Source organism: Acinonyx jubatus, chromosome D3, assembly GCF_027475565.1.
Source record: "Acinonyx jubatus isolate Ajub_Pintada_27869175 chromosome D3, VMU_Ajub_asm_v1.0, whole genome shotgun sequence".
NCBI lineage: Eukaryota > Metazoa > Chordata > Mammalia > Carnivora > Felidae > Acinonyx > Acinonyx jubatus.
Genome location: NC_069392.1, coordinates 35,905,071 through 36,481,786, shown reverse-complemented (window position 1 = coordinate 36,481,786; position 576,716 = coordinate 35,905,071). Strand labels below are relative to the sequence as shown.

The following is a 576,716-nucleotide window of genomic DNA, read 5'->3' as shown; positions in this document are numbered from 1 at the left end:
CGCCTTATAACATTTTGCATGCGTCTATACCCTATTTCACTCTATACTCAACTTGGAATAAACACTGTGCTCTCAGCCAAGGATGAGTATATCCAGCGTTAGTCATAACTATCCTGTTTCACCCACTCAGGAGAAGCCCACGCCCTTTCTGCTCTGTGTTGCCCTATATTGTTTTCAATCTTTTGCTGTAGGGAAATTCTGCCCAGCTTCCAAGATTCCCAAATGATCCCTGAGCACAGAACAGCCAGAAAAAATATCTCTCCAGGAGGTTTCTTAAGTATCTGTCTGTAAGGACAATTGACTCCAAGAGCAATCGGGCTTCAAAGAACTCTGCTTGGAATTTTCTATAGCTGCAATCCCAGCCTGACGGTAATAAATCCATACTAGGCACCTTTACAGGCAGGCAGTACCTCCATCTACACATAGTCACAAACTGATATTGTACTGAGGCTTCCTCCTAGTCTGGCCATTAAACTAGGCATTTCATGTATGTTTCCTTGCTTAGTCCCATGACAACATGGTGAATGAGACAATTATCTACATTTTCTATGGCGGGAGTATGGCCCAAACAAACCCATTAGGTTACTCCTGTAGCATGCCCTTTTAGCTTCCCTCTTGACTGTGGATCAATTATGCCTTTGCGAGCTGAACTTCATTCCCTTGGTTTATGTGTATAAACCTCAGATGTTACTGCATTTTATATTGTTAAAAAACAAAATTCAACCAAGTAAATTTGAAGATCTAATTGACTTTACTAAGCGATTCATGAATTGGATAGCATTCTATCTAACAAGTAGAAGAAAGCTCTGAGGAGTTGTACAAAATGGAAATTTTTATAGGAAGGAGGGTGGGGCAAAGGTCATTAGCAAATGAAGAGAAATGAGTGTTCCAGGCAAGGTCACTATTCCTTTAGGGGAAGGGCCAGCGGTCTTATTCCAGGTGAATTACCTCATCTTCTTTTGCAGAGATGGAGAGGGCCCATGTAACAGATTACCTCTTGATGCTGATCAGAAAATTCCTGACTGGTCCACTAAGACTACATTTCTTTCTTTCTTTCTTCTTTTAATGTTTAGTTATTTACTTCTGAGAGAGAGAGAGAGAGAGAGAGAGCACACACGTGAGCTGGGGAGGGCCGGAGAGAGAGAGAGTGAGAGAGAATCCCAAGCAGGCTCCACGCTCAGCATGAAGCCCCACTTGGGGCTGGATCTAATGAGATCATGACCTGAGCAGACATCAAAAGTCAGATGCTTAATAGACTGAACCGCCCAAGTGTCCCAAGACTACATTCTAGGGGAGGTTGAAACTGCAGTTAGGTTAGGTATTAGCCTTGGTTTGGTGACTTGGCCTAAATGATACCATTTTGGGCCTGTGTTCGCTTTTTCATAATATCTACCAGAACTATTTGCACAATGGTATGTAAACCACTAGCCTTTTGAATAAAAGTCTGCCCTGTTGCTAATGTGCAATCAATCAATCAATCAATCAATTAATGTTTGGGGAGCATTGACCACTGGAGCCTTTCCATCTGATTGAAGATGTTGCAGTCTTAACTACTTGGCACACTGTCATTTGGACTGAGGGTCACAATATCTGACAGATGACTGGTTAAGAGTGTTTTAACTCTTTTACCTTAGAAGAAGGCTTTGAATCCTCTGCTGACATGCTTGTTTCATGCAGTTTCCAGACAAGTCACAAAAACACCCAAGGTGAAACTCAAGCTGAGCAAAAGCAAGAGCATGAGCCAGTGCCTGAACAGAGGAGAGGGAGTAGAAGTAATTCCAGTAAGAGATCTGATCATCATTTCAGGTAACACTTTTATATTGACAAGATATGCAGTTGGGCTGTGACAAAATTGTTTTTGAGATTTGTAATGGTAAAGCTTTTATTTCATCTTTAAAAAAAATTTTTTTAGTGTTTATTATTTTTAAGAGAGAGACAGAGAGCAAACAGGGAAGGGGCAGGGAGAGAGGGAGACACAGAACCAGAAGCAGGCTCTAGGTTCTGAGCTGTCAGCAAAGAGCCAAATGCGGGACTCAAACTCACAGACCAGGAGATCATGACCTGAGCTGTAGTTGGCTGCCTAACCGACTGAGCCACCCAGGCCCCCCTGTAATGGTAAAGCTTTTAAAGAAATGTAGTCAAGACTAAAAAAGACAAGCCTCCCATATCCTGTTTAGTCTCCAGCAGGCTAGTTTGCAAAACACAAGGCTCAGTTTGTGCATACCTAATTTGGGCAGCCAGTTGATTGTCTTAGAAAACAGCTCAAAATTGAGCTATCCCAGCTGCTTATTTATAATTCTGCAATAATCCTCTGTTTGTGGGTCTCAACCTGCCAGGAGAACACGAGGTAAGGCATAGTACAAAGAGCAATTTTCTTGAAAATCAAGAAACCTCAATTTCCTTTCTCATGGAGTGTTTCTAAGGGATGGAAAGTGGGAAAGGAAACTTACGTTTACTATTGTTTCATTTAATTCCTTCAACACGTTGAAGGGTATTATTACCTCTGTTCCCTAAACAAAGAAGGCTCAGAGAAGATGATTCACTTGCCCTCCTCACCCACGATTTGGGGGCACAGGCTGGTACTTGGTGCTGACTCATATCCAGTGCCAACTCTCCTACACCCCAGAGATGCAGGAGAAGAAAATGTTCCTTAAAACTCAAGTTTGTTGGACACCTTAAAATATCCTTATGAATTATTACTTAAATTACCCTGGCATAATAATGCCACTGAAAACAAAAACCTTAAAGTCTCTACTATACATATGGATCGCTAGCAATCTGCCCTTTTTCTTTTTTCATTTTTTCCCTGAAAAATTGTAAAATGGTAAGTCTTGGCTATGTGGGAGAGGGTTGGTACTTTATACACTTGCTTTAAACTTGAGATCTTCTTTTTCCTTCTAAATAGACTTCAATTTTTAGAAGAGTTTTAGATTCACAGCAAACTTGCGCAGAAGGTATGGAGATTTCCCATCTACTCCCTCCCAGCACATGTATACAGCCTCCCTCAGTATCAATATCCTGCACCAGGGCGATACATTTGTTACAGTCAATGAACCTACATAGACACGTCATTAACAACGAAAGTCAGTAGTTTACAGTAGGGTTCACATTGGTGGTATTCATTCTCTGGGCCTGGACAAATGTATAACGGATGACATGTATCAACCATTACAGTATCATACAGAGTATTTTCACTAAGAATCACTAAGTATTTTCCTAAGAATCCTCTGTGCTCTGCCTGTTCATCCCTACCCACCCTTACCCCTCAACCACCAATCTTTTTATTGTCTCCATGGTTTTGCCTTTTCCAGAATGTCATATAGTTCGGATCATCACTACATAGCTTTGTTGGATTGACTTCTTTCACTAATGATATGCATTGAAAGTTTCTCCATAGCTTGTCATGGCTTGATAGCTCATTTCTTTTTAGTGCTGAATAATATTCCATTGACTGGATGTACCATGGGTTACTCATCCATTCACCTACTGAGGGACATCTCGGTTGCTTCTTGGTTTCGGCAATTATGAATTGCTGTAAATACCTATCTGCAGGCCTTTGTGTAGACATAATTTTCACATCAAGGAAACAGATACCAAGAAGCAAGACTGTTGGATGATAGGGTAACAGTTTGCTTAATTGTGTAAGAAACCACCAAGTTGTCTTCCAAAGTGGCTGTATGGCGTTAGAATGATAGCATTCCCACCAGCAGTGAATGAGAGTTCTTGTTCCTCCCCATCCTCACCAGCATTTGGTATTGTCAGTGTTCCAGATTTTGGCCATTCCGATAGGCATATGGTGGTCTCTCACTGTTGTTTTCATTTGCATTTCCCTGATGGCATATGATGGGGAGCATCCTTGTCTATCCTTATTTAGTATATCTTTGGTGAGGTGTGTGTTTAGGTCTCTTGCTCATTTTCTGATTGGATTGCTCATTGTCTTGCTGCTGAGTTTTTATGAGTTCTTTTATGAGTTCTTATTGCTGAGTTTATAGTTTGGATAACAACACTTACCAGATATGTCTTTTGCAAGTATTTTCTCCCAGTTTGTGGCTTGCCTTCTCATTCTTCTGATAGTGTCTTTCTCAGAGCAGAAGTTTTAAATTTGAATGAAATTTGGCTTCTCAATTCTTTCTTTCTTTCTTACAGTTTTTATTTTATTTTTTATTTTTAATGTTTATTTATTTATTGAGAGAGAGAGAGAGAGAGAGAGAGAGAGAGAGAATGAGTGGGGGAGGTGCAGAGAGAGAGGGAGAGAGAATCCCAAGCAGGCTCTGTGCTATCACTGCAGAGTCTGAAGCAGGGCTCAGTCTCACAAATCATGAGATCATGCCTTTGGCGGTGTATCTAAAGAGTTTAGAATCTTTTTTAAATAACAGAATATGTGTTTGTGATTCAAAATGTATTCATGCATCAGACCATAAGAGGATTAGATAATTTGAAAGCATAATTTGAAAGAATTTTCAAGGCCTTCTAATAAATAGGCTTTAATTTGGATAAGACATTAAATATGAAAAGTGAATATTCATAACTTTTCTTTTGTGAGATTCAGAAAGTTGGCAGCAATGTCTCCTATTTCATTAACTTTTCTGAGTCAGAAGACAAAGGTGCCTTGAATCACCTAGCAAATCATCATACAAAGATGTGAAGTCAAACGTCATTATTTTGCTGAGCCCAATGGGCCGCAGCAGGCAGGCCAGACAACAACCTTGTCTAAACGTTTGACAGATTTGGAATTTTTCTTGCCATGGTCATTTAAACATGTAGTAGGTTTGTCCTAGTATCTGTCACACAGAAAGGTCCTTCTATCTACTTCTAACAGACACACAGCAAAGGCTGCAAGAATGAGTCATGCTCACGGACAGGATGCCATAGAAAAGGTTTCGGCATCACAGTCCTCTGAAGCAGAGAAAACTGTGCCCGTCCCCAGGGACCTGCCTATAAAGTTTTACTTCGTCTTCCTCCCACTAACTGCTGCTACCATTCTACAGAATATCTTGTAAGCTAAGGACAGAGTCTTTTGGAAACTAACAAAATAAGGCCAAGAAACTGAATCCTTAGGGGTATGAAATGTTAATGTGCTAGGAATTTCTTTAATAAGAAACAATTTGAATTCCTTGTATTACATAAGCTAGGCCTAAAAACAACAACTCAGTTCTAGGCTTTCCCCTGTCCCCTTGGAAAATGCCCTGAATTTGTTCCTATCAATGCAATGTAATTATACAGGTCATGGGTTAAATATATATATATTAATTTTATATGTTTATTTATTTTTAAGAGAGAGTGAGTGCACACAAGCACAAGGGGAGGGGCAGAGAGAGAAGGAGACACAGAATCTGAAGCAGGCTCCAGGCTCTGAGCTGTCAGCACAGAGCCCGATGCGGGGCTCGAACTCACGAACCATAAGATCATGACCTGAGCTGAAGTCGGACACTTCAGCTGAGCCACCCAGGTGCCCCAGGTGAAATATATTTTTAAGGTACATTGCAGCTTAGTTGGTCACAGTGCGTCAGAAGAAAAAAAAATGGTGATTTGAAAGAATTCTCAGTGGGATAACACTAAGCAGTTATTTCTTGCTCATCAAACCAGTGTAACTGCAAACAAGTCAATACATGTACTCAGAGGAAGATGTCTACCCTCTTCCTAAGAGAGGGGTAAGTTTTCCTCCTCTGGAATTAAAATATTCCTATGAGATTAAATTATTGATTGAAATATGGGGAGACTCAGACTGCCTGAGTGTCAGCTAAGATGCTTTTGACTGCAAATCTAACTTAAAATGGCTTCAGTGATAAGGGAAGGTATTACTCAACTGGCAGTCCAAAATGGGACAGTTCCAAAGTTGGCTTCATCTAGCGGCTGTGTGTTTTTAGCTACTCCCTCCTTCCGGTCTTACCCTAGGCTGGCTTCCCTCAGGGGCAGAAATGAACATACCAGCCCCAGCCTCATATCCATGGACACCACTATATCCTGGGAAAGAGGCCGCTGGAGCCTCTAGCACAAATTATATCACACACAAGTGAGAGTATTGTGTTCTGACTGACCTCAGCCTGAAGTCCTTGAACAGTCTTTGAAAAACAGCCTGAGATGAGCTTGATTGAGCTAAAGTAAACAGGGTCCGCTCCTCAAACCATTTCCCACACAACGGCGAGGGGTGGAAGGGACGCTGAACATGCCCTTGCAATGGTCACATATATTCATGAAATCCTAGCCAATGTTTCATGTATCACAGCAAATACCTAAGAGCATTATATATATGTTTTGGATGTGAGGGGTTTTTCAGAGAAACTCACTGTAAGAAAAGGAAAGGCAACATTATTCGTAATTGTAGGGTTTAAGCTTAACTAAGAAGTGTGCACCCTGCCTCTCTTGTGCTACATTTTTCTTCTCATGCTGTAACCGTTGACTTTTCTGCCCTATAGGCCACTCCTTGAGTGCCCTGTGCATCCTCTGGGCCTCCCACCCCGTCTCTCACTGCAGCCACTGCTGAAGTGAAAGAGGCACTGAGCAGCTTGGAGCTTGCTTCCTGCTTGGGGTTTCTCTACAGATACCTACAGGAGCCTGCTGGGCAGTGTAGGGGAGTTAATGCCCACAGGCCCACTTTTGACTAATATGGGATGGGAACTGAGGGTCATTAGTTTCTTATTATGTCCTCTGGGCAGACAGCTCCATGAGCACATCCTCAGAAAGTTGATGGGTTAAGCCCTCTAAGCATCTTGTATTGGCTTTCCATCTTCCCCCCTCTTTCATTCCCCTGTGCCTCACTTCTGCTCCCTGGGATCACTTCCCCAATAAATGCCTGCCTCAAGGCTTGGAGTCAGGCTGTGCTTTCAGGGATGTCCCGGGAAAATGGCAGTAGGTCATAGGTGACACTTATGTCGACTATGTATATGGCAAACATAAATGTTACATTGCAAATACACACATGAGCTCCCAAACTTCTTCAGACTAGAGCAAACTCAAGTCTTGGCTTCTGTGCAAAAATTAGATTCCCCATTCTTTGAGGCACCCTATATAATGCCCCTCTCTCTCCACACACCCCACCCCCGTCTTTCTCCCCACATCCCACCATCTCATCATTCTTGCCATTTCCTGCCCATGTGTTGCCCTGTTTATGTGCATTCAGAGAGAGTTAAAGTAGCTCACGAGAAGCCTGGAGTGGGGGTAGAGATGGGGAAACAAAAGTGGAGGTACCAGAGGTGCCTGGGTGGCTCAGTCGGTTGAGCAGCCAACTTTGGCTCAGGTCATGATCTCACAGCTTGAAGGCTCATGAGTTCGAGCCCTGTGTCAGGCTCTGTGCTGACAGTTCAGAGCCTGGAGCCTGCTTCTGATTCTGTGTTTCCTTGTCTCTCTGCTCCTCCCCTGTTTGCTCTCTGTCTCTCTCTCTCTCTGTTTCTCTCTCAAAAATAAATAAACACTAAAAAAAAATTTTTTTAAGTGGAGGAACCAGACAGACAAGCTCATGTGGGGGGGGGGGCGTTGGTGGGGGATGAGCCATGTGAGAAAAGACACCAGCTGGAAGGTTTGCAACAATTCCACATTCCAGACTCACTCCTGGTAAAAACCTATCTTTGTTTCCTGCCCTGTTCTCCCAAGAAAGGTGGTAATTCCAGATGAAGGGAGGTCATAAGGACTTGATTAAAAAAAAAAAAAAAAAAGCAGCATCTAAAGTGTTTCTAGCCTAGGCATTCTATAAATACCTCCTGTAGTTATTGGGCTAATTTTTCCCTTAGGCCCTTCTTGTTCCCCAAAGTTTAAAGCAGCATCTTCTCCTTTATAATCTCCTGACAACCTTTGCTACAAGTTGATGTTATTTCATGTGAAGCTGGGCAAATGTTTACCATGATGAGGCCATTAGTTGGAGTTGTAGGGACAGCAAACTAATTTTTCTCACTTCCTTCATCCAAGAAAGGTTGATGGAAGTACAAAGCGCTGAGCAAATGCTTAGTTGTTCTGAGTACACAGCACTGCCTCGATGGCAGAAGGGAAAGAGAGAAAAGCAGAACAGAGCAGAAACAGCACTACCTGCACCCAGGAGACATTCAATGTCATTGTCGGTCTCTCTAAACTCTTCCTGGGATTTTCCCAAAGGTTTCAATTCCTGCCTTAAGAGGTACCCTACACACAGTGGAGTGTAAAAACAGCACATGTTAACCAATCTTTTCTCCCCAAGAGGTCAGGATGGAAAAAAAGACTCACGTGAGCACACCAGGCATGTTGTTTTCAGCAAACATCTTTATTTCTATTCAGGGTGATTTGAGCTGGAGGCAGGCCAAAAGAACTTCAGAGAAACTTATTTGTAGTTTTCATATCTTAAGACCATATGTATGTATTCTCTGCCCCCCCCAACTTGATTGAGGTATAATTGACAAAATAAAAATTGTGCATATTTAAGGTGTACAACGTGATTTGATACAAGTATGCAGGTGAAATGGGTACCACAAGCAAGTTGATCAGCATATCCATCACCTCACATAGTTTCCATTTTCCATGTGTGTGGTGAAAATGCTTAGGATCTACTCTCTCAGCAAATTTCGAGTGTATAACACAGTGTTATTAACTGTGCTCGCTGAGCTGTGCATTAAATCCTCAGAACTTATTCATCCTATAATTGGAAGTTTGTACCCTTTGACTAACATTTCCCATTCTCCTCCATGCTCCACTCTGGGAAACCACCATTCTACTTGTATTTCTATCAGTTTGACTTTTTTTTTTTTTTTTAAGATTCTACATGTAAGTGATATAACATTCGTCTTTCTCTGTCTGGTTTATTTCACTTGGTAGTGTTCTCCAGGTTTACCCTAATGTTGCTGCAAATGGCAGGACTTTCTTCTTTCTTATGGCTGAACACTCTTCCATGCACATCCGTCTTCTTCATCCATTCATCTGTTGACGGGCACTTCAGTTGTTTCCATGTCTTCACTATTATGAATAATGCTGCAGTGGACATGGAAGGGCAGATATCTCTTTGAGACATTGATTTCATTTCCTGTCGTTATATCCCCAGCAGTAGGATTGCTGGAACATACGGTAATGCTACTTTTCATTTTTTGAGGAACCTCCACACTGTTTTCCACAGTGGCTGCACCAATTTACATTTCCACCAACAGTGCACAAGTGTCCCCTTTTCTCCAAATTCTCACCAACACTTGTTATTTCCCCCCATCCCCGGCCCACCCCACTCTCGCTCTCTCTTTGCCAATAATAGCCACTCTGAATAGTGAGGTGGTATTTCAGTGTGGTTATGATCTGCATTTCTTTGAGGATCAGTAATGTTATCTTTTCATGTACCTGCTGGCCATTTGTATATTTCCTTTGGAAAACTGTCTATTCAGTTTCTTTGCCCTTTTAAAAAAATTTTTTAATGTTTATTTATTTTTGACAGAGACAGAGACAGAATGTGAGTGGGTTAGGGGCAGAGAGAGATGGAGACACAGAATCCAAAGCAGGCTCCAGGCTCTGAGCTATCAGCACAGAGCCCAATGCGGAGCTCGGATTCACGAGATGTGAGATCATGACCTGAGCTGAAGTCGGACGCTCAACCAACTGAGCCACCCAGGCGCCCCTCTTTGCCCTTTTTTGAAATTTAAACACATTTTTAATTTAAAATTGTTTCAGTAATGGTGTTGGGGAAAATGGATATCCATAGGCAAAAGAATGAAATTGGACCCTTATCTTACACCATTCACAAAAATTAATTTGAAGTGGATTAAAAACTTAAATGTGAGATGTGAAACTATAAAACTCTTAGAAGAAAACATAGGGAAAAAACTCCCTGACAATGGTCTTAGAAATGACTTTTCCTTTCTTTTTCTTTCTTTCTTTCTTTCTTTCTTTCTTTCTTTCTTTCTTTCTCTCTTTCTTTCGGGGTGGATATGATGCCCAAAGCACAGGCAATAAAATAAAAAATAAACAAATGGGACCACATCAAACTAAAAGCTTCTGCACAGCAAAGATAATAGTTAAGAAAATGAAAAGACAACCTGTGGAATGGGAGAAGATATTTACAAACCATGTATCTGATAAGGGGTTACTATCTGAAATACATAAGGAACTTGTAAAACTCAATGGAAAAAAAAAAGAAAAAAGAAAAAAAACCAGCAAAATCCATATAAACAAATTCTTAATAAAAACAAAAAAGTTATTCCCTAGTTTATCTCATAGTTAGGTTGCATGTAGTTTATGTTCAACTAATTGTTATGGTTAGTGATTTTATTTACAATATTCATAGAAATAAATTGTACATGTTTCTTATGATGTAGTAAACTTTCCTGAATGACTTTGAAATCTGAAAGAAAGTATTAGCAAAATTTGAGCTGTTGCAATTATAGGTCTAAGAAAGACCCATTCTATATTATCTGTATGGCAAAACTTGTGAGCAGAATTTCCTTTATTTATAATTCATTTGTGGTTATACCTTGGGGGTCTTAGAAGCTACTCATTTGTTTTCAAAACCTCTCTCTCTCGGGTTTAAAATTCTTCTGAGTAAGGAAAGAAAGCAGCCTAGGCATATGGAAAAGTTCCTTATCTTGAGTGGCCATTAATGGAATCAAAACAGAGCCTAAAGTCAGCTTTACTAGACAAAAACAGTCAGGAGCCACACAATAACATCAAACTTCAACATTGTTAGTCAAACCTCCTGTTTCTCAACCCTGAGTCTTAGTAGGACATGTGAGTTAGTAAATACATGAAGGGAAGTAATGATTCATTGTTGCTATTTCTATCATTCAAAACAGAAAATTACTTAGAGTGTTTCAGTAGATACTTTTTTCCCCTTTTTGATATATTAACTATTAGGAATGAAATAGTAAGCAGGAGATCTTCTAGTAGTGACGGGGAAGGGATTTTAACAGAGAAGATGGTACTCCTTTTGGAAACAACCTTAAAGACACGGTTGGGGTAGTTTTGTTCCTGATAGTGGCCTCTTGTAAAAGGGTTACCAGTTGCTTGGTCCCCTTGGATTATGTCCTTTTCTTGGTCACCATTATCAGTATCGGAGTTGGAACTCTAACTTAGGACATAGCATATGAGCATAGAACATTGAGAATTAAGACTGGAAGGGAAGAAATTCAGTGTTTTATCAACTGAAAAGAAAAATGTTTTGATATGACAAAGTAAAGTAGTATGTAATATACTCTTTATAATTAAATGTCAAACCTCAACAAAATATGAAACCAATGGGAAAAATAAAACAAAATGTCAGTCTGTGTTGTGTATTAACTTTTTAATCCTGGCATCTTACAACTTTGGCCTCTCTCAGTTGCACAGCTGATCTATTATATGTATACACCTCTTCAGTCTCTTCCTCTCTAGTTGGTTTTTTTCTATTAATATCCACATAATGGAAAAATATCTCTGATCTACTTCTTTTTGACACTCTATGATGTTAATATGTCCTTTTTCTGAAATAATTTTTCTAAAATAATAGTGGACTTCTCTTTCTGAGATTATCATGATAGTCATTCCTTTGGAAGCATCCTCTCCTCCCTTCTTCCCTGAATCATTATGTTTTTATATTTTTGCTCCCTTTCCTGGGTCAGCACCTCTGTGGGCCGGTCCCGAGGCAACCTGGGCCCCATACCATGGAGGTGACATTGCCAGTGACTGGAGCTCTCAAGGCCTTACTTCCCTGATCTGTACAATGGAGAAAACAACAGGAATAACAATAATAGTCCATGCATGGGCTTTTAGGATTCACATAATAGCCAATATTTACTGGACATCTACTGTGTCCGGCATAGTGCTGCATGCTTATCTAGGTTACCTAGTTCATTCCTTGTAACTATTTGGGGCACCTGGGTAGCTCTGTCAGTTGAGCATTCTATGCTTGATTTGGCTCAGGTTATGACCTTGTGGTTATGGGATTGAGTCCCAAGTCGGGCTCTGAGCTGACAGTACAGAGCCTGCTCAGGATTCTCTCTCTCCCTCTCTCTCTGCCCCTCCGCTGCTTGTGCTGCCCCCCCCCCTCTCTCTCTCTCTCAAAAATAAATTAGAAAACTTAAAAAAAAATGACTATAGAGCTGACCTCCAAGATAAAAGCTATTATTATCCCATGCAACACATAGGAAAATTGATGTTCAGAGAAGTGAACTCACTTACCCCATTACTGCCAGCCAGTCAGTGTGGCAGCTGGGATAGGAGTTCAAGAAGTGTGAGTCGCAGGCCTTCCCTCATACTTCCCTTACCATATTCCCGTCATGAAACATGTAACAGAATATGTGACACAACAGCACTTGCTCAGTAAATGTTTATTATTTATTATTATCTTCTTTTTTTTCATAACTTTATTGCATTATTTAGAGTTCAATCCAGGCAGCGAGAGTGGAGGACCACCCAAACTGCCGGCTGTTCCAGACCACTCTGTGGGCCATCATGGCACCGGGGCATCTCCAAGGGTAGTCTTCCCACAGGGAACTGCCTGCTAGTTTACCTGCCTCTGGAATAATGGGACGCCTCTCTGCTCTGCACCCTGACTGCCTAACACAGTTTAGGAATTCAGTAGGAAGCTGATGCATGAGGGAACATATGAATGTCTCAGTAAATGAAACAGCTATCTCCCTTTGATCTTTCTGGAAAGCAGTAAGTGGTTTCCTCTACATTTCTTTTTGAAGTAAGCCACTGCCTGAGCACCTCTCCACCATCGTCTCAGAGAGATCAGTGGTGATATCACAGTCAGTAAAGACAATCGAGATCTGAGATAATATTTATTTTCTAACCAATAACAAACTCAACATTTAATTAGTAAAGCTCTGTATGTTTTTTGTTTATTAAAAAAATCAAATTGATATTTTAATGAGTTTTTTCATAATGTTGAGGAAACAAAACAGACCTCTTCAAATGTTTTATCTAAAATACAAATGAACAAATTCCTACAAGTTCACAACCTTTGTCTGTGCAGAATCAGGACACCTCTTCGATGAGATCAGGGTAATTTGTTTTATGTGATTTGCAGTTTCTGGTAATGACTCTCCCATGTTCAAATAGTCTAATTTTACATCATACCTTTGAAAGAGCTGGGGAAAGTGTGTATTTCTAGCAGACAGAGCTGACTACTGTCAAATTCTCCCAACTTCTTTCAGTTTTCTGGAAACAATTCTGAGGTATGCATAACTTGATGGATTTATTATTAGCTCAGCCGTGAGTCATTCTGATGCCTGACACTGCTGAGTTTGGTGGGAGTTGGGATTATCAAAAATGACTCAGGATGGATCTGGACACAGTCAAGTCACAAAACCCGGTCTCAATTGGAGTACTTTTGCTTCCTTTCAGTCTGCAGGCACACACCAGATCCCCTCCTCCACCTCCACCAGCCCCATTACCTCGTGGCTCCGGAATCACCTTCCACCATCTACCAGCCAGTGTTCTGCAAATTCAGCTGCCCTGATCCCAGTGGGAGTGCAAGAAAGAAAATCTTAGAACTTCTATTTATGGTTATTTTAATACATTTTATTATAAAAAAAAATTTAATTTTTATTTATTGGGGTGGGGGAGGGGCAGAGAGAGGGAGACACTGAATCTAAAGCAGGCTCCAGGCTCTGAGCTGTCAGCCCAGAGCCTGATGTAGGGCTCTGACTCACGAACCCATGAGATCATGACCTGAGCTGAAGTCGGATGCTTAACCGACTGAGCCACCCAGGCACCCCTTAATACCTTTTAAGTTCAATTTTCATCTATTCTTTAAAAATATACATAATATATTTACAGTTTATAAATAAATATACATGTATTGAAGATGCTCAAAACATCTTTACCAGTGGGGTATATCCCAATAATAATAACAAAAGAATAGGTTTTAACCGATAAGGATGTATGAGAAGACAGTAATCAGCCAGGGAAAGCCGGATGTTTTTGATTGGCTATATGTGATGCATATGCTTTGTTCCCCACTGACTTGGGTAGAGCGCAGACTGATAGCATTGTCAGGTACCATGAGGGGTCACATGACTGGAAGAAGCAGGGTCCTGGGGACTTTGAGAAGTGAGGACTTTGTGTAGGAAAGACAAATGACAGCGCACCCAGTCGTCGTCCTTCCGGAAGGTAGTTCTGGAGGCAATTTGATTTCCTTGAAAAGGAGAAGGAAGGTCGCCTTAAAAAATTTCAGCAGGTTATTTACGGAAGGAGCAAATCTCTAATTTGAGTACTGCTCTCTTTATGAAAATTTTGAAACAGTACAAATTCCCAAGCTTAATCTTTCCGCAAAAGCTCCTATATCGTCATTATACTGCAGAACATGCCTGCGCTGGGGAATCAATGAACTTGAAAAACCAAATCCTTTCGTAATAATAATTCTGAAGCTTTTTATCTCTATATGATATGAGGAGAGCGGTGATGATCCCTTCAGAGAAAGCCCGAGGGATATGAAAACTTGGGTTGTTTTCAGGTTCACTTCTGTGGAGGACATATTGAGGACTTCTTTCTCTCATGCCACCTTGCATGTGGGCAGGAGAGGTTGGGACCACTTCCTGGGTGATGCAGAATAGGATGAAGCCCTCTAGAATAGCTTGTGGTTGAGTGTGTTGCTTTCACACCATCTTTAGAAAGAGTTGGTTGGAAAGCTACTGGATTGGCATGTCAGTTATTTTCCCCCAAGACACAGAATTTTACTAACTTACGCATTCCCCTTCTGCAGTCTGTTAATTTGCCTGAAATTTTATTACCAAAGGCAAAAATTATTGAATAAAAATCCTTACTTGATCTTTATTTTTCAGTTTAACTAAGAAAACCTGAAGCCATTTTTTTTTAAGTAAGAGATTTCAGTCCAAAGTGGAGGTATCCAAGGCATACGAAACTGGCTTTTTATTTTAGAACAGTTTGATTTTGTAAAGGATGGTCCAGTGTCCCAAGGCCAGATAATTTGAACCTTGTTTCCTATATCAGGGAGGAAGGAAATCTGCAGGTTAACCCTGAATGAGAATGAGGTTATTCTGGCTCAGAGTTTTTGAATTGGGATCAGGGCTTAAATAAGACAAATTATAAGCCATAGAAACACTTACCTCAATGGCCAGGGAAAATTCCCAAGGAAAGAAGAGAGAGACAGGGGATAGAATACACTGAAGAGCAATTTCCTTCTAATCTGTTGGACAATTGATGCTATTTAACATGAAATGTGTAGGCACCTGACCACAATTAGGGTGATTCACTGCTAGGAAGCTTGCGTTATAGTTTAGGGTATGAATAAATGAGCCTTGGTATAATACCATGCAAAGAAAAATTTAGAAAGCCTGTCAGCATTTCCATTCCATTAAATTTACATTTTATGAATGGATGAAGAGGAAAATATTAATACAGAAAGTACAGGGCTAAACATTTACCGTATAGGTTCACTTAGCCTTCTGCCCATCAAGACACTTTTAGTTTTAGAAGGATGTTGGTCAGTTGATCTCACTTCAAATAAAATAAGATTTACTGCTGAGGTTCTGATAAATGTCTTTGAAATGCACTAGGAAAAACTGCTCTTTTATTTATTTATTTTCTTATACTTAAGAAACAATATAATTCAAAAGCAAAAACTCAATGCATGTGGGTTGGTACGCAGGATGCGAAAGAGACACAGTCTGTTTAAACTTTCAGGCTAGGCTGCGTTTAAGAGTGTAAGGAGTGTTTTATGGTGTTGCAATGTGGAGGCTATGGTTAGAAATATCAGGAGTCAGCCCACACACCCTTTGCCTGTATTATAGATTTTATTTCATGTTTCTCCCTTTCCTGAAGCTTTGATCTGTCCTCTACACTGCCTGAAAGTCATTTAGTATGTTTTGGGGAACCAGCCATCTCCTTTGGACGTGCAACTTCAAAAAGACTGGCTGACGGCATACGGATGATAGCGGCTTCTAGCAGAAATGGCTCTATGCTTTCTCAGCTTCACATGTAACACTTGAACAAGAAGAGGACTGTCCATCAAAGGATGATTCTAGAGGCACTAGATGTTTTTACTCACACTGGTCCATAATGGATGGCAATTTTATAGCCACAGACTATGTTTAAAGCCTCCACACGCCTTTCCACATCGATGGTTCGACACCCCAATATTCAGCCACTTCTAGAAATAGGTGTTTTGTTGTCCCCCCACAACTATAAACAGCCAGCCTTTACTGACACTAACACTATGATGGGATGGCCACCTGTGAATTACTACGGTGTAGAACTATAGCATCTGAAACAGGAGAAGGCCCCAGTCAGACCCACATCCCAGGACCCATGTCAATATTCCTTCCACATCCAACCTTTCCAGGAACACAGCTTGCCTGCTGACAAGCTAAGGAACTTAGCTGTGTGTTTTTACTTAACCTTTCTGTTCAAAACCTCTGAGCCATCCTTGACAACTCTTTCTTCCTAGCTGAACAAAGACTCACTGAGGGTACATTACACAACAAGCAATGTGCCAGCTACAGAATCACATGCACTGACGCCAGGTGAATGGAGGCATGTTACAGCTCACCTGTATTGCCCTCTGAGGTTCCAGAGCACCAGGTGAGGTCGGTGTGGCCTTCCTCCATAAGGCACAGTCATGGCTATGACTAATGTCACTTGACTCTTTCTACCTGTAGTTCTGTAGTTGTCCCCACCTCCTATCAGGTCAACCATCTAAGTGTTAGGTAGAAGCTAGACACAAGCAGTGGAAGGAATGTCCTAAGGCAGAGACCCTCATGGTGGAGACATGAGCCGGAGACGGAGTCCCTCAGGACGGAGACATGAGCTGGAGGCAAGGACAGTGATAAACAAGCTGCACATTAAAAGCCTGGGAGCTCAACAACCTGAACTTGTGGCTTCCGGAAACCTTGGGGCTGACAGATGAAGAGCCACAGGTGCAGAACATGTGCTCTCCCCTTTCACTTCTACCCCAGGGTAACCCTAAGACATGTTATAATGCATTTGCATTACAGGGACAGCACTCCCCCCATGGAGAAAGGCTGCCATGACAGTTCTGGTACAAACCTTGTGGAAAGAGTCCCCCAAATGATTGGAAGCAGCTTCCATTAGAGACCACCCACTGTACCTCACAGATCCTCCCAGCCCAGAGACCCAAGAATATCCAATTCCAAAACAACTTAAGGCCTGGTTCTCCAGGAACATGCCTGCTCTCCCACCTTGAGAATGTACTTTCGTTTTTATTTTATTTAAAAAAAAAAATTAAGTTCATTTAAGTAATCTCCACACCTGACATGGGTCCTGAACTCACGACCCTGAGATCGAGAGTCACATACACTTAGTCTACTGACTAAGCCAGCCAGGTGCCCCTGTATTTTCACTTTAATAAACTGCTTTATGCTTGCTACTTTCCTTCTGGCTGGCTTTATTCTGAATGCAGATCCCCATGTGAATCTTCTGCAGGGGAATCCAAGGACCTGGAGCTCTATTCACATAATTCAGACTTCCCTGACCCTAACAAAAGGGTGTCTGTTCACACTGTATAAGGACCTGTTCTCTACCCCCTGCCACGCTCTGGTCTAGTCTCTTGGTCCTGGTTCTGTGGCGATTTCAGTATTTGCAATGTAGTCTCCTCTCCCTCCTTCCATCTGCCCTGCACACAATACAAGTAGAGCAATCTCCCATCACACAGATTGAGAAGGCATTCTTTTTCTCGTTCCCCGGGAGCTTCTTACTATGGCCCAACATATCATTCTGGCAGTAGCTACAACTATCCTCTGGGGCTCACCACGCTGCCTCATCAACCTTGAATATATTTTCCTTCTTCCCCTTCTGCCTTTCTTCATTCTGTTCTCTAGTCTGGAAATTCCAACCTCAACTCCTGTGAAAAGCTGGCTTCCAGTGACTTGCCCATGCTGAGTTAGTGTGTGGCCTCTGGTGTCCTAGAGTCCTCTGGACAGACCTCTTTTGCCACACTTGACACATTGAATTCTAAATGTTGCTCACGTTTCTGTCTCCTTGCTACGACACTGAGGTAATTAAGGTGAAGAACTTTCTATTACCAGCCCATGACAAAGTCCCTGGTATAGAGTGGTATTCAGCATATATATGTGAAATCACCCAACATGCTAACTGCACAGTCAAAAGAGTTGGCTGTTTTTGTAACAATGAATGTTTTAGAAAAGACTATTTCTTTTAATAGGCTTACCCTCTCGCAAATAACTGATCAGTAGCGTGGTGTATAGCATAGCAAATCAATGGCATATTTCCTGAAACGGTAGTTATTTATCTTAAGACCCAGGCTATAAATATCACTTGGATTTTGGTTCAAATAGTAAGTTTATTTTTAATTCATAAAAATCCATTTCAAAAAAAGATAAATGACATTGTGGGAATTTAATTGCTTGAGATGTTCACTTTCACCAGAGTAGAAGTGAAACAATGAACTGAAGTGAATTCACTGGCCAGACATTCAATCTGTTGTGGATATTTAGAAAAAGTGGGAGGGCACCTGAGTGGTTCAGTCAGTTGAGCGTCTGACTCTTGCTTTCTGCTCACCTCACCATCTCACAGTTTTTGGGTTTGAACCCAGCATTGGGCTCAGTGCTGACAGTGTGGAGGCTACTTGGGTTTCTCTCTCCTTCTCTCCCCCACCCATGCTCACTCTATCTCCCAAAATAGATAAATAAACATTTTTTTAAAAGCCTCAATTTGCAGTGCAGTAAAACCCTGGATTGCAAGTAACTTGTTCTGTGAGTGTTCCACAAGATGAGCAGACATTTCTAATAAATTCTAATTTGATAAACAAGCAACGTCTTGCAATACGAGTAGTACGTGATGCAGAACATCCCATAATCACAACTGAGTCAATGGTTCTCTCTCTCCCTGTGGGATTATGTGTGATCGCCAACACAAGATCCTCTAAATCCTCAAAAAGAGGCAAAAGCAAATGTCATTTGATAGGTTTCTTGTTAAGGTTGCATGAAAAGAAAAAAGACCAATGCTATTGAGCCAATAGATAGCAGCGATTCCATTAGTGATAGTGAAAATTGTCCCACGAAATAACCCTCCTGTCTTTCGTCTGCCTCACACCAGCCATGAAGGTTTTCAAAGGTAAGTGTGGGTTAATTTGTTTATTTTTCTTTACATTTTGTATTTTCTTTATTATTTTGTATTATATTACAGTATTGTGATCATTTTTATATGAATATTTTTGGGTCGTGGAATGAATCATCTGAGTTTCCATTATTTCTTATGGGCAAATTAGCTTTGAAATACAAGTGCTTTGGATTGCAAACATGTTTCCAGAACAAATTATGCTCATGAACTAAGGTTTTACTGTATTTGCTAATTTCCACAGTGTAAACACTCCCACCTTGGTCAGTTTCGAGCCACCAACGTAAGGTGTCTGAACACATTTGGGAACTGGTGCGAGCTGACTCCAGCACCAGCTCATGACTGTGTGGAGAGAAGGCACTCAGAGGAGGCAAATAAAAACGCTCCAGAATCCTGCTTCTCTGGGGGTTGTGTCCTTGTTATTTCTTTGTTTTGATTAAGAAGATGGAGTTTAAGACCAACCTGGCAAGAGTACTGGCTCTGCTCTAGAGGTTTGGTGCTGGCCAAGTTGCTCAGACTCACTAGACCTCTGTTTTCTCACCAGCAAACGGGGCTGCACTCTGCATTTTGCTGTGTTTTCTCATCTAATCCTCTCAATGAGTCTCCGAGAAAGGCATCAGGCTCCCCTTTTACAATGGAGAGAGCTGAGATGTCAAGAGATTAATTAAGGAGCCTGCTTAAGGCCAGAGACCAAGTACCTGGTAGAGGCCACACTTAGATCTCTGGAACTGGGTACCCATGGACTTCCATTTACAGAGATGCTTACTGCCAGCCACCTGTCATCTTGCCCAGCTATAGGCCAAAGGATGCATTTCTCTTCTTTTATACCCTGCATGGAGTCCACATTCAATTTTTTAATTAAAAAAATATACACACACACACAACAATTTAGGGTGACATCGCAAGTTTGATTTCCTTTTATTACCCCTTCCTATTATTTAATCTTTTCCCTTCCTTCCCCCTTTCTTTCTTTCCTTTCTCTCTTCCTTCCTCTCTTCTTCTTCCTTCCTTCCCTTTCCTTCCTTCCTTCTACCTTCTCTCCCTCCCTCCTTCCTCCTTTCTTTCTTTCTTTCTTTCTTTCTTTCTTTCTTTCTTTCTTTCCTTCCTTCTTTCCTTTCAAACACCCTCAATGCATAGGATTGACAGATTAATCAGTCCTTGATGATTGAAGGGTTTGTGTCTGTCTAAGGCTCTGCAGTGACTCAGCCCCAACTGCTCACTACCTAGGAGCATTTGGTAAGAAATCAGAGAGAATAAATCTCAATCTGAGAAATCATTAATGGTCCATTAGTCACTTTCTGAGTAAATAGTTACTCCTGCAAATGCCGTCATTCCGGAATCTACTTCTCCACGGATGTGAAGTGTGTAAGTGAATCCATGAAAGTGGTTTTGGCCCTGAAAACACAGAGGAGAGGTAATGGTGCGGTAATGCAGAAATGTTCTTGGAACTATCAAAATTCCCTACCATCAAGTAGATATTGTTTCATACAAAGGAATACTCATGAGCCAGAAGAAAAAGAAAAATGGTTATTATTGTACAACATGAAAGAGATTCAAAATAGAAAGAGATTCTACTGTAGTTTCTACATGTTATCTTGGCCATTAATGTAACTTCATGGTTGGGTTGTGAGAAGCTATATTTGGTTTCATTCTTTAATATTTAATAGAACTCTGATTTTTAAAGCTGAGCAGTTCACATGGATCCAGTTAACAAGGCTCATGCCTTTGCTGCAAAGGATCATTTGTACCGTAGACACACAGCTTTATAAATGAGCAGTGTTACCAAAGCATAACCGATGCTTACTGCGCTGCTGTTTTATTTAATCTTACACTGTTATACTGCCAAGGATCTCTCTCTCTGCCCCCATGTTAAAGGAGATTCTGTGAGAGGGATTGAGGCCCACAGGTGAGTTACTGGGGAAGTTCTCCAATTCTCTTTGTTCACATTTTGTCAGTGCTAGCAGTGTGCCCAATTCCTGCTGCTGAGTACTGCTCAGAGCTGGGTGCTTTATAAGCACACAGTGTATGTGAATAACAAGACAGCCTCTGAAATCCTCCAGGACGTCCAGGCACTCATGGCCAGTGAGAACAGAGGCCATGGGAGCCAAGGACGGAGGCAAGCAATGGAGGATGTGTCACCTCATGGGGGAAATATACATGGGTGACCTACTGTGCTCCTCTGTCTGGTAGGTGTCCTGCAACAGAAATTAAGTCAATCCAGTCCCTGCCACCCTGCAATTACACCTTCTTGTAATTACAGTTGCCCATGCCTGTGTTTTGCTTGCTTCCTTTCTCATGTTCCCATGGTGAACGGTTTACAGAATGGGACCATGCATTCGTTCATTCATTTAACAAACAGGAGACGGGACCCCAGTATTGTGCGTCTTTTACAATCTCCCACTGTAAGTCCAAGCTAGTCCGTGTTTCTCCAGGCATCTGTGCGCACGTGTGAGTGTGTGCAGAGGGGTGTGTGTGTGTGTGTGTGTGTGTGTGTGGTGTACATACAAAATAGGGGTGTGCTAATGCAGCTTTAGAGGAACCAAAGAGAATTCTCAAGGCCATTTAAACTCCTATCTTCAGGAAAGTCAATTTCCTCTACGAATAGGTAACCAAAACAAATCTGGACTTCCAGAGCTCCATATGTTTAGGGTGGAAGGCAGCAACTTAGTTAAAAATTCAACCAATTACCATGCGCTTCTGTTTCCTAAGGGATGTGTGTTCCGGAAGAGAAAACATTAGCATCCTATCCATCAAAGTAGAGAACACATTGTTTTATCTCTTTCCCTAGGAGTTTCAGGAATTTCCATTATATCCTGTGGGAATTGAAACATCCTTCAAAGGTAATCTGCTTCATGTTTCACCCTCTATCTTATCTACCATGCATTCTTTATGCATATGCTGATATCAAGGAAGGGATCTTTATTTAGAATGATATTGTTTGGAAATCAACAGTTTGGCATCAGTTGACATACTGTCTCACTTAAAATATTTATAGCCAGAAAAACGTCAACGTTTCATAACATCTACTTGGACTTCTGATAAAGTTTTAAGGACGTGATTACTACATATCTGGTTGCAGAACCTAACGGCCAGTGTGTCTGATCTGATCAATTTCAGGGCAATGATTGGAACTCCTTCAATCATGTGTCCATCTGAGTTATGCTCGTTTGCATTGACAAGACAGAACTTTGATATGTGTTAAAAGTGTGGGTTTGGGGAATGCTGCTATGGTGGTTGCAAATGTTGGAGAGCCAAGAGTTGGTTAACAATTAACAGAAAAGTGATGGAACACACAGACTGTGGCCATAATAGCTGGGGAGTCACTGTAAGAAGAAACTGGGGGAGGTGTAAGTAAGGAGCAGAGAGAATCTGGAGTTAATCAGAGCAGAAACTGTGTAGTTTGTGGATAGGCACCCGAGTTGGGGTGGGGTGCTGGTATGGTACTCAGAGAGACAGACAGTCCAAAGAGTCTGGGTGGGGGGGATTATTTTTCTGTCTTGTGTTGCTACTATCACCCTTAGCTAAATAATATCATTCACTAGAGGCAACTCATTTCCAAATAAGAAACTCCATTGGAAAAAAAAAGAATCGATGTTCAAAATTCAAAAATATGTATTATGTGTTATGAATATTTTATATATTGCAGACTCATCTTCCTCTCAAACCCTGAAAAATTTCTCGGCATGCTGTGCAATGTATTGCCTATTCTATTGTACAGAATGATAAATTCAGGAGCTATACCTTAGTACATTATTATTTTGCTTACTGGCAAACAAAGAAGCAGTAACGGGAAACTAATCTTTCTAAAAAATAATCATGTTCACTAATATGGTTGCCTGTGGGTAAAATATGGCCCACAACATTCTGTAGATTTTGGGTTTTGGCCCCTCAGTGTTTTATTTTAATTTTTTAAATGTTTATTTATTTTTGAGAAAGAGAGAGGGAGAGAGAGACAGAGAACACAAGCGGGGGAAGGGCAGAGAGAGAGAGGGAGGCATAGAATCTGAAGCAGACTCCAGGCTCTGAGCTGTCAGCACAGAGCCCAACGTGGTGCCCAAACTCATCAGCCTTGAGATCATGACCTGAGCCAAAGATGGATGCTCAACTGACTGAGCAACCCAGGTGCCCCTTAAAATGCTGAATACAAATGTCTTTAGGCTGATCAAGTTTTCTCCATTCCTACAGGGTTCTTCCACTCCTGGTTTAATCTTTGCAGATTCATATACATATCTGAATTCTGTGGCCCCAACACTTACAAGTGCTCAATAAATGCATAAAACAAGCTAACATTCATTGAAGGCTCACTATTTTGCAGGCATAGCCCTTTGAGCTAAGTACTATTTTACCTTCCATTCTAATGTACAGACAGACCCTACGACAGTTGCCCCAGGCCACCCAGCTGGTAAAGGGCAGAGTCTGGGTTACGAACTCCACGAGCTGCCTCCATGTCCACAATGTAGTGAACTCTCTTTCACTTTATGGAGGATTCGTATTCAAACTGGGTTCCTAGTACAGCCCAAGTTTTACCTCCTTTGTAGATCAGATTCGGAAATGCCTGAAACCCTCATGTGTGCTTGCAGGGGCACAGGAGATGAATTGTCTGAGACCTGAGAGGCTGACCAGAAAAGACCCTCCTCTGGTCATAAGCTCAGCCTTGCGGCCAAGTGCTAGCTATGCGATTTGTGGGGCCCAATGCAAAATGAAGGCATGGGGCGCATGTTGAAAACACAGGAGCAGGTGCAGTTAAAATATAAGACATGAAATGTGTTCTGTCCCTCTCCAGCCTCTTCTAACCTGTAATGGTGGTTTTTGTTTGCTACTTAATGTGCTCTCTCATGGAGAGAGGGACATTCCCAGGGGGAGTGCAGGCTCCCAGGTGCCTGGTGGTTCTGCCCGTGAGGCTCCTGTGGCCACGGGTGACTGGATTCCCTCCCCCTGCCCCCGCCCCGCCAACAGCTGCTGCAACCACAGCCAGCCGTGGCCCCCCAGGGTGGGGAAGTCCAAGTGCCATGGGCCCATCGCACAGTGCACAGCGAGTGGATGATTCAGTGAGTGAATGCATGGATGAAGCATTTCATGAATCACTTTCCAAGCACCAAGAGCAATAAGAGCACCAAGAACCGTCTGTGGGACACACTAACCCAAACTGTGACTCAGACACTCCTTCAGTCTAGGCTTCTCTGCATCCATAAGGTCTCCAAAGACCACAGGGCACCTGGACATCTTGATGGGTCTAGTGGCAGGCGGGAAGGTGTCCAGAATCTGGAAGCACTGGGAGCAGTCCCACGGTGTAGAGGCATAATAGAGAGACTGAGCCAAAAGGTAGGCAGGTGAAGTGTGTTCACCTGAGCTGCAGGTGTAAATGGAGGAGGGAGAGGAGAGATCCCAGACAGTTCATAGGTGTATTTATCCACAGCTGTGCTACTTCAATTCTCTCAGCCTCACTTCATCATTTGAAACATTGCATATTGGAACATGACAACCTTGAGCAGTTATTGTAAGGATTAAATATTTAGACATTATGTAAGAATGCTCACAACATTTCTGCAACACAGAAAACAATATGCAAGCTTTAGGCATTTCAAAAAAATTTTTTAATGTTTATTTATTTTTGAGAGAGAGAGAGAGAGACAGAGCATGAGCAGGGAATAGAGAGAGAGAGAGGGAGACAGAATCCAAAGTAGGTTTCAGGCTCTGTACTGTCAGTGCAAAGCCCGACGCAGGGCTCGAACCCACGGTCCATGAGACCATGACCTGAGCCAAAATCTGACGCTTAACTGACTAAGCCACCCAGACACCCCTTAGGCATTTTTTAAAGTTTATTTATTTATTTATTTTGAGAGAGAGAGAGAATCCCAAGCAGGCTCCACGCTGTCAGTGCAGAGCCCGATGTGGGGCTTGATCCCACAAACTGTGAGGTCATGACCTGAGCCGAAATCAAGAGTCAGATGCTTAACCTACTGAGGCACCCAGGTGCCTCAAGCCTTAGGCATTTTTTTTCACTTATTTTCAACCAAAACTAACAGTTGGATGCCCAGTCAATATTTAGTAATCAGGAGGTAATTGAAGTATTCCAAGATGTTCGAGACTTTGTAAGGCAAAAAAATGTTGACAAAATATCTGTCCTGTGAAGGGCAGGGTAACAGGTGCTGTGGGACATCCAAAATGACATGACATAGTCCTTACTCTCAAGGATGTCTAGAGTGCTTGGAGAGGTCACATGGAAGTAAAGAACACTAGAAAGAAGACAGGGTTATTGAATTGTATGGACAATGAGTGCTACAGGAGCTCAGATGGCAGAAGCCAAGGAGGGTCTCATCAGCAGGTCCATGGGAGTCATACCCCGTAGGATGGGAGGTCCCCAATATCAAAGGATAATTTTTAGGTAGGTAAAATCATGACTCTCTTAAAAATGTCTTATGAACACATGTCAAGATTTTATTTCACTTATGAATTAGTGAGGGAATCATTCAAATTAAAAAAAAAAAGTTCAAGAGAGGATCCAAAGAACATATATATGCACTTAGGAATACTGAAATAAATAAATAGATGCAAACTGGCCTCTTCCTCAGGTGGGAAATCAATTATATCTCCACCAGAACAAAATTCATTTGCATCTTCTCTGTGGACAAAAATCACTGGAAATTACTATCAGTTTTCTACGACTTACAGAGTTATAAATTAACTCAAGGACAAGCAAGGCGCAGGCCCCAAAGAAGCAGATAATCCCGAGGGGTGTGCCCAGCATCCCACTGAAATTAACCCACAGCGTGATGGTTAATTTAATGTGTCACCTGGACTGGCCACCAGTACCTGGGTGTTTGGTCAAACACTGTAGTCCATGTGTCTATGAGATGTTTCTGGATGAGATTAGCATCCAAATCAGTAGACTGAGTAAAGTAGACTGCCCTCTGTGATGTGGTGGGCCTCATTCAATCTGCTGAAGACCCGAAAGGAACAAAAAGGCAGAGTGAGGGGAGGTACTCCTCCTGACTCTTCCTGCCTTTAGACTTCAACCGTAATATGAGCTCTTCCCTGGTGCCCATCTTGCTGGCCTTTGAACCAGAACTGCACCATCGGCCCTCCTGGGTCTCCAGCTTGCAGTCCAACTGCAGATCCTGGGACTTCTCAGCATTCATAATCGCATGAGCCAATTCCTTATTATATTTGTATAATTTATGTGTAATTTGTGTAATTATATACAACATATGTATAGCACTACTGTTAGTTCTGTTTCTCTCTAGAACCTTGACTACACCCAGAAATCTTCTCTACTGTACCCGTTTCAAAGTGTGGTCATTTTTCCTGACTCCTGTGCAGTCAGGAATGTGCAAGGAGTTGTGGAAGAGACGCACCTGTTTGTCACCATGGGCAGAGAAGAGAGGTAGGTTCACAGATGGCATTGGCTGGCATTGCCTGGACTTCTTTTATCAGACAGTGGGTAGTTACTACCAGGCTAGAGGCAGCTCAGGACCTCTCAGGCTTTAGGAGCCTCCTAGGCTCCTGGGCTTTAAAGACCTCCTAGGGCTTTAGGAGACAGCCAGCTCTTTCTGCTAAAGGGTCCAAACAGCCTCTGGCCATTTGAACACCTTAAGGTGTATCACTTATTTGCACCTTGCTCAAGGTCAAACAGGGGCTGCGTTCGCCAGAGTCATTTCCTACTTCATAAAAGTTGAAGGCAAGACAATAAAGAAGTGGGTCTCCATGGAGGAGGGGAGTAGCTATGTAGTATTTACAAGGTTATAGGAAATTCATTCCATTTCTTGTGGATGTCACAGCAATCCTACAAGGTTAGTAGCATTGGCCCCCATTTTCCACAGGAGGAACTGAGATAGGAAGTTGTTTTCCCAGAGTGAGACTTAGAGGGGTAGAGACTTATTCCAGGCTTTATACCTGGACCAGGAGTCAGGAAAGGAGGGCTGTGTTTTGTCCGGAGACAAGGTGGTGGTCAGAGTGTTGAGGCCTGAAGGTGGCAGGTGCTAAAGATTTTACTCTGGCCGTGACTTTGATGCAAGGTTGCTGCGTCCATTGTCTAAGTGTGGCTTCACCACTGGGCGCGGCAGATGGGCCAGTGAATCCCTGGGAAGGCCCGAGAGCGTTCCCAACATTGCTGCTTATAGCTGCAGGCAAGTTGCTTCATCCCGCCGAACTTCTGTTAACTTATCTATGAAACAGACGGGTTTGGGCAAGAACACTTCTCAGGCCTTTTTCAGCAATAGTGCCGTGTGACTCTAAGAATCTCAGAAGGTAACTGAAAACAGTAACGTGCAGTTGAAACCAGCTTGTCACAAGCACTAGGGAAAATATGTTTTAAAACAGTGAGTTCTATCCAAAGAGGAACTCAGCTCCTCTGTAAGTTAAGGTTGCCAATTCTCTCTGCCCGGTTAAATACAATCCTTCTCAGCATTTACTTCCCTCCAGGTTAATAAACATCATGGAGTAGGATACTTTCAGGATACAGTTCCTTGTTAACCTTTTTAAGGGCATCTTTGGTATTGGTCCATTGGTATTGGTGTGACCGAGAGGCAAAGAGGTCTGTGCCCGGCACTCTGGACACCACAAACCTGGGGGTTATTGACTGTCCAGCTGTCTCCTCTGGTTACCGCCGACCTTCCAGCAGCCCCGGTGCCATTAGCCTACGCCGCCGTGACAGGGCTGCTCAGACTTTTCACCTTCACTGTTGATTATAAAATCCCAGCTGGAGGCTGCTCTATGCAAACCCACAAGCTTAGCATCAAGTGAAGGGCAAGTCAGCCAGCAGATGAGGTAAGCGCTTGAGAAAACTGACTCTGGGTCTGGGCCCGGTTTTTACCACATTTCCAGGAGTCAATCCTCCAGCTGGGCCAGGCCGAGATCACACAGCCAGCATGTATGTTCCAGCCCTCCCGCCTCCTGACTCGGGAGGCTGGGTCTCCCTTCCCTGACACCAGTGCTCAGGCCATTGAGGGAGGACATGCAGGAAGTGTATCAGCTGATGAAGCTCCAAAGAAGTCCCTACTTTCTAAAGCCTTCTCCTAAACCGTGGCATTTTTCCTAAAAACCCCCAGGCATTTGCCAAATGTTATAGGTCATATGTGGTGAACACAATATCCAAAAAACAAAAACAAAAACAAAAACACCTGGATACTTATCTGTTCATTCAGTCACTATTCAAGGAACAGATACCATGCACTATTCTGTGCCATGCACCCTTCCAACAACAGGTGATATAATAGCGACAGTCCCTGACCTCCTGGAACTTGCATTCTACTGGGGAGAGTCAGACAATGAGCAAATGAATGTTTGATATGAAGAAATATGCAGAAAAATAAGGCAGAGAAAAGGGTTTAAAGGGTGATGGAAGGATGTTATTTTATTCATGACGTCCAATAAGGTGACATTTAAACAGGGATCTGATTGAAGGAAAAAGTTGCCCATGAAGTGACATTCCAGGCAGCAAGTACAAAGGTCCTGTGGCTCATATGTGCTTGCAAGTGGGTGGAACAGCACGGAGGCCCTTGTAGCTGGACTGAGTGGTCAAAGGGAGAGTAGGAGATGAGCCACAAAAGAGGGTAGGGGGATGGAAGCACAGATCAGAATGAAGCTTCTGACCCATAGTGAGGACATTAGCTATAGGAAAGCCATCACTGGGTTTGGGACAAATGAGTGACATCCTCTGACTTATATATTTAAAAGATCATTCTGACTGCTGTGTGAAAAATAGAATTAAGAGGCTCCGGGATAGAAGAGAGACAATTAGCAGGCTGCTGCACTCATCTAAATCAGAACATCTCTAAATTTAACGTACAAACGGACAACCTGGGGACCAGATAAGATGCAGTTCTGACTCGTCTTGTCTAAAGTGAGACTGAGATCCTGCATGTCTAACAAGCACCCGGGCAAGGCTGGTTCCACTGCTCCACACACCACACCCTGAGTAGCAAGGGTCTACGTGATACAGAAGAGTGCCCCATGATAGGTAGTGGTGAAATTGATGAGCAAACTTCAGATTCCGGATGCACTTTGAAGGAAGAGCCAACAGGGTTGTTGGTGGACCAGAGGTGAGGTGAGAGAAGAGTTAATGGTGTTTTGGACCACACACTGGAAACACAGAGCTACCGGGTATGGAGCAGGGAGAATACAGGAAGAATTGGGTTGGGGTAAAAAAAAAAAAAAAATCAAAAGTTTCATTTTGGTTATGTTAAGTTAGAGATGCCTGTTAGAAATCCCAGTGAAGGTACTGAGTAAGCATTTGGGAATATAACCCCAAAATTCAGAGACAAAGTCTGGGCTTGAGATAAAACTCTGAGAATCATCAGCTTGTACAGTTGACCCTTGAGCAACTCGGGGGTTCTGGGAATGACCGCACAGTTGAAACTTTGTGTGTCACTTTTGACTTCACAACTTAACTACTCAGTATAGGCTTAACCCCAATAGCCTACTGTTCTTGTTGACTGGAAGCCTTACCAATGACATAAGTAGTCAGTTAACCCATATTTTGCATGTTGTATATATTACATACTGTATTCTTGCAATAAAGCAGGCTAGAGAAAAGAAAATGTTCTTGAGAAAATTGTAAGGAAGAGGGAATACAGTTAAACAGTACTATACTTGGGGCGCCTGGGTGGCTCAGTCGGTTAAGAGGCCGACTTTGGCTCAGATCATGATCTCGTGGTCCGTGAGTTCGAGCCCCACGTCGGGCTCTGTGCTGACAGCTCAGAGCCTGGAGCCTGTTTCGGATTCTGTGTCTCCCTCTCTCTCTGATCCTCCCCCGTTCATGCTCTGTCTCTCTCTGTCTCAAAAATAAATAAACGTTAAAAAAAATTTTTTTTAACAGTACTATACTGTATTTATTGAAAAAAAAAATCTGTGTATAAATGGACCTGAGTGGTTCAAACCCAAGTTGTTCAAGGTCGGCAGTAGTCTATATTTAAAGCCCTGTTGCTGGACAAGATCACAGAAGGTATGAATCTGGATAGAGAAAAATACTGAGGGCTCAGCCTTGGGGTGCTGCAGTATTTGGAAGCTGGGAAGATAGAGAGGCTCCAGTAGGTGTGTGAAAAGCTTCCAGTGAGGGAGGACAAGAGATAAGGATCTGGAAATCAAATGAACAAAGAATTTCCAGAAGGAGGGTCATCACCTCCAACCAATGGTGCTATAGATCAGTATATGAGGACAGAGAATGAACTGTTGGATTTGGTGACTTGGAGGCCGCCAGTGGCCTTGATGACAGCAGGGTCAGTGGAGTGGCAGGGAGTGTTTTGGGTGGGGGAGGGAGCCTGGTTAGAGGTGGCTCAAGAGAGAATGGAAAGGGTAGAGGTACAGGCAGAATCTGGACAATTCTTTAAAGCAATTTTGCTGTAAAGTGGAACTGAGAAATCAGGCAGTAGTTGGAGAGAAATTTTTTTAGGAAGATGTAATGTTACAGCATACCATCGTTCTGAGGGGAATAATGCAGGTTAGCGAGAAAAACCAGTGATTCAGAAGGCGGAGGCGATTTGAAAATGATTGTCCTGGAGTGGATGACAGGGCTTGGCCACAGATAAGCACATGGGCCATTGTGTCATGTACCAGGAGAGAAGGCAGAGTGTGCACAGATGCAGGTGGGTGGTAGATTTGGTCATCAAGGGATGTAGAAGTTCTGTTCTAATTCTGTTTTTTCAAATAAGATGCAAGTTCATCAGCTAAGAGTGATGCCCAACTGGGAAGTCAGACCAAAGTTGAGTAAAAAGGTCCCTGTTTTCACAGGATCATGTTCCAAGCATGAGGCCAACAGACTAACCATTGTGATAGAATGTTCTGGGGGCTGTGGCAGAGGTAAGCGCCGGATGCCATGGATCACGTGGAAGACCGCTAAAACCAGCACGGGTACATCAGACAAACCTCGCACCCACGCGCCCCATGTCAAGGTGACATGACCCAGTGGGAGTTGGCCATGCAGGGGTTGAGTGTGGAAATAACATTCCTGGAAGAGTGCCCTGCTGAGGCTGAGATTGCCTGGCACTTCCGGACCCCAGTCTGCCCACCAAAGCCCTATTCCTGCTAAACTGAGAGAAACCAGGACTGCCACCATGGAGGTGTGGTTCCTGTGAGGCTAAAAGCAGCAGCACAAGGGAAGAGTGGGGGCTGAAGCCCAGCACATAGGAGGCCAGCCTGGCTCTGTGTCTGTGAGGTTGCATTTGCCCCAAGTGGGGTTCCGTGCTTCTAATCTGTCCACGCCAAGAAGAGCCGTTTGCGTTTTCTAACTGATACAACGTTGTCCTACAGGCTGGGGAACCCAGCTAACCTCTCTAGCTTTTCAGTATACTTCAGAGTTGCAAGCAATTTTACTGGGTACTGAGTAAAAGAAACAACTCACTGAACTACTTTAGCTATGGTAGCAAAAGTCTTAGGTGAGCCTCCCTACACTTGGGTTGGTGTTCTATCTCCTTGGAAGCTCGGAGTTTTGAAGATGGGAGGGCAGCCCTGCTCCCTTGGCATTGGAGGCCACACCAGCCTCTCTGGATTTCTACGGACTGGGAGGCTGGGAGCAGGGAGGGGACACAAGCATGTGGCATGAGGTACTTCAGGCTCAAGGCAGCAGAGCAAGACCATCTGTTCCCCACGTGACCGCTGAAGACTGCACGCCATCCTTCAGACCCGGCTGTGGATGCAGGAAGGGGAAGCCAAGAGACAACCAGGCAGGTGACTCGAGGGTGCCAGCACTGCATAGTATGCTCCATCGAGTCAGGAACCAGGAAGTAGGCATACAGTAGGTGCTCAATGAATGTCTGGTGAGTGAATGGCGGCCAGAGTGGACAACAAACAGTTCCTAAAGAGTAAGCTCGAACCTCCACAGGACACAGGGGAGGTAAAGGAGTGTGAGAGGTGGGGCAAAGAGACAGGAAATTAGTGCTCAGGGTGGGAAGTTTAAGACTCCAGAAATTCTGACGGGCTGTGTTCATCATCATCATCATTACTGGCACGTACTCCCTCAGGGTGGTACGGCTTGGAAAGCAGTTATTATACTGATAGGCAGCAAATAATTATGCTGTTGGAGCTTGGAAAATTTGTTCTCCGACTAATTAAACTTTATGTATCTAGCTGTTCCCTAAACATTATTCTAATATTGCGCTAGGAACATGACCACCTTATGCACCATGGGCACCATTAGATTGCCATTAGCGCCCACCAGGGAATATTTTCTGATGTGTGCTGATAAACTCCCAAGACAGATGAAGCCGAGACAGAAGGGAGCACCCCATAAAACAAATCTTATTGGACTTTCATTTTGAGCGTTTGGCATTCATAGTTAAAATGATAACATAGAGCCCTTTTGCTAAACACATAAAACTCAGGGAGCACTATGAGAGCTCTGTCTTTTTATCAGCATCTCATATGCTAGAAAAATGCAACTCTACTGGAGACTGTGTGGCAGTGGAAAGTAAATAGGTCTTACAACTCCAGCTGTGAAATACCCTTGAGCTAAAATCCTGGAGCTGTCGTGAAAACTCCAGTTGTCAGTTTGTCGATGTCATTTCAGAAAGAGTTTTTGAGGATTTACATTGATGTAGAGACCTGATAGTCACCTGTGAAGAATAATGATAGTCCTTTAAAGCAAAGGAAGTCAAACAAACTGCACTGTATACTTTGCAATGTCGAGCATTTTGTTTTATTTATTTGTTTAATAGTGTTAATTTAATTTTATTTGAGAGAGAGAGAGAGAGAGTGCACATGAGTGGGGCAGGGGGCAGAGGGAGTGAGAGAGAAAGAGAGAGAGAATCTTACGCAGGCTCCACACTCAGCATGGAGCCCGACACGCGGCTCCACCCTACGACCCTGGGATCATGACCTGATCCGAAATCAAGACTCGGATGCTCGACCGACTGAGCCATGCAGGCACCCCTTTGGCATATAATTTAAAACAATCTAATACCTATGTGAAGATATAAACAACGCCATGTACCTTCAGAACACATTGAGAAGACAAGCTGTCACCCTTAGAGGTGACTTTCATGCACGACATTTCCTAGGAGAAGACCCTTAGAAAGTAAGACTGGAAGGCTGTACAAATATTCTCACCCGGCTGCAGCCTGAGCCTAGCACTCACTTAAGGCGGCAACAACAACAACAACAACAACAACAACAACAGCATTCATTGTTGTCAACTCATCCCATTTTCTGTTCTAGCACGTTAAAAAATACTTAGATATTTGCTGAAGTTTCTAAGGAATTTTGAATAACTGAACAATAGCATAACTTATAAAATGTAATGAGAAGTCATTAGAAGCTGCTTGTAATATTTCCTGGCTGAAGGTTAGAAATTAAAGAAACTTCCTTGGCTGGGGCTAACACCCTCAAGAAGGGTGGCATGACCATCACCTGGTGGTCACAGCACAGGACTTGGCTCCAGTGTCACGGAGAGGCCGGGTGAGCAGCTGGGTTTGCAATTCTTGCCCGCACTTCATCTGCATGACCCTGTTCTCTGACATCTCCAAAGTGGCTCTAAATTTCCTGAGAGCAAGATTTATTTTTAAAATATCAGAACTGTAGTTGGAAAATAGATTTTGGATGTATAAATCATAACATGGTAGTTTGGTTTGGCCAGGATCTTGTCTCCCTCTTAACAAATCATTTCTGAAATACAAGCTAACATGAAAACGTGCAATGCTTTGTAAACATGGTGTACTGAATCTGGGTAACTGGATCTCTTGGCTGCCTGCAAAGCCCAGAAACTTCCCTCTGAGCCATCCTGTGCCTCATCGATCCATGTGCTTCAGAGAAGCCAACGTCCTTAGGGATAGCTGGCATTTTAAAGCTCTAACAGGAACAGTGATAGTCACCAAAACCCAGTCTCCCATGAGGAGGCAAGTGAAACTGAGGAGGGAAAGGAATCAACAGATGGAACCAAAAGGAAGAGAACAAACAGTTGTTGAGCACTTCCCGTGTGCCAGAGGCTTTATATACCTTGTCTCGTGTATCTCTCATCAGAACCCTACATGCTGGATTTCGTTATTCTCAATTTATAGACTGGAATGCTTCAAGTAGAAAAAGCTGAATGAGATGCCCTGAATTACTCATAAAGCTAGATGAGCACCTAAGGGAGGATTTGTCTCTTATTCATTACTCACGAGAGAAATCTCTGCATACTTGGGGTTAGTGAGGACTTCCTCAGTACCAAGCATTGTTAGTCATCCAAATGGAAACAATAGATAAGGCTCAGGCTCTGGAGAGACCGTGAGCTTCAACAATCCTTCCCCACAGCTAGAAACCTCTGCATATGCCTCAGCCTTCTTCCTAGAACTTTAACCATGTCCAAAGGCATCCAAAATCATAGAAAGACAGCTGCGGTGTAAAGCGTACTTAATTTGTGCCGATTGTTAGTTCTTCAGAGAATCCAAAAGAAACAAGAATTTGAAAGAACAAATATATCCAGAGATTGAACCCAGGGCATTTGGAATTTGCTACAGTATGGCAAAAATAGTTTGGTAACTTGCCCCAAGCCTGAATATTCAGCGTATGAACATTCTCAAATTGATCTCCACCACCAGGACCTAACTTCCTGCCCAGGGTGGGAGCTTGGGAAAGTCAAAGCCCCAAAAGTGGCCCCATAGACAGCTTTTTGTGTACATTCTACAGAGAAAAGTAAACAGCTTCTGAAGTTCCTGTAGATATGATCCGATCTCTGTTTTGGACAGCAGATTTGGTTGATAAGCCAAATACACAGCACATTTCTCTATGATTTCCAGAGTTTACTACTGGCTAACATTTAAGCTCAAATTTCAAAAGGAAAAATAATTTTACCTTTTCAGTTTTATTTATTCAACCGGGCTAGGCAACAGGATAAGTAGGCAACTTGACATTTACATTTTAACTGCTCATTATGCTGACAATTCCCCCATTGTTCTTCAGAATTACTGTAACTGCTTAGTCTCTAATCAATGTTTTTCCTCTAGGACTTTCTTTCTATCTGCTGAGAAGGGATATTTGTTGCTCTTGAGAAGATTCTGTTACCTCAAAGTCACCACAGGTGAACTAAATTGTTCTTTTATGGGGCCTTCAAAAATATTTCGATGATATTGCAATGGCCTCCGCTGATCGAAAGACTGGAGAGAGGAAGTTGGGAGAGTGAAGTGAAGGAGAGATTGAAGCACAAAGCAGAAGTGTTGTGCCTGTGGAAAGGAGCAGCCTTGCGGACGCGGGACCGCTGTGTGGGTGCGGATTCCCTTCATCCGCTGGGGAATGTTGTTACCAGACGACCTCACTCCCTAGCCTGGTTGGTTAACTGAGATGTCACTAACCCCCCAAAAATGATCACCGAGAGAATCAGCAACAAGCAGTGTCATATTTTTCTGTAGACAAGGAGAAGTCTCCCTAAACACACAGCATTCCTGTGGGGCCCGCGCCCTCTCTTCCCCGCCCGGTGCAGGCGCTTCCTGGCAGGCCTCCCCGGCGGCAGCTGCTTGGCCACCTGACAGCTGAGGACTTAGCCAGCTGCCACTTGTTTCCGCTACATCCAGAGGTGACAAGGACAGCAGTTCCCAAGGGCTGAGCGCCAGTGCAGAAACACCAAAGAGAGAATGAGAGCCACGATTTGTAGGACAGCTAAGGCATCCCGGGAACTCTGTCGACACCTCTTGAACAGCACCGGGTTATTGGTCGTTTGGATCACTTATTGAATTAATGGATTCTTGCCTTACCCCACCCAACCCAACAGATTTTAAGCACCTTGTGCCATTCATTTAACACTGTTCTTTATGCCTGTATGAAGCCAGTGACACAGAGGAATGAGAAATAGTTCTTGTCCCAAAGAATATTCTAGGGGTGAAATCAACACCATAAGTGAGTAAACAATACAATTTGATGGCAATTGGGGCATGAAATGGTTAGAATCAGAGGGGAGAATGGTAATAATTGTGTGTTGGACTTCATAGGGCTTTGAACAGTGATGGGTATGGAACCCCGGATGTCCTAGGGTGGGTGGTGGGCCAGCCAAGCGTTAACATGAATGCTGGGAGAGCCTGAGTTTGCACCCTAGCCACTGTGTGAGTTTGCATGGCCCCAACCTCTTGTCTGTGCTCTCTGACAAAATGGAGGCATTGGGCACCCTAATCTTCTAATCTCTTCCATCTAAAAATGTTGTTTGGGGGAACCTGGGTGGCTCAGTTGGTTAAGCTTCTGCTTCTTTTTATTATTTTTAATGTTTATTTAACTTTGAGAGAGAGACAGAGAGAAACAGTGTGAGTGGGGGAGGGGCAGAGAGACAGAATCCAAAGCAGGTTCCAGGTTCTGAGCTATCAGCACAGAGCCTGACTCAGGGCTCGAACTCACCAGCGGTGAGATCATGACCTGAGCTAAAGTCAGAAGCTTAACCGACTAAGCCACCCAGGCACTCCTAAGCTTCTGACTCTTGATTTCAGCTCAGGTCATGATCTCATGGTCATGAGACTGAGCCCTGCCTCCAGCTCTGAGCCGACAGCATGGAGCCTACTTGGGATTCTCTCTCTTCCTCTCCCTCTGCCCCCGCTCACTCAACCTCCCCCCCTTCAAAAAATAAAACAACATAAAATAAAAAAAATAAAATAAAATAAATAAATAAATAAATAAATAAATAAATATGTTATGTTTTTGTAAAACACTTTGTCTGGTATGTATGAATAATGCTGGCTTTTGTGTGGGTGTAGTCTAAAAGTATCACAACGTCACACAGAGGCCCTTTCTATATGTTTTGCTTAATGACAGTAATGGTTGCTGAGATCTTGATGTGAAATACACCAAGCACTTCACTCACATAAAACACCTTCAGTGTGCCCATGATCCTATAGAAGAGGCACTATAATTATAATCTTCGATTTGCACGTGAAGATGTGGAGACCCAGAGAGGTCAGCTCACTTACCCAAGGTCACACAGCCAGTACACGGCAGAGCTGGGACAGAGATGGAGACAGCCCCCAGAGCCTCTGTTCTCAACCATCACTTCCTATGACTTTCTGGAGTTGCCTGTAAGCAGCCATGGAGGGATGCTAGCTCCCTGCACCATAAGAAGCTTCACTCTGAAGCAGCGATAAGGAGAAAGAAGGAAAGACTTAGAGACTAGGGTGACTAAAAACACTTGATAGGAGCTGAAATAAACAAAAGAAGGGGCGCCTGGGTGGCTCAGTTGGTTGAGCATCTGACTTCGGCTCATGTCATGAGCTTGTGGTTCGTGAGTTTGAGCCCCACATCAGGCTCTGTGCTGACAGCTCAGAGCCTGGAGCCTGCTTCAGATTCTGTGTCTCCCACTCTCTCTACCCCTCCCCCACTCTCACTGTGTGTGTGTGTGTCTCCCAAAAATAAATAAAAAATTTTTAAAAATAAACAAAAGAAAAGGTAGAATCAGAGAAGAGTGTCAAAGGGTATGGTGTCTGGTTCCTGGGAGTGTGAATCAGAGGAGTAGCCCTGGAACCGGAATGTGGCTTTGGACCTCAGTTTGGAACAGCCGACTTGGTGGCGAGGGGACCTGAGATTCATGAATAGTATAAAAATCTGCACCCAGCTCTCATTAATATTATTTATTAGCCAAAGCATTCCTTGTCACTGACAGCGCAAACCACGTTTGATGACTGCAAGGCGTCACTGGGCATTCTGAAGGGGCATGAGCTACCTGAATAAAATGTTTTCTGCAATTCGATTTAAATTAAAAAAAAAATTTTTTTTCCATTTATATATTTTTGAGAGGCAGAGAGAGACAGAGCACAAGTGGGGGAGGGGCAGAGAGAGAGGGAGACACAGAATCCGAAGCAGGCTCCAGGCTCTGAGCTGTCAGCACAGAGCCCGACGCGGGGCTCAAACCCACAAACCATGAGATCATGACCTGAGCTAAGTCAGAAGCTCAACTGACTGAGCCACCCAGATGCCCCTCGATTTAAATTTAGTAAACATCTGATGAGAATCTAATACATGTTGGGTACTGTGAAGTGATTCTGTACTTGCCATTTTATCCCCAAGTTCAATGTGAAATGAGGCGTCACTATGACTAGAGTGTAGCCTGACTCATTGTTTATCATAATGTGAATTAGAATCACTACTGTTTATCCAACATCTCTTTTGCAGGAACTTTAAATAAAGAATGTCATTTATCCCCCCAAGATAACCCTGTGAGGCCTGAATAATCATTCTTATCTGTAGATGAGGAAACAAATATCAAATAAACTCAGCTCTCCCCCAAGGCCTTAAACCCAGTGAGGTGGAACAGAGAGGGACTTGAAAACAGACAACCAAACAAGAGCAGAATTAAATATCTACTGAGATGAGACTATTTTATAAAACAAAAATTAGTGAAAAGATAAGGAATCTTGCCAAATTGTCTTTTCCCTACACAGCAGGGAAAGGGGGTTCAACACGGAAATAGACTCACGCAATAGTAGTCAACTGACCTTTGATAAAAAGCAAAGCGATTCAATGGAGAAAAAAATACTTTTCAACAAATGGGGTGGAACAATTGGACATCGACATGAGAGAAAACAAACTTTGGACACAGAGCTTATATCTTTGACAAAAATTAATTCAAACTGGATCATGGGCTTAACATAAAACAGAAAAGTATAAAAGTCATAGAATAATGTAGGAGAAAATTTAGGTGATCTGGGGCTGGTGATAACTTTCTAAGACATGACACTAGAGGGGGCCTGGGTGGTTCGGTTAAGTATCCGACTTCCACTCAGGTCCTGATCTCCTGGCTTGTGAGTTCAAGCCCTGTGTCCGGTCTCTGTGCTGACAGCTCAGAGGGGGACAGTCTATCCCCACAAGTGGCAGAAGAATGGGACCCCTCACGGTAAGACGCTTTCCAGAAATGGCAAACCCAAGGGAACTAGTAAGACCATATTTCTACAGGCTTTTTAAAAAGGCTAAGGTAAGCTTTCCTTTTGCTTGTATAAATGGCAAAACCCAGCCTGACCCCAGGTCTGTGTGATTTGAAAAGCCTGCTTCAGATTCTGTGTCTCCCTTTCTCTCTGCTCCTTCCTTGCTCGTGCTCTCCCTCAAAATTAAATCAACATTTAAAAAAAATGTTTTTTAAAAACGTGACACTAGAAGAACAATTTGTGAAAAAACAAACTGTTACGCTGGACTTCATTAAAATTAAAAACTGCTCTGTTATAAACACTATTAAGAGAATGAGAAGGCAAACTGTAAACTGTATGTATCCAAAATATACAAAGAACGCTTAAAACATAACAAAAGAAGGCAAATAACTACATTGAAAAATGGGCAAAGACCTGAACAAGCCACCTCACCTAAGAAGATTCACAGATGGAGAGTAAGCATATAAAAAGATGCTGCAGGGGCACCTAGGTGGCCCGGATCAGTTGAGCATGCAACTCTTGATTTTGGCTCAGGGCATGATCCCAGGGTTGTAAGATCAAGCCCCACATTGCGCTCCATGCTGAGCATGGACGCTGCTTAAGATTTTCTCTCTCTCTGCCCATTCTGCCCATCTCCCCTCTCACGCTCAATCTCTCTTAAAAAAAAAAAAAAGGAAAAAGGAAAAGATGCTGCACATCATAAGTCAATGCAAATTAAAACAACGAGATACCACTAGACACCAGTTAGAATGGTGAATCTCTAGAACACTGATGATACCAAATGCTAGTGAGGATGGAGACCCACAGGGACTTCCATTCATGGCTGGCAAGAATGAAAAATGGCATGGCCACTTCAGAAGACAGTTTGGCAGTTTCTTACAAGCTGAACATGGTCTTAGCATATGATCCAGCAGCTGTGCTCACAGGTATCCATCCCATTGAATTGAAAGCGATGTCACACAAAAACCTGCACACAAATGTTTACAGCAGCTTTATTCATAATTACCCCAAATGAAGAGAAACCACGATGTCCTTCCACAGGTGAATGGATACACAAACTGTGGGAACAATGAAATATTGCTCAGTGATAAAAAGAAATGAGACATCAGGCTATGAATAGACACAGAAAGCTTAAATGTGTATTGCTAGGTGAAACCAGTAGGAAAAGGCTACCTACAGTATGATTCCAACTATATGACATTCTGGAAACACCAAAACTATAGAGATAGTAGAAAAGATCCATGGTGGCCAGAGGTATAAAGGGAGGGAGGAATAGATGGAACATGTGGCATTTTTAGGGCAGTACAACTCTTCTAGATGACACTGTCATGGTGGATATGTGTCATTATACATTTGCCAAAACACATAAGATGTACAACACAAAGAGTGATCCCTCATTCAAACTATGGACTTCAGTTAGTAACAGCATATCAACATTGGTTCATCAGTTGTAATGTGTACGACGCAAATGACAGATGTTAATAATACGGGAAAACTGCAAGAAGAAAGGGGGTGTGTGAAAATATATTTTCCATGAAATTTTTCTGTAAACCTAAAAATGCCCAAAAAAATAAATTCTATTTAAAAATTTTTTTAAAAAAAAAAACATCTGGTGATGTGAGAAGAACTACCCATGCTCACCCTAGGGAAATGCATGCATTCAACCAAGTTCTGGTAGGCATTCCCAGGTAGAACACAAAAGACACGTCCCAACATTTGTGATTGCTATCTTACTATTAGATTAGACTATACCTCTTCCAAATACTATGTCTCCTATTTGGATCCTTTGTAATGGATCCTTTTGGTCACAGGAACCAGCACACCCACACAGTTCACAGAAGTGAAAAGATAATGAGACCTGGATCCTCTCTCTTGCTGTAAGATGTGTACCCCACGGACACATCACTGTCCCCTGATGGAGCACCAGGGAAGCTAGAAGAACCAGCAGAGGGAGGAGTATGGAGGCTATCAGGATGGGTCCAGGGCACAGGGACCACCCTGTGAATGGCAGTGAATTTTCTCCTGGGGGCAGCACATACAGTTTTGGATGGGGAGCTCTAGAAAGGATGTCCCTTTGACCGTGACTGTTAGAGTGGTAAGGTCAGGAGTTGGAGACCTCTTCCTGGTGACGGGTCTTCAAGTACCTTCCTAGAAACTCAGGCAAAGTACAAAGTGGCAAGAAGTTTAATCTTTCTTTGATCATATTGCAATTCTCTACTGAAATGGCCTCAAAGCTTCAGTAAAGAAGAAGTCTTACCTGCACAACCTAATCAACAATTTTGAGCAAAGCAAAGAAACTAGATCTAAATAGAGGCGCTTAAACTCTGGAGCCCATCGGAATGACCTGAGCAGCTTACAAAAGGTACTGATACCTGAGGTTCACCCCCAGAATTTCATTGATCTGGGATGAGATCAGGGATTAGGATTTTTTGAAATTTCCCAGGTGGTTCCAATGCACAGCCAAGTTTGAGAACCATGAGGCAGGAAGCACAGGAGGCTTGTTGTACTTCACCTCTTTTCAGGCCCCCCAGGGGGAGGGGCATCTGTCCATTCCATGGGCTATGACTCAGCAGAGTCCAGCACATGGCCAGTGACTAGGGGAAATAGTCTACCCCCACAAGTGGCAGAAGAATGAGAACCCTCACGGTAAGACACTTTCCAGAAAAGACAAACCCAAGAGAACTAGTAAGACCACATTTCTACAGGCTTTTTAAAAGGGCTAAAGTAAGCTTTCCTTTTGCTTGTGTAAATGGCAAAACCCAGCCTGACCCCCAGGTCTGTGTGATTTGAAATCTCATGCTCCTTTTCAAAGCCCCAGGGAAGCAGAGATTAGTCAGTTTTGGTTTTCTCTGGCCATTTTGCTGCAGCCACACAAAAGAATATGACAAGGAACCCAGAAGCTTACAGAATTTATTTTCAGATATCTGACAGGACTTCCGTTCTGTAGACTGTACTCATTTTAGAAGTCACAGGGATGATCACGCAGTTATTGGCTATGTACGTGCAATAAGACTTCTAATCAGGAATGCTTAGGAGAGGACAGTGCTATGAGCTGACAGCCCCAAGGAGTCTAAAAATTCACACCTGCTTAAGATTTTTTTAAATCAGAGATAGAGAACTAAATTTAGCAATTTTAAGGCACTCGGGGCAGGAATGCTCACCAAAAAGCAGAGAATAAAAGCGAACAAGAAAATCGGTAACTCGGTGCTTCATTTTGTCAGAATTAAACCATAGTACAAAGTGTCTGCATGGAGCTCGGCGACACTATGGTGTCCTCGACGTCCTATATAGCAGGGGAACAGACATATACCCTGCACCATCCTTCTCAGTAAAGACCTGGGGCTATCTGTCCACCAGCATTGGATTAGGTCTCATCACCCCTGACACACTAGGTGAAAGCAGATATCATACCTGATGGGAACTGAGGCAGGCATGTGGCATATTAAGGACATTGGAGTGCCCTTCTAAAATGGTCTCAGTCCTTCGGTAAGGAGAAACAATCTCGCTTTACCATCTAACAGACAATACTGGGCAGACCAACAGGACTAGATTGAGGTTGAGGCGCCTAGCCTTGGCTCCCCATCATAATGATCTGATAAGACTTTAGAGACGTGGATGCCTGAGTGTCACCACCAGAGCCTCAGTTACCTGCCTTCTGTATCTGTGAAGTGCCAGACCAAGGTCAATACAACCGAGCAGTTGGGAAGTTGCAGTGGCTATCAAACTTTTCCGAGCAAAATTTCATGGCAATCTGCTAGGCTGAGGGACAGGTGAAAGAAGCAGTCTCTGAGTGAAGAGTTCTGCTCAGATCCTTCTATTAATGCCTATCGATATCATGATCATTGTTAACTAGGTTATTTAGGAAAATGAACAAGAGCAGCATTTGGAAGAACAATTTCTTAATTTTTTTTTTGAAGTCTATTAATTTATTTTGAGTGGGGGAGGGGCAGAGAGAGAGAGAGAGGAATAGCGGGAGACAGAGAATCCCAAGCAGGCTCCATACTGTCTGTGCGGAGCCTGACGCGGGGGCTCAACCCCATGAAACTGTGAGATCATGACCCGAGCTGAAACCAAGAGTCAGACGCTTAACCTACTGAGCCACCCAGGCACCCCTGGAAGAACAATTTCCTCTACTGAGCAAAGAATATATGGAAACTGCATAAAGGGAGGCGTGATGCAGATAGATGTAGTTCTAAGAAGCAAACATTTGTTGAGTACTTGCTATACACTAAAATGCTGAGGAAGAAACACTCAAAGGACACACTGCCTCTGTCTAAAGGGGCTCACAACTTACAATAGGTGACAGACATGGAAAGACACAATGCCCACTTAATGCTTATTGCTACTCTAGGCTGATATGGAAGATGTGGGAGTGCAGAGCCCATGCTAGGGTTTGTGGAGGCTTCCAGAAGAAGGAAATGCCTGAGCTAGGTCATGGAGGACAAGTCAGCTAGGTGGAGATCATGGAAAGGATGCTCCAGGCAGTGGGCCAGAGTGAACAAAGAAAGATGCAAAGTCAAACAAGAGCTGGTGGATGAATGCAGGAGTCCTGAGGGGTTTTCCAGATCTGTTGTGCACGTGTTACTGCTGGATCATCACTTGTGTGGAAAATAATGTCCAGAGAGCATTAGAACCAAGGCTGGTAGCCAAGCACCCCTTCTCACATCCCCCCACTGTCTCCCTGTATCCTCCATAGACTGCCCTCTTAGGATGCGCCCTCCCCTTTCCATCTTCTCCATATTGTCTCCATGCTGGGATTGCTGCCCAATCCATGGCCAGCTCTGGGGACATGAAGCACGCACTTATCAGTGCTTTGAGGTTAAACACATCGTCACCAAGTTTATCTTGAGTGGGATTGTTACAACATTCTCTCTATCTTTTCTACTGTGGAGTAGAAAGGCCAAAATTTGGTCCAGATAACTCTGGGTATGAGTTTCTCCCGTACTACATGTTAGCTGGAGCACATTCTCACGGACTATTCCCAGATCGTGTGAGTGTGATCCTGGGCAGAGGGCTTGCTCGGGAGGGCACTCAGTAACTCTGAGAATCCTGTGTTGGCCTTTCATTGCCTCCTCTTTGCTCCTGTTTAAGCCAGAGCCCATTCTAAGATGTCCCAGTCATTGTACAACTAAGGTCTTTGGGGTGTGCTCCTCTCCCCAGCAGAAAAGACAGGAAAATCAAGCTAGATAAACTAAACCTCACAGCAATTGATTTTTGTTGAACTTACTCTACCCTTGGTCATGCTATGTCACCTATTTTTAAAAGATTTTTATGTCAAAAGATCTAGTGACTATTGGGTAATTATTAGCGTCCAGGTAATTTCTTTTACAGGAAAGATGATAGCACATTCAATATAGTGAATGAAAATAACCTTAATGCCACTCCACTTGGCAAGTCATAAGGCCATCATGATGATATATGTGTTTTTCCATGTAGGTAAATAATTACAAGAAAACAGGAGCATAGCTGGAAGCAATGTATTTTAAGTGCTTATCCTCAAACCATTTTTCATAAGGAATATTCAATTACATTTCCAAAGGAAATGAGAAAATAGGGTTCTGACTATTCAAAACTAAAGGCTTTGTACAATGGCTTACTTCTTAATATTTTTCAAGGCATTTTATATCTATCTTTTTAATCAAGGAATATGCAAATTCCTCCAGAGAAGACAGCATAGCACAATCAGAGCCGTACGGATGTCTGTTTCAATCAGATTTCATGATTTCCCAGGAGGCAGTGATTTAGTGGCAGGCTTTGTATCCCTCCCCACATTTCTTCTCTGCTCAGCTGACACTGCCGATCCCTGCTCCCGAGCCTGCGGCAGAACTAACTTCTCAAAGAAACCCCTTCTTCTTACCTTGTTCCATTCTTTAGCCCCACACCCTTCTCACCTTCTCATGCCCTTAGCCCTACTCTTGAGTTCCCATCAGAAGCAATTAATCTCTCAGTAAACACTGAACACAGCTCAGGCTACAACAGTGATTTCTTTCCTCAGTCTTTTGGTACAACCGTTGTCTTACTTTGGGCTCCCCCAAGATCTGATCCTAAGACCTCCCTGAGAGTGCAAGCCGCTAATCTGGGAGGTGATTCCAGGGAACACCAACAGAAGAATGGAAAAGTTAGGAAAGGAAAAGAAGTGAATCAAGCTTCATTATCAAGCATAAGCCCACAGTCACAGACATGACAGCTGTTTAACAAGGCTACCAGAGTTTCTTAAAAGAAGGAATTACATCTGAGGGGTGAGGAAGCTGGGGTATTTGTACACGAACTTCCACCAGCCATGTGGCCCTTTACTGTTAATCCCCAACGTTTCTAGCCTTTTGTGTGGAGGTGACAAAGTGGGTTCCTTTAGCAGGTGCGTGCAGCTGGAAGTCTGGCAAGTGCACACTGAGATTGTAATGACAGGGACACATGGGCAGGGCATGGCAGGGTCTGCTACAGTCACTGCCATGTTGACTTGTGTGGATGGATTCCTCTAAATGCTTTGCTTACCCACAGCTTGTAATGGTGAGTATGTTTCACATACGAAATATGTTTCGCATATGTGTCAACGCCAATCGATCATTAGTGGCTTTGTTGAGAAAGATTCTGGGGTTATGTTAAAGGACAGTGGGAGAGAGAACCGGTGGTTGTCCAGAGATCTCTGGCAGGAAAAGTTGGAGAAAGACTGGTTATATCTTGCCTATTGTTTGTTGTCTTGACTCCTGGAACTATTTCTGAAAGTGATAGGCAGACCCGAGTCCCCTGAACGTCCAGAGGAAAGTGAATATGCCACCGGGTATGTGGATGGGTGGTCAGGACTCTGTTGAAAGAACCCCCTCAAACCAAAGACCCTGTTGTGCTTCATGGGGGTCAGGGACAACCACACCCCATAGCTTCGTCTCCGGGCCATTATTACTTTTATTGAGCTTCCCAACATCATCTGAGCGTTAGACAGCTCGTCTGGTCAGAAGTGCAAAAATGCACTCAGCGGGGAAGAAAACAAGTGAATTAGCCTGAGTAATGGCAAATTTTAGATGAAGATTGAATATTTTGTGTGACTTTTTTTAAAGTTTAACACAGGTTTTTTCTAGGTTGAATATTAATTAGTGCATCAATTGAAAAGCCACTTTGTGACCATCTGTTATAGGCCAGCCATAATTATTTGCGCTTGGAAAATAAAAAGATTAATAAGGCATAGTGCAGGCCCTCAGAAAATCCCACAACCTAGTGGGAAAAGGCAACATACACCTGATCAAGACATCCTAAGAGAGAGAGTGGTAAGAGCACAGACTCTGGATTTTAATCCCGAGCCTGACACTTACTAGCGGGGTGACTTAGAGACATGTATTTAAACTCTTTGTGCCTCAGCTTCCTCACTGCTACCTACTTCATGGGGTTGTTCTGGAAATTCCAGCTGACAATACCCGTAAGATTGAAATAATGGCTGATGCATAATCAACGTTCAATACGTGTCTGCTCTTTGCTTTTCCTACAAGAGCACAGATTAGGAGCATTTCATTTCCTGTCTGGAGAATCCAAAAGACTCCAGGGAGGAGCTGATACTTGAACTGTGCACTGGAGGAGGAGGAGGATTTGACCAGTGGAATTAGAGGAGAGTTCCTCCAGGCAAGAAGAAAGCCACATGCAAAGGGACAGAGACAGAGAAGGGAGGCGGGACATCCTAGAGGGAGCCAGCAGCACGGGGGAGGAGTGAATGTCACACTTCCTTTTCCTGCCAGGCCACGAACATAGTCAAAACTACATTTTACAAACATGGCTCTGGCAAAGAATCTATGAATATATATGAATTGCTATAAAGTTCCCTCACCCTTTTCCTTCTAGGTTTACCAAATAGGCACTGAATCTAAAATAAAAACTTACCAACTTGAATTTCCTGAGCAATTGGAATCCATGCAGCAGCAATGCTGGCATCAATTCTGTAACATATCAGGTCCGGGAGCACTGCTCTGGACCCAGCTCTTACGCGTCTCGTGGAGCTCCCGCAGAGCCAGATAGGGCAAGGTGCCACGTTCAAGGACCTCAGGCGCCTTCGTCTGCGAACAATATGCAGAAAAATCAGCAGCTTCCGCTAAGACAGCTCTGGAAATCCAGCTAAACCAACCTCCTTGAGTCTGATTAACAAATTACTATTTGCACCAACTGTGGTTACACTGAGTCCATGAAAACAGAGGTTTTGTTAAAATTTATCTTTGACTTTGTTTACATTGACATAGCTTGCAGAATGCATCTGAAAAGCAAGGAGAGGAAAAGGGAACAGGGGGTTATCAAATATATCAATCCCACACGAATATTTCTCTGCTGTCCTACTCCAAAATGGGCAATTAATAGCAGAATTATACACTGTTCTGTTCAAGCTGAGGACCCTTTGAGACTGTCTAGTTCAGCTCTTGCCTCGTCACATGAGGGAACTGGGGCCTCTGCAGAAAGGAGTCTCAGCCCCAATCTCTCAGCAAATTATTGGCAGATCCAGGACTAAAGTCCAGGTTGGTAAACATGGGGAAGAAGTTACTCTTTTAATTGGCTAAACAACATTTAGAGGTAACATACTGACTTCATGATTATTCTCATGAAAGTATAGACCAGCACTGGCCAATAAAAATATAACAGAAAAGCTTATGATTTTATGTTTTCTAGTAGTTACACTGAACGAAGAAAAAGAACAGGTGAAATTAATTTTAACATTATATTTTACATTTTATTTAACTCAATATATCTAAGGTGTGATTTAAATATGTAATAAAACTGAAAATTGTTAATCAGATGTTTTACACACTTTTTTGCTACTAAGTCTTTGAAGTCTAGGGGACATTTTACACTTACAGTACATTTCTTTTTTTTAATTTCTTTTTTTAATGTTTATTTATTTTTGAGAGACAGAGACAGCATGTGAGCAGGGGAAGGGCAGAAAGAGAGGAAGACACAGAATCTGAAGCAGGTTCCAGGCTCTGAGCTGTCAGCACAGAGCCCAATGTGGGGCTCAAACTCACAAACTATGAGATCATGACCTGAGATGAAGTCAGACACTTAACCAACTGAGCCACCCAGGCACCCTCACTTAACAGCACATTTCAATTTGGATGAGCCACATCTCAAGTGCAGCCCCGTTGGAGAGCACAGGTATAGACAACAGAGCTTTAGCCATTCTCCTGTGAAGGTTTTATAGATATTCATTCATTCATCCGTTCATCCATCCAGTGAATATACAGATGGCTCCTATTTTGTGTTTATCTCTGGTTATGAAACAGACACACATAGTTCTTGCTTTCAGAGTCCTGAGAGTCTAGTGCAGGTGACCAGCAATAAGTTGGAAAATATACACACCAAGATATGTACAAATGTATGTATATGTGTGTCCACATATACAATGTTAGTTCATCAGTTTTTAATTGAGGGCGCTCCCAGGAAGGAAAGCAGTAGGGTGCTGTTAGACATCATGGTGCTCCTTTAGGTCATGAAATCAGGGATGACTTCTCTGAGACTATAACAACTAACCTCAAACGTGAAAGAGAGGAAACCAGTGATTGGAAAAATCAGCCAGAGGAAAGCATTCCAGCCTGAGCAATGCACTTAGGGGAAGAACCAGAAAAAGGCCAATGTGGCAGGCATGAAGTGAGAGGGAAGCCCTGATGTTTTTTCCTAGGCTTGTTTACATGTTAGAGAGAATGATCATATTTCATGCATTGTTCATTTCTCTGCTGAAAATAGAAAATAGTCACGACTTGATGGAAGCATACGGCCTGATTAGGAGGAGCAGAACAATGGCACAAGGCCATGGGAAATTCCAAAGGGCAGTGGAGAGCCTGGCCCATCCCAAGGCCAAAGCTATCCCTAAAAGCATGAAGGGTCTGAACGTAAACAAGATGGGTGTCAATCATGTGTGCTATGTTGGGGCGTGGCTCTGGCTCCCTGTGAGAACCCCCCACCCTTCAGCACTGGATTAAAGCACCAGGGATAGTGCCTTAGGGTTGCTTGGGAAAGCGTTCCCCCAGATTTTTGCTCTGCCAATCTGGAATCTTCTGATCTCAGAACCAGAAAAGACTGTAGGCAAACTTTTAGGGTAGTCATTTACCATGGGGAATGACCACAATGAAATCATTTCAGAGAAATGAGTTGTCTTAACCTCTAGAGAAAAGGATCTCACATTTTCCTTGATTAATGGCTTCTTGTGGTTTAAGCCTTTTCTAGGAACCTCCCTTAATGTCCGATCACACCCTCCCATCTGAGTTTAGCAGCACTACTGAGTGCTCTGGGGGCAGAGTAGGTACTTTACAGGGATTCAGAAGTGGCTGATCAGACAAGGCTGCAGCATAAGCCCCCTGCTGGCTCTCAAGGGAGCACCGTGCAAATGTGTGTTAAAGCAACCCTCACTTTCTCTAGATAATTGTTCATGTTCTCTCTCTCTTTCTCTCTCTGTCTCTCTCTCTCTGTCTCTCTCTCTCTCTCTCTCTCCCGTCTTATGACTCTCTTTGGAACTAATTGTCTTTATGTTCTCCATAACTTCTTCAGCTGTGGAGAGCAGAATCAATTGCTGGAAATTTCCATCAACAGAGATGAGTCATTGGAAGATGAACTGATCTTCCCATTAAATGGCACAAAAGAGTCATGCCTTTAAAATACTGTTGCCTGTAACCCCCAGGCACTGCAATGCCACTTAGGAGAAAAGGTAAATTAGGCCATTATCAGCCACAGGACTTAAGTTGGATGCAGGCTATCAGATTCCCCAGCAGGACCCTAGAAGGTGGAGCTAGTGAGCTAAAGGAAGAGGGGTTAAGAAAGAAAGGGCAATGCAAAGATTCAAGGTCTCCAGCAGAGCAGGGGACAGGCCCATGAAGACGTATGAGTGGGGCATTTGAGAACCATGACGGCTGTGAAAACCCAAGGCAAGTTACCAAAAAGGGAGACAGAATTCAGAAGCTTTCAGAGTTAAAACAAACTTGTCTATTTCACAGTTTTTCCTAAGGCCAGCCTGCAAGAAGCACTAACCTTGTATGATATCTGAGATGCAGCTTTTTTTGCATCAATGCATTGCTCACCCACCACTCAACATGTATTTATGAGGTGCCCACTGTGTGTGAGGCACAGCCAAGCACTGGGGATATCACCATGTCCTGAGGATCTATACTCTGGATGGAATATACCTAGGTAATTTAGACCATTTTTCAGCATGTCTTATGCTTTATCATTTTGATTTCCCATTTGCTCAATATAATCCTATCCTGATATGTCACTTTTTTTTTTCTTTTTTTTTGAGGATTGAAGTGAAAAACCAACATGATATTAAAAGCTGGGCTGGGGCGCCTGGGTGGCTCAGTCGGTTGAGCGTCCAACTTAGGCCCAGGTCATGTTCTCACAGTTCGTGGGTTCGAGCCCCGTGTCGGGCTCTGTGCTGACAGCTCAGAGCCTGGAACCTACTTCTGCTTCTGTGTCTCCCTCTCTCTCTGCCCCTAACCCACTCGCATTCTGTCTCTGTCTCTGTCTCTGTCTCTGTCAAAAATAAATAAACATTAAAAAAAAATTTTAAAAAAAAAGCTTGGGCTTATTCATCACCTATTATCAACTTCTTCTTCCAGTGTAAATGAAGGAGAGGTGACCCCTTATTCCTTCTCTTGTGCGTATCAGACTGGTGATCAGAGAAGAAGGAACTCACGTTATTTGAGCATCTATTACTTTGTCAAGCACTTTACTTACATGATTTCATTTGTACCTTCTAATAACTCTATTTTTTAATGATTTTTTTTAATTTTAGAGAGAGAGTGAGTTGAGGAGAAGGGCAGAGAGAGAGAGAGAGAGAGAGAGAGAATCTCAAGCAGCCTCCATGCTTAGTGCAGAGCTCAAATAGGGCTTGATCCTGCGACTTGGGGATCATGACCTGAGCCAAAACCAAGAGTCAGATGCTCAACTGACTGAGCCACCCAGGAGCCCCTAACAACTCTATAAATTTTATTTGACAGGTAAAGAAACTCAAGCTTCAGAGGGCTTAAGTAACTTACCTAAGCATGCATAGCTGATAAGGGACAGGGTCAAAATTGGACCCAGATCTTTCTAACCCATCAAGTCAAACTCTTTCCAATGTGCAAGAGTTTCTGCTAATTTTAAATCATGGTGGCTAAGTACACAAATCTGTGGGTCTGAGCAGGATGGGTCTGAGTCCCCACCTTGCCATTTTCTAGCTGTATGAACATGTGCAAACCACTTCATCCTTCTGTGTCTCAGTGGCATTATTTATAAAATAGGGCTCCAAATAATGCTTGCCTCATGTCAGATGGGGACAGAATGAATGAACTAATATTATAAAACATTTAGACTACTGCCTACCATATAGGAGGTAACCAATGAACATTAGCTGCTATAATTTCTAGTAGCACATTAATGAAAAACAGTGATTACTATAGAAATATTCCATGGTTTTATTTTCAAAAGCATTTCTAAGCAGCTAACTACTAGAGCTAATAGATTTTTTTGCCTTGTGCCTTAAAGTCATCATCTTTTTCTATGCCAAAATTCATATTAATCAAAATTTGCTTCACCACTTAATCTCCAATAGAATAGCTAAGAAAAATATGCTGTAGCTACTTAATGGCATATTAAACAATTTTAAATGATGACAAAGAGCTAGTGCCCAAATGGAAACATGCCTTCAAAATGATAAGTGAAAAAAGAGGGGTGTAAAATTATGCAAATGCTATGAATGCATGCAAATGAAAAAATAGACTGGAACAAAAAGACCAAAGTTATAACTGTTTTTATGTGAGTAATCTGAAATTATGGGTGAGTTTTCTTTTACTACATTTTTGTTATATGATTCGATTATTTTTATACATTATAATAAAATAATGCACCATCATAATGCTCTCCATAATACATATAGAAACAACTATATCTCCTGCGATAATAATTTTAATTTCACATGTATGTGAGAGGGTGAGTTTTGCATAAAAGACTAGGAGTGTTCAGAAATAGCATATAAAATGAATTAAAAACTTTTAAAAAGAGTAAGAACCAAAGTCCTTTTATAAAAAAATAACTTTTCCTTAATAGCTAAAATTGGCTGTCCATGCTAAGAAAATGCTAGAGGGACCAGGAAGAAATCTGAGGCTGCTTACATTTCCGCTGTGAAGTATTTCTGATGGATGGAGACTTCCTCTCCTCTTTCTAGCCTGCAGGAACTCTGTCCAAATCAGCAGCCAATGTGCTGCCGATGTGACCCCTTACCCTACCCCCTTTCCCCACAGCGCTGTCTTTGGCATGACTTGCCACCTGTGCTCCAGGAGGGCCCCAGCTCGCCCCAGGATCTCCGCAGGCTCTGGCTTCCGCAATTCTTGCCTTATCCTTCTCCCCTGCTTGCTCCTTCCCTCTCCTCTCCTTTCTTCCCCACCCCCTTTCCTGACACCACTAGGGCAGTTCGTGGACATCACTGGAAATTTGCAAAAATGCCTGCCTACCATTGTAGGGCCCACCAGTCACAGAGGGAAATAAGGCATCCGTGGCGGCCAGTCGCTGCCCAGCATGGCGGTTATGCAGGAGCTCTGGCATCTGACTGTCTGACTCAAATTCACTGCTTGCCTGGCCACTTAGCTGGCTGATTTGAGGCATGTCAATTTAACGCGTTAAACCTCAGTTTCCCCATCTGTAGAGCTGGGTGATATTGACAATGTCTACTATATAAAGTGTTGGCGTAGTCGGTGCTCAGTGCACATCAGCTACTATCATCGCCTGTTTATGGATACTGCAGTGCCACATTTGCCCTGGAGATTCTGCCTCCTCAACTCTTTTCAGAAGCCCCTTTCAGCACTTAAGCCAGTCGCAGCTCCTCCTTGCCTTCCACCCACGTCTTTCTCTCAGCTCCCACTACACATTATGCTACTCTACAAAGTGAGCCTGATATATGCTGTACTTTCATCACTAGAGAAGGGCTGGCTCAGCCACTTACCCAGAGCCTAGCAAGAGCCACCACTGGCCCCATCTAAACCCTAGTCTTTATTTTCCTCCTGTTGCAGCCCACAGAGACCAGGAAACCTGCCCAAAGTGCCTGCCACAAAGTAGTGGATCTAAAACACTCACCATGCTTGTCTGGTAACACCAAAGTTCCGCATATACCCCAAAGACATGCATTTAACTATTTTCTCCTGTCCTTTTCAAGAGGATTGACTGAAGTGCCAAAGAATGAATCAGGAGTCAGTAGGGGAGGAAAGCCGCACACCAGTTGCCGGTGAATCCCAGGGTGTCTCTGGTCACACCTCTTAACAGCGCTCTCAGGCTGCCTGGGGGCAGAGCCGCCTTATTCTCAGGTTCTCAGCAGAGCCCAGCTCCTAAGTGGACGTGGGAGGGGCGAAGAGAGGAAATCCCAGTCATCTCTTGCTTCATACGATAGAAATTTCTTAAGAAATTGAGTATACATCTTTGTAAATTGGGTCATATTTTCAATTGACATTTAATTTCACCAACGTGTTCCACAAAGAGAAAAGAAACCGGTCCCGAGACCACAAAAGAATTCAGTAAACCATTTCCAATCATGCATTTAGACAGCAAGTATTATGAAATGTTTTACACATCCAATTAAGTAAAATAATGTGATAAAAATAGAGCAGAGACCACCAGAAACTACCAAGAGGAAACAGATTCCTTTCTTTGGAGCCCCTCCTGGGATTCGTGGGGGTACATATTTTCTTTTACACAAAAATTACTCTCGAGGGCCTATTCTTCCAACAGCTCTTCTACCCATGCACAAGGTGCAAGTTCTCAGTGGCTCCCTCTCACTTACTGGCCTCTTTGGACACAGTAACGCCTCTAGCTGGAACTCCTATCCCAGCCTCCTGGGCTGTCTGTGTGACTCAATCCTGGCCTACATGAGCACATGGAAAAAGTGTTGGCGTGGTCAGTGCACAATGAAAATTAGCTGCTGTTACTACCTCTTTATGGACGTTCTGGCTCAAGTTTTGCCTCTTGGAAGTTAGTTATTTTACTAAAATGGGTGGATGGGAAGGAACTTATTGGCCCAGTATGGACTCTAAGAGATACCAGACTTGGTGACGTCAACTGGAGGCCAGCCGGAAGTGAGTTTGCTGCCTTCTGTTCCCTGGCAACCCGCCCTCTCACCTGGAACGTTACTTCACATTATAGCCTGCATGCGCCAACGTCAGATTGGTTGTTCTGGGAAGGGCATTGCTTTCTGAGGAATGGGGAGAGAGTTAAGGAAACCAGAAAGAGGCACAGAATGTAGAGATTGCATTCCAAACATCACATGATTTCTATGCACTGTGCTATAAATGGTAGTTAGGGCCTGGCTAAACTACTTAACCCTGATTTTCTAGGAACTAGGCCTTGTCCCTCAGGTTTGGGGGCCTATCAATAAAGGATAGAAGAGAGGGAATTCAGCATGTGGCATATCACAGACTATCTGAACCCTTCTACTCATGTGCAGTATCCTGAATCAGGGCTGACTCTGCTCAAAATGTGAGATCTGTTTGCCTCCCTTTCTGAGCTGATTTCCACCTGCCCGCACTCTTGCCCACGGTCTCAGAGCCCTTATGGTATCCTGAGTCCTTCTCCAGGGTGAGCCATGCTACTGCCTCAACACCTGAATGATTCACTTCTCAGAATCCATTAATTTAATCCGGGGGTCAGGAGAAAAACAGCTGATTTACTCAATCTACCCTAATGTATAAATGATTAATGGCTACTCAAATCTTCAAGGCCTGTATGCATTTTTGTGCACATTGACTACTGACCCATGAAAACTTACTGGTATGGAGCGAGAGAGGAAATGTGTCCCCAGGACACACTTGCTGGCGGGCCTGCTCTGCCCACCAAATACCTTGGACCCCTTCTGTCCTCTTCCTTCCTTCCTCCCTGGTTGTCTTTGGTTTCTTCCCAAGCTGCAGATTATCTCCCAACCTGGGCTGGTAAGTGGCAGTGGTGGGATTGCAACTGTGGTCATTATTCTATAATCACCAATCCATCATCTTCCAAACCTCAGCTTGTTCATCTGTAAATGGGGTTTAATAATATCTACCAAAGATCGTTGTGAAGACTGAAGTAGTAGGTGGTAGATAAATGTTAGTTTTATTCTCCAATAATTCCAGCGCTCTCAAGCCAAGGAATTACCTTTACCACATGGGAGGTATGCAGATCTTGGGAAAAACACACTTTTGACAAATAATCTTAGTGGACGTACAAAGTTTTTACCTAATGGCATCTATTCCCACTTTTTCTAAACCCATCATAGCCCTCCTTATATGTCCTCACATGTACCAGTCTATTGTAGTTTGCTTAGAACTGGTCCCTCTGTCCTTTCTAAAGATGGGCATATGATCCCTTCACAGCCAAACAGTTCATTCTATGCCACTGGGTAAGGAATGGGTCCAGGGATGGCTTTTGTGGATCTGCTGGGAGCAGAAGTTCCTTGCTCTAGGGATAAAAAAGAAGCCTGGAGCTGCCAGAGGCTACCAACAGGAAAGTCGTACTGAGAGTGAAATTAACACACAAGAAAGCAAAGCCAAGTCAAGTAGAGAACAAAGGATGTCCTTGTGTATTGGTTGATTCTCCGGATCCAAGCATCCCTGAACCTGGACCCGCCCTTGACTTTTTAATTATATGAACTCAGTAATTCCTTTCTTGCTTCTTTTCCTGTAACTGAAGGGACTTTGAATCCTAAGAATTATCTCCTTTTTGTGATTACAGCCAACTTTATTTTTGTATTGCATTTGGCAATGCTGGTTTCAGTTATTGACTCAAATATTGTTAGTGAAGCCACTTATCAAACCGAAGAGAGTCAATGCTTCTGAGGTTGCCCTTGAAACATTAATGCTCCCTAAATATTAAAGTCTTGGTAGCCTGGTGTACTATATAAAGTAGGACTTTTGCATTCCACTTGAAACCATAATCATTGTGTTCTTTGTTATAAAAACATTTCAAGTTATGAGCTATAGTGCTTTAATCTCTTCTCTATCTGCCCACATTGTTGAGGAAAATTGATGGCATTTCTCCTCTGGATTGTTTCATATCCCAGAGGTACCCATGACTAAATTCGAGAAGCACTCACTACAAGAAGCCAAAACAAGACATTAGGCAGTGAACTCAGCCCTAAGAATGTCAACCATCAGAGAAATCTGTCCTGCTGCTATCTAGCAATCTACTGAAATGCACATATTTACTGTAAGAGGAGTAAACTTAAAGGGACGTGCTTTGGATACAGCGCCCTCAATGACATCAGTGGAAACGTGCAGGTCCTGTAGGCTTCCTGCTGTGCGACAGTGACAGCAAAAAGAGTGAGTGAGGCCAGTGCTCCTTGAGAAAGCAAAATACCATCAGAAGCATAGAATTGCTTGAGGGGGTATTTTGTTTCATGTCTCTGTTTTAACCTCTTCCGGGCTCAAGACAGAAAATGAGCAATACAGAAATGGGGACAGGGATGATTAATTCTAAAGGAGCTCTGCCTTTTTCCAGCAGTTATCTCAGTCCTTGGGCTGTTGCCCACTTGGCTTCCATCCCTTTCCTTTTGTTTTTCCACCTTCCCTCCTTAATCTGCCTCTTCTCTGTGGGGAGTACGAACCATGGCTAGCCAAACAGAAAATGAATTGGAGACAGAGAAGGTTATGCCCTTCTCCAGAAGGATCCATGAGTGTAGTCTCCTGTTGCATTTTTAAAAACTGCCTCTGGATTTGCAAACCTTTCCAAGGTTGTGAAGTTTTCTGTTGGCAATAGTAATATTTGATCATCGTGTGGTAAACACACACCGGTAGCAAATGCTTACAAGCAAATGGAATCCTAGAGATTCTGATATTTGCACTCAGACAGATTTAAGAGGTGGGGGAAGGTGGAGGTAGGAGGCATCCTTTGAGGTCAATAATTACATGATAAGCAGGCAGAAATGATCTAAGAATCATTCAAGACTGAGGTATAGTTTTGGCCAAAAGATAGAAGGATTTGAAGAAAAAAAAAATGTATTAACTTGAAATCCTTCACTTAAAATGGAATAAACTGTACTTGAGATGTGGAAACTGCTTCTCAGGCAAAGATAAAGGTACTAAGGTTTCCAAATGTAAGATTGAGATAAAACGTGGGGACTTCTTGAGATTTTGAAGTTTAACTTAGAAATTTGGAGCAAAAACTCCTTGGAGGACGCTCAGTGAAGAAAATATTTTTCTTGGCACGAGGTGGTCCATTTTCCTTAGGAAAAATTAGAAAGAAAGAAAAGGCCAAAGAAGGCCAGTTTGCATAAATGGGGCAGAGTCTGAAATAAAAATAATAAGCCATTCAAACTCATTCCTTTTCAGCCCCACAAAGCGAGAGGAAGCAAGCAAAGAAAAATGAAGACAAAGAATTTGATCAGAAACCATTTATTTTGAAGCAAAAGCCCTGTGAATTCTAATCAAAGGGGTTGTGGAAAGGCTTAATTATCACAGAGTAACCATCATTAACAATAGTGAGCACTATAAAATAGCACAACCCTAATCTGCCAAAATCCTGAACTGGAGAACGGGAGATGTTTCACTTGCAAGAGACGATACCAATGCCTGTATCAGCAAAAGGGCTATGGGAGGTACATTCACCTAAATTCCTTCAGCTCTGATTTACAGGATAATCTTACCACCGTTTCTGTGGATGAGGGTGGGAGGCGGGAATCCTGTATCAGGTATGTATCCGCCTGCCTAGATACCCCAGTATCCCCAGACAGAAACAAAGAAACTGCAAAATGTGTACAAAATCCTGTTTCTCCCTCAGGTTTTTCATTTATACAGAAGTGGGAACCCGTTTGTCAGGTTTGGCCACAGCACGTCTCTAGAATAAAATTGTAAACCTAACAATGGGAGCTAATAACAAACTCTGTCAGAACTTCAACCGTAGTGTTTGGAAACAGCAGTTCTGGTAAAGCTCATAGAGAGTTTCAGGATACAGTCTCAGTCGTAGAATCTTTTTATTTCACTTGAGACTGAATGTTCATCTATTCCTCATTGCCTTGAAAAGCGAAACGATGCCAAACAGCAGAATTATAGATATCACAGGGTGTTAAATTTTCGGAGACAAATCTCTCTCTTCAGTTTAAACTTGAATCCCAACATGCTTATTACTTTAATTTGGGGAGGCTCCAAATTCCAGTGATTTTCAGAGCTCGGCTTAAAACTACCACACCCTTCCGAAGAGCTAGGAACAGCTATGTCTGACCACAACATCCCTCTAGTCTGAAGCATGCTCCAAAAACTCGCTTTTGATGTTCCTAAACACATAGCTATCAAACAAAACATCATGCAGCAGCGAACTTAATGTCTGTCTTTCCAGACGGATATATAAAACTTTAATTATCTAGAGTCTAAGTAACAAGAAACTGCAAATAACTGAACGTTTTCTTCTGCATCTAGAATAAAAAGTTAAGGGCAACGAAACCCAAGAATTTAACATTTTAGTCAAAAGACCGTTTCTAGTTCATATTTCAGGGTTGGCAAACACGCAGGTCACTTCTGGGACGTCTATTCAGATACGGGTCTTAATCCTTGCTCACCTCTATAGGCCTATAGAAGCCAGGCCTACCTCTGGGCATCCTCACCAACGTTCCTAAGTTACTACTTTGAAACAACTAAACTAGGTGCCATCATTACGGGTCTCAGACTCTAGTGTGATTCCCAGGTCAGTGCTGGGACCTAGGAACCACCTATAAAATGGGGATATGGACTACATCAAGGTTTTTCATTTTCAAAGAGCTTTTTTTTTTCAGAAAATGTAAAAATATCATTATCTTCACTAAATATAGTAAAAAATAGTAGTAAATATAGTAAAAGAAGTCAAAATATTCACTATGTCCCATGTATCAAGAAAATTTTTTGAACTACATTTTCTGAAATTTATATGAAAATAACGTAAAATTGTAACATCGAATGAGTATCCAGTGTTAAAAAAGAAAAAAACCACATTCAGGGTGCATGGGTGGCTCAGCTGATTGAATGCTGGACTCTTGATTTTGGCTCAGGTCATGATCCCCGGGTTGTGGAATCGAGCCCCGGGTTTAAGATTTTCTTTTTCTCTCCCTATGTCCCTCTCCCTGGCTCACACGCTCATTCTCTCTATATAACTTAAAAAAAAATAAAAAGAAAAATACATTAAATTTAAAGCAAATTCAATATTATAATTTTATTTTTGAAATATTAAAAAGCCAACTTATTACGACTGTGCCCTGAAACTCTGTACACATTTACAGATTCCCTTCTTACCAAAACTATTCAAGTATTCGTTTCTCCAGGAATATGCCATCTTTTAACCCCTCTAATTTCTGTAGATCTCCTGGTGGAGTATTTGGGTAGGTGAAATACTGACATGAGAATTTAGAACCACATTGCCCAGGGCACCTAGGTGGTTCAGTCGGCTGAGCGTCTGACTTCGGCTTAGGTCATAATTTTGCGGTCTGTGGGTTCAAGCCCCGCATTGGTGTCTGAGCTGGTAGCTCAGAGCCTGGACCCTGCTTCGGATTCTGTGTGTCCCTCTCTCTCTGCCCCTCCCCCACTCACGCTCTGCCCTCTCTCTCTCAAAAATAAATCCATATTTAAAAAAAAAAAAACATTTTAGAAGCACACTGCCCTGAGATTTACTGGCCTGGCTCATTGATTGGAGGATTGAGAATCTAGTAACAAGAGATAGAGTGTTAGCAAATATCCTAATTGACTTACACATATCCTTTCCAGAAGCTTCCAACTACCAGGCAATGTGTAAGGCAGAAATAGCTGAGGACATCAGGCATATCTAGTGGCTTAGTTACCATGGATGGATGTAGCTGGCCAAAAAGAGATAAAAGAGGGCGGAGTAAATCATTTGAAATCTCCTAGAGCCCTCTGTGACTACGGGTTTTTCATAGCATCTATTCCAAACATCACCTGCCACAGTTCAACAGTTCGAAATGAAACCTCCCTCAGCTTCGAACATTCTATCAAATTGTCATCATGTCGGCAGGGGTCGGGGGGTCCTATGGCAGGTTCTAGGCTGCATCCTTGGTTTTCTAAGTTAGGATGTCCTGATTTGATCATTTCAGTACCATTTTATTAATGATCATGTGAAGAAAACCCTTTCCTTTAAAACAATCTTTTATGTATATTTAATTAGTAGTGAGCCCTGACCTTGACAGCAATTGTTCAGCCCTGCCATGTTGGGAAGAAACACAAAGTGCTCCTTGTCATTCTGACGGGCTTTGAATGTTCTGTCCTAGTCAGCATGTTGTGGGGGACTGTGGTGAGCCCCAGGAAGTGCTATTTATTTGACCTGTTGTGGAATGTAAAATGGGGATTGAAGCGGGGCTCAGTGTGAGAGCAAGCTTTTAACTATGGTAATCCAAGTAAGGTAACTTTGAAACCACTTCTTCGGTCTTAAGGTCAAATTCAATTTGCAGTACTGTCATTCTTTTCAATAAAATGCTTGAAAAACCCATCCTGAAGCTGACTGTGATCTGGGCAGTAAGTAGTCTTTAATCTTGGGACATAATTGCTAATGAATATGATACTAAGTGAGAACAGTGCTCATATATCAGTTTTTCTCAAAACCCTTCATTAGATTTACCCTACTAATCTTTGCTTTGGAGGAAAAAAAAAAGATTTGATAAGTGTTATTTTTATTAAGTTTATCTATTCATTTTGAGAGAGATAGAACATGAGTGAGGGAGGGACAGAGAGAGAGAGAGAGAGAGAGAGAGAGAGAGAGAGAGAGAATCCCAAGCATGCTCCACACTGCCAGTGCAGAGCCTGACGTGGGGCTCAAACCCATGAACTATGAGATCATGATCTGAGTCGAAATCAAGAGTTGAACCCTCAACTGACTGAGCCACCCAGACACCCCTGACAAGTGTTATTATTAATATTGCTTTACCAGGGTGATTGCAGAGTGACCAAAATCCTCTGATTACATGAAACCATGATGAAATTTGACTCCTTCTGTCTTTAGTGCCACCAAGTGCCTACTTAAACTGTTTCCATTTCTCTGTTATTGGGCAGTTTTGGTAGTGTTTATGGTTGAAGAAAATCTCATAATAAAGCTGATAATACACTGTAAAATGAGTATCATTTCAGGGTTCCTGGATGGCTCAGTTGGTTAAGCATCTGACTCTTGATATCAGTTCAGGTCTTGATCTCAGGGTCATGAGTTCAAGCCCCACGCTAGGCTCTGCCCTGGGCTCTGTGCTGGGCTCTGTGCTGGGCACAGAACCTACTTTGAAGAAGAAGAAGAAGAAGAAGAAGAAGAAGAAGAAGAAGAAGAAGAGGAGGAGGAGGAGGAGGAGGGGAGGAGGAGGGGAGGAGGAGGAGGAGGAAGGAGGAGGAGGAGGAGGAGGAGGAGGAGGAGGAGGAGGAGGAGGAGGAAGGAGGAGGAGGAGGAGGAGGAGGAGGAGTATCCTTTCGAGCAGTAACTATTATCCATGAGTGTGACCCAATCCAACTTGTTTGTACGAGGAGGAGGAGGAGGGGGAGGAGGAGGAGGAGGAGGAGGAGGAGGAGGAGGAGGAGGAGGAGGAGGAGGAGGAGAGGAGGAGGAGGAGGAGGAGGAGGAGGAAGGAGTATCCTTTCGAGCAGTAACTATTATCCATGGAGTGTGACCCAAATCCCAACTTTGTTTTGTACAACCTCTACTTTTTCCTATGGGAATGCCTTCACCTTCATCAAAACTCTACTTTTTCCCTATGGGAATGCCTTCACCTTCATCAAAAAACTAGGAAAACATTTGACTGGCTTCTATATCCCAGATATGTTATTTATTGTCATCATTTCTGTAATCTTCCCACAATGGCTGTGAGTTATCAATACTGTTAATTTACACATTCTGAAAATGAGAAGGAATTATATTGCCAGGTTTTTGTAATCCTGGTTTCTGACATATTGTCCTTTTTAAGTAGTAAAATATGGTATGTAGGGGCATACCATTATTTCTTTGTGAATCAGTCTGAATTTAGAATCATTTATATTTTAAGATAAAATTGATGACTTCATTTTTTTTTAGTTTATTTATTTATTTTGAAAAAGCACACAGGAGGGGCAGAGATAGAGGGAGAGAGAGAACCCCAAGCAGACTCCACACTGCCAGCGTGGAGCCCAACATGGGCCTGAACCCATGAACCACAAGACCATGACACAAGCTGAAATCAAGATTCAGATGCCCAACCGACTGAGCTACCCAGGCACCCCCCTGATGACTTAATTTTTAAAAAGGGTGTGTGGCCTATGACCCAGCAATAGCACTGCTAGGAATTTATCCAAGGAATACAGTACTGATGCATAGGGGCACTTGTACCCCAATGTTTATAGCAGCACTCTCAACAATAGCCAAATTATGAAAAGAGCCTAAATGTCCATCAACTGATGAGTGGATAAAGAAATTGTGGTTTATATACACAATGGAGCACTACGTGGCAATGAGAAAGAACAAAATATGGCCCTTTGTAGCAACGTGGATGGAACTGGAGAGTGTGATGCTAAGTGAAATAAGCCATACAGAGAAAGACAGATACCATATGTTTTCACTCTTATGTGGATCCTGAGAAACTTAACAGAAACCCATGGGGGAGGGGAAGGAAAAAAAAAAAAAGGAGGTTAGAGTGGGAGAGAGCCAAAGCATAAGAGACTCTTAAAAACTGAGAACAAATTGACGGTTGATGGGGGTTGGGAGGGAGGGGAGGGTGGGTGATGGGTATTGAGGAGGGCACCTTTTGGGATGAGCACTGGGTGTTGTATGGAAACCAATTTGACATTAAACTTCATATATTGAAAAAAACTTAAATAACAATAAGTAAAAATAAAAACGTTGCCACAATTAAAAAAAATAAAAATAAAAAATAAAATAAAATAAAAAGGGTATGTGGTCTGGGGCGCCCAGGTGGCTCAGTCAGTTGAGCATCCGACTTTGGCTCAGGTCATGATCTCACAGTTCGTGAGTTCAAGCCCCGTTTCAGGTTCTGTGCTGACATCTCAGAGCCTGGAGCCTGCTTCAGATTCTGTGTCTCCCTCTCTCTCTGCCCCTCCCCTGTTCACGCTCTCTCAATAATAAATAAATGTTAAAAAAATTTTTTTTAAATAAAAAAATAAAAAGAGTGTGTGGTCTGCAAGTTGAGATAGGACAGAATCTGCATGAGTCCTTTGAGTCTGGCATTGTGTGTGGCAAATCTTCTATCACAAGCATAAACCTCACTCAAGTTCAAAGATTTCCAAAGGAAGGGCATCTCTTGATTTTTGCTCAGATCATGATAATGAACCATGAGATAGAGCCCCTCATGTGGCCTTGTGCTGGGCGTGATGTCTGCTTAAGATTCTCCCTCCCTCTCTTTTTTCCTTTCTCTCTCTCTGCCTCTCCCCTACTCATGCTCATTCACACACTCTCTCTCTCTTAAAAATAAAAAAATTCCCAAAGGATTGAGTCACTAATGTGACAATGTTTATATTGCTTTCAGGTGTGCAACATGATGATTCAATATTTGTATACAGTGTGAAATGATCACCACCATAAGTCCAGTTAACATCCATCACTTTAGGGGCACCTGGGTGGCTCAGTTGGTTGAGTGTCTGGTCTTGGTCATGATGTCATGGTTTGTGAGTTCAAGACCCATGTGTGGTTCATGAGTTCAAGCCCCACATTGGGCTTGCTGCTGTCAGCACAGAGCCCACTTTGGATCTTCTGCCCCCCTCCCTCTGCCCCTCCCCCACTTGTGCTCTTTCAAAAATAAAAAGTAAAATATTAAAAAAATATCACTTTATGAGGTTATAAAAATTATTTTTCGTGATGAGTACTTTTAAGATTTAATCTCTTAGCAACTTTCAAATGTATAACACGATGTTGTCACCATGTTGTACATTGTATCCCCATGACGTTTATTTTATAACTGACAGTTTGTACTTTTGACCCCCTTCACCCATTTCTCTCATTCTCAACCTTCACCTTGGGCAATCACCAATCTGTTTTCTGTATCGAAGAGCTTGTTTTTTGTTGTCGTTTTGGTGTTTTGTTTTGTTAGACTGCACATATAAGTGAGACCGTGCACTATTTGTCTGTCTCTGTCTGACTTATGTCACTTAGCATAATGTCCTCCGGCCATGCTGTTTCAAATGGCAAGATTTCATTCTTTCTTACGCCTGAATAATATTCCATGATGTGTGTGTGCGTGTGTGTGTGTGTGTGTGTGTGTGTGTGTGTGTGTGTATCACAATTTCTTTACCCATTCATCCAATGATAGCCACCTAGGTTGTTTCCATGTTTTGTCTATTGTAAATATGCTACAGTGAATATGAGGGTACATATATCTTTTAGAGTTTGTGTTTTAATTTGAATAAATACCCAGAAGTGAAATTGCTGGATCATATAGTAGTTCTATTTTTAATTTTTTTTGAGTTAATCTCCATACTGTTTTCCACAGTGGCTGCACCAGTTTGTTTTCCTACCACCTGTGCACAAATGTTCTCTTTTCTCTACATGTTTACCAACACTTGTTATTTCTCGTCTTTTCCTTAATAGCCATTCTAACAGGTGTGAGGTGATAACCCATTGTGGTTTTAAGTTGCATTCCCCTGATGATTAGTGATTTGGGCCCTCTTTTATGTACCTGTTGGCCATCTGAATGTCTTCTTTGAAAAAATGTTTATTCAGACCTTCTGTCCATTTTTTAATCAGATGGTTTTTGCTTTAGGACTTTTTTTTGGTGTTGAGTATGAGTTCTTTATGTATTTTGGATATCAACCCCTTATCAGATATATGGTTTGCAAATATTTTCTCCCATTCAGCAGGTTGCCTTTTCATTTATTTTATTTAAAAAATTTGTTTATGTTTATTTATTTATTTTGGGAGAGACAGAGACAGTGTGAGTGGGAGAGGAGTAGAAAAAGAGGGAGAGAGAGAGAATCCCAAGCAGGCTCTGCACAGTCAGCACAGAGCCCAACACGGGGCTCAAACTCACCAAACAGTGAGATCATTACCTGAGCCGAAACTGAGTCGAATGCTTAACTGACTGAGCCACCAGGCTCCCGGCCTTTTCATTTTATTGACAGTTTCCTTTGCTGTGCGGAAAATTTTTAGCTTGATGTGGTTTCATTTGTTTATATTTGCTTTTGTTGCTTTTGCTTTTCGTGTCATATTTTTAAAAAAATCATCGCTGAGACCTATGCCAAGGAGCTCACCACTATGTTTTCTTCTAGGAGTTTTACGGTTTTCAGGTCTTACGTTCCAGTCCTTAATCCATTCTGAGTTAACTTTTGTGTATGGTTGAAAATAGTGGTCCAGTGTCATTATTCTGCATGTGGCTGTGCAATTTTCCCAGCACTATTTATTGAAGAGACTGTCCTTTTCCCATGTTATATTCTTACCTGCTTTGTTGTAAATTGATTGACTATATATGTGTGGGTTTATTTCTGGGCTCTCTGTTCTGTTCCACTGATCTGTGTGTCTCTTGTACTGACAAAACCATACCAGTTTGATTACTATGCATTTTTAATATAGTTTGAAATCAGGACATTTGAAAATCTCCAGCTTTGTTCTTCTTTAGCTATTAGGGATCCTTTTTTTTTTTTTAATTTTTTTAACGTTTATTAATTTTTGAGACAGAGAGAGACAGAGCATGAACGGGGGAGGGGCAGAGAGAGGGAGACAACAGAATCCGAAACAGGCTCCAGGCTCCGAGCTGTCAGCACAGAGCCCAACACGGGGCTCGAGCTCACAGACCGCGAGATCATGACCTGAGCCAAAGTCGGCTGCTCAACCGACTGAGCCACCCAGGTGCCCCAACTGATAAGGATCTTTTGCGGTTTCAGACACGTTTTAGGACTGTTTGTTCTATTTTTTGTGAAAAATGTCATTGGAATTTTGATAGGGATTGCATTGAATCTGTAGATTGCATAAGTAGTATCACCAATTTAGCAGTATTAATTCTTCCAATCCATGAGTATGGAATATCTTTCCACGTATTTATGTCTTCTCCAACTTTTTTTTTTATTAATGTGCTAGAGTTTCAGCATATGGGTCTTTCACTTCCTTGATTAAATTTATTCCTAGTGGGTTTTTTTTTATGCAATTGTAATTGCTTTCTTCATTTATCTTTTTGATAGTTTGTTAGAGTATAGAAACACAACTGATTTTTGTATGTTGATTTTGTATCTTGCAATTTTACTGAATTCATTTATTAATTCTAACAGCTTTTTGGTGGTGTCTCTAGAGTTTTATAACTATTATATCATGTCATCTGCAAAGAGTGACAGTTTTATTTCTCCATTTCCAATTTGGATGACTTCTATTTCTTTTTCTTGCCTAATTGCTCTGGCTAGGACTTCCAATATTATGTTGAATAAAAGTGGCAAGAGTGGAATTCCTTATCTTGTTTCTGATCTTAGAGAAAAAGCTGTCAGCGTTTCACCATTGAGTCTGATGTTAGTTGTGGGTTTATCATGTATGGCTTTTATTATGCTGAGTACATTCCCTCTTTACCTATTTTGTTGAGAGTTTTTGTCATGAATAGATGTTTAATTTTGTCAAATGCCTTTTGTGGCTTTATTGAGATGATCTTACAATTTTTATCCTTCATTTTGTTAATGTAGTGTATGGCACTGATTGATTTGCAGACGCTGAAGCATTCCTGCATCCCTGGAATAAATTCCACTTGATCATGATGTATGATCCTTTTGATATATTGTTCAACTCAGTTTTCTTAATATTTTGTTGAGGATTTTTGCATCCATGTTCATTAGGGACATTGGCTTGTAATTTTCTTTTCTTGTGGCATCCTTCTCTGATTTGGGGACTAAAATCATGAAATGAGTTTGAGAAGAATTTGTATTAATTCCTCTTTGAATATTTGATAGAATTTCAGTGTGGCCATCTGATCCTAAATTTTTATTTGTTGGGTTTTAGGATAACTAATTCAACCCCATTACTAGTAATTGGTCTATTCATATTTTCTTTTTTTTTTTCCATGATTCAGTATTGCTGGGTTATATGTTTCTAAGAATTTATCCATTTCTTGTAAGTTGTCAAATTTGCTAATGATAAAAATATTGCAATCTCTGCTACAAGAAGGAAAGAAAGAAAGAAAGAAAGAAAGAAAGAAAGAAAGAAAGAAAGAAAGTTGCTGAAAATTTCTCCTGTAGTTAAAAAAGAAAGAATTACTTGAAGCTGATGGTGTTCTAGAAGATATTTGGAGTACTATCTGCTCACCATTCCCATGACTAGAATAAAGTCAGAAAGGGCTTTTTCAGCAGCTGAAAATTGCTCAATAATCTGCTCACAACACAACAATGGTGATATGATTCATTTTATTTGTTAAGATCAGACTTCAAAAGATTCAATAATATTATTGGATTTAAATTTTTAAGGATTAATTACATGCTTTTGATTTTAATGTGTTGCCTAGATTTTTTCTTTTTCTTTTTAAAAAATGTTTATTTATTTATTTGGAGGGGGGAGGGTCAGAGAGAAAGGGAAAGAGAGAACCCCAAGCAGGCTCCAGGCAGAGCCTGATGTGGAGCTCAGTCTCATGACTATGAGATCATCACCTGAGCTGAAATCAAGAGTGGGATGCTTAACCAACTCAGCCATCCGGGCACCCCTAGATTTTTTTCTGAATAACACTTATTAATTTTATCTGTTAATACTTTATATTGGAATATTACATACATTTTTATAAACACATTTTATTTGTTTTTTTGAGGTTTATAAGTTGTTTAAAATATATTAAAGTTATAGCTTTGCTCTTCAAAAATGAACTTTACTGCCTTAAAAAATACAAACCACAGTATGATATGTATATATATATATATTTTTTTTTTTTTTTGAGAGAGAGAGAGAGAGCTTAAGTGAGCAAGGGGCAGAGAGAGAGAGAGAGAGAGAGAATCCCATGAGGGGCAGAGAGAGAGAGAGAGGAGTAGGACTTACCCGGGGCTCATGTTTTACCCGCAGCAGGGCTTGTGCTCACTTGAAGCAGGGTTCGAGCTCATCCAACACAGGGCTTGAGCTTACCCGATGTGGAACTTGAACTCACCAACTATGAGATCATGACCAGAACTAAAGTTAGATGCTTTACAGCTGAGCCACCCAGGCCCCCAAACCACTGCATAATTTTAATTTTAATTTGCATTTCTCTTATGATGAGTGTCTTTGAGAATTTTTGATATGTTTAAATTCCATTTGCATTTTTATCGTGAAAACTCTTTGTTTATAACTTCTGCCTGTCTTTCAATTGAGCTGTTAGTTTTTCTCTTATGGATATTTCAGCTCTTTGTCTGAGTCGTATATTGTAAAGATGTTCTCCTATTTTTACAATTTTTATTTCATCTTTGTTTATGAAATTCTTTTGCCATGTAGAAGATGGAAAATATCATGTGGTATTATTCGTCAGAGTAAGTAACACTACTTGCCGTAACACACAATCTGAGTATTTCATTGGCTTAACACGTGAAAGTTTATTGCTTGCAATCGTTATAACCAATAATGTTTTCTCAGAGTGCAGGGGGGCACTGGCAGAGACTCTGAACCTCGTAGTCCTTCAAAGGAATGACTCATGTGAGGGTCACTGAGGTTTCACGTTGAAGATGGAAGGAGTCTAGTTTCTGCGGGTTCAACCCATCAACCTCCAGCTGCTTCAGCCTCTTCTAACTCTTATTTCCATTTCATCATCTCAGTGGGGCACTTAGCCCTATTTGGAGTTCCCCTTCTTACACCTGTGTTTAGGAAAGTGCTTCCAGGCAGGAGTATGGACAAATGTAGGGCTTACTTTGTTTATCTACTCTCAGGGATCCTAGTCCTGAGCTGGCTGGTGTCCAACGTCTGAAAACAGTTGTTCCACATATTTCGTGCCATTTCTTAGCTGCTCGTGGAGGGAAGTCAAGCCTGGTCTTTGTCACGTTGTCTTGTCTGGCTGTAGAAGTTTAAGATATTTTTATAATAGTGAGATTTCATTTGTAATTATAATTGATTTCCCACAAGTTGTCTGAAGGTTGAATCAAAAAAGTAAATAATACATAAACCAAAATAAGTATTGCTTATCCTATAAAAAAGTTATGTAAGCTTTATTCACCATAGAATTGGGATGAGGTCATATGCACAAGCCAGATAGAATGAAATGTAAATTTAACACTGTGCAACTTAAATTTCGTGGGTCAAGGGAGAATCTTCCAAGCACCTCATTATCATTGCATTTGAATTTCTTTCCAGAGTTATATATTTCTCCAGTTCATAGTCAGCTGTAAAAATTTTTACATAAGTACAGCCCACATTTTTTCTTGAATTTTTTTCTGCATCTTGCTGGAATAATGTTGAGGGACTACCCTGTGACATTTCTATATGAATTGTGACAGCCTTTGTCCAACACTGTCTTTTCAAGGCCATTTATATGGCAAGATTAGTGTCTTTCTCTGGGATAGAGGGCAGATGTGTTACCTGACAAGGATAATGATGATGATGTCTCCCTCTAAGGGAAAGTTGGTCAGGTTTACCAGCAGCCCCTTGTATGACCAGAGATTTCCTAAGATCAGGGTCACCTGACTGTGAGGCAAAGCAGCTATATACATGGCACTCACTTGGGCTGCCCCACATCACCCCCATGGGACTAGAGGGCAAAAGATACCAATGCAAACATGACGCTCAGGCTGCCTGCTGTTCCATAAATAATAAAGTCACTTTTCTCTCACCTGGGAGTCTTGTGTCTTCTGTCAGCATCTATGAAACTGGCAGACTAGTTTGTAAGCAGAGTAAAATCCCAGAGCAGACCTTTCCCAGTTCTTGACAAGTAACTTTGAACAATTTTGGTTTCATGGAAGTGACGAAAATGTAAGATTCGTGTCTGAACATATTTTGCTTTGTATTGATTGTTATTTTGGTTAGGTGAAGAATTCTTGAATCAAAATATCTGTTCCTCAGAACTTCGAATGAATTGTTTCTTTTATGTCTCACATGCAGTGTTTCTAATTAGAGGATTGATGTTAAGTCTGTTTGCGTTCCTTTCCAGAGATCTGACTTTCTAGAGCTCTCCTACCTCAAGGCTTTCAGTTGTCTTCATCAGCCTTGCTTTGATATCTGGTGATTCCAGTCTGAAGATTCCCATCTTTTTCTTTGTGTGTTTGTTTAACCTCCAGGAATTTTCCTTCTGTATTTCTTTATTTCTTCTCCTCCTCCATGTTTTCTATCCTTCCTAGCTGGAACTCTTATTGAATATATTTTGGATCCCCTGCTTCATGGCTTTTGACTTTAATTTTTAAGCTCTTTTTTTTCTCATCAATGTTGTAAGATATTTCCTGTAGTTTGCCTTCCAGATTAATAATTTACTCTTCAAGTTTTGTGCAATTTTTATTTTATTTTATTTTATTTTATTTTATTTTATTTTATAGGCACATCAAGTTTTGTCCAAGTTTTAAATTCAGCATATCTAGGGGCGCCTGGGTGGCGTGGTCGGTTAAGCGTCCGACTTCGGCTCAGGTCATGATCTCACGGTCTGTGAGTTCGAGTCCCGCGTCGGGCTCTGTGCTGACCGCTCAGAGCCTGGAGCCTGTTTCGGATTCTGTGTCTCCCTCTCCCTCTGCTCCTCCCCTGTTCATGCTCTGTCTCTCTCTGTCTCAAAAATAAATAAACGTTAAAAAAAATTTTTTTAAATAAAATAAATTCAGCATATCTACAGATGTATCTGTGTATGCCTGTGTTATAAGCAATCACATTGTTTTTATTTCCAAGCACTTTATTCAAATCTCTTCTAATCAGAATCCAATTATTTCTCATCAACTTTACCTTTAATGTACAGACCTGAGCCACCATCGTCTCTCAACTGGACTATTAAAATGACCTCCTAACTTACATCCCTTGCCCTTCCTGTCTCCAGAGTCTATTCTCCATACCAGAGCCAGTGATTTCTTTAAATGTAATCACACCATTTCATTCCTCTGCTTAAAGTACTCTAATGGTAGGGTGCCTGAGTGGGTCAGTCAATTGAGTACTGACTCTTGATTTTGGCTTAGGTCATGATCCCAGGGGCGTGGGATCAAGCTCTGCATTGGGTTCTGCTAAGCGTGGAGGCTGCTTGAGATTCTCTCTCTCTCCTCTTTCTCTCTCTGTCTCTTTCTCTCTCTCTCTCTCTCTCTCTCTCCTCTTCTGCCCCTTTCACCCACACGTGCTCTCTCTGTCTCTCTCAAAACAAAACAAACAAACAAAACTCTAATGGCTTTTCATCTCACTTAGAATAAAATTCAAAGTCTTTACCATGCTCTATAAAGTCTCCTTTGGGGGCGCCTGGGTGGCTCAGTCGGTTAAGCGTCCGACTTCGGCTCAGGTCATGATCTTGCGGTCCGTGAGTTCAAGCCCCGCGTCAGGCTCTGTGCTGACTGCTCAGAGCCTGGAGCCTGTTTCACATTCTGTGTCTCCCTCTCTCTCTGACCCTCCCCCGTTCATGTTCTGTCTCTCTCTGTCTCAAAAATAAATAAACGTTAAAAAAAATTTTTTTTTAAAGTCTCCTTTGATGAGAATTTCCTCTACTGATTGTAGTATTTCTACTACTTCGGTATCACCTCCTTTGTGTGTCACACCTCCCTCCCTCAATTCCAACTACACTGTCTCCCCAGCGCAATGGCATTTGTTCTTCCTCATGCCTGGCATACTCTTCCTCCAGATATCTGCGTGACTTGTTTCCTCAATTCATTCAGACCTCGGTGAAGTCTTTCCTGACCCCTCTGCTACATGTTTGTATGCACCCCATTCCCCAAATTCATATGTTGAAACATAACCCCAATGTGATGGTATCAGGAGATGCGGCCCTTGGGAGGCGGTTACATCATGAGATAGAGCCTTCCTGAATGGGATTAGTGTCCTTATAATCCCCACCCTCTTTTATGGAGGTTCCAAAGAACTTCCTCCCACTCCTACCTTGTGAGGTTGTAGAAAGAAGACAGCCATCTGAACGAGGAAGCACATCTCACCAGACACCTAATCTGGCACCTGATCTTGGACTTCTCAGCCTCCAAATTGTGAGAAATAAGCGTTTGTTGTTGATAAGCCACCGAATCTATGTCATTTTGTCATAGCAGCCTGAGTGGGCTATGACAACTTGCATTTGAGGCCCCAGCCCTACTACTCACTCCCTTACTCCATTCTTCTTTATTTTTCTCCATATTATTTCATTTGCATATGGCATATGATATCTGCCTGATTGATTTCCTCTGTGCCCTGTCTAAGTTCCAAAAGGGTGGAGGTTTTGTCCATGTGGATACTGCTAATCCTCAGCACCTAGAATAATGCCTGCTACATGGTTGGCACTAATACATACTTGCCCAATGGGTGGATGAGCAAGTAAGCAAATAACCTCTTCTGAACCCTAATATCCTCCCAATTAGAACTTCTCTGAGACACTGGTGACAATTTTTAAGGTTCTATTCTGTTTATTAAGCCAACTCTGGGCCACTGATAGTACACTTATGGCTATACCATTTTAAAAATATTTTTTAATGTTTGTTTATTTGTGAGACAGACAGGGGGGAAGGGGCAGAGAGAGAGGGAGACACAGAATCCGAAGCAGGCTCCAGGCTCTGAGCTGTCAGCACAGAGCCGGAGATGGGGCTAGAACCCCGGAACCTCAAGATTGTGATCTGAGCCGAAGTTGGACACTTAACTGACTGAGCCACCCAGGTGCCCCTAAAAATATTTTTTAAGCAACTTCAGAGGAACTTTAGGTGGGCAGAGACATAGATGTAAGTGTTCTGTTTGCCATCTTTAATGAGAAGCCTCTGCTTATAATTCTCAAATCAGATCATTTTATTCTAAAAGCCTCTAATTTGTTTACTCTGCTCTTCACTCAAGGATATCTTAACATGATAAAGGTTGTTGAGGGGCTATTGGGTAGAATCTGTTTCCCTTCATAAATATTCTTGTCTCCTATCCTGAGCTTTCAGGATGAAACAAAACCAAAAAACCAAACAACAAAGAAAAACTTTTGTTAATTGAACATCTGTCTTTCTGTCTTGAGACACGTGTTCGTAAACTCTGCCACGTCAGCAGACTGAGTACAGTCTTCTGCTTTTAAACACCATCGAAACTTCTAAATTTTAACTACCTGGGGGCATTTTCTGCTTTTGTCTTATATTTTCATTCTAAATATGAAAAAACAAAACAAAACAAATGGCATTTGAAGAGAACCATGACCAGTTTATAGGAGGGAAGTATGGCATCATTTTGTGTTGTTTTATTTTCTCTCTTCTTGTGTTTATCTTATTTTTATATTCTTTGAAGTTTAGATTAACTTTGTCCTCTGAACTCTAGGAGTTCTACCAGATGAGCTATTGAATTAACCCACAATCCTTTAGAGAGCCTTTTGAATGAATAAATCATCCCACAAATTAAACTGGCAAATTAAAGGAGAATTTTGGTATCAAGAGTTTCTGGCCTCAAATTATTTTCAGTTGTTAAATAACATTCCAAAATAGTTAAACCTGCTGTTGGTTATCTGAGCCTTATAGTCCTCCAAAGCAGTGCAGGTAGATATGATCCCAAAAGAAAGGCAGAACTTGGAGAAAAGCCTCAAGCTTGATAAACAATATTTGGAATGACTCTGTAGTCTTTTAAGTGATTCAAAGGCAATGTAAGTGAACTTAATCTACCAATACATTTGGATGGTTACTTACTTAGTACACAAAAAGTATACATTGTAAAGACTCTATTTTATTTCCAATACTTTTTTTTTTAATCTGTACAGATTTAAGTGAGATGGTACATTCTGAATTAGAATGAACCACTTTGGCTTACTATCAAATATATGGAGACATCTAAACTTTTTCATAGCTTTAAGTGATGGTATAGTACAAAATTCCACTCAAGAGCTATCATACGTAAGGCATAATTTCCATTTCTTTCCTTCATCTTTGTGGATCCTTTTCCTGCATAGTATTCCCTAATGAGGGCATACATTATCATTTTTGTCTGCTCTTACCTACAGGCTGTTCAAATCAACTGAGCTACTTAATAATTTAGTCAAGAGAAAACACCCTAATTGGAAAGCATCCTCCTTCTGCAGACAATTTCAGAATTTAGAGCTTCATAGCTACAGCTTAGGAGAAATTTACCCAAAAACCTCAAGGTGCTAATTATAAGGCTATATAATTTACATAGATTTAGATGCACATCTCAATCCTTTTTGAAAATGATCTAGAGGAAACAGATGAGGGTAATTACAGGGGTATTTTGGGATTTTCCCCTCTGTGATCTACCCGAGCACAACATTTATTTTAAAAATGTGTATTAGTTTGTTCTGATGAAAAGTATCTCAAACAGACATAAACATTTTATTTAACATTTATGAGATTATGTTGAATAATTCTATAATGGTGAAAAATGTAATCCAGTGGTTCAGGGCACAGAATCACCTGGGGGAATCTTTACAAAACACGGAGTCCTGGGACTACCTCTGAGATTAGGGTTTAGTTATTTTAGAGTGGGGTCTAGGCCTCTGTTCTTTGAGAGCTTCCTGGGTCATTCTACTGAGTAGTAGATAGAGTCAACAACAGAGCCTGGGTGTGAAGCATATCTCATATCATTTAAAAATAGTAATAATAATAGTAATCAAGTTATTATAAACAAATTTCAGCAGGGACAATATTTTTTTTTAATTTTTTTAACGTTTATTTATTTTTGAGACAGAGGGAGACAGAGCATGAACGGGGGAGGGTCAGAGAGAGAGGGAGACACAGAATGTGAAACAGGCTCCAGGCTCTGAGCAGTCAGCACAGAGCCCCACGCGGGGCTTGAACTCATGGACCGCGAGATCATGACCTGAGCCGAAGTTGGACGCTTAACTGACTGAGTCACCCAGGTGCCCCCAGCAGGGGCAATATTGTAAGCATTTTTAAAAATAATAAGCGCCTTGGAACATCCTTAATTATAACTAGCATGAAATCCAAATTGCCAATTCCTTCCTTCCTTCCTTCCTTCATCCCTCCCTCCCTTCCTTCCTTCCATGATCCTTTGGCAGCGTTCAAAATGATATGGTCTTCCTAGCTATCCTAAGTGATTAGGAAGAAATGTCTATAATCCTTAAAATTGTTTTTATGTCTGATATGTCTTTATGCAAAATCAAAGTAAATCCTCCATATTCTCACATACACAAAATAGGTGCAATGTTTGTTTGTTTGTTTGTTTGTTTAGAGTGGGCAAGCGGGGGAGGGGCAGAGAGAAAGGGAGAGAGGGAGAATCCCAAGCAGGCTCTGCACTGTCAGCACAGAGCCCAATATGGGGCTCAAATCCATAAACCAAGAGATCATGACCTGAGCCGAAATCCAGTTAGTCACCCAACTGACAGAGCCACTCAGGCACCTGGTGCAATGTTATTTCTATACACAAGGGATAAGCTGTATACTCTCTAGTATCAAGCTAATGAAACCTGGAATACGAAGGGCTTCCAAACTGTGTCTTTTCACCCTTTCCTCGTTAAACTGACTCTTTCTGATTAGAGCGATCTGTAATCTGTAGTACTGCTTGGTGTTAGTCACAGTCACATAGTTAAGTTTTTCAATATTAATGTCTCTAATCATTAGTCAATAAACTATCAAACACAAGGATATACCTGGCTCAGTTCCAGGACAGCTGAGAGTTCTGAGTGCCACTAGGGAACATGTTCAGTTGCCTGTACCTCTGGGAAGAAAATTTTAGCCATTTTTATTTCGGTTATATAAATATAGATATATCTAGATCTAAGCAAAAAATACACAAAGAAGTTTATTACAACAAGGGTGTCAGTTAAGCGTCTGACTCTTGATCTTAGCTCGAGTCTCGATCTCAGGGTCTTGAGTTCAAGCCCCATGCTGGGTGTGGAAGTTTATTACAATTTGAGCTTCTATTAAATATACATATTCAGGTGATCACAGGATAGTGCCTTTGTTGACTGGATGTACGTGTATTTTCCAAAGTCACTGGCAGGAATCAACTGATGATTAAGGAACTGATCTTAAAATGAAAGACATACATATAAAGAAATCATGAAATTACATGCAAGTACCTCTTCATGAGATCAAATATCTAACCCTCTCAGGTAAATAAAAGTGTATTTTTCTAATAAATGAAACCAAAAGTATGTCATTGCACTTTTGAAAGCTTTAAAAAATGGGTTAAGTCAGACTATGTCTTTAAGAAATTATTCTAGAATAGTGGTCTTTTGAAATAGTTCCGATGTTCTTCTAATATTCCTCTTTTTGCCCTTAAAATTATGCCCAACATTGCCTCCACAAGTGAAGAAATATAGGAAAATAGTTCTAGCTTCCACGTGTAAGCAAGCCAGTTAGTGGACTGTATCTACTCAATGCCAGCTGGCTAATTGTACCCAGAGTATTTTATTTTGCCAGGATCAGACTGCTTTTCTGCATGGTCATTTGGGTACCAAATTTTGCATCTGTAAGTGGACAAATTATGAATATAAATTGGAATTTTATGCATGTAAAATTAACCCTAAATGTAGAAACTACATTTTTTTTATCTGCTGGTGCATTCATATGTCACTTTCACAGATATAAAATGATTGAATTAAGACAAAATGTGCACATAAAAGTTGTCTGAATGTCATCATCACATACCTGTGAAACCAATACACCAGTGACCAGTGACCTTTGAGGAGTGTGTCTGGAGCAGTTAAACCAACTTTCCATTTTATGTAGCATTTCCTAAGCTGTGGGCCATGGAATTTTGTTCTATTTTTAATTTTTTTTTTTTTTTAAGTTTATTTTGGGGGCGGTGGGGAGGGTCAGAGAGAGGAGAGAGAATCCCAAGCTGACGGCACAGAGCCCTATGCAGGGCTCAATCTCATGAACTGTGAGATCATGACCTGACTCAAAATCAAGAGTCTGGTGCTTAACCAACTGAACCACCCAGGTGTCCCAAGGGACATGGAATTTTAAAATGTCATCTGTGGGAAACAAATGGTAAGGGAGAAAAGGAGGGTCTGATCATGTAAGTCTGGGAAATACTGTCTTAGAGTTCTAAAGCAGTACTTTTAGACTCCATTAATGAGCATATATTCTTTATGGATCTCCAAGAGGGCATCAGAATATATAGCATTTCCCAAATGTATTTGATCTTGTAGGGCCTACAGAAATGCTTATAGAATTAATCAAAATTACACATTTGTTAAGATCATTTCCATTCCCATATCCATGTTATCATAGCAATTGCTTTTAACTTATGTCACAAGCTTGCCTGCATTCCCATAGCAATACAGATTTTACTTATCTCCTAAGTGTGTATGCAAAGACAGTTGCAGTGGTTGAAAACAGACAGCTAATTTCTCCAGGTATTTTTCTGGAAGCTGGTACTGCTCCATGTGGACAAAGTGAACAGGAGTTGAGCAGGTTGCATGAGGTAGGTCTCATAAAATCTAGAGAGCCATCCTGGAGACAGAGTCAAGCCCATTTATATACCTTGCTTCCAGTAGCCACTTCTATGCCTGATATTTTGTAATCTTGCTATTAACAAGTCTTACTAGATACAGTTTAAAAAAGTGTCTGTAATTGTGCCCATAGTGCTTTGCTTAAGACCTACTGTAACTAATTCTCAGACAGACACCGGTTAATTTCCCATTTTATCAGCCAAAGGATTTTTCTGTCCCATTAACCACTCTCAAATACACACCAAATTCGGGTGTTACCTACACCGCTTCCACCTCCTGCTGAAGATGGGCTTCTCCTTGCCCTCAGTAATCCAAGACCCCTGAGCTGACAGTGTTCTGTGGTCCCAAGGGTGGACACAGAGGGACTTCCTCACATAAGGTCTCTGGAAGAAAATGGGTAATGACCTCTTGGTATATCCAGATTCCCTTAAAAAAATCAACTTTAGGGGCGCCTGGGTGGCTCAGTCAGTTAAGCGGTTAAGTGTCTGACTTCAGCTCAGGTCATGATCTCACAGTTTCTGCATTTGAGCCCGGCATTGGGCTCTGTGCTGACAGCTCAGAGCCTGCTTTGGATTCTGTGTCTCCCTTTCTCTTTGTCCCTCCGCCATTTGTGTTCTGTCTCTGTCTCTCAAACATAAATAAACATTGAAACAATTATTTAAAAAAAATCCACTGAGGATTTACGTACACTACATGCACCCACTTCACCCACTTTTGACAAGCCACACACCCATAATCACCACTGCCATTAAGGTTTAGAACATCTATCTCACTGGTTCTCCTTTGTCATAAGTTTCTTCAACCTTGGCCCATTGTAAAAACTGATTTAGGGCTATTGTGAATAATGTTGCTATGAACATCAGAGTTCAAACTTGGTATTGCCATATGTATTCAGTTCTTAGGGGTAAATGTGTAGCAGTAGAATTGCAGAGATATCTGGTTAAAGCTGCAGGGCTATATATGGTTAAAAGTTGACTTTTTTAAATCTCCAATTTTCCAAAATGGCTATACTGCTTTCCATTGCCATTAGCTACGTATAAGTGTTGCAGTTGCTATGAGGAAACAATCTTTATTAGCACTTACCATTGCCAATATTTTTTGCTTTAGTTTGCATTTCCTAATGACTAATATATAATTTTTTTTTTCGCTTCAAGTAACCTTATTCTTATTGTATATTAACCAAAATTTACTTTAAAAAAAATTCTTTTAATGCTTACTTTTGAGAGAGGGAGACAGAGTGTGAGTGGGGGAGGGGGAGAGAGAGAGGGAGACACAGAATCTGAAGGAGGCTCCAGGCTCTGAGCTGTTAGCACAGAGCCCGACACCAGGCTCGAACCCACGAATGATGAGATCATGACCTGAGCCAAAGTCGGCCGCCCAAATGACTGAGCCACCCCGGTGTCCCAACCAAAATGTACTTTTAAGTGTTCAGTGCTGAAGAAACTTCATGGGGGAGGGGGTGGGGATAAATCTCATGAGCTCAAATGTATTTTAGTTTTTAGTTTTTTGTTTTTTGTTTTTTGTTTTTTTGAAAAGGCCCTCTTACATACATGAGCTATTGGGAAGCCCTGTTGCCATCTTTTGTCAGAGAATTTGGCCCTGTCACCAGATAGAGTTTCTGACCACCAGCTACAAAGCGCAGGGCCCTTCCCTAATCATGAGGAGGGAAATGTTGTTTTGGGGAGAGACAACATTTGATTTCACCCAAGGCTGGCTGTCTTCAGTCAGCAAGCGTGGGAGGCTGCCAGGCCCCTCCCTGCCCAATGTCAACCTCCTCCTCTTCTTTGTCCCTGCTTTTATTCAGCCTAGGGATGCATCCAAATAAAAGACTCGATTTCCCAGACTCCTTACAGCAAAGTGTTACAACACTTTGTAACAAGCTTTGGCCAACAAGGAGGAAGATGAAATGCTGGATGGGACATCCGAGAAGAGTGTTTAGTTAGACGAAGCTATGCTTCGTTCCTCCTTCCTCCCTTCCGCCTTCTCGCTGCTGGGATGGCACATGTGACCGCTGGAGATTCAGAAGCTTTGTGATGCTCTTGAAGACAGAAGTGATAACCCAAAGAAGCACAAATGAGAAACCTGGGTCTCTCGGGTATTTGGGGAGCTGCCTTCCTGGCCCCATTCGCCTAAATCAATTTCCGTGATGTGAGAAGAGTTTTATGAGAGAATGGTGCTTATAGAACTGTTGTTTGGGGTTTTCTCTTTTACTCAGCCTGAACTAATCCTTAGTGCCACTGAGGGCAGAGTCAAGGCCTGAACTGCCAGTGACAGTGCCCCCAAACCTCCCCAAGAAGCACAGCCAAGAGCGTAAAGGGGGAAGCGACGAAAGCCAGAAGGAGCTGCTGGGGGCAGCAAGTAGCAATAGCCTCTCGGAGCACAGTAAGGAGAGCCCGATCTACGGGCCGACCTTGTTTCTTCTAGCAGACAGCTCTTTTTCCAACTGGGCACTATGTTCCTGGACACTCTGGCCAAATGAAAAATAATTAAATCACTAGACTTATTAGTAAAGGTCATCCCTGGCAATCAGCATGGTGTGAAGAATAGAGTATTGAGGGGCGCCTGGGTGGCTCAGTCGGTTAGGGGTCTGACTTCGGCTCAGGTCACGATCCCGCGGTCCGTGAGTTCGAGCCCCGCGTCGGGCTCTGGGCTGACAGCTCAGAGCCTGGAGCCTGCTTCAGATTCTGTGTCTCCCTCTCTCTTTGCCCCTCCCCCCCCCCACTCTCTCTCTCTTTCTTAAAAACAAATAAATATAAAAAAAAGGACCAGAGTATTGAAACAACAATCAAGAAATTGGGATTTCCAGTACTGTTTCCACATCTAACAGACTTTGGGGGAATTGTTTATATTTTCTGAGCACTATGTGAATAATTCCATCACTAGCAGGAATTAGACATGTTATTCATTAATTGTGATCCTTCTTTTCTCTCCAATGATAGTCCAACCATGACTCAAGGTGAATGTGACTGGAAAGAGAGTGGTAAAGTCATAGGAAGAAGACAAAATAAATTAAAAGTATTATTTTATATAATATTCTACGCTTATTAGATGTAACTTTATATAATGTTACATGCTAAGGTGACTTTAGGCTGGAGAAAGAAAACACAAACAAGCTTATGTTATTATTTGTGTATTTATGTATTTATTTATTTTGAATGTTTGTTTATTTCTGAGAGAGACAGTGAGTGGGGGAGGGGCAGAGAGAGAGGGAGACACAGAACCCAAAGCAGGCTCCAGGCTCTGAGCTGTCAGCGCAGAGCCTGATGTGGGGCTCGAACTCATGAACCGTGAGATCATGACCTGAGCTGAAGCTGGATGCTGAACCAACTGAGCCACCCAGGCGTCCCACAGACTTATTTTAGAATTGATTCTGTTCTAGTAGAACAGTGAAAATAAAGTAGTCATAACGCCAAGACTTCGCTCTTCTTTTTCATTTTTAATATTTTTTGTCTTCTATAGGCGCAGCATAGTATCTGTGTTAAATTGTCAAAATGGGCACAGTTCTTCACCCCTCATTATATGTACTTACACTCAGACTATCCTGCTCTTGACTGTGTCAGTCCAGCTGTGGACCTAGAGGCTACCTAGCTCACAGCCGACCACAGACACACAGGGAGCCCAGTCAAGACCAGAAGAGCCACCAGATGAGCCCAAATTGCTGACTCACAGAATCGTGAATGATTTTTTAAATTGTTTTTAAGTTTGTTTATTTATTTATTTTGAGAGAGAGAGAGAGAGAGAGAGAGTGAATGAGCAGGGGGGGGGAAGAGAATGCCAGGTAGGCTCCATGCTGTCAGGGCAATGCCCTATGTGGGGCTCAAACTCACACTGTGAGATCATGACCCGAGCTAAAACCAAGAGTCAGACACTTAACCGACTGAGGCACCCAGGTGCCCTCCAGAATCATGAATGATTCCAAATAAATAGTGGTTGTTTGAAACCACTAACTTCTGGGGTTGTTTGTTATTCAGCAAAAGCCACGAATACTTATTCTTGTGAATGTTTGAAACCAGATTTCTTCCGTGTCTTTTTCTCTTTTCTCGAATATGGACAACATCATAAGAAGGAGGAGGCTTTTCAGTACATTTCTTCCCGGTAAACTATCACGTCTGGGCCAACAAAACAATAGTGAGGATGAAGGGCTTTTCTGGGTTCACCTTAAGGCCATCAGATGGACTGCATTTTTACTTTATCGTGCTGAAGCACATGCCTGAACATCACTGTGCTTCTCCTTTCTTTCTAAGTGAGGTTTTATTATTTTTTAATGTCCTAGTAGGCTTTGCCGTGAGCATGCTGTCAGCACGCCTGTCAGTGCTTTGGGCACCTGGGCTGAGAGGTCTCAGAGTAAATCATCATCCACCACCACAGCCCTGGGAATACCGATTATCCTCAGCGGTACTCTTCCACCATCAGCCCGGGGCTGCTGATGTGGGCTCACCCTCAATGCAGGAAAATAGCAGCCTGCTTGTATTTTTCAGCTTCAAAGTTTCTTTTTGAAATATGTTTGTCTTTCCATGATATTCTCAAGGTTTTTGTGGGTGAGTGCAGGTTTAGGCCAATTAAATAATTTGCTTTCTGATGCCCCACCTCATCAAGCAGAGGCTTGACGGTGGCTGCGGTGGTCTGGTATTACAAGTAGCCAGATTAGGAGCCTTCTACAAGATGTAAATTTAATGATGCCATGCAAACTCCTCTCTCTGTCAAGTTATCTGTCCCGTGCCTGTCACCATGCCTGGATTCGCTCCATGAGCTCGTTATTTCTTCTGATCTTAAAGGTTTTTTGATGTTTAAGAGTTCCTCATTAAGTTAAATCTCCCTGCTAGCATCACTTAGCACATCAGCAGGAATTAGCTGAGGGCCAGTTAGGAGAAAGACGTTTTAAGAATAGGCTGTGGGATGGGTCCTGACAGAAGTTGCTACTGCCATTTCAGTATTTCCCCTTGTATTTGGGGTACTCCCATTGTAAACCTTCAAACTTTTCTTTGGAAGGCTCTGCTAATTACTAGCTACTGCCTCCAACCAAGCATTTTTCATGTTCAGCAGATGACAATTTAATTTTGTTCTTTGAGACGTTAGTGTGGCCTCATTATTACTTTAGAAGAAGCTTTATTTCGCTGTTGAGTTTGCTTCCAAATCATAGAATTTCATAAGAATTCTTAAAGGTCAGAGCGATTGGGTGGCTTACTCGGTTAAGCTTCTGACTGTTGATTTCAGCTCAGGTCATGAACTTGTGGTTGAGAGTTCGAGCCCTGCATCAGGCTCCACACTGACAGTGCAGATCCCACTTGGGATTCTTTGTCTCTGTCTCTGTCTCTGTCTCTTTCTCTGCCCCTCTCCTGCTCACACTCTATCTCTCTCCGAATAAATAAATAAACATTAACCAAAAGAGAAAAAGAAAAAAGAATTCTTAAAGGTCATCTGTCTCATTCTCCCTCCATCCTGAATGTATAAACCAGGAAGTGAAGACCTAAGACCAGAGTGACTCCCCTGGGCTCTGAGACTCCCCACCGACTGCCTCATTCTCCTTACACGTACACTCACACACGGGCACAAACATGCCTTAAGAATACTGGGATTTGGAGGAGTCTAGTTTGGGATTTAGAGGGAAAGAAAACAAAAGAAGGGGAAAAGAAGAGAAAGAGAAGGAAAGGAAGGAAGAAATGGAAGAAAAGAAGGAAGGAAGGAAGGAAGGAAGGAAGGAAGGAAGGAAGGAAGAAGGAAGGAAGGAAGGAAAACAAACAATTCAATGAAGTAAAAGCTTTTAGGAGTAAAGATATTCACCAAATCTTCAGATCCTCAAATCTGGTGGAATCCCTGCTCTGGATAATCAATCACAAAAACCCACCAAGAGGTCAGGATGGGGTGGGATTGGTACTCTAGCTACAGACCCCTCAGGTTATGACCAATGGAGTAATATACTCCATTTCCTTTCCTTTATTTTGGCAACAGAAATCTCAAGGGTCAGGGTGGAACATTCATTAAAGTGATTCTCTACACCAATGCTTACAAGCCACCAACAGCTTTTTCTTCCTTTGTTTAAAGAGAACGTCATTTTCTTTTAAGTCAGTGACACGTTAGACTCCCTTATTGGCTACTGTGGCAGCCTGAGAACCTCTCGGGCAGGTAGTGAAGGAAATGCCGAAAGGAGGAAACTCAACAGGATGTAAAGAAATCGTCTTAGTTTGGATCTCCTGAAAGCAGAGCCTGAGGTGAGGATTCGGTGCAGGTAGTTTATCTGGAGGTGGTCCCGGCAAAGAAGATTGAGGGAGCTGGAGAAAGGGTCAGAGGAAGAGGAACAAATGAACATTGGACTCATGCTGTGAGGGAGGGGAGTGGGGGGGCTCAACCCTGGAGGTACCCCAGGAGCTTGCAGAAAGCACATCAGAATTTCCCCACCTGAAGGGCCTGAAATGGGGTATTTATGCACCCACCGACCTGTGGGTCCCCAGCCCCCAACACACACTGTTAGGCTGCACCTCAGGCCCAGTGAGCCCAAGACCTTGGGAGAAAGCCTAGGGGACAAAAGGCCCTCAGGCAGAGCGGCGATGTGTTTTGCAGGGAGTGGCTGAGGTGGAAACATCAATGCATCCCAGAGCAAGTGATGAGGTCAGGCAGGTAGAGGGGAGCTGGGTGCCCACTGAGGCCTAAGAGTTTCTGCCACCCAAATGGGCCCAGTCTCTTCACGGTTGCCTTAAGCTGGGCGAGGGTCACAGACAACATCTTAACTCCCTGAACCCCTCTTGCAGTATCTTGGAGATATCTTGGAGATATAAACATACTCTGCCTTGGCATGGTATGAGAAACAGAACAATTAGGACCTCGAAAACTTATAAATATCAAGTCAGGAAATGATTGTCCCCGAAATGCTCTTTGGGTTTGACTGTGTTGACAGATGGTGATTGAAGCCTGGAGTCTAGACAGGCCTGGGGACGCTCTCCTGGGCCACCCTGGCCCTTTCCCACTTTCCCCCTTCCCCCTGTCCTGGCCCCAGAGGCTGAGCTGTGCTCACTGCCCTCCCCTCCCCGGGCTCTATGTGGCTTCAACCTGCGGAATATGAGCTCCTCCAACCAGCTCCACTCAGAGGTCTCTGCTTTCTCACCTCACAAGCCTCTTATCCAACTGAGCTTCTCCTTCACAGACAAAACAGGGAAGTTGTTAAACATACAGGCTCAATGCCAGACTTCCAGCTTCAAATCCTACCTCTGCTGCCTACCGGCCCTATGGTCTGGCAGCTCAAACGGTTTTGGATTCAGCACCTATAAAACAGGGACAATAATACAGGAGCCCCTACCTCGTGTGGTTGTTGTGAGAGTCAGTGAATATGTGTGTGCAGAATACAGTAGCTCCCGGCACTTACAGAGAAGCTGCCTACGTAATGTGGCGGTGGTTAGGATTCCCTTATTTTTTACAGGCTGTCTTGTCTCCTGAGTTTCCCAATATTTCCACTTCTGCCTTGGCGTTTAACTAACTGTGTTGGGATTGTTGGCCTGCCTTTTTTCCCTGTTAGATTATGTGCCCCTTGAGAGAAGATTATTGTCCTTTCTCTTAAAAAAGGATTTTAGAAACATCCCCAACTTTCTCACCATAGTCTTTCTGGCAAGAACCATGCCCTGACCAAGCTGAGGAAGGGACTGCCAGGACAGCAACGCCTCCCCAACGAAGGGGACACTCAAAATGGTCCTGAGGGAAGTGGGTGCGGGTGAATCTGATCCTCAGTTTCTGCCCAGCCGCGTGCTCTGATGGGACCACAGGCCGCCCCCGAGCCGCACGCGAGGGGGCCGGCCGCCCCAGGAACCCCTCTCTGCTTCCTCTCTCCTGAAAACATGAGCGTTGGCGTCATAAATATGTCAGTGAAAGACATGTAGGTTTTCCTAAATAGACAGGAATCCCAAAGGACTGAAAAGAGTTATAAAAATATACAAACATATATTTTTTATTCTGGCATACTTCATATTTTTAAGAAAGCAATTAGTAATTACCTGACACTGGGTAAGAACCAGAAGATCATGGGCAACGTAAAAATTACAGTTTTATGTAAAATATCGGTGGGGGAAACCCCTAATTGTTCAAAATTCTGGTAACTTTAAGTACTTTCCAAAAATAGAGACGATTTCCATCATTTTAATAATGGACGTGCAAATGAACGAAACACGACTATCCGTAAGTAAACATACCTTCTCTTCAGAAACTAACATAGTGCAGATTTCCCCTGCTATCTGAAAGTGGCCTTACACCATTTCGTTTTTACAAAACACCTACATTAATACCGGCTTTTGCTAATGAAAGAAATCTGAAGAAGATTTCGCTTTCAGGAAATGGCAATCGCTTCCTGACTCGATATCTTTTGGATGCCATGGGAATGCTGTGCTTTCTGATAAGAGGAAAACCTGTACCTAGCCCATAGCAGGCCCTTTTAAATATTGTTGAATGAGGGGATGATCCAATGATTTCATAATAGCTATAGAATAATGCCCACATTTCTTAACATGGCATTCAGACTCCAGAATACGATCGGAAATGGCACTTTTTAATCCCCTCTGCAACTTTGCTACAGCCACCCCTCATATTCCATCCACATGGGACCATTTGCTGCCCAACTTTGTGCACACTGTTCCCACTCTCCTACAAAACGTCCTTCCCACCTTGCTGTGCTGGGAGAATTTCTTTACTTTCTAGGGCCTTCCCTGAAAGTCACCACCTCGGTGAGTTCTTCCAGATGACGCCAACCCCCTGGTCAGAATATATTGCCTTTTTTTTTTTTTTGAAGCGTTCTCCTAGTTCTTTGTTCCTCACTGCCTGTGAAAATAAATTGTGGTTGGTCACATGCGTGTCTCTCTTTCTCCCTCCTTTAGTTTGTCAGAACCTCCTGGAAGGAGAGCGTCTAGGCTGCCAGATTTTCAGTAAATATTTGTGGAAGGTTAATGCCTATGACTCTGCTGCTTTGGGTTATGTTTAGATTTCTGTCTGCCACATCTACTCGGGGTTCAGTAGGTTACTTCTTCTGGCCAAGCTAATCAAAGGCATTCAATGATGCTAACTAGGTGGTCCGTGCCATGGAATCACAGACCATTAAACTTCATCCTCAGTATCCAGCGAGGTCTTGAATAAGCCAGGCCTTTCAAGAAGTTTCTTTTGTTGTTCTTGTCTCCTTTGTTACAGTCCCCACAAGTTTGAGGCAATGGATATGAAATATACTTTAGGCTTGAAAGGTGCTGGAAACCAACATTTTTCTATTTGAAGTTTTCTTTGACTTAACTCAATCTATCTAGCTAGCTGGTGAATCTAACTATCTATTTATTTATTTATTTATTTTCGGATGGAAAAAATTATAACTGTCTTTTCACTATCTTCAAAGTGCTATTTATGATTTTATTCCCATTTGAATGCCAATGACAAACCACTGTAAAAGTCAGCAAAATAAATCATAGGTTTTTCCATACCACATTACACATGTTGCAGATATCACCTATGCTGATCACTACCATAAAATTAGAGGAGGTGGGGGTTAGTTGGCCCAAACTTTTTTTATATGTTGGAGTTTTCCCTCATTCTTTTTATAGAAGAGGGGATTTTGACATTTAAGAAACTGTTGGTTCTTAGGGCACCTGGGTGGTTCAGTTGCTTCTCTTAATTTCAGCCTAGATCATGGTCTCACAATTCGTGAAATCAAGCCCCAAGTCGGGCTTTGCGCTGGCAGTGTGGAGCCTGCTTGGGATTCTCTCTCTCCCTCTCTCTCCGTCCGTCCCTGCTTGAATGCATACACACTCTCTCTCTCTCTTTCTCTCTCAAAGTAAATAAATAAACTTTAAAAAAGAAACTGTGGATTCTTGCAGGTGATTATTTTTTGTTTTACCGATAGATACTAACACTGACTTGTACGGATAAATAGCAGCTCAGTAGTCTCAGATTGATATTAATCTGAGAGTTTTTGTCTTTGTGTGGATATAGGTACTGGGATTTAAAGCCAATTTGGGGGATAGGAATGAAAAGGACTATTTTTTTTAACGTTTTTTTATTTATATTTTTGAAGGAGAGAGAGAGAGACAGAGCATAAGCAGGGGAGGGGCAGAGAGAGAGGGAGACACAGAATCCAAAGCAGGCTCCAGGCTCCGAGCTGACAGCACAGAGCCAGACGCGGGGCTGAAACTCAAGGACAGCGAGATCATGACCTGAGCCGAAGTCGGACGCTCAACTGACTGAGCCACCCAGGCGCCCTGGGAATGAAAAGGACTATTGAATAAATATTCCCTGACAAGGGCTTTGGAGCACCAAATGACCACTGAGCACCATTAGCTGCCTATTGTACCCAGTCATCACGGGTCAGAGACCAGAACACCCAACAGGTCCTAAAGACTCTGTTCCGGAGCCTTTGTCTCTCTTGACTCTATGTGTGCCCCTCCCCCCTCAGGCCACAATTCTGCATCAAAGTGTTTTCAGGGTTACAATCTTCTTGATTGGACTTAGTCACATGAAACCAAAGGAGAAACAGGTAATCCTCTTTCACATTCTCTGAGGCCTAATTATTTTCAGACATGTCTCAGATCTAATCACCAAAACTATGTACATCACACATGCACACACAGACATATGTAGAAGAAATTGCTTCAGGAAGATACTACGGTATAAAAATATAAGATATTTAATACCAAAATTAAAAATAAGATACTAAAACATAAGCATACACTTTTGTGCCTGTTATTCTGAAACTAGTTCGTTTTAAGTGTTAGAGCTTTATACTAAGAAGTATAATGTGGATTTAAATGTTTACTTTGCGTTTATATATATGTTAAATCGAGTTAACAAGTCTTAACTTCAACTATAAAAATGAGGAACATACTATAATTTAAAACTAATATTTGCAACATGAAACAGATGGATGCAATATTCGTTTTTATGACAACTTCACCTGGTATAACAGGACGAGAACACCGTCATGCTCCATGTGGGACCAGAGAGGTCCATAATTCCAGATAACCTTCCAGTAGTGTCATTCTCATGTAAAATGACAAAGATGTGAAGTTTTAAATAGTCCCGTGGAAATAACAGGTTATATTTCTTTCTTTTTTTTATTAAAAAAAAAATTTTTAATGTTTATTTATTTTGAGAGACAGAGTGCAAGCAGGGGAGGGACAGAGGGAGAGGGAGATGCAGAATCTGAAGCAGGCTCCAGGCTCTGAGCTGTCAGCCTGGGCTCGAACTCACAAGCTCTGAGATCATGGCCTGAGCTGAAGTCGGACGCTCAACCGAATGAGCCACCCAGGCTCCCCCAGGTTATATTTCTAGAGTGTTGGTTATCTAGGAAGAATAGCTAGTTGCATTTAAATCCTACCTTAATACCACTAGGGAAATTTTTATTTTCGTATTATAGGTGAGGAGATAAAGGTTTAGAGAAATTTCAAGTAATTTGCCCAAGATTACAACTGGTAAAGGAATTTGAACTCAGATGTGTCTGGTCCCAAAACTCATGCAGTCACAAACATACTACCATACTCTCTCCTTCTATAATTGTTCTCTCTTATTTAACACCTGCCTTCCAATTTCCAAACCCCCCTGAAGAAAGCTTGACCAGTGTATAAAGGGAGATGGCTTCAAGGGTATGCAGTTGGATGTGAACTTAAGGAATGAAATGTACTTTATCTTTGACATTATTACTTAAAGAAACAAAATATGAAGGGAGGACCTTAAGTGTGTGTATACAAAATATATTTATTGCCATGACTTACATTAAACCTTTCTGTCCTCATATGTGGACTATTATCATCATCTTCTCTGTCTCAGTCACTTCATCTTTGGTCTCTTATGTATTCTGCCTCCTGGTAAATCTTCACAAAGTGTGATGCACTTCTCTTCAAAAACCTATGGTTTAAAATTCAAAGTTCAGATCTTTTATCCCTCTGAATAACTAGAGTATGTTGTTTATATTGCCCATGTGATACTTAACTTACACCATCTTGTGATTTAGCAATAGGTACACAATTTGTATTTAAAAACTTTTTTTTTTAATGTTTATTTATTCTTGAGAGAGAGAGAGAGAGACAGAGCATGAGCAGGGGAGGGGCAAAGAGAGAGGGAGACACAGAATCCGAAGCAGGCTCCAGGCTCAGAGCTGTCAGCACGGAGCCCAATGCAGGGCTCGAACTCACCAACAAGGAGATCACGACCTGAGCCAAAGTCTGACATTCAACTGACTGAGCCACCCAGGCACCCTAGACAATTTGCATTTCTTTATGAAATGCAAGCTTTAAGAGTTGAGCCCTTCATTCTATAGCCAAAGTAACCATGGTACAAATAATTATCACATTTGAAATTTTCCAGGGGCACCTTTGTGGCTTAGTCAGTTAAGTGTCCAGCTTCCACTTAGGTCATGAATTCACGGTTGGTGAGTTAGAGCCCTGCATCTGGCTCCATGCTGACGGTGAGGAGCCTGTTTGGGATTCTCTCCCTTGCCCTCTCTCTCTGCCCCTCCCCCATGTGTAGTCTGTCTACAAATGAATAAATAGATAAACTTAAAAAACAAACAAATTTGGAATTTTCCACTAGGCATCAAAAAATGCATTATTTTTGTTCTGTGGCTGGCTCTTCAAATGCACTCAGTTCAGCCATGCTGTACATTCCTGAATACCTCAAAAACCCATCACCATCTCATCTTGATTATCTACCCAGATTTTCCTCCCTCCCTTATCTCAATCCCTTATTCCTTGAGCTCTCCTTTCACGATCCCTTGGCCATTGAATCCTATCTCTGGCCTTGCTAGGCTTGATGGCACATTTGATCTCCAAATATGATTCCCCAGCTCTGATTCTTGGCATCCTGTCTTGGGACTAGTCAATATCAACATGTTATAACTCGTGCCATAATCACAGGTGTTCTCTCTGTCACAGTCTGGCCTTTGGAACTAACACCACCTGGGCCAGCCCATCCAACCCCTGCCAGGGAACATAAATCAAGCACATTGTCCAAAATACTTAAAGTACTTAGAACGTGTTATCCACTAAGTACTGGGAGGGTTAATGGGAAGGAAATCACTGGGCTTCTTAGACAACAAAGCATGGGTTGTTTGGAATGCATTAGAAAGGCATGCCTTCTTGAGCTGGAAGGGGATGGCATGAAAAATAGGACACAAAGTGTAATAGAAAGATCCTTAGCTTTGGAGTCCACATGCAAAGGTTCCATTTCTAGCACTGTTGGATGCAGATGGTAGCTGACGTGTACTTTGAGGGCTGTGGAAAGGGTCACATGAGATGGTGAGTGTGAAAGCTCTCTGCCAACTGTAAATATTATATGATATAACTAAAAGACCTAGACCCTTCTCTGTGACTTTCTCATGTAAGAAATGAGGGTGTTAGACCAGAGTATTGTAGATCCTGCTACCAATACAAGAGATAAGCTTATACCTCTCTAGGTCTGAGATCTGCCAACCATGTATCTGCGCACAGGGACAGTCTCAAGGTTACTCCTCCTCTTCGGAGGATTCACAGGCACGGTAACTGGGGCATAAAAGTTTAGCTGACCTGCTCAAAGCCACACAGCCAAAAGTGAGGGATTGGTAACACCTACCTCCTCCTGTGCTCCTGTGTCAGACCAGGTTTACACCACTGCCCACATCTGCTTGCTCCCAGGCCTCCACTGGGATGCTGGCATGGCTCCCAGAGCAGCTCATGTTGTTCCCACAGTCCTAAAGTTCTGGTGGGGGGGGGGGGGGGCTTCATTGCCCCATCGTTACCTCTGACACCAGAGATCCTTCCAGGCACTCCTGGGACATGAGGGCCAGGCTGAGGCATGGTCCCCACTGCATCTGCCATTGTAGGAGTCACCACAGCAGCCCCACGGGCCTGGCATGGACCCATAGAAGAGCTAGTCTCCAGCAGCTGCTGGAGGGGCTGAGTGCCATAACCCGGAAATTAGGAAGAGCCTAGCCATGAAATGTTTGCCTTCTTATCCCCAGGGGACTCAGGCCTCAAAGAGCAACTGAGTGAGCAGCTGTGTTTCTTTCTTTTTTTTAACTTTTTAAAAATGTTTACTTATTTATTTTGAGAGAGAGAGAGAGAGAGAGAGAGAGAGAGAGAGAGACAGCATGAGTAGGGTAGGGGCAGACAGGGAGGGAAAGAGGATCCCAAGCAGGCTCTGCGTTGTCAGCATGGAGCCTGACGTGGAGCTCAAACTCATAAAAACTCACAAACCATGAGATCACGACCTGAGCCAAAATCAAGAGTCAGACACTTAACCGACTGAGCTGCCCAGGCGCCCCAGCAGCTGTGCTTCTTTGAGAAGCTCTGGCCAGTTCAGTCATATACCTGTTTATATTAGCTTTCACTCCTTCCCTCCCTTGCTTTCTTGCTTCCCTGAGACTGCACCCCCAAACAGAACATTGGCGCAAGAGCTTTGCCTCAGGTTCTGATTTTTAGAAATCTGGGCTAAAACGGATTACTAGCATGGAAACTTTCACCATGCTACATTGCATTTCTGGCATAGCAATGTTTCTGAGCATTTTCCTGTAAGAAAAAAAAAAAAAACAACTTTATTACCAAGGTACATTTTCTCATTACCATACATGTATTTGCCATAGAAGAAATACTTGATGGTGGAGCGCCTGGGTGGCTCAGTCGGTTAAGCGTCCGCCTTCGGCTCAGGTCATGATCTCGCAGTTCATGGGTTCGAGCCCCGCGTCGGGCTCTGTGCTGACAGCTCAGAGCCTGGAGCCTGTTTCGGATTCTGTGTCTCTCTCTCTGCTCCTCCCCTGCTCATGCTCTGTCTCTGTCTCTCAAAATAAATAAATAAACATTTAAAAAAATTAAAATAAATAAAATAAAAAAATAAATAAAAACTACGAAGGGCACCTGGGTGGCTCAGTCGATTAAGTGTCCAACTTCCACTCAGGTCATGGTCTCACAATTCGTGGGTTCGGGCCTCGGGTTGGGCTCTGTGCTGACCGCTCAGAGCCTGGAGTCTGCTTCAGATTCTGTGTCTCCCTCTCTCTCTCTGCTCCTCCCCTGCCCGAGCCCTGTCTCTTTCTCTCTCTCTCTCTCAAAAGTAAACATTAAAAAATTTACAAAAAATAAAAGCTATGATATCTTGCATTAAAATGATATCACTCAAATCAAACTGTCAAATAGGAATGTGCTCGGTATGCTCTCTGGAGAGGTAGTCTGATGGAACAAAGGACACTGAAGGAATGTGTTAGGTGGTGTCTAAAGGGTTCCTGCTCGGGTATTTTACATTTTGGAACATGCAGCCTTTTAGTCACTCACGCTTTGTTTCTTACCACCTTTGAAGGAGCCACTATGCTTTTGGAAATAAGAGAGAAGAAAAGATGAGGTAATGTCAGTGGTATCCAGGGTTTCAGGAGCATGGGAACCACGTGCGCTCCTGCGGAGGCCACGGACAAATCTCAGCATGCACCAAGGAGCAGACTTCCTGGTTCACGTAGTGAGCAGAATTCCAAGGAAGCATGAAAAAGCCTGGGTGGGAAATGATTCAGTAGCAAAGTCTCAGGTCCCCAGGCCCAGGGACCATTTCTGGTAGTGGAATTTAGAAAGTATTATGACCAAGAACTTTTGGGGATGTTTGTTGTTGTTTTCAAGGATTGATGAATGTATTTGTATTCACTTTTTTCCGGTAAGTATCTATTACACTTAAAATATTTTTATCGGTCCTCAGGGGCATATACATTATTATCACTTGGTCTTACAAAGCCTCCCCATCTCTCTTTAAGATTAATTAATCTTTTTAACTGAGATATAATTGATATATAACATTGTATTAGTTTTGTTTATTTTTAACATCATATTTGTTTTGGATGTACAAAATAATAATTTGATATATGGATATATTGCAAAATGATCACCACAGTAAGTTTAGTTACCAGCCATCACTACACATAGCCACAAAATTTTTTCACTCGTGATGAGAACTTTTAAGATCTACCCTCCTTAGTGACTTTCAAATATACAATATAGTACCATTAACTATACTCACCCGACTATATATTACATCCCCAGGACCTATTTATCTCATAACTGGAAGTTTTTGCCTTTTGATCACCTTCACTCATTTACTTTATTCCAAAAGTGTCAGGACCAAGGAGTTTTAAAGCAGAGTTCAGCCTGAAAGTAGAGAATCTCTCTGTGGGTAACACACAGCTCCTGCTAACATTTTGCTAAGAGTAATTTGGTGGAAACAAAAGCAATTAAGTTTGAGATTTGCAGGGGTTTGTCTAACTGCTTGTAGAATCTAGGTAGCTCAAACTCTATGAATGATAGATGAAGTGCCTGTAGAGTCTGAACACGGAGAAACCACAACTCGAGACAAAGGGCTTGGTATGCAGGCCCAAGGGAATGGGAACCAGGTGGGGCACAGTCATGAACACAGAGGAAAGTCTGGCTCTAGTTCAGGGGCCCGATTTCCTTTGCCACACTTAATTGGCTGTTTCGGCAAGAGATCGACAATACCAGACCCACATCATACGACATTTAACAGTGTTCATATGGAAAGGAAGGTTTAAGTATATATTTTATTTTGAACGGTATACACTTTATTGTTTAAGGTTATTTTAATCATTTTCATTTCTCCATTGGCCCTTTGCCTTTCTTTTATGAGTTCCTAGAAAAACATCTCTTTTGTAGGCTCTGAATGATGGTCATCTGAAACAGGAGGACACAGTTGGCAATTGTACTCATTCTGCTCTGAGCTGAGGTCCAGGGCAGGCCTGAATAGAGGCCATGAATAAAGCCCTTGGCCTAGACGGGCTTTACGGGAGAGGGGCAAAGAGTGTTGGAATAGGGGTGCTATTTTCCTATCCAGTGACATCGAGCAGGAGAGCAGCCAGAGCAAGGTTTGTAGAGAGACTGCCAGAGCTGATGAGGAAGACAGAAGTAGCCTGCAGCATGCACAGATGGGCCAAATGACCAAAGGTATAGAGACATGGTGAGCAGATTACCCAAGTGAGAAACCCAGCCAGGATTAAGCTATTGAGGACCTTCTTTGTGAATGTAGAAATCAAAAGAAGCTATGTAAGAAAGCTGAGATTCCTTTGATCAGGATGGTGGCAGTGGGCAGGGGTGAGGGTGTCCTATTGTCCATTATCTGCCAAGGTGGTTTTACCCCAGCTCACATTTTCACATCTTTGTTGATCTTTCTTCATCTTTGAAAGAGCACCTGTGTGGAATCTGACACCCAGTTTTCAGTAAGTAGCATCCCTATTGAATGGTGCTTAAATCAGGCTGCTTAGATTTTAAAGTGCCCCTAATTACATGTATGTATCTGATCAGTTTCCTGATTCATCTGTTGCAAAACTGCAAGTCTGGCTTTTGGAATTGATGTATCTTTGAAACCTTACAGCCTGAGCTTTAAGACGGTGAAGCAAAGCTCTATTCTTTTACTTAGGTGGTGCTGTCGATATGGAAGGTAGCTTTCCAGGACAGGGCCTCCTCGGTGGAGAGCCCCAGTTCACCTCCAGAGCAGGGGGTTTATTCAGCCTCATTTCCTAACTGTCTATGGGAGCCTGTGACAGGGTTTCATGCATGGGGGGGACAACAACCAAGGGGGAAGGAGCTAAAATTCAGGAATAAGGATTCAGGGACAGAAGAGAGGGTAACAAGCCTCTCTGGTGCCCTGCTAGTGGGAGACCAGCTCTGGGCCAGGAAAGATGGGAGTGGGGTTGTTCCACAGAGCTTGCACCCAGAGGTTTACACTACATACATCAGCATCCTGACCACGCTCTGCCCAGTAAGACAAGTCCCAAAAGCATCAGTAATCCATTTCTACAATTTGCTTGCTTACAGAAGTGGTAGCAAATTTCACAGAATAAAAACACAAGTCTAGAACCAAAGAGGGACAGAGACAAAGGGAACAAACAAGCAGGAAACAGTGTAAAACTGCAAACAGAAATGCTTTATTCCCCACTTCCCTGGCTTAGAGGTTATTCACTGTTAAAATAAAAGTCAGGAACATTTTGACATATAGATGAGTCTTTTTTTTTTTTTTAATATGAAATTTGTTGTCAAATTGGTTTCCATACAACACCCAGTGCTCATCCCAACAGGTGTGCCCTCCTTAATACCCATCACCCACCCTCCCCTCCCTCCCTCCCCCCATCAACCCTCAGTTTGTTCTCCGTTTTTAAGAGTCTCTTATGTTTGGCTCCCTCCCTCTCTAACCTCTTTTTTTGACCATTTCCCATGCATTGCTTCTTAGCGGTTGTTAATGAGATTCCTGCATGGCTCCCTATTATGTAAAATGGAGTGGTTCTCCTTCTCAATGTTTGTTTCCACCTGAAGGCTGCAGGGGTCTGGCAGGGCACAAATGCATGAATTGCCTTCCTAATAGGTGATCTCAGGGCAGCATTTCTGTCTGCCCTCCTTAGCTGAGTTGGCAAGAGTTTATGTGGCTTTTTCCACATTTCTCTCCCCAAAATGAGGTTTCCTAGATCTGCTAATTCAAATTCGTAAGCGTGTCAGCTTTCTGCGAACCATCTTTCCCCAAACCAGGAATTTCTATGATAGGAGGATTAAAAATAGGAGAGTAAAGAGTCAGATTTCTTAGTGTGAGTTTATTTTGCCCTGGTTTGGGTGAAATACCAAAAACCTCCAGTGGCAGCAATGTAGATTATATGCTTCATCGGAGTTTTATAGGCTTATTTTTAGAAGAGGGCATTCTTCCATAACAATGTACATAATTCTTTGAAAGCAGATGAGAAATGCAAGAGTATAAGGGCAATGTTTTAACCAATTCTTTTCCTATGGCATGAGGAACCAAAAGGGAAACTGAAACACAGCATCACAGAATCGTAATCCTGGAATGGAATTTAAACTTAGCGACCCATCACACTGGTATGCACACAGATCACCTGCCGTCAGCGTGGGGTCTACAGCAGAACAGTATTTTGTAGGAGGCGCCCTGCCCGTAGGTCAGTGACTTTTGCATCTACGCCTCCTGAACACAAGAACACATTTTTACCTGCCCACTGGAAACCCCAGCTGAATGTACCACAGGCTCCTCCAACTGTGTAGGCAGACCTCCCCATACACTCTTGACTCTTGTCATTTGCACTCTTGACTCTTTCTCCTTTATTCTGTGCACTGCATTCGCTCACCAAGGTCAATCGACATGAAGCAGTTTATTTCTTCACAAGTACATTTCCAGCTTCAAAAAAACTGGAAGAACCGTTCAGTAGGGAAGGCCTGGCAGGGGATGGGATGTATTCTCTGAATTTGGTCTTCACCTGCCCTTCAGTTTGTTGGTACCTAGTCTCATCTCTCATCTTCCCATTTCCAACCCTCCCCTCCTCACCCCTTCAAGTAAATGCCCCATTTGTCTCGTCTTTGGCTCTCCATCTTCTTATTTCATTATGTTTGGACTGGTCCTTCTCCACAGAAAATCTCCATGGGTTGGCACACTGTTAATCAGAGTCTCTCTGGTTTGCTCTACGGCACCAACCCCCACCTCATGTCCTCAGCAATCCACATGTCCCCCCATCCCAATTTGGGGTCACACCATGGCACCTGGCCCTAGAGATCTATTTTACAAATTGTCAGTTATTCTTTCTGTCTCAGAATAGGACTCCAAGTTCACTGGGGCATGCTGGGTGTTCTCAGTAAGTGTTGGATAAATAAACAAACGAGTGATCAGATATGCTAATGGAAGATAAGCCAAGGAGAAAATTTTCAATTTTAGATAACAACCCATTCTTCAATTCATCCTTGCTAACTCTCAGGTAATTCGCTTTCACCTGAAATAAACAGAAAGCCTCTTTTTGTAGAGACAATAAAAACCTTACTTCAAAAAAATTTGAAGCCATGTTTGCGGAGGGCATGGGAAAAGCTGTAGGCTACTCAAGCACTCATTCACTTATCTACAGACTAACCCTAACGGGGAAGGTTTCTAAAGTATTCCACATGTATACAGGGTGGCAGGGTGGCTCAGTCAGTTAAGCATCCAACTTCATCTCAGGTCAAGATCTTGTGGTTCATGGGTTCGAGCGTCATGTCAGGCTCTGTGCTGACGGCTCAGAACCTGGAACCTGCTTTGGATTCTGTGTCTCCCCCGCTCTCTGCCCCTCCCCCACTCGTACTATGTCTCTGTCACTTTTTATTTCTCTTTCTCAAAAATGTATAAATATTTTTTAAACATTTTTAAATTTTTCCATACGCATAGTCTACATGTAGCTTGAAGGTTTATTGGTAATGAAGGAGCTTAGAGTATTCAGCTCATCCCAGTGTCTTGGTCAGGCTGAAGAGAAATGTGATTCTTAGGATAGCCAGAGTCCTGGCCTCAACCCTACCCCAACACCAGCATACTTGCTGGTGGAAAGTTAGAAAATAAAGGAGGGAAACAGAATTCTTTGGCGTCTTCTTACCCTGATTTGCTTCTGATCCTTTCTCGTACTGTTCCCTTCCCCCTTAACCTTTTCATGTTCAGAAATATGGATGCTACTCTGAGCCAATGTGCTTGAGGGATCTCTGTTAAACTGCATTTATTTTCTTCTAGCATAAGACTATTTGGGCGGGGAAACTATATAAACTAGATGTTCAGAGCATGGGCGCAGGGATTTGACTGGGTTGAAATTGCAAGGCTGCTACCCTAAATCTGACTGACCTTGGTCTGGTTATTTAACATCCTCTATTCCCTCATCTGCTCCTTAGCTGTTGTAACCTTCGGACAAGACAATGAGTCTCAGAATCGTCGTTGATAGAAAGACACCAATAATACTGAAACCAGAGGGTTGTTGAATACATTCTATGAAATGCCAGATGCAAAGTGCTTGCTTGGAACCTGGCTTCTGGTAAGAGTTCAATGAATAGTGGCCATTTTTATTACGTTTTTACGCCTGAGAGCTCAGTCTCTAAGAAATCTATGCTTTAAAACAGGTCTTTGAACCTTGGAACTAAAAAGCTACAATGCCTCTTCCTTCACTATGTCCAGGAGACTGTGCACTCCCTGACATGTGCCGTACACACATAAGGCATCAATGACTATAATGTCACCTGCCACAGAGTTGCCTGAATCCAGTGGGATTTTTCCAAAGTAAATGGTAAATGCCTTGAACTATAAAATGTCAGTGAGCCTATGCTCATTTCTCTGTAGACAGTGTCTGAACAGCCAAACCTAGTGCATGCTTCACAGACACTTGGTATCACATAGAGGAGCACCCTTGGATCATTTAAAATTGTATTTGTCGGGGCGCCTGGGTGGCTCAGTCGATTGAGTGGCCGACTTCGCCTCAGGTCACGATCTCGCAGTCCGTGAGTTCAAGCCCCGCATCCGGCTCTGTGCTGACAGCTCAGAGCCTGGAGCCTGTTTCGGATTCTGTGTCTCCCTCTCTCTGACCCTCCCCCGTTCATGCTCTGTCTCTCCCTGTCTCAAAAATAAATAAACGTAAAAAAAAATAAAATAAAATAAAATAAAATTGTATTTGTCATATTATGCCCCAATAAACAGTTCTTTAAATACCTAACTCTGCTTTAGATACCATAAAAGAAAACAGTGAATATAATTTCAACATATATTTTAGTGAACTTCTTTTTTTTTATTATTGTATTTAAGGAGATTGTCATGTGACCCAACGATGCCCACAGGACATTCCAGATCCAAAGTTTTCTTTTAGAATTTGAGGTCAGCGAAGACTCAGTCTCTGTTGACTAGGAGCAAGATTTTACAATTGCCATGCCCTCTTTGTGTACATTGTTGGAAGCCCAGAGCCAGATTTGATCCAATTATGGCAAACATTATAAAGCCATTATGCTAACCTTACGGAAAACTTTCGTTCTCCTTATCTATCCCTCTTTTACTAATTCTCTTATATACGTCTTTGTTTTGTTCTTCCTCACTGTGTTCAAAGAGGCTGAGCATACACATTAAGATAATTTAACCAAGGGGCTTCCTTTGGACAGACTGGGGTCTACACTCTTCCATGGCATTGTGTCCTGGGATGGAATTAAACACTGGGATTGTCACCCTGCATTCAACCTTTCTTAGGATCACAATCCACCTTGCTTCCAGGACACAATTCCCTACTGAGCTGGAACCACTTTGAGACCACCTTCTCACTTTGGACAAATCCCCAAGAAATAAGATCATTACGGTTAAAATGTTCTATATTAAATTGCTCTATTACAAACAACCCATAGCTAGTAGAGGAAAAAAAAAGAGTCCAAAATAATGAACTAGTTTTATGCCATCTCTTCCTTTATTCTTAATTACCTCAACAAATTGCCAAACCCTTAGAAACCCTCACTAAGTTGTCGCCACACGACAGGAAAGGGAAAACTTGCTATTGGAAAACATATCCCTAGTTGAAGGCTAATGTAAATCAGATTTTCAAAACTCCTATCTCTTCAACAGTACTAAACTAATAAAGAGTTCTAGCTTGGAATTGTGTATCCCTCTAGGGGGCCACTGGGTTCAGACACTTTTCTAATGCAAAATTAAGTCTCATCATGATTGCCTCTCTGCTCCCCTCTTCAGGTATGTGTTACCTGGGAGCCTGGAGGCACTTTCACAGTCACCAAACAGATGGGCTTTCCCTTTCTGTGTTCCTCTCCACTCGGGCTGGAAAAGCACAGCTGCGTGGAGTAATTTTGTGTAAAAGATTTCCTAAACACATCCGCAGCTTTCCGGCTACTGTTCAGCAGGGAGCTGGAACCTGGAAGCAGAAGGCTTCTAGCCTATTAAGGACCTGAGCTCCTCCATTGGGATCTCATCTTATCTCTTTGGTGGCACAGATATGCTTATTAGCAGTCATTGCCATAGAACAGGAACACTTTACTCCATCCATTTCCTAGTTGGCTTTCCTGAGCCTTCTGTATTATTGTAACGATTGTAACAAACATTGCATTGTAACAAACATCCCCCAAATCTTAGCATCTCAGTGGAATACAAATGCTTCTTTCTCACTCAAGTCACAGGTCATTGTGGAGTTTGGAATTTGGGGGTGGGGGAGTGGGATGGGCCTGGGGGCTGTTTCCCAGACTCCTTCCTATCTTCTTTCTGCTTGGGTCCTTGGTGTCCTCTCCATTTGATTAGAGGTTGGGGACCAAGAGAGAGCAGGGAAGATTGTGCAAGAAGCTTTTTGGGGTGGAGCTTGTAGGTGGCACCTTGTATTCTGCCCAAGTTCTTGGTCATGTGATGCATCCAAGTGCAGGCGAGGCTGAGATAGGCAGTCTGGTGAAGTGCCCAGAAAGGAAAGGAACTGGGGCTTAGGAAGCACACAGCAGTCCCCCCCGCCTCACATTTCATTGCCTCCAATTTTCCATCTTTGTTATATTAATGATTTTTTGTGAATAGGTTATTTGCATGGGATTTACCCCAGTAAGGAGCAAGCTACTCAGGTTGGAGCTCTGACTCTATTTTGTCCATGTTTCCAAAGTTTCTACCTTCACCATCAGTACCTATCGCCACTTGTGACTCAAGGTTTTGTTTGCTTCTCCACATCGGTTCTCAACCAGACTCAAAGTGTCTCCATCCAAGGAACATCTCCCTTGCCTCTAAGGAAGGGTCAGGGAGTTAAGGCAATAGGATGCTGTAGGATAGATGTAAGAGAAAGTGAATCGTTGAGGATGCCAGGAACCGGGAGCGCACCTGTGTTTTCCAGGAGTTACATTGCCCACTGCTGGGAAGAAGGAATACAGCCCTAGGGGTGTAAGTTTTGACTTGTTTGAGATGCACAGATATCCAGATTTTTAAGTAAAATGTCCTCATTCGTACATGGTGGCCACCAACTAAACTATCTCTAAACCTCTGGGCAGGCCATGCAAAATGTATCTGAAGGCCAGACTCCGCTGGCAGGCTGCCATTTTGCAACCTCTGTTTTAATTTTTCTGCCCTTGTGAGTAAAGATGAGGACTAAGAAGAAATCAGAGCAGTGACCCCCCCCCCCCCAGGCCTTTACCAGAGGAAGGTGAAGGGTGCCTTCTGCCTGCTCGAAGCCCTGATATTGGGAGTTTAGGGGCGTTCATGTCTACAAGGCTAATTAAGGCTCAGAATGCTACATGTTGAGCACCCTTGTTCCTTTGCAAATGTCAGTAATGCCAGATGTATGTGAAAAGGTCAAAGTTCTTCGTGGACGAAAGGAAACAGATGGTGGATCAAAATTTGATGCTAGGAAACTGATATGTGTGTATATATATATATATATATATATATACATATATATGTACATGTGCGTTTGTGGTATGTGTGGTGTGGGTTTGTATGCATATGTGTATGGTGTGTGTGACTTGTGTGCGTGTGGTGTGACGTATGTGTGTATATGTGTGGTGGAGCATACGTGTGTGTATTACAGTGTATACCTGTGTGTCGTGTATGTGCTTTACGTGTGCACGTGCATGTATGTGGGGGGGGTGTGTATGACGTGTGGTGCGGTATATGTGTGTTGGGTGTGGTGTGGTGTTTGTGTATGTGGAGTGTGTATATGTGGTATGTGTGTCTATGTGCTCACTTATCAATGGAAGCTGGTCTATACTTAGGTTAGCATAAGTGCTTGGTAGGGATAATTTTACAGGGTTTTGTTTTTAAAGCCTTTTTCGAGGGATGGGGAAGGTTGGAAGGCGAAGGAGGACAGAGAGAGAAAGGAGCACGGTCAACAATACAGTGAAAAATGTTACTTAGGAAGTCACTTGGTAGGCCATAAAAAGACTAATATGAGAAGAACTGAAAATAGGGAGGGTGGGCATACAGTGTGAGGACTTTTCCAGCGGTGATTTGAAGGCCTGCAGTGAAGGCAGTCCTCACTTCCTTCTCTAAGCAACAAAGCCAATAGCCTTCTTGAGAAGAAAATTAAGCAGGAATCCCACACCAAGCAGAGGTTGGAACAGATGCCTTTAATGATCCCTGCACGCTGAGATTCTGGGACCACCAGGGTAGAATTTACAAAGAGAGTCAGAGCATAAATCAAGTCCCATTTTAAAAGGAGGTAGGAGCGCCTGGCGGGCTCATTTGGTGGAGCATGCGAGTCTTGATCTTGGGGTGGTGAGTTCGAACCCCATGTTGGGGGGTGGATTGTACCTAAAATTAAAAAAATATTTCATTTTATTTTGTTTTTTATGTTTTATTCAGTTTTGAGAGAAAGAGAGAGAGAGAGAGACTGACAGACACAGAGCACAAGGAGGGGAGGGGCAGAGAGAGAGGGAGACACAGAATCCAAAGCAGGCTCCAGGCTCTGAGCTGTCAGCACAGAGCCTGATGCGGGGCTCGAACTCACGAACCGTGAGATCATGACCTGAGCCGAAGTCGGATGCTCAACCCACTGAGCCACCCAGGTGCCCCTCAAACAATATTTTAAAAGCACATAGAATAATATTCAAATAGATACATAGACTCTTAAAATGAAGGATATAAATTAGTAGAGGGGTAACAGGTGAGAATTAATAGGAACTTGAAATTAAGGAACCCCAAACACTATAACATCATAAAAGGAAAAGAAAAAAATGTGCGTGCGTGTGTGTGTATGTGTGTGTGTGGTGTGCATGTTATGTGTGTCAGGGAGGCAGAGTGCTTCTAGAAGCCCATGCTATATATAATAAGACTTCGCTGTAGGTCTGACCTTTGCACTTTCCAGCTATATCTCTTCTTGCACAGGGACCACATCTGTTATCCCTACATATTGTTCCGAGCTCAGGTTTCCAGCCTCAGACACTCTATAAGCAGTCAGTAACAGATGCAATATTATTTGAAAGATTTTGCTTTAAGTTATTCTGTTTTTATTCTAACACTTCCTTTAAACATCATTTATATCTCAAACAGAAATTTTGCATATATATACCACAGAGAGGTTTTATTCTATAAATTTCTTCCCTGCAGTATAGCTCCAATTTTAGGAATCTTTCTTTTGCTTCCTTCCTTATGTTATAATTAACACATAACATTATATTAGTTTCAGGTATGAAACATGATGAAACTCCTTTCCTGAGAGACTGGTCTGCTCTTAACAATGAAACAACAAAGCTTTGTATTTTGAAACGAAACACTTCCCAGAGTAAATTTTTTATTTTTAGTTTATCGAATCGTATTTCTTTTATCTACACTTAATTTTTAAATTTTTTTTTTCAACATTTACTTATTTTTGGGACAGAGAGAGACAGAGCATGAACGGGGGAGGGGCAAAGAGAGAGGGAGACACAGAATCAGAAACAGGCTCCAGGCTCCGAGCCATCAACCCAGAGCCCGACGCGGGGCTCGAACTCACGGACGGCTAGATCGTGACCTGGCTGAAGTCGGACGCTTAACCGACTGCGCCACCCAGGCGCCCCATCTACACTTAATTTTTAAAATACATTGTGAAACTTAGCATAGGCCTGGCCCATGTTGACGTGAACCATTAATAATTAAAATAGAAGTCACTGGTTGTGATTTATTTAATCTTTTTTTAATTTTTAAAATTATTTATTTATTTATTTATTTATTTATTTATTTAGAGAGCGAGGGAGGGGCAGAGAAAGAGAGGGAGCGAGAATCTTAAGCCAGCTCCACACTCAACAAGAAGCCCGGTGCAGGGCTTGCTCTCATGCCCCTGAGAGCGTGACCTGAGCCTAAATCAAGAGTCGGATGAAATCAAGAGTTGGAGCCATCCAGGTGCTCCTATTTAATTAATCTGATTTTAACCAACTAAGTTTTCCATAAAGAAAAAGCTAAGTATTTTAATCTCTATATATTTGTGGAGCCCTTGGAAATTGCTTCAGTTTCAATAGCTAGTGATACAGATTTCTGGTAAATAGATAAGAACCTGATAATGTCAGAGATATTTACTCAAAACCCTCTGCAGATGAAAGACAGGGATTTCCACGAATCTGATATGTTTGAGTCTGAATCCTTGTGACTTTTGTTTTTTTCCTCAGAGGTTCTATTACCTTTTTCACGGCATTGGATGAAGCCAAAAAATCAAAGATGTACTAAAACTTGAGATAAATCTTCAATTTCTTTGGTTACACGCCAAATATGGTTAAGGCCAGTGGGCTCTCCTGAAAGGAATAGACAAGTATAAAATGCCAAAGAATTGAGTTGAAACAGGCATTCATTCCCTTGGGCCCATTCTCTCAGTCTACAAGAGCTGCAATATGCTTAGTGCAGAGGGCAGGTTTCTGCCTGTGGTTCTGAATGTTCCACATGGAAACTGTAAACAACCTGGGGAGAGACTCTCCTGAAATCCCTGTCGTTTCCACACAAATTTGGATTCCTTTTTAGTTGCCAATTGGGATTAAGAAGCAAAAAGAGAGGGGTGCCTGGGTGGCTCAGTCGGTTAAGCGTCTGACTTCAGCTCAAGTCATGATCTCACAGTTCATGGGTTAGAACCCTACATTGAGCTCTGTGCTGACAGCTCAGAGCCTGGAGCCTGCTTCCTATCCTATGTCTCCCTCTCTCGCTCTGCCTCTCCACCACTTGTGCTTTGTCTCTCTCTCTCCCCAAAATACATAAACATTTTAAAAAAGAAGAAGAAGAAGAAGCCAAAAGAGAAAGCCAGGAACTGAATATTCTCCCAAATGAAACCACCCCCAATGATCACAAAAAAAGGAACAGTTAGAACCATATCAAAAAGAGAGCAACAAAGGGAACTAGCAAAACCCCAGCTGAAAACAGCCCAGTTGAGCAGACTCCCACGTGATTTTTCCAGTGGGCACGCTGTTTATGCTCATCTCTGCACCAGTCATATTTCCCATCCACACAAGGAAGCACGAGCACAGGGGGAAAAGACAAAGGAATCATACCTATCAGTTAGGGAACAAGGCAAGTTTGGTGAATTGACCTAGGAGCAGTAGAAAACACACATCAGTGACAATTACCACTTCGTGGGAAATTCCTCATACATAAGAATTCTCCCTACAACCTAACACTAGAAAAAAAAAATGTAGACGTACTTGCCAAGAATGAAAAGACCTGAGATTTTATCATTTTTCTTCACTAAGGTATTTGATTCAGGAATGCCTGAGCTGCATTTGGTGTTGGTTTCTGGCTTATGTTTAACCTTTGGGTGCGTTCAGCGAGGAATGTGTGCTAATCATGTTTAGCCCAATATAATCTGGCAGCTTCAGATGTTGACACTATTTTGGGGCTGTAAACTCCAAAAAAATAATGATTTCATATAAATTTAAGCAATTATTACAATAACTCTTTTCCTTATCCTTGTTCAAGATTAATATTCAATAACATAATACCATGGTAATGGCCTTGCAAGGTACTTGTTAGCTTAATTTAGCAAAATTTTGATATATCCATAACGTTGATTTAATGCAAATTTTTGAGGTTGTTTGAAAACTGAATACAGTTGGCCTTTGAACAATACAGGTTTCAATTGCATGGGTCCACTTATACATGAATTTTTATTTTGATAAATACAGTACAGTACTATAATGTATTTTTTCCTCCTTAGGATTTTCTTAATAACATTATCTTTCTTCCCTTTTTTTTTTAAGTTTATTTACTTGTTTATGTGGAGAGAGAGCACATGCAGGGGAGAGGCAGAGAGAGAGGGAGAGAGAGAATTCCAAGCAGGTTCCACAGCTGTCAGTGAAGAAACCTACCCAGGGCTCGATCTCAAGAACGCTGAGATCGTGACCTGAGCCAAAATCAAGAGCCGGATGCTTAACTGAGCCACCCAGGTACCCATAACATTTTCTTTTCTCTAACTCATTTTATTGTATGACTACAGTATATAATACATATAAGATACAAAATATGTGTTAATCAACTGTTATCAGTCAGGCTTCCAGTCATCAGTAAGCTGTTAGTAGTTAAGTTTGGGGAGAATCAAAAGGTGCAAATGAGTTTTCTACTGCATGAGGGGTCAGGGTGCCTAACCCCATATTGTGCAAAGGTCAATTGTAATTTAGAATTTGGGACTAAACAGTATTTCTTGGTATTATAGGAATTTCCAAAGCTCTTGCAAATGGACCTTGAGCATTGACTTGATAGTTCTAGGACAGCCTGAGTTCTCACCCACTTTTAACCAAGTCATACATTTTTAGCCTAGAAAGATTTTGTTCTTTAGCCGAGTTTGCTGCTGGGAAGGAGAACAAGTGCCTGGGAGGCCAAACCTATCCAGGCTTGCAGCTGTTACAGCCAGGCCGCTCTCAGGCCGTGGAGGTGGAAAATATATGGCTGGGACACGTGGAAGATGCAAATTGGCATCAAAGAAATTTTGCCTGCTATTTCATTCATTCATTCACTCATCCATTCCCTTATTCCTTCATTCATGAGATGTTTATCAATGTCTCCTATATGTCCATCTTCTGCTCAGAGCTGCAGACCCAATTCTGAAGAGTAAGGGGGAGAAAAAGAAAAAGAGAGGAAGAGGAGGAAAAGAAGGATGAGAATAATAAGAATGAGGATAAAAAGACAGCAGAGAAATAATCATCGAGTATTTATTCTATGTCAAGTACCATGCTGAATACACTATCTACTGTCTACTGGAGGCATTATCTCATTGAATCTTCTCAACTTCTTGAAGGAAATTCTGTGATGTACTCTCACTTTTCAGATGAAAAAAAACCGAGGTTCACTCAGGATAAGAAATTACCCCAGGTAAAATGGCTAGTAAGTGACTGACTTTGTTCTAGAACCCAAGACGCTCTGATTCCAGAGGCAACAGTGTATTATGGTAAGGAGCATGGTGTCTGGAAACAAAGGCGGGAGTTCAAATTCTGGATCTGCTACTTGCTGGTTGTGTGACTTTGGGCAAGTTAATCTGCCTCTGCCCCATTCTCCTATAAGGCTGTTATGAAGATTAGAGGCTTTAGCACATGTAATGTGCTTAGACTAACACATTGCACAAATATGCACTACAAAGTGTTTTCATTATTCCAGAACCCATGCCCATAACTATCCCTTTCCTGTCCTCGTGGAGTTTGGGGTCTAGAAGAGAATCAAGACAGATGAGTGGACCCTTCTATTACGGTGTGTTAAGGGCTCAGAGTGGAGAAGGGTAGGACACTGATGGAACATGCTGGTAGTCTTGAATCTGGGCTTGGGAGTTTCAGGGAATGTTTTCTAGTTCAAGTGGCATCTAAGTGGAAAGACCTGAAGGAGGGGGAGGCATGAATGAGCTGAGGGTTCAGGAAGTTGGGACCTGTGCTCAGGGAGGGCTAATTGTTTCAGAGAACAGAAGTTTAAAACAAATTAATTTAGGGAATTATTGCAAATCTTTGCTAATGTTTTCCTGACTATTGAAGCAGGATATAGCACACTTGACAATTGCAGTGTAAATAATATTTACAAAAATATGCTAATTATTGAGTCTGGAATTAGTCTTTCAGACACCAAGAATTTTAAAAGTACTTTTGATAACCATTGATTGATATAAAATACCATTAATATCTGTATACCAGAATACGCAGAAACAACAACTTTCTCATTCTTTCCTGTTGCCTTCTCATTCATTTTTAGCTTTCCTTGTCTCTGTCCTCTCTGCTCCCCCTGGCATTCTCCCAGTGACAATATTCATAGGAAGTTTAAGTGCTAGCTATCAACCTCTTTGCCATCCCAGTGTGCCTAGCAGCTTTAGTGATGCCTTACTGAGGAGAAAAGACAGCTTAAGTAGTGGAAAGCAAGAAGAAAGAAGGTACATTCAAGAAAACCTATAACTGTTTAGTTTTCCTCTGGCACATTCTTTTTTATTATTATTTATTTTTTTATTTTTTTAATGTTTATTTATTTTTGAAAGAGAGAGAGAGAGAGAGAGAGAGAGACAGCGCAAGTGTGGGAGGGGCAGAGAGAGAGGGAGACACAGATCTGAAGCAGGCTCCAGTCTCTGAGCTGATAGCACAGAGCCCCATGTGGGGCTCGAACTCACAACTCACAAGATCAGGACCTGAGCCGACAGAAGTCGGACGCTTAACTGACTGAGCCACCCAGGCGCCCCTCTCTGGCATGTTCTGATGTTGGTAAGACCTAGCACTGCTAGTCTGCTCTCATGAGGGAGGCTGCTCTTTGCATTCATCATTTTCTTGCCTTCTATAAAAATGTCTCAATATTCAAAATGGAGTATTCTCATCCAAAACAAAATTAATAACATGATTTCAATCAAGACTGTTATGAGCTCCAGCGTGATCCTAGATGTAAAAAGGCAGGCATGTGAACCCCATGTTTCTTTACCTCTCAGCAAGAGAGGACATTGTACTTAATCACTTACTCCAGGGTTACCCAATCCACACAAAAGCAGAGTGACAAAGATGTTGCTTTTTTTAGCACCGGCAATAAATTCCCAACAGCTATAAGAAGAAAAACATATCATGCCTTGCTCCTGCAGTGGACAAAGCAAATGCTAAACATCTCCATTATAAAATATCAACCCCACCAAATGAATTGAGCTGAAATTTCACTTTTTTTTTCCAGTTAAAAAAAAAAAAAAAAAGACACGTGCTTTAAAAAAAAAAAAAGCCCTCAACGAAACAGAATCCCTTGTCAATTCTGCCTAACTTTCTGTAAGTTTTATTTTACCAGCTCCCGCGTGCTCCAGCTTCACTATCTGTGGCTAAGGCAGCAAGGCCAGAGGCCACATGTGTCATATGCAAGGGGACGTTCCTGCTGCCTGTGAGGTCTTGTAAGCTTGGTGATGGTCCTAATAGTCTTTTTTTTTTTTTCTAACTTTCTGTGATTGCAAAGAAAGAAAGTCTTCTTTGCAAAGTCCAGACAGGATATCCCTGTATCTTTTTCTTGACCTTTCCATGCTTTTGCTCATTAGAAAACAAACTCACCTGAATCCCCTTTCTTTTGGTGGAACCTAATAGTAAACATGTAAAATCACAGTATCCATCTGTGAGCTATATTTGACAGCTGATTATGTGTCTTTGACTGATTTTTTGCCTTCCATAAGAAAACCTGGAAATGTCTCATAATATAAATAACGAAAATGCTCCCGGTCAAAATATATCCGTGTTTTCACCATATTTTCACTTGTAAGGCAAATTGTGTTCTTGGTGTTTCCATCCTATGAATTCCTATAAATATAGGCAGTGGAGATAAGACCAGGGTCACTGAGGAGGGTACATAATTGGATGACCCTTCCCTGCTCTGAACACCTTTAGAATTGCTGTCCACATACTTTATGAGTGGCATGCCACAGTCAATCCATGGGAGCATTGAGAGCCACAGATGACCCAATGCAAGAAGCACTGTTGCAGGATGTGCGTTTGGGGAGCAAATAATCAGTATCATTAAGATATCCATTATTATATTTTGCAGTCCACACTGGTGCCCTTAAAGAGTACACTGATCCTACCATACCCCAGACTGTAATATTCTGATCGTGATCGTGATGCCTGCTTTACAGCTTTGCTGTTTCCTCTTGGGCTACTGTAGTGTCCACATCACTAGTTTGTACCATGTGCCGAGGATTTGTGGCTTCGATTTTGATGTTGACAAGCTTTTTTTCGTTTTGGTTTGTTTTGTTTCTTTTCCTGATTCTCAAAGGTGATCTGGATAGCTGAAGTTTTCAGATAAACGAGGGATTTGCCATACGGGGCTGCAGTGTTTGAAATGGAAACTTTGTGCCTGAGAATAAGCAATTGTGAATGTGAAAATATGTTTCCTATTAAGATAATCTGGCTGTCCATATTTTAGGCATACCAAAGTTAAAATTAATTCTAATTCTTCTTTGACATGAATTTGACCAAAATCAAATGCTCTTACTATGAAAACATATCCCATATATAGCCAAGCGATTATTAACTTATTTCTCAAATCTTTTACAGATCTCATGTTACAAGAATATGGCTATGGAAATATACAGCTCTTTATTTTTTGACACATATGAACCTGATTTTAGCTAAAAGCAAAGCACATATTTCAAGCAAATGAACAAAACATTGAAGCCTATGAACAAAAGAACACTTAAATTATCACGGTTATTCAATCAGTTTGTGATTATGGCAAAGCATTTCCAGTATAAAACATTTGTTGAACACATGCTTGGCAGCCTTCCAAATAGGTTCATAGAAAAATCAAGAGGGCAAGAAATCGAAGTGCTTTTTGCATTTTTAATCCTAACTTTCTGCTTAGGCTACAACATAGAAATAATATGGTCATAAAAGTATCAAGTCATAATTAGCTATTTGTCATTTGGTCTTTTACATTTAATGCAAATTTTTAAACTTTTGGTAGAAACACCCAAATCAAAATCTGCTGTAAAGTATGTCTGGGCAAACTGGAGTATAGGACCATCTCTGAGACATGTACATAGTCCACACCAATGGTGATTCTTTCATTAAATCTCTGGTTGTTACTTTCTGGCCAATTTGTTACTATTGAAACAAAATGAAGAACTAAATCAATTAGCCAGATCATGCTTTTCTGAAATAAAGGCAATTTTACTTTTTTTTCCTGATTTCAATTATAACATATACTCATGGGGAAAAAATCAAGCAATACAAGTAGTCTTCTATGGATTGAAATTTTGGTAAAATCCATATCACAAAAGAACCAGTTAATTTTAACCTTGAGGAAGTTCAAAACAGTATGAAGAAAGTAAACATTACTCCAAATGAATATTTCATCAATTTTTAGATTGCTTTCAGAATTTATCATTCTAAAGAAGAAATATGGTAGTGAATATTCTTATTGCAAGTATGAGTACTTATTTTAGGGGAAGTGCTCAAAAAATTCACTTTATGTGTTGGAAACCATTGGACATACCCAAGCAATGATTTTTCTTTTCTCGTGGAAGGGGGAATTGACAGACTTTGACCATTGCCTGTGATTTTAAGCAACTATTGCATGGTAACTATGTTACCCTTCCCAGAGTAGAAATTATATTTTTACTAAGAGAAACAGAGCATCTAATGTTTCATATTTCATTCTGAAAAGCCCCTTTTTGTCTATATGGATACAGTTTTCCTCTTGTGTATGGTACAATATTGATCTTGGAGAGAAGAAAAAAGATGCATTTCATCTGACACAGTTCAGCTAAATAATGATGGCTTTGACTATGTTTTTCTCCTAACAAAGGGCAGTCATATTTTAAGGAATTATATTTGAAGCACTTAGTGTTATTGTCAGATAGACCTTTACCTCTCAGGAAGAAAGTTTTTTTTGGGAGAGGAGCATGAGACTTCTTGTTAATAAAAATAATCTAACATTTGGATTGCTTGCTTTTACTTGCTTTAAAAATAAAGAGTCAACAAAAATGTGAAGAAAACATTTCTAAGGTCATTGGTGGTTTGAAAGACTAGAATAAAGGCTTGATGCTAAAGGAGTAAGTGGACACAATTATGCTGATTTGTTTTAAGAAGTTCCAAAGGGGAAAGGAAGACATCACTCTGAGACTGATGTACAAAAGCCAAGAATCATTTAGGGCTTCCAGAAAACTGGGGCAAAATCAATAGGAAAAGGGGTCTTTGTTTATGATGGAATTTAACATTCAGATGTAAAAGTCACTAAGTCTCCAGAGCTCCCTGAAGAATTGCTCAGTGACTGATTGAGTGAGAGAGAGCGCGCTTTGGGGAGACAGGAGAGAAGAGAGGGAGGAAATAAGGTGTAATAAATATCTGCCAGGTTCAATGAAAGAGGAAGCCATTAGTAATTCTTTCAAGCAACTAGACCCTATCATGAGAGACATTCATGAATATTATGTAAGGATTTTTAAGTGTTTTTTTCAAGTCAGTTGAGTTTTGACTGATGCTCAATGGAAATCATTGGCCTTCAGTTTAGTGTATGTAGCTCTCGTTTGTGACATCAGAGACCTACATGGGAGTGTAATCATACTGATCACACTTTTGAGCTCATTATTAAATGGGAAGATTAAGAGAGACCTCTGAAAGTCACTCAGAACTTCCATTTCTGGAAATGGCCAGCTAGATTATTTAGAACAACTGTCCTGCTGAAAACAATGAAATGAGGGTAGTTTTCATGATTGGGATATTAACACACGAGGCTTCTGGGATTTTGATAATGTTCTCACTCTTGATCTCGGGTTTCCTAGGTGATAATTACACTTCGTGATTTGGGTGACGTTTACTTGTTTTTGCATGGTTCTGTATGTAAGTTGTATGTCGTGATAAAAGAATTTTTAAATTCCCTAATTCAGCCTTCAACCTTCAGGCAGGTCAGTTTTGCACACTGAAGATACACTTTCTTTCTCCATGAAGAGAAACACTGTCTTCCTTTATGATCCAAACACTTTCTCAAATTTCACTTCGTAGGGACTTGCATCCTCTCCTATGCCAAATTGAAAGCTACAGGACTGAAACTGAAATTATTGAAAAGATTTCTAAGAAAATTTTTGGCTAGAACATTAAAGTCTATGAGATAGCTAATTAGAATCAATTAGAATAGTCTCCAGTGGGGTTCCTGGGTGCTCAGTCAGTTGGGCAACCAACTCTTGATTTTAGCTCAAGTCATGATCTCGTAGTTTGTGGGAATCAAGCCCTGCATTGGGCTCTGTGTGCTAATGGCATGGAGCCTGCTTGGAATTCTCTCTGTTCCTTGTTCTCTGCCCCTCCTCCACTCATGCTGCTCTCTCTCTCTCTCTCTCTGTCTCTCTCTCTCTCTCAAAATAAATAAACTCAAATTAAAAAGAATACTCTCCAATTTTTCTAACAACAGTTTTGTTCTAACAAAGAATTCCTATCCCTCTCATATAAAACCTTTAAATTTTGCATTAGGAAGTTTCACTTTCTGAAATTTCCCACAAATCAAGAAGTAATAATGTGGTTTTTTATCATTGCAGTCAAAAATTTGATTGCATTTAGCCAAAAGATGTTTTGATTTGCATTTAGCCAAATCAAATTGATTTGCATTTAGTCAAAAGATTTTTTTTTAAGATTTTTTTTTTTGCAGTTTATGTATTTATTTTGAGAGAGACAGAGACAGTGCAAGTGGGGGAGGGGCAGAGAGAGATGGGGGAGAGATGGAATCCCAAGCAGGCTCTGCACGGTCAGCACAGAGTCCCAGCGTGGGGCTTGAACCCATGAAGCCATGAAATCATGACCTGAGCCAAAACCAATAGTCAGACATGTAACCAACTGAGTCTCCCAGGCACCTTTAGCCAAAAGACATTTAAAGTAGAAACTCAACCTCATTATGGAAAGTCATTGTTATCATTAGCATAATTTCATCAACCATAGCTAAACTTTACTGAACACTTACTGTGTACAGATAATATGCTAAGTATCCACAAATATTATCTCATTCGATATTCATACAAATCCTGTGAGCCATGTAGTGTCAGTCCCATTTTTTAGACTATAAAATAGAACCATAAATTTTAAGTGTCTTGCCATATAAGACAGCTACTAACTAGTAGAGCTGAGATTCAATATCAGGTTATAATCACTGTTCTATACCCTCCAGAAGTTGTAAGAAAATTGACATAGAATCATTAGAGAATGTATTAGATCCTTAATAAAGACTTTTGAGGGCTTGCCCCCCCCCCAAAAGATAAAATTGAAGAATAAACTGAAGTCTGATGACCCATGTTCTCTTCTCTGCATTTCTTATATCCCTGCATTCCGAGTCCATATTGGTTATTCTTATTATTTTCCCTTCCATAGTTAAGATATTATCTGATTGGACAGGCTTTCCTAGAATATGAATTAATGTTTAATCTCCAAGTGAAATTAGAAATAACCACTTTAAAGAAATGAGAAGCTTATTTTTTGAGTGTAAAGGTAGAGCAGATTATAGTACAGTTGTCTGATAAGTCTGTCTTCCTGGTTGGTATGGGGATATCGTGCCAAATTTGATTCCAGTGAGACTAAGTTACTTGATTTCTGTCTAGTCTTAAATTCAGTGGTGCATCAACCAGAATTTAGCTAATACTAACAATTTATGTGGAGAATATGTGGTAGTGATACTTGGTCTATAAAAACTAATAGAGGAAGTAAAGTCAACATTGGCTAAAGTGAAGTTTGAGGTTATTTACAAAGTTGATTTTGTTTATACTGGTTTTGACAGGATTCATTTAAACATCTCAACATGATGAATTAAATGGAGAAGGGGTTTACCACCTCTATATCTTTAAGGTCTGTAAGCGTGGCCCTGATCTCTGCTTTTTCTACAAAATACTGTTTTGGCCAGGGAGTATGTGTGTGTGACAGTGGTAGATGAGTGGGGATTGTGCCAGATACTTCTGTTTAGACTTGATGACTATGATAACTCTTACCCCACGAGCCAAGGAACCAATGTGAGGTTCTCACCATTTGCCAAATATGTGTTATCATCATGAAATAATAATGCATTTATCAAATATGAAAATTCCAATTAAATAATTGGGAACTGGGAAAATTGCCACTGGTTACATCTGTGGACTAACCTACTGTGAGCTGGACATTGGCCGGGACTCCATTTGTTACCTGGATCTCTTAAACTCACTCTAACAGAGACGGTGATGAGTCTTCATATCTCAGTGTCAGCTCAGCCTCTGTGTCCGACAGTCTTTGAAATGTTTGGCATTCCCCTTTCAACATGTATAGTTACTTGAGTAAATGGCCATATGTCTTTTGTGGGGAGAACTGGGAGATGTTTTGTATACTTGTATAGCAAGGTCCTTTCTTCTGGAGACCTAAGATTTCTTGAGTCAATGAACTATGGATATCAAACTGGCTCAGTTCTGGAAACTGGGCAAGGGATTATGACTTTGAATTTGGGTGTGTTCCTTCAGTTTTGATCATACATCTTTGGTTTCTTTTGGTTGTACAGATTAAGACATACTCTTGTTTCATGTTATCTATCAAATCCCAAGGGGTGTTCAGAACACTGTATACGTCACAACCTTGCTGTTTATGGTAATGGCACCCACTTTCTTCTGATACTGAAGCACCACCAGCCAGACACTTATTTCAAGATCCTATCATTCCCATTGCTATCTGAGAGTGTGGTTTTGTACCAGCACTTTCTATCTAATGATAGATGCCTTGCCTGCAGAGGATGGCCACCTGTGAGTATCTTTGTGATGCTCATTCCTTATCACTTGGATATATGGAATGTCCTCTGGGCCCTCCTTTGACGCATAGCCATATATGGTGTGATTTCAGTCCTTACATAGTAAGTTCTTTCTAGAATGTCCATTTCTCCAAGCTTTTGGGTCCTTTCTCCCATAGTCTGCTGTGACAGTTGGCATTTCTAGTTCACTTAATGTAAGGCATTGCTTTCAAGTAGTACCCTAGCAGTGTGTTAGCAACATCACCAAATAAACTCTCCCTTATCTAACTAACTTTATGTTCTACTTCTCCTCATCAAGCACCCTCAGGACACAGAACCATTCAAATTCTCTTGCTTCCTATGGTCTTTGTTGGCAATATGCTGCACCTTCTTTGGAGTACAATTAATTTCCTCTCTTAACAGATCCAACACTTCTCCAGTGAGGTTATATTGTAATTAACTCTGGTTAGGTCACCGATGACCAGGGAGGAAAATGGGGTTAGATACTACAGCATGTTCTGTCTTGCATGGCAGAGACCTCTGTTTCCTCTTCAGATAAAAGGGAGGGCACTTGCCTTTAACAGAGAGGAGACAGGCTAAGAGCTCTGATAGTCTTCTAATTAGGCCCTCAAACTAATCCTCAGCTTTTTCTGTTCTCTAGCTACAGGAAATGAGAATTTCTTTGTATGCTGCCAAGGAGTCCTGATGGCTTTCACACTTAGCTTTAATTGATGACTAATCTCTGTGGCGGGCAGAATAATGTGCCTCCAAAGATGTCCATGTTCTGATCCCAGAAGCCTGTTAAGAAAAAGTACAGAGATGTTGAAATATTGAGGATTTTGAAGTGAGAGATTAGTATGGATTATCCAGGTCGGTCCCAAGTAATCCCATGAGTCCTATAAGAGGGAGGAAGGAAGGTAGAGTTAGAGAAGGAAATTGGATGAGGAGAGCAGAGGTTGGGATGGTACTATTTATATATCAATTAAAATGTGCGTGTCAAATCTTTGTAAAGAGTTCCACTGTATACATATAGAAAAGAGATCAGAGAAAAAAACACATTTTTTTTTTAAACTGCTAAACTCTGGATACTGAGACTATGGGTAACTTCACTTTATTTTTTATGTCATTTTTGGTATTTTTTTTTTTAAATTGGGTTTCACAACCAGCATGGAGTCCAACGTGGATTTAAATCACGACCCTGAGATCGAGACCTGAGCTGAGATCAAGAGTCAGATGCTTAACTGACTGAGCCACCCAGGGGCCCCCACATCACTTTTTAGTAATTTCCAAATTTTCAATAATAAGCATATATTTTTAAAAGCCCCTTTCATGATTATACATGACCATTGTAGAGAAATTGGAAAAATGCAAGTAAATGTATGGGAAAAAATAAAGATTATATCACCACCCCATCACCTAGAGAAAATAACTGTTAACATTTGGGTATATCCCATTTCCATATTTTTCTGTGCACTCATATGAATGTGCATGTGTTAAACTTGACTTGATACTGGCTGTTCAGTCATTTATCCTGCTCTTTCTTTCTTTCTTTCTTTCTTTTGCTTAACATTGTATGGTAAGCTCTTTTACTTATCCTCAGTTTTTGAAACACCATTTTTAACAAAAGCAGGATGTTACAGTGCATTTCCCTACTAGACGTTAAGATTATCTCCAGTTTTGGGGCACCTGGGTGGCTCAGTAGGTTAGGCATCCGATTTTGGCTCGAGTCATGATCTCAGGTTCCTGGTTCTAGCCCTGCATCAGACTCTGTGCTGACAGCTCAGAGCCTGGAGCCTGCTTCTGTGTTTCCCTCTCTCTCTGCCCCTCTCCTGCTCACACTCTGTCTTTGTCTCTCTCTCAAAAATAGATAAACATTAAAAAATTTTTTTAATAAAATTTTAAAAAAAGGCTATCTCCAGTTTTTTGATATTACAAATAATGATGTGATAAAGTAGTATGTAAATGTTTAGCCACATATCAGATTTTTTCCTCCGGGATAGAGACAAGCAGTAGGATTGGATTACTCTGATAATCAGAAAAAAGAAAATGTTACACTAAAAGGTTTCAGCTCACAAGCAGCTAAAAAATACTTGCAAATAATTAGGAATTGCCAACAATTTTTGGAAGTAAGCCATCTTTCCCTAGGCCAGGCCCCAGCCTATATGTGTTTAATGAAGGAAGCCAACAGGTGGCTGGTACAGGTGGCTGTCTAAGCCATCTTCCTTTTCCTAGGAGAAGAAAGATGGTGAGCTGAGAACACCTTGGTGACATGGCATAGGAATATAGGCAGTGGATATTTCTAACATGGGTAGATTCCCAGGGGATTATTGCTGCTTTTTCCCTTCTGCTATAAGAGATGTTCGCTCTTCCTGGAGGGATAGTATGGCACGGTAGATAAAGCATCTTTGAATAAAGGAGTCATTGTATAGGGGCGCCTGGGTGGCTCAGTTGGTTAATGCCTGGCTTCGGCTCAGGTCATGATTTCGCAGCCTGTGAGTTCGAGCCCCATGTCAGGCTCTGTGCTGACAGCTCAGAGCCTGGAGCCTGCTTCGGATTCTGTGTCTCCCTCTCTCTCTTCCCCTCCTCCGCTCATGCTCTGTCTCTGTCTCTCTCTCTCTCAAAAATAAATAAACATCAAAAAAATTTTTAAAAAGACAAAAAGAAGTCATTGTATAGATGCAATCTCAAAACAGAGAAGCAGCCAGTAGGGTAAGTGAGGCTGAGCTGTTCCAGTCACCTGGCTGAGCCTAAGGGGGAGGATCCTGGGTACCCCACACCAAGGGACTTACCACCCCTGCTTCAGCACACTGGATAAACCGCCCATGAGAAGAATTTCTTCCAGATGGTGACTGATGCTGTGCTTTGCATCATTCACACTGGTTTGCTAAAAGAGGCAGAAAAATTATTGGCTCAGATTAAGAGAGAACACTACAGTGGGAAATGGTGAGCCAAGACATAGAAAAGGTCTAAACTTCTCCCTGGAAGCACTTTGATATTTATCTCAAATTTCTTTCATTCTCTGTATATGGATATATTTCCCATTGGGAAAACAGTTCAAACCACAGGCAAATAAAAGCTGAGAAAGAAATAGTGACGTTTCCTTATTTGGAATAAAAAAAAAAATCCAAACAATTCTAAGACATAATTCAGAAAGATTTCAGAGTAGCTTTAAGCTTTCTGTCTTCAGTAAGAAAGAAAGCTACATAAAAGTATTCTTGCTAATAAAGGGGGGAAATAAGATGATTTCTTAAAATCTTTGAAAGAATACAGTAGCAAATCTCTGTGGAATACTATTTTCTATAAACGTATTTGTGTTGGGATAATTTTCCTTTAAGAAGCAGTTGCAAAAAATTATAGCAGGCATACCTTGTTTTATTGCACTTCACTTTATAGCCCTTTGCAGATACTGCATTTTTTACAAATTGAGGGTTTGTGGCAACCCTGCCTGAAGCAAGTCTATTGGCTCTAGTCTTCCAACAGCATTTGCTCACTTTGTATCTCGGTGTGACATTTTGGTAATTCTCATGATATTTCAAGCTTTTTCATTATTATTATATCTGTTACGGAGATCTGTGATCAGTGCTCTTTGGTGTTTCCATTGTAATTGTTTTCGGTGTGCCACAAACCACACCCATATAGATAGTGCACGTCATTGATAAACAATGTGTATGTTCTCACGGCTCCACCTACCAGCCATTCCCCTTCTCTCTCCCTTTCCTCAGGCCTCCCTGTTCCCTGAAACACAACACTATTGAAATTAGGCTAATGAGTAACCCTACAACGGCCTCTACATGTTCAAATGAAGGGAAGAGTCACATATCTCCCACTTGAAATCAAAAGCTCAGGATGATTATTAAAGCTTAGCGAAGGCAAGTCAAAAGCCAATACAGGCTAAACGCTAGACCTCTTGCACCAAACTGCCAAATTGTGAATGTAAAGGAAAAGTTCTTGGAGGAAATTAAAAGTGTTACTCCACTGAACATACAAACAAATGGTAAGAACGTGAAACAGCCTCATTGCTCTTACGGAGAAAGTTTGAGTGGTCTGGATTGGAAGATCAAACCAGCCACAACATTCCCTTTAGCCAAAGCCGAACTAATCCAGAGCAAGCCCCTAACGCTCTTCTGCTCTACGAAGGCTGAGAGAGGTGAGGAAACTGCAGAAGACAAGTCTGAAGCTAGCAGAGGTTGGTTCATGAGGTTTAAGGAAAGAAGCCGTCTCCATTACCTCGAAGTGTGAGGTGAAGCAGAAAGTGCTGATGTAGAAGCTGCAGCAAGTTACTCAGAAGATGTAGCTAGGATCGTTACTCAAGGTAGCTACACTAAATGGCAGATTTCCATTATAGACGAAACAGCCTTCTATTGGAAGAAGATGTCATCTAGGAGTTCAGAGCTAGAGAGGAGAGGTCAATGCCTGACTTCAAAGTTTCAAAACATAGGCTGACTCATTTGTTCGATGCTAAGGCAGCTGGTGACTTCAAGCTGAAGCCAATGTTTATTTACCATTCTAAAAATCCTAGGACCCATACAAATTATGCTAAATCGACTCTGCCTGGGCTGTATAAATGGAACAGTAAAGTCTGGATGACAGCACATCTGTTTATGATGTGGTTTACTAAATATTTTAAGCCCACTGTTGAAATATATCACTTACTATGTACCTGGTCACTCAAGAGCTCTGATGGAGATGTCCAACAAGTGTAACATTTTTTCATGCCTGTTAACACAACATCCATTCTGTAGTCCATGGATCAATAAGTTATTTTGACTTTTGAGTCTTATTATTTAAAAAAACACATTTCATAAGGCCATGGGTACCATAAATAGTGATTGCTCTGATGGATCTGGGCAAAGTCAATTGAAAACCTTCTGGAAAGAATTCACCATTCTAGACGCCATTCAGCACATTCATGATTCATGGAAAGAGATCAAAATATCAACAGTCCCAGGAGTCTGAAAGAAAGTTGATGCCAACCCTCATGGATGACTTTGAGAGGTTCAAGACTTCAGTGGAGGAAGTCACTGCAGATGTGGTGGAAATAGCAGGGAAACTAGAATTAGAGGTGAAGCCTGACGATGGGACTGAACTGCTGTGATCTCATGTTAAAACTTTAATGGATGAGGAGTTGCTTCTTATGGATGAGCAAAGAAAGTGGGTTCTTGGGAAGGAATCTGCTCCTGGTAAAGATGCTATGGAGACTCTTGAAATGACAGCAAAGAATTTAGAATATTGCCTAAACTTAGGTGATGAAGCAGCAACAGGGTTTGAGAAGATTGACTCCATCTCTACTGTGAGTAAAATGCTATCCAACAGCATTCATGCTACAGAGAAATCATTTGTGACAGGAAGAGTCGATAGATGTGGCAAACTTCATTGTCTTCTTTTAGGAAACTGCCATACCCACCTCAGCCTTCAGCAACCACTACCCTGATGGATCAGCATCCATCAACATCAAGCAAGACCCTCCACCAGCAAAAAGATTATGATGTGCTGAAAGCTCAGATGATGGTTAGCATTTTTTTTTAGCAGCAAAAGCATTTTTAAATTAAAGTGTATACATTGTTTTTTTAAGACATAATGTTATTGCACACTTTGTAGGCTATGGGATAGTGTAAACATAACTTTTATATGCACTGGGAAGCCAAAAATTCATTTGACTTGCTTTATTGTAATACTGGCTTTATTGCAGTGGTCTGGAACTGAACCCACCATATCTCCAAGGTATGCCTGTAAAATAAATGCTTTCTTGTTTAGGCAAACTTCATTCTCTGCAGAAACAGCAACACTAGAGTTTAGCTTTAGACCATGTTATCAATTATAATAACAGTCATGATAGGTCCTGTAAAAAATGGCTTTTCCTTGAGGATAGTGACAGACACGCCAAATCTTAACAGTTTCTCTCTGCACAGCTAAATTAAGAGGCTCTATCATCAATCATGTCAAATTTGTTGAAATGCTTTTTATGTCAAGTTGATACACTACTAGCCTATTATAGTTACTGTCAGGCTCCTCATTTTTTTTTTTTTTTTTTAACGAGGTGCTCCTAGAAGAAAGCACAGTAACACTTGATGTGAAAGGAATGAGTTTATCATGTTGGTTGTGATAAATACACCACATTTTACTTTATTTTATTATTATAATTTTAATGTTTATTTTTGAGAGAGAGAGAGAGACAGAGCATGAGTGGGGGAGGGGCAGAGAGAGAGGGAGACACAGACTCCGAAGCAGGCTCCAGGCTCTGAGCTGTCAGCACACAGCCCTATGCGGGTCTTGAACCCACAGACTGCAAGACCATGACCTGAGCTGAAGTTGGATGCTTAACTGACTGAGCCACCCAGGTGCCTCAATAAACCGCATTTTATTTTTTATTTTTTTTTAACGTTTATTTATTTTTGAGACAGAGAGAGACAGAGCATGAACGGGGGAGGGTCACAGAGAGAGGGAGACACAGAATCCGAAACAGGCTCCAGCCTCCGAGCCATCAGCACAGAGCCCGATGTGGGGCTTGAACCCACGGACCGTGAGATCATGACCTGAGCCGAAGTTGGACGCTTAACCGACCAAGCCACCCAGGTGCCCCAAACCGCATTTTAAAGATATAAAAATGGGTACAGGGCAAAGCTTAAAATATTGCCAGAAGAAGGCAAATGAGTTACAAATAATGAACACTAAAAAAGAAGGAAAAGTATTTACATTAATATTCTGTGGAAGAATATTAGTCTTGAAAAGGAAAGAAATTCCGGGACACCTGGGTTGGCTCAGTCTGACTCAGGCTCAGGTTATCATCTTGCAGTTGGTGAGTTCAAGCCCCACGTTGGGCTCTGTGCTGACAGAGGAAAAAGGAAAGAAATTCTAAAACATGATAAACCTTAAGGACATTATACTAAGCAAAGTAAGCCAGTCATGAAAAGACAAATATTGTATGACTCCATTTATATGAGACACCTAGGGTAGTCATATTCATAGAAACAGAAAGGAGAATGGTGGTTGCCAGGAGCTGAGATCTGAGGGAGCATGTGTGTTGTTATCTTATGGGTACAGAGTTTCAGTTTTGCAAGATGAAAACGTTCTAGTGATTGGTTGTACAATAATGTGAATGTATTTAACACTACAGAAACGTACATTTAGAAACGGTTACGATGGTGAATTTTAGGTTACGTGCATTTTACTACAATCAAAATTTTTTAAATAGCCTATTGATAATAATTATGAACAGGTAATTTTTATTGGAAATCATAAACTGTCCATTCACGTCCATTTGATTTTCCAAAAATAATGCCGTGAGTTAGGATTTTATGGTCTTAGTTCTTTAGCTAAGGAAACCAAAGAGAAGAAGGCTGAACTGACTCAAAGACACAGAGCTGGGACTGGACCCGAGGGCACCTGCTTCTAAATACATAGCTCTAATTGCATAACTACATGTATATTCTAATCATTTATGTGCATGTTATGCATATCCACCAGCTGTTACCTCAGTGAAATATTCAATTCAATTCAAAGAATAGCTATTGATCTCATAATAAACTTTAGAATTGTATTCTTTTCCTGTATCTCTTAAACTCATGTCCCTCCTCAAAATGCTTGTAAATTATTCTCTCTGTACTCTTAACAAAATGTATTAAGCAAGTAGTCAAAATTCTATCACCTTCATTTATTGATTGAAGAAGCAGAGGTTCAATGACACGCCTAAATTCAAATGAGCTAGAAGCCAATAAAGAGTGGAGACCAGTTTAGTGAACCTGTCCTAGGTTCTGTGCACTATGCCTTTGGAAATCTGGGTGGTTGAGGCTGCAAAAATCATGTAAAGCCAACAATTTCTCCCTCACGGAGCCCAAATAACCTATGATCGTCTGTATCTTGGATTCGCGTCAGACTGATTCCTCCAGTAGTCTGTAACACTCCCCTGTTCGTGACCCCTTCACTTCTGCTTTCATTACAACAGCAGTCTGTGTTGTGACTGTGTGCCTTTCACATCTGGCCCATCATGGGGCTGAGATGAGTTCAATACTTGTACCTGGGCTGTCCTGTCACTGCATGCCCAATACTTTCTAGAGAACAACAGCATTGGTGGTTCAGTGGTAGAATTCTCACCTGCCAATACTTTCTAGAGCATGTATTGTGTGCCAGGCACTGTGCTAAGTGCTTTATATGCATCTTCTTATTTAGTTCTTTATCATGTCATCATTATCATCCCCATTAAATACATTGAAATTCACTTACTCAATTCAAAAAGTTAGGATGTGACAAAGCCAGGATCCAAATTCAGTTTGACTCCTGAGTCCTGATACTTAACCATTATGCCACTTACCTTAAATTTCTACCTGGAAGCCATGTGATTGTCATATTTTGTCAATCTCTAAATACTAAGAATGCTGCTTGTTCTTCTGGTGCACATCTTTCTCACCTCCTTTCAAGGCGGTTCTCTCCTTCTGCATCAATCATTACCAGATAATGTTTAACCTAAGAGGCAGAGCCCAGCGACAGTTCTCATTTTTTAAGAAACCTCATGGTCCTGGGGACTTGGGATTGTATTTCCCTTGTGGAAACTGGTATTGGATCTCAGGCTCCTCAAGGCTCTCTGTCAGCCCCCAGTGCTGTGCTGACTCCGCAAAGGAGTGAGTGATAAATTGCTTGCTCTTGCGGCTTCTGTGCTTGAAGAACGCGGTCATCCATTTACATCCCACAATTTCTTTGTCACTGTCAATGATAACTGATAACATTTATAATCTGGTAAGGTGAAAGAGTCTCCCAGGTGTCAAGCTATATATTGTGACACAGCTTTGTAAGTCCCTTATTGCATTCTCAAACACACCAGCAAAGGAAAAGTTGAACAGGACTGAACATAACACAGGCTGACTTCACTCAATTTTTCATGTGTATTGGTAAACTTTTGAGAGTTGTCAAACTTCTGAAAAGTTGCCAGGATGCAATACTAATGATCGCCAAATGCTTTTATGACATCCAGGAATGTACTTTAGACATTTCTTACGCTACTTTCTTCACATTTTCCTGTGCATTAAAACTATGTGTATTGTAATGTGCCTTGATCTTACATACATAAAGCTTTTCAATAGCTGGCCCAGGAATTTCAAACCAGGATTTGCATTTTCATTATGAAGGTTATCATTTGAAACAGGTAATATTTTATTTAATGCAAGACATCCTGCATTGATTAGCACTACAAGTGACCGTGAAAATTTGGTACATGAAAATTGGAATCTCTACTGGGACACTTGCTTCTAAATCTGTATTTAGATTTAGAAGGCCAGTAGGTGACTGCATTTTAATGTATATACATCTATCCAAAATCCCTGTTTACATGAAAATCATTAGACTTAACAATAGAAGGATCATCAGAACTATAGTTTGTTAATTTGCTAATAGTTCTTCTGATTTTAGTTAGTGTGGCTTCCTGAGGCTACCCTATGTGTATATATATATTATATATATAATATATATATATATTATATATATTATATATATAATATATATATATAAAATATATATATTATATATATAATATATATATAAAAATATATATATATTATATATATACACATAGTACTGTACTATAGAGTACTATATATAGAGAGAGAGAGAGTACTATACTAGTATGCATGTGTGTATATATATATATTTATAGTATCTACTAATGAGTGTCAAGAGTAGAGACAGAGATGCTGATATTGCAGAATTGTTTAGAGTTTGTGAGACACAGCCCCTTTTGCTCTGAGAGTTATTGAAGTTTTCCACTGCCTTTGAAATTCAAATTCCCAGAGCCTTCTGCTCAGCCCTGCTCTGACTAGCTCTTTTGAACTTAAGTGTCTTTCCTTGGCCTGTTAGCAAATCTCAGTCATGACCTTCTGGATACAAGTCCCTTTCCCTGAGAAGGAGGGGGCTTCACCACTGTTCCAGATTGGGTCTGGGAATGGAGAGGGATATAAATCTTGAGCTGGGTCTTTTAACTCCCAACCATGTCAAGGCGGTAGGGACTTTCTGTTTCGCACCACCAGTGCCCCTGGGGTATCCACTGTTCTACCCTTGGTGGTCCAGGAGCTGGGGAAAGCCTCTCAGTGCAGACAGGAATCTTTCCTGCTGGGTCATCCGCTGCTTTGTGGTTTCTCAGGACAGGAGAAGGTGGTGCTCACTCAGACACTGACAAACAGTGGACACCAGGTGACTTCAAGCAATTCCCAGGGCTTTCTTGACACGAGCTGAACTAAGTATTAACACTGATTCTGCTCCTCCAACGCCACTTCTCCCCATATACAATCCTCTTTTGCAAGGGTAGTCTGGCTCTATTCTCTTTACAGCTATTGCATATATTTATACATGCCATGCTCTGCTCCTTAGAGTATTTGTTTTTAATTCTTAAAAATATTCCCACCCTCTAAAAACAAAAAACCAAAGTATACTCTTGGCTTTCACCTATCAAACCGATCAGTGCTAGACCCAACCCAGTTTGCTGACCCCGCCCCGGCCTGAGGATGCCCCGCCCCCACGCCGCAGACACGTGCAATGCGGGCGCTGTGGGAGAGCTTACACCACCTCTACTGCGCAGACTCAGAGTCGTGGGTTCGCCCTCCGGCCAGTAGGCTGAAGCTCTGCGCGTCCCGTTCTCGGGGCGTCATATTTCTGGTCCTCAAACTCCTCCAGGTCCTCGCCTCACCACGGTGGCCCAAACGGCGTAGCTCTGAAGGACTCTGCCCCGTGTTTTCCCGCCCTCTGTGTGCTTAAAGAGAGCGAACGGGCGGAGAGAACGGCGAATCTGCAGAACCCCGCGGGGCCCCTGCAGAACCTCTTGCGGGAACTCCTCAAGAGTCCGAGGAAGCCGACCTGAGGGACGGGCGCAGGGCTGGCTGTGGCGTGGTCGCTGCCGTCGCGCCCTCGGCCGGATCCTGTGACTCCTGAGACCCGGGACCCGGTGAGCAGGCGGACGGGTCGGGGGATGGTGGTACCCCGGCCGCCCCCGGGGCCAGACGGCGGTTCCCGCCCGTGGGTACCGTTCCCGCCGAGGACCGTTCAAGGCCTGGCAGTGCCCGGGCCTTGGTGCGGAGATCCCGGCAGGGCCGCGGCTGGTCGTGTGAGGGGCAGGCCGGGCTCCTGGGGGGGGGGCTTGGAGTGAGGCTGGGCGTCCGTGATGCATCCAGGGCTGAGGCTGGGGCTTCATGGAGAAGAGCCTCCTAAGGTTCTGGTGCTACTGAGCCTTTGCTAGCTAGAAGGAGGGAATGGGGAGCCTGCTGTCCTTTGTCCCAGGTTTCGGAATCCTTCTGGTGGCCTTTTAGGAGGGTGCTTCAGCTTTTGGTCTCAGGACTTCTTCACACAGTTAACATTACTGAGGACCAAAGAGCTTCTGCTCATATGGGTTTTATCTGTTAGTATTTACTGTCAGAAATTAAAACAGGGAAAGTTTTAAATGTCAGTTTAGTTAAAACTCAGTGATGAACCCCTTACGTGTTTTTTAAGTTTACTTATTTTGAGAAGGAGAGAGCACAAGTGGGAGAGGGGCAGAGAGAATGAGAGAGAACCCCAAGTAGGCTCCCAGCCAATAACCTGGAGCCCACCTCCCAGGGGCCTCCGAGCTCAAGCTCCCCGTGGGGTTCCATCCCAGCGACCAAGAGATCATGACCTGAGCAGAAATCAAGAGTCCACCACCCAACTGACAACCAACGTGAGCTATCCAGGTGTCCTGTGAACCCCTTACATGTTAATATGTTTATGAAAAAATGACTTTACAAAACAAAGAGGGGCACTGTTTTACATTTTTGCTTATCTCTTTAATATATTCTGTTTCCTTCAACATTCAGTCTGCTGTGATATCCCATGTCATGTAGTCTGGAAAACTTCACTATACACTCCAGAGAGAATGAGATTGAAAAAGATAAGGAGCATCTTGGTATTTTTTTAAAGTGTTTACTTATTTATTTTGAGAGAGAGAGGGGGAGAGATGGAAGGAGGGAGGAGCAGAGAGAAAGAGAGGGAGACAGAGAATCCCGGGCAGGCTCTGCACCCTCAGCACAGAGCAGGGTGCAGGGTGCAGGGTTCGAACCCACGGACTGTGAGATCATGACCTGAGTGGAAGAAACCAAGAGTTGGACGCTTAACCAACTGAGCCACCTAGGCACCCCACATCTCGGTATTATTAAAAATAACATAATTGGTATTACAGACCCTTTGCAGACTGCCTGAAAAGGGTCCTTGGAACTCTAGGGTTCCCACTTTGAGAACCTCTGAATGAGGAAATTGGGAAGTGTCATCTGACCTCCACAGTGAAACAGATCAGGGTGTTTGAATTTAGCTGCTGCCAGGAACATCCACCTAGAGATGAGGGTTTTCTGACAAATGATCCTTTTTAAAAAAAATGTTTATTTCTTTCGAGAGAGTGAGAGAGAGAGAGAGAGAATGTGAGCAGGGGAGGGGCAGAGAGAGGGAGAGAGAGAATCCCAAGTAGGCCTCAAGTTGTCACCATAGAGCCAGACATGAGGCTCCATCTGTGAGATCATGACCTGAGTGGAAACAAGTGTCAGTTGCTCAACCCACTGTGCCACCCAGGTGCCCCTCCCCTCATCCTTTTGATAATATTGCTATAGGAAAACCGATTGCATCAAGAATGATGTTTCTTTGAGATAACATGGTTCCTAAGTTTTCATCCAGGGCGAGAAGCATTTAGCCTGGGATGAGAGGCTTTGGTTTCAGAATGCTCTGACAAGGGAGGAGTCATTTAGCCCACATAAATTCCTATTTTATTACGTATTCTTTTTTGGGAGGGATTATCATAGATTCTATGAAATGAAATTCTGGTTTCCCTCGATCACCTTAACTACTCCTTTTCAATGTCTCCTTTGCTGGCCCTTCCTCTACCGAAATGTGCAGAGGGGAGTGGAAAAGAGGGAATTCCATCCATGGTAATTTAAATGGGCTGAAAAAATTCCCAAAGTATAAGCAGGCATCTTTCCTGCTGGGCGATGGACAGCTTTCTGGGTGCAGTGAGCACAATTGGTAAGGCTTCTCAGTACAGGTGAACTTGCAGTGTCTCCAGTCTTCTCTCTTTATGCAGTTTCCCTAGATGATTTCACCCAATCCCATGTGTTTTTATCATAAGAACACATTATCCACCACCACTGCTTCTAATTTGAGTTCCTGGCTCAAAATTTAGCTGTCTGAATAATATCTCCACTTTTATGTCTTGAGGACAACTCAAACTTAACAAAGCTAAAACTGAACTTTTGATCTTTCCCCTTGATGTACGCACGGCCTGCTTCTTCTGCAGTTTTCCCCTCTTAGAAATTGACATCATATTCTCCTAAATTGCTTAGAATATAAATCTGGAAGTCATTCTTGAGATATACTCACTTGGACTTCTTATATCTCAATCTATCACCTAGTCTTAATTCATTTTGATTCCAAATTATATCTCTAGTACACTAGCTTTTTTACTGCTATTACCGTAAGTCTGAGTTTACCATCATTTTTTGCCTGGACTGCCCCAAAGCATCCTTCTTACTTATTCTCCTTACATCCACTTATATCACTGCCCCTCTCCAATCTGTCTCCAAGTCTTTTAAAATCAGAAGTATGAATACATTGCTTCTCTGTCAGACGTTTTACTGTGGCTGCTCAATGTTTTTAGGCTGAAGTTCAAAGTTCTTAACAAGGACTCTAAGGTAGCGTATGATCTGCCCCCTGTCTACTTCCCCAGCCTCTTCTCCCACCCCCTTTCTATATCACCCTTTATACTTCACCCGTAGTAGGTTTTATTCATTCAGCAGGCAACATTTATGATTGAGCATACAATTTGTGCCAGATACTGTTCAGATACTGAGGATACAATGGTGAACAAAGTCAGGGACCCCATTCTGATGGAAATTGTACTCCAGAGTAGGGAATTAGGCTACAAACAACCATACCAATAAATGTCAAAGGTAATTTCAGAGGGCAAAAATTCTACAAAGAAATAAAACATAATGGGATAGAAAGTGACGACAGGCTACCTGGCACTGGGTGGTCAGGGAAGACTTCTCTGTGAAGCTGAGCTCAGAATGACAAGAAGAAGCCAGGTCAGCCTTGTGAGTATAGGGGAACAGAACATTCCAAGGAGTGATGATAACAAAGATAAAAGCTCTGAGGCAGAAACAAGTTTGTTTATGAAATAGACCAGTGTGGCTGGTCCATGGTGAGGTAGCATATTAGTTTTCTATTACTGTTGTAACAAATTACCATCGTGGCTTAAAAACACACACACACACACACACACACACACACACACCAACAACAACAACACAGATTTACCGTTTTACAGTTCTGGAAGTCAGAAGTCTGAATGGGTCTCAGTGGGCTAAAACCGAGGTGTCTGCAGCACTGCATTCCTCTTTAAGGGAATGGTCTCAGGGAACATACATTTTCTTGCTTTTTCCAGCTTTTAGACGTTGCTCACACTGCTTGGCTCATGGCCCTCACCCTCTACTTTCAAAGCAATGTGGGGTGAGTCCTATATTGTGTTATGTTGATGACCTTGTTTCTGTCATCACATCTTATTCTCTGACTCTTCTGTCTCCTTATTCTATTTTTAAGAACCCTTCTGATTACTGGACTACCTAGAGAATCCAGAATAATTTTGCATTTTAAGGTCAGTTGATTACAGTCTTAATTTCGCAACCTCAATTCCCCTTAGCTATATAAAGTAACATATTCACAAATTCCAAGGATTAGGGTGTAGATATCTTGTGGGAGAGACATTCCACCTACCACAGGTAGAAGAATGCAGAAGATGAGGACAAAGAAGTGGGTTTGGACCAGATTTTGAAAGGCTTGTAGGCTAAGTTAAGGAATTTGGATTTTATTCCAAGAAAGGGAGAGTCCTTGGTGGATTTCAAGCAGAGCAGTGGAGTGATCTGAATTGCATTTTAAAAGGAACATCTGTTTGCCATGTGGAATTGGATTTAAAGAGGGAAAGAATGGCAGCAGTGAGACTAGTTACGGAATATGTCATATCTCTGCAGTTGGTTAGTTGGATTAGGGTGATAGCATTGAAGGTGGAGAGAAGTGAATGATTATAGGATGTATTTTAGAGATAAAAACTTGCAAATGTATTTACATGGAGGTAAAGGAAAGAGAAGAATGAGGGATGAGTCTCTCACTAAGGTGGAGAAGGCTAAAGGATAGCAGATTTGAGGAATTGGGAATTAATTTTTTGCCCATGTTAACTTTAAGAGCTACGTTTGGTATTCAAGTGGAGATGTGGAGAAGGCAATTACGTGTAAGAGTCTGAATCTCAGTGGAAAATCAGGTCTAGAGGTATGTACTTGAGAGTTACAACCTAAGTGGGATTAAGGCCATGTGACTGGGTGACATCTTTTAAAGATACAAATATAGAAAAATAAAGGACCTAGGATTAAACTCTAGGGCTCCAATATTAAAGGTGAGACAAAAGAGGAGCCAGCAAAGAAAACAGAAGATGAGCCAAGAAATTGTTTTCAGTTTTTTCGAGAGGAAAGGGGGATGACTAGCAGTTTGAATGCCAGTGAGAGACTGAGGTGAAAGAGAAGTGCCTGTTGGATTTACAATATGGTGGTCATTGTTGACCTTAAGAATAGTTTGAGTGGAGTGGTGGAGATGGACACCTGAATGAAGAGTGTTAAAGAGAGAAACAGAAGTAAGAAAGTAGAGGTGACTGTTTTAGACAATTCATCTATATCCTGAAGTGTGTTATGTGCCATCCCAACTTGAGGCCATAGCACACTCTGTTTCCTCCGCCTGGTATCTTTTCCGCTTTGCTGCACCCTCCCCCACCACTATAGGTCCTTGTGAAGTTCACCCACATACTTCTTTAATTATAAGTATATAGTTATGCCCCCCCCCATATACACACATGCACACACTTACTATACACATGCCAGATAGTAAACTCCACAAAGCTGGGATGATTTTGCTTTGGCTCATCATTGTATTCCTAGTATGTAGCCCAGTGTCTAACATCTGGTAGTTTCTCAACATTCATTCATTGAGTCAGTGAATAAATTAATATTATGTTCCAGTACCTTGGATGAATGATATGGTCTAGTGGTGTTTTATTTTTTTCTGTAGTTCATTGTTTTCATGTGATACTTGGTAGCCATTCATGAAATCATATAATGATCTATCAGGAGCAGTGTGATTAACAGCTAATAAGCATTTTGCCTGAAAAATAATTCAGCATCTTTTGCAAAAGATTCTTGATAAAGAGCTTCATAAGTCATTTTACTTTTGACATTAAAGAGCTACATGCTATTCCCAAAGGTTAGCATTCCCAGGGGATAACAGAAAGCTGTTCTAAAGGTATGGAATCTGTGTGTGTGTGTGTGTGTGTGTGTGTGTGTGTGTGTGTGTTCACGCGTGAGTGCATGTTAGTGTTTATTAGCTAGGTCACATTGGGAGGCCACTTAAACTTTCTGGGCCTTGGTGTCTTTATCTGTAAATTGGAGGTCATTGCCCTTATTTTGCCCACCAAACAGGGTAATTATAGTCAAATGAAATAAAATATGTGAGAACACTTTGAAAATTCAAAAGCACTATGAAAATCTAAAGTATTATTACCATTTTGATTCTCTTTCAATAGAACTCCTGTTACCCAAACAGAAAGATGAAAATACCCTTGTTTGCTTTCCTCCCTTTTAAATTTGGTGTCCTCTTAATGGGACTTACAGTAAGAGCAGATGGTATTAAACCTCTTATCGCTTGTTCAGGAGCCAGGTTCTCTAGTATTTTTATTTGGATCTTACTTGTACAGTAATACATTATCTGTCCCCTTTGTTCATTTACCTCTCGTGGAAAGAAAACAAGTCATTTGTTGACTTGGAATCTGTAGGCATAAAATGTGCCCTTCTTGTCTATTCAGAAATAGACACTATAAAAACATGAAACTTGAGGTGTTTCTTCAAAGTGCTGTGGGATTCGAGGTGAAGAATTTGCAAAAGACCAATATTTCACCTAACAAAAATCTGTGAATATTAAAATGCCTTTGTGCTAAGAGGAATATTTCTAATTTATCTACATAATATGTAAATATAGAGTAATTTTCACAAGCCATACAGAAGAATCCATTTTATTACTTACAGCTGTCCATTGCTGAATGTATGTGCATGTTAATACCATACTAAGTGCAGTGATTAGAGTTCTGAGGATGGAAATACATAGGCCTTGGTGCAAGTTTCAGCTTTGCTGCCTGCAAACCTGTGGTTGTGTGCAATTTATTTACCTCTCTAAATAACAGTTTCCTTATCGTTAAATAGGAATTTTTTCATAGAATGTTGTGAGGACTAAATGAAATAATATTGAAAAAAGAATTTAGCTCATAGTAAGTGGTCAGTAAAGATTCAGGTTATTATATATTATATACTATCACATTTATAATAAATGTAGTGTTAATACAACTATATTACTCAGAAATAAATTGTATCAATTAATATACACATACTATATTTTAGTGTTAATAATAAAATTAATATAATATTCACCTATTTGTGTGTACTTTAAGTATCCTCCTATTCCAGGTTGAGTTGTGTTCCCCTTCCTCAGTTCTTAAGTTGAACTCCTAACACTCAGCGCCTCAGAATGTGACTTTATTTGGAGATAACAGTCTTCACAGAGGTAATCAAGTTCAGATGAGGTCATTAGGGTGGGCTTGCATCCAGTATGACTGGTGTCTTTATAAAAAGGGGACGTTTGAAAAATGATATGCACACAGGGAGCAAACCGTGTGAGGACGAAGGCAGAGATCAGGGTCACCACCTCTCTACAAGCCAAGGAATGACAAGATTGCTAGCAAACCACCAGAAGCTAGGCATGAGGCATGAACACATTCTCCCTCACCACCCTCAGAAGGAACCAGCCCTGCTAGGAACCTTGATCTAAGACTTTTGGCTTCCAAAACCATGAGAAAAGAAATTTGTTTAAGCCACTCAGTTTGTGGGACTTTGTTATAGCAGGCCTAGCAAACTAATATACTTGCCCACTGGAAAATGAGTGAGGGTAGTGAGATTTTAGGGGGCTGTACACATAGGCAGGGGCACCAAGAACATTCTCCTGTACTTTCTTTCATTGTCCACTATTGAAATCCTCCTTATTCTTCCAGGTCTGATTCCAGAGCCATTTCCACCAATGAGACTTCCCCAGTCTTCTGGTCAGAGGCTATTCTCATTTGGTGCTCATAACAGAGAGAGGCAAGCATGGTTTATCCTTTCTCTCTATACTTCATTCCTCAAGGAAACTAGATTATCTCATGTAAGAATCACCCCTACCCGTTTTCACCCCTGCTCCCTACCCATTCAATTCTAAGGGTTTTGAGAGTGACGGGTGTATGTCATTCATTTGGGGTGTGTCAGTCCCATCCCCTATCAGCTAGTGTAGAGTACAGTGCTTACATAGAACATATAGAGTTGATGCTCAGTAAATATTTCAGCAATTGAACTGATTTTTCCTTCACTATTTCTTCATCTTTACTGCACTGTGAGAGAACCTTTTAGAATGAGGGAGGAACTAAAGTTAGCTGGATAGGTAAGTACCTAAAATATGTCTTTTTGTTGTTCAGGTTTATGGAAAGAGAACTTGTGGCCAAAAACAGCTAGGGAGTATTAGGGAGTTTGGGGCACAGAGCCAAGCAAACTAAGTTTTCTCAGTTGAGGTGGGGGATAGGATTAGATTTATAGCCTTGAGAGCAGTTCAGGGCTGGAAGGCTGAGGTTGGTCAGGTTGGGAATCCTGGCTGTCACTGTGAGAGGGAAGGTAGAGTTACAGTGCCAAAACGTATTAGGGCTGGTGTTGTTTGGGTGTGGGGGAGGACAAGGGGCAAATGGCAGGGGAGCCAAAAGGTCACTTTTGTCCAGCTACTGGTCAGGAAGGAGGACCTGGGACTACAACAAGAGTGCATCTGTGATCTAGGTGCAAGTAGGTTTGAAGACAACATTTTCCAACCCCAAACACAACATGTGATGAGTGCAGATGAATGTGTCTAAACAGGAATACAGAATAATTGAAACTGGAGTGATTCAAGAGAATGTCTCATGCATGTTTGCTGTTGTTACAGAAATAGTAATGGAGGTAGGCCTGAAGTGCTGGTCTTTACTTCTCCTCGTTTCTGTCTTTTTTTTCCCCCTGGTCTATCCTGAATATTGCACTGAAATACATTTTCATTGTGTTTTTGTCGTAATAGCAAGCGAGTTGATTACATTATTGGTTCTTTATAACCCTCACTGGATTTTTTTCCCACTAATTTAAATACCCCCTTGCACTAAGATCTCCTAAGACCATTTAAAATCGTTTTATTATTTCCCACGATCAAGAGAATTTTTACTTTGCTTGGGGATATCCTATATCTGTCTTAATGGGTTAAGGAATTTTGCCTACCTCTTCCATTGTTCCTATAATGTCTAAATGAACAGGACTTACAAAGACCTTTTTTCATTAGATACTGCCTTCTAGCACGAGAATACCTGTATCACTAATCTCTTGAGTTTAAGTGAATTTCAATATATTTTTATTTGTAGGCAGTGCCAGCTTTCAGGGGTAGAGAATGCAGTTGAGAGCAGAAGGGGTGTGGTCAGCCACAGAGAGGTGTAAGATACTATCTCTTTGTCATTGTCCATTTTTTGACTTAATTGTAAAATAGACTGCCATAAGCTTGAATTATATGGTGATATAACTTTGTCTCTAATCTGTCTTCAAAGGTACAGATGATAGTCATATTACATTTTACAAAATTTCTGCCATGGCATATTCACTGCCTTTCATATGTGTCTCCTGTGGGCATGTACTGGGAATGGGCTTATGTTTTCACCTTTGTATGCCCAAAATTCTGTCTTGGAGCAGTACTCTTCAATCTCCTATGAGCCAGCTTGCATGCTGTATTGAGGGGAGGTGAGCTTTTGGCAAATAAAATGATACATGCTCATATAAGCCAATAAACCTGCGACTTTTTTTTAACCTAATGAGTTTTTGCCATTATAATTTGTAGCAGATTGAGAAAATTTTCCCCATATATTTTTTTAAGTAAATGAGCAGTTAGGGAACCATCTGTGAAGCATTGGAAAGAATTGTATGTTTAACTCAATGTACTTACTATTCTTAACTTCCCTTTGACCCTTGCTCTGAAGACTTTTATCTGGATTTTAAGAACATGTTCAAAGATATTTTAAAGATTGCCATATACTGAAGTTGACTTATATGCTTGAAATGTGACATTTGGCTATAAAGAAAAAGGGAGCCCGTATTGTGAACTGAAATGAGAGGGGTTGAATAGAGAGGTGACAGAGTATAGTAAATAGCCAAGCCTGTGTTCAAATCCCAGCTCTGCCTCTTGCTAGCTATGTGACTTTGGACAACTTATTTAATCCCTCTGTGCCTCAGTTTCCTCGTAAATGAAACTTTATTATGAAAAAGTTGACCTTGTTTTGGGACCTGGTCAACTCGAGATTAAAATAACTAAATCCATTTGGTCTGAAAAGCTCTTTACGTTCCCCAGGTCAGGTCAGAAAGGGCTGAGTACTGGGTCAACCTGGGTGACTCAGTCAGTTAAGCGGTTGAGCATCTGACTTCGCCTCAGTTTACCATCTCACAGTTTGTGGGTTTGAGCCCCGTGTCGGGCTCTGTGCTGACAGCTCAGAGCCTGGAGTTTGCTTTGGATTCTCTCTCTCTCTCTCTCTCTCTCTCTCTCTCTCTCTCTCTCTCTCTCTCTCTCTCTCTCTCTCTCATTCTCTGTCTGCCCCTACCCTGCTTGCGTTCTTTCTCTGTCTCTCAATTATGAATAAAAATGTTAAAAACATTTTTAAAAGAAAGGGCTGAGTACTACAGACCCTGTTGCCTGTGAAGTTTCTGAGTATTACTAGGCAAACTCTGAATGAGAGGCGGTAGTAGGAGAATATTTCACTTCTGCTTTTGTGACCCAGAGTGAATTGAGGCATCAGGCAGTCCTTCTCTGGAAGTTATGTGCTGTTGTTGGTATGTGTGTATAGGTGGTAGGGAGGGGGATTAAGAAAAACAACTATTTCTGGGGCGCCTGGGTGGCTCAGTCAGTTAAGTGTCCAAATTCAGCTCAGGTACATGATCTCACTGCGTAGGTTCGAGCCCCACATCAGGTTCTATGCAGACAGCTCAGAGCCTGGAGCTTGCTTCGGATTCTGTGTGTCGCTCTCCCTCTGCCCCTACCCTGCTCCCTCTCTCTCTGTCTCTCTCTCTCTCAAAGATAAATAAACATTAAAAAACAATTCTTTAAAAACAAAAAAAAAGAAGGGGCACCTGGGTGGCTCAGTCGGTTAAGCATCCAGCTTCAGCTCAGGTCATGATCTCACAGTTCATGGGTTCAAGCCCTGCATTGGGCTCTGTGCTGACAGCTCAGAGCTTGAAGCCTGCTTTGGATTCTATATTCCCCTCTCTTTCTGCCCTTCCCCAGCTCGCACTCTGTCTCTCTCTCTCAGAAATAAACATTAAAAAAATTAAAAAAAAAAAAAACCTTTCTGAAAAATAGCAGACATTATACCATATGCACTTTGCTGTTTCCAATTAACGATATACGGTGGGCATCTCTCCATAGCAATAATGTAGAGGTATTCCTCCTTCCTTTTTATAGCTTCATAGTTTTCTGTGGGCTCACCCATTCTGCTATAGATGGGCACCTGGGTTATTCCCGTGTTTATGCTGTTACAAGTGGTATAAAGAATAACCTTCTGTATATATCTTTTCATACTTTGCCAGTATATCTTTGATTAAATTGTTAGATGTCAAATTGCTGAGTTAGAAAATAAATGCATAGTCGTGTGGCTAGAAGAGGCCGAATTCTCCCCCATTAGTGTACCATTTTGAATTCTCATCAGCAGTATGTGAATGCCTGTTTCCCCAAGGTCTCATGAACATATTTCAGATTTTTTTATTTGTTGCCAGGTCCTATTAGGTCACTGTAGTATAGTTTTCATTTTTCTTATTATGAGTAAGGTTGAGTATCTTCTTATACAGTTAAGAACTATTTGTATTGCTCTCTGATTTATCTGTTAATATCTTTAGCTCATTTTTCAGTAGGGTGTTAGTTTATTCCTTTTCTCTGTTAGAAACTCTTTTTATATTCAGAGTGTTATCCCTTTTCTGTGATAGAAATGGCAAATATTTTTTCTCAGTTTGTCATTTGTGCTTTTACTTTACTCATGTTGCCTTTCCTATATAAAAAAAATCCTGTTTTTAAGGTTTAATCAAATTTAATCAAATTTATTAGCGTTTCCTCTTACTCCTTCTGAATTTTGAGTTATAGTTAGGAAAGTTTTTACCACTATCAAATTATAAAGGGATTCATCCATGGTTTTTGAAGTATAGTTGATCCATGAACAATGCAGGGGTTAGAGGTACCAGCCTATCCCCCATATGGTGAAAAATCTGCATATGATGTTTGCCCAAAAACGTAACTACTGAGACCCTACCATTGACTGCAAGCCTTATCAATAACATAAGCAGTTGATTAGCACATATTTTGTATGTTTTATGTATTGTAAATTATATTCTTATAATAAAGTAAGCCAGAGGAAAGAAAATTTTATTTAGAAAATCAAAAGGAAGAGATAAAACATTTACATTTATAGTACTGTAGTATATTTATTGAACAAAATCTGCATATAGGTGGACCTACACAGTTCGAGTCCATGCTGTTCAAGGGTCAGCTGTACTTGGTGTGGTTTAATATTTTACATTTAATCTCTGATCCTTTTGGAATTTGTCTTACATGGTAAACTGGGCACTGTGCTTTGGGCTACCTGGGGAGTGTCAGGGGTGGATTGGAGGAGGATTTGGGGAAAATGAAATACAGAGTTGTATACAATAATATCTCTGTATCAAAGTGCTATTATTAGAAGAATAGCTCACAACAGCCCTTAAGAACTGAATAAATAGATACCATGAGTCTGTATGATAAGATAATATAGTAAAGAAATCAGGTCTCTTCAAATGAACTTATTGATGTACTTGAGTACACAAAAGATATCCTTAAAAAGAGAATGAGACAAATGCATTAATAGAATAAAATGATATGAGAGTTTTATTTCATGGGATAGTCAAGAAAAGAATCTCAAGTGAAATGACACTAGAGCTGAGTTTTAGGGGATAGGTAGGAACTCAAGAAAGTGAAGGTAAAAGAAGGTATTACTAGCAAAGAGAGCATTTTGTGGCTTGAAAGTATTTGCTGTGTTCTTGAAAAAGTGGAAGAGTTCCCTTGACTTGGTCATCCACCACATACATGTTTTGAGAAGAAAGGACTGAAAGAGAAGACTCAGTGATCCTGTTAGATCTAAGGTCAGGAAACATTATCCTCAAGAGCCAGATTGTAATTATTTTAGGCTTTCAGACCATATGATCTCTGTCCTAATTACTCAGCATGAAAGCTGCCATAGACATGTAAGCAAACAAGTGTGGCTGTATTCTAATAGAATTTTATTTACCAAAAACAGGTGGCAGTCCAGATTTGGCCCATGTGGCATGATTTGACTTTCCCTGGATTGAAGGATTGGGATTGGAGAGCAGGTGAGGATATGGGGTGTTGGAAACACAGCAAAGTCTAGGGAAAATCCCAGCAACATCATTGCGACTTTATTTTAGCATCCTCAGAGAACTAAAACTTCTAGTGTGGCTGCTACCACTATTTTACAGAAATAGTTATAAATTTTACATCAAAATCCTCTTAACTTTCTATATTGAAAAACATGACTTGTGGGAACCAGAAAAGAATGATGATCTCATCTTGTCTTGCCCAGTGGGGGCTCTGAAAGCTAAATCTTTCAGAAACGTGAGTAATCTTAATCCAGTTACGAGCAAGTACCACCCTGTGCCAGAACTCTCTCAAAGTGGGGAATTTTGACATAGGAAATCAGCGTCTTAGGGCGGTAATTAGCCAGGGGTGTCATTTTGATGGTTAAACTTCCAGAAAGCTTAAAGGCTATTCAAGAATTATATAAAAGTCTGATGAATTAGATTTGAGAGCAAAAGGGAAAACCTCTTGATGAATTGAATCGAGTGCCTAAATTGGGTCTGAAGGTGGATAATTAGGCGGATTCTAAATATTTCTCAGACTTGCAGATTCTACAAATATAGGCAGCTTAATAACAAAGCCTATGAGAATGTTTGTTTTTGACCAGCTGTCAAATAAAGGAGAAGTTCAGTTGTGTAAATGTGTCTTCATTTTGGTAACTGTGCAAATAAGTATTAATTATGTGTTCCAAATAATCCATCAGAGTACCGATCATACTGAGTCACAAGGGTGATGACTATTAAGTAATTCGTATCATCTTAAAAATTAAAAAAAATGACTGTACATCTCTGAAGGAAAAAAAATCTAGGCATTATCAAGGTGAAAATGGCAACTTTCATCAAGGTGCCAGTGATGTTTCCATAATTATTGGTTTACCTAAGTGTGTAAATCAGTCGTTATATAATTACTTTTTAATTTTTAGAATTTACTAGAGAGTGTGAAGATAGTTATTGGGCAGGATAGGTACTGAGAATGTTAGCCAGACTCAGATTATTTTTCAAGATGAAAGTGTCATGTTAATACTAAATGAAATTCTCCAATGTATCTCCATATTGAGGTATATGCTTTTTGAAATATAGAGGTAACCTGGCCATTCACATGATTTCTTTATTCTTGTTTAATTTGTCAGGAAGGAAGCAGGCATGAGATGTGTTTTCCCTGTTTTTCCAATTATTGCCTACTCTGCCTCATGTGCTCCTCTTTTCCTCTCTTCACTGTTCTCAACAAATAAGGCTTTTCCATGCAATAACATATTTAAGCTCCTTGGTAATCACTGGTCTGTGACATGGATAAAGCCCTTGAAAGTGATTTCCCATGTAAATCATCCATTATTTTTGAAAATTTGGATTTAACCTCCTGGACTTCTACCTAGAGACTTAGGATGATGGGGGTAGGGTTGGTGGAGGGAAGATATGAGCAAAGGGGTAGAAAGTGATTGTGAATTAAATATACAATATGTCCCAGGCACCAAACTCTTTTCATACAGGATTTCATTTCAGGATGTCACAGTTTTGAGGAAACCAGAGGAATCATGTTAAGATGTGTCAGATAAACCATACAAATTGTTTTTTACTCTTGTTTTTAACACGTTGGCCAGGACACCTTGTAGGATGTTGAGTCTATGTTTTATATTTCATTCAAAAAAATTTACCGATGAGTTTATAAATATAATAAGTGAACATTTCATACCATTGCCCAGGTCATCTTCTCCATTCCTCTCCACTCCCCACACCCCCACAACAACCTAATACCTAACAAAATGTACATTTTTTTTTTAATTTTTTTTTCAACGTTTATTTATTTTTGGGACAGAGAGAGACAGAGCATGAACGGGGGAGGGGCAGAGAGAGAGGGAGACACAGAATCGGAAACAGGCTCCAGGCTCTGAGCCATCAGCCCAGAGCCTGACGCGGGGCTCGAACTCCCGGACCGTGAGATCGTGACCTGGCTGAAGTCGGACGCTTAACCGACTGCGCCACCCAGGCGCCCCAAAATGTACATATTTTTAAAACACGTTAATTTATTTTGAGAGAGAGAGTGCATGTGCGCATGCCTGTGTGCACGAGCACGGGAGGGCAGAGAGAGAGAATCCCAAGCAGGCCCTGATGCAGGGCTTGATTTCAGGAACCTTGAGATCATGACCTGAGCTGAAATCGAGAGTCAAATGCTTACCGATTGAGCCACCCAGGCACCCCCAGAATGTGTATAATTAAGAATTTCTTTATATCACTTCAAAGGTAGCATGTGCAAGGAATTGAGATGAGACTGGGGGTAAGTGGAGATGTGCCATGCCACTGAACTTGGTACTAAGAAGCAAAGGAAGGAAGGACCTTTCTCGGGAGAGTGTCATTATACATGACTTGTGTTTGGGTACATATTATCCTGGCAGCAGTGTAGGAGATGGATTTGGGGAGCCAAGACTTGTGGCCAGGTAGAGTGGCATGAAGATTCTCGTAATGTCCAAATAAGGAATGATAAGGAAGGAACTGGCAGAAGGGATAGAGATGGAGAGATAGATTTGAGAATGATTCGACCATTATTGTGTGTGGGGCAGAGGAAGAGTCATCAGTATCTCTTAGATTTCTACCTTGGATGACGAGGTGGATGTTAGTTATTAGTTTGTTTTTTTTTAAACTGAGGCAAAGAACACTTCTTGGGTTATTAAAGCAGTATTTTCAGCTTTCAAAGTTGGACATAAAGATTACTCTTGCATGGAGCAGGACTGTCCAATATAAATATAATGCAAACCATAAATGTGGGGCACATATATAGGTTTAAGTTTTCTACAAGCCATAGGAAGTAAAAAGAAACAGGTGAAACTAATTTTAATAACATATTCTATTTAACTCAGTATATTCACGATATTACAATTTAAGCTTGTAACCAACATAAACATTATTAATGAGTATTTTATGTTTTATATTCATAGCAAGTCTTCAAAATCTGGTTTGTGTTTTATATTTGTAGTTACATCGTAGTTCATGCTAGTCACACATCAAATGCTCAGTAGCCACATGTGGCTGGTGGCTACCATATTGGAAAATGCATCTATAGAGCATCCAAGTATACTTAGATAAAAGCATTCTTTTTCATAAAAGAACCACATCACTTCTGGAAATTGACTAACTAGTGAAGATAAATAAAAAGCTCAGAAAGAAGCCAGTGAGTTAACAAGAGAAGAACCATAATGGGACATCTGTTTTGGATTCTAATACTACAAGTTGTGTGATTTTTGGTAAGCCACTTTTTATGCACCAGCACGAATCTAAGGTCAGGACTCTTTACAGTTTACTTTTAATATCCCTAAGTCAGTGAGTTGACTCCTTTGTGTGGCAGCAGCAGTTGTAGTAATAGCAGTGGTAATGATAATGGCAAGCCTTCTGTTGTGTGCTAGGCACTTTTTTAAATACTTTATACACATTGACTAATCTAATTATCACAACCACCCTATGCAGTAGATTCCATTACCATGTTCATTTCACAGATGGGGAAACTGAAGTACAGGGAGGTTATCTAAGCAGATAACAGAGTTGGTAGATTACAGATCTGGGTTTAAAATGTAGGTACTCTGGTTTTCATAGTACACACTGATTTCTTAAAAAATAAAAAACAAAAACAAAACAAATTGGTCATTTTCTTTCAAACATCACAAATATAAATCTTTTTCAAACTCCTATAGAAATAATTTCAAAGGCACAACTAATATGCTTAGGGTCAGCTTGATTATTAGCACAGATAATGTGCTACATACAGTTAGTTGACCTTTGAACAACATAAGGGTTGGGGCGTCGCTCCCTGCCCCATCCCCCACACAGTTGAAAATCTGCCTGTAACTTTTGACTCCCCTAAAAGTTAACTAGTAGTAGCATACTGTTGACTGGAAAGCGTTTACCAGTAACATAAACAGTTATTACATAGTTTTGTATGTTATGTGTGTTACATACTCTATTCTTACAATAATGTAAGCTAGAGGAAAAATGTTATTAGGAAAAACATAAGGAAGAGAAAATATATTTACAGAACTGTGCTATAAAAAAATCTGCATATAATTGGACACACAATTCAAACCTGTGTTGTTCAAGGATCAGCTATATTCATCCTTAAAAACCACTTTTAATTGTAAAGAAAATAGGTAATTACTGCATTCTTTTCCTTGTAGTAGCACTTAAGCCAAGCTCCTTTGACCCTATAGAAAACAACAGAGGGCCAATGGGCAGAGATCTGAAATTAAATATTTCTTAATAAAAAGAGATAACTGTCCTAAAAAAAAAAAAAAAACTAACAGAGAAAAATGGACCAATCCCCCTTTTCCCTATATGAGAATGAGGCACAGGCAGTGATTTTCTGGTAAATGTTTAACAACTGTCTCTCTGGGAAAAAAGTATGTGTTTTATTCATAAGGTTATTACGAATTTTATATATAGGATGTGTACCACACAATTTACAAATAATAAATACACTATATCCTTATTATAACCTCCATATAACCAATTGATTCTCATAAAATGCTTTTGTTGTTTTTTTTTTTTTTTTTGACTGAACCCTTCTGTCTGTTGGTAATCTATAGTAGCAATTGATGAATGAGTGTATTCTGACATGTATGTTGGTTGATATTTGTATCTATGTTAATCAGGAAGACAACAGTGAAACAATCAAGACCTGTATCAGAATATCACTGTTTTGTAGATAACATGAGTCATTTTGCTGAATCAGAAAATGTCTTTGAATAATGGAAGAATATTTCTTTGTTTATTTGTGTTATTTATAACATAGTGGCTATAGATACAACATACTTGTAGGTTTAATCTGTATTGTGAACACTTTCTTCTTCACTTTTTAAATTCTAGACAATCAGCAAAACAAGCCCTCATTTGTAGTAATTTGCTAATTTTCTTAGCCTCAGTACCTCCATCATGGCCAATTTCAAACTACTGACATGATGTTACTGACGGCAGAGCCAGGAAGAGATGCACAGTAGCACACCATTATGCTGTATTTCCACTATCAGGAACAATAGACGTAAATAGCCTTAAAGGCATAAAAATAGCAAAATGTAATTAAATAATTAGTATTTCCTACCTTTGTTTCAAATGTAATTTATTTAATTGTAAGTTTATATAATTTAATTTTAGTAACAGCTGTGTCTAACAACTGGCTCACAGAATTCCTAAGAATTTAATAACCAGCTTTTATGAGCCAACGCAAATCAGCTCCAGCACACCACTGGCACAAGTTTGGGGGCCTTAGATGCTGACTTAGAAGAGTGTGTGGAGAAAATCACATCCTCCAGCCTGGATACACATGAGATTCAAATCACCGTGAGATTGTACAGCTTGGAAAGATCATAGGGGACAGGAGCTGTAGAAGCATAAATAAGTATATCCCATTTAGCATACTCATCAAAAAAAAAAGTCCTTGCCACTCTTTACCAGAATCTCGATTTTAATAACCAGTCAGGATCCATGCAGACGGGGATATTTAACTTAGATTTTTATGGAGACATCAAAAGCACTTGTTGAGAATGACTAAACCTATACTCTGTAATAAGATCTCCTTACAATTTCAAACATGTAAAAGCAACCAGTAACTATAAAGAAAGCAGAGTATGTTTTTATACAGGTGTCTGTTTCTTCCTTGCCAAGGAATTGATGACAGTGCTTTATCTAGCATGATTGAATGGCCTTGCTGCCCCAGCCACCTCTTCTGCCACATGGCTCAGATTGCTGCCATAACTCAAAATCTTCTCTGTCCTGAAATGTTTGCTTCTTGCTTCAAAGACCTAGGTACCAAATCAAACCATTTCTTATGCGTTTTCCCAAAGCCCACGCTGAGTTGTAGCACTTGTCTTGTCTGCCCTGGGAGTGACTGTCCAAATCTGCAGCTCTCTGAACCTCTCCCCACGGTGCTCCATGTGGACAGTGTTGCTGTGGCTGGGATTTCATTGGGTAGTAAGCATTCTTCTGCATCACATCTGGGTTTTCTCAGTGTCTGGTTTTAAAGTATTTTGGAGGAAAATTCTTCCTTGACTGGAGGCTGTTCTGAAACAGATCCTCTATTGCTGAGACATTAACTGGGCAACACCAATAAACATACCATATGAACCTTGCCTGCCTCCATAGCACATAAAAAGACAAATACCTAAGATCATGTTACTTCTGATATCATGTGGGGTTTATTAGGTCAAAAAAATTGTCAAAGTGAATCAGACTCTGGAGCTAGCCAACCCATTTTTTATTTTTTTGGATTGTAATCCAGTAATGGCTTACGATGATTGCAATATTTTAGGAAAAACAGAGACATCAGTCTGTTCCCTCTCAGCATTTTCATTTCTTGACTGGTTTATCTTTGTAACATTTCTTTGCGTCAAGCATCTTTCTCAACTTGGTGATTAGTTCGATTGTCCTTTACTGGGCTTTCATCCAGCTCTACTGTGTTTTTCTCAAATGGCATCATATTTCTTTCTTTTTTTAAATGTTTATTTATATCTGAGAGGTAGAGAAAGAGAGACAGTGTGCAAGCAGTGAAGGGGCAGAGAGAGACCGAGATAAGAACCTGAGGCAGTCTCCAGGTTCTGAGCGTCTGCACAGAGCCCGACCTGGGTCTCGAACTCATGAGCCATGAGATCATGACCTGAGCCGAAGTTGATGCTTAACCAACTGAGCCACCCAGGCACCCCTCAAATGACATCATATTTCTGCAGTAGAACATTAGTTCTTCTGGCCCTAGGCTTTATTCTCACTTAGCCCCCATAGGCCCACTTTACAAGCATGAAATGTATTTATTCATAAAATGCCAAGACCAATTATAGGCAAAATTGTAAGGCAGAAAACTCTTAGCTTCGATGCTTCACCTTATAATACATCCCAAGATTATATGCTTCTTAAAGCAGGAATTTTATCTCATTTATCTTCATGTAGTGGGTTTTGAATACAGTCACAAGCCCAGTTTACAGAAGGTGTACCTTTATTCATCTGTCCTTAAACTCAACTCTATTATACCACTTCAAAAATAATCAGCATTTTGGTTTAAAGATGTCTTTTTTAGGAAATCACTTAATTCACAATTTAAGCTCAGTCATTCTAAGTTCCAACTTCCCATTATGGTTCTTTTTTTCTGTGGTGGGTTCTTGTCTTTTGCTTGGTATCCTGAGATTGTGTCTGGGTACAGGAGACATTTGTAACATTGTGGGTCTGGTGCCTCCAGACTTGGCTCATCTGCTTTAGTCTTTGGTGGTGGGAGGTGGGGAGGGGTGACTGTTCACATTGCCCCCACTGCTGGTGGAGCTCCTTATTCACTCTGTAAGCATAGGCAGTGCTCCTTGGGAGCCCTACAGTACTCCTTGGGAGCCCTAACATTTCCCCCCTGCTCATAGGACCCCACCTCAGATCTTGCTGGCCCTGGGGATCTCTTGGGCTATCAACTATGAGGCCCTCTGCCACAAAGTCACTTCATCTCAGCTATAGTGATTCCTCTGAGAGCTTGCCAGGCATTTCTCACTGGGGGCCATGGGAAATTACTGGTCCTCTCTAGGTCTTCCATGCCAGTTTCTGGGAGGTCATCTTAGGTTCTTTGCAGGGGGCCTTGTCCAGAATTTCAGGTGGGGATGGCACATAAGCTTCTCCATCCTTGAATACTCAATCATGCTGTTCCTATTACTCTGCATCCCATGGATTTAAGCCAGGAAGGGGCAGATTGGATATACTTCTTGAGTATAATTCCATTTTCTCTTTACCATGTCTCCCAAGATCTGAGAGTTTTCAAGCCCCCTCTGTGTGGAAGCAATGCTGCTCTCTCTTTACATCACTGTGTGCAGCCTTAGTTGTCCTGGTTTAAAAATCTCCACATTCAATCTTTCACACTTTGGTTTGATGTTAATGGGAAGTTTTTACAATTTAGGAAACTCAAGTGCTGAGCTCTAGTCATGAAAATCCTAGTTTTCTTGGCTAGATATCTGGAATGTCCTTCAAGGACCCTCCTTGAAAGTGAAAATCTGACTTTAAAGCTTTAGCTGTTTTTCTGTTCCAACTATGACAACTTTATCGGTTTCTATATCTTCAAATTCAAAAATGTAAGTACAGGACTGTTATCTTACTGCAACTTCCTCTAAAAAGTAGGAGGACTCAAAAATCATAGGAGAGCAGTGCCAAGATCCTCAGAAGCAGACAGTAGGATGCTGTGTGACTTATGCCCCTAAAGTTGTGCCCTGTTAGAATGGCTTTGAAGACAGGAGTGTGAGGCTAAATGAAACAATAGTTACAGTAATAAAACTTGTGTTGGAGGGAGAGGCCAGTTCTGATCTCTGCTCTGTCACCTGCTAGCCATGAGATCATGTTGCCCTTCTTTGATCTGCTCATGATTCTCCTTTGGAGAAGTCACACTAAAACAGTTCTATTCTCTGGCTGAACAGGAAGAATTTTTTATTGGGAAATGCAAAATGAAAGCATACGAAGAAATTTCATAATGTTATTTCAACTGAGTTTGTATCCTCAGAACCAGGAATGTTGTCTGGCATAGATGCTCTCAAGAAATATATAAATTTGTAAACTTATGTGTAATAAGTGAATCAAGGAATAAATACACGAATGAATAGAACAACTAGAACTGTATATAGTATCTCACCCACACCCCACGCTAGTTTTATAATTAGGGACATAAATGGGATGGGTTTTCCCTTCAGTAGCTACAGCCAAGTGACTCCACCTAGGAATGCCTCAGCACTGATCACATTGCTCTTCACCAGAGGGACCTGGAAGGGCAAACCAGCCAGGAAGAGGGAAGTGGCCAATTTGTCCTGTGTCTGCAGAGAACAGATCCAAATACGAATGGGGAAGCTACAAGGGGGAAAAAAAAAACCATAAAAGGAGCATACTCTAAATGACTGCAGTTATCTGAAGGTAAATTTCTACTATTCACATTACCTTTAGAATTATATTTCACTTGGATCAGACTTGTGATCTGTAGAGAACAGGAATTCATCTAATTTAGGAAATATACCCCTTTTCCAACATTAGCAGTTGAAAAGAATTCAGAACAAAGGGATTCTGAATTCTTTGAAGCACTGTTAAGGGTATACTAATTCTTTCTCAAGTATCTCATCATCTTCACCCTTTTTTTCAATCACTGTGAGAGGATGTTTAAAAAAACCTCTAAACCTCAAGTGACCATTTATTACTACACGTGATGGCGACAAGGACAGACACACTCAAGTTATGAGGTCCAAACTGTGGTTCATTTTTTCTCTGTGGAAGGGAATAAAACTGTTACTTGTTTTTAGGGAATAAGCTATCATGATTCTTAGAACCCAGCATTCATTCCAAATCCCCAAAGCTGTTTGTAAAGATAAGGTCATTTATTTCCCCCAACCAAGCACCACTCAGAATGAAGCAATTGGAATGAAGTAGGTTAGTACAAATACTGCAATCACCACTATTTACTAAGAGCCTGCTCTGATAAAATGTGTATTTGCTCCTTACATGGAAGGCTCAGAGTTGTTGAGTTGCTTGTCCCCCAGGTTCATGATACTAGTCTGGGCGATGAAGAATCAGCACGGTGTAGTTGCTAAGTTCCTGGACTCTGGTGCCAGATTACCTGGATTGAATTCCACCTCTGTCTCTTTCTAGGTACGTGACTTCGAGTGAGTTAACCTCTCTGTGCTCCCATTTCTCATCTGCAAAGTGGAGAGAATGATAATGAGGGTAACTCCTCATGGGGTTGTTGTGGGGATAAGTGAGTCAAGTGCTTTAAAAAAATCAGATTCCAGAGAGATTGAGTAAAGGCTCATAGTCGTACAGCATTAAATGGAAGAAACAGTTTACGGCCCTGTGAGTGCTGGCTGTGTGGTTGCCAGATAGAAGAACCCAGCTTATACTAGCTTAAGCAGCAAAAGAAGTGGTAGTATTTACTTCAGACATGCCTTAGAATATAGGGTCAAACTATGCTGTTAGGAAGGTCCCCAGCATCTTTGTCTCTTCTTGTCTTCAACATATATCACACGAACTTTGGGGTAGCAGGCTGGCTGTTTGCAGCTGCAGGGTTGCACTATCCTTACACAGAGAGTAAAAAGAAATCTTGTTATGAAGATCTGGCAGAGGTCCCAGGGAAGTGGGCCAGCTTTGGTCAGATACCCATTCCTGCACCCAGGTCTGACTTCTGTGGCAACTGGTGAGGTGGGGGGTGCTGGGAGTGCTCAATCCAAACCACGTAGCCTAAGGAAGGCTCCTGTGAAAAGACACTTGGGGTGATATTCCAAAGAAAGGGATCAGGAAGAAATATAAATCAATATAATATACAGTCTTATGGCTGTCACGTGACAGTGCAGAGATCAGAATTGGCCTCTCTCCAACACAAGTTTTATTACAATTATTGTTTCTTTTAGCCTTATACTCCTGTTTTTGAAGCCATTCTAATGGGGCTGCATTGCACAACTGCAGGGGCATGAGGTACACAGCATCCTTTTCTCTAGTGTTGAGGCCCATTGGCACAGCTCTCTTATGACTGTCCAGTCCTCCCACTTTTTTTTTCTTTTTTTTTTTTTTTTGAGAAAGGCACAGTCAGGTAGCAGACCTATAGTTTCATTTTAAATTTGCAGGTGTAATAATGGAGGATTAAGTGGAGGAAGGCTCCTATTCCTTAAGTATTGTTTAAGCCTACCTTGTACCAGATGTTTTACTAAGTGTGCTAGCTGCCTTCTGAGAAACCAACCAGAAATGACTGACCTGGAATACCAGTGCTGTGAATCAAGACTTCCTCTTCAGGGGGCGTGCCAGTATTCCGGCCTGAGATGTCGAGCCATTCAGGCTTTCTATGACTTTTTGGAGCTGGATAATAATCAGTAATAACTAGGTACATCACTGAATAATGTTTCAACTGATAAACAAACAATCCTTCTGCTCAGTGTCAATGCATGGCTCTGTTAACACAGTCATAATCCTTTCTGTAGAAATATTTATAGTCTTTGGAATATATTGAATTATCTTCTTTGGTTGACTAATAATGGTGGCTAGAATTTATTGAATTTCCCTGGAACCTCAAATAGGTATTGCTAATAAAGTAGAAGGTAGAGTAACAATTTCTTGAAAGCATAGCATAATAAAAGGAATATATGTTTATTGAGCATTATGTACGCAGCGATTTTATAAGTTTTCCTTTATAAATCCTGGCCAACAACTCTGTCTGGTAGATATTCCCATCTCATTTTACAGATGAGAAAAATCATATCCCAGAGAGATTAATTAAATGCTTATAGTCCTACAGCACTAAATGGAAGAAACAGAGTTTATTTCTATGTCTGTCCTGCTTCAAACCCTGCCTTCCTTCCACTGTTACTATTTTTAACCACCATTTCACAAACTTACTTAATTATACTTTCAGTTATACTTCTCTAGACCCACGTGACTCAGGTCAGCTGATGTAAATTTCATTAAATGATGTAATCTGAGCCATATTTGAGAACTGATGAGTCAATATAGATTTGAACCATTGTATTCTCATCACAAAATCACAGGTGACCTTCAGGAAATAAGACCCTCCATATTCAGGGCCACATCTAGGCAAAACTGCAAGGTGGGCAAGTGTGTTCTTTCTCCACTTCACTCTCTGTAAGATCTCTTCCCTTCTCAGCTCTTGGTTATCTTTACCCCCACAACCTGACTGTGCCTCTTAGCTGGTGCTTTCTGGCCAGCTCTGCCTGCTTGAGGCTTCACCAAATCTTACTCTAATAAACACTGATTATTTGTGGGTGTCTCAGAATCCACTCCTGCTACCTGAATGCACCCAGATGTCAATTTAGGGACTTTCCTCCAACATGGTGTGTGATCTTGGGGGCTAGCTTAGCATTATAGAAGGCAAAGGAGTTGCTAAAGTCCACGTCAGCCAGACTGTTTCTTTAACACCCAGAGACTGCCTAATGGAAGGTAAGTGTGCAACCTAAGCACAGCCAATCTGATGCAGTGTTCTGATATTCTGTATCCTGAGAAGAATGAAGCAAAGATGGGGAAGAAGTCAAAATTGGTTAACTTTATAGGAAGCATCCTGGCAGGACTGTATTCTGGCAAGATTGTGTTCTCTTTTCTGTCCCAAACATTGTTCTTAAGCTTTGACCTCCCATCATGTGACAGTCTCACGATCTTTTTAAAACATTGTTCCTTGTTTCAGAATCAGAAATGTTTTTGTGGCTTGCCACCAGAGAACTCTCATAATAAACCTTCCCTCCTCGTTGGTAGCCCTGCATGCCATATTGCTCCCTGAGCATCTCGCTGACCTGTTCTCCCCTCCTCAACTCAGTGGAAACCTGATGTGCTTATTTCATCACTTTCCAAGTCAGGTGGTCTGTCCTGCCCGGGTTACTGTAAATAAAACAGGTAACTGATCTGTAGTAATGAGCTAGTGACAGGGAGAGGGGACTGATAGGGTTCTTTTCTCAGCTTCCTCGCTGAGGCATTGAGCTAAACTTCTTAACAGCTATTTAAAATCCATCTGTGGCTTTGTCTTAGGATTCCGTTTGAGGCTTAGCATCTGGCCATTTACAACCGGCTTTCTTTTTTCCAGGGCTCCAGCATACATTCTTCTCCAAAGGAGGCTGGGAAGTGCAGGAGATGTGGGTCAGAAAAGCTGAGTGCAGACAGGTTGTGCAGAGCCCAGAGGGACCATTTAAGAGCACAAGTAGATCCCAGTACTACCCTGTTTGAAACCTACAGTGGATTTCTCATCCAAACTTCTAAGTTTAAACACCTCGCACAGCATTCAGATCCCCCCACCCCCAGTGCCTGGCCTCCAAATCTAGCTTTATCTCCAGCATTCTCTTCTTTACATCTTACTGTCCAGCAAAGCTAAACTAAAGGTGTTTCCCTATATGTGTCACATTGTTTATTACGTCTTTGCCTTTTTTTCAGTCTCTTCTCTCTTTCTGAAATACCCTTCTCACCCCCCCCCAACTGCCCACACCTACTGCTGAGCTGGCCAGTTGTTATGTTATTCATCTTTTAAGACCCATCTCTAGCATTATCTCCCCTGGGAAGTGTTCCTTGACGACCTCCTACTCCAGCCCTGCTCCTACCTCTGGCAGAGACACATGCTTTCAAATTTGCATTTCTTTTTACATTCTTGGTACTTCACATTGTAGGTACTAATGATGATGGTAAATTCTTGGGATGGATGGAGAGAAGGATGAATAAATAAAACCCTTGAATAATTGCAAAATATAGCACTGCAGAAAGTATTAGATAATGCAAGTTTGTTGTAGACCAAATGTCTGTGGCTGATCTGTTTTCTTCCCCTACTCTGCTTGGGTGTATTGGTAGTGATTTAATTCCAATCAATAATGATTCAGTTTATTTGTAGGAGTGAGTTAAGTCACTTAAGTGACTCAGTTATGTCCATCACATAAATAACATGAGTCTTGACATGGCTGACGGGTTCTTGTGGTGAGTTAAGGTGGGTTAAGTCTGCTTAACCCAATGACCAAATTGATCATAGAGCACAGAACAGTTACTGAAGAAGAGTAGGATTTGGTATCTGTTTAAAAATAGATGCTAAGAAAGCAATAGGAAAATCAGAGCAGTCTAAAAATTCTTTGTTGTAATAAGAGCACTCGGAAAATAATTTAGTTAGTGCCAATAAGTTTTGAGAACTACTTCAGGATAACAAGAACTTGCAAAGAAGAGGCAATCCTTGCATATAAAAATTTTAGGGGCACCTGGGTGGCTCACTTGGTTAAGCATCCGACTTTGGCTCAGGTCATGATCTCACCGTTTGTGAGTTCAAGCCCCACTTTGCTGTTAGTGCAGAGCCCACTTCAAATCCTCTGTCTCATTCTCTCTCAAAAATAAAATAAGCATTAAAAAATTGTTTTTTAATTCTAATAGATATCTGAACAAAAAAAACCCTCGTCAAATTCATTTAAAGATTTAGTATAATCTTAGACAAGGGCAGTTTGAGAAGGAAATTTTTAATGCAATTTTTATAAGTCTGATGCAAAAATTCTTTTTTTAAAGTTTATTCATTTTAAGAGACAGAGTGGGCGTGCGTGTGCATGAGCACGTGTGAGCACATGAGTGGGGGAGGGGCAGAGAGAGAGAATCCCAAGCAGCCTAATCCTCCCTGAACTACGTGGAGCTCAGTCTCACGAACCGTGAGATCATAACCTGAGCCAAAATCAGGAGTCAGATGCTTAATGACTGAGCCACCTAGGGACCCCAACCCAATCTTTCCAGAGAATGTTGGGGAAGTGGGAATGCATGTAAAGTGGAGTTTTGACAGAATTAACATGTCCCCCTAGGTAGGAGAGAACTGTGCCTTCATTTCCTGTAAGATAGGACTAGTGACTATGTAACTTCAAGCCCTCTTGCTAAGAGCTCGGCAGCCAACAGCTCAAAAGACTCATGCTGCTGCAGCTGTTTTCCTGTTCTGGTAGTAAGCGATTATTCCAGAAGCAGCTTGGCCAGATAAGCAGGCAAGGCCACAAGAGGCATTTTTCTTTTGTCCATGTTAACGTTTTGCATAAATACTCTTGTTTTCTTGCCTTTCCTGGTAGGATTGAATATGTTGGAATATCACCATACTTCATAATACTTACTGTAGTATCACTTACACCCAGGGGCCAGAGTTGGTGAGGCTTAAGTCATTCTGTGAGTTGAATCTGATTCATCTTTCAGTAAAGGTTATGAAATGCCTTTGGAATTCCTAAGATCAGGTTGTTTACTCTTGACCTTTGAACTCAAATGATGCTTCTGGAAGGGTGGAGGTGGAGGACAGGTGACAGGAGATAGTAAAAAAGAGAAAGGGGAACCAACATCTCTTGAACATCTAAGATTGCTTAGCATTATGATTGAGGTTTTAAAGACGCTCTCTCATTTTAATCTTCCCATCAACTGTCAGAGAAGATTCCCTACGTCTTAGTTCGAAAATTGAAGTAGAAATTAAAGTAATACAGGCAGTAAGTAGCAAATTCATAATTCAGACTTAACTCTGTCTAACCCTCTTTGGTCTACCACTCTGCCTCCTCTGTTCCTTTGGAAAGCACAGAGTCTTTGTGCACCTAGGGTTCCTATATGATGATATTCTCTAATGCCTTATATATGTGTATTGACTGACAGATTTACAAGGTAGATTGAAATACTGAATTAACCTTCAACACATTCCAAGAGCAGTTAATGAACTGTTGTTATATATGAAGAAATTGTGAACTACCTTACTACTGTGCATTGAAAATACATGTAATTCACTCTTCATTTATTACTATATGCTAGTGAGATCTATCCTCCTAAATGCTAGATACGTTTATGGAAAGCCGCCACAAAGAAATATAAATCTGAACACCCATTTCATTATAGTATAAAGGAGGAGTATATGTTGAATCTCAGGAAACCTTTTTATGAAAGAGAAATGAAATACAAGAGTCTGGATGCAGGGAGTCAGACTCGCTGGGTTTGAGTCCCAGCTTTGCCATGTCCTAGCCTGAGTGACCTCAGACAAGTTAATGAAGCCAGTTGCTTTAACTGTAAAATGAAGATGCTAACAGTAATACTTCTGTCGGAAAGCTGCTGTGAGCATTTCATGAATTGAGGTTCTGATGCCTAGAGTAGAACCAGGCACATGGTAAGTACTCCATAAATGCAGGCTGTTTTATTTCTTCTACGTGTGAAGAAACAGGTCTGCAGTTCAGCAGTTTGATTGGGTCCTGTGTTCTGTTGGTGGTAGAGCTGGTGCTGACACCCAGGTCTCCTGTTCTGGGTCCAGTGCTGGCTGCTGCAGTGACATCCAGAGCAGTATGCACAGGAAACTAGAATGTTCCCTCTACCATTGTTTTTACTCCAAGTGCCAGTGCTATTTCTGTGCTCGGAAGGCCCACTGCCCACTATAGGGGTAGACTGGGAATTGGGAACCCAATTCCCAGATGGACAGTCCTTCCCAGGGTCCCAGGGTCCCTGGTTACTCTGCTGCTGAGCCAGCTGTCACAGACTTGTGCTGTGAACCCCTAGTCCAGTGGTTCCCAGAATGCCAAAAATGTTAACAGATTCTACCAGGTCCACAGTCCCATATCTATAATTCCAAAATCCCCAAATCTCTCTAATCCGAAAGCTTTTTCATGAATCATATGATTGTAAAACTTGTTCGGACCTGAACTTATCTAGTGATAAATCACCTGAACTGACAGGAGGCTATTTATTGTTTGTATTTATTCTCCCTGGTGTGTGTATTTTTACAGTTTACTGAAGATATACTAATGTTTTTGCTTATAGGATACTGCCCCAGATCTCAGTGGGAATACCTATCAGTCAGCGTCTTAGCAGGAAGAGATGGGGGCACTCAGCACAAGTGAATGAGGAGAGTTTAGTAAAGGGATTGTCTGTAAGGCTGTGTGTGGCTTGAGGGACCAAAAGGGATGGCACAGGAGGGCCAGAGGAGGGTTTACTTGGTGCACCAGGAGATGTGAGTAAGTACCCCTCGGTTTGAAGGGCTAGGTAGAAGTAGCATTACTGGAATCCAGAGAGAACGGCCTGGAAAGAGGCCACTGTCAGCAGCTATGGCCTTAAGGTGGAAGGAGCCAGCTGATAGCAAATCCAGCAGAGAAGTCTGGGAAATACATACCCAGGGTGGCTTTTCCTCTTCCTTGCAGATGTCCTGCTGGTGCCTTTCTTTGGTGGCACCATACCTAAAACCAGAGGCAAGGGAGCCTAGAGGTGTAGACCAGAAGGTGAACTGCTGGGGCCCCCACAAGGTAGTGAGGGTGGGAAGTGGATCTGGAGGGCAAAAGGAAAATGTCCTGCACAGCGTATTGTATAATATTCAATATATGCCCTCTACCGTCTTTCTGAAACTCAAACACTCAAGAATGCTTAGAGTTGTATTTTATTAAGTAATAGTATATGCCTACATTCAAGAAAATATTAATACATACAAGTGAAACGTTTTTTTTTCCTTTAGCTAGCAGTCAGAGCTTATAGGACCTTACAGGCTTATGAATCATGTAGTATAATTCCTTGGCTACTCTGAAAGATCAGAAGTACTGCACTAAAGAGTGCTCTCTCCTTCATTCATTGATTCACACGTTAATTTATTTTACCAGTATTCTTTGTTGATTGCCTACTCTGCAAAATCTATGGGCTCTGGAGTACAGAGACAAAAATGTGACAATAGCCGTTCCGGTAGTTTGCAGTTTAGTAAAAGACACTAATTTTAATTTGTTGGCAAATAATAATGCAATCCTAGGTTAGCAAATAGTTTCATCTCAAAGCTGCCTTGCTGTTGGAGGCTCTGTTTCAAGAGGGCTTTCTTGACCATATGTGGGCTCAGTGGAAAAAAACCACTATGATCTAGTAGCTACTTATGCCACGGGCCCAGTAGCAGAGTGTGTCCACGGAGCACAGTTTTGGCTGACTGTGCTCTAACTAGGTGGCAGAGTGAGATTGTTCTTATAACATAAGCAAGAGGGGTGACTTTGAATTAGGAACACCTGAGAAGGCTTCATGGCAGTAGGTAGAGGGTTTTTTAGGATTTCTAGATAGGAAAATGACAGGCTCGTGTGAGTGGGCCACAGGGTCTTAAGAGTAAAAAAGTAATAGGCGATCAAAGTAGATTAATAAGCACCTATTCAAAGGAGTTTGGACTTTATTTTGTAGCAAGTGGGTTAAAACTGAGGGCTTTCGAGAAGGGGAGGAACTGTTTTAGGAGAGTCATTCTACCAGCACTTTGAAGAGGAGGGTTTAAGAAGAAAGTGGTTGGAAGTAATCTATGTCGAAGAAGGATAGCTGTGAGCTTGGCAAGAGATGATGATACAAGAACAAAGATCACAGCATTGGGAATAAAAGGAATTGTTGGCAGACATTTTGAGAAAGAAATGACAGATGTGATGTGAGAGATTGGAGGGAGAAGTCCTAGTGATTCCAGGGTGTCCAAAATGTGAATGCAGGGGCGGCTGCCTAAGTGGCTCAGTCAGTTAAGTACCAGACTCTTGGTTTTGGATCAGATCATGACCTCCCGGTTTCATGGGCGTGAGCCCTACAGTCGGTCGGGCTCTGTGCTGGCAGCAGGGAGCCTCCTTAGGATTCTCTCCCTCTCTCAGACCCTCCCCCATTCATGCTGTCTCTGTCTCTCTCAAAATAAGTAAATAAACTTTAAAAATAAAATAGAGGCCCCTGGGAGGCTCAGTCGGTTAAGCATCCGAGTTGGGTTCAGATCATGATTTCTGATTCTTGAGCCCGAGACCCATATCAGTTTCTGCTGACAGCTCAGAGCCTGGAGCCTGCTTTGGATTCTGTGTCTCCCTCTCTCTCTGGCCCTCCCCCACTTGCACTCTGTCTCTCTTTCTCAAACATAATAAATATTTAAAAAATTTTTTTAATTAATTAATTAAATAAAATAAAATGTGAATGCATAAGACGGAGGCCTGGGCCACTGAAGCTGGCTACCACTGTAGTTTTGGACATCTTGGGGCAGAGTTATGGTCAAAATATTCACAAGGAGATGCCCTGCAAGTATTTAAAATTCCGAGCCTATAGTTCAGGAAAAAAAAAAATGCCAAGGAGAAAAATTCCATGTCCAGAAAAAGTTCCACTACTGTAATTCCTTATGGTAATTCCAAAATGCAAAAAGCCTTAAAAATTGCATGGTTTTAAAAAGTTTAGTGCCAAAACTTACTTGGTGACAAACCTGATCTGAATAAATGTGAGGCTTTTATAGTTTGAATAAAGTTTGAATAAAGAGTTCTGTCCCAAACTATAGTAAATGGTATCAAATTACCGTTTAAAATAAAATATATTTATAAATTCTGAAACATATCTGGTCCCAAAGTTTTAGATGAAGCATTGTAGATATGTCTCAATAATTACATTATGAATTTATTTTACATTTTAAGAAAGTATTATCTTAGTTTTGATACATTTGGCATCAAACACAGTAGGTAAACAGATACATCTTTGTATCTGAAATTTTTGAAGAATGAAGCATTCTTTGTATGTGCCTTTTCCATACGCTGATGTTTGGTAAATTTTAATTGATAAAATTGGGATAATAATACTATTGATCCCTTTGACTTGTTTAAAGAGCTAATGAACAGGATCCAACACATAAAGGGTATTTTAGTCATCCAACCATTTGAATCAACAAAATATTTTCTAAGAAGCATTTTGGAATTTTTTTTCTTTCCCAACCTCTGAAAGTACAGTGAAAATAAATGTCTCTCTTGATAATGTGAAGGAAGTAGCAGGGAGAACCAACAGGTCTTGAGAACCTACCATGTATGTGATGCTTTTAACCCCATGAAGAGAATATTATTTTCCCCATTTCACAGATGCAGAAACATTCTGAGATGTTAGTAGCATGACCTAGGTCACCCCTCAGTAAGGGGTAAACTATCTTCTCTTTTCCCTCCACCTAGCTCCCAGGGGAGTGTGAGAGACAGGTAAAACAGCCTGTCATAGTGTGAAAAATGGAGTCATTGTGGGCCTCTAGCATATTTTGGTTCCCTTTTTAAATTGTTAAAAGAATGTTGTCTTTCCATTTGTGCTGTTAGTCTTATATAGGTAAAATCATTGAAAATCATTTCTGATTATGTCCCTTTTTACCTGCTTCCCTGCCATATCTTTCTCCCCTAAATAAAGACCTCTGGAAAAAACATGTATTCAGCCCAGATAATCAAGTCTAATTTTCAGACAAACTGAAAGCAGTATCTTAATTTGATCAGGATTGGGAGGAGGAAAGGGATGTGGGGTGAGGTAAGAGTCTGGTTGCAGTGGTATTGAGGGTGAGGGAGGGAGGTTTTCTGCTTGCTGTAAGAGGGAGTTACCTGCCCAAAAGGAAATCAAGTTTATTGTAACTTGACCAAGTACACAGCAACGTAATCCGGTTCTTCAATTTTTGATGTGAATGCTTTAAATGAGAGAGTGTCACATTTACTCCCTTTCTTCCGGAGACCACACGTTGTAGACCGGGCCCCTCTCCTTCTCTGCCCAGGCTCCCAAGGCAAGGTTTCTTTCTCTCACTTCTTGCTGCCAGGCAGGAAATGTTCCTAGCTATGGGATAAGCGTCCCGTTGGGGGGGGCGGGGGAGGGGGGGGAGGAGGGGGGAGATGAGAAAAGGAAAAGAAAAAGAAACAAAGCAAGAACTGCTAGAGCTGCTAGCCCAAGCCCCGAAGGATCACAGCGGGTTTCCAGTTTCCTAGAAACAGGGATTCCACCCACCCCCAGCCCCGGCCTTAACCGCCGCCCCCCGCCCTCCCCGCCTCCAGCATTTTCCCCGCCCCCACCCCCAGCGGGGCTCGTGGGCGTGTCTTTAAGTCCCTGCTAATAGGGCTGCCCCGCGGGCGGGGCCGGCTTCCCGGGGCGCCCCTGACAGCTGCGGGAGCTAGCCCCTACCTAGGAGCTGGACCGGCCACACCACCCCTCTGGTGACCGGGCCCCGGTGCGCTGGTCCATGCTGGTCCCCGCCTTTGTTCTCGGGCCGGAGCGGGGACATGCACGGCTGACGATGGAAGTGGAGGACTCGGGCGGCGTGGTGTTGACCGCCTATCACTCGTACGCTCGCTCTCAGCCGCCCAGCTCCGAGCCGCGCTGTGCGCCCAGGGCCGCCGCCAGCCACCCGGGCAGCAGGTACCCAGAGCTGCTCCGAAGGGAGCAGAGGTTTCCCGGGCTTGGGGCTTTCACCTCCCAGCTGTGTTTTCTGCCAGGGCGTGAGAGCACCGTCACATTGTCGTTTCAAGTTTTGGTGGACTAGTTGAGTGAGCCTCCTGTTCTTTGTATTGTCCTTGATTGAAAGTGGGAAGTGCACGAAGTCCCAGCCGGCAATGGTTAAGGTCCTTGGCTAGCAGAGGTTAGCAGTGGAGCTATGTTCTTGATACAACTTGATGATAAGTAGGCATATGCCTCATTTCTGCCAAATTCACCCATTGACATATTGGAGATTATTTTTAAAAAAATCATTGGAAATGAGATACAAACAGAAAAGGGTAAAATTTTGAATACGTTATCCTAAATCCTCGAATACTGTTGAGTTTCTTTATTAACTGCATGCCACCTGAGCTAAAACATAGCTGGAGAGAGTCTCTAAAAAGTAAATCTACTCAGATTTACTGACAATTTTATTTCTAGATTTTAAAAAGCACTCAACTGTATAAATATATTGGTATTATTTTATTATTACTGATGTTGACCCAGTGCTGTAAATGCAATTATAATTTATTTCTTTTGGGTCAACAGAAGTCTATAATCATCTCATTATGTGCATTTTAGATTTAATAAAGTAGGGATCTATGTTAAATTACTCTGTATCAGTGTTCATCTGTTTGATGCAAGATCAAGGCCAATGTGACTTCCATTAACTAAACAAAGATGTTAGACCCTTAGGAAAGTTCCCTGGGCAGAACAAAAGTGTTACAATAAGAAGTGAGATGGTTTGATATCTGACTCATATTTAGGGGAAGTTTTGCTTGTTTAAATGTGGCTATTTGTTTACTATGGATCCACTGGTGAATGGTTTTCTTTACAAGTGGGAAGTTTGAGGGTTGATGTGCTTTTTTGCATCCTCATTTTCATTTACTTTTTCCCATACTTTTATCATTAGTTATGTGATAATGATTACTTCTGTCTCCTAATCTAATTGATTGGTGAGGCTTTCAACAGATTGTGATTTTATTTCAAGGAATATCCTTTTGGCTAGTATCCATGAGAAGAACAAACTGCATTGGCATGAGATCTATGTTGGGCTTGATTAACAAAGACAATATTGTTCTTCTAAAAAGAGCAAGTTGAGTGAAATCTTATTTTTATGTTAAGACAGTAAGAAAATAACATTTTTCTTCCAGCTTTAGGAGCACATTGTTTTAAAGGCTACTTGTCTTTAGGGTGCTTTCTTTTCTTAAACGTTATCCTTGACTCTAATTACTCAGATTATGAATAACTAAATAGATATAAGTGAGTTGATGAGAAGCAGGGCCTAGTTTGTGCATTTTTAGATGGTCCTGGTGTAGCTGTCTTGTCTGTAACTCCCAGCAGCTGTCTAGGAGCAATAGCCAGATTGTGCCATTTGGGCCTTCCGAAACTACATCCGTTTCCAAAGCAAACTGGAGGAGAAGTTCCATTAACTCAGCATGTGGTCTTGTGGAATGATAATGCATGAGAGCAAAAGAGTTGTGTGTCATAGTTAGTGTTTTGTCATACGGTTGCCAGTTAGATTTATGTTGCTCCAAGTTTTCATTTCTGGTGACCGTGTGCACCCTCTCTATAGGAACCTTTGTACCACTCACCCTCTGATGCAGGAGATAGTTGACCCCGTCCCCTGCAACTAAATCACAAGAGAATAGCTTAATTCCTTGGTTCCCAGTAACAACAATCAAAAAGAAGTTCCTGTATTTACAAGGAGCCGGCGGGCACCATCAATCATGAGTCTGATAACAGAAATAATCAGGACCGAGTTATTAACCTTTGACTCACTAACTACTGATCAATACTTCCTTTCAAGCCAAGGAGCAAGATCGTATTGTTCTACTTATGAAGAAAGAACTCTCTCTTTCAAAAATACGCTTTCCTTTAAATTGCTTACATATGTGTAACGTATTTGTGGAGGAGTGACCAGTATGGCACTAGGAAACACGGACTATTGTATCATCATTCTTGAGCTCTGAGCAGCAAAGGTTCAATTCAGACCAAACCATCTTCTCATTTTCCAAGCCTCCACTCTATCTGACTTTATGTGCTTTTGATTTTGGGGGGCCTATTTTTCCCACTAAAATAAAATCTCAATCTCTCTCTTTGCGTCTCTCTCTTCATTATTCTCTTTTGTTCACTGTTGTATCCCAAGTGCCTAGAGCAGTGTCTGGTACATTGTGGTAGCTCAGTAAAGATGTGTTGAATAAACTAATGAATTCCTACCAAGATTGTAAAATGGCCAAGATAAAATGGCAGGATTTTAAACAATAGAAGTCACTGTGTTTGTACCTACTATGTGCCAGTCACACATTACGCTTCAGTAATACAAGAATGGATAAGACAAGGTCCCTACCTTGAGAATGTGGCCCTTTGTCTTTCAGACCAATAGGATTATTAAAAAAAAAAAAACAAACTTGGAATAAGTGGCAACATTTTGAAATGAAGGGGCTTCAGATGTATATCTGGACTGTCAGCTTCTCATTAAAAATTATAATAAAAAAATAAAGGATCCAGCGACTCAGGCCTCTGCTGCTACCTGGTAGCACTGGCTAAAGCTGAGTAATGGCTGCTCCATTACATGCCTCCCCCTGTAACTCTTCAACAGGGAAGCTGGGTGGCTACTTTAATTTCTGTAGGGACTGCCCATTTTATTTTATTAAACTAAGTAGCCAGAATAAAGTGTACTTGCCAGTTACTCAGGCTTGGGGTCAGGCTCCTGGACCCCACACATCATCTGTGGCATTTATTACCATGTGGCCTTGGGTAAGTTGCTTCAACTGCTTAGAGTCGTATCCAATACGACTCTGTAGTTGTATTATTACTGTTAACACTTTTCTTTTAAAGTTTATTTATTGGGGTGCCTGGGTGGCTCAGTTGGTTAAGCATCTGACTTTGGCTCAGGTCATGATCTCACGGTTTGTGAGTTCCAGCCCCTTGTCGGGCTCTCTGCTATCAGCAGAGCCTGCTTCGGATACTCTGTCTCCCTCTTTCTGTGCAAGCTCTCTCTCTCAAAAATAAATAAACATTGAAAAAAAAGAGTCTCTTATAAAAAAATAAAGTTTAGTATTTTGAGAGAGAGAGAGCACAAGTGGGGGAGGAACAGAGAGTAAGAGACAGAGAATCCCAAGCAGTCTCCATACTGTCAGCATAGAGCCCAACTTGGGCCTCGATCCCACGAACCCCAAATCATGACCTGAGCCTGAGCCAAGATCAAGGGTCCTATGCTCAACCAACTGAGCCCAGACACCCCTACTGCTATCACTTTTAATCACAGTTGTTGATGTAAAGAGGAGAGTAAAATAATTTTGGTACCTATCCCCAAAATTTATTCATGGAGGAAAAAGACTCGAGTACTAAGTATTTGTTGGGAGTAGGAAGGGTGATTCCTTATTTCACAAACATTCTATCTTTACATTCTATTTGTAAATGATGAAAGAGAATGAAGGATTGTAAATTCTTAGTTCTGTTAAATGATTGTCTTTACAGTCCTGTGCTTTCTATTTAGAGAGGTTAAGCTTCTAGACCCTTATTCGGAATCCAGAGTGAAAATATTAACATACTTACAAAATTATTTCACTTACAGAATGAAAGGTAGCTGAAGATAAAGCTGGCTATCTTGAAAGGTTCTCTAAGTTATACATAAGAAATATATATGATTTTTTTGGTGAGTGTACAGTATAAAATGTCCATGAGTATTTCTGATGTTCATTTTGTTATACCATAAACTTCCTGAGAGAGAACAAAAATAGAAGAGGAAGAGAACCAGCTCTTCCTCAAAAACAAATAAAAGAAGCTAACCAAGGTTATCCTAGGAATTCTAGTTCTATAGCAATGTTAAAATTTTTGTAAAGGGGATATTGTTTTGTAATATTATAACTGTGCATAGTCACAGGAATGATTTGATTAAAATGGAATTAATGATAATTAGAAAGTAACTATTGTACTTTGTGGAAAAAAACTAAATTTAGCAACTCTTAGCGCCATCTTTATTGGTACTTTCCTGGATGGAAATTAATTAAAACGTTTATTTCAAGGTGCAAACTCTTGTTCAGTTAAGTACTTATATAGGACTATGTGAGCTTCTGGACATATACAGAGGTACACTAAAATCTGGGGCAGAAACTTTTTATTGAAAACTTTTTCTAGAAGATTCAGAAATAGTAATCAAAATAGGATTCTTATGAGAGGATAAGATATTTATGGGTCATTTTTATGTTATGGTTAAAACCAGAGTCAGTGTCTCTGGTTTCTTTCTACAGTGGGGCCCCTGCTGAGTGTAGGTGCCTCCATATGTGGAGCTGTTGGAAAACATCTGGCACATTTCCTTTGATCATGTCATTTGGCTAAACATTTGGCCAGTTGCTCTGTCCATTTTTAACCTGCTCTCTTCTCCCTGATCATTAATCCTTAATGTATTCACAAAAATTCAGGGATCTAGGGCATTGTGGAATCACATTCATGAGGATAGATAACTGTTTCTTAACTTTCTATTTTGATATAATACACTTCTGCAAAACTTGCAAAAGTAGTACAGCATTTCACGTAAACTTCCTTCAGTTTCTCCTAATGTTAACATTGTGCATAACCCTAGTTTGATTATCAAAACTGAAAAATTAACAGGGGTGCATATGGTTGACCATGGATTTAACTTGATTTCATCACTTTTTCTGTTGTAGAATTGAACTTGGGATCCCATGTTGAACTTCATTTTGCCTCCCAAACCTCCAATCTCTGACAGTCTGTCCTTATCTTTTATGACCTTGGCACATTTAGAGTACTGGTTGCTTGTTTTGTAGGAAGTTCTTCAATTTGGATTGGTGTGATATCTTCTCATGGTTAGATAGAGATTGTGCATTTTGGGTAAGAATTCCACAGGATGATGTTGGGCCTTTCTCAAGTGCACTATATTTGGAGGGGACATGATGGTGATCTGTCTCACTGATGTTGATGTTGGCTCTGATCACCTGGTTAAAATGGTGTCTGCTGGGTTTCTCTACTGGTGAACTACTATTTTCCTCTATATAATTAATAAATAACTTGGGGGAGATGTTTTGTGATTATGAAATATTTCCTGTTTTCTTCTCAAACTTACCTCTACTGATTTTTTTTCTCAATTCTTCTACATTGATGTATTTTATATACTATAAAATGCATATTCAGTATTCTCTCTTATTTTATTGTTTGATCTCCCTTTCCTTTAAAAAAATCAAGCAAATAAACTGGGATGCCTGGGTGGCTCAGTTGTTTGGGTGTCCGACTTCAGCTCAGGTCATGACCTCACGGTTTTTGGGTTTGAGCCCCGTGTCTGGCTCTGTGCTGACAGCTCAGAGCCTGGAGCCTCCTTCCGATTCTGTGTCTCCCTCTCTCTCTGCCCCTCCCCTGCTCACGCTCTCTCTCTCTCTCTCTCTCTCTCTCTCAAGAATAAATAAACATTAAAAAAGATTTTTTTAAAAATCAACCAAATATAAAAAATGGTTTAATATCCATAATCTGGTCTGAGTTTATAAAATCTATTCCCTAATTTTCAAAGTTTCATGATTTTTTGGAAGCAAAATTTTATTATAGTCAGGAGAAAAATAATCAGAAGGCTACTAAATTAAAATAAGAGAGGTAGTTGTTAAATCCCACTTTGCCTGGAGGTATTAACTGAGGCTATCTGTTTTCTTAGAACTATGTCTGTACCTATTGGAAAACATTTTTCCTTTACCAGTGTCCCTGAGGTGTTATTTGAACCTTTGCAAATGTATTGTAACTAAAGTAAACGTTTAATTCACATATGATCAAAATGCCTTCTCATTCCACTCTTAAACTATTTCATTTCTGAAGTAGTTCTTATTCTCTGTTTTCTTAATCTGTGGTCTCTAGATATCATCAGTTCTAGCAAAAAATAAAAGTTAAATGTTATGGAGCAGAGGAAGAGAATAAAATGTTTCTCAGAAGAAAATTTCAGAAATAAGGTTATCCATTTAAGCGATAGAGTTTGTTTTAAGCCTCTTTGGATGAAACTATAAGGTCATGCATACCCCTACCTAGGACAGAAATGAACCTTTTCTTAATGAATGTCATCATTAAGACAGTATAATTTACAGTGCTCTGTGTAGTAAAGGCACCCTATTGGGATGCGAAAGTTTACTTGCCTTCATAGTAAATAGCCTGCATTGGTGTATTGTTTTATGTCTTCAGTAATTTAAATATTTTTGTTGTTGTTATTTCCCAAGGCAGTCTTGAAACCCTTTAGTCATACTTACGTTCTTTTTAATGTTGTTATTTTAACATGCTTTATGATTTACTTTTCATTGGATAATCAGGGTTGTGAGAACTGTGTAAAGAAAATGCTGTTCAGAGGACCAGAATGCATAATCTAACACAAGACTTGGATAGCATTTATTTCTGTTTCTGGAGTGTTTCTTGGTTTGCTTGTTTGCTTTCAGTTTCTTGTTGTGTTCTGGTTACTGGAGTTAGTGAGTTTTGTACAATGTGTCATTCTTCACCCATGGAATCTCATGTGCCCGTTTCTTTGTGATTACTAGAGGATGAACTTCAGAACAAAATAATAACGCATCCGGTTACTTTGGTCTCTATAATGGGAGCTAAAGAAAGTAGTAGATGGTTTCACCACATTCATCTTAAATATCTGGGGTTTATGACACATTCTTTCAGTATCAAATGTGTTACATCACTTTGAATAAGTGAATATTATAGGTAAAACTGTCCCTTTGACAGGCATTAAGTGCTCAGTGATTCCAAGGGTGGAAGAACATATACTAAGTATCACTCAGAGAACCGGCTGCCTTGTCTCATGTTACTCTTAAAAACTAATTAAACCTCTGCATTCCATTTGTGATCCCTCAGATTGATAGATGATGACTGCAAACAGGCACACAATGGAGAGGATAGGAAGCTAAAGTATGCAGAATTTTTAAAATTGTCAAACACTTGAGATTTATTTATACCATTTTAGTAATTCTAAGTTAGGGTGCTGATTATCTTATGGATAAGAGAGAAGTTTTTACATCTGTGTTAAATGTTGTGGTTGGTTAGCCACAAAGTTTACTTTTGTACATCTGTAATGTATACAGAAAAGAATCTCTCTAAAGTTTCCTATTCAGTTTTCATTTATTGAAAATCAATTTAGAAAACACTGCCAATACATTTGCCTTTATGCAAAGGTCCATCAGTGTATTTACATTTTCAGATCTGTGGAGATATCTGACAGGTGCTTAGAAAAAATGTTGAAAGTACAAAATTGGCATTATAGTTAATAATATGACATTTGATCTCTTCCCTTGACACTTTTCTCTACCTCGTTACCACACCTAAAAGTTTACACAGTAACTAAAGTTAATACCTCTGTGGTTGGAACTAAACCCATATATAAGTAGCTGGAAATGAAGAGCCAAACAAAAGAGAATAAATTTAGTCAGAGAAGTAAGGACTAAACTTCTTTCCAGAAAATTTCCTTAACAGTAGTAGCCAGAGAGTTTTCATCTGTCATAACAGAATGATCATTTGGCAATTAATCACGTATTGTCCTATGATGTCATTTCTTTTTTTTTTTTAGAGGCCTATTTTTATTGAGAACTTATTTAGCTTAACATACATTATCTTATTTAATCCTTACAACAGTCCTGGGAAGTAGGAAGAAAGTAAGGCACAGAGAAGTAGTCCAAGGTCACACAATGAGATAATGATTCCCACTCAGCCCTTCCAAAACTACTGTTTAAATCTTGAAACATTTAGTATATTATGGATTTAGTGTTTTCCTGTCTCAGTTTGATCATAGGTTAATTGAGAGGAGGGACAGTATTATTATTGTGTCCTCCTTAGCAAACTTACAACTTTCTCATAGTAGGTGTTACAGATACTCAGTTTTGATTTAGTCTTTCCTTTTGCAGTAATTTTTATTCTATTTTAATGTAATAAGCATCGGTGGGTTAAGTATGAGTGGATAGAAATAGTTTGAAACATTTTGTTATCACTTGAAGCAAGTGCAATGTTAGGAATTTTTTTCCCATTAATTTAAAAGCTGTATTCTTGCCCTTCATGCAATCTTAGGTAACAGTATTTTAAAGTAGACAAAACGTGCTGGAAAAGTCATTCGTTTTGACCAAGACAGTGAGATCTAAGCAATTAGTAACAGGAAATCTTCCTGTGGCTTTTTGGGGGGGGGGGAAGGGGGGTGGTGGCAGAAGTGGGGGAGGGTAATTTTTAATCTTTTAATCCTTAGGTTGATGTTCTTAGTAACTAGCTCTTAGAACTTTTCATTTAGTTTTATTAATTGCTTTCTTTAACTACTAAGTTAGATTTCTATGGTTAAAAATACGCTTTTCACTTCATTCCTTGAAATTGGACTCACAACATAATTCTTCATAATTTTTTTCTTCCTTTTGGGGAAAGCTCCAATAAATTATTTTTTAATTAATTTTTTTTTAATTTTAGCATAATTAACATACAGTGTTACGTTAGCTTCATGTGTACGACATAGTGATTCATCACTTCCATACAACACCCTGTGCTCATCACAAGTGATCCTTAATCCCCATCCTCTATTTCACCCATCTCTCCACCCACTTCCCCTCTGGTAGCCATCAGTTCTCTATAGTTAAGAGTCTGTTACTTGGTTTGTCTCTGTCTCTGTCTCTGTCTCTCTTTCTTTTTTTCCTTTGCTTTTTTGTTCATTTTTGTCTTTCTTTGACTGACTTATTTTTTATTTTGCTCAATATTATACACTTTAGCTGCATACATGTCATTGCAAATGGCAAGGTTTCATTATCTTTTATGGCTGAATAATATTCCATTATATATATGTGTACACACACACACATACATACATACACACACATCACATCTTCTTTATCCATTCATCTATTGATGATATTGATGGACACTTGGGCTGCTTCCATAATTTGGCTATTGTGAATAATGTTGCTCTAAACATAGTCCCTTCCAATCAGTATTTTTGGGTAAATACCAGTAGTGCGATTACTAGATTTAGAGTAGTTGTATTTTTAACTTTTTGAGGAACATCCATACTGTTTTCCACAGTGGCTGTACCAGGTTGCATTCTCACCAACAGTACAGGAGGCTTCTTTTTCTGCACATCTTTAAAAAGAAAAATGTTTTTAATGTTTATTTATTTTTGAGGAGGGGAGAGATGGAGTGTGAGCAAGAGAGGGTTAGAAAGAGAGGGAGACACAGAATCCGAAGCAGGCTTCAAGCTCTGAGCTGTCAGCACAGAGCTGATGTGGTGCTTGAACTCACAAGCCGTGAGATCATGACCTGAGCTGAAGTTGGATGCTTAATCTACTGAGCCACCCAGGCGCCCCTTCTTTTTGTCTATATCTTTACCAACACTTGTTTTATGTATATATACATGTATATACTTATTTTATATATATGTATATATGTATATATATATGTGTATGTATGTATATATATACATATATATATTTTTTAAGATGTATTTATTTTTGAGAGAGAGGGAGAAAGAGCAAGCTGGGAAGGAGCAGAGAGAGAGAGAGGTACAGAAGATCTGAAGTGGGCTCCACGCTGACAGCAATGAGCCTGATGCAGGGCCCAAACCCACGAACTGTGAGATCATGACTTGAGCCAAAGTTAGATGCTCAACTGACTGAGCCACCAGGTGCCCTTGTTACATATTTTATTTTAGCCATTGTGACAGGTGTGAGATGGTATCTCATTTTAGTTTTGGTTTGTATTTCCCTGATGATAAGTGATGTTGAGCATATTTTCATGTGTCTGTTGGCCATCTGGATGTCTTCTTTGGAGAAATGTCTGTTCATGCCTTCTGCCCATTTTTTTAATTGGATTATTTGTATTTTGGGTATTGAGTTGTATCTGTTCTTTATATATTTTAGATACTAACCCTTTATTGCATATGTTATTTGCAGATATCTTCTCCTATTCAGTAGGTTGCCTTTTAGTTTTATCGATTGTTTCCTTTGCTCTACAGAAGCTTATTATTTTGATGTAGTCCCGATAGTTTATTTTTGCTTTCATTTCTCTTACCTCAGGAGACATATCTAGAAAAATGTTGCTGCAGCTGATGACAGAGAAATTACTGCCTGTGTTCCCTTCTAGGAATTTTATGCTTTCCTGCCTCACATTTAGGTCTTTAATCCATTTTGAGTTTATTTTTGTGTATGGTTTAAGAAGGTGGTCCAGTTTCATTCTTATGGATGTAGTGGAACTGTTTTCCCAACACCATTTGTTGTGTTTTTGGGTCACTTGGGTGGCTCAGTCAGTTAAGTGCCCAACTTTGGCTCAGGTCATGATCTCATGGCTCGTGAGTTCGAGCCCTACATCGGGCTCTGTGCTGACATCTTAGAGCCTGGAGCCTGGAGCCTGGGGCCTTCGGATTCTGTGCCTCTTTCTCTGCCCCTCCCCCGCTTGTGCACTGTCTCTCTCTGTCTCTGTCTCTCTCTCAAAAATAAACATTAAAAAAATTTAAAAAAGAGACTTTTTGCCATTGTATATTCTTTCCTGCTTTGTTGAAGATTAACTGGTCTTATAACTGTAGCTTTATTTCCGTGTTTCATATTCTGTTCTGTTGATCTATGTGTGTGTTTTTGTGCCAGTACCACACTGTTCTGATTACTACAGCTTTGTAAAATAACTTGAAGTCCAGAATTGTGATGCCTCTGGCTTTGCTTTTTCTTTCTCAAGATTGCTTTGGCTATTCAGAGACTTTTGTGGTTCCATATAAATTGTAGGATTTTTTGTTACAGTTCTGTGAAAAATGCTACAGTGTAAGAAATCTTAATGCAAGTTGAGAAACAATACTCCATGGGAATTAATGGGGCTTTTTCCTATTTTCTCTCCCAATGTTCAGTCAGGTTTTTGCCTTGTCATGATTTGAAACCAACCAAGAGACCAATCCAGATCTTAGACCATACTTCTGTGAAGATCAGTTTTTTCCAAATCTTGCTCAAAAATTTAGATACGATAAGGTAGGTTGTGGCAATCCAGACCCCTGAGCCATGCCTCGCCTTCCCTAAGTCTAAGCATAGCCCTTATCCATCAGTGATCTTGGAACCATGCATAATGCCGACTTAAATTGTCCTGCGAGTGAGGATTCCTGTTTTGAAAATTATTTCGGAGCCCACTGTCGTCTGGACTTGAGTCATCTGGAGAGGTCAGAGTCAGAATGGCCTCTGGCTGTGTGCACTTGTGTTTATTTCGCAAGGTATTCATTTTGATAAACTTAGGTTCTTGGGACACCAGAACTACAGAGACTGGACGGTCATTGTAGTTATATATAAACAGCATGGTTCGGACATTTCTGCTAACTGCTGTGTCTTTAGGATTCTCTTCTAACTATTCCTAACCAGTCAGGGAGTTCAGAGTGTGTTACAAATAGGAATGAAGCATCATGAAAGACTCCTCATGAGTAAGGACTGCAAGGAACACTCTCTGTGGTACAACAGGGAAGCAAAGTGTGGGAAAGTGTCTTGCCGAGAGCCTCATAAGGAATAACCAACTGGTTGAGCCAGACTCTGAATTCATTCTGCTGACCCCTGGTCACCCACTCAGGCCCACAACATGGTCTCATGTGTTCTGGGAGCAGTCAGGTTAACAGCGTGGAAATCATGGCAGTGGGGGAAACTGGCTTTCTCACTGGGAAACATTAAGGGTACAGAAGCAGAGAAAAGGTGGCAACAATTATGAGAATGGCATTTCCTTAGCTTCCTTTCAAACACAGTTGTAGCTACCCCTACGTTATCTCACTAAGTTAACATGGACAGTCTTGAAAACACACTTGTTGTGGCTTTTCATTGGAATCTTAAAGGAAAACATTTGCTGACCTCAATAGAGTAAGCAATTAAATGGGAAAAGAGCTGACTGTAAGTTTCCGCAGATTTTGTTTTGGAAAACAGAGGATGCCTGGCCCCTGTGATTTTTAACATACCACAACTTAACTTCTCTCCCTCCTCATTTATAAAGCTCAGTGATTACAAGGTCAACTTGGCAACTGTTTTTGTAAAGTCTAAATTGTGCTTAGTTGCAGAAAGCTCTGCTCTGGAGGACCCCTGCCTCTTCTAGTTGCTGGAAGTTTGTAATTGGAAAAAGCAGGCCATGCTCTGCCTATTTAAAGCTGTGTCATCCTTTGTGGGGCAGTGAGTCAACACCAGCTAAAACAACATGAGTCACTGCTTAGCAGAAGCCCGAGTGAAGCTGATTTCTATTATACCAATCTTAAACAAATATGATACTTATCCAGACTCTAAAATAGTTCTTATTATGGGAATTTAAAAAAATTAACACCGATTTTCTTTTAGAGTCCATGGAAGGACTTTTTTTATGTGTCTTAAGAAGGAACTCTCTTTAGTTAACCAAATTTTAACCTGGTTTGTTCTCTCTTCTGTTTCTTCCACTCTCCATCTCCAAACTGTTCATACCCAATTCAGATCATTCTTACTATTTTAAGCTGGATTCAGAGCTATTGCATTAAAATCCATAAAATCATAATTGTAATCTTACAACAGTTTGCTTGCAGTCTTCTTATCTTTCTGGAGTGTAAAAGATTGTTTTAAGGAGGGACCAAGACTGGGGGTAGAGAAATAATTTAGAAGGATAATGCCATTGTTAAGTAAAGATGATAAGGGGTTGTGGGAATACAAAGGAAAGGGAGTAATAGATTCTGGGGGAGGAACAAGCAATGGACTTGGTATTTGATGGTTAAATGCATACTGGGGACCAGGAGAAAATTACTTGAGTTTCTGTTTTGGAGTGTTACTAACTGAAATTGAGAATTCTGGTGGATGAGCAGATTGTAGATGGGGAGATGAGTGTAGCAGGTGAAAATTGAAAATTATACTAAGTGTCTATGTCCAGCTGGTAGTTGGCTCTACCTGCTGGCAGCCTGGGAGGGAAATCAAGGCTGGAAATTCTAAGCTCTTTATTCATGAGAGATGTCTGCATTCAGGAGAGAATTAAAAACCAGTACTACGTGCGTGCGATCTGGCAGGGGAGAAAAGAGTGTCTGTAGAGATGGCAGAGGAACAAAGATAGAAACCTGGGGAGCAGTGCCAAATAGGGAAGGGCAGAGCATTGGGAGATCAAGAGCCTAGGAGCATTCTGGAAACCAAGGCATTAGGTTTAAAATGAGCAGAAAGCCGTGTGAGGAGTGGCTAAATGACCAAAAATGTTAAGACTGAAGATCCCGCCCAGGGTTTATTGGGTGGATAGCAGTGAAGATCTTGGCTAGAGTGGGTTTAATGAAGTTGTAGAGGTGGAAGCCAGTTTGCTGCAGGTTAAGGGTGAAAGTGAGGTGAGGAAATAGAGCAAGTAGAACTTATTATAAAAACTTAGCTTATGGGAAGGTGCAGAGAGAGAAAATGCAGACTGTAGGGGGGGAGCTTATAAAACTTACCCCCAAAAAGCTGAAAATTCGCTCAAAACCAAGAAAGAAACCTAGATTTCTAAAATGCAAGACATTTGGTCCTACTTAAAATCCGTTGATTTTTGCATATAGGATAAAACTTTAACCCCAGCCCCACAGTAGTAGATAAGCACTGTGAAGACAAGAACATAATTTGTTTTCTTCATTGCAGAATTTTTAACTACCTTCCCCTCCCCCCATCCAAGGGCCTGGCGCTTAGTAGAGTCTTAACAAATGGTTGCAGAGGGAAGGTTGTGGAGGCTGAAATGTGGACATGTGACCTGTCCTTTGGTTGGGGAGTTACCAAGGAGGTCTTCTAAAATCTCAGTATTACTTATTTTGTGACATCTTCTTCCCTGGCTGCCTCCCCCTCCAATCAAGTTGGTCATGTCCCTTTCTGTGCCTTCTCTACCTCATCCATTCTTCTAGCATTGCACTTACCCTCTACTTAGTAGCAGTGCTTCTATAGCTGACTTCTCTAAAGGCCAAGAATTTGTTGATTTCCAGGGCCATGTCTTATTCATCTCAGTATCCCTTGTCTAATACAGAGCTAGGTACTATATATATATATATATATATATATATATATATATATATATATGAACAATTTATAATAATTAATAATCTCTCAACTATATGATGATATTTTCAGAATTTGCTATTATTTTTGACCCTAGAAGTATTAGAAATCTTGAATTGGTATTCTGTTAGGGAATATACTGTTCTGACCTTATATGCTACCTGCTTTCTCAGAAACCACTGAATTAGCCTTTATTCATAGTTTAATATAAACTCATGGTAATATGCTATGAAGTGAAGAATAATTAATAAAAAAATCTGGTGACAATTGTAAATGAGTATGCCTCAACACATAAAAGTCAGAAAAGAATCATGAAGAGAAGTTAAATAAACCCTCCATTTTAAAGATTAAATTTTGCGTAAGGGTTATTTTACGCATTAAAACAATAACTTAAACTCCAATTTTCACAATAAAGGTGAAGTTGAACAAGCATCTTTTAAGCTCTGTATACCATATATTGGATTCTGGGACTACAAAAATGGTTAATAGTTCATCCTTCGATGAGACCAGATGGACTGGTTAACAGGTTATTTCATCTGCCTCTGAAGTGCAGCTCATTGAGGACAGAAATGCTGCCTCTCCCTCTGTATCCCCAGCATTAGCCCAGTGGCCCAGTGTGGACACTCGGTATTTGAATTGTGAAAAGAACGATTGAGGAACAATGTGTGGGATGCTCTGAGAGAGCAGAGAATGTTCAACTGCCACTCCGAGTTAGGTTGGTGAGAGAGATACAGTGGTTAAGGAAAGCTTCAAAGGAGTCTATAAGCTAAATAAAGTCTCCAAGAATGACCATAAGCTTCCAGCTATAAAATAAATAAGTCACAGGGATAAAAAGTTCAGCATAGGGAATATAGTCAATAATATGATGATAATGTTGTATAGTGTCAGATGGTGACTACACTTACATGGTGAGCATTTCATAATGTATCGAATTGTCGAATCACTCTGTTGTACACCTGAAACTAATTCAACACTTGATGTCAACTAAACTTTAATTAAAAAAAAAAAAAGATGAGCACAGGTCAGTAGGAGGAATGTGAGCAGGAAGTATCTTTGGCAGAAGAGCTTGTGGGAGGAAAAGGCATAGCAGCCACTTCCTGGTATCACTGAGGCTGGGTGAAGTGAGTCTCCTCAAGGAGGTAGAGACCACTCCATGTGCACTTTGGGTGAAACGATTATGGTTGGATCGAACTCAGTTCACACCCATCTCTTTATTTGGATAATGAAGGGGTTCCATTGATTAGTTGATCTCTAGGGATTCTTTGAACACTTAATTCTGTTTTTCTCTGTTAGTAGGTTGGAAATGAAGGTAATTAGATAATCCTAGATTTTTAACCAAAACATGGCTTTAGATCTGTACTAATTGCATAATAACACCTTTCCCCTTCTTAATTTTGCTTATTTAGTTGATCTCTTGGGTACTTAAGCTGTCTGTACAGTAAGCACGAGTTGTTGTTCACTGTTAGTAGCTTCAGTTACTCAAAGTAGAGTTTGGTTTATTTCAACCAGCCTACTTCAAGTCGGTATCAGTATATCAGTAAGTATTTGTCTTTCAGCCTTTCTTTGAAAAAGAGAGCCTGCCAGTAAGCAGAACTGATTTTTCAGATGATCATAAATTGATAGCCCAATTAATAGGAATGTTGGATACCATTTAAGGCTCCCACAGCACTTTATTTTTATTTTTTGTTCTAGTTTAAAGAGAGCATTCATTGGAAACTTACTTTTTTATCCATATTATGTATACTAGATTTAATATTTCTATTTATATTGGTACAAAATTAGGATAAATTTAATGAAATTTGAATAAGCAGAGACTTCCAAGAGGTGTGTGAGCATGTCGTTGAATATTTTCTCTGTGTGTATGTGCATGTATGTGTGCGTGTTTAAGTAGGCTTCGCACCCAGCATGGAGCCCAGTGCGGGGTTTGATCTCACTAAGGGAGAGAATACAGGATTTGCTTCGTTGAAGAAAAGGCATGTGGATATGTACTGTGTGATGTGCGTGTATTGGTGTATGGATGGGGGTGTGGTCAAAGAAAAGGTGGAGGAAGGGTCCAGTAATTCAGCTTGGAGGTACTGAGGATTGGTGAGGGAAGTAGTAGTAGATTCTATCCCCACATTTGCAGGATTTTATTTGTGAAATGGGGTTGGCTTAATGAATGAGTTATTAAAGAAATACCGATTGTTTTAGCCAAAGCAATGAAAATAAATTAATAAAGATACCTCACTTTGGGAGGCTGTCTTCAACTCTTTATAGATACCATATAACTTACTGAAGAATTAATTTTGAAAGAATCAGATTTAAACCTAAACTTCTTTTAGAACTCTCAGTTGTTGTACCCTCCCAGTCAAATAACTGATAGAAACTAACTTACACATTGGAGGTAGCTGGCTTAATAATAATCATAAACATACACCAGAATCCTAGTGGTTCGGTCAAAGTCCCAGTCTTCAGACTTCACATTTAGTAGAGCCATAGACAGCTCTTACCCCAGTTAACTTGCCTTGTGGTTGGATGACACAGCTGGGTATCGTGGGTGACAGAGTTTTAGCAGTGTGTGAACAAGAGGCAGACAGGGCAGGCAGAGGGGGAAGACTTAAACTCAACCCTATTGAAACCCCAACCCCCACCGGCATTTTGGCAATTCCATGAAGACCAGAATGTTACTAAGAACAGATTTTGGAGGTCATCTCAAATTTGGTCAGCTGCAGTTAAGCCCATGGCTGCTGGGGTAATGGAATGCAACCCTGTTTGTTTTGGGAAAATGATAAAGAGATTCTGTTACAGGTTTTCTGCCTTCTTTGAATGATGCTACCCCTAGAATAGAATTCTCCACATACCCAACCATGAGTGGACCTGAAATTCAGCAAGTATTCAATTAAATGATCCATTTACTGCAGCAGTACCTAATTTGGGAAACTGTTTTCCATTCAGGAAATTTTTTTTGGTTTTTTTTTTTTGTTTCTGGTTTTAGGATGAATTTACTTAAAATCGAATTGTGAATACTGTTGTCAAAATTATTTGATGAACTATTGAAGTGAGATAACTTTTCACAAACTGAACATATATAGCAGATATGGTCTTTTAATTTGGAGCTATTTTCATTACTCAAAGATATTTAAATGAAAGCAAAAAGTGATGCATTTTATGTTTTCCTGTTACTTGTGGCTTGGGGACTTGAGTTGTATTTTTAAAAAGAGCTATTTTTTTATCATGTAGTTCTTAGCTTTTTCAAATCACAGAACTCTTAGAGAATCTAATAAAAGGTTTAGGCCCCTGTGAAAAGTACACATATGTATGTTGTGCACATTTGCCTGCATTTGTAGGTAATTCATGAAGCACAAGTTAAGAAGATGTTGGTCAAATTAGCATTCAAAATCCACCCCCCTCCTTCATCCTGGGGATCTTTACATTTATAGGTCTTATGATCATTTTATATCCCCTGAGAGGGCTGTTTCCCTGGTACCTAGAGATTAGCTTTGAACAAGTGGAAGGCAAATTCAATATAAAAATAGCCCAGGCTAACCTGGGGGCCAGCTAGAATGCCTGCTGTGTGGGAGACTGCCATTTGGTTCTGTCTCCCTATAATCAGGACACTTCTGGATGGGCAGTGTCTGTGGCTTGGGCATTTTGGGCCAAGGTGAGAAAGCTGACTGGGCCGAGCCTCAGAGTGCCTAGGCTTACGATTTAATACCTGTTTGAATAGGATATTTCTGTTCTCAGAAGTGAACAATGTTGGCATCAACATTTAATGAGATTATGGCATAAGAAGGTGCTGAGTTTTAGCCACTTATCAAGGAAGGTGTAGAGGAAGTGGAAGCCTCTCAGTATTTCACATACGATGGGTAGAAATTATGCAAATTGTTGTCTAATAGGAAGACAAAAGAAATGATCCTTTTGACCCTCACACCCACAGTCCAAAGCCCTTTTCCTTATTGGGAGTCTGCTCTGTGTTTCTAGTGCTTTCTTCAGATCCCATGCAGGTGTGTGATCTGCACATGTGACCACCAGTCCTTACTCTTGTGTGCCAAGACAGAGAGAAATGTTTGTTTATGCAAATGAAGCATTTCTGAGATTAGGGATAAAGTTTTTAGTACATCTCTAGCCAATATAATCATAACAACATGAGGCAAAAAAATGTTTGAGCTAGAAGTCAATCAGAGCAAACAACTGATCTCATCTGTTTGTACATTATCTATTCAGTAGCCTGCACTACACTCAAAATAGAGACTGAAAAAAGGTTAGCTGAAGTCTGAGTAGTAAATTAGTAGTGTATCTTTCTAGGAAAGTTAGAGACATAATAGCCAAATAAAATATCACCCTTTCCTACAAATATTCCTTGGTAGCATTATCTGACAGATTTCTGGACTGGACAGATATTCCTTCTTACTCAGGGTTTTCTGTTCTTCCTTGATTCCAGACATCCTGTTCATCAAGTAGTTTACAGGACATTTGAGGTCCCAAGGGTCCTTAGAAAACATCTAGCCTTACTTTTCCAGTGAGGAAACTAAGATGGTAAGTAACTCAAGCCTCCAATATTCTAATATTGCTGTACCATTATTTTATGGGGAGGACTCATTACATTGTCTCATATTGTCCTCTTGTCATGCCTTTCCATATAACATGTGGCATCATAACATAACATTCCTCTAGTCACAGACTATCAAATGGGATGTGTGAAACCAAATACGGGTTTTTGTGGGAATGTTTGGCATCCATAGATGTAAAAGTGCACTGCTTCTCAGATGTTGGGATAGAAGTCGTAGTTAGAGTGGGGGGATCAGCCTGCTCTTTGTAAAGGGGTATTTTCATGCTGGAAGACATAATTATTTTGTACTGACAGGTTATTCTTAAGTAGCAGTTGACGTATAGATGGCTTCAAAGATATACCCTCAGTATACATTTAAAGTTCAGTGAGGACCTCAGGGAGGAAAAAGTGATATCTTTAAAATGTCATTAATTTTTTAAAATAATTCTTGTTTTGCAGTTTTATTGAGAGATCATTGTTATATGGCACTAAGTTTAAAGTGTACAATGTGATGATTTGACTTACCTATATTGTGAAATAATTGTCACAACAAGTTTAGTTAACATCCATCATCTTGTATAGCTAAAAAAGAAAATAGCAAACGTTTTTTCAAAAATACTTTTAAAGATAAACTTCAGCCCAGTTTTCTTTTCTGGATTCTTTCTTCTGTCTACTGGACTTTCCTGTTTAGAGAAGGCAACTTAAACTCATCATGCCCTTGAAGGAGCCCTGCCCTCTCTCATCTCTGGGTCTGTATACAGAATAATAAATACTAACATTTATTTAGTGCTTCCTATAAAGCTGGCACAGGTCCAAGTGCTATATGTGAATTAAAGTCCCAAGGGTTTTACTCCTAGGAGGTAGGTACTGTTTTGCTTCTCATTTTACAGATTGTGAAATGACCCAGAGGGTGAATAATTTGCCCAAGTGAAGTATAGTGGCCTCCCTCCAAAACCTCTGCTGCTGGTTTTTTGAAAATCGTGGTGGGACGCCTGGGTGACACAGTCGGTTAAGTGACTGACCCTTCATTTTGGCTCAGGTCATGATCTTCGGTTTGTGAGTTTAGAGCCCTACATTGGGTTCTGTGCTAATGGTACAGAGCCTGCTTGGGCTTCTGTCTCTTCTTCTCTCTTCCTTTCCCCTGTTTGTGTGCCTGCACACACTATCTCTTACAATAAACATTAAAAAAAATTAAAACAAAGAAAATTGTGGTAAAATATACATACCAGAGCCTATGCTTCTTAACCACGACACTGTGCCCCCTTTCTGCGCACCCTGCTTCCCTTGCCTGAAGAGCCTTCTCCCCGTTCTTCTTCACCAGGTTAGGGCCTATCATCTTTGGTCTTTGGGTCACAGGTTACATTGTCCAGGAATCCTGCCTGGCTACCTTTTCCTTTTCTCTTCCATCCGGCACCAGGTTATTTCCTTTGTGCTCCCAGTGAACCCAGAGCCCACTGCAACCCTCCATTTATTATTCCAAAAATAATTATGATGTTTCCTCTGTAGCTGCCCCCTGTCTCCCTAAGATCTGGAGCCATTATCCTTATGATCTCAGTACCCAGCAACATGTCCTGTAAATATTTATGGGATGGAGGGAAGGGGATGGCATGAAGTTTCTTCTTCAAAGTTGAAAAACAAAATAATTGACTCTGGTTATAAAACTGATTATAGAAGACAGTTTTGTATAAAGTAAGAAATAGAAAATGAACCCTGAAGAAACACAGGGAAATGATAATCAAGGTCAGGTTCCAGTTGCTTATATTTTCACTTTGTCAGTTTAGCTTGTTAAAAAAACACAAACAAAAAAACCCAAAACACACAAAAATAAAAACACAACAGTCCCAGGCTGTGAATTGTGAATGAGAAAGGAAATGCTTTTGTTTTCTGCACTGTAAAAGTAAAATTTCCATGACCTCATTGTGCGACAGTCCCTCTTTTTGGAGATAATACGTCTCCTGTTAAAATGCAGCATCTAATTTAGGGCTCAGTAGCCTGGGATGATTCAGAGGATATCACAGACACACGTCTACTCCACTGGGCTGTCTGGAGTATCCACTGGTTCTCTGTGGGGGTGGCCCTGCCAGAACTAATAAGAGCAGCAACATAGATTGATTACAAAATACTAGAATGCTGTCTCTCTGTAATTGTCTAAATCATGCTTTTTGCTGTTTAATTTTCTTTCCTGATTTTTGTTGGATTTTGTCTTTGAAATTCTCTAGGGTTATGAAGTTAATTGTCAATTGCTAAGACAAGAAGCCAATTTTCCTATTACAAAAAATAGCAAAGTCCCTTCCATTTTGAAGACATATCTCCAAAACTTAAAAAAATTCCAAGCATCTGGCAAATCCAACCTCATAAAATAGGGATTTAATTAGGAGGGATGGAGGGCTACATTTGTAGAACAGACCAATTTGATTATATTTTAACTATTAAATAGATTCATTTTCAGGGTGGTCATTCTTTATTGTAAGCATTTAATTGACATTAAATCATATTAAGAATTTAATTTTAGCTCCCTTTACAAATTGGCCAGTGCCCATTTACCTTTGGTAGACTAATAAGATTTCTACTCTGCCATGTTTTTTATTAATCCCCATTACTACTCTTGGAGGAAAAAGATGAGTGGGGCCAAATGGAATTCTTTCCCCTACTGAGTTCAGCAACCACTATTTCTGGAACTGTTTCAAAAGATTATGAATTCTATCATCAATTATTGTGTCCTCAGACACAAATTCAAACCAGGCAGCAGAACAGACCTTCCTACCTATTCTGATTGGCATCACACTGGCATCACAAGTCAGTAACAAACTGTTGCTTAATGTTCAGATTTCCTTCTGAGCTTTCTCTTGGTCCTCTTTCTCTAGTTTGCTCTCTCACAGTCTTTTCTGTCCACATCTGAAACCATTTGTGTCCTCCATTAACACAGACCTCATGTAGTATGACAGAGGTTCCAGACTCAGCAAAACCAATTGCTAAATCCACTTCAACCACTGCACAAAGAGGACCATGTCTAAGCAGAAAAGACTGCTGTGAAACAGGCTCTAGAAACTTCTCATCTGGGGTGAGGTCAGTTCTTAGCCTGGGATTGCTGTGTGGTGACACACAGGCTTTGCCTCCTCTCAGCTCAAGAGCACAGCCAGGTAACAATGAGGTCGCTTGTTCCTCTCAACACTTCTTTATCATCTCTGGTCACGGTTCAGGAATGCGGAGGTTAGGCTCCTAAGAAATGCAGTCAGTATCCTCGCACCAAGTTATGGGTTTATGTTTTTCCTCTTAATGTACTCATAATCATTCAACTTATTTTTGTCTTCGCCCCAGTGATTGGTTACTTTTTTTTTTTTTTTTCTGTTGTTGCTGTAAACACTATACCTGGGAGTATTAGGTAAAAATAGAGCTCAGACCTTTCCTAATAAACCAGTAACTTTTGTATCTTACAAAAATGTCACTTAGTTAAGTGATTCTGAGTGTAGGCTATAATTTGAGAGGGGACAGAGAAATAAGGAACTGGTGCTATCTATGCGCCCAGTGGGAAATAGTACCTTTTTTTTTTTTCTTTTTGAAAGAATGAGTCTTTGAAAGGAACTATGGAATATTTCTGCTTATTTTCAGTACAGTATTACAGTTGTGAAAGCTTAAAGTAAAAAAAGTACTTTGACATGAGAACGACTCTTCTTGTCTAATTAAAAATAAATTCCTTCATGTTAGCCTTTAAATTTTTGTTTAAGGTATTCCTATGTTATCTAATGCAAAGTGACAATAGAATACATATGTTTTCAGTGAGGGAAAATTGAGATCAACTATATACATATATATATATATACACACACACACACACACATATATACATATATATATTTATATTATATATGTAATTATATAATATGTAAATATATATGTATATTTTCTGTTCCCTATCTGTATAATTGATTCAAGGGGATAATGCAATCTTATGATTTACTCTTATATTGTAAAGTTTCCCCTTGTTCTATAACTGCAGACCACAGCTGGAAGAACATCAGATATAAAGCCTCACATAGTTTGATGTTTGATTTGTGATTGACTCTTAAAAATCATTCTTAATAAAATAAATATTTTTAATTAAATTAAAAGGCAATATATGCAAGAATGGAATGGAATGAGTTGAGACATCTTATTTTTGTCCTGTTTTGAGTTCTGATGGTCTTCTCAGAAGCGTGGCTACTGCATCTTTCTCACTCTGTGGTCCAGTTTCATCTGGAAGCGTTTCACTCGAGCATACTGATTTTTGTCGTAGTAGATTCTTTGTCCATAAAAGACAAAGAGGTTGCTGAAATTCTTCCAGGAGCCTAAGTATATAAAGATGGCACAAAGAACCATGCTCACTTTTCATGATAAAGATTTGGTCAAATTTGGGCCTAAATTAGCAAACTTGTGCTTAAGTATCACATCAGTGGCTCTAAAATATAAGCCACAATTGATTCTCTGTTTGCAATGATTTCATCTTTGTTCTTGATGTCTACTTAATCTCAAATGAGACCATTTTCATAAAGGAGCAAGGTAACAGATAATTAGGAAGAAGTGACTGTTTAAAATATTTTTATAGAATGAAATATGTAATTTATCTTTGGCCCATGTGACTCTGAAACTGTAAATACTTTTTCTTTTTTACATCTTTAATGAACTCCACTTCTTCCTATTAAATGTGATCTTCAGACCTTATTGCAGTTTCTTCTAGAAGGGTACCACACATTCAAACCGCTTTTATAGAAAGCCCTTTAATGATATGTCATTATCATAGGGAGATTAAACCTGTCTTTGGATAACTGAGACCATTTAGTGGAGCTAAATCATGGTAAAAGCTACATTATAGGGAAATTAAAGATGAATACAGTTATGTGCTGGGTATCATAATCAGGGTAAGCTTAAAAACTGAGATCTGAAGAATCTTTGCTGGCTAAAAAAGGGAGAAAACTGTCAGAAATTTCAAACCATTAAGCAGAATACAATGGACAGTTGTCTTCCTCATACTAATTCACACTGGTGTGGAACAGCTTTCCAGAATTAGTGATTGGTTATACCCTCCACCATCTATAACTATGTGGACTGAGACAACAGTAAAGTAATGGAATCCAGTGCCTCAATTCAAGGGCAGGAATTTCCTCCCTTCTTTCTGCAGGTCAGTTTCCTAAGAATCTTCATAATCAATATGGTAAGTGAAGTCCAGAGGCTGGGGAGGTTTATTTGCCAGCTGAGTTTCTCAAGAAGATTATACCTCCAGGTGGATAGATGAATCTGACCCAAAGGGAAGGAGGTCAGGGAGTTTGCATAAGGGGACCATAAGTAAGTAGTTTTTTCAGAAAAATTTTAAGCAACGTGGAGAAAGCATAGGCCTACTAAGGCAGCTGCTGAGTCAGCAGCGTTATGGGAAGCATAATGTGAATGTGAGATTGAATAATGGCTTGTTTCCAAAAAATGACCATAGAGTCCTTAGGAAAGACATGTCATTAGGGTGGTTATCATAGAATAGAAAGTACTGAAATAAAAGCAGTCATTTGGCAGAAAGATTAGAGGGAAGTGAAGTGTTTGAAAGAAGAGGCAGAGAAATGGGAAGAGGTACCACTGAGTTCACAATGGTAAAAGCAACTGATTTTAGGATAAGACAATGAAAGAATCACAGTTATTAAAACCAAATGCAGCACTTGTCAGCTTTATGCAGATATTTCATCTAAGAAAATGAATAAAAGACACTTTAAAATTCATGTGGGGATGAATCAGATCCTGTAACATGTTAAGACAAGTTCGATAGAACACTCCATTTTATGAGCATATATGAATATAAGCTAGCATTTACAGAGATAACTTCACATAGCTTTAGGTTCATAGAAACTTTTTTATTATATATATTTTGAGATGGGGAAGAAAGGTGTTTGTTTTGTATTGGTTTTGTCTTTTAGAAGTTTTGGTGATAATCGGTAGTCCTAGTGAATTTTATAGGTAGAAATAACTAAGAGTAAGAATCTTGTTGAATGGAAAGCTTGGGGATGGGATCATACAATAAGAAAAAGATATACATGAAAACAGAATAAATGCTGGACAGCCATTGTTGTTGTTGGGATATACCAGTGGCTTCTGAAGTTGCTATAAAGAATAGCATGAAAAATAATGTAATAAAGAGATTGGATATAAATTTTATGCAGTTTGACTTGTTCCATTTACGCTGGTTGTGCATGAGTAGGATGACTATATATTTTACTGTCCATGTGGGACAGTTTGAAAGCAAAAGCAGGTGCTATATAATCATGCCTGGCCAACAGGTATAAACTGGGATTTTTCTGAGCAAACCAGTACATATGGTCACCCTAAGCCTGAATCCAAATAATACAAAATGTATCCCATGTTTTCTAAAATGAATATCATTCCTGGACAGCATTTGAGCAGTTTCTTTGTGTTGCCAATATACACTAGAAATATCAGTTAAATTAGTATGTGTCTCAACCATTACGGTTCATGTATTGATCACAAAAGAATTGGGGCATTTTGGCCACAAGTCACTGCTAATTTAACTTTCAGCCTCACCGATGCTGAAATAATCAACTATGTGTTAGGTTTGAAAGTAGCAAATCTGGTGAAAGGTGAGACTGCTGGAACCAGGCTGCATGGGTGAGGAGCCTGGCTCTTCTACTGACTGTGGGACCTTGGCAAGTTATCTCGCCTTGCAGGGCCTCAGTTTCCTCACTGAGGATAGTTGTAGCATCTATTTCACGGACCTCTCGTGAGGTAAAGATATCAATGTAAGTAAAGACCTTAGAACATCAACTGCCACATAGTGAGATCTGTATAAGAATTAACAACTTCTCCCCTCATGAAACACCATTCATGTTTTGCACAGTCCTTTGATCATCACTTCTTACTCTCCTTCCCTTTCCCCTCTCCCTGTTCCACCTTTTTATTTTTAAAGAATCAAAATGTTTATTTGCAAATGAAGGATTGAAGTCAGTCTTATACAACCATACTTGAAATATATTAGTTAATGTTACAGTATATCTTTTTCCCTTCTAGGTTACCCTGTTAGAAAAATCTAAATGTAATAAATGAAATAAAACACCATTTTTTACTATTTGTTCAGGATCCACAGCAGTCTGACCAAGCCTACACTTGTGGCTAACATAGAAACATCCCACTGAACTAGACACAAGACTTGTAAGAAATTCAGCTTTCTCAAATCAAAAGAACAGATATCTGAGCAACCATTATGATTGTCAAAATAATTGGATGAAAATGTTCTAGAATTAGATTATAGTTATGGTTGTACAACTTGTTAAATTTACTAAAAATATTGAATTGTACATTTAAAATGTGTGAATTTTATGATGTACAAATTATACTATGATAAGGTTAACTTCACAGATATAAATGTAAATATGTAAATATATATATAAAATACCTTCTGGGGACACAGGCCCAATGCCTGTATTCCATATAATATCACAGACACGGGGTCATAGTCTTAACCTCCTCACCTTATCTGGAACATTTTGGCCTTGACTATGTGACACTGAAGTTTGCTTGGGGCTGTTGAAATTATTCCTTTTGTTTAGAGATTCTACTGAAAAAAACTTTTCACCTATTTTTTCTTTCTCCTTGATTTATTCTAGCACAGTGGAAATACCCCATTGTAACTAACTTTTATTTTCTCCTGTTTTTCCTTTTTTTTTTTAATTGAAAAATCATTGACAAACAATATGTATTGATTTCAGGTGTACAACCTAGTGATGTGACATTTATATACATAAGAAATGTTCACCATGATAAGTCTAGTTATCATCTGTCACCATACAAAGTTGTTACAGTATTATTGTCTGTATTCCCTATGTTGTACATTACATCCCTGTGTCTTAATTTATTTTATAATTGGAAGGCTGTACCTCTTAATTCCCTTTACCTCCATTCCTTGCCCCTCTGGCAATCACTAGGTAGTTCTCTGTATCTATGAGTCTGTTTCTGTTTTGTTTTTGCTTTTGTTTGTTTTATTGTTTCATTTTTTATATTCCACATATAAGTGAAATCATATGGTTTTTGTTTTCCTCTGACATTTCATTTAGGATCATCTCCTCTAGGACCATCCATGTTGTCACAGATGTGTTGAAAACCTGAGTAATGAAAATAACTCTTACAGAAATATCTAGTGTTAAAATATACTTTCTGACCCTTTATAGAGAATATTTCCTGTTTAATAGTTATCAGAAATGGAAAATAGCAGTAGTTTTGGGGCGCTTGGAAAGTAATTAGTGGAGTGAGCCATTCTGTAACATGGTAAAGTTTGGAAAACAGGAGAAAGCCCTGTTATGTATTCTGTGCAGATACATGGAGAAGATGGGGGACCAGAGCAGGATTGAAAGACAGGAAGGGAAACACATGGAGCAGAACCTAAAGAAGTCAAATGTCTCTAGAGGGATGCATCAGAAGCAGATGTAATGAGAGCAGAAACTTGGCCAGCATTGCATATTAGGAGTTAGGATTTGAGTTAGGAATCATAGGGACATATTGGTGATTAATACACAGCTTGGATTTACAACTATCTTTTTTTTAAATTTTTTTAATATTTATTTTTTGAGAGAAAGAGACAGAGCATGAGTGGGGGAGGGGCAGAGAGAGAGGGAGACACAGAATCTGAAGCAAGCCCCAGGCTCTGAGCTGTCAGTACAGAGTCCGACGCAGGGCTCGAACCCACAAACTATGGGATCATGACCTGAGCTGAAGTCGGATCCTTAGCCAACTGAGCCACCCAGGTGCCCCAGATCTACAACTGTCTTGATGTTACCCTAGGGAAGGAAAATTCTTACAGATTTGGTAAAAGATCATTTAAGTAGTGGTTGGTGTTCAACCTATTTATCCCATTGAATTAAAAATTAAGCAATTACAGAGGGGTGCCTGGATGGCTATATGTCATTGCATTGTAGGTTTGCTAGGAATGCTGTTAGAAGATTCAAAGTAAGAAATTCCTGTGTCAGACTTAACTGTAACTGTATCAGATGAGAAATGGGAATGGGGTGGAATGCTTAAGATCCATATATCGTAAGTAAGTTTGCTCTGTTCTCCTTTGATATAGGGCATAGAGTTGGCTCTAGATAGAGTCTGTTGCTTGCTTGCTTGCTTGCTTGCTTTTTAATATTATACCAGGAGGCAAGAAGGGAGAGAAGGGGAAATACAAATTATCTAGTTTTTCTCCTAGTTGGCTGGTCTAGTTAAAGATTTATAGGTAGACAGACCTGAAAATGAGATTTTATGGTATTTATGACTTTTTCTTTTGCCGTGTATCTGTCCACTGATTGTGTTAGATAAACAAGAGTTGTGGTCTTTAATCAGAGAAGATCAAAGGCAAAATAGGAAATAATAATTTATTTGTAAGAGTCAGGTAAGGCATAAGACTGCTTTAGATTTGTTCTAAAATAATGTGGAAATTGGGTTTTTACTAAAGTTTTTTTTAATCATACTTCACATGTGACACTGTATAATGTAAGTTTGAATAAAATACTGGTTAAAATCAATTAAAATGTAATACTTAGCAAGCATGGAGTGGGCTTTTTCTTTCCAGTGCTTACTCTCTTTTCTTCTCATCTTTATGCCACCACTGATGCCTTATATATAATTTGAAAGGAGGCAAATTCAGATATCTTAGCAGATGTGGATTTAGTTCTTACTCTAATGCTTTTAGACACAATTACTTAAGTAAGTTTCACAAAGTTTTATTAAAGATTTGGTTGGCTGGGGCGCCTGGGTGGCGCAGTCAGTTAAGCGCCGACTTCAGCCAGGTCACGATCTCGCGGTCCGTGAGTTCGAGCCCCGCGTCAGGCTCTGGGCTGATGGCTCAGAGCCTGGAGCCTGTTTCTGATTCTGTGTCTCCCTCTCTCTCTGCCCCTCCCCCGTTCATGCTCTGTCTCTCTCTGTCCCAAAAATAAATAAAAAACGTTGAAAAAAAAATTAAAAAAAAAAAAAGATTTGGTTGGCAAATTTGGAAAAAGTTAGATTTTTCAAAAAAGAAAAGCTTAGCAATGCACAAGGAAATTCTAATTCTCATTTAGAACATCCTGGTAGTGATCAGTAAAAGCCCCACTTCGGATGGTCTCTATCGATTTATACCTTTTTTGTTCTATATATAAAGTTGTGATAACTATCCTCATTTCTGTGATTCTCTAATTTATTATTAAAATGTTGCTAGCTTTTACCAAGTCATCCTGTATGATTGATTAACTAAAATATATACAAATATTAAATATAATATATATAAAAGTAGATATAATTAATATATAAAATGTACAAGTATGTATTCATTTATATAAATATTTAAAATACATAAAGTAAATATAAATATGTATGTATACATATATATAAATAAGTACAATATTAAAAATATCTAAATAGATGCATATTCAGAGCTTGAGCTCTACCACGAGATTAAGAATTTTAAGTAACTCAGAGATGTTAATGGAACATCAGTCTTAAATGAGTGAAGGAACTGAAATTTACAATTCATCAACGACAGGAAATAAACGTGGAAATTACAAGAGCAAAAATGAAAAGTAAAAAATAGGTAACATTTGCACATGTTCACAGATTCTTAGCTATCTGACCTTGAAAAAAAATTAAAGCTAATACAGAGAGAGACTAGGATTTCACATTCAAGTGTAGAATTCCTCCGCTAAACAATAACCTGACTTTAAATCTCATGCACAAGTTGCTGCTCCCCATGGATTTTAAAGTCAGAATGTCCTGCAGTCAAACTTTTGGTCACAGGTGGTTGATTCTTTTTTCAAAAGGAGATTAATTAAGATTGTAATCAGAACTTTGTTTGGTTCAACTAGAAGTTATGCTAATTGTTGGTTCTTTTCTGGGAGAGAGACATCAGAATACAATCAGGAATTTTAGGGGTGTAAGAGGAACTTAGTATCAAAAGATTTGCAGAAGGAATTTACACAGAGGATTCACTATGCTAAAAGATGATGTGAATATTCTCTGCAATGGAATTATATCGTAACTATGTGTGCCCATGCAAGTTTAAACAGACAAAACTTTTGTGGAGAACTACAGCTTTTCCCCCCCTTACAAATGTTCAGCATCTGTAAAATTTGGATAGCCATAAATTTGCAGATGTGATTTTTTTCATCCTCCAAGTAAAATTTTTAACAGTTTTTTATACTGTGATTAAAAGTAAAAATAATAAATTTCATAAGAGAACTATCAGAGGCAAGATCTTATCCTAAAAATAAGACTGTAATGTCCACCCCACCAAGAGATTCTTAGGTCCAGGTCAGAAACAAACTCAGAATTCAGCAAGCACATAGTACAATTATGTAGTATATTGATCATACAGTAAAATACTGAAAGTTAAATGCACAACTTCTGTGGAATTGTTTTAGAAAAGAATTTTTAAAACTAGTAAAAAGTTGATGTTTTGCTGACATTTCTGTTGTTTTAAAAACATTCAAAACACTTTCTAATGTCACTATCAGTTCCTTAGCAGTGTGAACGATTCCTAACTAGAAAAAGAGATTACTTTATTAAAGCAATAATTAGAGTTGATTTCAAATTTGTTATTATCCAAAACTGACCTGCATTTACTTTAGGTATTGCAGTAGAACTTTCCCTTTAAAACTGCTCTCACCATTACTATTTGCTTTACATTCTAATCTTTAATTTATATGAAGGGATTTGTTACAGTTAGTCTGGGTCAGTGACCGAGTGCCTTCAAAGGGATACAACACCGAAATGGGCCTTGTTCTTACCTGGATTCATTTCATGTTACTGATTTGACCTGGCAATTAAATGCATAAGTACTATATATCCATTTTAGGGGTCCTTAGGATATGGGAATATGCGTTCATGAGATTATACTTATGTTTCTGTCTACATCAACCTTTATTTTTCCCAGGTTAGACTGCAGACTTTAAAATGCATGGATACATGTACAAAAGAGTGCATACACTGTACAGTTTTGTTCATATACTGTACAAAAATAGCCAAAACTAACTTATGGTATCTGAGGTCAAGATAGTGGTGTCCCTAGGGGTGGCAGCGAGGGCAGTTGGGGTGTGGAAGGGATGTGGTGCCATGGTTGAGTATCTCATTAAAGGCTCAGCTTCCTCGTTTGTAGGAAGGTGTTTGATAATATGTGTAGCGTTCTTGACACATCCTGTGCCGTATAATAAGAGTTTAATAAGCAACAGGTACTATCAACAGCCAGTGATCTCCTGGCAGTCCCATAGGTTTCTCAAATTCAGAATGTCTATTTGACTTTGTCATCTTCCTTCACCATCATCTACCCACCTCCTGGTACCATGGGAATCATTCTCCTTTCCCCCTGCTCCCCATCAATCACAAGGTCCATTGATTAGCTCTCCAGAGTGTGTCAGTTTCTTCCCCAAGGCATGTTCAAGCCATCAGTCTTTCTCACTTGTCTTATTTCAAATGTCCCCCCCCCTAAACAAAACAAAACAAAATAAAACAAAACAAATGTCTCCCAGGTGCTCCCTCTGCCTCCAAAAAACTCCTTATAATGCAGACAGAATGATTTTTCTAAAATGGAGTTCAGTCATGCCACATATGCACCTTACTTGAAATTCCAAAATGTTTTCCCATTTCCCTGAGGATAAAATCCCACTGCTTAATATATAAGCTCTCTTGTAAGGCCCCATGGCCTGATTTTTTTCTCCTTCCCTCTCTAGCTTCAGCTCTCGCTATTCCCTCTTTATAATCTATACTGTAAAAGGGTTTAGATTCACTCAGTTTCTTTTCAACATGCTACACCATCCTCTTTTTTTGTTTTGTTTTGTTTTTTTTTTTTTGAGAGAGAGAGAGAGAGGGTGTATGCGAGCGTGGGAAGGGCAGAAGGAGAGGGAGAATCTTAAGCAGGCTCCATGCTCAGTGCAAAGCTCCATCCCAGGACTGTAATATTGTGACCTGAGCCAAAATCAAGAGCCACTTTAACCTACTGAGTCACCTAGGCACCCATATGCCATCCTCTTTCAATTCATAGGTTGTTAGAAATAGTAACATTTCTAATAGTAATATTTATTTAATAGTAATATTTCTGTTAGAAACAGCCCTCGTCTCTGTGCCTCTCCCTGCCTTCCCCACTGTTAAGGGCTGAACTGTGTTCCCCCAAATTCATATGTTGAGGTCCTAACACCCAGTACCTCAGAATGTGACTGTATTTGGAGATAGGGCTTTTAAAGAGGTAATTGAATTAAAATGGGATTATTCCAGTGGACCCTTACCCAGTCTGACTAATCTTACAAGAAGAGGAAATTAGGACACATAGTGGTACAGAGGGAAGACCACATGAAGACACAGTGAGAAGATGGCCATCTTCAAGCCAAGGAGAGAGGCCTCGGGAGAAATCAACCTGCTGACACTTTGATATTAGTCTTCTAGCCTCTCAAACTGTGAGAAAATACATTTCTATGTGAAAGCCACCCACCCTATGGAACACTGTTATGACAGCCCTAGCAAAGTAACGTATCTGTAGTGAATCCACTCCCATTCTTCGGGACTAAGCTCAAAGCCACTTCATCTCAGACGTTGCCTGGGTTAGACTGGCTGCCCTTCCATGAGACACATCACATCGGGGGTGCATTGGACACTCACTGTGGGCCAGGCCCTGTTCACAGTGCTGTACCTGGTGCCACGCATTTCTCAGAACTACTTTAAGAGGGAGGTAGTTTTGTCATCCTACATTTACTGATGAGAAAACTGGAGAGGAGAGGAGCTATCAGCCATACACTCATGTACAAAAGACCCAGTCTCTTTTCTTCAGTTCTTGTCAAGGTAGAATATTCTTAACACAAGTGTTCGAGTTTAACCCCAGTTTAGCTTTATTTACCTTATCGTAGCGTTCGTCTAACATATTGCAAATACTTGTTTCATTTTCTTCTCTGCTAGTCTCTAAGTTCCAGGAGCACAACTCTGCCTGGACTTTTTCCTGCCAGTCTGCTGGCCAGTGTCCAGCTCAGCGTGTGGCCTCCTGATATCTGTGGGATGCTCCCAGCTCCGAGACTGAGGCGAGTGGGCTGCTAGAGAGGTCCTGCGTGGCCTGCAGATAGGGTAGGAGAATGGCAGAGGTGCTCTTTTAGGAGGGAGAGAGGGTGAAGGGGCAGGGGTGTGGCTGAGAGGACTCAAGTGGGCATGGCGTCTCGTAACTTCTCCCTCTTCTTTCGCTACGCTGCTTGTAGTTCTGGCTCTTGGGGTCAGGGAAGGAAAGTATGAAAGCAGACAATTATCAAGAAATATTACATATCCATTCTGTATCCCTACATCTGGTTGACTCTCCTTTGGCTGTTTTGTTCTTTTGAAACTTTAAAGAAAGTTTTCTTCAGAAATTTAGGATATGGGTGATAAAATCTAATTGTACACAATTTAATTTGGAAAATCCATGGAAATGGTCCACATAAACATAAAAGAGTGAGACTGAATAGCTGCAGTGAAATGAAGGGCAGAAAGCTCTGTTACTGAATGATTTGATGTTAGAAAAAAAAATACTGCAGATTGGCATGTTTTCTAGGATTTCACAATCCTAGAATGTAATTCAGGGTCTGTTAACATTGGCAAATGGGCCTGTGTCCAGATCTGGGACCCCCGTAAGAGCTGAGCCAGGTTAGTTCAAAATTGAACTTTCAAGGTCTGAGAAACGTGTGTGTGTGTGTGTGTGTGTGTGTGTGTGTGTGTGTGTGTGTGTTTTGGTTTTTGGGGGCGGTTTGGGGGTGAATTTTTTTAAGCATTTAGTGTTGCCAATTAACAGGGATAGATAAGAAGAAAAGAGTCTCTGCCCTCAGAGGGTTTTCAGTCTAGTGAAAGAGGCAGATGTGAGAGCAAATAAACTTAGTGGAGGAGAAAGGGGCTGGGATAGAATATGGTCAGGACCTGGGGCACAAAGGAGGCAGCAACCATTCCTACCTGGAGAAATAGAAGAGCTTTGCGGAGGCGGTGGCCTTTTGCAGCTGAGTGCTTGAGAGAAACACGTGAAACAAATACAGTTCCACTTAGAGGTAAAGCTCATCATTTCGCACAATTTTGGGGGCACATATAAAACTTCTCTGAGAAAAAGATCATTATCAAAAGTGACTTTCTAAAAGTTAATACTGCTGGAATCCAAGTATACCTACTTTTTAACACTAAAGTTTATTTTTATTGTATTCTTGGTGTGACTTCATTTTATTTATTTACTTCGATTCAGTAATTCAGTTCAACATTTATTGAACACTTACTTTGTGCCACATACTGTTCAAGGCTCTGGTATACACACAGGTAAGTGTCTTGCCCTCCAGCTCATAATCTCAAAGAGAGACAAGTATGTAAATAAGTCATTTAGAATACAGGTGTTAATGGTACCCAACAGTAAGTGTTTAACTCTGAATAGTGAGAGAAACTGGTAAGATAGCTTGGAGATTTAGTAAGATTTTGGTAGGGTTTTGAAGGATAAATAAGATTTGGAATTTTAAAAAGAAACAGAAAAAAAAAAAAAAAACCTGAGCATTAACTTTTAAATTCAGTGTTTATGGAGGATTGTTTATATAGCATATCAAATATAATAAATGTTTAGACTAACCTACTATATTTGTCTGTACTGCAACGTATGTGACACAGGACAGGCATTTTTAGGTCTATTGTATTTATAAAGAATCTGCAAAAAAGCATAGTTTATTAATATCATCTGTATTGTCTTAGTCTTTTTATATCCAGATCAATAAAACAATAATTTATGAAGAAGTAAGACTTTAAAAGATTTCCCCGGGGGGTGGGAGTGGGTAACATCTCTGCTGAAAGCATTTTTGTGTACCTGTTATTTTAGTGAATTTTGGTAGGACCTCGTCAGGGCACAGGGAATTTTGTGTTCTTTCCCCTTAGGACTTTCCGATTAGAAAGCCATGACAGAGGGGGGCGCCTCGGGGCTCAGTTGGTTGAGTGGCCCACTTCAACTCAGGTCATAATCTCTCAGTTTGTGGGTTCAAGCCCCGCATCGGACTCTGTGCTGACAGCTCAGAGTCTGGAGCCTGCTTCGGATTCTGTGACTCCCTCCCTCTGTACAGCTCCCCCACTTGCACTGTCTCTCTCTTTCTCTCAAAAAATGAATACACATTAAAAAAAAAAAAAAAAGCCATGACAGAGGATCCTACTTTTGCTGATTGAAAAAAAAAAGACATTTAGCTTAGGTGAAATGCAGAGTTTCAGACAGAGAAAGCTTAACAGTGTCTACTTACCATGTGTGCTAGTGGAAAACAAACCACTTATCTTTTCATTTCCCACAAAACAGGTAACTTCCTCTGCTTTCCATGAATATAGATGTAATACAGGAATTGAAATACCAGTTTAACTTACATACAAAGTAGCTTTCTAGAAAAGGAGCATTTATATTTTACTAGCATCTCATCACCATCTTTACCCAAAGATCAGTCTTTTTGTTATTTTCCCAGCATGCATCACAGTGCAGTTCTGTATTCAGACTCACACAAAATTGAAATAGAGATCTTTAGTAAATTAATGGCTTGTATTCATTCACCACTCAACAAATATTTCTTGTCAGGCCCTCTTCTCAGTACTGAAGGTATAGTAGTATACACGACAAAATAGGTGATAATTTTCTGCTCTCATGAAGCTCACGTTCTAGGGGCAGAAAATACGTGAAATAAACAAGTTACGTTTTAGTATGTAGGGTGTTGCGATACATGAACATAGTGGGGGGGAAATGAAGGAGGGACAAAGGAAAGCGGTGCCAGGAGACCTGGATGATGAGGGGTTGTTGCAATTTAAAATGAGGTGGGAGGGAGAGATTTACCAAGGAAAAGAATTTGAATTCAGATCTGAAGAAGACCTAATCTGCTGGAGGGAGCAGCAAGTGCAAAGGCCCTAGGGTGCCTTTTTTTCCCTCCAGGAAATAGCAAGAAGGCCAGTTTTACTGGAGTGGAGAGAATAAGGCAGCATATAGCAAGAGATGATGTGAGAGAGGTAATGGCAGGTCAGATGAGCTTGGGCCATTTTAAGAACTTTTATGTATAATCCTTTGGTCTAGATATTCATCTATTTACCAAACTATATTGAACATCTATTTTGTTATCAGGGATTATATGAAGCAGTGGGGATGCGATAGGTTTGTAATACTTGACTTCAGATGTGATACTTGCTTGCAAGTAGTTTATGTTAACAGCAGAGAATTTCCTTAATAATACATGTATTGAGCATTTATGTGCCAGGCATTACCTGAAAGACTTATGTATATTAACTCCTTTAGTATTCAAAGCATTCCTACAATATAGGTACTGTTACCTATGGCTGGGGAAACTAAAGCACACCAAAGTCAAGTGGCTTGCCAGGTTTACATGGCTAGTCATCAGCAGTACTAGGTTCCAAACCCAGGGAGTCTCACCCCAGAGTTCAGCCCTTGACCATGCTATAAAATCTAGTCTTCCAAAAGAAGCAGACCACCTCTTACGGAGATGCCCATCTGAGGCAGGAGAGCCATGGCAGTGTGGGTGTGGTGCCAGCTTTGGAGTCTGACCTATCTGAGGGGGTACTCTGACTTCCCCTTAGATTTACATAGGCAATTCACATAACCCTTTTACCCTCAGGTTTTCTATTCCTTACAAACAAGGAGAATAACATAATGCTATAAATGTACTTTATGGGTAGATTGTCAAAATTTAATTAGAGAAATGGGAACCTGTAGCATGGTGTTTGGCCCAATCTGGGAACACAGTAAATATTTGTGTTCTCCCCTTTCCCTTTCCATAAGTCAAATAACATCATCCAGTGATTACATGTTCCTTGCAGGTCTTCTCTTCAAAGAGAACACCCGAGCAAGTGTGATTGTTCTTGTCACATGGATGGGTTTACAGAACGAGGTTGTGTAGATAGATGTAGCATCGTTTTCTCATTCTAAGATATGGGGATTGTTAAGTTTTGTGTTTAGAGCTGAATTGGTGTCTTTCCGGAAACCAGGCATCTGTGCCTGACACGGCTCTACCCTTGCTTACCTGTCAATGTAACACCTTCTCACAGGCTCTTACTGTGCTGCTTGCAGATGCACTGGTAGGCTTGGGAGTATGCTACTGTATTATTAGAGAGGCTTTTCATCCCGGCAAGTTGACCTGCTGGCCAAGAAGCTCACAGAGCCATGTTACTGTTTCCTCATGCTATATTTTTCCTGATTCGGCATATTATACCTATAGAGTCCCTCCCCCCCCCCCCAGAAAAATCATTCCCAGGAGTAGAAAACTTGTAGAAATATAAATTCCTGCCATGTGAAAGCAGGGGTAGTAAACTGGCACAGAGGGAGATTACTCATCAGTTTGTCCAGCAGCAGAGGTTAGCTGTCTATTCCTGTACCTCGAACATCATCGGAAGCCTAGCTGTGTAATTCTGGGAAAATTGCTTAACTTTTCTGTGCCTCATACGACATCAGAAGCCTAGCTGTGCAATCTTGGGCCAATTACTTAACCTCTTTGTGCCTCTTACAGAGTCAGAAGCCTTGCTATACAATTCCTCCTCTGTAAAATGATGTTAGTAATAGTATAATCTCATAGGGTAGTACCAAGGATGAGATTAGTTAGTATATGTGAAGCGCTTAGAATGCTAATTGGCACCTAGCAAACATCGAAAATGTTTTACTATTGCTATCATTATTTTAAGTCCAGCATGGCATCTTGATTGTACATGTCTCCCTATGAAAGTCTAGACTAGAAAGTTTGGCTTCCTGATAGAAGAAACATCAACACTTGAGAAAAATAAAAGTAGTTTCATTTATTAATGGCCACTAATGATCAAAACTAAAGACATAATCTAGTAGGTACGGCATATAACTCACATAACTTGTAAATGGAAAATTGTGCTTAAATTTGTTGTTCTTCCCTTGTTGAATATATATCGATATTATAGTGTATATGTTATAAAATATAAACAATAAAGGCTTTGCTCATAGACTGCATTGTTTGTTTCTTGTAGAAGAATTACCAAAGTCTATTGTTTACAACCGAAGCCTACCTAAGAGCTGTGGAAAATGGGCAATAAAATCAAGCTTTAGTGGAAGTACAACATAAAAGCAACAATCATCCTGTGACTTAATGCCCTCACTACGTAGTTGAGTTAATAGTCATTGGCACATAACTGCTAATAGTCAAAGCTGGCTGTTCACAGCTTACTGTAAACAAGAACTATTTGCTGTCCTGGGTTTAGAGCACATTTCCTCTGACAATCATTTTGCTTCTTTTGTTCTCAGTATTCATTTGGGACCATTTGTGTTGTCAAGGAAGCTCTAGTTTCACTTCCAGACTCTTATTCCAAAGAGATGAGTTGGTATCTTTGATATGTATTAAAACTCATTTTAAAGCTTGCTTGTAATTAAGGGTATTAGCTAATTAATAATTTTGCACTGATTATGCAGGTACTATTACTTTAGTAATATACATTCACCTTTCATTTCCCTCTCCTGCTATACCTGTTACTGTGAGGTGTCTTTTGGGTTTTTTACCCTTACTGGCAGAAGGACTGAATTGAAGATAAAAATCTGTCAGCATTTGCCAGCCGAAAAAGCTGAAGTTATGACACTGGTGAGGCTGGTTTTCTTTTGCTCATGAATAAATCACTGCTATATGGAGAGTGCAATAAAATCATGAGTCAGTATTCAAAATGTTACTGTTAATAGAAGGACCATTGCAAGACAGAAAAGACAGAAGCAGTAAGTTTTGAGCAATAGCTAGTATTTCCTTTGATCTCTTTGTCTCAGAGATTAAACTTGAAGTTTGTCTAGAAATGGCACTAGAATTATTCTTTCATTTCAGCAAAAACAGTTAAAATTGGGTTGTTCAACCAAAATTGTACCAATTTCATCTTACAGTGAGGTCTTGTTTAATTAATTATAATACGGTAACTTGGTTGCCTCTCTATGGCTCCTCCCACCCTTCTGATCCTCCTTAATCCTACTCATCTTTTCTTACTTTCATGTCGCTTACTATCTTCTTAACTACTACGTAACTTACTTATTTCTTGTCTTTATCATTTTTATCTGCATTACTAGAGTTAAACTCTCTGAGGGTGAAGGTCTTTTCTTGTTCACTAATGAATGTCAAGAATCATGTCTGAGAATCATGCCTGGCATATAGTGAAGTACTCAGTAAATATTTGTTTGATGAATGAAAATTATGCCTAAGTCTTCTCTTTGCATAAAGTCATTTTTACTGCATGTTAAAAGGAACTGTGTTATATACTACACTGTATATTGGAAGACTCATGGGAATTATTTTCATTAAGATTTCCATGCTTCTCGTAGTGTACTTGTACAAAAAAAATCTTGAGGAGGCAATAATAAAATTCTGCTTAAAGTTATCTTTAATGGCTTCCCATTGTTTATGGATAAGGAGTGAAACCCTTCCCGTGCCGGAAGGTTCACATCTCCTGGCCATATCCACCTTTCCAGCTCCATCTGTGCCCGTGCCATTTCTTCAAGCTGCTCAGATGCCCCACAATCCCCACTGCCGCATTTGTCCTGCCTATACTGTTCTCCTGGCCATCAACCTCACCATCCTGTGCACTAGTTGGATCCTACTCATGTGGCCAATCCCAGCTCAGGCAGCTTTTCCTCAGGGAAACCTTCACTTGCAATGACGTTTATCACCCTTTTTTAATTGCAGCCGTATGATTGGTCTCCCTTTCAGAGAGCAGTCTTGAAAAGGGCTGAGAATGTCTGTCTTTGCTGCTCATTGTATCTCTTGTCTTCACCACAGGGCCTGGTACCTGGTAGATTCTTAAGGACATTTGTTGAATGAAGGAATAGTTTCTTCTACGTCAGCATTAAACCAATCTGAATGAAGCATGCCTTTGTTAGCTGAGATTCTACTTAGGCCCGAGGATGAATTTACTCTCCATTTCCTTCTCCTTAGCCTCTCTCTCTCCCTCCCTGCCATCCCTGCCCCCACTGTGTAAAAGCTGACTGAAAAATTGCCTTAATCAGTTATACTGCCATTATTACTACTTAATAGAACTGGAACAAGAAAATGTGGAAATCAGATAAGTCGGTATTTCTGAAGAAAGGCACTTTATAAATAAAAGGCTTATGTTGTTTTGTGTTTATGGGTCGTATGTAGCCTAATTGGACAAGACAAGTACCCTTGATACTAAGATAGAAACCTCTGTGATAGAGGTTTGTAGGTTTCACCTACAAAGCTGAAGTCCATTGCTAAACTACTACAATCTGGCATTGTTGCCACTACGGGAAGATTTCTCATTTGCAAAAGTCAAATGTTGATGTATAAAAAATAGTCGGAATGGTGACTGGCTTTACCTCGATGTTCAATAGGATCAATAACATTGGTTTCTGTCAGCATTTTTCTTCTTAAAATACCCATCGTGTAGCAATCTAAATGGGCATTTATGGATTTAATCCATTTTGTTTTACTGTTTGTTGGAAGTTGTATGAAATGAACTGCATGGTGTGTGTGTATTGAGGAGTGGTTAATGGGGAGTCACTTAGCTAAGAGTGATTCTAACTGTTGGCCGGGATCTGAATCTCACCATGACTTTATATTTTCTGCTTTTTGAGTGTGCAGAAACTTACCTGACTGAGAGTGTGGGGGATAAAGGTAAACAGAAAGTTAAGCTGTTCTTAGTCAGAAAGTAAATTCTGCATTAGTTTACATACACATGATATAAATAAGCCCACTATGAAATTTTTTTTAAACAGGAGAAAAATCTAATTTCATTCATATCGGGAGTCCACACAGACACGAAGTTCCCACTGTGAATGTTTTAGAATGAACAGAGTGATGTTTGACCATTTCAGTAAATCTTTAAGTGAAAAAGAAAAATTTAGTGAAACTAGTGAAACTTGAAAAGTTTATTTGTGGTATGAGGATAAGAAGTGTAAGTTGTAAGATAGCCATCTGCCTGTGAAAAACATTTTTATATTAGCAAATTTGGGTATTCCGGTAGATCTCCAGAATATACCCGAAGAAGAGTCTACTATATAATCTACTATCTTAATCACCCATTGCTTTAGCAACTGAAAAGGAAAACAAGTAAAGCTAATACTGATTCTTAGTCATAAAGTGAGTTTGACTCCGTGCAATAGTGATGTTTACATCTGTGCTAAGGGAAAATTGAAAGTAACTTCAAGACTTCCACCATATACACAGATAGGATAAAGCACCATTAATCTTTGCCATCAGATTGTTCCTAATCACCACAGGAATAGCTCGAGACAATAAACTGTGTCTTAATAGAGAGGCCTGAGCACTGAGTTCACAAGAGGATGTCTCCTTTCCCTGCTATAATCAAGGGGTTCCTAGCCAGGGACTAAGCTGGCCTTGGCGTTTTGCAGTAGCCTGTTCATCTTCAGAAGCTTCAAGGCTCTACCTTCTGAGGTTGCAGTGTGCTCTCTGACCAACTGGGTATGAACGATATACTAGCCCACTGAACAAGCTGAGACCCTTAGATCCTGTTTCCAAGCCTGCCTTGGAATTCAAATCAATCATAACTTCTTGTAAGGTCACTCTGCATGCTTTGTCATTAGTTTTTCTATATTATCAACAAGGGTATTTAAGATGTCACTTTAATAGAATCGCTATGCCTAATCAATTCAAGTCTGCAAGCAGTTATTTGACTAACTACATGTTATAGCCCAACCTAGTTGCTAAAAAATGGTAGCATTAGAGATTGTATTGGGGTGCCTGGCTGGCTCACTTGGTTAAACGTTCACCTTCAGCTCAGATCATGATCTCACGATCTGTGAGTTTGAGCCCTGTGTCAGGCTCTATGATGATAGTTCAGAGCCTGGAGCCTGCTTCAGACTCTGTCTCTCTCTCTCTCTCTCTCTCTCTCTCTCTCTCTGCCCCTCCCCCACTCACACTCTGTCACTGTCTCTCTCTCTCAAAAATAAACATTAAAAAAATAAAAAATAAAAAGAAATTGTAGGCACTATAGGGCACCTGGATGGCTCAGTTGGTTAGGCATCTGACTCGATTTCGGCTTAGGTCATAATCTCATGTTGTGAGATTGAGCCCACTTCTAGCCCTGAGCTGGATGTGGAGCCTGCTTAAGATTCTCTCTCTCAGTCTCCCTCTCCTTCTGCCCCTCCCCTGCTCTCTCTCCCTCTCTCTCTCTCAAAAAAAAAAAAAAAAAAAAAAAAAAAAAATTGCAGGCACTTGCTGTGTCCCAGCCATTTTATTGCATCACCTTAGCCAGTGTAACAATGTATTTAACCAGGAGGGTCTGTACTATTGAGTTTAAACCAAATGACCAGTGTAAATGTAAGTCTTTATCTCCAACAGAAGACTTACAGTGACATAAGAAAAAATATGGCGTGCCTGGGTGGCTTAGTCGGTTGAGTGTCCGACTTTGGCTCAGGTCATGATCTCACGATCTGTGAGTTCGAGCCCCGCGTCGGGCTCTGTGCTGATCGCTCAGAGCCTGGAGCCTGTTTCGGATTCTGTGTCTCCCTCTCTCTCTGACCCTCCCCCGTTCATGCTCTGTCTCTCTCTGTCTCAAACATAAATAAACGTTAAAAAATTTTTTTAGAAAAAATATGACACAACGATAGTACTGCTGTAGACATTAGCAGTCAGATACGAGATGTCATCAGCTAGTACTAGATTTGGTTTCTCTTGTTTTGTGGAGGATTTCAGTGTTTGTGTTTGTGAACAGTGTTGGTCTGTTGGTTTTAGATTTTGTCATGTCTTTGTATGGGTTTCCTATCAGGAGAATTCTGATTTCTTACAGTGGATTGAGAGGAGTTCCCTGTACTTCCCATTTCCTGTGCAGGTTTGGTATTTTTTCATTTTTAAATGATTTTGTGAGGCCGTCTAGGCCTGGAGCTCTCTGTGGCAGGCTTCTAAATTATGAATTCAGTTTCTTTAACAAATATGGGTAGGTTCCATTTCTTCTGCTGTCAGTTTTAGTAATTTATATCTTTTAGGGAATTTGTCTATTTTATGTAAGCTGTTGAATTTCTTGGCATATGATTGTTTATAATATTCCATTATTTTTCATTTGCTATCTGTAGGATTTTTAGGATAATCCTCTTATTTCCTCCACAATTCTGGTAATTTATGTCTTCTTTCCTTTTTTATTGATGAAATTCCTACAAATTTATCTGTTTCACTCCTCTTTTCCAAAACCCAGGTTTTAAAAAACTTATTTTCTCTATTTTTTTTACCCGTTTACTCTTTGTTTCTGTAATTTACATTCTTAATTATTTCTTTGATTTTTTGGGGGCTTAACTTTTTCTTCTTTTACTAGGTTCCTAAGATGGAAGCTTAGATCATGGATTATTGACTTCTCTTATTTGTTTGTTTGTTTATTTAGAGAGAATGAATCCCAAGCAGGCTCCACACTGTCAGTGCAGAGCCCCACATGGGGCTTGATCTCATGAACCATGAGATCATGACCTGAGCTGACATCAAGAGTTAGACACCTAACTGACTGAGCCACCCAGGCATCCCTAACTTCTCATATTTTTAATATAAGAAGTTAATGCTATATTACCTCTAAGGACTGCATTAGCAGCATCCCACAAATATTGAATTGTGTAGTTTTGTGTGATGATGCTGTAGTTTTTGTATTATTCAGTTAGATTTTTTTTTTTTATTATTTCCCTTAGGATTTCTCCTTTGATCTTTGGGTTATTTAAACACATATTGTTTAATTCCCAATATTTGGGGCTTTTCTAGATCTCTTTTTCCAATTTCTAAATAAATTCCATTATGGTCAGAGAGCATACTTTATGAGTTAAGTCCTTTAAAATTTATTGAGATTGGTTTTATGGACAAGCATATGGTTTATCTTGGTAATGTGCACTGTGAGTTTTAAAAGAATGTGTATTCCACCCTTTGGGGTGAGAGTATTCAATAAATATCCATTAAGTTGATTTGGTTGATGCTGTTGTCTAACATTTCTATATTTTTCCCAATTTTCTGGTTACTTGTCGTTACTGAGAGAGAGGTATTGACATCTCTAGCTGTAACTGGGATTTGTCCATTTCTCCTTTCAGTTCTGAGAGTTTTGACTTCAAATATTTTGAAGTGTGATTTATTGTATCCATATTTAAGGGTAGGTTGTTGGGTTCTCTTTATAAAATAAGCTTTTTCTCATGAAGAAATAATGCTCTTTGTCCTCAGTCATATCCCTTGTTTCAAAGTTGTGCCTGCCATAGAGTTGTGCTATTCAGACATCCTTTCCAAAAAGTAGTATACTTAGCCCATGACTTTAGCTGCCATACTTTTGGGATCTGCCACATATTTCAGCTGTAGCTGTGCTCTCCCCAGGACACTCCCCATTCGTGATGGAGCACAACAGGGTACTAGAGTTGGGCCATTTTTGACCAATGCCAGCTCTTCTACTGAGCTGTATCTGCTGGGGACTGCCCATCAGCCTGGCTGAGACTTTCTCCCACTTGCACTGCAGCCTGAGGCCCTCCCGACCCAAATCTTCTTTCCCCTTCTCTCCTTTCACCGGTGTCAGATCAGCAATCATATCTGAAGATCTTTCCCTGTCCAGTCCTCCTCTTTCTCACCTTTGTCTTTCACAGATGGTTTCCCCAAATAAGTCTCCTGAACCTCCGATTTAGTCTTGACATCTGCTTCCCTGGAACCCAAACTACCACAGAAGTCTGCTTTGTCTGAATTAATATGGCCGCCCTTAGGCTTAATATTTGTATGGTAAACTTAGTCCATCATTTTACTCTGTGTGTTTATAATTAGTGTGTTTCTTGTAGGCAGCATATGTGGTTGGGTTTAATCTACTATCTTTAAAAAAAATTTTTTTTTAATGTTTATTTATTTTTGAGAGAGAGACACGCACACAGAGTGTGAGCAGGGGAGGGATAGAGAGAGGGAGACACAGAATCCGAAGCAGGCTCCAGGTGAGCGGTCCGCACAAAGCCTGATGTGGGGCTCGAACTCACGAATCGCAAGATCATGACCTGAGCCAAAGTCGGACGTTTAACTGACTGAGCCACCCAGGTACCCTGGGTTTAATCTGTTATCTTGCTATATGTTTTCTATTTATCCCATCCGTTCTCTTTCTTGGCCTTTTTTGGGATTATTTGTGTATATTTTTTATATTCCATTTATCTCCATTCTTATAGCTGTTTGTTCATTATTTTTAGTGGTTACTCCAGAGTTTACAGTATTCCACTTTAGCTTTTCACTTTTCACCTTCAAATAATATATCATTCATGTGGTATGTAAGAACTTTATGATTTTATGCTTTCATTTTCTCCTTCCTATCCTTCATAATATTACTGTCATGCATTTTATTAAGTACATATGTCAAAAACCTTATAATACATTGTTATTATTTTTTGTTTTGAACAACTATATTTTAAAGAAATATAATAAGGAATGCTTTTATTTTACATATGCTCACATATTTACAAATTTCCACACTTTTAATTCTTTTGTGCAGTTCCAAGTTTCCATCTGGTATTATTTTCTTTCATGAAAAACTTGCTCTAACATTTCTTGTAGTACAGATCTGCTGGCCACAAATTCTTTGTACTTTTGTTTATCTAAGGTAGTATTTATGAAGTCTTCGTTTTTGAACGATTTTTCACTGGATATAGAATTTTAGGATGACCTTTTCATTTTTCTTTCAGCACTTTAAAGATGTCATCCAACTGCTCTTTGCTTGTATTGTTTTAATGAGAAGTTGGCAGTCATTCTTATTGTTGCTCTTCTGTTCATCACGTCTGTTTTTTCCACTCTGCTGCTTTTGATGTTTTCCCTTTATCTTTGTTTTGTATTATCTCTGTTGGGGTTCACTGAATTTTTTGGATTTCTGGTTTGTAGTTTTCATTGAATTTGGAAAAATTGCAGTCATTATTTCTCTATCTCATTTTTATCCTGTGACTCCCCCCCTCCCCCCCCCCCCGGCCCCCGCCATCCTAGGACTCAAGTAACATATGTGTTAGACCACTTGGGGTCATCCTGCACATCACTGAGACTCTGTTCATTTTTTGCAGCCCTTTTTCTCCTCTGTGTGTTGAAGTTTGACTATTTTCTGTATTGTCTTCAAATGTGCTGGTCTTTTCTGAAGTTAATCAATGTCCTGATAATTGCATCTAGTATATTATCATTTCAAATCATTTTTCATTTCTGTTGTTATATGTTGAGTATATTTATAATTGTCTTGTGTGTCAATTCCTCACCTCTGTCCTTTTGAGTCTGTTTCTATGTCTCATTTTCCTGCTTCTTTGTATGTATAGTTTTGTTTTGTTTTTTTACTGAATACTAGATCTGTGTTTTGTTTGTCTGCAGTAGCCTTTACTGTATGGTGGATTTAGCCCTACAACTCAACTGATACTTTAAAGTTTCATACTACTAAGATACTTCAGGGGTTAGGACCTGAATCCCCAGGCGCTGAACGTAGACTTTCTAGTCTGACTATTAAAAACTCATGTGGGGGTGCTTGCGGGGCTCAGTCGGTCAAGCGTCCGACTTCGGCTCAGGTCATGATCTCACCGTTCGTGGGTTCGAGCCCCACATCAGGCTCTGTGCTGACAGCTTGGAGCCTGGAGCCTGCTTCGGATTCTGTGTCTCCCTCTCTCTCTGCCCCTCCCCTGCTCATGCTGTCTCTCTCTGTCTCTCAAAAATAAGTAAATGTAAAAAAAAAAAAAATTAAAAACTCATGTGTCTCCTTGCTCTTTGCAAACTCTGTGAATCCTTTAACTTAAAGATCCTCACTTGGTTTTTGTCCAGCATTGTGAAGTTAACCCTGTTTATATGTGACTTACCATTTAGCAACAAACTCAGGGAGACCCATATATGGATTTCTTGAGCCCTTTGTCTGCATAGCTCCTTCCTGTCTTATACTTGTCCTAGAAAATTCCATCTGCCTTAGCCTCTGTGAACTCTGTTCTGTGTCCCCTTAATTCAGACCCCAGTATTCCTGGGTTTCCTGTCACTGCCCTGCCAGTCTGGAATGTGCATCCAGGATGGAAGCTGGGGTAACTACAGAGTTCACCTCAGTTGTTCCCTTTCTCTCAGGATCACATCTTGTACTTTCTTCTAACATTTATAAGCAGTTTTTCACATATTTTATCCAGTTTTCTAATTGTATGGCAGGAAGGCTACTGCAGTCCCAGTTAATCCATCATGGTGAGAACCAGAAATTTCAGTTTTTATGAATATTCTGGATGTTTTCTTTTACATAAGGTAGCCTTTGAGAACATTCTGTTGTTGAACAAGAAGCGATTTTTTGCAGAGATTCCAAGGCCATTTACTATGCCCTGGGTTGGCACAGGCTAAGATTGGACACAGCACTGTGGTTGGGCATTTCAGAAAGAAGGGGGTAAGGCAACTGGGAGATAAAGGGTGGCAGTGAGCCCTTTTCTTTCCAGGTACCCTTGCCCCAATCATAAATCAAGGACAACCTGTACATTCAAACTATTGCAAGAGAGGAGTGTCCTGGCTGAAAAATTCTGTATCTCTTATTTATGGATGGAACTTCCTTTCTCTATTGAATGTTCATGGCAATTTAAGTATTTATTTTTTTATATATATAATTTTTTTAATGTTTATTTATTTTTGAGAGAGTGAGAGAGAGACAGAGTTACAAGCAGGGGAGGGGCAGAGAGAGAGGGAGACACAGAATCCGAGCAGGCTCCAGGCTCCGAGCTGTCAGCACAGAGCCTGACGCGGAGCTCAAACCCACGAGCTGTGAGATCATTACCTGAGCCAAAGTCAGACGCTTAACTGACTGAGCCACCCAGGCACCCAAATTTAAGTATTTCTTTTAATCTTTTTCTTCAGCATCAGTGCTATTTGAGGACTTCTGAAAGCCAGGTGCTCTGTTAGGGATTTGTACTAAATCATTTATTTTTATAAAATGTCTCAGGAGGCAGGCACTAATATGACCTCTGTTTTATCCATGAGTAAAGCAAAGTGTAGAAGGATTAACTTTGCCCAAGCTCATGCAGTGTGCAAGTGGCAAAGCCAGTTGAACCTATGTCCTTCTTCCTTCATGCCCTGCACTCTTGATATTGAGGTATACGTTCCCCCTTAGTACACACTACCTTTGTACCATAGCTACTTCTATACCTGTCTTACCAGTTCATGAGTTGATTGAGAATAGGAACCCTATGCTTACACATCTTAGGTCTTCAGTGTTTAGCAGAACCCCTGCCTAGAGCAAGTTGAAAGGGAGAAAAGGAGGGGCAAATATCTTTATCTCTCACTTTGGAAAAGAAATAGTCTGATAATTAACTTGCTGTTGAAATACTTCCTTATCAATAAGACTGATCTTTTGGTGTAACTTTTTTTACTTACTTTCTTCATCATTAATCATAGGCGCTAGAGTCAGCTCACAGGAAATCAGCTGTCCTATAAAACAACAGATGGCAAAAAGGAAAAATTCATGATTCTTCTGTTGTGCAGTATATATGCCTACTTAATGGCAGACTTTGGGATAATGTGTTCCATGATGTTTGCTCCTTTTAGTCATACCTATAAATTATCTTCCCTTAGAAGATTTATTTTATGTTTTATAGCATAAGTGTTTATTAAAATAAGATACATGGTAGTCTCAAATAATAATATTAATAACATAGCAAAACCGTCCAGTCAGTAACTTGAAGTTATCTTTTTATTTGCTAGTCTAATACACAGTGATATCTTGATTAAGTCTGCCAGGAACCAGGGCAGTAAAGCTGTTCTACAGGAAATGGCTGACGGTACATCAGCATCCCCAGGGGAGGGTGTCTGGGCTTCCAGGTGGGTCTCCCAAAGGTTCTTCTTACATTAGATGGCTGTTGGATGGCAGTTTCCACAATTTGTTCTCCTCCCCCAGGGTCAAATGTACATGTTCCAGGAGGCATTTAAGCCACATCTGATAACCCTTGTAGTTGAACTTACAAGCTCCCTGTAGACTGGTATTTGTCAGGCTAGAGGCTACATGTAAGGTGAGAAAGTCTTGCTGCTGGAAACTGTCAAAAATCTATTTCAGAACTTCTTTAGAATCTGTAATTACTCAATTAAAAAGGCCTTTACCCCCAGGGAAGTTGCACGCGAAGTGATGGAGGGGATATGTGGAAAACAACGCGTCACAATGTCTGAAACTTTGAGCTCAGAAAAACGGAGTATCGGAACCTGTTAAAGGCAGGAAATTCTGTTTTTATTTGACCACCACGCTCTGTTCTTCAGGGATTCTTTCTCGTTGGCCAAAAGCTATACAACTTTCAGGTTCAGTGATTATGAAATGCTTCCTCATATTGCGGAACCAAAATGACTTCATTCAGAGTGAGAAACTTTAAATCTTTATTTTCCATTTTTATCACTTGCAAAAAGATCTGTATAAGCTCTTGTTCTGTCTATAAAGTCAAGAGAGCCAAGAGAGAGGGCAGGGAGGAGAGAAAAAGGGTGCGGAGGGTCCTATTTCCCAAGCAACGCAAGAGAACTCCTTAGAAGTAAGAGGGAATTATGTTTCACATGATCTTTTAAGATGCAGAATCTTTTCTCTCTTGGTAATTTTATAAGATGGACAAGTATCCACTAGAGTTGCTGTCTTCTTCATGCATGGTAGATTAATGGGCAGCCATCAAAGAATTGATTTTTAGTCTCTCTTAGCCTGAACTGGCCTGAACTGGCCTGAACTGGATTCAGGCAATGATGTGAAGGCTCAAAACTAAATCTCTTGTTTCAGATCCCTGAGACTATCCTGTCTCCCAGCATGTTGTTATGTTATATTAAACATTAGCAGTTGGATCATAAGACCCACAAGAGACCACACATTTGTATCCTCATTGTCTGGGTAATGCTTTTAAAAAAATCAATGAGTCCTTATCACATCCCACCACCACCGCTGGAGGACGTGAAGGGCACCAGAGGAAAGGAGTTTCCATTTTTAACAGAAACAGGCCTGAGGAAGTATTTTACGTATATTCTAAATTAAGCTAAACTCTTTGTCAGTGAATTAACTCATACTGATTTTGTACCTCATATCCATGTTGTAAAAAATCTGTACATTAACCATCTTCATATATTTGAACAGGGTGATCTAACAAAACATAGAGTTGTATTTATGTCAACTGTTGTTAAGGGCTCCAACTTGTCTTAAAATTCCATAACATTGCATTTTTCCTGGGATGTTTTTCTAGAGAAAAAAGTTGTGGTTCATTCATTAATTCAGTAAGTATTCGTTATAGGCTTACTGTGTGTAGAGCATTGTGGTTTATTTTGTCTGAAATTATGCATTTATCTCTTCATTTATTTAAAAACAAGTACTTATTGCAGGTTAATAAATGTTAAGTGCTATTCTTGGTCCTGGGAATCATTATTAAGTATTCATTACCAATGGGGAAGTCAGACAATACACAAGTAAACAAATGTATACATAATATAATTTTGGAGAGAGGAGAGGAGATGTATTAGGTCATTGCATTCAGCTACTAATGTCTGATACTATGTAATAGCAGCTGGGAAATTGGATGCCATGATGCAATGACAGCATGATCTTAACTTTTATATAAGGCAAAATATGGGGTCTTTTACAGTTATGAGGTTCTCAGAGTAGACACATAAAGTGCTTGTTATTAGTCCCATTTATTCAGACAAAAAAAGTGAGGCTTTGAGAAGAGAGATTGGATGAATTTCATATGGAAGGCCCAGGAAGATTGGATGAATTTCTTTACTTAAAGCTAGCAAATTGCAAAGGTTTTCTGAATCAACCTTTGCCTTCTGACAAATAGTTGCATGGTTTTTTGTCTGCATTACTACTTGATACATGTTGGAATAATTATCTACAAATTCTTTTGTTTCTACATTTCAGGTTTAAAATCTTTCCGGAGTCAAGACTCACCAAATCACTCTAGATACAGTGTGTTTGCTTTTGACTTTGGAAGTACTTTTAATAAAGCCTCCTATCTGCTTAGCTGGGAAAAGAAGGAAAGGGGGAGAGACTGTGTCCAAAAATTGCCCTCACACACTCCACGGGTTTTCATAAATCTCAGGCTTCTTGAGGCTGATTACACTTTGCAGTCTTCCTTAGGAAATGGGTGAAAATTGGAGCTGGGACACAAACAGGAAGGCTGGGAGGCAGATCTGTCCTGCAGGCACTATTTCTTTAAATAGTTACCGTGCAGTGGGAATTAGTTTACCACTTAGACAAGAAACTCCAATACCCTTTGTTTCTTGGCGGCTGAGCTGGAGGCAGCTAGTGCTGTCCTGTCCCGGAGGGAGAGGCAGTGCTCAGAGGGTGTGTGGTGGTGGATGTGGGCTGGAGGATGGCCTCCCCACCTCTGGGCCATGAGGACACACGGTCGCACAGATGTTCTATGCTTCTCCCTTAAGAATATCATCCGTGAGACTTTTAACCTCCTAAAAGGTAAGGTACAGAGCACTTCCTAGATCAGTAACTTGGGCTGCAGGCTTCTTTCCGCAGACTGATTCTTTTAAGAAGGGAGAGAAGAAGGTAGGTAAATGGTTGCTGTAGCTTTTTTAAAATCCATTTTAAGTGAATGTATAAGTGGGGCTTATGGTTTTATTAGTGGGTTATAGGTACATAATGTTAAGCGATTGTAAACTGGTTTTTTATCCTTTCAAAGAAGATTTTTGTTACAGTGTGGATGTAAGTTTCTAAAGCTCAACTGTAGGAGAGCACATAAGTACTGTTACTAATTTGGGAAGACTAGTTAAAATGGAATCTTAATAGATGCATAAAAATTAATGTCTTAGAGATCTTTTGATTCTCCTGCTTTTGAGCAGGAGCCTTTAAACTCCAATCCAGTCTTTCCTGATAATCATCTACTTTTGGAAACATCTCCTGAGGTAGCCTCCATTACCCAAGCAAGTGCTTCCACTCTTTAGTGGAATTCATGTATTTCTTTGGTCAGGCTTCTGAGTCTCTCCTCTTGTTTTCCACATTGGGAGAAGGCGCGCCAAGCAGAAGCAGCTGTGTTTGTGGCCCTGGTCCTAGAGAAGCCAGGTGGGTGGAGTGCCCATTATGTACGTGCCCTACATAAAAGTACTGTGCCTGCGACTTCTGTGTGCCACATTTGTCCATTTCTTCTCATCTTTTCCCGGCCTCCGCATACTCCTCCCTCAAGCACCTTCTTGGAGAAATCAGTACCTGTGTTAGAGCGTACCCTCAAAGCCATCCATTAGTCTGATTCACGGCAAGCAGAAGGTCTATTTCAAGAAACACAAATGCATGCTCTTCCCAGAAAGGATTCCACAGTGTCTATTAACCTACTTTCATGTTTAATTTTTAGAGCATTATTATCCACAGAGCCCCTTTGGCAGTGACCCCTTATTCGTTCGTTCTTTCTTCCTTTCTTCCTTTCTTCCTCCCTTGTTTTTGTCCTTTGCGTTGTCTTTCAGAGGAAGGGGAGGTATTAGGAAGGGTGGTTTTGTTGTTTATTTGAATTTCATTTCCTTCAAATTAGAATCATTTGCTTCAGACTGTTCTAGGTTCTTTTTAGTTAAGTAGCATCATCTTTTGTTTTGCCACTGTGTTTATAGTTTCTTTATTGTTTTAAAATTGTTTTACTAGTGTATTTTGTAATCAGAGGTAAATTCTACTTTAGCCCTATTGAACTGTCTTTTTAGATTGGAGTGTGGTAAGAAAGTCCATTTAGATGAAATACTGCTTTTCTTGTATAGTAAGTGTGTAGAGGGATAAGGGCTTTTTTTTTCCTTTTAGTTTTACCTTTAGATTTCAGAGTGTGGTAAGCAAAACCAGGGTCCCTCATAGGGGATATGTTTTCCAGCATAATGTCCAGGATGTGGCGGTAGCTTGATGTGCTCATTTGTTTGTGAAAATAATTGTATACTTCCATGCTTTGATGATTATTACTAAATAAGGGAGTCTTTCTTTTACTTTAAGTCTTGTAAGTAGTAAGGGATTTGTATTATATCTGGAAATTGTTGTTAAATTTGACATTCTATAATTTTGTTTTGATAGCCCCTAGAGTTCTGCATGTAGTAACTGCCCCCTGACCCACCCCCATGGTACATGTCCTATCTGTTACGAATTTTGTAAGGCCCTTGTTAAACTATAAACTAAGGGATCAATTGAATAGTAACCATTCCAATCAACGGCAAGTTTAACAAGATAAGGCTTGTATTTAACTTTGAAAATATAAAAAAGGACTTTATTTTTATGATCCTAAAGCTGAAGGAAGAAGAATCAGATGGAAAACAGAACAATGTTTAGCTTACCTAAGCAAGCAGAATCTTTAAACATAAGGAGCTCTGAAGAAAATGGGCATAATAATGAGCGGCTTTTTAGCCAAGGTTCCGGCAGAAATTGTAGAAAAGTAAAACCACTTACGAGATGAGCTACGAGGAAATCAGTACCCCTCTGCATTAAGTAGAATGACAAAGTGAAGTAACAGATTTACTGGAAGGCCTCCTACTGACCTGAGTTGAGCCCAGTGCAGGAATGTGTTTCAAAGCCCGTTTAAAACCCCAGAGGTGGTATTTTGAATCCATTTTGCTGACGTAAACGCAGACCCTGCCTGGAAATTTTCCAAAAGCAGAGTGTGAAGGCAACTCAGTCAAGATGTGCAATATCATTATAGTAAAGACATGGGGAAGCGATTCACCACCATCTTGGGAGACAGAGTGTAACAGCCCTTCAGCTATTCTGAAGGTGTAGTGTGACCTCGTGATAAGACCATTCACTGAAAGAAGATTGCACCGCGAACAATCGACACCCCCAAGTGCTTATCTGAACAGAAGGAAGGGGGGGATTGAGAAAAACGGAATGGTTTCTTAGTGATAGCGAAAGCTGTAGATTATTTCAGGGGACGACAACTATTGAGAGCAGTGTTTGGACAACGTCAGTGCAGATGAGATGGCCATTCATTGCCAGGGGACTTTAGTGATGAATAAATGATAGGTTTACAAAGCTCAGGGACCAAGCAAACTCTGCCCTCTGTAAGTGAGCAGAGTAAACAGATCTTGTCTCTGTTAGCTAGAAAGATTAGTGTACTTAATACTCTGTATGTTAAAGTATTTAATTAAATGAACACAAAGATGTAAACTTTTAAAGTTTCTCATGTGAATATACATAGTAGTAAAATTGGGGCCTTATATCAAGGGACATTTCCTACCCAGATGCACGTCACTCTGGTGGAGACTTTGCAAGAATCCAACCAGGTGCTTTACAAAAATCACTATTTTGGACATGGAAGGTCCATTATTCTGTTTAAAACGATAGAAAAGACATAATATTTCAGTTATTTGTGTACTAAAGCAGTACATAACTGTCTGAAACTTCTGGACTAAGTTCTTCCTGTTCCATGACTTACAGAGCTCATCCCAAATAATGCCTCCATGAACTTCAGAAGGAGAGCTGGAGATGTGGAGGCAGTAAGCCCACGGCAGCCCAAGCCTGCTGCGTGCTGGTGTAGGGCGTCCACGGGAACTACGTGACTGCTCAACACTGAGTGCTTCGTAGCAGTAGAATTAAAATGGACGCTCACAGACCGTTCACCTACTTGAAAAGATTCTTTTTAAATAATAGCATATTATATAGTAATTGTCTTACATTCTTTGCCAACCTCGAATTATACAGTAGGTATGAATCTTCTCGTATGTTTTAATTATAAAGCATGACAAGGTTTATCACTTTATCCATCCCTGGCTTCAGCTGCTCTCCCTCCCCCACTGCCTTATCCCTAAACAAAACACCCCGAAGCTTAGTCTCTTTTCAAATTAGGGAAGTCTGTGGATATCCCTCACCACTGAGAGGTTGCAATCCCTGCAAAACTGCTTTCTAACGTATAAAATAGAAGAAATCAGAAGCCAATATTAGATAAGCCCATTTTGAGCTTTTTCAAGAAGTGTCATTTCCAAAGTCTCAGAAATGTCTGAGCTATCAAAACATTCGCCACTAGCGACTTGTAGGTTTTGGTGGTAATGGTAGGAGTAGAATCATAGAGTGGTTGCAGGCATTTTATGAATACTGTTTCCTTTATATTCACGAAAAACTTCACGCAGAAATGGGTATTCACAGTTGACAGGTAAGGGGACTGAGGCAAACTGAGGCCAAGTGTCTTGCCCACATTTCATACAGCTGATGAGTGTCAGGGCAAGAAAGTGAACCAAAATCTGTTTGAGTCTGAAGCCTGGGCATTTTCTCCCACACGATGCTGAGTGAATGACAAAATTTGTTACTGTGTTTTCCAGTCCGGAGATAATAGGAAAACTCTTTGAGGTGTTGGTGGAAGTCACTGCAGGACTAGGAACAATCCAGGGAGGCCATTTCTCCTATTAAAGGCGCCCCCATATTCTCTGTTCTCTGACCATTCTGGTTTGTGTGTGTGTGTGTGTGTTTTAATTTTAGAGAGAGACTGTGTGGGAGTGGGAGAGAGGGGCAGAGGGAAAAAGAAGAGGGGGGAGAGAGAGCAAGCTAGCTCCATGCTCAGCATGGAGCCTGATGCGGGGCTTGTTCTCAAGACTGTGGGATCACAACCTGAGCTGAAATCAAGAGTTGGACGCCTAACTGACTGAGCCACCCAGGCGCTCTTGTTCTTTGATCATATTTACTTCCTTTTCTGACCTGTTCTCTTGAAGGAGAAGGTAGTATCTATTCTTCTTCCATGGTGTTATATATATACATTTTGGTGCTTCTTTGCACACGCATGCATGCACGTGTGTGTGGAGGGGATACTGTTGGAAGAAAAGAAGGGAAAGGATCACATTACCCTCTATGAACTGTACACATTTGAGAAGGAATGTGTTACAGAGAATTACTGTATGTTCTTAAGCCCTAAGTGGACTCACTGAGCATTTTCAGTAACCTGTTTACAATTCAGTTTACTGCAGATTTGGTTTTTTGGCAGTTACTTGACCACTTTGGATTGTAAACAAATTCATCTGTCAAAGTCCAGCTCACATTCCACACCTTCTTTCTCCCTTCTTCCCATCTTACCACTCCCCTCTCTCTGACCTCTTCTCCAAATTCCCGAAGAGTAGGTTCACCGTTTCTGTGTTTTAGTATTTATATACTCCCATGTTCAGCAAGGTGAGCTTTTTTTTTTTTCTTTATTTCTTTTAACATTTGTTTAGTTTTGAGAGACAGAGACAGAGAGCGCATGAGCGAGGAAGGGATAGAGAGAGAGGGAGACACAGAATCTGAAGCAGCCTCCAGGCTCTGAGCTGTCAGCACAGAGCCCAACGTGGGGCTCGAACTCATGAGCCGTGAGATCACGATCTGAGCTGAAGTTGGATGCTTAACTGACTGAGCCACCCAGACACCCCAAGGTGAACTTCCTTTTGAAAAGCATTATCTTGTCTTTGGCTAGCCTGTAGATGCCCATTGGACACTGATTGTTTCCTTTATGTAACTCAGTAACATCCCTCCTGTGTAGCTAACGTAGAACTGGCCTTTAGTATTAATGATTCATTGGTTATATTATCCTCTCATTGGTTCTATTTTTGTATCTATTTTGTATCGTGAGTCTTCTTCCCAAGACAGTTCTTGAAATATTTGGAGATCGTGATCATGCTTCTAAATTTCTCCAGTACTTTGAACATTTTTACGTATGGTACAGCTCCTTGACTGTCTGTCTTCATCAATCCTGCTCTGAATTCAGTCTCAACTGTCAACCTCTACCCTTTGAATGATGCCCAGAGCTGAATTCCAGTTCTGCTGTGTTTAGGATAATCATCTCCCCTTTCTGTGTGATACACTTCTATACTTCTATGCTGCTTACCTTCTGCTTAGTCTTTTTGGCATCCTTATAGAGCTTTTAGCTTGTACTGACCTTGAATTTGGCCACAATCTCTTCATCTTTTTCATATGAACTGTACTCTTGCCAGGAAGCAGTCATCCTAAACATGTACAGCTGAAGTTTCTAAATTTCATCTTCATTCCTATTAAGCTTTATCCTGTTAGTTTCAGTCCAGTAGGCCTCCCAGTGGAGAGTTCTTGATTTTTGGATTATTATCCAAAATAGTCTATTAGACGAAGTAAGGAAAATGATCTTCTGAGAAAAAAAAATTCCTAAGCTTTCAAAAAAAAAAATCTAATTAATCTTCCCAAAGAATGTCTCTACTCCTGTTACCTTGTTGAGAGAACTTTGCATAGACCAGTAGTTAAAACCCCATCGTGTCCTGTGGAAACTGAAGAGTTGTTACAGCTATGCTTTCTATTGTATCACCAGCCAAATCAGATTCCTTGTCCATCCCACCCCGTTGCCTGCACCTGCCTAGCTGTGTGACTTTGTTCACCAGAATGCACATTGTTCCTATTCCATCTCAACCAGTCAGCATCCTGCACATCCTTCTCCCTGAGGTCCTTCCGGAACTTTAATAGGGAGTAATTTCTCCTTCTTTTCAGTTCCCAAAGCTTGGTCTAAAACTCTTAACACGTACTGAATTCTACTTTAGGAGTGCAATATGTATGATATGGTGAGTGAGAGCAGAGGCTCTGGGAATGGATAGGCTGTGTGTAAATCTGGGTTGTACCCTTTATTAATGTTATATCATGGACTTGTGAATTTTTCTTTTAAACCTCACTTGTCATATCTGTAAAATGGAGGTAGTAGTGCCTGCTTTATAGGGTTATTGTGAAGATCGAACCAGTGAGTATGTGTAAAGTATTTAGAATGGTGCCTGGTACATAGTAATTGCTCATGATGGTCAGCCATATCTATGGTACTCAATAAATTGAATTTTGCTGATGAAGTTCAGAATAACTTATGGACACAAGTTGTTTTTTTTGTTTGTTTGTTTGTTTTAGGTTTATTTTTGAGAAAGAGAGACAGAGCATGAGTTGGGGAGGAGCAGAGACAGATGGAGACACAGAATCTGAAGCAGGCTCCGGGCTCTGAGCTGTCAGCACGAAGCCTGATGCGGGGCTTGAACTCACAAACTGTGGGATGGTGACCTGAGCCAAAGTCAGATGCTTGACCGACTGAGTCACCCAGGCGCCCCTGGACACAAGTTTTTGAATCCTCAAAACATGTCTGTCAGAGAAAACATTTGTAAATTTATGGAGACAGAATATTAGAGAGGAACATTTCTCTAAGGAAGCATTGTGAGATGATCTCCAACTAGTGGCCAGACTCACAGCCTTTTTCTTTTGCAGTCAAATACTAGTCAACATTTTTATAAGCACTGTGCACATTTACTTGTATCAAGTGCAGATAACCTGGAGAAATATGGTCTTCCTGTTATGAACTGTGTTTCTCAACATTGCAATTATAAAATGGTTAATTGCTCAAAGCTTAATTTTAATTTGTGTGCCCATGGGTTTATGCTGATTTGCATTTTGCTTAGTACAGCATGACAAAAGGCATTGTAAAGCATTTTTTCCCCTTTTATGAAGTATAATCTTTATTCCCTTGAAAAAAACGTCCTGGTTAAGCAACATCAGAAACTCATGCATTTAGCTGTTGGTATTTATCATGAGGATTAGCAATCTGTAGCCTGATAACTCACTCGGACCTCAGTACTTATTGAAGGTCTACCAAGAATCCTTTGTTGGGTGAGGTTATGTTAGGATGTTAAGAAGTAGAAGGTGAAATTTCTGTACTTAGGTATATTTGGAGATATAGCACAGTAATGAAGGTAATATAATATGGGCATATTATAGTTATGTACTCAGTGAATTACTAAGTCAGTGGCATAGAAAACTGGGTAGTAGAAGAGCCTCAACAGGATGTTTCTTAATTGCTACAAAACTATTTAAATTCTCTTTCCAAACTGTCTCTTCAAGAACCTCTAGAAACTAACGAATATAAGCCTTGAGGACAACAATTAACTAATAATAATATACTTGTACAAAGTGTTTCTTCTTTGAAAATTTACTCTTAGATATATCTGATGAGGAGGAAGTATTATAATAGGTAACAGATTATCTTAATTAGTTCTGATGATAACCTTATGTTATAACCATTATATATGGTTATGTTATAACCATTATTATGATGGTTATAACCATCATAACCATTTTTTTGAGACAAGGGAAGGTCAGGTCTCAGAGTGAACACATAAGTTACTTGTGGTAAATCTGTGATTCAGTTCACATCAGTCAGTCCAACTGAAAAGCCCTCTTTCTTAACCACTATACTCTCTTGTCATTGATTCCTGTTTACCAGCCTACTTAAAGGATCCCTTATTAGATTATTATGGATGAATTGTAGCAATTGTGATTGGAGTAGGGTAAGATGAGTTCGAAAAGGTAAGCTAAGGCAGGTTGTAAAGATACTTTTATACCGGCTAATGAGTTTGGAACAGTTTGGAACAGTTAACAAAAGAATGGCCTTATATAATTTTTGTTTAAGCAACCTTTGCAGATTTATGTAAAGGATGTTAAAATGGCAGAGCAAGATATTGGGAGACAAGTTAGGTGTGCAGTAGCTGACATATCATAAATTTGTATACTAGATATACAACTAAATTAAAAAAAAGATGTTTTGAGAGATGTGTCTCTCAGATTTGGCCCAATTTATGGACCTGTCCAGTATGGTGGGCAAAGATGGGGGAGGTGTGAAAAATGTCAGAGTTGTAGTGATGTGGTTCCTGAGGCTGGGGAAAAGGAGGGGCTGATTTTGGACATGATGAGTTTCAGGTAAAGGAGAACATATGAAGATGATTTGACATCCTGAAGAATCTGAGCTCAAGAGTGATCTGGCCAAAGAGTAGAGAATCCTCAGCCAGTAAGTGAAGCCACAACAATGGATATGGTCATGGGGAGGGGCTCAGGTACTGCAAGTAAAGAAATGTCGGAAGAGGATGAGGGACAAAACCCAATATTGAAGGTTTGACCCTCCTTAATGGTGTTTTAATCTGATGGCTACACTGTGGACTCTTTGATTGGAGTAGATGTTTCCCAATCTTTTGTCAACATGACTATAAGCTGTTCTTTATGTTGGCTTTCTTGGACAGGGGCTAAGCTATTAGCTGTTGATTTTTACTAGTATCACTCGCAGAGGATTGATCGACTCTGAACTTGGGAAATAGTTTTCTCTCTGTAAATTGACTAAAGAGTGGTATAGTCTGGAGATATGTATAACTCACTCATAAATCAGTCATTAGATGTCCCAGCTTTACTTTAGGATATTTTTTTCATAAAGTTTGCATATTACATTTCTAGTTTCAAAATAAATTAGTGCAGTGATATAATCCACATGAAATGTCCAACAATCCCTTAATGAACTCCAAGTTTCTTGTGAAACGTCTTGGAAACCTGACTGGTAGCTTCCTAGGCCCTAGAACTATATGAATGCTTTTATTCTATTGTGGTTTGCTCTTTTGGTAGTGAGGAGGAACTTCCCTGAAAACTGGCCATGTTGCCTATTCATAGACCGCTATTAGTGACCACCCAAGAGAGGTAACAATAGTGCAGGTAGCCTGGGGGAAATACCTGAGGCACAGGGCAAAGAGTTTTGGTTCTGGGGTCCTATTGCCTGAGTTTGAATCCTACATCTTACATCTGACTGACATCTTAGTCTTACCAGCTATGGGTCCTCAGATGAGTGACAAACTCTCCTTAAGCCTTTATTTTTTTATCTGTGAAAAGAAATTTTAATAGTACTGGTAATATTTTTCATAGAATTGTTGAGGATGTTCAGTAGGGATTTTACCGAATGTTGGGTAATTGCTGAGTATTATTGCACATCGACTAGGGTTACTTTCTTTTTTTTTAATTTTTTAACATTTACTTATTTTTGAGAAAGAAAGAGCATGCATGCACGTGAGAGGGACAGAAAGAGGGAGACAGAGAATCTGAAACAGGCTCTGCTCAATGAGCGCAGAGCCCAACACAGGGCTCAAACTAATAAACGTGAGATCATCTCCTGAGCCAAAAGCAAGAGTAGGCCACTTAATCAACTGAGCCACCTAGGTGCCCTGACTAGGATTACTTTCTCTGTTTTATTCTGTTTTAAATACCTTTGTGAGTGTTGCATTCTCTGGAAATGTTTTTAATCAGACTTTCCCGAATGTAATACAGTTCTTAACTATATGGTCCTGTGAATAATAGATTCTCTGATATTAGGGGATATGGCCCTATCACAGCAGTTCCTTCTAATGCATCTGGAAGACTACTTTTTTAGGATATCCCTCCTTTCCTTGTACAGAATCACTACTTCACATCTGTAAGCAGATGGCTGGCCTAACTCCGCAACTTAAGCAGGAGTCAGAACATCTGAATCCATCTGTTGAAATTATGGTGTGTTCATTTCCTTTCTCTCCAGCCCAGGTCTCAAAGAATGCTTGCCTGAGTTTTATAGTAGAGGTTTTTCATTTAATGTTCTTGCCATACAATCATGCAGACATAAGAGCCCAGGCCTTTTTGTAGGCCATCATAAATATCAAATTTAGTTTGGGCCCAGACACTATTGAAGGGTGCATTATGTACTGTGTATAAAAACAACCCTATATTTTGGGGGCACCTGGGTGGCTCAGTTGGTTAAGCATCTGACTCTTGATTTTGGCTCAGGTCGTGATCTTGCAGTTCGTGAGCTCAAGCTCCACATCGGGCTCTGCGCTGATGGCTTAGAACCTGCTTAGGGCTCTGTCTTCCTCTCTCTCTCTGCCCTTCCCCTGCTTGCTCTCTATCCTTCTCTCAAAAAAACACAACCCTACGTTATGTTATTGGTGAAATTCCCCTAAACTGCATATTGAGATAGATACTGAAGCTCTGCAAGTAAGCACATGTATCCTCCTTGGCCTGCTGATCAGGGCTATGGAACTTGCATGATAGAAAATGAATAATAGTCCTGGCAAGCTAGACATTTTCAGGAGTTACATATGTTTTTCACATTTCTTTGGGTAGAACCAGATTGCAAGAGCCTTTACCATTGCAGCTACTCGATTTTCATAAAACCAACATACCAACATAGTTCTTGTATTCTGGGCTCTCCATGTTGTTTTTATCAGAATGCTACAAAGTTTCAGTATATAATTCCCAGAGTCCCAGGGTAAGGGTATACTGTAATCCCCTAAACAGCCCTTTATGAACAATACCTGCCCCGGTTCTGGGGCAAAGGTCATGCTTGCCAGTCCTTGTGGACAGCAGAAATATTGGTCTCCTCGTGTATAGCGTTTTGAACATCCTCACTATTGGCAAAATGGGTTAGTTAGTTGTAAAAATTCATTTGTCAAGACTTATGTAAACCCCTGACAGTTCTTTATTGCTTCAAAATGACTGGCTAATGTGCATCTTTCTAACAAACCTCTAACAAACCTCTGACAGAACTTCATCTTGCTACAAAAGTAAGTCAAAGAGAACCCAAAATGTCACTGACGTGGAACCCAAGAGTCCCTAGTTTATATAAAAGAGATTTTTATGAACTGGAGTTGTTTGGTAAACTGCAGAAAAAATAAGAGGCTGCAGCAAAACTTTGGAAAGGAGAGGTGAGCAGAGGGGTCAGGCCCCTCCTGTGAGCAGCGGAGCTGGAAGCATGTTGACTCGTGTAAGCAGGGACCGATGGTGCATTCCATCTCTCAGGAAGGACCAAGGACCTGCCTGAGCCCACGTGCTTCCAGGCCGGGCCCTCTTCTTGAGCCTCGGTTGGACCTATAAAGCTACCCCAGCTCTAAATTAGAGCTCAGGTAAAAGATCCAAGGTCAAGGCCAGATGGCCAGCCAGAATCTGCTCCTCTGGTATTTGCAGAAGTCAGACCATGGGGCTGCTGCTTCTGGGTACAATTTGACCTTAGCTGAATATTCACATATAACATTAAAGAAATGGAGGCTGAGGAAAATCAATCAGTCTTGTAATGCACATGAATTTCACAGTCACAGGATATAATTTTCTTCATTTCTGGCAATGAAATTTATATTCTAACTCTAATCCCCCATTTCTGACAGATAGCAGAAAAAGTTAATCTAGTTACAGCCACAGCCAGTCTGCTCCATTCAATTTAGCGCTTTCTAAGTTTCTTCTGGTTAAGACTCAGGAATATTCAGGATCTTTCTGTCTCCCCTCCATCCCTTCCTTGTTGGATGTTGCTTTAAGTACTGCTGTAGAGGCAGTCAGGGGACCTGTGTTCTGAACTCAGCCTCCTCTCTTTCCCCTGACTTCTCAGAGCCCCAAAGTGACCCCCTGACTCTGATGGAATTGGATGTGGAGCTCCTCAGATACGTCTATGGTTCTGTGGGCATGGGTGTACCTCCCACCTGGATCCTTGTTATGAACTACCTGCTTGGTGGCCCCTGCTATCAGGACCTTTATCTCCAGCCAGATGGAGAATCAGTCACTCTCCTCTTTCTCTCTGTCAACTAAATCAGCACCCCTAGGCAGGACAGACAACTCCTGACTGCCTTAGCTCACCAAGCTCATTCCTACCCATTCTTACTGCCCTTGCCACACAGGGTGTCTCTGCATCTGCCTCCCTTAACAGTTAAAGAAGGGAGGCAGAAAGCACACATCCTGCTAGATCCTCCCAAACTTTTGTGGGAAACCTGTGCTGACCCCAAATCCCACTCTGATACACTGGAGCTTTATTTTGGGGACAGATCACAGAATGCATGGTCTGATGGCCTATAATACTCTTTTTTTCTCTCCAAATTTTTCCCATCTTCCCAGTGTAGAATGGAGTGGTAAGAAAACACATAACACATATATACACACACACGTGCACACACACACGCGCACACACACACACACAAGAAACAAAAAACTTGTTCTGCCAGTTTATATCTCTTTTCAAAACAACTTTTGTCTTTCATTTGAACTGGAACCAAGAATTTGAAATCTTTGTTTGCCTTTTTTTTTTCTCCTTGCAGTTTCCCCTGGGGCCAGTGGTGAACTAACTACCCCATATCTCTTGGAATATGGGTTTAGGGAAGGGGGTGGAGATGGTGAAGAAGGACTGCGCCAGTCGACATTGTATCATATCCTGGCAAAGGGCACTCAGATCTGACTCATCAGTCGGGATCCAGATTGGGCTCTCACTTCTTAAGATTCTGGGCATTTTTGGCTGACGTCACACCTTGGAAGGACCGTTGTGTTTCATATTGTCCTACTGTTACTGATGAGGAACAAAGCACATCCCTGGTGGGGGGTGGGGGCTGAAAAGACACTGGTTTTGCTTTTTAGGGTAAAAGAATATGGGTTTTTAACATGTTGAAAACCCAAAGATGAAGATGTCGCTCTTTCCATTTCTTAATGTTTCCCTAAGAGCCTTGATTGAAGCTTTAATGAGGAATCTAATATGTGTATGTACATGTATATACTCATACACACATGCATATAATTATAATTGAATTTCTCTTCCAGACTTCTGGTTGGGTTTTCTTAAGAACTATTTAGTCATAGTGCTTACTGTTTCTAGTTTTCCTTGGGTCTGCTTTCTTCCCCAAATCTTGGAAACCTACCAGTGATATTGCATTTAAATTCTAAAAAGGATTTGGAGGATTTTAGATAGCGTGTTTTTGAAACCAGCCCCCACCCCCAACCTGCCAGTCCTGTTTCTCCAAGGTCTGTAGGGGCCACTGTGTTCTTAAGTTCCAGAGCTGGTCTTTTAATGCCTTCCCAGCACTTCCTTTTTGCCTCTGCCTCAGGCATTCAGCTTGTTTTTCTTTTATCTTTAAAGCTGCCCCTACTTACCAAACTCCTTGAGGTTCTTTTCTTCCTAAAGATTGCCTAACAGAAAGCAACAGGGATTCATGGCAGTCTTTTATCTGGAGCCCCCTTAGACAAGGCTTACTCACTTGTAAGGGTATTTACTTTTAACCATAGGGAATAATAGCTAAATTGGTCAAAGTTCCTCTGCTGGATAGCTCCCTGTGCCTTCCAGTCTACTCTCCCTTCTTTCTTGTTTTGGGGGTCACTTACAACCCCCAACACCCACCCACCCCCCACCCCCCCACCCCCCCCCCCTGCAACCTTGCCCTCAAGGTCCCAGTTGGGTCTGGCCAGGGGAAATCACCGTAGGGTATCAGAAGCTAGGACAGGAGTGAGACTTCTCACACTCTGGGAAGTATCTGTGTTCTACCTAAGATACTTGAGAACACTGCTCTTCCTGTCCCAGCTCCAAAGTTCTTTAGTTCTGGTAACCTCTCTTTCCTTTTCCCCCTTTTGTTTTGGTCTGGGGCTGATGATGGCTCATTCTCCCAGTCGCTAGCCTTAAGTTCCTTAATTTTTTTTTTCTTGCTGGTATCCCTTAAGCTGCTCATATCTTGGCAAGATCTCAGTTTCTCTGTTTGAGTTTGCTATCTGCTTCCTCCCAGGACCTCAAATTGATGCAGTTACAGATGTTAGAGCACAGGTCCCAGGCCACCTTGCTTCTTGAGGTGTGTCTAAATTGTGGACCTGCTGTTTTTGTAACCCCTGGGAACTTTGTTAGACATGGAGACTCTTAGGTTCTGCCCCAGACTTCTGAATCAGAGTCTTGAATCAGAAGCATTTAACAAGATTCTCAGGTGATTTCTCTGCACCCTAAAGATTGAGAAGCCCTGCTCTAGAAATAAGTTTCCTCCTAAGGGAGTAAGTAGCCAGGAGCCCTGTTGGGTTTAAACTTGCTTGCTCTTTCATATCTAGGGAAAGTCCATAACTCCCCTTGCTTCTCCTGCCCTGCTCTCAACCTTCACCCCACCCTCCATTCCATAACAAGACTCACATCCATTATATCCCTCTCCTTATTTGTTCATGTAATGGGTTATTAAACCCATTCTAAAGTCCAAGTGTGTACTGTCATAGATGTTAAGGGCACAAAGAATGAGGCACCGCATGCCTGCTTTCAACTGGACTTAGTAAAGGAATGAAGACATGTTCATAGTCAGTGCCAAGACAGCAGGAGATAGGAACAAAATGAGGTGGAAACAAAGGCCAGAGTTACCAAACTAAGTATGAATACGCTTGGTGAATGTGAGGAAGTTCCCCTGTAAAATCCTGTGAAAGTATCGTGTTTTCTGATTCTAGTCACATTTGACAACCTTGAGTAAAGATACCTAATTGTAATCCCCTGTCCTCACACTTCATCCTAATGTCACATATGACAAATAGCAGTGTCTCTCCTAGGAACCGTCAGCAGTCTGTGGAGTCAGAGCCATTTGTATTGATGCTTACAGACAAGCAGGGCCCTAAAGAAATTAAGGGGCTGATTTTTTCTGGAAGGAAATTCATGGAGAAAAAAAACCCGTACTAATTACCTCATAAGCTGTTCTTGGAATTAATTTCACTGCTTGTTAAAGAATCTAAAGCCCTTTTCATAAGGGTTCCCTTAGGAGTTCCCAATAAGACCCCCATCTTTTGTCACCTGTAAGTAACGTTTCCTTTCAAGTCTCTGCATAATCCATGTAAATGAAATAACACAGGTTCCAAATTACCCAAGTAAAGTGGGGGACAGTTTTTTTATACAATGATGAATTTTTTAAAAGGAGATTGGCTTAGGCCTGTGAATATTGATTTAATCATCGATTCATTCAAGAGGACCAGAGTGTTACTCAAAACATACTCTTCACCCAGTTTTGCCACCTCTTCCTGGCGCTAGAACTGAGTGACAAGAGAAAAGATGTCTTCATCATTCTGGATTCTGGAGCCCAGCATTCTGTTCTTCAGCCCAGATGCTGCCTTAGACCAGTGCATGTTGCTCCCTGCTCTCTGCTTCCTCTGCTGGAATTTGGGTTGGAGTCTGTCAGCACATACAGTTGACTGTGGCTCTGTTATTCTTACCTCCCTGGTTTCTCATCGTCCTTACTATGTAGGACATAACCGAACCAACCGGTAGGTTCTGAGAATTCCAGAGAAGTGGACAGAATCGAGAAACTGACAAAAGGGATTATGCCCTCGATGTGTAAATGAGCTTCGTGTTAATGTGAGCATTAGACAAGGTGGAAATCTTCAGGTTTCGCTTGGTTTCAGTACTATTGCTGGTACTACCCAGTAGTAGGTCATGCAATCAATTTAATAGGTAGCTAGCTATCAGTATTTGAAAAAATGGAATAGAAAAGGAAATATGTCATAGTATATCATACATAATGAGACTCCCATGAAGTTTATATTTGTTGCATGTGTGATGCATGTGTGTGTTGGATAGATAGATATATATATTCTATTCCTGATAGGGGTTGAGGTTAAAATTTTTTTGAAAAATACTCCCCTAGGAGATAACACAATGGTTTCAAATAAGAAGTCTGGAATGCCTGGGTGGCTCAGTTGATTAATCGTTCGACACTTGGTTTTGGCCCAGGTCATGATCTCACAGTTCATAAGTTTGAGCCCTGTGTCAGGCTCTGCGCTGAGGACCATGCTTGGGATTCTCTCTCCCTCTCATTCTCTGCCCCTCCCTTGCATGTTTTGTGCACTCTCTCCCTTTCTCTCTCAAAACAAATAAATATTAAAAAAATAAAATAAGGAGAATGTTATTGGAGGTTGTGGTGGGGACAGATTGGGAGTAAGGTGCTTATCTTTAAATGGAGGAGGAAAAGTCAGTTAAACAAAACAGCATTTTGAGATCAAGTGACCAGGATAATGATTTATAGAGTTGCCAGTTTATACCAGCTAAAGTTCACTGTTAGCCACTATTGGTCATGTGCTTATACCATTATATGCTTATTTTATATACATTATATATATATACATATATATATGTTTCATATATATATGTTTCATATATATATATACTTCTTATATATTATATGCTTATTATATGCTTGCTATAGATTTCCTGTTTTGTTTTTGTTTTTTTTTTTTACCATTTCATTTTCTTTCCCCCACCATTCTCTAGTTTTCAGTAAGGATTTTTTGTTTTGAAAAGCTATCGTGTTCATGTACACTTAAAGAAAAATTAAAGAAAATTTTCCTAACTATGCCAGAATCTAAAAGGGGATGAGTATATACCCAAGTCAGGACATTTGGCAACACTAAGGGTAAAATGTGAGAACCCAGAGGAAAATAGCCCTCAGGACAGGATAGTGGGAACTCAGTTTACCCTACCAGCCTCATTTCCCAGTTCACTGTCCCCACTGTTGCCCTTCTTTGACCCCCTATCACACGTCCACTTAGGGTGACTGACCAGAGTTCTCTTCGTTCTTCAAAACAATCATGCCAATGTTCCTCTATTGATAGGTGAATCCCTTAAAAATAATGTGAGATTGTACCATTTAAAATTTGATCAAAAGGATTAAAACAATCTCCTGACCCCAAGAACTGCCGTTCAAAGCTATTAAACTTTTTCTATGGGAAAAGAAAATCCCTAAAATAGCAAATTTTCTTCTTAGAGCTTATTTGTTACCATAAAATTTTTTATTCTCCAAGTTTTTTCCTTTGGCCTTAAAATATCGAAATATGATGTTAGAATATAGTATTCCAATATGATCATTTATTCAGGTTTGAGTTTTGTATTGAAGATGTATTTTGAGAATAGGAAAAAAAATCAACTAAAATAAAAATTAACATCCCTTGAGTGAAGTTCTTTAAGCTGCATTGTTATTTACTTTTCTTTAATACCAAGGGTATGTCATTTGCTCTCTTTTTAGGAATGAGATTATCAGTGACCATAATCATGAAAATACTTATTTCCTTTTAGGGATGCAGCCTACATTTGGGGAAACTGTTTTCATATAGATTAGTGATTCTCCATTGTGGGAGCTTTTAAAAAATGGTGAATATCTGGGCCCCAGTTGATCTGGAATATAGCCCAGGCATTAAGATTTTAAAAAGGTGTAATGTGCAAAGAGATGATACCTTGAACATCACTCTGGTGTCTCAGCTTCCCAGAGGCATTCCGTGGCTATTTTGTTTTACTACACAAAAACACAGTTAATCACAGTTATGATTCTTTTTTGTTTTTAATCACAGTTGTGATTCTTTGTTAAAGGTGTTAGGCACAACTCTCAAAGATTTTTGTATTTCAAATATGAAGGCACAAGAGATTTTTTAATGTAATAGTTTAATCCATCTTTTCCAGCAATCTCCAGTAGTTATCAATCACTGCATAACCCATCTGTCATTTTCCCTTTATAACTAACTTGAGTAGTTCTACTTTCAACACATTCTGGTTCCTTCTGCCTTTTGTGTAGTCAGAAACTATAGCTCGCCTTTAGTTTCTCCAGGCCAGCTGCTTATCTGAGGTACTCGTTGTTTTTCTTCCTACAGCTTTGGGCTGCATTCATTACTTCGGTCATTCATCAAATACTTTCTGAGTGCCTGTTGTGTGCCAGACTGTGTGTCAGAGCTTGGGATACAACAATGACTGAGACACAGTATTTTCCCACAAAGAGGAATTCTTCTCTTTGGCTCTTTCTTACACCAAGAGATAAGTGCTAAAATACAGAATCCATAACAGTGTTTGGGAGGAGAGTGTAAATGGCTCCCAATTGTCAGCAAAAGCTTCAGAGAAGTAATGGCATTTGAATTGCATCTTAAAGGATAGATATGTTACTTGACCTGGCAGCAAAGGGGAAAAGGGGGCATTCCTGTCAAAGAAAAATCCTTGCAAAACAATGCCATAGTCCATGGCTTGTTCAAGCAGAAGTGGGAAGGTGTTTGTTGGTGAGGAATTACAGGGTATGAAGCTGAAAAAACAGACTTGGAGAGAGGCTGTCCGACCTTTTTATGACATGCTTACTCATTTAGTCCTGGACCTTTGCATGGTAGGAAGCCAGCAAAAAGGGAGCTCCATGAACAAATCTGCACTTTGAAATGATTCATTTCATAGTAGCCTGGAGGATGGACTGAAGAGAAAGGAAACAGGAAGCAAGAAAAGTGCATTAGGAGGCTGAACTATGGTACAGGCACCATTGATGAGACTTGAAAAGGACTTAAAATAATTATAGGAAAAGCATGAACCTTGTGGAAAATCTGGAAGATCACAGAAAAACATTAAGAGAAAATACAAATAATCTACAATCCTTTCATGAGAGGTAGCCACCATTAATGATTTGTTCCACTTTTCTCTGCATATTTTAAAGGGTAAAGGTAATTTTAGGTCCTGATTTTTCATTTAACACTGTGAAAAGCATTTCTTGTTATAATAAAGATGCTCCATTAGTGTAATTTTAATGGTTACAGAATCATTTTTGTATGGATGCACAGTAAAAAAACAAATCCTTTCCTTTTGGTTGTTTCCAAATTTTCATAAATAACTTTATATTTAACATCTTTGTGCCTAAAGTTGTCTAAAACTGTTATTTCTATAGGCTTATAAGAAGTAGAATTAATGAGTTAAATCACACTTAACATTAAGACTTTAATGCTACTGTGTTGCATTTCAGAAAAAGTATTAAAAACTTGTGCTTTAGATTTTAGAAATATTCAAGTTATAGGATAATTTGGTTGGATTTGGTGAACAATTGCTTTGGGGCAGTAAAAAATGTGAATTGGTCTAAAATGATCCCAGTTTTCTAATTTGGCAGACTTGGTAAGCTATATCACCACCAGCCAAGGGAAAAGAGAATATAGGAGGAATAGACTTTGCAGGGAAGAAAATGAGCTCTGTGTGGAGCTAGCTGCATTTGAGAGACTGTACTGGGAGAAAACCCAAGTGGTATACAGTGGGCAACTAAAATTATGGTGTGAAATCAGAAAAAGGGGTGGAAAACTCAGTCTAGATTTGAGAGCAGTTTGGCAAGAAAGTGCTGGTCAGAGTCACACAAGAGGGAGAGAGATGTCAGTAAAAATAGAGGGGTGGGGGAGGAAATTCAGGGGAACATTGCTGCTTTTAAGAGTTGGGGACAAGAGGAGCCATGAAAATAGGCGAAGAGTGATTGGGAAAACCAGGAGTTAGCATTGTTGCAGAGGCCAGGAGTGACATTTTCCAGAAAAGAAAAAATGGTCTAAAGCCCTGGCTGTCAACTCTATCAGACGCATTGTCTCCTTGACCATCCCCAAATGAAATTTATAGATAATATAATATACCAATGCCCATAATTTAAAAATCAGTATAATAGCCCAACTATACTATAAAGAAAATGAAATTCTATTTTATATAATAAGTATTTTGATATGTAAACACTGGGATGTAACTAAATGAGATGACATGAGGAAAGAGTCAAATGGTTATTCTGATACATAGAAGTACCATGGTTGGGGATGCTGCGAGTAGAGACGAGTCCACATGAGCTGTATCGCTGCACATGACATAAATTTCCAGAATGGTGAATATTCAGACAAAAGCAAGTACAGGTTCCTGGGGCACCTGGGTGACTCAGTCAGTTAAGTGTCTGACTTCGGCTCAGGTCATGATCTCACGGCTCATGGGTTCGAGCCCCGCGTCGGGTTCTGTCCTGACAGCTCAGAGCCTGGAGCCTGCTTCTGATTCTGTGTCTCCCTCTCTCTCTCCCCCTCCCCTGCTCGTGTTCTGTCTCTCTCTCTCTGTCAAAAATAAACACTTAAAAAAATTAAAAAAGTAAATACAGTTTCCTATCAATTTTTACTATAATTGTGTCGATGGAAAATTCAGTATATAAAAAATACTTTAGCTGAATTAGGCTTTAGGTTCCAACTATTATAAACAGGTCTTTCAGCTGTGGTGAATATCCAGCAGGGTATATGAAATTCATGTGTGACACAGGACAATTCTTTTTTGGTACAGGACTGTCCACTGCATTGTAGGACTCCTAGCATTCCTGGCACTGATGATTAAATACCAGAAAGAGCCCCAGTCATTGCAATTATCCAAAAGCCCTCCCACAGCATTCCAGAACACTCCCTATGGAGAGAGAGAAGTCCAAGAGAGAAGCATAGGTTCACAGTGTCAAATGGTCCTTCTTCGTCTTTAGAGTTCTGCCTAAGCAAGAAATAGAGGGGAAATCACGTAATCGTGTAGCAATCATGACCTCTGTAGAATTCTGTGGTTCTCTCTCCGTAGTCAGATGGTACAGTTTGTCCACTGTTTCTACATAAATCGCTCCAATCCCTCTGTCCTCTCTCAACTATAGGTTCTTAGGTTAATTCATTAGACACACAGTGTTGCAGTTCCCCTTACCAATGGCTCTGATCTAGCCAGTTTTCAGCCTGCTTATGCACAAAATCTGTTCCTTAAAAGCTGCTTCCAGGCCGATGCTTCTAATTACCTGGTTCAAACTTATATTTTAAACATTAAGCAGAACATAATGAGGATCGTGAAAGAAATGCCTCATTTATTCTGGATGATTTTTGTGTCACTTATACCGATCATTTTGGGTGCAAAATCTTTCCACAGATCTTCCTGAAAGACCATTCAATTTTAAGTCATGTGACCTTGGACAAGTCACTTAACATCTGAGGCTTACCTTTCTTCATAGTTAAAATACATATGAGATGTGATAAATGTGAAACCCTAAAATACCACAAAATACAGCATCCAGGGGCGCCTGGGTGGCGCAGTCAGTTAAGCGTCCGACTTCAGCCAGGTCACGATCTCGCGGTCCGGGAGTTCGAGCCCCGCGTCAGGCTCTGGGCTGATGGCTCAGAGCCTGGAGCCTGTTTCCGATTCTGTGTCTCCCTCTCTCTCTGCCCTTCCCCCGTTCATGCTCTGTCTCTCTCTGTCCCCCCCCCCCAAAAAAAAATACAGCATCCATAGTTGTTATGGACCATGATTTAATATCGAAGACCTTGGAATATAAGAATAGGCAGGGTCTTCTTATGCTCACAGTAATGACAAATGAGGGAAATTGCTTCTCCAGTGTATCTATGAACGGTTACTTTAAGTGTTCAGACCATGGATAATCTTATATATACCTCTATTTCATTTCATGTTTATTTTTTCTTCCTCTTTCTGCCTTCCCCTGCCTAAGGGAAATGGGCACACTTGAGGTGAATAGAAACAATGTGGAATAAAAGTGAAATCCAGGGTTCTGGGGGTATGTTCTGAGTGAATGAGAATACAGAATTATAGTTAATTTTCTGGGAACCGTTTAAATGGCTTTCTCTGCTCTCCTTCCTTCCCCCACTTCAGTTCCATGGGAATCCACACCATGAATTGTAAAGCACAGTATGTATTTCTTGGCAGTGATATTTAAAAGGTGGCAGGTCACCCTCTGTTTGCTGTCATTAGTAAAGGATGTGTATTTCATTTCAGTATGCTGAGGATTTGATCTAGACTCATCATTCGTTCAGGGAGGCCCACGAAGGTTAAGGGTAATTAAGAAGGACTTCAGAAAATATAATTCACAACATGAATGGAAAATTTTATACCCGGACTCATTCATCATTGTGAGAGTTACTTGAGCTTTACTTGCTCAAGCCTCTATTAGGTCATTCATGCAGTGGTTATTAAGGGGAGAGAGGGGTTACATTTTATATAATCATGAAGTTAATTGTATTCTTTATTCATTTTCAATTAGGAAAAACAAAAATATTAGATAACAAACACTGTTAAGCTATTTTCCCTCTTAAAGTCAAACAGTATTTCTCTTTAAGAGAATGTGTATGGTGTGTAATCCTAGACTTGAGATGTTGCAAAATAGATATACAGCAAACTGACTGCACTTAAAATAGCTTCCAAGTTCTTAGTTTTCACAGCACACCTCCCTACACATGATGAATACTCCTCTCCCAGCCCCTCTGCCCCTCCCCACAAACTCAGTTTCATAATAGAGCAGCAAGTTTTGTTCAGGTCCATTTTTTTTTTTCCTTCATAATGTGATAAGTAAATCGCAGTGGCTTTTGCTTAAATGTTTTTGCCCCACTTCAGAAATGCTAGAGAAATTGCACTTTTGAGAATTGGTTCATTGACCTTCAGCATGTGATAGGAAAACGAGGCAATGGTGCTGTGAGCTGCAGAGGGGTGTTAGAACTGATCAGTACCGCCAGGAGGAGCTTCACCCTCCACTGGCCCGTGACATCATGTTGGGTCCCTTGCAGACACATCTGTGCTCCAGTAATTTTGTTGTAGAGTGCCTTGTGTTCCTTAGGTTGTGATACTAAAAAAGTCACAGTGGTTTTAAGTTTTTCTTATACATTCCTAAGATTCACTAACAGATCTAAAGTTTATATTTCCGATCTTGCTTTTTGGTCATTTAACAGAACTTGAGCCCCTATGTATATGTAAAAATACACACCTTTTAAAATTACATGACCAATTTAACTTTTCAATTATCCTTTTTTCCTAGATGCATTAAGTAATATTAAGCAGGTTTAAACAGGCATTCTGAAGAAATCAACTGAAGCCTTGAAATCTTATTCTCACAGATTGCCATTAGCGTATTTTCTTGCATATTTGTTTTATTAAAGACTAATTTTCTAAATCAAAGAGTGGAGCTCAGAGCACTATTCTCTCTAGATGAATGGGCTTTTCTACAAGGATTCAGACTCAGTACGAAAAATGCACCAGCAAGTTTTAACTGAGCCTCCTGTCCTTCCCAAGTTCCAGCAAGGCGAGTCAGGTCTTGGAGTTTCTCAGAGCTCCAGTGGGGTACAGCCTGTGCTCCTGGTGGAGAAGTGGGAGAGTGTTGTTCTAACAGCCATGGCTGCTCAGGAAATGGTCTGCTCTTGTGATCTGGGGAAGGGAGAGGATTTCTCTTGCTGTGTCTTAGGCAGGCACATGGCAGCAGCCTGTACCCTGCACACATTCATTTGCTCTGGGTCAGGGGTCAGCAGGCTTCCTGTAAAAGGCCAGATGTAAATATTTTCAGCTTTGTGGTCCATAAGATCTCTTTTGTAACTATTCAACTCAGCCACTGCAGCACAAGTGACTGTGACCATAGACTATACTCAAACAAGTGGGAGTGGCTATGTGTCAGTAAAGCTGTCTTTAAAAAGGCAGCAGCAGACCGGAATTGTCCACATGTAGTTCACTGACCCCTGCTCTGGGTCACGTCCCACGTTTTTATTGGGCTAGCTGGGTGTAGCCCAACCCTTAAGGTGAAAGGCATTTGGGGCCCTAAGTTCCCATTCATTCACATAAAGGGTGACCACATATTTATAGAGGTTGGGCCTCCCTAAGCACTTGTGAGATCCAGACCAATGCCTGGGACATCGTAAGGAAAGATTTAAAACATACAGCCAGGTAACAGTTATACCCTTATATTTCATGTATAACGTTGAAGTCTAAGTTCTAATTATAGCAGGTGGCAAAACCAAACTATCACATCTAAGACCTATAGGCATTTTCTGTGTTTGAGGACAGTCTGGTAAATGGATGGATAGAAATGGTTAACAAAATGTATAGGAGCACGCAAGGGCGATATTCCAGGTATTTAATACCTCTTAGGTCCAGGTGCCTACCAAGAGCAATAGATCCTAGGAGTAGACAGCCAGTAAGGCTCTATTAGCAAGTACTCACCAGAAAGTTCTTGATAAATGGTAATACAGTATGTACATGTGCACACCCAGATGTCTCTGTATGGGTAAAAATATACACGTATGTATATACATTTTTGGGGAGAATATAGAGACCATGTGGGCTTACCTTCCTACATTACAAATCTTCATCTTCCCTCTCTGTACTCCTGAGTGAGAGAAACAGGACTTACGCTAAGCTTGAACCCATGCCTTCCTGCCCCCTTGGCAGCCTTGCTCATTTCCCACTGGCCCCTTCCTTACAGATCAATCTTTCTTTTCTAAAAGCTTCTTGCCCCTGCCTTCAAAATGCTTCCTCTTCTAAATCAATAACCACTTACTTGAATACAACATTTTCTATTGGACATATTACTCATTTTCTTCAGAAAAGGTCAGGTAGTCATGTAGGCTAAGAAATTCAGTGGTAACCAATTAACTGCACTTTTTTAAAGTTAATGTTTCACACCCCTTTTTCCTTTCTAAATTCTGTTAAGTTCAGCTTTGTTGTTGCTTTTCAAAAACACCTCATTACAATATCCTATAGTTCTTATAAATAATGAGATCAGCAAGTTAACCTGTTTAACAAAGTCCCATCAGGCCTTTGGTGAATGAAAGGAGCAAAGTCCAATGTCTGTCGGAATCTATTTGTGTTTCTTTCTCCTTTTCATGTATATATGCACACGCACAGTCTTCTGTGATTTTACATGTCATTAAAAATTAATGTAAATGTATAAATTTAACAAATAACAAATGGAAAATGAGATACTAGCCAGGGTGGCAGCTGGTAGAGAGCTCTGGAAACTGATAATGGCAATAAAATAAGGTTTATGCAGGCAGATTTCAGAGCTCAGCAGAGTGGCAAAACTTACATGCCTATGTCCAATAAATATTTATTGAAAGTAAATAGACTTTGGAGGCCTAGTAGATCCCTGCCTGTTTGTCTGTTAGGGTTCAGGTGTTATGTAAGGTTAACTTTCTGTGTAAGATATACCCGTTTTCAAAATCTGCCCTGCTTTGTGGAAGATAGCTCCTGGTGTTTTTTTTGTTGTTGTTGTTGTTTTTCCCTTTTGGCATCAGGTGGCCTTGCCCCACCTGAAGCAAGACTTGAGAAATGGAAAAAAACCTAGGTCACTTTGATGCTTTTTGGAGTTTGTTCTCTGTCACTTTGAGACTAGAAAAGAAAAGATGGCTGTCAAGTCCTGGATCCCTGTCTTGAGAATATCGTTTGAGGCTAGCATCATCCTGGCAGTTGTCTCTGGAGCAGTACATACAACTTAAGGACTCTGGATTTCTGTGAAATTGTATGTGGTATTTCTCCCCTTCTCTGCCTCCTCAGTCTTCTGTTTCCTTTTCTCTTCCATAATAGCATAGCTTTGTTATCTTTTGGGAGCTGGCACTGCCTGGAACTGATTTCTACAATTTGGAGGTCCATGAGAGAGAGGAAATTAGAGAACAGTGATTAACCTCAGATAATGGTTTTATAAAAACAAGTTTTTTTTTTTTTAAATGAAGCCTTGAGTTTAAAGGAAAAGTATTAAACTTGGAAGAAGAAGATAGATTTCTTACTTGTTTAATAAAATTTAGAATCTTCTGGAACATTAAGAGAAATTATAAAATGACTCAACCTATAAAATAATTCTCTGAAACATATTTCTTCATTACAACATTCACTTAAAAAGGAATTTCCCTATATACCTACTATTTTTCCATCTCTGTACATGTGATATTTACTTGGATGAAGCAGGCATCATGTGAAGAACTATGATATCCTGGGGGATGTCAGATTAAATCTAATGTAATTTCTAATTTCAAGTAGTTTTAAAAACTAATAGTTTAGGTGAGTCATATGCTCAAGTCAATGTAGTACACAACAGTAAGTGACATATATTGGCAGATAATTTTCATCTGGTAAGATCAGGGACAGTATCTTAGAGAAACTGGTACTTATTTTAATTCTTGGTTTATGCAACATCTCATCTTTCTCTCAACAACATGTACAGTTTTATTCTTTGGTAAAGTGTTCAAGTCATTAGTCCATTATAAAAATTCAATTGCTTGTTTTATCATTATTCAATTTTGAAAGTTCTTTAAATATTCTGGATCCAACTATGAGATATGTGATTTGGAAATACTTTCTTGTAGAAAAGTTCATTCTTTTCATTCTTTTAATGGTATCTTTGAAGAGCAGATTTTAAGTCCATGGTATATAGGTTTTATCTAATGTGTCATGCTTTTTGTATCTTACCTTTGAAATCCTTACCTAACCAAAGGTCATAAAGGTTTTCTTATATGTTTTCCTTCTAAAAGTTTTAAAAGCTTTTGGGTTTTATATTAGGTCTATGACCCATTTTGAGTTGATTTTTGTATATGGTATGAGATATGGATGGAAGTTCTTTTTATTTCTTCTTTTTTTTAAGTGGATCTTCAGTTATTTCAGCGCTGCTTATTGAGAAAATTCTTTCCCTCACTGATTTGCTTTGCACCTCTGTTGAAAACCAGTTGACAGCATAGGTGCAGATATAGTTTGGGGCTTTATTCTGTTCCATTGGATCTCAGTGTGTTTGATGTCAATACTATATCGCTTTCTCTTGTAGCTTTATAAGTGTTCTGACCTTCCTTCCTTCCTTCCTTCCTTCCTTCCTTCCTTCCTTCCTTCCTTTCTTTTCATAGTTGTTTGGCTATTCTATGTTCTCTGTATTTCCATATGACCTTTAGAAATCTTGCCAATTTCTACAAAGAAGCCTGCTGGGATTTTTATTGGGATTGCTTTAAGTCTATAGATCAATTTGAAGAGAATTAATATTACAAAGTAGTGAATCTTCCAATCCATGTATGTACCAGTTATATCTCTCCATTTATTTAGGTCTTTTTTATTCCTCTTAGCGATGTTGATAGTTTTCAGTATACAGGTCTTACCCATCTTTTGTCAGATTTATCCTCCTATGTAGTTTACATTTTTAATGCTTTGGAAATGGTATTGGTTTTATTTTTTTTTATTTTTTTATTTTATTTTATTATTTTATTTTTTTTTAATATATGAAATTTATTGTCAAATTGGTTTCCATACAACACCCAGTGCTCATCCCAAAAGGTGCCCTCCTTAATACCCATCACCCACCCTCCTCTCCCTCCCACCCCCCATCAACCCTCAGTTTGTTCTCAGTTTTTAACAGTCTCTTATGTTTTGGCTCTCTCCCACTCTAACCTCTTTTTTTTTTTTTCCTTCCCTTCCCCATGGGTTTCTGTTAAGTTTCTTAGGATCCACATAAGAGTGAAACCATATGGTATCTGTCTTTCTCTGTATGGCTTATTTCACTTAGCATCACACTCTCCAGTTCCATCCACATTGCTACAAAAGGCCATATTTCATTCTTTCTCATTGCCACGTAGTATTTCATTGTGTATATAAACCACAATTTCTTTATCCATTCCTCAGTTGATAGACATTTAGGCTCTTTCCATAATTTGGCTATTGTTGAGAGTGCTGCTATAAACATTGGGGTACAAGTGCCCCTCTGCATCAGTACTCCTGTATCCCTTGGATAAATTCCTAGCAGTGCTATTTCTGGGTCATAGGGTAGGTCTATTTTTAATTTTCTGAGGAACCTCCACACTGCTTTCCAGAGCGGCTGCACCAATTTGCGTTTCCACCAACAGTGCAAGAGGCTTCCCGTTTCTCCACATCCTCTCCAGCATCTATAGTCTCCTGATTTGTTCATTTTGGCCACTCTGACTGGCGTGAGGTGATATCTGAGTGTGGTTTTGATTTGTATTTCCCTGAGAAGGAGCGACGTTGAACATCTTTTCATGTGCCTATTGGCCATCCGGATGTCTTCTTTAGAGAAGTGTCTTTTCATGTTTTCTGCCCAGAAAATGGTATTGGTTTTAAATGTTGATTCTAATTACTCACTGTTAATGTGTAGAAATCCAATTGCTTTTTGTATTGTACGTTGTCTACAACATTGTATATTGGTCTTTATCTTGTTACTTGCTAAACTAATTTGTTAGTTTTAGTAGTATTGTTTTTTCTGTATTCTGTAGCGTTTTCTACCTAGACAATCATGATATCTCCATGTAAAAATAGTTTACTTTCTTCCTTCCAATCTGGATGCCTTTACTTTTTTTTTCTTGTTTGATTACACTGCTTAGAATGTCCAGCACAATCTTGATTAAAAGTGGTGATAGCAGTCATCCAGGTTTGTTCTTGATCTTAGTGGGGGAAGCATTCAGTCTTTCACCATTAAATATGATTTTAGGAGTTTTTCCTAGATACCCTTTACAAGCTGAGTTCTATTAGTTCTATTCCTAATTTGCAAAGTGTTTGTTTATTTTTACAGGAATGGATGCTAGATTTTGTCAAATGCTTTTTCTGTATCTCTTGTGATTTTCTGTATCTCTTGTGATGATCATGTGATTTTCATTGTTTACTCTGTTAAATAATTAAATGATGATAATTAAATGCAGTGAATTAAATGAGTTAACAATTTTCAAATGTTGAATCATCCTTGCTTTCCCAGGATGAACTCCACTTAGTCATGATGCATTTTCCTTTTTAAATATTCTTGGATTTGATTTGCTAAAATTTTGTCAAGAATGTTTGCATCTGCATACATGGAGGGTATTTGTGGCTTTCTTCTCATCTATTCACCTGCCTTGTTTTGGTATTTGGGTAAAGCTGGCCTCATAGAATGAGTTAGTAAATGTTTCCTTCTATTTAATTTTCTGGAAGAATTTGTGTAGAATTGGTATTATTTCTTCTTTCAATGTTTGGTGAATTCTCTGGTAAAGCCACCTGAACCTGGAATTTTCTTTGTAGGAAGATGTTTAACTACAAATTCAATTTGTTTGTTTAATAGATACAGGGCTACTCAGATTATCTGTGTCTTCTTGAGTGAGCTTTGGTAGATTGTGTCTTTTAAGAAATTTGTTTTTTACATCTTAGTTGTTGAACTTATTTTTTTTTCAAAATTTTTTTAATGTTTATTTATTTTTCTGAGAGAGAGACAGACAGAGCGTGAGTAGGGAAGGTGCAGAGAGAGAGGGAGGGAGACACAGAATCTGAAGCAGGCTCCAGGCTCTGAGCTGTCAGCACAGAGTCAGACGTGGAGGTCAGCTCTTGAACTGCGACATCATGACCTGAGCCAAAGTCGGAGGCTTAACTGACTGAGCCACCCAGGCACCCTTGAGTTGTTGAACTTACTGGCATAAAGTTGTTTATAATATTTTCATATTATCCTTTTAATATCTGTAAAATTTGTAGTCATGTCACTTTTTCATTGCTAGTTTGTCTTCTCTTTTACCTCATCTGTCTGGATAGAGGTTTATTAATTTTATTGATCTTTAAAACAATAAGCATTTGGTTTCAGTGATTTGTTATTTGTTTTCTGCTTACTTTGGGTTTAATTTATTCTTTTTCTGATTTTTTTAAGGTGAAAGCTGAAGTCTCTGGTTGGATAGCTATGTTCATGTTTTCTAATACCGATGATTAGTGCTATAAATTTCCCTCCAACCCCTACTTTTGCTGTATCCCACACTTTTGTAATGCTGTATTTTTAATACTTTTATAGTTCATATTTTCACCTTGTTTTCTTTTTTGACCCATTGGTTATTTAGAAGTTTGTTTTTTGATTTCAAAATTTGTGAGGATTTTCTACATGTATTTTTGCTGTAGATTTCTAATTTAATTCATTTGTAGTCAAAGAATATGTTTCTATGACTTGAATTATTTTTAATTTATTGACACTGATTGAATGGACCAAATATCTATATGGGTAAATGCATACTTGAGAAGATTATGTATTCTGATATTGGTAGGTGGAGTGTTCTTTAATTTTCAATTAAGTAAGTTTCGTTTTATACTTAATTGATTTACTCTGTAATTGTTCTCCACACTGTTGAAAGAGGGGTTTTGAAATCTCTTACTGTAATTATAATTTTTATCTGTTTTTCTTGGCTGGTCCATCGGTTTTTGCTTTATATGTTTTGATTCTCTGTTATTTGGTACAGAGTTTAAAAGTTTAAGATTGTTATTTATTCTTGATTGACCTTTTTTCTATTATAAAATGATTTTTATTAATCTCTAATAATATTTTTTGCTTTGTAGTCAACTTTTTCTGTTATTAATAGAGCCATCTAGCTTTCAATCTTTCCAGCATGACTTTTAAAAAATATTTTTTTTAATTTTTTTTTTAACATTTATTTATTTTTGAGACAGAGAGACAGCATGAACAGGGGAGGGTCAGAGAAAGAGGGAGACACAGAATCTGAAACAGGCTCCAGGCTCTGAGCTGTCAGCACAGAGCCCTATGCGGGGCTCGAACCCACGGACCGTGAGATCATGACCTGAGCCAAAGTCGGATGCTCAACCGACTGAGCCACCCAGGCGCCCCAAAAATATTTTTACTTTTAACCTGTTTGTGTCTTTATGTTTATTTTTATTATTATTACTTTTTATGTTTATTTATTTTTGAGAGAGCACAAGCAGGGGAGGAGTATAGAGAGGAGGTCAAAGAGAGGGGGACAGAGGATCCAAAGCTGGCTCTGTGCTGGCAGCAGCGAGCCCGATGTGTGGCTCCAACTCATGAACCGTGAGATCATGACCTGAGCTAAAGTCAGTTGCTTAACTATTTGAGCCACCCAGGTGCCCCCTGTGTCTTTATATTTAAAGTACATTTCTTGTTGACAGTGTTTTTTGTATCTTGTTTTTCAATCTAATCTGACAATCTTTGTCTTTTAATTACCATTTCTTCTGCTCTTCATTTCTTTGTATAGATCAGTGTTTTTGCTTGGTATCATTTTCCTTCTGCTTGAATGATTTCCTTTAATGTTTCTTGAAGGAAAGTTCTGTGACTAATGCATCTTTCAATTTTATTATGTTTGAAAAAATTTGATTTCCATCGAATTTTTGAAAGATATTTTCACTGAATATGCAATTGCAAGTTGATTGTTTTTCCTTCAAGTATTTAAACGATGTTGCTATGCTCTTTGGATTGCATTGTTTTTGACATGAAATCTGCTGATATTCTTTTATTTGTTTCTCTTTACATACTGTTTTTGTATTTTACTCTGATTTTGAAATTTTTTTTCTTTATATCTGGCTTAAACAATTTGATTATGGTGTGCCACAGTAGTTTTCTCTGTGTTTCTTACACTCTGAGTTTATTGAGCTTCTGGAATCTGTGGCTTTAAAGTTTTCATCAAATTTGGAAATTCTCTTTGGGCCTTTAAAAAATCTTCTCTGTGTTCACTTAACATGTCAGCTTTTACTCTAGCTTCTTCTTTCTTTTTTAAATTTTTTAATGTTTATTCATTTTTTAAGAGAGAAAGAGAGAGAGAGACAGAACGTGATTGGGGGAGGGGCAGAGAGAGCAGGAGCCACAGAATCTGAAGCAGGCTCAAGGCTCTGAGCTATTAGCACAGAGCCTTGAGCTATTAGCACAGAGCCTGATGCAGGGCTATAACTCATGAACCTCGAGATCATGACCTGAGCTGAAGTCAGATGCTTAACCAACTGAGCCACCCAGGCACCCCCATCCTCTAGCTTTTTGAACATAAAGGAGAAAGTTGTAATAACTGTTTTAGTGTCCTTGTTTATTAATTCCATCATCTGTGTCATTTCTAAGTCTGTTTGTATTAATTGAGTTTTCTCCTCATTATAGGCCATAGTTTCCTGTTTCTTTGCTAACCTGGTAATTTTTTTTTTTTAATTGGAATTAAAGTTGTGAATTTTATCTTTTGGGGGCTGGATATTTTTATATTTCTGTAAGTATTTTTGAATTTTTTTCTGGCATTTGAAAACTGTTTGATCCTATTGTGTCTTGCTTTTAAGGTTTGTTGGGTGTGACCAGAGTAGTATTTCATCTAAGGAAAAATTCTCCCTACTGTAGAGGTGAAATGCTTCTGAGTACCTCATCCAAGGTCCTATAAACCATGAGCTTTTTCACTTTAGTTGCTGAGAACACAAACTATTCCCAGCCCTCTGTGATTACTGGGATCCTTTCCTCTGGTGACTCCTGGCCTGGGCTAGTTTCCATATATGAAAACTGAAGATGTGAGTAGAATCCTCTTGAAAATCTCTAGAGTTCTCTCCATCTGGAGATTTCTCCTCTCCATTATCCTGCCCTGTGAGCTCTATGGCTTCCTTGACTTCTAGCTCCATTTCCTAAACCCAGACCAGCAGGCTTAGCTGGGTTCCCTGTTACTGTCCCATGACCTGGAAGCTCTCTCTAGGCCATAATCTGGGGCCACTGTAGGACTCAACTTGTTTGTTTTCTATTTTTTGAGATCACTGTTTTTGGTCTACTGTCATTCACTAATCTTGAGAATCTTTTAATATAGTAGTGTGTGTGTGTGTGTGTGTGTGTGTGTGTGTGTGTGTGTGTGTGTGTTTTCTTTATTTTAGGCAAGAGGTAAATCTAGTTCCTGCTACTTAATCTTGTTTGGAAGTCAGCACATTTATATTGTGGTCACATTATGTTGTGTTGGTCACAGAGGCTCTATTTATTTATCTATTTATTTTGCTTCTTTTTAGCTGAGTGCATCTGTTTATGCCGTTTCTATTGATGTTTCTTCAAGTTCACTGATTTTTTTTCCCAATGTTGAATCTGCTGTTAATTCCACCCAGTGGAAGTTTTATTTCACATGTATTTTTTATGTATAGAAATTTCATGGTTTGTATCTCCTGTTGCTTTCTGCATTATGTTCATGTTTTAAGTCCTTAAGTGTTTGTAATATTTTCCTTATAGCTGTTTTGACTTTTTTTTTTCCTGCCAATTCCATCATCTCTGTGTATTTCTACTGGCTGACTTTATTCTGAGTCACTTTTTATTCCTTCTTCATATGTCTATTAATTTTCATTGGCTAGTTGAACTTGTGAATTTTAGATTGTGGCTTGACAGATTTTGTTGTATTTTTTTAAAGACTTCACAAATTTGTTTTGACAGACAGTTGGTGGAATTTTAGGGGGGGCCAATGCATTCTAAAGTAGCCTATTGCTAGGTTAAATCCAATCCTACTAATAAGACATGAGCCTTCTAAGGTTTCTACTGTGTGTCCTGTTTGTTCTTCCATGCCCCTTTACCCTGGCTTATGTGAAGTCTGATGCTTTGTTGTAGGTGAAAGCAGAAGTCCACCTGACACATTTTTAGTATACACACCACTTTCTTGGCCCTGTTTGAACTCTGGAAATTTTTCGTATTAAAGCTTCCTGGTTCTTTTCCCACCTACTCTTGTGAAGGTTCAGTTCTGGAGTCCTGATAAGTGTTTAACCAAAGTGTCCATGCTGATGCCTGGAATAGTTTCACTTCTAGATCCTGCCATTCTGGCACTCTGACAAGCAAATTCTAGTTGACTCGGCCTTTCTGAGCTTTGATATCTGCTCCTTTTCCTCTTTGAGACTGCTGCTGGGTTATCTTCAGTATCTCTTTCTCTGTGAAATTGCCTCCAAATAGATAGGCATATCCATTGGGAGACTCACTGCCTTTGTTTGCTTTCTCCAGGCACCACAGTCCTGCACTGCCTGTTGTTAAGTTTAAAAACAATCGCTTCCCTTTTTTGTCCAGTTTCCTATTGTTTACAGAAGTAGGGTAATTCTGAACCCTGTTGGTCTCTCATGGTTGGAGATGGAAGCTCACTTTATGAATTTCTAATTACACATCTGCATGCATGAGTACATACAGTAATATTTGTTTTAGTTTAATCCATCCTTCTTAGAATAAAATCTCAATGAGGGCTAGGTTTTTTGGTTTATTGTATTTATAGTATTTAGAATAGTGTCTGGCACCTTGGACCTCATATCTAGTATTAATAGGTACCCAATAAATATTTGTTAAATTATTCATCATCATCATCATATTGTAGTCAGCAATACATTTTTATTCTCTTTATGCATATGTTTCCTATTTCATCTTCACCTCTAAATCACTCTCAGATTAAATTCTTGGATACTTTGCAGAAATCTAGTTTTCTCTGTTCTGCTGCCAAACCAAAATTTTGGCTGATTGTTAAGAAAGTTGGAGCTGAGTAGAGGAAGTATTTGAGTTTAATGGTCTGTATCTTCGTGTGAATTCTAAGGCAGTCACATACAAATTGCTTTTACGTCTTTCATGCTTTCATGGAATTTCCAGTAAGTGCATAGATAGAAGTATGCTCAGAATTCCATCAGCCCAGGTTGAGAGGAATGCAGAATGGGTTTGAGGAATTCTTTCCTTCAGGAGAAGCCACCTAAAATGGATCTTAAGTCAGGAGGGGAGGGAAGACTCCAAGCATAGGGAAAACATGAGCAAAGGCACTTAGTCCTTAATCTGTAGGACACAATGTGTGGTTGAGGACACAATGTATGACATTGTCCTGAAGTCTCATTGTAACATCCAGGTAGACATGTCCAGCATGCCATTGGATGAGTCTGAGAGAGTAGTCAGGAAAGGAGTTAAGGACTGGAAAGATACTAGCACATAGGTCAAGGCTAAACTCTGACATAGGAAGAGCTTTTTTGAAGGAGAAGAGTCTAGACTATATAGAATCATAGAGTATGAAGAACCTTGAGAGAGATATATAGGGATATATATAGGGATTGGTGGTTAAAGGGGATTCAGAAAGTACACAAAGAAATAGTGGTTGGAAAGGTTTAATGAGAATCAGGACAGAGTGGTCTTGCTAGGAGACAGAGTTGTGTTTCACTAGAATTACTTAGGCATGGCGGGTGGTGTTTTTAAAAATACATACCCTCAGGTCTTTCCCCAAATCTGAATAGAAATTTCTGTGAGTAGGAACCAATGATGTGCATTTTATAAAGTTCCCTAAGAAATTTTTCACAGAGTGAAATTATGAGCCACTGGAGTAAAGTTTCAAGAAGAAAGACTCATTAACCCAGTGAAATTTAAAGGTAAGTACTAGTCCAGTTGGACTGTAAAAGTATCCACAGTGTTTGGCCACTTGAAGAGTATTCCTGGATTCTGAATCTTGTTGCTAGAAACTAGAGTCATGTTTTGCCAAGTTTCTTCAATAGTGTGTTAATGTAATAAGCATCCATTGAATGAATGAATAAATCATTAAAATGTAAGATTCTGAATGTTTTTGGTAACTCTTTTGGTAGATTAGAGAGAAGTAGTAGTTTGGGGGAAGGAGGAAGAGGGGCAGGCACCATCTTTGAACTGGCTGATCGTTATGCTTTTTGAATTTGCTGGTTATCATGAGGTCGCTCCTTAAAAGTGGAAATGGTCCAGCCTCCATTCCTTTGCAAAGTCTATTCTGTTCATTCAGTAAACATTTTCTAAGGGTTTGCTATGCAGCACTCCTTTAATATGTGTTTATTAAGTACATCCAAATATACTTCCTAGTACCGCAGACCCTACATCTTTCTGTTTATTATGTTCAGAAGTGCAGAGATGTGTAGGAGAGGCTCTCAGGAAGCTTTCACTTACCATCATCCTGGAGTTTTTAACACTACAGATCTATTTCTTTTTCTATTACAATATATTTTTATGTCTTCTTTTGAGAAATACATAGTGCCTCTTTTCCTTTTTTCTTTCTAGAATAATAAAACCAATAAAATCTTTTATGAAAGAGCACATTTCCCAAAAGGTTACTCAAGTAGCCATAACTAATAGTCACAACCTTTCCCATAGTTACTCATTTTTCATTAATGAATTATTATATATCCACATTTACCAAAAATTTAAGAAAACTGTTCTTTGGTATTGTTGTTAAAGATGTGATTTTAAAAGTTTGACTGGAGACTGACATTTTCCTAGAAGAATTCTATAATGGAAATAAATGGGAAACTATGAGTCATTTAGTAAAATTCAAGGTCAATGAAAATAGTTGTAGAGGTTGTTTATTGAATAAGAATGCCAAGGGGTCAAGTGGGGCAGAGATTGAGCTTTGCTCCATTAGCCAAACCACATTTTTTCAGAGAGGATAGACTTTACTGAATTCATACAGAGGTGCTATATATATCGGCTAGCAGGAACCCTTGTAGAATTTCATTTTATAATTCTACTTAAATACAGGTATCCTGTTAAGCAAAATCTGGTATTCTTTTACTTTAAAGAAGGAGCTTTTTCATGGAAAATGAAAACTCTCTTGCCCATTCATCAAAAAACCAAAAAAGCCTCAGCTTCTTTTATAAATAAATGCAAGTAAATACAGTGAAATGAAAGACCTAAGTCATTTGTGTCATTTGTATTTCTTCTTTAAAGGGACAAAAGCTCAACAGTTTGGGGCACAACAGAGTGTATTCAGGGAATTACTGATTATCATAATTAATCCCAGCCAGTGGTAAAGAAAGAAGATAACGTTACTTGCAAATAAGTGATAGGAAGCCTTCGGAGAGGGAAAACTTCCTGCTGGGGTTACTCCTCTTAGAAAGAAAAAGCTTCCTCTAAGATGACAGTAAAGTAATCACTCTCCATTCCCCAGGGCATAAACTGTTGATCTGGGGTTTATAGTTGTCTGTCTGCTTTTAGAGATTAGGTACTGAACTACTCAAACTATTCATCTTGAACGTGGTAGAGCTTCAGAGGCATTGGCAACAAGAGCCCCCACCACATGAAGTCAAGCATTATGAAATTAGTTATTTGATTCTCTTTTGGTGGAACTTGCAACTCTTACCTTCACATTTAACGTGGGCATTCAGGTTACTAGTCTATGCCTTTCCTGTCATTCTGTGAGGGGGACTTTGATGACCTTAAATTCTGACAGTTGTTTTGTATGGCATTTTTAAAGCATGTGAAGTGCTCCGACTGCTGCCTCTTAATGGTTTGCTGAAGGAATTTATCTTAGGATGAACAATGTTATAAGTAAATTGGAGATGGTGAGGTAGACAAGTAATTGAAAATACCTTTAATTGATTGATGATGATGATGATGATGATTACCAATAGCAACTGTAATAAAAATGTGAACTTAGAATTTATTATTTTACTTCAACCTGGCTGTGATACTTGGGAAATGTCTCTATATGCCACAAGGAAAATCGAGTAAAATGGAATTCAGCTTCTAGTTCCTCAAATGGTTTTAAGTAAAATACAAGAATTACTGATACTATTTCAAGAAATTCTAATACATTCTAAAATGCCAACCAATGGATAAATTAACAATGGGATTTATATTTAATAGTGCTAATATATTCCTTTTAGACAGATATTTAGCGGTTGTTTTTTTATGTGTGGTATCTGTATCTTATATACAACTTAATATAACCAGTGTATTTGGTCTGTTACACCTGTCAGCTTTATTAGTTTACTTTCAGATTTTTTAGAGAAATTTGTACTAAATTTCTTTTCTCTCTTGTGAAGCACCTTTGCATACATCTTTGTTCTTTAATGAAAACTTTGGGGACGGAAATTCCAACATATTTTTTGATAAAAAGATCCACTTGATTATCATTTGCATTTTAAGAAATACATTAATGGAAAAAAGAGAATAGCCTCTACTGTAAAAGTGTGAAGCTCTTGGTTTTTTTGGGTGAATGAGTGAAGAATGTAAAGTGTAAATGGATCAAGAGACTGGTGACTAGGGGAAAATGAACATGGAATTAGATATCAGGAGATTAAATTTGTAGTTGTAGTTCTCAGTAATTAGCTATGTGCTCTTGGATGAGTTACTTCATTTCTCGGAGCTTCGTTTTTTTAAATGTGATGTATTTGAGTATTTCTCAAATTCCCTCTCAGATCCCCAAGTCTAGCTTTTCTGTCTCATTGGAAACCCTAGTTATTATGGCTTTCCAATTTAAAGCTGTTTATACAAAAGTTAGGGGTAGCCATCTTAAAGTTAGCCAGTAAAAACAAATGGAACATAAAATTATTATTGTTCAAGGGGACCCCATAGAACTAAAACCATCAAGGAATAAAATAAGTCTGAGTGTGGAAAATGTATTGTGAAAGAAAGAATTGAGAGATAATTATTCATCCAAATGACCAACTCATTCCTGCCAGAATTTAGTAAGTTGGGTTTATATTTCACCTTGGATTTTTACTGAGTAGTTTAAAGTTGAGCTGTTATTGCCTCATGAGGAAAAAGGCTGAGGAAAACCTTTAACAGGATGGACTACAGAGCTGTTTAAAACCCGTGCATGTGACAATGACCACGTGAGGCTCCAAGCAGAGGGACTACCCAATTATCCCTTTGATCTTGTTTATGATTTTGTCCTGCTATGGTTGAACTTTTGGAGTTGAAGAAGGGCGACAGACAAAAAAGAAATCGAAAAAAAGTATAAGGATGCAACAGAATAGAGTTTTCGTGTTTTGTGGCTGACCATTGAATGACTAGGTGATAGCAACAATAAATAGAGACCAGAGATGTGGAAGAAAAGAGATTACATGGTTGCATTCCAGCAAATCGTCACAGCCCCAGAGAGGCAAACTTTCAGATGACACCAGATTGGGAGACTCATCTGGTTAGTTACTTTGACAAGTCATGCATAGTAACACCAGCCACAGCAGGCCCTTCAAAACCACAGAATAAAAATACACACTGACATTTGGTACTAAACAGTAGAGAGAATGTATAACTTGCTTTTGAATGAAAAAGACAATCTTTAAAAAAATTATTTATCTAGATTTCTTGGATAAGTGTAATTCTAGATGCACCAAACATAGATGTCTAAAACTGTTATAATGACATATATCACTGAATGTAGAAAGGATAGAATTCTATTAAAGAGCAAGGGAAAGCTTCTTTTTGCTTACATTCTATTTTATAGATATTTTTTCCTGGATATCTCCTAATCAAATAAAAAATACCAGCTTCTGAGTAATGATTAGGTGTCACCAAATTGGTTTTCCACTAATAATTTTAACTTATCTTTGAGGATAATGTGATGAGTCACTTGTGGGACTGACTGAGCTTCACCAAAATCAGTATCTACATCAAACTCATAAACTGTATATTGGTTTTAAAATACAACTTAAAGCGTTCTTACTTGGTGATTTCCTGTGCCTTAAAAACAGCCATTTTAGCCTGTCACCTATTTAGAGGATTATTAGTTGAACAGGTAACACTGTTTCCCATCTGTGACTATTACTCTTTGCTCCAAGCAGCCAAAGAACCTTTCATAGGGGTGTCTTTCCATCCATGACCCTTTTTTGAAAACTTGATTCTTTTTTGATTTTTAAAACTTATTTGAAATCCCAAAATATTTTTTTGAAGATATTTTTAGAGCAGTTTTAGGTTCAAAGCAAAATTGAAGGGAAGATACAGAGACTTCCTGTATATCTCCTGCCTCCCACAGGCACAGCATCCCCTATTATTAACATCCCCTACCAGAGTATTGCATGTTACATTAATGACCCTATACTGACACGTCGTTATCACCCAAAAGTCCATAGTTTACATTAGAGTTAATTATTGGTATTGTGCATTCTGTGGGTTTGGACAAATGTGCAATGACCTGTATCCGTCATTAAAGTATCATACAGAATATTTTCACTGCTCTAAATATCCTGTGTGTTCCATGTGTTCATCCCTCCCAGCTCTCCTTCAGCCCCTGACAACCACTGATATTTTTACTGTCTCCATAATTTTGCCTTTTCCAGAATGTCATATAGTTGGAATTATATGGTATGTCGCCTTTTCAGAACATCTTCTTTCATTTAGAAATATACATTGAAGTTTCCTCCATGTCTTTTCATGATTTGATGGCTCATTTCCTGTTAGCGCTGAATAATGTTGCATTATTTGGATGTACCACGTTTATCCATTTACCTACTAAGGGATAGGATAAAGCTGCTATAAATATCGATGTTGCAGGTTTTTGTGTGGACATAAACTTTCACCTTCAGTAAATACTGAAGAGAGTGATTGTTGTGTTGTATGATAAGGGTATGTTTAGCTTTACAAGAAATAACCAAACTGTCTTCCAAAGCACCTGTACTTTTTGCATTCCCACCAGCAGTGAATGAAAATACTTCTTGCCCCACATCCTCACCAGCCTTTAGTGTTATCAGTGTCAAAACACTTTTAATTAACAAAATTTAATAAAAAGGTAATTTTTTCTCATACAGTTTTTAATTGATGAATAATTCATATAACAAAATTTACTCTTTTTAAAGTGTACAATTCAAACAAAACAAAGTATACAATTCAGTGGTTTTTAATATAGTCACAAAGTTGTGATACCATCACTTCTATCTAATCTCAGAGTATTATCCTCATGCCAAAAAGAAACTCCATACCTGTTAGCAATCAGTCTCTATTTCCCCATTCCCTCAACCAAAGTAGGTGAAATTGAAGAAAGATTATATTTTGATTTTGTCATGTGTGTGTTTATATATGCCCATATAAGTGATATACTCTAATTATGTGGTAGCTATATAAGCATTGATTCTCACTAGTGGTGTCTTTTGATAAAGCAGTAGATAGAACATGACATAGATTACTTTATTTTTATTTTTTTAATTAATTATTTTTATTTTATTATTATTTTTTTTTTTTTGAGAGAGACAGACAGAGCATGAACTGGGAAAGGGCAGAGATAGAGGGAGACACAGAATTTGAAATGGTCTCCAGGCTCCGTGCTGTCAGCACAGAGCCCGACATGGGCTCAGACTCACAAACTGAGATCATGACGTGAGCCAAAGTCAGACCCTCAACTGACTGAGCTACCCATATGCCCTGGCATAGATTACTTTCAAAGTCAAGCATGTGGAGTTGACTTTCTTTCATAGCTAGAAGTACAGAAAAGCATGCTCTTCTCCCCATCCATCCTCAAAAAAGATTTCATCATTCTCTCTTGCAGAAGAGCTTGTTGTCCCATTAAAGTCTCCCCACCTTGCAAGTTCGTGGGGTTCAGTGTTTAATGGTTAGAAGTTGTTCTCTCCATGTTGCAACGTTTGCCCTTCCTAGCCCAGTGCTTGTGCTCAGAGGTGTTATGTACATGCTTAAGAATTTAATTGCTGATAGGAACCTCAGTTAGTTAACAAAATTCCAGCTTTCAAAACCATTTCAAATATTCCCTGATGAGTGACTGAGATTTGTTTGCTGTTTTAAGCCTCCACCTAATCTACAAACACATTTTTCTGTATTTTTTTTTTTCCTGCCAACAGAGAGGTTCAGGCAGACCTGCTTACCTTTTGATGGAGTGGTTTCATCAGCTTTATTCTAGTTCCCCAAAGAGGGGTGAGGCAGGCCAGGAGAAGAACAGAAAACCGGGATGGCAGGAAGAGAATGAAGGATGCCAGATGATATTGAAAGACAGAGTCACTGAGCCTGAGAAAGAGAGTCGGAACCTGCTGTGTGTTCTTGCTTCTGTTACTCTGAAACTATAGCTTCCCTTTATCACCGTTGCCTTTCAAGTGCTTTTTTGCAAGACATCCAATTTGAGAGCTTGTTTATACACATGTTAGAATCCAAAGATTGCTGAGAAGCTAGTGGATAAAAACAAGGGATTTGTCGTTTTACTTTATCTAAATGGCCTCCTGAGGGAGCTAAGGGACAAAGAGCTGCATTACCGGGACTGTGCCTAGCTAGGGTCTGTCCCACAGAGTGAGCAATGTCACTTTGCAAGAGCCCTGCTGCAAAGCCTCACTGAGGTCAGGAGCCAAGATGATGTCTCTAGATGGTCATGCTGTGCTGCCATTGACATAATTAAAGACAATGACAATGGAAAATCCAATCCTCATTTAGAAAGAGGAGGGGGAAATCTTTGATTTTGGTATATTCTTCCTAATATTCTTGGAATATATTTGATTTGAGAACAGTGTGACTATATTCCTTGTATATTTAGGTAGGGATATCTTCAGCAGGAATAGTTTAACTCTGTAGTACACTGAGCAAGGCCAGACCAAGACATGAGATTAGGCTAATAATTTGGCAGCTCTTAATATTGAAGATCATTACATTAGACACACCTTCCTTTAGGAGGCAGGTTATTGACTGGATTCTTACTTGAATAATCCTCTTAGTGGAGTGGAGAAGGCATATAATCTACTCTAAATGACTTATTAAAGTATTCCTTCTAGTTATATCATTGAGAATTATCTGGGCTGGAAGTAATAATAACGACAACAACAAAGATTAGCGTAGTCTTCAAAAATAGGAGCTTGTTGTTCTCACATTTCTAGAAGACCAGAGATAGGCAGCATCTGATATTACTTCTGAGACTCCGTAATATCAAGGCTGATCACTGTAATTTTCTTGGCTTTTCTCTCATCATTGCAAGATGGCTGCTAAAGTATCAGTCATCTTGTCTACATTCCAAGAAGGGAGAAGGAGAAGAGAAAGCAATAGCACTTATTTTAAGAAAACAAAAGATCTCACTGAAACCATGGGGAAGAATTTTTCTGATGTGATTTGGCCAGAACTTAAGGGAGTTGAGGAAACAAGAAGGCTTGGGGATGGGGTTGGATCAGAGAGAAGTTCTGATAAATGCAGTTTTATTTATCTCATTTTATTTCTAGAGATATTTTAGTGCCCTCCATAATAGCCTGAACATAAATCTAGTTATGGGCATGCTAAAAAATTAAATTATAGCAGTCACTTTACATATGGGTTTACTATGTGCCATGCATTTCACATATTATTAATCCTCACTAATCCTCATAATAACCCCAGGACATGTGTATGATTAATATTCCCATTTTACAGATTAGGCAGTGGGGGACAGAGGTTCAATAGCTTGTGCAAAGTTATAGATCCAGCAAGTGTCAGAGCCCACATTGAAATCTGGGCCAGCTGGCTTCACAGTTTTTCTCTAAATCACCACATATTTCTTCTCTGGTACAAAGATATGTATAGTAATACACAGATACACTAATACCTGAGGGGACTTTTGAAATTAAGAAAGATTACTGTTAGGGAAAGCATTTGGACAGTATTGAAAAGGTTTGAATTTATATTCTGGCTCCATTGTCAATAGTCATTCATTCAGCAAATATTTCTGAGTTCCTGTTACTGGCCAGATACTGTGTACATGAGACAGACATGGTTCCTCTGTATTCTACTGGGGAAAATCATTCCAGAAAAATGAAGTAAGTGAGTAGATGAAGTGTAAGTTGTTGATGGATGAAAAAAAGAAAGTGCAGAAAGCTGAGATGATGGATAACTGGAGGAATGCTAAGTTAAGATGGCCAGGAAAAGATCCCCCGAGGAGGTGACATTTACCTTGGGAGCTGAACGATGAGAAGCATCTTGGCATGGAAATAGGAGAATGTTCCAGGCAGAAAAACCAGTAAGAGAAAATTTCCTGAGAGAAGAAACAGCTTGGCTTTTTAAAGAAACTGTGAAAAGATTAGCATGCCTGGTGCTAATGCTGGGGAGAGTGATCTAAGGTGTGACTGCAAAAGCAGGTTGAGGACAGAACATGCTGGGCCATGAAGTCCTAGAAGAGCATTTGCATTTTATTGTAATTGTAGTGGGAAGTTCTGTGTCTCCGCTTTGCTGTCAGTAACTCTTTCCCTCAATGAAATGTGAATTTTTGCTTTGGCTGCTTTATGGGGTTAATGTAAGGATCAAATGATGTAATGTGTATGGTAGTAAATTGTTATATGTGAAATTCTTTATAAGAGACAATAAGGGCCCATAGAGTATTTCTTAGCAAGAAGTATGTCTTTTAAAAATATTCTGGGGCATATACTCAGAAAACTTGGACTTGTGGTTAGACAGAGCTAGCAGTTCATTAGCAAATACAATGTTAAAGGAAATCTGATGTTTACAACGTTCTGTGGGATTTCCACTAACAGTTAGGAGGTAGACTAGGTGGTGGCTGACTGTCTTTCCTACTGTAACAACTAGAGAAGAACGGATAAATGTAAAAATCATTTGTTTTATAAACACTGTAGTGGAACGCTGCGGACATGATGTCTAAAGGAGCTAAATTCCACGGAGGGCAGAGCTCTTCCTAGGTGACAGAGTCCAGCAGTCATTTCCCTCCCTGGGCACGTTTCTGCCCCTGAGTCTATGCAGTGCTGGGCAGACAATCATACCTGCCTGGGCAGAAGGCATCTGCAGGGGCAAGGAGACACCAGTGCAGCTGTTAATGGCTGTGTGCAGTGGCACAGCAGATTGGAATCTGTTGAAGCCCAGATACAGGGTCTTCCACACCTGATAATCCTCTCATTTGGGATTTTTGCTCTGAGAGCAACAACACAGGAGGCTGGGGGCTAGACTCTAAAGCACAGAGAGATTTCTGAGTCCCACAGTGTTTATCGCATAGCCCTCCTGGAGGGAAGAACCTGTAAACACACAGGACTCTTAAAGCACTTAGAACTAGAGGTAACCTACAACTAGTTAAAGTTGCAATACAGCTCAGACCCCGCTCAGCTCCTGATTGGAGTGAAGTGATCTGTGTCTCTAACTACCAGACAGAGAGGAAAAGTCTTGCCCTTCTGGGGGAAATTACTATTTATTCCAGTTTTCTAGAGCTCCTTTAAAAAATAATAAATGTCATACAACAAAAAGTTACGAGGTTTGTAAAAGAAAAGGAAAATGTGGCCCCCATTAACAATTGACTGGTTTTTGATCAATATTAGCAGGCACGCTGATGGCACAAGTGTTGGCATTATGAGATAAGAACTTTTAAGTAACAACGATAATATATTAAAGAAATGATAATGATATTATATGATATGATATATGATAATATGATAATGATGTGTTATATTGGTATAATTAAATGATAATATGATAATGATGATATATAATGATGATATGATGATACATTAAATGATAATGATAATATATTAAAGAAATCAGAGGAAAAGTTGGACAGAATGGATTAAGGATGAATAATGCCAACAGAGAAATCGAATCTCTGAGAAGAGCTAATTTGACATATGTATTATGAAAAACCCCACAATATCAGAATTGAAGCATTCACTGGCTAGACATACTAGATGCATAGAAGAAATGAAAAGTGACCTTGAAGACAGAGTAGTAGAAAATAAACTGTAGCTCAGAGAAGGAGTGGGGGATAAGGCAAAGCAGACCATGAAGGACATTTGGGACAATATCAAATAGCTATCATTCATGTTATTGGAGTTCCAGGAGACGAGGAGAGAGAGAATGGTACAAAAGAAATGGTTGAAGAGAAGATGGGTAATACTTCAAAATTGATGAGAGACATTGACCCACAAATTCAAGAAACGCAGTAAACCTCAAGCAGAATAAATACAAAGAAAACCCCAGTGTAAGCATTTCATAATTAAATTGCTAAAAACAAAGAGAAAGAGAAAATCTATGAAAAAGTGGCTAGAGAAAAAAAGACATTGTATTTATAAGAATCTCAATAAAAATTATAATGGACTTCTCATCAGATTCAGGAGTCCAGAAGACAATGGAATGGCATCTTTAAAAGGTTTTGGAAAACAACAATAAAAACTGCCAGCCTAAAATTCTTTGCCCAGTAAAAAAAATTCACCAAACCGAAAATGAATTAAAGACGTATTCAGAAAGAAACCTGAGGGAATTTGTTGCCACCAGGTCCACAGTATGACAAATGCTAAGGTAAAATAGAGGAAGTGCCAGATGAAGTCCTCGAAGCTGATAACAAATGATCTGTTATGGGTACAGGGGCATGCAGAAAGAAAGAGCGCCAGAAGGGATACATATAAAAGACTACTTATTTGATTTGTAAAAAGATTATTGACTTTTTAAAAGTCAGTTGATCTGTGGAGGGAGAATTATACTCTTGTATTTACATTGTTCTGAAGTTACGAAATATTCAGTGTAGACAATAAGAAGTTACAGATCTCCAATAATCATTGCAATGTAATACAAGTTATATCTAGAAAAATAACGGAGGGAAAAATGGAATAATAAAATCATTTTTAATACCACTTTGAATTCATGGAAATCACCATGCACTCAAAATCTAATTTGAAACCTAATGCTGTTTTCCCAACAAAAGTTGCTGTGTGATACAATTACCGTCTGTGTTTCAAGTAATATTTTCCTGCTATTGTTTTGGAATTTAAAAAATACAAACAGTTTATGAAGATTAAGCTCTATTTATCCTAATATGGTGAGGTATGAAGCTACAGATTAAAGGCTCATCAAAGTGTTGGATGAGCCTGAGGATCATAATTATGTAATGCTTTAAGACTGGTAGGTCATGGTCCCTACTGTACCCTGGGATGAAGAGGGAAATATTTGGATCCCTAACTGAAAAAGTGAGAACTCTTCCAAATGTGCTTGTCCCCAAAATACTGTCTTACTTCTTTGCCAAAAAAAAAAAATCATGCAATTATAGGATTCTTTGGGTGGATTACCTCAGAATGAACCAATGTGTTACTCAGATACTCATGACCTATATTTCACATTTGATTCCCCTACCCCAGCAGAATGTTACGGTGATCTCTTCTCTGAGATTCCACCAATGTAAGCTTGGCATGAGTAAGAAATTGTGTGCTGTAACTAAAATTGTCATTAATAGCCCTAAATGTGTCTGCTCCTCATCTTCTAAGATGTACTTATTCTTTCTCAAGTTTCTCACTTCTTCAGACATTTTCAGTGCCTGGATATATCTGCGTGTTTGCTTAATTTCTAAGATAACTTATGCCAGTCCATGCAGTTATTGAGGTGATATTTCTGTGCTGGCATGGAAAATATATCCATGACATATTTTTGAGTAGGGGAAACAGAGCAGCTTATAGGCAAATACTGATGTGATACAGATGGAGAAGACCTTCAATTTCCACTTTATAACTTATGTATGATTTAAACTTTTGTGCTTTCAGTACTGCGTTATAGTTTTTAAAAACTTGGTCCATGACAGGGCACCTGGGTGGCTCAGTCTGTTAAGTATCTGACTTCGGCTCAGGTCATGATCTCATGGTTCATGAGTTCGAGCCCCGCGTCAGGCTCTGTGCTGACAGCTCAGAGCCTAGAGCCTGCTTCGATCCTGTGTCTCCATCCCTCTCTGCTCCTCCCCCATTCATTTTCTCTCTCTCTCTCTCTCTCTGTCTCTCAAAAGTAAATAAACACTAAAAACAAACAAACAAAAAAAACTTGGTCCATGTCTGTCATTAATATTGTAGCTTTTTCACAAGTCAAGCACATTCATTTTTGAAAGATATAAACCTAAAAAATATCCATAAGTAGAGAAGGTTTTGGGCTTCTGAATATGGTATATGAAGGGTAGTAAGCTGTGTAGCAGTGGTAATTGGATACGGTTTATAAGCTGTTTCTATACTAGAATTCTGGAAATTAGTGGCTTTCAGTATTGGTCTTGTTGCAAAAGGGAAAAGTCTTCAGAGCATAAAAAATAATGAAGGAAGCTACAGCCATCATGATACCTGTGTCGATTTCTATCTCTACCATTAGAATATATCTGTTTCGGGCACCTGGGTGGCTAAGTGAGTTCAGCTGACTGACTCGTGATTTTGGCTCAGGTCATGATCTCATGGTTCGCACGTCGGGCTCTGCGCTTACTGCCTGTAGCCTGCTTGGGATTCTCTCTCTCCCTCTCTCTCTGTGCCCCTCCCTTACTCATGCTCTTTCTCTTTCAAAATAAATAAACATTAAAAAAAAAAAAAGAATATGTGTGTCTTTCAGACTATAAAGAATTCAGTAGAAAACTCTTACCACTCAATTGTTAAAGCTGCCTAAAATTCACAGCATAAGAAAATAAAAGGGATAGTTTATAATTTTCTGAAATGCTTTGAGTTTTAAAAATAAATTGGCTAACTCCCTGCCAGTTGATGTTCAAAACTCGCCCTGCTTAACAGTATGGTAGTGTCAGGATCAGTGGTAAAATGCCAGAAACTTCTGCTAAAAGTGATTTAGAAATGTAGGATTCCTAGAGACAGTATTGAGCACGCGGATTTGTTTTCTTATTCCCCTGTCTCTTTGTTTGCTCCTGCATATCAGTGTGCTTTGCATATGCTATAGGACATGACTAAATTCTATAGCAGTCCTCTGCTGTTCTGCATATAAAAATGAAACTGCCCTAAGTGAGTCATAATGCCACAGTGGCCTCTTTTCATCTGGGAGTTCTTGTTTTGGGTGAAACAGCTCGGCCTGCACACTGGTGAAGAGGTAGTCTCAGCGTTTTGGTCAACTCCAGTTGAGCCAGGGGAGAACAAGGCAGGCTTGGAGTTCTTTGAAAGAAGGTGCACAGTCACTCCAAATTGGAAAATTAAAAAGAAAAAAAATAATGTCAGAACAAGAATAGAAGATCATACTGCATAAAGTAGCTCAGTTATTCATGGTTCAGAACCAAAGTGTTCTTGTTAATCAAACATTTTTCCTAGGGAGTATGAGATTTGTCAATCAGATACCATAGAAGTGAAATATTTTTTGAATTTTTTCCAGTTTTTTGAGATATAATTGACATATGACATTGGGTTAAATTTAAGATGCACAACATCTTGGTTTGATATGTGGACATGTTGCAAAATGATTACCACAACAATGAGGTCACTTAACACATCACCACCTCACATAAAAATACTTCATTTTATTTTTATGCAAATCTAAAAAATTTCCCAGAATTCTAGCATTTTCGCATGTATTTCCCCCACTGTGCCTCTTGTTTTTTAAACTCACATTTGTTGGATATTTTTGTGTTCTAAATGTACACATGTGCTAACTTATTTAGTCCTCGCAGCGGCCCTGTGACAAAGTGCCCCATGAAGCTGCTCCCTGCTCTGCTCAACTGTGTATCTGCTAGATTGGAGGTAGCCCTATTGTGGCCCTCCTAGATCGCAGGAGTCTGCACTGCCCTCCTCAGTGGTCCGACCCTGCCCGTAGCGGTGATCCGGTTCTCCCTGAACTCACTATGTATGGGTCTTTGTGTTCCAGGTCGGTGCCCCCTTCCTCATCCTCATGTAGGATTTTTCCATTTAATGTTACAGATTATTTCCTGACACTACTATCTCAGTATTTAAGCAGCCAACTTAAAATTTTTTTTTCAATTTTTAATAGTTCTGATAAAAGTTACCATATTAACCTTTTTTTTTTTTTTTTTTTTTTTTTTTTTAGAGAGAGAGAGTGTGAGTGGGGAGAGAGAGAGAGGAGGGGATCTTTTTAAAAAAATATATTTTAGTGTTTATTTTTTGAGAGAGAAAGTGAGCGTGAGTAAGCAGGGGAGGGGCAGAGACAGAGGGAGACAGATCTGATGTGGGGCTCAATCCCACAAACCATGAGATCATGACCTGAGCCAAAGTTGGACACCTAACCGACTGAGCCACCCAAGTGCTCCAGAGATGGAGAGAAAATCTTAAGGTCTCTCTTAAGGTTGATACCACAACCCTGAGATCATGGCATGAGCTGAAATCAAGAGTCGGATGCTCATCCGAGTCACCCAGGCACTGCCACTCTTAACCATTTTTTTTTAATTTTTTTTTCTCTTAATGTTTATTTATTTTTGAGGCAGAGAGAGACAGAGCATGAACGGGGGAGGGTCAGAGAGAGAGGGAGACACAGAATGTGAAACAGGCTCCAGGTTCCGAGCTGTCTGCACAAAGCCCGACGCGGGGCTCGAACCCACAGACCATGAGATCATGACCCGAGCTGAAGTTGGACGCTCAACTGACTGAGCCAGCCAGGCACTCCAACCATTTTTTAAGCATATAGCTAGCTCAGTGGTATCAAGTATATTCACATTGTTGTGCAACTACCTCTATTATCCCTCTCCAGAACTCTTTTTCTCTTGTAAAACTGAAACTCTATACTCGTTAAACAAAAATTCCCCATTTCCTCATCCCCACAGAGCCCAGAAAGCACCACTCTGCTATTTGTCTCTATGATTTTGACTTCTGTACATACCTCTTATTAATGGAATCATACAGCATTTGTCTTGTGACTGGCTTATTTCACTTAGGATAATGTCCTCAAGGTTTAGTCATGTGATAGCATGTATCAGAATTTCCTTCTTTTTTAAGGCTGAATAATATTTTATTATATGTATAGACCACATTCACTTATCCATTCATCTGTCAAAGTTGCTTCCACCTTATGGCTATCAGGAATAACACTGCTATTAACACAGTGTACGGATTTCTCTTTAAGACCCTGTTTCAATTCTTTTGGGTATATATACCTAGGAGTGGAATTACTGCATCAAATGGTAATTTTATGTGTAATTTTTTGAGGAACTGCCATACTGTTGTCCACAGAAACTCGACTTACCAACAGTGAACAAGGGTTCCATTTTCTCCACATTCTTGCCAACACTTGATTTCTCTTTTTTTTGATAGTAGCCATCCTAGTGGGTGTGAGCAGCCAACTTTTTACACCTTCTCTGTCATCATCTTAGATACTTTTCCAAAGCTAACTTTTACTATATGTACTTTTAGTTGAAATATAGTTGACATACAATATTATATGAGTTTGAGGTGTCCATCATAGTGATTTGACATTTATATATTTATAACATTTACAAAAATTCTTCCCATGATAACTGTAGTCACTATCTGCCACCATACAGTATTATTACAATATTATTGACTATATTCCCCTTGCTGTACTTTTCATCCCTGTGATTTATTTTATAACTGGAATTTTATGTCTCTTAATGTCCTTCAGCTGTTTCACCCATGGTCCTAGTCTCCTCCCCTCTGGCAACCATCAGTTCTCTGTATTTAAGAGTCTATTTTGTTGTTAGTTGTTCTTTTGTTTTGTTTTTTAGATTCCACATATAAGTGAAATCCTATGGTATTTGTCTTTCTCTGATTTATTTCACTTAGCATAATAATCTCTAGGTCCATTCATGTTGTTGAAATGGCAAGATTTTGTTCTTTTTAAGTCTCAATAATATTCCATATTGTGTGTGTGTGTGTGCATGTGTACATATATACATCACGTTCTGTATCCATTCATCTGGACACTTAGGTTGCTTCCATATCTTGGCTATTATAAATAATGCTGCAATAAATATAGGGGTGCATATATCTTTTTGAATTAGTGTTTTCATTTTCTTCAGGTAAATACCCAGAAGTGGAATTACTGGATTGTATGGTATTCCTATTTTAAAAATTTTGAAGAACCTTCACACTGTTTTTTTGTAGTGGCTTCACCAGTGTACATTCTCACCAACAGTACACAGGCATTTCTTTTTCTCCACGTCCTTGTCAAAACTTGTTATTTCTTGTCTTTTTGAAACTAGCCACTGTGACTGGTGTCAGGTGTCAAAATGGTGTCACTCATTTTGGTTTGGATTTGCATTTCCCTGATGATTAACAATGTTGAGCATCTTTTGATGTGTCTGTTGGCTATTTGTATGTCTTCTTTGGAAAAGTGTCTATTTAGGTCATCTGCCCATTTAAAAAAATTTTTTTTAACGTTTATTCATTTTTGAGAGACAGAGAGAGACAGAGCATGAGCGGGGAAGGGGTAGAGAGAGGGAGACACAGAATCTGAAACAGGCTCCAGGCTCCGAGCCATCAGCACAGAACCTGACACGGGGCTGGAACTCACGAACTGCGAGATCATGGCCTGAGCCAAAGTCAGACACTCAACCGACTAAGCCACCCAGGTGCCCCATCATCTGTCCATTTTTAGTTGGACTTTTTTTTGGTATTGAGTTTTATGAGTTTTTATATATTTTGGATTTTAACCCTTTGTGTAGTTTTAACCCTTGTGTGTGTGTAGCCACACACCAGCAGACTCTAAGCCAAGGGTAGATGATGGTCTGGCAAGGCTAAAAGAGTGACTTAGAGACAGAGATCAAGACATAGGTTTATTTGGGGAACTTACATACAGGAAATCCAGGAGTGGCCAACTGGACAAAGCATCCACTTCTGGAATCCACATGCAATAAGTTTTTATAGTGTAGCAGCTAGCCTACCAACTATCTGTAGCCCTTCCCTTCCATGCACAGCCAGTGTTCCAAGGAGATTGAGGCCTAGCATCCAGACATTCTTTGTTACAAGGGAGATATTGGGTTGGCCACCATTGGATCTCCTAACCTTGAATACTGAACAACATGTTCTTCTACCTATTCTGTTTGATGGGAATATAGAAGGAGGATAGGATCTCTGCATTCTCAAGATAGTGATTAACACAGACATTCAGGGTGTGCTTGCACAAACAGCTTTCTAGTACGTACCATACACCCCTTACCGCATACATCGTTTGCAAATAACTTCTCCCATTCAGTAGATTGCCTTTTTGTTTTGTTAATTGTTTCCTTCACTGTCCAAAAGATTTTAGTTAGATGGAGTCACAATTGTTTATTTTTGCTTTTGTTGCCCTTGCCTGAGGAGACACATTGAAAAGAATACTACTAAGACTGATGTCCAAGAGTTTGCTGCCTATGTTTTGCTTTAGGAGTTTTATGGTTTCAGGTCTTACATTTAAGTCGTTAATCCATTTTGAGTTTATTTTCATGTCTGGTGTAAGCAGGTGGTTCACTTTTATTCTTTTGCATGTACCTGTCTAATTTTCCCAACACCATTTATTAAAGAGACTCTCTTTTCCCCATTGTGTATATTCTTGCCTCTTTTGTCATAGATTAACTGACCATGTGAGTGTGGGCTTATTTCTGGGCTCTCTATTCTGTTCCGTTGATCTACGTGTCTTGTTGTGCCAGTACCATACTGTTTTGATTACTATAGCTTTGTAATATAATTTGAAATCTGCAGTCGTGATACCTCCAACTTGTTCTTTCTCAAGATTTCTTTGTCTCTTTGAGATCTCTAAAATTCCATAAAAATTTTAGGATTATTTGTTCTTGTTTTGTGAAAAATACTATTGTTATTTTGACAGGGATTATGTTGAATTTTTGGATTGCTTGGGTAGTATGGCCATTTTTACAATATTGATTCTTCCAATCCATGAACATGGTGTATGTTTCTATTTATTTGGGTCATCTTCAACTTCTCTCATCAGTGTCATATAGTTTTTAGAGTAGGGGTCTTTCACCTTCTTGGTGAAATTTACTTCTAGGTCTTTTATTCTTTTTGATGCATGTGTAAATAGGATTGTTTACTTAATTTCTCTTTCTGCTAGTTCATAATTAGTGTATAGAAATACAACAGATTTCAGTATGTAAATTTTGTATCCTGCAGCTTTATTGAATTCTTGTGTTAATTCTAATAGTTTTTCATGGTATTTTTGGGGTTTTCTATATATAGTATCATGTCATCTGCAAATACTGACAGTTTTACATCTTTCTTACTAATTTAGAAGCATCTTATATCTTTTTCTTATCTGATTTCTGTGGCTAGAACTTCCAGTACTGTATTGAATATAAGTATGAGAGTGGACGTCCTGGTTTGCTCCTGATCTTAGTGGAAAAACTTTCAGCTTTTTACCATTGAGTATGATGTTAGCTGTGGGTTTGTCATATCTGGACTTTATTATTATGTTTCCTCTATATTTTGCTGAGAAGTTTTATCATGAGTGGATGTTGATTTTGTCAAATGCTTTTTCTGCATCTATTGAGATGATCATATGGTTTATATCCTTTATTTTGCTAATGTGATATATCCTGTGATTGATTTGTAGATATTGAGCCACTCTTGAATCTCTGGAATAAATCCCACTTGGTGGTGAATGGTTTTTTTAATGGATTGTTGTATTCAGTTTGCTAATAATCTGTTGAGGATTTTTCATCTGTATTCATCAGAGATATTGCCCTAAACTCTATGCTTTGGCCAATACAAGTAACTGCATGCTTTGTGAGTGTGTGAAAATTATAAAAAGTATTATCACGGTGATTCCTACATGGCCAGAGAATCATTATGAATTATAGGGAATAAAAAAGAAGGGCCACCACTGAGTGGAGATTATTCTCTCAAAGCCCACTCTATCACACTTAACTCTATTTCTCCATTGATTTTAAACATAAATTTTATTTCATGATGTGTAACATTAAAAGACACTAACTTTTATTAACAAAAGATATTGTTCTTTCCTCAGAAAATCTATTCCTCGCTGCCGAAGAATTAACAGAATGCTCTCCAATGAGTCCCTACATTCGCCTGCATTTAACCGTTCCAACTCACAAGCCTCCATAGACAGCACCTCCATGGAGGACTTCTTGCGGGAAATAGAAAGCATTAAAGAGAGTAGCATGAGAGCACAGGAAGAGCAGATACCAGCTGAGGTCAAGCCTGTGGATGGTAAGGTGTTGGATCTGTCTTCCCGTGTGTTTACTATCTTTCTTTGTATGTCTTGTTGTGTTCGCAGATGGAAATCATTCTAGTAGTAGTTTAACAAATGAAATCAGTAGAATTTGGCATATCAGCTACAAGCTCCCACTCATTTATATCTGTTGGACTGGCTCATGGTAGCTTCTATAAACAGTGACGTGTCCTAACAAGAAGAGCTGTCAACATCCAACTTGATTTCTGACGTATCACTGCTTAGGCATGCTGTGCCTATCATTGATTTGATTCATTATCATCTGGCAGATTGAGTATTCTAATTTTGATGGCTTTTACATTTGTACACTTGACTATTAATTACAAAAAAAAGAAAGAGAAAGAAAAAAGATGCCAGTATAATTGTAGAGGAAAAAAATATTTGGTTTTGCAGCATCTACTAGTATTAATGTATTTAAGGAATAGATTATCTTGTATTTCTCAAAGTAAAAGCTATGTCAAATATACCAATTTTTAGTGAAATGAAACAGAAGATTGAGAACTAGAAAAAATATAATTGTCCTTAATTATTAAAAAGAGCTAAATTACTACCTTTGGATTAAAAGTATAGGTCATCTCAGTTGCTCTCTATCACCAAGTAAATACATAAGATATCCAAGAAAGACTGAAGGTAGTTAAGTACCCACCTAAGAATGTTTCCATTAGCCAGTGATTAATCTCAAGACAATGACCAAAACTTTTAAAAAGTTTTCATTCTGGGGCACCTGGGTGACTTAGTTGGTTAAGTCTCTGACTCTTGATTTTGGCTGAGGTCATGATCCCCCGAGTTGGTCTCTGTGCTGACAGTAGGGAGACTGCTTGGGATTCTCTGTCTCCCTCTGTCTTTGCCCCTCCCCTGCTTGCATGCACACATTCTCTCTGTCTCTCTCTCTCTCTCTCTCTCTCTCTCTCTCTCTGTCTCTCTCTCTCTCTGTCTCTCTCTCTCACTCTTTCTCAAAAATAAACATTAAAAAAAAGTTTTCACTCCTCATTCCTTTGCTTGTAAGTCTGTCCTTCTTAGGTCTGAAAAATAGTAGTTTATGTGCACCACAATTAGTATATGTCACAAATCATTAGAAATAAAAGTCCCACCACACATTGAATGAAAATCCATTCAAGGAAACCGTCTCCATCAGTGTGGTGTATTCTTACTCCGTTTACCTACACCCTTCCATCTTGCCTTTTTAGATCCAGAGAGATAGAAAGACACATGAAGGAAAATACCTTTTATTCTTCATCCCTTTTTTCAAACTAGCTAGCTATCTGTATTAAAAAAACATGAGTTCATACTCATAACCTTCCATTCCAATTCACCACCACAAGATTTGTTGTTGCCTTCTTCTTTTTTTTTTTCTGTATTTATAACTCCTCCAATAATGAGACACCTGGTTTCTACTAACATTTCCTTAAACCTAGAGTACACAGAAAATATTTTCAGGTTTGCTAACCTAAACTTCTACAAAAAACATACTTATTAACTAGACTTTCGTATTTATTTACGGATTTTTCCCCTTGAGCTATGCACACCGAACTTTAAGTGTACAATTCAGTGATGTTTGACTGATGCTAACTTTGTAGCCTCACATTAATCAAGAAAGATAACATTTCAGTCAACTCAGAAAATGTCTTCATGCTTTTCCCCAATCTTGTCACTCCCATGACTGCTGTTCTCTGGCCAGAAGCAACCATGATTCTGATGTTCTTGTTTCATAGATTAGTTTGGGGTTTCACTTTTTTTTTTTAATATATTTTTTTAATGTTTGTTATTTATTTTTGAGAGAGAGACAGAGAGAGAGCAGGGGAGGGGCAGAGAGAGAGGGAGACACAGAATCCAAAGCAGGCTCCAGGCTCTGAGCTGTCAGCACAGAGCCCAACGCGGGGCTCGAACTCACAAACTGTGAGATCATGACCTGAGCCGAAGTTAGCCGCTTAACCGACTGAGCCACTCAACCGACTGAGCCACTCAGGTGCCCTGGGGTTTTGCTTCTATCACTTCTTTCACTGAACATAGTGTTTTTGAGATTCATCTGGTATATCAGTAGTTCCTCTTCTTTTATTACTGGGCAGTTTGTATTAGTTTCCTAGGGCTGCTGTAACAAAGTACCCCAAAACCCCGTGGCTTAAAACAGCAGAAATTTACTTTCTTGCAGCTGTGGAGACTGGAAGTCAAGGTGTCAGCAGCTTCTCTGTTCCATTCCTTTCTCTTAGCTTCCGGTGGTGCATGCAACTCCTGCTATAGGCAACAGCGCTTGGTACTGTTGTAGGTGTGTAACATCTACACATGTTGTACCACCAATACAGCACTGTTTATATGAACTTCCTTTTTTTTTATTGTGTAACAATTTAAAACCTATAGAAAAACTGCAAATACAACTTAAATAACCTTCTTTTTGGTCTGGAGCCATTTGACCATTTGAAAGTAACTTGCCAACTGCCCCTGTTACTCACAAGTACCTTAGGTCTTTAGATCTATAGAATATATCTAAGATATAATGTATGTATATTATATGTTTTAATTTTGTAAAATATATATACACATACACATACACTTTTGTCTATTCTGTCAGTTATGGATAGGAAGTTGGTAAAATCTCCAACTCTAATGATTGTGGATTATGGATTTGTCTGTGTGTGTGTGTGTGCGTGCGCGTGTGTGTGCGCAGCTGTTCTGTATGTAGTGACAGTATAACTACTGAAATGAAGAAATTATTATTATTTTTTTTAAATGTTTATTTACTTTTGAGAGAGGCACAGGCACAGGCAGGGAAGGGGCAGAGAGAGAGAGAGGGAGACACAGAATTTGAAGCAGGCTCCAGGCTCTGAGCTGTCAGCACAGAGTCCAATGCAGGGCTCGAACCCATGAACCGTGAGATCATGATCTGAGCCAAAGTCAGTCACTCAACCGACTGAGCCACCCAGGTGTCCCAAGAAATTATTTTTGATACATCACTGTTATCCAATCCTGACTGCATTTAATGTTGGTATATTTCCTATATTATCTTTTATAACAAAAGAATCCAGTTCAGAATCACTGGTTGTACTTCATTGCCATGTTTCTTTTGTTTCTTTACATCTAGAATGGTTTCTCAGGGATTTTATATATATATATATATATATATATATATATATATATATATATATATATATATATACATATATACACACACACACACATATATAATGTATATACATACATACACATATATACATATATGACCTTGAAGCTTTTGAAGATTATAGGCTATTTTGTAGAATATTCCTCTGTTTGGATTTGTCTGGTGTTTCCTGATGATTCAGATTCAGGCTCTGCATCTTTGCAGATCATGATGCTGTCTGTATTCTTTTCATTGCATCCTATCAGGTGGCATATAGTTTTGATTTTCCCATTAATGATGATGTCTACTTGAATCACTTCAGGTGGTATTAACAAGGTCTCTCCCTGTGAAGTTACTACTTTCATCTTTGTGATCAATAAATATTTTGTGGAAATCAAAACCACACTCAGATACCACCTCACACCAGTCAGAGTGGCTAAAAGGAACAAATCAGGAGACTATAGATGCTGAAGAGGTTGTGGAGAAACGGGAATCCTCTTGGTGGGAATGCAAACTGGTGCAGCCGCTCTGGAAAACAGTGTGGAGGCCTCAAAGCATTAAAAATAGACCTACCCTATGACCCAGCAATAGCACTGCTAGGAATTTACCCAAGGAATACAGGAGTACTGATGCATAGGGGCACTTGTACCCCAATGTTTATAGCAGCACTTTGAACAACAGCCAAATTGTGGAAAGAGCCTAAATGTCCATCAACTGATGAATGGATAAAGAAATTGTGGTTTATATACACAATGGAATACTATGTGGCAATGAGAAAGAATGAAATCTGGCCTTTTGTAGCAATGTGGATGGAACTGGAGAGTGTGATGCTAAGTGAAATAAGTCATACAGAGAAAGACAGACACCGTATGTTTTCACTCTTAATGTGGATCCTGAGAAACTTAACAGAAGACCATGGGGGAGGAGAAGGAGAAAAAAAAAAAAGTTAGAGAGGGAGAGAGCCAAACCATAAGAGACTCTTAAAAACTGACAACAAACTTAGGGTAGATAGGGAGTGGGAGGGAAGGGGGGGTGGGTGATGGGTATTGAGGAGGGCACCTGTTGGGATGAGCACTGGGTGTTGTATGGAAACCAATTTGACAATAAATTTCATATTAAAAAAATAAAAATAAAAAATAAATATTTTGTGGAAAAAATATTCTATATCAAGCTGTCAAATTATTTCTTTTTTATGTTTTATTATTTATTTTTTGAGAGAGAGAGACAGAGCATGAGCAGGGGAGGGGCAGAGAGAGACAGAGACATAGAATCTGAAGCAGGCTCCAGGCTCTGAGTTGTCAGTACAGAGCCCAATGTGGGGCTCAGACTCACGAACCATGAGATCATGACCTGAGCTGAAGTCAGAAGCTTAAGCAACTGAGCCACCCAGGTGCCCCATATTATTTTTTTATATCAGAATGGGCTCCTGGTTTATTTAGTGTGTTATTTGTTAGTGGGTTATCTTTTACTATAATCTGTTTTGATATTGAAAGTGTTCCATATTTGATCTGGAAATCAGCTAGGTTAATTCTACTTTTCCTTCTGTATTTGTGATTCCCTTCTTAGACAGTGGCTTCCACTATCTTACATATATACATTTATTTGATTAATCCCTCTATATGTTATCAATTTCCCCTCTCCTTTTCATAGTTGCCCTGCTCATCCCACTTGGGCTAACATCCCTGCTCCTCTGCATAAATGACTGCCTTGCTGTGCTCTAACTAATATCTTTAGGCTTTAAGACTTAATTTTGAGGGAAGAAGTAGCCATATGTCTTTTAAAGAAATCAAACCTGAATGTTTAACATTTCCACTACTTTTCTTATTTTGTTTTTTTATGTTTATTTGTTTTTGAGAGAGAGAGAGCAGGGGAGGGGCAGAGAGAGAGGGAGACACAGAATCTGAAGCAGGCTCAGGCTCTGAGCTGTCAGCACAGAGCCCAACGCAGTGCTCAGATTCCCGAACCATAAGCTGAAGTCAGGTGCTTAACTGACTGAGCCACTCAGGTGCCCCTCCACTACTTCTTTTTTGTATATCCAGTATCCGTCTGACATCTTTTCCCTTTACCCTAAAGAGCTTCCTTTAGCATATATTACAGAGCAAGTTTGCTGGTGATACATTTCTTAGTTTTCATTCATGTGATAATGACTATTTTACCTTTGTTCTTGAAGGATATTTTTGCTAGACATATAATTATTGGTTGACAGGTTTTTATTTTCATTCAGGATTTTTTAAACATCATCTTACTATGTTCTGATCTTCACTGCTTCTAATAAGGGCTCAGTGCCTTCATATTGTTGCTTCCCTATATGTAATATGTTCTCTTTGACTGCTTTCAAATTTTCTCTCTTTGGTTTTCAGCAGGTTCTCTTTAGGATGCCTAAGTGCAGTTTTCTATTGTATTTGACCTACTTTGTATTAGTTAAGCTAACTGGTTTTTCAACAAATTTTGGAAACTTTTGGATATTATTTCTTCAAATATGTTTTTTTCTTCACTACTCTCTCTCTTTTCTGAAACTCAAAGTATACATATATTACAATACTTAACCATTCCCCATAGGTCCTTTGGTCTCTGTTTTAAATATTTTAAAATATTTTTCTCTCTTTCAGATTGAATAATTTCTACTGATTTCATCTTCAAGTTTACCAGTCCTTTCTTTTAAAGTCTCTAATACACCATTAAGCCTTTACAGCAATTTTTAAAATTTAATATGTTTTAATTTTATAATTTGAATTTTAGATTTTTTTAGTTTCATTTTTTTTTCATTTCTTTGCTGGAATTAATTATTCCCTCATGATAATTTTTTCCTTAAAGTCCTTGTCCAACTTCAGAGTCCTCTCAGAGTCACTTTTTATTGATGACCTTTTCTCTTGACAAATTAGTCTGTTTTTTTTGTTTTCCTTTTTATTATATCCTACCTATTGTAACATCATTGAGAATGTAATATTATAACATTGTTGATATCTTTCAGAGACTCTGTATCCCATTATCTTCATCTAAAGGGAGTTAATTTCATAGCAATTTTCATAGATTGGACTCATCCTCACAACACCATCTTTTCTGCTCTATGCACTCTCTGTAACCTTGCTCATTTATTTTAGCCCTTTTGGCTGCTGTTTTTCAATAGGATGCTGGAGTCTCACATATGCCTTTTTGGTTTAATGTTTAGTTAAGGATTTGATCAGAGTTTGTGCAGATTTTGGAGCTCTGTCCTGTGTGGCTCCCTCCTAACAGGAATGTGCCCCTCACTTTCCAGCCGTCCTAGTAATAATCCCTTATTGCATCCCCTGACTCTTCAAATAAATAAGACTGTGGTTTTCAGTTGTGTTCTACCCCTGGTGTAATGTAGGGATTGGGAAAGGACTCAGTTGAAAAGTTGTATAGATACAAATCTCACACAGTACATTTTCTTGTATCAAAATTTAATTATTTTTCAGTTTCTGCCTACACTTGGTTCTTCTCCATTACCCTCAAATAGTTATTTTATGTACTTAGTTCAGAGTTCATAATTGTTATATGCAGAACTGTTATTTCTCTACGAGCTACTCTATTTTACTAGAAAATTTTATTCCCTTTTTGGTATCTTTCTCTAACAAAGTTACTAACTAGGTGGATTTTTAGTACAGAATGGTATGTGTGACAGCTACATTCAGTTTTGAAAGTTGATGTTTTGCATTCTTCATTTTCTCACTTAGAATAATTAAATATTTCAACTGGGATTTAATTAATTCAACAAATATATGTACCTGCTTCTCACAGGCATTGCAAAATGTTGGTGTTAGAGTTATAAACAAAGGCAGAAATGCCCTGCTCTAATGGAGTTTATAACCTAGGAGGAAAAAAATAACTAATGAAATGATATAACTAGATGTCTGTTGGGAGAAAAGTTATCTGAAGAAAAAGACACACAGCAGGATTAGGATGGGTAACAGTGGGCCCAACTGATTGAAGGATTCAGGAAAAAAAGACTTCATTGAGAAAGAAATATATAAATTGAGATCTAAAAGATTGAATGGACAATTACTAGGAGTCCAAATAGAAGGGTTGGCATGTCCAAAGGCCTTGTAACAAAATATATAATGGGGCTTTTTGGGGCTTTTGAGGAACCAAACATAGACAAGTACTGTCAGTGAGGGGAGAATGAAGAGAGCATGGTACACGCTGTGGCCGGAAAGGTCAACAGCTTCATGTCCTGTGGGCCGTGTGAAGGATTTTATTTTATTTATTTTGCTTATTTTTTTATTTTTTTAAAGGTAGGCTTCACTCCCTGTGCGGAGCCCTGCGCAGGGCTTGAACTCACAACCCTGAGATCAAGACAGGAGCTGAGATTAAGTGTCGGATGCTTAACTGACTGAGCCACCCTGGCGGCCCAAGCATTTTATTCTTAATCCCAAGAGCAAGGAAGAACTGTGACCTTTCAGGAAAGGGCTTCTATTTGCATTTGGAAAGGTCTGATTTAGTTACAATATGGATCATGGATTGGAGGGGTGAATCAAGAATGGGAAGAAAAACTGGGAGGCAACTGCAGTAGTTCAGGTGAGAGATGATGGTAGTTTGGGCCAAGGTCAGAGCAGAAGACAAATAAAAGTGGAAATTTTTGAGAAATAATAAGGAATTAATATCAAAAGGACTTGATTATAGGAATGCCTGGGTGGCTCATTTGGTTGAGCATCCGACTTTGGCTCGGGTCAAGGTTTGTGAGTTCAAGCCCCATATTGGGCTCTCTGTGCTCAGAGCAGAACCCACTCTGTCCCCCTCCTCCCTCTGCCCTTCCCCTGCTTGCGCTTTCTCTCTCAAAAATAAATAAATATTAAAAAAAAGGACTTGGTGATATATTGGATTTGTGTGTAAAGGAGGGAGATGTCAACAACATGTCCTAGGTTAGTTACTTTGCTAAATTAGATGGACGGTGGGTTTCACTTACTGAAATGTGGAATACTGAAAGAGGCCTAGAGTTGGGAACGAAGAATAGGTGTTCAGGTTTGAACTTGTTGAGTGTGGTGTGCGACTGATAGAGTCAAGTAACTGTTGAGTAGGTAGTTGAATAGATAGATGTAGCTGAAATTCAAAGGAGTATTCTATGTGAAAGTTATACATTTGGTAACTGGAGGAATGAGCACAGGATTGTGATTCCATAACTCAGCAATGTTACAGGAGTAATATTGATTTCGAAGACATTTCTTTCCTGTGGAAAATATATGTTCTGCAGATTCTGTAGTCTGAGTCCAAGGATTTAGATCATCTTCACCCCAGTGCCTGTTAATTCTAACTCCTTCCATCTATTCTTTCATTACTGCTTACAGAGTTGGAGGGGAAAAAATCCAAATTCTAAAACTTTCATATTGAACTATATTTGTAAATTTTGTCTTAAAAAAATGAAAATCTTATCTGTGGCCTAAGTAAAAGACAATTTCCAAGTCATAACTGACTAATTTAAAATGTTTATTATTTTGGATCAGAGCTGCTAAGTTTATGTTTACCTTTGCATTTTCTGTTAAAGGGATAACTTATAAAGCAAATGAATAAACATACACACACACACACACACACCACACACACACACACACACACACACACACACACACACACACACAAAATAACCAAAAAAAAAAAAATTGCCTCGCTGAGAAGTTCCTATAAAGTGCATTTAGAAGGCTTTGTTTATGTGATACAATAATGTGAGCAGGGTCCAAGCCTCTTAGACTGATGATTTGACAGGCTATTTGCAAATCAATTTGATCTGCTCTTTAAACAAATCTCATTCAGGTAATGCCTGTTTAGCATAGTTCCCGGAAATGTATCTGTAGTGGATTTTCTGTTCCATGATGTTGTTATTCTTAATTTTTTTTATTTCTGCACATGTAATTTTCAATATCAGTTAACCCTCATTATGATGAATTTTAAACTTTTTAATTGACTTCTGAAAAAAAGGAAAGATTACTTACCTAATGTTCAGACTATGTAGAAAAGAGAATGAGTATCTATTGAATTCATGCTCTGTTCCAGATTCTTTGCCATCTATCATGAATAAATTGATACAACAATCATCATAGCCACCTAGTACATCTTGTTACCTCCATTTTGCCAACAAAACAGAAGCCTAGAGATATCTAAAAACTTTCCAAAGCTGTTTGCCTAGTAAATGGTGTCATTGGGATTTGAACCAGCATTTGAGTGATTGAAAAACCTTTTCCTACCCCACTAAGCCATTCTTATTCTATTATGGTTTTAGTTTAAGTATTCATATTTTATCATTGTTTGAAATTGGAAGTCCAGATATGGCTTAGATTTAACTTTCTGGCAAGGAAAATTACCTTACTAAATAGGCCAATTAACCTTACTCTCTCAGAAAATACTTTAAAATTTGACTTACTTAAAAAATATCATACAGACTTTTCATTAATTCCTGTAGGCCTTTCCCACAATTACCCTGGAAAAAAGGATGGTGTTTTTTTTTTAATTGAGGTATAGTCGACATATAACATTAGTTTCAGGTGTACAACATAATAATTCGATATCTGTATACATTGCAGAGTGATCACCACAATAAGTCTTGTTTATATCCATCACCATAGTTACAGAATTTTTTTTCTTACAATGACAATGTTTAAGATCTGTCTTAGCAACTTTCAAATATGCAGTACAGTATTATTAACTATTATTGTCACCATGCTGTACATGACATCCTCATGACTTATTTATTTTATAACTGGGAGTTTGTACCTTTTGCTCCCTTCACTCATTTCACCTACCTCTGTATCTGTGAGCTTGCGTGTGTGTGTGTGTGTGTGTGTGTGTGTGTGTGTGTGTGTGTGTTGTGTGTGTTTTAAAGATTTCACATAGAAGTGGTATCATATGGTGTTTGTCTTTGTCTGATTTATTTCACCTAACTTGCCCTCAGGGTCCAAGATTGGTCTTAATATAGTGTTTACTATTTATTCACTGACATGCACAGGCCTATAGATATACATGCCATCTAATTAAATGGAGAATGTTCTGACCTTTCCTTGGTAATGTTATTTGACAGAAGGAGAACTCGAAGCAGAGTGGTTGCAAGATGTGGGTTTATCAACCTTGATCTCGGGTAATGAAGAGGAGGATGGCAAAGCCTTGCTCTCTACGCTGACTCGAACCCAAGCAGCTGCAGTGAAAAAGAGATACAATACTTACACTCAAACCATGAGAAAAAAGAACAAGCAATCTGTTAGGGATGTCAGAGACATCTTTGGAGTCAGCGAGTCTCCTGTAAGTAATGAACTTGGCTCAAAAGTTTTGCTTTGATTTAGGGGCGATGGGGAGAACGTGAAAAAAATATTAGAAAAAGTTGGCCATTCTCTTTTAGAGAAAACTAAAGCAGACAGAAGAGTGCAAATTTTACAACTTTGAAACTTAAGCGATCATTCCTTCTCCTACAGCAGCCTCCCTCAACACTTTTTTATTCCTTCTTGGTTGAGTTGGAGAATATCTTACTTGGTAATGGAGCAAATCTTTATAGATGGGATACACAGAGCCTTTACTTAAATCTAACACTGAATGGAAATTCTGTGGACGGGCAAAGGAGCCCCAGAGAAGTGGGCCCAAAGTATTCTAAGCAAGTTCGGGTAGTTAATTTTAAATGGAGGTTGGAGTGGGAGAGTGAGTAGGATAGCCTGTATGTTCAAATTAAAATGGTAAAAAGTGAAAGATGCCAACATTAATTAAGTGGGCAAGAGAGTGATTCAAAAAACCATAAGGGAAGCATCACATGTTTTCTGAGAAATGGCTAGTTGAAATTCCAGCTTACTCTTAGCAATTCCATGGCCACAAATTTTACTTCTGATGGTGTTAGTCATGTTCTCCTATTGCTAGGACGGTTTTGCTGCTAGCTCTGCCTTACCACTCATTTATTTATTCACTCATTGCATCACTGAAATCAATAACTGCATTATTGATGCAACAAATACTTACTGGATACATTCTCTGTGCAAGATCCTATATTAGGCTCTATGCAAATAGGATTCTCAAATTTGGGGGATAATTAGTCTGTAGAAAAAAGAAACTGGATATTCTTCTGCAGTTACAGAGAGTTGCCTGGGGCAAGTTAGTTAATCACTCTCATTTACATTTCTTATCTGTTTAACTGTAATATCAATAATGACATAAATTAAAACTTCAAGGATATTTGGGTAGGAGGCTTGGTTGAAGGCACCCTCCACTTTGAGTTACTTTAGGTTTTCTGTAAGTCCAGTCTTCTCTTAGATACATTCACTGTATCTAACTACACTGGGTAGTTGCCAGGGTAGCTCACATTTCCAGGTTAACCTTTGTGTTTGTGTTAATAATGCCCTAGAATAGCAGTGTCCTTGAGAACTTTCTAGTGATGGAAATAAATGATCTAATTCTGTGCTGTCCAATATGGGTAGCTAGAGTGTGTCCAATGTGTAGCTAGTGTAAGGAACTGAAATTTTAATTTTGTTTAATCTTAATTAATTTAAATCTAAATCATCACATATGGCTTGCAGCTAATGTACTGAGCAGTACAGTTCTAGAATCTTCTGTTGTACATAATTATATACCTGAGGCAGTGCATTTTGAGTTCTGTGCTGATCGAACTTTCAATCTAGCTGAAACCTGTACCTTTTTGGAAGTGAGATTTTCTGTTGCTGTAGTTGAGTCAAGGTAACACCCACAACTTGAAGCAAGGGCTTCAGCCATGTGAGTCCTGGCCAAGGTGCCTATGAAAGAAAAGGTTTACCCTGCTGGTTTAAATTCCCTAAGGCATTTCACATGTATGTCCCAGATCGTCTTCAGAGAATCCTAACAACTTGACCTACATGCTTCCTTTCTTATTTCTGTTTCCAACTACTTCAGGCTAAGATTTTTGCTCTTCCCTAGCAAATTGCAAAACAGTTAACTAACTATAGCTTCTCCGAATCCTGCAGGTACTGAAGAAAGTGCATTCAGTGTGTCTTTAGGTTTCCAAAAACTTAGGACTCCTAGATGCATAGAAACAGTGGTCTTCCCACAGACCCTAAAGGGAAGTATAAAGTGGACACTTACTCATTGGGGCTTTAAGTACAAAAAGAAACGAAAGATCTGTTACTTCTCCATAACATGCAGGTGCAGGAAACCGGTGTTTAACTCCAGCAAAGACAGAGAAAGGACCATATTTGTGGTAAATAAAGGGAATGCTCCCCCGGGGCTCTTCCCCCTGCCCACCTTCCTCTTCTCCCTTCCAGTCTTGCTGCTGAAGCCCCAGTTCTGAAGTGAATAGAGAATGGGTGTGCAACAGGGAGAGTGGTTGAAAAGAAATCCATACATTCTAGGGAGCAGAGGTCTTTGTGCTGTCCATAGAAGCACAGCACCTGGAAGTCAGTGAAAGCCTGGCATTACAAAATTCAGATTGTTCTTCATAAAAAATACATAAATCTAGCGTTTTAAAAAAATATGGTAAGTTTACAGGTCTATCAGGCCTAATAAACATCTTCACAGACTTTCTTCCTAAAAAAAAAAAAAAAATCAGCATCTGCTTCTGCAAGTAGACTTGGAAGTTTCTTAGAAAAGTACCTAAACTTTAAAAATTTCCTATCTGAATTTGACAGCATAAATACCAATTCATCCCTCCCTCCTTCTCTTGCCCAAAGTATCTGTCAGCCCTGGTCTGTCTCTCTCAATGTCTCCCCCTCCTTCCCCTGTCTCTATAGGCCTCTCTCTCTCTCTCTGTCTCCCCCCCCCCCCCACCACATATCCTCTCCTACGCTGTTTCTTTCTTTGTCATCATTTACGTACATTAATAGAAAATCACCTAAAGTTTCCATTTCATTTTCTTAACGAAGATTTAACATCATAAGTGTCATAAGGTAATTTTGCATTAATCTTAGGCATGTGATCTGACCCCGTGTACTTACCTAGTGATGATATAAATTCAGTAATTTAAAAGATAGATATGTAGATTACACTCCTCTTTTCTTAATGTATTTTGCACACTGAATCCCATGCTGAGAATAATTTGCCTCCAGAATTTTGGAGCTACTCGTTCATTATCTTCTCTCGTGTACTGTTGGTCTATGGGAAGCACAGTGTCTCCACCAATGAGGAATGAGTTCCTTTATATACAAATGTGGAAGTTTTTTGAACTTTATGTTTATTGTCGGAACCTTGCAATTTCACCAGTTTTACCTTTTGAAAACATTCATCCTAGTCACCGCTAAAAGAGCTCTTTCAATATAAGAGCTCATTCATTCTTCAGGTTCTGCATATTGCCTTCTAACATTTAAAACCAGTATTTATTCCCTTCCTTTTGTCACTTATCTCCTTCTGGAACTCCCGTTAGATGATTGTTGCATTGTTTGGATTGAACCTCAGTATCTCTTAAATATTCTCTTGTTATTCCGGGCTTGGTTTGTGTGTATCTGTGGCTGTCCTTTCCACTTCATTTTTTTATATCCGTAACTTACTGTAATACCATAATACCATCGTATATTCATGGTGGTATCAATACTTCTGCCTTTCATTAATTAAAAAAAAATTAACAGCCGTATTGTTAATTTGCTGAGGCATCTCCTTTCCCCTGACTTCCTCTTTATTTTAGTGATCTGTTCTTGTTTCTTGGCTGCAATAGCCCTAAACCTTAAATTCCAAGGTGGTCTTCTTTTCCTTGAATTACTGTTTTCTTCAGGGTCATCTGCTTACTTTTGGCATCATTACATTACTATTGTTCAGTTGATTTTGGATATTTGGGTGTTAATTCCTATTAATGCAGGGCTAGGTTGATTGATTGATTGATTGATTGATGAGTATAGGTAATGACTGTATATTTCCTATGCAGTTACGTAGACTTATTTTCTCCCTAAAACTCTCCTAGTGGATAACAGTCTGGACCTGTGTGAGTGGTGAAATGTGTCAGTCAGCTGTCACACTTCACTTTAAAGACACACAAATATAGTATCAATGCAAAAGTAATGATAATCTTAAAGAATTACATTTTTTTTTTTTTTTTTTTTTTTTTTTTTTTTTTTTGCTTTTCAGGCAAGCTTAACTTGCCTTTTTATACTCCTGTGTTCTTTCAGAAGGCCCCAATGAAGGGCAATTTAACTTTCTGTCCAGGACCACTATACCAGGACACACCACCCCCCCCGACCCCGCCCCGCCAAAGCAAGTGGTCATGTTGTCAACAAGAGGACACTTGTTGGGTTTTATCCTGGAATCCCATTTAGCTGCTGCCCGCTGTTCAGTGTTAGAGGGAGGGAAGCTCTCCTGGCTGCTTTGTTCAGAAAAACATTCTTCGGTCACTTTGGCCATTGGCCTCTGAATTGGGGATGCCTTACTGCTCTCTTTATTCTCAATGTTGTTTATGTGTTTTTTTTCTAGATGAGCGTTTATCTTCTATGTTTTTCTCTTGTAACTTTTTTCAGGCCGAGGTTTCCCTCTACCCTTATCAAGCCATTCTTGCTTACTTTTTATCTTCCAGGAACATCCAACAATTTCTGTTCTGCTAATGGAAATGTTTAGTGGTTTCTAGATCTCCTCTTTGAAAAAGGTATCTCTTTTGACACTTTGAGTGATTTGTGGGGGGAGGAGAAAGCAGTATGTTCATTTTGCTATCTTGACCCAGTTCTGTGCTGATTCTTCAGTAATATTTGTTCCTTCCAAAAAATGTGTTTTTCCTTATTATAAAAATAGTACATAATCTTTACTGGAAACTTAGGAAATATGAACAAGCAAGGTGAAAAATGACTATTTCTATGGGCCCAAATAAAATTTTATGATTTAATTAAATATCCAATAAATAAAGTTTTCAGTGGAATTCTAACTGTAAAGGAATAAAATATTTAACCCCTGTGTTAGTAGAGCTATTATGCACTAAATCACAAATACTAAATCAGCCTCTGGATGTATGTGACAGGATCTGCAGTACTGTTCATCATGAGCAGAATTCTGGGACCCAAATACATTTGTTTCTAATATTTAGAAGATGTGAATCAAACGTTCCTTTCAGTAACACATTTAATTGAGTAAAATAGTCAGCCTAATTTATTTCCAATTTCATAATTGATAAACAACTAGTCAGAGGTGGGACTGACATAATTGTGTAAATATCATCATGCACCCTGTTTTTAAAAACTTGATTATATCACCTGTATATACATTTTACTACATGTAACAGAAAACCCAAGAAATCATGAGTTGTACAAATACAGGTGTATTTTTCTCTCTTTAAGAAGGTAAGGTAGGTGTTCCTTTGCAGTAGCATGGATCCATCTTCCTCCTGTCTTCCTATTTTGTCATTCATATGCAACCTTCATCCTTCTGCTTACAAGTTGGCCGGGCTACTTCTAGCACTATATCCATGGTCCTGGAACTTATACCATCTTACTATGTCTCCCCAACCTTAGTGTCCTGGAAATCTTGCTCTGTAGAATTCCAATTACCTTTCATTGCCCGGAAATGTTTTATGATCATCCTTAGCTTCAAAAGAGCCTAAGAAATTGACCTTTTTTAGTTGGACACAAAAGTCCCTGAAAAAGAAAAAAAAAATCAGGATCCTGTTAAGGAAGGCAGGTGACTGGATTTGGAGTAAACAGCTGACAATATACTCCACAGAGACCAGAGTGTCTGTCATTGTGCCCCGAATGTAGTGGGCTGTCAGTGTTGGCTGATGGATGGCTACATGCGGTGATCAGTGCACAGCAGGCAAATCTATGGATGTCCCCACACGTCTGTGTGAATGGACACATGTCATGCAGAGCTCATGACTGAATGCACAATGACACTGGGGAGAAGATACCTGAATAAAAATGCACTTTCATTTTTCTCAATAGCCAGATGATTTTTGTTGTATCCCAGCTCCTCTTTTGGAAATGATCCTGGATGAAGAAGTGATATCAGCAATTCCCTGCAGAAATGGTCAACTGGTAAGATAAAGCAAGGGGACTTGAAAGTAAGGAGGTTAGAAAAAGTAATTATTTCAAGGCAGTCAGGAGAACTTGAGCAAAATGCCTACTTGCCTTGTCACAAAGAAGGAAACAAAGACTCTTAAATTCAGGAATGAATAATTAAATAGTTAAATCCACAAATAACTCCGTGGCCTGTCTGCACCTCAAGTAACAAAACCACAGCTGCAGTTCCAGCCCCAGCCAGAAGTCAAAATGTCAGCGGGGTCATCAGCTAAACTTTGGTTCTTTTTGCTGAACACGTAGTGGAAGACCTTCTGCTACTCTCCATGTATCTGTCAATATTAATTTAGTTCTCTACATATGAAATACTTGACGTTTCAGTTATTTTCTACAGGTAGATATTTTGTTGGGGGACAGCGCCGTAACATCTTCAATGTGTAACAGGAGGTGGGGAAAGTGCACTATCTAGCACAGGAGGTAAACACCTTTCATTGGAGCCCACCTTGTCTATCTTAGTACAGAGTTTCAAAAAGGGCTAACCTGAGCTCATCACTGCCAATGAAGTGATCTCAGTGGAAGGCCTGTGCCATCATCTGTACCATTTGGCCTAAGGCCTAGGTCATCTTACTGAAGTGAGATGCCCAGCATAGGAGATGTAGAAAGACATGGAGTTATTGACATCTGCCTCCACTTGGACTCATGGCAGCAGAAATTTATGGTGAGAGACTTTCCTCTGGTATGACTCATGTTTCCTTCTCTTTAGCTCTACTTTTTTTTTTCCTTCCTAGTAGAGGAAGAGGGATTCTTTTGCTGTTTTAAGAATGACCCTTGTACCATTTTTGATCTGATGAATAATGATGCTGATGATGATCTTTAGTTTCTGTACAGTTTATTTTCATTTTATACATACTTTATGTAGGACATTCTGTCTGGATCTCAAAAAATTGTCCTAATACAGGCTAGCCCTTTGTCGCTTGCAAATGCTGCTTAAGGGTTTGGATGTGGCCCAATGTTCTGGCTGCTCCTCTGTTGCCTGAGGGTAGGTCAAGTTCTGGAGGAGGAATGTGGTTAGCTGGAGCTGGGAGCAATCCCATTTTGTAGATTTTGTCTCTAATTGTTTTTCCCTCCAATTTCATTATATTTCTCATAGAAGTGTTAACTCCGTTTAGTCAGAAGTCTTTACTTTTTCTGTTGAGCTGGCAGCAAGTGTCCTCAGGTTTTAGACTGTTCCTGAATTACAGGGAGTTTTACATACCTTACTTCCAACCAGGACACTTGATCTGAGTTGTGATTCCTCTCTGTCTGCCCCTGACTCCTCAGACCACCAGAGGAGGGGCATGTAGAATAGACACTAGTGTTTTCAAATGATGGATTTCTATGAGGTTTCACCCTAGCTGACTCTATCTTCTCTTTTAATCGCCTCCTCTTTACCCTGTAGGTAAGGGAGGGATTCCCACCCTAGGGTTATAGGGGTGGCTTGACACCTGACAATGGACAGAGAAGGTCAACAGCAATTTATTGTCACATGTTCTCACAGCTTGGGTTAGGAGGACACCAGACACCACACAGAGCTACATGTGGGGTGCACTTGGGAACAGAGTGAATAACCAAGGGTTGTAGCAAGCAGGCTGTATAGTATCAAGAGAGCACGGCTCCCCTTAGTTCCCATGGGAGGATGTGATTGGCTTGTTTGAATAATTCCACAGGCTGATGGGGAACTGAAAGCCACTACTGAAGGATAAGCAGGAATTGTGTCTGGCCTCCTGGATAAGGAGCATTGTTCTGCTAGGGGACCTTATATAAGGGAGCAGAGTGGGACGGAGGCTTGTAGTTACACCATTTATGGCCCTTCTGCTTTTACCAGGTGTCAAGGCAGCATGTAAGAGAGGCTTATTTGAAGTCTTACTTGCCACACTTAACACACCATCCTAACCATGGACTCCCGTGATTGTCTAGGCTTATTTTGTTTCTTTTCCCTTTTTTCACTATTTTTTTTATTTCAATTCCTGGAAGGTCTTATCACCTTTTAAAGGTGAATCAAGGGGCAACTGTGGTGCCGAACAATCGAAGAAATCTAGCAGTAAGACGGAAGAGGACATTAAAGTTTTATTCTAGGCCCTGCTCTGAACTACTGAGCAGTTTATAGAATGAGAAAGGGAGTACCATTCTTTCTCCCAGGAGGATGGTGAGGGCTAACATAGCAGAATGACTACAGAGAACAGTAAAAATATTAATTCGCATAATCATACGTATTACAAACTGTTACAGCTTCTTAGCAGATTGTACCTTTTATCCTTGGAGCGAATCTGGCAAGAAATCTCTCTGGATACTAAATTTTCATACCTAAAAACTTAAACCCTACATTGAGGAGGGAACCTGTTGGAATGGGCACTGGGTGTTATATGGAAACCAATTTGACAATAAGTTATATTCACTATAAAATAAATAAATAAATAAATAAACAAACAAACAAACATTAAAAAAAGAATTTAAAAAAATAAAAACTTAAATCCTAAATTGGTGAGTATCAAAGTGCTAGGCCCTAAATTAATTTTTCAGAAATTTTTAAATATTAATGTTTGCTTTTTCATATAGTGCTAATGTTGAGAAGTTTGATTTCTCTCTACATCTTATTTTGTATCCTTTCATTTTTGCATTTCTGGAAGCCTTTTGCATTTATCTTTTTTTTGATGTTTTGTTTTTATTTTTGAGAGAGAGCATGTACATGTATGCGCGCAAGCGGGGGAGGGGCAGAGAAGAAGGGGGACAGAGGATCTGTGCGGACAGCAGAGAACACTTTGCGGGGCTCAGACTCATGAATCCTGAGATCATGGCCTGTCAACTGATTGAGCCACCCAGGTGCCCCTTAAATTTATCTTTAGTGTTAGAAACCTGAACTGCCATAAGGATATGAAATCTTTTTTTTTTCATCATGATCAGCGCTCAGCTTTTTGTTTCTGAAAAACATTACTTTTCTTTCAGTTATGACCATTCTCTTCCCAGAATTTCTTTAATTATTTCATCATTTCCATTTTCTCTACTCTTCCTTTTATTGCCTCTATATTAAACTTCTATATTTCTTAAATTGTTATATTTCCTTGTCTTTTTTTTCTGTTTGTTCTGTATGCTAGTAGATTTTGTCTATGTCATTTTGTAAATCCCTGATTCTCCTTTTAGCCATGAGTGGTTATAATTTAGCCTCTATTGATTTTTTAATTCAGTAGTCATACTGCTAATTGACAAGAACTCCTTTTTCACTCACTTCCCTTTATTTTTATAGTTACTCCTGACTTATGGTTGCAATATTTTCTCAAATATTTCTGAAATTAATTCATTTTAAGCCTTTTCCCTTTTCTCAGTTCTTTTTCACAGAATGTTTGTCATGGTACCTTTTTAGAATTTTTTTTTTTTTCTCCACGAGTGACTTTTTCCTAACATTGATTTTCTCCGGTGCCTGATGGTTCTTAGTGATTGACTTATATTTATTAATGGACTAGATTGACTAATTAATTACTTAAGATATGTCATTGCTGTATGATTTCTCTGCCATGATATAGATATTTTCCCAAAGGACTCTTTATCGAATAAGAAGGTTGATTTTGGGTACTGTGTAAGTGAGTAAGGTATGTGAATGTTGTGTGAATGGAAGTTAGTTTCACTGTATATATGGGTGAGTATGCATGCTCATGTGTGCACGCGCGCGCGCACACACACACACACACACACACACACACGCAAGCATACACCAAAGGGAGAAGTGGTAAATGATTTCATTTCTTGCTATCCAAGACAAAACTGATGTTTTCCCATTATTCTCCCTTCCATGTCTTTCATGGCGGCCCAGAGTAACCTGATACTGAGGTCTGTTTTAGTTCTGATCTCGGACTACTACCCATGGCAGGTGGTTCACTGGACCCAGAGTGCTTTTAGCTGCTGCCTGCTGTTCAATGTAAAGGGAGCTTTTGGGAGGTCTGTCTGGCCTCTCCATTGACAAAACATTTTACAATAAATTATTGCAGCTGTTCCGCTAGGGCCCCATCCTACCCTTTCTAATTTTCACACTGAGGTTACTTGATTGTCTGTTTGCTTTTTGTAGATTTATCTTTTCCTTGCCAGCAGTGTTGTTTTATGCTGTTCTTAGGCTAAAATCTGTGCAATTATGAAATACGTTATTTATGTTTTATTCCCCAGGAATTTCTAACAATTTCTCACCTGTTATTAGTACACCTTGTTGGTTTCCAGTGCCATTTGGAGCTGGTCTTACAATCCCGTTCTCTAATTCTGAGTGATTGGGAGTAGTGTGCCCTCAGTCCTCTGTCCTGACCTGGCTTCTTGTATTGCCTCATTAGCATTGTTTTCACTTCAAAACAGATGTATGTTTTTCTTATGAATATAATGTGTACACTTTGGGGGAAAATTAGAAAATATGGAAAAGCAAGATGAAAAATAACAGTTTCTGAAGTTTCATGTAGAAGTTTATGATTTCACTATTATCCAGTGTGTTTAATTTGGCACAATGTTGCTTCAATCATAGAATAGAATAATTGCATCTTATTTGGGGGGATGCCATTATGTCACAAGTGCTGCTAAAAATCTTAGAGCATATGCACAAAGCCTATAATGCCATCGATCACAATTGGAATAGTCTCCAAATATACTTGCTGCATAATGAAAATCAGAGCTTTTACAATATTCAGTGAATGGAAATGAAATGTTTGGTTCAGTCACGTGTATTTGTGAGACCATCAATCTACTGTATTTTCAGTTTCTTAATTGAAAAAAAAACTGACTACTTTTGCTGATTTATAAGTCATTACCAAAAGTCATAAAATCTGATTTTAAAGTAGCATAGTTTTATCAGTAAGCTACATGACTTAGACAATTAGAGATTATTGTCCTTATAAAATAAGAAGTCTGAGGCTGGTGTGGCTGGTATCCCTAGCCTGAATCTACCGACTTTTTCATCTTTTCCATTCTGCTCCACGCAGCATGTGGGCTTATATTTAATGCTTATAGGCTTATATTTAATGCCTGGGCATCACAGGCATCATGTCCATGTTCTGGAAGAAGCATCAGCCAGCAGATTCTATCCACTTAAACAAGAAAATACTAGCCTTCCTGGATGCTCTACCAAGTAGGATTTTACTTTTATCTCATTGGTCATAACCATCACATGATCACACTTTAGTCTTTTTAGTTTAGATGTAGCATCTTGGAACAGATCATGATATTCGTAAGTTAAGAAGGAAATAAAAGTGGATTTTGGCAGGTAATTAATTAACAGTGTCTGCTCTTGAGACCAACTTCTGCTATAGTACACAGTATTTATGAGGATCAGTATAATTGTGGATGAATTGGCAAATGCCCTTGACATTGCACAGGTCAGTCATTAACTCTGTATAATCACCACATGGCTATCCATTTATAGAGTTTGTGTAATGAATAATTGAATAAACAGTCATGTTGGGACAGATATGCCTGAATAAAAATGGCTTTTGTTTCTCTTATTAGCCAGGTGATACCTGTGACAATCATACTGCTCAGTTGGATGGTCCCCAGGAGGAAAAAGAGCTGCCAGGAGTTATGAAAACAAGTGATTCCTTGGTAAGTTATAGCAGGAAAGTTGGGAATAGGGATGAATGAAGAGGCCATTTTTTTTCCCCAAGACAATCAGGCAAAACTTCAAAACAGTGCACCATAATTAAGATGACTGGACAGCCACAGCTGTCAACATACCTATCTACCTTTAATCAATTTATAGGAAAACATTCAGCAGTAAACAAACCCAAGTTTAATAGTTAAGCTCACAAATAATTGCATGTTCTATAAAAACAGATAAATACCCAGAAAACCAATGATGGTAGGCCGTTTCTGGGGCGGATTTAGTTTCTTTGTTTTTTCTTTTATTTAAAAAAATTCTCATAAGTGCTAGTTCCATCAGGTCATAGGTCCATCTGTTGGAGGAGAAGCAGGTGTCCTCAGGTTTTCTATTGTTTTCCCAGTGCAGGGTGAATACCAGTCACCTTTCTTCTGACCATACATGTAATCCCAGGTATCCAGTGCCTTTTTCCCTTCTCCCTCTCCCTACTTTTACCCATCCCCACTTCTTCTCCCAGCTGACCCAGAGGAGGGAAAAGTCAGGCAAGCCTCACAAGAAGGGTCAAGCTTATATCCATTTACAACCAGGAAAGTTTACTTTATTCACGGTTCAGCCCAGAGCCTTTTGTCACATGTTTCTATGTACACTCCTTCAAGCAGTCTTTTCTCTCCTTTGGTGGAGGTTGTGTAGTGTTTTCTTTTTGGTTTTTCCATGCTCAAGTTCCCTGTCCTGGCTTCCTCCCAGATTAGCAAAAGGCAGAATGGGGAATCCCAGTAGGTTCCCTTCTCCCTGCTGAGATGGTGCAGGGGAGTCTTTGTTTGAATGTGCATGTATTGAGCTCACCTGTGGTTACTCACACCTTTGGTTGTCCTCTCTCCTAATTTGGACATGATGGTAGTTGTCTTTTTCAAAATTTTCTCCATTTTCTTTCTTCATTAGTGCAGTTTTGATGGAGAGGGAGTTGGACTGTAGAAAGGAATTTGTATTATTCCTGGAACATCTCTGTCCAATCACCCCTCATATGAATGTTGCTGGGAATCTTTTTTCCTATTTTTTAGTTATGTTTTGTTCACTCTATTAGGTTTTAGGAAAGAGAGTTTGGATCATCTGACTTAACTTTCCCATTTAATCCCAGAATATAACCCCGGTTGTTTGCAGAAATAACACAAGATTTCTTTTGATATTAAAAATTATCCCCAGTCTGCTCCCTGCTGGTATTTGACCTTTGATTCCCTTAACTTAACTACACAAATCCTTTACTTTTGAAAACAAATCAACTTTCTCTCACAAGAACATACCCCGAGCTTTCCATTGGTAAAGGTTTGTTTGGTCTTTTCTCACCTTTTAACATGGGAAAAAGATTTGAACAGATGCTTCACCAAAGAAAATATGGGGATGGCAAATTAACCTCATGAAAGGTGCTCAGTATCACTGGTGATTATGGAAATGCAAATACAGCCACAGAGAGGTGTCTCTACATAACCTGCCCAACGCAGGACTGACCCTCTCATCTGCTGCTGCCCTGCTGGTGGTAGTGTAAAATGGTCCATCCACTTTGGAAAATAATTTGGCAACTTCTTTTTTTTTTAAATATTAAAAAAAACTTACTTTGATGTTTATTCATTTTTGAGAGAGAGAGAGAGAGAGAGCGCGCGAGCACGAGCCGGAGAGGAGCAGAGAGAGAGAGGGAGGCACAGAATCCAAAGCAGGCTCCAGGCTCTGAGCTGTCAGCACAGAGCCCCACACGGGGCTCAAACCCATGAACTGGGAGATCATGACCTGAGCTGAAGTCAGAAGCTTAACTGACTGAGCCTCCAGGCACCCCTGGCAACCTTCAACTGTTACGCATATACCTACTTCAAACCCAGCCATTTTACTCATACGTAATATATATTACCACAAAGACTTACTTACAAATGTTTCTCACGTAATAGACCCAAACAGGGAACGACCATTTTTACCTACAGGTGGATGAACAAATTCTCGTATATCCATACGATGGAATATTCCTCAGCAATAAAAAGCAGTGAACTATTAATATGTACAACATGAATGGATCTCAGAATAATTATGCCATGTGAAAAAAGCCAGACCAAAAAGATTCAACTTCTGTAAATCATGGAAAATGCAAACTAACCTATAGTGGGGGAAAGGAGATTGTGATTGCCTGGAGACCTGGGGATGGGTGAGGAAAGGAGGGAAGGAAGGTTTGACAGGGGTATAAGAAAGTTTTTGGTGTGCTCCTTTTGTTTACTGTATTGACTATGGTGATGGTTTCACTGGTCTAAATATTTCTCAAAACGACATCAAAATGCATGCTTTTACTCTTTAAATATTGGCAGTTAATTGTAGGTTATACCTAAATAAACCTTTAAAACAGAGTTCATATAATATATTATGATTTCATTAATATCCAAAGTGTTTATTTTGCAACAAGCTACATTAAGTAAAGAAATAGTCTTTTTATGTATTATATGTGGTGGACCCTTGACTCTGAACTGCAAATGCCACTGAATTTGGGCATTGACAAAAGTCTTACAATTCAGTCTTCCATCAACAAACCTACTCTACAAACCACTCCTTGTATAGATAAAATGTGCAGTCCACATAAATGAATTAGTCATTTGAGGTGTTAGTCTAGTCGAAAAGCAAAGCAGTTCATCTAGTATATTTCCAATGTCTTAAGTGAGTGAAATCAAATGGCTACACTTGGTATTGATTCATAATTTACTGCAAAATACAATCATCATACCATCTGTTTAAAAAATGTCAGTTACATCTGCGTTTGCTTCATGGAAAAGAAAATCTAAAGAACTTTGATTTAAACAAGTGGGAGTTTGTTTTAGTCACAAAACAAGGAACCAATGGTGGGTAGGCCAAGGTTGGTACCACTGTGTACAACGCAATGCCAGCGTTAGTATGAACTTTTAACTTTTTCCTTTTATGCTGCCACTGTAGCGTACGGATTTAATCCAGCAGACTCTGAATACCATGTTGATGTTCCTGATTGGAATATGTGTAAAATGAGTGACCCTTATTAACAGAAGACCTTAGCTGTCAGGGAAAACCTTTATGGCAGAATTCTTCTTATTGCTCATTGAATGTTGCACTCTTATATTATTGTTTTTCTTTTCTTTTCTTATTTTGGTTACCTGAATCTCATTCCTTTATAAGTGGTTTCGTTTGTTTGTTCACTGTGCAAATTTTTTCAACTTTGCCATTTTTAAAAAAAAAAATTTTTTTTTAACGTTTATTTTATTTTTTTGAGACAGAGAGAGACAGAGCATGAACGGGGGAGGAGCAGAGAGAGAGAGAGAGAGGGAGACACAGAATCCGAAGCAGGCTCCAGGCTCTGAGCTGTCAGCACAGAGCCCGATGCAGGGCTCGAACTCACAGACCGTGAGATCATGACCTGAGCTGAAGTCGGGTGCTTAACCGACTGAGCCACCCAGGCGCCCCTGAACTTTGGCATTTTTAATTGATTTTGAATTTACTGCTGGAGTTCTGAACCATCATGAGGATCTGCCCTTTACAGCATTCATTTTGGCCATTGCTCCGCAAGTTCCTTCTATCCAAGGACTTTTTTTTTTTCCCTCCAGTTTCTGCACACTGTCTTCTGTTATGTTTTACATTATTTTCTCCCCATTTTCTGTGTTTCCAGCCTTCTAGAACACACGTTAGATGGTTGTCTCTTTGCTTGAATTTCAGTACCTCCAAAATTTCCTCTCCTGTTAGCCTGTTTGCTTGGATTTCTTCATCTTTATGTTGCAGATTAATAGTTTTTTCTTGGTCATGATGATATTATTGTAGCTTATCTCACTCTTTTTCTGAATTTCAGTAAACATAGTCTTCTTTTTTCCCATTATTGTAGCAGTGGGCTCTTGGTTCAGAGTAGCCATAGCCCCTTAAATCACTCTGAAGAGAAGAATTACATTTGTTTTTTTTAATATATTTTTTAATGTTTATTTTTGAGAGAGAGAGAAAGCATGCTCGTGCAAGAGCGAGTGAGCGGGGGAAGGGCAGAGAGTGAGGGAGACACAGAATCTGAAGCAGGCTCTAGGCTCTGAGCTGTCAGCACAGAGCCTGATGCAGGGCTTGAACCCGCGAGCCGTGAGATCATGACCTGAGCTGAAGTCAGACGCTTAACCAACTGAGCCACCCAGGTACTGCAAAGAATTACATTTTTTTAAGGAATCAAAATATTGTTATGTTTTTTTACTGAAGTAGATTTACAAACAATACATACATGTGTTTTAGGTGTAGAATTCAATTGGTTCTAACATATGTTTTTACCCACATAACCACAAGTTAGTCAAAACAGAGAAAATTTCCATCACCCCAGAAATCTCTTTGGGGCCCTTTCCCTTATCCTCCTGCTCCTCCTGCCCCTCCTCCAGGCAAGCCCTGTGCTGATTTCTAACCCTTAGGTTGATTTTAACTTCCATATAAGTAGAATTATGAATACAATGTACTCTTGTGTCTGTCTTTTTTTCACTCAAAATAATTTTTAGATTCATCCATTTGATGCATGTGTTGGAAGTTGGTCCTTTTATTACTACCAATAATCCATTGCATAAATATACTATTGGTATATCTGTTCATCTGTTGATAGACATTTGGATTGTTTCCAGTTTTGAGCAATTATGCATGTTACCACAATGAACATTCATATCATATAAAGGATGTGTATTCTCATCATTTCTCTTGGGTAAAGATGCAACATAATTTAGATTTTTGGCAGACAACCTACCCACAGGCCATCACCCATAGCTCATAAACTCAGAAAGAAATAATAGGTAAATCAAAAATAACTAAATTCTTTTTTTTTTTTTTATTTGAGGGAGAGAGAGAGAGAGAGACAGAGCATGAGCAGGGGAGGAGAAGAGAGAGGGACACACGGAATCTGAAGCAGTCTCAAGGCTCTGAACTGTCAACACAGAGCCCGACGTGGGGCTTGAACTCGTAAACTGCAAGATCATGACCTGAGCCAAAGTTGGCCACTTAACCAACTGAGTCACCTAGGCGCCCTAACTAAATTCTGTCTTTTAAAAAAAGCGTCTATAGGGAGAATCAACAGCAAAAACTAATTTTTTGTGTGTGTCTCCCAAGTGGAGGATGTCGTCAGCTAAAGCTTGGTCCTTGGGGGTAAGCTCATACAGAAAAACAACAGACTACCATGTAAAAAAATTTTTTTCAGTATTTTCACTATCAACTAAGATATAAATATTTAGGTTTTTTTTTTCCAGTTATTTTTCAAATATAAACCTCTTAAGTGGAGAAATGCCAGCTTTTAGAATGTGTAATAATAAGTGACACAAACAGTGAAGTGCCCAAGTGTGAGAACCATCTGATCAGGAAAGTGCATATCTCCCATTAGGTGGCAGCAAGCGTTTTAGGTTTTAGGTTTTGCGTCCACTGCAGAGAGAGCTTTGTACCAAGACTATGGATCCAGGTTGTTTTTTCCCATCCACTTCCGTAGTCCCTCCCTCATAACACTGTCCTTGAGAATCCTGTCACAGCAAGAGGGTGAGGTGATCCACCCAAGACTCCATCCAAGGAGGCATAGGGTGGAAAGTGTTCCACAAGGCAGAAGGTACCAGCACACTCTCAGGTGGAACTACAAGCCCTGTGGGCTCTCAAAATCCTCTGCAGAATCATAGCACAGGACTTTATTAATTTTTAATCAATTAGGAAATTGCTGTATGTTTCCTTTGCACTTGAGTGGATCAATTTTTCTGAAGGCCAAAATTTTTTTTTTTTAATATATGAAATTTATTGTCAAATTGGTTTCCATACAACACCCAGTGCTCATCCCAAAAGGTGCCCTCCTCAATATCCATCACCCACCCTCTCCTCCCTCCCTCCCACCCCCCATCAACCCTCAGTTTGTTCTCAGTTTTTAACAGTCTCTTATGTTTTGGCTCTCTCCCACTCTAACCTCTTTTTTTTTTTTTTTTCCTTCCCTTCCCCCATGGGTTTCTGTTAAGTTTCTTAGGATCCACATAAGAGTGAAACCATATGGTATCTGTCTTTCTCTGTATGGCTTATTTCACTTAGCATCACACTCTCCAGTTCCATCCACGTTGCTACAAAGGGCCAGATTTCATTCTTTCTCATTGCCACGTAGTGCTCCATTGTGTATATAAACCACAATTTCTTTATCCATTCATCAGTTGATGGACATTTAGGCTCTTTCCATAATTTGGCTATTGTTGAGAGTGCTGCTATAAACATTGGGGTACAAGTGCCCCTCTGCATCAGTACTCCTGTATCCCTTGGGTAAATTCCTAGCAGTGCTATTGCTGGGTCATAGGGTAGGTCTATTTTTGATTTTCTGAGGAACCTCCACACTGCTTTCCAGAGTGGCTGCACCAATTTGCATTCCCACCAACAGTGCAAGAGGGTTCCCGTTTCTCCACATCCTCTCCAGCATCTATAGTCTCCTGATTTGTTCATTTTGGCCACTCTGACTGGCGTGAGGTGATATCTGAGTGTGGTTTTGATTTGTATTTCCCTGAGAAGGAGCGACGTTGAACATCTTTTCATGTGCCTGTTGGCCATCGGATGTCTTCTTTAGAGAAGTGTCTATTCATGATTTCTGCCCATTTCTTCACTGGGTTATTTGTTTTTCGGGTGTGGAGTTTGGTGAGCTCTTTATAGATTTTGGATACTAGCCCTTTGTCCGATATGTCATTTGCAAATATCTTTTCCCATTCCATTGGTTGCCTTTTAGTTTTGTTGGTTGTTTCCTTTGCTGTGCAGAAGCTTTTTATCTTCATAAGGTCCCAGTAATTCACTTTTGCTTTTAATTCCCTTGCCTTTGGGGATGTGTCGAGTAAGAGATTGCTACGGCTGAGGTCAGACAGGTCTTTTCCTGCTTTCTCCTCTAAGGTTTTGATGGTTTCCTGTCTCACATTCAGGTCCTTTATCCATTTTGAGTTTATTTTTGTGAATGGTGTGAGAAAGTGGTCTAGTTTCAACCTTCTGCATGTTGCTGTCCAGTTCTCCCAGCACCATTTGTTAAAGAGACTGTCTTTTTTCCATTGGATGTTCTTTCCTGCTTTGTCAAAGATGAGTTGGCCATACGTTTGTGGGTCTAGTTCTGGGGTTTCTATTCTATTCCATTGGTCTATGTGTCTGTTTTTGTGCCAATACCATGCTGTCTTGATGATGACAGCTTTGTAGTAGAGGCTAAAGTCTGGGATTGTGTTGCCTACTGCTTTGGTCTTCTTCTTCAAAATTACTTTGGCTATTCGGGGCTGAAGGCCAAAATTTTGATTGTGTGTTCTTGTGAGCGAGTGGAGTGTCCTTAGCTTTAAGGTGCATAGAGGAGGCAGGTAGGTTGGTAAACGTTGTCCCCAGATGCGAAGGATGCCAAGGATAAAGGATGAAGGACCTAAGTCACTACTTACAGGCAAAGCTGACTTCATTTCAGTCTCCCCTCCATGACTTTTGTTGTGGCCTCCTGATTTCCTTCTCTCTCAGACCCTTATACTCACAATAGGAACCCACCGCCCAAGGTAGTTAGTTCATTTTATTTGGACTACATTTTGGGAGGGTTTCCTCGGTTATATTTAGGGGCTGTCTACATATTTTAGGAGCTGGTCTGCTTGGCTCCTATTTTGCAAACATTTTTTAACTATGTACCTGGGACTCTTTCCTAGTCTTTGTACAATTCTGTGTTGTTTGTTTTTCTTCTCCCTCTCTGGAAATTTTCTTTCATGCTGCTCAGGGGTAAAGATTTTTATTTTACCAAACTAATTCTATTTTCTTTTCATCTACAAATTTCTATGAGTTGGTCTGCTGTATAATTCTGTACTGGTTCCCAGTGCTATTAAAAATGTCGTCCTTTAAAAAAAATGTCTTCCTTTAAAGAAATTTGTGTTTTCTGCCATTTCAGTGATTGGGGATAGGAAGCGTAGATAATTGTCAGTTCACCATCTTGACTTAAATTTCTTATACTAGTTCTTGTGTTTTATTTGTCCCTTAAAAAAAAAAAGTCCTTTGCTCACCTTGTAAAGTAATGCCTGTCCTCTATAAGAAATTTAGAGGGGCACCTGGGTGGCTCAGTCGGTTAAGCATCCGACTTCGGCTCAGGTCATATCTCGGTTTGTGAGTTCGAGCCCTGCATTGGGCTCTGTGCTGACAGCTCAGAGCCTGGAGCCTGCTTCAGAGTCTGTGTCTCCCCGTCTCTCAGCCCCTCCCATTCTCAAGCTCTCTCTCTCTGTCTCTCAATAATAAATAAGCGTTAAAAAATTACAAAAAAAAAGAAACTTAGAAAATGTGGTCAAGCAAGGTGAGCAACAGTTTTTTAAAAGACAGAATACTGTATGTATTCATAAGTATCAATGCATCATATTTTGCAGTAAGATTCCTTCAGTAAAGAAAAGAATATTTATGTCTTAAATTTTAGTGAAGCCATTGTCTGCTAAAGCAAAAATCTATTTCCAGCTTTATAAACATAACGTGGTGCTGTTGCTGCTGAATTCTCGTCACTGCAGAAGATAATCATAGGGTGTGTTTAAAAAGTAAGATTAGACAGGTTTGTGTTTGGCCATGTGTAATGGAAGTGTTGGAGTTATTTTGCTTCACATGGAGATTTGGAGGTCCAAGTCTGACAGGGCATTCACCTGATACCTTTGCACAAACCCAGGTGGGTTTGATCTTCTGCCCCTGCCATCCTTTGCCGTGGCCATCATGCTTATTCGAGCAAGATACCTGGCAACTGTAGGCTGTCATCTGCGGTGCTGTCATGAGTGTACAGGAGCTGACCAGATTCTTTTTTGGTCAGGAAAGCCTCAGCCATTCCGGAAGCCCTCTTGGTAAAATTACACTTGCATCTCGTGGACCACACTTGTCACGTGATCACTCTTAGCCGCAAAGAATCCTGGAAATGAAGTTCTTTGGTTTAACTCCCTGGAACCACACCAAGACATTGTTAAAGCAAAGGGAGTTTGTGGCGGGCAACAGCAGTGCCTGCTACAGGGGCCAGCGTCTGTCCAGTGTCGGCCAGAGGGCCTCGCATTTAGGCACTCACAGTAATGTTCCCTGAAGGGCTGCCCAGGCAGTCACGACTTTGTATGTTGTCACACACATCTAAATACATACACACAGTGCAGTACACAAACACATTAGAAGTGTCTGCCTGAATAAGAATGGTACTTTCCTTTCTCCGTCTAGCCAGATGATGCTTCTCTCAACAGTACCGCCCTGTCAGATGGGTCCCCAGATGAAGAAGGGAGTTTTACAGTTCCCAGGAGTGGCTCTGTGGTAAGTCGTCACATGCCAAGACAATTGCACATCAGGGCAAAACTGCAAGTTCAAGGCGAGAAGAAGCAATTTCCTCAAAACAGATAAGAAAAACTTGAACTGAGATTGCAAAGAAACCACAGCTGCCAGTAGACCCACCAGTGTTGGGACAGTTAGGAAGTAGGAGACTCAAAACTGAGGAACAACTGGATCTTAGTTTAAAAGAGGGCTCCATAAACTAACACCTCTATGGTCAGAAAACAAAGGATGTTCTCTACGTGTATCAAGCACGGAGGAATTTACCTTTGGTCCTCTGGGCTGAGTTCACACCAGTGATCCAGCCTAACTCTGCCATTTGACCCAAAGGTCCTCTTACCTGCAGGATAAATTAAAAAGCCCTCATCCTGATATTGAAGGCACTGTTGCCTACATTTCCAGCCTTAGATCACACCCATATAAATCCTCCAATTCAGACAGATTCTGTACTTTTCTTTCTCAGAAAGTCTCATCATTCCCCCTCCCCAGAACCACTGGGAATCCCCGCCTGGGGTCTCTCTGTAGCTGCTCTGGCAGGGGGGTTACAATGGACCAGAAGAAGTGAGAGACCCTGGTAAATGAGATAGCAATTCTTTGATGACAGGATGATTGGAAGGCAAGAGCCCATTAGTCAGGCAAATGGAGGGGGCGCATTTACAAGTCCCTCTGGGCAGTAGTTTGTCATCCGGCGTCCAGTTTGAGAGAAAGGATAGTTGATGTTCACATGCATAACACATTAGATCCCCACTGTTCAGAGAGACAAAGCTGTTAGCCCCAGGTGAAGGAGCTTTTCTATTGTGTTTTCAGAGTTTTGGTTTTGAAATTGCTTTGCTACAGTGATCTATAAAAAGCATAAAAGAATGCGAGTGTCTTTGTCGATGGGTAACTTATAAATAGCATTACAGGTTATGGCACAGATAGGTTAGGGGTTACCCACAGTGTCTGACCTACTGGCTTTAAATTCAGCTGCTACTTTCCTATTTATGACTGTGCATTGGAATGCAAATGAGTGAGGATGTCTCTGTTTTAGAGATAATCTCCAGTACTGATGGCTGAAAACAGAGTAAGTCATTCACAAACTCTGACAACTACTAAAATGAGGAGTTACCTACAATAGACCTTTCAGAGTTGTGCTGTGCGCCTGTGACTGGGGACTCCTGCCTAAAGCTTTGCATAGGATCCTATATATTCTCTTAGCTGGTGATGCTACCATGTGCCCAGGGTACCATCCCTAAGCGTTAGCGTCAACTCTACCTACATGCTTCCCTCTACATGCTCATCTCTGAGACCTACGGATTTTGCCTTATAAAGAATATTTCTAGGGGTGCGTGGGTGGCTCAGTCAGTTAAACGTCAGACTTCAGCTCAGGTCATGATCTCGCGGTTCATGAGTTCGAGCCCCGCATAGGGCTCTGTGCTGACAGCTCAGAGCCTGGAGCCTGCTTCAGATTCTGTGTCTCCCTCTCTCTCTACCCCTCCCCTACTTGTGCTCTGTCTCTCTCAAAAATAAATAAAAATTAAAAAAAAAAGAATATTTCTACATTCTACATTCTGGAATATTCTGCATTCCAGAATATTCTACATTCTAGAATATTTCTACTCCCCTCTTTTCCTGTAACTACTTACTTAGTACAGAAGCTCATCATCTTACTGTATTACTGAGATAGCCTCCTAAGTGATCTGTCCCTGACTTTAGCTTATACCCCTCAAATTCATCCTTCCCACAGCTGAAAGTCATTGATCTATAAAAATGCAAGGCATTGAGGAGGGCACTTGTTGGGATGAGCACTGGGTGTTGTATGTAAGTGATGAATCATGGGAATCTACCCCCAAAACCAAGAGCACACTATATACACCGTATGTCAGCCAACTTGACAATAAATTATATTAAAAAATAAATAAATAAATAAAATAAATAATGAATGGATAGATAGATAGATAGATAGATAGATAGATAGATAGATACAAATAAGTGCGAGCCTTGTTTAACACCTACTGAGGTTCCCCCACGTCTTCTAGTTAACATAAACACTCCTGACCCACCTTACTCGTCTCTCTCTAGCTGACTTTACTGCCCCAGTCATTTTATAAAAGCCAACACAGGACTGCATGTGGTTCCATGCACACACCAAGTAGCACTTGAAGCAGAATGGTTACATAATTGAGTTGCTGAGGGGGAGGATTTTAGGTAGGCCTTATTTTCTAGGTTTTCATTAATCCATTCATTCATTCACCAAATCCTTGTTAGACACATATTGTCTGCAAATAGGATACTTGAAAGCTTGAGAGTATAAGAGAAAGACAGTGGTCTTGTGTAGCGGTTATAGATAGTGTTTCCTGGAGTAAGTTAATCATTCAGATTTTCTAAAAAGAAAGAAAAAAAACTAAATCTTTTTTTTTCTGAAAACTGATTGAATGCTAATTATGATACAAATAAAAGTGTCAGCAGTATTGAGACTCAAAAAAATCTGATTTGTATCAGTCTCCAGTGTGACTTACTTTGGATGGTTTGTTACTCAGATATCTTTATTTAGAAATGTTGAACAAATTGGCTAGTTGCTAGAGAGATGAGAACTTAACCCTTACTGCACCTATACTGAAAATCGTTCTAGAACTTCTTACCACCGGGGAAATACATTTTGACCTCTCCGCTTCTTGATTATAAGGAGGCATTGGCACCCCAGGTTGGTTCTGCAGTTTCTTCTAGATGGTAAGATTTCTAGTAATTCAGTGAAGTGGTAGCAAGGACTTCAGGGGTCCTGGCCATGACTTCTGTAAAGTATATCTTACTTGGCAGGGTGAATTCCCAAGGACATTTCATTGTCATCTTCAAGACTTCAGAGGGCCCCAACAACTTGCCCTTGGAGTTTACGTTGTGAAATGGTATAAAGTAGATAAACTAACTTGGTCTTTTCCAAAAGGATAACCTTGGCTTGATCAATTTTTTTTCAATCTTTCATCTTTTATGTACATTAGAAATGTTATTTTATGATAATTGAAACCTCTGTATGTATGGGGTCTATCTTAATTACTATGACTCTGGTTTGTTTTTGATGTCTGTTGGGCTGTGTTCAACCTTGTTGTTCTGGATTAAAATTTTCTTTCTTCTCAGGAATTTTTACTTCAAATGAGCTTAGGATGACTCTATAACCAGCCATTAAATAAATCTGTTAGGACTTCACTAAGAATTTTACTGAATTTAAAGATTAATGTTGGGGAGAAAATTCACATTTTAAAATACTGACTCTTCCCACTGAGAAATAGTAATTGTCTTTCCACTTATTTATGTTTTCTGTTCTTCAATAAAAGTTCATAATATTCTTTCTTATACATTTTTTGTTGATTAATTACTTAGGAACTTAATAGTTTTCATTGATACTTTAATGGTAGATTTTTTTATGATACCTTCTAGTTTGTTTTTGCGGCACTGTAAGGGAAGTAAATTTTTGGATTTCTCACGAGAGTATATTTTATAGCTTCCTTTCTGAAAATTCTTCTTCTAAGAACTTTTCATTTGATTTTATAATTTATAGATATCATCTGAAATAGTGAAAGTTTTCTTTACTCAATCTTTAAAATAGTCATTTTTAAAAAAAATTTTTAATGTTTATTTTTATTTTTAAGAGAGAGCGAACGAGGAAGAGGCAGAGAGATGGGGAGACAGGATTTGAAGCAGGCTCTGTGCTGAGAGTGGAGAGCCTGATGTGGGGCTCAAACTCACAAATGATGAGATCATGACCTGAGCCGAAGTCAGAAGAGAGGCTTAACCGACTGAGCCACCCAGGCATCCCTAGTCATTTTATTTCTTTTCCCTGTTTAATTGGACCGATCACAATCACTGATTATATTGAATAATAATTATGGGGATCTTTGAATAAGTTCTTGATTTTCTCATGAATTCTTTTAAGTTTCATTGTTAAGTAGAATATTATTTGTTCTAGATTTCTGAGACTTCTAGTTGTTTTTATTAGAAATGGAGGTTGAATTATATAAAATAATTGTTCATCATCTATTAAAGTGAATATATTTTTCATCTTGAAGCAATTACTTAAGGAAATTCTATTGATGTCTTTCTAATATTGAACTATAATTTTGTTGGTAAAAATGAACCCTACTTATTGTGTTACATTATTCTTTTATTACAATGCAGAATATATCATTTACTACTATTTTAGCATTAAAAACATTTTTTTAATGTTTATTCGTTTTTGAGAGAGAGAGAGAACGTTAGCAGAGGAGAGGTACAGGAAGAGGAAGACACAGAATACGAAGCAGGCTCCAGCACAGAGCCTGACGCGGGGTTCAGATTCATGGACCGTGAGATCATGACCTGAGCCAAAGTCAGATGCTGAACCAACTGAGCCACCCAGGCACCCCAATTTTAGCCTTTTTAACTACTGTTCTAATAAATGGGATTAGCCTATATATATATATAATTTCTTTTCATTGTTACAGAGTTATAGTGACCTTGGTATGAAAGTGTTAAGAAGCTTGTTTTTTTTTTTTTTTTTCTTCAGTATTTTGGAGCCATATATTAAATTTTGGTGTAAATATATAATCTATAAAAGCTATTATATATAAGTTTGTATTGCAATTTGTTTATGAAACCTCCAAGGCCTGGCATCAATGTAGATATAGTGCTTTACTTTTTCAATGGATATGGTTTTGAAGTTATATTCCTTTATATTCCGACTGGTATGAGTTTTGGTAATGTATGTTTGTTCTAGCAAAATATCCAATTTATTTATCATTTTAATATATGTAGATGTTTGAGTGTGTGTACACACATGTATACAAATATATACACATATTTATTTAGGCATATACTTTCTAAATTTTCTGCGAGGTAGCTATTTGCCCTTTTTTATTTCTAATATTTATGTCTTTTATCCCAATTAGAATGTAAATTGTTGTCTGTATCAGCAATATTTTTTAAGAAATCACTTCCTTTAATTGAGGAAGCCTACTTTTTCTTTTCTAATTATTTTTTTATATTTTTATTTACATCCAAGTTAGTTAACATACAGTGTAATAATGGTTTTAGGAGTAGAATTTAGTGATTCTTCACTTACATGTAACACCCATTACTCATCCCAACAAGTGCCCTCTTTAATGCCCATTACCCATTTAGCCTATTCCTCCCCACCCAACTCCCCTCCAGCAGCCCTCAGTTTTTTCTCTGTATTTAAGAGTCTCTTAGGGTTTGCCTCCCTCTCTGTTTTTATCTTTTCTTTCCCCTCCCTTGTATTCATCTGTTTTGTTTCTTAAATTCCACAAATGAGTGAAATCAATGGTATTTCTTTTCCTCTGATTTTGCATAACATAATACATTCTAGATTCATCCACATTGTTGCAAATGGCAAAAATTCATTCTTTTTAATCACTGAGTAATATTCCATTGCATGTATATACCACATCTTCTTTATCCATTCATTGGTTGATGGACATTTGGGCTTCTTCCATAATTTGGCTATTGTGGATAGCATTGCTATAAGCATTGGGGTACGTGTGCCCCTTTGTTTATTTTTTAATTTTTTAAATATTTTATTCATTTTTGAGAGAGAAAGACATAGAGTACAAGTGGGGGTGGAGCAGGGAGAGAGAGGGAGACACAGAATTTAAAGCGGGTTCCAGGCTCTGAGCTGTGAACACAGAGCTTGAGGTGGGGCTCGAACCCACCAACTGTGAGATCATGACCTGAGCCAAAGTCAGATGCTTAACTGACTGAGCCACCCAGGCTCCCCTGAATGTGCCCCTTTGAATCAGCATTTTTGTATCCTTTGGATAAATACCTAGCAGTGCAGTTGCGGTCGTAGGGTAGCTCTGTTCTCAAAAAAAGGAATCTCCATAGTTATTTCCAGAATGGCTGCACCAGTTTGCATTCCCACCAGCAGTGCAAAAGTGTTCCCCTTTTCTCACATCCTCACCAACATCTGTTGTTTCCTGAGCTGTTAATTTTACCCATTCTGACAGGTGTGAGGTTGTATTTCATTGTGGTTTGATTTATATTTCCCTAATAATGAGTGACGTTGAGCATCTTTTCATGTGTCTATTGGCCATCTGGATATCTTCTTTGGAAAAGTGTCTGTTCTTGTCTTTTGCCCATTTCTTCACTGGATTTTTTGGTTTTTGGGTGTTGAGTTTGATAAGTTCTTTATAGATTTTTTATACTAACCCTTTATCTGATGTGTCATTTGCCAATAATCTTCTCTCATTCTGTCAGGTGCCTTTTAGTTTTGTTGATTGTTTCCTTCTCTGTGCAGCTTTTTATCTTGATGATAGTTCATTTTTGCTTTTGTTTCCCCTACCTTGGGGAAATAAGAATTTTCTAATAAGAATTTTCTGTGGTCAAGGTCAAAGAGGTTGTTGCCTGTTTTCTCCTCTAGGGTTTCATTGGCTTCCTGTCTTACATTTAGGTCTTTCATCCATTTTAAGTTTATTTTTGTATATGGTGTAAGAAAGTGGTCCAGGTTCATTCTTCTGAATGTTGCTGTCCAGTTTTCCCAACACTATGTGCTAAAAAGACTGTCTTTTTTATTGAAGCCTACTTTTTCTGTTGTGTTAATTTATTTAATCTTTATTTTTCATTCATTCTTGGTCTTGTATAATTTTTTTCTAGTCTCTTGGATTATAAACACTTATTTTTGATCTTTCTTATTTGCATTTAAGGCCAAGAATTAATCTCTGAATAATATTTTAACTTTTATCATGGATTTTTGGAATTTATTGTTCTTATTGTCTAACATTTAGCTTATAATTTCACATGTGATTTAATTTTTAATCTAAGATATCATTGGAATGCCTTTAAATTCGCATTTGGATAGATTTTATAATTATTATTATATGTTTTATTTTAAAATTGATTGCATATTTGTCAGTGAATGTGACTTATTTAAGTTTATCTCTAGGGTACTGAGTATTTACCCAAAGAGAAAAAAATAATTCAAAAAGATATACGCACCCCTGTGTTTGCGGAATTATTTACAATAGCTGAGATATGGAGCCAACCCAAGTGTTCATTAATAGCTGAATGGATAAAGAAGATGCAGCATATATGTATACAATGGAATGTTACTCTGCCATAAAGAAGAATGAGATCTTGCCATTTGCAACAACATGGGTGGGCCTGTAGGATATAATGCTAAGTGAAATAAGTCAGACCGAGAAAGACAGATACCATATGATTTCAGTCATCTGTGGAATTTTAGAAACAAAACAAATGAACAAAATAAAAAAAGAGACAAAAAACCAGACTCTTAAGTACAGAAAACAAACTGGGGTTGCAGAGGGGAGGTGCAGGGGCATGAGTGAAATAGATAAAGGGGATGAAGAGTACACTTAACTTCAACAAGGACTGAGAAATGTATACAAGCATTGAATCGTTATATTGGACACCTGAAACCAATATAACTCTGTATGTTAATTACACTTCAATCTCAAAAAAAAAAGTAGTTCTGGAGAGTTTAGTAAGATGTAGATTTATCAGTTCTGATCTCAGGTGCAGAAGAGGAAGAAGGGGAACCTTATTACCTGTATTGATTCAAGGCAACTTTTATACATAGAGTTATAACACACACACTCAAACCTTGAGAAAAAAGGAAACAGCCAGTCTGGAAGGTCAGAAACAGCTCCTGTAAGTAATGAACATGGAAAATGTTTGGTATGGTGTTTCTGTAATGTGAAGGAAGTATCATATAGTCAAAGTCTAGTTTTGAAAGAACTCCAGCGGTAGTGCCAACCTTTCACAGGTTGGAATTGAAAAATCATTATCCCCCATAAGTTATACTCTCCAATCCCAGTGCCGCATGATTTGGACAGCAGAGCAAGCTTCACTGGCTGGAAAATGTTGCTTTTCCTTACCATTGAAGCCCAGCCTCTTGTGGTCAGGCACATAGGGAAATGGTAGGATCTGTTATGACAAGCAGAGGAAGTGTGTTTTAAATAGGAAAGGCATTAACATTTGAAATATATTAAAATAACTAGTAAAGATTTAAAAACGATGCTAGTGTTAGTGTGTTTAATGGGTGAATGGATGTTTTAAAACTATAAATACAGAGCACCTAGCCTTTTCACTCAACCTACTTCAGAACTCAAGGTCCATTCACTGGCAGATTTATCTTCCTTTTTCATTCTTACCATGTCATTCCCCTGCTTTAACATGGGGAATTGTGTTAAATGTTCTTTTGTTTGTTCTGTTCTGTTTTGGTTTAACCCTTATGAGAGTCTCAGCTCCTCTGCCTGGCTTTCTGAGCCTTCCATAATTGTAGTTGACTGTCTTGAGTAATTTACTTCTCAGGTTTTTATAATACCTTGCCTCAACTCCTGGTAAACCAGTCTCTCCTGGTTGGTAGCTGAAATGTTTCAGGTATTTCCATACCTGAACTTTCTAACTTTATTTCGGGTCTGAATGCCTGTGCCAGCCTCCTCTGGCTCTGTAAGTCCTCTCCATCAAGCTGTGAATTCCAGTTCCAGTTTACCCACCTCTGGGTGAAACCCTTCCAGGCTGCACCTCTTCCTTCTCCATTACCCTCCAGTAAACACACAGTTGTGTTGTAGAAGAAATTAGCTCTTAACAGCGGGTTGACCGTTTTTCAATAATGTTCCATAAATGTTACTCTCTACTCCTCGTTATGAATAGCTCCAGAGCAGGGATCACAGTTTAAACTTCTGCCTCCCCCAAGATAGTCCCAGAATAGTTTACATTACAAAGGGCATGCATGCCTTCAGTCCAGTAGGTTGGCTATAGGCCAAGTAAACCAACTCAGCAGGTGGACACTTCTCCACTTCACAGATTAAGAAGTTGGCATCTACTAGGGTCTAAACATCCCAAACGATCAGTTTCAGACTGTAAATAAATGCCTCTCCATTTTCAAGACTGTTGTCTACCATAGGTGAGTCATTTAAAAGTTTGAGAAAGTTTTTTTTTTTTTTGAAAACTTCAGAAGACCACTGAAAAGTGGTCCATATCATTTTAAGGATTTTAGTGTACAGATTGGTTTTTAGAGCCACCAGAAATCTGATTGGCAGTAAATTGTGTGGCTTTAGACCTTTTTATGTCTTTTCATTCTCCTACCAGTTCCAGTAATTGGGCATCCATGTTTTAATAATTGGCCATGTCTTTACATGATTTTTGCACAATTACAAGTGTGTAATCTCCTTTGAGATAAAATAGGAAAAAGAACAGACAAGGCTCAAAAATTGAGACTTTCCTTGTGTAATTTGTAGCACATGATAAAGGATCTTTCATGAAGCAGGTGTTCAGTAATTGCTAAATAAATACGAGAATAAAAGAAATAACATCAGGCTCTGTGGAAAAAAATGAACAGACTTTATACTGAAAAGATTGCTGATTGAATAGCAGATTTTCATCGTCACACACATTCATAGATAATAACTCCCACATTCAAATCTATATTGGCAGAAATGATAGATTTGTGTGTAATTTTTTTTTTACTAGTACCCTTCCAGACTTGAGCAATTGACTTGCTTTACAAAGATACTCAACTTCTGACAATATTGCAGGGAAGGGCAATGCTTTGGCAGGATCTCAGTGAAGAAACTAGCAAATCAGAAGCTGGACTAGAAGAGCATACTTAGGTTTTTGGTAGTTATTATCACTCTTTATTTTGTCATGAAGGAATTAATATTGTTAATCATCAACAGTAGCCAACCCCCATATGGTGCTCAGTGTGTATCAGATATTATTTGATGTAATTTATACAGGACAAGTCATGTGAAATTCATAATAACTCTTTGAATATTCTACCAACAGAGAACCTAAGTGACTTGCTCAAGGTCGCACAACAAGTGGGGGAGCCTGGATTAGAATTCCAGCAGTGTGGCCCTAGGGTCCTTTCCATTAGCCATGTAGCTACGTCATCACCTGGAATTCTTTTTTTAAGTTTATTTATTTATTTTGAGAGAGAGAGAGAGAGAGAGAGAGAGAGAAAGAGTATGCATGCAAGTGGGGAAGGGGCAGAGAGAGAGAAGGGGAGAGAGAGAATCCCAGGCAGGCTCCACACTGCCATGCTGTCAGTGTGGAGCCCTATGCAGGGCTCGAACTTATGAACCGTAAGATCATGACCTAAGCCTAATTCAGATGCTTAACTGACTGAGCTGTCTAGGTGCCCCCATCACCTGGAATTTAAGCCTAAAATGTGTGGCTACTGCACCAAAAATAACAAATACTGTAATTGTCAAACTGTGTGACATGAAGCATTGTAATTTCTACATCTTAGGAAGGGTATGAACAGCAAATTCTCCAGAGCTAAGAAGACACAGTTATTTTGACCTTGACACAGTTCTCCTTTGAGAAGCCTGTGTGAGCTGTATGGCTCTGGATTGAACAAAGGAGCAGAAAATCAGGTGCAGGCCCTGTATGAAATCAAGAGTTGCTTGGTGTGAAAAGAACTTTTGTAAACTGCAGAACATAAATCAGATTGACATGTGAGGCAGTCCGTACTTACATGATATAATGTCTTGTGTTCATCTTCCCTTGTTTCACAGTCTATACTTGAGACCATTCCAGCTCTACCAGTTCATTCCAATGGATCTCCAGACCCTGGACAGTCAGTTCAGAATGCAGTGAGTGGTGAGCGACACCTCCTTCTCTATTGAACTTAGGCTGTGTCTTCTTGCTTTTGTTCTGGCTCTCAGCACAGTTACCAGTAACGTTGTCAAGGCAGAGTGTGTGTTTTTCTTCCCATTTTGATTCTGTCACTCTAGCACTCACTCCCTGCCAGCTCCAAACACCCCATTCTGTCACACCAGACAAAATTAATTGAGCCAAATTGGAAGCAGAATCTTTTTCTCCTTCACCACCATCACATCATTTAGAAAGTACTCACTTGGGTAGTGTCTTTGATTTGAGGTCTCTTTCACAAGTAATCTGGATCTGCTTAATAGATACAAGTGGTCCAGGAAGTAGGACACTTCCAGAAATCTCTACTTACGCTCAAGTGTAAGCAGCACCAGAGAAGCTTATAACATACGAGGTTACAGGCTTAGCTTTTAACTGGGCCTCTTCCACTTGAGCATTGGGCATGCTCCAGGGGCTCAGTATGGAATCCGAAATCCTCCTTATAGGAAGTAGGCTCCTTCAAGACCCTACTCTGGTGAGTCCTTGAACCTTTCCTTAAATATGTGCCTCTTCTTATATACAACAGAGCTTCATACTTTCAGCATTAACTTCTAAATTCAAATGAGTAGGGGTGATGAAAATGTTCTGATGTTTGTTATTCAGTTCAAATTACACCTCTAAGAGATAAAAGTCTACTGGGGGTGGTTTGTTGGTTTGGAGAACTGTAATCACCACTCTCCAAAAAAATCTATGTATAGAGCTATAAGAAGTTAGAGTATTATTTAACAATTCATCTTCTTCCACTTTAAATGCAAGCCTCTGTATGAGGAGTGAACATCAAAACTCCCCCTTTGCCATTTCCTAAGTTTTTACTGCATCCATTTATTGTATTTTTAATCAAAAATACTGATACTAATCAGTATTTCAGTTCAGAACTTTACAAACTGTTGGTTTGCAAATTTTCCCATTTAGGTTTTAATATAAGATTCTTTAGGTCTTCTCTTATTTCTTTTCATTGTTGTTCCTTTTGTTCTATTTGGTTGTCCTTTGGTCCCTGTCTATAGAAGAGGGTAGAAAAGATGAGTTCTCTTTTCTGTAATCAAATTGGTCTTTCATTGCATGTGAACAATTTTTCCAAGCAATTAAAAAAAAATGGCAAGCCAAAATCTTAGTCAGACATTAGAGTTTAGGGTTACTCAGATGATTTCTGGATTCACTTGTTTTTGGTCAAGGAATCTATTGTCTCACATTCCAAACTACCTCAAGGAAAATATTTATGTGGTTCATTATACCCATTGGGCTGTTTCTTAATAAACAGCACACAAGGTCAGGTAACCAAATCAAATCCTAAGAATTTGGATGAATTTACCAGAACAAACCTAGCAGTGAAGTCCAAATTTAATTTGAACACATCTGAGGAGACAAAAATCCCATAGTTTGGGAAAAACAATAAGAGAAATGAATTTAGGCAGGAAGTGTAGTGGGGTCTCTGCCCTTCCTCCTTCTGCCTTAAGCTTCTGCTTCCCCAGTAGCGGCAACATTGGGTTTAGGTGGACTTAACTGTAATATCATGGTAACATAGATCTACCTCATTTGTGGGCTTTCCTCTAGTAATCCTCTAGTGCCTTTCATGAGATGTAATCTCATGATTTAATCTTATAAAAACATCAGATGAAATAGAAAGTTTGTTTGGATAATGATTATAGAAATTCATTCATATGGAAATCTGATGACCCCACATTATCCTTTAACTGAAATCCTCTGAGTGAGTCTGATGCTTTCTTGGATGTAAACATTCTGACATGCCTATAAGTTAACTTATAAATATTTTGTACTTACTTTACAGGAAATGATTGTAATTGATTAAGTGACTTATAAAATATTATGCATCTTTTTTTTAGATGATGTTTATCTGGAAAAGAACATTCCACCAGAAACTGAAGAGCTGTCCTTCGAAGTATCTTATTCAGAAATGGTTACAGAGATTCCAAAAAGAAACAAATTTAAGAAGTCCGAATTTAAGAAAGAGGACTTCGCCTTAACTGTATGTAAAGCCTTTCATGATTATTCCAGTAACTTCCTGTAACTTTTCCATGGGACACACTAGTATTTAAAACAAAACAAAACCCACATCTGTGTGTAGAGGAAAGGTCAGGCATCGGTGTTGCATAACACCAGGGCACCATTTATTGTGCAGTGCACAGCCTGCCTAACAGGACTGGGTTGAGGAAGAGTTGTGAGGGTATACGCTTGAATACTGTTTTATAGAAGAAATGGGATTTCCTGGCTTGTGTGCTTTCATGCACTTTATATCCTTACTTTACTTATAGGTTAGTGCAGATTCTAACTGTATACCTAGTTGTGCCTCTAGAAGCCACATATCAGAAGGGAGTACTGCAAAGTCACAGTCATTACAATAAGAAGTGAGCACTTAATGGGACAGGTACTAAAAATTCATCAAATATAGACTCAAGAGTTTATATTATTATTATGGAATAGGCAAGTAGAGCTATAGACTTCATTATCCTGAAAGCCTCAGTATGTATGTATATATATCTCCAGGATATTCTCTCTTAAAAGCCCACTATAAGAAATATGTTACATTGATCTATTGGCTACTCGATAAATGCATTTGTGAAGCATTCATGATGTAGAGCCCTGAATATTCTATGCTGATCAGAGATGGAGGCATGATGAGCAGGGCTCAGGCAGTTTCATGGCTAAAGGAATGGATCATATAAAAACTGGCAGAGTCTTTGCCTAGGTAGCCTAGACCGTTCCCAGACAACCTCCCCATGATGGAGGGGAGCAGGAGGGCAGAGCAAGAACTGTAAGACTCACTGAGTGCCTTCTACCAGCTTGATGCTGCATTAGGTATCCTCTTGTAATCACCCTGTGACTGCTCCCATTTTACAGCTGAGAGAACTGAGGCCCATGGGGTCCTGGGTGGCCCATGGGATGATTAAGTGTCTGACTTCAGCTCAGGTCATGATCTCACAGTCCATGAGTTCAAGCCCTGTGTCGAGCTCTGTGCTGACAGCTCAGAGCCTGGAGCCTGCTTCAGATTCTGTGTCTCCCTCTCTCTCTGCCCCTCCCCCGCTCACACTGTCTCTCAAAAATGAAAAAAACGTTAAAAAAGAAAAAAAGAAAACTGAGGCCCAAAGAAGTTAAGAACTATATCCAAAGCCCGTCAACAAATAGGAGGTAGAAACAGGATTTAAACCTCCATGTGTCAAACTCCAAAGCCCCTCCTGGTCCCTAAGCAGTTTCCATGTTGGTAGGGCATAAGAGTATTCTGGGGCAAAAAGGAAATCCAGTGAGACTCTGGTTTCAAGGGCATCCCTCCCAATCTTTAGGGAGAGTCATCCAAGAGAGGATGCTAGTCCCCAGTTCCCTCATCCAGGCTGTCTGTTGCCTTCTGAGATTTGGGTCATCTGGGGTGCAGGTCAGTCTCTGATGAAGAACTTTGCGTGGGATTTAGCAAGTGGTAATTACTCCATGAATAATTGCAGTTCTTGTCTCTATTGTTGTTGCTGTATATTACCGTTATGTGGGGCCTTGGTCTCAGAAAGAAGGTAAAACAGCTCAGCTTTTATAGGACAAGGTTGCCCCAAACCACATTCTGCATTTTATTGTTTTAATTTTAAAATACTTGAGGTTCCACAGAACAGTTGTTGACTGAATGAACGAATGAATGAACGAGTGGCTGGTTTAAAAACCTCAAGAAAGCTCTAACTGAGGGAGCCCCTATGGAGAACGTACAAAGATTTGTAATTGAAATAACTGAGATTTTTCTACTTTAGCATTTGTTTCAATAGCAGGTTTTTTGAGAACAAAGCATACTTGTGGTTATTATAGGAGAACAATCTCTCCTTTAAAAGGTCTTACTTGTTAGTCTTCACAAGTATTTTTGGATTGTCAAAGACTTTTTGTTTTCATTTTGCTGTATTTTGTTTCCTATTGTGGAAATAGAGAATATAGCAATATCATTGTCTCAAAACTTATAGGAGGATTATTTGGCACTTTCTATGTACTTTTCCTTTTTAGGAATATTTGGAGTCCTCTCCATTTGATTTTCAAGGTAGAGTAACTGCTGTCTCAGCAGGCATGTGCAGTGAGATTCAGTGGGGAGATTCTTTCGTCTTTTAGAGTTTGTAGAAGAAAACAGCTTGTATCTGATGAAAGGACTGATGGTCCCCCACCCCCAAAAAAATACATCAAAAGCTCTTCTGGGAGCACTTAGCTGTTGTGCCTTATATTCCTGGGTCACATGTGCCCGTGGTAGGTACATTCCACATGGTGCCTGGGACATCAGTTGACAACAGAGGATGTCTCTTTGAAGAAACAAGTTTTCACGGTTGTGATGATAATGTTGTAGTACACTTCAGTCCACTGTTTTGTTCCTAATGTAGCACAAGAGCGTTCTGCAAATGTTCTAAAAACCATTCATAATCTTTCTACGACACAGCTTGCTCCTCACAGATTTCTTACAAGTAGCATGTTTTGCTATACAGATTTAGGATGCCCAGGTGACATTTAAATGAAGGGATGATACTTTTCCTTTGCCATAAAAAAATAAATATCCTCCATATGTATTGTAGAAATTTATTGTCCAGAAAACCAGATTCGGTCTAACTGAAGCAGGAGACCTGTCTTCTGAAGATATGAAGAAGATCCGCCATCTGTCTCTGATTGAACTGACTGCCTTTTTTGATGCCTTTGGAATCCAGCTGAAAAGAAACAAAACTGAGAGAGTAAAAGGACGAGGTAGTTAAGACAGGTTTCTTCTGATTTTAACTCTTTGGCGCACTGGAATAAGCGCTTTTCTGATTCTTTTTTCTTTCTTTCTTGCCCATTTTACAATGAAGACACTGGGATTTTTGGAGTTCCGCTCACAGTCCTGTTGGACAATGACCGAAAGAAGGATCCTGGAGTGAAGGTTCCCCTGGTGTTGCAAAAAGTGAGTGGAATGTAAATGAATGGGGAAAGGATAGAGCCTCATGCTGGCAGCTTGGTATCTGGAAACCCGCTGATGAGTTTTCTTTTAGATTTAGAGACACTAAAGCCCTCTTAAGCCTCAGGCCCTTGGTGATTTTCAGCTTTGCTTATTCATCCCCATAACATCCCCACAGCACTGGGGCCACTTTGCCTTGCTGTGAACTTGTGGAGCCTGTGACACTGTCTGACCTTAAAGCATCAGGTGATGGACACAGATACTCTGTACATGGCTTTCTTCTGTTATGTTTTCTCCAGTAGTTTCTAAAGGTTACTTGTCTGTGTTATATGTTAGTATTTGATTATTCTCTCTAGAATATAAGGTGACCATTAATTATCAGCTATTACATTGACTAATTATACAAGTATTTGCTGAGCTATCTCACAGGATGGCTGTTTTTAAATATGTATGTGTAATCATTTAAATGAATTCACCAAACAAAGCTTAATAAAGCCTAAAAATCAGCTTTTCTGGTGGTTTTTCAGGTATCACTAGGGACATAGGGTATATTTAGACAAAGAAGAAGTTTGGTGGAAGGGAGTTTTGAAAAATGATATTATCTGAACTGTCATCTGCCAATATCTCTGAGACCATGATTGCTCAATACCTGATTTAAGTCATGTGTTTAAGCCAACAATTTACTTGGGTTTACCCAAGTGTGCATTTATTCAACAGTGACATCCAGTGGCACATTTAAAATTCCAAGCCCTAAACACAAATCTTGTTGCATTTTAAATTGAGTTTTTAAGTAATATAGGAAAATAATTGACTGCAGAAGCATAACACTTATCTTATTCACCATAACAATGCTATGTCCGTTTATTGTGTTCTCTCTGAACTTTGTTGCCAGTGCCTCAGATTGAGCTACTCCTGAAGTCAGGTGATTGATTGATTGATTGCTGCTGATGAAGACAGGGGATGATGATGAGAGAAAGCTAAAGGGTGCTGGTGATATGCCAGTGTGCACGGGGGCATCTGTAGGGCACCTCTCCTGCGTGGGTACCATCCATATCCTAGCGTGGGGAGTCAGCAGCGAGCAGCCAGAGGGGACTGTGTTTTCTACTGCTGAGGCCACCAAGGCACAAAAGGATAAGCTACCTTGCCCTTGAACACACAGCCAGCAAGGAGGAAGGGTCAGAGGGAGCACAGCGTACACCCACAGCCAAAGTCCATGGTGACACTAAGATTTTCTTTCCTTCCTCGAAATAGAATTATGACTTCTGTCTTCTGTGTAAAGGACAGAGTTTGAAAACAATACGTAAAAAGTCTAAGACTGAGAAGATTCAACACATGAATTTATATTATTGTGTAGATGCAAAAACCTAGCACAGAACTTAGCAAATGGAAGGTGCACAATAAATGCTAGTTCAACTCAATCTGGATTTATGCCATGTTAGCAACTCAATAAATGTTAACAATTACTCCCCCTGTGGTCAGGAGTTCCTCATTGAAGACAGCTAGAGGTATTATTCGTCTACTCCTATGGGAGAGTCTTTTTTTATGGACATATTTCTTTGGCCTAAATATCCATTTCTCTCCATACCCTACAAGAACTACCTTAGTTCCAGGCACCATTATTTCTTGAAAGGAAAATAGCAGAGACTTTGGGTCCTCCTGTGTTGTGTGAATAGGGGCAAGTCCTTTACCCTTTCCATGCCTCAGTCTCCTCAGCAGTTGGTTGGGGGTATGGTTAGCACCTGCCTTATAGGATCAGTGTGAGGATTACATGAGTTAATAGATGCAAAGTTCTGAGAATGGGGTATCTGACACAGTAAGTGCACCATAAACATTAGGTATTATTATTACTATAACAGCATCATCATCATCATCGGCATGGGAACTCATGAGAGGTATAAACCTTTACAGTTTCTGCCTCCTTGGTCATACTTCTAGGATTCCTGTAGTCTCTCAGCTAAACTTGTTGCATCTGATAATAGCAAATTTAGAATCTTTCCTATTGGTCCATCTGCAGAAAGAGATAGAGTAGTCAGATCTTAAAGTGGGCAAGTGGCCACCTACTTTAGTGGTCAAGAGCCATTACTTTTGAAGGTGGTCTTGGGAAACCCCTAGGAGGTTCTCAGTCTCCACTTCATTTGTAAATTGGAGGCTACTGTTGATTTCAGAGGCAGTTGTAAACATTGAACAAAACATTCAAGTACCAGTCACATATATATGCATGGTAATTTATTGATTGTTGTCACCATCATTATTATTTCAGATGTTTATAATTATGTGGAGGTATTTATTTTTATAACATATCATTGCTTTCTAGTTTTTTGAGAAAGTTGAGGAATCAGGCCTGGAATCTGAAGGAATTTTTCGACTTTCTGGATGTACCGCCAAAGTCAAGGTACTGAACGTTTTCTCTCTTTCTATTTGGAGATCTAAGCCAGCTAGACCTGGTTCACACAGGCCCCAGGTTGCAAGTCCTCTGTTGTTGTTGTAGCTGTGTTGTTGTTGATAGGACCACTTGATCCTCGTGTTCCTGGATACCTATGATTAAATGTTTTATATCCTTTTAAATTAAAACAACAACACTAAAAAACCAACAACAGCGAAACAACATACCAATTCACCATCAAAAACTGCCGCTTATCTTTCTTTAGTTTGGAAAAGTTGAAATGTCCCAGCATTGTTTTCTGGGTTAAACATTTTAGTTGGCTGTGTTCCTCTCAGTCATGGAATTCACCAACCCAATGTTACATGAGCCCTGTTGCCATTATCAGTTGCTTTGAACTGAGAAACATTCTTTGGCTTTCCTTTTAACGAATGTCCTTATAAGAATACGTAGGAATGGTGGTCACCAGCGGAATAGTCACTCAGCCCAGTTCCATTTAAGGTGATGTTAATTTCCCCATATGAAACCACCCAGGTAACATGATTCCTTTTGCTTTGCTTTATTGCTTCTCTATAGTGGCAAACTGTACAGTACCATAATGGAAAGAAGCACTGAAAAGCTTTTCTTATAAATTTCCAGTAAGACCTTCCACTTAGTCTCTGGTGGTGGGGGTGCATCACAGGAAGGAGTCCCACTCTTCTCAGATCACTCCCTGGCTGGTAGACATGAGAACCTGAGCAGTTTTAAACAGTCAGTCCTTGAGTAAAAAAGTCTCAGGATGAGGGAAAAATTAACTTGGATGCAGAAGAGCATCTCTTCATTACTTCATTTTGGTACATGGTTTGGGCAATCCTATTTGTATCAGAAATCTCAGAGTTTTTATTTAGAGGTGTGATGAGCTGTTTTTGTCAGTTGAAACTGAAAATAAATAAGCTGTGCCTGTTGGAAGATTCTGAGGTGGAGTCAGGAGTAGAAGAGGGTTCTCTGGGCATAGAGTTGCTGCAGGACTGGGAAGGCCGTGCCTCAGACCAGATGCAGGGCTGATGCTGTCCTTCCCTGTTGCCCCACCTGGCAGAGGGGCCAGATGCCAGCTTCCGCACCGCACTCGGCCACTGCTGGGCTTCCTGTGAAGAAGGGGATGAGGCAGAAGAGCTGGTGTTAACTGTGGGGGAAGTCGGTTGGCTGGGAGTCACCTGCATTATTTTGTGCAGGTAATTCGTTTTGCAAGGGAGATCTGAGCAGTGCACCACGCTTTGCCAGTGGCAGAAGGGATTAGGGCATTTTGGAGAGTTGTAACCTCCCTGGGAATGGGGATTGCTAAGTGCTGGCACAAGGTCATTTGAAAGGCAAGAAAAATCCTAATGACTCCTCAAGATTTATTCTTTCTTTGTTTTTATGTTTATTTATTTTGAGAGAGAGAGAGACAGACAGAGCACAAGCAGGGGAGGGGCACACAGAGATAGAGAGAGAAAGAGAGAGAGTCCCAAGCAGGATCTGTGCTGTCAGTGCAGAGCCCGACAAGGGGCTCAATCTTGCAAACTGGGAGATCACGACCCGAGCTGAAATCAAGAGCCAGATTCTTAACCAACTGAGCCACCCAGGTACCCCATGGTTTATTATTCCTAAATTGAGTCTGCTTTTTGTCTCAGGTTCTGATGGGTATGGTTCTTATATGTACCTTGAATCAGAGAATGAAAGTTGTCATATCTGTTGGGTCAGAGAACCAAAGGAAAGTCAGGGAAACAAATTTCCTAGACACAATTAGAATTCATTCCCCTAAACCTCTCTCCATAATTGGGAAGCTGCATTTGCACATTCTTCCTGGCCTCTGTGTGTGTGTGTAAAACATAATGGAAATGATTTAAAATTTTTTTTTCAAAATAATCAAAAGGAGTCAGCCTTACACAACATCTGTTGTGTGCACGAAGTTTAACACCATAGCACAAGTTACTTTTCTTTAGCTAATCTTTGACTGAAAAATGCTTGCCAGAGGCTAATAATCCCTTCAAGAGTGTTCTTACAGGCACATGCATTCCTGAACCACATTTAGGGAAAAGTCCCTTTTCTCCCCTAATCGGGTTTATGTAGTTTCAGCCTATTTCTTCCATCTCTTATTAGTCTGAAAATGTAATCCAGATGTTTTCATGGTTTGAGCTCCAGGAAAACCAATGTGAAAGAAATCTGGGCCAGCGAACAGAAACAGGGGACTATCGTAGTTAGAAAGACATTGTAACTTGATATATTAAAGGGGTCTTTATTTCTCTCCTTTGTTCAAACTTTAAACTACTTTTGTAAGTTCATCTGTTAGACTAGTTTTTCTAGGAATGTGCTTCGGGAAAGACAGTTAAAAAACCCTCCATTATAATTATCCTCGAATTGTGCCAAATGGATGATGCTAACACTAACGTATCGTTATGAACAATCCAGCCCAGGTTTGTGCTTTCAGGGCCTGGTGAGACGAACAGGGACACAGCCCTGGGGGGCAGCTGCTAGCTTTGACTGCACAGGGAACACAGCAGTGGAGCCCATTTCTGTATTTGAGGCCTCAGATCATTTGGAACCAATTTAATGCTTTGGTGTTTCCAATGATTTTCTTTTCCAAAAATGACAGAAATTTGAGCCAAACACTAGGGAATACATTTTATGGAAGAAGGCAGACTGTTTGACATGCGAGGTTCTCTTTTTTTGTGACTAGCTGCTCTCAGTGTTTCATAATTATGTTACTTGGTCTGCTAGTTTCCCTTCCTGATCTGGTTTTTGAAGCTGAAGGTGGGTCATTTACATTTTCATAAAACAGCCTCTGAAATGGAAGCAGGTTGTATATTTGCTCAGAGCAGATTTAAGGACGTGGCATCTGACCCTTGCCTAGTTTTCTCATTAACACTGGACAGAAAACATGACTTCTTTAAACTTTAAATGCTTCCTGTCTTTGGCAAACTAAATCCAACGCCTGGTTTATATGGCTTCATGTTTAGGACCGCCGTGGAAATGTTAGCTCTGCCCCTATGTCCCTCAGTTTGCTTTAGTCAGAAGGAAGAGAGGACATTCTTTCTGTCAGTTTTGTTTTATACTAGCCATCCAGACAAGATGAAGAGATACTATGACCCAAATAACTGCATATGCATGGGCTTCCCATAGTAATAATACTAAAGGTTATTACAGACCAACAGGAGGGGGGAGTTATGAACAGCCAGCATTTATTGAGTGCTTACTGTGTGGCGGGCCCTCTCCCCTGAGCTTTACGTTGTATGATCTGATTTAATCTGTGAAGTCATTTCAATATCCCTATTACACAGAAATGTGGGGCACAGGCCTTAGAATTAGTCAGTTGTAGAACTGGGAGGAAAACCTAAAGAGTCTGGTCATAGAGCCTGTTCTTGGTTCTGGAGCCATGTTGCCTCTTAAGCCGCAGGGAACAGCTGACAGGTTAGAATGGTAGTCACATTACGTTTCAGACAGCTTCCTACAGCAGAGGGACGTGGGAGATGAATTTGAATTATTCTGTTCACGCTGGTGCTTCCTGTCTCCTTGAAATATGTTTCCCCTTTGCTTTGTGTGGCAGTGGCACCAGGCAATGGATGGAAGTCATTTGCTGCTTTCCCTGGCCTTCTTGTTAACACCACCTCCATCTACCCATGACGCAGGCTCGCAATCAGAGTCATCTTGGACTGTTAAGTCTCCTCTGAATAACCCATCACTGATTCTTGAGAATTTTCTCTCTCAGGCATTTCTTCAGTGCCACCTCTCCTTTCTGTCTTCTGGCTGCTTATCCAGGTTAGTCCTCCATTTTCCAGAAATGGTGCCATGGCCCAGTAGTTAGTCTCCTTGCTTCTAGTCCATTCCCCAGTCAGCACCAAGCTCTATTCTCCTCCAAATCACTTTCCCATCTGGTTGTCAGAAAAGATAAATCTCACCTTGTTGTTCTCTTGCTCGGACATGTTCCTTGTTGCCTCATGGCCCATGGAATAAAGTTCAGTCCCCTGAGGGTTGGCTCTGGATTGCCCCCAGCCTCAACTCTCTCTCTCTCCTCCTTGCCCGTGATGCTTCAGCAACACTGAACTAATTGGAGTTCCCCAAACACAGTGGGTCTCCTTGCATGTGAACCACCACTAGAGCGCTTTCTGCTGTCTTGGAGTATCCTTCTGTTTCTTCTTCCCCTGACAAGCTCCTCAGACTCGAGAGCTGGCCTGAGAAGAGTTAGATTCTCCTCTATCATGGCTGCAGTGCATCTAGTATGTGCTCTGAGTTACATCGTGAACTCACAAGACAGTCCCATTCACTGGACCACAAGATGCCCAAAGGCAGAGAATGGATCTCATGCATCCTCCTCTTACCAGAGCCCAGTCTATTCTCTACTTCTTTTATTCTAGGAAAGCCTTTATATGTATGCTCCAGTGCTTTACAGAGTGTATTTATCAGCAAAACATTGCTTTATTTGCTCTATTATTCCTATTAGATTGAGAGCTTCTCAAGGACAAGAAAAAAAATCTCCTTTTGCTGTCATTAGTAAGGGCTAGAGGGTGGCTTGGGATCATGTCTGTCTCTGTAAGGAATGTGTCCTGCCAGAGTGTCCCCAGTGTTGCGGGCTCGGGGAACGATGAGAGCATTAGTGTCTGGGCTGGTTAATGAGCAGCAACTTGGTTGGGAAAGGTCGGATGCGCAGACTGACTCTGACTGTGTGTGACTCAAAGCACTCAGTAAATAAAGCAGGGGGCTCAAAGAAACTGAGGGTTTTCAAAATTCTCTCTTTGGAGTAGTGTCAGTTGGGGAACTGACCACAACTACCTAGTATTAATAGGCAGACTCTGTATGTAGCTCAAGGGGGTTAGTAGGATATGAGTTGGGCTTTGAAAAAGAATCATGGAGAATGGTGGCACTGATAATCAAATGAATCATAAGAAAATTTATAACCCAACTAAAACTTAGGGAGGCTTAGTAATTTTTTTAAAGTACTTACACAGTGTTCCAAACCTTATGAAGGATTGGGCAAGCATGCAAACATGTGGAAGACATGGCTTAAAACTTCACTGTAACTGCTCCAGGATGATGTCATTGATTTGCATGTTGCAGTGAGGTCAGAGTTCCTTTATTGGGATATTTTTTGTTCTGCATGAGAACTAGTTGAGAGGCATACATTCTTGTTCTAATTTAGAAGTAGATGACAAGGATGGCAGAAAGAAGAGATTATGACAAAAAAAAAGGGTAGTGAAGGCTTTGTCAAATCAGTACATTTATCCTGTGGGGATAGGTGATATTCTGCCGAAACCACAGAAACAAAAAACTTGAGAGAGAGAGAGTGAGAGACTGTACGTGCACACATGTGTGCATGGGGGAGGGACAGAGAGAGAGGGAGAGAGAGAATCCCAAGCAGGCCCTATACTGTCAGCACAGAGCCCGACATGGGGTTCTGTCTCACAAACCATGAGATCATGACCTGAGCTGAAATCAAGAGCCAGATGCTTCATTGACTGAGCCCCCCAAGGGTCCCAAGATTAACCTTATTCTTTTCTTTTTTTTAAATGTTTATTTATTTCTGGGAGAGAGAGAGCAAGCAAGTGGAGGAAGGGAAGAGAGAGAGACACACACACAGAATTCAAAGCAGACTTCAGGCTCTGAGCTGTTAGCACAGAGCCTGACGCAGGGCTCAAAACCACAAACCATGAGATCATGACCTGAGCCAAAGTTGGGTGCTTAACCGACTGAGCCACCCGGGCGCCCCATATTAACATTATTCTTAAAAGGTTTTAGAAGAATTCATTCAGAAATAGCTATTTCAGTTCATTAATTATGTTGAAAAAGTAAGGCTTTGGAGATGTTGGCTTTTCAATCTGTTTACAAAAATAATTTATGTAATGACAGTTTTTATAAGGGAAAAAGGGGGTCAGGTGGTAAAAAAAAAAAAACGCCTTGAATGTTGACTGTTTTTCTTGATTTTCAGCAATACCGTGAAGAACTGGATGCCAAGTTTAATTCTGATAAATTTAAATGGGACAGAATGTGCCATAGAGAAGCTGCAGTAATGTTGAAAGCATTTTTCAGAGAACTACCCACCTCTCTCTTCCCCGTGGAATATATACCTGCCTTCATCACTCTAATGGAAAGTAGGTAGAAGAAGTTAAGTGTGAATGGACTAACATATCAGGTCAATAAAGTGCCACAGAGCAGAAGAAAAATGCATAATCACATGTGGTCGTAAATGTACAGATTTGCCATTTCCTGGAAGTGCTTAGTGAAGTATTGAGTTCGATGGTAGACAATCATCTCTTTTCATATTTATATATTAAGTTTGGTAGATAAAAGTTAGAGGGTTTTGTAATTGTTAAAAGAGAAGATGTTGAAAGTCAGGCTCTTGAGATTTGAATTCGTGCTCAGCCATCTGTTAGCCATGTAATCAACCTTTCTCAGCTTCATTGCTGTACCTACAAATTACGTATAATAATTGCTTGTCAGGGTTGATATGGTTATTGAATGAAGACATCTAGAATTGTGCCTCATATGTAATAGTCCTTCCAAATATAGAAGGTCTCTCCCTTCTTTAAATCTGAAGTCCTGGGTTTGATGATGTGTAACACACAATATAAGCTACACAGAAGATGTTTTGTCTCTGAAAATTACAATATCACTATAGTGTTTTTGAAAATTACAGTCCCCTAGATTAGGCCTTAAGTGAGGAACTTGGATAAAAGCATGGAAACTGGAAAGTATGTGTTGTATTTGGCAGTGAGGGAATAATTTGGCATGGTTTCAGCCTCAGGGTTGACTATTATAGAGCTGTGACAAAAGAGAAATTTAGGAAAGTAGAATGGGGCTACATGATGGGGGCTTTGCCTGCTAACCTGAGGAACTCGGGGGTCACAAGCCTAACTGTGTGCAAACCTTAAATAAATGGCAATTCCACATGGACAGAAAACACCAGGGACAAACAGAAAGGACACACCCCATATAAAGAGGTTGGCCACTGCTCAACTCTAGATAATGGTTACCATGCGGGAGTGAGAGCCAAAATCCACACTTTAATGGGGAAACTGTTAATTTGAAAATATCAGCCACAGATTCAAATGTGAAAACACTGTGTGAGCCTAACAAATGATATCTATATCTGCCAGTTTACAGTTTTCTGCAGGTTTACCAGAAGTATAAAATCCTTAAAACCACCAGAAAGAAAATAATGGCCAGGTTCTAATTTTGATGACAAAACTTGTCCTAATATTAATAGGTTCTAAGTCTGTAAAAATTTTAACTAAACCAGATTCATAATATAATCCTTTGGGTCTTCATAGAAGAGAATATGATAGGCAAGGCAGGTTTTTTTCTTAAGCTTTAATTCACATGCCATCTGTGACCAGTATCTCTTTTCTTCGTATGAGGTAGTGTTTTGTTTTATGAGAGAAACTCTCAAAGAGCTTCATTCTTTTTGTGTTTCAGATACTGTGTTTTGTCAGTTGTAGAGTTTCTAGTTGGTGCTTTTTAAAAATTGAATTATAGTCAATACACAGTGTTATATTAGTTTCAGGTATACAGTGTAATTATTCAATAATTCCATACATTTTTCAGCACTCATCATGATAAGTGTACTCTTAATCCCCTTTATATTTTTCATCCCTTCCCTGCCCACCCCCCTCTGGCAACCACCAGTTTATTTTCTATATTTAAGAGTCTGGTTTTTTGTTTGTCTCTCTTTTTCTGTGTTCATTTGTTTAGTTTCTTAAATTGCACATGAGTAAAATTATGTGACCCTTTTTTTCTCTGACTTATTTCACTTAGTATTATATCCTGTAGATCCATCCATGTTGTTGCAAATGGCAAGATTTTGGTTTTTTATGGCTGAATAATATTCCATTGTATGTATATATGTATATACATACACACATGGTATACATCGAATGTGTATATACACATACATGCACACATCACATCTTTATTTTATTTTTCATACCACATCTTCTTTATCCATTCATCCATCGGTGGATGCTGGGGTTGCTTCCCTGTCTTGGCTGTTGTAAATAATGCTGCAATAAACATAGGGGTGCATATATCTTTTCGAATTAGTGTTTTTATTTTTATTAGTTGAATACTGGAATTATTGGATCATATGGTATTTACCTTTTCAATTTTTTTAGGACCCTTCATGCTGTTTTCCACAGTGCCTGTACCAGTTTGCATTCCCATCAATAGTGCACGAGGGTCCCTTTTCCTCCACATCCTTGCTAACACTTGTAATTTCTTGTGTTTTTTATTTTAGTCATTCTGACAGGTGTAGGGTGATATCGCATTGTGGTTTTGATCTTCCATTTCCCTGATGATTACTGATGTTGAGCATCTTTTCACGTGTCTGTTGGCCATTTTTATGTCTGTTCAGGTCCTCTGCCCATTTTTTAAATCAGATTATTTGGGGTTTTGGGAGGTTGGGTTATATAAGTTCTTTATATATTTTGAATACTAACCCCTTATCATATATACCATTTGTAAATATCTTCTCCCATTCAGTTGGTTGCCTTTTTGTTTTGTTGATGATTTTCTTCACTATGCAGAAGTATTTTATTTTGGTGTGGTCCCAATAGTTTAATATTGCTCTTGTTTCCCTTGCCTGTGGAGATATATCTAGAAAAGTGTTTCTATGGCTGATGTTAAGAGATTACTGCCTGTGCTTTCTTCTAGAATTTTTATGAATTCAGGTCTCACATTGAGGTCTTTAATCCATTTTGAGTTCATTTTTGTGTATAGTATAAGGCAGGGGTCTAGTTTCATTCTTTTTATGTGACTGTCCAGTTATCCCAGCACCATTTGTTGAAGAGATTATCTTTTTCTCATTGGATATTTTTGCCTCTTTTGTCATATTCTTGCCTCCTTTTTAAGTATTTTCTTTTTTTTTTTAATGTTTATTTTTGAAGGAGAGAGATACAGATAGTGAGTAAAGGAGGGGCAGAGAGAGAAGGAAACACAGAATCCAAAGCAGGCTCCAGGCTCTGAGCTGTCAGCACAGAGCCCAACTCAGGGCTTGAACCCACGAACTGAGATCATGACCTGAGCCGAAGTCAGACACTCAACCGATTGAGCCACCCAGGTGCCCCTAAGTATTTTCTATTTATTTGCTGAGATGGCCTATCTTTTCATTCATTATCAGAATACTTTCCTTCACATCACTGAACATAGTTATGATAGATGCTTCAGAATCCTTGTCTGCTAATCCCCACAGATGTGGGTCATCTCAAGGTTGGTCTCTGTTGATTGTCTTTTCCCTTGAGAATGCACCACTCTTGCATGTCAAGTAAATTTAAACTGTATCCTGAACAGTGTAAATATTGTGTTTTGGAGACTCTGTGTTCCATAATTTCCCCAAAGAGTGAGGTTTGGAGTTCTGTTATGGTTTTTGTCATTTGTTTGTTTGTTTGTATTTAAGCCAACCATTTATTTCGACCAAATTGAACTCAAATTGCCAGTGGTCTTTTGGAAGCAGCTTAACCATCAGTCTAGTTATTTAATCCTTACCTGTGCTACTCCATACATTCTTGGTTTAGGTCAGCCAGGACTTTATGCCAGAATCAGGGCCTTTGCCCATAATTTCCCAGTGGTTGTAGGCATCTTGAATCCTGTCTTTTAGCTGTTGAGGACAGAAAGACTGGAGTTTTCTTTTGGAGCTTTAGCTACCTCATGCAATACTGACTATAGCCTGACCTCAGACTAAAAGCTAGAGAAGTGGGAAACTCTCCCTGTGCCATTCTCTAATTCCAGGTGTCCAGTCTTCTGAATCTGCCTGCTTTTATTAATTCTCCACTGCCTTAGGGAGTTGTTTTTTGTATTTTGTCCAGCGTTTATAGTTCCCTTCAAGAGGATTGGTCAGGAAGGAGCTTACTCAGCCATACAGAAGCAAGAGTTCCTCCCTTCAGTTTATAAGCCCCCCAAAATAGGATTTTTTGCATAGTTTGCTCTCCTGGAAAATGGGCTGCAGAAGTATTATCTTTACTTTAATCTGTCATGTATATAGTAAATAATTTCGTTAAAACAAAGTGGTGCCACAGAGGATTTTATTGTGTTTGTGGCTTCTTGGTATTATAAAATTATGCCAGATCTGGTCAGAGAATCCTATTAAGAAAGGTATACAAATACACTAGTTTCTGTAGCATCATTGTTCCCCATCTGACCGCAGCCAGTACACCTCATTGAAAGGGAGAAAATCTGGAAAATATCCTGAAAAGGTTCACAGAGGAGTCCACGTTTCTTTGTGTGACTTTGAAAGTGAAAAATACTATGTTGCAGTGATTGATTTGATAGCAGCCGACCCCGCAGGAAGCCCAGAGTTCTGGACTCCTACCAGCAGGGAAAATGGCCTTTTTGCTACCTTAGTGTAAGCTCTAGTTATAACGAGATTTTCTGAAGGAAGAAATTGTGGATATGTGTGTTTAAGCTGCCATTCTTTATTCACTAAAATGGGGTTTGGAGAATGTAATCGTTGAGTGTAATTGCTTTCTCTTCCCAAACTCAGCCCCAAAATTGTCCACAAAATTAAAACACTAATAGTTCATCCATCAAGTGTTAGATGCTTTTATGAAAAGTTTAATAACTTCCTGGGAAAATAATCCTAACCAGGGTGCAGTAAATGAATTAACTACAAAACGGTTAACCACGAATGGTGTAGGGGCAAGTTACCTAAATAAAATGAAAATAGATTATTTGCCAGTTTGCAGAGTTTTAGTCTTAAAAGTATTTTCATAATTGCTCTGAAATTAGTAGAAATACAGAACCTGCAGCTGCATTTGTTGCTCCCCCAGCCAGCCAAAGAACACTTTTGGTTGCATGAGAAGAGTAGCCTGTAGTTTATGCATTAAAATAATGCCTTATGTGTCCCTCAGTGCTTTATACTGAGATATGCTCCTGATAGTTCCTATTAATCAGGTAAACTCACATCAGTGTACATTGGCCATTTTCAAAAACATCCTGAACCTGTGTCATTCTTGTTTACAAGTTTTACATAAATTTCCAAAAATCCACATGGGGATTATGCCAAGAGAATGATACAGCCCTATAATAATGTTCCCAACTGTTGGTCTGTTACATGATTATATACATTAGTCATCTACTGCTAACTAGGATGTGCACCATCTCCTGTAACCCAGTAGCTTGTCACAAGAGTGTTTCCACTGCTGTAAAGCTAAGTAGCTTTACAGGCAGTTGACTACCTTTTATCCACTGAATATAAATAGATTTTCCTTCAACTTGAAAACTCTCCAGGGATGCTAGAACATAATGCTTCCCTTCAGGAACTCCCCACCAAGAGACCATTGTGAAGAGAATACAGAGAGACAAAGAAAAGCCTAGAATGCTCTGATATGCTCTACATTTTCAGCACAGCTGGTTGTGGATTATCCAGTTGTGGATGGAATCCCTAAAATTCTTTCCCTAAAACGGGGAAAAAAGCCAGCTTTGAGAATACTCAAGTATGAATGCCAGCCCTCTGGCGCCATCTTCTGTCATTATCCAGGAATAAAATACTCAAGAATCTCTGGAGATCCAACTGTAGATCTAGAATAAGTGTCATTAATCATAATAAAAAGAACGGACACATACAGAGGTAACTATGTACAGGCATTGATGCAAACGCTATACATATTCACTCATTTAGTCTTTGTAACAACCAAGTGAGGTAGGTATGACTACTCCCATTTTACAGATGGTAAAATGGTAGCAATGAGGGCTTAAATAGCCTGCCCAAGGTCATTCAGTAACTAAGTAGTAGATGCAGGATTTGAACCTGGTTCTAGAATCTGTGCTCCTAATAATTATACTTTGCTGCCTCATCATGTGGAAACAAGATTTACTTTCTGTTGACTTGAGCTTTTAAACCTTCTGTTTATAGCATACAAGTAAAGCAGGGCCACTGGAAGTACTTTGAAAAGGGAAATGTTATACAAATCTAGAATTATTTTGAGGCTCTCACTGGCCACCTGTCTCTACAGTGGCATCATGGGATGTGAAAAAGGAGTTGATAGACTGAGGCTCTTGTCCAGGTTAACAAATTTACATTGTTGGGCACAAAACCTGAGTCTTTACCACTGAAAGCTGTCAGGAGCCCTCCTGTGCCACCAGATGTTAGGAAGAAATGCTGTCAGAATGCTTCAGTGTTGTTCAAAATGTGTGGTTATTTCTGTTTTCTTGTTAGGAGGGCCTCCCATCAAAGTACAGTTTCAAGCTTTACACCTCATGGTCATGGCACTGCCTGATGCCAACAGGGACACAGCTCAGGTATGTGGTATCAACCTCATGGTCTGTGATTGGCCCTTCTTAGAGAAAATGGTTCAGATGGAAAAATGGAACCCAAGATGACAACTGACTAAGCCAGCTCAGCACACTGCCAACCTATAATTGTCTTTGCGCTTTCCCACTGGTGTTCTCCTGAGGAAGGCAGGAAAGAATGTAAATCCTGGAATCTTCTTTGAACATTTCAGTTCTATTCATTCAATCCATTAAGAGGTACTGAGTATCTGTCTAGTGCCCGGCACCAGGCTAGGGTTAGCAGGAGGAGAAGCACGTAATGTTAGAAGTAAATGAGACCATTATGTAAGCTGCAGAATATAAAACTCTATAAGCTGCTCACTCCAGTCTAGTGGCAAAAGATCCAAGGAGTGTACTCATGGAGGAAATTTGAAATCACTGATTTAAATGAAATTTGTAAAATGTTTGGGTCTTAAAGTTTACAAAAATAATTTAATTAAAGAATCCTAAGATCTTGGAATTTTGGAAATCACCTGATAGGGTCTCCTCATTTTACAGATTAGGAAAATTAGACTCAGAAAAATAATTTCTCCATTAATATATAATAGAACATGTAATCGAATCATACTCCATTATTCTCCCGAATATTCTTTGCTTTATTTCAGATTTATTTCTTTGCTGTATGTTGGCAAAAATCAAAAGGTCCTCTTGTTATTTTGTAATGATTCTGTATGCAGTGGGAAATTTGTTACAAGTACAACAGGTGTTTGGAATCTTTGAAATGAAATTGAGTTAAGATGAGCTGGAAAGAGCCCATAATTTTGAGGCCAGTAAACATAACGCTTGAAAACAAAGGTGATTCTTTCTGCTGCCTCTTATCAGACATTTCAATTTGGTGAGGACCTTTCCTCCTACCTAATAAAAATATCTAGGTCAATTATAATGTATGTCAATTATATCATATCCTCAGCCCAAGGATGGGAATTGGATATGACATAAGAATGTCTGTGTCTAATGTAATTCAATAATTTTTCAAAAGCTGGAAATTTATTAGCTTGTTTTTGGGGTTTGTGTTCAACAATGTTCTTTTATATATAAAGGGAAAAAAGGATGCATCTGCTATCAGATATTTTGTTCAGAAACAAGTAATTCGATACTTTTCTAACAAGATCCTCAAAAACATCATGGGACTGGTGAAGAGGTTACACACACACACACACACACACACACACACACACACACACACAAATTTTTTCCCACTCTACAGTGTGACTGGATCTAGGATTGAAGCTGGTATGGTAGAGGTCAAGAGCTCTGACTCAAGAATTAGATTTCCTCAGGTCAAATCCTGGCTTTGCCACTTACTTAATTCACACTGGGTGAAGCTACTTTAATTTTTTCATTAGCTTCCTCATCTGTCAAACAGAATTAATAATAGTACCCACTTCACAGGGTTTGTAATGATGACAAAGTCAGTGATATATATGAAGTATTAAGAATAATGCTTGGCTCACAATAAACCCTCAAATTAATGTTAACTATTAATTACTATTATGTGCTACCCATTTTCTCATTAAGAATACTACAGCAGATTCAAACTGGAAAAACTAAAGAATATCTTTTATTCTCTTTTCTTTCTTTTTTAAAAATTTCAGCCCTCTTGGTGAATTTCAGATGGTTCTGATAAGTATCTGTACTTTGGTGGCTTAGCCAAACTTTAAGCTTTCTCAAATCTCCCCCCCTCTCTCTCTCCCTCTCTCTCTCTTTTTAAATGCCAAGAACAACTTCATGTAAGCATTTCCCTTTGGTCTGCTGAAGATTTGAAAACTGAAGAGCATGGAAAAATGACCCCCAGAAAGTAAAATTTTTTAATTTTTCAACTGAGTTTACATTTGGACTGACTAATGAGATACACATTTTTTTTTAATGGGTTTTCCTTTCCCAAGGAAACAGTAAATAGTTTTCAATGACAATGCTTTAAATTAAGGTGTTTTTAGGGGTTCTGGGTGGCTCAGTCGGTTAAGCATCCAACTTCGCTTGGGCTCAGGTCATGATCTCACAGTTCATGGGTTTGAGCCCCACATCGGGCTCTGTGCTGACAGCTCAGAGCCTGAAGCCTGCTTCAGATTCTGTGTCTCCCTCTCTCTCTGCCCCTCCCCTGCTCATTCTCTCTCACTGCCTCTCAAAAATAAATAAACATTAATTTTTATTTTAATTAAGGTGTTTTTAAGGATTCCTTTTCTTCCTTCATAACAAAACTTCACTTCATGTTTATTTGAATTGCAGTGTTTCCTCTTCCCGGTTTTACTACATAACTTTAATATTTGTCAACCTCATTTTGGATAAAGAAAATAAAACAATGCAAACTTTTACTTATAGAGACTCCAATATAATAAACTCTATAAAAATGGAATACTTTCATGAAGCAGACAATTGAATGAACAGTTCACATATCTCATTAGCACTTTTAAGTAATAAAGGGGACAGCATTACACATTTAGTCATGCTATATAGCCATGCTGTAGTTCTGACAGTTTTCTAGAGGGCACCATGAACGGGTATAGAAATGAATGACAGCACCTAGTGGTGCCTTTTGATAATCTACAATAGTGTGACTGCCGTTTCTTGCTAGGCCCTCATGACATTCTTCAATAAAGTGATTGCCAACGAATCAAAAAACCGAATGAGTGTATGGAACATTTCTACTGTAATGGCACCAAACCTTTTCTTCAGTCGAAGCAAACATTCTGATTATGAAGAACTACAGTTAGCAAACACTGCAGCCCACATCATCCGCCTAATGCTTAAATACCAAAAGATTCTGTGGAAGGTGAGTAACGGTGTGATGACTGTGATGTTTTCTTTGGAAGTCCACCAGCACCCAGGAAATGTAAAGACTCCACGAGCGAGCGATACCCTTAATCACAGGAGGAAATATGAGAAGATCATCCCAGGCTGCCTGTGGCATCTTTGTAAATACTTTCATGACTGTTCCTGAATATGTTTCCCCTCTTAGACAGGAGTGCTTCTCATTTTCTCTGAAATGTAAAGACAAATGCCACAGTCTGTTTCCAGGATACTGAGTGGCCAGAAGGAGTTACCATAACTGAAGATGGAGTCTGCCGGGGAGTTTTAATCCAAACACTTTCCTTTCGATTCAAGTAGTGTTTCTTCTCCAGGTTCCATCTTTCCTAATCATGCAAGTCAGAAGAATGAACGAAGCTACGATGCTGTTAAAGAAGCAGCTCCCAAGTGTCAGAAAGCTGCTGAGGAGGAAGACCATAGAACGAGAGGTAATGGCAAGAAACTAAGGGCGCAAATATTGTTACTGCCCAGGTTTTTATTCCTCAAAGCATAACACAAAGTAGCTTGTAATTTATAACCAAAATATTCTCACAAAATATCAGTCTTGTGACCATAAACATTATGGAAATGGTGTTCATAACAGAGTACTGTGGTCTTTCCATTTTGTTGAAACATGTGCTTCTGGTTTAGGTTCTTGAAATAGGTCTATCTGGAAGATTATTTAATACTCTGTGAAGTACTTAAGTCTAAAATGGTTCTCACAAAAGATAAAAGTCAACCTTTTAGTCCCGTGTGAACTAGAATTAGGGCATTCCAGTATCTAGTGTGTCTAATAAATAGAGAACGATTTCTCTAGTGATTGGATAATAAAAGAATATTTAGTCTTCAAGATTAGTCTTTAATCTTCATTGCATTTCAAAGAATTTTTGCTTTAGCATAGTTTGTGTAACAAATAAACAACTGTATTGAGATACAATCCTCATATCATACAGTTTTTTATTTACAGTGTAAAATTCAATAGTTTTTAGTATATTCACAGATATGTGAAATTATCAATGCAATCAACCTTAGAACATTTCATCACCTGAAAAAAAATACCATACCCTTTGGCTATCATCGCCCTAGTCACACCTCTACCATTTCCTCCTGCCAGTCCTAAGCAACAGCTTATCCACTTTCTGTCTCTATAGAGTTCCCTATTCAGGACTTTTAATGAATTAAGTCATATAATATGTGGTCTTCTGTGACTGGTATATTTTCTTTAGCATTATATTTCATGGTTCATCCATGAACCATGGCCAAACAGTATTCCATTATATGGATTTCCACATATCTTTTTATCCATTCATTTATTGATGGACACTTGGGTTGATTATACTGTTTGCTTACTATGAATAATGCTGCTACAAACATTTTTAAGTTTATATGTGGACATATGTTTTTACCTCTCTTGGGTGTATGCTGGGTAATAAAGCAACTCTATGTTGAGTCATCTGAGGAACTGCCAGACTGTTTTCCAAAGCAACTGCCCCATTTTTACATTTTGACCAGTAGTGTGTGAGGATTTAGATTTTTCCATATCCTCACAAAAACTTATTATCAGAAAGTTTTATTCTAGCCATCCTAGTGGCATAGAGTGGTACCTCATTGTGGTTTTGATTTTCATTTCCCTGAAAACTAATGATGTTGAGCGTCTTTTCATGTGCCTGCTGGCCATTTGTGGATCTTCCTTGGAAAAATGTCTATTTAGCTTCTTCCCCAATTTTTGATTCGGTTGTCCTTTTGCTATTAAGTTGTAGGGGTTCTTCATATATTCTAGATACAAGTCCCTTATCAGATGTATGATTGGAAAATATTATTTCCCTTTCCATGGGTTGTCTTCTCAATTTCTTGTTTGTGTCCCTTGATGCACAAAGGTTTTTTAGTCATGATGAAGTATAATTTATCTACTATTTCTTTTGATGGTCATGTTTTTGTTGTCATATCAAACAATCCTTTGTCAAATCTAAGGTCATGAAGATTTGAACTCATTGTGTTCTTCCAGGAATTTTCTAGTTTTAGTTTTCACATTTACATCTTTCTTCCATTTTGAGTTATTTGTAGTATGTAATATGAAGTAGGAGTATACAAGTTCTTTGTTTTGCATGTAGCTATCCAGTATCTCAGCATCTTTTGTTAAAAAGACGAATCTTTCCCCCAACAAATGGTCTTGACACTATTGTTGAAAATTGACCATAGATGTAGTAGTTATTTCCAGACTCTTACTTCTGTTACATTTATCTATATGTCTCTCCTTATGCCAACAACACACTGTTTTGATTACTGTAGCTTTGTTTTAAGATTTGAAATTGAAAATTAAGAGTTCCAACTTTTTCTTTTAAATAACTTTTGTTATTTGGGGTCCCCTAATTTCCATATCAGGTTTAGGATCAGTTTTCTCATTTCTGGAAGAAAAAAACAACAGTAGTTGGGATTTTGATAGAGATTTCATTGAATATGTAGATAGATTTGAGAAATATTGCCATCTTAATAATATTACATTTTCCATCCCATGAAAATGGGTTATCTTTCTATTTATTAGGTTTTCTATAATTTATATTAACAATGTTTTATGGTTTTCGATATATAAGTCTTACACTTTCTGGATTACATTTATTCCTAAGTACTTTATTCTTTTTGGTACTATTGCAAATGGAATTGTTTTCTTTTTCTGTTTTTAATGTTTATTTATTTTTGAGAGAGAGAGAGACAGAGCATGAGCAGGGGAGAGGCAGAGAGAGAAGGAGACACAGAATCTGCAGCAGGCTCCAGTCTCTGAGCTGTCAGCATAGAGCCCAACGCCGGGCTTGAACCCACAAACCGCGAGATCATGACCTGAGCCGAAGTCGGACACTTAACTGAGCCACCGAGGTGTCCTTGGCATTGTTTTTCTTAATTTCATTTTAGGATGGCTAATTGTTTGTGTATGGAAATACAACTGATATTTGTATATTGATCTTGTATTCTGCAGTTTTGCTAAACTCATTTACTGGCTCTAAAAGTTTGGTTTTATGTGTATTAATTCTTTAGGATTTCTACATATAAGGTCATGTTATCTGTGAATAGAGATAATTTTCCTTCTTTCTTCTCAGTCTTTGTGCCTTTTATTTTTCTTGCTTAATTATCCCGGCTAGAACTCCAGTAGAATATTAAATAAGAAGACAAGAGCAGAGATCATTGTTTTGTTTCTGATCTTAAGGGGAAAGCCCAGTCTTTCATCATTAAGTATGATGTTGTATGTGGGTTTTTCATAGATTGCCTTTATTGGTTTGAGAAAATTCCATTCTTTTTTTTCTTACATTTTTAAAATTCAATTTATGTAAATTTAAAAAACAAAAACAAAAAACAGTTCACCCATTTCTCCTTCTTGTACCCCATTCCCCACCTCAGCAACTACCAATCCATTCTCTGTATCTATGAACTAGAGATTCCAAATGTAAGAGAGATCATACAGTATTTGTCTTTCTCTGTCTGACTTATCTCACTTAGCATGATGCCCTCAAAATCTTGCCATTTGTGGTAACATGGATGGGCTTCAAGAAAACTCTGTTCTTAATTTGTTGGGTGTTTTTACCATCAAAAGGTGTTTGATTTTGTCAAATGCTTCTTCTTCATCTGTTGAGATGATCATTGGGTTTTTTCTCTTCATTCTATTAATATGATGTATTACACTTACTGGTTTTCATTTATTGAACTAATCCTGCGTTCTTGGGATAAATCCTACTTGGTCAAGGTATACAGTCCTTTTAATATGCTACTAGACAGGTTGCTTGAGGATTTCTACATCAACATTCATAAGGGATCTTGATCTATAGTTTTAATTTCTTGTCATGTCTTTGTCTGACTTTGGTATCAGGGAAATACTAGCCTTTAGAATGAGTTAGGAAGTGCTCCATCTTCTATTTTTTTTAATTTTTAAAAAATATGTATTTAAAAAATTTTAATGTTTATTTTTGAGAGAGAAAGAGACAGAGCACAAGCGGGGGAAGGGCAGAGAGAGAGGGAGACACAGAATCTGAAGCAGGCTCCAGGCTCTGAGCTGTCAGCACAGAGCCCAATGCAGGGCTTGAACTCACGAACCAGATCATGACCTGAGCTGAAGTTGGATGCTGAACCAACCGAGCCAGCCAGGCACACCCCATGATGTTTATTTATTTTTAAGAGAGAGAGAGAGACAGACAGATAGAGCACGAGCAGGGGAGGGGCAGAGAGAGGGAGACACAGAATCCGAAGCAGGCTTCAGGCTCTGAGCTGTCAGCACAGAGCCCATAGTGGGGCTTGAACTCACAAGCTGTGAGATCATGACCTGAGCTGAAGTCAGACGTTTAACCAAGTGAGCCACCCAGGCGCCCCCCCCCCCCCTTCTGTTTTTTAGAAGGGTTTAAGAATGAATGATTGGTGTTACAGTAGAACCTACCAGTGAAAACATCTGGTCCTGGACTTTTCTTTGTAGGAATTTTTTTGAGTACTGACTCAATCTTTTTACTTGCTATAACTCTATTCAGATTTACTATTTCTTCTTGAGCCAGTATTGAGAGTTTGTGTGTTTCTAGGATTTTTCTATTTCATCCACATTATCTAATTTGTTGGCATATAATTTATTAGCATCTAAGTTGTTCATGGTGTTCCCTTATAATTCTTTTTATTTCTGTAAAGTTGGTGGTAATGTCCCTGCTTATATGCTGGAGTAATAATTTGAATCTTCATTCTTTTTTACACCATCAGTCTAGCTAAAGGGTTGTCCATTTTATTGATTTTTTTTAAGGGTCAACTTTTGTTCCATTGATTTTCTTGTTTTTCTATTCTCTATTCCTTATTAAAATTCTGATCTTTATTATTTATTTTCTTAAGCTTGTTTGAGTTTAGTTGTCCTTTTTCTTTAGTTTCTTACTATAGAAAGTTAGATTATTGACTTGAGCTCTTTCTTTTTCAGTGTAGACATTTACATCTATAAATATTCCTCTGAGAACTACTCTCGTTCTATCCAATATGTTTTGGTATATTGTGTATCATTTTTGTCCATCTCAAAGTACTTTCTAATTTTCCTTTGACCCATTCATTATTTAAGAGTACGGTATAGTTTCCACACGTTTGTGAATTTCCTAGATTACCTTCTGTTACTGAATTCTAATTTAATTCCATTGTGGGTGGAGAATATACTTTATATTAATTTGGTATTTTTAAATTCACTGAGATTTATGGCCTGAAAAACATTTTGTCTATCCTGAAAACTGTTCTATGTGTACTTTAGAAAAACAGATTCTGCTGTTGCTGGTGTTCTATAGATGTCTGTTATGTCTAGATGAAGGTTTCTGTTTTCTTTCTGATCTTCTGCCTAGTTCTTCTGTTATTGAGAGTGAGGTATTGAAGTCTCTAGCTGTTGCAGAACTATTTATCCTTTCAATTCTTTGTGGTTTTTTTTTTTTTTGCTGTATGTTTCATATGATTTTTGTTCCACAATTCCTCCATTACTGCCTTCATTTGTGTATAAGTGTTTCCTAATATACCACTTTAACTATTTTACTATATATTTTTGTTGAAAGAAACAATTATTTCTTCTACTACACATTTTTGAATTATCTCCTGAGTGGTTGCCTTGGGAATTACAAGTACCATTTTAATTTGTAGCAATCTAGTTCATATTAATTTCACCTTCAATTCAATAGTATATAAATACTCTCCCTAGAGACCTCTATATCTCCTACATTATGCTGCTTTTGCCACAAGTTGCATGTTTACAAATTGTGTGCCCATCAACACAGATTTATAATTATTGCTTTATGCACTTTTCTTTTAAATTAGATAGAAAAAAATTGGAGTTTTTAAAAATACATTAATGCTTCCTTTTATATTTACCTACCTAGTTTTCTTTACTGGTGTTCTTTATTTCTTCACACGGATTCAAGTTACTGTCTAGTGTTCCTTAATCTCAGCCTGAAGGACTGATTATCTTAACATTTCTTTTAGGGCAGTACTACTAGGAATGCTTTTATTTATCTTTGAATGTCTTAATTTCTTCTTCATTTTTTGATTGTTTAGTTTTTATTTAATAATCATAAACTTAACTTTGTAAATCAGCTGGACTTAGAGGGGGATAAGGAAAATATGGAAGCTAAAGAACTGTGTCAAGAGCACAAAGATCATAGGCTGTTTTAAGCAGATGGGGTTAAGGGGTGCTCTTCTGAGCTACAGAAGGAATGGTCTGGTGGTTCAGATAAAACATAAGTCAGATTTATTAGATGTGCCTATAGTCAACAGTGGTGATGATTTTGCTGGTGTTGCCATTCCTGGACCCACAGTGCTCTGGGACTTCCACAGAGTTCATGCCCTCTTCCACCTTATGCTTGCCACTCAGTCTTCATGGTGCGGATGAAAAACTGGGAGCCCTTTGTGTTGGGTCCAGCATTTGCCATGGACAGGATGCCAGGACCAGTATGCTTCAGGATAAAATTCTCATCATCAAATTTCTCCCCATAGGTAGACTTGCTGACAGTGCCATTATGGCACGGGAAGCCACCACGCTGGCACATAAATCCCAAAATAATCTGTGAAAGCTGGAACCTTTGTAACCTGATCTTTTCTCCCCAGTGCTCAGAGCATGAAAGTTTTCTGTTGAATTTGGAACAGCTCAAAGGAAAAACATTGCAACATCAATATTAAAGAACATGGAGGGGTTGACCATGGGTGGGCAACACAGGCAGCTCTCGGGGGATGGCATCTAGAAGGCCTCTTCTTAATTTTTAAGTATTGTTTTGCCAGAGAAAATTTTGCTTGACAGCTTTTTTTTTCTTTCAGCACTTTGAGTGTGTTATCCCATTGTCTTCTGACTTTCGTGATTTCTGCTGGGAAATCATTGTTAATCTTACTGAAAATCTCTTGTGTGTGTTGAGCTGCTTTTCCCTTGCTGCTTTCAAGGTTCTTTGTCTTTTGGCAATTTGATGATGATGTATTTTCCTGTGGATCTCTTTGCATTTATCCAATTTGGAGTTTGTTGAGCTTTTTGAATCGATAGGTGAATGTCTATCAGCAAATTTGGGGAGTTTTCAGCCATTATTATTTCAAATATTCTCTGCTCCTTTTCTTCTTCTGGGACTCTTAATTATGTATGTGTTGGTGCACTTCATGGTGGATGTTATCCTATAATTCTTCTTAGGTTTTGTTTATTTTTTTCATTTTTAGTTCCTGTTCCACAGACTGGATAGTGTCAATGGACGTATCTTCAGATTTACTGATTTTTTTACTTCTGCATCCTTAAATCTGCTGTTGAGCTCCTCTAGTGGATATTTTATTTCAGTTGGACTTTTCAGTCCAGAATTTCCATTTGATTCCTTATTTATAATTTCTGTTTGTTTTTTGATATTCCCAATCTGGTGAGATACGGTTCTCATGGTTCCTTTCGTTCTTTAAACATGGTTTCCGTTAGTTCTTTGAACATATTTAAAATATCTGATTTAAAGGCTCTTTCTAGTAAGTCTATTGTCTGGGTTTCCTAAAGGAGTTTCTTTTGAAACTTTTGGAACTCCTTTTTTCCTGTCTGTGGGCCACATTTTCTTGATGTTTTTTGTCTGTCTCATAATTTTTTTGTTGCAGAATGGACATTTTAAATATTATAATGTGGCAACTCTGGAAATAAGATTCTCCCCTCCTCCCCTGGGTTTCTTGCTTCTTGCTGTAGCTGTTGTTGCTTTGTTTAATTACTTATCTGCTGAGCTAATTTCGTAAAGTTTGAATTCTTTGTTTTGTGTGGCTACTGAAGTCTATTCCATGAGCTTACCATGAGCTTCCATGAGCTTACTATCATGTCACCATGATAGGGTGGGTGTGCCCAGGAATATGCGGCGTATATACTTCCAAAGAAGCGCTATGCACATGCAAGCAAATATAAATATATGTTTCTTATGATGTTGTTAAATTAACATTTGTTAAGTGGAACAAAGGCACTGGGTGGTGAATCACAGCTCAAAAACAAACCATAAGAGAAATTGAAATAGAAAAGTTTATTACTCAGAGGTTCTGGAGGAAGTACAAAGCATGCCCCCAAGGAGCTGTAAGTGCATGTCAAGGCAAGAAGTAGACTGAGCCACAGAACCTGGGGCACATTCCTTGGTTAGAGTCGATGGGTGCAATGCTTTGGGATTCCCAGGCTAAGGCCAATTTGGTCAATTCAAACCAAAAGAGTGGGATTTTTGCGAATCCCACTATGGTCTTATCTAAGGCTCACACAAGGGCACAACCTTGGGAGGTGGGGAGAGTGTTGATCAGAAGGGCTACAGGGAAAGTCATAACAGCACTCTATGATTTGCTTGTGACTCCATGGCTGTTATCTAGGACATAGGCTTACACAAGGGACTACTGTCCATTTAAGGTCACTGCAGGCTGCTTGGCCAAACAAAATGGATGCTAAGGCAGCAACACCACGGATAGCTGAGCTGAATTCTCAATAGTGTTCTTCCCCCTTTTAGTATGAACGGTAATATACATGAAATGTTGTCCTTTGTCTTGCTATACCGACTTAAGAAATCATGGTGTTCATTCTATATCAGTTCACAAAGCCTTCTTTGCTTCTTTTGCATGATATCCTGTAGACGTAACTTAATTTATGTAAGCAATTCATATTGGTGAAAGGTGAGATCATGTCCAGCCTTTCGCTATTAACATTTATGCATCAGTGAACAAAATTGTATAGACATTATTTCTCACAAATGAAGTATATTTGTAGGATAAACTTACAGATGTGACATTGTTGGGTCATTTTATACTTTGATAAATATTCCCCAAATATTTTCCATAAAGACTGTGACAATTTACACTTCTAATAGCAGCATGTGCTCGTTTTCCTAATGTTAATCCTGAGGACTAAATGTGTTTTATTTAGGTTATAAGCCCCAAGACTTCAAAGGTACTACAAAAATCACCCTCTTCAAGAAGAATGGTAAGAAAATAAGTAATTTCCTTTCCTCTCTAAGTATTAACTCCCTACATGATATTCTCTGGATACATTTACCATATCATTTTTATTTATTTATTTTTAATTTTTTTAATGTTTATTTATTTTTGAGACAGAGAGAGACAGAGCATGAATGGGGGAGGGGCAGAGAGAAAGGGAGACACAGAATCTGAAGCAGGCTCCAGGCTCCAAGCTGTCAGCCCAGAGCCCAACGCGGGGCTCGAACTCACGGACTGTGAGACGATGACCTGAGCTGAAGTCGGGTGCTTAACCGACTGAGCCACCCAGGCACCCCGTACCATATCTTTTTTTTTAATTTGATCATGAAACATCCTTCAGACTTAGCATTTCATGTGGCACATGAAGGAATAGTATAGGGAGAGAATATGCTAACTTATGACTCAAAATGTGTGGCTAGGCATTCTGTACGCAAGTATGAATACTATAAATATTAATAAGGAAAATGTGATTATGATCACAGGTTCAGTAATGTCAGGAATGTGGAATTTATCTTACAGAGGCTTCTGGGGAGCTGGGAGAGGAAGGGCATGAAATGACCAAGAGAGGGTTTTAGGAGTATAGTCTTGACTCCAAGACTCTGGGGATGCTCTGCACCTCCCCCCACCAAGTCCAACTTTCTCAGCATCCATTCCCTGGCATGCTGTCCTGGTTCTTGCTGGTAATAATAGAAAAGGACTGTAAGAACTGACTGTATTTTAAAATATTTTCTATTAGTTTCCTAGTGCTGTTGTCACAAAGCACCACAAACTAAACAGCTTAAAATAATTGAAATGTATTCTCTCACAGTTCTGGAGACTAAAATTCTGAAATCAGGGTGTCAGCTGCGTTGGTTCCTTCTGAAGGCCTTGAGAGAAGGACCTGTTTCTGACATCATTCCTAGCTTTTGGTGATGCCAGCAATCCTTGGTGTTCCTTAGCTTGTAGATGTATCACTCCAATCTCTGTGTCCATCTTTACATGCTGTGTGTGTGTCTATGTCTCTTCTCCTCTTAGAAGGACGGTAGCCATAGTGGATATACATCCACTCTGTTCCATATGACCTTGTCTTAGCTAATTACATCTGCAGTGACCCTATTTCCATATAAGGTTATATTCTCAGCTGCTGGGGGGTAAGACTTCAACATATCTATTGTGGGACACAATTCAACCCATAATATATTCCTTCTAGGGTATATATTGAGTCAGTTCAACATAAACTTTCTATATCAACAATGCCATTTTTTGAGAATGTTCAAATTGATAAAATGCCTAAGGAGTAGCCAGATCCTCAGGTAGAAATTTATTTCCGTTCATATCTAGATGGAGAATTCGTTTTTAAAACATTCCAAATTTTGAAACAAAAGAAATTTTCCAGTCCTGAAAAAACATCAGTTGATGTTAATTAGACCTAAGTGCCATCCTCTGACTATTTCATTTAATCAGAGCTCCAAGGTAGGTCTCCAGGCCAGTCTTGTCATATGAAAGCAGAGATGCTCAGCAGTCCACACCTGCTCTTCAGAGTGTTATCAGCACACTTTGAGGGATCAAGTTTTAAATCCCCATCTGGAATTCAACTTGGGCCAGCCAATCATTGTTACTAACTAAAGAAAAAGGATTTTTAAAAAGCTGTATTCTCTAATTGATTCTCAAATTTTTCAGAAGGTGACTCTTCTTAAAATATACTGAAATACAGACTCCTGCTTGAAGTAAGCTTATTTAGGGCACAAAATGAACTGATAGAAACATGAGATTTTGTCATAACCTAGTGTTACTTGTCTTATTATTTTAAGGGACTATGGCAAGTGCCTTAAGTATGTAACAAAAGTAAAATCCCAGGTTAAGTTTACTCATTAGTGAATCTCCTGTTAAAAAGAAAGCAGTGTTTCATTCTGGTTAAATACTGGTCATATTTACATGTTTTCCTAATTCATAATGCCACTGATTTTCACATCTTTAAAGTGCAATCATTAAAGCGATATTCATCCTAGTTTGACAGAATGTACCGAATTTTTCCTCATTGGCAGTCTGACGTGCCGGAAGGAGTCATAAGGGTCCATGCTCCGCTTCTCTCTAAGGTGTCCATGGCCATTCAACTCAATAGTCACACCAAAGCCAAAGACATACTGGCAAAATTTCAATATGAGAACAGGTGAGTAAAAGTGAGTATAGGTCTCTGTACAAGGAAGATGATCTTTTATCAGATAAGTAACTCCCAGGCATTTACAAACTTGGCCTTTTTGAAAAATTAGAACCTGTTATTTGGGGGACTTTACCAATAGAGTAAGTGAAAAGTAGAGAAAGAAATTAAGTAGACCATAGAATTGTTGATAACAGAAATGTTTGGTTTGTTTCTTTTTCTTTTGGGGAGGGGTATTTTTTGAAGAAATTTCTACAAATAGAATTCTTAGTAGATATCTTCTATCTTGGTGGTTTCATTTACTCAATGAGTTTACTTTTTATAAGAATAAAAAATATAGCAAGTTAGGTTTATAGATACCTAGAATACCATTCCAGGCTTCACTGGGCTTCAACATGCCTATATATAAATCCTATACATAAAGCTTATGTAGTTGAATGGGCATCATTGCTGTTGTCTTTCTTAAAACCTACTGCTAATTAATCTTGAGATCAGAATTCTATTTACAAAAAAAAAAAAAATCCTTTCCTCATTTTCCCTAAGTCATCTTGAAACACCATAAATCAGGATAATTTTTGTCTAGGCATACTTATTAAAGGATAAACATTTGCCCTGAGGTTTTTAAAAGATGAGAAGCACTAGTTTAAATCTGTCCATTAGACAGCAGGTACAGTTTGAGGGTTTCTAGTAAAACTGATGGAGGTTCTTAAAGAGAAGCTTTCCAATCATACTAAAAAGGAGTACCCATGTTGAGGGTGGGAACAAGCCAGTTGAGAAAGGTTACATACCGTAACACTCCATTTATATAACATTTTGAAATGACAAAATTTTAGAAATGGAGGGTAGATTAGCAGTTGCCAAAAGTTGGGGAGGGCAGATCATGGGAGAGAGATGGGTATGGTCATAAAAGGGTGACACAAGGACCTGGAGATATTGGAGCTGCTCAGTATCTTGACTCTGGTGGTAGATAAGAACCTGTACAAGTTGTACTGAACTTAATACACACAAGCATACAAATGAGTACATGTAAAATGGGAAATCTAAAGAAGATGGGTGGATCGTATCAATGTCAGGATTCTAACTAGCATTATACTGTATTTTTGTTACCATTTGGGGAAAAGTGGGCAAAGAGTATGAAGAATCTTTCTATATTATATTTCATACGTGTAAGAATCGACTAACTTGATAGAAATATTTCAGTTAAAAAAAAAAAAAAAAAACAGGAGTAGCCAATAGAAGTAACCTGTAGTATTAGAAGCCAGGTTAGTGGCTTTCTGTAAGGGTGGAAGGGATAGTGACCAAGAAGCCATGATAGTGGCTTCTAAGAAGTTCTTTTTTTAGACTATGGGGGCTGGTTACATGGTATGTTCACTTTGTGAAAATTCTTCGAGTGTTTTTATGTAGGATATGTGCATATTATGTGTGTACTATATAAAAAAAGAAAATAATAGGGGCCAACAGGAGCCCCCAAAACTTACTTCTCTTCACTGTGAAGACACCATAAATAGTTACCACTAGACGGTAATAGAAAGACTTGAAATTCCACTGGGGGGATTTGAACACACAATAGATTCCTAGTCACTTGCATGACAAAACTGCCTCTGTGCTGTCATGTAGACCTTTTGTAGAATGAAAATGTTTCTGGCAAAAGTAAGTCAGAATCAGTGACTGCAGACAGATGCAAATTCTTTGTATGAACTTCTTCAACAGATTTTGTCCAGTCCATTTTCTTCACCAGTTAGAACTGTGGCCAATTTCAGTTTAGTTGTAAAGTGGCCCATTTTTGCCTGTTTCACTAGAGGCTGTTCTGTTTAAGTAAAAAAAAGAAGAGAGAAGTCTCCTTCTCCCAGATCCTCCCTCTTAGGACTGAAAACCCTTGGACATAACCTAACGACAAGTGTAGGAAGACACTGAAAGGTAGAAAAACGAGTGCTGACCACCTAAGGACATCGGGCCTCTGAAACAACATGGTGGTGAATTCTTGGGTTTCCTTATTGCCTCCCACATATCCAGGCAGGAACTGCAGAAACCTCCAACGTGGCACAGACGCAGACAATAAAAGAGTTCCAAGAAGAGCCTGCTCCCAGCCAAAGGACTGGGGAGAGGGTGGTCTAACCACAAAGCACCATTCTGGCAGTACCTACCCTACTCCAACCAAACAGGAACTGAAAGAGCACACCATCACGCCTGTGGTCTCAGTGGGACCAAGCAGGCCACTGATCTGCATGCCCCACCCAGCGGAATCCCTTAGTGATCCAGTTCCCAGCCACATTAGTGTCAGCACCTCCACCCAGCAGCGGGGAGACCTGACGAGTCTGTGCGAGGCAGACAGTATCCCCCAGCTTCACCCCACCCTCAGAGTCAGTATGGCCCAACGATAAGCTGAGCTTTACCCTCACCCAGCAGCAGCAAAGCAGCTTGAGGCAGCCTTCTGTTTCCCCGCCCTGGTGGCAGCAGAGCCCAGCAGGCGGCTGATCTTACACCCTCAATCAGAGGCAGCAGAACGGTGCCAGTTGGTGTCCCACTTTCACTGGGCAGGTGTCAGTGGGGCCCAGCAAAAAGCTGAACATACACACCCACCCAGACCTTGTGCTATACTTCAACAGGACTGCCTGCCAAAAATGATGATTAAATAAGATCCAGAGTCTCATAATATCAAAAGTGTCTGCAGTATGATACAGAATCACTCATTATACCTAAACCCAGGAAAATCACAGTAGGAATGAGAAAAGACAATTGACAAATGCTGGTGCTAAATGGAATCAGATGTCTGAATTAATCTGACAAGAATTTTACAGTAGCCATCTCAAAGGGGAAAAAAAAAGGCTTCAACAAGCAACTATGATTCTCTTGAATAAAATGAAAAAATAGAAAACCTCAGCAAACAAATAGAAGTTATAAAGAGAATGTAATGAAAATTATAGAATTGAAAAATAGAATCACTAAAATAAAAACTCGCTCGCTGGGCTCAATAGTAGAGTGGAATTGACAGAGGATATAATCAGTAAACTTGAGGACGTATCACTAGCATTATTTATTCTGAACAAAGAAGACAGACCTAAAAAAATGAATATAGTCTCAGGGATCCATGGACTATAATAAGAAAGCTAACATTCGCATCATTGCAGCACCAAAAGTAGAGAAAACAGAGAGGAACGGAAAAAGTATTTGAATAAACAATGGCTGATAACATTCCAAATTAGCAAAAGGTGTAAACCGACATATTCCAGAAACTAAGTGAACCCAAATAAGACAAACCAAAGGAAATCCTTGGCACAACAGTGTAATTAAACTTGTAAAGATTAAAGACAAAGAAAAAAACCTTGAAAGTATTCAGAGAGAAGCAATGGCTTTCTTATAGGGAACACCAATTCCAATGACAGCAGATTTCTTATCTGAAACCCTGGAGGCCAGATGGAAGTGGCATAACATTTTTCCAAGTACTGAAAGCAAATGCTGTCAACCTTGAATTCTAAGTCCTGCAAAAAATACCCTTCCAGAATGAAGGGGAAACGACATTCTTGGGTGAAGCCGAACTAAGATTTTTCAGACTTACCTATAAAGAATGGATAAAGGAAGTTCTCCAAGTAGAAAGAAAATGTTCACAAAGGCTTGGAGCATCAGAAAGGAAAAGAGAACATCAGAATAGGTAAACAGTAGTAAATGTAAGAGATTATCCTACTCGTTATGCATTTCTTAAATCATATTTAATGGTTGAAGCAAAAACTTTTACATCTGATATGCTGCTCAGTGTAGGTAGAGGACATATTTAAGGTAGTTACATTTAAGAAGGGTTGAGGCTCAGCACCCCTTATTGTCTGCATTGTGACTTCCTTCCAAAGATTACAGTATGTAAAGAGAGAAAAAGAACAACTTCATAGTCATGAAATCTGACCTCAGCCAGGTGACCAAGATTAACATCAACTATGCTAAGTCATGCTCATAGTATGTACCCTTGATAAGAAATGATGAAAATGGCACTTTACATCTGTTGCTTTCCTCCCAAGAACATATAACTTCAGCCTAAACATGAGAAAAACATCAGATAAATCCCAACTTAGAAATGTTCTACAAAATACCTGATGTGTCTTCCTGAAACAAGACAGGATGTCTTGGATGTCAAAAACAAGACAGGGGTGAGAAACAGAATCAAGAGGAGCCTAACGAGACATGACTAGGTATTAGTTTCCCAGTATTTGCATAACAAATTACCTCAGCCTTCTGGCTTAAAACAACAGAAATGTATTCTCTCAGTTCAGGAGGCCAGAAGTCTGAACAAATATGTCCTCAGGGTTGGTTCCTTCTGGAGGCGCTGAGGGAGAGTCTTTCTCATGCCTCTCTCCTAGCTTCTGGTGGTTGCCAGCATCCTTGGCATTCCATGGCTTATAGACGTATCACTTCAATCTCTCCATCTTCATATCATCCTCTTCCCTATGTTTCTCTGTGTCTTCTTCCCTTCTTAATAAAGACTCAGTGGATTTTAGGGCATCTTTTGAATCCAGGATGATTTCATCCCAAGATTCTTAAGTGATTACATCAGCAAATACCCTGTATTCAAATAAAGTCACATTCTTAAAGATCCAGGTGGACATGAATTTTGGAAAGGACACTATTCAACCAACTATAATTACTAAATATATTGCAATACTCTGGGTGGGTCTCTGGAACAGAAAACAGATACTAGGTAAAAACTTTGGTTAATAACAATGTATTATATTCATTAGTTGTGACAAATGTACCGTATTAATGTTAGATGTTAATAATAGGGGGAACCAGGTGTGGGGAATATGGAACTGTCTATACTATTTTCACAATTTTTAAGTAAATCTAAAAGTTCTAAAATTAGGTTTATTTGTAAAATTTGTTAGGGTTCTACCAATTAGGAAAACTACTTACTGGTTATTAATGGTAAAGTAATTTCAAAGTAAATAGGTAAAGTTTAGTTATGCTAGAATATCAGGATTATCTTTCTGTTTTAAAAATGAAATAATATATGCATTAGTGGTCTTCTTCCTTTAACTTATGTTATTTTTAATTCAAAGAACTAAGAGTAAATAGAATTAAATGTTTATTCTTAAAGTTTGAAGATAAAGAGAACTGACAGAAGTAGGTTTCTACACATCACTAAAAGTAGTAAAACCTCAATCCCAGTAGACCATGATAAGTTACATATGTGTATTGTAATGCCTGAGAAACCACACACACACACACACACACACACACACACACACACACACACAAAATACAAAGTAGTATATTTTAAAATTCTGTAAATAAATCAAGGTGTAATTATAAAAGATAGACCATATCATGGGCCATAACACAAACCTCAGTAAATTTAAAATAACTTAAATCATACAAGGTATCTTTTCTGTCCATAAAGGAATCAAACTAGATGTCAGTAACATTAGGACAACGTGAAAATCTCTAAATACTGAAAAATTAAACCACACACTTGTAAAATCTCCACAGGTCAAAGAGGAAGTGTTAAAGGAGATTTTTTTAAAGTACATAGATTGAAAATAAAACTGCAGCTTACCAAATTTTGTACAGTGCAGCTAAAGCCATGCTGAGAGAAAAATGTATAGCAGTAAATGCTTGCATTAAAAAAGAGGGCGAGATCTCAGAATAATCAAGTAAGTTTCTACCTCAAGAAACTAGAAAAATAAGAGCAAAATAAACACAAAATGAAGGAAGTGATAGAAGAACAGAAATCAGTGAAATTGAAAACAGGAAAATGATAGAGATCAGTGAAACAAAAAGCTGGTTCTTTTAAGAAACAATAAAATTGGGGGCGCCTGGGTGGCGCAGTCGGTTAAGCATCCGACTTCAGCCAGGTCACAATCTCGCGGTCCGTGGGTTCGAGCCCCGCGTCGGGCTCTGGGCTGACGGCTCGGAGCCTGGAGCCTGTTTCCGATTCTGTGTCTCCCTCTCTCTCTGCCCCTCCCCCGTTCATGCTCGGTCTCTCTCTGTCCCAAAAATAAATAAACGTTGAAAAAAAAAATTTAAAAAAAAAAAAAGAAAGAAACAATAAAACTGATAAACTTCTAGAAATGAAAAGCAAAAAAATCACTAATTTTAAAGCAAAAAATATCACTGTATGTAATATTTCCCTTAAAAGGATAATATGAAAATACTATAAACAACCTATATGCTCAAAATTGAAAACTTAAAAGAAATGGACCAGTTCTTCTAAGACTACAGATTACCAAAACACAACCAAGATGAAATAGTTTTGAGGCCATTAAAGAAATTGAATTTTTAATTAATTAATTAATTAATTTGTTTGTTTGTTTGTTTTTTAACATTTATTTGAGAGAGAGAGAGAGACAGTGAGGGGGGAGGTGCAGAGAGAGAGGGGGACAGGATCTGAAGCAGGCTCCAGGCTGTCAGCGCAGAGCCTGACACGGGGCTTGAACCTGCCAACAGTGAGATCATGACCTGAGCTGAGGTCAGACACTTAACCAACTGAGCCACCCAAGCACCCCTGAATTTTTAATTTAAAAGTTTCCCCAAATAAGAAATCTCCAAGCCCAGATGGTTTCACTGGAGAATTCTAGCAGATGTTTAAAGAATTCACAGCAATTTAGCACATTCTTTTTCAGAAAATAGAAGAGAAGAAGGGTCACTACCTAACTCATTTTATGAAACTAGTGTTGACCTGACACCAAAGACAATAAACAAACAAACACTGCAGACCAATATCTCTCATGAACTTAGAGATAAAAGTCCTAGGCAAACCATGAGCAAATCTAATCCAACATATATGAAAGGAGTTACTCACCATGACCAAGTGGGATTCGTTTCAGTTTAGGTCAATATTCAGAAAGTAATGTAATCCATCCTCAGATTGGAGAAAAATCATAGATCATATTAACTGATACAGAAAAAAACATTTGACAAAATCCAATACCCATTCATGATAAAAACTCTCAGTGAACTAGGAAAAGGGAAGAACTTCCTCAACTTGATAACTACCATCTATAAAAACCTATAACGAACCTCATACTTAATGATGAAAGATTGAATGCTTTCCTTCCAAGATCAAGAAAATTACTTAAAAAAAAACACACACTACTTGTAACTTGTGTTCAACATACTATTGGAGGATGAAGCCACTCAATATAAGGAAAGAGAAAGGAAGGTAAGGAAGGGAGGGAGGGAGGGGAGGGGAGAGGGGCAGAGCGGGGAGAGGAGGAGAGAAAGCCAGGGAGGGAAGGAGGAAGGAAGGGAGAAGGGAAGAATGAAGGAAGGGTGGGTGGGCAAGCAGGCATACAGATTTTAAAGGAAGAAATAAAAATGCACATAACATAAAGTTTATAATTTTAAGTGTACATTCCAATGGTATTAAGTACATTTACATTGTTACACAGTCATTACCACCATCCATCTCCAGAAAGATTTTATCATCCCACACTCAGACTCTGTCCCCATTAAACAATAACTCTTCATTTCTCCCTCTCCCAAGCACTGGTAACTGCTCTTCTACTTTCTGTCTCTATGAATGTGACTATTCTAATAACTGATTTTTGACAAAAGTACAAAAGCAATTCAATGGCTGAAGGACAGCCTTTTCAACAAATGATAAATGGTGCTCTAGCAGTTGAATATCTGTAGACAAAAAAGAAAGAAAGAAAAGAAATTAACCCATAGTGCATATTTAAATTTAAAATGTAAAACTATAAAACTTTTAGAAAATAACAGGAGAAAACCTCTGTGATGTAGGGCTAGTAAAGAGTTCTTAAAGTTGATATCAAAAGCATGATCCATAAATTGGACATCTTTCAAAACTGAAAACATATACTGAAAGACTCAGTGAAATGGTTGAAAAGACAAACTAAGGATGTATACAGACCTTATATCCAGCAAATGACTAGTTTCTAGAATATATAGAGAACACTCAATACTCAACAATAAAAATATCCAAATTAAAAATGAGCAAAAGATGTGAACAGATATTTCACTAAAGAGGATATATGGATACAAATATGCACATGAAAACATGTTCAGTAGCCATTAGGGAAATGCAGAGCCACAAGGACTATCATTAAACCATCTGAGAATGGCTAAAATAAAAAATAACGATGACATCAAATACTGGCAAAGATACAGAGAAACTGGATCACTCCTACATTGGTGGTGAGAATGTAAAAGGCTATAGTTGCTCTGTAAAACAGTTTGACAGTTTTTCGTAAAACTAAATATGCAACTACCGTGTGATCCAGCTTGCACACTCCTGAGAATTTAGCTCAAAGAAATGAAGATAATACTCACACAAAAACCTGAACACAAATGCTTATAGCAACTTTATTTAAAATAGTAAAAAACTGGGGGGAAAAAACCAGATGTTCTTCAACAGGTAAAAAACAAACTGGTACATCCATACCATGGCATGCTACTCATCAAGAAAATGCAACACCTTGGGTGAGTCTCCAGTGATTTATGCTGATTAGAAAAAAAAGCCCATACAGAATGTAAGCCAACTTGACAATAAATTATATTTAAAAAGAAAAGAGAAACGAATACAAAAAAAGCTCTGTACTCTGTTTCCATTTACTCTGTGTAATATTTTTGAAATTAGAAGCTTCTAGAAAATGTAGAATCGAGTAGACATTACTAGGGACAAGGGATGAGCATAGTAATGATGGAGAGGGTAGTGAGTGGGACTGTAAAAGGTAAACGGGAGATCTAGTGATGATGGAAATATCCTGTATCTTAACTGAATCAATGTTGACATTCTGGTTGTGGTAGCAAACTAGAGTTTTGCAAAATGTTATTATTGGGGGAAATTGTGTAAAGGGTAGACAGGATCTACCTGTATAATTTCTTAAAACTACATGCAAATCTACAATTATCTCAAAATGTTTAAGTAAACAATAAAATAGGCCACACATCTTTCTTCCTCACAAAGAGCTGAAGGCAATCTTTTTGAAGAAACCAAGCTGAAAGTCATTCCTCATGTAGGTGGAGATCAGCAATGGTCTTTCTAGACTTTTCTACTGCAGTATTCCAGGATGCTGAAATTAAACTGGGCAATTATTTTCTCTGACTTGCTTTCACCATAGAGCAGAAACATGCAATGAAGTCAACATTAGACAGTCTGAAAAGCTTTAGGCAAGTTTAGAAACATGGCATGGACAGAGGAGAGAGTCCCATTCAGTTTCTGGCAAAAAGAGAAATGAAACCTGACTTCTTTCGAACCGAGAGTAATGTGACCAATGACAAGGCAATATGAAACATCCAGCTGCTCCTTAGCCAGCCTTGGCATGTCTCTAACAGTTTACTCTCTTAAATGAAGCTGTCAGTTGGGGACACAGTGGGCTCCAGGTTGCTGCAGGGGACAGCAGCACCCGTCTTGGTTTGGGATAGTCCCATCCTTTCTGTGCCTTGAATGTTTGTCTGTGTCAAACAAGTAAAAAATAAATAAATAAATAAATAAAATAATAATAATAATAATAAGTTTTTATCATAACTTCAATTATAATAATGATTTGTGGGTATTTTCACTCAAGGAAGAAGGAATTGTTTGTTGCCATGGTTATTTAATCCACAGATTTACCTCAGATCATAGAACAGGGTTAAAATTACATTGCCTTCTTTTTTTCAGTTATGGTTCATCAGAATGCATTAAGATTCAGAACCAACGGTTATATGAAATTGGAGGAAATATAGGTAAGCATTCTCTAACGGTCTTTACTCCTAAATTCTCTGATTACTCTAAAAGAAATATGATGCTATTATTGTAACAGCACATTTTACCAGTTTCTTAGATTATAAATTCAAAATCAGTAAGATTCTGATTTTTTAATCTCATGTGAGAACAGTTGTATGAATTTCCTAAAATATACCCAAATTTTACATGTGAATATTCCAGTTGACATGAAGTAGACTTGTGGCTCTTTTCAATGTGCCTCAGAGTTGGCAAGTCTCTTCCTAGAGATCCCTGCAAAACAGAGAAACATCATGAAACTTTGAAATAGTGACACCCTTTTTGTTGAACTTTCCTGGTTTCACCCTCAACCCAGGTTCATTCTTCTTGTTTCCCTGAGAGGGAGCAAAAAGGAATCAAAGGGAAATACCCTCTGCTTTCATCTGTGTCCTTACCTTCCCCTTCGTCCATGTCTTCTGCTTGCACCCTGCACAGCCTGGATGAACGACCGGTGCTTCCACTGAAGGCCAGCACCTCTGTGTGTACCTCGCTTCATGTCCCCGCCTGCCACTCGGAGCCTTGCTCCAGTCCCCCATTCTCCTGCACCATCAACTTTTCCCTCCCAGCTGCATTATTTCCAACTGCATGAACAGTTTTGTGAAGATAAGAGAAATTTCCAAAAATCTCTCTTGACCCCCTTCCAGCCCACTTCCATTTCAGTGTTCCACTTTACAGCAAAAACTTCTTAAAGCTGTTGTCTGTCCTCCAATTTCTCCCTCTCGTTCTCTCTTGAAACCACTCCAGGCAAGCGTTACCCTGCAACACTTCACCCAAATTGCTCTCTTGTTGAGGCCACCAGAGAACTCTTATGTTGTGAAATCCAGTCTTTCGTCTGTCTTGATAACTGCCTGCTGAGTTGATCTTTCCCTTTGAAAACACACTTTCTTCACCTGGTTTCAAGGACGACCTAAGCTTCTGGGTTTCATTCCACTTCACTGGTGGCTCCTTCTGACTCTCTTTTGCCCGCTACTTCTCATCCTCTCAACCTTCAACGTGGAAAGCTGTGGGGTCAGGCCTCAGAGCTCTTCTTACCTATATATTACTTCCTTGGTGAGCCCAATCCGTCACATCGCTTTAAATACACCAGCATGCAGATGCTTCTCATATTCTATCCAGACTTCCACTCAACACCAACCTTGCAGAGCTCATCACCAGGCACATTTGCCATGGAGCCTTTGCATGTGCTCTTTTCCCAGAATGCTCTCCTTTAGAGTGTTCATTTCTCCCTCCCTCACCTCTTGGAGGTGTTGGCCGCTGTGTCACCTCAAAGAGACCTTCCGGGATTTCACCCTCTCTAGGTGTGCCTTCCCGGTTTTTTGTTCTCTCATGTTCTCATCACCGCCAGACTTACTTTATATTATGCTTGCTAGTTTGCTGGTTGCCTTTTACCACTTTGAGAATGTAAGTGCCCCGAGGGCAAGTGTTTTTGATTATCTGATGCATTTCTGTAGCCCTAGCCCCTGGAATAGTACCTGGAATATAGTAACTTTCAAGAACAATTTCATAAATGAATGAGTGAATTAAGCAAGCAATCAAATGTTGGTAGTTTTGTTTGAGAATTTGGTATACATTTCAAACACTGTACATAAAGATTTTCAAATGTATTTGCCTCATGGAATGATTTGTTGTTGTTGTCGTTGTTGTTGTTATCATTTCTAGATCTCCTGCCCTTGGGCATTGAATCCGTAGTAAAGAAACAAAATGACCGTTCCTAAAATGAACGTAATTTTAATCTTTTCTAGTCCTGGTCAAGTTACTATCTGTAAAACCATTTGAGGACGTGTATTATTTTATAAATGATCAGTTTATATCTTAAATAAGTTCTTTCCAGATTTTCCTACTTGATGTGGTGAGTCTAGGGAACAGTTTGCCTGTAGTTGGTATGTCTGTGTTTTTCCACAATTTTGCATGGGATTTATGTGAAGTATTTCACAGTCAGAAAGAAACAAAGAAGGGATAGAGGAAGGCAAGAAGGTAGGCCGACTAGCTTTGCTAAGGAAATTTTAATATGTATCTACTTACTTTTGGCTGAGATATTAGCCTTATTCGAACTTACCAACACACACATGCACACATAGAAGTGTGCACCATCAAAAACATCCTCTGATTTTCTCTTTCCTTTAGGGCAGCATTGCTTGGATCCAGATGCTTATATATTGGATGTATATCATGTCAATCCTCAAGCAGAGTGGGTGATTAAACCCCAACAAAGTTTTTGAAACACCCTCCAGGATGGCAGCTATCATGTATCACATGCCAAGAAGATTCTGCATGTGGTAGGGAAAAAAACAAGACTACTTTTGACATGTTTGCTCCAATAACTCTCTTGGTGTTTCTCAGCCCAAGTGGTGTCTCCCAGCGTTGTCAACATGAACCATGGAGGAGGCACTGGTTGGCTGGTTGAGCTGGGGCTTTCTCCTATGATTCCTTGATAAGAGTGAAGGAAAGATGATGCGATCCTTCCAGAAGAAAGGCCAATCTAGTATGTGGAACTCTAATCATTTCTAGTACTTTGGTTTCATATCAGAAATGAATTTGGCCCTATACCTAGAGATAAGAAACACTTCTTTATGTAGCAAATGCTACCAAAGACAAGAGGTAGAAGAGAATTGTTTTCATACCTGTGTTATATACATAGGTGGACCTTTTTGAACAAGAATGCCAGAAATATCAATAATTTTTGCTCTGTAAAATAATCCAGATCTACTTTTCAAAGGGAATCGGTTCCTAAAGTTATGCATACAATATTTATGCTCTGACTTGCTCCCAAATTGGAGGAGGGCGAACTCCTGTTGAAGGAACAGTGTATTGTTATGTATGTTGTACTGTATTATGACTATCAGCATTCTGGTGCAAATGACCATTTCTCTATCGTGGACTATTGAAAATTGATAATTTTAAAGCTTTTCTGATGAGCACTGGTCCGTATAGCAAAGGTTGGTCTGAAAGAGGGTGTCCTTATTCTTTCGTGACCTTCTGCGTGGTTAATTGTCACAGAACCACTATTTTCTCCTCATGATTCTGGTGCTCAACGAATAGCTTTCTCTGTGCCAGACACAGATTTCCTTTCCTGATCAAACATATCATTTTTTATATTTCACAACTGTAGATAGTCACTTCTGCCACCCCAATTTAAAAATATAGAACTGCCTTTATCCAACTGTTCTTTATCCAAGAATACTGAAAAATAGTGTCATATCCAGATTTTATATGCTGTAAAAGCATATTTTGTTTCTGTTCATCAACCATAGACATGGCCAAGCACTGTGGACTAGCCTCAGGCTTTAAAATCAGATGCAGTTTTGGTGAGCTGGAAACTGTCTCACTGTGAAGATCCTGTGGAGGCATTTTCCAGACGGGCACTTGGTGAGAACATACAGTTCTCCACGAGCTAATGGAGAGCAAATCTGAAATGTGCCAAGGGGTCAGACGGCTCTGCCTTTCATCTTGAGACTGCAGATACAGTTCTTCTAGGGTCAGTAGAATTGGGGACAGAAATCTCATTTATCCCACATGCATGCTTTGGATTAGAATCCACAGATTGAGATTTTGATGAATTTGTATCAATTTTAATGAGATTTAATGCCCAGATGACTCTCTTTTGCAGTTCAAACAATAAAGTTGCTCACAGATACAGAAGACATTTCATCTACTTACCAATTCTCAAAATGTAATGTGATGATAACTGAAGCCCATGTATAGAAGAAATCTTTTATATGCTGCATTATGCCTTGATATCTCTTAAAACATTGTTTGTATTCACCATGTAGATAATTGTGTTTCTGGCCACTAATATTTTGTTATATTTTTATAAAAAACTCAAATATCCATTCATTTTATTTGTTTGAGAATTTTTATTTCCTGTGCCTGAAAACCCATTTTGAGATAAATGCGTTTTATCAGTTTTTATTTATTCCTACATTTCATCAGTTTTCCATGGTTGGCTAATCAATGGCGTGCAAGTTTACATAATGAATTTCAAGAGTCCAAAAAAATGCTCTTATCATTTTATAATTCAGACTACAGGAGTAAACATTTTACTTTATGCAGTTGCTAACTTCCAAGACATAAGATGTAATTTATGCCCACACACGGAAGATAATCTTCAAAGTAGCTATCTTATACTTCCGTGTACATATGAAAACAGGGACTGGTTTTTCTTATTGTTTCCTATATTTCAGAATCATTAAATTCTACCGTGTTTACATAGAAGATTTACGGATCATATTCATTTAATTTTTTGAGAATTTTCCTATCTTTGAATTGAAAACACATTAGAACCTATACATAAGTTCTAAACGTTTTGAGATTCACTCCACTTATCATTTTGAAATAAGTGGGTAACAGATGACAGGTGAAAAACAGTAAGTTTCTGAGTTTCTTACCCCCCTTTGTGTGGTGTCAGATGTCAAAGATTCAGCTGAGTAAATAGCTTTAAATGAATCACCTGAATGTATTTAAGGATGTGTGACAACTTTCAAATAGCTATGTGATATGGAAGGCCATGTCAATACCACTATCTTTGGATACAACTTTTGTTCTTTGTCCTAGGATAACTGACTGATTTGAGGAGAACTTCCAGTAGACATACAGACTAATTTTGTAGGAGTAGAGGTTCTTTTTACTCAATTTATTCTTAAAGAATAAACAAACCTCTACAATTACAATTCAAAAATGTCTGTCAAATAATTACTGAAACTATTTTTGCTTTTTTCAAGGGTTGTTTTAAAATAGTTATAGTAGTCAGTAAAATTGAGTAGTATGTTTGCAAACAAGAGAAGACTCAGATCCCGGGCTTCTAGATTCAGTTCTTACTAGCTTCTCACTTAGGAAAATAATATCCAGGAAAGTATTAGAGGAAGTTAACATTTTAGTGACACTTACCCAGAAAATAAACCTAGAGCTGGCTCATTGTTTTCTGCATTCTGTGGAAGAGGATCCCTTTGTTTAGCAGCTCTTGGAGGATATGATTCTTGGATTCAGTGATCTTCAAATAAACTGGAATGTTAATTTCATTACAATGGGTATACAGTATAAACTACCTCACTTGCCTTTCTTGGGAAAAAAATTAATGGACTTTAACAGTTTTTGTTACAAACTGTCCCTGAGTCTTATTATTATTTAAGTCACTTCAGTTAGCTTTCAATGTGCATTTAATAATACACATTTAATGATGTAAAATATTTTTAGCAAAAGCTTTAAAGCCAAAAATACTCTGTAACTGTGACCTGTGGTATACTCTGAGAGAATTTGTGTCCCTTAGTCATTGTCTTATGTGTTTCACCAACGTTGCAGTGCAGGTTTTCAAGTGTAGGAATTAAGAGTCATCTCTGCTTTCCGGCATTTTTCAACTGCTTTACCCATATTGCACTTGACAGAAAAGCAACATGAGATTGAAATTCCCTTCTTTCTATCAAGCATATTTCAACTGTTTTTCACAAATGTTTAACATGCCTGAAAAGAATATATATTATGGGATTAAATAGTTCCTAGTTTCTGACAGGCATTTTCAGCTATTTTCCATAAATATGTCACTTAATAAAAAATAGTGTGACATGGATTAAAATGTTTCTTTCAAACATTTTAAATGGTTTCACACACACACATAACCTTAATTTAAAAACAAATCTTTCAGCCATTTTTCAACTATTTTCTAAAACTCTGTGATCTGATTAAAAAATGATTTAATGTCACAAGAAATGCCAATGTTTTATGTTGTCTCCCGTTGCAAAAGTTAATATTAATTATTTTGTCTTGGCTTCCATTGTTAAATATAATATGTATGTTGCATTTATCCATAAAAATAAAGAGAAAAAAAGAAAAACGTTGTCCCAAGAATTCTTATGTTCCACCAGTCTAAGGGCACCATGTGCCTGGTGAAAGAATGGGGGCTTTTGAGGGGCCTGGGTAGCTCAGCTGGTTAAGCATCCGACTCTTGATTTCACCTCAGATCATGATCTCGCGGTCATGAGTTCGAGCCCCGTGATGGGCTCTGTGGTGGTATGGAGCCTGCTTAAGATTCTGTCTCTCTCTCCCTCTTCCCCTCTCCTACTCTCAAGGTTGCACTCTCTCTCTCTCTCTCAAAAAAAACAAACAAACAAAAAAAAAACAACAGGGCTTTCAAGTCAGCAGGCACCTGTGTGAGCCCACTCTGTCACTCATTTGCTGGATGGTGGCCTTGTGCAAAAGCCATGTGGCACTATAGTAATGGATGGTTATGTTGTTTTTAATGTGTCTTTAAAACACAACAACAACAACAAAAAAAACACAAAAACTTTTTCAATGGATACAGAAAAGACATTTGACAAAATTCAGTACTAATTCATGATATTTTTTTGTAAATTCAACATTTTACAGTATATCTTGTGCTAAAGGCAAGAAAGAAAGGCAAAAGATTAAAAAGAAAACAGTCTCTATTTGGAAATGACATGAGGATTTATATGGAAAAGGATGAATATCTTCAACTATTAGAACTAGTAAGATAATTAAGCATGGTCATGGCATATAAGGCTATTACGTAAAAATCAATAGTATTTATTTGAAGGTTTTTAATTTATTTGAGAGAGAGAGAGCACACGCACACATGGGAATGTGAGCAAGCAGGGGAGGGGCAGAGAGAGAGGGAGACAGAGAATCCTGAACAGGCCCCATGCTGTCAGTGTAGCACGAGGTGGGGCTTGATCTCACAAACTCTGAGATCATGATCTGAGCCGAAATCAAGAGTTGGACACTTAACCGACTGAACCACCCAGGTACTCCAAAGTCAATTGTATTTTTTATATTAGCAAACAATTGGAAAATAAAGGTTTTAACTTCCATTTCCCATAGCATCAAAAAAGTTTATGGAAAAACTAAAACATACTTTTGGTAGAAATTAAAGAATAGCTAAATAAAAGTATAGACAGATCATGTTTCTGCGTGGGAAGAGATGGATGGAAGAACATTGGCAAGATGTCCGTTCCCCACAAATAGATCTGTAGATTTAATGCAATCCCAATCATAACACCAGTAGGCTTTTTAGGTAGAAATTGGCAAACTAATGATAAAATTTATATGGAAATGCAAAGGATCTAGAACATCTAAAGTAATCTTACCCCAAAAAGAGAACCAAGTTACATTTAGAATGAGGGATTTCAAGACTTGCTATAAAGCCACAGCTATTAATATGATACAGTATGAAGGTCAACACCTACATCAATGAAACAAAACAGCACAGAAGGAGGTGCTCACTTACATCATCATTTGATTTTCAGCACAGGTGCCAAAGTAACCCTATGGAGAAAGGAAGCTTTCTGCAGAAGGGGCTAGGGCAACTAGATATACATATCACAAATTCATCCAAAGTGGATCAGAGTATTAATTATAATGCTTGAAACAATGATGCCTTCAGAAGAAAACACAGGAGACTAGCTTTGTGACTTGGGAATAGGCAAAGCTTTCTTAGGAACAGAAAGCAACACTTTTAAAAGAAAACAAAATTTGCTAAATTAGACTTCAACAAAATTTAAAACTGCTGCTTATCCAAAGGGACCATTAAGAAATCAAGCAAACCACAGATTAGGAAAATAGATATTTGTAAAGTATATGTTTGACAAAAGACGGACATTCAGGATATATAAAGAATTCTCTAATGAAAAACAAGCACATTTTTGAAAAGGGCATAAGACTTGAACAGATACTTACATGAAAGGAGATAACACAAATGGCTAAGAAGCAGATATAAACACGTTCAACATCATGTGTCATTAGGGAAATGCAAAACAAACCACAAGGAGATACCACTACATACCCACCAGAATGATTAAAATTAAACAGATTGATCACTTTGAGGGTGGAAGAATCAGAACTCTTATACTTGCTGATACAAAGTAGGGCAGCCATTTTGGAAAGGGTCTAGCAGTTTCTCTCAGACCAATTATACAACTACCAGCTGCTGAGTACAGATAACAACATAAATGAATCTCAGAAACATTATGCTGAGTGAAAGAAGCCAGACACAAAAGATACATACTGTACAATTCCATTGACATGAAATGATAGGACCGGCAGCACTAATAAGTGAGAGGAGAGAAAACTCAGAACTATGGAGCCTCTATGGGGGTGGGTATGGAGACTGGGTGGAAGGGGCATGGGGCCTTTCCAGGGAATGAAAACATTCTATATGTGCCATCCAATACAGGACCACTGGCCAGGCCACATGGGCATGTTGAACACTTGGAATGTGACTAGTCTGAATGGAGATGTGTTCCAAATACACACCAGATTTTGAAGACGTAAGTAGGAAAGAATATAAAACATCTCATTAGTAGTATTTTACTATTACATGTTAGATTCTAATATTTTGTATATTTAAAATGATGTATTAGTAAAATAAATTTCAGCAGTTTCTGTTTACTTTTCTAGTGTAACTACTAGAAAATTCTAAGTTATATATGTGACTTGCATTACATTTCTATGGGATAGTATTGTTTTATATTTTGATAAGTGTTTGGGTTACAAAGATGTATATATTTGTCAAAACTCAGTGAATGTTTACTTACTATTCCTGCATTTCATTATATGTAAATGCTACCTCAAAAGACAATAATTTGCAAATAAGAAATATTGAACTTAAGGTAATGATATGCATCCTGGGGCATTTCGGGGGAAGTGTATCGGTGTCTGTAATTTATTGTGAAATGTGTAAAAATAAGATAGATTGATGAATCAATAGAAAGATAGATATGCTTCAGGCCAAATATAGTAAAATACTTCCGATGGAAGGGCAGTAGGTATACCACTATTCAACGTAATATTCTCTACGCTTGAAATTTTCTGTAGAATTTTGGGAAAAAAAAAATTCTTAACATAAAAACATAAAAGCAGATTAAAGAGAATCAGGACTTTGGGCAATGCTGGGGTTCCCCTTAGATGTTTCTTTTTATCTTCCCTGTAGTAAATTACACTTGCTCTGGGTGGGGGTGAGAAGCATAGGGAATGAGGAGAGTATGCTTTTGAAAAGTTTTATCTGAACTATGTCAACTAGCAAGCATGTGTATTTTTAACAATTTGCTTATGAGCTTATAGGTAACAGTAATTCATTCCGAGTATTTGCTTAGCAACCTCACCGTAAGTTCCTTCACTGTGCAGCTGCGGGCCGGTGCTGGGGCGTAACTTGTGTCCTTAAATGACAGGGGCTTCTCTCCCATCAGTGACCCGCACTCACTATATCTCACTCCACGCCACCCCAGGGCTCCAACCCAATGACTTAACAATGATCTGAACATGGAAGTACCAAAATCAGGGGCGCCTGGGTAGCTCAGTCGGTTAAGCGTCTGACTTTGGCTCATGATCTCACAGTCCATGAGTTCGAGCCCTGCGTCGGGCCCGGTGCTGACCGCTTGGAGTCTGGAGCCTGCTTTGGATTCTATGTCTCCCTCTCTCTGCCCCTCCTCCACTCATGCTCTGTTTCTCTCACTCTCAAAAATGAATAAATGCTAAAAAAAACAAAAAAAACAAAAAAAAAAAAACAAAATCAATAAGAACATACCCATCACTAATAATCAGTGAATCCACCACTCTACTAATCCATTGCCAAACAGGGTTGCAGAAGCTATTTTGTAGTGTCCTAAGTCTTTCAATGATGCAACAACTTTTTATTTTATTTATTTGTTTACTTTTTAATGTTTATTTTTTTTATTTTGAGAGAGAAAAAGAGTGCGCATGAGTGGAGGAAGGACAGAGAGAGGGAGAGGGAGAGAATCCCAAGCAGGCTCTGCACTGTCAGCCCAGAGCCTGACGTGGGGCTCGAACCCACAAACTGTGAGATCATGACCTGAGCTGATACCAAGAGTCAGATGCTTAAGCCACCCAGATCTGAGCCACCCAGATGCCCCATTGCTTTTTATTTTAAAGGAGTGACTTATTGCTTCAGTTTAAATAACAGATGTTTTGGAAATAGTTACAAAGTAACCTGCCAGTTCTAACAAGCAAGCCACAGTTATTCCATTCTCAATTATATTATCAGTTATATAATCTCTAACACTACAACTCTTGATTCAGCAATACAGTAGTTCAAGAAGTATTATATAGCGATGCATATAATAAACACAAAATATACTGAACATAAACATTTAACACCCTCCATGTCAGCTTAGCAAGTTAACATCACTTCATGACATTTTGCCCATAGTTATAACCAAAAGGTTCACAAACAAACAAATCTCAGGACACCTGTGTGCCATTAGCAACCTCTATTTAAAGGAACGTAAGAATTTACAAATTTCAAAAGCTTGCTTGACAAGCAACAGATAACAACAACAAATAACAGTAACTCGCTCATCTTCTGGACACCATGTAAAATCATTATGCGGAGATTTCAAAGAGGTCACCATGGAGCAGTCACAGGTGTTTCTCTGACGTTGGGTCTTCTTCCTCCGTAATTCATACAGAGGGATGAGTCTGAGGAATTATTTTTTCTTTGGTCTTTCTGTACCCAATAGATCCAGAACCACATATCCACACACTGCACTGCCCATTATGTGGAGGCAAGGGTTTTCTGTTCCAGGAGGAGAAGGTTACAAAACTCATGGTTTGAAAGCATAGATCTGCATCATAAGATCTACCTTTTACTAAAAACAATGCTCCCCAGTAGTACAACTAACATATTCTCTTACCAGGTTCCCAGAAGCAAGAAGCCAGAAAGTTAACCTAAGGTCAGATTTCCACAGAGACAGAGAAAAGGTCACGTCAACCCTTTTTTTTTTTTTTTTACAGTCTTTCCCTCCATAATCTATGTTCAACCCAATTAGCATACAAATATACAAGGAATACATATATGATCATTAGGATTTGGCTTTTTCCATCAGACAGCAATCTTCCCTTCATCTCTTTACCAATCCATTTACTGTATATCCAATTAATCTTAATAGAGCTCCAATTATCTTTATCCTGGAGATGTTGGATTTTTACATCAACCAAGAGTACATGATAGTTGAACCCATCAAATCTTGTGCTGCAAAATTTTTATCCAGTTTAGCAAAAATATCCCCCTTTAAAACATTCCATACTTAGCATGTCTCAAAGTGAATTTTTAAATCTCTATGCCAAAATCCATTCTAACCATATGTTAGTTCTTTAAGATCTCAGTTAAGAGCAACAGTTTTTAGTTCCTCAAGTCAAAACTCTTGAGTCCCTTGGATCCTTTCTTGTCACAGCCCACATCAACCCTTTGGTAAACCATGGGGGTGACCAAGTTTGAAAGCATAGCCACTCCCAGTCCTAAATGAACACAGGTAGGCCCAAGTCCTTCTGGCTTGAACTTGTCAACATTTAGATTTTGTCATTTTACCTCTAAAAATAGCCTGTCATTATCCTAGAGAACATTCCACTTTCCTGGTGTCTGTCACTGGACAGCAGCAGAGGATTCGGGTTCTATTCCAGTACCGGTTGGTGCCAGCTGAGCTGCAGAATAGTTGAGGTTTCGTTGCTGTCGTTGTCCTCTTGTGTTGGAACTGAACTCTCCAGCAGACAGAAGTTCTTCAGATCACTCCCTCACACGGGGACTGGGGGATGAAGGGCCTTTAAAGCTTTTCCCAAGGCCATGGTTGAAGTCAGACGCCCTGTGGTCACACACCCACACACGCACATTGGGGGACTTTGGGGTGACTGGGAGAGAGGTGGGCAGGGAGCACTTCCTCATGCTCCTCCCTGCATCTCAGATGCCTATGCCCTAGGTAGGCACGTGGCACTCCATTTGCTTTTTTGAAACTCTCCTGGAGTGGGCAGAGGGCTCTGAGCCCCCCAGTATAGATGGGAGCCCGAGTGGGGGCTGGCACTATCTCTGCTGCTCACTGCTAGATTCAAGCCCCAAATGTGGGGACTATACACTTCTAGAAGGGCTGCATCTATCTCTTGCAGCTCAAAGGCCCTCCTTGTCTTTCTCAGCTTCTCTCAAGGTGAAAAAACTGGGTTGTCTCTTTTTGAGTCTCTTTCCTACACAATACACAAATATGGCTTCATTCCAAATGGTTCATTTATTCCCTTGGATGTAACTCCTGGCACAGAGAATGGACACTGAAAAACAAACGGATGTGCTTTCCCCACCCTTTCTCTTTCTTGGGGCATCAGGTTAATCTGTTGGGAAGATTAATGGATTTGTCCTCCCATGGTACAGATTCTTGCCTTGTTGCAATGAGGCTTTTTTTTTTTTTTCCTGTTCCATGGCTAATGAAGCGGTCATTCCTAGGCACCCCATTAACCTCTTCAAGGACACATCTAGATCATCTATTCCCATGGTTCTTCACTAGGGAGTGCATGCTGTCTTCTTTTGGCCATCCCAGAATGTTCTGAGCCCAGTTGTAATTTCTGTTGGATCAACTGTGCCAGGGAAGGCAAGGGAGTTACCTCAATTCCAAAGATCTCTGGCAAAACATACAAGCAGATTGAAAAGAATCAGGAGTTCCAGGGATGCTAGGGGCTCCCATAAGATGTTTCTCTTACCTTTCTGGTGGTAAATGACGTGTTTTCTGACAGTCCAGAGAGAAGTTGGAAAAGGGTAAAAAGGGTACTGTTTAACATTTTAAGTTTATTTATTTTGAAAGAGAGAGGATGAGTAAGCATGAGCAGGGGAGGGCAGAGAGAGAGAGAGGGAGAGAATCCCAAGCAGGCTCTTCACTGTCAGCACAGAGCCAGACATGGAACTCAAACTCACAAACCACGAGATCATGACATGAGCTGAAGTCAGATGCTTCACCGAGCCACCCAAGTGCCCCTGACTAAAAAGGAATTTTAAATACATGCAAAAATATGAATTTCAAAACCGTGTTGTGTGAAAGAAATCAAACATTAAAGAGTACGTACTACACGATTCCATTCACCTGAAATTCAGCAGCAGAAGAAAATCTATAGTGATAGATTATCAGAAAAGTGATAGCCTCTTATACGAGGGGCTGACTGGAAATGGACCTGAGGTAATTTTGTTGGATCCTCCACAATCAGGCCCGACCTGCCTAGTACTCTTTCCCATTACACCAGGGTCCCTGTTTCAACTAGGGAACTTAGATCTCTCATGTCCTAATACCACCCACCCTGTCTGTGACAGTCCCCTTACTACAGTGAAAGTACATTGTCCGCTGGGCTGTTAGAAGTGCTCCTATTATACAGCCTACAAATACTAGTTACAATACTAGTTACAGGTACCTTTTTAGAGCCTTCCCATTCCTTTCTACCCCACTGTACCATAACTTAGCCCTTTACTTGATAGTGTTTTAAGGTGCACATATGCCTTTTGGTCCTAGCCATCTTATTTTGAGAGTGTGTGTGAGCAGGGGAAGGGCAGGAGAGAGAGATTATCAAGCAGGTTCTCTGTACTGTCAGGGCAGGGCTGGACGCGGGCTCAATCTCATGAATCATGAGATCATGACCCAAGCTGAAATCAAGAGCCAGATGTTTAACCGACTGAGCCACCCAGATGCCCTGGTCCTAGCAATTTTCATAGAGCATTTTCTCCATTTTCATCTTGCCATCCAGTTCAAGTGCTAAGTTAGCACTTAATGGATAAACATTTGAGAAATGTTCAATATTTCATCATGTCTCATTCCTAAATAGCAGGAATGTTAGAGACAGCTGCATAGATGGACTGGATATATTCAGTCTATCTAATATTTTATCACAGAAGACCTATTTGTTGGGCCCTATCCTCCTGGCAAAGAAGGCTTTGTTTTTAGGAGCTTTGACACAAATCGAAGTACCTGGGAAATGAATGCCTTGACAACTTCAGTGGTATTTCTCGGGGACTCGAGGGATTGACGAGCAATAGAAGGGACTAAGAAAATTGTAATTGAATATAACTTTTCATTGCTCTGCTCCTTTCATTTTGAAATGTGGGTGATTGCTACCAACTAGCAACCATTCTTCATCTAGCACACATTTCCCCTCCAGGAGCTTATGAGAAAATAGCCATCTTGTTTTATAATGTCAGGATAAAATGAGAATATCAACTAAAGCTAAAGCTGTGAGGAAACGAAGAAAAACTGGGGAAAAATGAACAAAGATTTAGTGAAAAAATACACTGGAGAATAAAAAGGGAAGTCTATGGGATACAATTGTAATTGGTCCTGTTTTTTTCCATAATTAATTAACCAGTATTTCACTGAGGATCTTCACATCTGGATCCAAAAGTAACATTGGGTCTGTAAATGTCATAATTTCCTTACCTTGTCTCGGAGCTGGGATTCCACCAGACTTGCTGAATGGGAAGAGTAGCTTTCCCACTTTCTGGCTTCAACTTTGAAATAGCGTGTTAAAGGTTTAAGAGGAGGGTGGGAAGAGAGGGGTTGCAAAGGGGCATGAGGAAACCTTTGGGGGTGATATGTCCAGTATCTTGAATGTGGTGATGGTTGCAGGGAGATATACGCATGCTAAAACACATCAAACTGTACACTTTAAATATGTGAAGTTTATTGTATGTCAATTATACCTCAGTAAAGCTGTAAAAAACATTAGGCCTGGGCTCTGTGCTTAGACCCTGAAATATGGCGGCGGTACATTGAATTCCCATGCCAAATGGACCCTGGGAGAGAACCATGCTTTGCCCACTGCCATTAATGAGAAAACGCCAGAAAAGGCTTACCATAGGGAAAGTATTAAGATCATTAGACTGTCAAGAAGGACAGTCGAGAATATCTCCTGTGAAAAATGATAATTTCCAGTGGAACAATTTCTGGAAAGAGGCAGGATCTTTGTGTGCTCCTTCCCAGTATTTCAGACAGTACAAGATTCCTCAGGCTTAACGATTTCAAAGCTAGTTTGAAAGAGAAGTGTGTTACCTTCACACTGTTTCTTCAGCATGTACTGCTACAGTTGTCGGAATTACAGGTGCCAGATCACAGTTAGCACTGGATCACAGTGACAATGGAAATGACTTTAGGAGGCCTATAGGTTGCTTGGACACACAACCTGTTGGGACACGTGGGGGTATAAATAGGGCTTTGCTTTAGCCTTCCTCGAGTTCCAGATGAATGTGTCAGCTCAGCCAATGTTCCTTTTATGAATTCTAAATGGATCTGAAACCACAATTTGACCTTCTTTAGGAAGCAACTACCAAAGCCAGCCTTAAATAATTTAAGAGGGGAGTGAAATTTGAAGCGCTAGACAAAAAGAACCCTATCTGATCTTCCCTGCAACTGCTGTAGGTGTTAGAAGAGATGAAGTTTACATTGCCTTTGACAGATACAGAGGAACTTTTGTTACTGCTATAGAATAATTCTGCAACAGAAGTATGAGCTCCGTCCAGAGAGACGGTGTGGTCAACGCGGTCCACACAGAAAACTGCTCCCGGTGTGGACCCAGGTGGCGCAGTCAGCTGAGTGACTGACTTCAGCTCAGGTCATGATCTTGTGGTTCATGAGTTCAAGCCCCGCATTGGGCTCACTGCTATCAGAGCAGAACCCGTTTCAGATCCTCTGTCCCCCTCTCTCTGCCCCTTCCCCTGCTTGCTCACTTTCTCTCTTAAAAATATTTTAAAAAAACAAAACTGCTTCCAACCACCAGCACAGTGGGTCAAGAAAGCAGACAGTTTAAACCACCCACACAGATTTCAGTCCCCAAGAGGGGTAAGTTTCTTAAACATGTTTTCCCAACAAAAATCGGCATGCATAGTCTTATAAAAAGGCCTAAAACTAGGAAAAAAAGGGTTTTTAGAAAGTCTTCCCATTTTGTGCTCTCTTGCATCTTGGGCTTGCATAAAGTTGCTAGACAGAGCCCCTGGCCTTCCATTGGCAAAGGGTGACATTGCTCAGACAACCCTCGCAAGGATGTCTGCCTTCTGTGACTCTGGAAATGAATGGGGAAACTCCAGCGCTCACCTGGATCAGAAGAGGGCCCCCGCAGATGCCCACACTTGCTGGCTGGCCCCTGGGGTAGAGTGCTTGATGGTACCCTCCAAACCAGACCGATCATGGATTCTTCCCCAGAGGAGACGTGGCTGCTGCCTCCTCTGGGGGAAAATGCTCTATCCATCTGCCTTTAGTGAGGAACACTTGCTCAAGATAAACTGATCAAAATAAACCAGTAAAAGAAGACATATCAGGACACAGAGGTGCGAAATGACATGCCAGAAGCCTCCACCTGAAGCTAGCCTGCTTCCCCCAAGACCCCACGATAGAGCTACATGCACCAGAGGCAGAAGTTTTGTCTGAAGAGGAAATGACATGCCAGCGTTCATGAAGAGCAAAGACAGTCTGAAAAACCTACTAATGAAACAAACTCTCCAAGCCCCATCTGGAGAAACTGCATGAACTCTCACATTTACTATAGGAATTCTTTTCGGCCTGCGTCAGCTACGACCAGCTCATCACTGATCCTGAATCAGCTGTCACTGAGGTCCTACCAAGGACAATTGTCTGAAGTCAGGAAAATCCACACACAGAGGAGAACGGAAGTCCCAGGTCAATACCTGGGCCTGGTCTGTGGAAGAATGAACACAATTTGCGAAAGAGTTCCTCACACTTCGGTGCTCCTCAAAAAGCTCGCCGGTGGGCATGAGGCTATTGAAGGTTCCGCTGTGACCGCGGAGGTGGGGATACAGTGATGAAATACAGGAGACTGAGGGTAAGGCCAGCATTAAAGCCCAGCCGCGACCTCAGAGGACCTGACGATCCGTAAGAACTCCGTGTCTGTTCAGACTGCGCGGGTTTCTCTGGTATATTGATGCCTTCTCATTTGGGGGTGTGTTTGTTCCCCGAAGCGGTCTTCCTTTATCAGAAGATTCCCCTGAAAATTGTAAGGCTCGTATTATAATCTACTTCTCTAAAAGCTCCCAGAAGTAGGAGTACTAGCATACTCCCATCAGGTAGTTCTTTGTATCTTTAAAATTTTTTTAATTGTACCCTTTACAATTACACTTTATTTGGGAAACTGGAAAAAGGCTTATTTTGGCAAGACTTACCCATAGAACGGAGCCCCAAAGGATAAAATGTCAGGGATTAACAAGTTCTAGAAATAAGTCCACAAAAGCATTAGCTTCGAAGAAAATTTGAAGGTGTAACTAAATCATGGTTTCGCTACCTGCCACTATTGCCCTTTGAGGCCCGCTAGTTCTGTGTCGTGGGGGACTCTTCTGGGCGTGGGAGGCTGGTTAGCAGCCTCCCTGGTCTTTACCCACTTGACGCCAGTAGCACGGCCCCTTCTCCCTCAGTTGTGACAACCAAAGTATTTCCAGACAAATGTCCCCTGTGGGACAAAACCGCCCCTTGCTGAGAATCACTGAAATGCATCTCTTTCATGCATGTGATATCTGTCTGGTGGTATAGTATTCTACTCATGTTCTATTTGTTTCCAGAGAGCAAAGAGCCATATAGATTACTTTCCTTGATGTTATTTTTCTGTCTCTCTCTTTTTTTTTTTTTTTAAGAAAAAGCTTATAAGCTTTGGGAAAGAAAAAAGAAAAAAGAAATTTAGATCTGTTTTGCGTTCAGAGCCTCTACCATTAGGCTGGAAAATGTAAAAGCGGGCCATTCTGCCCTGTGTTTCTGGAAAGGCTCAAAAGGAAAGTACATTTGCAAAGTATTTTTCACAAGAGGCTTTGTGAACAGCTGTAACTATGAAAGCCCCAGATACTGTTAAGAGGATGATGGGCAGGTCTTACGGATTAATCTGTGAAACTCGAAGGGAGAGATGTAATTACTATTTTAGAAAAATCACTTCACTGTCTGTGGAGACCTCATAGATGTAATGACTGTCAGGCAGGGCACTGTACAAAACCATTAACAAACTTATTCCTTCCCTCCAGGAGCGTGGAGTCCCAGACGGATGAAATCATGCACCTATAGTCCGTCCTTCCATGTCCCGCCCTCCTCCTTTGCTGACCGGAAGGGTGTTCACCAATATTCACTTTGGACAGCCTGCTCTGCCTGAGGACAGAATTTGAGATTCTTCTTCCACTTCCACAAGGTCAGGGTCTGGGCTGCTGGGCAGGAGCAGTGGAATGACACAGCTTCTGTACTATCAAAGGCATTAAAAGGTGTTTTATCAGCTCTACATTAGTGGTTAGACCTTTCCCACTCCATCAGAGTAGATGATTGGGATTTGGTACTAGGCATGTCTAATGTTTCCTAACTGTTCTGTTACTGGTGGTAGGGAGAAAAAAAACCCTGAATATTAAGCACCCACCTTGCCAATTATAATCTCTAATACAATGGCATCCACTTTGGCAATGCTGATATCCAGAACGAGGCCATTCTCTGAGGCGGTATGAAAATCCAGTGTTGATGTTTACATCCCACTGGACGTTGTAGCTTTTCTTGACTGGCACCTAACAAAGATAACCCTGAGATGAAGTAAATGTAGCTTTTGAAGAAGACACACCCAATCATTGGGGCTGAGCCAGACTAGAGCAAGAACTGACATATCTTTTCTCCTTTATTGCCAAGTAAGCATTTGGTACCCAGCAGAGGTTAGCATTTTTGACAAGTGCCAATCATCAATTCCAGGACAATATTATTCAAAGTGTGGTCTGCAGGGGTGCCTGGGTGGCTCAGTTGGGTAAGCATCCAATTCTTGGTTTTTGGCTCTGTTTGTGGGATCGAGCCCCACATCGGGCTCTGGGCTGACAGCTAGGAGTCTGCTTGGGATTCTCTCTTCCCCTCTCTCTTTGCCCCTTCCCGACCCCCTCGCTCTCTCGCTCTCTCTCTCTCTCTCACTCTCTCTCTTTCAACAGATAAAGTTAAAAACAACAACAGCAACAAAGTCCAACACAATGTAGGCAGAAAGAACAGGAGGAAGCTTTAAGAAATGTGTATGTAATAATGTGATATATTTCCCCAAAGCCCCAGGACATGATTGATGAACTCAACTCATTGAATAGGGTACAGAGCAGTTTGGGTGGAACTTGAGTGGTACATGCATGTGACAGGGGCACAGGAGGACCGCCTCACGCTCCATATCATTTTAAGATTTGTCAGCTATAATCCAACATCGTTGTTATAATCATTTTGACTTTTAATTACGACTTTTAATGTAAATACACACATATTTGGTAGCTGTACTAGGCAAGTAAATTTGTCTGACAAAGTACTAAAACCATAATGTGATTTATGGAAAAGCACTAATGAGTCGTGAATGAAACGGATCCTTAAGTGACATTTACTTACCAAACAAATCCAAAACAAAAAAGAAGTCTTTGAGAAAGAGAGTTTTGAATCAAGAGGCTGACAGAGCAGATGTTCCGTATTACACTATAAGCATTAAAGCTTTTGGGGGCTTCACAGAAAATTGCTCCTCAGGTTGCTAAAACTAAAAATCCGCTGATAATTACTGGAAGATTAGTAAATGATTGCATCAGAGATGCTTGCTTAGAAGCATTAGGTGAAACACAGGAAAAAAATGGGGCTCAAGAATCGCTTTCCAATCACATGCGTTCAGAAACCGGCTGTTAAGAATTAAGACCATAAAATACATAATGTTGCCTGTTTTTCACTGCAACTCGGCAGCCACACAGATCTTGCTAAAATGAATTAATTTGAACACAATAGTAAAATGGTAGGATTCTCCCCGCCCCTCTCCCCACCCCCACCTAGCTTTATTGCTAAAAGCAACCAACTCTGTACTGAAGAAAACCATGAAGGATTACATTGTCAACAAATGTGCTTGGAGTTTAAGTTTTGAGTAGGAACGTGCTCTGATGGGACCCCTGCAATGAGAGAAAAGCACTTTGTAAGAGTTACCCAGATGGAGAGCTTGCAACTGACCATAATCAGTCTCGAACTCCCTTCATGGAGAAACGTCTTGCTATGAAAAATGTCAGCTTCACTAAAAAGTATGCTTAGTGATGCAACAAAAACTAATGTAAATTGAAGATTATTATAACAGTGTAAAATTAAAATTATAAATTAAAATTATAAAAAATGTAATAATATGGAAGTTGAATCATAACAGGTACCACATGCTGAATTAGGATCTTTATGGAGCAAGAAAGTTGTGTTAAAAATGTCTGAACTGTAAGGCAAATTCATGTCATAGGTTTCTACAAAATAAGAAGCTAATTTGGTTCTAATTTTTTAAAGTGTACATTAGATAGTCTCGCTTATTTGCTGCTATCTTCAGTATTTTAATGGTTTTTATACTTCCATGCAAAGAAGTATGGCAACATGTTTTGCCAGTAAATATCTGATTGAAAGGGAAAAATAAAAGCTTGGAAGAATATACCTTTACAGATTTTTGACATGTTCCATCACTTAATAATGACTGTCAGTGAAGTAGGTGATTAACTTAATATTGCCAGTCGGCAAAGTTACATCTTACAAGTTTGACAAAATGCTTTAAATTTTATCTTTTCATTACAAGAACAGGCATATGTAAGAAAATCATGGTTCTGCCTTTTACTGAAAGGTGATTTCAATAAAAGGTAGTTGAAATATAACTATGAAATAAATTGTGGAACTAGTTGATGGACTGAAAATGAGTTGTGAAAATTTTCATTTTGGATCTAAGTTAAAAATGAGTATCTTGAACTTGCTGAAATTAATCTCCTCTTACACTGCAATCAACATACCTCTATGGGATTAGTTTCTCTAATGAGCTTTCAAAAAAAATTTTTTTAATGTTTATTTTTGAGAGAGAGACAGTGTGTGAGTAGGGGAGGGATAGAGAGAGAGGGAGACACAGAATCTGAAGCAGGCTCCAGGCTCTGAGCTGTCAGCACAGAGCCCGATGCGAGGCTCGAACTCACAAACCATGAGATCATGACCTGAGCCGAAGTCAGATGCTTAGCCAACTGAGCCACCCAGGTGTCCCAAACCCAAATTAATTTTAGATAAATTAGCAAGAAGTAAACACATTTGTGGAATGAAAAAAATGCTACAAGCATAGTAGGGATTCTTTGTCACATCTGTATCCATACTTTCAATGAATGTGCACTGGTTTTAAAATTTTTTTTCCTGTTTTTTTTATTCTTATGGTTAATAAAATGCAGGTTCATTCTGTGGTCTTTAATTCAGAAAACTGGGTATGTATTATGTCTGTTTTTTCATTTCATTTTTCTAGTAAATCATTTTTATAGTATTTTATGAAAAGATCAGTCCACTACAGATAGGAAATTTTTAAAAATTAAAACTGGTCTTTCATTATAGACAATTAGAGAGACAAATTGCTTAATATTACGTCTTCCCACAACTCTCCTCTATGCCCTTTTTAATCTAGGTCAAGTTTTCATCTCTTTGTTTCTAGGCACCTCCCCTCAATCTTTTCCCCCCCACCTCAAGGGATATTTACATGTTGACAGGACTCTTTTATAGGTAAAAAGGCTACTTAAGGCTGAGAAATTAAGCTATAATAACAAAAAGCCTGTAGGTAGAGTCGATTATTGGAATCAGCAAATCTCACTGTTGGAGTTAGAGGAAATATAGCTCAGTATCTTGCCTAAATTTGGAGTTGGTTCTATAAAATACTGATAACAACAACAAAACCCACAGGATTTAGGTTTTATAGTGCAGTGCTGAGAGAATAGACTCTGGGGTCAGTCTGAATACATTGAGGCCTGGATTCTGCTCCAACCTGCTGAAAAGCCTTGGGCAAATTACTTAACTTCTCTGATAGCAGCCATAGTCTCTTCATTTGTAAAACCAGAAACAGTTGATGTAAGGATGAAATGAGACTGCATGTGGAAAACCCCTTCATATTCTCAGCTGGGAGTCAGTAATTGTTAGCTCTTGTCACCCTTACTGTGCAAAGCATTTTCACAGCGGCCATCAAAGTCAACCTCCGCCACAGCTATGAGGTAGCAGGGAAAATATCCTTATCAACATTTCAGAAGTGAGGAAATGCAGCCTTGTAGAAATAAATGACCAACTCAAAACCAGAAGCAGAGACACTTCTCATTTCCAAAACCATGCTCTTTCCACCATGGGGCTCATCCTTCCCTGCCAGTGATGGCCTAATCCCAGGAATGGGGTGTTCTGTCAGCTCAATCCTTACCTCCCCAATCACGTCTAAATTGGTCTCCTCGCAGCTTCCATCTGTTGGGTCTGGCCGTGCCCTCTGAAGCAAGAGAATAAAAAACGTATAGGACACCTCGAATCCCAAAGAGAGCTTGTCTGCTCCCAACTCCACACTAAACGGCTGGAGCCTCCCGCCGGAGGGGCCACAGCCCAGGCTCCCCACCACCCTCAGCTGCCCCCATCTGCCCCCATCTGCCCCCATCTGGAGACTGGGCGTCCTTTTGCTGCCCACAACCTCTCCCCAAGTTCCCGAGTCTCTGAGAAACTCCCACTAAGAGATCAGGGGGCCACATAAGCGGGGCCCGTTCCAGCGCTGCCTGCACACACTCCTGTCCCCTCTTGATCGCTTTATCTCTCTAAGGCCACTCTGGGTAAATAGAATTATTTTTACTCCGCTCTCCAATCTACTGAAAGAGAGATTATGAAAGGATGACAACTAGCTTCACCAGCAAGCCCGCTGATGCCTCAGCAATCACTTTCGACACCTCTTGGTGAAAAACCACTGTTCGAAGCTTCTCTCCCCCGCACCTCTCAGGACTCGCAGTGGTCTGGCCTCTCTCTTTAGGGAATAACCACGTTGAAGCAGACCTTGATTGTAGCTTGGGGTGGCTGCGGTTCCCTGCTTTCTACAGAATCGGACACAAGCTTGATATGAATGACCCTGACCCCAGGTGTGAGCCCCAAATTTCACAACCCTCCCAACCGCCGCGCCAACGGCCACCAACCGCTGCAGGTCGACCCGCCCACTCCGCTCAGCTGCCACGCCCACAGCCAGGGTGGCCCCGCCCCCGCCGGCACTGTTTCCCCCGCTCTCTGACCCCGCCCCTCTGGTGCATATAGGCCCCTCCCACTCCTTCACGCGCCAGGCCGACGGCCAGGCAGACTCCACCCCCGCCGGGCGCTATGGTTCCCAAGCCACGCTCCACGCCCAAGTCCCGCCCTAGCTCTCAGCTGGCGCTGCCTTTCTCCTCATGGCCGGTGTTGGCCAGCCTGCCCACCAATAACAGCCGGTTGGGCCTGAGAGCCGACGCTTCCAGTGCCTGGGTGCGTCCTTGTCCTCGCCTCACCACGGTGGCCCAAACGGCGTGGCTCTGAAGGACTCTGCCCCGTGTTTTCCCGCTCTGTGTGCTTAAAGAGAGAACGAGTGTGCGGGCCGAGAGAACGCCGAATCTGCAGAACCCCGCGGGGCCGCATATTCCTTCAAGAGTCCGAGGAAGCCTACCCGAGGGACGGGCGCAGGGCTGGCTGTGGCGTGGTCGCTGCCGTCGCGCCCTCGGCCGGATCATGTGACTCCTGAGACCCGAGACCCGGTGAGCAGGCGGACGGGTCGGGGGACGGTGGTACCCCGGCCGCCCCGGGGCCAGACGGTGGTTCCCGCCCGTGGGTACCGTTCCCGCCGAGGACCATTCAGGGCCTGGCAGTGCCCGGGCCTCGGTGCGGAGATCCCGGCGGGGCCGCGGCTGGTCGTGTGAGGGGCAGGCCGGGCTCCGGGAGAGGGGGAGGGGCTTGGGGTGAGGCTGGGCGTCCGTGATGAAACCCGCACCGAAGCGCAGCCGCTTCCCTGGCCGAGTGTGGGCCGCCCACTTCCTGCAAGAGCCACGGTGCTTGCGGTAGGAATGGTGTGTGTCGTCGAGTGCCTGGGGCAAGTGGGTGAGCCATCCACAGCAGCCGCCCCGGCGTCCACAGCCCCCCGCTGCCCAGTGGCGGAATCATTAGATTCGCCCGGTGGCCTAGGCCGGTTAACCTGGGACCCGTGGACATGGAAACTCCATGGAAGTAAGTTGGAAAAAGCGAGGTGGGAATTGGAGACAGAATTGCCAGAAAGAACTTTCATGTTTGTCGGGATGTGCCCGCCCTCATTTTAGAATCTTTGCACAATCTGCCCAGCAACCTTTTAGTCTACCACCCCCCCGCAACTCCCGCCTCTTCCCCCCCCCACGCCCCCATGCCAGGCATAGTACTTCCTGGTCATCGTTCAGAAATCAACACTTAGCATCGCTTTCTCGAAGGAAGCCTACTCTGTCCCCCCAGAGTACCAGTTAGATCAGGTCCTCCTTTCATAGGCTTGTGTATGTAGCACCCATCTTAGTCCCTCTGGCCCCTGTGGCAAAAATGCCGTAGACTGGGTGGCTTATAAACAACAGAAAGTTACTTCTCATTTCTGGAGGCTGGAAGTCCAAGATGAAGTGCCATCATGGTTAGTGATGTCCCTGTTCTAGGTGGCTGACTTCACCTTATGTCCTCGAATGGTTGAAGAAGGCAAGGGCCTACCTGCTCACTACTCCCCCTTCCCGGTTCCCCCTGGGGGGGGGGCTTTTTTTTTTTTTTATAAGGACACTAGTCTCATTGATGAGGGCTCCACCATCATGACATAATTACCTCCCAAAGGCCCCCACCTCTTAATACCATCACTTTTGGTTAGCTTTAAGGGTATATGTTGGAGGGACATATTCTCTATTTTGTTAGTGCTCTTCACAGTTTGTCATCATGATGTTTTGAGATTTCTTTTTAAAACTTGATGTCTCAATTATCCCACTCCCCACACACAGGAGAGAAAACTCCATGACAGTGGGGGCAAATAACCTGTTTTGCTTAAGGTGGAGTCCCCTAACATCTAACCCAGTGGCTGGCATGGGGTAGTTGCTCATTAAATATTTATTGAATGAATGAATGTAGTCTTTAACACCTTGAAAGTATAATGATAATCTTGTGACTGCTTTTTTTTTTTTCTGTTGTTTATTATCTACATCTGATGATCCCGGAGAGCCATTTATGGACTAAACAAAACTCCCCCAGGAGTATCTTGATTAATGTTGCTTAAAGAAAACTTTGTCAGCTGTGATTAAGGAGCTAGGTTGATGTTTCCAAAGGTCTTAGAATAATGTTCAGGTTACTTATGCTCTCTGTTACTAGGTGTGAAACATTTCATGAAGGATTTTGACACTGAACCTTCCTTCTCTGTAAGATGGGAAAACTTACACTTTCCTGCTTGCTGCATGAAACCATTATGGTAAAATGACATTATATACATAAGAGCATTTTGAAAATTCTGGAACTCTGAACTCTAGAAATTTAAAGAAATATTTTGTTATTATTCTTTTTCAGTAATTGATCCAGGCCCCACTTCTCTACATTATGGTTTGTTTACAGGTTATGTTACTCATAGAACATGAAAGTGTTCTCCTTCCTTTTAAATTTTGGTTTCTTTTTTTTTTTTTTTTTAAGTTTTTATTTACTTTGAGAGAGAGAGAGAGAACAGAGGAGGGGCAGAGAGAGTGAATCCCAAGCTCCTTCCACACTGTCAGCGCAGAGCCAGATGTGGGGCTCAAACTCAGAACCGTGAGATCATGACCAGGCCGAAAATCAAGAGTCAGATACTTAACCAACTGAATCACCCAGGTGCCCGGGTTTCTTCTTAAAGGTACTTGCAGATGCACCCAATCTTTTTATTGTCTGTGCCACAGCTAAGCTCTTAATGTTTTATTGGCATGCTATATTAGCATGCAGTGTAATGCGCATTTCCTTTTGTTAGTTACCCCTGGAAGGCAAAAAACAAAAACACAGGTATAAAATGTGCCATTCTTGACCAATTGACACATAATATTTAAAAGCAATTGCAACTTGAAAGTTTCTGCAGAATGCTGACCAATGTTCACCTGATAAAACCCATGAGAAACCTTTACAATCAGGCATAAGTGTTACATTTTTTTTCATTTACATGATATATATAGTACCTGTAGATTTTTCACAAGCCTTACTTCTCCTTTTTTTATACACATTTCCTTACTTTATAATCTTTTAAATGAATATGCGTATATTTATATATAAGTATACAATCTCATGCTTAGTATGGTAATTAACAGCAAGGGAATAGGGAGAAGTATACAGATAGGAAAACCTCTATTGAAGTTTCACTCTGGCACCTACCAGCTGTATAAGTAAGTGCAAGTTAATTTCTATAAATGTCTCAGTCTGAAGCTGCAAGGGTGAAGGATGGCCAGGTAGAAAGTACTGATGTCCCAGAGAAAAGGAGGGGGTGGGGTCTGGGATCTACATGGCTTATGCAAGTTAGGGCTGGGAGTTTGTTTGCACTGGCATAGAAGAGGTTAAATAGTGGTAAGAGAAAAAGTAAAAAAATGGTCACTGTTGGCTAACCATTCAGCGGGTGGGAGAAACTGGAACCAATAGGAATTAGGCTAAGGTCTGGGTAAAAATAGCTGATGCTATTTTCCTAACAAAGACATCAGAACTTGTGGACAAGAACAAAGGAACTTATGTGGATAGTATTACTAAATATATAATTTGTGGTTGGAGAAAATACGGTACTTACAGTAGCTACAGTATGGGAATGATCATTGGGGTAGGCTTGAGGAGATGGCCTTGGTGGTCATCTTCTCCCTTGTCCTTGTACTAATAATACTACTGCCATATGTTTGCCTTGAGCATCTGTTTCTTTTGAGCATTCACTTATGATTTTCTCATAGTTTTCTTTTCCCAGATACTCTTTAGCCTTTAAATATCCAGAACTTTCTTATACTTCTAAAGCCTGCCCTTCCATGTCTTTATCGTAATAAGACTTTTCTCCTTTAAGCCTGGACTGAGAAATTATATCATCCGTGAAAGAACTGAAGTAAGAATTGATGAAGTGTGGAGATGACATCAGAGGTTCACAGTTTAGATGATTGTTTTGTTATATAGGGATATAACTTAAGAATAGCCATATGGAAGAGATGGATAGAGCAAGTGCCCTCTCCAGACATGCCACTCTCCCCTGCTCTCCACATGTTCACCAATCCAGAAACTCCCCAATTTAAATGTTAATCTCATCCAAGAACACCCTCATTTAAACACCCAGAGTAATAATTGGCCAAATATCTGGGCACACTGTAGCCCAGTCAAATTGACATGTAAAATTAACCATGAAAGCACCTGAATGTTGTCAAACACTTTCCTGTGTCAATTGAGATGGCGTTATTTTTTCCCTTCATTCGGTTAATGGGGTATGATATATTGATTGACTTTCATATGTTGATCCCTCCTTGCAATCCAGGAGTAAAGGCTACTTGATCAGGTATAAACCTTTAATATATTGTTTAATCCAGTTTAAAGTTAGTATTTTGTTGAGGATTATTGTATCAATATCGGTAAGGGTTATTGCTCTGTAATTTTCTTGTAGTATCTTTGGCTTTTATATCAGGGTAATGCTGGCCTCTTGGAATGAGTTAAGAAGTGTTACCTCCTCTTCTATTTTTTAACTGTGTGGTTGGTCAAAGAAATGGTAGAAACACAAAACAGGCACCGTGCCAGAACTAATGATTCCTCAAAGGAGTCATTTCCGATTTTTGCAATCACATATATTGTATCAACAGCTTTTAATTAAGAATCACTGCCTAAGATTGGGGAAATGACAAAGTTTAAGATGAACAGTAATGCAATTGATAGGGAGCTCTTTGCAATGCAAGAGATACCCTAAAGTAAACCATGATTAATTGCCAGTTGTATAAGATGCAATAATTCAGAAGTAGAGGAGAAAATTAGAAGTGGGCTGGGAGGAATTCACAGAAGAAGAAGAATTTATAATTTCATATGCAGAGAGATAGCAGCTCTAAATTAATGCTGGAAAAGTAGAACAGGCAAGAATAATGAAGAGAGAATGAACCAAGACCTATTCATGGACAGCAAAGAACCCATTTGGGCTGGACAGAGGGTTCAGGAGGTAAGGAGTTTGAGATGGTTCTCTACAGGCTGTAGAGGGCTGGAGCTCTAGGAGGGTGGAATTTACCTCATAGAGCTGCCTGAGAGGCTAGAAGAGGCTAAGTGATATGGTCAAGGAGTATTTTTATCAGTGTGAGGTGGCTGCACAGAGCAGAGTCCTTGAGCTGAAAGAGATTGATACCAAGGTCCTAGGACAGAGGAAGTCAGGAGGGCATGATTTGGTCTGTTTTTTTCACTGCCCTAGTGCCAGTGCCTTTTGTATAGTTGGTGCTTGATATTTATTGAATGAATGAAAAAAGACATAAACTGCAATGTAAATAAAGATGAAAATGCAAAGAACATTTTGAAGGAAGGAACAGTAGTACTGAGTGACTGGTTGGAGAGGAGTATCAAGAGTATCTTAATATTTCAGGGGACCTGAGTGGCTCAGTCGGTTAAGTGTCCACCTTTGGCTCAGGTCATGATCTCACAGTTTGTGGGTTTGAGCCCTGCGATGGGCCCTGTGCTGACAGCTTGGAGCAGGGAGCCTGTTACAGATTCTGTGTCTCCCTCTCTCTCTGTCCCTCCCCTGCTCACGCTCTGTCTCTCTCAAAAATGAACAAATATTAACAAAAAATTTTTTTAATAAAAAGATTATCTTAACATTTCTAACAATGGGAGGAGACTTTATGACCTACTGAGAGAATGACAGTAGCACCAGTAAAAATTGGGAAATCCAGAAGTGAAACCAATTAGGAGAGCTAGAGGCGGGGAGGATATAGGCCCATTTAGACAAGGTGAGTTTGAGGCACTGGGTGACTTATCCAAGTAGAAAGGTCTAGTAGACAACAGAAACTGGATTTTGAAGAAGTGAGGACTATGAATATTGATTTTTTTAACCTTTCAGAATACTTTGAATCTAGGTTATATTTTAAACTTTAGGCATAGATCAGATCTAACTTAAAAACAGTAAACAGAAAAATAAAGTCAGTGTTGGAAATTTGAGGAGCATCCACATTTAGTGATTGGAAGTGAAATATATTGAAATTTATGTGTGAAAAACACACCCTGAATGACTACAGAGTGTTAAGTTACAGCAAAAATAGAATTTTAGTATACATGATTAAAAACATATAATACTAAGAGTGATAGTGATTGATGATCTGAAATGACTGAAATGAGTTCCCAATGATTGAAGATCAGACTTGTAAGAGAATAAAAAATAACTAAAATCAAGAACCATATTTTATTTTCCTGTGGAAAAGTGCCCACATAGCAATAAATATTCTTTTACCCAGCCTTGTATTTACCTCTATCCCAACCCCACTCCTTCCAAAATTCTCAGGATTCATCCCCTGGCATAGTCTCCTGGTTTCTGCATGGGTCTATTAGGTCCAAGTAGAATTCTATTTATTTTAAAATTTTTCTTCCAGAGTGTTTTGAGTCAAATCACACAAGCCTTTTATCTGTTCTTACCTGCTGTTTGTATCAGTTTAAAATGACTACCCTGAGGCTTAGCCATGTACTTAATTAAAAATTCATTTCTCATTGCTTCATAGGTAGGAAATTAATTGGAGAAATCTGAAACACATGGAAATTTGTAGATAATAAACACAATTTCCAATTACCAAGTCAGCACTAATCACAAAATATTTCACTTAATGAAGAACTGTGAACCCTCAGTTCCCTGGTCACTCATGGCATGTGAAAACATTCCCTGTAAGAATATCCACATTCTGCTGTGCCCAGTGTTATCTGCATGCTTTGAGGTATCAAGTTCAAATGTCCACATGGAATTTGGATTGGGCCTATTGTTAATAGCTAAATAGACTAAAGGGAGAGGAGTGGGGGATGTCACATTTTGGGGCTTTTTTTCCTTTCATTACACTTTCATTTTTTTTGAAGTATACTTAACATACAGTTTTATATTAGTTTCAGATGTACAATAAAATGATTCAACAATTCTGTACATTATCAGTGTTCATCAAGATAAGAACTAGACTTTATTTCACCCATCCTCCCCACCCCTCTCTTCTGGCAGTCGCCATGTTCTCTGTATTTAAGAGTCTGTTTTTGGTTTGTCTCTATTTTTCTTCATTTGCTTTCTTTCTTAAATTGCACATATGAGTAAAATCACATATTTGTCTTCCTTTATCTGACTTATTTCACTTGGTGTAATACCCTCTAGGTCTGTCCATGTTTTCACAAATGACAAGAGCTCATTCTTTTTTTTATGGCTGAGTAATATTCCATTATATATATAATATATTAATTATATATATTATTTATAATTAATTTTTATAATTATAATACACACACACCAGGGATTGCATTAAATATGCACATTACTTTGGGTACTATGGGCATTTTAACAGTATTTGTCCTTTTAATCCATAAGCATGAAATATATTTCCATTTTTTATGTGTCGTCAGCAATTTCATCAGTGTTTTATACATTTTACAGTATAGCTCTTTCACCTCCTTAGTTAAGTTTATTCCTGGGTATTGTTTTCTTGCAAATGGGATTGTTTTCTTAATTTCTTTTTCTGCTACTTCCTTATTAGTGTAAAGAAATGCAACAGATTTCTGTATATTGATTTTGTATCCTGTGATTTTACTGAATTCATTTATCAATTCTAGTAGTTTTTTGCTGGAGCCTTTAGGGTTTTCTAGATATAGTATGATGACAGCTACAAATAGTGACAGTTTAATTTCTCCCTTATGAATTTGGATGTCTTGTATTACTTTTTCTTGTCTAATTGCTATGGCTAGGGTTCCAGTACTATGTTGAATGAAACTGGTAAGAGTGGACACCCTTGTCTTGTTTCTGATCTTAGGAGAAAAGCTCTCAGTTTTTTACAATTGCTTATGATGTTAGCTGTGAGTTTTTTATATACGGCCTTTATTATGTTGACGAATGTTTCTTCTAAACCCACTTTGTCAGGGTGCCTGGATGGCTCATTTGGTTATGTGTCCAACTTCAGCTTGGGTCATGATCTCACGTGGTTCATGAGTTCGAACCCCACCTCAAGCTCTCTGCTATAAGCACAGAGCCTGCTTCATTCAGATCCTCTGTCCTCCTGTCTCTCTGCCCCTTCCCTGCTGATTTTCTGCAAGCTCTCTCTCTCAAATAAATAAATAAACTTAAAAAAAAAAAGTTTATTTATTTTGAGAGGGATAAAGAGTGTGTGCATGCAAGGGGGGGGGAGGGGCAGAGAGAAAGGGAGAAAGAGAATTCTAAGCAGGCTCTGTGCTGACAGCCCAGAGCATGATGTGGGGCTCAAACCCATGAACTGTGAGATCATGACCTGAGCTGAAATCAAGAGTCAGATGCTTAAATGACTGAGCCACACAGACACCCCTGGAGACTTTTTATCATAAAGATATGTTATATTTTGTCAAATGTTTTTTCTGCATCTATTGAGATGATCATATGACTTTTATCCTTTCTCTTGTTGATGTGATTGATTTGCAAATATTGATTGTGGTGAATGATTTAAAACAAATTTTTTAAATGTTTTTTTATTTTTGCAGAGAGAGAGAGAGAGAGAGCATGAGTGGGGGAGGGACAGAGAGAGAGGGAGACACAGAATCTGAAGCAGGCTCCAGGCTCTGAGCTGTCAGCACAGAGCCAATCATGGGGCTCGAACACAAGAACTGTGAGGTTATGACCTGAGCTGAAGTCGGACACTCAACTGACTGAGCCACCCAGATACCCCGGTGAATGATTTTTTTAATGTAATATTGGATTCGGTTTGCTAATATTTTGTTGGGGATTTTTGCATCTATCTATATTCATCAGAGATATTGGCCTGTAGTTTCACTTTTTGTAGTATTTTTGTATGGTTTGGGTATCAGGGTAATGCTGACTTGTAGGATGAATTTGGAAGCTTTCCTTCCTCCCATTTTGTGGAATAGTTTAGGAAAATAAGTATTAACTCTTATTTAAATGTTTGGTAGAATTTACCTGTGAATACATCTGGTTTTGGACTTTGGTTTGTTGGGAGTTTTTTGATTACTGATTCAATTTCATTGCTAGTAATTGATCTTTTCAAATTTTCTATTTCTTATTCAGCTTTGGAAGATTGCATGTTTCTAGGAATTATTCATTTGTTACAGATTGTCCTTTGCTATTTCTGTGGTGTCAGTTATTTCTACTCCTTGATTTCACATTTTGAGTCCTTTCTTTTCTTTTCTTTTCTTTTTGATGAGCTAGCTGAAGGTTTATCAATTTTGTTGATATTTTCAGAGAACCAGTTCCTCATTTCAGTGGTCTTTTTAATTGGTTTTGTTCTCTTGCTGATTTCTGTTCTAATATTTATTATTTCCTTCTACTGGCTTTGGGCTTCATTTATTTTTCTTTTTCCAGCTCCTTTGGGTGTAAGGTTAGGTTTTTATTTGAGATTTTTCTTCTTGAAGTAGACTTATATTGCTATAATATTCCATCTTACAAGAGATTTTGCTGCATTTCAAAGATTTTGGACCATTATGTTTTATTTTAATATGTCTCCATGAATTTTTTTATTTCCTCTTTGATTTCTTTCTTGACCCATTTGCTGTTTAGTAGCATCTTGTTTAGCCTCCATGTGTTTATGGTTTTTGCAGTTTTTTTTTCTTGCGACTGATTTCTAGTTTCCTACCATTCTGGTAGGAAAAAAATGCATAATATGACTTCAGTCTTTTTCAATATATTGAGTCTTGTTTTTGTGGCTTAATCCATGGTCCATTCTGGAAAATGTTCCGTGTGTACTAGGAAAGAATATATTATGTTGGTTTTGGATGGAATATTGTGACTATGTCTGGAAGGTGTATCTGGTTTCATGTTATTCAAATCCACTGTTTCCTTGTTGACTTTTTGTCTAGATGATTATCCATTGAGGTAAGTGGGCAGTTAAATTGCCTACTATTATTGTATTACTGTCAACTTCTTCCTTTATGTCTATTAATAGTTGCTTTATATATTTAGGTGCTCTCATGTTAGATACATAGATATTTACAATTTTTATATCCTCTTGTATTGTTCCTTTTATGATTATATAGTGTCCTTATTCTCTCTTGTTACAGTCTTTGTTGGAAGTCTGTTTTGTCTGATATGTATTACTACCCTGGCTTTCTTTTCACTTCCATTTACATGGTAAGTGTTATTCTCTCACTTCACTTTCAGTCCACATGTGTCTTTAGGTCTGAAGTGAGCCTCTTGTAGATGGGTGTTTTTTGGTTTCTTTGTTTTACTTTTTTTGAAATTAAAAAAGTTTATTTTTGAGAGGGGGGAGGGGCAAAGAGAGAGGGAGACAGAGGATCCCAAATGGGCTCTGCGCTGAGGGCAAAGAGCCCAACGTGTGGCTCAAACTCATGAACCATGAGATCATGCCCTGAGCTGAAGTCAGATGCTCAACCAGCTGAATCACCCAGGTGCCCCGGGTCTTGCTTTTTTATCCATTCAGTTACTGTATGTCTTGATGGAACATTTAGTCCATTTACATTTAAATTAATTATTAATAAGTATGCACTTATTGCCATTTTTTAGTTGTTTTATAATTGTTTTTGTAGTTCTCTGTTCCTTTCTTCTTCCCTTGCTCTCTTCCCTTGGGGTTTGATGGCTTTCTTTGGTGTTATGCTTGGATTTTTTTCTTGTTTAGTTTTGTGTGTCTAATATAGTTTTTTGAATTGTGGTTACCACTAGATTTATATATAACATGTGTATAGCAGTCTGTGTTAAGTCGATCATTGCTTATGCTTGAACCCATTCTAAAAGCACTAAATTTTATGTATATGATACACTTTATATGTTTTTATTTTGTGAATCCCTTGACTGATTTTTGTAGATGTAATTGATTTTACTGATTTTTGTGCTTTAACCTCTATACTGGTTTTGTAAGTGATTAATTACTAGTTTGATTATATATTTTCATTCAACTGTGAAATTTTTTCCTTTCAGAATTTTCTTATCTCTTGATAATGGCCTTTTCTTTCCACTCCAAGAATTCCCTTGAACTTTTTTTGTAAGATTGATTTAGTGGTGATGAGCTCCTTTAACTTTTGTTTGTCTGGGAAACTCTTTATCTCTACTACTATGCTGAATGATAGACTTGATGGGTAGAATATTCTTGGTTGCACCTTTTTTTTTCCTTTTTCTTTTGATCCTTTGAATATATGATGCCCCTCCCTTCTGGCTTGCAAAGTTGCTGCTAAAAAATCAGCTGATAGGCTGATGGGGTTTCCTTTGTATGTAACTGTTTTCTTTTCTCTTGCTGCTTTAAAATTTTTCTCTTTATCATTACTTTTTGCCATTTTAATTATTATATGTCTTGGTGTGGTCCTCGTTGGGTTAATTTTGTTGAGGGATCTCTGTGAACTCTGAATCTGGATATCTGATTCCTTCCCCAAATTAGGAATTTTTTAGCTATTATTTCCTCAAATAAATTTTCTGCTGTCTTCTCTCTCCCTTCTCCTTCTGAGATTCCTATAATGTGAATGGTATTACTCTTGATGATGTCTCTGAATTCCCTTAACCTGTTCTCTTTTTTTCTTTTTGCAATTCAGCTTAATTGCTTCCCAACACTTTGTCTTCCAGATCTCGGATCCATTCTTCTGCCTTCTCAATCTGCTGTTCCCTCTAGTGTATTTTTTATTTTGCTTATTGAGTTCTTCGTAAGTTCTGACTGGTTCTTTTGTATATTTTCTATCTCTTGAAAGATCTCACTGAGATCTTCCACTCAAGTCAGCGAATATCTTTATGACCATTACTTTGAATTTTTAAATAAGGTTTATTGCCTTTAGCTCTTTTGCTGAGCTTTTGTCTGGTTCTTTTATTTGGGACATATTCTTATGTCCTCACTTGCTAACTCTCTGTTTGTTTCTATGTATTAGGGAAGTCAGTTATGTCTCCTGATCTTGAAAGTAGTGGCCTTGTAAAGGAGAAGGCCTGTGCGCTGCAGGGCAGTGCCCCTTGTTCACCTGAACCATGTGCTTTAGGGGTGTTCCCTATGTTGCTTGTTGTGCCTTACTGTTTTGGTTGATCCATATTTGCCTCCAGTCCAGTTGGTTGCAATGGCCCACTTTGCCTGAGCAGGGTTTGGTCCCTGTGCTGTGAATGGGTCAATGTGGGACTGCCTTGGGCTTGTAGTCAGACAATGTCAATGGTCAGACCAGGTGCCTTCCCTCAGCCGCTTGGCTGGGGCTGCAGTTCATCAACCTGCAGGGAGCTCTCCCTGTGTTGTCCCCTGGGGAGCTTTTGTCGGTGGGTGGGATGGCCATCGGACTAGATTCCTACTTCTCAGTTTGGGACTGATGGGCAGGGCACTCTTTCTGTGCTGCCAGCTATAAGGTTCTGCTGCTGTGACTGTTGGTACACTGGTGTGTGTGGTTATTTTCTCCTCTTCTCAGGGCAGGGTTGCTTTGGAGGAATGGCTGCCAGCTGAGGTGAGTTGGATGGGGTGGATTTGCAGGTACATGAAGGGGCAGGGCCCCAGGTACTAGCAAGATAGGTGGACAGGGTTTGTGCTAATTCCCATGAGTGTCCTGTTATCTAGGCTAGGAGAGAAATGGTGCCCACCGGCACTTTTGTTCTTGGAGTGGTTTTCTGAAGAGCCCTGCACCTCCAGTGCACATTCTGATATTAGTAAATGATTCTCCTCCTTGCATACCCCTGGCGCTTTTTAGACTGCTACTTCTGTGCTGTATCTCAGTGGGGTTATCTGTTAAGCTGTCTCTTTAAGGGTGGGACTCAGTTTCTTATAGCCCTCCAGCTCTCCCAGAGCTAAGCCCACTGGTTTTTAAAGTGTGATTGTAAAAACTCTCAAGAGTTTTACTCTCAAGAGTAAAAACTCTCAAATGTTTTGTGGACTCATCTTCCCAGTATCTGTTCCCTGTGCCTGGGGTACCTGGTATGGGGTCTGATCCTCTCGCTTCTCCATACTTGTGACGTCCCTCCCGTTTGTGGTTAGTCTTACCTGGGGTTTGATTCCCAACTGTGTCTCTGCCCCTCCTACCTTTTGCAGTGTGGTCTTCTCTCTGATTAACTCTGGAAAGTAGTTATGCCAGGTTTCGGGTCATTTTGAGAGGTAGTTGTGCTGCTGTGTTTTTAATCTTGGCGTGTCCATGGAACTAGGTGAGCTCAGGATCCCCCTACTCCTCCATCTTCCTAGAACCTGTGAGAACTGATTTTAAACCTGTGAAACTTCTAGAAGAAAACCTATGGTCATGGGAAAAAGATGGAGTCATTGCTGTTCCTCTAGTATAAAGGTGGCTCTGTGCTGGTTGGAGAATCTTCAGAAAGAGCAAGGAAAGAGGCATAGGGGCAGCTGTCTGGCTCCTGGGCTTCTCAAGACACTTGAAGGGTCAGCTGCATCACTGGGCTTCAGGGTGCTTTTCGTATTCATTCCACATCAGCAGCACCCAGATCCACAATAATTAACTAAGAAATTCATTTCTTAGTTATTTTTTACAGCTTTATTGAGAATATAGTAAGTAAAATTAAATACCAGATGGTTAAGGTGATTAGTTTATATATATATACACACACCTATGAAGCCTTCCACTACAAACAAGAGAGTCAGTACTATCCCCCCAAAGTTCCTTCATGCCCGCATACAATCTATTCTCTACACCTTAACCCCGGACATTTTCTAGCATTTTATGTAGATGATATCATACAGTATGCAATTTGAGTAAGGCTTTTTTCATTCAGTATATTTCTGAGATTTAGCCATGTTGATATATCAGTAGTTTATTCCTTGCTATTTCTATGCAGTCCATTATATGAATATACTATAGTTTATTCTACTGATGGACATCTGGAATGTTTCCAGTTTGGGGCTACTGCAAATAAAGCTCCTAAAAACATTTATCTAAACAAGTCTTGGTCTATTTGGTAAATAGCAAGAATAGAATAGCTGGTATGTATGGTAGGTCTATATTTAATTTTTTAAAAAATTACTAAACAGTTCCATAGAAGTTATACCATTTCACATTTCCACTGGCAAGGTACAAGAGCTCCAGTTGCTCAAATTCTTGGTGGCACTTTCAGTGTTTTAGAACGTATGTGGTTGGATCTTGTTGTGTTTTTCTTCTTATTATTAAAGTAAAATATTTATTGCAAAAATTAGAGTTTACATATAAGGAAATAAATTAAAATATACCTGTACTCTTACCTTCCAGAGTTAACTACAGTTAATTTTTGGGTGTTTATGCATTAGTCAGTGTGATGTGAAAAATCATTATGAGATCTGGTGGTATTTAGTTGGGACAGATTAGCAGTCACCTACTGGGTGAAGAGTTGTCATATGGAATAAGGGTAGACATATTCTGTGAGGCTGCAAAGAACCATAGCAAGAAGCAGGAGTTACTGATGAGAGCAATCCAGCAAGGGAATGGAGCTGCCAACACCATGAGGTGCTCCTCAATATTATAAATAAGTCTTGATTGGCAAACATTTGTCAAGAAAGCTATGGGAGAAAATGCCTATGTTGGAGGAGAGGTGAAGCTAAATGACTTCTAAAATTCTTCCTAAATCTCACATTATATGATTAAGAAGTACTTGCTGGATATACACATTAGATTCACAGCCCTTATAAGACAGTTTGTGTTGTTCTATTTTTGTTTTTTGGTTTTTTTGAGTATGGTTCAAACACAGTATTACAGTAGTTTGAGATGTATAACAGTAGTGATTTGATAAGCTTCTACATTATGCTTGTTACAAGTGTAGCTACCATCTGTCACTATAGAACACTATTCCAGTACCATCACCTGCATTCCCTATTCCATACCTTTTATTCCTGTGACTTGTTCATTCCTTAATTGGAAGCCTGTGTCTCCCACTCTCCTTAGCCCATTTTGCCCTTCCCTGCTTTCCTCTGACAACCGTCAGTATGTTCTCTGCATCTATCTCTGTATCTACATAGGTCTGATTTTGCTTTTTGTTTCTTCATTTTTTTAACGTTTCTTAGATTCACATTTAAATGAAAAACATAAGGTATTTGCTTTCCTCTGACTTATTTCACTTAGCATAATACTCTGTAAGTCCATCCATGTTGTCACAAATGGCAAGATCGTATCATTTTTTATGGATGAGTAATATTCCAGTGTGTGTGTGTGTGTGTGTGTAACACATTTCTTTAAAAAAATTTTTAATATTTATTTTGAGATAGAGTGAGAAGGGGACGGGAGAAAGAGAGAGGGAGACACAGAATCTGAAGCAGGTTCCAGGCTCTGAGTTCTCAGCCCAGAGCCTGACCTGGGGCTCAAACCCACAAACTGTGAGATCATGACCAGAGCTGAAGTTGGAAGCTTAACTGAGTGAGCCACCCAGGCGCCCCTTATACCATATATTCTTCTATCAGTGGACACTTAGGTTGCTTCCATGTCTTGGCTGTTGTAAATAATGCTGCAATAAACGTGGGTGCATCTTATGAATTACTTTTTTGTGTTTGTTTTCTTTGGGTAAATACCCAGGAGTGAAATTACTGGATCATATGATAATTCTATTTTTAATTTTTTGAGGAAACTGGTACTGTTTTCCACAGTGGCTGCACTAATTTACATTCCTACCAATAGTGCATGAGGGTTCCTTTTTCTCCACATCCTTGCCAACACTTGTTATTTCTTGCGTTTTTTATTGTAGCCATTCTAACAGGTGTAAAGTGATATCTCATTGTGGTTTTGGTTTGTTTGCCCTGATGATTAGCAGTGTTGAGCATCTTTTCCTGTGTCTGTTGGCCATCTGTATGCCTTCTTTGGAAAAATGCCTATTCAGGTCCTCTGCCCATTTCAATCAGATTATTTGTTGTTTTTTGGGGGTTTTTTGTTTGTTTTTTGTTTGTTTGTTTGGTGTTGACTTGTATGAGTTCTCTATTTATTTTGGATACTAACCTCTTTATTGGATATATCATTTGGCACATATCTTCTCCCATTCAGTAGGATGACTTTTTGTTTTGTTGATGGCTTCACTGTGCAAAAGCTTTTTATTTTGATATAGTCCCAGTAGTTTAATTTTGCTTGTGTTTTGCTTGCCTGTTTCTACGGCTGATGTCAAAGGAATTACTGCTTATGTTTCCTTCTAGGACTTTTATGGTTTCAAGTCTCACATTTGGGTCTTTAATCCATTTCAAGTGTATTTTTGTGTATGGTGTAAGAAAGTGGTCTAGTTTCATTCTTTTGCGTATTACTTCTCTCTTGCTACTTGTAAAATTCTCTTTATCTTTAACCTTGACATTTTGTTTATTATGTGTTATGGTGTGGCCCTCCTTGGGTTCATTTTGTTTGGAACTCTTTGTGCTTTCTGACCCTGGATATCTGTTTCCTTTGCTAGGTTAGGGTAGTTTTCAGCTATTATTTCTTCAAATAAATTTGAAGAAGTTTGCTCCTTTCTTGGTCTTCTTATTCTAGGACCTCTATAATGTAAATGTTTGCTTGATATTGTTCAAGATTTCCCTTAACCTGTCCTTATTTTTTCAATGCGATTTTCTCTTTATTCAGCTGGGATGAATTCAGCTTTCCATTACCCTGTCTTTCTGATTGCAGATCTGTTCTTCATCTGCTAATCTATTGATTCCCCGTGGTATTTTTTCTTTCAGTTACTAATTTCAATTCGGATTGGTTCTTTTTTATATTTTCCATCTCTTTGTTGAAGTCCTGAGTTCCACTCTTCTCTCCAGTCCAGCGAGAATCTTTAAGATTATTTATTTATTTATTTATTTATTTATTTATTTATTTATTTAGAGATTGAAAGGGAGAGAGAGAGGACACAAATCAGTAAGAGAGGACACAAATCAGCCCCACCTCAAGTGGGGCTTGTGTTTTTACCTGAAGCAGGGCTCCTGTTCATCTGAAGCAGGGCTTATGCTCACCCAAAGCAGAGCTCAAGCTCACCTGAAGTGGGGCTTAAGGTCACCCAGTGTGGGGCTTGAACTCATGAACTGTGAGATCATGACCTGAGCCCAAGTCAGATGCTTAGCAACTAAAGTTTTGTCTTGTTCTTTCATTGGGAGCATATTCCTCTGTCTCCCCATTTTGTTTGACTTTCTGTGTTTGTTTCTATGAATTAGGCACAAGAGCTACTTCTCCTGAGTGTGAAAGAATCATCTTGTGTATGGTTGTCCCCTATGTAGATTGTGTGTGCCTGGTGACTTTGGCTGTCTGGCTGGAGCTGTGGCTGGTGTATACTAGGGGTCATGTGGCAGTTTGTGCTGGGCTGTCTTTGTGGTATGGCTGGAGCCGAAGTGGGCATAGTCTGCAGTTGGTCCTAAGTATCTCTGCAGAGGGCACCCCAAAAGGACAGCTGTAGCTTATACCCATGGGCAAGCCAATGAGTCCTGGGTGTCTATGTGCAGAGAGTGCCCTGGCAGGACAGGTATTGTTGAAGTGGATGCAGGTGGGGAGCTCTTCGGGTTTACATGAAGAGGGAGCCCTGGCAGGACAGCTGAGGCTGAAGTGAATTGAAGGCAAGAGGTTGCATATAGCTCTAACTGCAGAGGGCGCCCTGGCAGGATGGCTAAAGCTGAAGTCACCAAGGGCTTGGTGTGGTTCCTGGGCTCTGTGGACAAAGTGCTCTGGCAGGACAGCTGAATCTGAAAGTGGGTACAATTTGGGCTGTCCTGAGGCTCTAGACACAGAGGGCATCTTGGCAGGGTAGTTGAAGCTGAAGTTGGTGTAAGCTGGGATGTTGTAGGGCTCTCTACACTGAGGGTGACCTGGCAGGGCAGTGGGAGCTGAGGCAGGTTGGCAGCTGGGAAGTTCTAGGGCTCTCCATGCGGTGGGCACCTTGGCAGGATAGCTACCGCTGAAGTGGGTGTAGGCTTGAGGGGTCCTAGGGCTCTAAACATAGAGGACACCCAGGCAGCACAGCTACAGCTGAAGTGGGTGCAAGTGGGAGGTCCTGGGGCTCTATGTGCAGAGGCCACCTTGGCAGGATAGCAGAACTAAAGTGGATATAAGTCGCGACATCCCGGATCTCTCCATGAAGAGCATGTTGTGGCGGGAGCTGAGGCTGAGTGTGGGCCAGGGGATTCTGGGGTGTTCCGCCCAGGGGTTGTCCTGGCTGGAAAGCTGTAGCTGGAGTGGGTGTGAGCTGGTGTTGTCCCTGGGCTCTGTGTGTAGCGGGTACCCTGGAAGGGCAGCTGAAGCTGAGGTGGGTGCAGGTGAGGGTATCCTGGGTTCCCTGGCACGGCAGTTGGAACTGAGGTGGGCACAGGCTGGAGGTTCTCGGGGCGTTCCACACAAGGGGCACCTCGGTGGGGTGACTGGAGCCAAAGCACACATCAGCAGTGAGGTCCCAGAGTGCACTGCGCCAGAGGCGCCCTGCCCTAGCAAGGTGTCTGAAGCCAGTGTGGTAGGAGTCTGAAGTGTTCTGCAGTGCTTTGTACCTGTGTCACACTGGAATGACCACTGGAGCTTAGTGAGTGCGGACCCAGGGGTTTCCCCATGTGCACTGCCCTCGGGCTGCCTTGGAGGGGAGGGTGGGGCTGGTACAGGGTAGGGACCTAGTGCTCACTGAGGCGGCAGGCCAGCTAAGGCCTTCAGACCCTGCTGCAGTCCATCCTCTCAAGGTAGAGGAGGAATGTAAATCATAGCGCTCACCAGCTCCTGAAACTTAGAGTTCCAGCAGCTTCCCGGACATTTGGCAGGGTTCTAGGGCTGGATCTTTTAGTACTAGTTGCTCTTTGAAACTGTGGCTTCTTTTTTTCTTTTTCTGTGCCCTAGGGCAGACAGATCTGCTCAGCGTCCATCAGTGCTATTCTTCTCCACTGCAGTTAACATCTTTGTTGGCAGTAGGGGTTCCCTTTGTTTCCTTGTTTCTGTCTCTCTTGCCCTTCTCTATCTTCTGTTGTACTGAAGCTGTTAAGTCAGCCTTTAGTTCTTCTTCAGGAAGAAAATACTCCATAAATAGGTGTAGATAGGTGTGTCTGTAGAAGACATGAGTTCAGGTTTTTTCTATGTTGCCATCTTGGACTGTAACTCAGATCTCATTTTGGTTTTAATTTGCATATCCCTAATGACTGATGATGTTGAACATCTTTTCTTCTGCATGTTGGCCATTCATATTTTTTCTTTTGTGAAATATCTGTTCAAATAAGGTTGTTTATATTATTATTGCATTGTAAGAGTTTTTTAAAAATATGTTCTGATGTTAGAGCAGAACTGGTCTTGATTAATTCTGTCTGTTTTCTTTCATCTGAGAATGTCCTTTTTTCACTTTTATTCTTGAAAGATATTTTCACTGGATGTAGAATTCTCGGTTGAGTAAGCTTTTTTACTGCATTAAAAATGTGGTTCTGCTGTTTTCTGGCCTTCATGGTTTCTTTTGAGAACTTCATGGATATTTGAATCATTGTTCCCCTATGTGTAATGTGTGTGTGTTTTTTTTCTCTTCCAGCTATTAGTTGTTATGCTTTGAGACCTTGTTTTCTTTGAGCTTGTTCTGTATGGAACTTGCTAAGTGTCTGGAATCTGTAAGTGTATGTATGCCTTTCACTACATTGAGGGAGTACTTTGCTATTCTTGCTAAAGATATTTTATCTATTCCAATCTCTTTTCTTCCTTTGGGACTCTAATTATACTATACTAAATCTTTAGATGTTATCTACGCACTGTTTTATTTTCAATCTTTTATCTCTGGTAGGTTGGAAAATTTATCTTATTGTATATTCAAGTTACTGATTCTTTCTTTTATCATCTCTATTCTGATATTGAGTCCATCCAGTCATTGTTTTTTAAATTTCAGATATTGCATTTTTCAGTTCACTTTCAACTGATTCCTTTTTAGCTTTCCATTTCTCTGTTGAGAATTTGTATCATTCATTTCAAATGTGTTTTCCCTGACCTTATGAAGCAAAGCTACTTTAATGTCTTTGATAATTCTATCTTAGAGATTGGCATTTGTTGAATGTTATTTTCCTTTAAGAATTAATCCTGTTTTCCTAGTGGTGTGTACTTTGAGAGATTTTGAATTGTATCTTGGACATTACAAATGTCATGTATTGTAGACCCTGGGTCCTGTTGTAAGCTTCTGAAGAATTGTTGGTGTTAAAATTAACTGGGTTTTGTTCAGACCCTAAGTTCTATCCCATTTTCTGTTGTTATATCAATTTAAAAAAACACACATATGCATATCTTTCCACTTGACTTTGGAGATCGCTTTAAGTGTCAGCATTATTCACTTACTCAGTCACTTTATCAGTTTAGGATTCCTCTCCCCATCCCCCCACCATTTATTTCAATTCCAATATAACACTTAATGAAAGGGGAAAAAGTATTCTCTTTTATGTTTGCCTACTAAGAAGTGCTTTCTTCAGTTCACTTCTGATCTCTCCTGAAATAGCAAAAGCTTTGCATAGAGTCTTCCAATATTGGACATTTTTTTTCCCAGTCAGCCTTAATTAATCCTGCCAGATCATTCCTACTTTTTCTTTTGTCCTTTTCACTTATATTTCTTCTTAAATTCGATGTTCAACTTAATCAAGCTTCAAGGGTGCAGAATTACATTTAAATCACACAGTATTGGGGCAGCTGGGTGTTTTATTCGGTTAAGTGTCTGACTTTAGCTCAGGTCGTGATCTCATGGTTCGTTAATTCAAGCCCCGCCTTGGGAGCTGTGCTGGTAGGTCAGAGCCTGGAGCCTGCTTCAGATTGTGTGTCTCCCATCTCTCTCTCTGCCTCCCACCCCCGGCTTGCTCTCTCGCTCTCTCTCTCTCTCTCTCTCAAAAATAAGCATTAGAAAAAAAAATGTTTTTTAAATCACACAGTATTAACCAGACTCACTGACTTCCTACCTGCACCTAATTCTGCTTGCTTTTCTAGTCTGGTTGCAGAGCCTCAAATCTAACCTCTGGTGTGTCTGTTCCTCACAAGCTCCCACCTGCGTCCTCAACTGATGTTCTTTCCCTAATTGTTCTCTTCTGACCACCTAATAGAGACATAACTCTGTTAGTTATGCATTCTTCAATTTTTACCAAAGCGTTTACTGCTTTTTGTTTATAACAGATCATCTCATTTGGATTTTGAACACATGCTAAAAATTAAATTATTCATGAGATGCTTGATGCTTATAATGGTTCTGGCTAATACAAACTGCCAAAAACTTTACCCTTTCATAGCTATGAAATTCTTGTAATTATGTAAGCAGACCACAGCTCTTCAATATTCAAACTGGAGTTTGTGCTTTAATACTTTATAGCTAAGTAATACATACTACATGTACTGTGAGAAGAAAATATTTCTAAATTGTGTTACAAAAAAAATTTCCAGTATGTTCCCATCCAAGGCCTTGCTTCTGAAGGCTGCTATAGGTCCTGTTGCTCAACACTGAAAAAGTTTGAAAGGAACATGGGCTATGTATTTGAAAAAATCCTGGTAGTGTTGACATTTCAGGATATATTAAGCTGAAAATTGCACTACATATTATGAAAAGTGTTAAGCTTCAAGAACTTCTTTTGGAAATACCTTGCAAAAGAGACTTATCTGCCATTTGTTTTATGTTTATTAGACGGTACAGGGGAATTACATTTGTAAAGTCTCGATATTTGTACAAAGAAATACGCTGCTGAGATACTTTTAGAAAAAATGATAAACTAATATTCAATAATTATTTGCTAATATTCTTCCACAGGTCCTAATTATGTTAGCTCTGGGAGAAATTCCCAAGAAATATCAAACACAATATAGACCTGCCCAGAAGCTTTAAAACAACTAGAGGATCACTGAGGAGCACACTGAGGGGAAAATGGATTGTAACCAAGAGCCATGAAAAACAATGACAGGTCCCTAACCAGAGCAGTCACTGCTGCAGAGGGCAGTCTAGGAAGACATCAGAGACATCATAGACATCAAGTCTATGTAACTGCATAGACTTGAAATTTATGTGACATTTTTGGCATTTGAAAACATTATAAAATAATAACTTGATAGAGAAATCTTACGGCTTTAACATAATACCTAACTAAAACTGGTTACCACAGGTGTTAGGAGATAGGCCCATATTCACTTTGCTTTTCAGTGTAGTCAAACTTAAGAAAAAGCCCTGATACTTTCTGCTCAGGCTGTTAATGCTTTTTAGACATTTGGAACTGCACTAGAGATATTCTGCCATTAGGAACAAGTGATTCAGAGGCTGATACAGGAATAATTAAGGTTGTAGTTGTGCAAGAGTCCTGGGGTGGGGGCAGGGCAGAAATGCCTCCAGTCACAGTTCCAAGCAAGAGAGAAAAGCCAGGTAACAGTGTGTTACCTGGAGGGAGTTTATTATGGCCGAGGAGCAAGCATAAGGATTTTGGTGGGATTTTAAAATATGTAATCAGCCATTAAAGAGTTTCTGCTACTGGTGAAGAAAGGAGAGCCACCAAGTAGCACCATCATTATAAGAAATCTAGTGAGACTTCCTTATTTCTGCATCACTAATTCCCTCCTATTTAAAAAAATATATATTACCCATAGAAAACGAAACATGTGGTGAGAGAAACCAGTTGCAGAATCCAGAAGACAGAATCCATCCATTCTCTCAATAGCTATTTTATGGAAGAAACGCCCTCAAAACTCAGCAATGCTTTTTAGAAAATGCATATGAACATTGCCCAGTGCGAATTTCTTAGCTAGTTTTCCTTCCTTGTAGTCCTAAGGTCAATCTTGATGTTTCCTCAGCTGGGACTCTGGTGGTCTTGGGTGCACCTTGGAGGCAGCAGCGCGTAAGCCCTCAGCTCATTGGCCAGCTCTTTCCTCACCTTGTCCCAGTTTCTCTTCATCCAACCAGCTAAGACATCCTGCTTCAGATGTTGTCACCGTTTTCTCAGACTCGGTACATTCAGAGCATAAGCTTATGATTTCTCTCAACTTATCTCCTGTTCATGGAACCTGCACTCGCAGTGCTCCAGGCTCCCTGCTGAGCCTCATAATCTCTTAGCGGCTAAAGCTAACATGGAGCCTCTAACAATCCTGGGCCGTTCTTTTGTCCTTCTTCACCGCCCTGGTTGTCCGCTACCACTTAGTCTTGCTCAACCGGCTGTGCAGGCTGCATCTCCAGCCAGTTTGTGATTCCAAATGCACTGTCTCCGAACTGAGGGTTGGTGGACCAGAGGTGGGCGGGGGATGGGCTAAATGGTGGTGGGCGCTGGGGTTATATTGTAAGTGGTGAATCATTAAATTCTGCTGCTGAAGCCAATATTGCACTGTATGTTAACTAGAATTTTCCAATAAAAATTTGGAAAACAAAAAGTTCAGATGGTGGTTAAGAGTTTTTAGCAATAAAGTATTTTTAAATTAAAAAAATACATATATACATACATATATAATGAAAAAAAGCACACCGTCTCGTCACAGCATTCCCCTGAGAGAAAACCCTCATGCTTCACAGGGCATCTCCTTCCTTACCTGCTTGACTTGTGGGCTGACGATGATCGGGCCCCATCCACTCTGTTCTCTCTTCACACCTGCTCCCATTGCTCCCAGCAGTCTCCTTTCTTTACTAGACCCATGTATCAAGGTCCCATACTCCCTGCTCTACACCCAACCACCACCATGCATGTGAAAGCAATTTGTAAATTGGGCTCCAGCCCACAAATGCGTCTGTTGTGCATTCCGCCAAGCCTACTTACAGCTATTAAACCTTCCCAGACTGTCCATAGGACTCCAGTCTGTCCCCTGGTACCACAATTTAGCCTTTGATTTCTAGTGTTCTAAAGTGAAAATACAGATGCCTTCTGGGCTTGGAAATTCTAATAGAGCATTTTATCTGTTTTCCTCTCAATTTCTGGTTTGGACACTAAATTATTACTTAATTCATAAGCCTGTGTTGATACATTGTTGTCGTATTCAGCTGTGTGTATATCATCATCCCTGATTACAGTGCATCATTTTAGAGATGGTCGTATAGACAAACAGTACAGGAAGATCAGTAGTGTATTATATAAATTGGGCCTTCTAAGGTTATACCAGCATATTGAATGAGTTGGTTAGTTTTTTTGTTTGTTTGTTTGTTTGTTTCTGATGGTTAGTAAAACTTGCCTTTAAACCAACTGATTATTGGCCTTTTTTTATGGGCATGTGTGACCAAGGATTAAATTTCACCAAAGTCAATGTTACTAGTTTACCCAGGCATTTTCTTTTCTTTTGAGTCAATTTTAGTATTTCCTAAATATGTACTTCTTTGATATTGGTTCCATAATCCCATTTTACAGATGAAAAAATTGAGGCTTAAAAACAGTCCTGGATGCTTGGGAAAAAGTATGGTGGTGCCTCAAAAAATTAAAAGTAGATTTACCAGGGCGCCTGGGTGGCTCATTCGGCTGAGCGTCCAACTTCGGCTCAGGTCATCATCACAACAGTTCATGAGTTCGAGCCATGCGTCGGGCTCTCTTGTCATCACAGAGCCTGCTTCAGATCCTCTGTCTCCCTCTCTCTCTCTCTGCCCCTCCCCTGCTCTCTCATGCACGCTCTCGCTCTCAAAAATAAACATTAAATGATCCAGTAATTCCACTTCTGGCAATATAACCAAAAGAATTGAAAGTAGAGACTTGCACAAATATTTATATACCCATTGTCACGAAAGCCAAAAGATGGAAACATTGCCAGCACCCACTGATGGATGAATGGATAAACAAAACATGGTCTGTCCACACAGTGGAACACTCCTCAGCATTACAAAGGGAAGAAGTCTGATGCGTGTCACAACATAGCTGGGCCTGTAGGACGTCATGCTAAGTGAAATAAGCCAGTCACAGAACGACAGGTACTGAATGATTCCAGTTATATGAGGTAATTAGAGTAGTCAGACTCCTACAGAGAGTAGGATGGTAGCTGCCAGGGGCTGGGGTGAGGGAGAATGGGGAGTTAGTGTTTAACGGGTACAGAGTTTGTTTTGTGAGATGAAACGAGTCCTGGAGCCAGAAGGTGATGACGGTTGCACAACAGTGTGACTGTACTTACTACCACGGACCTGTACACTTAAAAGTGGTTGAAGTGATAAATTTTATATTAGCCATATTTTACCGCAATTAAGAAAAAAACACAGTGATGGATGAACAGGCAAACTGAGCAAATGCTTGGGCTCCAAAAAATAGGTTTTGAAAAAAATCTGAAGTTTCAATAAAAGTATTGTGGAAAAATATGATCTTCAGTGAACTTTTTTGCATATCTTTAAACTATAGATTTTTTTTTTTTTTTTAATCATGTGGTAGTGAGTGAGGGAAGGAGTAGGCCTTTGGGACTTTATAAAGTGGGGTTGCCAAATTTACCAAATAAATATAGGATGTCATGCAATAGTTAGGACATATTCTTACTAAACGTGGTTCATTGTTTATCCGAAATTTGAATTTAACCGAGTGTCCTGCTATATTTTATCTGGCAACCTAACTCCAAAGACCTGAATTCTGCCTTGCTGAGTGAGAGAGGTTAAGGAACCAACATAAAGCCCTGCGGTGAGGCACAGCCAGGTGTCTGATCTGGAGCCCAAGTTCTTTACTATCAAGGGGAGACCTCTAAACCCCGGTTGTACTACTCTGCACTCAGTGGAAGCCCTAAGGGGAGAGAGGTGGATTTTCCCGAGGGGATCTTTTAGGAGAGGCCTTGTGAATAGTTCGAACGATGAAAGGCCCAAACCCTGTTTCAGCTCTGTTAATAAATGGTGAGGGCGAATGGGAAGGAGGGAGAGAGGGGAGAGGGGGGAAAGGGAATAAACCCTATCCAAGTCTGTAGTGTGCTCTCTGTAGTGGTTCGGATCATTTCCTCCTCCAACGTGGTGAACCAAATTCTAGAATGTCCATGCCTTCGTCTCCAATGTAGAGGGTTTCCACAGAAACAAGAACAGAAGGGCTACTCTCGGCATGGTGAGGGGCCCTTGTGCATTTTTGTGCTGAGATGGCTAATGCCTCTTTCCTAATCCAGCTGTCCAAGGAGCTGCCTTGAGACTGCACTTGTCCGCATTCCTTCGGTTGCCAGTTGCTACAGAACAAACAGCTCTGCCACAGTTGGCTGTCACCTTTCTCTAGTATCTTCACACAGATATTAAATTGGGAGGGAATTACAGATTTCAGAGACATCAGCCAGGAGGTACAGATGGCTGCCAGTGTTCAGAGACATGAGCGAGGCACAGAAGAGACACAGGGACAGGACCACAGTTGCCTTCCTTGTTTATCAAATTACAACCTCTCACAGGAATAGAAGTTGAATCTGTCACTTTCTGTATTGGAAAAGTAGGTCATTGCTAAGTGAGGTAGAGACCTCTTTTCCAGTAAGAATTTGAAAAAAGAAATCATTTTCCTGAAGTGTTTGAGATAGCAGCCATTTTGACCACAGCCATGGCCATAGAACAGAACTAAAATACGTTTGTAGGGAATCAAATAAGACCTCAAAATTTGGGTTTAAAACTCAGTTCATTTAAAGAATATACAGGTGTGGCTTAAAATTTTTTTCTTTTAAAATTATACACATTCTTCCAGAAAAAGTAGCGGATCGGGGCGCCTGGGTGACTCAGTGTGTTGAGCGTCCGACTTTGGCTCAACTCGTGATCTCGCAGTTCTTGAGTTCGAGCCCCACATCAGGCTCCGTGCTGACAGCTTGGAGCCTGGCGCCTGCTTCAGATTCTGTGTCTCCATCTCTCTCTGCCCCTCCCCTGGTTGCACTCTTTCTCTCTCTCAAAAATAAATAAACATTAAAAATATTTTAAAAATCAAAAGCAAAAACAAAAACAAAATGTAGCTGATCAAGGGGAAAGAATTATACACACACACACACGTTTATTTATTTATGTGTGTGTGTGTGTGTGTGTGTGTGTATGTGTATACATTTTTATTTTTTTGGTCCCGAAAAATGTTCTTTTAGTTCAGGCCCTGATTAAACAACAGTCTGTCTAAAGGAGGTTCCATCTCCTTCCTTTGCTCCCTTTGTCCCCTTTGTCCCCTATGACTCTCTAGGGCCTGTTTAAAGTCTTCTGCAGCAAACAGCTGGTGCCCTCTGCTGAAATGTAACCAATAGCATTGCTGGTCTGTTGTAGAAATCAGAGCTTAAAAATTTTGGTAAAGAGGGGCGCCTGGGTGGCGCAGTCGGTGAAGCGTCCGACTTCAGCCAGGTCACGATCTCGCGGTCCGTGAGTTCGAGCCCCGCGTCAGGCTCTGGGCTGATGGCTCGGAGCCTGGAGCCTGTTTCTGATTCTATGTCTCCCTCTCTCTCTGCCCCTCCCCCGTTCATGCTCTGTCTCTCTCTGTCCCAAAAATAAATAAACGTTGAAAAAAAAATTTTTTTTTAAATTTTGGTAAAGAAATGAAAATATTCATTCCTTGTTCTAATCTATTATAGGCTATAGAGATACTTTATTTTTTAATTTATTCTTTTTTACTGAGTCAAAAAATCATTATTTTCTAGGGTTGAAATTAACTTTCTAGAGTGGATGTGCCAGAATGCTAGTCTGTTTAGACATTTGTATAAGCTTTAGACACTTTGAAAATAGAGTTCTTTTTCTCTTAAAAATAGGATCTGGGGCGCCTGGGTGGTTTAGTCAGTTAAGCGTCTGACTCTTGGTTTCGGCTCTGGTGATGATCTCATGGTTTCATGAGTCTAAGCCCCGTGTCGGGCTCTGTGCTAGCAGCACAGAGCCTGCTTGGGATTCCCTATCTCCCTCTCTCTGCGTCTCCCCCGCTCATGCTGTCTCTGTCTCCCTCAAAAATAAATAAACGTAAAAAAAAAAGAAAAGAAACAGGATCTTACTGGATTGGTTGAAAATGTTTTTTTCCCCCCCCCAGCTCTTCAAATTAAGATGGATGCAGTCAACATTCCTTTGTTTTACTATTCAGTCTTTAAGGGCAGTTTTTCAAACCAATTGAAGTACAGTCGATGTTAGTGTTCCATCAGTTTCAGGTGTACCACATAGTGATTGGATAGTGTACGTTTTGCTGTGCTCACTACACGTGGAGCTACCATCTGGCACCACACAGCACTATTACAGTACCTCTGACAATTTTCTCTACGCTGTTATTTTTTTTCAATATATGAAATTTATTGTCAAATTGGTTTCCATACAACACCCAGTGCTCATCCCAAAAGGTGCCCTCCTCAATACCCATCACCCACCCTCCCCTGCCTCCCACCCCCCATCAACCTTCAGTTTGTTCTCAGTTTTTAACAGTCTCTTATGCTTTGGCTCTCTCCCACTCTAACCTCTTTTTTTTTTTTTTCCTTCCCCTCCCCCATGGGTTTCTGTTAAGTTTCTCAGGATCCACATAAGAGTGAAAACATATGGTATCTGTCTTTCCCTGTATGGCTTATTTCACTTAGCATAACACTCTCCAGTTCCATCCACGTTGCTACAAAGGGTCATATTTCATTCTTTCTCATTGCCACGTAGTACTCCATTGTGTATATAAACCACAATTTCTTTATCCATTCCTCAGTTGATGGACATTTAGTCTCTTTCCATAATTTGGCTATTGTTGAGAGTGCTGCTATAAACATTGGGGTACAAGTGCCCCTATGCATCAGTACTCCTGTATCCATTGGGTAAATTCCTAGCAGTGCTATTGCTGGGTCATAGGGTAGGTCTATTTTTAATTTTCTGAGGAACCTCCACACTGCTTTCCAGAGTGGCTGCACCAATTTGCATTCCCACCAACAGTGCAAGAGGGTTCCCGTTTCTCCACATCCTCTCCAGCATCTATAGTCTCCTGATTTGTTCATTTTGGCCACTCTGGCGTGAGGTGTTATCTGAGTGTGGTTTTGATTTGTATTTCCCTGATGAGGAGCGACGTTGAGCATCTTTTCATGTGCCTGTTGGCCATCCGGATGTCTTCTTTAGAGAAGTGTCTATTCATGTTTTCTGCCCATTTCTTCACTGGGTTATTTGTTTTTCGGGTGTGGAGTTTGGTGAGCTCTTTATAGATTTTGGATACTAGCCCTTTGTCCGATATGTCATTTGCAAATATCTTTTCCCATTCCGTTAGTTGCCTTTTAGTTTTGTTGGTTGTTTCCTTTGCTGTGCAGAAGCTTTTTATCTTCATAAGGTCCCAGTAATTCATTTTTGCTTTTAATTCCCTTGCCTTTGGGGATGTGTCGAGTAAGAGATTGCTACGGCTGAGGTCAGAGAGGTCTTTTCCTGCTTTCTCCTCTAGGGTTTTGATGGTTTCCTGTCTCACATTCAGGTCCTTTATCCATTTTGAGTTTATTTTTGTGAATGGTGTGAGAAAGTGGTCTAGTTTCAACCTTCTGCATGTTGCTGTCCAGTTCTCCCAGCACCATTTGTTAAAGAGACTGTCTTTTTTCATTGGATGTTCTTTCCTGCTTTGTCAAAGATGAGTTGGCCATACGTTTGTGGGTCTAGTTCTGGGGTTTCTATTCTATTCCATTGGTCTATGTGTCTGTTTTTGTGCCAATACCATGCTGTCTTGATGATGACAGCTTTGTAGTAGAAGCTAAAGTCTGGGATTGTGATGCCTCCTGCTTTGGTCTTCTTCTTCAAAATGACTTTGGCTATTCAGGGCCTTTTGTAGTTCCATATGAATTTTAGGATTGCTTGTTCTAGTTTCGAGAAGAATGCTGGTGCTATTTTGATTGGGATTGCATTGAATGTGTAGATAGCTTTGGGTAGTATTGACATTTTGACAATATTTATTCTTCCAATCCATGAGGAGGGAATGTCTTTCCATTTCTTTATATCTTCTTCAGTTACCTTCATAAGCTTTCTATAGTTTTCAGCATACAGATCTTTTACATCTTTGGTTAGATTTATTCCTAGGTATTTTATGCTTCTTGGTACAATTGTGAATGGGATCAGTTTCTTTATTTGTATTTCTGTTGCTTCATTGTTAGTGTATAAGAATGCAACTGATTTCTGTACATTGATTTTGTATCCTGCAACTTTGCTGAATTCATGTATCAGTTCTAGCAGACTTTTGGTGGAGTCTATCAGATTTTCCATGTATAGTATCGTGTCATCTGCAAAACGTGAAAGCTTGACTTCATCTTTGCCAATTTTGATGCCTTTGATTTCATTTTGTTGTCTGATTGCTGATGCTAGAACTTCCAACACTATGTTTAAACAACAGTGGTGAGAGTGGGCATCCCTGTCGTGTTCCTGATCTCAGGGAAAAAGCTCTCAGTTTTTCCCCATTGAGGATGATGTTAGCTGTGGGCTTTTCATAAATGGCTTTTATGATGTTTAAGTATGTTCCTTCTATCCCGACTTTCTCAAGGGTTTTTATTAAGAAAGTGTGCTGAATTTTGTCAAAGGCCTTTTCTGCATCGATTGACAGGATCATATGGTTCTTATCTTTTCTTTTATTAATGTGATGTATCACGTTGATTGATTTGCGAATGTTGAACCAGCCCTGCATCCCAGGAATGAATCCCACTTGATCATGGTGAATAATTCTATTTATATGCTGTTGAATTCGATTTGCTAGTATCTTATTGAGAATTTTTGCATCCATATTCATCAGGGATATTGGCCTGTAGTTCTCTTTTTTTACTGGGTCTCTGTCTGGTTTAGGAATCAAAGTAATACTGGCTTCATAGAATGAGTCTGGAAGTTTTCCTTCCCTTTCTATTTCTTGGAATAGCTTGAGAAGATAGGTATTATCTCTGCTTTAAATGTCTGGTAGAACTCCCCTGGGAAGCCATCTGGTCCTGGACTCTTATTTGTTGGGAGATTTTTGATAACCGATTCAATTTCTTCGCTGGTGATGGGTCTGTTCAAGCTTTCTATTTCCTCCTGATTGAGTTTTGGAAGACTGTGGGTGTTTAGGAATTTGTCCATTTCTTCCAGGTTGTGCACTTTGATGGCATATAATTTTTCATAGTATTCCCTGATAATTGTTTGTATCTCTGAGGGATTGGTTGCCATAATTCCATTTTCATTCATGATTTTATCTATTTGGGTCATCTCCCTTTTCTTTTTGAGAAGCCTGGCTAGAGGCTTGTCAATTTTGTTTATTTTTTCAAAAAACCAACTCTTGGTTTCGTTGATCTGCTCTACAGTTTTTTTAGATTCTATATTGTTTATTTCTGCTCTGATCTTTATTATTTCTCTTCTGCTGGGTTTAGGCTGCCTTTGATGTTCTGCTTCTATTTCCTTTAGGTGTGCTGTTAGATTTTGTATTCGGGATTTTTCTTGTTTCTTGAGATAGGCCTGGATTGCAATGTATTTTCCTCTCAGGACTGCCTTCGCTGCATCCCAAAGCGTTTGGATTGTTGTATTTTCATTTTCATTTGTTTCCATATATTTTTTAATTCTCTGAGGGATTGGTTGTCATAATTCCATTTTCATTCATGATTTTATCTATTTGGGTCATCTCCCTTTTCTTTTTGAGAAGCCTGGCTAGAGGCTTGTCAATTTTGTTTATTTTTTCAAAAAACCAACTCTTGGTTTCGTTGATCTGCTCTACAGTTTTTTTAGATTCTATATTGTTTATTTCTGCTCTGATCTTTATTATTTCTCTTCTGCTGGGTTTAGGCTGCCTTTGATGTTCTGCTTCTATTTCCTTTAGGTGTGCTGTTAGATTTTGTATTCGGGATTTTTCTTGTTTCTTGAGATAGGCCTGGATTGCAATGTATTTTCCTCTCAGGACTGCCTTCGCTGCATCCCAAAGCGTTTGGATTGTTGTATTTTCATTTTCATTTGTTTCCATATATTTTTTAATTCTCTAATTGCCTGGTTGACCCATTCATTCTTTAGTAGGGTGTTCTTTAACCTCCATGCTTTTGGAGGTTTTCCAGACTTTTTCCTGTGGTTGATTTCAAGCTTCATAGCATTGTGGTCTGAAAGTATGCATGGTATGATTTCAATTCTTGTATACTTATGAAGGGCTGTTTTGTGACCCAGTATATGATCTATCTTGGAGAATGTTCCATGTGCACTCGAGAAGAAAGTATATTCTGTTGCTGTGGGATGCAGAGTTCTAAATATATCTGTCAAGTCCATCTGATCCAATGTATCATTCAGGGCCCTGGTTTCTTTATTGACCGTGTGTCTAGATGATCTATCCATTTCTGTAAGTGGAGTGTTAAAGTCCCCTGCAATTACCACATTCTTATCAATAAGGTTGCTTATGTTTATAAGTAATTGTTTTATATATTTGGGGGCTCTGGTATTCGGCGCATAGACATTTATAATTGTTAGCTCTTCCTGATGGATAGACCCTGTAATTATTATATAATGCCCTTCTTCATCTCTTGTTACAGTTTTTAATTTAAAGTCTAGTTTGTCTGATATAAGTATGGCTACTCCAGCTTTCTTTTGGCTTCCAGTAGCATGATAAATAGTTCTCCATCCCCTCACTCTCAATCTGAAGGTGTCCTCAGGTCTAAAATGAGTCTCTTGTAGACAGTGAATAGATGGGTCTTGTTTTTTTATCCATTCTGATACCCTATGTCTTTTGGTTGGCGCATTTAATCCATTTACATTCAGTGTTATTATAGAAAGATACGGGTTTAGAGTCATTGTGATGTCTGTATGTTTTATGCTTGTAGTGATGTCTCTGGTACTTTGTCTCACAGGATCCCCCTTAGGATCTCTTGTAGGGCTGGTTTAGTGGTGACAAATTCCTTCAGTTTTTGTTTGTTTGGGAAGACCTTTATCTCTCCTTCTATTCTAAATGACAGACTTGCTGGATAAAGGATTCTCGGCTGCATATTTTTTCTGTTCATCACATTGAAGATCTCCTGACATTCCTTTCTGGCCTGCCAAGTTTCAAAAGAGAGATCAGTCATGAGTCTTATAGGTCTCCCTTTATATGTTAGGGCACGTTTACCCCTTGCTGCTTTCAGAATTTTCTCTTTATCCTTGTATTTTGCCCGTTTCACTATGATATATCATGCAGAAGATCGATTCAAGTTACGTCTGAAGGGAGTTCTCTGTGCCTCTAGTGCCTTTTTCCTTCCCCAATTCAGGGAAGTTCTCAGCTATGATTTCTTCCAGTACCCCTTCAGCACCTTTCCCTCTCTCTTCCTCCTCTGGGATACCAATTATGAGTATATTATTTCTTTTTAGTGTATCAGTTCTCTAATTTTCCCCTCATACTCCTGGATTTTTTTATCTCTCTTTTTCTCAGATTCCTCTTTTTCCATAATTTTATCTTCTAGTTCACCTATTCTCTCCTCTGCCTCTTCAATCTGAGCCGTGGTCGTTTCCATTTTATTTTGCATCTCGTTTAAAGTGTTTTTCAGCTCCTCCTGACTGTTCCTTAGTCCCTTGATCTCTGTAGCAAGAGATTCTCTGCTGTCCTCATACTGTTTTCAAGCCCAGCGATTAATTTTATGACTATTATTCTAAATTTACTTTCTGTTATATTATTTAAATCCTTTTTGATCAGTTCATTAGCTGTTGTTATTTCCTGGACGTACTTCTGAGGGGAATTCTTCCGTTTGGTCATTTTGGATAGTCCCTGGAGTGGTGCGGGCCTGCAGGGCACTTCCCCTGTGCTGTGGTGTATAACTGGAGCTGGTGGGCGGAGCCGCAGTCAGACCTGATGTCTGCCCCCAGCCCACCGCTGGGGCCACAGTCAGACTGGTGTGTGCCTTCTCTTCCCCTCTCCTAGGGGCGGGATTCACTGTGGGGTGGGGTGGCGTGGCCCGTCTGGGCTACTTGCACACTGCCAGGCTTGTGGTGCTGGGGATCTGGCGTATTAGCTGGGGTGGATCAGCAAGGTGCACAGGGGCTGGAGGGGCAGGCTGAACTCGCTTTTCCTTCGGAGATCCCCTTTGGGAGGGGCCCCGTGGCACCGGGAGGGAGACCCACCAGAGGGATGGATCCGCAGAAGCACAGCTTTGGGTGTTTGCGCGGTACAAGCAAGTTCCCTGGCAGGAACCGGTTCCCTTTGGGATTTTGGCTGGGGGATGGGCGAGGGAGATGGCGCTGGTGAGCGCCTTTGTTCCCCGCCAAGCTGAGCTCTGTCGTCCTGGACTCAACAACTCTCCCTCCCGTTGTCCTCCAGCCCTCCCATTCTCCGAGCAGAGCTGTTAGCTTATAACCTTCCAGATGCCAAGTCCCGCTTGCTGTCGGAACACACTCCGTCCGGCCCCTCCGCTTTTGCAAGCCAGACTCGGGGCTCTGCTTGGCCGGCGGGCTACCCCTCAGCCCCGGCTCCCTCCCGCCAGTCCGTGGAGCGCCCACCACCTCGCCGCCCTTCCTACCCTCTTCCGTGGGCCTCTCGTCTGCGCTTGGCTCCGGAGACTCCGTTCTGCTGGTCTTCTGGTGGTTTTCTGGGTTATTTAGGCAGGTGTAGGTGGAATCTAAGTGATGATCAGCAGGACACGTGGTGAGCCCAGCGTCCTCCTACGCTGCCATCTTCTCTCCTACGCTATTATTTTTTATCCTCATTATTTAATCATTCCGTAGATGGAAGTCTGCACCTCCCACCCCCCTTCACCCATTTTCCCCATTGCCCCGCCTCACTCCCCTCTGGCCCTCATTAATTTGTTCTCTGTAGGTATGGGTCTGTTTTTGCTTTTTTTCATTTTATATGTATGCTGTCCACTTTTTCATCCATTTATTTATTGATGGACACTGGGGTTGCTTCCATATCTTGGCTATTGTAAATAATACTGTAGTAAACATAGGAGTGTATATATCTTTTCGAATTAGTGTTTTTGTTTTCTTTGGGTAAATACCCTGTAGTGGAATTAGTGGGTCATATGTTCTATTTTTAATTAAAATTTTTTTTTATGTTTATTTATTTTTGAGAGAGAATGTGAGCAGGGGAGGGGCAGAGAGAGAGGGAGACACAGAATCCAAAGCAGGCTCAGGCTCTGAGCTGTCAACACAGGACCCGATGTGGGGCTTGAACTCATGGACAGTGAGATCATGACCTGAACTGAAGTCGGATGTTTAACCCACTGAGCCACCAGGCGCCCTTATTTTTAATTTTTTTGAGGAACCTCCATACTGTTTTTCACACTGGCTGCACCAGTTTACATTCCCATCAGTAGTGCATAAGGGTTCCTTTTTCTCCACATCCTTACCAACACTTATTTCTTGTCCTTTTGATTCTAACCATCCTGACAAGTATAAGGTGATCTCTCATTGTGGTTTTAATTTGCATTTTCCTGATGGCTAGTGATGTTGAGCATCTCTGCATGTGTCTGTTGGCCATCTGTATGTCTCCTTTGGAAAATGTGTGGTCCCCTGCCCATTTTATTTGGGTATTCTGGTGTTGAGTCGTATTAAGTTCTTTATATATTTTGTATATTAACTCCTTATAAAATGTATCATTTGCAAATATCTTCTCCCATCCAGTAGGTTGCCTTTTTGTTTTGTTGATTGTTTCCTCCACTGTGCAGAAGCCTTTTATTGTGGTGTAGTCCAAATTTATTTTTGCTTTTTTTGCCCTCACCTAAGGAGGCATATCTAGAAAAATGTTTCCGTGGCTGATGTCAAAGAAATTGTTGCTTATGTTCTTTTCAAGGAGTTTTATGGTTTCAGGTCTCACATTTAGGTTTTAATCCATTTTGACTTTATTTTTGTGTAAGGTGTAAGAAAGTGGTCCATTTCATTCTTTTGCTGTCCAGGGTCCCCAGAACTATTTGTTAAAGAGATTGTCTTTCCCCATTGTATATCGTTGACTCCATTATTGTAGATTAAATGGGCTTTCTTCTTTTCTTAGTTCCTTTAGGAGTGAGGTTAGATTATTTGAGAATTTTCTTGTTTCTTGAGGTAGGTCTATACTACCATAAATTTCACTCTTAGAACGGTTTTCAGTTTCTCAAATGAAAATCAAAACACAACAGTTCAAAATCTTTAGGAACTATTGTGTTTTCATTTTCATTTCAATTTCCTCTTTGAATTCTTTGTTAACCCATTTACTGTTTAGTAGTAGTATGTTGTTTAGCCTCCATGTGTTTGTGTTTTGTGGTGTGCGTATGTGTGTTATGTGTGTGGTTGATTTCCTGTTTCATACAATTGTGGAAAGGATACACAATACAATTCTAATCTTAAATTTATTGAGACTTACTTTGTAACCTAACATATCCTAATAGTGTTCCGTGTGCACTTGAAAAAAATGTGTATTCTCTGGTTTTGAATGGAATGTTCTATACATACCTGGTTTGTCTTGTTAGTATGTCATTCAAAGACACTATTTTCTTACTGGTTTTCTGCCTGGACATTCTTTCCTTTTATGTAAATGGAGTATTGAAGTCCCCTACTATTATTGTATTACTGTCAATTTCTCCTTTTATATTTATGTATTTAGGTTTTTCAGTGCTGGGTACATAGATATTTATCCTCTTGTTGGATTGATTCCTTTATCGTAATGTATTGCCTTTATCTGTCTCTTAATCATAGTTTTTGTTTTAAAGTCCATCTTGTCTGGTGTGAGTGTTGCTTCCCCCCTACCCCCCCTACCCCCATATTCACATGGTATATCTTTTTCCATCCCTTTACTTTCCGTCTGTAGTGTCTTTAGGTTTGAAGTGAGTCTCTTTAGGCACCATATAGATGGGTCTTGTTTTTTTATCCATTCTGCTTCTGTATGTCTTTTGACTAGAGCATTTAGTCCATTTAATTTAAAGTAACTATTGTGAGGTATGTACTTACTGCTATTTTGTTAATTGTTTTCAGTGGTCTTTGTAATTCTTCTCTGTCCATTCTACTCTTGCTCTCTTTTCTTGCAGTTGAGGACTTTCTGTAGTGTCATATTTGGCTTTATTTCTCTTTATGTGTTATGTTTTGGGGTTTGGGTTGCCATGAGGCTCACGTATAGGGTCCTAAGAATACAGCAGTGTATGTTGAGTTGCTGGTTATCTAAGTGTGAACACATCCTAAATGAACTTTTTTACTCCCTCTACCTTTTATGTATATGCTGTCATATTTTTACATCTTTTTATTCATAATTTTCTTCTGTGACCTTTTGTTTTCCACTTAAAGAAGTCCCTTTAACGGTTCTTATAAGACATGTTTAGTGTCAATGAACTCCTTTAACTTTTGACTGGGAAACTATTTCTCTGTCTCTGAATTCTAAATGATAATCTTTCTGGGTAGAGTATTCTTGGTTATAGGCTTCTGTCTTTCAGCTGTTTGAATATGTCATCCCATTCCCTTCTAGCCTACAAAGTGGTTACTGAAAAATCAGCTGGCAGCCCTATAGGGTTTCCCTTGTATATAACAGTTTGCTTTTCTCTGCTGCTTTGAAATTGTCTGTTTATCTTTAACCTTTGACATTTTAATTTTGTGTTTAGTTGTGTACCTTCTTGTGTTCATTTTGTTTGGAACTCTGTACTTTCAGAACCTGGATATCCGTTACTTCCCCAGGTTGGGGAAGTTTTCGGCTATTATTTATTCAAATAAGTTTTCTGCTCCTTTCTCTCTCTGTCATCTTCTTGGGCCCCTATAATGTAAACGTTTGCTTGATGTTGTCCAAGAGATCCCTTAACCTACCCTCCTTTTTTAAAATACTGTTTTCTTTTTTCCGTTCTGCCAGAGTGCTTTTCATTACCCTGTTTTCCAGACTGCTGATATCTTCTGCATCTACTAATCTATGGACTCCCTAGAGTGTATTTTTTATTTCAGTTATTAATTTCAATTCTGATTCTTTTTTATGTTTGCCGTCTCTTTGTTGAAGTTTTCACTGAGTTCTTCCACTCTTCTCCAGTCTGGTGAGCATCTTTACGAACATTACTTTACACTCTATCATGCGTATTGTTTATCTCCATTTCATTTAGTTCTTTCTCTGAGTTTGTGTCTTGTTCTTTTATTGGGAGCATATGCCCCTGTCTTCTCATTTTACTTGACTTTCTGTGTGTGATCCTCTGAAATAGGCGGAGCAGCACTTCTAAACTTGAAGGAGTGGTCTTGTGTATGGTCAGCTCCCATGTAGAATGTGTGTGTCTTTATGGCTTTGGCCGGCTGGCTGGAGCTGTGTCTGGTGCAGGCTGGGGATCACATGGCACTCTGTGCTAGGGGTGCCTGGTGTGATGGCTGGAGCTGGCATGGGTATGGGCTGGGCTGTCCCAGAGTACTCCATGCACCCTGGAAGGACAGCTGAAGCTGAAGTGGATGTGGGCTGGGGTGTTTCAGGGCTCTCCGTGCAGTGGGTACTCTGGTGGGGCAGCTGTAGCTGAGGCAGGCCAGAGGGACCTGGGGTGCTCCATGTATGGGGCATCTGGGCAGGAGATCTGTAGCTGATGGTGGGTATTGACTCAGGCAGTTCCAGGGAGTGACCTAGTGTGGTGATTAGAACTGGCACAGGTCAGGGAATCCTGGGACATTCTGCCCCGGGGCTGCCCTGGTGATGTGGCTGGAACCCCACGGCAGGTAGGGGCTTCGGGTTCCTGGTCACTCTGAATATTGGCCACCTTGGTGGGGTGGCTGGAGCCAAAGCAGCATGAGCCAGGAAGTCCCAGCATCCTCTTCACCAGGGTGCCCTGGCAAGCAGTCTGGAGCCGAAGTGGTATAGGCATGGAGTATTCTGGGGTGCTTTGTGCCTGTGTCACCTTGATGGGATGGCTGGAGCTATAGTGAGCATTGACAAGGGGTGTTCTAGTGTGTGCTGTTTCGGGGCCTCCTTGGTGGAATGGCTGGGATGGTGTGGGCTAGTGGCCCAGGACTCAGGCAGTAGGCCAGCTCTGGTGCCTGGACCTTCTTCCCATCCACACTATCAAGGTAGATGGGGAACGTAAACCATGGCACTTGCCAGCCCCTCCAACCTAGAAAGAGTTCCAGCATCTCCCCCATTGTCTGGTGGTTTTAGGGCTGGCTCTTTTGTATTCTATTTGCTCTTTTATATCATGGCTTTTTTTTGTGCTCCAGGGAACCCAGTACTGACGTGGCAGGCCAGCTAAGGCACCAAACCCTGCGCCTGCCTGTGCTATCAAGGTGTTCGGGGGAGTGTAAACCATGGTACTTGCCAGCCCTTCCGACCCAGAGAGAGTTCCAGCAGCTCTCCTGTTTGGTGGACGTACAAGGTAGGATCTCTTAGATACTAGTTGCTCTTTTAAACGACGGCTTTTTTCTGTGCTGTAGAGCAGACGGATCAGCTCATGGTCCCTCAATGCTATCCTTCCCCACTGCAATTCACAGGGCTGGGGGTTCCTTTTGTTACCATGTCCCCATCTCTCTTGCCATTCTTTATGTGCTCTGTGCCACAGAAGCCATCCAGCCAGCCCTCAGTTCTTCAGGAGGAACTGCTCTATAAATAGGTATAGATTGTGGAGGAGGTGAATTCAGGGTCTTCCTACATCACTATCTTGGACCAGACTCCATATTTGTATAAAATTCAAAATGTAAAACATGAAAAACTGTCAGGTAATCAACAGAATATTCAATGTTTACAAAGAAAAAGTGAGCCGCTTAATTCAATTTACATTTTAAACTATTTAATAGAGGTATTTGTTGTACACATGGTTTTAGTTTAATATAAGTACAAAATTTCTCTCTGGAAACACTTAACCTGAGTTGAAAATGAAATCAGAACTGAAGAGAGATTTTAATTCACAAAAACAATTCTCCTCAAAATATAAACAATGATTCCCAACTGGGGAGTTGCTCTGAAATTCAGGGTTCAGACCCAGGACAGGAATGAGGGAAAACTCCTTGTAGATCAAAAGCTCTGCTGAAGTCATAGGATTGCACTTGTGGGCCCTTAATCAGAGTGAGCTTTCTCAAGCACCCCCGGAAGGAGGTCTGGCTGCTCAGGCAGTTTTGCTTTACGTCAGCTGTTAAGAGAGAAGTCTTGCTTAATTTTGTTAAATGACATGACTAGTACAATAGGAGCAAAAGTAATTATCAAGTAGTTTTTTCATCAAAATTAGAACACTGTTCTCCCACATATGTTGCTTCTGTGATAAGTCAATGAAAACTTTTAATATATGGTAATTTTAAGGTATAGTTATGACTTAAAAGTCATCAAAGAGATGTTTATTTCGTTATTTGTAAAAATCACTGGGAACATCCGAAATGCAGAATTCAAATCCAGAATCGATGTCAGAGGATAAGATCATGTTTCTTTGTCCTCTAAAATGGTTACCTGCCCTAAAATGACTTCCTACTCTGGGGGGTCATCTAAGATGACTTTCCTCGGTAAAGTCATCTCGCTTACTTTACATTGCATCCGGTGTTCTCAGAGTCTTACCTAACGATGAATTTACTTGTGTAGATTATTTTAACTTTTCCAAGAACTTCTAGGTATTTGAGATAGACTTTCTAAAATGTAAAGGATTTGTCACCCAAACCATGTATTTTTCTTAATCCCTATTCTGTATCCAGCTAAACTGACAGAGCTCCTTAAAAGTGAATGGGCAAAGCAGACACCCATACGTACCAGGGTAGCCGCCCACATAAATGGGATTGTTGGTGTCTGCTGAGGTGGACTGGGTGTGTGGACTTTCAGCGTGAGCTGCATTCCCATCAACAGTCAGAACCAAGCGGTGTTTGCTTTTCTGAGCTTGAAGTGTGTGCCATCTTCCATCGCACAGAGTACTGGTAGCTTTGGGTTTATATGTGGCTGTTATCTGACCAGCACCATTGTTAACATGAAACAAGATCTAAACAAACAAGACACAAATACCTTGGTGAATTTTTCTATGTTTAAGGAACACCATTCATTTATATAATGCTCTTGGAGTAGATAAATCCCCCCATTCTGCTAAAAAGGAGGGCAAGCTATGAAAAACAATGATTTTGAAAAATAACCTCATAAAGGATGCAGGTTTCATCACTCCCGAAACTACAGAAAGGATCAATGACCACCTCCATGGGAAGAAGCCCAAGCCATTGCCCTCAAATCAGTACCTTTTTCAGGCCTGCAGGAGCTGATGGGTTTAGAGGGTCAGTTTGTAGCAGATGGCTAGCACCTATGAAGGACCATTTACCGACTCTCTTGTGACAGACTATAGGTGCCCTACCACAGCAAGTTGTAACACACAAAAAAATCTAAGACTTGCAAAAGCTAGCAGGGAATACTTGTAAGAATACTGTTGTAGAGGTGACTCCGTGTATTTCGAGGTCAACTGTGATAAATTAAAGATGTACACTATAGACCCTCAGGCAACAGCTAAGAAAAGTTTTAAAGGAAAAATAAGCCAATAGTAGAGGTAAAATATACATCAGAAATTACATTTTTGGCAACTGTTACACTTCTAATAATGTTTCTCAGATGTCATATAAAAATATGCACATGATACAGAATTTTTCAAAATTCTTTTGAAGTCCAGATGAGGAAGCCTTTGGCTATAAGCCACAGTGTAGAGGGGCAAGCGGTATGATGTAGAGGCAGCTTTGTTTAGACATGAAGATGAAATAAGGGGGGGGAGAAGAGGTGAAGGACAAGAGGTGGATCTGATTTTCTTACATCCTCCTCACCCCCATTCTAGGATGTCCTCGCAGCCAGAAATCCAGTGGGGAAGAAGCAGAAGTACTAGAAATAGGCAAGTGAGATTGCAAATAAAATTGGGAAAAATCTAGAGCACAGAGACTTGTTCCTTCCTTGCAGGAGGCAGTAGCTTAAAAACAGTCAAGCATCTTAGTTTCAGAGCAACACAAGTTGACCACAGTGCAAGAGAAATGGTGAAAAGTGTAGTTAGGTAGAGAGGATTTAAGAGACGCCTTTCATCCCCATGGCCTGGCAACAACTCCCCAGTTCTCCTGTGATCCTCTGGGGGACGCAGGAGGTGGCTGAAGAGACAGCAGTGCCCCTGACCGGGATGGGAAGCTTGATCTGCAAGGGATGTTGGCCTAATAATCTCCAGGATAAGTTCCCACAACCTGGTGATGGCTGAAACTCTAGACCACTCGTTACAACTTGCCAGGGACAACTGGCCTAGTGCACAAAAGACAGAGGCTATGCCTAAGGACCAGGAATGCCAAGCCACACCTCAGCTATTGTCAAGAGAGAACTTACAGAAAAGAAAGGACAAGGAAGACTCTCTTCCCTCACATCTTGCTTGCACCTAGAGGCAGTTTTCAAGCAAAAGAGACTAAGGTATCCTAATTGTTAAGTTCATTTTGTTCTGAACATGGGAAAGACTGGCGACTGAAAAGCAAGAGCAGAATAGTTACAGAAAAATATATATATATATATATTTTGAATTAAAATTAGACTGTGGTATATCCATCACATGGAATACTCTGCAATAAAAAAAAAAAATGAACCATTGATAAACACAACAGCCCAGATCAATGCCAGGAAATGAGGCTGAGTGTACAAAGCCAATCTCAAGAGGACATATACTGTATCATATCATTTATATAATACTCATGAAATAACAGAGAGCTGGAGAACAGATCAGTGGTTCCCCAGGGCTAGGGAGAGAGTTGGTGTGGACATGAAGGGGTGGGTTGAGAGAGCCTTGAGGTACAATTAAGTATCTTGACTATGAGGGTGGATACATAAAGCTAAACAAAATTGTGTAGAGCTACACACACACATGTATAACTAACTCAACTGAAAAAAACTCTGGATTATGCCAGTGTCAATTTCATGGATTTGATGTTGTGTAAGAGTTATGCAGGGACACCTGGGTAGCTCAGTTGGGTAAGCATTCAACCTTGGTTCAGGTCACAATCTCGCAGTTCATGAGTTTGAGCCCTGCATTGGGCTCTCTGCTGACAGCTGAGAGCCTAGAGCCTGCTTCGGATTCTGTGTCTCCCTCTCTCTCTGCCCCTCTATTTCTCTCAAAAATAAGTAAACATTAAAAAAAATTTTTTTTTAAGAGTTATGCAGAGCGTCTGGGTGACTCAGTTGGGGAGCTGACTTCGGCTCAGGTCACGATCTCACAGTTCATGGGTTCAACCCCCATGTCGGATTCTGTGCTGACAGCTCAGAGCTTGGGGCCTGCTTCCAGATTGTGTGTCTCCCTCTCTCACTCTCTGTCCTTCCCTCACTTGCAGTCTGCCTCTCTCTCTCAAAAATAAATACCAAAAAAAGCTTTTTTAAATTAAAAAAAAAAAAGTTATGCAGATGCTAACACGGGGGAACCTCCTTATATATTTTACTATAACTTGCTATCAATCTGTAATTACTTCCAAATGAAATGTTAACAAATATTAGGGAAGGGAGGGCATCAGGTTGGCAATTTTCAGATGCCTCTGGAGAAAAGATTTCTGTTGTAGTAAGATTGCAATTTTGCTTTAAGTTTAATTTCATTTTTGTCATTTTTAATCTTTTTCAGATTAATTAAACCTTTTCTCTTTTCCACTGAAATGATCATTGGAAGTTTGGATCTAGGTATTTCTTGTTTTTTTGTTTTTTAATTTTTTAAATGTTTGTTTATATTTGAGAGAGAGAAATAGTACACAAGCAGGGGAGGGGCAGAGAGAGAGATGGAGACAGAATCTGAAGCAGGCTCCAGGCTCTGAGCTGTCAGCACAGAGCCCCATGCGGGGCTCGAAGCCAGGAGCCATGAGTTCATGACCTGAGCCAAAGCCAGACGCTTAACTGACTGAACCACCCAGGCACCCCTGGATCTAGGTATTTCTACTGTTTCTCAATTGCTCTGTCTCTGGCACTGGGATAAAGGAGAACCCCATCAAGATCAAGCACTTACCTTGCCATTCACAATCTCTAATCCGATGGCATCTACTTTGGCACTGCTGATCCCCAGGAGGACACCATTCTCAGAGGTGGTACGAAATTCCAGTGTTATATTTACATCTGATCGGACTTTGTAGCCTTCCTTGACTGAAAAATACAAGGATAACCCCAAGTTAGGGGTGAGCCTGGCCCAGGAGGGTTCAGAGTCGGAAAGGCCGTGGGCTGGCTGGCTGGTTGGTTGGCTGTGCATTTTGGTTCCTAGTTCAGGAGGAACTATGGTGCTAGCTCTTTCTCTGGATCCAGCACCATCCTCAGCTTCCTCATCTGTAAGATGAAGTGATGCTATTCAAGACCTACCAGGGCTGAGCCAGACCGGAGCCCAGGCAGGCACATCCTCTCTTCTAGAGACACATAGGGAAAAAACCGAAAGGGATTTGATCCATATAATCCCTTCATCATCTATCCGGCAATAGTCTACTTTATTTTCCCAATATCTACATACTGGGTATGGTGTCATTTACTGAGCATATTCATATCCACGCTAGGTTTTTTTACTTGAGGATTTAATTAAATGTATATTTTATTCAAGTGATAGAAAAGCTGAGAAACCAAACTGGGGCAACATAGCAGATGGTTGTTCAGCCCAGGGTTAGAGGAAAATTGGGAGAAGGCCGTGTTACCAGAGCTTCTTGGAAGCACAGAGTGAAGGAGCAAAGTGTGCTAGCTTTTCCTTTCCTCCCACCCGCCCCTAATCTTCCACCAGGACCTCCCTGGAAGTCAGAGAAATGAGGTTCCCTGTGGTAGAAAGCAGAACTGAGGCCAAGAGGAGCAGGGTTGTGAGTGCAAACAGCAAATCAGATGGAGAGGGAAGGCCAGATACATTACAAAGGCTTAGTTCTAGGCCGTGAGGAATTTACATTTGAAGGCATTTTAGACATTTAAATTTCTCTACTTAGGATCAGTATTGTCAACAGTCTCAATGGAGTCAATTTCTTCATCAAATCTGACTTGCATTTGGCTGGCTGGTCTAGATATTTTATGTTGATTTTTGTCAAAGGCCTTTATTAACTTGGGCAGAGAGAATGTGGCTCACATAAATTTAGGGAAAGTACAGACAAAACCAGTACCACATGTCTGCCCTCTGCCTGAAGTTGCCGCTCTCCTGGTGGGAACAAGCCTGCAGCAGGCCATCTGGATAGCATGAGGGGGAGAAGGCTTTTACATTAGAAGTTGAGAAATTAGAATAAACTCGAACACTTAACTGAAATGGATCCAGTGATATGTCCTGATAGGACAGGACCCCCTGAACAAGGCTGCAGCAAGACCATTTTAGAGTGCAGGCTAAATAAACCCAAAGATTTCTTTTGAGATCATTGATAATACATACCAAGAGCTGCGTATCCACTGCCTTCAAAGAACGTTCCTTCCTGGGCCACTGCATAGCACCTGCTTACTGCAAATGCAGACACTGGGCTGCTTTTGTCCAGCTGTTTGCCATTCAGTATCACCTCCCCAATGCAGGCGGGGACACTGTGGGTGATCTAAACCAAGTGACATGAGAATAGATGCTCTAAGTAGAACAAGAAGGGCAAGGGTAAAATGTTCCTATGCTTCAACAAACACATTAAAATGTTAACTTTTGGTTTTTAAAATCGAATTTCCACAATAGTTTACATGAACTTCTAACGGAATGCTACTAGCTAGGAGTATCTTGGCTAGTAATGCAGTAAAGGTGTTTTCCATCATTTTGATTAAGTAGTGTAGAAATCAAGATGCTGAGTTTTCTAATCTGCAAATACAAATCTACTGGACTTTCCTGCATTGTACCAGAGCTAAATGGCTGGGAAGGGGAAACGTTCATTAACTAACAGGTAGGAAAGGCTGGCTGAGCTTCAAGGGGAAGCCCCAACACAATTTAGGGATGCAGTTTAAAAGGTGTGCATCATGCAGCCAAGCTCCAGTTTCAAACAAGATAATTCAACATAAACTTTTTCTTTTACAAATAAAACCACAAAAGCACAACCACAATAAAGGTAAGACGGGCTCCAAACAGAAAACACAGCTTACGTTTCCAATGTTCCTGGCTCTGTACTCAGAGGGAAGACCTCCTAGGTACAGCTTTCCTTCCACATCCAACATGGTACCATCTCCCACAGCTGTCACCGTGGGGGATTCCTGGCCATCCACTGTCATGAAGCCCTTTCTTTTAAAGTGCTCTGTCTTGACCTAGAGCAAAATGAGAATATCCACAGTTTTAAAGGAATCTGAGAAAACTGTAACAGATGTTTGTTTGCAGCATCTGTTCATTATAGCTGTAATAACCTGAATGAGATCCTAAAGGATGGCTCTGATTTTTACACAGTTGGTGTTGAGGAGACCAAGCCTGGCAGGAGGCTGGAGCAGGCACAGGCAAAGCGCACGTTAGAATGGGAAGAACCCCTGAGGCCTAGTTATAAGAAAGCAAATGCCATGACCTAAGGGTTGGCCCACTCATGCCACAGGTAGGCTTGATTTACTTCTCATCAAGGTGAGAACGCTTCTGGTACCTTTCATTCATTCCACCAATGTTAGCTGCTGAGTGCCTTTCAGGATGCAGAAAAGGTCCCTGCTTACCAGAAGCTTATATCTATAGAGGAGATAGTGGACACAAAGCAAGCTAGAAACCAAAGGGGATCACTTCATGACAGCGAACTGGAATGGATACAAGGGATGGATGGAATAAACCTTAGCACAAGGGATTGACCAGCTTCCTGAGGGCATACCGTGTGCCACCTGCCATCACTGATCACTGCAGGGTGGGAGACCTTTGTTCTGCCTTTCCCAAGATCAAACATGAAGTGAAGGTGGCCCCCATGCAGCTGGAGCGTGGCATAATCAACTTGGTTCTGATGAGCCATGTAGTAAATCAGACCGCTGGAGGCAAATGTCCGGATACTTAGCTGAACTGAGAGCCTGGAGGAAAACAAGAGCTCAGGCCTCAGAAAGAAACTTTCACATGTAAAAATAACCTCAAAGAGAGAATCTAATAACTGTTTCAACCTGTGTATTTAACATCTCAGCAGAGAGTCATTCATTATTCTTTCATTCATTCATCCATCTGTTCACCCAACTAATAGTTACCACATACAGATGTCTGCCAGAGACTGTTCTAGATGCTGAGGCTGGAGCACTAAACAAAGAGGAATGTCCTTTCTCCCGCAAAACTAATACTAGAAATCTATCAGAGATAAAATTGGGTCATGAGAGGCCAACTGGTGGTTTTATTACAGAGGGCAGGCAGCTCTGAAAAGGTGCTGTTTCAGCTGAGCTCTGAATGGCAGGAGCAAGCCCCACAAAGCTCAGCACTTTGTTTGCAGACAGTGCCAAGTATGCTAAAACAATGGGGTGGATTTGGGTGGACAGCCAGGAACCCCCTACCGGGGCTCCATGGGAGACAGCACCACACAGCAGTGGAGGGAAGGCTGCATCTGGGTATCCTCCCGCAGAAGAAAGCACAACACTAAAGCACTCTGGGACAGGGAGTGTTAAATATCAAGGCAATTTGTGGCACAAGTGTTTGCTCCTCTTGTTAACACTGATGAGGAAGAGGGTGATGGCTCTGAGAGAGGTGATGGGCTCCAGAGGCAAGCAAGATGGGGAGCAGGACCCTTCCTCTGTGGTGCAGGGGAAGAGGTACAAGGGTGGGGACAAAGGCAGCAGGGGTGCTCTTTTGGGTAGTGGACAGATGAGAGTTCTCTGTTCACTGAGGCAGTCATCAACTGGGGCATGAAGAGAGGCTGTGGGAATGCACAGAGTTTTGAGATAAGAGAAGCTATAAAATTTTTTTAAAAAATGAACATAATAGAGAATAGTATTGGCTACTCATGTAGTCTGGAGGTTCCATCTCAAATCAGTGGCCATGGCTTTCAAGTCAAACCAGGCAAGACAGAGATACGTACTTCTGCAGACTTGACCACCAATGTGGATTCTGGTACAGATTAGGAAGTATGAATTTTTCCTGGGGCCGTGGTGGAAGTTTACAAAGGAGCACCTGTGATAATGGCACTGTGCCCATCTGTATTGGGGATAAACTATTCTAGGGGAGTTGTAGAAGGAGGGTTTGTGAGAAAGCATGACAGGTTCAAGGTCTTGATGCAGCTGAGGAGCTGTTGGAATGGGAGGTAACAGTAGATATGAGGAGGACGGGGTTAATAGGATGCTTCAGGTAGAGATTCTGGTTGGAAGTGGGATGGATATTTACAAAGTAGGCAAGGGTGTGTGTGACCGTGGGGAGAATGTGGCTGAGGAAAAGCCCTCTGACAGGAGCCAGAAGACTTGGAAGGTCCAGTGTGGGGTGGCCAAATTCATGGAAAATGATGGCCCAAGTTATGGAACAAAGACGCTGAGGCAAGGTCTGAAGACGGTGCCATAGGGGCAGTGATCACAGGTGGCCGTAACACCAGGTGCAGTCTGAAGGATTCAGAGGAGAGGAGGAATGTGGAATCCCCAGGCCTCATCTGTGGGATGTGAGCTAGCTTGGTCAAGGAAGAGCCCTTGGGGACAAGCAGGTGTGAGGGCAAGAAGGAATGTGCAGATTGGTGTGGGTGTGGCACCAGGGAGTTTGAAAGGCACAGTGAAAGAGTTTGGGTGGACAATTTGATCAGATTAGTAAATGCTTACAATAGAATGGGGTTGAAAGTCCAGAGGATGATAGATCTAGAAGACTTGAGATTCTAGAACAAGATGATTTAGAGAGACTCCCTACCTATGTGCTTTCCTATATTTATACAGAGGCAGCAGCTAGCCTTCATCAAGAAGGGGTAAGGACAAACCACAGGAACCCCACTGGACCACATTTTAAGCATCTGGTTTGCACAAAGGCTGCATTCCTGTCTCTGCCATTTGGTTGCACGTTGAATACTCCATAATAACATACAAGAAGCTTCTGAAAAGACTCATTGCTGAAGAATACCTCCTGGATTCATTTATCGGTGAGACATCTAATAAAGACTTTAGAACACCCACCTCTTTCTGACAGCCAGCTGATTGAAGGGCAACACAAAATGGCTGCTTTGCATGAGGCCAAACTGGTGAGCGTTGGGGATGTACTCTGGGGCTCTGTCCACAGCACACTGCCCCTGTAAGACACGAGATGGACTCTCAGCCACACAGAGCCAGGGCCCCCACTAACGTGTCCCAAGTTTTCCATGAAAAAAATATCTCAGAAGCAACTGGATCAGAACACCAATAGCCACAAATACATGTCTGCGCTGACTGATTCTCTGCTTTAAGTAATTTACTTGCTGAGAAGGCAGAGCTTCTGTCTTTCACCTCAGTCCCACTCAAGTTTGCTTAAAAGTCCCATGACTATTCATCAGGCCAAAGGGGCAGAGGCCTTGCTGCTGCCCTCCCCTGCCTCCCACCCCGGGCAAGGGCTGGAGGGGATCAGTGGCAGCACATGTACCAGGAGACTGGAAGTGCCCACAAGTGACCAGCAGGGGCTCCGAGCCTGACGTCTCCAATTCCTCCCAGACAGAGCAAGTCCAGCTGAGAGGAGCGAGGCTGAAAGGGGGGCTGCTGGGGAACCTGCAGGTTGCCTGGCCGCACCCTCCACACAGTGGCTCTGAACCACGTGAGGCTTCAGACTCACTTTTCGGCTTGGGGTAGGTGGACGCTACCAGGGGAGCTGTCCTGAGCTCAAAGATTGGTCCTGCTTGGAAGGTACTGCTTTTTGTATGACTGAACCACCATCTAATCAGAGTGCATGCTTTCAACCAAGGAAACAGAGAAATCAGAAAAGGGAAAAGAAAATGGAAACTAAGAACTGCCATTAAAAATACTTGGCCATGGGGCGCCTGGGTGGCTCAGTCGGTTGAGCGTCCAACCTCGGCTCAAGTCATGATCTCTTGGTTCAGGAGTTCGAGCCCCGTGTCAGGCTCTGTGCTGACAGCTCAGAGCCTGAAGCCTGCTTCAGATTCTGTGTTTCCCTCTCTCTCTCTGCCCCTCCCCTCCTTACACTGTCTCTCTCAAAAATAAACATTAAAAACTTTTTTTGAAAAGTACTTGGTCAAAATTGGCTTTTCCTAGATGAATCAAATCTTTTTTTTTTTTTAAGCAATAATGGAATGTTCAATGGCTTTTACATAACGACTTATTTTCTGTTTCTGACTCAACCCGAAGTAACGATGAGTCCTTATAGAAACTCTGCTACAAATCTTGGCTGTACGGCAGTCAGATGAAGATGGCTGTCAGGGCTTGTGGTCTGTAAATGCTGTGCCGTGTCATCAGAGAACTATTTGCCACCCTGCCCCTGCTCTGCTTTTCATCACAGGGATGAACCTTGTGACCGTTCCTAGAGTTCTTTGAAAAATGGCTTCCTCAGGGCGCCTGGGTGGCTCATTTGGTTAAGCATCAGACTGGTAATTTTGGCTCAGGTGATGATAGCATGGTTCATGGGATTGAGCCCCATTTCAGGCTCTGTGTTGAGCATGGAGCCTGCTTGGGATTCTCCCTCTCTCTCTTTGCCCCTCCCCCCCCCCCCTACAGACACATACACACTCGGTCTCCAAAATAAAGAAAAAGTAAAAATGGCTTCCATCTGGGGGTTTGGAGGGTGGGTCAATGGAAAAGGCTGGAGTGTTTCTCCCTCCCTTCCAGCTCCAGGTGGCCTCCCTGACAGCACCTTTCTTCTCTGTGCCCCAGTACTCACCAGGAGACCCTCTCTGCTCAGACTCACTCCCCCTGTTCCTGGTAGCACCACCTTCTCCCGTGGCACTGTTGTTCCATTGTGCTCCTTCAGCTTTCCCAACACCTTTGTAACAAGGTCCCCGCTTTTGTTCTGACTGTACTTGACTGATACAATTAAAGAAAGCCCCTCTTACTAGACTTGGTAAAGGCTGAGGCTCTGGCGGGAGCTCGCTGTCCTCTCCATGAAGAGCCAGCTTCGGCCTTTCTGAAAGCAAGCAGGTGTCCAAATCTACTTGTTCATAACCAACCGCACTCGTGAAATCCAAATGTCTAGATACAAAGTGTTTATAAAATTAAGATACTATGTACAAGCCAACACAGGAGCCAAAGTCATTTGATTATTGAACACTACAGTCTTATGAAAAACCATTATTATATTACTCTTAGTGAAACCAAATTGACCATCTTCCAGTGACTAGAAGTCTGTAAGTCTTATATATTCCCTCATTTGATTCTTCAACCCACCCCACTCCAGCCCCTCCCCGTGTCGTCCTCCTGGCCATCGCTGAGCATCCCTCAAGATTTGGCTCAAATGCAGCCTTGGTCGGGGTAAGAGAATGAGTCTGTCTCTGGCTCTCACACGACTACACACTGGCCTCAGTTAAACACTGATTTCTTTCTTAGAGATTTACACTTGCCAGGAAGTCCTGACCTACACTTTTCATACTCCCTTCACTCTGCAGCCCTTGCAACATGTCCTGTCTGCGTCTACCCTCTTGGCACCTTCTGAGGACATGGCTGTGAACGGCATAGAAGCATTTCTGCCCTATGGAATTCTCAGCCTCAGGGCTTTCAGTAGTAAGATGCTGAATCAGTTTATTTATAAACAGAGAACTGGGCAAATAAATCAACTGTACAAATAAGTTGTACAAACCAAGCCTCTGACATGATAATCGTGCTGAAACCCAGTGTAATGTTTTATTCTTCCAAAGTCCAAGGACTCCTAAGAGGTTCTTTTACAGGGGACACTGCGACCATCAGAGATCCAAGCCATTGTTTAAGGTCTCAAGGCAAATGGGCAGTTCAGGCAGGAGGGAGCTTGCTTGTCCTGGGCAGATTCTGGCTCCGCACCCCCACCTGCAGGTTGTAGCCCCGCTTTTGTGCCACCAGCATTCTTAATGCAGGCAGGAGGCAAGTGAAGAAGAAATAAATACCCATGGGCATGTGGGCATGTATCCATTCTCTTACTCAGAATGAGCTCCACAGGGAAAACAGACTTCCCGTTCTTAATTAGGCACTAATTGTTTCAGGAGGAGCCATTAAACCAAAGCTGCAAGAAACCCCACCATAAAGGTTCCTTTAAAGCAGTGAGCTCAAGACAGCAAGAAACTTGCATCACAAAATCTCTATGTTCCCTGCAGTGCATGTCAAAAGTGTATGTTGATAGTCCTGTGGAACTGATGTTCATTTTTTTTTTTTTTAATATATGATTACCAGATATATCCACTATTCTAATCCAGTAGAATCCATTTGGGAGACCTTTGCAATAGAATAGGGCTCGCTTGTTATTCAGAAACTTGTAGGATTTTAGGTAATCTCAAACAGCAAAATTAGATAGCAAGTCAGGATCAGTACTCAGCTTTAAAAAATTAGGAAGTGCAAAAACATGTTGAGAGCAGTTACACTTACTCCATGTTAAAGATCAGGTTTTTGATACAGCCGTGAAATGATCTTCCCATCTTGAGCACTGATGTCCCCTCACCCTCTGGAACTCCCCCTATGTACAGGCTGGATACATTTATTGTCCTGCTTTCTGCTGATGGGCCCAACTTCATTTCTACAGGATTTGTCTCATCCATTTGGACAGTGATAACGCTAAAAGGTCAAAGGAGAAAAGAAAAGCTTTTAAATGTAATGAAACATAACTATTTTAATACATAATTTCACAAGTTCTTAATGACAGAAGTTCCCTGAAGACAAATTTTAACGACACTAAGTGAATAAAAAGGGGAGTCTTAAAAATTAACACTTACAATTGAACATCCTCCCAAAATGAATCACGTTATTAAATACTATTGAGTTCAGTTCACTTGGGGAGAGTATTATTCTTTTACTTTACCTGTGATAAAATGTCCAGCATGCTTTTGAAACATTTGGTCTACTGCTTTGAAGGGATATATGTAGGAATGCTGATACAACACTATTTACTATTTTACTGTTTTCTGTTTACTGTGTTCCTACTTACTGTTTGACATTATTATTTAGTATTGATAGAATGCTGTCTACTCACACTATGGTACTATCTGCCACAGAATTAATCTGATGTAAAACATTTTATACTGGGCCCCAGAAAAAAGTAGGGTTAAGGTTTTTTAATTGCAAAAATTCCACAAATATCTTATTACCAAGCAGATGAAATTACTTTTGAGGAAGGGTTTCTAGAAGGGCTCCAGAGTTATTCTGGAGCTGTAAAATCTCTGAATTTTCCTGACTTCATCCTAGTCATCCCAATCATTTTACTGCAAAGAGTATCCTAACGTGGTTCCTACTGTCGGTCACCAGGGCCTTGTATGTGAATACCTCCCAGTCCTCATCAGAGAGATGGAATGCTCTTGCCCGTCACCATATGTGCCCTTGGGAGCACGCAGGACAGCTCTTCTCAGGTTTGCTCCGTCCCCAGAGTTAACGTGTACTTCAATGTGGCCTTCAATCAGCATGATGGAAAAGAAGGCCTGGGAAGGTTGCTGAGAGATTTTCAACAGAAAAAATATTGCCACGTGATTTTTAAAATTATCATGAAGACAATATGAGAGTATTAACAAGCAATGTATTAAGAATATCACCATCTAACACAACTCTTTTAAATTTTGTTTCTAATCTCTGTTCATATGATTTACATTCTGCTTTATGCTCTTATCATTAACCCTATCAAACATTTCCCTTTCTACTTCATACTTTTTATTGCCACCATATGTACTAACAGATACATATACTGTAAATCATTGACCGATTTATTGTTAAAAATTTAGTTTCCAATTTTTCTTACCATACATAATACTTTTGTTTTTTGCCTGTGAACACTTTTTTTTTTTTTGCCTAACGTTTCTAAAAGTGGCTTTAAAAGGTGGAAGAGTTTGGAAATTATTAAAGCTTTGAGAACTATTTTGCACGTTGAAAATAGGTCCACCAGCAGAACGGGAGTGTGAGTGTTTCACAATGCCCTTGTGAGCATTCTGTTTTGCTGAACAAGCAGCAAACTATGATTAAGATTGGTGGAGGCAGGGCACCTGGGTGGCTCAGTCGGTTAAGCATCCAACTTCCACTCAGGTCATGATCTTACAGTTTGTGGGTTCGAGCCCCACATCGGGCTTTATGATGACAGCTCAGAGCCTGGAGCCTGCTTCAGATTCTGTGTCTCCCTCTCTTTCTGCCCCTCCCCCACTCGTGCTCTCTCTCAAAAATAAAGTAACATTAAAAAAAAATTTTAAGACTGGTGGAGGCAAACAGTCTATTGGTTCCTCAAAAAGTTAAACATAGAATTATCATGTGACCTATCAATTCCACTCCTAGGTATATACCCAAAAGAACTGAAAGCAGGTAGTCAGACAAATTCTTTGATGTAAATGTTCATAGCAGCATTATTAACAATAGCTAAAAGGTAGAAACAACCCCAAATGTCCATCAGTGAATAAATTATGTACATATAATGGAATAGCAATTCAGCCATAAAAAGGAAGTACTGACACATCCCACAATGTGGACAAACCTCAAAAACATGCTAAATGGAAGACACAAAAGATCACATGCTGTATGAGCCCATTTATATAAAATACAGATCATCAGGAAATTCAGAGATACAGAAGGAAGACCGCTGGCCACCAGGGACTGGGCTGCTGAGGGGACAGGAAGGGCCCGCTTGACCGCACAGGCTATTATTTGGGTGATAAAAATGTTTTGGAACTAGATAGAGGAGGTGGCCTCACCACATTGTGAAAGCACTAAATGCTAACTGTTCATTGTAAAATGGTTACTTTTATGTTCTGTGAATTTCATCTCAACTAGGAAAAAAAGAAAAAGATTGGTGGGGCCCATAAACCACTCTGTCATGGTTAGACCTTCGCCAAGTGGCTCATGAGGCACTAGGAGTCTATACACTGGTGTTCCAGTCCTGGCTCAGACATATATCAGCTGTGTGACCTTCAGCAGGTTAACAAGGTTCTCTGAACCGATTTCCTCCTCAGCAAAACGTAGGATAAGAAGCATTCACCCTGCATTGTGGCTGTGATCATCACACAGCAATGTCTACAAATAATCTTGCACAAAAGAGGACAGTATGCTGTGACCTCTACTTCATTAAGACCGTAAATTAGCATTCTGTAAAGCCTCTTCAAATTACGTGATATATGCAAGTTTGAGCAAAAGAAAGGGTAAATCTATGCTCTTAAAATGGAATATAAATATGGAAACCCATCAACTTTTCTCTCTTCTACAGCTGCCCCACTGTGCTGATCACAGGCCACATTTCTCTTTCTGCTGACTTCAATCCTATTTGTAGATAAGGAAAATTGTGCTCCATGGAGCAGCACACTAAAAAACTCTACAGAACTGAAGGATTTACTTTCTTAGCCTTAGAATAAAGAGTAGCCACCTAACATGTGGGAAAAAAGCTCTGAATGAGCTTGAAAAGAATGAGGGGTAGACAGCAAGTATCTGCCTTCTCAGTAGTTAGACAAGAAAAATGACTGTGTACCACAAAGAGGTCACTGATTCATAGGGGAAGACATTCAGCGATAGTAACTGCTACTTATTAAAATGCACACTTATAAACAACTGGCCACACTGCTACGATAATGTTCACGACCAAGTCATTTTCCAACTAGTGCTTCTTGAGCTTGTGGCTGAATAACAATAGCATTTGAGCTACTCACCCCGTGGGCCTGCCGATGACCCTGCTTCTCCCCATGCCTGCCCAGGGCAGCCAGGATGATGCCACTGCTGTTCTTGGTGGCAAATGTTGCCAACAGTTCCGATTCTGGCAACAAAGACCTGGGTGACAATTCAACGTAGCCACCTTTCAAGAAGCTAACAGTTCGGATAGGCTGGTTAAAAAGGAGGCAAAAAGAACACCATCAGGACTCCTAAGCACTGAATCGCCCATGGTGGGGTTTACTGCTGGTCTCCCCATCATCTCTTTTCCATCCATCTCACTGTGTTAGATTTTACTACCTTACTATGTTGGTAAGTCAGTGGACATTTGCAAAAACTCATTCAAATATTAATAAAAGGCTTCCCACCTCCAGTATACAGCCTTTTCTCACTCCATAGGAATTTCTGAGTAAATCAAAGGTTGATCTGGATATTTCCAGGTTTTTGATACAGCCCACATAGCTTTTGCTGGTGACACCTTTCCTGTAGGGAAGGGCACAAGAACAACAAGATTTGGATTTTATAACTCCATTTTTGAAAGAAGGAATAAAAATAGACCTACAGGTAAAGAAGATCTGCTTCTATGTGTCATTCTGCAGAAATGTCTAAGTCTCCCACTAAGAAGGGTATTGATGGTGAAGACTTTAGGTCTAATGAAGGCTCTCCTTAGGACCAAGGAAAGGGGTTGAATTTAGGGAGTTTGACTAAATAGCTACCTAGACAAAAATGCATCATATTTTAAGGGAAAGTACTGTAGTCACTGCAATTTAAATATACTCATTAAAACAGGCCAATTATAAGAAAGACAGTACACAGTCATAAGGAAACAATAGCACATAGATTGAAATCCAAATCAGTACTATATTTTTCTCTTTGTTGTTATTTATTTTTAGAGAGTGTGTGTGTGCACATGTGAGCAGCAGAGAGGGAGCAGGAGAATCCCAAGTAGGCTCCTCACTGTCAGCAGAGAGCCTGATGTGAGGCTTGATCTCACAAACTGTGAGATCATGACCTGAGTCAAAATCAAGAGTTGGGTGCTGAACCAACTGAGCCACCCAGGTGCCCCACTACCATATTTTTCTTAATAGAAGTTGCCACACTGCTGGTTGGGGTGAGGCTGTAATATGATCAGTCTCTCATTTCCAAAATATGGAGATGACTGAACATCTCTTAAGTTATATTCTGAAGCATCAGCTAGTCACAGGAGAACTCTGAAGTCACATGGTTTCCAGCTAGAGTCACATCTCACTTTCCTTTCCCTCTGTGTTGAGTAGTGAGCTGCAGACCATTAGGCAACTACAAGATTTAGGGCAGATTTTAACTTTTCTGGATATGTTTCTTCCTTTGTAATTGAAGAGGCTGGTCTTGATAGATACCCAGGTCCCTTCTAGCATAAAAGTCTGTTATTTGGAATGTCTTCCTGGAAAGGGGGATCTTTTCTCCATTGTCTGCACAGTGTCCATCTCGGTAGAGTACAGATGAACTGTGGCACAGCTTGTTGCTACAGGAGCACCCACCCTGCTGCCACCATGTGAGGAAACGATATCTGGAATCGGGAATTAGGAGACTGGCTTCCAATCCTGGCTCCATCCTGGCAGAGGGGTAAGACCTGGGACAAGTGACCAACTCCCCCTGAAGTTTAAGTGTAATTCATTTCAAGATGGGGTGTGGGGGGAGGGTACTGGTGACTGTGGTGGTAAGCTGTGTCCCTTGGAACTTTCAGAAATTTCTGGCAAAGAAGAGGGGTGAGGAGTGAATCTGGACTGCTCAGCTTAACAGCAACCAGTGTGGACGCGCTTCTGTGCCACTGATTAGGAGTGCATATAAGAACTCAGCTGTAGTTAGCGCTATAGTAGTAGGGTAGTAGCTGTGCTACTAACTTCTTTGAAGACCACTGGGCTAGGTGAATCAGTTTGGACATTTGGTAATCCCACTCCCCAGAATCTATCTTGCCTCGACTGCTGGCCTTTGGTATAGGAGGTTTTTGTTTTTAATGGTGTGAAAGAAACTTTGGGCTTCATTTGTCCAGTCCAAAATGACACAACTAAGAACAAAGACCCACAGAGATCTTATGCAAATTATTAAAGTCACAAAGCTAAACATGAATCAGTGTTACAAAAGGATCTCACTGCCTTCTCTGCCACCTTTCTTCCAACTTCCTGATGCTGGTGTTTCAACTTTCACATACGTTATTCATTCTCATCACACAAAGGAGAAATGCAGACAGCATGATTTTTTTTTTTTTTGCCCTGAAAAAGATTCTACTATTCTGAAATGTCTAGAAGGAACAACTTATGAGTGAAAGTGGGGTCTAAGAATACTGTACCATATTAAGTAACAATTAGTAACAATCACTAGATGTTCTAAAGGCAACACATAGAAAATCATTAATTTTACTGCAGGAGGATTTCTTTACATCCCAATTAGTAGACACACAGTGGTTTGAATCAAGGCAGACGTTAGGGATTAAAATTTGTCCCTCACAAAAGATGATGAAGTCCTAACCCCCAGTACCTGTGAATGTGACCTTATTTGGAAATAAGGTATTTTTTGATGTAATCAAGTTAAGATGAGGTCATTAGGATAGGTCCTAATCCAATATGACCATTGTCATTATAAAAAGGGAAATTTAGGGGCACCTGGGTGGCTCGGTTGGTTACGTGTCTAGCTCTTGATTTTGGCTCAGGTCATGATCTCGTGATTCATGAGATCGAGCCCCATGCCGGGGTCTGTGCTGACAACATGGAGCCTGCTTCGGATTATCTCTCCCTGTCTCTCTGCACATCCAAAAATAAATTTAAAAAGGGAAATTTGGTCACAGAGACCTACACAGAGGGAAGACAGTGTAATAAGAAACAAAGAGAAAGCCATCCACGAGCTGAGGAATGCCTGAAACTCCCAGAAGCTAGGAGAGAGGCATGGAACAGATTCTTTCTCACAACCCTCAGACGGAAGCAATTTTGCCGACACCTTGATTTTGGACTTGTAGCCTCCACAGTTGTTTAAGTCCTCTGGCTTGGGGCACCTTATTATGGCAGCCCTGGGAAACTGACACATTTGGCAATTACAGGCATGACAAATGGGCCATGTGATATACCTTACTATTCTTGACCTAGGTAATCCACCCACATAAATTGGATCTTTATCTAGACGATTGAGGTCAGAAGATGCTCCTGGAGTTTCACCTTGCTTCGTTTCTTTATAACTGGTGTTATATGCATCGATAACTGCTAGGAGTCCTAAAATGAGATCAAATAGAAGAGACAAGAAAATGAAAATCACTTTCTGCATTAAAGTAAAACCAAAGTTCATTTATAAAGACATACTCTTTCACATTCTGCACATTTGACCAGGGAGTGTTCTTGACTATTAAACCTCTGTACAAACGTCAGTGAATCCAGAATATACAAAACTAAAATGACAGTAGTGTGTGGCAAAAAAGAGAATGGATTTGATCCTTGATTCCAATTCAGCATTTAATGTTAAGTAATGCACCTGGAAACCACAGAAAAATAGAATTATAACATTTCTCCAGCAAAATGTGAATCCTGGCGTTTAGCATTTCAAAGAAAACAATGGCTTTCTATTAGAGTATCATTCAAGAATACCCAAGGAGCCACAAAGTACATAAAGACTGCTGATTTTGGAAGGATTTCTATTTCTATGAGGGTGACCAGTATCTCCTTGCCCTTCTGTGCACTTAACTTGCTTTCGGTTTCTCTGGAAGGCGATTTTATACCAGGTTCCGTTGTTATAGCGTCTGTCTGTAATAAGAGCAAGAGGCCCTGAACCCAGGTCAACTGTAACTCTAACTCTGCCACGCACCAGCTCGATGGATACAAAGTCTTTCTGTGAAGAAGAGAAAAGAGTTACCCAGGGCTATGTCATTCTTACAGATCCCCTTTCCCTACCAAGGCAAGGATGGCAGAAGTCTTCCAAAGTCAAACTCAGAAAACTGGATCTGGCCTAACAGTCAGAGGTCTCTGTTAGGAAACTAAAGTGTCCGGGAAGACTTTCTAGAATACGACACTGATATAAAGGAGAGAAATGCATTGTTGCCCAAATCCACAACTCAGTAAGAGAAATGGAATCTTTGTATCTTTTTCATTGAGATTACATGGACTAGTCCTAAAAATAAAACTAGAAGATCCAGAGAGATCACGTGCACAATAGGATAAAAATAACATGAAATTCCTGTCGATGGAATTCAAAGGCCACAGTGATCGCAGTGAATGTGGAGCAAGATATATAAAAGTCAAAATTTAATAACAAATGTTACTGCTCTCTACAATGATTGGAAGGCTGTTTTCTACTTGGTACTCTGTACTGTATTTTCCAAAGGTTCTTTGGTGAATTTATAATACATTTCTTAAAACGGGGAAATAGTATGGCATACATATGTATACATTATATTTGCATATGCTCATGAAGCAGTCATTAAACATAAATATCCTCCTAGCAATCTGACTGTATATACATGGTGGAGTCTGCTGTCCCATAAAGCCTCTTACAGTGCCGTTTGAAGCAAGGTAGAGAAGAAGCCCGTTGGGTGAAAAGGTACTAAAAAGCATAATTATCTGAGTCACGGTAGCCCGGAGCGTCTTCTCCACAACCGAATAACCACTCCCATCAAAATGGAAGGACGAGTCTTCGTTCTGGGGGCTGCAAAGCAGAGCAGATGAAATACAATCTATTCTCAGGAAGGCAGTTAAGGAGAAGAAATACCTTTACTGAGTTCTCTCCCTCACAAAAACTGGTAGAGCTATTATTTCCATAATCTGATAAGGAGCATAAATCATATCTTAAAATATGCTTGCCATGAGATTATGCAAAACAAATGCCAGTTGCTTTATATGGAAAGGAAAATGTAGGCAGTGTTGACTGTAGTAAAAAGGAATGTCTTCAAAGGATGGATAACTGCTCTAAATATTTCTACTTATCAAGTAGACTCTTTGTTCCAGTGTCCTATAATGTAACTGTCCTTTCTTAATTCCAAAGCTTTCAGAGTAATTTTTATATTAGCATGTTATCACCCTCTGCTGGTTTTAACTAATACATCAGCTAAACTGGAGTAATGATGGAAAACAAATCTACATCAATGTAGCAGGACCACTGTGCAAAAAAAAAAATCACTGATTATATATATATATATATGAACTTAGAACAAAGTTATTTAATACAGACCTCAGTACTTCTCAGGTGAGTGTTTTCTGGTGTTCCCCACACCTCAAAAGGCTGACTTTGTTTACGCTTTAATTATAAAGTAAGTTTATCTGGAACATGTCCTGATAGGTTTCAAAAATGTTTCTGGGCTTCAGAGTGAAACTTGGACCTTGGTGTGTTTGGGGTAGGAATTTGTACTTCTCCCAGTGGAATAAGCAAACTCAGTGCCGTATCTCCAAGCAGGACAAGTAACCAAATGGTGACACTGTTTCCATCCACAGAACAAACATAGCGGTGCTTTGTGAAACCTGGGGTTTCAAATTGATAGCTTCCCACAGTCCAGTTTTTTCTGTCTTTCGACCTCTTTCAGGAAGTGTATATAACTTAAAGGAAATGCACTCTGCGTAAAGAAACTATAGACAGATACCATATGGTTTCACTCTTATGTGAATCCTGAGAAACTTAACAGAAACCCATGGGGGAGGGGAAGGGAAAAAAAAAAAAAGGTTAGAGTGGGAGAGAGCCAAAGCATAAGAGACTCTTAAAAACAGAACAAACTGAGGGTTGATGGGGGGTAGGAGGGAGGGGAGGGTGGGTGATGGGTATTGAGGAGGGCACCTTTTGGGATGAGCACTGGGTGTTGTATGGAAACCAATTTGACAATAAACTCCATATATTGAAAAAAAAAAAACACCATCCAACTTCGGCTCAGAAAACAAAAAACAAAACTATGGCTTAATTCTCTGTTATTTAATTCCTAAAGCTGTGACTTCCTACAAGCATGTTCCATTGCTCTAGCTCTTGGCTGACCAGTTTCATGGGGCTAAGGACGCGGACTCTAGAACCAGATTGTTGGGGTTCAAATCCCAGTCCTTCAATTTACTAGCTGTGTGAACTCGGAAAAGTTACCTAATGTCTCTGCGCTTCATTCTTTTCATCTATAAAATAAGGAAAACAATAGCTCTCAGGAAGGCTGTGCGTGATTTAATACATGTCAAGTTCTTTAGACAATGCTTGGCACTTATATGTTCAGTACATTTAGCTCTGATGATTCTGCTTTGTTCAGAGGTCCCTGAAGGGCTGCCATTTTGCCTCTTAAAACCTGAACCTCAAAAATTAAGTACCTTTTCAAAGAGCACACCCAAGAAAATAGTGAAACCAGGTTTCAAAGAGAACTCCAGAAATCTGTCTTGTTCCGCTGCACACACCCTCTCCTTCCCCAGAACTCCTGAGTTCTCTGTTCTCAAGAATGTGGACTCTCTACTTCTGGCTTCTCTCCATCAGCAGGGCCTGCCCCAATGAGGCAGCACAAAGAGGGGTGCATTCAAATGAACCAACTTGTGAATGCACGTCTTCGGAGGTTCTTGACCCGGGGTCAATGACACACTTCTGGGGCTTGTCCCCTTGTGGGTCAGGCTTCCATTCTGTAACCATGAGGCCCAGGCGCCTGATCACAGGTGGGCCACAGGAAGGCAGCTCCAGGTCCCTGCCCAGACAAGAGGCCCCGGCACAAATGAAAGCAGGGTTGGCAAGAGCACTTTACGGAAAGCTCTGTTCCAGACCCAGCAATTCCAGGTGAGAGTCCTGTAGTCAGGCAGGCCTAGAGAGACACTCTCCCTCCCCAGCCCTCAGCCCTGTGAGCCTTAAAGAATGACTAGGCCTCTGGTCCGAGCTCTCACGCATGACAGGGGTAATACCTACTGTGGTACCATCAGCACTCTGGGCAGCTGTTACGAGAGTGAGTGGGGTAGCACCTGGGTCCAGGCCTAAGATGCTGCTTCACCTGTCACCTCCTCCTGCCACAGCACAGAGTACTTTCTCTGTGCTTTCATATGGCTCTATCTCCTATACACCAGGAGATGTTGGAGGAGATGATGAACTCACGTGACTGACGTTGACCTTGCCAGCACCTAGAAGAGTGCCCTGAACGCAGGCGACTGACCTGTCCCAAAAGTCAGCTACACAGCCTATCACAACATCCACTCATAACTAATACAAGAATAAAGTCCTGTTAATCAAATAAAAAGGTTTTTTTTTCCATATTTAGGTGAAAACTGTTAGAATCCATGGTTTCTTTTGTAATATCCTTTAAGAATTTAAGAGATTGTTCATAATTATTAACATACATTGATAGCATATAAAGAAGTGTAAATATATTCAAGGAGGAATAAAACAAAAAATTCAATTCATTTAGTTGGTAATATAAGTAAAAGGGGCGCCTGGGTGGCCCAGTCGGTTAAGCGGCCGACTTCGGCTCAGATCATGATCTCGCCATCCGTGAGTTCGAGCCCCGCGTCGGGATCTGTGCTGACAGCTCAGAGCCTGGAGCCTGTTTCAGATTCTGTGTCTCCCTTTCTCTGACCCTCCCCTGTTCATGCTCTGTCTCTCCCTGTCTCAAAAATAAAAATAAAATGTTAAAAAAAAATTTTTTAATAAAAAAATAAATTAAAAAAAATATAAGTCAAAGTTACAGGTAAATGTTTCTATTGAGAAAATTATCTTTTTAAATCTAAAGGACATCAGTTGACCACACTAATGATTTAAAATGGCAGGTTACACGCAGAGGTGCAAAGCACACTGAATTCTAATCACTGATCTGCTAAAATTGATTCATTTACTAGAATTAGTTTGTTAATTCTTTGAACTCAAGTCTTTGTCTAATAAGGTAGGGATGGTTGCCTAAAATGAAGACAATTCAGTTCACAAATACAGACAGAAAGCATCAGCTGTGTGTCTCAGCACTTGCCATGGTATGTGTTCTGTGGAACACCAGCAACTCTGGAATGCTGCTTTTTAGAGAGTTTGGGATCAAGTGAGTTTGGGAATGGTGCAACTCCAGCCCATCCCAAGGACAAGGTTACTGCACATTCGCACATTAGAGGCTCTGGATGCTTCACAATCAGGAAATGTACTTAATCATTTAACGCACTGTTTCCCAAACATTTATGGTCAGGACACATCTGACACCCCCACTTTAAAAAAGTATTTATTAATATCCTATCAAACTAGTATTCTTTAAAAAAAAAAATACACACAACATACTTTAGAAGTGGTAGTCAGTATAAGAATAGCCAGTTGATTTGTTCAGTGCCCAGAAAAACATGTAATCAAAACTTTGATTGAGCTAATGAGTCAGTCTGACCCTAAGGTTCAGCTGGGTGGTCAGCCTTCCAGCAAAAAAGCCAGTTCCAGAACATGCGTCGGGAGGGTGGTGGCACCTGCCAGTCCCTCCCGAGTTTGGAGCAACCTTCCTCTTTCCCCGGAGGTCCAGGTTGGGTAGACATGCAGTGGGAGGGCAGATCTCAGAAGAAAACGAGTGGCCACATAGAAAATTGACTTCCTCTCCAACAAAAGAAAAGAGCTAGCAATCATCAGATTCACTCATTGCTACAGTTTAAGGTCAGCGGTTTTAAGATAACCCTGAAAATGGCAGGTGAAATTGGGGATACTGTAACAGCTAAAGCACAGGGGGACATTTTCCATATTAGAAATTTTCCATCTCTGTTAAGACTTTCCCTTCTACAAGTAAGATTAATGATCTGGGGTCAATGTGGGGCCCAGAGGTCCAGGGGCCAGAACATTTTTCAAGTTCGAATCACTATTGCTGGGGAAATGTCCCTGCTAGAGAAAAAGCACAAGGAAAATGTGATGGGGAGTTCTCTGCTCCCAGAGTTCTAGAGCTGGTGCCATTACCTCAGTAGGTAATATCATTTTTTATTATATTTGCCAATTACAGAACCTCTGGTTTTCACATGCTTATTGTCAAGAAAATAACTGAGACATTTATCTAAAAAGCAGTGGATTATCACTGCAGAAAGATCAGAGAGAAACAGTCTCAAATTCATTGAGTATTTTCACATACATCATGCTAGGTGTTCATCACCCCACTTTTGGGAGGTAAGACAAACATGATTACCATTTTCCTTTTCTGAAAGAAGAAATCAAACCTCCACAAAGTAAGTGACTTACTACAAAGTCACCAAGAGGGATTTTGGTAGGAGAGGGAGCCTGAGTAAGTTAGATTCCAAAGTTTGTGTTTTTTTTTTTTTTTTTTTTTTTTTTTTTTTTTCAGAAGGCTCCAATAACCAAGCTTCTGGTCATGACTTTGAAAGCAAGCTGAGTCAGGGGAAAGTAGCAAAGAAAAGGCTCAAACCACAAAATCCCAAGCTCTGAGCCCTAAGAGAAAACAGATCTGACAGTAACGAAATGAAAACTCGCCCACAAGTTTCCAAATGTAATGGGAGTTGCTTCCAACTGATCTTGTCACAGCTCACTGTTAATTACAGATATCTATCTAGACAGAGCAGCCCATTAGATGACAGAATCCTATCAGATGTTTCATTTCTCTAATGGCAAAGGCAATCTATTGTCTTAATTACTGAATGCTAGAAAACAGGTCTTGTACATTTACGAAACTGCAATTACCTTTTTAGAAAGTAATGCAGGGAGTGTTGAGCTCAGTGGGCTTGTTATTAAATGCCTGCTGTTACATTAATACCTGCAAGACGATTTTAGGTAGTTGTTCTCCATTGCCAAATGCATTTAATTTCTAGAATTTTAGAATTTAAGAATAGGAAAGTACTTATCCATAAAATCTGACAGCACAAAGAAAATTCTTATCCTTGGAGGTATTTTCAAAGTAAAGACACACAGGGATTTACCGAAGACTTTGCTGTGGCTCTCTGAGACAGAAGGTTGTTGGAGAGGATGTCTGATGCTTCTCAATTTTATGATCCATGATGAAAAGCATACGGCACAGTGAAAACAGTACTTTTTAGAGGTTAAAAATGATACCCAAACTTCTATTAGTAAAGGACCTACATCACATCCTTAGCGGTGAGATGTCCGATATCACAGACTCTGTACCACCCATGATGTGCTCGTGAATCCTCTAAGCAGCTGCCAGATGTTAATAACATACCGTGTGTTAGATTATAGGGCATGTTACCTTCCGAAGCAGCCGTGGCACTTGCCCTCCCGTTCAACATAGTTCCACAGGCCGATGGACTGTCCGTTCAAGAAGGCCTCTCCCATGCAGCCTTTAAAATGAGTAACCTTCACAGCAGGAGACTTCTAATATAAACAAGCAAAACAAGCACAGCCCACACGTCTCAGAAGGAAAGGAGTAAATTCTCTATGTGCATGAAACTCCTTCCTAGGAGCTCAAATCTAACAAATCCAAATTTTGAGAAAGCAACATCCAGAAAAAAGGCCAGGTTGGAATCACTGAATTTCCTTCCAATTATTAAGTAGGATCCTAGAATGAGTGACAACCTGACAGGATCTTAAAGATCACCTCGGTTACCAGGATCCCTGGAGAGAAGCCCCTTTCACAGACGAGGAAACAGAGGCTCAGAGCATGTCAAGTGTGAGGGTCTGGCTGGAAGGAGACCCTTACTCTCATTTCAGAGCACTGAACCAAGTAAGTCCAGGTGACTGAACTTTATTCGGTAAAGGGGTAACAGGTATAATAAAATACATACCATAGGCTCCTGTGCTAAACACTAATTAGCATTATTCTACCACTAGAGTTTAGAATAGCAATAAGGGAAACTACAGAAATTAAGGTGGAATATTGAATTTCCTGTTTGAGTATTGGAAAAGAAATTCAAATAGCAAAATGAACCACTGGCTTCTTTTCCATTTATGCTATTTATCCAGCAGGATCCTTTGCTTTCTAAAACCAGCCCACTCTGCAAATTTACTGTCATTAAGCAAAATGATAGAAACAAAAAATATTCATCTGCCTAAGAGATCTTCAATAACTTGAACATTAATTTTATATACAGGTAAAAGCAATCAGTCCTGTACAGATGAACATTCTGAATGTTACCTTGATCTGTCCTCCAAGCCCTCCAACAAACATTAGTGTTGAATTGTTTATATCCAGAACTTTAGCTGTTCCAGGGGATTTACTTGTTTTTGTTGATGGCTTTTGAGTTGCACTCATTTCCTTTACACTCAATGAACCAATGTTTCCAAATCTATAAGGGTCACAAAGAATTGCAAAAAGAATACTTTCAGAATTCCAAGCCCCTCCACGTACATACACATCTGTTTATAACATAGCCTCTAGGTGTTTCTCCCCACAGTCCTCGGCGGCTCCCACTGGTCTCCCTCTCCCAGTCTTGCCCACTTTGCCCCCAGTTTACTCCCAAGCTCTTGTGAAGTAGGTCTTCTAAATCATATACATTTCCTCGTGCTTAAGAGAGTTCTAGATAATAAGTTAAATTATATACAATAAAACCTTGGTTTGCAAGCATCATTGTTCCAGAAACATGCTTGTAATCCAAAAGCACTGGTATATCAAAGCGAATTCAAGAACCATCAGCCAAGTTGTGATCATGTCATGTTCAGTGTCACATACTACTCGTATTACAAGACGTCACTCGTTTATCAAGTTCAAATTTATTAGAAATGTTTGTTCATCTTGTGGAACACTTGCAGAGTAAGTTACTTGCAATGCAAGGTTTTAGTGTATCTGAAACAGTCCACTGCCTTCAGTATTACTCCGTGTCTATAAATAACAAAGCAAAAGACAAAAATTTCCAGCCATAACACACCATCAACAATACACTATAATACTATAGAAAAGCAAAATGATACACCTAAAGCTGCTTAAAAGGAGTTACCTCTGGAGAGGGGCTTTACAAGGGAGAGTTTTGCTTAGGGTCTGAATTTTAAGAAACCACATTCTCCACCTGGATCCTTGCGTTCTGTCCTCTATATGTGCACACCACACCCACCAACCACGTGGCATTTCTACCCTGCTGCCTCCCACCCCTCTCTTCAAGGAAGAACAAAATTTACTGGGTTGGCTGCCTCAGATTTAGACCAAACGTCCTAAAAGTAACATAAACTTTTAACTTTTACTTCTTTTGATTGTTGACTTTGGTAACAGTTTACTTCTTCTGTAATAATAATAATAATAATAAAAAGTCCTTATTTCTGTAATGTAAACCAACTATATTTTGCTGCAGTCTGACTTCCCAGAAGTTTCAAAGACAATTACATAAGGTGACAAACACATTACAAACTTATAAGGTACAGTTTTGAGAAAAGAGATGCTTGGAGAGCACTTTCTCCACTACCTGGTTACATAGATACTGTGCCATTTGTTGTCGTCAGCTCGGAAGTCTGGAAATTCCAACCGTGTAGACCCGGAGCCCATATCCCAGAGAAAGGCCACCTTCCCTCGCCGCATCTCCACTGCCAGGAAATCAGACTGGGGTGCGGGCATGAGTTGGGATGAGTTTATGTGCCAGACTGTTTGCATGAGTCCCTACAGTATTTTCTCTACTCTTAAAAACAAACAAACAAAAAAACCTGTCTTTTGTCTTTAAATGTTCCTCTCCCTGGAGCTGGAGCATGACTCAGAGCACGGGAGACAGTAGCCACTGTTGGACATGAGTGCCCCACCACCCTGGCCCACCAGCATGGCCTTCCACAATGCCTTCCGTAAAGTTCCCCCAAGAAATCTCCCGGGGGGTCACCAGCAGCCTACAAGGAGCATGAGGGAAGGCACTGTACTTATCTGCTCAATATGAAAAGGCAATACATGAACATGAAACACACAGCAAGATAGAAGCCATGAAATCCCACATCACGGACCTGCATGTGTTCGGCACCTCAGCTCCAAAGAAGATGTTTTAGAATTTGCGCTTGTTAATATTTTCTGCTCTAACACCCCCTCCAAAGGTTCTGACCCACACATTCCCACTAGTATAGCCAAAGGTATCAGTGGTCTTCCACAGGGGACTTGCCTTCTGGGAACTACCAGAATGGTGGGTTGAAGAGCTTGGGGGAGGCTGGATAATTCTGATATGCCCCTTAGGGTGCACTCCTCCACTCCTGGTAAACACCACCAAGATCGATTTTACAGACCCAATGCTAGACTCAGTGGCTGAAGAGGCTGCAGAAGACATAGGAAATTCTACCCCATAGCTAGCAATTAAGATGGCAGAGGGGAGAGCCTCTCTCCTCAATACCACGGTCCTCCTCGTAGGCATTCAGTTTTGTACTGGGTGTTTTCATCTGATGCCACCAGTTCAGCAAATGCTTATTAGTTTCCTTAGAAGAATTAGTGATTTCACCAAGGCCTTATTTTTTTTTCCCATAAAAGAAAAAAAAAAAAAAAAAGACAACAACCCTGCCGATTCAGAAAATATACATGTTCATAAGAGATTCATTGTTGCTTTCGGCAGGTACACACTCACACTGGTGCTGCTCCCGAGGTAGAAGAGAAGGTTATCGGGTTCACTTGTCTTAACATTTAGTGTTAAGGTGTTATAGTTAGTAGAAGAAATCTGAGGCTGGTAGGCCCGGACACAATCTCTGTCTGCAGACACAGCGACTTTAATCTGTAAAAGGAAAGGGGAAGTGTCCTAATCACTTAGTGACTCACACTGGCAGCATGCCAAGAGTTCCAAAAGTGCTGCTTCCTAACAGACTTTCACTGTTTGGCAGGTTTCCTCTCTTGATGATACGTCACGTTTTGGGTTTCATAAAGTGAGAAGTCTGGTGGTGATGAAAATTAGTTTATTTGGTGAACTATTTAACTACTAAAAAAATCACTCTTGAAGTTACAAGAGTATCTTATGTTGGAAACAGTCTCACTCATGTGAGATTTAATTCCTTAACACAAAGAGTTTCTCCAGTTCACCTTGGCATCTTTACACCACGCGGGGAGGATATTTGATAATCGTGTGACAAATAAATGAAGGGATAATCTATACATTCAGCAAATACTTATAGAGAAATTTTTGTCCTTACTACATATTTAAGTATTTGCATATATTTCTTATATTAATTTTAAAGATTATGGATTTGTATTAACCAGAGCATTTGGAAATATCTATCAGGCTTGCATTTATTTGGTAACTTTAATTGAAATAAATAGAAACCAGAGCCCAGGTCAACCTACAGCCCTTTTCCAATCACAAGGCCACCCGAGGGAGAGAGAATTCAAGATTCCAGAACTTTTTCTTAACTAGAAGGGTTCAGGCAGAAGAGCATGAGACCAGAGGTCACATTTATCCTCTATAAATCCCCAGTAGTGTGACAACTGCATATTTTGTTGAAAGTATTATTATTTCCCTGAAATGCCTCTCCTTTAGAGCACAACCAGTGCCATGTGCTATGGATGCCTGTAAAACATTTTCTCAAGTTCGTACTTTTCCAGCTATCAAGTGTTTTTTGCATTTAGTGACCTGGATTTGTGTGTGTTTAGAGTGTTTTGTTGGACTGACTCCTGGAGGATGAGGCTCATAGTGTGCAAACGTTCTGAAAAGTACTCAGATTATTAACACCAGGTTGGTTAAATGATGGCAATAATACCATACTCAGCCGCTGAAACTTAGATGTAAACACTTTGACCACGTTACCAGCTGGCTAATAGTTATAAATTGATACATCTAGGCTACAATTATAAATCTCCATACAGACATGAGATCTCTTTGCTAACAACATTTTGAAACATGTTGAATAAAGCAAAAACAAAAAAAAACCCCACTGAAAATGAGACTAATTAAGTGGTATATTTAAATATACTGTCTGGGGCAGGAAAGAAGGTACTTTTGAGACACGGCACAGGCACATACATGAAAGTCGTAAGTTGCCACTGAAAAAATACATGTATGTATTTAGGTAAATATACTTAACATAAAGTTTTAAATATACTGCAGACAAGGCTGTGAGAAATCTGAGATATAAGAGCTGAGTCAGTGGAAGTCCAGGGGACCAGTGTGACAGTCACCTCCTCCACAGGAATTCCCCGAGTCCTGGAGTTATCAAGAGCTCCAGCTATGGGATGGCCACATCCCCAAGAGCCACAGAACCCCACACTCACAGAAGCTGCTTGTTTCCGGGCCTGGCTGATCAGCAGTTTGATTTCTGATAGGTTTCTGCTCAGGTTCTCTTCTAATATCTTCAAAGGCTTCAACCGATCAAATAAAAGGCTGGCTTGTGTTTCTGCATCTTTAACTCTTCTTCCAGCTAGCAGAGCTAACAAGTTCAAGGTGGCAAAGAGGTTGGTGGTAGGGTGGAAACCAGAGAAATTAGTTCTTCATTACCAGTGCACTGGATCAAATAGAATTTTCTAGTAATCAAATCCTTGAAATTTTGCTAACTACAGTTGACCTTTGAACAATGCAGGGGTTGAGGCACTCAAACCCTATGCTGTTGCAAATCTGTAAAACTTTTGACTCCCCCAAAACTTAACTAGGAATAGCCTACAGTTGACTGGAAGCCTTACCAATAACACAGATAATCAAATAGCACGTTTTATATGTTACCTGTATTTTATACTGTATTCTTACAGTAAAGTAAGAATAAATAAAGTAAGCTGAAGAAAATGTTATTATGAAAATCATAAGGAAAATATATTTTCAGTACCTATATTTATCGAGTCTGTATAGTGGACCCACACAGTTGAAATCTGTTGTTCAAAGGTCAACTGTATATGAAAAATGCACCAGCAACAGGCACTACCCAAGGCCCTTCTCTTTCTTTATAAATGCAAATCTAGATATCAGTGCATTTTTATTCCTTAGGAATCCTGTTTGTGAACAAGACCCCATTGTGCACCTGGCCAGTTTGAAATCTCACGATCCAGACTCTCCTAATGGGAAGGGAGACTGTAACGTACTGGTCATTGAAGAGTCCTGCAGAAGTTTGTTTGTTTCTTGTAAGGCGGCATTAACCCTGGACAAGCCAGTTGATGTATTCAACAGCTCCTTGCTCAATCCCACAGCCTTCTTTAGGGTGCTTGCAGCGCTCCAATTTGCAGATGAGGCCAGCTCTTTCATTTTGGCTCCTTTGTCTCTGACACCTGAAATAAATGTATATGCAAGCATGCACTTCAGTGATTACACGTGGAGAAAACCATAAACCACAATAAATGTAAGTTTACATGGAAACCTGTTACAGTGTTTCTTACTGGCTGCTGAACACAAAATGGGGCTTCCGGTTTTTAAAGGCAGTATTAAGGCTGCATATCACAATGCCTTACTGCTCCCTTTGAGGGACAAATGAAATAATCTTGGTAACAATCCTCTGTACTGAAATTTTAGTACATAGAGAGATCATGACAACACCTGCTAATTGCCATGTGCTCAGCATCGTCTTTGTTTAATAAGCTACACTTCTTTCTTTGGTCTCCCTTCTATCCCTCCCTTCCCATATTCTTTAAACACTTTCTTCGGATCCCTCTGTGTGTGGATAAGAAGGTTAGGGAGTTTAAACTTGTAGGTGAGATGGGCGTGTGGCAGGCTAGAGGAAGTGATATCTGCCCACAGTGTCAACTGGCTACGAGACATAACCGCAGAGTAAAGACTAAATGGTCACAATCAGTAAGGCGGAATTTAGTTATTCTAGAAAATCTGGGTGATGTGTTTTTTTTTTAAAGGCACTAGTATTCATTTTTAAAGTATTCAATCACAAATGGGACAAATACTAACACTAGAAGAAGGCCAATAAAGAGTAGACAGGTTTCTTTTGACTCTTGTGGCAACTTTTCTGCAAGTCTGAAATTATTTCCAAATAAAAAGATATTTTTTAAGTGTTTAATCGACATACATCATGCATCCTTGAAGGAAAGGAGGGAGGGAGGGAGGGAGGGAGGGAAGGGGAGGAAGGAAGGAAGAACTGTCCAGATCAGAAAATTCTCCAATGACTTAAGGTTATAAGTCAGTCCAAAGCGCCCCAAGCCCAGGTCCCCACAGTAATCCTCGTGTTTACAAGGTGAACCAGCAGAAAGAACTCTAGAGTTGTTAAGGCATCTTGTAAGACTTCTTAAGAAAAAAAAGAGAAGGTTGAAGGAATGGAAGTAATGCATTGCAGCAGGATTCATTTGCATTACACTTTTAAAAAGTTATCCTGTTTCAAATTTTAATGAATAGTGCATTTCCAAACCATCAATATTAAAGTGATTTATGAGCTTATTTTAGAATGCTTTATTGCCTCATGAAGGAAGATTACCAAGCAAGAGTTCTTTAATTGCCCACATTTATAATGAATCTAGCATTTTCCCTTAAAGCAGGAACATTCCCCTTCTTGCTGACTTCTCTGAATGACCCTTTCACTTAAGGGATGTGTCAAGCTCATTTTAAAAGTCAGCAATTCGTATGCTAACATAAAGTCTCCCAAGGCTTTTGTTTTTCAGAGTGTAATTCTAGCATTTCAATGCAAGCGTTCTGGAATTATTTCAAAAATAGTCCTCTTCCTTTCCAAATCATACTCCTCTGCAAGTAAAAACTCTATCAATCTTGGTCTCCTCTTGAGCGAGGGCTCTTAATCAGACTCATGGCAGGACTTCCTCATGCTCAGGTGTAATGGTTTTGAAATGAGAAAACATTAATTAAATCAAGAACCCCCTTTCCACTTACCTTCAGGGAATGCTCTAAGGATGGAGAGTGATTCATTGGTCCGCCTAGTAATTGTATGAGCATTCTCTTGAAATCTGTTTGCTGTATTTTTCAATTTACTCAGTTCCAATGTGATACCTATTTAAAGGGGAAAAAGTGTCCTTTTTTGGGGGTTGGCTACTCAAAGGTGCCTAGGCAACAGTTTCATTTATCACTCTGATCTGTCTACAGAATCAACAGCTTTCTACAGAGACCCCCAACATTGAATTTTTTCCCAAAGGACTTAGCATCACTCATTAGAGAAATTAAGGGTGTTTTTTGCTTGCTTGATCATTTTTTCTATTTTGCTTGTTGCCCTTCTTCCTAATATTTCTTCTTAAATTGCATGTCCAATTAAATTAGAGCTCAAGGTGAAGACTTGTGTTTAAATCACTCAATCTTGATCACTCACTGACTTCCCGTCCACACCTAAATCTTGTCCACGTCTCTCCTCTGGGTTATAAAACCTCAGACATAGTCCTTCCCTGGAATCTTCCCCAGTTGCTCCCCACCATGCTTCCCTGGGGGAATGACCCTCCCTTCCTGCACTCTGTCGCCACCCAACAGGTAGGAGACTCAGCGTCCTTCAAGTCTGATCAAAGCTGTGGGATCAAAGCTTTTACTTCTAATATTTCTGTTCATAATACACAATCACATCTTGATTCTGGACACAGCGTTAAAAAATGAATTACGGATAAAATCCTTGATGAACACGATGGTTCTGCTTAAGATTTTAATTGCCAGAAAATTCATTATTTGGTGGCCTGTGAAATACCTTTGGCTGTGTAAATGGAAACCACAGCCCATCAACATTGATGCTAGAGTTTGTGTTTAATGTGCTTTATGATCCAGCATTAGGAACTTTCTCTACCGTGAGATGACAACATAAATTTTAAATAGTGTCACTCACAGAGGAACAAAAATATGTGCATGTCCATGCCCCTGGCTCATACAGCTATGGGAGCCAGTACTGGGCATGGCAGTGGTCTGAGTACATGAGCTTTGTTTACAGCCCACCATTTACTCCTACAGGAAAAGACTTGGTGTTTTTGATATATTAGAAGATATTCAGGTGAAAAGTGTATGTCATAAAACTCCTCTGTTTCTCTTACGCAGCAGATTCCTGCTGCCATTTTGTGTTGTGCTTACTGGATAGCTCTTGATACATGCCAAATAATTGTTTACTGAAACCCTCAGGAAAAACTAACCACGTGGGTATTTTTTATAAAATTATGATTGAATTCAGTAATGACTTGAGAAGCGTCTAACGTTACATTAGCTCTGCCTGGCAAAAGTGCCAAAAGAAGCATATACCACACACAGTGCGACTCTTCGTGAACCTGCAAAACAGTGTGAGATGAAGAGAGGAGGCCCCGAAGCCAAAGAGAACTTGACAGACACTGTGAAACGGTGACAGCTCATGAGCTAAAGCCACGCGTGGAGGATTTAGTTACCAAAGAAGGCTTAACAAGCCTACGGAAGGTTAGAGGTGCCCGCACATTAAGAGACAGCACTAAAATAAAAGTTTAAAAATAAATAAAACTTAAATTATAATATGACGTTCCTACATCAGAAAATGGGCATGTCACGGTGACAAAGAAGCGTTCACTTTCAAATTCTTCCAGGAGCGGAGAATGTTCCAGCAGTATGCTCAGAAAAGTGTTTGTATTCACTCTGCGTAGCAATACAGTCCAAGCTAGAAACTGACCTTGATGCTTTCTGCTCAGGCTGTTGCCTTCTTTTAGAAATCTGGAACTGCGCTGGAGAGCCACTTTCCCATTGGGAGCAAGGGATTCTGAGAACTGGAAAACAGGACAGAGTAAACACGGCGGGGGGTGGGGGGGTGCATGCAAGTGCACTCCCACTGGAGACGGGAGAGCAACTCTATCCGAATAGCCTCCCGTCTAGTTCCAGACATGGGGGTTCACTAGGCAACATGTAGGGACAATTTAAATTGTCCTAATTTATGGCTGAGGAGAAAGAACACAAAGCATTTTTAAATATATAAACACAAAAACCACCATTAGATGAATATTCCTCCACAGGTAAGAAACGTTGTCTCAAGTATGTATCAAGAAGCATTATCCTCTTGTTATAAGAAATTGTGAGATTTTCCTCATCTCCACATCACTAGTCCCTGGTCTTTGCAAAGAAGTATCTACGATCTTAAGAAATTAAAACTTACATCACATGATGACAGAGCCAAACAGATCCCTCCAGACAAGAATGCTGACAAGCACGAATTTAAGCTACTAGGTCTTTGCTCAGCACCTTCTGGAACAATCTCCCATAGTGCCTAGAAAAGGAAGGCATCTAGTGCAGCCCCGGGGCAGCTCTCACCAGACTCGCCGTTGTCACGATCTTGAGAGCATCTTTTGCCACTTTCTCTGATTCTTCAATCATGCTCCGAATGTTGGAATGGACGTGGGTTGCACTGGTGGCATTCAGGGACACATGTCTAACACTGCCAAGGCCACTACGTAATCGACAAATGTACAGATGTTAGTATAAACTAAGTGGAACTTGCCCACTATTCCTAAAGGTTTCCTAGTTTCTTACGCTTAGAAAAGTATCAACAAGGAATTAACGTAAGGATTCTCCTCCAACTCCACATGCGATCTTTGAAAGAAGTAGCTACATTGTCATGAGTACACTCAGAAGCACTGTTTAATGAACACCCAAAGAAGAGACCATTACTGTTGCCCAGCTTTTTCAGCATCAGTTTCCACCAGCTGCCCTCAACATTGTTTCTGTTCAAGCCCCCTGCATGTGTCTGGGGCACCATGCCCTGTTTGCCTTGGTTGTAATCTCTCCAGCTCTGCACTTGTTAATTTTCAAAAAGCTTCCCTAAGCATATATAGGGATGCTGAATCTTGTTCCTCAAAAGGTACACACCGATTTAATGAAATTCACTAGAGGTTGGAGGAGGATCAGATAATATTTCAATCATCTGAACTCCACTCTTACAAGTGGGCAAACCACTTATGAACTTGCCAACTGGTAATGGTGCAATCTCATCCAGTTCACTCTATCTTGAGAATGAAATCTGACAATTGACGTATCTTTGCCTGCTGAGTAACTCACTTCACTTTCTTCCCAAGGTTATCAGGTTGAGGGATGCCCAGACCAGACACTAGCAGTTACTACTTGATTGGCAAAATTTGGTGATTGATAAACAGAAGGTAATAATGTTATTTAACTTTATTTATCATAATAAATTGCTTTTATAATTTGTGCTAGGGAATAAAGGTTTTGTTCTAGCTGTGTATGTAGTCAGAGTATTTTTTTTCTTTTGGGAAATAATGAAAGCTGATGAAAAGAGAAGCTGAGTATCGAATTCCGCTTTCTGTTACAGATTCTTATGGCATGTGTAGGTGGTAATGCTCCATGCGGCACGTAATTCACACAACATTCTAGCTTCTATCATTTTTAATTGCTTTTGTTGTGTGAGCTAATCTTTGATGGCAGCATTCCTCAAATTGGAAAGATATTTATTTTTCTCCTTCCACAAAACACACCCAGCACACAGAAGCACAGATATTCCCAGTGCGGCCAGACATTTCCTACCTACAATTTGTAACAAATTTTAAAGAAATAAATTTACCAATTAACCACAATACTGTGTAAATCATCGATAAGGCTGAACACTAGTTCCTTCATTTGCTGTACTTAGCTAAGCTGGGATACTTAAAAATTTGACAGGGGGTTGGTGCCTGAGTGGCTCAGTCAGTTAAGTGTCCAACTTCGGCTCAGGTCATGATCTTGCAGTTTATGAGTTTGAGCCCCATGTCAGACTCTGTGCTGACAGCTCAGAGCCTACAGCCTGCTTCAGATTCTGTGTCTCCCTCTCTCTCTCTCTGCTCCTCCCCCGCTCATGCTTTCTCTCTCTCAAAATTAAATAAACATTAAAAAAAATTAATATCGCCATTCCATCCAACCTGACAAAGCCCCGAGTATTTAGTATGTACTTAACAAGGCCTTCATGGCTTGATATCATAGCATAACATTTGTATTAATTCCCCTCCAGTTCAGTTCGTATTTTTCCATCTATGCAGAAGGACAACAATGTTACCAGATGTGGGAGGAAATCCTTCTCGCCCTGTGAATAAAACAGCAGTCTTCACTTGTAGACCAAAGAAGAGTGACCCAACACTGTCATCAAAAGAGCCGTTCTTATTGTCTCCTATCAATGGATCACCACCCCTGGGACTCCTGCAAGGTCTGGTCTCACCTGTCCAGAGCACCTGCTAGTCTCTGGAGTTCAGCTGCATGGTCCTCTGCTCTGTAGACAAGGTCAAGAGCTCTCCTTTGGGACATCTGCATGACCAGATCATCTACATGGCGCCTGATTTTGGCAGTCCATAAAAGTAGCTCATCTCGGTGACGCTCTAACTGCTACGGAGAGAAATTCATATTGTGGCTACTTGTGCATCTATGTGACAGCACACCCTTGAGCATGTGGAGGAGGTGTGTGAAGATGCTTTGGAACCCGTATGTGGCTGTGCTGAGCGGTAACTTACTGCTAGAGCATCTCCTACAGCATCTGCAGGTGCAGTGACAGCGTCTAGCAATCTTCTCCCTCTGGCAATCAGCGTGGAGGTCAAGTTTTGCTCTTGCTGAACACGCACCGTCTTATCCTGTGCCAAAAATCGCCTTTGAGGATGCTTCAAAAAGAGCAAGTCAGCTTCCAAATGTCGGTGCCTGACACTGTGTGCCGAAGTTAGTACTTGGGGCTCATTTTTAAAGCTAAAAATGCTATTATTTACATAGGAGAATTTGGATCCCAGCCCTGAGAAGGAAAGAGACTGTCCTTATTACGACTCACATTCAGGGGCGCCTGGGTGGCTCGGCCAGTGCCTACTCCAGATTCAGACTCCGGTCACGATTTCAAGGTTTGTGAGTTCCAGCCCCACGTCAAGCTCTGCGCTGACCCTACAGAACCTGCTTGGGATTCTTTCTCCCCATCCCCCCGCCCCTCCCCTGCTTGCGCGCTTTCTCTCTCAAAATAAATAAACTTAAAAAATTATATATATAAAAAAGACTCACGTTAAATTCTCGCAGGTTGGCGCTGACAATGTGCAGCAGGCGGTTGCTCTCCTGGTTCTTCACCTCTGCTTCCCTCACAAGGTCCCTCGCTGCCTGCAGTTCACTGCTGCGTTTTGAAAGAAGGCTGCTTGCTGCTTCTTTTAATACCTCCAACTCTTTCTGTGGCTTCTGGAAATTTTTCTGAATCTGTGACAATAAGTCTTCAGCAGCCCTGATAAATACAGACGATTCGCATAGTGAGTAAATGAACAACGCTCACATCATGAAACGTAGCGGAAGGATCTGCATATCCACACGCCGCGTCTTGGTGAAACCGTAAATGCAATCACATCATAACCTCTTCAAAAAGGAGTAATTTTTCTAAGACCGCTACAGGCAGGGTGTATGTATACTTTATCCTTAACGAACTATCTTCATTTACAAACTTCCTAACATGTGTTAGTGAAAGAACTGAAAGAAATCATCTCTGTGAATCTGGGGGCAGAAAATTGGGCCCACGGTCTGGGAGCGATGGGAGCTTGTAGTCTTGTGTTATTGTATGGCAAGAAACTGAAAAGAGGCTATTCAGCGATTTGCTATGAAGTTACCAACGCACTCAGAGGACATAAAGGTTTTTCTGCAGCGACTTAAAAAATAGACCTTATAAAAACTTCCAATCCAAAGTGCCAGAAAGATCTAATTTGTACCATGGATACCAGAGCACGCTTTAGGAAATCAAAAGATATTCTTTCCTATTCTTTTGTAAATATGCTATCAAATTGCTTGTGTAAGTCAATTTTGAATCCGCAGTTACATAGAATAATGAAATTTTGACAGTATAAACTTTGACAGGGATTAAATATATCCCATGAGCTTCCTGCTTCAGTTTGTTAGGAGAACTTCAAAAGAGTTCATGGAAAAATGCCTTGTGAATCGCCCTCAGCTTTCACAGATACAAGATTGCTGGCTGAAGACACAGTAGAAAACATTTGCCAAAGGCACACGCTTGAACTCTGACATAAGAGCACCACCGGAAATTACTTGAACATTCTTATGATTTCTCATGATCGTAAGAAGTCACATTATGATACAGGCAATAAGAACTCAAAGTACATGGGAGAGACACAAGTAAATCCAATAGATCTCTAATGTCTGACCATGGATCAGTCACTTTTTTTTAATATAATTTATTGTCAAGTTAGCTACCATACAGTGTATACAGTGTGCTCTTGGCTTTGGGAGTAGATTCCCATGATTCACTGCTTACATACAACACCCAGTGCTCATCCCAACAAGTACCATCCTCAATGCCCATCACCCACTTCCCCTTCACCCCTATCTTCCTCCCCCATCAACCCTCAGTTTGTTCTCTGTATTTAAGAGTCTCTTGGGGCACCTGGGTGGCTCAGTCGGTTGAGCGGCCGACTTCGGCTCAGGTCATGATCTCGCGGTCCGTGAGTTCGAGCCCCGCGTCAGGCTCTGTGCTGACAGCTTGGAGCCTGAAGCCTGTTTCAGATTCTGTGTCTCCCTCTCTCTGACCCTCCCCCGTTCATGCTCTGTCTCTCTCTGTGTCAAAAATAAATAAACGTTAAAAAAAAAAATTTTAAAAAAAGAGTCTCTTATAGTTTGCCTCCCTCTCTGTTTGAAACTATTTCTTCCCCTCCCCCACGGTCTTAAGTTTCTCAAGTTCCACATATGAGTGAAAACATGATACCTTTCTCTGCCTGACATATTTCACTTAGCATAATACCATCCACTTCCATCCACATTTTGCAAATGGCAAGATTTTATTCTTTCTCATTTCCAAGTAGTATTCCATTGTATATATAAACCACATCTTCTTTATCCATTCATTAGTTGATGGACACTTAGGCTCTTTCCATAATTTGGCTGTTGTTGAAAGCACTGCTATAAACATTGGGGCACAAGTGCCCCTATGAATCAGCACTCCTGTATCCTTTGGATAAATTTCTAGTAGTGCTATTGCTGGGTCATAGGGTAATTCTATTTTTAATTTTTTGAGGAACCTCCACACTGTTCTCCACAGCAGCTGCACCAGTTTGCATCAACGGTGCAAGAGGGTTTCTGTTTCTCCACATCCTTGCCAGCATCTGTTGTTTCCTGAATTGTTAATTTTAGCCACTCTGACCAGTGTGAGGTGGTATTTCAATGTGGTTTTGATTTGTATTTCCCTGATGATGAGTGGTGTTGAGCATCTTTTCATGTGTCTGTTGACCATCTGCTTTGGAAAAGTGTCCACTCACATCTTCTGCCTATTTCTTCACTGGATTATTTGTTTTTCGGGTGTTGAGTTTGGTAAGTCCTTTATAGATTTTAGATACTAACCCTTTATCTGATATGTCATTTGCAAATATCTTCTCCCATTATGTCAGTTGCCTTTTAGTTTTGCTGACTGTTTCCTTTGCAGTGCAGAAGCTTTTTATCTTGATGAGGTACCAATGGTATATTTTTGCTTTTAATTCCCTTGCCTTCAGAGATGTGTCAAGTAAGAAGTTGGTGCAGCCGAGGTCAAAGGGGTTGTTGCCTGTTTTCTCCTCTATGGTTTTAATGGTTTCCTGTCTCACATTCAGGCCTTTCATCCATTTTGAGTTTATTTTTGTGAATGGTGTAAGAAAGTGGTCCAGTTTCATTCTTCTGTATGTTGCTGTCCAGCTCTTCCAGCACCATCTGCTAAAGAGACTGTCTTTTTTTCCATTGGATATTCTTTCCTGCTTTGTCAAAGATTAGTTGGCCACACATTTGTGGGTCCAATTCTGGGTTCTCTTTTCTATCCCGTTGGTCTGCGTGTCTGTTTTTGTGCCAATACCATGCTGTCTTGATGATTACAGCTTTGTAGTAGAGGCTAAAGTCTGGGATTGTGATGCCTCCTGCTTTGGTCTTCTTCTTCAAAATTACTTTGGCTATTCGGGGTCTTTTGTGGTTCCATACAAATTTTAGGATTGTTTGTTCTAGCTCTGAGAAGAATATCAGTGCAATCTTGATTGGGATTGCATTGAATATGTAGATTGCTTTGGGTAGTATTGACATTTTAACAATATTTGTTCTTCTAATCCATGAGCATGGAATGTTTTTCCATTTCTTTGTGTGTTCTTCAACTTCTTTCATAAGCTTTCTATAGTTTTCAGCATGTAGATCTTTTACATCTTTGGTTAGGTTTATTCCTGGGTATTTTATGGTTCTTGGTGCAATTGTAAATGGGATCAATTTCTTGATTTCTCTGTTGCTTCATTTTTGGTGTATAGAAATGCAACAGGTTTCTGTACATTGATGTTGTATCCTGCAACTTTGCTGAATTCATGTATCAGTTCTAGCAGCTTTTTTTGTGAATTCTTTTGGGTTTTCCATGTAGAGTATCATGTCATCTGCGAAAAGTAAAAGTCTGACTTCTTCTTTGCTAATTTGGATACCTTTCATTTCCTTTTGTTGTCTGATTGCTGAGGCTAACTTCCAACACTATGTTAAACAACAGCGGTGAGAGTAGACTGGATCAGTCACTTCTCACCATTAAAGTCTCTACGAAATTTAAAAGAGAGGTCAACTTTTCATCCATGAAGCGACTTTACCACCAAAAACTGATCACATGCAGGGATATAGTCATCAGTGACTTGGCAAAGAGTGAAAAGAAAACAACAACAAAAAACTCAGCACTCTTCATTTCTTCCTTCAAAATTTCTTCAACTGATACAGTTAAGCCAGTGTTCCTCAAACTCTATTCCTCCACAGCACCAACGCCCCATGAGTTGGAAGCAGGTTCCACGAGAAAGAGTGCCATGGTGAAGTAAGTTGGGCTGTATTCTCTCAGCTCCTCCTGGACAGTCTCGATGCACAGAAGCAAGCATACTAAAAGCTTTGAGAAGAGAAGTCCTTGTCTCTCCTTAGTAGACATTGCCTTTCCCAAACTTATGTAGTCACAGGACGCATTTCTTTAATGAAATATCGTTGGATAGCTCTGGGGACACGAGCATGGAAAACAGCTAGCATATACAGCTACAAAGGATAATTGATAGCATGCAGTAAAGGAGTCAGCTATCCTTAGGCCTGCTGGCAAATCTGGCCCTTGGCTGGCATCTGCAAACATTCCCACCAATCCCTAACTGATAAGAGTGGCTCACTGCCTCGACCATTTGTGCAAACAATGTGGTTTATGTTGAACACCTGCTTTCCTTCTGAGAGTCTGGAATTTGGTATGTGCTTGGTAGAGGGTGCATATGGGACCAGCCCCCCGTTTGAACCTTGGATGCTGAACTTCTCATGGGCTTTCCTGGGTAGAAACATCCCATACATGGTGCCACATTTGCATTGCTGGGACAGTATATGCTGTGACCCCCATGGAGGAGAGAGAGCTTAGGAAAAGTTGCGTGGTTTCCTCCAGGCTCTGCTGTATCTTCTCCCCTATGTATCCAGCTGGGCATACTAAATACATCACCTAAGAAATCTTGGCCATGAGTCTGGAGAGTCCTAGAGTCCTAGTGAAACTCTGAATGGTCTTAGGGACCCCAACACAAGCATGATAAGCAACTGGATGGTGTGATAAATATTCTCACCTATGAGAATGCCATACTTCAGCAGTGGGGAACCTGGGTGGCTCAGCTGGTAAAGCATCTGACTCTTGATTTCAGCTCAGTTCACGATCTCATGGTTTGTGAGATTGAGTCCCGCATAGGGCTCCATGCTGGCAGTGAAGCCTGCTTGGAATTTTCTCTCTCCCTCTCCCTCTGCCCCTCCCTCTCAAAATAAGTAAATAAACATTAAAAAAAAAAAAAAGAATGCCATACTTCAGCATAAATGACCACTTTTCTAAGAGTCATAATGAAAAGTTTATACATAATTCATAAAATAATCTGTGAAATTTGAAATGGCATAAACATTCAGGGATTATCTGTGGAAAGTAAGAAAGAGAAGGCCAGAGAACACATTTTAAACTCTTAAATGTTTTTGGGTCGCCTGGGTGGCTCAGTCGGTTGAACGTCCGACTTTGGCTCAGGTCATGATCTCACAGTCTGTGAGTTCGGGTCCCGCATCGGGCTCTGTGCTGACAGCTCGGAGCCTGGAGCCTGCTTCGGATTCTGTGTCTCCCTCTCTCTCTGCTCCTCCCCCACTCATGCTCTCTCTCTCTCTGTCTCTCAGAGATGAATAAATGTTAAAAAAATAAATAAACTCTTAAATGTTTTTAAATAAAAGGTATCTTTAGTAGCATTGATTTTACTCACAAGTTTAAGAGATCGGCAATCTTATGGGTAACTTTACTGAAAACAGAAAAAGCGCTACAACAGCAGAAAAAGTATAGTGAGGGCCCAGCAGGTGAGAGGGCTGGGTGCCCTAAGGGAATAGGGGAGAGGGGCCACCCTGCCTTCTCCCCTTCTTCCCAAATGCTACTTAGAAAATGAGCTTCTCCCATTTGGACTACAAGCTACAAGCTCCTAGTGGGGAGGAGGGCTCTGTTCTCCTTTGTGTCCCCAACTCCCAGCACAATACCTATCCCCTGGGGACTCAATCCATTTGATGAAGGAACAAATGAATGACTTAACTGACTGTGGTAATAGTGGGAGAGACATCCCCACTAATGATTCCCAAGAATCTCCAGGGGATCTTCATCTTTAATAAGCTCCCCCATTGACTCTGATATGCAGCTGAGCGAAGATGCAATGAGAGGATACATCATGCATGGATGACAGGAACAATGGGGCCAATAAGGGAGCCCCAGGAGAGCTGGAATTGAATACATGAAGTTTATAGGGAGCTTAAGGGAGCTAAGGATGGTTGGGAAGCAGCGTTGAGCCTAGAATGGCTGCCTGAAGAATGATGGGTGCTGGTGAGATCTTTCCCCTCCCACACCATACATTTCAGGTGAAGGGAGAATGCACATGAGAGGTCAGGGTCAGGGAAACATGATTACAACCTAGCACGTCTCTGATCCGAACATTGAAATTCCACCCACCCATCTTTTATGGACTGGGTCTCAAGCGGTTCTTCCTTCTATTGGGTTGGAAGATCATAGGGTTTAGGTGTGTGGTCAGGTTTCATATGATCCTGGAGGTTTAATATTGGGCAAAGTACTTGTAGTCTCTGGGCCCATCTCCCCAGCTGGACCCTCCCCAACCTCACAAAGCAGTGGAGATGACTATGTGACAGGGTGAGAGAAGTGAAGCCTGCACCCTCCCCAGCCCAGAGCAGGTGCTCCAAGATGGCAGCACTCTTCGCCATTTCCTGGGACCTCACCCTCCTCTGATCTCTCCTCACAGCCATTTCGTTATGAGTTCTTGGCCCTAACCAATGTTCCAGTGATTATTTTACTAGTTGTCTCCAAATGCCATCTGACAATAAGTTCCTCCTTTTGTTTTCTACCTAACAAATCAACAATGTCAAGTATCATATTCAATGATTTTGACATAAGCTCAAAAAAAGACATATGTGAAGAAAGACGTAAGCTCAACTCTGCAGTGTGTTGCCAGTGGAAGTGTAATGGAATTGTTTTTAAATCTTTTAGAAAATAATTTAGAAACACAAGTCAGGAATCTTCAAAATGCAAATTCTTTGGCTACATGATTTCTCTTCTTAATACCTATCCTAATAAGAGATGATAATGTAAGGTGTAGGAAAAGATTTTTGTCTGAGATGTCCATCACATTATTTAAAATAGCAAAATATGTTAAAATAGATTAAATATTGCACTGTAGAGAATGGAGTCTTGATGGCATATGGTGTAACTACTAAGATATTTATCACAACCCGAGAGAGACACAGCTTGTGCTACATTACATCAAGGAATAATTGTGAACACACTAAGAAAAAAGCCTGAAAGGAAATACAGACTCCTAGTGAGCATGTCTAACAATTCTTTGATCTGTCACACCACATTGTGGTTTTTAATGAGAGTTTGAACAACTGGCTAAATCATTCTGACATAACGTCAATCTGTCTGAGAGCTTACAGCATGGTAACAGCCAAGCCACTGACCATATTTTCTTCCATGGGAATTCACTGCATTATACTTGATCTTCAGTAAATAGGGTATTATGAGGTTCTTTTGTTTGTGCTAGGTGGAAATGTTCCAGAGTCACTAAGAAAAACAAAACCTATGACACAAAGACAGATACTGGCATTGATTATACTCCCTCTATTGGGAGTAGCTGGCCACCCGTCTCTTCATTTTTTTTTTTTTGACAATAGTGCCCCTCTCTTATGACATTCCATCCCCAGTGAGAGCATCCTCTCCCTCCCCTGCTCCCACATGCCTCCTTAGCCCTCAGTATTCAAGCTCCTACCTCTAATTGATTGTGTCATGAATGGTATTTAGAAACTTACTTGAGTTCCAGTATGGCTTTCTGTTGCAACTGCACGAAATGCCTTTTCTGTATGACTTCTAGCAAAGATGTAATATTCTTTTGCATATTCTGAAGAGTAGAACTGGGTAGTTGGAAGTCTTCATCCAAGGTCTGATTTAGAGTTGCTGCTTTTTCAATAATCTCTATGGACAACAGTCATCAATCATTCAACAGGTCTCTCAAAGTGGACAGCACTAAAATGGAAAAACTTAGAACCTTCTTCAGTGAGGCCAGCTTTGTTCACCTAAATTGGGTTGAACCTCAGGCCAAGCCAGGCCAGCCCACATATCCCAATTTACTCCAGTTGCCCCTTATTAAAATACTCAAGAACTTGAGATTATTGGTTTATTTAATGTTGGTATTCCCCAGTGTCCATAAACTCATGAGGGCAAGGGCTGTGGCCACGTTTCCCTCACCATTTCCTGCACCTGGCACAAACATTTGCACATAAAGCTCTCAGTAAATATTTACTGTATGAAGGAACCAATACTCAACACTACTCTTTTTAATAAACAAATTATTTGTTCTAATAATTTCCTTACCTTTTGCCCTATAAAGTCTAATTTATATTGGATTTAATACTTTTTATATCCTTTAACTACAATCAAACAAGAAAAGCAAGAATATGTTTCTGGTAGCCAGAAAACTGAAAATAGCACTCCTAAAGCCAGATGAGACATCCCAGTTGAGCAGGACTAAATTATTCTAATACTGTGGGTATACATTGAAGCCCCAAATCCTATCAGCTCCTATTCTGGGCAGAGGGGTTGGTGTTGAGAGTTTAGCTCTCCTGCTCCATGGTATTGCTGCCTTGGCATCCATTTTGTTTGACCAAGCAGCCTGCAGTGACCTTGAACTGACAGTAGTCCCTCATGCAAGCCCATACCCCAGATAACAGCCCCAGCAAGGTCAACAAGCAAATGTCAGTTCTTGTTAGGACCTCCCCAGCAGCCCTTGTGACCAAGTCCCCCCTGCTTCCCAGAGACTTCTCCTTATGGGCCTCTTTGATAAGACCTCCATGGGCCTTACTAATGCCCCCCCCCCCCATTTTGGTTTGGATTGACCAACCTAGCCTTAGCCTGGGACCCCAAAGCACTCCACCAAAAACCTCAATAAAAGAATATGCCCCAGGGCCTGTCTGTCTCTCTCTCTCTGCCTGCACCCCAGCTTTACCCCCCTTGGGTGACCCCTCGAGGCATGGTGGGTACTTCCTCCTAGACCTGTGAGTAATAACCTTCTGCATCTCATGTTCTTTTGGGGTCTGTTGCGGGGGTTTGGCTCATCATCCGGGCCCTCTGTGTTCCACTTAATAAGTGTTAATTTGACAAACTCATAATAAATGGGGAGGCACCATACTCACCTGACACTTAGGAACTTACAAGGAATTACGAAGACAATAAAAAAGAAAGCATTCATTTTTCTAAAAGACAAAACTCTGAATGAAAGTCTATGATCTTTCGATTCAGTACTCAGGATCCCCAACTATGGAATATTCCAGGCCTTTGATTCTAGGCAGGCTAGTACAAGTCACACACATCTATTCATATGCTGAGTAAAGCGAATGGAGACCTTCCTACCAAATAAGCACAGGCGAGACACTGAGCACACTACCTTGGATAGTTCTCTGCAGCTTCTCAGTAAATGTCATGAGGTCTTGGCTCTTGTCAAGGATTCCTTCAGTCACCCTGGTTACATGTTGGCTACTCGTTAATACTCTAGTGAGCTGCCAGAAAGTCAAGGTCTCAGGTTAGTTTGACTTTGAATGACATGCAAGCTTTGCTGTTCCAGTTGTCTCTTTTAGGCAACAAAATATATCCCAGGGTATGGAGTAAAGCTATCCACGGCATCATGGGAGCCCAGGTTAACATTTCAGGGTTGGAAACTAAGTGGTTAGCGAAATAATTTACTACTCAGTCTGTGGGGAAAAGATGGATTTTTTTTTGTTTGAAAGAGCCTAATTGGCTATTAAACCACAAACTCCCAAGCGTGTCTATTGCAAAGACTCTATATTCACTTTAGGATGCAAGTATGTAGAGTTTCGAAAGTAAAATCTCACTAATTTGCACTGACCGTGAGAACTTGGTTCAGGAGTTAAGAACACAGTCAGGTGCAAACGGGGTGTTAGGCCATCAGCCTTGTCGGGCTGGAGACCTAGTACTTAACCATCTCCTGGCCTCATCGGTAACATGGAGTAATATTAACCCTTACCTCCTGCGGCCTTATGAGGATACAACGCCATGATGTCTGTGAGGCCGGCAGCCCGAGGGCAGAGACCCAGCTGCCCTCTGCAGGTATTTTTATGAGGAACGTTATAATTTGTAAAGGGAAAGGTTGTTTGTGATGTTCAGGAGTGTGAAGTAACTCAGACTGGTTCTGTAAGTGTTTTCTAGTCAAAATCCAAAGAGAATCTTCTTTAATGGGTAGAGAGAATTATTTTAATCAGCTTATCATTTCCTACCAAATGTTTGCTCACTGAGGTACTTAAAAGCCACATTTAAACCCTTAAACTCTTCCCAAATCATCCTTAATTCTAAATTAACAGGCCAACCTAATACTTTAGGGTACATGATTGTATGTGTGAATACTGACAGGGACTAGATACAAACAGGCACGAGATGATAGATACACTATCGTACACATATCTATATACATATGTCCACGTGCATATGCACACACACACACACACACACACACACGAAATCCAAAAGTGAAAATTATAAATTTGACAGTAGGCCTCCCCCACCATCTGCAAATGAGATTTTTTTGGGGGGGGGGGGTTCACTAAAAACCATTCATCTGGAATGGGCTGAACAAACACATCATTCCTGCTGACATCAAAACAGGCTCACTTGACATTCAAGCTGCACGAGTCAGAAGCACGCGGCCTGAAACCTGGGGGTTGCACAGACACCACACACCCACCCGCCCCTCGGTTCACCGGAAGGAATGACAAGGCCGATGGCACAGAGACTTGGCCAAGTCCTCACTCGGCAGACGTGACAGGAGAAATTAAGTCAGGAGTCTCTTCCCGCTAAAGCACAGAAACTGGCAGAGGGTTAAAACCAATTTGATGACAAGGTACCTGGAGCACAGCTCCCGGGAGAAAGAGCCTGCCCTGATTTAATAGAACCTTCCAGACCAGCCCGATGCAATTGCTTTCAAGGGCTGGGTGGGAAGCGGGGCTTCTGTGTGAAGCACTTACCTCCCTTAGCAGGTGGTCTGTTTGTTTTGCAACATCTTCAAGCTGATCTTCTACCAGGTCCTTACGTGTATTTTCTTTTAATAAAGCTTCCTAAAAAGGACAAAATAAACAAATTGCTGGTTCTTAGTCCAGAGGGTCTATAGTGAGTGGAAAAGAAATTTAAACATTGCTTTCTTTTTTTCTATTTTTTTTTTTTTTTTTTTGGAGAATATTTTCACCTTTCAAAAACATTTTTTTTTTCCATTTCAGGAGAAATAATGTGAAAAAACATCTCTGAGAGTTCCCTAACCTTTCTTTCTGGCCATTATGTCTATAGAGAGAAGACGAGCAGATGGGTGAAGCAGCCAGATTCACAAACACACGCCTAGGCTTTTATCTAAAAACACAGCATTCAGGAATGACAATCCTTTTCATTACCACATGACACAATAAATTGACTATCTCAAACTCTAACGTGTAGGTTTTAAGCAAAATTAAGAACTGCACTTTTTCCAATTAGAATTAAAAATGCTACTGGGGCGCCTGGGTGGCTCAGTCGGTTGAGCATCCGGCTTTGGCTCAGGTCATGATCTCACGGTCCGTGAGTTCGAGCCCCGCATCGGGCTCTGTGCTGACAGCTCAGAGCCTGGAGCCTGTTTTGGATTCTCCCTCTCTCTCTGACCCTCCCCCGTTCATGCTCTGTCTCTCTCTGTCTCAAAAATAAATGTTAGAAGAAAATTTAGAATTAAAAATGCTACAGTTAGCAAGCTGTCCACTAAGCCAATTTCTTAATTTCCCATTCCTTTTTTTGACCCAGATCCTGTCTGACTAATCATAAAACTATGATTTACTCCCAGAGATGTTTAGATACCTTCCGGGGAAGAGAAACTTTTGTGCCCCACAAACCCAGTTAAGAATAATACATTTACATCAGGCTCTATGCTGACGGCTCGGAGCCTGGAGCCTGCTTCGCATTCTGTGTCTCTGCCCCACCCCCACTCACACTCTGTCTCTCTCTCTCAAAAATAAAATAAAAAACATTAAAAAAATAAAAAAAAAAGAATAATACATTTACAGAAAACAGTTGATCATCAGCATATTCCAGCATTAAAGAAGATACGTCTAGGTTTATTTCCTGTATTTGTATCAGGACAGCTGCTTTCAAATATCCAAAGGTCTGTCATAAAGAGGAGCAAGGGGACTTGTCTTCTCCCAAAAGGCAGAAGGACCATGGGGGAGGAATTTTTATGGAGGCATTTATGGAACGAGTCAAACAATTTATTATTTATTTATTTTTAATTAAAAACATTTTTTTAACGTTTATTTTTGCGAGAGACACAGAGTATGAGCAGGAGAACGGCAGAGAGAGAGAGAGACACACAGAATCCGAAGCAGACTCCAGGCTCTGAGCTGTTAGCACAGAGCCTGACACGTGGGGCTCAAACTTTTGGACCGCGAGATCATGACCTGAGCCCAAGTAGGACACTTAACCGAGTGAGTCACCCAGGCGCCCCACAAGTCAAACAATTCACAGTGGTCCCACAGGGGAACAGGTTAGCGTGTGGATGATGAAGTCCCTGATCACACTGTAGGAAGCCTAGATGCCAGGAGCGAGACTCCCACACTGATGAGGCAGACAGACAGAAGGACAGAATACTGTCCCCACCATCTCTCCCATCTCTCAGTGACATAGGTTTTCTCCCCATCTCCGTATTCCCAGTACCTACCCGGAGATATTTCGTTGTATTTTCCAGGTTTGACAAAATTCCAGATGGGACAGGGATAACGCCAGTGAGGTTCACGGAAAGGATGGCGTCCCCAATATTATCTAAGTCATTTAGCAGCACACCCACACATTCATCATCACAAGCTAGAAGAAAAAGAAAGTTGAAGTTGATGCACAGCCGTCTGCACGTTTTCTCATGGATCTGCACGAGCCATTCTGCAGTAATGACATCCATGGGCAGAGGACATTCCCCCTTCCGCCTGTGTGATGGGAGGGAAGCAAGAAGTGCTGAACCCCTATTCTCAGGCGATGCCTTTAAGCCTCAAATCAGATCGGTGACTCCCCTGGGGTCACACAGAAAGGAACAACTGATGCCCAGCGTGGATCCCAGGCGGGGCGCATGCTTCCTTCTACTGCTCCAAACTTCAGAGTGCGTTTGCTTGTCTTTGACTTGGACCGATGGCAATGAATGCCAAATGTATTTCCTTTCGGAGTCCATCTGTCATTTCCTCAGATAGCTTGCAGACACGCCTACTTTATCCTTGCAGGTGCCATAACAGGGAAACATTGGAGAGAGAGAGAAAAATCTTTAAAGGTTTAGAGGAGGAAAATACCCACAAACACAATCGCTTTCCAGCAGAATGTGCTTCGGTTCACATTCCTCGCATCGGAGCCCTGTGGCGCCTGGCCTGCAGACACACTGCCCGGACCTGCGGTCACAGTCACCGTGGACAGAGCCACTGGGGCTGCAGTCACACCGCTGGCAAGTGCCACCCAGCGCTCGAGGGTTCCCGTGATAGCCTGAGGAGCACCTGCAGAGAAGTACAGACAGTAGTTTCAACAGCAGCAAGTTGGTATATTACACCAACTCTTGTTCAAGGATAGCGGTCATTTCTGCCAAATAAAATACAAAGAACGTGGGCCCATTTGCCTCATTCTACGTTTTACGTAGATGCTGTTTTGGAATAGTAATAAGGTCCCGTATCAGTCATGCCCATCCAAACTGATAACACCTCCCAAATCCCATTAGTAAATACGCCCTGTACGCATCAACGGAGCAGACGCACCTAGCGATTTCCGCATGGTAACCAGCCCCCCCGGGTACCTTTCGCAGTACTGTCCTTCGTAGCCCAGAATGCAGGCATCACAGCGGAAATCGTGATCACCTTCCAAGACACAAGTGGGACTAAAACTAGAAGAAAAAACGTAGCTTTTTGAATTCTTAGATCCACGGCTTCAAATCTGCCTATGGCACTTATTCATAAGTCTTAGGATACTCCATATTGCTCTGAAAGTTAAGTGATTACACCAGACAGACAACCTTTTTAGGGCTTAAAATCTGGGGGCAAAAAGAAGGGAAACAAACATGTGACCAACACTATCGCATGCATCTGTCACATCCAAAAGATATTCCTCGCACACCCAGCCAGTGACAATCGTGTGGGCGCAGAGGCCAAGAATTGACAGATTACAACGAATCTGTACGATCACACACATTACAGCAAATTAGTCACCCAACAAGAAAGCTTTCCAGGTGAAAAGGGTCTTGTTCTGAGGTTGAAGGGCATTATCACCTGGCTTATTAGATGGAAAGGGGACTGGAGAGAGCTGTGCAAGACCCTGAGCAAGCACTGGAAGATGCAGCCTGACAGGTGCCCGGTGACGGTAATTGACTGGAAAGGCAGCAAGGAGGAAAAGCAGGCCAAGGTCTGCACATGGGGGCGGGCGCCATCTGAAAATAAATGAACCCGAAGTAGGGAGCCATGTGATGGGCCATTAGAAGCAAAATGACAGAGCCATTCAAAATTTAATAATCCTCTCAGATCTTCTCAGGGATTTCAGCTTTTGGCTCCTTCCTTTCCACAACCCCTGCCTCCACATTTTCAATTATCCATGCCCCTTGCGCCATCTACAGGCTAAGATGGGTACTTGCAACCCACTGGAAAAAAACCTCTGGGGTAGCCTGTGTTTTTGACCTGTGGGAGTTTCCGGAATGAGTGACAGGGTTCAGGGTCAGCCCCATTTCAGTTCGGACTTGTTTTTCCTCCTTAAAGACTAAAGGAACAGACTCAATGGAAACAAGATATAAGCAAAGTAAAGCATGTCTGTGAGGGTCTCTCAGATGCAGAGCTCACAGAGATGTTCACACCCTGTCTCTTACTACTGTGCACCTTGGGGGTGGTTAGGACCTTTTTAGATTGAAGAAGTAAAATATTCAAAAGTACGCAAATGTGCAAACTAGAAGGAGCTAGTTTGGATATGGAAAGAGCTATCCATATGTATATGGATACACATGTAGATATGAATTTTTTCCAAAATAGCATATTATACATTCAGTTAGTTTTTTTTTAAATATTTTTTAATGTTTATTTGTTTTTGAGAGAGACAGAGAGACAGAGCATGAGCAGGGGAGGGGCAGAGAAAGAGGGAGACACAGAATCTGAAGCAGGCTCCAGGCTCTGAGCTGTCACCCCAGAGTCCCATATGGGGCTCAAACTCACAAACCGTGGGATCATGACCTGAGCCGAAGTCAGATACTTAACCGCCTGAGCCACCCAGGCGCCCCCAGTTACATAGTTTAATTGCTCGTTTTTCCAACTCAGTACCTACAGATATACCTTATTCTTTTCTCAGTGTTTGTACACTATTTCACTGTAGGTGTGCGCCACGATATATAAAAATCAGCTCCCTGTAAGTAGATATTTCAGTTTCCCCTGTGATTGCTTGTGAGTATAAGCAATGCCAAAATATATCCATCTTTGCACACATATGCAAATATTTCTACAGCTCTGATTACAGAAGTAGAATTAATGAGTTAAAATTTATATACATTTTTTTTTCAACGTTTATTTATTTTTGGGACAGAGAGAGACAGAGCATGAACGGGGGAGGGGCAGAGAGAGAGGGAGACACAGAATCGGAAACAGGCTCCAGGCTCTGAGCCGTCAGCCCAGAGCCTGACGCGGGGCTCGAACTCACGGACCGCGAGATCGTGACCTGGCTGAAGTCGGACGCTTCACCGATTGCGCCACCCAGGCGCCCCTTAACCCAAAAAGTTTAATAGTAATAACTATATGCATGGTAGTTTAGAAGGGAGGCTAACAGCACCTCTCATTTGTTACTCACCGTCAAGCCTCACTTACTTGGGGACAATAAAAGAAGATGCAAGCAACGATTAAAAAAGAAAACTTCATTTTAGCCTACCAAAAGTTGGTATTCAATCTATACATGTTCAATGCCTTGTCAAACATTCTAAGCAATGATGAAATGTTATTTATGAATTACAATTTCATACAAACCATAGAGGTCTCATAGATATTCCAATTTCCACGTAAAACCTCTGGTTCTTTTTTGTGTTCAGATAACTCCAATATGAGCATCACGAGTTCAGGCAGAAGCTAGCCTCAGTCTCATTACTAAGGAGCATTTCTGCATTTCATCATTTCACCAGCATATACAGATTCTAACCTCCCTTACATTAAACAGGAATGGAATTCTTCATATCGACATTCATAAAATTAATAACAATTCATCTCCAGGTACGCTGGATACAGACGTTGGAGGCTATAATTATTCTTCAGAAAATAAAACCTGTGGCACAAAAACAGACACTCAGATCAATGGAACAGAATAGAAAACCCAGAAATGGACCCACAAACATATGGCCAACTAATCTTTGACAAAGCAGGGAAGAATATCCAATGGAATGAAGACAGTTTCTTCAGTAAATGGTTCTGGGGAAACTGGACAGCGACATGCAGAAGAATGAATCTGGACCACTTTCTTCCACCATACACAAAAATAAACTCAAAATGGATAAGAGACCTAAATGTAAGACAAGAAGCCATGAAAATCCTCAAGGAGAAAGCAGGCAAAAACCTCTTTGATCTTGGCCACAGCAACTTCTTACTCAACACGTCTCCAGAAGCAAGGGAAACAAAGGCAAAAATGAACTATTGGGACCTCATCAAAATAAAAAGCTCTGCACATTGAAGGAAACAATCAGCAAAACCAAAAGGCAACCAACAGAATGGGAGAAGATATTTGCAAATGACATATCAGATAAAGGATTAGTATCCAAAATCTATAAAGAACTTATCAAACTCAACACCCAAAAAACAAATAATCCAGTGAAGAAATGAGCAAAAGACATGAATAGACACTTCTCCAAAGAAGACATCCAGATGGCCGACCGACATATGAAAAAATGCTCCACTTCACTCATCATCAGGGAAATACAAATCAAAACCACAATGAGATACCACCTCACCCTTGTCAGAATGGCTAACATTAACAACTCAAGCAACAACAGATGTTGGCGAAGATGCAGAGAAAGAGGATTACTTTTGCACTGCTGGTGGGAATGCAAGCTGGTGCAGCCACTCTGGAAAACAATATGGAGGTTCCTCAAAAAACTAAAATTAGAACTAGCCTATGACTCGGCAATTGCACTACTAGGCATTATCCACAGGATACAGGTGTGCTGTTTCAAAGGGACACGTGCACCCTCATGTTTATAGCAGCACTATCAACAATAGCCAAAGTATGGAAAGAGCCCAAATGTCCATTGATGGATGAATGGATAAAGAAGATGTGGTAAAACACACACACACACACACACACACACACACACACACACAATGGAGTATTACTCGGCAATCAAAAAGAATGAAATCTTGCCATTTGCAACTACGTGGATGGAACCACAGGGTATTATGCTAAGTGAAATTAGTCAGAGAAAGACAAACATCATGTCTTCACTCATATGAGGACTTTAAGACACAGAACAGATGAACATAAGGGAGGAGAAGCAGAAAAATATAAACACAGGGAGGGGGACAAAACAGAAGAGACTCTTAAATATGGAGAACAAACTGAGGGTTACTGGAGGGGTTGTGGGAGGGGATGGGCTAAATGGGGAAGGGGCATTAAGGAATCTACTCCTGAAATCATTGTTGTACTAGATGCTAGCTAACTTGGATGTAAGTTAAAAAAAAGTAAATTGAAAAATAAATAAATAAAATAAACAATAAAACCTGAAAGTATTTTCTTTCGTGGGTTCCATTTTAACACCCCGATACCAACACAGATACTTTGCTTTTGGAAAGATTCTCTTCAAATGCTGTAATAATGAACACTTTCTCTTAAAATCAGCCTTTCTCAACACACAGAGAGTATTAGTTAAAAGCCTGGAAACCAAGGCCGAGAATGGCAGCAGCCCCAGCTTCCGGGCACAGTGGCGCGGGCTTACCTGGCAGGGTGGCTGCGAGGACAGGCGCACACAGAGCAGTCGCTGGCTGAGCCAGTCACCTTCCCGAAGTACCCAGGAGCACACAAGTCACAGTGGTCACCAGTGGTGCTATGGCTGCAGTTCTGGAGCCCCGCGTTTCAAAAGGAGAGGAAAATCATGGGGTAATTGTTAGAAATCATCCTTACCGGGTAATACCTAAGTAAGCCACTGTCAGGTATTATTATTATTATTATTATTATTATTATTATTATTGAGAGGAAGAGCATTTTTCATATTTTTTTAATATTTATTTTTATTTATTTCAAGAGAGACAGACAGACAGTGGGGAAGAGGGGCGCAGAAAGAGAGGGAGAGAGCAGGCTCCACGATGTCAGCACAGAGCCCAACCCCACAAACCGTGAGATCTAATCTGAGTTGAAATCAAGAGCCAGATGCTTAACCGACTGAGCCACCCAGGTGCCCCTCTTCATAGGTTTTAAATCCTGGAAATACTGCCAGCTCTGGCCTGTATTCGTCATAATGAATATAGCCTAGGAATTATTAATACATCCTTCTTATAGAAAATACACACACATACAATATGTATGCACACACATGGCTTCTAGAAGCCACCAACTTTCAGGTCCTTAAAATGTGGATCTAGGGGCACCTGGGTGGCTCAGTCGGTTGAGCGTCCAGCTTCGGCTCAGGTCATGATCTCGCAGTCTGTGAGTTCGAGCCCCGCGTCGGGCTCTGTGCTCACAGCTCACAGCCTGGAGCCTGCTTCTGATTCTGTGTCCCCACCCCCCCCCTTCTCTGCCCCCACCCCCACTCATGCTCTGTCTCTCTGTCTCAGAAATAAACATTAAAAAAAATTTTTAAACATGGATCTAAAATATATACTAACTCAAAAAGAAAAAACATCTGAAGCACACTGGTTTTACACATAGTTGGGGTTCATTGATCACAGGTGAGGGGCTGAAAGAACAGAAGTAAAGAGACGATTTAGGAAACGGGGAAGAAACTGCTGAGCTTTAATTTTTTTTTAATGTTTATTTATTTATTTTTGAGACAGAGAGAGACAGAGCATGAACAGGGGAGGGTCAGAGAGAGAGGGAGACACAGAATCTGAAAGAGGCTCCGGGCTCCGAGCTGTCAGCACAGAGCCCAATGCGGGGCTCGAACCCATGGACCGCGAGATCATGACCCGGGCCGAAGTCGGACGCTCAACCGACTGAGCCACCCAGGCGCCCCAACATTTCTTTAATGTTCATTTATTTCTGAGAGACAGACAGAAACAGAGCATGAGTGAGGGAGGGGCAGAGAGACAGGGAGACACGGAATCGGAAGTAGGTCACAGGCTCTGAGCTGTCAGCACAAAGCCCAATGCGGGGCTCGAACTCACGAACTGCAAGATCATGACCTGAGCTGAAGTCAGACGCTTAACCAACTGAGCCACCCAAGTGCCCTGAAACTGCGGAGCTTTAGAGCGCCACCAGGAGATTCTCACAACAAGCAATTCATTTCTAGTTAAATTTTATGTCACCATTTTGATGACACGACTTATGATCCTGCCATTAAAATAGTTTTTGAAGCTACAAGAGAAAATAATTGTGTGACATCCATTTCCAAGGTGAAATCTGCTTTGGCCAGTTAGATCACTGTCCACCCAGGCCCTGGGCACTGGCTTCCATGTGACGTGTAGGGACAGAAAGACAAGATGCGGAACACTGACAAACAGAAGCAGACTTTCTTCTTGGCAGCCAGAGAGGATATATAAAGACACCTTTTTAGACCTTTGAAACGCTATTTTTGAAATCCTTTTGATTAAAAAATATGCCAGTATTTTCTGTTTTAAAATTACATTCCTATTTCACCTGGTGAACGTAGATTTTACTGGGATCCCCCAGGCCCCTAAAAGCACTATCTCTTTAGGAGTAAAATTTGTTGGGGCGCCTGGGTGGCGCAGTCGGTTAGGCGTCCGACTTCAGCCAGGTCACGATCTCGCGGTCCGTGAGTTCGAGCCCCGCGTCGGGCTCTGGGCTGATGGCTCGGAGCCTGGAGCCTGTTTCCGATTCTGTGTCCCCCTCTCTCTCTGCCCCTCCCCCGTTCATGCTCTGTCTCTCTCTGTCCCAAAAATAAATAAAAAAGTTGAAAAAAAATTAAAAAAAAAAAGGAGTAAAATTTGCAACCTCGCTCTTAAAAAGAACATGTGTTAAGTACTTGTTTTAATGATACACAATATAAATCTGATGAACAATAAATAGATGATGAACAAGTATCGATCCGATTTTCTGGTTTTCATTGCTGACACCAACTCCAGCATTTAAAAACTCCCCAAATCCACAACGGATCGTGAGCTTCCTGGTTTCCAAGATCCTAGAGAACTGAAGACAAGCTGCCCCCAAGAGTGGCTGGGAAGTGAGAACCCGTTCATGTCAACCGATCTGGAGGATGAGTCACATGCTTTGGAAACTGCACAGACAAGGCTGGTCAGTTTTTCAACGGTAAAAGCGTTAAGGGTTATCTCCTGGAAGGGAGTCCCCAAGGAAAGGAATTCCCAGGATAGCTTGGTGTTCCTCAGTCTCCCCACCCCTTTCCAGGTCACATGTCTGACCAATCATTTTTAGGATACTATCGAAGTCCCAGTGACATGAAGAGGGGGGACACTATATGCTGAGTGACTAAATCAAATCCAAAATGGTCTGGATGCCCACCTACGTAATAATCCACAGGAAGTGCTTAAAAGAGATTTTGTCAACTAGAAGTGCACTGTTGCACTAAACCACAAAAGAGACCTCACAAGATGAAGACTGAAGAGGAAAGATAAGGCCCCAAGTTCAAAGAGTAAGGACTCGGTGTTAAACATGTGGACAGAGTGTAAGCCTCTTAAGCCAGCTCAGCAGAGGCAGCAGTGACCAGACTGGCAAAACCCACGGGCTGCTTTCATGGGACACCTAAGAGACACCTAGAGAGAGAGATGCCCCACCCATACCTGGAGAAAAGGTGCTGGGCTGTGGGCATGATACTTTAGCCTCAGAATGGGGAATGGACTCAACCATTCCACAGATACATCAGGCATATAAACTAAGGATATTTGACCAGGAGGACTGGAGATTCAGGGCCTTTGATATGTGAAAGAGGCAGTTCATGTTTTACAAGTTATGTCTTAAAACATTGCCATCTTTCATGAACAAATTTGAACTACTGGTTTGTCTCAATGGCTCCAAAGATTAAAAGTGCACCAAACGGGTAGACAAGCCAGGGCACTAAATTCCAGGAATAATCAGGGCTGCCCAAAGATGAGCTGAGCTCCCCATTGCTCAGCGGTGGTGGGTAAACATACGTTAACCAACTGCGTGGTGTGAATAGTGTAGTTCAGACCTAAGTCATCTTGGAGCATACGTATCCACTGTTGTGGACTGCAAAATTTAACGAACAAATCCAGGTGTGAGCTCTTATGGGTTCCAGGTAACATCTGGCAAACGTTTCCTCCAGAGCGGGGAACTGTCCAAAAGCTATCGGTCTTCATTGATACTGGTGACACTCTTCACCACAATCTTTCCTGGATTGGGTTAAGCAGGCTGTATTCTTCCTTGGGTACAAATCAACCGGTCATTTGCTCAACTTTATTCTGGTGAATTTGGGCCAGGAAAGGCAGGGTAATAATTTAATGCCCTAAGAGTGCCTAATCTTGTTAAAATAGTTAGCTGTACCAAGGAAAGATACAGCATGAAAGAACTGATCAACTTTAAAAAAAAAAAAACTTTTTTTAATGTTTACTTATCTTTGAGAGAGAGACAGAGGGAGTGGGGGAGGGGCAGAGAGAGAGAGGGAGACACGGACCCCGAAGCAGGCTCCGGGCTCCGAGCTGTCAGCACAGAGCCCCACGTGGGGCTCGAACTCACGAACCACGTATCCATGAGACCTTTGTCCCCATGACTGGCCAAGGGACCTTCCCCACTAATTGCGTCTCGATTTAAGTTGCCTGAAATCAATCCTCCTTAAATCCTTAAATGAGATTTTCTCACTTTCTCGATTAGGACCTTACTTTTGCCTGGAGCATGAGCTGATTAAAGTGAATAAGTTTTTTTTTAATAGTGTTGCAGCTATTTGCATCTTCATTAAGTCCATTTTACCAGGTAGAACTGGAACAATTCTTTAATTCCACATATATAGTGAAGTCAGCAAAAGTTAATAGATACCTTTTTAATTGAGGAAAACCCTGCTGCGCCTCAGCATCGAAATTCACCTGCACACTGCGACAGTTCAGCAGCGTCCCTAGTGCAAATGACCTTTACAGGCCACATACGAAGAAACGCTTCCAAACAGAAGAAGACAGGTCTAGAGTGGCTGCAGGTCGGCTGGGAGCCCCCTGTCCTAATTTCTCTGTCCTGTTCCTTGTGATTAAGCCACACCTGGGACCTTGACGGCTTCAGGTATGTCTTTCTCGGGGCGGAGGGGGGGCAGCTCATTTCCTGTCAATGAGTTATTTTACCCGAGGTAAGTTAGTCTTGGCGCAATTTATACGAGTAACCCATGTTTCTCCAAGAATTATTTTAAAAATGAGATTTCCAGAGCGGGGAAAGAATATCAGGTTATTCTACGCTATCAATAAGGCCTTGTCAGCTTAAGCGAAATCACAGACACAAGAGTTTGTCCTCAGCAAGGCCTCAAGACTTCCATCTGCCCCATGTGTTCCTTTTCGGTGACCAGAATTCTCCTTAGGTTTCCGGGACCGATCTTGGTCTAGGCTGTTAAAAAGAGAACCACGGGCCCAAAATGGCACCACTTAGGCCAAGACGCCACACTGGACCTAATACCTAGCCTGACTGCAGTTTCAGTCTCCCCCAGAAATGTATTTAACCAGTCAGTCGGGAATTTTCTCATCAGCACCAGTGAGGTACCCTGTCATGTGGGCCCTTCTCTATCCCCAAAAAGGAAGAGGAGGTGACCCACCTAATCAGACTCCCTGCCCTCCCCCCAGTGGAAAGTGACCTTGCCTCTGGAGCAATCCTTTCTTTTTGATAATAACTTCCTTGCCCCACCCTCCCTCCTAAAAAATTTCTATTTTGTATAACTCCTTGGAGCTCCCCTCTACTCAACAGATGGGATTGCCCCCCCAATTCACGAATCCCTCAGTAAAGCCAGTTAGATCCTCAACTTCTGAATTTTGAATTTTGTGTGTTTTAGAAACAAGGGAAAGGTGTCTCAGAACCAAACGCATACGAAGACATCCAAGAAATTAAGTATTATTAGTTTTTTTTTTAATTGATCTTTGAGAGAGAGAGAGACAGAGCACGAGCAGGGGAGGGGCAGAGAGAGAGGGAGACACAGAATCCGAAGCAGGCTCCAGGCTCTGAGCTGTCCGCACAGAGCCCGACGTGGGGCTGGAACCCACAAACTGCAGAATCATGACCTGAGCTGAAGTCAGATGCTTAACCAACTGAGCCACCCAGGCGCCCCGAAAATAAGTTTTTTTAAAAAAAAATTGCGAGGAGAGAAATAAATTTGCGATATTGGCATTAACTTATTTTAAAACCTCCAGGTGACCCTCCCAGTTCTAGGACACAAAGGTCTCGTCTACTTTCACCATAACCACCAGTACTGCAAGTACACGTAACTAATTCCCCAGTTGGTACCCACACACAAATTCACAGAACTAAAACTTACACAAGACTTCGCACTGACAGCATCAGACCTCTAAGCTAATAAGCCTTTTGGAAGGAAATTTACGTGTGGTTTACACTAAATATAAGCTCCCTCTAAACCAAGATCTTTATAGGACTCTGGACCAGAAATTCAAAGACTTGGTGCCTCCTCTAATCACCCACACAAACACACGTACCAGGCACTTCCCAGTTTCGGGGTCACAGGCATCGCTGTGGTTGTTGCAATTGCAGGGCACACAAGGAGCGAGCAGAGGGCGGGGTCCTCGGCCACCACCTTGCGGCAGCTCCCCTCTGTGGTAACCAGGTGCGCAGTCCTGAGCGGATGCAAAAGGAAATGAACATGATTACACAATGGGTGAAGGACTTCTAGCGACTCTGACACCAATCCCACTTCTGAGCCCCAGCTCTGATCAGTACATTCTGTGGCCAGTTCTTTGTGTGGGTTTGTTTTTCCCCCACACCAAGCAACGTTTGGACACCAGCTGGGTGTCTGACAATTTAATTCTCACACTGCCTACCTGGAGATAGCATCAGATCTCACAAGTTAAGGGCTCAGTTCTGGAAGTCTGCCCCTCCCCACCCCCCCCCACCCCCCCACGACAGATGCCAATCACAAATCCAGGCTGTCACCTGTGTTTCTGACAACCAGCTATAGATTGGAGGCTCCAACAACTCCCTCCTGGAGTTTAATTAATTTGCCAAAGTGGAGCTCAGAACTAGATCACTGGTTTATTATAAAAGAATGTAACTCAGAAATAACCAGATGGGAGAGATGCAGAGGGCATGATACGGGGAAGGGGCTTGGAGCTGCCATGCCCTCTCCTGGCTCACCAAGCGTTCACAAACTAGGAAGCTCTCTGAACTCTATCCTTTTTTTTTTTAATGTTTATTTATTTTTGAGAGAGACAGTGAGCAAAAGACAGAGTATGAGCTGGGGAGAGGCAGAGAGAGATGGAGAGAGAATCTGCAGCAGCTCCAGGCTCTGGGCTGTCAGCACAGAGCCCGACGTGAGGCTCAAATCCACGAGCCATGAGATCATGACCTGAGCCAAAGTCAGACGCTTAACGGACTGAGCCACCCAGCGCCTCTATCCTTCTGGGTTTTTATGGAGTCTTCCTCACATAGGCACGATTGAGAAAAATCACTGGCCCCTGGAAACTGATTCAACCTCTAGTCCCTCCCCTCTCCCCTGAGGTCTGGGGGAGGTCTGGAGGGAGGTCCTCCAACCACATGGTGGGTTCTTCTGGTGACCAGCCTCCATCCTTACATGATCTAGGAGCTTTCCAAAAGTCACCTCATTAACATAACAAAAGACACATTTACAGATCTCATCACTTAGGAAATTCCAAGCATTTAAGAACTCTGTGCTAGGAATAGGGGATAAAGACCAAATACATCTTTCTTCTGATAAATTACAGTATCACAACTTGACTAAACATTTCTCCAAAGATGATACAATGGCTAATAAGCACCTGGAAAGACGCTCAACCTCACCCATCATTAGGGAACTGCAAATCAAAACCACAATGAGATACTACCTCACACCCACCAGGAGAACCACCATCAAAAAACCAGAAAATAATCAGAGTTGTCAAGGATGCGGAAAAAGTGGAACGCTTGTGCACTGTGAGTGGGAATATAAAATGACGCGGCGCTGTGGAAAACAGTATGGCAGCTCCTCAAAAAAGTTAAAAACAGAATTACCACATGACCGAGCAATTCTACTTTTGGGTATAAACCCCAAAGAACTGAAATCAGGGTCTTGGAGAGATACATGTAGCCATATTCACGGCAGCATTATTCACAACAGGCAAAATGGTCAACGCAGTAGCCATCAGGCTAGCCAGTCATAAATGAGAAATACTGCAGGATTCCATTTAAATCAAGGACCTAGTGCAGTCAAATTCAGAGACAGAAAGGTGATTGCCGGGCTGTGGGCAGGGAGACTGGGGAGTTCCCGTATAATGGGTACAGAGTTTTAGGTCTGCAAGTTGAAGAATCCTGGAGGTTGGTTGTACAGCGTGAATGCACTTAACACTACTGAACAATACCCTTAAAAATGTTTAAGACAGTAAAATTTGGGTATGCGTATTTAACCATAATTAAGTTTTTTTAAAGAGAAAAATTATGCAATACATACAAATTCTGATCATCACTTGGAGTTGTAACAAGCAGATTTCCACTCAGAACCAGGTAGTGGGTTTTAAGCACCGTCTCCCTAACTGACAGAAGGACCCAGCCGTGTGCCCGACGACAGAAGGACCCAGCCGTGTGCCGGACGACAGAAGGACCCAGCTGTGTACCTGACAGGAGAACCCAGCCGTGCCAGGAGGACAGAGACACTTCTCTAAACGGGATGCCTCCTTCTGTCCCGGCCGCACCTTGTCCGCCTTTTTGCCAACCTCCATGGAAATATTTGAGATTCTGTGAAACCATGAAGTGTGAGAGGGGACATTAATATTTAAAAAGACGCTTTCTGGAGACCTAGCACATTACCTAATGAATTTGCTCATGTATTAAATCAGAGCTTTCCTGCCGGTTTGGGAGTAGCTCCTACACGATTATAAAGGGAATGTGTAAAAGCCCATCATTACTGTCATGACACGGTGAAGGTCCCCAGCCAACATTTTAGACCTTACAAACAAGGTTCCAGAAAGCACACCCAGAACTGGAAGGAGTAGTTTGGCCATAACTGAGCAGCTTTCTTTATGGGATAAGCACTAACTGAGCAGGTGACAGCATTCTTGATGTTATTACAAAGAAACGTCATCTCAGTCCAAGGGCAGAACAGAAGATGACAGAACTGTTTTGTTTTCTTTATATTTCATCCTCAGCTAAGATTTCACCATTATGTACTCGCATTTTATATCCACATTAATTGGAGGATGGATAATCTAGGTCATTTCCCACACATTTCAGAATATTAATATTTAACAAAGTTTTGGTGAGGAACACAAATATATCTAGACTAATAAATATAGGAAGTAATAAGGGTGAATCAAATCTCTCCAGTTTGGTTTCAAATTAAAACTATCTGTTTTTCATTCTAGAAGATTCCAAGTACCTGCTTTGCTGTAATCCCTGACCATAAGATGCTTTGATGAGGATGTACTCAATGTTGCTAAGAACAGACATAAAATCGGAGCGTGTGACAGGCTTTTCAGAAACAGAGTTAAAATATCTCCAAAAATTCTGTGGGGGAGAAACACAATTCAATTACATTCAGGTTACACATCCTCAGGGGCTTGTGAACTTAGTAATTCTCTGGTCAATTTCTCCGGAAGTGAGCCCCGTCCCGCGCAGGAGAGCGAACATAACGGAGGCAGCTCTGCGGTCACCTCCCAGGCGGCAGGGACGCCAGCCTCGTTTGTCAGCAGACAGGTGTCACCTACGGCAGGTGAACAGTGAACCATCCACAGACCTCCACCAAGCAAGTGGACACGCACCTGCCAGGTCCAAGCAAGTCCAGAGACTTCACGCCATTACATCCACTCAGATGGAGACATGGGTATCACGATGGAGGATTTAGGGTGCAATCTGCACCAAGGTAACACAAACCTAGTATACAGTTCTTGAGAACATGAAACTTGGGATTGTTTTCACAAATCTTACCAAACCCGCTGGGATTTTAATCTCCAGGTCTTCTTGCTTGCTGTCGTATTGGCAGCTTGTCATTCCACTGCCCCCAGAGCTAAATTCACACCCTTAAGGGACATGTGCGAAAAGGGGACCCCGTCACCTCTTTCATTCCCACTTCTTGGTCTTGTCGCACGCCATTCTCCGGGGCTGGCACATCCACATAGATGACTTGCTTTCTGGTCCGGCCTCCTTTGATGAGCACTTGGGGTTCAAGGTTGAAGGTGCCCATGCCATTGGAAGAATAGAAGGCCACGCTGTACTTCAGTCTGCCACCGTAGGCCAGGAGCTGTGGGACAGTAAATGGCTTACACCTCTTATGTGCGCTGGTTTAAAGCTTTCACCACAAGCCTGCTGCCACTTGAAAGAAATCACACATCACATGGGTGGGATAGGTTGTCTGGAATTTCCTTCCTTTTAATTCTACCTAATTATGGATTATTACGTTGACTCAGGCTATAGTTTTTTTGTTGTTGTTGTTTTGTTTCTTAAGTTTACTTATTTTGAGAGAGAGCAAGCAACAAGCAGGGGAGGAACAGAGAGAGAGGGAGAGAGGGAGAATCTCCCAAGCAGGCCCCGCACTGTCAGTCAATGCAGAGCCCGACTCGGGGCTCGAACCCACAAACTGTGACATCACGACCTGAACCAGAATCAATAGTAGGACGCTTAACCGACTGGGTCACCCAGGTGCCCTAGTTTTTTTGGTTTTGTTTTTTGTTTTTTTAAAGTTAGAGATGTTTTATACGTTCCTTGTTTTGTTTGTTTTAACTGAGGCACGTTTGGAATGTAAAAAGCTGTACACATTTAAGTTGTACAACTCCACGAGTCTGGGGATGAGTATACACCTGTGAAGCCACCACCATCATCAAGGCCACCACAGACAGGTCCATCACCTTCCAGAATTTCCTCTTGATGGCACCCATGGAGGGCAGCACCAAAGTAACAAATCTGTGTGGTAATGATCCTGATTATTTTCAAACTCCTTTGAATTAAAAATAACCCACAGCTATAGGGACACTGGATACATATTTGCCAATTTTAAAGATCTGGGTGAATTCACTCACACACTCAAATTGATTTAAACAAAAATGCAAGTGAGGCCTTCAATACTCTGTTATAGTAGGTTTTTACAGCCCATCCCCCTCCCCAACCAACAACTGGCGATTTCTTAAGAGGAAACACAGCATCTAGGTTTGCACTGAGCTTACATTAAGAACAACGAAAAATATTTGTGAAATCAGAGAGAGAGAGGGAGACACAGAATCCGAAGCAGGCTCCAGGCTCTGAGCTGTCAGCACAGAGCCCAATGCAGGGCTTGAACCCACAAACCGCGAGATCATGACCTGAGCTGAAGTCAGATGCTTAACCGACTGAGCCGCCGAGGCGCCCCATGGGGGGATTTTGCTAAGTGTTAAACTTCTCCAGCCCCACTTAGAAGAGTGAACTAATAACCCCCTCGGCTACTAGTAGGCTAACACAGTCCATTGTGATTTCGGACGAGACCCGAGTCGCCCAGGAAATGAGAACCAGTCCTAGGCTGGGCGTGGGCCTCACCTGGTCTCCCTGGAACCGCTCTGGCAGTCTCCAGTAGAACGGCTCCGTGTGAATATGCTGCCTGACAGTCACGGCGTCCAGGAGGACATCAGGAGCCTGGTAATACACCCCCTGGGTCGTGCCCCTGAGGTTGCTCTGAGAAACCACACGCAGGAGCGGCTGACCCGAGTCCAGCGTTATCTGGTCATGGAAGGAAAGAAAAATACACCTTAGGACACGAATTCACACCTCCCCTTTGATTTGTCAGATTCTACTATCGTTTCACAGACGAGATAGCTTCATTATTAAAACAGGAGTAACACAGATGTTTCCTTCAAACTCAAACCTCTGGGTTAAGGTGAAAACTGCACGTGTTTTACACTATTGCGTTTTGGGCCAAGCTACTGCTACGCTGGGGCAGGATTCAATCCTATGAAGGAGGCTGTGGTGCGTTGCAGTCTTATCTTCTTGCCAAGTAAAGCTTTTGACAGATTAGCTAAGGAGCGACACGGGGTGCCTTCCGTCCCCGCTTCATTTCTTTCCTCGGACGGCAGAAAACAGAGCTCCGATTCACAGCGAACCCAGGTCAGCTTCCTGGAATTTCTGATGCCATCAGAGCAAAGTTTAAAGTACTTGACTGTCTCCCCCACCATCACCCAACTTCCACGGTGGGGAGGGTGTTGAAAACAGCACGCTTTACCGCGCGCACCACTCACCGGGGTCCTCACATAACCCTCGAGCTCTGAGCAGACTTGTGACAGCCCGAAGCAGAAGCAGGGGGTGCACCCCAGAGGGTCGTCGGCACGGAGAGCATAGGTGCCGGCTCGACACTCGCTGCACTGCAGGCCAAACACATTTTCCTAAAGGAGAAAAAGCAACAGACTCATCTGTTGTTACCTAAAAAGAAGAGGTGTGATTTTGGAACAGAAATGAGAGCAGACAGCAAACTCATTCGGAAGCAGCACACGTCTTGGAAATAGCCGTTTCCTTGGGCAAAGCAAGCTCCCTGACCTCAAGGAACACCCGCCCTCTGACGCCATCAGTGATTCCCAAACGCAGCTAACCATCAGCATCACCTTGGAGGCCTTGGCAATATATAGATTGCCTAATGAGCTTTTCCTGGAGCAGCCAGGGAGGCCTCCCCGAGGCCCCAGGTGACTCTGATGGCCCGTCAGGTGGAGAACACAGACCAGGTGATCACTGAGGCAGGCCCTTCCCGTCCTGTTCAGGTGAAAGTTGCCGTCAACTGTGTGGTAAGCCAAAGGTATATTCACTGGTGTTTCCATTGCTCCCGGGCTGCAGTATCTGCATGGGTGCTCCCTTCCTCACCCCTAGTCACTAGTCAGCCCACTACTCTCTCTCTCACCAGCCCCTGAAAAGGATCAGAGGAGGTAGCCAGTCACCTTGTAATCACAAGCACAAGGGGGAACCCAGTGGAAACACACAGAGTTAAACATGATGTTGAAATCTTACCTGCTGGGAAAACAACAAGCACAAATTGCCTTCAGTCTGGCCAGCACATACCAAAGAATAATTATCAGCTATAAAATCACATCTTCTTGAAGCCCTGGGTTACCCGTTTTGCCTGAATATTCAAGACGCACTGGCTACTCAGCCAACCGGAACACGAAAGAAAACTCCGTGTCTTTCAGTTCAGTTCCATCATCTGACACTTGCAATAACCAGTAAAAATTCCACTTTAGAGAAGTGTTCTAGAAGGGCCTACACCGAATTGTAACTCAAACCTAGAAGGCAGTGAGAACCATGCCAAGTGTCTAAAACCTAGCTGCTGATGTAAATACAGTAAAACCTTGGATTGCGACTAACCTGCTCTGTGAATGTTCTGCAAGACGAGCAAACATTTCTAACAAACTTTAGCTTGATAAATCAGTGTCTCGAAATAGGAGTAGAACCTACTCCTAGTAGTGATGCCGAATGTCACATGATCCCAACTGAGCCAATGTTTCTTCTCTCTCTCTCTCTCTGTCTCTCTCACTGCTGGATTGTGAGTGATCATCCATGCAGTGTCACATTTCTGCGAAATCCTCCAAAGGAGGCAAAAGCAAGTGTCACTGGATAGGTTCCTTGTGAAAGTTGCCCAAAAAGAAAAAAATCCCATTGAGCCAATAGACAGCAGGGATCCCACTGCTGATAAAGTCGTCCTACACAATAACCCTCCTTTCTCTTGTCTCCCTCACACCAGCCACAAGGATTTTCAAAGGCAAGTGCAGGTTAGTTTGTTTACTTTTCTTGATATTTTGTACTTTCTTTATTATTTTGTATTGTACTACAGTATTGTGATCATTTTTATATGAATATTTTTGGGGTTGTGGAACGAATCACCTGAGCTTCCATTATTTCCTATGGAAAATTCGCTTTGATGTACAAGTGCTTTGGATTACAAGCATGTTTCTGGAACAAATTATGCTCACAAACCAAGGTTCTACTGTAGTCAAAAGCCCAAAAGTCCTAGTGATGCACGTGAGAGGGGAAGACCGTGGAACGCCGAGGGCCGTTACCTTGCAAGAGCAGATACCGGTTTCCTCCGCACAGCTGCAAAGACTCTGTTCCTCATCACAGGTGTCTGCCGAGGTCCCTCTTGGGTCACAGTCACAGGGCACGCAGTCTGGAAAGTCTCTGTACCCCAGGGAGCACTGGTGGCAGCTCGGTCCACTGAACGCTGGCTTACATCGGCAACGGCCAGTGAGCACATCGCACTGATGACTGGCTGACCCAACAGCACTGCAATTGCAGGCCTGGAAAAACAAACTAACTAAATAAAAAGGTACCTTTTACATTTTCATAATGTACCCATGTGGGATTACAGAAGAACACTGAGTGTGGGGAAGTGGTCGGGATGAGTGGGCCTCTCCCAATATGGCTCCATGGTTTCACTTTGCCAAGAGCCAACGGGAGGCGGTGACTGCCATGCTGGACGGCTGTGCCCCGTTCAGCACATGCGCACTGGGCCCAACCTGTGACCTGAAAGTCATCATCTTACAGGTCAAAGTCAAGTCTGTTTTCAAAACACAACCTCTATCTAAGCTACATAGAAAACAGAACCAAGGAAGACTGGATACAACCCTCCAACAAAGTGACTTATGTTCTTCTCCTGGAAGATAGTGTACGTGCAGAATACATTTAAAGGGCACTAAAATAAAGTTTTCCGGCCATCAATTCCACAGCCGGCTCTCGAAGAAAATTTAGAATGATGTACTTTAAAGGTGCTGCTTCAGGTGATGCCTGAACCCGTACTGAGTTTTATTTATTTATTTCTTTTTTAATTTTTTTTTTTAACGTTTATTTATTTTTGAGACAGAGAGAGACAGAGCATGAACAGGGGAGGGGCAGAGAGAGAGGGAGACACAGAATCGGAAGCAGGCTCCAGGCTCTGAGCCATCAGCCCAGACAGAGCCTGACGCGGGGGCTCGAACTCACGGACCGTGAGATCATGACCTGAGCCGAAGTCGGACGCTTAACCGACTGAGCCACCCAGGCGCCCCACCCGTACTGAGTTTTAAATGCAAACCACAGAGCTGTTCACCGGGTTGAGGTCAAGCGAATGGATGACAGAGAAGGAATGTAATTTGCTCCAGCAAAGCGCTTCTCGGTTAAGAAAATGCCGATGGCAGCGCGCACCTGGCATCCGAGCTCTGGGTCGCGGCCCCAGTATCCGTCCTCACATTCGTCACAGGATGCGCCCCGAGTATGAGGAGGGCAGATGCACTGTCCCGATTCCGGGTGACAAGTGTGCTGCGTGTGGGCGCAGTCACAGGCTGCAACGAAGACAGACAGTGTTGTAACACATCAGGACCACCGCGCGACAGAAGGCGTCCGAGTTGATGCCACAGGTCATCTCCCTTTTATTAATTCTCCAAACCATTCTAGACCATTCTTCTAGTTCCTAACGGAGACCTCGTGGTTCCCAAGACCCGTCCGTGTCTCCCGGGAGGTGGCTGTTCCTCCTTGTCAGGAGCTGCTGCTGGAAACGGGGTAACCGGGACAGAGAAACAGAAGTAGGCGGGAAGATACAGCCAATACTCACAGGGCATTTATTGTGTTCCAAATGCCTATGCTCAACATTTAAAATAACTCCTGGGTAGAGATTACAATCAGCTTCTCTATTTTACAGATGAAGAAACGAAAGCTAATCGAAGTTCACATCATTAGTAAAGCCTGACCAGAGATTCCGGGCAGATGAAAAACAGGGGCCAGGAAACAGAAAAAAGGTATGAAATCCTACACACTCAAAAGAGAAAAAGTGAAGGAACTTAACAGAATTAGAAGTCAAAGGAGAGCTCCAAGAAAAGTCGGGAAATTACTATAAAGTCTCAGATAATGAATTCCAGAGCTTACGTGTACAGCCGCCGTCCTGGAACGCATAGAAGCCGCGCGCACACCTGTCGCACTTTTCCCCAGCCACACCTGGCACACAGTGACATCGGCCTTCCTCCGTGCAGTCATCCGACAGGGAGCCTGGCGTGCTGCAGTTACAGGGCAAGCACCCAAGCCCTGTGTCCAGCCCATAATAGCCATGCTGTTTCACAGGAGGGACAGAATTGTGGAAGCCACAGATACATTTTAGTTAGCCACTAATACTCACGAGGCTGTTTCCCAAGTCAAACACAGGATGTTTCACAGAATCATAAAGTGCTCACGACGTCATTCCACCCCCTTACAGACTGAACACTGGTCCACAGGTAAGGACCCACAGCATTTACCAGCCGTGTTTTGGGCATGAGCTCTTTCCGGCAGTCATGAAGTCCATTTCACTGGGAACCAATGTTCAGGTATCGATTACAGACCTCGCTGACACATACTTTAATTGTACGCAATGACCAGCAGGCCTCTTACCGAGCACCGGTCACACTGCTGTCCAGTCACATGCGGTTTGCAGTCACAGACTCCGGTCTCCAGATGGCAGACACCAGAAAGGGAGCCTTTTCCATGGCATTCACAGGCTAACACACACAAGAGACACATTTGTGCCCATTGCTGGGTATAGCTGTAATAAGACCCCTTAATCCCCAAAGGCAAAATTTTAAACATTCATGCTTCAAATCCTAAAGCTAAAATAAATCACTTTCAAATGACTTTTAAAATTTAGTATTTTTCTGAAAAGTAGGCCAAATGGGGTTGGTGGAAGGAACCATCACACAGAAAAACCACTGAAGCTATGACGATAGCAAGTAGCAAACGATCTTAACCAATTTCATGAATTCCTTGAGTCTGTAAAAATGAGCCACCGATGTTTATTAACAAATCTTCATAAGAAACATACGACGGAGATTTCAAAATCAACTGAGTCTCCTGCTCTCATTCCAATCATGTAGATATTTAATATTTTAAAGCTCCGTTATAACAATCTAAATAGCTAATGTTACATTTCAGTTTAATGTGACATATTTCCCTGTTCTAAGTCACAAGTTATTTGTAGCTCTAACGTACTTAGCTTCAGGCCAAACACTTCAATTTTATCTATAGTTATAGCTATTGATGTTTTATCTATGGTTATAATATTGATGTTTCAAGCTACCAAGTCCCTCACCTTTTCGGAGTGATGCAATTTAATGGCTCCAAGAAATGTTTAATTGGTATTTATAAACTAGCCATCAGTATGCATGTCCTTGAAAATATTTAATATGTTCACTGACAAAATACCCCAAAAATGCACACGGCTTATGAACGCTTGCACTCAGGGAATGCGCACTGTCATATGGTGTAATGAGGTAAGAAGAGAAAAACTTCACAGGTTATCTCACTTGTGCCACTGCGTGTGGCACAGCAGTGGCAGACAACAGGACACTGCAAGGCTGAGGCTCAGAGGAAAGGCAGCGTAACTGACTGCGGCCAAGGCACTGAGGTGGTGTTCCCCAGCGGAAGTGGATCCATGATGCCCCCTGCAGGAGGCTGGGGAAGTGCTGGGGCCCCACTCGCCGCTGCCCATTCCCTTGGCTCAGCTGTGAACACTCGACTCACTCTTTGTATTACATGTGCCTTCTGGGGCCTTGGACTCTGGAGACACCACCCTTCCCAGGGCCAGTCAATGTCCAGAAAGAATAAATAGCTTGCCAGCCAGAACGCCTTTCGCGTGCAAACGAACCAATCCGGAGCCCACACCCACAAAGGCCTTCTTATTGGGCCTTCCCTTCATTTGGGCTTCACCTCCACCGTCCCCAGGACCTTTCACCCCAGGGCCATGCCTCAGACAACTAGGGATGGCTCCCATGCCCCAGAGCCTGCTGAAATTGTTTAAAGTAGCCAATCCTAAACCCGTTTACTCTGCCTTGCCCTTTCCTTCCTGAGGAAACCACAACAAAGGCTCTATCTAAAAACCACATTTCCCCTCCTGACCTACATGGGTGCTTCCTGAGTGCCCTCCCCACAATGCCTTGGTGTGTCCCCTCCTCCTGGCATCTGCTGGCCTTGCCATACCTAAATAACAATACACCGTGTGCGTGTGTGTGTGTGTGCGTGTGTGTATATATATATACGTATATGTATATACATATATGTATACATATATATGTATATACATATACGTATATATATATATACAGCTTATTTATTTTGAAAGAGAGAGAGCACAAGTGGAGTAGGGGCAGAGACAGAGAGGGAGAGAGAATTCCAAGTAGGCTCCACACCCTGTGACTGCAGAGCCCCACATAGGGCTCGAACTCATGAACTGTGGGATCATGACCTGAGCCAAGATCAAGAGTCAGACGCTTAACCACTGAGCCACCCAGGCGCCCCATAAAACCTGTATTTTAAAACACTCCTCCGCATCTATTTTCAATTGTCGCCCATAGAAAACATCACACACCCATTTACTCACATGCACACACCCATGTGCGTGCGCACACACACCACACGCACGTAAGTCCATCTGAGGTTCCATCTCCTGATCCCACTAATTGTCCCCCGTCTCCCTCCAACTCAATTTTCGCCTGCCTCTTGCCTCCTGGCTGCTAAAACTGCTTCCTCCTAACATCTCCCAGGACCTCCCGGGGCAAATTCAATGAGCACACTATGGGTCTTCATCTGGCTGTATCTTCCCGTGACATAGACTCATCACCCACTCCCGCTCACCAAGGTTAGGGACACCCTTCGGTTTCCTTCTCGTATCTTGTGTCTCTCCCTCTGGTGCCTGCCCCTCTGTGTCTCAGGGAAAGCCTCCCCTTCCTCTGGGGAAAGGTCAAAGTTCACCATATGACCACCACCAAATATTGATGATAATAAATTGTATTTACTGTCCTGTCAGTTTGCACCCGTATCACATTACAGTAGCTCTCATTCGACCTGCGTAACAAACTGAGGAGAGACGCGTTATAATTGTCTCTGTTGTCCAGTGTGGAATCTGAAACTTAGAGACATTGTGTAAGTTGCCACAGGTCACACAGCTGTCAGTAGTTGTCCTGCTATGGTAACAATTCTAATAGGAATTATTACCAAAAAGGGTTTTTTTACTGTAAATAATACTAATTTAAAATAGTTGCCATTAGGGGCGCCTGGGTGGCTCAGTCGGTTACACTTCCGACTCTTGACTTCAGCTCAGGTCATGTTCTCACAGTTCGTGGGTTCGAGCCCCACATCAGGCTCTGTGCTGATGGTGCAGAGTCTGCTTGGGATTCTCTCTCTCTCCCTCTCCCTCTCCCTCTCCCCTCCCCTGCTCATGTGTGCACGCTCTCTGTCTCTCTCTCTCAAAATAAATACACTTTAAAGAAAATAAAATACAAAAAAATAAAATAAAACAGGTGCCAATAACCGACTGCTAGGTGCTTTACATATAATTCTCATAAGAACCTCATGATATCAAAATTATACCCACCTAACATATTTCGTATAAGGTGCCTTGAACAGTAAGGCTTGGTGGGGTTCCAGTGCCCCCGGGCTGTCCTGCAAAACCATTCCAGAAGCACCAATTCCGCTACCACACCAAAGCTGATGCGTCTCTGAGCTCCATTTCCTCCCTGATTCCTGCACACCTGAGTATCCAAATGCCTTCCCAACAACCCCCTAGGAATTCCCATGTCAGTAATACTGAATACTGGGATTCTCATTGGGGTTAACCTAATAAAACAGTAGCATATTAGCAGGTGGGGCCTCTGGGAAGTCCATGAGAGGGATTCTATCATAGCCTGGAGAGATTTCTTTTTTATTATTATTCTTTTTTATTATTTTAGAGAGAGAGAGAGAGAGAGAGAGTGAATATGCGAGCAGGGGAGAGGGGTGGGGGAGGGAGAGACAGAGAGAGAGAGAGAAGCAGTTTCCATGCCCAGTGTGGAGCCCAGTGTGGGGCTTGATCTCACAACCCTGGGATCATGACCTGAGCCAAGATCAAGAGTCAGACGCTCAACCAACTGAGCCACCCAGGCGCCCCTGGCCTGGAAGGATTTCTAGTGAAATATCCAGAAATAGTAAGAATTCATCTCCTCAAAGCTGGGGAACAGGAAAGAGGAAATGAAGCAAGAATAAAACTTACAAATGCTTGGAAACTAGAAAGAACCGGGACAGTGTCCCTCTATAACCAGTCCAGCCGCCTGGGCCACCATCCTGCCTGTCCTAACCCCTCCCTGCCTCCCAACCTCCAGCAGTCACGGAGCTTCTTCGCTTTTACCCCATGACAAAAGCTCTGCTGGAAACCCTCATTAATTCTGCCAGCAAGTTTCTTTTCTGGCCTTGTCTGTCTTCTTGTCAACTCCGTCCTCCACAGCGGTTCCAGAGTGACTGTTCAACACAGATCCGTTCAGGTGAGCTGGAGTCCGGGACAGATGGTGCTGTGCGGTCCACACTAGATGCAGTCTGCTTTCCGCCCATAAGCCGAGCCTCCTGCCCTGGCCCAACCTGCCTTTCACTTTCTAGCACACTCTTTCCCGACTCTGCTCCTCCGGCCTGGATGACACTTTCCCACCACTTGCCAGCCCACCTGGTCATCTCCTACCCATCCTCCTAGACTCACATCAAGTGGCATTTCCTCCAGAAGCAGCCGTGGATGGCCCTGGGCCCTTGCGGACCTTTGTGCGCACCCCAGGGATGGTCATTTATCACCCTAGAGACTTGTCTGTCATATCTGCCTGGCGCTACGTGCACGTGTCTCCTGAGCCCTGGGATGTGGCCGATGCAACTGACCAGCGAGATCTCAAATTTCCCTTAAATTAAGACCTGGGCCAACAGCTCGGACCCAGACCCAGATCCTATATGTTCTGACCCTCCTCCCCACTTCTGTTCATCACCAAGACCTATTATCTATGCAAAATACCGAAGCAGTTTTATCAATGCCGATGCAAATATAAAGGAAAATGATTCTTCTTTTTTTGGTCACAATGAAAAACTTTGAAATATGTTTGAATAACTCGGGTATGTAAATTCCCTTTTGCAGCTATGAATTTTATGTTATCTAAATTACAGATCAAGTGTTTCTTAGGAAAAGTTAGCATCCTAATTGAAATAGGCTATAAAATATGCACTGAATTTTGAAGGCTCAGTCTTAAAAAGGAAAGAAAATATCTCATCAATACTTTAAAAAATTTGATTACATGACAAAGTGATACTACTTTTACGTATTGGGTAAAATAAGATGTATTATTAAAATACATTTCATCTGTTTATTTATGTGTTGACAAGAAAAGAACTTCTAAATGTTTATTTATTGGTTTTTGAGAGAGAGAGAGAGCACACCCAAGTGGGGGAAGGGCAGAAACAGAGACACAGAATGTGAAACAGGCTCCAGGCTCTGAGCTGTCAGCGCAGAGCTTGACGCGGGGCTCGAACCCATGAACCATGATACCATGACCTGAGCTGAAGTCGGATGCTCAGCCAGCTCAACGCTCCAGCCACCCAGGCACCCCGGTGACTAGAAACTTTAAAATTACTTGTGCGGTTTACATTTCTACTGGATGGCATTAATTATAGAAAAATAATAAAAAGTATCATTTTTATTATTAGCATGTATAACAGCTACCATTTATTCCATGTCCAGAACTTTGTTATCTCACTGACTTCTCACATATATGTGTATATACACATATATATGCCTATGTCTATTTTATGTGTAAGGAAATAGTGGTTCAGAGAGGTTAGTAAATTTGTCTATTGTCACCCAGCTGGTTGTGACCAACCCTGAGCTCTAACCCGCATCAGTCAGACTCCAAAGCCTGAGACCCACATCTGTGCTTCACCTCCACACCATTACATGTAGCTCCTTAATAGACCTGGGTCGGGGCGCCTGGGTGGCTCAGTCGGTTAAGCGTCCGACTTCGGCTCAGGTCATGATCTCACGGTTCCTGAGTTCAAGCCCCGCTTCGGGCTCTGTGCTGACAGCTCGGAGCCTGGAGCCTGTTTCAGATTCTGTGTCTCCCTCTCTCTCTCTGACCCTCCCCCGTTCATGCTCTGTCTCTCTCTGTCTCAAAAATAAATAAACGTTAAAAAAAAAATAGACCTGGGTCATAATTTTTCCAACTTCTACGACAATACTTAGTATAGTGACTGCTTAATAAATGATGAATGAACAAACAATGAATCATCAAGGTTTGCAGTAAAGATGAAAAGAAATGGCATGAGTGTAGTGAAAACATTCTGTAAACTTTGAAGCTTTTCACAAATACCAGGTATCATAATTATCCTCCTATGATAACCAATCTAGGTGGCCTTGCTGATCAAGTCGACTGGCCCAAGGCTACAAAGCCTTACCTGCCTGGGAAAATATCTTTTCTGTATCGCTAGCACCCTCTTGTGTCCCCATGTTGTAATAGCATAGTAGGACTGGACATAGGAAATTATCAAAAAAATTTAAAAATGCCATTTTTTCTCTTTCACACCTTCAAGATCTGTGCCTAGAAATCTGAGGGCTGTATTACCAACTTGTAAGTTGGTCATCTCAGATATATGAAATTCTGCTTTCCTCAATGAATGATTCTAAGTGATCCGTAATGTCAGGAAGGAAGCACAGCCCTGCAGAGCAACGTGAGAGTCAGTAGTCCGGGCACAGACCTCTGAGACTCTAGGGTTGGAGTCTTCCCATTTCCCACCCTGTATCTGGAAATCCCGTCCGACTCAAGAGACCCCTGAGCCTGTCCTCACAAACACTGCAGGCTTTGACACCACTCTGCCTTCGCCACGGTCACTGGGAGCACTTGACCACTGTCAAGTCCCACTTTCTCCCCCAGTGGAAGGGCACTTATTTGCTAGACCATCTGACCTCGTTTATAGGAGCTGATCGAGCTAAGGCAGGGCAAGCAGGGAAGACATAGGTCTTGGGTCTACACTGGCATTAACACAAGCACCAGTTGAGATAAAGTTACCCCATAGGCTGAGCCCTTTGTGACACATGTAAGTAGATGGATGGAGACTTCACATGGCGATTAGTAACGGCTCTGACTTCGCAGCCCACACACTCACCACGGCAATTTTTAGCAGTCACGGCATCCCCATAGAAGCCGTCCGCACACCTCTCACAGTGGGCACCAGCCGTGTTCCCAATGCATTTCAGGCACTCTCCGGTGACGGAGTCACAGTGACCGGCCTCTAAGGGATCCACATTGCCGCTGCAGTCGCAGGGAACACAGGATTCCCCGGGCACTGTTGGGTTTCCATAGTAACCGTCTGCGCATCTGCAAAAAGGTTGAAGGAGGGATCCAACTGAATGCAAATACTCTAGACATGACCCCACCATCCAGGGATTCTCTGAATGGTTAATAAGTCAGACAGAACTCTTTTTACGTAAGATTTATTGTGGAGTGCAACACTGAGTTCGGGCGTTCAGATCTCCTCACTCGTTGTGAAGGCAGAGAGTGCATCCAAAATGAGCCATACATCCAAGCGGATGTGCACTCAGCCCTAGGCCAACTGTACCTGGATGCCACGGCCACGGGTATGGTGTGGTTCTCCTGGGGACTTTAGCCATAGCCGGGCACTGATACTTACACATGGGAAAAGACAGCGTTGGCTTTCAGGCGCCAGAGGATGGCTATTAAATCAAACTACCCCTCACCTCTGAAACTATCCAGAGTAAAGGGAGATTTCAATGTGTGAACAGCAAACACTGGCTCCTCGCTGTGTCTATTGTCACTGACGAGAACCCGTATTAGCTCAAGGAGGCTGAATGCTGTTCTTGAAAATTTCCCAGGGAGTTTTTCACACTAGTTTTTTAATCGGCACACTGGCTTTTCTCTATAATTATGTGAAATAATAATCACACCCCAAAGCTCTAAAATCATACTTAGCTACACATTTAAAAGTAAACACATATAACTGATATTGAAGTAACAAAAAAAGTCTGATGCAACTTTTTGAAATCAATTGAGTGATGCAGACAGAGTACCTCTCGCACCAAGCTCCCGAGTATCCCGGTGCACACTGGTCACAGACCACTTCGTCCCCATCTTCTAGGTGGCAGGTGGGGCTGAAACTGTCAAAACACTACAGATTAACACAATTTTCCAATGGGTGGGGTAGAATTTCTAAACATTTGAAGTGTTCATCTTTCAGGGGTGCCTGGGTGGCTCAGTCGGTTAAGCATCTGACTCCTGCTCTCGGGTCAGGTCATGATCTCATGGTTCATAAGTTCGAGCCCTTCATCGGGCTCTGTGTTGGCAGTGTGGAGCCTGCTTGGGATTCTCTCTCTCTCCCTCTCTCTCTCTCTCTCTCTCTCTGCGTCTCCTCTGCTTGCTCCCTCTCTCTCTCAAAATAAAATAAACATTAAAAATTTTTCAAAAACAAAAATAAAAATAAAATGCTCATCTTTTACCACTCCTTACAAACTTTCACTAGGTCTTTACTCCAGAACCCCGGTCCCCGACCATGCAGCCCATCTCACTGGGCAATGGCTGCTCACTGTTCCCTGTTCCTGCTTGTCCCTCAGCCCAGAGGGCACTTCTTCCCCTCTCTGGCTGGGTTCATCTTATCCCCCATCCCCAACTCAGCAGCCACCTCCTCCAGGATGCCTTCTCTGATGCTCCTCCTGGCCAAGCCAAGTTCCCCTCTCTGGGTTCCCTGTCACTGGTCTGGTTGCCTCGGAGCCCTCTCCACACTGGCCAAGAGCGAGCTCAAGCTTGTACATGACAGCCCATCAACATTCTCCAAAGGACCCACACGGCTGACAAAGGTCCCTTCAACCTCTGTTTCCGGGTTTTGGGGGGACCTGTGAAGGGAGCCATGGGGGCAGCTGAGAGTCTCCCACAATTTCATCCGAGTAGCCCTGCCTGTATCTGTTTTGCATGGTGCAGTTTCAAATAAAAATCCCCATGGAAGAATTCCCTGAGTCATGAAGGAAGAAGGGTCCTAACGGGAAAACCAGCAAGAGAGAAGCATGTTTTCAAACCACTGGCCTGCGAATGAGGCCGTGTGCACCACTGGCCCCTTCCACCTCCCCTCACGCTTTGTGCGGCAGGACCAACTGTGATTTCACAGATGGGATCTGCTCCTTTGTGCTACCCCACCTTGGCATACTCAGTTCCTCCTGCCCGGAAGGCCCTTCTCTGCGGCCTTCAAATTCCTTCTCATCCTCAAGCCTCAGATCAAAGGCTTTCTCTGAGTCATTCCTGGCAGATTCACACTCTCTGGACAGTGGACATACCTCCACCGAGTCATGACCACAGTGCGGGTTCCATGGGACCAGCAGCCGTGGATGAACACGTTGAACCAACCATGATGCTCAGTAGGCACTTGATAAATATCGGTTGAATCATTACGTGAGTTCAGCCCATTTTCAACAAGCCTCATATTTACCTATTTTGGGCATTATATCAAAAACTTCTTAAGGCCAGGAACAAAGTTTTATTCATTTCTGTGTACCTTATATGTCCCAGACCACTGGTAGGTACATACCCTATACATTAAAAGAATTAACGAGCAACGTTAGACCCAGAGGAGCAAAACTGTGCATCTTTCCTTGACATCACATAACTTTTCTTATTTAATTTAATGCACCAAACTTGTTCTTTTTTTTTTTTTTTTTTTTTTTTTAAAGAGAATCCAGGGGCACCTGGGTGGCTCAGTTGGTTAAACGTCCAACTTCAGCTCAGGTCATGATCTCACAGTTCGTGAGTTCGAGCCCCGCGTCGGGCTCTGTGCTAACAGCTCAGAGCCTGGAGCCTGCTTCAGATTCTGTGTCTCCCTCTCTCTCTGCCCCTCCTCACTCATGCTCTGTCTCTCAGTCTTAAAAATAAATAAAACATTAAAAAAATAATAAAATAAAATAAAATAAAAAAATAAAATAAAATAAAATAAAAGAGAATCCATTCCTCCACCTTTAATCCTACTTAATTACCACCGGGTTATCACACTCTTGTCACACACAAAGTCTGGCTCTGAAGAAATCAACGCACATCTGAATAGACATTGTGGCCGCACCGGGTGGAGCCCACCGGTGGAGTTGCCGGGCTTACTTGTTGGAGGCTGTGGAGAGGGGGCAGGCACACTGCTGGCAGTCCCTAGGAGTCCCTCGGGAAGGCAGCCCGTAGAAGCCGGGTGCGCACTGCTCACAGTGGTCCCCGGTGGTGTTGTGCTTGCACGCCTAGAACACGTGAATGAGGAGAAGACTCAGTTCAGGTCTCCTTAAAGGACTCTCTGATTCATCTACAAACAACTTGAAGTCAGAGTGGGAGGGGAAAAAAAAACAAAAAAAAGATCAAATGCTCAAACAAGTCACCAAACCCTGTCATATGAGGAGGGGTTGCCTGTGTCCAGATAAATGAATTAAAAAATGTCATTTGCACAATCTGTATAAATGAGAAGATTTCCCTTCAGCCCATGCTGGAGGAACTGCCTACCAGACTTGCCCGTCTGTGGGAAAGAACTAGAAAACTGGAGCAAAACATATCGAACAACTTCCTTCAGACACTGGACCACAGAGGGGTGCGGAAATACCTGAGACAAGGGAGGTGATGGGATGAACCCACGATCACATGTCTTTCTGCCCGGAGACACTTGCCAAGCTGGCAGGGAGTTGTGGGGGGCGGGGTGGGCAAGAAGGTGGTTTTGCGGAGTTGAGGAGACGGAGGTCAGAGTATGGGGAGGCTGGAACTGCAAGAATTTGGGCAGAGAACCAGAACTTCACAGAATAAGAGCTCCAGAAATCCCCACGGGAGACCCCTTCAAACAGCTACTGAATACTAAACTTCTTGGGTGTAGAGCGCGTTTCCATGAGGTCAGCTGAAAAATTCAGAACTCACACAGAGCCCAGGGACACTAGAATTGTAACCGGCCAGTATGGAGAACCTTTGTTAAACACCCAGAGTGCCCAGCAGAGACCCCAGAAGAAAAACTCATTTGCAGAAGGGTTAAGCCTGCCCTAGAATAGAGGTTATTTTAGACCCACCCTAACAAAACTTAAAAACAAACCTGGAGACAATCAAGCTGACCTATGGTAATTTACTGCGTGCCAAAACAAACTCTGACATTCTTTAAAGGAAAGCGACAAAATCCAAAAACTTAACAATGCACAATGTTCATCATGCAATCAAAAACTACTGGGTAGGGGCGCCTGGTTGGCTCCGTTGCTTAAGCATCTGACTCTTGATTTCGGCTCAGCTCATGACCCCAGCGTTGTGTGTTCGAGCCCCGCCTCGGGCTCTGCACTGGGCGTCGAAGCTGCTTAGGATTCTCTATTTCCCTCTCTCTCCCTCTGCCCCCTTCCTCTGCTCTCTCTCTCTAAAAAAAAAACCGAAAAAACAAATAAACAAAAAAACCCTACTGGATATGCTTCCACTAGTCAAATCTGGGAAAATTTGGAATCCATGAGTCCAGAGAGATAATCAGTAGGTAAATAAGTAGACATAAGAAAGGGGTGTGGGGTTCTTGCTTAGAGTGGAGGCTGTGTGCCAACCAGTAAGCATGGGGGGGAGTGCTGGAGTTGGAGAGCTACCCTTTTGCAAACATCGTGGTGGTGGGGCCAGAATCATCAGTGACTGCTACATCTAAGGGGAAAATATGATGATGATTATGTCCACTTGCAAAACAGGTATGATATGATTTTTTGCTCAAAGGGCCAGAACGGGGTTTTCTTTTTCTTTGGGAAAGCCATTATGTAGTTCTGCTAAAAAACCTCCTAAGGGTCTGTTTTTTTCTTTTCATTTAAGATTCTTTTTTAATTTGAAAGAGAGAGAGAGAGTGTGTGTGAGCAGGGGACAGGGGCAGAAGGGGGGGGGGGAGAGAGAGAGAGAGAGAGAGAGAGAGAGAGAGAAGCTTAACAGGCTCCACGCTCAGTGCAGAGCCAGACGCAGGGCTCAACCCCACAACCTTGGGATCATGACCTGAGCCGAAATCAAGAGTTGGACGCTCAACCGACTGAGCCACTCAGGCACCACTACTGCCGGGCCCCAAGTATCTGTTTTAATGCTGTCTCAGTCACCATCGCTTTAAGTGACCAGCCCCGTTGGAGGAGCTGGTATGTTAAGGATGAGAATGTTCATCTCCTTGGGAAGGAAAAACATCTTCTCTTGATTGGAAAAGAAAAATAACTTCACAGTGGAAAAACCCGACTGTCACCACCTTATCCGGCTGTCCCAGGCTAACGTCCCCGGGAAGAAGACCAGACCACATGTTCCTGACAGTGTGCACCGAGAGGGCATGTCACCTTCGCGTCTTCTTGCCTAAAATGCTTGACACTGGAAAGGAATGGGACATGAGTGGAAAACCTGACGAAATCGGAGTGAAGTCCGCAGTGGATGGGATACTGCCAGCGTGAATTTCTTAGTTTTAATCACTGGACTCTGGTTATGCAAGACCATCAGGGGATGATGTGTGAAGGTTGCACAGGGTCTCTCCACACTGGTTTTGTAAGCCTTTCTGTACATCTAACATGGTTTCCAAAACTTTTTCAATGACAAAAATCATGATCATTTATTATATTTAGAACTTGAAGGCCAGTGGCTATCAGCATCTTTGCTTTAACGGGGGTATCTATTTTTATATTTTGTCAATATATATTAGTAGAAGCCTGTGCAAACACCCTTTCAGCTCGCCTGTACCTTAAGTCATCGGTGCCACAACCACGGTCTGCTGACCACCCCTCGCTATTGGCAGAGGCCCTTGGAAGGCTGGCCTCGAGAACGCATGTGGAAAGGCAGAGGCATTTAAAAAAAGCAACGACCTCATCAAGCTCTGGGAAACGATCCTGAGGCACTGAGTGTGTGTGCAAATCATCATTTTATGCATTTCCTACAGACACTTGCATTCCCAGAACAAAGAAAGGAACAAAGAACAAAATGAAAGCTTTACTTACAGAATCAAGAAAAACCAGGCTCTAGAGAGAATAAGCAATCCAGGGCATCTCCCTGGGTCTGATAATTAATTTTCCCTAGCCCTAGGACTCAATCAACCTCTTTTGGAAAGAGTATGAAGGTTTCCCTGCTGTGAATCAGACTCAGCTGATTAACATACGTGTTCACTCGATCTACGTGCAGTAAATCCATTAGAACCCAGGAGTATGGCCTGGCTTCCGGGCAAAAGAACCGAAAAGAATTTCTGATTGAAGTTAAAAAACAAGTCTTGCCCTGTATCTGCCCCAAAGTTCATTCTCAAGATTAACTGCATATTTGTCAAGCCATGTTTCAACTCATGTTGCATGAAAGAAGCACTTGTTTGAAGAGTTTATCCAAGCTAACAACTATGAAGCATTATATATTGTACAAATGAGTGTGATTATCAGAAGTTTTATTATCCCTTTTATGATATACTGTGTAATATGTTAAAAAATGCTAGCATTTTCATGTAAAACACCTGATCCTTTTTATTTAATTGGTGGGTAATATTTTCTACCTGTATATAGCTTTATAATCTTACAAAGTAAATTCGTTGTTCTAATAAAAGACCCGCAAAGAAATTATATATCCCTTTTCCGTTTTCACCAAAGTAACCTTTTTTTTTTTTTTTTTTTTTTTTTCAAAAAAGAGTGTGTGTGGCGGGGGGAAGCAGGAAACATTTTATGACATGAACTTAAGTCTGCAAATTTCCTTTGGAGTCTACAAGGGCAGGGATAATCTGTGAAGGAAGCATTTTGTTCTAAACCACTTCTGCATAGCAGATGGCTTTGGGATGGGTGGGAGGGGGCACTCAAGGTTTTAGGAACAGACTCACAAAGCAAACGCCGTGGATATCGCATTCAGTTGCATGGCCATGGCATTCACAGGGTTGACAAATTCCTCCAAAGAGTATTCCATCCACACGATAATAGCCAGGGAGACAGGACTACAAAAGAGGGGCGGGTAACACACACCGGTGAAGGCAACCTTGGACATTATCGAAATCAGCATCTTTTTTTATTATTATTTAAAAAATTTTTTAAGTTTATTTATTTATTGAGGGGGAGAGAGAGAGAGAGAAAGAGCGAGCATGAGTGGGGGAGCGGGAGAGAGAGAGGGAGACAGAGAATTCCAAGCAGGCTCCACACTGTCAGTGCAGAGCCCCACAAAGGGCTCGAAATCAGGAAACCTCGAGACTGTGACCTGAGCCAAAATCAAGAGCGGACGCTTAACCAACTGAGCCACCCAGGCGCCCCTCATCTTCTTTTCAATACGTTAGAAACATAAATGGCTCCATTTTCTAGAAGTAGAGAAACTTCTTTTTCCCCTCAAACTTCTTTGTCGAGGCATCATCTACGTGCCATAAAATGCTCCCATTTTAAGGGCACGGTTCAATGAATTTTTTAGTAAACTTCCCAAAGTGTGCAACCGTCACCATAAATCTAGCTCCTTATTTATTTTTTGTTATTATTTATTTATTTTTAATTTTTAAATTTAAAAAAATGTATATATAATTTATTGTCAGGTTAGCCAACATACAGTGTGCAAGTGTGCTCTTGGTTTTGGGGGTAGAGTCCCGTGATTCATGAGACACCCAGTGCTCATCCCAACAAGTGCCCTCCTCAACGCCCACCACCCACTAACCCCTTATTTCTTTTTAAAGGTAGAAGCACGCACACCCAAACCTGGTGGGTATACAATGGGTCAGCATGTACTTCAGCGGTATCCCACTGCAATATTATTAGAAATCATGTGGGGCACCTGGGTGGCTCAGTCAGTTGAGCGTCCGACTTCGGCTCAGGTCATGATCTCGCAGTCCATGAGTTTGAGCCCCGCGTCAGGCTCTGTGCTGACCGCTCAGAGCCTGGAGCCTGTTTCGGATTCTGTGTCTCCCTCTCTCTCTGACCCTCCCCCGTTCATGCTCTGTCTCTCTCTGTCTCAAAAATAAATAAACGTTAAAAAAAAATTAAAAAAAAGAAAAAAAAAAGAAATCATGTAACACTCAGCCACTTAACCAGTGTTTCGATCAAGAGGGCATTTTCCTCTCAACTTGATTTTATTTTCTTCTGCTTATAACTCACTAAATATTACCATCAAAGTCTTCAAGCGTAGGTCGGTGTCAAACCGCATCAGTTTAATGGAGCAAGCGTTACAGGTGTGCTTTCTGAAGTATCCAGGGCCATCCCCTGCCTGTGAGGAGCTGGGGACCGCCCCGGACACAGTCACCCATGTCATAATTCTCATGATGACCCTGAGAAATATTCTATTTGATAGACATGAAATCTGGAACACAGAACAGTTAGGCACCAGGCCCACTGTGCCAGTGGAGCAAGTAAAGTTGCCACCCAGACCCGTGGCCACAGGGCTGCCCGGGGCCACACCAGACACAAAACATGTTCAGAATGCAGACTGGGGAGTGATGACTTTGGAGGCCAGCATACTCCCGTGGGGCCACGGATGAGGGATGTGGATTTCGTTTTTATTTGTTGTAAAAAGTATTAAAACTGCATTTTCATTATATAAATAATATACACATGCATTCATTCACACTGACCTTGTGAATGTCCTCTAATACCTCCATGCAGCCATACTCCCCTCAAGGGCAATGGGCTAGTCTACAGGTGGGCACCGACTGGGGTGGGGGTCTGTGTGGTCCCTACAGGGCTATCAAGAATTCCATTCCTGGGGCGCCTGGCTGGCGTCTGACTCTTGATCTCAGCTCAGGTCCTGATCTCAAGGTTCGTGAGTTTGAGCCCCACCTTGGGCTCTGTGCGGATGGTGCAGAGCCTGCTTGGGATTTTGTCTCTCCTTCTCTCTGCCCCACCCCAGCTCGTGCTCTCTCTCTGTCTCTCTCAAAATAAATAAATAAACTTAAAAAAAAAAAAAAAAGAATTCCATTCCCCACCAATAGCTGCCCAATTCCTTATGTCAGCTTTTGATTAAAGAATTCGTTCTTTTGTCTGACAAAAACACTGAAACATTTGTGTTAAGCTTCGTGCACTTGCTTGAGCCATCATCGTAGGCACATCAGTATTTTTCTCTCCAAACCCAGTGGACTTTTGAGTTCTGCAGCAGCAACTGCTCACTGCTGCCCCCTCTTGGTCTAGCTGGGACAGGCTTTTACTTGATCTGCCCGCTTTCCTATTTCCACATCCCACACTCTATAAGGTAGCCTTAAGGTCATTTACCCGTTAAATATTAACTACACAGGAATTAGGACCTACAGACATTTCCTTGGCCTAAGAATAAATGTTTCAGATCTAAAAAAAAAAAAAAAGTTCATTGGATCAAAAAAGAAACAACTCTGCAAAAAATTTAAAATAGCAACAGAAATATTTAATTAAATATTTACATCATGAAGCATGGGCCAGCTTTCTTAACTGCAATGTTTATAATTGATAAACATCCATAAAAATGAATCATAAATACAGTGTTCTCACTTTGTAAAAATGATTGCCAGACAATCACAGCCAATGACAAATGTTCATAATTATAGTCAGTCTTGAACACGGGAGAGGCGGGACCGTGGGGTGGTTAACAGCACAGATGAACTTGAAACCTGATGTGACTACTTCCTAGCTCTTTCCTACAGAAAGAGGTGAGGATAGTGCCAAATACACAGAAAGTTATCAATACTTATGTCCAAATCATTTCAAAAAATATTTCAAAGAAAAAAATTTTAACCAACAGATTACTTTTAGTGATGATTCAAGTGCATTTTCTCACCCTTCATTGTGGGATGGAGCTCACCTAAGTTAACATAGCTGGGGGCCATAAAAAAGTCTCAAAACGGGCCTGGCTTGTCCAGTGCTTTCTAGATTGCATGCTGGTGATTAGTAAACATTCAGATACAATCAAGTTCAGTCCTCCTTAGAAATGCAAAATATGGCATGCAGTTTTCCAGATGACTAAGGCAAGAGGGTAGACTTAATTCGGAGCATTTCCAGGTGCCCCAGAACCCCCCTCTGCAGGCGGCACCAGATTTCTTTAAACATTGTGTTTGCTAATATTCCTATAGCCTCTAAAAGTCTGAGCCAAACATGGGGTTTCTAAAGTTAAAAACCAAGTGTGGGCCACTGTATTACCTTCAGGGTGCTTTCTTCCCCTTAGGAAAGAACAAAAGGGAGGGGACAGGAAGGGAATAAGAGAAGCCTCACCTCACAGGAGATCCCTGCATAGCCTTGGGGACATTCGCAGTGCTCCACCTCCGTGGCCAGTGCCAGGTCTATGACGTTAGGGCTGGCTGTGTCCAAAGAGACAGAATCCAACCTACCGATAGATAGGGGTCATCACGTGACTTAGATACCCACCTGCAAATGACATCTAACACCTTGAGGAAGGTGGATTCTTAAAAAAGGCCTGTTCAAGCAAAATGGTGATGTGACTTTTGTAAGTAAAGATTTTCACACCAATATGATTTCTGCAAGCCATCAGTATTCGCTGGAAAGCCTTTGCAACATTTGGTGGAAAGACATGTGATTGCCCAGACAGCTGTGGGAAGGATCTGATGCTGTCCAGTCTGAGCTGAAGTGCTTCAGAAAAACAAATCTATTCAATAATCCTATCTTGAATACAGAGATTGTCCTTAAATGTGTAATTCCGTGTTTGCTTTAGCTGTAGCCAATGTTTATACTTAGCCTGGCATTGCCAGAAATTGCCCTTCTAGAAGCAATAAAAAGACTAAGGATGGGAACATTAGCTTAAATAGACAGTAAAATCTAAGACCGTTAACAACGGGAGGGTGAAAACTAGATAGATGCAAGATGGTCCCAGCCAATTGTTAACTTGTCAGGAAGTTCTCAGAAAAACACCCTACACGTTTCTGATCCTGACGTCAAGACTATCTCCTTACTGAGACACACATTTGTCATGGACAACTATTCTTACATCTTCCATAAAATTATAGTAATAAAAATATTTTTACAACAGCTGGTTCCATTGGGTGTGCCCTTAAAATAATCAAGTAAAATATGCTTAAAATGCATAATAACAGATAAACACAAGATTAAAATACCTTCACCAAAACCCTTCTCTCTCTTTCAATACCCACCTGTAAAGAGCCATTTTTGCAGAATTATAGTTGGCTCTGATCAGGAGATGTGTCACATTGGCAAGGACAGTCATCAGTTGGTCACGATCTATCTCCTTTTTGTTATTAAAATCTCGGAAGTTCTCTGGCACAAGTCTGACCACGTTTAAATACTCTTCATAGGGCTGTAATGACAGGCCCTCAGCCTGGGTGCTTAAAGTGAGTCCATTTCCCTAACATTCAAAACAAGAGGAAATATATTTGTAATTCAACTTCACGGCCAAAAAGTAAAAGCAAATTTGTATTCAGCAACATGGCTTTTCATTTGTGCTTAGGTTCTCAGGGTAAACATGTAATTGTGTCTATAGCTCTTGGTCCAGAACAATCAGAGGAAAGGTGTTTCAATGTAGCACCCTCAGAGGGAATCAGACTGTAAATCTAAAGACAGGGTCCTTCCCTGGGATCTCAGAAAAGAAATGGCATATATTCACCCACAATTTTCCTCAAAGCAATCAATCTGACACACCTAATCTTTTTTTTGAAACTTTTAAAAAATGTTTTCATTTATATTTGAGAGAGAGAGAGAGAGAGAGAGAGAGAGAGAGAGAGACAGTGTGTGAGTGGGGGAGGGGCAGAGAGAGATGGAGTCAGAATCCGAAGCCGCCTCCAGACTCTGAGCTGTCAGAACAGAGCCCAACGCGGGGCTTGAACCCACGAGCTGTGAGAGATCATGACCTGAGCTGACGCTGGACGCTCAACTGACTGAGCCCAGGCGCCCCATGGCACCCATAATCTTTAACTGAAGAGCAAAAGTAGAAAAAGTATGTAAAAATACCTCTAGCTTTCATAAATTGCCATTCACAAAAATGCTTTACGTCACACGGTTCCCACCCCGAGCAGGCTGGACAGGGAGATTTTAGTCATTAAAGGTGCAGACTAGAATCTGAAGTGGTTTCTTACCTTTGGGAAAACTACCGGGGAGGCTGAGCTGGGCCTTTTGGTGACGGGGGAGGAGAAGAGTGAGGGGACAGGATTAGGGACAGAGGCTGAGAACAAAAATGGCACCGCATCTCCTGTCCCCACACTGCCAGGCGCTGTCACCTAACCATTCATATGGGGGCCAACGTGGCAGGAGGAGACAGAGGGAGTCAAATGGCTGGCAAGGCAGTTCCAACATCAAGACAAACACCTGTCTCCCTTTTAAATGTGAAAAGATGTGTCAGCTTCCAGGATCCAGGGAAGAGCCGCGCGTGCTCCCCTGAGGCAGTTCCGGAAACGGACCCGGAGACACTCAGTCTGCTCGGTTTCCAGATGAGGCAAAGCACTGCCGAATGGCCACCCGGCCAAGCGCTCCTTGCTACTAGAGGTTCCCTTAGCTACTCGGAGTCACAAAACTGTCACCCAACTAAGCCCTTGAGCTCCACAGCAAAGCAGCGTGAGAGCGCCTACCTTGATGATGACATCGGTGTGCGACATGAGGTCGCCATCCACTGTCTCCACTGGAATATCATAGGACACTGTGTACTTCAGGAATCCACCGAAAGCAGTCAGCTGGAACACGTAAGCGAGCGTGAACACCAAGGGCAAATCATCACAGCCCCTCAGCAAGAGAAAGTAGTGGCCAGGATCCATCGGGAAACAACCAGGCGACAAGGTGTCCAAGTGGCCACAGTATGTAAGGAGGTTCACATTAAGCCAGTGAAAAGAAAGCATATTACAAGAATATTTTGTTTGATTGATATTACCATAAGGCAGGACATAATTTTTTTAATGTTTATTTTTGAGAGAGAGAGAGAGAGGAGGGAGGGACAGAGAGAGAGGGAGACAGAGGATCTGAAGCTCAACAGCAAAGAGCCTGATGCGGGGCTCGAACTCACAAACCACAAGACCATGACCTGAGCTGTCAGATGCGGAACTGACTGAGCCACCTAGGCGTCTCGATGCAGGATATAATTTAAGTGGACAGAAGAATGATGTACTCCTTCTTAGAGACCCTAAGGTTAATTAGCATAAATAAACTCCTGTGAATCACACAATGGACATGTATTTCACTTAAATCCTCTAGGATTTAGGAGTTAAATCCATGACAATAACCCCAACATTCTGATCTCACTGCCTGATTGTAGGAGAACAATAAGGAACCTGTCTCATCTGCCAGAAGAAAGACAAAAGCTTTATCTTCCTGGTCATAGCCTCTAATGTAAAGTGGAGATTTTCTTTGCGACAGGTATGTTACAACAATATCATGTTCAGAATCTAGTCTTTGCACCACAGAATCGGAGAGGCGATCTTAGCAGAAAAAAGAAATCACTGACTATTGGTAATAAGATCACATAAACAGAGTACATCTTCTAGGATTATAATTTGATGGGGAAAAGGAAATCATTTTCAAAATAAGCACCACTTAAACCTAAATCTAAGTAAAACAAAATCTAAAATTAAAATATAACCAACAAATGAAACAGAAGCTTACCAAGCTAAAAAACCTACACTACGATGAAACATACCATTACTTTATTTTTTTATTTAAAGAAGAAAAAATTTTTTAATGTTTATTTATTTTTGAGAGACAGAGACGTGGCACAAGTGGGGGAGGGGCAACGAGAGAGGGAGACCCAGAATCCGAAGCAGGCTCCAGGCTCTGAGCTGTCAGCACAGAGCCCAACGCGGGGCTCGAACTCACGAACTGTGAGATCATGACCTGAGCTGAAGTCGGCCGCTCAGCTGACTGAGCCACCCAGGCGCCCCAACATACCATTACTTTAAAACAAACTGAACGCATGGAGAAGGTGAACATGGAGCTCGTGTTACTGAGATGGATTCCACTGAGTATATTCCCAGGTCATCCGAATCTGGGGAGAAGGCTTTATTGGTGAGGAGGAAGGGGACAACAGCCTTGAGGGCTGACTTAAGTCACAGCAACCAAATTTCTGCCTCACGGAACCACCATTTTGCATCTTCTTCAAATGGAAAGTACTCTATCTGTCGCTGACTGTGGATGTTAGGCGAGAGACGGTCTGTCCTGACGCTGAAACCGGCAGTGCCCCAGCCTCACAGCGCAGCCCTCCCTGCCTGAGTACCTCCTACGTGCCAGGCTCACTACCGTGCCATGGGGCCAAGGTATGTACAGGGCTAACCAGACAAAGCAGGAATGTGACCGACATTTCACACAGGCCCACGTGATCCAGGGACCCAGAGCAAAGTAGAAAGTCTGTCAGGGGAGGAGGGGACCAGGCTTCTTACAACAGACTGCTTATGACCGATATGGCCGAGTAAAAAGTCCGTCTTTTAATGATGTAATAAAGTCAAGTAAGGATAAGCAAGACCATGTGAGTCAGGCAAGTGTAAGTAAATGCTGTATAATTTTCTGTCAAACCCTCAAGTGACCATAAGACGACTTAAAGTGCCAAGTTCTGTTCTTTCTTAACGTGCCTTGAGATCTTTGTCCAAGCTGTTACTTCCGATGATGGCCCTACCTTATTTCCGAGGTAGGCCTCCGGTGCCGACCAGTAATACTTAGAAGTCAGCCTCTGCGTGGCCACCGTGTTGTTGATGCTAATCTGATGACGCCCACCTAGTGCGTCTTGCTGAGATGGGATCTTGCTCGGACTGATCAGGTCGGTGACAAGCCACCCAGACATGTCTTTCACCTTAAAAAAAGATTCAGAATTTAGGAATACGAAATAAAGTCATCTTAGGTTTCACCCAGAAATCCTCACGGTGAAGAAACAGATCCAGAAAGCTTAGCTAGGGACAGAGCTAACACACTGTGGCCACAAAACCACACGACCCATGACCCTTCTACTTGTCAAAGGGCCGAGAAGACCTGAGAACGAGTCAAACACTCCTCAAATCCAGATCAATTATAGCCAGGTAGGTGAGCAAAACTGTCAAGGCCACGGATATATATCTTAGATTAAAAAAAAAAAATGGCAAAGACCTTAGTAAATGCATTGAACAAAATGTTTTTTGCTAACTCTGATCATCTTCATCATTGCTTCCTGTTTTTTACCAACAAGCTGAAAAGTATATCAGTATAACCTCCAGATCCTATCCTCCCAATCTGTCACCTACAAAGAGAGGACAAGCCATCGCACCAGCATGGTGGCCACAGGGATTCACCTTCACTCTCAGATACTGACTGAGATTCCCACTCCCTCCCCTATGTGGTTCCCACTCCTCCTAACCTGCCAGTGATGGAGGGAGGGGAAAGGGAGGGCAAGGAGAGTCAGGGACTAGCAACCCCCAACCCCTCCCTGAATACCAGTCTCCCGAGATGGGCCATGGGGAGGCAAGGTGGTTCCCATGGATGAGCCCTATGCCCTACAGTCTTCCCTAACCCCCAGCCATCACACTGTCCTCCCAAGGCACCACATGGCATCCCCCTAGGACTTCCCACTCCCAGAACAACTGAGGCTACCTTTCCTCATAATCCCTATGTCACTCACTGTTGTTCCTACCCTCACCAGGTTCTCTGAACTAGAAAATTCTGCATGAGCCCTTGTCCTGATGTGCTTCCTGGCCCGAGACCAGTGTGGAGCAGATGCGGTGAGATCTGACCCCACAACCTGATACATTTCCCCACAGGAGAAATTTAAACATGATACATTCTACGATACCATAATATCCTATTGTTTGGATAGGGAAATGTATGTAGGAACAAACACATGACCAGGAAAGAAACTTTTGTGACACTTTAGTAGTAAGCTGCCTCTGATCTATGCCAATGTCATTCCAAACTGCCGAGAGGGGTATTACAGGGAAAGACAGCCTCCATGCTTTAGAACACAGCTCCCAGACAGCTCATTTGAGATGCTCGCTTCTTAAATCCTGGCTCTCGGAAGGTACCCGCACCTGACTGATGGACCAAGAAAGGCTGTCGCAGACATCGGAAACGCCAAAGCAGAAGCACTCCGAGCAGCCCTCGGGGTTTCTCTCCTTCAAGTTATAGAATCCTGGCTTGCAGAGGTCACAATTTTCCCCTTCAACATTTTCCTGCACATTAGAGAAAAGATTAGCTTTGAAACCAGTGTGTTCTAGGTAGATGGAATTAAGTGACATTAACATGACATTAACAAGAAAGGCATTTGGTGATCCAGAGAGACAGGTAAATAAATAGATGCTCAAAGTAAATGTAAAGCCTCATGATGTCATTAATTCCAGGACACATATTTTGAAATAATTACCATTTAATTTTGTAGTCGAGAATGAGGGTCAGGATCTCAGAGCTTGGTCATTATTTTGAAATGGCTTTTTTTCGTACTGTTTTGTTTTAAATCTCCCATTTTTGCTAGTCTTTAAAGAATCTTAAAATCTGAAGAGTGCTATATAATTGTCTTATTGATAAATGCTCAAGACTATTTTCAGTCACTTATAACATGTGCCTAAGACTCTGATTACATAGGAAGAAGCACATAAGATACAATGGGAAGTCCTACAATTATGGCTATCATGAGGAAATGGATATTAATATCAGATAGCAAAAAAGCTCTACCACCCTGGTACCCAATTAATGTGTTTTTATCACTGTCTAATTCCTTTTTTTTAAACTTTATTTTTAACGTTTATTCATTTTTGAGAGACAGAGACAGGGTATGAGTGGAAGAGGGGCAGAGAGAGGGAGACACAGAATCTGAAGCAGGCTCCAGGCTCTGAGCTGTCAGCACACAGCCCAATGTGGGGCTTGAACTCATGAACCGTGAGATCATGACCTGAGCTGAAGTCAAACACTTAACTGACCGAGCCACCCAGGAACCCCTTCAATCCCTTTTTTTAAAGTTTATTTCTTTATTCTGAGAGACAGAGACAGAGAAAGAGTGAAAGAGTGCACCATGAGCAAGCACAAGCAGGGGAGGGCAGAGAGAAGGAGAGAGAATTCCAAGCGGGCTCCATGCTGTGTCAGGGCAGAGGCCAACTCGGGGCTCGATCTCACACACCATGAGATCATGACCTGAGCCAAAATCAAGAAATCGGATGCTTAACTGACTGAATCACCCAGGTACTCCTGTCCAACTCCTTTTTTAAAATATTTATTTATTTATTTTGAGACAGAGAGAGAGCAAGAGTGGGGGAGGGGCAGAGAGAGAACAGAGGGAGAATCCCAATCAGACTCTATACTGTCAGCACAGAGCCTGACGTAGGGCTTGAACTCACAAACTGTGAAATCATGACCTGAGCTGAAACCAAGGGTCAGACGCTTAACTGAGCCACCCAGGCACCCACCCTGTCCAATTCCTTTTTAAGAGAAATCTACAATAACGTATCTGCCTTTAATTTATGTTCTTACAAATTTTGTATTTACCTGGTTCTCCTCTAAACATTAAGCAGGAAAAGGATGTCATACACGAGGTTAATGGCCCAGGCTTCAGAAATGCAGTATTTGGTTTCATCTTGCAAGTCACAGAAATACCTCTGGACTATGTGGCCATTGCCCAGAAGCCGCCAAAAAAAAAACCCAAACTGGGCGTGCCCATCTAAGTCCGAGGACATGGATGTGACATAACCTCATGCTTGTCAGGAAGGTGCGGGGAAGGAGAGTTCTATTTAAATCTTGCTGCCTTGCTCAAGAACTGATCTTCTGAGCCTGTGGAATGTGTTCCTTTCTTGCACACCTCAAAGGAAACTCAGGGTCACCTTCAACCCCCGCACATACCTTGCAGAGACAGGGCTCTGAGCATGGGTCCTCGTTCACACTGCCAGCCCGGCTACACTCACAGCGGACACAGGCTGGGTAAGCCTTATAACCAAATTGGCAGTGATCACATTTTTCTCCTGCGTAGCCTTCCTTGCATGGACATTGACCTGGCCACTTCCCTGGGAAGAAAAGGATAGTGATGGCCCATCAGGAGGGTAAAAAGTAAAGTAGGGGTTGGCAAACTATTTCTGTAAAGGGCCAGACACGAAATATTCCAAACTTTTTGACCAAAGGATTGCTGTTGCAATTACCCAACTCTGCCATGACTGTTCCTTTTTTTTTTTTTAACGTTTATTTTTGAGACAGAGAGAAACAGAGCATGAATGGGGGAGGGGCAGAGAGAGAGGGAGACACAGAATCGGAAACAGGCTCCAGGCTCTGAGCTGTCAGCACAGAGCCCGACGCGGGGCTCGCACTCACGGACTGTGAGATCATGACCTAAGCCGAAGTCGGACGCTTAACCGACCGAGCCACCCAGGCGCCTCTCTGCCATGACTGTTTCAAAGCAGCCATGCATAATACATAAACAGATGGGCATCACTCTGTTCCAATAAAACTTTATATACAAAAACAGGCGGTGTGCCAGCTACGGCACTTGGACCATAGTTTGTCAACCCATGGTTTAAAAAAAGAAAACAGAGATGAGAAACAGAGGCTAGTGAGAAGGTAAAACGGTGCCATGACTTTGGAAAACAGTCCGGTACGTCTTCAAAATATTAAGCAGGGAGTTACTCTACGACCCAGCAATTCCACTCCTAACCTTTTACCTAAGAAAAATGAAAACATACATCCACAAAGAAGTTACACAGGGATGTTTGTAGCAGCATTATTCCTAATAACCAGAAAGTGGAAACAAAGGAAATACTCATCAACTGATGAATGGATATATAAAATGTGGTATATAAATGCAATGGAGTAGTATTCAGAAAAGAAAAGGACTAAAGTATGATAGATGCTACAACACGGATAAACCTTGAAAACATTATGCTAAGAAGCCAGTTTCAAAAGACCATATATTGTATGGTTCTATTTATATGAAATGTCCAGAATAAGCAAATCTACAGAGAGAAAGTAGATTAGCGGTTGCCTAGGGCTGCGGTGGAGGGTGTGGAGGGAAATGGGGAATGATTACCAACAGGTAACGGCGATGAAAATGGTCTAATATTAGGCTGCCTTGACGGTTGTAATCATGAATATACCGAACCGACACTTTAAATGGGTGAATTGTATGCTAGTGAAGTGTATCACAATACAGCGTTTTGTTTTGTTTTGTTTTGTTTTGTTCTGTTTTGTTTTGAAAGCACAAGACAAATGGTAAAGGGCAGTGAGCAGTATCTCTGCTTTAATGCCAGCTTTGAAACTTTCTAGTTGTGTAACCTCAGCCAAGTTTATTAACTGCTTTGCGCTAGTTTCCTTGCTTATAAAATGCGTTAAATAATTTCTGCTATGGTTGAATGCTTAAATGATACATTTTTTAAAATGAACCCAATCAAGGGTAATTGTCGCTACAATCAACATCACCCTCATTAGCATTAGGTTCCCATCACCAGTCACATGTAGGGATTAATTCAGTTCTGTAAATTACCCTCCACATTTCAGGCCCCACAGTTGGCACAACCTTCCCTGTGGATCGATATCCATTTTAACTGCTAGTGACTGAGAATTGGATAAGGTCACAGAAATCTTTGAAAAATGCAACCTTTTCAGGAGATTCTGGTATTCGCAAGTCCTTTGCCAGTGTTTGAAACAGAAAGAACACTGACATTTGCAAAGTTAGCAGGAGAATTTGTTTGCTCTGCCAGATGATGTATGCAAAAGCCTTGTGAGTGTCTTCTAAGGACTAAATAGAGGCATTGCTATTTACTCTGTTCCCATTTGGCTTTAAACTGAGCCTTATTTCTTCTCTCATCAAACGGGCAATTATCTGCTCAAATGTCATTTCATCACCCAGCGTTGCCCCCTTTACACCTCATCCTCCTCCAATCATGATTCATAATTTTGCTTTATACCCATAGCATTCATCCCTACCTGGAGTTACATTACGCATGTACTTGTTTGTCTACCTGTGAGCAGGAATTTTGATCATCATGTTCAAGTACATATTCCTGGGTTCTAAAAACATCGCCTGACACATAGTAAGTGCTTCATAAGTGTTTTGTGAACAGAATAATTGATAGAGGATCATATCATCCAATTGCTATCCAAAGGTAACAGTTCCACCAGGTACAAATCTCACACACACACACACACACACACACACACACACACACAGACACACACAGACACACACAATCAATCAAGCACAAAAACGAATCAAGTACTTACCTTTGTGTAAGCCAGATTGAGGCTTATCCTTAATACAGACAGAACTGAGGGACCCAAAAGGGTCACAGTCACAGGGACGACAAGGGTTGTCATCATAAGGAGATACCTGAAAGGCAGAGTTTGTCCTGGATTATCTCACTAAGAACAATAGCGATATTAGCAATAATAACAATACCAATGCAAGAGATCGCCTTTTTATTCAAGATGTGACGATCATAATGATTTTGTGTACCCAGGGAGGGTGTGTCTCAGGAAAATAAGGTGAGCTCAAGCCAGAAAGCCCCAAACAGTTTTGTAATGGGACAGGAGCTAGTATCATTAGTGGAGTGTCATCCTTTCCCATGACCATGGCTACGCGGCTGCCCATGCTCCGCTCTCTCTCTCACAGCCATACAGGAGCATCACCCAGACCAGACCGCCACAGGGAGCCAGGTCGTAGCTGCCTATCAAGTCAACCAGGGAGGCACAGGCAAGATACAGCTGTGATGGTTCTTGGCTGACTCCACATTCACAGTTCGTGTTACAAAACCAAGATCACACAGCCAGTAGCCTCCACCCCCCCCCCCCCCCGATCCAAGTTAAATAACAAGTGACCATCCTACTCTGAGCAAGAGAACAGGACAGATCGAGTAGGAAGCTGACGTCTGAAAAATGCTACTGGCATAAAAAGACTATAAATGAAACATCCCAAAAGGAAGTGAGTTTCCAATACTGAAGACGACACTTGGTGAAGTCTCTCTTCCACCTTGACAAGGCAGCGAAATTCAGCTATGGCGAAGAAACACTCTTACGTCGTGTGGTCTGTAATATCCATCGATACAGGTTTCACAGTTGATTCCCATGGTGTTCTGCAGGCAGCTGATGCACACCCCGCCTCCTCTGAACTGTCCCGCGGTATTCAAGCTTCTCCTCTGATTTGCAACATTTCCATCATAGTAACAGTCTTGGGCTTTATTGTGACAATTACACTCTAGGAGAATTTTAACATCTCAATTCATATATTTACTATGTCCTATATAAAGAAAACCCTTCCCTCCCTAAGTTTCCATGACTGCAAATTAAATTAAAATTCCAGAATAGGTCATTTTCATAGGATATGGGAAATCTTATGGAGGACAAGAGAAGTAGCTGTCAACACTATAAACATGCACACCCACCGGACCCCTCACCCTATCTCCCGGGATCGTATCCTGCGGAAGTACTTGGCGCTTACGAATGACATATATAGGGCTAATTGCTGCACCACTATTGGCGTTAACAAAAGACTGGTAACACCCAAACTATTCATGGACAGGTAGCTATTTTAATTATGTTGCATCTATTTAACGGAATTCAGTGTTCCTGTTTTTAAAAACAGCATTGATAGAGAACAATGTGATGCTTCCGAGAGTGGAGGTGGGTGGGGGGGCACGGGTGAAATAGGTGAAGGGGATTAAGAGCTCACTCATCATGATGAGCACTGAGTAACGTGTAGAATTGTGAATCACTATATTGTACACCTGAAACTAACATAACGCTGTACGTTAATTACACTAGAATTAAAATAAAATAAAATTTATAAATGAGAACAGCATTTCATATTGCATGTATTGTTAAATAGAAAAGCAATGTGGAGAATGGCATGCATCGCATGTCAGGTTCTGTGTCCACACTAGGTTGGGGGTAGGAATATGTTGATGTAGGCTTTATTTGCATAAAAATTCCAGGAAGAACACAGTAGGAAATAGTAAAAAGTGGGAAGGATGGGGCGCCTGGGTGGCTCCGTCCGTTAAGCGTCCGACTTCAGCTCAGGTTATGATCTCACAGCTCGTGAGTTCAAGCCCCGCATCAGGCTCTGTGCCGACAGCTCAGAGCCTGGAGCCTGCTTGGGATTCTGTGTGTGTGTCTCTCTCTCTGCCCCTCCCCTGCTCATGCTCTGTCTGTCTCTCTCTCTCAAGAATAAATAAACATTAAAAAATTTTTTTTAAGTGGGAAGGTTGGAGATGGGGTGGAAGTAATACTTTCCACCACATATTTGTGTATATTGGTAGATGTTAGAACCGTGTGAATAAATTGCCTATTTAAAAATTAAACCCAAAATGGAGTGCCTGGGTGGCTCAGTAGGTTAAGCGTCCGACTTCGGCTAAGGTCACGATCTCACGATCCGCGAGTTCGAGCCCCGCATCAGGCTCTGGGCTGATGGCTTGAGCCTGGAGCCTGATTCCGATTCTGTGTCTCCCTCTCTCTCTGCCCCTCCCCCGTTCATGCTCTCTCTCTGTCTCAAAAATAAATAAACGTTAAAAAAATTAAAATTAAAATTAAAATTAAAATTAAACCCAAATTAAGGGCATCTGGGTGGCTCCATCAGTTAAGAGTCTGACTTCGGCTTAGGTCATGATCTCATGGTTCACGAGTTTGAGTCCCACATCGGGCTTTCTGCTCTCAGCACAGAGCCCACTCTAGATCCTCTGTTCCCTTCTCTCTCTCTGCCCCTCCCCCACTCACACTGTCTCTTCCTCAAAAATAAATAAACATTAAAAAAATTAAACCCAAATTAATAAAGAATAAATTAATATATGGGAAGGGGAACTTTAGGTAAAACAGCAAATCCCAAAAGATACACGTAGGCCTTAACACTCAGTTGTATTAAGGTAATATGTAGCTTTGGGAACTATTTGAAGATTTAAGGAAATGGGTTATGTACTAATTAGAAATGTCAGGTCATCATAAAGTTATTAAGCATATTAAGCGTATTAAGCATATAAGCATAAAGCATATTAAGAAGGAAAACAACGACATTCTTCCAATCCTCAGTGGACTTACTTTCACACGTGTTACCAGAAGAAATGGTGCCGGGCCGCCACGGCTGCTGGTGGTATCCCGGACAACACCTACTGCAGCTCTCTCCACAGGTGTTATGTTCACACTGACACTGAAGCTTCTAGAAACAGGGAATACAAAACTGCACCTGAAAATCAACCTGTATATTTTTAACTTTATTTTACAAAGAACTTACCACCATCAAACATGTAGCATGACGGTACACGAGAGGACATGTGGCTAGATCAGAGCATAGTGGCATCTGATTTTTAGAGAAAAATGTACACCCATGGCCTGGTGACAAACAGAAGCGAGGAGGGATACAAAGCTAAAAATAAAATGGGTCCACGAACACAAAGTTTTCAGAGTAAGATGCACTGATGTTAAGGGTTTATAAGTTCCTATTAATAATTATCTTGATCTTCATAGTTTTCATCCTCAAAAGAGGATAATCCTATTCAAGAGTCAGAGAATTACAGAGTGGGGATGGGGAGGGTGTTACAAGTCATTTCATATACATTGTTGAAGAGAAAACAGGGTGTCAAATTATTCACTTAGTATTATGCTAACATGGGCAAACTTGATTTTCCCTTGAAAAATCACAAAATGGAAGAGGGAGAAAATGGGAGGAGGGAAGCCATTCTTTTAAAAAATATAAGCATAATTTATAACTGTAATGGCTTTTTGCTTGACAGTCTTATAGAGAGAAGAGCTTCAAAATTCATAAGGCCACTGAATTGTATACTTGTAAATGGTTAAAATGGTAAATTGTATGTTAAGCATATTTTACCACACAAAAAAAATTCCTAGCAAATACTTAATTAGAAGTACATCTTCCAAACAAAAGATAAATAAAATAAATAAAAGGCATCCAAATTGGAAAGGAAGAAGTAAAGTTCTCACTATTTGCAGGTAACCTGATACCGTATATGGAAAGCCCTAAAAACGCCACCAAAAAAATACTAGAACTGATCAATGAATTCATTAAAGTCACAGGATACAAAATCAATGTACTGAAATCTGTTGCATTGCTATACACTAATAATGAAGCAGCCGAAAGGGAAATTAAGAAAACAATCCCACTGGGGCACCTGGGTGGTTCAGCAGGTTAAATGTCTGACTCTTGATTTCAGCTCAAATCATAGTCTCATGGTTTGTGGAATCGAGTCCTACTTTGGGCTCTGCACTGACAGAGTGGAGCCTGCTTGGGATTCTCTCTCCCTCTCTCTCTGCCCCTCCCCCACTCATGTGTTTTCTCTCTCTCTCTCTCTCTCTCTCTCTCTCTCTAAGTAAATAAACATTAAAAAAAAGAAAACGATCCCATTTACAACTTCACCAAAAACAATAAAATATCTAGGAATAAGCTCAACCAAAGAGGTGAAAGAACTGTCCTCTGAAAACTATAAAATACTGATGAAACAAATTCAAGATGATGCAAAATAATGGAAGGAAATTCCATGCTCATGGATTGGAAGAACAATTAGTATCAAAATGTCTATACTATCCAAAGAAATTTGGGTAGATTTAACACAATCCCTATCAAAATACCAACAGAATTTTTCCTAGAATTAGAACAAATAATTCTACAATTTGTATGGAACCACACAAGACCTCAAACAGCCAAAGCAGTCTTGAAAATGAAAAACAAAACTGGAGGTATCACAATTCCAGGTTTCAAGTTACATTGTAAAGTGATAGTAATTAAAACAGTATGGTACTGATATGAAAAATACACACACAGATCAGTGGAGTAGACTTAAAAACCAAGAAATAAACCCACAATTATTTGGTAAATTAATCTTTGACAAAGGAGGAATGAATATACGATAAGAAAAAGACAGTATCTTCAACAAATGGTGTTGGGAAAAGCTACATGCAAAAGAATGAAACTGGACCACTTTCTTACACCATACTTATAAACTCAAAATAGATCAAAGACCTAAATGTGAGACCTGGAACCATAAAAATCCTTGAAGAGAACACAGGCAGTAATTTCTCTGACATGTCTCCTGGGGCAAGGGAAATAAAAGCAAAAATAAACTATTGGGACTAAATCAAAATAAAGTTTCTGCACAGTGAAGGAAACAAACAACAAAACTAAAAGGCAACCTATTGAATGGGAGAAAATATGTACAAATGACATATGTGATAAAGGGTTGGTATCCAAAATATATAAAGACTAATACCACTAACACCCGAAAAATAAATAATCCAATTTAAAAATGGGCAGAAAACATGAACAGACATTTTTCCAAAGAAGAAATCCAGATAGCCAACAGACACATGAAAAGATGCTCCACATCACTCATCATCAGAGAAATGCAAATCAAAACTACAATGAGATATCATCCCACACCTGTCAGAATGGCTAAAATGAATAACACAAGTAACAACAGGTGTTGGGGCGCCCGGGTAGCTCAACTGGTTAAGCATCCGACTTCAACTCAGGTCATGATCTCATGGTTCACGAGCTAGAGCCCTGTGTAGGGTTCTGTGTTGATAGCTCAGAGCCTGGAGCCTGCTTCAGATTTTGTGCCTCCCTCTCTCTCTGCCCCTCTGCCCCTTGTGCTCTGTTTCTTTCTCTCTTTCTCTCTCTCAAAAATAAAGAAACATTTTGTAAAAACCCAACAGGTGTTTGTGAGGATGTGGAGAAAAAGGAACCCTCTTGCACTGTTGATGGGAGTGCAAACTGGTGCAGCCACTGTGGAAAACAGTATGGAGTTTCCTCGAAAAGTTAAAAATAGAACTACCCTATGACCCCGTAATTGCACTACTGGGGATTTAGCCCCCAAAAACAAAAACACTAATTCAAAAGGACATGTGCACCCCTGTGTTTATAGCAGCATTATTTACAAAAGCCAAACTATGGAAACAGCCAAGTGTCTATTGATAGATGAATGAATAAAGAAGATATGGTGTATATATACACATTGCATATATATATATGGAATATATATATATATAATGGAATATATTTGCATATATATTTGCATATATATTGCATATATATATGTGGAATATATTTGCATATATATTGCATATATATATGGAATATATATATAATGGAATATTATTAGGCCATAAAAAGAAGGAAATCTTGCTATTTGCAACAACATGGATAGATCTAGAGAGTATAATGCTAAGTGAAATGAGACAGCCAGAAGAAGACAAATACCATATAATCTCGCTTATAGGTAGAATTTCAGAAACAAAACAAATAAGCAAAGGGAATAAAAGAGAGAGACAAACCAAGAATCAGACCCTTAATTATAGAGAACGAACTGATGGTTATCAGAGGGGAGGTGGGTGGGGTATCAGAGGATGGGTGAAATAATTGAAAGAGAATAAAGAGTACACTCATCATGATGGGAAAAAAAAAACCACTGCTTTGTGCTGGACATAGAGGAAAACAAACAAACAAAAAAGAAATATATCCTCCAAACAAAGTGAAATAAAGTTGTGCAAAAAAATTAAACCAGTTAAATTATCTGAAAAATCTTTTTTTGCCATGTGATTTTACACCTTTGGACATCTGACTTGAATAAAAAATACAGTAAGGCAAATATTATAGCTATAACTTCTATTTGGAAGTTTTACTACACTGTAAAATACTAGAACTCACCTTTGTAGTTTCATCCCATGGGCAGCTACTGGCATGGCCATAACAAATACACATTCCGCCAACAGAAATGTCTTTGATTGAATAGTAATACTAAGGAAAACGAAAGCGACAAACAAAAGTTAAGGCCTTTTCTGTTTCAGTTAAAAGAAAATGTTGGGCTCACCAACAAATAGCTCAGTTGTTATCAGTAACCTAAAAAAATAATTAGATATACATTTTAAATTATATTTCATGTACAAAGAATCCTTGTGTTCAAGTTAAGGAAATAACGTTCAAATGAGTTCATCAACAAAAACCAAAGGCGTCTAAAAGAAATTCTTATACCAAGAAATTCTTATAACTGCACCTCATACCAGTCAGTCATATTCAAAACTCATACCACTGAAAACCCTAAGAAACATTGCTATGTTGAATACAGCACCATATAACTGAATATAGTACTTGACACAAAGCATAATAACTCATGACCAAGTAGGATTTTCCCCCAAAATGCCACATTAGTTCAACACACAAAAATCAGTAAATTTAAATCACCATCTTAATAGAATAAAGGAGAAAAAAATCATTGGATCGTTTCAAATAGATTCACAAAAAGCATTTTACAGAATTTAACATCGTTCATTAAAAAAACTTGGCAAGCCAGTAGAAGAGAATCTCCTCAACCTAATAAAGGGAATCCAGGAACAACCAAGAGCCTGCAGCGAAAGATTAAGTGGTTTCTTCTTACAATCTGCTCTCACCATTTCCATTCCACATCTATGGGAGGTGCCAGCCAGTTCAATAATGCAAGAAAAAGAACTCAAAAGTGTAAAGAATGTACAGTAACACCCAACACTCATTATTTGTAGAAGATATTATTGTGTACTTAGGAAAAAAATCTAAAACAAAAAAAAAACTACTAGAAATAATATGTGACTTTAGCAATGTCTTAATATGAAAATTAACAAAAATGGACTGTATTTCTATACACTAGCGATGAACAAATGGAAAAAAATTCAGAAAGCCATCTATGAAGACTAACATGCAAAAATGTGTAATTCTTAAGAATAAATTGAATAATAGGTGTACAAATAAACAAATAATAAAACATTGCCGAGAGGAACTACAGAAGACCTAGGTAAGTGGACAGTTATAACATGTTTACGGATCAGACGATCCAAAATTGTCAAAATGTCTTCCAAAATCCTTCCCAAACTCATTTATGAAACCAGTGAAATCCCAATGAAAATCTTAGCAGGATTTCTTTTGACAATAATGAACAAACTGATTCCAAAATTTACAAGGAAACACAGTCAACCTAGGATAGCCAAAAATATTAAAAAAATAATTCACTAGGGCTATTATAGTACCTGACTTCAAGACTTACTCTAAAAAACTATGGAAAGAAAGTTTATTATTAGCCTAAAGACAGACAAATAGATCAATAAGCCAGCATGGAGTGCAGATATAGAAGTAGACAATAGTAAAGTCAAATAATTTTCAACAAGGCACCAAAACAATTTAATGGAGGAAAGTATTTTCAACAAATGGTGCTGGAATAATTGTATGTATAGACGGGGAAACAAAGAGCCTTGACCTCTACCTCACACCAAACACAGACATTCATTTGAAATGACAATAGATGTAAAAGTTAAAACTATAAAGCTACTAGACAAAACACAGGGTAATATCTTGGCAAACCCGGAATAAAAAACTATTTTTCAGAAAGGACACAGAAAGCATTAGGCATAATATTAAAAATGATAAATTCGACTTCATCAAAATTAAAACCTCTTAAATGTCATGGGAAAGTGAACAAGCAAGCTCCAGACAGAGAAGATATTTGCAGTGTAGACATCTGACAAAGGACTGGTATACAAAATATATAAAGGTCTTTTACAGCTCCCTAATAAGGGGACAAAATGATTCGATCAGATACTAATAAGCACCTGTTCAACATGTGTGGTCAGGGAAATCCAAATTAACATCACAAGGAACTGCCACCATATGCACATCAGAATGGCTGACATGGAAATGGGTGACAACCCACATGTGTGACAGCGTGTCATGCGACAGAACTCTCACACGTTGCTGGTCTGCAAAATGGTACAACTTTCCAGAAGGCTTAGCAACTTCTTAATACTAAACACACAGCTACCCTGTAACTCAGTAATTCCACTCCTCATTTATCCAAGGGATTTGAAAATGCTTGTCCATACAAACCTTGCACGTTTACTGTAACTTAAAATCTGTACCTCCCCTTGAATATAAATTATAACTCAAATTTTAAAATTTTCCTTTTAAGTGGAAACAACAACAACATCTTGCTGAAGACCACATGTGGAGCCAGAGCAGAATGTGAGAAACAAATACAACAACATTCGCTAAATTATGGCATTATGGGATGGGGGGAGGAGGCTTGAGGACACGAGGTCAGAACCATCCCCCAGCTTAGAGGTGGCACGTTAAACAAAGCATATATAATGATCCTCAGTGAAATAAGGGGGGAAAAAGAGGCCAATTTGCGAGGAAAAAGCCAACCAAAAAGAAAAGTCTATTTCTCTTAAACAAAATAAACTTTTCACAAGGGGCAGGAGCCCTGCCATAGACTTACTCGTCTTGTAACGATGGGATCGAGGTCTTTAGGGTCTCGGTGGCTGAGGGTCATAAGATCGGCATTGAGGGTTCTGATACGCTGTAAGCGAAGGCGGATATATCGTGCAGAAGTAAACTCCAACAGCTTGGGTGAGAGATCATCAGCGCTCGGTCTGCCGTTGATAAGCGATGTATGAATCTAAATATAAAGACATCAAAATAAACAAATGTCAACTTTAACCATGCAAAAATATAGCCCTGATTGTTTACCCTGAAGATGTAATCTTTACTGATACTATCTAAAATCAAACTAACCAACTAGATTCTTGTAGAAATCCAGCATTCGTTAATTACTACCTGTGAACTACCATGCTCACAAAACATCTTCAATGAATTTCACGTTATGAATTCCAGCATCTCAGCGATTGCCGGAAGACTTAACGGAACCCCTTCTCCCAGGGTGGTGAGGGTATTTTAACATGTTTCATTAGGCTATGACTTCTCTGAAACAAAGTCTAAGTGCCAGGAACAGACTGGGAGAGTGAGAGTTTCTCTGTTAATCTCTGCTCTTGAAACGAGGCAGGCTTGCTGCCGAGTTCCTGCTGTGAAGAGTGCTCAGGAGGGGTTTCGTAGTTTTATCTCATCAAGCCAGGTGCCACTAAAGAACGGTGTGTTTTTTATTACACTCTGACTCTAATGAAGTGTGTACAGTCTGGGTGTGGTGAGCACTGAGCAGAAATACTTTGTGAGCTATCTCTGATGCTCAACACCACCAAAGAGGGGAACTCCACAAAGAAAACTAGAAACTACATCTTTTAGAGGCATTTCAGTCCTCTCCTTAATATTTCCACAAACGTTCTTGAGCTGGTGTCACGAAAGATGCTCTGACAGTTATTGAGTTACAGCTGAGTGACCAGGGGCTCTCCTGGAAAGGACGAAATCAATACGGTGAAATGTACGGGTTACGACATCAATCATCAGCAGACACCAGTCAATACCTTAAACACAGCTGGAGAGTTAAAGATCTCTGTAACCTGAACTAAGATCTATTTTGAGTGTTCTGGTGAAACACCACATGTCACTGCGGTGGGCACAGTACCTCTCCGTGCTCAAGCGGCACCAGTCTGGAATAGTAGGAGGTGCAGATCACTTCATCATCAGCCCTGTAAGTGGGCGGCCCCCGTCTTGGAGTGATATTGTAACGGGTCAAACACTCCGTGTCACTGACTGCATAGTACTGCCAGGGGCTGAACTTGGTGCCATCCAGAGAACGCTCCAAAATCCAGTTTCCGGGTCGAGGAGCATTAGCAGCTTTGATGATGACGTAGGCAACTTGAAAGACCTGAAACGAAGACACTGAGAAATCTCAAACGAGAATCAGTAGCAATTACAAAAAACAGTTCCCTTGAAAGAACTATTAGACGATGATCGCCAACGTCTCATAATGTAATTGCATAGAAGTATTGATCAGAAATCTGTCTTGTGAATGTTCTCCTGGTGGCATTGCTTTTCCAAATAAACGCAAAAAGGACTCACAAATAAATTTATATTATTATAATTATTATCAACAGTATTAATATTAAATCAGTGCTTGGGCTCTTGTTTCTCGTGTCTTTCCATCTGGATTCTGGATGATAATAGTGACATTATATTTCATAAATAGTAGCCTAAATATATTTCTTTCTTTCTTTATTTTTGAGAGAGAGAGAGAGCACGCACGCTCACTTGCAAACGGGAGGGGCAAAGAAAAAGAGAGAGAGGGAATCCCAAGCAGGCTTCGTGCTGTCAGCACACAGCCTGATCGGGGCTCCATCCAACAAGAGATCACGACCTGAGCCAAAATCAATAGTTGGATGCTCAACCGACTGAGCCACCAAGGCACCCCTTAAGTGTATTTCTTATAGTAATTTGGAAATAACACATCTGAATATGAGGGGGGGAAAGTCAGTCCACTAAGCGTGTGCCCGTTTGAATGACGTAAATCCAAAGCACGAACAATCCTGAATGCTGACAAGACATGGAACAACAGGGAGTCCCATTAATTGCTGATGGAAATGCAAAATGGTGGCCGCTTTGGAATGCAGTTTGTCAGTTTCTTACAAAACTAAACATATTCTTACCATACAACCCAGCAACTGCACTCCTTGGTATTTACGTAAGTGAATGGAAAACTTCCACTGGTGAATAAACAAAGGGTGATACATCTCCAGTGATAAAAAGAAATAAGCTCTCACACTACAAAAAGATATGGAGGAACCTTAAGTGCATGTTGCTAAGTGGAAGAGCCAATTTGAAAAGGCTACATACGATATAATTCCAAAAATGTGGTGTTTTGGAGAAGGTAAAAATACAGAGGCAGTAAAAAGATGAGTAGTTGTCAGGGGCTAGGGGCAAGGACAGATAACTAGGAGACCAAGAGGATTTTTAGGGCAGCAAAGCTACTCTGTATGCTACTGTAATTGCAGACACATATCATTATACATGTGTTAAAATCCATAGACTGTGCAACACAAGAGTGAAACAATGTAAATTAAGGACTTAGTTAATAACCATATATCCACATCGGCCCGTCAGCTAAAATGAATGTTTTACACTAATGCAAGATGTGAATAACAGTGCAGAGGAATGAGGGGGATATGGGACCCTGTACTTTACAGTCTTTTTTCTGTAAGCATAAAAACTGCTCAGAAAGATTAAAAACTGTTCATTTAAAAGGAAATAAAATTAGAAAGTGTAGAGGAGGAATAGAGGGGAAACGGGGATGCTGATGACCACTAGCCGGACGAGGAGACCGGCCAGGTAAATCCTGGGTTTGGAAGGGGTTCTTGTATCTATGTAGCCCCAAATTCAGCACTAAAAAGGAATCATGTCTCCACCAACCAGCCTCTCTTGGAACACTGCAGTGTCAGGAAATTCATTTGCTCTGAAGATAGTTCTTTTGTTTTATGGAAATTTTCTCTGGTAGGGGATCTTTCCCTGTATTGATTCTCAAGGTGCCTCATAAATTCCATGCCCCAGAGCTTCAGAAAAGATGCTGATTCCATTTCCTGTAACTCTACTCCAGACAGTCGAACATGCCAATCATATATCACCTCTGGAATCCAAAGTTTTCAGCGTCAACTTTCTATTTACCTGAAGATATTCATCACTTACCAAGACCTCATTGCCTTGTCGTGATGCCCGAAATACAGCCTTACTATAAAATGCAGTTCCCATGAACTGAATACAAAATTTCGAATGTTTTCTGAATTGGGGAAAACATAGGAAAAATATTATGCCCTTTGTTCTTTAGCAAGCATCCACTCTTCTGTTAGTAAACTTAGATTAGGGTTGCAAGCAACAATACAAAAAAATGCCTTTTTTCGTGTAAACTGCTATTTGCCCCAGATTTCCTGTAACCCAGATAGTTAGAGGTGATTTTTGTAAACCAAAGTGAAATATTTTTTATTTTTAAAATATATATGTAATATACGCATATAAATGTGTACACACATATAGCATTTATGTGTATATATATTTGTGCGTATGTACATATATATATGTGTATGCTTTGGGAAGGAAGTTATAATTTGCTTATTCTGAGTCTTATTGCCTCTGCGTTTTTTGTTTTTGTTTTTAGCTTCTCCATCTTAGCCCTCACCAATTCCAGGAACACAAGAGCTCCTAATGTTAACCTACCATAAGCCATATAATTTTACATTCACCTACTGACTCATTCTCTGGGAAAGACAATTCTATTTCATTATAGTAACTCTATTCACCTGCAAGAAACATCCTCCAACCAAGCTTAGTCTGCAAGTGATAGAAGTGTGTCTGATATTTTGATGACCCGTATTCATGTGCTATTTCCTTTTAAAATGCAACCACTGTTTCTAAAGCACAGTAGACGTAAAACGATATTCTCAGGTTTCAGTAATGAGGAAAATGAGGAGCTGTGTATCTGCTATTCATGCTTGGAACGGGAACTGAACAGGCTATGTTGACAAATCTAGAACCATTTTTATCAATAAGGACCACCTTTAAACATTAAAATGATGCAAAGACTATTTTGTCCTGGCGTAAACATCTCCAGAAAACTCACCCATGAACACAACTTCATGATTTTTATTTGTGGTGATTGCAAAGAACCCTTTCCCCCAATTTTATAATTCATATATTTCATTATTTATGTAATGCTCCCCTGACTTACTATATTTTAATGTTACTGAAATACCGAACCCTTCTGAGAAGTACCTGCCAATAAATCTTACTGTCTCCTCTAGAACTAGTCCCGAAATACATCCAGAGTTTGTTATACAGCTTGGTGGCGGGCTACTTCCAGCTTCTCAGAGATCCAGCGCTCTCCCGGAGCATCCTGACAGATTTCTGCCTTCATAGGTTCCTCCTGTTTTTCTTTCTTTTTTTTTTTTAAATTTAAACTTTAGTTAGTTAACATACAATACCATATTGGTTTCAAGAGTAGAATTCAATGATTCATCACTTACATACCACACCCACCATAACAATACCCATCACCCATCCTCCTTAATACCCATCACCCAGCCAGCCCATCCCCCACCTTCTTTCCTCCACCAACCCTTGGTTTGTTGTCTATCCTTAAGCGTCTCTTGTGGTTTGGTTCCCTCTCTTCTCTCCCCCCGCCCCCCATCCCCATATATTCATCTGTTTTGTTTCTTAAATTCCACATATGAGTGAAATCATATGGTATTTGTCTTCTACTGGTTTTCAGAGCAACGCCCAAACTAATTGAAGGGAGAATATCTTCCTCTTTACTCATTACCTATCCAGTTGCTTTTGCAAATATTTCCATCATAGGAGTAGAACTCCATGATCATGGAACCTTGATCCTTCAACCACTGGTGACTATGTTAAACTAGACTTTAAAAAATGGAGGTGCCCAGTGAGACAGTGTGATGGGGCAGCCCATTTGAGAGGGATAGAAGGAAAGGAAATTCACAAAGACAGCTGAAATGAACTGTATTTACCTTCAGTTTTCCAGTTCCACATTTAAAAATGGAAAGAGCTAATAGGATGACTTCATACATTTTAAGAGCTTTATGTGTGTCATCTCATTTAATCCCAAACAACTCCTTGAATTCCCAATGATTGTTGTTCCCAGTTAATATATTTTTTTTTTCAAAAGTTTATTTATTTTTTTTGAGAGAGAGGCAGAGAGAGAAGGAAAGAGAGAGAATCCCAGGGAGGCTCCACACTGTCAGCGTGGAGCCCGACGTGGGGCTCGAACTCACAGACTGCAAGATCGTGACTTGAGCAGAAATCAAAAGTCAGATGCTCAACCAACAGAGCCACCCAGGTGCTCCCCCTTCCATTTTACATATTTAAAAACTGATGAATAGAGACGGTAAGAGACCAACTACTGAGTTGTAGGTTCCAATAAGAAATCGGGCAGATATCAGGTAGAAATCAGGCTGACTCCAAAGTCAGCCACCACACCTCCTCCAGAGCGCTGGTCCCCGAATGATCACACATACCTAAGGTTGCTGAACTTCCTTTTTGTGATACAAAAATGAAAGATTCCTAACATTCACTTGGACAGTGCATTCATATCTAAACAAGTGCCGTGGAAGTTGTTCCAGTTAACTCTGGCATTTCTGTTGTGAGAGTCCTGGATGAGCCACGGGAGGGTACGGAGAATGTGCCAGAACCAAAAATTAATGACAGCTCATGCTTAATGTAGCACTTACTGTGGCCCAGGACAATGCTAAAGGCCTTATCAGAATTATTAATGCTTCATTAGAATCATTAGCTTTTCTAATTCTACCACTAACTTCTTCTTATGAAGTACATGCCGTTATTTCCGCCACTTTACAGATGAGGAAACCGAGGCACCACAGAAAGGTTGTGTAATCTCAAGATCTCACAGGGACTCAAATGTATAGCACAGGGCTTTGAGCCCACGCAGTCTGTACTCAACCACTATGCCACACTGCCACAGCTGGCAAGGTTCCAGGATGGGGCAACTGGTGGGTCCTAGCCTAGTGTTTCCATTATTTGAATACCATGTTCTTGAATTTTCATTAAACTCTTTGCCAGCTTTCATACTGAGAGCTTAACCAAAAGAAAAGGACACCAAATGGAAGGAGAACCAGAGGGGAGAAACTTCAGGACAATCCTTCAAGGAAGGAAACGTTTAACTCTTATCTTGATCAAGACCTTGGGCTGTGAAGCTAGGCATTGTTCTCACAATCTCTCAATAAATAGTCCTCAAGGTCCCCAAATTAGAGACAAAAAAAAAAAAAAAAAAAAAAAAAACCAACCAGCCACAAACCAAGAAAGGGACTGGGAGCTATAAATCTGCAAGAGAGGAATGCATGAAGCATTTAAACACAGTCTGTCCTCACTCAAGCTGTGTTATTGACTGAATTGTGTCCCCAAAACTCATATGCTGAAGTCCTAATCCCTAGGACTGCAGAATGTGCCTATATACGCAGACAGGGTCTTTAAAGAGGTAATTAAAGTTAAATGAGGCCATATAAATGAGCCCTGATCTAATATGCCCAGTGACTTTATAAGAAGATTAGGACACAGATGCACACACACCGAAGGGGGACCATGTGGGGACACAGTAAGAAGCCATCTGCAAGCCAACAAGATAAGTCCCAGAAGAAATTAACCCTGCCAGCATTTTGACCTTGGACTTCTAGCCTGCAGAACTCTGAGTATATAAATTTCTGGCATTTGTTTGTTTGTTTGTTTTTTACTGTTTATTTATTTTTGAAGAGAGAGACAGAACATGAGCAGGGAAGGGGCAGAGAGAGAGGGAGACACAGAATCCGAAGCAGGCTCCAGGCTCCGAGCTGTCAGCACAGAGCCCGATGCGGGGCTTGAACCCACAAATCATGAGACCATGACCTGAGCTGAGGTCGGACACTTAACTGACTGAGCCGCCAGCACCCCTAAACTTCTGTTGTTTAAGCCACCACGTCTTTCGTATTTGCTATGACAGGCCTAGCAAATTCATACAAGTTCTAATTCACGAACTGTGCCTTAATAAACAGGACTTAACACATAACAGAACAAGTGAGGGATTCTATGTTAGTATATAGAATCTTAAACATTTGCCCTAATGAAATCTGTGATAGTCCTGTGTTTCTTTAGGGTTTTTTTTGTTCTTGCTTTTGGTTTTTTGCATGGTTGACTAAACTGCCTTTTGTCTCCACGCAAGGTTGGCTGAACACAAGCTGATGAAGCAGTTTTCACTAGACTCAGAGCCACTGCGGTCTTGCCAAACCTGCAGCTGATACAGCCATTTCAAAATCCACCTTCATCACGGTTTTCCGCCAAGTGGCCTTTGTTAATGATCACTGGAATGCACATAAACAGTGTCACATAAATAAAGTAGACATACATCAAACACCACTTTCTACAGAGGAATCCAGACAGGAATTTTCACGTGGGCCGCCATCTTAAACATATTAAATCCACCTCAGGGACAGGCATCTGAAAAATACAGAGAGCCTAATTCTCCAACATTGGAGGTTAATTTCCAACGTACATGGAGAAGTGAAGTATCTCAACTCCACAGAAAGCTCAACTTCTCTCTGCTGGGCCACGTAATCCGCAGGGACCCAGATACCGCGCAGGATCCCCTCTGGAAATTCTCCATACAAGCACTGACCTGCCTCCGCGACGGTCACTACACAGCGAATGGAGGAATGTTTTCTTTCTAATGTGATGGAAAAGAGCTTTTTGCCGACAAAAGAGTTTGGGGTTATGGGTTAAATTATTTTTTTTTAAAGTTACGTGCATTTGATAAGTAATATTGCTCAATTATCCCTCCAAAAAGTAGTGAGTTTGTGCTTTGTAAGCTTTATTTCTTAGGACATTATTAGGATACGAAATTCAGAATGACCATTTGAATTAGTATTTACTACTCAGGAATAAAGAGGTTATTATTTACCAGAAGGCTGACTACTACCACAGATATGAACCTCTGCTGGTTTTAGAGTATCCATCACTCACGCATCTAATCAGTTGATAATCATGGGAAGTAGCAGGGGGAGTTTGGGGCTTAGTTTACTTGACGCATAGGATACGTGCGATGCACTTTTTAGGTAAACCTCTTACGGGCAATCACCTTACAATGTCATTTCTACTGTATTTTAGTTGGCTGTTTTACTGATCTCTCTTCATTTTAGGACCTGTATACAAAATTAACAGAAGGAAACAGCGTTGTGAATGAGAAGAGCATTCTGGAATAAAACTAGATTTCTTTTCCTTTAAATTTGGTGCCGTCATTAGAAATGCAAAATGAACACATCAAACTCCCAATCTGCCCTCTGCTTTCTTTTCTTTTTTGCCTTTTCTTTTCACTGGGATGGGGGGACTTGGCTACCGGTAGTGACAAATTTAAATCAAGTAGGTTTCCTTCCTTAACTTTAAGATGCGTGGCTCAGAAAAACGAGGAATGGCCCACTTTTGAACCAAGCCCAGATGCTTCAAGTAGACACCAAGGAAAAGCCAAAATAATAAAGATGGTCACCAACCAACGGAGGGCACCGAGATATGAGCCTGTCTAAAAAGGAAACGGTAACTTATAACCAGCAATCGGAGGATGGGGAAGCGATACTCAAAACATCTGTCAGAAGCAGTTCTGTGTTTCATCAACTAGAAAAGCTACCTTAAAAAGGACAGTCAGTAAGCTGTCCCATGTCACAGTTTCCATTTAAGGACGACTAGCAAGTATTTCAAAGGAAAAGTGTCATGCTACTTGAAGAAGTCAAAACTGGAAAGTAAGATGTTAGTTTTCATTCCCTGTGTCAGTGCATTCCTCCACATAATTGTTCTCAGTGCTCAATGTTGCCAAGTGTTCTGGAACGCTTTTGCTAAATTTTGTGGAAGATTAGTCGGAACTACCTCAAAAGCACAACGAGGCATGTCACCCAATGCCCTGCGTGGAGATCTTCACCCTTTTTCCCACTCTGTGTCCTGTGACGGTCCGGCACCCCTACAATGAGACAAACCCGCTTGTGACATGCACGTACTGGTCACTCTCAGACCTAAGAAATACAAAAGGCACCTTTCCTATCCCCTGACTCCTACCCTCCACCAGTTTTTCACCTATGAATCTCATAGCCTTCAAAATTACATTAGGCTTTTCCCCAAAATGCAGCCTCCCGTTGATTTATGTTGGAGCAGAAGTGGCAATAAATAATTTCCCTTTCTTCCCCTACTCACTGCGAAGTAGGCTCAGAAATCTGTCACAGAGACTGAAGAAAAAAGTCAGCAATATTCCAGAAAAAGGGAAAAAATGGAGGTTGTGGCTTCAATGGGTAGCTGTAGTGGTCTGTGTGGCTCTGCGTCATGGGCGGAGTGGACATGTGCACACCCGCCCCGTGACCTTGCCCTGCGGGTCAGGAACCTGTGTCCTATGAATAACCTGCCCAACAAGAGAAGAATAGGGATGTGGCCCTACCTGGGTCAGCTCTTCAGCCAGCTAGACAAACACCTGCTCCTCTCCAGGGGAGGAGGAGGGAGAGGCAGAGAAGCAGAGATGTCATTCTCAGAGATGCTCCCCATAGGGACACATGAGGACGGGAGCAAGGAGTGCTCCCTAACAACGTTTCGCTGGAGCTTCATTCAATAAACACTGACTGAGTGTCTGCTTTGTGATGGGGACTGTATGGGGCAGGTGCAACCAGTACAGTGGGGAAGGGGAGGACATGGTTAGTGTGGCTGGATGCCCTGATGGACAAGACAGAGGTTGGCCAAGTCCCCAGGAAGACAGAAGGTGTTGAAGGTATCTGGCTGTGGCAGGGGAGGCCAGCCTAAACTGGAGAAGATGGGGTGGTCGGGGAAGTCTTCTCTGAAAAGAGGGGAGGCCTGAGGAGGAGATGTCGAGGTAAAGCAAGAGAAGGTGCAGAGGGACAAGAAGTGAAGACCCTGCGGGGCCAGAGCACAGAGTGGTGTAGAAATGGCAGGAGGCCAGGCCAGCTTGGGTGTAGACAGAAGGGGAGAGATGGGGAAGGACACCATGTTCAAACTTTTAGACCATTAGAGGACCTTGAACCAGGGGGCTGCGGAGTCAGCAGGGGTGAAAAGATAATGGAACTGGATGTTGGTGCTGGGAAATCGGGAGAGATGGTGACACTGATGTAGTGAAGGCCAAGACCAAAAAGAGAAAAGGTCAAGTGGGTCTTAAGGAGTTTTCTTTTTCTTTCTTTCTTTTTTAATGTTTATTTATTTTTGAGAGACAGAGACATGGCACGAGTGGGAGAGGGGCAGAGAGAGACACACACACAGAATCGGAAGCAGGCTCCAGGCTCTGAGCTGTCAGCACAGAGCCCGACGCGGGGCTTGAACTCACAAGCTGTGACATCATGATCTGAGCCGAAGTTGGACACTCAGCCGACTGAGCCACCCAGGTGCCCCTCTTTTTTTTTTTTTTTTAAGTTTATTTATTTTGAGAAAGAGAGAGCATAAGCGAGGGAGGGGCAGAGAAAGAGTTAGAAAGAATCCCAAGATGGCTCCATGCTGTCTTCACAGAGCTGGATGCAGGGCTAGAACTCACAAACTGAGATCATGACCTGAGCTGAAGCCAAGAGTCGGATACTTAACTGACTGAGCCACCCAGGTGCCCCAAAGGGTTTTCTAAAAAGTCAAATATAAGTTTGAAGAAAACACAAAGAGGTCAGGCAGAGCTCTCCAACTCTGGCAGGACCCTCTATCCACCTCTGGAAGATGGAACAGGTCTCTCCCACATGGCCCCACAACCCACACTTTCCCCTTCTTTCCTCAGTCTCAGAAACTTCTGGCTACAAACATTTGGAAATCAACTTCTTTCCACTTCATCTGCTAGAACTCCCAATGGCCTATGGTGCCCTAGTCGTTCTCGCAATGGTTTGCGTGCTTCCTATCCCTTCTCATCACTAATCATGAGAAAACAGTGTCATCACACCCTATGAAAGTAAAAGGGGCTCCTAATCATTAAGCCTCCCAAATCCAACTGGCGATACCATCCAGAAAAGCTGTGTAAATCTGCACTTGACTGACTCCACTAAACATTAACCTATTAGTTACACATTTACAACTCCTAGAAACAACAATTATGTGTTTCTTTCCTTTGGTCACGAAATCTAGCTGAATCGTTTATAGTTTTAGCACTAGAGAAATTAGAAAGCATTTTATTTTTTGTTTTTGCAAGATTTCATTCTTTGGTCTATGTCCTATATAAAGATTGTCATTTTTCTTTAGATACATCTAACTTCACTGAGCATCTATCACTTGTCAGGCATCAAATGGATGGTTATCACATTTAAATGATCACACTTAAAGATTTAAAAAAAAAAAATCTAAATAAGTGTCTCATGCAGGATGGCTTTTGTTTACTTAAGAAAAATGTGGTGAAAATGTAAAATGGTGCAGCCATTATGGAAGACAGTATGGAAGACAGTCCTCAAAAAATTAATCATAGAATTACCATATGACCAAGCAAACCCACTTCTGAAAGCAGGGACTCAAAGAGATACCAATATACCAATGTCTATAGTGGCACTACTCACAATACCCAAGAGATGGAAATAACCCAAATATCCATCAATGGATAAATGGGTCAACAAACCTTGGGATGTCCCTATTCAGCCTTAAAAAGGAATGAAATTCTAATACATAACACAACATGGGTGAACGTTGAGGACATTATGCTAAGTGAAATAAACCAGATGCAAAGGATAAATCCTGCATGATTCCACTCATATGGGTCACCAAAAAGTCAAATTCATAGAGACTGGATTATTCACCTAGAGGTAAATAGTGGTGATGGTTTCACAACAGTGTGAATGTACTTAATGCCACTGAATGGCACGCTTAAAAAAAAAATGGTTACGATGGCAAATTTTATGTATATTTTACCACAAGAAAAAAAAAAGAATGGGAAAATAGGGAGAGAAAAGTAAATGGCATGAAGATTCAACTTTTCCTGGAAGATGGAGGTTTCTAAATTGCACGTGAGTAGAACACATTATTTCCAGTCAGGGAACTCTGGAGAAGCCCATGAAGCCACGTGGAGGTCAAGCAAACAGCTCAGAAGGGACACTGGGAATCTCATCTTTCCCATGACCTTGTTTCTGTCATGATGGTACTTCACAAAATACAAAATCCAAGCCCCAAACCACTCTGGTTGGAGAAGGGAAGGAGGCCCTGGCGATGCCTTGACTGAAGACCCACAGTTCAGACAGACTGATTTCCTCCCTGGAGCTACTTCCTGAACCACGAGCTGACTTCTGGGAAGCCCTGTTTCCTGCCTGGCCCGTAGGTAAATCTGGTATAAAGCAATAAATAACCCCGAATAGTGGCCACCTCAGTGGAGGCCTACTGCCTGGTTACGTTACTGGCTTTCTTGTGCTTCTACTGTATGAAGAACAAAGGTAAATATCCTCTGATAACAGACCATAAAACACTACAGAAAAGAGAAAATTTTAAATTATAAGACGGATGACAATTTTCAGTCATCCTCTACATATGAGGGGGAAAGTTCTTAGAAACTTGTGAATATGTACTACATCAGTCACTTGATTTACTTTTAAAAACTATGATTATGAGTCCAAATTTGATCAAAAACTATTATAGAGGGGGGTATATGGGAACTCTTATACTTTTCACTCAATTTTCCTATAAATAGAAAACTTCTCTGCAAAATAAAGTCTATTACTTTGTCAAAAACAAACTATTTACACATGACTATCGTAGTTATCACTCTAAGAAAGCTTAAACCACCCCAGTTGGCTAATGGGTGGTTTTTAGACTTCACCAAATTTCTCAGGATATCCGGTGTGGACAGCTGTGACTCCCCAGCTAATAATCTGCAGGTTTTAATTTGATCACACAGCTTTTCCAGACTTCATTTCCGTACCTTATGGCGCATAAAGGGCAGGCCAGAGGGAGCCAGTGCCCTCCAAGTATCTGGATACAAATCTCAAAGGGATCCCAGGCCTCAGGAAGTGCACTGGCATAAACAGGCTGCTGTCTGGGTCACTAGGGATTTTCTACCTTTATCGCTCTGGCAACTTTGTCTGTCATCTCACCAAGAATAATGCTCACAGAGCAAGACTTCCAGATTCACTCTCCCCCAGGTAACACATTTTAATTTCTTACCATCTAGAGAATTATAAAACTAGATTTGATATTTTCTACAAGTCAGGCTTAAAATGATAAATCCAGAGCGTGTTCTATTGTCCCCACTGCATTATTCACAACGAAGAACGCGAATACGAATCGATACGTTCTTTACTTGTTCCGCATTATAAGTGTGGTGTGAAATAATGCATAGGAAAACACTTTATAAGATGCTCACTATAGCTGGAAGGTACCACTATCAGAGTTTTAGTTACTTTTCTCAAGTGCCATAGTGATTCTTCTGACAAGTGGTACCTCCCCAAACAATATTTAGAGTTAATTCAACTTTTTGCTGTTTGGTTACAATAGGAGTTGAAAATTCTGTCCTGCCTCTTGCATGGATGTTCAAATATCTGAGTGTCACTACCATGTTACAAGCAATTTGATGGCTCCTGTAGAGATGAATAATCATGACATAATTTATACCTGTGAAGGTAATAGACAAGGACAAATAAACATTGTTTAAGCATCTGAATTCAGCCCAGTGCCCCCAAATATATGTCCAATACAGTGACATAAATCAATAAGTATATGTTACATCTGAATAAATGCATGAACAAATAATAACAAATAAGCAAGCAAATAGTAGATGCTCTGCTATTCGATTAGCAGAGAACAAAAATCAAAGGGAAATGTTAATCTCTGAGCTGCTGAAGGGTTGTGAGACACACACACTCACTGTCAGAGAGCATATAAAATAACAAATATTTCTGAAAAACTAAGGCAGTGAAGATCACATTTGAGGGGCGCCTGGGTGGCTCAGTTGGTTAATATCTGACTTCAGCTCAGGTCATGATCTCACGTTGATGAGTTCGGGCTCACTTCAGGTGAGCTCGAGCCCTGCTTTGGACGAGCCCTGCTTCTCTCTCTCTCTCCCTCTCTCTCTCTGCCCCCCACTCACTTGCATCCTCTCTCTCTCTCAAAAAAAGAAAAAAGATCACATTTGAAAGATGTTTAAGCTCTTTGACCCAATAATCCCATTTCTCGGAATCTACACTAAAATATAATCAGACCTTCAGTCATAAAAATATCCAAACATTTGTTGCAGCATGACTTTATAAAATTGGAAATGCCTTATATGTCCAACAATGGGAACAGGTTGAATAAATTATCATGTACCCAGATGGTGACCTATTATTCTGTCATTAAATTTTGTTACAGGAATTGCGAAGATGGCCATGAAGAAGTTGGTACTGCCTGGCCCTCCCGAAGTAAACAACTAGAAAACTGGATAAAGTATACAAAAGAGTGGTTCTAAAAAATTAGGGAGGCCTGAGTGGCTCAGTCAGTTAAGCACCCAACTTTGTCTCAGGTCATGATCTCACGATTTGTGAGTTCAAGCCCCATATCGGGCTCTGTGCTGACAGCTTAGAGTCTGGAGCCTGCTTTGGATTCTGGGTCTCCCTCTCTCTCTGACCCTTCCCCACTCATGCTCTGTCTCTCTCTGTCTCAAAAACAAACATTAAAAGGTTTTTAAAGAATTGGACAGCAGGAAGCACAGGACAGTGATTGCGGCGAGATGAGGTTATTGCCTGGAGACACTTTCTGGACAGTGGTTTGTCAATGTCTTACAGTCAAATACTGACATATCCTCTGGCTATGCAGTTCCAATCCTAGACAAACAAAAACATAGGTCCAGAAAAAGATGTGTATGAGAATGTTCGTGGCAGCTTTATTGACAGTAGTCAAAAACTAAAGCAACTAGTACATAAATAAGTTCTTCGATCTAAGGCATAATACAGTGATTATAGTCCACAATACTTTATAATAAACTTCAAAGTCACTAAGAGACTACAGCTTAATTGTTCTCAACACAAAAAAGACATGATAGTTACATGACACGATAGAAGTGTTGGCTAACGCTGCTGTAGTAATCATACTGCGATAAGAAATACATCAAACCAAGTTGTGCATCTCAGACTTTTACAGTGTTGTCAATTACATCTCAATAAAAAATAAATAAAATAAAACAGGCGTTGACAAAAAAAACTGGAATAACCCAAACAACACAACAAGAGGATGGATAAAACAAATGTTGGCATATTCACGAAGTAAAATACTACCCAGAAATTAAAGAACAAGCCACCAATACCAGCACCTGTGGCTGCGTCTCACAGCACGCTAAAAGAAGCCAGACAAAATGACACACGGTTTAATTCCATTCGTGTATTATATAACCGGAAACGCTAATCTAAAGTGAGAAACTTGGGGCTCCTGGGTGGCTCAGTCGGTTAAGCGTCTGACTTCAGCTCAGGTCACGATCTCGCGGTCCGTGAGTTGGAGCCCCGCGTCAGGCTCTGGGCTGATGGCTCAGAGCCTGGAGCCTGCTTCCGATTCTGTGTCTCCCTCTCTCTCTGCCCCTCCCCCATTCATGCTCTGTCTCTCTCTGTCTCAAAAATAAATAAACGTTAAAAAAAATTTTTTTAAATAAATAAATAAAGTGAGAAACTTCCAGAGGAGTTGGTGGTGGGAGGGGGAGGGGCTGGTAGAGCGCAGACTGGGAAGGCACAGGGGGAGGTGGTGGGGCCGTGGAAATGGTCTGTATTTCGATAAGGCTGTGGCTTACACATGTATCTGTAGGTGTCAAAACCCATCCAACTATACCCTTACGATGGGTGCATTTCAGTGTGTAAACTGTATCTCAATCAACAGGAAAAATGAAAGAAGACATTTATTACAGGACTGAATGTACTATTTTAGCTCCATAAACATGCCTTTCCCTAGCTGCTCTCCTGTGTACCCTTCCTCATTCCCTGCTCCCTTCTTCACTCCCTTCATTTGGGTTGTCTCCCTGATTCCCTAACCTTCCCTTCCTTATGTTCTCCAAGCACCCTCAACCCCTATTCCACAGGACCAAAGAGGTCTGCTTACTTGCCCATTTCCCCCACGACCAGAGGTCCTGAAGGCCAGACTCAGCCTTAAGTAACAATCAAAGCAGCAGTGATAACAACCAATATATAAGGAAGCTACTGTTTGTTGCGTACCTTCTCTGCGCTAAGGGTTTTCCCCAAATGCCATCACTGTCTTGTTCATCAAGGAATCCTGAGGCCCTAGCACCCAATAGGCAGAGATCATGAATTATTAAATATATACCGTGTTCTCATCTAGGATGGAATAGATCAAAAAGTAATTCCTAAGGCACCTGGGTGGTTCAGTCGGTCAAGTGTCCAACTTAGGCTCAGGTCATGATCTTACGATTTGTGAGTTCAGGCCCCGCGTCAGGCTCTGTGCTGACAGCTCAGAGCCTGGAGCCTGCTTCGGATTCTGTGTCTCTCCCTCTCTCTACCCCTCACCTGATCACACTCTGTCTCTCTCTCAGAAACAAATAAACATTAAAAAAAAAAAAATCTAAAAAAAAAGGTAACTCCTGGTAATTAATATCACAAGTGATTTTTTAGAAACTTTTTGCCTTGTATTTTTTTATATTTAAAAAATTTCCACTTCTATATCAAAATAAAGGATGTTTCTGCACAGAGAAAAGGTCAATTGAAGACATTGAAAACACAAGAGCTATTTTGAGGTACAGCTGAGGTATTCATGAGCTCCTTTGTTTTTTTCTAGTTGTCCCAGCTTTATTTTTAAGGATAAAGACGCTGCAGTTTGAGTAGATCACTAAGTAAAAAGAAAGAAATAAAAACCCAGCAAACGCTAGAATGGATTCCAACGGCACCATATTTTTCAAAGAAGTATTTCTTCAGAAATTAAAACTTATATTTATAACAGGAAGAAATAATGATTTCAGAACAGACCTCTCTCTTTCCATACATATACAAAAAAACTGTATTTTGAAGTCAAAATAACTGGGGACAAGAAAAGTATATTGAGACAGGGTCTCAAAACCTGCACTGATTTCCCAGAATCCTCACCAAGGCCCAATCTAAGAAGCCCTGTTGTGTAAAACATACTGTATTAGTAAGGCCAATCGTCTGACTTTCAAAACAAAATAAGGGGCAGGGGATGCTAAATGAAATGTGCTAAATGGCAATATGCTTATGCTTGACTGTTCAGCAAACTATTGATAATACATAAATGATAAAGCTTAAAAATAAATCTTGTCGGGGCACCTGGGTGGCTCAGCTGGTTAAGTGTCTCACTCTTGCTTTTGGCTCAGGTCATGATCTCACACATCCCAAGATCGAGCCCCGTGTCCGGCTCTGTGCTGACAGTGAGGCACCTGCTTGAGATTCTCTCTCCCCCTTGTCCTCTGCCCCTCCCCAACTCATGCTTGCTCTCTCGGCCTCCCTCTCGCAAAATAAATAAACATCAAAAAAATAAATCTTGTCAAGAAACAGAAGTCTGTACAGTCCTTGAAGCCTCGTCTCAGTTAATTTCACTTATTCAGCGCACCTGCCAGGAACACCGAACAATTCAAGGTATAGTATTTGTGTCCCCATTTGATCCTATAGCTCTTTAGGACACCAAAAGATAAAGGCATGGCACCTAAGACGAGCTGTGGGAGGCTGGCAGAAGAAGCCCCTCAGAGACAGGCGTTGTCAGAAGTATGAGGCAGTCACAGTTTTACAACAGGCCTCCAACTGTTTCCCCCTCCCCCGCTGACAGGCGGGGGTGGTTCCATGTCTCCTCTACTTGAATGTCCCATGACTGCAATGACTGGGTGGCCCATAGTGCCCAGGGAGGTGCTGCCACGTGACTCTGGAGGCCAGGTCTACGTGGGGACACGACTTCTGGAACTTTCTCTGGAACATTTGTGCTGGAGCCCTGAACTGCCATGTAGGCATTCTGCCTTAAGGCTGCCATGCTATGAGGATGCCCACACCAGCCCACATGGAGAGACCACACAGAGAGGTCTTGAGACCACATGAAGCCCCCAGATGCCCCAGCACCCCCTTCTCAGCTGCCCCAGTACCCTCTTCCCAACTGCCCAGACAACCTCTTCCTAGCTGCCTCAGCACCTCCTCCCCAGCTGCCCCACCTCCAACCCCCATGCCTGCAACCTTACCCATAGACCCACTCAATCAAGCCCTTCCTGAAATACTCACCCATAGAAACTGGGATAAATATAATGAATGCTGCTGTTTGAAGGCATAAAGGTTTGCTGTGATTTCTTACACACTAGATACACAATAGATAACTGGAGAAGTTGTGTATGAAACAATAAAATGAGATAATAAAAATACGAAAACAAAAGAAAGACCTATCTACGAGAGTAGCAGTTTCACAGAGAACAGGACGAAAAAGATAAAAATGCCTGAAGGACAAGGATTTTGTGTGGCTTACTTCAGACCACAATGAAGAGCTTAAGATTTCTTCCAATCTATTCTTTTTGCCAAACAAATTCAAGAAAAACTTAACATGTGAAATTGGTTGAGTATAAAGTAACAGAAAATTGAAACAGAATGAATCATTTTGAATCAATGCAAGTATACGGTTAACAATAATTCCTACCACAGTTTCCAGGAAGGGTCTTTGCATGACCTCTTTTAATGAACAGCCAAGACTCCCTTGCAATGAGAAACTCCAACTTACATGCAATTCTTGTTCTAAAAATCTTTCAAGATTTTCCCTCTGAAGACTGTGAAATCTGCCTGTTCTTTTCTTATTTACCCTGTGAGTGTGCTTAGCAAACACCTTCTACTTGGATATGACACAATAATAAACCTCAATCTAGTTCTGGTCAATTTTTCAGAAATTTTAGGGAAAAAACAACAGACATCCAAATTAATGAGGTTTTATAAAACCCAGCAAACAAGCAGCTATTGTTTAAAGGTTCGTATAAAACAAAGGCCCTTCTGTGATTATGTTCCCACAACAAAGTGCCACTTCCTAATTAAACCTACACAGAAAATAAAAAGCACTGCTTCAAAAGGCAGTTTTATTTTCAGTGCTATAGGAAACATTTCCTTTTTTTACGAAACATATTTTATCTTCTAAATGAACGTTACAAATTTTGACTCACAAATCTGACCACCTCCCAGTGACAGTTTTTTCCCAGGTTTTAAAAATTTTCGAGGGAGAGTACAACACATTGGTTCATTTTCCTGCTTCTTGGCCAAAAAACACATGGCCGCTAGCACCAAAATCTACCAGTGACCGTAGGGAAAGGACCCCCTGAGTGGCAACATGAAGAAAGAGAAACAAGGGAAGGGTTTAGGAAGACCCTGAACTATCCCACATCAGGAGGAAATTCTATGAGATCCAGCCAGTCTCCCCGTAACAGGAAAACAGTGATAGGAGACCAGGAACAAAAGAGGTGAGACAGTAGCATAGTGTGGAAGGAACCAGAAGTCCCGATTTCCAATCCCAGCTTCAGCACATACAGCCACTTAACCCTGGTGAGCCAGTGAACCGCTCTGTGCTGCAACGTGCTTACCTCCAAAGAGACCATCTGTATTCCAGGACTTTTGGGGAGAGCAGATAAAATAATATGGATGAGGAAAAAAATGCTTTATAATCTATAACCTATACTTATGTTAGTATGTACACAAATATAGATTCCTATATATATATTCATTGTATATAAGTACACAACACATAGATTATATGTATACAATATATACATGTATAGATTTAATATGCCATATATAGATTCTATACCTACTGTATATAATTCTATATTATATATTTTTATAAGTTCTATATGATTCTAAATTCTATATGTTATCGATAAGGCTTCCAGTCAACAGCAGGTCAGTAGTTGACTTATACATGAATTTTCAACTGCACAGGTGGTCAGAACCCCTAACCCCCACACTGTCCAAGGGTCAACTGTGTAAGTCCTACACATACATATCATATATATATATACAAAATACATATATGTTCATATGCAAGGTATATGTATAGATTCCTATACACATACAGGCAATAAATATTCCTTTTTAAATTTTTTTTTCAACGTTTATTTATTTTTGGGACAGAGAGAGACAGAGCATGAACAGGGGAGGGGCAGAGAGAGGGAGACACAGAATCGGAAACAGGCTCCAGGCTCTGAGCCATCAGCCCAGAGCCCGACACAGGGCTCGAACTCACGGACCGCAAGATCGTGACCTGGCTGAAGTCGGACGCTTAACAGACTGCGCCACCCAGGCGCTCCAATAAATATTCCTTTTTAATGGGATCATCAAAATAAAACTAAACACAAACTTGCAGTATGAACCTTGAACCTGATTTGTATTCACTGTATTACTTCATTGGCATACATATGAGATCACACTCTTTTTTTTTAACCCAGTTATTACCCATAACAGAAACAGAAAATAACTAAAATGTCAGGCATGGGGATTCTTATGCAAGTGATGGGTAAACCATGTAGAAGAATATTAATGTACTTTCAAAAATTATTAATAATGAGTTTTAGCTATGTTGGGAAATGCTACAAAGTTAATAAAACATCAGGACACAAACATATATGCCAAAAGTTTCAGCTGAAGGGATTGTATTGCCCATTGATGAAGACACAGCCCAGGCTCCTGAACCCCAGTGAGTTCTACTCTTGAGCAAGTTACCTGAACTCCCTAAGTCTCAGTTTTGTCATTTGTCAAAAGGAGATCATAATAAGACCAAACTCATAGTGTGAGTATGAGGATTTGATGATGTAACACCCATAATAAATCTGTTATACATGATAGCATTATTGCAGCATTATTAAATACACAGAAATCCATGCAAAAGCCTAAAACCAATATGCTGATGTTATTTTGGTTGCTTTGGAGTGAAGGGATTATAAGGTTTTCTGCCTCTTTACACTTACCTGAACCTTCTAATTTTTCTACCATGAGGCCATGTACTTTTCAAACTAGGAAAAAAAATCGTTTTTGACTTATGAATGTATTTCTCAACATCTGCATAATTGCATCCTTCAGCCTTCTCCTACTAGCTAACTCCAACCAGATTATATCAAGTTCTTGGTTAACCTTTTTTCGGTGATATCTAAAGATCTTTGGGACTTCAAAGTCACTTGTGGACTACAAATATGGCAGGAGGAAAGGAAGCTCACATTTATTTAGTGTGTGGAGTTTGTCAGGTGCTTGACTAGGAACAACATTTCATCCTCAATGCTGTGACCTTCTACTTTGTAAATTATAAAAGCATAGTGCCCAATTACACTTTACACATCTCCATGGCACCACACAATCAAGAAGTAACAATAAATACATACATAAATAAAGGAACTGCCTCCCTTTTCCTCCACCACTGTCCTTCTTAAAGTCACGGTACCAAGGTATCACCCTGTATGGTCTCTAAGCCAAGATCTAAGGACACACCCAGTCTGTCAATGTATCAAAAGGCACTCCATGGTTTGCCCATGAAAATTCCAAATTTTGCATTTTTATTCCAAAGCTGATCTAAAAACTTACTATAAGCATATTCAGGATCTGGCCAACCACGGTGAAACTACTGTTCCAGGGTTCAAGGCCGTGTCTCTGTGTTTACATGGTTGCAATGGCACAAATGATGACCTACTGAGAAGACAGTCTCTGTGCTGGTTGCAAAGCAACCGCACATCCACCTTTCTATACTCTGCTTTGGGGGGCTTTGAGTGGAGGCAATAGTAGGAGGCCAGAAGACTGGAAGGCAGCCTCCCCCACGCCTCTAGATGCCAATAACCCAGTCACCTCCCCTGGTTCCCCTTCAGCCATTAGCATCCCCGAGTTCCCTTGGTACTCTCTTCCCCAGTCCTCCAACACTGTTTAACCTGTTCTTCGTGCTAGATACATCCCTGTAAATAACTGGTGTGGTTTCTGATTTCCTGATTGGATGGACCCAGCTGATACAAAACAGCATGTATTTCACAGTATACCAACTTTCAAAAGTTGTGGTAAAATATACATAACGTAAAAAATGACCATTGTAGCCATTTTAAGTGTGCGGTCCATTGGCACGAAGTACATTCACATTGTTGTGCAGCCATCTCCGCCATCCACCTCGAGAACTTTTTCACCTTCCCAAACTGAAAGTCTGCACCCATGAAACACTGACTCCTCAGTCCCTCCTCCCCTCAGCGCTGGCAGACATCATTCTACTTTCTCTCTCTCTAGAGAGAGAACCACTCTGGTGCTGCATAGAAGTAGAGTCATGCAGGGTGGCTGGGTGGCTCAGTCGGTTGAGTGTCCGACTTCAGTTCAGGTCATGATCTCGCGGTTTGTGAGTTCGAGCCCCGCATCGGGGTCTGTGCTGACAGCTCAGAGCCTGGAGCCTGCATCCAATTCTGTGTCTCCCTCTCTCTCTGCCCCTCCCCCGCTCATACTCTTTCTCTCTCTCTCTCTCTCTTCTCGCAAAAAGACAAAAAAAAGAAGTAGAATCATGCAGTATTTGTCCTTCTGTGTTTGGTTTATTTCACTTAGCATGTTTTTAAGGTTCATCCATGTTGCTGCATGTATCGGAATTTGCTTTCTTTTAGCTCACCAAACTCCACACCCGAAAAACAAATAGTCCAGTGAAGAAATGGGCAGGAAACATGAATAGACACTTCTCTAAAGAAGACATCCGGATGGCCAACAGGCACATGAAAAGATGCTCAACGTCGCTCCTCATCAGGGAAATACAAATCAAAACCACATTCAGATAACACCTCACGCCAGTCAGAGTGGCCAAAATGAACAAATCAGGAGACTATAGATGCTGGAGAGGATGTGGAGAAACGGGAAGCCTCTTGCACTGTTGGTGGGAATGCAAGTTGGTGCAGCCACTCTGGAAAACAGAGTGGAGGTTCCTCAAAAAATTAAAAATAGACCTACCCTATGACCCAGCAATAGCACTGCTAGGAATTTACCCAAGGGATACAGGAATACTGATGCAGAGGGGCACTTGTACCCCAATGTTTATAGCAGCACTCTCAACAATAGCCAAATTATGGAAAGAGCCTAAATGTCCATCGACTGATGAATGGATAAAGAAATTGTGGTTTATATACACAATGGAGTACTACGTGGCAATGAGAAAGAATGAAATATGGCCCTTTGTAGCAACGTGGATGGAACTGGAGAGTGTGATGCTAAGTGAAATAAGCCATACAGAGAAAGACAGATACCATATGTTTTCACTCTTCTCTGGTTCCTGAGAAACTTAACAGAAACCCATGGGGGAGGGGAAGGAAAAAAAAAAAAAAAGAGGTTAGAGTGGGAGAGAGCCAAAGCATAAGAGACTCTTAAAAACTGAGAACAAACTGAGGGTTGATGGGGGGTGGGAGGCAGGGGAGGGTGGGTGATGGGTAGTGAGGAGGGCCCCTTTTGGGATGAGCACTGGGTGTTGTATGGAAATCAATTTGACAATAAATTTCATATATTGAAAAAATAAATAAATAAATTGTCTCTAAAAAATAATAAATACTGAAGTTAATGCCAAAAAAAAAAAAAAAAGAATTTGCTTTCTTTTGAAGGCAGAATTATATTCCATTCTATTTACGTACCATACTTGGTTTACTCATTCAGTTATTGACAGACACTGGGGTTACATCCACCTTCTGGCTATTATGAATAATGCTGCTATGAACATGGGTGTGCAAGTATCTCCTTGAATTCCTGCTTTCTGTTCTTTTGGGGATATATCTAGAAGAGAATTGCTGGAGCATGTGCAAATTCTCTGTGTAACTTTCTGAGGGACCACTACACTGTTTTCCACCACACTGTACCATTTTACAATCCCCCCAGCAATGGACCACGATTTCAGTGTCTCTGCACCCTCCCCAACCCTCGTTATTTTCTGTTGTATTTTTGGTAACAGCAGTGTCAGTGGGTGCAAAGTGGTATCTCACCGTGGTTTGGATTTTCGAATGTCCCTATTGATGAAAGATTCTGCCTGGTGTCTAAACTTTGAAAGTAGTGGGTCTCAAACTGGAAATCCTTGGATTCTTCTACTTGGGTTCCTTCTATCATAAGGAATACATTCAAGTGGAATCAGCAGGGCCTAAAAAATGCTGACAAGCATTACATTCAAGATACATCAAATGGTGTGCCTGGGTGGCTCAGTTGGTTAAGCATCCGACTTCGGCTCAGGTCATGACCTTGCAGTTGTGGGTTCGGAGTCCTGCATCGGGCTCTGTGCTGACAGCTCAGAGCCTGGAGCCTGCTTCGGATTCTGTGTCTCCCTCTCTCTCTGCCCCTCCCCGTCCATGCTCTGTCTCTGTCTCTGTCTCTCTCTCTCAAAAATAAATAATAAACATTGAAAAAAATTAAAATTAAAAAAAGATCCATCAAATGCCCATGCTAGTTCTCTCACTCAGAATGACTTCTTTAAAATTTTAAGTTGTCACAAAAGATCTCTGACTCAATTCAGGGGTATAGTGCTGAAGACCAAGCTCCGAAGTCACTTGATAGTGAGCAGGAAGTAGTTTGTTATGTAGACTACTCACATATATGTTAGGATTAACATTTGTTAAAGTGAATCTTAAGCTTTCTTTTTCTTCCTTCCTTCTTTCCTTCTTCCCTCCCTCCTTCCCTCCCTCCTTCCCTCCACTGAGGTCATCATCTGGTTGTTCCTGAGTTCAAGCCCTGCATGGGGCTCTGCACTGACAGCATGAAGTCTGCTTTGGATCCTCTACTCTCTCTCTCTCTCTCTCTCTCTCTCTCTCTCTGCCTGACTCCAGCTTGTGCTGTCTGTCTTTCAAAAATAAACATTAGGGGCGCCTGGGTGGCGCAGTCGGTTAAGCGTCCGACTTCAGCCAGGTCACGATCTCACGGTCCGGGAGTTCGAGCCCCGCGTCAGGCTCTGGGCTGATGGCTCAGAGCCTGGAGCCTGTTTCCGATTCTGTGTCTCCCTCTCTCTCTGCCCCTCCCCCGTTCATGCTCTGTCTCTCTCTGTCCCAAAAATAAAATAAAAAATGTTGAAAAAAAATAAAATAAACATTAAAAAAATAAAATTAAAAATTAAAAAAAATTAAAAACCAGTGGAGAGCAATTCAGATTAGAAGAGATTTAAGAAGTCTAACAATCAAATGTGAGAAGTGGTTTTAATGGATCCTGGTTTGAAAAGGAAAAAGAGCTACAGAAGACATTGTTGGATAAACGGGGAAAGTTCGATACGGATGGTGAAATAGTTATTAGGGAATTGCTCTTCATTTTGTTAGGGCTGCAAATGGCATGGTGTCTCTTCAGGACAAATCTCTTAACTTTTTGAAGCTACAGAAAATACTGTATTGGTATAATATCATCATGACTGCCATTCGCCTGGAAACTGGGAAGCTGAAATCAAGATTGCAGAATGTTTAACAATCTCTGAGGCTCAGGGGTGGGTATGTGCATGCTTACTGTAATATGCTTTCTCCATATTAAAAAATGTTCATAATAAAAAGGCTCAATAAATAAATAAATCTGAGGGAGATTTGCATAATGCACTTTTTAAAAAACTGAGAGCATGACAAAAATTTTACACTGTCTAAAAAAGGTAAAGAGGGGCACCTGGGTGGCTCAGTCGGTTGAGCGTCCAACTTCAGCTCAGGTCATGGTCTTGCAGTTCGTGAGCTCGAGCCCCGTGTTGGACTCTGTGCTAACAAACAGCTCAGAGCCTGGAGCCTGCTTTGGATTCATTCTCTCTCTCTCTCTCTCTCTCTCTCTCTCTCTCTCTCTCCACCCCTCCCCTGCTCATGCTCTGCCTTTCTCTGTCTCTCAAAAATAAATACATGATTTAAAAAAATTTAAATAAAAAATAAATTTAAAAAAAAGGTAAAGACATTTCTGAGTACCAATTAGTTTAAGTTATCTTAATTTGGAAATTTATCTAAAAAGCACTAGAAATTACCTAGAGGTCTATAACTATGTAAACATGCCTATTTTTGAAATATGCTTTAAAGACCTAAAACTGACGAGCCCCCTTGAATTCCTCAAGCCAACTCAGCTCAACCTAAAGCAAAAGAAATCCCTTCAGAGTGAAATCAAATGTGACACATTGCACGATAAATGACAGTCTAACCTGGATCTGAAATCCAAAAGTAAAATGTCCAGCTGTTAGTTTGCCTCTACACTCCATATACTATCACATTTCTGATGGTGAAAACGGCTGTATTTTTCCCCTGGAAGATAGAAAATAAACTGAAAAGGCGATGGGAAAACCAAGATCTCCTGCAGTAGAGGAAGAGATTCAATTTCTCACCATTGAAATAAAAACAGGCCAGGCCAAAATGGGGGTTCTTTTCTCTTTTGCTTTAGGGAGGTTTACAAATATTAAGACATGACATAATAACGCAAGACATACGGCTGAAAACAACTGAAAGTGTTATTTTACTGAAATACTGTGAACCTAAACATGGGGAAACATCTCCTGAGCCTCACCTTTTGCTACTTTATTTACTGTTATTATTAGAAATAATACATTTTAGGGGCGCCTGGGTGGCGCAGTCGGTTAAGTGTCCGACTTCAGCCAGGTCACGATCTCACGGTCCGTGAGTTCGAGCCCCGCATCAGGCTCTGGGCTGATGGCTTGGAGCCTGGAGCCTGTTTCCGATTCTGTGTCTCCCTCTCTCTCTGCCCCTCCCCCGTTCATGCTCTGTCTCTCTCTGTCCCAAAAATAAACGTTGGAAAAAAAAAAAAAAGAAATAATACATTTTCTAATAGGCCCTGCTAATTCCACTTGAATGTATTCCTTATGGTACAAGGAACCCAAGTAGAAGTACCCAAGGGTTCCCAGAAGAACTCAGATACATTAGAAATAATACAAAAGTTCCTTGTATGTGAATATACACACTATCACCTTGCCTTCTACTTAAACGCCTACACATTTCAAAAACTATTACTTATTTGGGGCACCTGAGTGGTCTGGACATTCGAGTGGTCGACTCTTGATTTCGGCTCAGGCGATGATCTCACCGTCATGAGATTGAGCCCCACACTGGACTCTGCGCTGACAGCATGGAGCCTGCTGAGGATTCTCTCTGTCCTCTCTCTGCCCCTCCCCTACTCACGCATGGGTACACTCTCTCTCTATCAAAATAAGTAAATAAACATTTAAAAAAAACCCAAAACTAATACCTGTTCCAAGAATTATAATTCTTTGTCATTAAATTTTCACAACTCCTATTTCAACCCTGCAGTGCATATTTCAATGATTTGTCTGAAATCATTTGTCTCTTTGAGCTTATAGTTAACATGATATTGATGAGTTCTAATGTAAGAGAAATTAAATGGAAATAAATAAGAATGTCATGCAATGGCTTTTCTGGAGACCTCAAATTCAAGATTTTGACAATAGCCCAAAACACCTGCCATCTCTCTTTCATTCCTTCCTCTCAGATTTCTTTCCTTTTCCTTCCCTTTCCCAGAAACATCGGGACAACCAAGACCCGTATCATATTTTTCTCCGTTCTCCTATGTGGTCTTGAAGCAAAGCAAGAAGATACGGGCATGGCTGGAGCCATTTATACCTTGTCTTTCCCAACTCGTACTGAAGGCTTGCTCACAGAAGTAAGGACAATCCATTACTCTGGGACTCACCGACGGCATGACAGGGCCGGAGCATGGCCAACAGGAGTCACATCATCCCTTTGGTTTCCTAGCCTTATTTTCTACATACAACCCTTATGCAATACCTTTGCACAGTGATAATAGTAAGCCAATAACCTCAAAAGGAACTCTGCGTTTTGTCCCCTCACCCCCAGGGTGTCTGACGACATGTAGCACACAGCTTGATATGGTATCCCAAACAGGTGAGTGTGCCCCGCTCACCCAGATTCCAAGAACACCAAACCACGTGGACACAATTTCACCCATATTCTCGCAGATACCTGGGAATGATAAATGCGACAAGAAATAGACTACTTCTGTGTATCACTTGAATTCACCTGGTGGAAAACAGTCTGACCAGAATGTAAACATGCTGACACAAGCCAGACTTTCTGGAAGGGCATCAGGAGAGCACAACTCAGCAATCCATAGACATCCTTCAGTGCTTCTGGCCCGACCTACCTGTCTTAAGTCCAGAGTGATTGTGACCCAGTGATATTCTCTCCCGTTTTGAATACTGGGGCTTTGCCACCAGTTGTTGGTCCCATCGATTGCATGGGATATTGGGTGGCGTTCTGCGAAAAGAAAAAATATAGGCGTTCCTCTCAGCTCTTTAAAGTTTTTGACTTCCCAATGGCAAGGCTAGTGGACATGAGTGGCAGTGAAGGTGAACACAACGTTCGTGACTCCTAACAGAAGCCTTCAGTCATCATTTCTAGAGGTACCAGTCCCCAAGGGCACTTCCGAATAGGAGCGACACTTGCCTTTGGGGTTGGCGCTGTCCGCGTCGCAGATCCGGCACTGTGCATTGCGCACGGGTCGACCGGGCACGTGCTCCACAAGCTTGCAGGACATCTCGGGCCCCTGCTCCCCACAGGTGGCATTGGTGCTGATGTGCGCGTTGCTGGCAAGATTGAGAATGGCGGGAAACAGCCCTGAAAGTCAGGATTCACCAAGTCAGCTCAGCCACTTGAAATCGAAAGAATGGGATTACTTCACCTCACTCTGCAGGTGACTCAAAAAGAGATTTTGAAGTCTGTGCGCTGAGGGAAGGAAGCCTTACACCAAGCAGCACATACGGCGGATTCAATTATATGAAATTCTAGGACAGGCAAAATTCATCTATGAGGAAACAATCGGAACAGGCAGTTGCAGGGGGTGGGAATTGATGGGGGGGGTGACACGAGGGAGCTTCGGGGGGTAATGTTACATTCTACATCTCGATAAAGATTTGGATTACACAGACGTGCTGTCATGAAAAATCACAGAAGGCACAAGTCTACAGTGTGGGTAGGTTTGAGTATTTCACTGTATGTACACCTTACCTGAAAAACAAAAAAGAATCAAACAAATATTGACGTACGTGCTTAAAAGTTTAAGAGCAGGGGTGCCTGGGTGACTCAGTCAGTTGAGCGTCCAACTTTTGGTTTTGACTCAGATCATGATCTCACGGTTTTGTGAGTTCGAGCCCCCAAGTTGGGCTCTGTGCACTGATCACGTGGAGCCTGCTTGGGATTCTCTCTCTCTCTCTCTCTCTCTCTCTCTCTCTGCTCCTCCCCCACTCATGCCGTCTCTGTCTCTTTCAAAATAAATAAGTAAAGTTTATTAAAAAAAAGTTTAGGACCAAAGCATACTGATATCTAAACTCACTTTGAAATGCACCAAAAATGAGCTGGGTTGATGGACAAGAGATGGAATACAGGTGGTAGAGAAAGAGTAAAATGTTCATTGTAGGATCTGGGTGGGAGGAGAGGTGTTCATCGTACAATTCTTTCCACTTCTCTGATTGAAAATCTTCACAATAAAATGTTGGGAAAATAGGTGTCAAGACAAGTTTCAAATGATCCAATGCATGTATCTGCCAATGAAATTCAAACACCTTTCACTTAAAAGAAGGGCACCCATTCTCTGTCCGCCTTGTTCCCGCTGCCTCTGCCAGAACTTACCTGGTCTTTCCCGTAATCATCTAGGATTTTCCCTGTCTTCTCCTTTTTCTTTACTGCCTATTTTTGTTGGTGAATAAGAGTTTACAACACTATGATCCAGGTTTCAAAATTCTCTTCAGTTCAGTAATGATCTTTGCCTTTGTACACTCCTTTTTGTCTTGAGTGATTTTTATCTTTAAGCAACTGGTCCAAACTATTCAGAAAACAATTTTTGGATGACTGTGGGAGGCAGAATTGCTTTAGGGTCTTTGGAAACTTGGCTGTATCTTGTTAAAAGAAGATAAGAGCAGTGAAGATTCCATAAAGATCAAGAAACAATGGTGTACAGGACACTGAAGAGGCATTCTACCTAAATGACTTTGTGTACTGAGACACAAAACTTCAGTGAGGGGGCAGGGGGATGTTAGCTAAGGGGGGTTTCTCTAATTTACTCGAGGTTGATCTCAGATCACAGGAGATAATCTTTTCTTTATAAAGAACAAAGAGTCAATGTTTTCTCTGCAATGTTTCTTTTCCAGTAAAATCTGAAAAAGCACAATATAATCTTAGTAATATAGAAGGAGTTCATGTGTTCAATTGTTATTGTTTAGGTAGTGCCTAATGTTTTCAATGAGCTTTTCTAATATAGATATTGTAATCACTGAAATTACAAAATTCAAATGGTGTTTTTGGTAAGAGTTACTGCATTAAAAAAAATTACTATGCATCTATTTAAAAAATAGATGCCACAGGGGCATCTGGGTAGCTCAGACAGTTGAGCATCTGGCTTCGGCTCAGGTCGTGATCTCGCAGTTCATGAGTTCAAGCCCAGCGTCGGGCTTTATGCTAACAGCTCAGAGCCGGGAGTCTGCTTTGAATTCTATGCCTCCCTCTCTCTCTGCCCTCCCCTGCTTGCTCTCTCTCTCTCTCACTCTCAAAAATAAATAAATAAACTTAAAGATAAATTTAAAAAAAAAAAGATGCCACATAAAACAGAACTACCTATCAATAGTGTTCTATCCCAGGAGAATGGCCTTGTTCAAGTCAAGAGGCCCTTAGCCTCTCAATAGAAAATAGTTATTGAATGTTTATGTTTCGGATCATTACTCCTAATTGTGAAACACAATGCACACTTATATCCTATACAATATTTAATATGTTATATATTTTTTCACTGTGAACTTAAAGTTGGTTATTTTTATCATATTCCTTTAAAGGGGATTCTTTTTTAATTAAAAAGGCTTTGTGAAGAAACTGATGAATTGTTATGTGTAATTATGCAGTTCCCTAAAGTATTATTTTTATCCACCAGTAGTTAGACACTTACATTTTATGTACTGATCTGGTTCCTAAACCAGATTCTTGCGTGTGGTATTTACATGGTAGGAGGAGCTGATATTTATTCTGTTTGGTGCTGAGGTAAATACTCATTTTCTCCATCCTTTAGGAGATTACCATTAGAATTACCATTCTAGTAATCTGATTTGAATGTATCTTAGGAGGCATTTAAAATACAATATGGCTGGGGCGCCTGGGTGGCTCAGTCGGTTAAGCATCCGACTTCGGCTCAGGTCACGATCTCGCAGTCCGTGAGTTCGAGCCCCGCGTCGGGCTCTGGGCTGATGGCTCAGAGCCTGGAGCCTGCTTCCGATTCTGTGTCTCCTTCTCTCTCTGCCCCTCCCCCATTCATGCTCTGTCTCTCTCTGTCTCAAAAATAAATAAAAAACGTTAAAAAAAAATTTAAAATACAATATGGTTTGGGGTCCCTGGGTGGCTTAGTCAGTTAAGTGTCTGACTCTTGATTGCGGTTCAGGTCATGATCTCACAGTCATGGGATTGAGCCCCAAGTCGGGCTCCATGCTGAGCACGGAGCCCGCTTCAGATCCTCTCTCCCCCTCTCTCTCTCTGACCCTCTCCCCTGCTTTTGCGCTCTCTAAACAAACAAAGATAAGAAAAAGAATAAAATGCAATATGATTTTAAACACTGGTGTTTTATCCCTAGAGCTAAAACGATATTTTTCTGGCTCTATACCACATGTATGCATTTAGATCTACAGTACAATCAACTCTATCCATTCCCTTGGCACAGATTAGCCAAGCAAGAAAAAGAAACCAAGGTCATGGGAACTGATTTAGCGATGCGTTTCTCTATCGACAAATACTTCACATGTTGACTTAGCAAATGCTCCCACTTCTTCACCACCCCCCCCAAGTGCTCCACATCAAGAGAACTCCCCGCTTCCTGCCCAGGGGCCCCTCCCACTCTGGAGAACCTCGGTGGCCTTGAGTTACAGGGGGCAGCTAGGAGTGGTGAGGGCACATGCTCTCTGTACTCAGAAGTCCCTGCTCCAACTCACTGATGCAAAGAAGCACAAACCTCGTGAAGGTAAACTGAACAGAATTTGGTTGAATAATATCTCAATTATAGTAATCAGCATCAGGTAGTTCTTTGTACTAGATAGGCTTTAAATTTTTTTCATGTTTATTTATTTATTTGTGAGACAGAAAGAGACAGCTTGAGCAGGGGAGGGGCAGAGAGAGAGAGAGAGAGAGAGAGAGAGAGAGAATCTCAAGGAGGCTCTAAGCTTTCAGCACAGAGCCTAATGTGGGGCTTGAACTCATGAAATGGTGAAATCATGACCTCAGCTGAAGTCGAGTTGGACGCTTAACTGACTGAGCCACCCAGGTGCCCCTGTACTAGATAGGTTTAAAGAATTTCTGTATGTCCTTACCTTGCTGGTATCATACATACACTTTTAATACAAGAAAAATAAATTCCTTCATTAGTACGTTTGAGTAGAAAAACCTTTAAATCGTTTTAGTGCCATAAAAACATCCTGGCTGTCTTTCACTAAAACTAATCTTTCTTCTCAGATAAACTAATGTTTGAAGAAAAAAAAAACAAAAACGATTCACTAAACATTATTCCTTGCATGAATACATTTACTTTCACTTCACAGTTATAAAATAATTACTGTTCCCTATTGCATATGACCGCATCTGCTAGAAGAAGAAAAAAAGGAATACACACTAGAAAAAGCATGTGTTAAAAATAATTTTTTCAAGGGGCACCTGGGCAGCTCAGTTGGTTAGGCATCCTGACTCTTGATCTTGGCTCAGGTCTTGATCTCAGGGTTGTGGGTTCAGACCCCGTGTTGGGTTCTATGCTGGGTGCAGAGCCTACTTTAAAAAAATAATAATAATTTTTTTTTTTTTAAAAACACCTCAGGTTGCTGAATCATTTCAAAGACGACTGAAATACCTCAGTAAAGGGAAACTACCCAAGCTTCAAGTTGGAGGAGGGATAGGAAATCAAAGGGTGAGAAAGGGCCTCGGGATCAAGAATTTAGCAAGAGCAAACGTTTGATTTTATGCATAAAAATCAAAGGCAGAATGAAGGCTACTACAGTAGGATACGTATGTTACACAGTTTTCCCATTCCCTAGCCATGGACTTAATAAATTAGACTATACATTTTTGTTGAGAGACATTATTTACTTTAGTTAGTGTTCCTGTAATACTAATCTGTATTTTTCTCTCATTCAATGGGACACACAATGGAATCATTTCTCTATGTGTGTATTTAGCCAGTAGCTAATATAAAGCCAAACTCCACTGAGCATGAAATAAATTCCTTCTCATTCACCAGTGTTTTGTTTTTTTTTTTTTAATTCCCTTTCCTCACAGCCTGAGTACATATGGCCTTCTTAAATGCACTTTAGGACTTGTCAATCTAATGGAAATTCCCTTATTAATATGAAGTAAAAAATAAAACTAAAGACAACTGCCACAAGCTGGCAGGCAACAATGCTACTACATATAATTATCCAAGTTTTCATCTGAGAGACTTCCCGATAGCTTAATAATTCATTGTTAGAAGTTTCTAGATGTTTTTCTCAGCAGCAAATATTGTTGCTGCGTTAAAACCGGAGTATCTAAAATGCTGGCTACCCTGAAGCTAATTGCAACATCTTTTTCATCAATATTTCTCAAATGATTCAGGGTCGGTGGTTGAGGGCCTTAATGCATTTGTGTGTAAGAAAAGCATGAGTTTTTCCAGTGAGATTTGTTCTCTGCTTTAGAAAAAGAAAAAAACAGTTTTGAGTTCTATATAATGCTAGTATATGATGCTATACTAATCCATACTCAAAACCAATGTGATATCCTGAAAAGAAAATGATCTGCAATTCTTAGTTAAGGAGTCTAGGGCAATAATTTCAGATCCTTTTCTTCCCCAGAATGGAATTAAAAATTATGAAAATTTTATGGGGTTGAATAATCAAAGTGGCTTTTGCTGTCAGGAGTTTTTATTTTGAAAAAATAATCAAAGCTATTTATTTGATCATGGAGAAATTTGGAAAAATAAGAATGTAAGTTCCTGAATTGAGAAATTTGTGATTTTTTTTTTTTAAATTCAAATCCATTTTGTTCTCCATTTACTCTAACCTCACCCATTTAACCAAGTAAACTTCTATAAATAAATAAATTAGAGAAGGCTAGTATTAGAAATAAACCACTCTGGGGAGCCTGGGTGGTTCAATTGGTTAAGCATCCATGTTCGGTTTAGGTCATGATCTTGTGGTTCATGGGTTTCAGCCTCACATCAGGCTTTGTGCTGACAGCTCGGAGCCTGGAGTCTGCTTCTGATTCTGTGTCTTCCTCTCTCTCTGCCCTTCCCCTGCTCATGTTCCGTCTCTGTCTCTCTCTCAAAAATATATATTTAAAAAAAAATTTTTTTTAATTAAAAAAAGAAAGAAACTACCCTGTTTGCCAGCACTCTTTGAATCATGGTAGTTGCCTGGTTGACCAATAAAAACAGCACCTCTAACAACGACAAATGGCATCATTCAGAGAAAAATTCTGGAAGGATCTAACACTATTCCAGGATAATAACATCAATGTATTCTAATAACTTAATATCCAGGTTAATAGTATTAAAGTATTCTAATAACTTGAATTTTAGGGAGATGATGATTTCACTTTTAGTAATGTAACCACATAAGTCCAAAGAAGCAGGTGAGGATGTTAGGTTAAGTTCAATAAACTTTCCCTGAGAATCTCTTAGGATCAAAGCACTAAGGCAGGCACCCCCTCTGAGACACCAGGATGCCAGATCTGGGCTGTTCCTAACCCTGGAGCTCTCACAATCAGGAGGGAAAAACAGGCATCTACTCACAGATTCTAGTAAGGATAATATTTAAAATGCAGCAATATTTTAAAACATATTAGAGGAGAGAGTCTAGAACAAGAAATGCAGTTAGGGATAATCCAGGCAGATGGATGAGGGTGTGTACCCAGGCAAAGGCAGGTCTAAAATCCTTTCCCAGCTCCTCTTGTTAGTTTTCAAATCAATTTCAATTTCCTTCCCTTTGCATATTTCATATAACCCTTCATGCCCTACTCACCCTTCAAGCTAAGCTCTGATCTTTCCTGAATCCCAGGCTAATATAGATGTTCTTCTCTTGTCCTGTTCCCATCTGCACTTAGCATTTACACCAGTTCCCATCTCTCTCCCCTCACTATCCATTCTCTGAAAACTAAAAACAACTCTGATCAATCTGTGGGTTACTTTGGGGTAGAACCATATCCTACTTGCCCTAAGTTTGCCTCTGGCTCATGTGAATGCCCAATAAAGTCTGAATGGAAGAATAAATAAATGAAGGAAGGAATGCTCTCTCACTACTAAGTGCACAGAACTGGGAGACTAAATCTAGACTCTTTTCCTGGTTGCACTTCTACATGCCTTTATGTCTTCAGGCACATCATCCTCTCAGAGCCTCTATTTCTTCAACTATTTTTTTTTTACTTTTTTTAAATGTTTATTCATTTTTAAGAGGCAAAGAGAGACATAGCATGAGTGAGCGGGGGTCAAAAAGAGAGGGAGACACAGAATCTGAAGCAGGCTCCAGGCTCTGAGCTGCCATCAAACAGCCTGACACGGGGCTTGAACCCACGCACCGTGAGATCATGGCCTGAGCCGAAGTCAGATGCTCAACCAACTAAGCCACCCAGGCGCCCCTTCAACTATTTTTTTTAAGTTTGTTTATTTATTTTTGACAGTGGGAGAGATAGGGTGCAGGTGGGGGAGGGGCGGAGAGAAAGGGACACAGAGGATCCCAAGCAGGTTCTGTACTGTCAGCACAGTGTCCAACATGGGGCTCCATCCCACGAACTGTGAGATCATGACCTGAGCCAAACCAAGGGTTGGACGCTCAACTGAATGAGCCACCCAGACATTCCAATTTCTTCAACTATTAAATGAGTATTTTTATGAGCCCTTTTTTCTAAGTTATTATGATTCTGGAATTTTACCTCAATAGATTATCAGGTAAATTTGTCCACCATTCTCTTTCCCACTATTTGGAAAATGAAGTAAGAAAAAATTTTCTCCATTCAATGTACAGAAAGGCAAAGAGAAGTAATTTGGTAATTCTTTTATCATTTTGGATAAAATAACCAAAAAGAGCGCCACCTGGATGGCTCAGTAGATTAGGCATCCAACTTGCATTCAGATCATGATCTCGTGGTTCGTGGGTTCCAGCCCCACATCAGGCTCTGTGCTGACAGCTCAGAGCCTGGAGCCTGCTTCGGATTCTGTATCTCCTTCTCTCTCTGCCTCTCTCCCTGCTCACACTCTGTCTCTGTCTCTCAAAAAATAAATAAATGTTAAAAAAAATTTTTTTTTAAGAATTCAAAAGAAATATAAACTGGCTTTCTTTTTCTTTCTCTCTCCCTTTCTTTCCTTCTTTCTCTTCTCTTCTCTCCCTCTCTCTCTCTACTTTCTGCTTTCTTTTGCTCCTTTGGGAGTCACTCCTCAGAGCTTTGGCTCTCAAGAGGAGAAGGAGAGAAACAAATGATGTTTCATACAACCTTGATCATAAGTCAGAGAACTCACAGAGGCTGGCTTTGCTTCTGATCTATGCCTATGACAATAGCACTTTCTTGACTCTTGCCTACTCCCCAGTGTATAAATCTACATCATGTGGAATTTTTCCAAAACAAGTTCTACTTAATATGGCATGTTTAATGTCGACCTTGTACACGTTCAGGCTTAAAATGGAAATGTCCACTCCAATCATGTATTTTCTGTCAATTCTATTAGAATGGAAAGCCTATTACAATCACCACTACTTATGAAAGGCAGTGTTTGGGTAAGGAGGAAGAACATGGACTTCTGTATCACAGCACCATGGATGTGAATTATAAGTCTACCAGTTGCCAGCTGTGTGGCCATGGCTGAGTGGCTTTACGTCTCAGTGCCCTTATTTGTGCAATGAGAAGAGCAGTGCCTAGGAACTTCTGTGAGCATTGAATGAGATTATGGGTAAGATATAATGTATTAGGAGCTCAATAAAGAGTTGTTCTTATTATTTGCATATTGTAAGTGGATACCACTAATATCAGTTTCCTCAAATATAGTTAGACTTACATGGTTATAATTCATGTATTTGAGTCTCTGTTTCTCTGATTTGATTTTTAGATGAAATAGCAGGCTTGTCTTCCAGGGTCACTGAGTATGAGAAGTATCTGCCTTTAAACAGAAGAGACACATTCAGCCCAGAGTGATGTGCATCATGAATGACACACGGAGGAAAGAAACCCAGACTCTCCAAGGCAGGGACTCACTGCACAGAAGGCTGAGCAGGACTGCTCACTCTATTCACACTTGACCCCCTTCCCTCCTCCCTTTCTTCCTTGCTTACTGTTCCTTCTGATGTTGCTTTGGGACACTGTGTGGTCATAAATCCCTGTAAGTTAAATGCACATTTGTAAATCACAATCTTCTCTCATTGTCCTAGGAGGTGACAAGGGAAGACGTCTCTGAAGAGGTGACGTTTGCACAGTTATACAAAACGTGAAGAGTTAGCCATGCTAACTCCTAGGGGCAGCGCTATACTTTAATATACTTGGTTTTCTTTGTAGTATGCACTTACGTAGCATGCACTTTATGCACTTAAAAACATGCTAAGAATAGGCCCGTTGGCTTTGCCAAAGGGACCCGTTGGTACCAAAAGGCCAAGAAGCCAGGATGGGAAAGTGCTCCTACTAAAGTGTTGTGAGTCAGGGGCTGGTGTCATAGGTCACTCTTAGTCTCTTTTCCCTACCTCTTCACCCCCGCATCTAGTCCATCTTTGGACAAAGGCAGCCAGGAGGTTCCCTGCCCTTCTGGTCCAGGTGGGTCGTGAAGGTGAGTGAGAAGAGCCCCGGCCAAGCCAAGAGTTAATGTCCTGCTCAGGCGAAGTCCCAAGTGACCTGACCAGGTGGGCCTGACATGGCGCCCGCCTCCAGCTCCAGGGCACTGAGTGGAAAAGGAGCTCTTAATGTCATCCAGGCTGCCTGGGCCAGGAGATGAGATGCCCTGAGGAAACCAACATAAGCTTTCATGACATCTTTCCTCCCTCCAAGGGAATGAACCCACCCTCATAAAGTTATCACGTGATTTCTTGCATTTGCCATCGGAGCTTATTTTCAGGGACACGTTCTCCAATGCTGAGGACCGTGGGCATATGTGAAAGAGTGGGGGAAAGAGTGAAGAGGGTTTAACTTGAAATTACTTACAGTAGCACATCCCCAACCCCTAAAATGTGTTCAGGAGGCTACTTACCAGTCGTGGCAAAATGCACCTCACCTTAAATGTTTTTTTTCCAGAAAACAACACAAACATCCCTGCAGGTTATGAATTAGTGTATATGAAAAATAAGCATACGTGAAACTATTTCCCCACTTTTATTTGTGACTTATCAGCAATTGTCAGAGGCTCCTTAGAACAACTGGTTCCTTCCTCTTCTGTTCCTTTCCCCCGGGAAACCTACAACCATGCATTCGTAACAGGAACACACCATTGAAAGAAACTCTATTTCAAGTTATTTATCCTAAATTAAAAATCATTTTAATCACTAGTAAGTGAACTTGTTTTGTATACGAAATACCGTTATTCTCAGAACTTCGAAATAATATACTATCATGGCTAATGTTGAAATGTGCAAAAGTCTTGCTTGCTTAGTGTTAAACAGGGCTTTTGCTTCCAATGTGAATTATTCAAAAGTGACCAGTTATCTTATTTTCTCGAAAATCTCACACTTGGGAGCATTTTTAAATGAAGACAACTTGGGGTCCTCCCTAGGCTGGGAGCCCTGTCAGCTCAAGACAGAAACAGGGCAAATGGCTCCCCGCCCACAGCTCCTCCTCCTTCAAAAGCAAATACTTGGGTTTTGGACTACACCAATTTAATCATTGATGGCTGTTAGTAAAAGAAAAGCTTTAAGATATTCTAGAGATTCCAAGGCCCTTTCCAGCTCAGTGGGGGAAAAAGAGGGGGAGGAGCGGAGAGAAGGAGAATGAAAAAGAAAGACCCTACATAATCAGTGGGGGAAAAGTCAAATCCAAACTCCTGGGAGCTTGGCATTTAACACAGTTGACTTTTTTTTGTCTCACATGGGAAGATGAAGAGACATTTAATCTCAGAAAAACTAGAGGGGGTGGTGAGCTAAAGGCCTTCTCAGGGTTTTGCTGAGTTTCATTTCCATAGCAATGGACTCAAGGTGTCCTTGACAAAGACAGAGGTTTTCACTGTTAAGATAAATAAGCAGAATGAACCAGCTGGGCACAAACACCCTCTGCAGAAAACAGAACCTTATCGGGATCCACCCACTCCTCCCACAAAGGCTTGTTTAATGCTTATATTCCATGACATTGTGGTTTTTGATTCAGCACAATACTTCAGTTGCAGAGACAAAAACTAGAATTCATTCATCAGGAAGTGTTTTTCTCTTTGGCTGCCAAGGGCAGCAACTTAAATACCTGTGGAAAACATTATTGCATTTAGGCAACACACAAAAGGTCCTCAACGCACACACATATTTTGAAATCTTCCGTCTGGTTCCCACTGCCCTGGAAAGGCACTACCACTCCTCCTCTCCTTCCAGATCCTTACAGGGGTGAACTGACTGAAAGGAAAGTCAAAAAGCAAGTATGGCCTTTAAGTTCAATATTGCCAGCCTGCTGAATTAAAATGCAGTCACATTATACTTTGCTTATTCATGTATAATGTGTGCGAGGTTTATATCATTTGTTTAAGTACCTAAAAACATCAATTAATGCAACATTTTCTCACCAGCCAAATGCTTCCAAAACCCATCAACTTTTCTACAAACCCTTCGAGGTCTTTATTATTTGTTTCTCCTTCTTCTGCCTCTGCTGTGCTCTGTGACACAAATTTTCCTTGCTTCTGCTTTAAAACTTTGGCAAGTCTGTTGAGGAATGTGCCCCCAGTCACTTCCAGGATGTGTGATCATTGCCTTCCCCCCTGGTTTAATGCTCTGCTGAAACCATCCTGAAAGTTTTCAGAATTTAAACAAAGAGCCCCCTATTTTCATTTTGCCCTTACTCTCCATGGGCCCAGCAGTAGCATCAATCGAGGCTTGTCCTCACAAGTGTCCATGTACCTCTGATGAAACCATTTGGCATTCAAAGCCACCACCTGTAACTGAACACCAGTACGATGACCCCAAAGTGGCTGGATCCACCAGATTACAGCTCTTTTTATTCCAGTACATTCCTACAGGGACATCTCACAAACAAAGAAATCATTTGAGATATCTCCCACCTTGGAGACCAACCAGAGACAAATACATTTAACACCCAGAGTAAACACTCCAATCAAAAGTACACAGACTTTCATGATCTTGGTAGCATTCTCACTGGGATTGATAATCCTGTGTTTTCTCAGGTCCAGTACCATTGTTTGTTTCTGAAATCAGGCTCTTTCAATAGATGAAATCATACCTCTTTCAATAGATGTATATGTTTAAGGTGATCATTTCTCTCTTTTTTTTTTTTTTCAAAAAGCTGTTACTAAGTCAAGGATGTGTATAAGAATTTCATTCACTGTCTCTCCTGTTCCTTGCCTCACATTTGTTCTTCACTCACCTTGAACTGGGATTCTGTTCCTTGAAGTCACTAAAAATGCCCTTTTTGAGGGCATCAACTTCCAACTCTGCCTGCAGTTCACCTTCAGTTTACTTGACCTTGCAGGAGCTTCTGCCAAAACTGACCTTCCCCTCTTCCTTAAACCCTATCTTCTTTTGGCCTCCAACCTACTACAGACCCCCATTCTCCCTGTGTCACGGCAATTTGGTCACTCTCTGCGGGTTATCCTAGCGCACCTTAGGAACTGATTTCCTATGGAAAGCCCAAGATGGCCCAGGAGCATTCTCATGGGGAAAAGGGGGAAGCAGTGTACTTTCCCAAAAAGCTACCTTGAAAACAAGAGAAGCAACCTAAAGTATATTGAACTGAGAGCAGACACTTGGGTTTTCCACATCGTGCTCCCAATGCTTCCTTGTTAACGTTATGAATCCTAATTGAGATATTGATATAAAAAGACATCACATATATGGGACATGAATACGTGGGGTTGTGGAATGAGTGGAATCTCAGGTGGTCAAAATAAAACCAGCAGAAGTTTAATAGGGATAAATGTAGGACCCTGCACTTTCCCCCCCAAAATCCACCTGCAAGTATGGGATAAGCTTGGCGAAGGTGGAAAAGATATTATGGTTCCTTGCGATAGGTATACACAATACGAAAACAGTACTCTGAAAAAAGTTACCAGATCTAAGGTTGAATTAATAATGCCATGTTATTGAAGACAGAAGAGAGGGCACCTGGGTGACTCAGCTGGTTAAGCATCTGACTTGGTTTCAGGTCACGATCTCACAGTTTGTGGGTTTGAGCTCCGAGTTAGGCTCTGGGCTGATAGTTCAGAACCTGGAACCTGCTTCAGATTCCGTGTCTTCCTCTCTCTCTGCCCCTCCCCTGCTCATGTTCTATCTCTCTGTCTCTCAAAAATAAAAAAACGTTAAAAAAAAAAAAGACAGAAGAGGACGCTTAGCATCCGCAAATGTGATCATTATAATTTAGCTATGCACCAGATATTCGAAAGCCATTCTGCTCTGGACTGTGCAAAAGGAGTTGAGAATTACAACAGTACTTCTCCAGCTTTTACATGCATAGATCACCTGGAGATCACCTTAAAAATGCAGACTCCCACTGCAGATCTGAGGTGGGTCTAGGATGCTTCATGGCTGAGCCTCTCCGGGGCTGCTGTTCTGGATTCAAGAGATTAAATGATCTCTTGGGTTGTTTCTAGCTCTCATACCACTCTGGGGTTGGCTAATTCAGCCAAGCCTTGGCATAAAGATCAGCAGACTAATTAGTAAGATCATGTTTCCTCCAGGAGTTTTCTGTCACTACTTCAACAGAACCCCAGACTCCCCATCCTGCATTCACGTCTTGGAGACGCTGAGCAGCTATTTCTAGAGGGAATGGGGTGCTTCAGTTAAACAAAGGCTTTTGGCTTACTGTAAAGAGAAGCAGAATCTTCAAGAGTTCCCCAACTGAAGACACAACAGATGAACAAAAAAGTTCAAATGAGCATCAACCAGTGAAATCTATTAAAGCAAACCAGTGGCTTGATTCCTCTGCCCTGTTCCATGCGAATAATCTGCCACTGGCCTGCTTCAGTCATATTGCAAACGATATGTTGAAGACACAGTGAAATGCTTACAATATAATGTTAAAATTTTAAAGAAGAGGGGGGCCTGGGTGGCTCAGTCAGTTAAGCGTCTGACTTCGGCTCAGGTCATGATCTCACTGCTCGTGAGTTAGAGTTCCGCATCGGGCTCTGTGCTAACAGCTTGGAGCCTGGAGCCTGCTTCAGATTCTGTGTCTATGTGTCCCTCTGCCCCTCCTCTGCTCAACCTCTGTCTCCCTCTCTCTCTATCAAATATAAAGAAACATTAAACAAATTTTTTTTAATTTAAAACAAGGATATTTACTTGGCATGGTCTAACTCTGATGGAGAGTCACCCTCTAAGCCTGAATCCTGCAGGTTGCTGGGCACTCTGACCAGGTGTCTTTTCACAGAGGCCTGTGCGGAGGGCTTTGCACAAGGTGGGGAGGGGTGGGTTGGAGAAGACAGTGTGACATCTCTTCCCTGGCTGCCTTGGAACCTTGCATTTGAGCTTCCGGGAGAAAATGTAGGTCTAGGTGACAGAAGGATCAGGAAGAGTTTTCAAGAGCACCTCCGAAGGCACAGGCAGGGCCATTCAAAGAAGGTGGGGCCAGCTCCCCATTGCGGTGAAGAAAACAGGTGGAGATAGGTAGGGAAGGTCAAGGAGACACAGTTCATCACTACAGCAGTACCCTTTTTTGAAAAAAGTTTATTTAGTTTGAGAGAGAGAGTGTGTGTGTGCATGAGCAGGAAAGGGGCAAAGATAAAGGGAGAGAGAGAATCCCAAGCAGGCTCCACGCTCAGTGCAGAGACTGACATGGGGCTCAATCTCATGAATCACGGGATCATGGCCCAAGACGAAATCAAGAGTCAGATGCTTAACTGACTGAGCCACCCAGGTACCCCATATTAACCCTTTATTTTTTAAGTTCTTCTCTATATTGTATTTTATCATGATATTACAGGCAAGGAAAATTTACTATATCTCCACACGTTAGTAATGAGGAAACCAGAACCCAGATTCTGGGTTAATAGACTACTACTCTCAAATAAACCACATTGATATACATCTTCTGTAGCACATTTTCTTTTCGAACAAATGAGTAAAAACCAAATGGCCCATCTTTACTCTCCACTGTGGCCTACACAGGTTTCCCATTCTAAGTATCTTGGTTCAAGCTCAAGTTGCAGGGTCCACACAGTTTTCCGTTTCCTCAGCCCTCACCTTCTCGGTCCTTCCCTCCCCTTCCCACACCTTAGCACAGACCTCCCTCTGTGTTTCCTCCACACCTCTGGCTCTCTCTCCAAAGAAGTTGGCGAGTTTAGGGGGCCTCCTTTGTGTCAGGAGAATGTTAGCCCTTCTTCCAACTTCTGGGACCACGCTCCCAGGCTGCCAATACAGCACTTCTTTAAATGTGGTGTTCATTTCCTCGTGGGGATTGCATTTCCCAGAGTTCCCTTTCACTTGCATATGCTGACAATTAGTCAAACTGAGGATCCAAACTGAAGTTTGACTCACGATGAACATCTACTTAAGTATAAATGGTAACAGGTCTAATATCTGAAATTTACTTTAAGATACTTCAGTATAAAGACTGAGACAGTGTGTGTGTGTGTGTGTGTGTGTGTGTGTGTGTGTGTGTGTGTGTGTCTTAGGTTAAACTACCCAGATGCAGCTAGTGTTAAAGTTGGTGAGGTTCCTCTGGGGGGTAGTCAGCTCGTACTCCAGTCAGGAAGACTGCTCATATTCCAGAGGTGCCCATCATAGATAGTGTTGTGTTATCTGTCTCCATCAACACCAGCATTTTGCTAATTAACAAGAAGTATATCAGAAATGGACAGAAAACTAGTGGGTTGCTAATGGCATGATAGGTAATAGAAATGGACTCTCAGGGCTCCTGGGTTGCCGAGTCAGTTGAGTATCCAACTCTTGAATTCGGTTCCAGTCATGATCCCAGGGGTGTGGAAAACATGCTCCGCGTGGAGCCTGCTTGAGATTCTCTCTCTCTGCCCCTCTCCCTTCTCCCACTTATGCACATGCACTCTCTTTCTCTCTTAAAAAAAAAAAACAAGCAAGCAAGCAAGAAATGGACTCTCACTGGTGGTGAGAGGAATCTATAAAAGTTAAAACATTTTAAGAGAGACTTCTGGCAATGGCACAATAGAGAGGTTGACAAATCCTCCCCCGAAAAAAAAAATAGGTAATTGGACAAAATGTTTAAAAACAACTGTTTTAGGACTCTGAAATCAACCAAAGACCAACAACAAATTGAGGAGTTATTCCTTATGAAAAGCTGCCAGGGTTTCAGGTTAAGACCAGCAGGCAAGATTAGGCTTCTGCCCGGGCTGCTGAACCCTTACCCAGCTCTTCACCACCATGGTAGATTACCAGGGCAGTGCAAGCCTGGGCATCAGCAGCTTCACTGCTAGGGACTGACGGCTCACCCCATTTGGAGCAGAGAGTGGAAACACAATGATGTTGTCATAAAAATAGTAAATTCAACAGAAAACATATGAATAAGTGGCGATTGCTTGAGGTTTTGCTGGCCTGTGATTGCAGTCCCTGAAGTGCAAGCTACATCGAGCTGACCAGCCAAACACCTAACAGGGATGTCCTGGGTGGCTCAGTCGGTTAAGCATCTAACTTCGGCTCAGGTCATGATCTCGCAGTTCGTGAGTTCGAGCCCTGCGTCGGGCTCTGGGCTGACAGCTCGGAGCCTCGAGCCTGCTTCAGGTTCTGGGTCTCCCTCTCTCTCTCTGCTCCTCCCCCACTCACACTCTGTCCCTCTCTCTCAAAAATAAATAAGCATTTTTAAAAATTTAAAAAAATAAAAAGAAATTGACAAGCTGTTACTAGTGGAAATGCAAAGGACCTGAAACTCTCAAAGCAATTTAGAAAAAGTAAACAAAATTGAATGTCTTACACTACAGGTTTCAAAATTTACTATAAAATGAAAGTAATCCAGACAGCATGGCGTTAGCATGGGAAAATACATATGAATCAATGGAACGAAATACAGTCTGGAAATATACACTCATACGTAAGGCAAATTGATTTTTGGCAAAATGCCAAGGCAACTTTGTCTTTTCAACAAATGTTTGGGACTGTTGTATATCCATATGCAAAAAACAAATTTAGATACTGTCTCCTCACTGTACATAAAAGTTAACTCAAAATGGATCATAGACCTAAATGTAAGAGCTAAACGTTAAAACTTCTAGAAGAAAACAGAGGAGAAAATCTTTGTGACCTTGGATTGGGCAAACACCAAAAGAACAATCCATAAGAGGAAAAAAAAAAGATAAAATGGACCTAAAATAAAATTTTTAAAACTTTGGTGATTCAAAACACACTATTAAGAAAATCTAGGGGCTGGGTTAAATGGGTGATGGGCATTAAGGAGGGCACTCGTTGGAATGAACACTGAGTGTTATATGTAAGTGATGAATCACTGGGTTCTGCTCTCAAAGTCAAGACTACACTGTATGTTAACTAACTTGAAAATTTAAAAAAAAATTTTTTTTTAAATAGCTAGGGGCACCTGGTTGACTCAGTAGAGCATGTGACTCTTGATCTCAGTGTTGTAAATTTGAGTCCCATGTTGGGTGTAGAGAGGACTTAAAAATAAAATCTTTAAAAAAATAAAGACAATAAAAACCAAAGACAAGTAATAAGCTGAGAAAAAATACTTTCAAATCACATTTCTGATAAAAGACTTGTATCCGGAAAATATGAAGAACTTTTATAACTCAATACTCCAAAAACAGAAAAACCCAATAAAAACTGGGCAAAACGTTGGAACAGGTATTTCACCACAGAAGGTATATGAATAGCTAGGAAGCACATGAAAAATTCTCAATGTCATTAATTATGAGGGAAATGCAAGTGAAAGCACAGGATACCAGTTCACAGCCACAAAAATGTCTCCAATCAGAAAGACAGACGATGCGCAGTGTTGGTAAAGATGTAGGGGAGCTGGAATTCTCATACACCACCGGTAGAAATGTAGAAATGGTGCAGCCACTTTGGAAAATAATCTCAGTCTCTTTAAAAAGTTAACATAAACTTCCCATATGACCTATATTCCGCTCTTAGCAATTTCACTCAGGAGAAATGAAACATGACTACAGGAGGACTTGAATGCTCATGTTTACAGCATTATTCCTAATAGCCCCCAAATAGAAATAATCAAAATTTCCACCAACTGGTGACTGGATTTTAAAAAAAATGTGGCTATGGGTGGCTCAGTCAGTTGAGCCTGATGGCTCCTGATGGGTGAGCCTAGGTGGCTCAGTCAGTTGAGCGTCCGACTCTTGATTTGGGCTCAGGTCGTGATCCCAGGGTCGTGGGATAGAGCCCTGCGCTGGGCTCCTCGCTAAGCATGGAGCCTGCTTAAAATTCTCTTTCTTCCTCTCTCTCTGCCCCTTCCCCCACTCATGCACATTCTCTCTCTCTCAAAAAATAAATTAACGAAATTAAATTAATGTGGCTATCTGCAAAATGGAACAGTATTCAGCAATAAAGTATAACAAACTCCAGGTCCACCCCACAATCTAGATCAACCTAGAAAATACCATTTAAACAAAAGAAGATAGACATAAAAGAATATACACCGTATGACTCTATGCGTATGAAATTTCCAGAAAAGGCAAATCAAAAAGTACAGAAAGCAGATGATTGCTTGGGGCCAAGGTGAGGGTGAAGGTGGGGACTGAGTGGAAAGGGGCCTTTTGAAGTCTTGGAAATATTCCACAACAGATTGTGGCAATGACAGTACGACACTCTAAAAATTTACTTAAAAAAACACTGCACAGTACACATCCGATTGGTAGAATTTTATGGTATGTAACTATACCCCAATAAAACCATTAAAATATGTCGGAGTGTCTCCTCACCTTTGCATATACAGGGTATAAAATCATGCAGTCTGTAGCCTTCATTCTGAGGATGGTGATGCCACCTGAGGACTGATCCCTAAAATGTCCTGGATCCAGACAGAGGCTTTGGAAGGTTGCATATTGCTTGATGCTGATTCAAGGAAGAAGTCTTAACACCCCAAAGGACAGAAAGCTGTAATTCTATCAGATTCATTGGGTATGGCATTTTTTTCTTACCTGACTGCTAATTATGGTATGTTAATAATGTATAATGTGTAAGCTGTGCATCTGACATCATCTAGTGGGTTAGATTGCAGGGAGCAGTGAATTCTCATGTATCTCAGACTTCTCAGTGGGTACCATCATTCACCGAAAAAGAACCTAAGCATCTTGTGTAACAAAATCAACGTAGGGAAGTTGGTAACAGAAACCAAAGTGCTGCAAGTCACCCTCTTCAAAAGAAAACCCAGTGCAGCAGAAATGTAGTGGTGAATCAGTTCTCTTTCTGCTTATGGTGATATTATTCTAAAGCCGTAAGATGAGTTATATTGGCATTTGAGGCGTTCAGAAACAAAAATCTCTCCCAGATCTGAGCTGAGGAGCACACGCAGCAGGATCCGTCAGGTATTTCTCATGTTCATTTGACTACAAGCACTGGGGGTGCAAAAACCCCGGGTCACTGGTGTATGGAACATTCTAGAAATCTGAATACTTTTTGCCTGTGTGTGTTAATAAATGGCTGCCTTGAGATGCTTAGGAGGTAGTAACTCCAAATCTATAAGTAAGACTTTGTTAAATATAATCAGGGTTTTAAATCTGTATTCAATATTCACCATCAGTCATTATTTTAATTATAAGAATGTAATCCATTTTTGCTTTGTACTAAATTAGTAGATAGAAAAAAAAAGTCCAGATTAATAACCTCTTCAAGTTATTCAGCACCTTCTAATTACTGGATTCTGTGGCTCTTCTGTCTCCATATTTGGATGCCATCTGTGAACACGAAAAGTATCTGGATTTCTTATTTCAGGTTGTCCCTGATCACGTGTTCTGGTTTAGAATGCGAGCTCAGGTCTTGGTCCCCAAAAATGTTTGTTCACCCTCCCCCCTCTCCATTTCATTACCTGAATTCTTCTGTGCTCCCCATCCTTGAATCCTGCCATCCAGCCTTCCTGAGATGGCACCCTGTCCTTTCCCTGCCACTGATGATCACTCTGCTTGGTGACTTCCCTAATCCCGACTCCCTGTGTGCCCGGATCCCTAAGTAACGCCCACCAGACTCCTTTGCACTCCTGTTGCTTGCCTGCACTGGGACTTCCATTCATTCACCCAACTAGTATTTACAGAATCAACACTAAATGCCAGGCACTGTGCTGGTTATTGGAAATAAGAACAAAATCTCTACCCTCAAGGAGAGACGGACAAGTTAACAAACAGTTACAAAACGATGAGCCCGGCAGGTGTATGAACAAACTGCTATGGCAACAAGCAGGCACAAAGCCTGAATGGGTAGAGCCGGGTAAGTCAGGGAGCCACGGGTGAAAGAAATGCCTTTCCATGTACTAGATAGAACAGTGTGCTCAAGGCTCACAGATGCAAGCCACCATGTCCCATTGTGGGAACCTGAGATATCTCAGAATGGCCAAAATAGGGTTAGCAGTGGGAGAAGAAGCTAAGGAGGGGTCTGAACACACAGCCCTGGAAGTCCTGCTCACAGAGAGTGAGAAGCCATTCAACAAGAATGGGATGAACATGGCCAACTTCACAGTCCCTAAACACGTGGGGACTTAGCTTTCTGGGCTCTTATTGGCTACATCAGACTTCATTTCAGCACCTGCAGCTGGGCTGGTCCCTCCAGCAGAATTTGCCCACCCCTCTCCCCAGAAGATGGGCCCAGGCCCAGACTCTGGTTCTGTCGGTCTGGGGTTAGTTAGTACAATACCTCTCTAGGTATCTTTAGCTGGGAGCTGGTCTGCAAGGTCAAGACAGAAGTGTGTGTTTGGTAGGCAGTGTATGTGGTGTATAGGTGGAGGGACTGAGTTTGGGTGGAGCTAGAAGGGAAATATTAAGCCAAACATTGGAAAAAAACCCCAAATTTCTGAAGGGAAGCAGGAAGCAAATGCAAAATGGATCATCAATTAAAGACAAGATCAGAGAAGGACAGGGAAGCAGGTGAGTAAGGGCAGCTGGCCTTTGTTGTCACCGGACCTGAGAAGGTGCACATTGGATCTGGGGAGAAGGGGGTGACCCAGATAAACACAGAGAAAAAGGCACCTGTGGCTTGTCCTTCTAAAGGAGTTGGGAGAGAGGGATATGGCACCAGATAGTGCCCATATATGGGATGGATTTACTAAATTTTTGATTGATCCTGTAAAGACTGAAAAATAATCCATCAATCGACTGCTGAGCCCTACAAGACCAGATCTTGTCCCCAGATGGAAGGGAATCTAAATGTCATATTTGATCAGGAAGGATTTAAAAAAAATTTTTTAACATTTATTTATTTAAAGAGAGAAAGAGGCAGAATGTGAGCCGAGGAGGCAGAGAAAGAGAGGGAGACACTGAATCTACAGCAGGCTCCAGCCTCTGAGCTGTCAGCACAGAGCCCGACACGGGGCTCGAACTCACAAACCATGAGATCAGGACCTGAGCCGAAGTGGAACGTTTAACCAACTGAGCCACCCAGGTGCCCCCCCCTATCGGGAAGGATTTTAAAGAAAGAAGGGCCTTTATATGTGACTAAGTCAGCAAACAGAGACTGAAACTGCTCATTTAAACCAGAATTGCAGCAATTACTATACATCAGCTGAGCACTTACTGGTGACACACACTTGTTGAGGGGCTCCTGGGACACAAAGAAGAATCTGTTTCTCTGAACAACTTTAATGACACAGGCTGTGAGTGTGGGGATCCCTCACAACTTTGTGGTGTTTAGTATCATCTCCACTTCCCGGTGCAATGGGAATCACATGAAACACACACGAAGCGAACAAGGATGGTGCTTGGGTATAAGCGCTCAGTATCCGCGCACACAAAGCATTAGCCTCCCAGCTAGGGCAGGCTCAGTGGGGTCAGTGTCCCTGATCTGCCTCCGTGGATAAGTTACCAAACCTGCATTGCTGTATGATTGCATTTCACTGGCACGGCTGAGTTTACGACATTCACATAGTGCCTTTCAACCCTGGCTACACAGAGGAATCACCTCTGGAGCATTTTTAAAGTGCAAATGACCGGCCACCACCCCAGACCCCATAAATTATAATCCGTGGGGGCAGGACCTGGGCGTTGATGTTAAATTCTAATGTGCAGCCCGGGGAGAGAACTGTACTAATTGTGCCTCTTCACCTGGAGCAAGAGCCAGCCAAACAGGTGAGCTCCGAGTTTCCCACAAAAGGAAGCCTAAGGAAACAGACATCACCTAACAGGGTGTTTGGTGTAGAAGAGCTGCTCCTGCAGCTCCAGCTAACGCTGAACAGTCTCTGTCTCACGATCTCCCGCCTTTCCCTGCCCCAAGACTCAGCCTGCTCAGGTCATGGTGAACCGACATGACTAAAGGAAACAAAATATAATGGTAACATCTACAAATGAGACCTTAATCCCTCCATTTCTTCTCTGCCCATTATTTCTCCTGGAGAATTTTTTTTTTTTTTTTTTTTGTCATATGCACTTTTCGATTCTGTGGACTTCAAAAGCAAGTCTACCAACATCATCAAGAAATGCCTGGGATTGCAGCAAGGAAGGCAGCTGAGAACAGGGTCCTCAAGAGACATCGGGGTCCTTTGTACAACGGGGTCCCAGTGTATGTTCCTTGCATGAATGGATAAGTGAATTAGCAAACACAAGGACAAAAATTAGAAATATGGAATAGAAATAGCAATCTCACAAGAAAATATTATTCCCTACCCTAACAAGGGATTAGCTATTTAAAATGCTAACTCCCTTTAAGAAAAGCTACGGAAGCTTCTAAAGGCATTTCGCATGTTTGTGAATATCTTGAACTCCCCTCCACCCCACACTTCTAAAATGAACAAAAGAATACCCATGAATCCAGGAGTACAGTTGTCAGGAACTGGGAAAACTAGATTTTGTGCAAAAACAGAGATGGTGTTTGGATGGAGGAGGTCAAAAGGTACAAACTTCCAGCTATAAATAAACAATTCCTGGGGAAGTAACGTGCAGCATGGTGACCACAGTTAATAATACCCTGTTGCGTATTTGAAAGTTGCAAAAGGAGTAAATCTTTAAAAAGTTCACATCACAAGAAGAAAAATGTGTAACTACATATGGGAATGGATGTTAACTATACTTATCATGGTGATCACTTTGTGATATATACAAACATCGAATCATTATGCTGTATACTTGAAACTAATATATGTAATATGTCAATTATACCTCATTTGAAAAAGAAAAAAGAAATGCCAAAATTAGAGGTTCAGAATAAGGGGCTGGAAAGCTAGACAGGGGAATTCTGAGGGTGGGGAAAGAGTGCTAGCCGACCATAGTGCATAGTAACGGGGACAGAAGGTAAGCCAAGTGGCAGAAAGAGTTGTGGAAATAACTTTTCTTTTAAATTTTTTTAACATTTATTCATTTTTGAGAAACACAGAGAGATAGAGCGTGAGTGGGGGAGGGGCTGAGAGATAAGGAGACACAGAATCCGAAGCAGGCTCCAGGCTCTGAGCTGTCAGCACAGAGCCCGACGCGGGACTCGAACTCACGGACCACGAGATCATAACCTGAGCTGAAGTCGGACGCCTAACAGACTGAGCAACCCAGGCGCCCAGGAAATAACTTATTTATTAGTTACTAGCCAATCTAGGGGCTGGGTAAGGGTTTTATGGTTGTTAAGGCAACCCCACCATCTCTGGAGCATTTGTGGGCAGTGCCACCCCCCACTGCCAATGGTTCAGGTCTGAGCACAAGAACCTCATACCCTCAAGTTATTTGTGTATTGCATGAAGTGCAGGGAGCTAAGGTTTTGATCTTTGCAGGAAAAATACCCCTTCTTTTTGACCTTGGCTGACAAAATTCTAGGCAAGCCATCCAAAAGAGGATCAGAAGGCAACTCTGGCTGGGTGGGATCCCTAACTTGTCACACACACACACACACACACACACACACACACACACACACAAACATGCAAATCCAGACACAGGACAGTTGATACAGGGCATCGTAACAAGGCAGCAGTAAGCTGCAGGCTGTGCTGGGTGGTCAGGTTGGGTTTTAGGTAACAAACGGGGGTGCAATTAGGGTAAGGGGGTAATGCAGACCAATCAGACAGCTGGAAGTCCATACACTACTTGCAGTAATGGAGGAAGGAGGCGTTTGGGATAGACAAAGTTGTGGATAAGGCTAGGTAGTCCTGACTGAGCCAGACGGGCTATGGAGGGCCATGGCCGTGGCAGGAGTTGGAACTGGATGGGCCAAGGGGGCACACGATGACAGCAAGGCTTCAGCAGCACTGGCCTAACGGCAGTGTTAGAGCACATTAGGAGAAAGCATGTGGGCATCAGACTTATTAGAAGTGGCTGGGGGAGCCCTTGGGTGGCTCACTTGGTTGAGCATCCAACTTCAGCTCAGGTCATGATCTCACCGTTTGTGAGTTCGAGCCCCACATCGGGCTCTCTACCATCAGCACAGAGCCCGCTTCAGATCCTCTGCCCCCCTCTCTCTCTGCACCTCCCCCTCTTGTGCTCTCGTATTCTCTCTCTCAAAAATAAATAAACATTTTAAAAAGCGGCTGGGGGGCACCTGGGTGGTTCAGTCAGCTAAGTGTCCGACTCTTGATTTTGGCTCAGGTCATGATCTCACACGAGATCAAAGCCCACACTCTGGGCACTTGGCAGCACAGAGCCTGCTTGGGCTTCTCTCTCCCTCTATCTCTGCTCCTTCCCTCCTCTCATTCTCAATCTCTCACTCTCTCAAAATAAGTACATTTTTTTTAAAAACCTTAAAAATATATTACAAGTGGTTGGTCATAGTTAGTTTAAACAGCTGGTGACTATTTGCAGTCAAACAAGGAGAAACAAATTTAAAAAAAAAAATCAGGGAATCGTTTAAAGGAAGGAACAAAAATTCAGGGAGACAATCTGGATAAGGGGATACAAAAAAAGAAAAAGAAAAGGTAGACGCAGCCAAGGGAACAGAAAGAAGGTCAGAAACTAGGGGAAATCCTGAGGGAAGTGATTGTAAGTGCTGGGCCTGAGGTAACAAGATAATCGCTGTTAGTCAAATTCTGTCACTACGAAAACGTTGGAAGACATTTAAAAGTGTGTGCTATGTAATAATCAGCATTGTGACGTGAGGAGGTCCCCCCTCCCCGCAAATGTTCTCTTTTAACCAAAAATGATCTGCTAAACTCCAGCATCTTCTTTATTGTTGCGGAGAATTTCCTGAGGTTCTGACAGGAAATTAGGGAACGGTACAACAAAATGCAGGAAATACTTCAGGGAATGGGGAACGATGGCATTTGCTATAAATACTCATTGATCTAAATTTGACATTCCCACCAGCAATGCAGGAGGTTCTCTGGCACAAGAATTTGAGTCCCACTGCCTGCTAGGCCAAAAGATCAGACTTCAAAGATACTTCAGGAATGAAGAGATTCAAACTTCAAACAGTAGATTCAGAAAAGAAAAAAACGAAAAAAAATAAATAAATAAATAAGGCGCGCACACGTGCCGAAGCCAGGATTTTATGAATTTCCACACCACAGTTTCTGGATGAACACTCTGAGGTAAATGCTTACCCAGGCAAGAATGTCATCCACCGGGTTGATTTGGATTCTCACTGCCTCCATTGTCTGTCTCCTGCCCCCAAGCAAGACACAAAATCACTGGGAACAAGTTAACCCAAAGAAAGCTCTCCTGACCCAGCCTTGAAAAAAAAAAAACAAAAAAAAACAAAGACTCAAGTGGAAGGATTCTGTGCTATTAAATGGTTACTCTGGGCACTGTCACCCTCAGCATAAATTTAATTAAATTTTAGGGAGCTCCTGGGCGGCTCAGACAGTGGAGCTTCTGACTCTTGATTTTGGCTCAGGTCACGATCTCACAGTTCGTGGGAGTCCTAAGTCAGGCTCCGAGCTGACAGCACACAGCCTGCTTGGGATTCTGTCTCTCCCTCTCTCTCTCTCTCGGTCCCTTCCCTGCTTACGTGCATGTGCTCTCTCTTCTCAAAGATAAATAAACTTAAAACAATTAAAATTTTCTGTGTCTGCCATAGGTGTTCCGGTAACAAATCATACTTAGTTGGTGAAATAACACACCATTCTAAACTTCTAATAGAATTATCCTCAAACTTGACTTCTTTACATCATAAATCTCCTACAGTATACTTTTAAAAAGAATTTACTGCTTAAGGAATAGCTTGTCAATGCAATGGTAAGCGATACTTTCAGAATGAGTACAAGGTCATGGAATCGACTGGTGGCCGGCTTTTCAAATTCCAAAAGGTCTAGGGAACACGGTTCTCTAATACCTTTCTGTCAAAGACCATGTTGGAAGGGACAAGTTGAAGGTGACAAGCGTCAACTGAAGTTCACAAGTATGTACATTCATTAAGTGATGTATTAATTCCCTGCAACAGGTGCACTGAAGTAGGAATGGGGAGCGGCAGTGGAGAGAGGAACACTGTTCATGTTCTGTCAGGAAATAACTGGGTCCTCCCTTATACCATTACAGAAGAAGTAGGTGTCATAAAGTAGCTTGCTTTGAGGAGTTATGTGAAGAAACATCTATGGAAGAACACACAAGAAACCAAAGTAGTGCTTGCCTCAAAAGAAGGTGACAAAAGTCAAGGCTTAATCCCTTTCTATATACCCTTTAGTACTCTTTGGATTTTGTTCCATGGGCATGGATTACCTATACAAAAACTTATTTTAAGTTGATTGATTCGTAAGTAAAGATACTGATTTTAATTTGGCTCAGCAAAGTTGGGGGCTGCTAACTGCGAGGAATGTTGCAAAGCAACGAACATACAGATTATGAATAAAACCGTCCCTGGCCTCAAGAAGCTCAAGTCAGCGGGCGAGACAGGTTGGCGAGACAATTGTTTACACCACCATGATAAGTAGGTAAGTATGACAAGTGCACTGAGCAGAGAGACCCCTGGGAATTCAGGGAAGAGCATCTAAGAAATACTTCCGCATCCAGGGTACCAGGAAGGTTTTCCAGGATTTTGGAACCTAAACAGCAGACTTGCCTGACACTTAACAGCCTGTGTGTCAGGAAATACTGGTTGACTATGAGGAGGTACAAGTGTGCCTGAAATAACGGCCCTTAGCTCTGGGACAACAGGCCAGCCGGAGTCCCATCCTCCCTGGTTTACCCCCAGTGTGATGTCCCTGTTATTTTGTGTATACATGAGAAACAGCGAGGGGTGCGGGCACCAGGCCAAGCCTATAAGGTGGCGTTTCTAGAAAAATCACAGCGAAGGCAGTGCGGAGAACGGAGAAGAAGGGAGGAGGGAGGTTTGGTGAGAGAACTATCACAATATTTCATGGGAAAAATAAACAATTCCTGAGCCTAGTCAGTAGTGGGGACAACAAAACCAAACCAAACAAAACATAACGTGGAGACAGATTTTCAGGGGGTAAAATCAACAAGTCTTAATGACCAATGAATGTGGGCAATGAAAGAGGGAGGTAGGCACACACGACAGGCGTAACAGTAAAAGCCATTGTCACGGGTTGTATGCCTGTGACACGAGGAGGTGCCCAACGCCACACCAATATTTCCATGTGTTATTGAATCACATGAATCCTATCCACATGAATCACTTGAATCCTATCCACGGGAAGACTGACATTCAGAGATGTTAAGATGTTAACCAAGGTCATGGCTCATCAGAGGGACAGGTCTGGTACTTAAAGCCCAAGACTATTTGATTCCAAATCCAGACTCCAAATTGTGAAATGATTATGCATCCCAGAGAATACAGCTAAGAAGAGGGCCTCCCTCTTAAGTTCTATGTAATATAGTAACAACGATGCTTGTAGATTACCTACTTTAAGGGCTAACCCTGCACTAAACACTGTTCCAAGCGCTTTTCTTGCATTGTTTCATGTCATCATTAACAGCCTCTCCAGGGAGGCACTATAATTTATTCCCATTTTGCAGATGGTGAAACCAAAGCACAGGACATTAAGTAACTTGTCCAATTCCGCCCAGCTAGTAAGGCCAGAGAATAAAACATCTAAAGCTTAAAGATCTATCTTGTCACTCCCCAAATTTGCTGCAGATGATAATGAATATCCATGGGACTTTATGAATGAATTATTATAAAATGATAGTGTTTCGAGGATGATTACCTTGAAATAAGTGGGTATATCAACATTTTATGATACGTGCTTATATAGCAATACAATTCTTTTTTTTAATTTTTTTTTCAACGTTTATTTATTTTTGGGACAGAGAGAGACAGAGCATGAACAGGGGAGGGGCAGAGAGAGAGGGAGACACAGAATCAGAAACAGGCTCCAGGCTCTGAGCCATCAGCCCAGAGCCCGACGCGGGGCTCGAACTCACGGACCGCGAGATTGTGACCTGGCTGAAGTCGGACGCTTAACTGACTACGCCACCCAGGCGCCCCAACAATACAATTCTAAGAGTGGCACAAGACTTCACAAAACAGTACATGTGTTCATTTCACCTCTTTGTGGCATTTGAATTCTTCATCATGTCATATTAGCTACAGTGGTAGGCTTTATATTCAGTGTCTGGAAAAGAGGAAGGGAAAAGAAGTGGGCTGAAGTCCAGGATATATAGAAGATGGGCAGTGATGTTTATTACACACATCCTTGTTCCCAGCTGCTAAGACCAATATTTTTTATTGGCCCTTACCTGGGCAATACAGCTCCAGAGAAAAGAAAAATGTGCCTGTGAAATTCCCTAAGTCACATGTATGTTACTGTGAGTACATACATGCTAAATTTGAATGCTATGCCATTTTGATGATCAAGTAAATGTTCTTTTAGTCACACAATACATTTTACCCCTATGCTTGGAAATACCTATTTTTACTTTTAAAAAAGAAGGACTTAAAACAGAAAAGCTGATGAGCCAACCCATGAAGCAATTTAATTCTATGCAATTGCTAGCTGTGGACTTAACCTTATTTTAAGAAACACACCACCTTTTATTTTAGACTTAGGAATAACTCACTTTAAACAGGTTACATTTCAAGGTAAATGAGCCACTGGGTCCTATACTGTGAGTTGTAAAGTGATCCAGAGAGAGACTGCAGAAATTATAGAGAATTGCGGATAATCTAAGGGCTGTTAGATAATGATCATTTTCAAAAACGCAGGCACCAGATAGCTAGCTCATCAGCGATACAGGTCAGGATTATTTTATTATGACCAAATTATACCATTACACGCATCATTTCTGCTATATATGTAGGGCACAAATTATTACTTTTTAAATGAAAACTCCCTTTAAAATGCCTGTTAAGAAGCACAGTGTTGGTTGATGGGGTGGAGACCAGCAAATGTGGAAGGCGGTGTGATGAAAGATTCAAAGGCTCCCGCTGTGGGTGGCTTCCCACAGCATCTTAAGCAGGAAAGCCCCATGAGGTCCCACTTTCTCCAAACACCATTCATAACCTCTGGAGCCAAGTGCTCGGCTCCTAGGGGCAAGAAAAACATTCGGGGCATCTCCTCCATCTAGAACTTTCAATTTCTGAGAACAATAAAACTGAGCCAAGCTGCACTCTGTGCACCGTGTGGGAAACTGGGACTTGTTCACTTTCAACAACCCCAGAGAAATGAGTTGGGCTTGCGGCGCCCTTTCTTGCGGCTCCTTTCTAGCACACAAAACTATGTAAATTCCCTCTATGTCCCAGCCCAACTCCCGGCAGAGCAGGCGCCTGGCATTCAAAGCTGTGTTGCCAGCTCCGGTCCAGTGCGTTCATCACGAATGCCTGAATGAATGAGATGGACACGTTTCTGTGGAGTTCACAACTCAGCACAATGCCCAAACACACAGTTTTCCCACGAGGGTATTTCGCATTCCGCCTACCTACTTTTGACTCGTACTTTTTTTTTTTTTTTTTTAATGAAATGTCTATTTTTGGGACTGTGCCCATGGTCATATGTTGCACCATTACGATGCATTCAACAAATACTGTGACCGCTTAGCCAAGTAGAAGCGACGCTGGGAAGACTTAACCCTAGGGTCGAGTGGGGGGGGAATGGAGTGATCCGCAGAAAGGGAAAGAGGGATTCTGTTTCTCTCCCGGCATTGATAAAAGCCTTGAAAATCAGCTTGGGGTTTCCGTTCTCCGCAAACCTTGCCCAGGGAAGCACGGAACCCTGCAGCGAGCGAGCATGCAAAGTCCTTCGGTCGCCGCCGGCTCCCTCACCCCGCGGCCTAAATTCGCGCGGGGAATGAGCTGGTTTGGCCACTTCAGGGCGGGGGGTGGCACATAAAGCGCCCTTTCGGAAGGCGCAAACTGTGGCTCGGACGCCGTCTGCAGGGCCGCGCGGGCGAGTACTCCCGGTCCAGGACAGCTGGAGGGGGGGGCGCGCTTCTCACTATGGCTTGTCCCCACTAGCCCACCTGGGCCGCGAGTGGCTCCAAGGAGCCCGCCCTTTCCCCGCCGCGGACCAGCGGGCTTTCCACTGCAGGACAATGAGGGCGACTCGGAGGATGCTTTTCCCATTCATTGCCCGCGCCCGGCCAGCAGCCCGGGGCTGCGAACTGGGGACCGCTGCAGGGTCGTAACGAGTCCCCCCCCCGTCCCGTACCCCCCGTCCCACTCCCGCCATCGCCGCACCGCTAGCTTCAGCGGCGCTCTGGATCGCAGAAAACAGAGCGGGACCTCCCCGGAGCCCGAGGAGTTTCAAGCCCAAGGGTCGGACGAGCGGGCTGCGTCCGTCCCGGGCGGCGTCCCCAGCCCTCTCTGGCTCCGCCAGGGAGACGATTCCCACGGGCCGCGCGGGAGACTCACGCGTGCTATCCCCCCGGGCCGGAGGTGAACGAGGATGAGCGCACCGACCCAACAAGCGGCAAAGCGGCGCGCTTTGTCCCGCAGCCGCCCCCGCCCGCCGGGGGACCGGAGACCAGGTCTCACCTCTCTGCTGGCACCGCGCGGCGACCCAGAGCAGCGAGGCCAGGAGCGCGACCCCCGCGCCACCGCCGCGCATCTCGCAGCCGCCGTTCGGGTGGGCTCCGGGAAGAAAGGCGCGGCCACGCGCGGGGTCTCTCCGCAGAGCGCGAGTCCGCCCTTCCCCGCCGGGCTCTGGCCTCCCGCCCGCCGGCCCCTCGGACACACCCCCCCGACCTCCGCCGCGCCCGCCCCTTCCCGCCCCGGCCCGCGCACACCCCTCCCCCACGGGGCCCCTCGCTCGGCCCCGGCGACCCGCGGGGACCGGCCGCTCCAGCTGGCCGCCCGCCCTGCGCGGTGCCCCGAGCGTCCAGACTCGGGGGTGTGAGCCCCCCTCCGAGCGGGAGAGGTGGGCGGAGGAAGTGTCTGGGAAGGAGGAGAAAAATCTGCTGAAGTGGGTCCGGGCGAGTGGATTCCGAGAAAGTATTTGCCCTGCCGACCCTTCCGGCCCCACGGCGGCTCCGCGCCCAGGCCGGGCCCGGGAGCCG

At 40.8% G+C, this 576,716-nt stretch overlaps 3 protein-coding genes across 13 annotated transcripts; 1 reads left to right on the top strand and 2 right to left on the bottom strand.

Annotated features, from left to right (window-relative positions):
• Positions 1–125,785: 125,785 nt before the first annotated feature.
• Positions 125,786–366,533, top strand: ARHGAP28 (Rho GTPase activating protein 28). Of its 10 annotated transcripts, XR_008291487.1 has the most exons (21): positions 158,775–159,071; positions 263,546–263,748; positions 273,892–274,109; positions 279,665–279,757; positions 285,251–285,343; positions 294,519–294,608; positions 305,129–305,213; positions 307,103–307,245; positions 309,803–309,968; positions 310,070–310,161; positions 312,470–312,547; positions 318,474–318,636; positions 324,693–324,775; positions 327,378–327,575; positions 327,925–328,038; positions 336,465–336,521; positions 338,560–338,684; positions 348,280–348,344; positions 350,506–350,863; positions 356,561–356,654; positions 366,152–366,533. XR_008291487.1 is itself a non-coding variant. In XM_027068530.2 (20 exons), exons 3-20 carry the CDS (start codon positions 263,580–263,582, stop codon positions 350,598–350,600), a joined length of 2,127 nt encoding a protein of 708 aa, XP_026924331.1. In that variant the 5' UTR covers positions 158,931–159,071; positions 177,528–177,622; positions 263,546–263,579; the 3' UTR covers positions 350,601–352,215. The 10 variants fall into 10 exon arrangements, 9 of the variants coding, with proteins under 9 accessions (XP_026924333.1, XP_026924327.1, XP_026924329.1 ...); XM_027068530.2 differs by lacking the exons at positions 356,561–356,654; positions 366,152–366,533 and adding an exon at positions 177,528–177,622 and having other exon boundaries at positions 158,931–159,071; positions 350,506–352,215; XM_027068532.2 differs by lacking the exons at positions 158,775–159,071; positions 356,561–356,654; positions 366,152–366,533 and adding an exon at positions 125,786–125,878 and having other exon boundaries at positions 350,506–352,215.
• LOC106984547 (uncharacterized) lies at positions 362,799–372,116 on the bottom strand. The gene is made up of 6 exons (XM_053205646.1): positions 372,100–372,116; positions 371,423–371,942; positions 370,802–370,981; positions 370,333–370,395; positions 366,532–366,673; positions 362,799–365,133 (listed from the first exon to the last, which is right to left on the bottom strand). The coding sequence occupies exons 1-6, from the start codon at positions 372,114–372,116 to the stop codon at positions 365,003–365,005; spliced, it is 1,053 nt and encodes a 350-aa protein (XP_053061621.1). The 3' UTR covers positions 362,799–365,002.
• Positions 372,117–410,305: 38,189 nt separating this feature from the next.
• Positions 410,306–576,386, bottom strand: LAMA1 (laminin subunit alpha 1). 2 transcript variants are annotated; one of them, XM_053205731.1, is made up of 63 exons: positions 576,196–576,386; positions 545,561–545,731; positions 545,259–545,371; positions 518,369–518,611; positions 517,289–517,468; positions 514,696–514,785; positions 511,077–511,194; positions 509,066–509,244; positions 508,275–508,380; positions 505,908–506,068; positions 504,110–504,250; positions 502,732–502,905; positions 500,705–500,806; positions 499,277–499,488; positions 498,384–498,495; positions 495,062–495,172; positions 491,371–491,498; positions 489,306–489,392; positions 488,384–488,595; positions 481,841–481,947; positions 481,343–481,523; positions 480,626–480,762; positions 479,506–479,742; positions 477,703–477,846; positions 477,008–477,187; positions 475,557–475,742; positions 474,882–475,009; positions 474,121–474,241; positions 471,994–472,131; positions 466,167–466,288; positions 462,021–462,107; positions 461,534–461,727; positions 460,917–461,059; positions 459,211–459,300; positions 457,620–457,731; positions 455,989–456,151; positions 448,684–448,894; positions 448,158–448,274; positions 447,869–448,032; positions 445,978–446,113; positions 445,346–445,439; positions 443,620–443,736; positions 441,882–442,064; positions 441,084–441,238; positions 439,453–439,596; positions 438,328–438,461; positions 437,070–437,220; positions 436,185–436,309; positions 430,585–430,735; positions 429,780–429,922; positions 429,171–429,314; positions 426,442–426,556; positions 426,076–426,246; positions 423,728–423,891; positions 422,837–423,022; positions 421,342–421,477; positions 419,486–419,598; positions 417,244–417,433; positions 416,549–416,707; positions 415,869–416,022; positions 414,495–414,628; positions 411,272–411,494; positions 410,306–410,666 (listed from the first exon to the last, which is right to left on the bottom strand). In XM_053205731.1, the coding sequence occupies exons 1-63, from the start codon at positions 576,266–576,268 to the stop codon at positions 410,506–410,508; spliced, it is 9,258 nt and encodes a 3,085-aa protein (XP_053061706.1). In that variant the 5' UTR covers positions 576,269–576,386; the 3' UTR covers positions 410,306–410,505. The 2 variants fall into 2 exon arrangements, with proteins under 2 accessions (XP_053061706.1, XP_053061707.1); XM_053205732.1 differs by having other exon boundaries at positions 447,869–448,029.
• Positions 576,387–576,716: the final 330 nt, after the last annotated feature.

Coding starts and splice junctions, on each gene's coding strand:
- LOC106984547 (XM_053205646.1), bottom strand. Junction 370,396..370,801: donor AGGCATCAGCGGGCTTGCTG/GTGAAGCTAGTT, acceptor CTCTTGCTTCAG/AGGGCACGGCCAGACCCAAC. Junction 366,674..370,332: donor ATTTAGACGTGATTGGGGAG/GTAAGGATTGAG, acceptor TATCTTTGTTAG/GTGCCAGTCAAGAAAAGCTA.
- ARHGAP28 (XM_027068526.2), top strand. CDS start 158,896: ATGCTGGTCCCCGCCTTTGTTCTCGGGCCGGAGCGGGGACATGCACGG. Junction 312,548..318,473: donor GATGTACCGCCAAAGTCAAG/GTACTGAACGTT, acceptor CTTGATTTTCAG/CAATACCGTGAAGAACTGGA. Junction 318,637..324,692: donor CTTCATCACTCTAATGGAAA/GTAGGTAGAAGA, acceptor TTTTCTTGTTAG/GAGGGCCTCCCATCAAAGTA.
- LAMA1 (XM_053205731.1), bottom strand. CDS start 576,268: ATGCGCGGCGGTGGCGCGGGGGTCGCGCTCCTGGCCTCGCTGCTCTGG. Junction 504,251..505,907: donor CAGAGCCCTGTCTCTGCAAG/GTATGTGCGGGG, acceptor TCTAATGTGCAG/GAAAATGTTGAAGGGGAAAA. Junction 448,033..448,157: donor CTGTAGGAGATGCTCTAGCA/GTAAGTTACCGC, acceptor TTCTCTCCGTAG/CAGTTAGAGCGTCACCGAGA.